The sequence below is a fragment of the Antedon mediterranea genome, chromosome 4, assembly GCF_964355755.1.
Source record: "Antedon mediterranea chromosome 4, ecAntMedi1.1, whole genome shotgun sequence".
Lineage (NCBI taxonomy): Eukaryota > Metazoa > Echinodermata > Crinoidea > Comatulida > Antedonidae > Antedon > Antedon mediterranea.
Genome location: NC_092673.1, coordinates 28,118,395 through 28,605,104, shown reverse-complemented (window position 1 = coordinate 28,605,104; position 486,710 = coordinate 28,118,395). Strand labels below are relative to the sequence as shown.

General features: G+C 33.6%; 38 protein-coding genes, 1 long non-coding RNA gene and 4 other non-coding genes across 64 annotated transcripts; 23 read left to right on the top strand and 20 right to left on the bottom strand.

Annotated features, from left to right (window-relative positions):
• The first annotated feature begins 1,954 nt into the window (after positions 1-1,954).
• Positions 1,955-8,267, top strand: LOC140047162 (uncharacterized). The gene is made up of 9 exons (XM_072092011.1): positions 1,955-2,112; positions 3,342-4,021; positions 4,259-4,330; positions 4,445-5,241; positions 5,361-6,156; positions 6,256-6,755; positions 6,864-7,126; positions 7,208-7,456; positions 7,546-8,267. The coding sequence occupies exons 2-9, from the start codon at positions 3,475-3,477 to the stop codon at positions 8,075-8,077; spliced, it is 3,756 nt and encodes a 1,251-aa protein (XP_071948112.1). The 5' UTR covers positions 1,955-2,112; positions 3,342-3,474; the 3' UTR covers positions 8,078-8,267.
• Positions 8,268-9,498: 1,231 nt separating this feature from the next.
• LOC140047161 (uncharacterized) lies at positions 9,499-15,811 on the top strand. The gene is made up of 9 exons (XM_072092010.1): positions 9,499-9,656; positions 10,886-11,565; positions 11,803-11,874; positions 11,989-12,785; positions 12,905-13,700; positions 13,800-14,299; positions 14,408-14,670; positions 14,752-15,000; positions 15,090-15,811. The coding sequence occupies exons 2-9, from the start codon at positions 11,019-11,021 to the stop codon at positions 15,619-15,621; spliced, it is 3,756 nt and encodes a 1,251-aa protein (XP_071948111.1). The 5' UTR covers positions 9,499-9,656; positions 10,886-11,018; the 3' UTR covers positions 15,622-15,811.
• LOC140047159 (F-box only protein 38-like) lies at positions 15,693-28,635 on the bottom strand. The gene is made up of 10 exons (XM_072092009.1): positions 28,505-28,635; positions 26,625-27,528; positions 25,834-26,212; positions 25,150-25,401; positions 23,453-25,030; positions 22,330-22,496; positions 20,852-21,003; positions 19,280-19,383; positions 18,654-18,761; positions 15,693-18,282 (listed from the first exon to the last, which is right to left on the bottom strand). Exons 2-10 carry the CDS (start codon positions 27,492-27,494, stop codon positions 18,125-18,127), a joined length of 3,768 nt encoding a protein of 1,255 aa, XP_071948110.1. The 5' UTR covers positions 27,495-27,528; positions 28,505-28,635; the 3' UTR covers positions 15,693-18,124.
• A 131-nt stretch (positions 28,636-28,766) lies between these two features.
• On the bottom strand, positions 28,767-32,712 carry LOC140046232 (uncharacterized). The gene is made up of 4 exons (XM_072090801.1): positions 32,577-32,712; positions 32,010-32,145; positions 31,543-31,734; positions 28,767-30,178 (listed from the first exon to the last, which is right to left on the bottom strand). The coding sequence occupies exons 2-4, from the start codon at positions 32,143-32,145 to the stop codon at positions 29,415-29,417; spliced, it is 1,092 nt and encodes a 363-aa protein (XP_071946902.1). The 5' UTR covers positions 32,577-32,712; the 3' UTR covers positions 28,767-29,414.
• A 241-nt stretch (positions 32,713-32,953) lies between these two features.
• LOC140046231 (uncharacterized) lies at positions 32,954-38,604 on the top strand. Its single transcript, XM_072090800.1, has 10 exons — positions 32,954-33,055; positions 33,368-34,860; positions 35,229-35,367; positions 35,676-35,820; positions 36,029-36,108; positions 36,196-36,378; positions 36,858-37,106; positions 37,613-37,702; positions 37,838-37,965; positions 38,075-38,604. Exons 2-10 carry the CDS (start codon positions 33,383-33,385, stop codon positions 38,232-38,234), a joined length of 2,652 nt encoding a protein of 883 aa, XP_071946901.1. The 5' UTR covers positions 32,954-33,055; positions 33,368-33,382; the 3' UTR covers positions 38,235-38,604.
• Positions 38,605-39,740: 1,136 nt separating this feature from the next.
• LOC140047158 (uncharacterized) lies at positions 39,741-189,145 on the bottom strand. Of its 6 annotated transcripts, XM_072092004.1 has the most exons (21): positions 189,061-189,145; positions 176,320-176,447; positions 175,700-175,826; positions 161,507-161,572; positions 62,669-62,775; positions 55,118-55,197; positions 54,552-54,773; positions 54,306-54,413; positions 53,365-53,481; positions 52,769-52,845; positions 49,847-49,898; positions 49,519-49,627; positions 48,960-49,119; positions 48,442-48,584; positions 48,002-48,204; positions 47,622-47,765; positions 47,114-47,204; positions 46,904-47,011; positions 44,877-46,538; positions 44,337-44,539; positions 39,741-41,714 (listed from the first exon to the last, which is right to left on the bottom strand). In XM_072092004.1, exons 1-21 carry the CDS (start codon positions 189,104-189,106, stop codon positions 41,468-41,470), a joined length of 4,200 nt encoding a protein of 1,399 aa, XP_071948105.1. In that variant the 5' UTR covers positions 189,107-189,145; the 3' UTR covers positions 39,741-41,467. The 6 variants fall into 6 exon arrangements, with proteins under 6 accessions (XP_071948105.1, XP_071948104.1, XP_071948107.1 ...); XM_072092005.1 differs by lacking the exons at positions 161,507-161,572; positions 175,700-175,826; positions 176,320-176,447; positions 189,061-189,145 and adding exons at positions 43,658-43,690; positions 98,683-99,889 and having other exon boundaries at positions 41,591-41,714; XM_072092003.1 differs by lacking the exons at positions 161,507-161,572; positions 175,700-175,826; positions 176,320-176,447; positions 189,061-189,145 and adding an exon at positions 98,683-99,879.
• Positions 189,146-189,777: 632 nt separating this feature from the next.
• Positions 189,778-195,995, top strand: LOC140047155 (uncharacterized). The gene is made up of 7 exons (XM_072092001.1): positions 189,778-189,857; positions 190,460-190,926; positions 191,571-191,761; positions 192,022-192,154; positions 192,561-192,718; positions 193,767-194,070; positions 194,563-195,995. The coding sequence occupies exons 2-7, from the start codon at positions 190,564-190,566 to the stop codon at positions 195,868-195,870; spliced, it is 2,457 nt and encodes an 818-aa protein (XP_071948102.1). The 5' UTR covers positions 189,778-189,857; positions 190,460-190,563; the 3' UTR covers positions 195,871-195,995.
• A 28-nt stretch (positions 195,996-196,023) lies between these two features.
• Positions 196,024-198,359, bottom strand: LOC140047157 (small ribosomal subunit protein uS2m-like). Its single transcript, XM_072092002.1, has 3 exons — positions 198,279-198,359; positions 197,888-198,019; positions 196,024-197,781 (listed from the first exon to the last, which is right to left on the bottom strand). The coding sequence occupies exons 1-3, from the start codon at positions 198,319-198,321 to the stop codon at positions 197,111-197,113; spliced, it is 846 nt and encodes a 281-aa protein (XP_071948103.1). The 5' UTR covers positions 198,322-198,359; the 3' UTR covers positions 196,024-197,110.
• A 1,648-nt stretch (positions 198,360-200,007) lies between these two features.
• On the bottom strand, positions 200,008-215,052 carry LOC140047154 (flotillin-1-like). 2 transcript variants are annotated; one of them, XM_072092000.1, is made up of 11 exons: positions 214,894-215,052; positions 211,059-211,225; positions 210,369-210,512; positions 208,661-208,780; positions 207,985-208,080; positions 207,472-207,624; positions 203,803-203,984; positions 203,189-203,234; positions 202,140-202,277; positions 201,677-201,841; positions 200,008-201,523 (listed from the first exon to the last, which is right to left on the bottom strand). In XM_072092000.1, exons 1-11 carry the CDS (start codon positions 214,937-214,939, stop codon positions 201,500-201,502), a joined length of 1,281 nt encoding a protein of 426 aa, XP_071948101.1. In that variant the 5' UTR covers positions 214,940-215,052; the 3' UTR covers positions 200,008-201,499. The 2 variants fall into 2 exon arrangements, with proteins under 2 accessions (XP_071948101.1, XP_071948100.1); XM_072091999.1 differs by lacking the exon at positions 214,894-215,052 and adding an exon at positions 213,216-213,325.
• A 2,383-nt stretch (positions 215,053-217,435) lies between these two features.
• Positions 217,436-219,685, bottom strand: LOC140047755 (uncharacterized). Its single transcript, XM_072092789.1, has 7 exons — positions 219,506-219,685; positions 219,272-219,401; positions 219,018-219,171; positions 218,716-218,889; positions 218,520-218,588; positions 218,204-218,388; positions 217,436-218,115 (listed from the first exon to the last, which is right to left on the bottom strand). The coding sequence occupies exons 1-7, from the start codon at positions 219,683-219,685 to the stop codon at positions 217,607-217,609; spliced, it is 1,401 nt and encodes a 466-aa protein (XP_071948890.1). The 3' UTR covers positions 217,436-217,606.
• Positions 219,686-220,460: 775 nt separating this feature from the next.
• LOC140047152 (plancitoxin-1-like) lies at positions 220,461-225,538 on the top strand. The gene is made up of 7 exons (XM_072091996.1): positions 220,461-220,715; positions 221,758-221,941; positions 222,331-222,403; positions 222,853-223,014; positions 223,595-223,789; positions 224,251-224,501; positions 224,780-225,538. The coding sequence occupies exons 1-7, from the start codon at positions 220,603-220,605 to the stop codon at positions 224,921-224,923; spliced, it is 1,122 nt and encodes a 373-aa protein (XP_071948097.1). The 5' UTR covers positions 220,461-220,602; the 3' UTR covers positions 224,924-225,538.
• LOC140047153 (14 kDa phosphohistidine phosphatase-like) lies at positions 225,477-228,388 on the bottom strand. Of its 2 annotated transcripts, none has more exons than XM_072091998.1 (4): positions 228,286-228,388; positions 227,482-227,640; positions 227,111-227,229; positions 225,477-226,527 (listed from the first exon to the last, which is right to left on the bottom strand). In XM_072091998.1, the coding sequence occupies exons 2-4, from the start codon at positions 227,630-227,632 to the stop codon at positions 226,435-226,437; spliced, it is 363 nt and encodes a 120-aa protein (XP_071948099.1). In that variant the 5' UTR covers positions 227,633-227,640; positions 228,286-228,388; the 3' UTR covers positions 225,477-226,434. The 2 variants fall into 2 exon arrangements, with proteins under 2 accessions (XP_071948099.1, XP_071948098.1); XM_072091997.1 differs by having other exon boundaries at positions 225,482-226,527; positions 228,219-228,319.
• An 11,459-nt stretch (positions 228,389-239,847) lies between these two features.
• LOC140047150 (histone-lysine N-methyltransferase SMYD3-like) lies at positions 239,848-245,420 on the bottom strand. Its single transcript, XM_072091992.1, has 11 exons — positions 245,229-245,420; positions 244,932-244,992; positions 244,429-244,536; positions 244,097-244,160; positions 243,706-243,895; positions 243,066-243,168; positions 242,516-242,687; positions 241,925-242,071; positions 241,330-241,495; positions 240,732-240,840; positions 239,848-240,343 (listed from the first exon to the last, which is right to left on the bottom strand). The coding sequence occupies exons 1-11, from the start codon at positions 245,390-245,392 to the stop codon at positions 240,218-240,220; spliced, it is 1,410 nt and encodes a 469-aa protein (XP_071948093.1). The 5' UTR covers positions 245,393-245,420; the 3' UTR covers positions 239,848-240,217.
• Positions 245,336-249,480, top strand: LOC140047151 (calumenin-B-like). Of its 2 annotated transcripts, none has more exons than XM_072091994.1 (8): positions 245,336-245,426; positions 245,913-246,092; positions 246,481-246,586; positions 246,872-247,050; positions 247,431-247,544; positions 248,176-248,269; positions 248,382-248,524; positions 248,722-249,480. In XM_072091994.1, exons 2-8 carry the CDS (start codon positions 245,919-245,921, stop codon positions 248,872-248,874), a joined length of 963 nt encoding a protein of 320 aa, XP_071948095.1. In that variant the 5' UTR covers positions 245,336-245,426; positions 245,913-245,918; the 3' UTR covers positions 248,875-249,480. The 2 variants fall into 2 exon arrangements, with proteins under 2 accessions (XP_071948095.1, XP_071948096.1); XM_072091995.1 differs by lacking the exon at positions 245,336-245,426 and adding an exon at positions 245,440-245,456.
• A 6-nt stretch (positions 249,481-249,486) lies between these two features.
• LOC140047149 (actin-related protein 5-like) lies at positions 249,487-257,793 on the bottom strand. The gene is made up of 16 exons (XM_072091991.1): positions 257,484-257,793; positions 256,800-256,907; positions 255,900-256,211; positions 255,706-255,801; positions 254,999-255,192; positions 254,303-254,419; positions 254,057-254,149; positions 253,335-253,424; positions 252,935-253,042; positions 252,535-252,765; positions 252,128-252,239; positions 251,746-251,807; positions 251,292-251,386; positions 250,571-250,763; positions 250,158-250,269; positions 249,487-250,031 (listed from the first exon to the last, which is right to left on the bottom strand). The coding sequence occupies exons 1-16, from the start codon at positions 257,683-257,685 to the stop codon at positions 249,871-249,873; spliced, it is 2,286 nt and encodes a 761-aa protein (XP_071948092.1). The 5' UTR covers positions 257,686-257,793; the 3' UTR covers positions 249,487-249,870.
• Positions 257,794-258,735: 942 nt separating this feature from the next.
• Positions 258,736-266,278, bottom strand: LOC140047148 (uridine-cytidine kinase 2-B-like). The gene is made up of 6 exons (XM_072091990.1): positions 266,177-266,278; positions 264,832-264,991; positions 263,640-263,736; positions 263,197-263,342; positions 262,710-262,856; positions 258,736-262,176 (listed from the first exon to the last, which is right to left on the bottom strand). Exons 1-6 carry the CDS (start codon positions 266,276-266,278, stop codon positions 262,016-262,018), a joined length of 813 nt encoding a protein of 270 aa, XP_071948091.1. The 3' UTR covers positions 258,736-262,015.
• A 133-nt stretch (positions 266,279-266,411) lies between these two features.
• On the top strand, positions 266,412-270,685 carry LOC140047146 (calcium load-activated calcium channel-like). Its single transcript, XM_072091987.1, has 6 exons — positions 266,412-266,606; positions 267,001-267,078; positions 267,480-267,539; positions 267,865-267,979; positions 268,463-268,607; positions 269,190-270,685. Exons 1-6 carry the CDS (start codon positions 266,546-266,548, stop codon positions 269,280-269,282), a joined length of 552 nt encoding a protein of 183 aa, XP_071948088.1. The 5' UTR covers positions 266,412-266,545; the 3' UTR covers positions 269,283-270,685.
• A 586-nt stretch (positions 270,686-271,271) lies between these two features.
• LOC140047147 (vesicle-associated membrane protein 4-like) lies at positions 271,272-275,058 on the bottom strand. Of its 2 annotated transcripts, none has more exons than XM_072091988.1 (7): positions 275,035-275,058; positions 274,415-274,584; positions 274,151-274,260; positions 273,743-273,843; positions 273,181-273,260; positions 272,726-272,777; positions 271,272-272,362 (listed from the first exon to the last, which is right to left on the bottom strand). In XM_072091988.1, exons 2-7 carry the CDS (start codon positions 274,478-274,480, stop codon positions 272,337-272,339), a joined length of 435 nt encoding a protein of 144 aa, XP_071948089.1. In that variant the 5' UTR covers positions 274,481-274,584; positions 275,035-275,058; the 3' UTR covers positions 271,272-272,336. The 2 variants fall into 2 exon arrangements, with proteins under 2 accessions (XP_071948089.1, XP_071948090.1); XM_072091989.1 differs by lacking the exon at positions 275,035-275,058 and adding an exon at positions 275,019-275,030.
• A 55-nt stretch (positions 275,059-275,113) lies between these two features.
• LOC140047140 (N-terminal kinase-like protein) lies at positions 275,114-288,659 on the top strand. 3 transcript variants are annotated; one of them, XM_072091979.1, is made up of 18 exons: positions 275,114-275,244; positions 275,581-275,721; positions 276,103-276,216; positions 276,679-276,908; positions 277,043-277,133; positions 277,430-277,585; positions 277,999-278,157; positions 278,426-278,647; positions 279,035-279,127; positions 279,979-280,041; positions 280,278-280,466; positions 280,587-280,662; positions 281,011-281,148; positions 281,631-281,782; positions 282,218-282,763; positions 284,287-284,424; positions 286,318-286,528; positions 287,516-288,659. In XM_072091979.1, the coding sequence occupies exons 1-18, from the start codon at positions 275,131-275,133 to the stop codon at positions 287,647-287,649; spliced, it is 2,967 nt and encodes a 988-aa protein (XP_071948080.1). In that variant the 5' UTR covers positions 275,114-275,130; the 3' UTR covers positions 287,650-288,659. The 3 variants fall into 3 exon arrangements, with proteins under 3 accessions (XP_071948080.1, XP_071948079.1, XP_071948081.1); XM_072091978.1 differs by having other exon boundaries at positions 282,215-282,763; XM_072091980.1 differs by lacking the exon at positions 284,287-284,424 and having other exon boundaries at positions 282,215-282,763.
• A 1,514-nt stretch (positions 288,660-290,173) lies between these two features.
• Positions 290,174-315,166, top strand: LOC140047139 (MAM and LDL-receptor class A domain-containing protein 1-like). 2 transcript variants are annotated; one of them, XM_072091976.1, is made up of 24 exons: positions 290,174-290,709; positions 294,368-294,627; positions 295,183-295,347; positions 296,178-296,265; positions 297,767-298,096; positions 298,396-298,530; positions 299,906-300,043; positions 300,288-300,385; positions 300,815-301,061; positions 301,667-301,801; positions 302,292-302,435; positions 302,964-303,055; positions 303,590-303,763; positions 304,114-304,201; positions 304,639-305,274; positions 305,784-305,906; positions 309,754-309,945; positions 310,276-310,402; positions 310,871-310,896; positions 311,587-311,742; positions 312,152-312,406; positions 313,221-313,408; positions 313,580-313,700; positions 314,201-315,166. In XM_072091976.1, exons 1-24 carry the CDS (start codon positions 290,637-290,639, stop codon positions 314,410-314,412), a joined length of 4,203 nt encoding a protein of 1,400 aa, XP_071948077.1. In that variant the 5' UTR covers positions 290,174-290,636; the 3' UTR covers positions 314,413-315,166. The 2 variants fall into 2 exon arrangements, with proteins under 2 accessions (XP_071948077.1, XP_071948078.1); XM_072091977.1 differs by having other exon boundaries at positions 290,175-290,709; positions 304,981-305,274; positions 314,201-315,158.
• Positions 315,167-315,220: 54 nt separating this feature from the next.
• Positions 315,221-318,174, bottom strand: LOC140047145 (U6 snRNA-associated Sm-like protein LSm2). Its single transcript, XM_072091986.1, has 4 exons — positions 318,088-318,174; positions 316,404-316,471; positions 316,060-316,150; positions 315,221-315,769 (listed from the first exon to the last, which is right to left on the bottom strand). The coding sequence occupies exons 1-4, from the start codon at positions 318,088-318,090 to the stop codon at positions 315,644-315,646; spliced, it is 288 nt and encodes a 95-aa protein (XP_071948087.1). The 5' UTR covers positions 318,091-318,174; the 3' UTR covers positions 315,221-315,643.
• A 37-nt stretch (positions 318,175-318,211) lies between these two features.
• Positions 318,212-322,198, top strand: LOC140047144 (proteasome subunit beta type-1-like). The gene is made up of 6 exons (XM_072091984.1): positions 318,212-318,368; positions 318,866-318,973; positions 319,667-319,748; positions 320,197-320,326; positions 320,853-320,959; positions 321,422-322,198. The coding sequence occupies exons 1-6, from the start codon at positions 318,286-318,288 to the stop codon at positions 321,605-321,607; spliced, it is 696 nt and encodes a 231-aa protein (XP_071948085.1). The 5' UTR covers positions 318,212-318,285; the 3' UTR covers positions 321,608-322,198.
• A 202-nt stretch (positions 322,199-322,400) lies between these two features.
• On the bottom strand, positions 322,401-327,795 carry LOC140047141 (death domain-associated protein 6-like). Of its 2 annotated transcripts, XM_072091981.1 has the most exons (4): positions 327,711-327,795; positions 324,965-326,504; positions 323,062-323,943; positions 322,401-322,485 (listed from the first exon to the last, which is right to left on the bottom strand). In XM_072091981.1, the coding sequence occupies exons 1-3, from the start codon at positions 327,771-327,773 to the stop codon at positions 323,717-323,719; spliced, it is 1,830 nt and encodes a 609-aa protein (XP_071948082.1). In that variant the 5' UTR covers positions 327,774-327,795; the 3' UTR covers positions 322,401-322,485; positions 323,062-323,716. The 2 variants fall into 2 exon arrangements, with proteins under 2 accessions (XP_071948082.1, XP_071948083.1); XM_072091982.1 differs by lacking the exon at positions 322,401-322,485 and having other exon boundaries at positions 323,792-323,943; positions 324,954-326,504.
• Positions 327,796-328,344: 549 nt separating this feature from the next.
• LOC140047143 (flavin-containing monooxygenase 5-like) lies at positions 328,345-332,780 on the bottom strand. Its single transcript, XM_072091983.1, has 3 exons — positions 332,646-332,780; positions 330,491-331,117; positions 328,345-330,326 (listed from the first exon to the last, which is right to left on the bottom strand). The coding sequence occupies exons 2-3, from the start codon at positions 331,112-331,114 to the stop codon at positions 329,361-329,363; spliced, it is 1,590 nt and encodes a 529-aa protein (XP_071948084.1). The 5' UTR covers positions 331,115-331,117; positions 332,646-332,780; the 3' UTR covers positions 328,345-329,360.
• Positions 332,781-333,374: 594 nt separating this feature from the next.
• On the top strand, positions 333,375-348,906 carry LOC140047138 (hamartin-like). The gene is made up of 19 exons (XM_072091975.1): positions 333,375-333,411; positions 334,087-334,269; positions 335,526-335,629; positions 335,952-336,104; positions 336,895-337,039; positions 337,457-337,605; positions 338,032-338,105; positions 338,842-339,032; positions 339,671-340,393; positions 340,551-341,484; positions 341,896-341,942; positions 342,102-342,235; positions 342,468-342,631; positions 342,971-343,067; positions 343,463-343,558; positions 344,413-344,554; positions 345,009-345,097; positions 345,567-345,635; positions 346,200-348,906. Exons 2-19 carry the CDS (start codon positions 334,155-334,157, stop codon positions 346,884-346,886), a joined length of 4,113 nt encoding a protein of 1,370 aa, XP_071948076.1. The 5' UTR covers positions 333,375-333,411; positions 334,087-334,154; the 3' UTR covers positions 346,887-348,906.
• Positions 348,907-353,604: 4,698 nt separating this feature from the next.
• LOC140047754 (uncharacterized) lies at positions 353,605-355,482 on the top strand. The gene is made up of 4 exons (XM_072092788.1): positions 353,605-353,693; positions 353,798-354,534; positions 355,071-355,133; positions 355,448-355,482. The coding sequence occupies exons 1-4, from the start codon at positions 353,605-353,607 to the stop codon at positions 355,480-355,482; spliced, it is 924 nt and encodes a 307-aa protein (XP_071948889.1).
• A 2,804-nt stretch (positions 355,483-358,286) lies between these two features.
• LOC140047137 (mediator of RNA polymerase II transcription subunit 22-like) lies at positions 358,287-360,817 on the bottom strand. 3 transcript variants are annotated; one of them, XM_072091974.1, is made up of 4 exons: positions 360,788-360,817; positions 360,231-360,372; positions 360,028-360,108; positions 358,287-359,542 (listed from the first exon to the last, which is right to left on the bottom strand). In XM_072091974.1, exons 2-4 carry the CDS (start codon positions 360,360-360,362, stop codon positions 359,324-359,326), a joined length of 432 nt encoding a protein of 143 aa, XP_071948075.1. In that variant the 5' UTR covers positions 360,363-360,372; positions 360,788-360,817; the 3' UTR covers positions 358,287-359,323. The 3 variants fall into 3 exon arrangements, with proteins under 3 accessions (XP_071948075.1, XP_071948072.1, XP_071948074.1); XM_072091971.1 differs by having other exon boundaries at positions 360,775-360,808; XM_072091973.1 differs by having other exon boundaries at positions 360,665-360,790.
• Positions 360,818-361,740: 923 nt separating this feature from the next.
• LOC140047136 (large ribosomal subunit protein eL8-like) lies at positions 361,741-364,421 on the top strand. The gene is made up of 4 exons (XM_072091970.1): positions 361,741-362,089; positions 362,753-362,973; positions 363,479-363,679; positions 364,242-364,421. The coding sequence occupies exons 1-4, from the start codon at positions 361,744-361,746 to the stop codon at positions 364,341-364,343; spliced, it is 870 nt and encodes a 289-aa protein (XP_071948071.1). The 5' UTR covers positions 361,741-361,743; the 3' UTR covers positions 364,344-364,421.
• On the top strand, positions 363,133-363,206 carry LOC140048151 (small nucleolar RNA SNORD36). The gene has a single exon (XR_011845059.1). It is a non-coding gene; the product is annotated as a small nucleolar RNA SNORD36 (small nucleolar RNA).
• LOC140048150 (small nucleolar RNA SNORD36) lies at positions 363,749-363,825 on the top strand. The gene has a single exon (XR_011845058.1). It is a non-coding gene; the product is annotated as a small nucleolar RNA SNORD36 (small nucleolar RNA).
• Positions 364,422-364,863: 442 nt separating the features above from the next.
• Positions 364,864-373,844, top strand: LOC140047132 (glomulin-like). The gene is made up of 15 exons (XM_072091965.1): positions 364,864-364,894; positions 365,581-365,694; positions 366,282-366,404; positions 366,921-367,020; positions 367,418-367,694; positions 368,019-368,127; positions 368,473-368,696; positions 368,890-368,974; positions 369,194-369,325; positions 369,490-369,648; positions 369,955-370,064; positions 370,317-370,510; positions 372,200-372,267; positions 372,638-372,744; positions 373,366-373,844. The coding sequence occupies exons 1-15, from the start codon at positions 364,871-364,873 to the stop codon at positions 373,370-373,372; spliced, it is 1,833 nt and encodes a 610-aa protein (XP_071948066.1). The 5' UTR covers positions 364,864-364,870; the 3' UTR covers positions 373,373-373,844.
• Positions 372,883-377,345, bottom strand: LOC140047133 (D-galactonate transporter-like). 3 transcript variants are annotated; one of them, XM_072091966.1, is made up of 7 exons: positions 377,166-377,345; positions 376,323-376,488; positions 375,675-376,097; positions 375,227-375,281; positions 374,787-374,978; positions 373,999-374,289; positions 372,883-373,702 (listed from the first exon to the last, which is right to left on the bottom strand). In XM_072091966.1, exons 2-7 carry the CDS (start codon positions 376,478-376,480, stop codon positions 373,316-373,318), a joined length of 1,506 nt encoding a protein of 501 aa, XP_071948067.1. In that variant the 5' UTR covers positions 376,481-376,488; positions 377,166-377,345; the 3' UTR covers positions 372,883-373,315. The 3 variants fall into 3 exon arrangements, with proteins under 3 accessions (XP_071948067.1, XP_071948068.1, XP_071948069.1); XM_072091967.1 differs by lacking the exon at positions 377,166-377,345 and adding an exon at positions 377,051-377,087; XM_072091968.1 differs by lacking the exons at positions 376,323-376,488; positions 377,166-377,345 and adding an exon at positions 376,208-376,294.
• A 318-nt stretch (positions 377,346-377,663) lies between these two features.
• On the top strand, positions 377,664-383,780 carry LOC140047135 (suppressor of SWI4 1 homolog). The gene is made up of 13 exons (XM_072091969.1): positions 377,664-377,767; positions 378,099-378,266; positions 378,544-378,645; positions 378,990-379,040; positions 379,228-379,398; positions 379,517-379,593; positions 380,578-380,685; positions 380,803-380,926; positions 381,099-381,177; positions 381,472-381,526; positions 381,754-381,893; positions 382,221-382,313; positions 383,032-383,780. Exons 1-13 carry the CDS (start codon positions 377,753-377,755, stop codon positions 383,244-383,246), a joined length of 1,398 nt encoding a protein of 465 aa, XP_071948070.1. The 5' UTR covers positions 377,664-377,752; the 3' UTR covers positions 383,247-383,780.
• Positions 383,781-383,798: 18 nt separating this feature from the next.
• Positions 383,799-388,113, bottom strand: LOC140047131 (endoplasmic reticulum chaperone BiP-like). Its single transcript, XM_072091964.1, has 7 exons — positions 388,000-388,113; positions 387,531-387,676; positions 386,779-387,261; positions 386,064-386,454; positions 385,699-385,936; positions 385,281-385,448; positions 383,799-384,780 (listed from the first exon to the last, which is right to left on the bottom strand). The coding sequence occupies exons 2-7, from the start codon at positions 387,674-387,676 to the stop codon at positions 384,206-384,208; spliced, it is 2,001 nt and encodes a 666-aa protein (XP_071948065.1). The 5' UTR covers positions 388,000-388,113; the 3' UTR covers positions 383,799-384,205.
• Positions 388,114-388,350: 237 nt separating this feature from the next.
• Positions 388,351-403,918, top strand: LOC140047130 (uncharacterized). Of its 4 annotated transcripts, XR_011844912.1 has the most exons (19): positions 388,351-388,395; positions 393,646-393,700; positions 394,112-394,160; positions 395,106-395,205; positions 398,019-398,060; positions 398,362-398,401; positions 398,616-398,656; positions 398,957-399,016; positions 399,449-399,494; positions 399,711-399,873; positions 400,188-400,255; positions 400,539-400,573; positions 400,996-401,033; positions 401,402-401,456; positions 401,741-401,789; positions 402,085-402,211; positions 402,961-403,003; positions 403,193-403,244; positions 403,489-403,918. It is a non-coding gene; the product is annotated as an uncharacterized lncRNA (long non-coding RNA). The 4 variants fall into 4 exon arrangements; XR_011844911.1 differs by lacking the exon at positions 395,106-395,205 and having other exon boundaries at positions 400,542-400,573; XR_011844909.1 differs by lacking the exon at positions 395,106-395,205.
• On the top strand, positions 393,752-393,833 carry LOC140048157 (small nucleolar RNA snR60/Z15/Z230/Z193/J17). The gene has a single exon (XR_011845063.1). It is a non-coding gene; the product is annotated as a small nucleolar RNA snR60/Z15/Z230/Z193/J17 (small nucleolar RNA).
• On the top strand, positions 394,515-394,596 carry LOC140048158 (small nucleolar RNA snR60/Z15/Z230/Z193/J17). Its single transcript, XR_011845064.1, has one exon. It is a non-coding gene; the product is annotated as a small nucleolar RNA snR60/Z15/Z230/Z193/J17 (small nucleolar RNA).
• A 6,136-nt stretch (positions 403,919-410,054) lies between the features above and the next one.
• On the bottom strand, positions 410,055-413,841 carry LOC140046221 (eukaryotic translation initiation factor 3 subunit G-like). Its single transcript, XM_072090787.1, has 10 exons — positions 413,733-413,841; positions 413,591-413,639; positions 413,303-413,388; positions 412,841-412,900; positions 412,313-412,417; positions 411,874-412,054; positions 411,553-411,657; positions 411,177-411,310; positions 410,829-410,935; positions 410,055-410,523 (listed from the first exon to the last, which is right to left on the bottom strand). The coding sequence occupies exons 1-10, from the start codon at positions 413,745-413,747 to the stop codon at positions 410,505-410,507; spliced, it is 861 nt and encodes a 286-aa protein (XP_071946888.1). The 5' UTR covers positions 413,748-413,841; the 3' UTR covers positions 410,055-410,504.
• Positions 413,842-414,278: 437 nt separating this feature from the next.
• On the top strand, positions 414,279-419,837 carry LOC140047129 (FAD-dependent oxidoreductase domain-containing protein 1-like). The gene is made up of 7 exons (XM_072091963.1): positions 414,279-414,712; positions 415,913-416,142; positions 416,893-416,987; positions 417,247-417,425; positions 417,716-418,006; positions 418,466-418,570; positions 419,016-419,837. The coding sequence occupies exons 1-7, from the start codon at positions 414,413-414,415 to the stop codon at positions 419,268-419,270; spliced, it is 1,455 nt and encodes a 484-aa protein (XP_071948064.1). The 5' UTR covers positions 414,279-414,412; the 3' UTR covers positions 419,271-419,837.
• Positions 419,838-420,099: 262 nt separating this feature from the next.
• Positions 420,100-428,836, bottom strand: LOC140047128 (vacuolar protein sorting-associated protein 52 homolog). The gene is made up of 16 exons (XM_072091961.1): positions 428,745-428,836; positions 428,258-428,386; positions 427,746-427,821; positions 426,842-426,909; positions 426,370-426,545; positions 425,787-425,937; positions 425,175-425,275; positions 424,824-424,956; positions 424,498-424,555; positions 424,037-424,170; positions 423,292-423,447; positions 423,007-423,125; positions 422,600-422,723; positions 421,938-422,141; positions 421,410-421,587; positions 420,100-421,095 (listed from the first exon to the last, which is right to left on the bottom strand). Exons 1-16 carry the CDS (start codon positions 428,763-428,765, stop codon positions 420,830-420,832), a joined length of 2,094 nt encoding a protein of 697 aa, XP_071948062.1. The 5' UTR covers positions 428,766-428,836; the 3' UTR covers positions 420,100-420,829.
• Positions 428,837-429,006: 170 nt separating this feature from the next.
• LOC140046220 (small ribosomal subunit protein uS13) lies at positions 429,007-431,318 on the top strand. Its single transcript, XM_072090786.1, has 5 exons — positions 429,007-429,096; positions 429,742-429,840; positions 430,247-430,333; positions 430,483-430,676; positions 431,064-431,318. Exons 1-5 carry the CDS (start codon positions 429,094-429,096, stop codon positions 431,137-431,139), a joined length of 459 nt encoding a protein of 152 aa, XP_071946887.1. The 5' UTR covers positions 429,007-429,093; the 3' UTR covers positions 431,140-431,318.
• Positions 431,319-431,996: 678 nt separating this feature from the next.
• Positions 431,997-437,754, top strand: LOC140047127 (E3 ubiquitin-protein ligase TRIM45-like). The gene is made up of 5 exons (XM_072091960.1): positions 431,997-433,666; positions 433,852-433,981; positions 435,044-435,161; positions 435,851-435,977; positions 436,652-437,754. The coding sequence occupies exons 1-5, from the start codon at positions 432,421-432,423 to the stop codon at positions 436,789-436,791; spliced, it is 1,761 nt and encodes a 586-aa protein (XP_071948061.1). The 5' UTR covers positions 431,997-432,420; the 3' UTR covers positions 436,792-437,754.
• A 9,202-nt stretch (positions 437,755-446,956) lies between these two features.
• On the bottom strand, positions 446,957-470,249 carry LOC140047121 (uncharacterized). Of its 2 annotated transcripts, none has more exons than XM_072091953.1 (39): positions 469,689-470,249; positions 469,117-469,548; positions 468,582-468,742; positions 468,302-468,448; positions 467,727-467,894; positions 466,995-467,538; positions 466,182-466,361; positions 465,959-466,078; positions 465,111-465,313; positions 464,737-464,824; positions 464,384-464,575; positions 464,062-464,172; positions 463,697-463,954; positions 459,721-459,909; positions 459,455-459,633; positions 458,675-458,855; positions 458,236-458,379; positions 457,879-458,001; positions 457,527-457,643; positions 456,993-457,115; positions 456,464-456,583; positions 455,733-455,867; positions 455,366-455,482; positions 454,858-454,998; positions 454,592-454,714; positions 454,276-454,398; positions 453,944-454,056; positions 453,423-453,663; positions 452,952-453,083; positions 452,487-452,615; positions 452,069-452,191; positions 451,810-451,935; positions 451,548-451,681; positions 450,950-451,190; positions 450,499-450,580; positions 450,266-450,306; positions 449,752-450,038; positions 449,169-449,267; positions 446,957-448,709 (listed from the first exon to the last, which is right to left on the bottom strand). In XM_072091953.1, the coding sequence occupies exons 1-39, from the start codon at positions 470,125-470,127 to the stop codon at positions 448,563-448,565; spliced, it is 6,753 nt and encodes a 2,250-aa protein (XP_071948054.1). In that variant the 5' UTR covers positions 470,128-470,249; the 3' UTR covers positions 446,957-448,562. The 2 variants fall into 2 exon arrangements, with proteins under 2 accessions (XP_071948054.1, XP_071948055.1); XM_072091954.1 differs by having other exon boundaries at positions 446,957-448,706.
• Between the last annotated feature and the right edge of the window lie 16,461 nt (positions 470,250-486,710).

The window sequence follows — 486,710 nt, the reverse complement described above, 5'->3', positions numbered from 1 at the left end:
AATCAAAAGCGATGTAGGCTATTATTCGAACTGTCGCCTGTCATTGGTGTACTCGCGTGCGTGGTGCCTACGTAGTGGGCGCAAGTCACTCCCAACAACTAAGGAGGAAGGGTACAATCACGATCTTCACAGAGTCAAGTGCACACCTTTAATGGAGATCTGCGTATTCATTAGATGTGTATGAAAACCATTACAATATATGACCAGAAACAACACTTTTTAGTAAAAAATTAAGTTGCTCGCCGACAGGATAGCCAGAACCATAAATTCCAAATATTTTTGATTAAAAAACTATGACAACTAGTGACTTATTGTATTATTGATATATGTTATCATAATTACATGTAAATCGGTTATTACGTGTTGATACTTAGTTGTTTTAAGAGATAATAAAATAAATCAACCTATTATGTGTTTTCTGCACGAATATCTTTCTTTTTTTCTGCGATCATCATCCTAGCGTTCCAAGATTACATCTCCGTATGAAAAGATATCATCACATTTTTGTTGTCACATAACATTTGATAGTGTAGACAGAGCTATAAACGTTTGGAGCGTATGTAAGATATTGTGTTTGATAAAATAAAACGTTTGTAATTGTAATGTTACAATAGTATACGACATATCACAAACTAGGACTACTATTAGGCACAAGGTTAACGAGTATCGGAGGAAATACTGAATTAAGCAATAAGAGATTAATACCAAACACGATGACGTTATTAAAGTACACGCTAGCAGCCATTGTCATCTCCGTAATTGGTTTATTCGGCAAAACAAATCAACCTTTCAACAATAATTTGCTAGATTGCGTCGGAAACCATCTTGTAGTTCATTAGTTTCTACCAAGTTATGTCGAAAAATAAAATGTATAAGACTAAAAAATACCGATAAAAAAAAATCAATTACGCCATATAATTGCTAGAGTCATATTATTGTTATTATTATATTATTATGACGAAAAATAAAACGGTCGTGATTTTGTAATTTTTATGAAAAAAAGTGTATTATCTATTTTCCTCAGATGTTGAGGTGGTAACTTGCAGAGCACATTATGTGATTCTGCGCATGACGATTTACGATATAGTAACCAGTTATGTAAAAAAAATAAAAGGGTTGAAATTTGGCCATTAAAAAAAATCCATGTACTATAGTGTGACATAACTAGTTACTATGGCTCTATAAGATGATGATAACACAATATATGCGCATAAAGAAATATTTTCGCATAATTATTGGGTTTTAAAAAGTGGATTTTTTGGGAATCTTTAAAAAAAAAACCCTGTACTATAGCACAGTGAAATTTTCCAAAAAATTTGCAAATTTCGACCCTTTAATTTTTTTACATAACTAGTTACTATGGCTCTATAAGATGATGATAACGCAGTATATGTGCATATATGGCAATATTATCGCATAATTATTTGGTTTTAAAAATTGGATATTTTGGCCATTTTTCCCCAAAAAAAGGGAAATTTTCGAAAAATGGCCGATTTTCGACCCTTTTATTTTTTGACATAAATGATTACTATTGCATAATAAACATACGCAGAGACGAATAATGGGTTCTGCGCATGTCAATTATGCTATAGTAACCAGTTTTTGACATAAATGGTTACTATAGCATAATAAACATGCGCAGAGTCGACTAATGGGGTCTGTGCATGTTAATTGTGCTATAGTAACCAGATTTATCGAAAAATAAAACGGTCGAAAATTTGCCATTTTTAAAAAAAAATCGCTGTACTATAGTACTACAAATAACCCAATATGTGCTGTAGAATTGGACAATGAATTGAACAACTGATTGACCAATCAGAGCAGCGGAAAGCGTTCCAAAAGTTGAACAATCAGAGCACTGAAAAGTGACGTAATCAGGGCATTAGAAAAATTGTTCCAAATTTGTCATTTTGACCAATCAGAACACTGAAAAGTGACGTAATTAATATGTGACTTCAACAAGTTTTTCACAACACAAACAATGATGAGATTTTGTCCAGAGACTTACATGCGACAACATCTTTTTACAAATCCTCTAGACTTATTATTATTAATTTCAAGGCGAATTCTGGTAGTAGCTGTATTCAACTCGAACGTGTACTTGCATTAAAGGTAAGAGCGAAATTGATTTCATGCTTGAAATCGGCATTTAAAGTGTTGATAACTTGTTTGGTCTAGGCCTAGCCATAGTCAATAGAAACTATGCCATGGCCTAGCAAATGTGTTTGTATGGGTGCCGACGCTAATTCTTGTTGGCGGTAGTCTGCTCTGTGTGTGGTAAAATGCATTTGCTATTATTACTTATCCCCCTAATTACCAGTAGGCCTACATATATTTCATAAAGTATTAACAATAACGCATGCCTTTATAGGTTAGTTAGGGTTAGATAGTGTCACTCGACACTTACTTTAATTAATGTATTTACTAGGCCTATATAGCCTAGGCCTAGCTAGTAGGCTAGATAGAAAGACCTCTAGGTAGGCCTAGATCTTTTTTGGTTGCCATGAATTGTAAGTCAAACCATGGGCCTGTAAGTGCTAGGCCCTAGTAAGATGCTACCTACTTAGGGCTCCCTGTTATTTTTTTTCTTCAAAACTTACTACAGTAGTTTAGACTAGGCCTAGGCTTAGATTAGTATTTATCGTAGAACCATCCCATAGTAAATAAATTTAGTTTAAAGTAATTAAGCTATTCTTTAAAGTTTAATTTATTTAATATTTTAACAATCCTACTACTAGTTAGACTAGCCTATGTACCCTGTAATAGATTTTAGGCCTAAACATAATTTTAAACTATAAACAACTAAATGTGTGCTGTATCAGAATAGCATCCATGGGAAACAGACTAAAGCCTTGTTCACATGTCAACCCTTTTAATTGATAGATAAACAATTTAACTTTTATTATAATGATTGTTTAATTAAGTGTAGGCTTCAACTCTTTGATCTAAAGCATTCGTTTAATTAGGCAATCAACTGTATTTGTGGATTTAGATAAGATTCTCAAATAATTTGATTGCATTAAAGGAAGTGCTCAGGGATCAAAGAGTTGATACATACACTGTTTAATAAACAAAGATTATTCAGTTTACTCTAATTTATGTTGTAATTCTTTATATAGTTTTTTTAATTGAAAAAAAAACATAATTATTCATATGTAATATTTTCTTAATTTAATTTAGATAAAATAGTTTGTTCTTAGTAGATATGTTTTAATGCTACATGTAATTCATTTTATTAATATTTTACATTTAAAGTCTTGGTCTACTATTAATTATTACTTGAGAAATTTTAACCCACAGATATTTTATTTTATTTAGATTTGATTTTCTTTTATTTACAGCCATTTACTACAACTGCACGGTGCACAGTGGCATTATACGGGTAAAATTTTCTTTTTTACATACTTTACTTACATATATTTTTGCCTTTGATCAGTTTTTTTAGTTTTGCAGGTGTTCAATAGACAGTACAGTATGTTCAGACCAACTTTTCGGCGCAGTGAAGAGGGTGCCTTAATTCTTGAAGATACATCTGCTGCTGTAGTATTTAACAGCTTGAGAAAACGACCAACTGGCAAGTGTCTAACTCCTGATGATGTACGCCAAGATGCCTTGAAGGAGGTGTGCAGGCTGGGTGGAAACACCAAAGATGAATGTGATGTGTTGGGCTGCTACAAGTTTCAGCATAGTAAATACAGTGGACAAACATTCAAGTGGATGGTCGAAAATGTACTGGAATATGCAGTATGTTTTGTTATTAAAATGGCTAATGAAATTCCAAGTACAAGTTCACTTAGTATTAACAAATTCAACTTTAAGAGGTACTTGGAGTCTTTCCCAGAAGGCAAAGAAGCCATAGCAATGAAAGAAATAAAACGCCGCAGGAAATGCCCAACTAGACAGACATCGTACATACCTGTTGGCATTAAGCTACAACAGGTTGAGGATGTCACAGATGAAACACTTTCTGGTACTGATGTCTTTGATGCTTCTTTGCAACCATCAACCTCATATGCACCAGGTAAGACTTATTCCATATTTGTGTTTTTTGTGCATTTTCTAAATTACAAATTTCAGGTTTTGCATTTTTAGTGCCTGTGTATGTTGTAGGCTTGCTGGGTTTACGTTTTTTTTTATGCATTCATTTATACTCAATCATAAAATCGTGTTGTTTAAATACATTGTTTTATAGCATACTGTAGATAGCGAATGAAGTAGTAGTTTACTGCTAAATATTCTTTAATTTTCCGTCTTACAGCTCAACCAAATACATCTTATGAACCTGTTAGTACTATGCCATCCACTACAATAACTATCAAACAGAGTGAAGGTAGTTTATTTCAGTGTAATTTTAATTATTTTGTTTGATTTTTAAAACTAGAAAATGAAAATTACATAATGTAGTTTCATAAATTATACAATTTTGTTTTGGTTTTTCTTGCAGATTGTCTCATACCAGATAAATGGAAGAAGAACTTGCCCGAGATCGATCAGCAGTGGATTTCAAAAACCTTATTCAAGAAATCGAAGAAGGGGACTGCAGAGTTGGATTCAACTAAACTCAAACAACTTTGGTATTATCCACCTCAACCGGATCCGCTCAACAAAAACATACCCATGGCCAACAGTTACTTCGGTCATCGTCTTCTTCTTTGGTTGCCCCGCAAGACTTGGCAGGTCAAGCTGGTCTGCCCTCGGCCAGAATGCAAGAGCTATCCACTAACATCAGGCGGCCTCCATGGAATCGTTCGTCCGGTCCTGGATTTAGACTGCCACTACTTTCTTGCAACAGAGCAACTGAGGTGCTCTAATTGCAAACAAAGACAAATTGGCTGGAGTGAAAACATTTTAAAGCAACTTGATTTAGCACATCGCCTTCAGTTTCCTGTTGTACTTTCGTATCACTTGGCCTGCGACAACCGGGTCCTGCAGCTTCTAAAGTACCGCGGTCTCGGTAACAGTCCATCACAGCTTCGCCAACAAGTCTTAGAACAACACACAAGGCGGTGGAATGAGAGAGTGGCTCTCTACTTAGAAAATTGCAAGAAGTTCTGTGGTTCTCGTGATGATTATGTCATTGCTGCTTCTAAATTTGATGAGGTGTCTAAAATGATTCCTGTTCCCTCTGTCCAATGGTTCCTTACCATCTACTGCAACGAAGTAATGGGAAGAATCGACGAACTCAAGGCTTCTATCACATCGACGTTCGGAAGAGTGTTGAAGATTGACTCGACCAAAAGGGTAAATAATTTATAAACAATACTATTTCTGCAATTTACTTTTAATTATTTGAATTTTTTTTTTTTTGCAGATTGTGGGGAAGCTTTCTTCCGAATAAATTTGTTTGGGTTTTTTTGCAGATTGTAAGGAAGCTAGCCGGTCGTGCATGTGGAACAGGAGCGTGGGCAACAAACGTCGGAAATGAGTACGGCCAGGTGCTCATTACAGTCCTGACTGCTGCAGAAGGATGTGGCTTAAACAACATGACAAACGGCATCATTAACCGATATGCTTTGGCAGGCGTACCTCCTCCCGAGATTCTCTACGTCGACCGTGACTGCTGCGGTCATTCAAGCATAAGGAAGATGTTCAGCGCCTGGCCTGACATGAAAATTCGTCTGGACATCTGGCACTTCATGAGGAGAATTGCTGCAGCTTGTTCAACAGAATCACATCAGTTGTATCCGATATTTCTCAAACGTCTTTCCGCTTGCATTTTTGAGTGGAGCGCTGACGATGTTGAACGTCTGAAGCTCGCCAAGCGTGAACAGCTCATTGCAAGCAAGAAGCATTCCAACCCAACAGACGACATCATATTGAAAAACATCAGCAAGAAGGAGTATGCTTTACATTGTCGCAGGACAACACGAGGGACTCGCGAGACTGCCAACCTAATCCGAGAGCTGCTGACTTCCCTCGATGGTGAAGAAGGCCGTGACACAATGGGCGTCCCACTCTTAGACTCTGAACAGACCTGGGATATCTGGAGCTCACAAGAGCGACACATCGCCTGCATCCAGGATCCAGAAGGCATCCCGCTCTACACAAAAACCAGTGAGATGCTTAAGGGTGGAGTTACCTTGCCAGTATATCGTTGCGCAAGAGGCTCCACTTCTTTGGAATCGTTTCATCTTCACCTTAACAGGTTTATTCCAGGTACAGTATTACTTTTTATTTGGTATCTACCAAATCTTCAAACCGATCTACAAATTTTTGTATTATTTCATTATTATGGATGTTTTATTTTTTTCTCAGGTGAGCGTGCTAGCGACTTACATTTCCAAGCTTACCTGATGGATGGACTTGTTCGATGGAATGCAAACCGTGCACTAGCCGCTACCCAGTCTGGAGGAACCATCTCCAGTACATATAGTGGACTGCATCAGCATGCTCTCAACATACTGGCAGAGCAAGTGATTGGCAAAAAAGTGTACAAAAGTTTTATCATTCCAAACAAGTACACTGGAGAACTCATCGGAGTGGAGTACCTGTACAACCAGTCGAACAAAGTGCTCGAAACTCAATTTCCTGTCAAAACAGATACCATTTATGATGAAGACTTTGATGAAGAAATTTACACTTTTGATGTTGATGAAGGGTATGATGACAAGACTCAACCAGACTACAAACCACCTAAGCGTTGTTTTAAACCTCGAAATGCTAAAGAACCCTCACCACCCCAGCTGGAGCCCTTGCCTTCATGTGACGATAATGATGATGATGATGGTGAAGGAAAAGCAGCCCTTTTTGACACAGTGAGTTAAATTTGTATCATTAGCTTCTACCTCACAAATTTTGTTTCTGTTTTGAAATACAATGCACGAGTCTGATTATATATTTTGTTTTCATATTTTACAATTTAGGAACTTGAGGATTCCACTGGACCGGACAACATTCCAGGCTACGCCAAAGTTGAAGCCCTGGCAGACTACCTTATGCAGTTTAAGGAAGACAGTGGAGTGATAAGTCAAAGTCATGCTGAACATGTCGCAAAGTTGTGGAACAACCTGGATGCTTATGACAAAACCATTAAGCGCAAAGCACGGCATCAAGATTACCTGACGAAAGGCAGGTTCAAGAAAAGTAAAACTACTTCCGTAATACCTGGTGTCGAAAGCACTCGACGGTAAGGCAGTTTCCAGCGTTTTTTACTTTGTTGCATGATGTGTCTTAAATCTAACTTGTTTCTTTGTTTTTTTTTTAAAAGATGCTTCTTAGGTCAGAACACCGGGCCAGCTCAGTGGCCGGACTGCAATCGATATATGGAGTGCATTATTACAAAACTATGTGAAGCGTATCCATCTACCGTATCTATCGAAGGTAAACGTTTCCAGCGCTGGCCGCTCATTACCAAAGGCTACAAGAACATTCGTCGGAAAGTGCTATCGAATGGACACCTGATGTTGTTTGCTAAGCTTCAGTTGATGGAGATAAATCGTACGACACTCATCCAGTGGTGAGTTTTTACTTGTTATTGATTGTTATTTTACGCTACAGTAAATACATTAAAGTTTTTAAATACTGTGTTTGATTTATTTTCAACAGGTACAACAGAACGTCAAAGAAGCAAGAGCGGCAAGTGTTGGAATCTGGCATCTCGGCAACAATACCCAAACTTGTCTCTGATAAAACCCTACTTGAACCTTTAACCAAGCCAGCGGTGCTAAACGTTCATACAAGCGCTCCATCTTTCACATTTGTCCTACCAAAAAACACTTCCGGCCTAGCGACTCTAGGAAACAGACCGTCGATCCCAGTTCCTGGCGAGATAGCAAAACCACCACCGTCAGTCCCTGAGGCTAGCAGTACTCGTATTCCTAGAACTACCCTCTTGTACAGAAAACGAGTGGCTAAAGACATATCGGAAGGGAAACCGATCAAAATATACAAACCAAGAACGTCTGCGATTGTGTGCTCAAAGTGTAAGCAACCAAGATTAAATAAGAACCACACTCAGTACTATGGAAATTGGTATTGTGCTGCAACATCTGATGTGACTTTTAAAGAATGGAAATCGGCTATGGTTGCCATCCGTCGCCTTCGTCAAGAGAGGAAAAAAAAGCAGCAAAAAGAATGATTCCAAATGATTGTTGTAGCCATGGATAGTTTTTATACTGTTTCGTATATCTTCAATTTTTATTTGTTCTGTGATTTTATATTCACTTTTTACAAAATATTTGTATTTTATGCAATTTGGCCATTGGGCCACCATATCTAATGGTATTCTGAATGTGCAGTAAAGTTAATAATAATAATAAAAAAAAAAAGTTTTTAATGCTGCCAAATCCAAAGAGCAATGATTAATGTTGTAAATTATTTTGTAATTTTTATAAATTACATTCAGTTTTAATTATTACATTATAATTTACATTATATCATTCATTGCACTTTGTATTTGAAGGTCCCAAGCCCTTACAAAAAAAGCAGAGGGGAAACTTTTGCAGTTGAGTGTACATTAAATGGTGAATTCTATATTCTTGTAGTGTAAATTCTCAACTATTTTATATTTATTTCAAGAGCAATTCCACTACAATTCATTTTGATGTGAATCAAATAATTCATTCCACCAATTCTAATAATATATTTTGATAATAACTCATACTATAGAGGTTATTATCCAGTAACCTTCAGTTACTCCTCTTACAGTTACACATATCCTATGATACCATGTGGCCTAGAAAAAAAGCCCCAGACAAAGTTAACGGTAATTTTGTCTACATTTTTTAAAAAGGCTGACTTATCAAACTACTTGGAATATGGTTGGCCAATCAGAAGTCAGGGTGGGTTTTTTAAATAGTTACATAGTATTTAACATATATATACAATTTTGATTGACAATTGTTCACACCCTAAAAACACAACAAAAAACGTCTCGTCATATTAAAAGAACTAACGATTAATACAACATACATATTGTAGTCGAATTTACCGTGTTTTAAAAAACAAAATTCATGTACTGTAGTACAAGGATTTTTCGAAAATTGGATGAAAAAAATGTCGACTTTCTCAACTTTTAACAAAAAATTTAAGTCTTATTATTCTATTATTTAATATTTTTATTCATTTAATACATCGATCATGTGATAAACCCCTAAAATTGACAGTTTTTAGTATGCCGGTATTCAAAACAACCTCCTAGATTCTTGGGTCCCATTGGCCAATTGTCTAGTTTCCTCATTATCTAATGACCCAGTCCAATTCAGTTTTAATGACCCCACATGGCTCTGTCCATTTCTTGTCCATTTATTTTTGCGTTCTTTACCGTTTCGAGTGAGAAGATTGAGTTGTACCCTTAGTACTACAAATAACCCAATATGTGCTGTAGAATTGGACAATGAATTGAACAACTGATTGACCAATCAGAGCAGCGGAAAGCGTTCCAAAAGTTGAACAATCAGAGCACTGAAAAGTGACGTAATCAGGGCATTAGAAAAATTGTTCCAAATTTGTCATTTTGACCAATCAGAACACTGAAAAGTGACGTAATTAATATGTGACTTCAACAAGTTTTTCACAACACAAACAATGATGAGATTTTGTCCAGAGACTTACATGCGACAACATCTTTTTACAAATCCTCTAGACTTATTATTATTAATTTCAAGGCGAATTCTGGTAGTAGCTGTATTCAACTCGAACGTGTACTTGCATTAAAGGTAAGAGCGAAATTGATTTCATGCTTGAAATCGGCATTTAAAGTGTTGATAACTTGTTTGGTCTAGGCCTAGCCATAGTCAATAGAAACTATGCCATGGCCTAGCAAATGTGTTTGTATGGGTGCCGACGCTAATTCTTGTTGGCGGTAGTCTGCTCTGTGTGTGGTAAAATGCATTTGCTATTATTACTTATCCCCCTAATTACCAGTAGGCCTACATATATTTCATAAAGTATTAACAATAACGCATGCCTTTATAGGTTAGTTAGGGTTAGATAGTGTCACTCGACACTTACTTTAATTAATGTATTTACTAGGCCTATATAGCCTAGGCCTAGCTAGTAGGCTAGATAGAAAGACCTCTAGGTAGGCCTAGATCTTTTTTGGTTGCCATGAATTGTAAGTCAAACCATGGGCCTGTAAGTGCTAGGCCCTAGTAAGATGCTACCTACTTAGGGCTCCCTGTTATTTTTTTTCTTCAAAACTTACTACAGTAGTTTAGACTAGGCCTAGGCTTAGATTAGTATTTATCGTAGAACCATCCCATAGTAAATAAATTTAGTTTAAAGTAATTAAGCTATTCTTTAAAGTTTAATTTATTTAATATTTTAACAATCCTACTACTAGTTAGACTAGCCTATGTACCCTGTAATAGATTTTAGGCCTAAACATAATTTTAAACTATAAACAACTAAATGTGTGCTGTATCAGAATAGCATCCATGGGAAACAGACTAAAGCCTTGTTCACATGTCAACCCTTTTAATTGATAGATAAACAATTTAACTTTTATTATAATGATTGTTTAATTAAGTGTAGGCTTCAACTCTTTGATCTAAAGCATTCGTTTAATTAGGCAATCAACTGTATTTGTGGATTTAGATAAGATTCTCAAATAATTTGATTGCATTAAAGGAAGTGCTCAGGGATCAAAGAGTTGATACATACACTGTTTAATAAACAAAGATTATTCAGTTTACTCTAATTTATGTTGTAATTCTTTATATAGTTTTTTTAATTGAAAAAAAAACATAATTATTCATATGTAATATTTTCTTAATTTAATTTAGATAAAATAGTTTGTTCTTAGTAGATATGTTTTAATGCTACATGTAATTCATTTTATTAATATTTTACATTTAAAGTCTTGGTCTACTATTAATTATTACTTGAGAAATTTTAACCCACAGATATTTTATTTTATTTAGATTTGATTTTCTTTTATTTACAGCCATTTACTACAACTGCACGGTGCACAGTGGCATTATACGGGTAAAATTTTCTTTTTTACATACTTTACTTACATATATTTTTGCCTTTGATCAGTTTTTTTAGTTTTGCAGGTGTTCAATAGACAGTACAGTATGTTCAGACCAACTTTTCGGCGCAGTGAAGAGGGTGCCTTAATTCTTGAAGATACATCTGCTGCTGTAGTATTTAACAGCTTGAGAAAACGACCAACTGGCAAGTGTCTAACTCCTGATGATGTACGCCAAGATGCCTTGAAGGAGGTGTGCAGGCTGGGTGGAAACACCAAAGATGAATGTGATGTGTTGGGCTGCTACAAGTTTCAGCATAGTAAATACAGTGGACAAACATTCAAGTGGATGGTCGAAAATGTACTGGAATATGCAGTATGTTTTGTTATTAAAATGGCTAATGAAATTCCAAGTACAAGTTCACTTAGTATTAACAAATTCAACTTTAAGAGGTACTTGGAGTCTTTCCCAGAAGGCAAAGAAGCCATAGCAATGAAAGAAATAAAACGCCGCAGGAAATGCCCAACTAGACAGACATCGTACATACCTGTTGGCATTAAGCTACAACAGGTTGAGGATGTCACAGATGAAACACTTTCTGGTACTGATGTCTTTGATGCTTCTTTGCAACCATCAACCTCATATGCACCAGGTAAGACTTATTCCATATTTGTGTTTTTTGTGCATTTTCTAAATTACAAATTTCAGGTTTTGCATTTTTAGTGCCTGTGTATGTTGTAGGCTTGCTGGGTTTACGTTTTTTTTTATGCATTCATTTATACTCAATCATAAAATCGTGTTGTTTAAATACATTGTTTTATAGCATACTGTAGATAGCGAATGAAGTAGTAGTTTACTGCTAAATATTCTTTAATTTTCCGTCTTACAGCTCAACCAAATACATCTTATGAACCTGTTAGTACTATGCCATCCACTACAATAACTATCAAACAGAGTGAAGGTAGTTTATTTCAGTGTAATTTTAATTATTTTGTTTGATTTTTAAAACTAGAAAATGAAAATTACATAATGTAGTTTCATAAATTATACAATTTTGTTTTGGTTTTTCTTGCAGATTGTCTCATACCAGATAAATGGAAGAAGAACTTGCCCGAGATCGATCAGCAGTGGATTTCAAAAACCTTATTCAAGAAATCGAAGAAGGGGACTGCAGAGTTGGATTCAACTAAACTCAAACAACTTTGGTATTATCCACCTCAACCGGATCCGCTCAACAAAAACATACCCATGGCCAACAGTTACTTCGGTCATCGTCTTCTTCTTTGGTTGCCCCGCAAGACTTGGCAGGTCAAGCTGGTCTGCCCTCGGCCAGAATGCAAGAGCTATCCACTAACATCAGGCGGCCTCCATGGAATCGTTCGTCCGGTCCTGGATTTAGACTGCCACTACTTTCTTGCAACAGAGCAACTGAGGTGCTCTAATTGCAAACAAAGACAAATTGGCTGGAGTGAAAACATTTTAAAGCAACTTGATTTAGCACATCGCCTTCAGTTTCCTGTTGTACTTTCGTATCACTTGGCCTGCGACAACCGGGTCCTGCAGCTTCTAAAGTACCGCGGTCTCGGTAACAGTCCATCACAGCTTCGCCAACAAGTCTTAGAACAACACACAAGGCGGTGGAATGAGAGAGTGGCTCTCTACTTAGAAAATTGCAAGAAGTTCTGTGGTTCTCGTGATGATTATGTCATTGCTGCTTCTAAATTTGATGAGGTGTCTAAAATGATTCCTGTTCCCTCTGTCCAATGGTTCCTTACCATCTACTGCAACGAAGTAATGGGAAGAATCGACGAACTCAAGGCTTCTATCACATCGACGTTCGGAAGAGTGTTGAAGATTGACTCGACCAAAAGGGTAAATAATTTATAAACAATACTATTTCTGCAATTTACTTTTAATTATTTGAATTTTTTTTTTTTTGCAGATTGTGGGGAAGCTTTCTTCCGAATAAATTTGTTTGGGTTTTTTTGCAGATTGTAAGGAAGCTAGCCGGTCGTGCATGTGGAACAGGAGCGTGGGCAACAAACGTCGGAAATGAGTACGGCCAGGTGCTCATTACAGTCCTGACTGCTGCAGAAGGATGTGGCTTAAACAACATGACAAACGGCATCATTAACCGATATGCTTTGGCAGGCGTACCTCCTCCCGAGATTCTCTACGTCGACCGTGACTGCTGCGGTCATTCAAGCATAAGGAAGATGTTCAGCGCCTGGCCTGACATGAAAATTCGTCTGGACATCTGGCACTTCATGAGGAGAATTGCTGCAGCTTGTTCAACAGAATCACATCAGTTGTATCCGATATTTCTCAAACGTCTTTCCGCTTGCATTTTTGAGTGGAGCGCTGACGATGTTGAACGTCTGAAGCTCGCCAAGCGTGAACAGCTCATTGCAAGCAAGAAGCATTCCAACCCAACAGACGACATCATATTGAAAAACATCAGCAAGAAGGAGTATGCTTTACATTGTCGCAGGACAACACGAGGGACTCGCGAGACTGCCAACCTAATCCGAGAGCTGCTGACTTCCCTCGATGGTGAAGAAGGCCGTGACACAATGGGCGTCCCACTCTTAGACTCTGAACAGACCTGGGATATCTGGAGCTCACAAGAGCGACACATCGCCTGCATCCAGGATCCAGAAGGCATCCCGCTCTACACAAAAACCAGTGAGATGCTTAAGGGTGGAGTTACCTTGCCAGTATATCGTTGCGCAAGAGGCTCCACTTCTTTGGAATCGTTTCATCTTCACCTTAACAGGTTTATTCCAGGTACAGTATTACTTTTTATTTGGTATCTACCAAATCTTCAAACCGATCTACAAATTTTTGTATTATTTCATTATTATGGATGTTTTATTTTTTTCTCAGGTGAGCGTGCTAGCGACTTACATTTCCAAGCTTACCTGATGGATGGACTTGTTCGATGGAATGCAAACCGTGCACTAGCCGCTACCCAGTCTGGAGGAACCATCTCCAGTACATATAGTGGACTGCATCAGCATGCTCTCAACATACTGGCAGAGCAAGTGATTGGCAAAAAAGTGTACAAAAGTTTTATCATTCCAAACAAGTACACTGGAGAACTCATCGGAGTGGAGTACCTGTACAACCAGTCGAACAAAGTGCTCGAAACTCAATTTCCTGTCAAAACAGATACCATTTATGATGAAGACTTTGATGAAGAAATTTACACTTTTGATGTTGATGAAGGGTATGATGACAAGACTCAACCAGACTACAAACCACCTAAGCGTTGTTTTAAACCTCGAAATGCTAAAGAACCCTCACCACCCCAGCTGGAGCCCTTGCCTTCATGTGACGATAATGATGATGATGATGGTGAAGGAAAAGCAGCCCTTTTTGACACAGTGAGTTAAATTTGTATCATTAGCTTCTACCTCACAAATTTTGTTTCTGTTTTGAAATACAATGCACGAGTCTGATTATATATTTTGTTTTCATATTTTACAATTTAGGAACTTGAGGATTCCACTGGACCGGACAACATTCCAGGCTACGCCAAAGTTGAAGCCCTGGCAGACTACCTTATGCAGTTTAAGGAAGACAGTGGAGTGATAAGTCAAAGTCATGCTGAACATGTCGCAAAGTTGTGGAACAACCTGGATGCTTATGACAAAACCATTAAGCGCAAAGCACGGCATCAAGATTACCTGACGAAAGGCAGGTTCAAGAAAAGTAAAACTACTTCCGTAATACCTGGTGTCGAAAGCACTCGACGGTAAGGCAGTTTCCAGCGTTTTTTACTTTGTTGCATGATGTGTCTTAAATCTAACTTGTTTCTTTGTTTTTTTTTTAAAAGATGCTTCTTAGGTCAGAACACCGGGCCAGCTCAGTGGCCGGACTGCAATCGATATATGGAGTGCATTATTACAAAACTATGTGAAGCGTATCCATCTACCGTATCTATCGAAGGTAAACGTTTCCAGCGCTGGCCGCTCATTACCAAAGGCTACAAGAACATTCGTCGGAAAGTGCTATCGAATGGACACCTGATGTTGTTTGCTAAGCTTCAGTTGATGGAGATAAATCGTACGACACTCATCCAGTGGTGAGTTTTTACTTGTTATTGATTGTTATTTTACGCTACAGTAAATACATTAAAGTTTTTAAATACTGTGTTTGATTTATTTTCAACAGGTACAACAGAACGTCAAAGAAGCAAGAGCGGCAAGTGTTGGAATCTGGCATCTCGGCAACAATACCCAAACTTGTCTCTGATAAAACCCTACTTGAACCTTTAACCAAGCCAGCGGTGCTAAACGTTCATACAAGCGCTCCATCTTTCACATTTGTCCTACCAAAAAACACTTCCGGCCTAGCGACTCTAGGAAACAGACCGTCGATCCCAGTTCCTGGCGAGATAGCAAAACCACCACCGTCAGTCCCTGAGGCTAGCAGTACTCGTATTCCTAGAACTACCCTCTTGTACAGAAAACGAGTGGCTAAAGACATATCGGAAGGGAAACCGATCAAAATATACAAACCAAGAACGTCTGCGATTGTGTGCTCAAAGTGTAAGCAACCAAGATTAAATAAGAACCACACTCAGTACTATGGAAATTGGTATTGTGCTGCAACATCTGATGTGACTTTTAAAGAATGGAAATCGGCTATGGTTGCCATCCGTCGCCTTCGTCAAGAGAGGAAAAAAAAGCAGCAAAAAGAATGATTCCAAATGATTGTTGTAGCCATGGATAGTTTTTATACTGTTTCGTATATCTTCAATTTTTATTTGTTCTGTGATTTTATATTCACTTTTTACAAAATATTTGTATTTTATGCAATTTGGCCATTGGGCCACCATATCTAATGGTATTCTGAATGTGCAGTAAAGTTAATAATAATAATAAAAAAAAAAAGTTTTTAATGCTGCCAAATCCAAAGAGCAATGATTAATGTTGTAAATTATTTTGTAATTTTTATAAATTACATTCAGTTTTAATTATTACATTATAATTTACATTATATCATTCATTGCACTTTGTATTTGAAGGTCCCAAGCCCTTACAAAAAAAGCAGAGGGGAAACTTTTGCAGTTGAGTGTACATTAAATGGTGAATTCTATATTCTTGTAGTGTAAATTCTCAACTATTTTATATTTATTTCAAGAGCAATTCCACTACAATTCATTTTGATGTGAATCAAATAATTCATTCCACCAATTCTAATAATATATTTTGATAATAACTCATACTATAGAGGTTATTATCCAGTAACCTTCAGTTACTCCTCTTACAGTTACACATATCCTATGATACCATGTGGCCTAGAAAAAAAGCCCCAGACAAAGTTAACGGTAATTTTGTCTACATTTTTTAAAAAGGCTGACTTATCAAACTACTTGGAATATGGTTGGCCAATCAGAAGTCAGGGTGGGTTTTTTAAATAGTTACATAGTATTTAACATATATATACAATTTTGATTGACAATTGTTCACACCCTAAAAACACAACAAAAAACGTCTCGTCATATTAAAAGAACTAACGATTAATACAACATACATATTGTAGTCGAATTTACCGTGTTTTAAAAAACAAAATTCATGTACTGTAGTACAAGGATTTTTCGAAAATTGGATGAAAAAAATGTCGACTTTCTCAACTTTTAACAAAAAATTTAAGTCTTATTATTCTATTATTTAATATTTTTATTCATTTAATACATCGATCATGTGATAAACCCCTAAAATTGACAGTTTTTAGTATGCCGGTATTCAAAACAACCTCCTAGATTCTTGGGTCCCATTGGCCAATTGTCTAGTTTCCTCATTATCTAATGACCCAGTCCAATTCAGTTTTAATGACCCCACATGGCTCTGTCCATTTCTTGTCCATTTATTTTTGCGTTCTTTACCGTTTCGAGTGAGAAGATTGAGTTGTACCCTTTGCGCAGGGAAATTTTCGAAAAATGGCCGATTTTCGACCCTTTTATTTGTTGACATAAATGGTTACTATTGCATAATAAACATGCACAGAGACGAATTATAGGTTCTGCGCATGTCAATTGTGCTATAGTAACCAGTTTTGACATAAATGGTTACTATAGCATAATAAACATGCGCAGAGTCGACTAATGGGTTCTGCGCATGTTAATTGTGCTATAGTAACCAGTTTTATCGAAAAATAAAAAGGTCGAAAATTGGCCATTTAAAAAAAAAATTCCTGTACTATAGTAGGCCTACAGGGAAATTTTCGAAAAATGGCCGATTTTAGACCCTTTTATTTTTTTTACATAAAGGGTTACTATTGCATAATAAACATGCGCAGAGGCGAATAATGGTTTCTGCGCATGTCAATTGTGCTATAGTAACCAGTTTTGACATAAATGTCGTTCTTTCATGACAGGGCAGTATAGTACAGGGACATTGTCGAAAAATGGGCAGCACAGAATCCATATATTTTTCCTTTAAATTAAATAATAAACACTGTACATACTATGGATTGGTAAAAATGTAAGCAGTTGACCAGTCCTATGATGACCTCTTTGTGACCTGATTGGTTACATGGTTGAGGAAGATGAAAGAGGACACAATTTAAGTTTGTATAATTTGTTTTTATAGTAAAATTGTATATACAGCAGATGTATTAATAATAATAACAAAAGCTATATAATATTAAGAACTGTTTCAATCATTTAACAGTATAATTATATAGAGCTAAAAATAATTATAAAAATTATAAATAAAGACGCTACTGTTAGTTATATTCTTTTAACAGCAAACTTCTTTCTTTGATATAACCTTAAATTAATCATTTGCTTTCATAAAATGACCACCCCTCCCTCTCTCTATATGATCTCTATACAAAAAAATTGTACAATTTAATTAGAATTTGCCTATTTGTTTTTATTGTTAGAAGGTGTTCAGCTGATCTCTCTCTGACCCAAAAGAAACACATGGTAGCAGGGACCTTTTTAGCACCGCTATGGCCAAACAACAAGGGTGTAACAAGCCAGATCAGCTTAAAGGCTGATCTGAACTGACCTACATAATTAATTGTGTTTCCTGAAACATATATGTGTTATAAAGAAATTATAAATATAAAGAAATTATCTGTAAAAACTTGTTTCTTTTCTTCCATATTTTTAGCACCATATGTGCAGTAAATATATCCATGATCTCTTTCTAGTATGTCATAGGTTAAAGGTCATCATACTAATGTAAGTTATGAAACTAGTTCTTTTGTATATCTGATACTTGGATGTAAATACACATAACACATTTCTTGATGTCAGCTTTGATTGACCTCATTTCAGCCATGTCATGGGTCAAAGGTTCAATACAACGTTTGGCAAAAGTTGCAACAATGTCCGACCGTTCTGAAGGGTATACTGAAAAAGACAAAGGCAACAAATGTAAGTAATTGCACCACAATGAATTTTAAGTATGCAAATAAGTTATGTAGAGTATTTTATCAATTTTTGTGTAAATAGCCGAGAATGAAATCAACCAAAGGCTGTTTTGTTCTTTCTGACTTTTTCCATGTAGTATGATGGTTACCTAGTTACTAGTCCAGATATTGTGTGTTATGCTATTACAGTACTACCTCCATGCATGCTAAGAGGAACCAATGGCCGTATTCACTAATCACACATACTTAAGTGAGATATTTCCATTCAATATTAGGTATTTCACTTAGATAGCAGCAGCCCAAGTGTGAATGGTAAATACGGCCACAGTTGTATAACAATTATTAGCTTACCTGCTGGGAATGGTTTTCCAAATTGTATCTGACAGCCATTGTCACTTGATAGAGTCTGCATCCAGGGTACATCAGTGCTTAGTTTGAATTTGACATTGCCAGCAGAACCTAAAATAAGATGTTATTATTATTATTTACAAGTGTTAAATAAAGATACAGTTTACAATTTGTTTCTTAATAAAGTTAACATGTGTGAGTGGAATTATTTATGCAATGGTGCGTGGTGCAATTTGTTTGGCACTGGACTTTTAGTCCACCTCTCTCTCTTTGCCTCTCTAACATCCATGTGTACAAATTGGTACTTGGCAAGGTCAAACACCCCTGTACTGATTACATAAGTGCTATATGTGTTGGTCAGGATAAAAATGATAATTAAGCTATATATAACAACGAAGCATTATCATTATTAATTAGTTATTAAGAACGATGTATGATTTTTTTTCATTATTATTATTATTAGTTATTAATATTAGTGGAAACTGGTGCCAGTATTTCACACTGATAGATTAAGAGCACCACTTGCAGTGACACAACAAGAAACTTGATACTAAATGAGAATTGAACCAAAGACTGTCAGATTTGAGGGCAAGTACCAGTCAACAGTACCACAATACAGAATTACTTACATTTTGTGATAAATATATTTCTTGGTTGTGACCTTCTTCTCACCTTTTTCTTGTCATTAGACTCATCATCGTCATGGCAATAAGTCAAAGTACTTACATAATAGCTATAGAAAAAAAAACACCATTTTATTTATTTATTCAAAATCCAACAGTGTGTCAATATACCAATACAGGATCGCCATAAAGTATAAAATTCGATTTACATAAATATATATAACATTAAGAAAACAAACAGATTTATATATTACTTTAAAATTTCAAATAATCATGAATTTGTCAGGATAAATTACAGATAAATGCAAAATGATTCAACAAATTCTTGTCTACATTTTCTGCTCTATAAGCTATAATAGGTATCAATCATAATGTGTTGAACGAAAGCTCTGCTTATTTATTTATTATTAGCTTTTTGCTTATTTTATTTGTATCTTCAATGAGATCCAGTCACTGATACCCACAGCATTGTCAGCGCTTATTTTATTTGTATCTCCAATGAGATCCAGTCACTGATACCCACAGCATTGTCAGCACTTATTTTATTTGTATCTCCAATGCGATCCAGTCACTGATACCCACAGCATTGTCAGCGCTTATTTTATTTGTATCTCCAATGAGATCCAGTCACTGATACCCACAGCATTGTCAGCGCTTATTTTATTTGTATCTCCAATGAGATCCAGTCACTGATACCCACAGCATTGTCAGCGCTTATTTTGTTTATATCTCCAATGAGATCCAGTCACTGATACCCACAGCATTGTCAGCGCTTATTTTGTTTATATCTCCAATGAGATCCAGTCAATGATACCCACAGCATTGTCATTTTTCAGTAATTTGCCTTTGGATTTATAAATCATAATAGATCAACATTTATTTCTCTTGTAAATTCATAATAAAGTATTAATAATTTGAGTAAATAAGCGGGGATCCAAAAGAAAAATAAACAAAGCTGCCAATAAATTATTATTAGTCAAAACCATCTAAATGCAATATACTAAGGTAAACTAATTTCAAATAGTCATATTAAGAGAAAACCTGATTAAAAAAACCTATTTCAAGTGATGATTCTTCTATCAGATATTGCACTTGACTGAATCAGTTGAGTGCAATTACAAGTATCATCTTGATTAAAGTTATATTGCCGTGAGCCTTCATTATTGCTGGTTTCATTATAGTTGTCACAACATCCACAAATAGTGAGATAGATTAATAATTAGAAATAGATTAAGTTAGTCTTAAAGATGTATTATCCTCTAAAAACATGAAAATTGAAGATTAATTATTTAAATCAGACTTTGAATAGGCCATTTTGTAGTTTTAAGTTAAGTTAAGCACTTCTGTAGAGAAAAAAACTTCCGAAAAATAATGTTTTCAGTTATAAAATGTCAAAATAAATGGTTAAAATTAACCAACAACTCATTGGCTTTAGTTTAAATTACAATTTTTTTCAAGTAAATGGTCAAACTTTTGGTCAAATTGAATAAATATTATGTGACATTAAAATGTCATATTCAACAAAAAAATAATATTTGTTTACGGGAACAATACATCTTTAATGAAAATGTCTCTTACTTATTTAGCCACACAGCGATGTCCATCCAATTAGCCATATAAACACTTCCCTCTATCGACGGTTCTGATGACTTCGATTCAATAGCGTACATAAGTTGGTAACTATGGTGATCAATCGCAAACAACCATGACTCCAAGGCAGACTTGCTCTTCTAAAATGGGCAAAAATTATTATGATATATTTTCTATACAATATTATGAGCATTTTTTATATTAATTTTTTTCAAATTTTAAACAAATAGCATCGCTAATACAGCAGAATCCCTACTGAATACGGGTTGGGCCGTAATGTTAAAAACTTTGATAATTCACAGGAAAGTGACTTCTGAAAAGAAATGTCACCTAAAATAGGGTTCCCAATGGAATGGTTCAACTGTATTAGATATTATACAGATATTGACTGCTTAGAGGTTAAATATAAGATTTGACATCCCCTCGGGAATGATATTAAGCTCTCGGGGAATATATATTTCCCTCAGCTGGCGCTTCGGGAAATATATATTCCCTCGAACTTAATATCATTCCCTCGGGGATGTCAAATCTTATATTTAACCGATATAAAAGGCAATATCTGTTATATTATATAGCCAAGAACAAGTCTGCTGGGTTGGGTGAAGCTAGGCTAGGCCTCCTATAGTATTTGTATTGTATTTAAACAAGCCTGCCTAGACACCTTACCTTGCGAAGAATAATATACAGATAATTACTAATTAATGATTCCTTGGCAATAAAATATTCACTTAGGCCTAGGTCGTTTAAATTAACAGAAGAATTTCCATCAATAAGCCTATTAAAAATAATAATATTATAATCAGGTAGGCCGAATAAACAATTCGTCTTCTTCTCGATCTTCGAGGAGCCGAATCACCGGATGTTCAGCGCGTACTAGTTACTAGGTTACTACCGTGAGTATTGACCAATCACAAACGGTGTTTCATCACATTTAGGGTGAACTTATAACAAATGAGGGCGCTATGTATGCATAGTTTAAATAGTTTAGATGATTAATTTCTTCAAGCAACTTTCGTGGCGCAGCGGTTGAAGCGTTGTCTTGCGATGGAGTGACAATTCCACCCAAGTTCAAGATCGAGTTGATGACTTTTGTTTATTTATCGACAACGCGAGTGTTGGCACACGAAAATTACACAGTCAATATCATCGTACTCGAGAATCTATATGTTTAATGACAGGGGACACGATAATTACGCGAAAATTACACAGTCAATATCATCGTTCTCGAGGATATATACGATTTACGATCCTCGCAGCGGTAGTCATGTGATGCAGTTTCAACCAATCACGTTAGCGTATTTACATAGGCTATGTAATATTATACAGATATTGACTGCTTAGGGGTGTATTATAACATTTGAGATCCCCCCAGAGAGAATTATATTTTTCTTGAGGGCCAAAAATTGTTCATAGGCTATGTGATACATCATTAATATTATAAAATAAAGTAAACTTGACGTAATTACCATATGTAATGGACGCAAATTGACAAATCTACTGCAAGTAGGTGGTAGCCATAATATAGGTTCTAGTAGAGCAGCATTTGACAGACATGGTACGTGTGAAAAGTCTATACGAATGAGATTCGGGCAGTTCTTCATTTTTACCTCTCGTAACATCTGTAGATCATAACCTGCAAAAAAGATTTCAAATAAAATTATTGCCACAATTTAATGTAAATTGGCACTCAATTGGGACATTAATGTTGAGTATGGTGTTAATAATATTTCTTTATTGGACCACTAAATATTATTGAAATAAATAAATAAATAAATTATATAACGTTTATAACTATTTGCATGATTAATAACTCAACATATTTTGTGTTTAGCCGAATTTTACAATTTACCATTTAAATAAAGAAGTACAGTTTTTCTGTTGAGGATTCCGAATCGAACATTTTTAGTTTTATTTTACTATTATTACCATACTGTAACAATTATACTCAATTTATTGTTTATAAACAAACTCCATTATCACAAGAGACAGTAACCCTGAAAACTATGCAAATTAGCATTACATGTTATAACCTTTATTCACTGAAATTGAAGCTAATAATAATTGCCCAATAAATGCAATATAAATGTTTTAAAATGCACTTTACAATTCTTTTGTAAATAATTAAACTTTCAAATATACTAAATTGAAACAAATTTATTCCAAATCGTTACCGTATTTAAAAGTAATAAATACTGTAATTATTTGACATACTACCAGTAAAACTATCAGTAAATGTACTCATTTCGGGTGATCTATAACCCATGATAATGTGTAAAAATGCACCGTTACGCTTCAGTGCTTCTATCATGTCATTGGTCAGATGTTTCATTCTACTCTGACGTAAATTGTATTATATACTCAATCTATGGGGATTGGGGGATGGGGGGAGGTTGTGTCAAGATCAGTAGTTCCTAGAGCACCGAACTTGCACCGATGGCTAGGGTTAGATTTGAACAAAATGACGAAATGTAGTAAAATCATGTAGCTATGTGTCTTCAGAATACCATTGTAAAAAATACTGTATAACTGTATATACTATATAAATATGGTACAGTAATCCATACAAAAACAATATTGACTGCTATTTACCTGATAATGTTTGAAGTTGGGGGCAATCTGTCAAATGCAGATGTGATATACCACATGAGTCAAGAGTTAAACCTTCTAAAGTTTTGGACGTTATAACCATCACTTGTACTGGATCATCCTCTGGTACAGGATCACTAGTACTGGTGGACTGGTTCTTAGTTGAGACTTTTTTGTCACTTTGAGACTTTTTCGTAGGGCTAGCATTTGTACTTTTTGAAGTCAGTGAATTTTTTACATCACATGTTGAAAAAGGTTTGTTCTGATTGGACTGTTTTGTATCAAGAAGATGTTGTCTTTTGGATTCAGTAGATGTAGTTGGTAATGAGTCTTCTTGTGTGCTATCCATACTGGTATCAATGTTTTCTTCAAGAACATTGTCAGTGTGTTCGGATGCATTACTAAAGATGGCATCACAAGTGGTGACAGCTGACTCAGACGAGAAAGACCTTTTTTTGGTATTTTTGTTATCGGCAGAAAAATTTTTCAAATCACATTGTTCGTTTGGTAATTTACGTTTACCACAGGATTCTGAACAGGTTTTATCCAGATCTTTCTCAATAGAATTGTCAGGTTTCAGAGTGGATTCTACAGTCGTCGTACGTTCTCCACTCTTCAGTTGGTCAGCATGTAATGCACTGCTCCCTGGTTGTACATCGGGGTCACCCACAAGGTCACTACTTGGTATGATAACACTGCTCTGGCCACTTTGAGTACGCACTGCACGAATCATCATCTGACCCGAATGGTCATGATAGGTACATTCTTGCACGTACGCTTTGCTTGTAAGACCAAAGTTTTCCTCAAGAGTTGGACAACGATTCTGCATCGCCGTGTTATGTTCCGACGACGATCGCTGATGGAGATCACTGCCAGTTGCTGGAGTTTTTGCGGAGTTAGTTTCATCTGTTTGGCTATGCCTTCGTTTTTTCTTTGATGGTGAATCTTTGATAGACTCGTCATTTTTATTGGCACAAGATGATTGGCCAACGGATGATGACGGTTCTGGGTTTGCTAAAAGTGAAGAAAGTGTATCTGTTGAAGAGGAGTTGCGGTACGATGATGATGTTGATGAGATGGAGTATGATGATGCTGATTGTGAGGATGCTAATGCTGATTGTGATGATGTTGATGGTGGTACGGATTGTGATGGTGATGACAAAGGTTCTGATGAGGGTAAAGATGTTGATGATGTAGGTAACGGTTTTACCGCTTGGGGTAAAGATGGCGAGCAAAATGGTGGTTTTGATAAAAATGCAGGAGGAGTTGATGGAGAGGAAGAGCCACCTGATTTCCTTTTGATGCTTTTTTTCACATCTTTTGCTTCTGGTTTTGATATTTCTTTATTTTCATCCTCCTTGCGAGATTCATAGTGTCTAGACCCTCTGGCCTCTGATTGTTCACTACTATCGTCTTTAGGAAGTTTGCCGTACCGTGGGCCGGTATCAAGCTGGTGTAATGGCGGTTGAACACTGGTTGATTGACAGCCTTTCTCATTCAGTGAGTTAGTTGAGGTTTCTGGCTGCAAGTCCCAATTTATCTTCTCATCTACTTCTACAGTTTGATTAGCATTGACGCTTACTGCGGTGTAAAAATTAAATATATTAATTAGTTTTATCCTTATAATTTATTCTTTATTGCAATCATAAAAACAACAACAAGTACAGAGGAGGGCTTAAGTATTTATAAATTGTACTTACCTTCCTGGTTATCTGCGCTATTTGGTGCTGCATCCGTTTGGCCAATTGGGGCCACAAGTGCAGATGACACACCTAGCCCTGTTCCAGCGCTCAATCCAACCCGAGAGCAACCTTTCGGTGGTGCTCTAAACATGTGCTCAATTCTGATATCGTGAATGACTGGAAGGTCATTGGTCAACCACTGGCAAAACTTGTCCAGTTGGATAGAATGGCAGTGGTCCAGATGTAAACTCTTTAGCCATTCCCACTTTTCTATTTATTTTTGTAAAGAAATAAAGAGTTAAGTAGTCAATTGTTATGATTTTTGCCTAGCGATTCTAGGGTCTTTGTTCAAATCCCCAAAGTCCACTTCCAAAGATGTGTTAAATTCTACTAGAATGAACCCTTTAGTTGGTTTTCAGAATGCATTGTATAAAGTACAAAATTAATGTTGTTCTTTTTAGACATTCAAAATTCTGGCTGAAGAGAGATAAAAATACATATAAATGTACAATTTATAATAAATAAATTAGCATTATCTGAAACCTTGGCATATTCTTTCTGACTTTTTCCCTTTCGTTTTTATTTAGCTTTATTTGTATCTCCATTGTGATCCAGTCACTATATCTACAAAGCTTTGTCTTTTTATTGTTAATTTCCCTTCGGATTTATTTAATATTAAATAATTACATTTTCAAAACTTACTCTCTTCTTCACCCCACAACAGAGGATTCTGGAGATGAGGGCAGTTATGAATTGTCAAGCTGATGACAGAGTTAAACACAAGTTCTACAATCTTCATTCCCATATCTGATATCAGTCCTGGTGACTCGGTATAGTCTGTCAAACCATGTTCTACAAACCGCTGGTTTGTCCATTCACCAGATTTAATGGATGGATGGATGTAGCCTAGTTCCAGAGTTTCAAACATGTTGAAAGTGACCTTAGCTAGCTTAAGTGCCCAGAAGAAGCTGTCTTTTGACAGAGATGGCTGCAGAGACAGCTCTTCTAACCAGTACTCAGACGCTAGTAGAAGATAGCCTATATCAGTTTCAAAGCAGTTTTTGCATGTTCCAATTCGTACCTGAAAAACAATGGTTTAACAAACAGTGTTACTGTATGATTCAATTAAGTTTAAACTTGATGAAAAGAGTACAGTAATGTTTTGTTTTCCTTTTTCTCTTCTTTTTGTATTTGTTATCATTCCCATTGTGTGTGTGGTGTTGGTGTTGAGGGCCTTATGCATGTCAGCCCCAGCTGTTTTAAGTCACCCTTATTAAACAAAGTTTAATAAAAAAAAAAAATATTATAAATTTAAATCTAAAATTACCAAGAGATCCTTAAAGCCTGAATTAATAGAGTACAGTAGTAGAGTATGTCAAAGTTAATTTAAAGTAATAATAATTTTATTGATGGACCCAGGCCGGATATGATGTATATGAATACAAATTTGATTATACAATTTACTCAATTATTATTTCAACAATATTGCAAACCTTTTCAACTCCAGAGAAACCACCTTTTTTCCACACGTCTTCGACCACATGTTGCAAAAGACCTCCCAGGAACGGAACTCTGACAAGATCTAAACGACGCAGATGCGTAGCGTTACCCAAGGCAGTCAACAACGGTACATAATGCAGCGGGTTCGTTGGACCAATACAGTTGTGCATCATGAATGAAAGAAGCCATTGGCTCTGAAAATGTTGAAAGGGTTGTGGATTTGAAAATTTTACAAATTGTAGATGTAGTTCATCCAGTCCGTTCAAGGCTGGAAGTTCAGGCATAAGGATTCCATAAAGGTGAAGGCATGTTAGCTTGCTGGTCGTTGGTAACGTCAATTGTGACGACTCACTGCATGGAAAACAACCATTCCGATTTCTGAAGTGTCCAAGAATTTCAATGTTCGATAATTCCGTCAGAATGGCTTCAAGGAGATGAATGTCAGAAATCTCGACACCAATTAAATGTTGACAGAGCTGGAGAGCATTAATAATACCAGCAATGCTGATTTTTCTCTCACTGTCTTTTTCATCTTCTTGGCGTAGAAGAAGATTTTTTGGATGAAGTCCGTAAATGTACTCGATGTCTATGCAGCGACTTAGAAGATGATGTAATGCCTCATCATCTATTGTTTCTGGCATCCATCCGTGCCACTTATCGGAGGTGAAGTCCAAAGACTTGACCAGCTGCAAGTGAAGTGCAACTGCTTTCTGGAGATGTCGTGACAACCTCTCAAGGCGCAACAGAGACTGGACTGGTAAGTAGCGCAATATTCTTACGAGCATCTCAAATGAAAGCCTACTAAGGAAGTCGGTGTCATCTTGAACTTCCTCCATTTTGTCTCCTGTTGCAAGTCCATCCATTGTCAAACTTCTACCACTTAAACAAAACCACTACCTACAAAATATAAATAATATATTATTGTGATGTTATTCATCTGGTGAGACGGTGTTTTGAATAAAAAGTTTGTTTGTAACCACTCAATACGTAGTCCTACGACATGCTTCAACAAATTGTTAGCGCTTATGCACTTCTTACAGAATAGTCCCTGCCAGATGTAGATTCTGGGCTGGGTTAGTATATGCATGGAGCAAGGAGGTATAGCCAAAGAACTTATAACACAAGAATCTCCTGTTCGTCCGAAGCGCGTAACAATTTCGAAAGGCATTGTGGGATAGAATAGAGCTATGGGTGGCGCCATTGTGAGCCATGGAGTAGGGCGCCCGCATCAAATTAGAAAGTCAAAATCATAGAGGGGATCTGCTAATACTCTAGGGGGGGGGGGTAGAGTAATTGACTGAGGAGTAGGGCGCCCGCATCAAATTAGAAAGTCAAAATCATAGAGGGGTTCTGCTAATACTCTAGGGGAGGTAGAGTAATTGACTTCCTAGTTTGGAGGGGGCGCTGCTCCATGCTGTGAAATGGCGTCGCCCAGTTTGACCTTTTAACCCTGTACTTCCGATACTGTGTTTAGAACAGGATATTCTTGTGCTATAAGTTCTTTGGTATAGCCTACCTCCATGGTACATGTTATGTAATTAGGCCTAGCTTCTAGAAAACAGTTTAGGCCTACTAATACTATTTTATTACTAACTAGGCCTATGCTTAGCCTTAATTTTACTTGAGGCTCAGGTAAAATTATGTAATAAATTGTTTAAAAACGAATTATATATAAAGTTTTAAATAAGACTTCTGGTATTATTATCAATCATAAACATTCTATATGGAAATAAACAAGGACTAAACGACTTGAGGACAAACAGTAGACAGGAAACACAAACTCAGAAAGGGTAAACAATTCTCAGGTTTCCAGGCTAGGCCTAGAACAGGATTACTCAAGCAAAAACTAAATATATTTTTTAAAAATGCATACCAGAGTAACGGAAAAGGAAATCATGTTTATCCTAATTTATTTGGAATGCTAATTTAGCTGATCATTTTGATTAAATGTCGTTTTAACATGAAAACAACATGATCCTCCGATCGCGAAAAAGATCCACAAATCATCACACAGTAACACGAAGACTATGACACGCCAAGATCGCCATTGATTGAGTTAAAAAAAGGAAACGGTCCAAAAAAAAACAGTAAACCACAAACCAAACCACAAAGTAAGCAATTACTGTATTGTAATTATAGTTTTTAATATAATCTATTTGTATACTTCAAATAGTAATCACATGACTACTTGTTGAGGTAAACATGTTAAGTTATAGCACTCGTACAACAATGGAGATGAATTAAAATAATGTACGACTCATGATAAAGTTAAGTTACAAGTGTTACATACTTTTGTGTACTAGCCCTATGAAACATAAATATATATATATGGAAAGATCAAAGAATGACACACCAACCAATGAGAAACAAAACCACTCCCAGAAGTGTAAATTATTCTTTGTTATTCTTTATCGTCCTAAGTTCCCACAAAATATTATCATGTTGATCATCAGGACTAGTGTGGTAACATTTTTTCACAGCAGTTTAATCTCTTTTTATTAGAATATTAAAGCAAAGAAAGCTTAATAATTATTAAATTTCTTTCCCAGTATGTTTAAAAAAAAACAAAGGCAGTTAAAAAGAAATATTTACAGTATTATTTAAGGGTTTCCATTCAAGTAGAAAATATCTTAGATTACGGTTGTAGCATCTGTACAAATATATTTATTTCACAAAATTAAAATGTAGTGATGTACCCTAATAACAACAGTCCAATATCAAAACCTATTTGACAATTATTGACTGATTTAAAAAAATTAATTGAAAAATTGTTTAAAAAGTCATCAGAAGCCAGGAAGTAGTTTACCCTTCTTCTGCAAGCGTTTAACCTTTTTCTTTTGTTTTTGATCTTTTCTCGATTGAATATTTTTTGTTCGTTTCTCCTGTTTATCTTTCTTTGTTTTTTCTTGTTGTTCAATTCTTTCGTTCCATTGCTTTGCGCTCTTTTGTTTTATTTTCTTTTGTTTCTTCATTGTTTGTTTAATTAGATTAGGATCGTCTTTTACTTTAGTTCCCTCGGCTTTCAGGAGCGCTTTCTTCCATGCCTGGCTCTCTGCCGTTTGTTTAGCTTTCTCTGGATCCGTCTCTTTCAGTTCTTTCATCTTTTTTGCGTCCATTTCCGCCTTCATTAACAACCTTGTGTAATCTCTATTACTTCTTGGTTGATTCTTCTTCACCCATTTCTTCTTTTTTTCACTTGAATTAGTAAATTCAAATTTACTAAACACAACCTCGCCCTCGCTATTCAAAACAGGGGGTGCTGTTGGCTTATCGGCTTCGTCTCCCTTACTCTTTTTATTCACGCTTGCTTTTTTAAGCTCCTTTTTAGATTTTTTAATTGCCTCAAGTCTTTCTTGTTTCTGATCTTGCGACAGTTTTCTTAATAGTTTTGTAGGTATACCATTGTTCGTGTTATCCAGCGTATTACGTTTATTTTTCATACGCGCAATTTTTACGTGTAATTTTTCACGCAACTCTTCAATTGATTCGGAACTATTGATTTTCTCAACACTGATTGGTTTGGTAGGAATTTTCTTCTTAAATTCATCTGAAAAATAAAGATAATACATTTAATACTCAGGATATCTTACATTGTTTTGTGAAAGAAGGTATGGACTGCTTCAAATTAATGTGAATGAAATGAAATCAATATTTTTATCTACGTAGTCATTTAATTATAAACATTAGCCAGATCAAAGGGCCAATTGATTAAATTAACTATAAAACAGGATTAGGTATATTGTCCCCCTAAACATTTTTTTTGTTAAATATGCCATTTTAATGTCATATACAGTCGACTCCGCCTAAGTCGAATCTAATGGGACCGGTATAAAAATTTGAGTTACGCGAACTTCGACTTACAGATTTGCAAAAAAAATGCTAGGCCTAGGCCAAGGTTTACTCACTGATTTGCAAAAAAAAAATGCTAGGCCTAGGCTCACTCACTAGCCGCACTATGGCTAGGCCTAGTGGACACTGCCTTGTTGCGATCGCGGCCCACGTGATGAGCCTTCTTGAATTGAGTTTGCTTTAATAGCTAGCTAGCTAGGCCTAATAAATGCTAAGCCTCTTTATCGGCAATGATAAACTGTATTTTCTTTTATGGTTTAAGCCCGAAACAATACAAAAACGTATAATAAATACATTTCGGTTCTTATTCGAAATCGGTATCCATTGTTTATTGCCATCTGTCTAGCACAAAATAGGTACCCACAAAACGCCGCTCAAGTTTTCAACTCTGAAAAACAACTCATACACTATACACTAGCGCGAGTTGTAGGACGCCGCCTATACTATATAACCTGCTTGAGAGAACCGATATGGTCCCACATTATCCCCTCTGTCGTTTGTTTATTGAATTATGTACGTTTCATCGTCTTTTTTAGCGCGTTGTTGCCGCGTAATTTGTGACTTCGACTTATACAATATAAATCACTAAAGAATGTGTGTATTCGGACCGCAAAAAGACGTCGACTTAGACAAATTTCAACTTGGAAAAATTTGACTTACAAATAAAAATTACACAATAACGTATAGGAAAGAATTGGGACTTTCCGAAAAATTTGACTTTTGCGATTTTTTGACTTACGCGAATTCAACTTAGGCGGAGTCGACTGTAGTTATTCACTTTAACCAATAACTACATTTAAAAAAAATTATTTTCCTGAAAAAAATTGTAATTTAATTTAAAGCAAAACATTGTCTGTCAGACAATGGTTTTTGGTTAAAATTAAACGTTTCTTTTATAAATAAGTGAAATAATAATTATTATTTTTTTTTGTTTTTTGCAGAAGTGATTAAAAATGGCATATTTAAATTCTGATTTTGATTCATTTTTCATGTTTTTGGGGGACAATACATCTTTGACTAATAAAATTAACTAAATAAACATAATAATATAATATCTCAAACCTGTATGATCATGAATGTCTAGATTTTCTACTTGTGTAGTGATTTCAGGGTTGTCTTTTGTCCTTTCCTGTTCAGCACGCTCAGTTTCTTCCTTTTCTGCGAGTACTTCTTGAATCTTTGTAACACTCTTGTGTTGAGCAGGATCAAGTTTCTTTTTCTTTGACTTCTGAATTTTGTGACTAGGAACCTTTCCTATAAATCAGTAATAAATAACAATTTAAAATAAAATTTAATGACAAAAAAAATTGACATTCCGGAACCATTCTCAAGAACAAATGAGTAAAATTAACAACTAACTTAAAATTATATTATACATAAGAATCTTATAAACGGTGTGAAATAATCAAACCATATTATTATTATTATTTAACTTTGTGCAGCATAGCTATCGGTACTAAGTTTGATACAAATTATATAAAATTATTATCGTAAAGCGTCCCTTTTATTAAATAAATACTCTACACTACCTGAACTTTCTTTGCCATAGAATCCATATTGTTTGTCCTCATTGCTGAAGTAAAACTTTGCTGGAATAAGATTAACCATCTGATTAAAGTATCGATTGCGATCAGTAAGACGCTTCAATAAGTCCGTCTCCTCCATCTGTAAATAAAAAAAAATTATATTAAGTCTCATATTCTTTCATTTCCTTGAAACATTTATTTAGTTTCTCAGATATTATATTTATATTTATAATAAACCATTCATCCATCTCATGGTCGAACAAACAAAATATTTGTACACATGACATGTACAACATAACTCCTAACTTGCTAGGTCATGCTTTATCTACTGCTGCATGAACAACGTATGGCATTGCCTAGTCATCACTACTGACACTGTCTCATGTCTGTCATTATACTATAGGCTATAGCTAGCTAGCCTACTTCCTAGCTAGGCTCTACAGTAGTGTGTAGTAGTAGTACGTTAGTTAGGCCTATTTCCAGGCCTCTCTCTAGTTAGCTTGCCTAGGATTTTTCAGATTAAAAAAAACAATAATTTACACGCGACTTAATAATAAAACAATAACTTACAATATCTATGCGAGTTTAACTTGCACAATTAAACTTTAAATGTATTGTCAGATACCTTTCCTCTGAAAAACAAGCACGATTAAATCATAAATGGTTGAAACCGAAATCCACATGCAGTCACGTTTTTTTGTTTCACGAACCCAGACTGACCTTTCTCAGGCTTAGTTTTGGAATAATCCATTTTCAATTTTGGATGAATCAAGTTTTGTTTAATTATTCATGTTTTTTAAAGTTAGATAAAATTACACTATATACAATATTACAAACACATTTTTATTTATTTACACACAGATTATTAATATTTTGCAACAATAAGAAAATGGTTTAAAAAAGACTTTACACATGACCTACACATCCCTCGTTTCTAATGACCTGTACCAAAATGGCAGCGCCCGTAATTTAGAAAACAGAGAGGGCAAATTTGCCCATAATTTCTTTGATTTCGTAAATTCCATATCATACATTTAATAAAATTATTCGTAAGTATATAAAGTGTTATCTAAAATAGTTTCCAATTCTAAATAGATAAAAAGTTTGCTATAGAAATAGAAACAAATGTGTAGGCCCAGGCTACACGGGGTTTCAGATGAAACAGTTTATGAATAAACGGTACACAAAGCGAGCGAGCGAGGTTCGCCGGACTGACTAATTATTGGGAATCCTAATTGTTTTCTAGGCCTAGAATTCATGGTGGCCTTAAACTGTTCAATTGAACTGTAAGCTATTTTTAGCTAATCAGTTGATGACATTTTTTAAACATATTAACAACATTTTCATCATATATTTTTCAGAATAAAATTGTTACGATGAGTTCCTCAAAACCTCGAACAAGAAGGGGCACCAGCCAAAAAGCACCAGAAAATGATGGAGGAAGTGGTATAGAGAAAAAAGAAAAATCTGGGCGAACAAGATCTGTTTTGAAATTGGTAGACTCTGTTGATGAAGATTTAAAAGGAAGATCTTCTAAATTAAAAGTCTCAGAATGTGAACAAAATAATGGACAAGATCATAGAAAATCAACAAACCAAAAAACGCCTAGTAAAAAAGAGGAAAGAAAAACCTCTCATGGGGATGTTAATTTAAGAGAGGATAAAACACCGACAAAAGAAAAGAAATCCTCTGATTGTGATGGGGGTATCCCTAACTCTGGTTCGCGGAGAAGAACTCGTTCAAGCGGAGTATTCAGTCAGACTGAACAATCGCCTGAAACTACAACAGAATCTAAAGTACATAAAAAACCTGAAAAAGAGTCGAATTTGGACTCAAAGAACAAATCTGACCCAATTTCAACAGATGTTGTTGGTACTCTTTCATCGGCCAATAAGGAGTCAGCAAATATAGGCCAAAGGTCAAGTAGATTAACGCAGATTGAGAAAACGGTTGGAACACTTCATACCTATGCAAAAGACAGTAGTAATAATAGTGTGGATAATGATCAAACAAAAATTCAAAATTCTACTCTTGATGAAGTTGCAAGAATTCCAAAAAGAGGGCGGCCACCAAAGCATGTTAAACAAATTCAGCAAAAAAGTATGTTGGATGTAGATAAGATTAAATCTGAGCCTATATCACCTCAAAGAACTAGCCCTAGGCGACCTAAAACATCAACAAAAAGTGCAAATTTGGATCAAACTGATAATGTAATTACCTCAGAGCAGAGCAACATTGATGAAATGGAAACAAATGATGTAGCAATCAATAATAAAACAGATGGTATACTTACGGCTATTTCGACGAGAACTTCACCCAGAAAACGATCAACAACAGATACAAAGTGTAATGATGTTGAACTTGAAACAAAGGTCTTAGAGCCGCTAAGCAAAAAACAGTGTAAATCAAATGTAGCAAAAGATCTGAATAAACAGTTTAATAATACGACAGAGAATGAACTCCCTCAAAATGACGACAATGTAGCACACAATTCCAAACAAAACATTCCATCCTCAGATTCTTCTATAACAAACAAATCAAAAGAACATCTATTTTCACGAAGAAGCAGACGGCTATCAGGAAGGGACCCGGATTGTGAGGAAGCCAATCAAACAACTCAGGCACCAGAAAACGTCCAATCACAAGCAGTCATAGAGAGTGATGATAAAGAGTTGAAAGTTTTTGATAGTGAACAAGAAATTAATTTACAGGCAGATACTGAGACATGTGATATAAAAGTCTTTGAAGAAGATGAGATTGGTTACGAAGGGTTACCATGGTACCAAGATGAACCAGATGAAAATGAACCATTTTATTTTGAATCTGATCATACAGCTTTAAAGGGAAACAAAGAGTATGCTTAAATTCTTACCTTTTTACACACAAAATATACAAAATAAAGACACACAAAATTCATCTTTGTTATTTATTATAATCATCACAATCTTCTACTCAAAACAGCCCTTAAGCTCTGTCTACACTATTAAACTTTATGTGCCCATATATGGCCATGGTGATGTCATAGCACTACCATATTTGGGAAAGTTGTACATTATAGGGACCATTCAGACTTAGTTATTTAAATTAGTTTTATAGGCATAGTTAGCACTAATTTTGGTGGGACCAAACTTGCCCGGGTAATTCTGAATGGACCCATAAAGCAAGTTCCAAATTAATTGCATTATTTAAAAGCATTTAAAATGTTTCCATATTTCCTTACAGTTATCGAATGTTACTTCGTACTTTAGCGACGTTGGAAGCCCAGCGACAGCAAGCAATACAGAATCTGGAGAAACTATCAGAATGTCAAAAAAGTGCATTGTGCGAACCTGTAGAATTTGTTAAGAACCTACAAAATAAGGTGAACATTTTGATATCATTGTGTTAGCTTATAAACCTCTCTTGATTAAGGTACATTCACACTTGTTCTGTTCACGGAACAGGTAGATGGCACTGTTCAATTCTTTATTATTGACTTTCCATTGTTTAACAACACAGCATCATCGTCCTTTTCGTGAATGTAACTTTAGTGGATGGAAAATTACTACTGTACATACATTACTGTCAGAATAAGATATTATTAATGGTACGTGTGCATGTTGTTGTTTGTGTGGATAAAGTGATGAGTTCAAATCTAGTTATTAATGGTATTTGTACATTTACTGATAGGTTGATATTAATCTACCAGTGGCTCAGCGAGTCGTTGCAATACCAAACATCAACTGGGAAAAATACATCAGTAAGCTTGAAGGCACGCAACTCATAAAATTTTCAACAGACGTACGCAACACAAGAGCATCCAAATCATCATCAGGTAAACTAGCAATAATAACTTTAAAGCTCTGTCTACACTATCAAACTAGTTTGTGTGATGTACCCAAATATGGTAGTGATATGCTTAAATATGGTAGTGATATGACATCATCATGTCTATATATGGGCACATCACATTTTTTATATGTTTAGTCTCTTTACTTTAATGTATTTGTTGCCTGATGCTTGTTCTTTTTCATATTCTTTAGCGGCTTCTGTTTCAATTGACACTAACAACCCATCCACCAGTAAAGATTCTATGCTCAGCTCAACTGTATCAATTAAAAAGGTAATATATCTATCATTTTTCATTTAATACCCAATTAATTCATACATTTATTGTTTCTAAACTACTACTACTACTTTAATATTTTAGGAGGAAGATCTAATAAGAGGGCGCCCTATTGATATGAGTAAAAGTGAAACATTTAATCAGCTGTGGACGGTGGAAGAGCAAAGACGTTTGGAAGAATGTCTAGTGAACTACCCACAGGAGGATGTGGAGGCTAGACGATGGGAGAAAGTTGCTAATGCTCTGGGAAACAGAACTCCTCAACAAGTAAGTCACATAAACATTCTTTCCAAGATTCAAATTGCTTGATATATGGACACCTACTATACCATGGAGATATAACACCCATGTACTGTACCATGTGATCTCTGACCTGTTGTATGTTGAACACTTCTTTTCACCTTTTATGCCTTGCAACTGTGATTTATATGCATATGCAACAGAAATTACATTTTAATATAATTTAATCCACGCCACACCAAATATATCTCCTTCAGACATCCCTTTGCACGGACAGTTGCTCTCCAATACACTGCAGTTCACCAACCATTTCCTTTGGAATTCTTTACCATTATTTATCAATGATTCCGCAGTCCTTTCTTCTCTAAACACCTTTATCTCTAAATTCAGACAATCACTCCACATCGATTAGAAGTAATACTGCTGTGTTTCTTAAAATGTTATATTTTTATCCTGAAATCTTAAATGTGTATATTCTGTAATAGGATTTTTATTGTACATAACAGGTTGCGAGCCGTGTACAAAAGTACTTCATCAAACTTAGTAAGGCGGGATTACCAGTACCTGGCAGAATGCCAAACCTTAATATGTATATGAATAAAAAGACAAACAGACGAATGCATCAATTTACTAGACCTCTGTTGCACCAGAATTCAACGTTCATGCAGGCCTACAAACCACCAGTTTACATGCCAGATGAAGAGGATGATTTTAATAGATTAAATAATAGTTTTGACAATGAACGAACACTTTTGGTAAGAATTACGTGACTAACTACAATTATTGTTGTTTACAGTACCAGTATTACCAAATCAGCTTAACGTCTGTAATGGTGCTGTACAATAAAGAAAAATCAATTTTTATTAGCTCTTTGAACATCTGTCTACACTATCAAACTTTATGTGACAAAAAATGTGATGTGCTGCCCATATATAGACATGTACCATATTTGGGCACACCACATTCCTTTGTCAAACTAGTTTGATAGTGTAGACAGAACTTGACAATTAGGATCCTCTCGATTTCTCGATCTTGATTACCTGCTAGCCTCATAGATATACTGTGATGTCTGCTACCATGTGACATGCCTTTCAACCCAGATTGCAGTCAGTGTCTTCCCAGATTTCTCTTGTTTTTAGTACTGCCTAGCCTATGAAATAGTAACAAAACTTCACTCCACAATTTTTATTTAAACAAATATTTATTCGAGTCAAATACTTATTTCAGTTCAATATAATATATTTATTGTTATTGTTTTCAGGATGATAGTATTCCAGCAGAATTACAAGACACTGAGGAATACCAGGAATTGCTGAGATTAACAAGACTTAAAAGTGAAATGCAAGAAAGGGTAGGAGAACCCCAAAAACATTGAAATTGAATAAAAACAGACTTTAAAAAATAGGTCATTGTGCAGTTTTAATAGTTATTAACTTTCAGATTTTACTCATTTAACAAAATGTAATTTTCGTAATCCCTGTTTTAGGACCAGGGTGAGCATTTGGGTTTCAAGTGTGACCAGTGTGGTATTGAACCAATCACTGGAACAAGATGGCATTGCAAAGACTGCCCTCAACATGTCTCAGTTGACCTTTGCCCTATATGTATTGACAGGTAAGATTCAACGATTAAACAATTGAAGATTCTTAAAATAAGTTAGTGATTTAAAACATTATTTCAGTTGATTATTGGTAAATTAATTTTTACTTTTTTATCTTTGCAGTAAATATTCCACAGATGTACACACTGTAACACATCGGATGGAGCCTATCCAACCAGCCAATCAAAATAGAACATTTGAAGACAAAGATTACACAAAATTTACTATGGGATTATGGGATTACAACTACCTTGATCCTAATTATAATCCAGCTAACCTATGACATTGAACTTTGACATGATATATTTATACGTAGTAAAAATAATGGAACTTGATGACCTACAGTACATAAGAGTCTACACTATCAAACTTTATGTGACAAAAACATGTGATGTGCCCATATATGGACATGATGATGTCATATTACTACCATATTTGGGCACATCACACTTTTTTGATTGTGTTGACAGAGCTTTACACAGACCTTTACAATACCAGTTTTTACACAGGCCTACAAGTTGCGTTTTAACGATTATTAATCATACTATACAGTAAAAGTAAATCAAAAATATTTAGGGTAGAAACCATGAAAATAATTTTGTTTAACATTAGTTCAATATTCCGAGGGCTTATTGTTTATTTTTTTAAATAATGGAATTTCAAAGATTAAATAAGTGATCATAAGTTTCATTTGTATGTGGAGTGTTCACTTGCATTTTACATTATTAAGCTTCTCTTGATGATAAAATAAATGAAAGAAAGAGAAGGGCTCAAATCAGAGAGAATTGTGTCTTCTTCAGTTCATTTCATCTTCGTTCAACAGTATTTGAGTTTCGATTTGTATTGCGCAAAAAAGGTAGGTTTACAGTTGACTCTAAAAACCAGACTTTCCTTGAGGCCCAAAAGGTGTAAATGTTATTCCCATTTTTAAAATATTTATAATATTTAGGAGAGTTGACTGTACAATGGGTCTACACCAGACTTCCCAACTCGCTGGAGTTTTCGAGACATTTTGAGTCATTGCGTGCTAAATTGTTTTCGATATACATGATACAGGAAAAAAAAATCAATCTCAATCAATTCTTCTGATATGATATTTTCAAGTTGGGACCGGTGGACACTGTAACATAGGCCAGCCATAATAGATTATAGGTCATTGTCTTTCAGCTAATAACGTGTTGTTTTGTATCTATCTGCTGTGATGTGACGCCCATGACACTATTATATCGCACTATTTTTAGTCGTGTGCAACGGTCGGTTGGTCGGTCGGTAAACACTAACTTGTATATGGCCTTGTCTTGATATCAGTTTCATCTAGCTAAGTCAATTTTTCACAGTATATTCCTTATGGCCAGGAATCGATGTGGTTATGTTTTCACGGTGAGAAATAAAAAATTACACGGTCTATGCACGATTTAACGAAATCACGTTTGTAATCATATCCTCACAAGCATGAATCACAATTAAATAAAATTTGGTACTCATAAATTTCAGGGCATAAATCATCATATGGCAATATAATTATGTGCGTAGCGCATGTAACACATGCGTACGCGGTTAAAATTTGTTGATGTTTTTTGCAGATGTTTGCACGCGCATTGCACGTTAAATGTTAGTATGCACTCTTTTTTGCCGATTTCTGTTTTAAAACCTTTATTTAATAATACCATCATATTTGATTCACTTTCAACTCGAAATTACGTTATACGAGCACGTCAAAAGTGACACGCTACGCACGTGTAGGCATAAAAAATAAAGTAATGTAATAAATTACGCATAACAAATAAACATTTCTGTGGAGTAAGCTTTTATTTAGCCAACAGTTTAACAACGTTTTTAAGTTCATTGCACTTTCAAAATATAGTTTCACCACCAAAACAATGGTGGCTTCTTATCTTGACAATAGTTTCTTTATAGACAAATATTCATAGCCTTTGTATGCAAATGAATAATTCATGAGGTTATTAAATATTCATAAATGTCTACTTAATTATTCATGATTCAATGAGATTCTTGTAATTACATAATTAAATATTTATAATGCCTTATTCATTAATAATTATATTTTCTTATTTATTCATGAGATATTTAATAAACTAATCATGATTAAATGTTGTAATTTTTGATAACTAATAATTATTGAAAATATATAAATGTGATTTTACATTTTCTATCATTAATATATTCTTTAATTATTCAGATACATATTTTATAATTCATAGTAATTACATTAATATTCATTAAATATAATCAATAATTAATTATTAAAATACATAATTAAAATATAGTTTTAATATTATTTTCTTTTAACAAAAATGTTTAATTAAAACATTTTGTATAGACACTTTAAAATATGGAGACATTATTATTTAATCTGGTGTAAACAATATTGTTTGTGAATGTTTTTTAACGACAGGGACAACATAGCTATTATTGGAGTTATGCTATGTTTTATAATTAATGCATTTGCATAGTATTGCGCCTGCACCGTATGGTAAAATTATATAAATTCTATAACTTTTTTTTCAACCATTGAATTAAAAAGAAATCTAATTCTATTGGATTTTGATACTAAATTCTAAAAACACATTTTATCTTAAGTACTTGAAAATATGATTATGAATAAAAAACATTAAGCACTATCCATAATAATTAAAAATTAACAGATAACATAGATATCATTATTTATTACATTAATTAAACCAAATAAGAACAAAACAATGTAAATAAAAACAAAATATACAAATTATTAATCATATACAGTAAAATAACAATAATCGTATGTATCACTATCATCAATAAATGTTTATTTTATAACTAAGTTAATAAATATGTCTATTTTTCAGTTTACAACAAAGTTTACAAATTTACAACATGAATCTCCATATATGGACTTAATTTTTTTCCAAATAATGGATGTTTTCTCCAGAAAAGGACATACTCTCTCTTACTACACAATGTACACTAAAAAATAAAAAATATAAAACAGGTAATAAATAACAATAAATATGAACTGAAATATGAATTTAAATGAGTTGTTTTTGCAATTAACAGTAAATGTATTAATATTGGGAGGAAATATTCCCGATATTTTACTACAAACATTTCCATTTTAATCGATTAAATTACCAAATTAAAGGTAATTAAATATTGGTGATTTATTGCTTACTAATATTACAATTTCTATTTTCGTTATATAAATAAAATCAATTAAACTTTTATTACATCATCATTAATGAGAATACACATTTTCATTTTCAATTTTCTTCTGACAATTCAAAACGTTGAGAAGTTAACATAACATCATTTCTTTCCAACTCATTATGTACATTCTATTTCAGATAGGACTACTAGATGTTGGTCACAATGCTTAAAGGTTATTGGTCTTCTTCTTTAATATAATATCCATTCAGTTTATCTTTCAATTCTTTTTTTTTCTTTCCATTTCTCAAGAAACTTTATCATTAAACCATGTTTTCTAGCTGACGAGACCGTCGCTCAAAACGGTGACATCTCTTAACAGTTGCTGCTCTTCATATTTCCGTTGACAGATATTTTCGAGCTGTTTTTATTCGTCTCTGCTGACACTTTACGGCTGTGGTAGCGATCTTTCAGCTGGTCTAGCGCACTCATCAAACGATGGTTGGCGGCGTCCAGAGATTCGATTCTGCGTTCTTGTGCATCAATGATCTTCTGCTTAGCGTTGACTACCGCTTTCATTTCTTCTTGTTCACCCTTCAATTTCTCTTCGACGCAAACTAACCTGTAAATAAAAATAAAGTATATTTTAAAAATTAAACAAGGAAAAATTATGTTTGCAGAAATAACTAAAAATAAATATTATATTTGAATTTGTATATTTCTTATAATATACTATTTGCATTTACTATGAATTTAAGTGAATATAAAAAATAAAGATGTAACTAAATTAGATATTCACACGACTAAAAAAAAAGGGTTGAGAATCAATGAATAACAAAAGTAATGGTTGCCAGAAAGTTATTACAATTCAACTAAATAATGAAATGATTTACTATATTTAATCTTATGTGTCAAATATTATATAAATACAACAATAATAACAATTATTAGTTTTTTAAATAACTAATACCCTAATTAGAACTATTCATAAGTTAACATTTGAATAAAAATAATTTGAATAACGTATCTTTTTAAATCATACTGAAAATGTAAAGAAAAACAATGAAATGAACACTAATACAACCCTGGATTTTTTTAAACAAAAAAGATAACTTATTCAGAAAGAGATAGTTACATACCAATAGAGTGCTGATAAAGAGAGCAGAGAAAGGAAAAAAGTAGAAATCAGAAACTAAATTAGTAATGAAAAGAAAATATGTCAAAAGAAAGTTTTGTTGTTTGAAATAATGTTCTTATATAATAAATCTTAAATAAACAACAAGGTAAACAATAGCAGTGATTATGTTATTATTACTTTCACATAGCTAGCAAAGGAGGAACTTAAAACTGCAAAATAATATAATATGCCACTGTGGCTGCATGATTTTCCATTTCAAATTTGCATCACTAACAACAAAAACATCCATTTTTTTTGCATGGGATAGAAAATAAAAGCTGTTTTTATAGAAAATTGAAGCTGCTTTTATAGATTAAAATATGAGCAGAAGCAGTAACATGTTGGTTTTAACTCCGAACAATAAGCTAAAGGTTTGGATAATGTCAGAGCCTGCCACCATCAAGCTATGTAGCCTAACCTAGTCTACTCTTTCTTGCCTTTAACCTGACACAAACTCAGGGGATGTGCTAGGCTATCAATAATATGTTAGCATTCCCTGGTTTAAAAATCTTGGATCCGCTTATCCATACAACCTAGCATATTTATGTTATACGTATGAAACGCCATATGTGCCAAAATATTTATCTTTTTAATACTAAGTTAGGTCTAGAATCTAGACTAAGTCTAGCACAATCTTTGCACCCATTAGCATTAATTTAAACCCAGAACATTGCTTGCAGTTAACCCAGAACATTGCTTGCAGTTAACCCAGAACATTGCTTGCAGTTAACCCAGAACATTGCTTGCAGTTAACCCACTAATACCCTACTATCATCCCGCATTCCACTATCTTTGCATCTTCTTATTTACACACACCATGACACCTATTTAATAAGTTATTATATGTAGATCAATGCTAATAATATGTTGTTTCTTATCTCAGAAAAATTATAAATTTTAAAAAAATAATTGAAAAGTAACAGAACAAAAAAGGAATAATGCACATGAATGGGTCTGGATATTTCAAAAGCTGCATAATATATATATAATTTATTATATGTATAATTTCTACAAATATGGTCATGAAGTATGAATCAACAATAGGCTTGCAAAACCAACAGACTAGGATGGTCTCTGAGAAAAAAATGGAAGAAATTTTCACACTGCGTATAATATGATAAATATGAAACTTTGCTAGTTTTCACAACAAATAAACACAGCACGCCAAACGGAAATGATGATTTGATTTTTTGATAGAATTGTAAAAAAATTTGGAGTGCATCCGTATCAGTACTACAACTTGACAGAATTAAAGTGCTTTTTTTGGATTAGTTACCAATTGTGCATTGGGCTAAAAGTTTGGACTTTATTAATCTACCGGTTAGAACACAGAATGTGAACAATTCCATCAAATAAGTTTTGGTGAAAATGTGATTTTGTTTATATACCATGTTTACTCGCTCTGCAACAGAATACATCCTCTATTTAATGAAATAAAAAGAAATAGGGTTTTACACTTATGCAATATTGTTATCAACCAACAACAACATCTACCAAGCAGATTAGACACATTAAGCTTCTTTTTAAAAGCTTTATATAATGCAAATAAATTACAAAACTTGTAACAGATAATACAAGCAAAAGCCTCAAGCCATAAAGACAGACACAGATAGCCTGCCAGCATTTCACAGCTACAGTACAGTTATAATGCTCTGGGGACATGAACACAATATACAGTACAAGCAGTTTGGAGTGCGATATATCTTGTGTGTGTTTAAACTTCATGTTAAGTGGCATTTGAAATATTATTTACTAATTATATTTAAGAATATGGTCATATGGTATGTTGTAAAATGTGGGATCTTCTCATGTTGGAAAATACAGTCTACTTCTGATATTCAAAACATTTTGAAGAACCTATCATATCATTGGGCAACTGTGATGCAACTTACTTTGGTATAATACCTAAATGGACAACATTTATTTATTGTTATTTCTTTTTTTCATGAAGGTTGAAAAAAAAAAAAAAGAAAAAAAAAAAGTTTGATTTCACGCAGGTGGGGGCAAACACAATTATCACCTGTCTGTGAATACACATCACATTTGTAATTGAAACAAAATAATTACCTTGATATAATGTTCTTTATTTGCTGTTCCTTCTCCGTCTGTTGTTTGTGTATCTGCACTTGGCTTTCTCTTGCTTTTCCTTCCATCTCTGCGATGGCAGCGTTAGCTTTACTTTCCTCTTCTTCCAACTTTTGTTTCGTCTCGTGGAGCTCAAGCATGACTTCGTCCAGTTTATTATTTAGTACTTGTATTTCTTGTTCATACTGGTGAAAGAAAAAAATAATTTATGATGATAAAATACTAGAAAATATGTAATGTTAACATTAGGAATAAGACATCTTTTGATAATCAATGTTTTTGACATGTTTAATTCTGCAGTTGTAAGTGGTTGTAAATTTTATTTGAGATGTTTAGTGAACTTTTGTTTCGAGATAATAATGAAGGACACAGTAATTAAATAGACTGTGACAAGTGAAATGTATAATCCGTCTACATTCCACCGAAATCACCGTCGCCTTATTAAAGCAACGCTCACTATTCTTCACTAAACACTCACTAAGGTTAAATTAGAGTTGTTAAACATGAATTATATCAACATACCTCTGTTGGTGATTTCCCCTCCGTCTGTATTTTCTTATCCGTTGTTGAATTTGTTTCAAATTCTAACTTGAATTGATTACTGAATGATGGTGAATTGACCAATACCTTGCCACTGTCATTTGACGATGACGTGATGGAAGAGATACTGGATGAAGGCGTCACAGAACGATTCTTAGCATCTTGAAGAATAAAAGCATTACTTCTAATAGAGCTAACTGGACTGACGACAGGCGTGGTGTGGGGTGAATCCGGTACGGGAGTGGTAGTCCGTGATGACGAAGCAGATGAGTTGGCTTTGACAGGCTTCTTAGCGTATTGTGTAAGGATATGTTTTCGAAATGGATAAATTGTGGTTGGACTTGCGAGTGGTTGAATGTGTGAATTTCTAGGTAATGATGAAGTACTGCTAGCTGATTGGATGGTTGGTGAAACTATTTCTGCAGATGGAAGTGATGACGATCGCTCCAATGATAGCGTTCCCATGAAAAGCTTTGGCTGAACCGGGCTAAGAGGGGCACCGCTTTGCTTCCCATGATTACTGCTGCTTTTTGGTAACGGAAGAGTGTGGGATTCCCAGATGGGTGACAATGGAGATTCGGCGGAAGAACCAGATCTAGAATGAGCCTGAGCTGTAACTGGTGATGGCGGACCGATGGATGATGCTGATTTACTCTTACCGAGTGCTCGTTGGAAATGATGTGATTGGGGAGATGGCAGTGTTTCTTCGGAGTCCACATGTTGTAAGCTGATTGACGATTCAGCATGGTTATTACCAGATGTGCTAAAATATAGATTATCGTACAATGGCTCCGAGTTGCCGCAACTGCTAATATCAGTACTGACTGATGAAGAGGAATGTGAAATGACCTTTGAACTTGAACCTGACACAGAGCTGCTGCCAAACTTACTTTGTACATTGATAGCCTTTGATAGGCCAGTACTACTGTGGCTTTCAGTCCATAATTTATTCATATCTGTGAAGGTATGCGAAAATCTTGAAGCTGCTTTTGGTAAGGTATGGCATTGAGTATGATTGTCCATTGCTGATGCTAAACTACTACTGGAGTTGACGCCATCGTCTGCTGTCGATGATAGACTTCCATTATGCTCATTTCTGCTACCATTTGACGAGCTGGTACTACTTGTCGCATAGCGTACATGTGACCTTGACGAACTGAACTGATAGGCTGGATTTGAAAACGACAAAGCAACAGGTTTTGATTGGCTGCCATCTTCTAAACTTACGTGAGATGCGTTCTCATTCATATTCGATTCAGAGACCGTCCTAGAGGGCGCAGCCCGTTTCTGCGTATAATGATTGTTCGTATTATTCTCAAACACAAAATCTGAATCGTTTGAATTTCTTGGCGATCCGTGCTGAATGGCATCCACCAATTTGTTCACCTCCGATGGCATACTTGTTTTCTTATCGCACGCAATGTTATACGGAGGCAGTGGTTCGACCGACTGGTTCGTAAGATCTGCATCTCGGAAAATATCGTCAAAGCTGTGGGGGCTGCCGTCACACACACTACTTGGCGTACTGGAATGTTGGTTTCTGTTTACTTCAATATCTTTGTCTGGATTATCCCGCATCGCGGAGATCCTTCTTAAAATTCCAAATAATACTTCATGCTCATTATGTTGTTCACTTTCTTCCACCTTTTTAAAACGAAATTTTTTTAATTAAAAATAAATAAATAAAATTGAGGCACAAAAGAGTGAAAAAACGTTTGTCACTATGGGTCTGTTTCTGCTGCATAGTGCCGAATAAACCGTTTATTTCAAAACAGATTTTTTTTTTAATCAACTGCATTTCTGCTCAATTTTAAATCGATTGATAGGGTGTTTTTAACCATCATTTTCAGGCTGCCATTTAAACGATACTGTAAATTTGTCCTTTTTCTGCTGCTAAGAAATTGGGGTTAATTTATTCACATGGTTTTCAACCGGTTATTTTTATGCAGCAGAAACAGGACCTATATTACCCCCACCCCACTTTCTTCCTATGACAAGTTCAAACTTACTTGAGATGGCAACAAGGTATCTTCTAGAATTTTATGAAGAATACCAAGTTTACGTCCAAGATCAACATAACCATCAAACTTTACAATATTTCCATTCTTGTTGTCATTCTAAAATAAGAAAATATTTCAGTTTAGATATCTAAATCAAAGTAAATTTTATCTATTGACTACTTTAATATTAACAAGTAAAATTATTATCTATTAACTTACTGATATTTCAGACAGAAAACACCTCATGTTACTCCACTCTCTTTCTAAGAATTCATTCATGAAATCCATATAATGTTCTTTAGCACCAAAACTAGGAAGGAAAGATAATTATTAGGCATTAATTATACAGATGTAAATATAACTTGCGACTCACAACTTTCTTCTGCCATAAAGGCCAATTTACACAGACAAGCGGTAACAGTAAGCTAAAAAAAAAAACCCTGTAACTTGTCCCACATAGAATCTGTATCTATCCTGAGTGGTAACTCCTCGTCATCTCTGCGTTGTGTACAGTATAAGGAATAACATAGATTCTATATTTGTATTACCAATACCACTTGCCTGTGTAAATTGGCCTTTAGCGTGTAAATTGGCCCTTAGCGTCTCTCTATGTCGGACAGCTGCCACAAAACAGCGCTTGTTTTTATTTTTGACATTAAAACATTAAATGTAGTTTGTGACCTTAAAGTGGATCTAAAAAACGTAGGGAATGGGACTTTAAACTTACCTTGTAAAATTTGCTAAGGCCTGTATGGTTTTTGTGATGAGGGTTAGTGTCCTGGCCTTCTTCACGTTAGGGTACTCCTGAATAAGGTCAAATAGACTGGGCGACATGATGGCTGGGGTCAAGAATCGTAAGAATATACAAGCACTGTCAAAAGAAAAAAAAACCAATTTCTTTAAAATACATTCTTAAAGTGACAAAAATAGACAAAAAAATAATAAATATGTATTACCCTCATATAGCCAAAATATGAACAAATAATGATTTCACTTATAAAGAGACGAAATAAAATATCCAGCAAAAAAAATTAAAAAAACAAATTTTTCTTTTCTCAGAGGGACAATATATCTTTAATTTAATTTTTAAAAATAAGACATTATTACCTAATTAAACGGTCACTCAAATCTGGTTTATTTTTCACCTCTGTGAAGTGGGTTCGAATCCTGTGAAACACTTCTTTTAAGTCACTTGGAAAGATGTTTGTAGAATTGATAATCTTGCCATAAATCATTTCACAAAACATCATCAAGTCTTTCTGGTTCTTTTCCAAATCAACACCTTGCTGCGGACATTTTGATGGATCAACCTACAAAAAATAAGACCAAAGAAAACATTTTAATGAAATCAATATGTGCAAACTATTATCAATTTATAATTAATCAATATAAGAATATTTACATACAAATAACAGAAACAATATTGATTGCACCAATGAGTGGCAAAAGACACAAATGGCTCTTTTGCTGATTTGGCATACCATTCTGATATTTAAATTAAAACCAGCATGTACATTTTATTTAAATTATTTTAAATATTAACATACCTCGCACGATTCCTCAGATTCATAAATATTAACTACAAAATCTCCTAGTGTGTCTTGTAAATACTTTCCACCAATCAGCTTCATGTATGCTTCCATCGATTTGGTTGCCATGGAGTTAGCACGCAAAACATTGTTTTCATCCTCTGTAAAATTAAAGTATGATAATTTATAAATACATAGAGTACCAATCAAATTTGAACCATTTTATAAAAGCCCCAGTGGTCTAATGGTAGGATGTCTGCATATTAAGCAGAAGGTTCCGGGTTTGAATCTTTCCTCATCTTCACCATTAATTTCCAGTGTATCATGGAAGAACATGTCAAATTAATAATTTTTAATAAAAAATGCCATTCAATAACACTCGGACAAGAGTAAAGCTCTGTCTACACTGTCAAACTAGTTTGACAAAAAAGTGTGATGCGCCCGAATATGGTAGCGGTATGCCCAAATATGGTAGTGATATTACATCAACATGTCCATATATGTTGGATAGAAAAAATAAAGAAAGGAAACCTTACTTTCTTGTTCCGATTCTTGAATAACCATCTGCGTAAGAAAATCCTTGACAATTCCAAGACTATGCAACACCGCCACCAATGATGTCGCAATCTCTTCCTTAGCTTTGGCTTGTATTGTTTGTAGACTTCCGCAAAGATCCAATGCGTTGCTTTTTAAATACTGTATACAAAAAAGATATTTCCAGTGTGAATTTACAATGAAAAGAAAGCAGCTAAGTACGTATATTTATATATAGTTTTTAGTGTCTTAAGCTCTGTCTACACTATCAAACTTTATGTGAAAAATATGATGTGCCCATGTATAGACATGATTATGTCATATCACTACCATATTTGAGCATATCACTACCATATTTGGGCACATCACACCTTTTTTTATCAAACTAGTTTAATAGTGTAGACAGAACTTAATTCTTTCAGTCCCAATCCTTGCTCTTATAATTGTATTGAGCATTACAAATTGTTTTTATTCATATTACCACTGATGATTAAATGTTCATTAAATTGAATTTCTTCATTATTATAAATGAAAATATTAAAATGATTAAACACGACGAACCTCAATAAATTCTGCGTACTGTTGAAGTGGAAGAATGTCAATACATTGATACGTTGCCTTAATACGTATAGAGGGCGTCTCGTTACTCTTAGGTGTAGTCACATCATACCTACAAAATAAAAATGTTTATAATATAAATAGATATAAAGAGATACAAAGGTACAGTATTGCATGTTATATTTAAATAACCTATTGTATTATATTTATTTTAATATATATGTGTGTAGTTCTTTAATATTTATAAATGTTTAACGATTTAACTTTATGCGTTGCGTTGGTTTGAGCAAAGGAAATTTTTTAGGTCAATAAAAAATGTTTACCATCTTACCTGTGTTCAACTGTTGTGGCTTTTAAATCTATCATTGGTATTTGAATGTAACCTGTAAGAAAAAAAAAAAAACATTACTCTATAGGTCAACAGAGGGTCATGTGTTAATATGTTAATAGTAACCGTAATTTAACAACATTCAACACTGCTCAGAGATATAAAATTCATTTTATGAGATGCTGAAATATTCGTTTTCAAATTATTTTGATATTAAACAAGTGCCGAAATAGGCTCAATATAACCCACATGGGTCACACAAATGATTTTGCACAAATTATCTGCGAAATGGGTGATAATTGAGAGCGCCCTCTTGGGATCTCCCTAATGTTTTTTCGTGTTAGCTTGAGAAACTCAAGAAGAACTTTATGAGTCAATAGTTGATTGTTATCTGTCTGATAAAAATGATTTTCGATAGATAGGTGAAAGGAAACTAGAACAAGTTGAATTTAAAATTGACCTTAATCAGGTCAAAGTCAAAATATTAAAAACAAGAAGATCTAGAAAACTATTTATACACAAATCTTTTGAAAACATCACAATTGTCACACACAATGTTTAAAAGGCTGAATCATTATTATCCACTGTAATAACTATTTAAATAGTTATCTACACATTCGGGGAATCACTTGTTGTGATTGTCATTTTGTTTTTACATTGTAAATCAATTTAAAATGTAAGATTTAAATACAATGTTATCATTGATAATACAAGTAATACAAATGAATGCTGTAAATAATAATCATCATACATATATAATCATCCAATTTTGAGAAACATATTTATGCTTTAAATTCTAAGAAAAGTTTTGATTGTAAAATAATTACTCTGTGACTGCCTCCGTCCCCTAAAGATATTAAGTGAATTTAACGGCTTATATTACAATCACGCGTTAGTGGTTCATAAATCACGCCAACGCCGCCGCCAAACGAATAACTAAAGTATCTTCTCCATCCTACAGACCTAATCACTGTTAATACCAAACAAGGTTACAGTCACTAACTCAATTAAATCTGAACCACTTTAAACATGGCCTAGGCATTGCAAATAACCATAAACAGTACATATAATAATCATTAAGCGTGATCATAATACTTGAGGTGGTTTAACACTGTGACGGTGGCGGGGAAAGCACCCGACAGGTTGGCTCAATTACTAATCTCCAATGACAGACATCATCGGGTCATTCGTAGTGCCATGGTTAAGGACAAAAATAAACACCTCTCAAAATTAATTGCTGTAATTAATTTTCAGAATTTTCCAGGATATGAATTTGGAATACTTAAAAAATTTACTGTGTACCGGTAGTTAGAAAACAGATGCAAATTATCCATACTAGCAAAGATAGTTAACCTAGTAATTATGTTAGTTTAGTTGTTAAAACATAATTTCATTTATGTCATACAGAAATATTCATTTTCAAATTATTATGATATTAAACAAGTGCAGAACTAGGTTCAATATGCTTCAATATAACCCACATGGGTCACACAAATGATTTTGCACAAATTATCTGCGAAATGGGTGATAATTGAGAGCGCCCTCTTGGGATCTAGATTTCTTTCGTGTTAGCTTGAGAAACTCAAGAAGAATGATATTTTCTTCCATAAGAACAACAATTTTTCCTCAATAAATCAATTAAGTTTTAGTTTTCTACTATGCAAGTGATTAATACACAGTGGAGCAGTTAATTCAAACAAACAAACATGGGGGACATTCAAAAGTCACAATCAGGTAAGCACACAGCCTAACAACGAGACAGAATAACTGTTGAAATGTCCCACCTGATCAGACAGAAACATGATTACGAACTGTGCCAAGAATAAAAGTGAAGTTAAATGGAAAAAAAAGTATGGATAGAAAAAGTATAGATAAAATCTGATACTACAGGTGTAAAGATGAGAAGATTAAAGTTGTTTATAAAATACAAAGATGACTTGCACAAAACGCATCTGGTTCTACATTTGAACACAATTATTGAGAAAGGGAGAAAATTGGAAACGGGGAGTACTAAACAGGAAAGAGATTTAGTTTGAAGTGTTATAAATCTTGTAGTATACAAGCATAAAGCCTAGTTCCCATAAGCGTAATGCAAGCGAGTTGACCAATCATAGGCGCCAGTTGGTATGATCCATTGTGATTAGTCAGGTTATATCCTTACTTTGTGTCCAAGTGGAAACAAAGTTTAAGTATCAATTGTGGCGGGCATGTGTCTTAAGTATAGGTAGAGGATTTAAGGCGCATTGGTTATAATAATAATAATAATAATAAAAGTATTTAATAATAATAATAAAAACTTGTATAGCGCCGGTGTCCCCCAACCATGTGGAGCTCATGGCGCTTTGTGCCATGTAGAACTAGTTGCCACAAAGTAAACACAATGACACCTTATCACAGGTACAGTAGCACTCCGAGCAAATCGAACCTTGGAGTAAAAGATATACGGCCAACAACTACTTTCCGAAGGTTTTTTTTTTTTTTAAAGAGTGAGGGGAGTTTTAAGGAAATTAAAGCAAGTAAAGTAGTTACACCTGTGTTATCTTAATAAAGCAGTATAGTTGTACTAAACAATTACATTTCAATCAATTATAAAAATAGACAAAGTCAGTTTTCATGTTACAATCTTTCTTCTTTTTAATGAAAAAGAAACAAAGGTCTTAAAAAGGTCAGTTAAAAAGTAGTGTTTTTTTATTTTTGGATTTTTTTTCTAATGCATAATAAAATATAAACCTGTTTGAAGTAAAAATCAGGATATTGATAAGTGAGTCACGTCATTGGGAATGAGAGACGAAATCAACGTTGAAATGACCCCAACGCTTAACAATATGCTTTTGATTTGATATTACGGTTCAAAATCAGGTTAAACGAACAATATTTGGCAAATACACAAGTATAAACTTAATAGTATTAAATTAGGTTTCTTACCAACATCTTTCTTCTTCTTTTTACCGTCTTGTTCACGGAACAAGTGAACCGTTAAGGCATGAGTATCAGGAAACGAGCTAAGATAAAATAATGAAAAAAGTAGTAAAACAAAGTGTTAATATAAAATAGCAAATTGAAATTTGAAAATATTATTGCAATATAGTTTCTGTAATTTTTAAATATTATTCCATTTCATATTTTAATTTCTACAAACATAGAAACATTGTGTGTAATATAATGAACTACAGTAATATAAAACAAATAGATTCATATAACTTAAGTCAGAAAACTTTAAGTCTTACCTACCAAAGTAAATAAAACATATTTGTTAAGCTCTGTCTGCACTATCAAACTGTATGTGACAAACAAATGTGATGTGCACATTCAATTATCATATCACTACCATATTTGGGCACATCACACTTTTTTTTGTAAAACTAGTTTGATAGTGTAGACAGAGCTGTAGTTTTATAGTTTTATAAAAAAATTAAAAAGAAAGATTCTAATTTAAAAAAGGGTAATTAGATCACTGACTCAGAGTTTAGGTTTTAATTAAGACAGAACAAATTAACAAAATTAATTTATTAAATACTTACTCAAGTTTGAACTGTTCACTCCAAAACACTTCTTCGCTTGATTTGTCAATTCCAATTAACGGTTTTGATGTGGTTTTAGCGCAAAGCTCATCATCCAGAAAAATCTCACAAAAATACCTGGAGGCGGCATAAAAAAATCAACATCAATATTGCTGGTAAGTTTGGAGTTCAATGAACTGCATGTTCCATGGAGTAATTAAAAATAGGCAAGACAATAAATGAAGATGTAATACATTGTCATAGAGTTTAAAATGTAATAAAAGTGGCAATTGATAGGTGACAGAAGGAACAATTGAACAGGAAATAGTCACCAATTATAAACACTGTCACCAAATGACAATGTAATTAAAAAGTGACAATAAGACCAATTTCAGAAAGGTTTTGACTGTCAGAAATTGACAAGAGAATCTTGTATGGAGGGCACAAAGTGACATAATAATTACCAATTCTCAAGGGCTTCGAAATTAACACAGAACAGACAAGGGTCGCCAGGTGTAAGGGTCTGAACAAAAAGAGGAAGTCAATAAAGGGTCAAAGAAAGCAACAAATTACAGGGAACAGGTACATACAGTGGATAATAACCTATACCTCTTTGACATCATCTAGCAATCCTCTGGAGGTTAAGCACACACCTGGACAACAACACCTGCATATTGTTTAGTGTGCGCGCCCCAGTGTGTGTAAACTTAGTTTTGTTGTATGTGTGATATGAAATGGTTTCACACTTCAAATGTATATTTGTTACATGTACAGACCCTCTTACTACATTAACTTAGTAACTACTGTACCTAGAACTTTCCTTAAGAGGCCTCCAACCTTAATCCAACAAGCTTACAAATTACGTTAAGCCCAAACCCTAATCCAACAGGCCTAACCCAACTTAATTCAGGAGATTCACTAGATTTGACATGCACTGAATATTAACATCATATGTCTTATACCTTTTCTTTGAATTTGCTGACAGTTTCTTTGCTTCCATGATCCATAATTGTAAACTACGATAGTGCCTTCTTTTATCATCTTTTTCAGGATCAACAGTCCTAAGTATACTGTAAAAATAATAAATATTGTTATTAAATTACTTATGAATAATGGGTAAATATCAAAACAATGAAAGAGCCAACGGACAGGATAAAGAGAAGTTTGAACAAAACAAAAAAGGTATTTTATGAATTTTAAAATCATACCTTTCAATCCATTTTTCTCGTTCACTTGCCGACCTACAAGAATAGAACTTTGACCCTAAACTGGATGTGATCTGAAAGCAATGATCTTGCGCTAGTATACTGCTATGTAGAGGGCGTATTTGCATGTCATTCGGCATAAGGTCAACGCCAAGCGATGTTTCTGGGTTTAGCAACGAGTCTTGACTTCGAGATGTCTTTAAATGTGGCATCATACTAGCTGACCTGTTCAGTGAAGTGTGAAAATGAATAATGAAATAAGAAGCTGAATGAGTTTGCAAAATGAGTGAGAGGGATTGAAAGAAATAATTTATCATAATTATTTAATATAAATGTAAAAGATTTGATTGTGCAATATCTGTAATGTGAATTCAGAACACAATGCAAGAAGCAATGATAGTGAATTGTAAGCCACACGATTCAGTATTTACAAGATCATATCAAAATGTACAAGTTGAGGAGAAGAAAAAGAATAGTACATTGAAGAGGACAGGCCTGTAACAAAAGCTTCCATAAAAACCACTGTATCTCTTAATTATTGTTTGCAAAGCTTTTAGTTCTTCAATTACCTTTTTAATTTTTCTCTGGATGACACTGGCTTTGCTGATGGCCTTCGTTTAACTCTTTTTGATAAGTTCTTTAATGTATTCTGAAAAAAAAAAAAACAAAAAACAAAAATTAATAAAACAATTTTAATATTTCATCTCATAATTTTAGCAGAATTTAGAACATTTGTTAAACACTGTGAAATACTGTACAGTATAAAAAAAATATATAAACATTAAAATATAAATAAATGATAAAGACGCTAGTAAAGTACCAACTGAACATTTTATTGCACTACAGGCTGTTTCATGAGTATGGACTCAATCTTCAGGTGCTTGGCTCTGAATGATAGTCACAAGTGAATACAAAAAGCTATAATGAAGTTGTAAGGCAAACTGTTTATGTGAACAATAGTATGCTAATTAGCAAGTACAACACATCTCTATTTCCTGGACAGTCTATTGTTAACCAAATAAATTAAAATATAAATTTTCAAACACAACCAAAGTATACTGTATGTTATGGCATACTACTACAGTATACCAGTGGTGCATTATGTATTGTACAGTATTGATACCTTAGGGTGGGCTTCTACACATGTTCATAATTATCATCTATTTCTCATAATATATCTTTCATTGCTGTAGATTTGGGTTACATCATGAAATTGAAAGTAACTACAAATCAGCTTTAGTCATGACACAGGGGTTATACAGCCAGGTGCACTCCCAGGGGCTTGCTGTAGTTAAACTAGGGTTCTGTACTCCATAGTATCAGTCCTGGCTGTCTGTCCAGGCCAGCTTTGAACAGACTGGATGCATTGACCTAATTTTGCAACAAATACAATATAATTCTAAGATAAATTTATGTAGAAAAAGTATATAATCTGATAAAACAGAAAAATATAAATCTGATTTAAAAAATGGATAAAAAAAAATATTTCTGCAAAAAAATTATATGTTGTTTATCAGGCAGTATTAAACTTAACAGTGTAAATTTATTATTTATTTATTATTAAAAACAGAATGCTTTTTAAAAAGAGATAATATCATACAGTATTTGCTTAGAGGAACCCGGTCCATCTGGATACAATATCAAATCCTGGTAAGATTTAATAATGAGAATAAATTATATAACTTTATAGAAAAATTATCTTTCCTGCCCAAGGCCACACACAAAGGGGCTGAAGTACTTTAAACATCACATCATCCTTCTCTCAACACAATTAAATCATCTCTTCACGTTAAATGCATCCCAGGTTGTAAAACGCTTCAGTAGGACACAGAATCAATAAATATGCTATGCTTCGTGACCGTATTTGAGATTATCCCGATTAAGCAGTGTTTACAGAGGTAGCAACGAGCCAGGGAACTTGTAAAACGAGACAGCATGGTAGTGGCTGTCCAGGGTACAATATCAACAATGCTGGATTTTATTAGAAGTGACAACAACAGGGTGTTGGAATCTTTAACAAGATGGGTCATGAAGCCATCTTTATGAGAGTCTCTGATTATTTGGTTTTTAACAGTTTATTTTTGTAATGTTTATACGGGTTATATATTGTAAACTTAAATAAACTTGCCATTACCTTTTTGTTTAACTTTAAAGAAAGTATCTATTATACTAAACTGGAATGGAAAGGAACAACTCAATTTTTATACTTATTTAAAGGAAAGGAACACCCTAATATCTTACCTAACTATTATAAAAGTAACCCTACCAACTTAATATTCAGCACAATTTATGTTTAAATCGGATTTGTAGTTTTCTAGTAAACAGGATTTTAAAGCTGTTTTCAAGACATTTGAAAATCGCCATCTTGTGCTCATGGCAGCCTGTTTGTGACGTCAGATACGGCCGACGAAAATTTTAAGATTCGCGGTTGCATTCAGCGCTTCTATTGGCTAAGCGAATCCGCTAATATGATTGGCTAATAACGCGACATGCGGTCATGCAGGACGGCGATGACACGGTATGAGCATGCGCTGGCTTGGTAAACAAACCTTCGATCGATCTTTTCTTCTGCAAGCCAATTCGTAAATCTTTCAGCTATTGTTAATCTATTGTTACTTTTATTGCCTAGCTGTTTCAAACGGGATTTTGTAGGGGAATTAACTGGCAAACCTTCCAAACGGAGGCTGTTGGTTGACGATGCAGTGTCTACTTTATTTTCGTTCGTTCAACACGAGTTCTAGGCCTAGTAAGGCATACAGTACAGATACACTGGCCGAAAGTACACCATTCTTCGACGGCTTGTTATGCTCGAGAATGTTCTTCTTCTCTTCTTTTTTCCTCATCAGCACGACGCAAAACTAACTCTCTTTCTGTATATTCTGGTTCCAAATTTTTTGAATTATAAAAACTCCAAGCCATATTCCGAAAATATTAGGTATGTTAGGCTATTTAATTGATTTTATTTATGGTTATATCCCGCACTTCCATATTGAAATACTGTACTAAGACGATGGGCGCTTGGATTTGCTTGAATGCGTCCACCTAATCTGACGTCACATAATTGCTCTTAACCTGTCAAAATGGCGCTGTTCAATTTCCGATATTTTGTCGTTTAAAAGTCTATTTTTTAACTAAATTGCTTACTATTGTACCTTGAACCATTGTAATCATGTTTTTATTACATTTATCTATAAGCACAGTGGCACATTTAGCCCAGGGTGTTCCTTTCCTTTAAAAACATTGATTTTTTTTAGCTAAGTTATTTCGTACAGCAGTATGTCAGCTTTTATTCCACATTGCAGTATCTGTACTTTTTTTGTTTGAAAGGTAAATGTTTCAACGCAAGCGGTTTTGTGATTATTTACTTGACGTTTGAAAACAAAAATTAACTTAAACTATATTATTATTATTATTATTATTATTATTGTTATTATTATTATTATTATTATTTTTTTTTTTTTGTGTTTAATCTACCAAGCAAAGTGAATTTCCATTTTTATGGACAAATAAGCTAAATGTGAAAATCTGCAATCGAATGCATAAACTGTTTTGAAGTGAATAGAACAGGTTTTTTTAAATTTACTGATATTAAAAAATAAATGGGTTAAATAAAGTTCAAGAAGCAAATGAATCATACTTGTATTATGCTCAGATTATAAACTTTCAAGAATTCATCTAATATTGATTTAAGCATGGAGGAAAAAATTTATTTTTTCCTAGTTAATTTCTCTCGTGGAAGATTCAGGAGGAAACAAACAAAGTACCAAGTATGATTTAAGCTAGAATTTAAGAAAGTTACTATCTTTTCTGACTCATCTTCGTTCATCAAAGTTAACCACATTGTACTCAAAAGCACATTAAATCCATTTTCTCCGATAACCTCTTCGCCTAGTGTGGTAAATTTCACTTCCTGCCGTTAAATATAATGTTTCCTGTAATTATATACTGTACAATACTGTAAAACATACATTAATGTTTAAATAATGACATTTTATTTATTGGTCTTACTGTGGTACAAATGCCTATCACATATTTTTTTCTTTGTCAAAATGTTTTAATGTTTTTTATTCTCTTGGTATTAAAATATTATTTACAGGTAAATGTCAATCTGCACCTTACTACGTGGCCTGCTATGCAGGTGCATATATGTCCTGTAAATTTGAACTTCCAAAAATAAAAATGTTAATTCATGTTTATTAATTGGTTTAGTGTTTAGGATTGGCAACCTGCTTAACGTCAGTAAAGTACTGTAGTAGGCATACTGTTGTCACTTCTATTGTTGAATGTTATTATTGCTTTTGTAATGTTAAAAAACATAAAAATGTAGCATTATGATTCACATTTATTTGTATATCTACTGTGATTCCATTATACACCTATGTTTGGGTCCTAGGTCACCCTGGCTGGGTCACCATACTGTAGGATTGAGTCTACTCTAAGCTGGTCCAAAGTTCCAAACTACAGATCCAAGAATTCATGTTCACTTTCCAAGCCATTGTTGGTAGTTCACTGCGTTTAAGCCAGTCCAACTCATTTGGACTGACTCACGAGTAGGTCTATTTTACTTAGATATTTGAAGAGTTTTAGATTACAGAACGAACGAATAAAGGAACCAACCAAGTAGTTCTTAATACTCTATAGGTTGAGCAGGTGTGGCTGGTGGTTAGGATGTGGTTTTGCTGCTTCCCACCACCAGGGTATTATGCATCTTATTTGGACACTGTTGTAAATAGTGGTTGTACCTCATTTTAGGCCTACAGTACAGCATAGAGTAATGTAGAAAACACTGTAGATGATCGAGACAGTAAACAAAGTCAAATTTTAACAGTAGTTTTAATTTGTAAACAAGATAGCAATTCAAAACATAGGGACAAAATATACTAGAGTGAATCTACCTCTATAATGGTTTTGTATCACTTCCTTTTGCTACTGTGCTACTGTATCCCATGGATGAAATATATATTTTCTCCATGCTATAACCAAGGAAGAGTTAAAGTAAATTAACTCTTCCCTGCTATAACCATTCCTCCATGCTATAACCTAAGGTGGTCCTTGCTATCATGGAAAAATAAATTGGCATAAGTCAATGTGAACCAGCATTAATAAATGTTGATTCACATTGTAACAAATCAATTGAAGCTAACAAGTCTGATTTGATAACAGCGTGTTAATTATAAAACCTTACACAACAGTCTAGGGTGGCTGGGATCTGCATTAACATTCTGGGTGGCAACATTACTGTACATGATAATGAAATAATCATAGCAGGAGGCCTTTAAAATACTTCAAAATAATCCCAAAACAAGTATTCTTAATTTTAAATTGCTTATTACTTATTCTTGGATTGTAATAATATTAATTTATTCATGGTTTTAATTTTCAATATGAAATTCAACGCCTTGTAGCCAGAAGCACAGGCATTGTAATTCCACACTTGCTAGATTAGTTAATTAAAAGAGGATGTAAGGTTGTGATACACAATAAACATGAATCAATCAATTATGTTGATGCTTGATTTCCCTTATCAACAGATGACCTTTGACATTCATTAATAGCAGGGAAAGAAACTTAACATTTTAAATAGTACTCTACAGTAAGCAATGTTGTTGGTACTATTTTTTTTCTTCTAAAAATTGTAACAAACTTTAGTTTACATTTTCCCAAGATGATCTTACTGCTGTAAGAAATTAGATTAAAAATTCCCAGCATGCCGATGGAGGAAAGCGCCAACAACGTGCCTTGGTGAGCTAACTAGACCCAATACCCTGCAACTACCAAGGCTACACAGTGACGGACATGTCAATAGCACATGTTGTACATGTTAGACGCTGAGGGGAAAAAGTTGTTATAGCAAATGTTTGTCTGGACTTTTTGATGGTGACAATAATAATATTATTTTATGATAATGTCGATGCTTTAATACAAGATTGAAAATAATGTGATTAAATGTTCATGTGCACATGATGATGATATGATAAAAATGAATGATACATACGGATACATAGTACACTAAAAATTATGATCACAGTTACAGATCCAATAGCTGGCCCTATGGATCATGATCATACAAAATGATAGTAACCATGAGTTGATGAAACACAATACACAGTAATACAGTACAGTATTAGTTTTCAAATAATATAACCATGGACCTACAGTACTGTATATATTAAATGAACTAATTTATAGGTCATGTTAATATCTTTTTGTATTGTACATTATGCAAGTGTACTGTAATACCAATGCGATCATTAAAACTTTTCATATCTAACTTCAGGTAAGGTCACCATCTACTCAAAGTGTAAATTACCAAGTTAAAAAAATTGCATTAATTATTCAGATCAACACCTAATACTGGATTGTTAAAAGGATGCCGTCTGATAACTTAATGACAACATATCATCTGTAGAATAAGGTGTTGAATTTTTACCCATGGGTGTCGAAATAAATCGCACACTCCGTCACGGTATAATTCAAATATGAGCTAATTACACAAGTTAACATGGCTAGGGACAAGATAGTAAACCAAATCAAATTTATTATTACATATTTATTAGTTGGAGCAAGTATCTACCTTTATTTTCATTAGAAGGATTTTAAGTGCATTTAACCACGGAGGAATTAAAACCAATTCCACTGTGATTTTACATACTGTACAGCATGGTACCTGTGCATATAGATATTGATATATGTATTGTACAGTACATGTATGGTGCTTGTATTTGTACTGTACAGTAGCTAAGAACCCATCATTTGGGACACATCCCTTTGAAGGGGGACATCCCTTTGAAGGGGGACATCCCTTTGAAGGGGGACATCCCTTTAAAGAGGACATCCCTTTGAAGAGGACACCCCTATAAGGGGACACTTTCCTGTAAACTGTATGAGAAACAAATTAATTTCTTTTATTTCAGAGCAGTACATTCATAAACAGTAACTTAACAGATACAAAAAAAAATCAACAATACACTATGGCCAACTACTATTCAGGGGAAACCCCTATTAAGGGGACACCCCTATTAAGGGGACACCCCTATTAAGGGGACACCTCTATTAAGGGACACTTTGTAGGGTTCTGAACAAGGTATACCTAATTAAACGGACTTCTACTTTATATTTTGTAATATGAGACCTAATTAAGATTAATTTTGAGCAAATAAAGTCTGTAGCAGAAAAAGAAACACAAATTTAAGAATACTGGGGGAAGTCTGAAGGTTGTTTGGTGATGATTCAGGTAAGGAAATGGGACCAATACCCCTAAATAAACATTTTGACAGATAAATCAATCAATTAAAATAACATAAACATTATAAATACCATGATATGTTACTCATTGGGTTCATTTCCTACGCTTGTAAATGTTAAGTGAGAATTACTAGTTATTTATCGCATTTTAGAGTGGTAAATGTTACCATATTTGACATAAATATTAAACAGTCCCAAAATATAGCTGTCATCAAGTACAGCGATGCCGCATAGATACAGTTTGGGTAATTAATGGCACCTACTGTACTGCGTATACCACGGTTTACAAATGAAAACAAAATAGCGAAACTAACAAGTCGTCTTATTAAATGTCAAAATGTCTGTAAGTGGTTGTAAACTTGATGCTACAGATTAATATTCCAGATTTATTGATAAACGCACTTAATGATTGATGATGACTGACGCATGCACAGTAAATAATACAGTGAATACTGTAATAATACTGTGTGGCACACATTACAGTACCTCCAGTATACAACACTGTTTATAATGTGTACTACTAGTACTACTAATTATATTGTTCAGATCATAAATCTTTGTACAGTACAGTATACTTTAAAGCTGTCTACTGTACATTATCAAAAGTGTTCTCAAATATGGTAGTAATGACATCATCATTCATGTCTATATATGGGCACATTATATTTTGTTGTCATATAAAGTAGACAGAACTTACGGTTTTATACTGTATCTTGATACTGTAAATAGATTATGATGGTGAGTAGTATTACTACTATTAACTACTGTACATGGATATAATGATTTTACATTCGCTTTTCATCATTTATCATCATCTTTAAAAATAATATTAAAAGGTGTGTGTGAAAATAATTTTGTGTCCTCCTCCTCCTCACCTGTATTCTATGTGATGATGGTTCATCTGCTAGTTGCACCGGTGAATTTGGAACACTTTTTCTTCTTGCTCTTGTTCTGGGACCTTCAACCTCATGATAGGCAATTTCTGAAAAATACAAAAATAACGAAAATTTAAATTAAATATTCAAATTGTGTTCAAATACAAACATCAGCTTTAACAATATTTCAAACAAAAATTGACAAATTACACACGTTTTTTTCCCACAAAAATGATTTAGTTTTAAAAATGAGAATATTTATAATGTACTGTACATTAGGTAATAATAAAAGTTCTCTTTTTATTTAAATGTTCATATTACTATGTACACTACGTAGATTTATAATTGTTTGCGATTTCTCTTCTTTATTCATAAAGCCAACACAATACTGCACTATGTATAGTACAAACCATTAATGTACTTTCCCAAGCCTAAAGGCCACCACCACAATTTGTATACCAAATCTATTTTGCAATAACAGTACTGTGCAATCACTTGTGTCTCTGAATTAATTATGTTGGGTTGATGAGTTTAACATTGACAGGATGTGGTTACAAGCTGAGTTCTTTCTTTCAGGTGAAGTCGGCATCCTCAATATCTTCAGGTGTATTATGTCGCCGTGACAAACCGCGGTCAATTGAAATGCTTCGTTATGCCGCCATAATCGATCAATAATAGGTTTACGGCACTTTAAATTTATCAATATCAACAGCAATTTACTGATATTATTTTAATGTTGACAGGGAATGACCTCAAAATTTAATAGTTATTAAATTTGTCAAAAAATTGGATTGGGGGAAAAAAGCAAGGGAAAAATACTTCAGTTGTATTATTGTCTTAATGACCAAAAATTGGATTGGATTGGGAGAAAAAGCAAGGGAAAAATACTTCAGTTGTATTATTGTCTTAATGACCAAAAATTGGATTGGATTGGGGGAAAAATACTTCAGTTGTATTATTGTCTTAATGACCAAAAATTGGATTGGATTGGGGGAAAAAGCAAGGGAAAATACTTCAGTTGTATTATTGTCTTAATGACCAAAAATTGGATTGGATTGGGGGAAAAAAGCAAGGGAAAATACGGGTATTGCTAAACTGCGCAAACACCAAAAAAAGCTGCGCAAACCTCCTTCAAAACAATTATTATTGATTAGAACACAACTAGAACTATATAGGGAGACAATTTATGGGAAAAAAAATTTGAAATTCCTTTAAGTTTGCCTTTTTTTGGGTTAAAAACTTCATTTTTTGGGAAAATTACTGATTTCACAGCGCAAACAACAAAAAAAGCTGCGCAAACCTCCGGTTTGTCAGACTAGGAATAAGTGGGCCGTCTATAAAGTACAAGCGGTTCTTTTTATGTACTTTATTCTGCCAGTATAAATAAGATAATTGTAATCAATAATTCAGTTCATGCTTATTATAATACCATATTGATATATTCAGGACAAAAAACTGTGTATTGTTTGATGTAACCTCCATATCAAATATTCATAACATATTATACTGGATTAAATAAACAAATTTGGGATAGCTGAGTACAGGATTAAAAATAAAATGGCCTCAAAACTGCCAAAATATGTAGTACACAACTACATCCCACAACCAAAGCAAAATTACTACTAATACTGTATGGATGTATGTACAGTATAAGTTACTGCATATAATGGCTTTCTCTATTTTAAAAGGAGTTTTCTATATAAAATATAATTATTCTGAATCAAAGGTTAACACTACAGACATCAAAATACAGTTGGGAAAAATAATGCAGACAAACTGATTACAAAGGTAATATTATAATAGAATATAATTGTGTGCATTATGTATTAAAACTTTCTTTTCCTATGTTAACAAAAATCTACTGTATATTTTTACGAATGAAAGTCTACATTGTTTTTTTGCTGAGTAATCAACAAGTTTCTTTTTTGTTGCTTTAATGTAATTTCTTTACGACATGCATTGAAGATGAGTTGAAAAGGAAATAGCACTCCAAGCACCTTGTTACCAAACATGGCTGTAAATATTTAATGTTAAAATCTAACATTCGTTAGTTGATGTAGTGACATAGTCAGTGGTCAACATCCTTGCCTTCAACCACTGGTCAAGCAGGACTTCACTAAGATTTGAACCCATGCCTTCTGTTTTATCTTACACTTACAACAAAACTCAACTACACTACTGTACAATAAATAACATGAAATGTGTTTACCTCTACTTGTCTGTGACCGCTCTAAAAATGCTTGAACCATTTTGAACAGTAAGTATATCAACGGCAAAGCACAAAATAAAATTTAGGCCTATATACAATCCTAAGGTATGGTTTAAAATAAACTCCCCACTAAACCAAAAACTTGATCATTGCGTGAGTGTGTGGATGTGTGAGTTGGTGGAATGTTTATGCTGAAGCCTTCCTGTAGTAAACCTTTACCAACGTACAACGCTTCAAGCAGTTACTCATCAAATACTGCTCTCTGATTGGCCAATTCATGTACAGTCTCCTATTGGGTACTTAATTGGATTGTAGAATGACAGTTGCTCACACAGCAAGGTAAATGCAAGATAATATACACTAACGGTTCATATGAAAAACTATCATGATCTAATTTTTTTTTCACCATTAAAAATTCCTCTTAAAATGATACCAATAAAGAGTTAGATTCCTACAAATTTGCGATAATAACACTTCATAATTTCAGTATTCAATAATAAAATTAGACGCCGATATAATATCGTTAAATCTTGGTTGAGAGTAATAAAAAGGGTCAGTCTAAATTTGTACGCCAGCCCTCGGGCTATGTCCTTGAAAAGTAGCCAATAAAATTGTCAAATCATTCTGTTAGATTTTTTAAAGGTATAGTACTGTACAGTATATATAAACAAAATGAACACAAATACTATAAAAAAGGTACAAATACTATACAGTTTCTTTTTTTAAATTCATGAGGAACTCATAACTAACAAATCCTTATAGCAAGAAAACTATTATTCATTTCCGATAGAGATCTAAATTTGAGACCACCAACAATTCCTGAAGAAAACTAAGAAACCTTATTTCCAAAATGGTTTAAAAAGTGTAAATCCATATTTGTAGTAAAAACACATTTACCATTAAATACCATGTAGAATGTCATCTACCATTATTAATTATCGAAGCATTAATTTGTATTTCATCATAATAAAAGTATTCAAATATTTTTATGACAACTATCCGTATCCTGGATAATCAATCAAAACGGAAAAACTAATAAAAGTTTAATTCTTGTTAAAATATTTCAAAGTTAATAGATATGGTACATTCTAATTTATTTCCGTAAAAGGAACAGTACAAAGTACAGTATAGTATTATTTAACAAGTATAATACAATAAATTGAATAATAAATACCTGTATATCCTGTATAAAATTAATCTACAAACAAACAAACAATACAGTGCCTGCAACTTACTCATTCTCTATCATTGTTTACTATACACCAACTGTACAGGCTATTGTGATGACAACAATGTACAGTATTCATTTATTAGTAATCATAAAGTTAGAAGTAATTTCCCAAGTAAGTTGGTTTGTAATACTCTCACAAAAAACACATAAAATAAACTGCCAATTGAGGTGTTATATTATAAGAATTTCTATGTTATAATTGCAGAATATGTTTAATTGTTGTTCATCTCAAGAATAAGAAATGAATCACAGTAACACGCCCACTGAAACAAACCATTCACTACACTATGAAAATAAACTGGCTTACTCTTATGAAATAAATAAATAGCTTGATAAACTGCTATATTGAGATAAACATAAAAAAAGTTAAATATAATTCATAAAATGGTTGTAATTTTGATAATATTGATAACAATGTTGATAACTTTTGATAACTACGTCGATATCAATGAGATCATCATGTTTTTATAAATTCTAGCTTCTGCTTTTAATTTTGTGGTTTAACAAATAATGAGCCACAACCGTGTCGTCATACATACAGGTGAATAAGGTATTAGAGCAATTAAGTGTACTCATTTTGTCTACTAATCAAGTGTACTAATCAAGTGTACTAATTTAGGAAGTACAAATCACAGGAAAGCAATTAAAAAACAAGGACATGATAATCACAATCTCTAATGTTTATATTCATTAACAGCTTTCAATTATCGAAATTAACAAATCAATTTATTTAAAATTAGATGCAAAACCTAAAATATATGAAGCTTAATTTAAATTTGCGTAAACGTAAATCGTTTTCTTAAATTTTGCGAAATTGAAAGTTTGAAAATGTGAATGACAAATTGTTATAAAACCCTGCCTTTGCAAACATTAAAAACACAACATACTATTTTAAAAGTTCTACTTTTCACAATATTTATACACATTTATAACAACTTAATTTCCATTTATTACTTGTCTCCTTCCTGGTCTAAATAAAAACAATTCCCATACTAAAGGCAAATTTCTATAGTCCCATTAAAAAAAACGATAAAATTATAATTATAAACCAAATTTACTGTAGCCTATTCATAAAAACCTAATCTCGAGAGGTTAAAAAAATTGGAACAGACTTGTTTTACTAATTAATTAAATGATATTGTTATCTTTTTTAGTGATTACCTTCTTTTAATAAAAGTCAATAAATTGTTTAATTCTCAAAAGACTACATACAACCCTAAATACAGGAACTCTGACCTGGCAATGTGCCGTAAAACACATTCAAAAGTCGTCTCAACATTTTTAAATAACTAATAACTTCTTTATTATAATCAATTAAATTATAATTTATGTTCTGATCATTACCCTATTAATGTTCCAAAGAGATTTTCTATCAAATAGCAAAAAAAACCCCTCTTTAAACGATGTATAATTGCATGATACAGTACAGTACTACAAAAGTAATTGAAAATGCTGTGTTTTGTATAAGAGAAATGCGTACAATGTCGCGTCCAAAGATTATTAAGCCACTTTTCTTCAAAATCACAAAGTTTAATGAACTCTCCACTGCACTTTGAATTCATTATGTTGTTGCATTTAATAATATCTCTATGGTTGTTGACATACAGTATTCCTACAGTAGTCACCTCAAACAACGATTATTCATTATCAAAATAATAAATTGGCTTAAGTTTGTTTTATTTTTGAAGTGATGATGAATTTTGAGACACGGTGAGTGTGATGTCAAATCAACCGCAGATGTTGGCGCAGGTCACACCCAAAAATCTAAACATTTAACTAAAAAAACATTTGCGAACAGAAAGGAAGTAACCAGCACAGGTAAAGACTCGAGTTGCTCCGCCGAGGCAACACATTATATTTCTCTAGAGAAGTCGTATCAAAATATTTGCAAGCATCATTCTCAAAAGAAAAATATTATAATAACATAGGTCATAGGTCAACAGAATTTTAATTTACATTAGAAAGACACGGTATATTTTCATGGCAGCAAAAATGGGTGTCATATACGGTATTTATATACACGGTACATTTTTTATATGTATTTTTATACCGTATATTGATGATATGCAGCAAAAACAGGGCCTATAACAAGTCGGCCTACATGTGTCTTAAACTATTCTTCATTTTAATATTTTTAAAGCTTTATTCTAATGTTTTTAGTGCACTGTAAGCAGGAATTTAATAATAATAATAATTAATTCATTCACGTTATATTATGGGATATATTAAATTTAATTAACAACAACATACAACACTATATTAAAATATCATACACATTGCTGCCGAATTATATTTACTTATTAAATGAACGAAATCTAACGGATGTCATCAAAAATAACATTATTCAAAGCGATTATATTAACGCCAACTTATATTACAAATATTATTTAACTTGGCTTTCATGGGACCTGTACTAGTCACTTTAACATGTGCGTTTAAAGTCCCCATTCTCCATTATTGGGTGTGTACCTTACGTTAACATAACTGTGCGGTATTTCTTGACATGTTTGTATGCAGCCTAGCCGTTAGTCACCTCGTTCCCAGGTTAATTTAATAATTGCAATATGGTTTCTACTTTGCATTTTTTCATAAACATGACATAATAATTAAGTGACAGTAGTACTGTAAAATCTACTTTTTTAGCCTGCATTCACACATGATATTCTTCAACACTATAAGATCTACTTTTAGCCTGCATTCACACATAATATTCTTCAACACTGTAAGATCTACTTTTAGCCTGCATTCACACATGATATTCTTCAACACTGTAAGATCTACTTTAGCCTGCATTCACACATGATATTCTTCAACACTGTAGGATCTACTTTTAGCCTGCATTCACACATGATATTCTTCAACACTGTAAGATCTACTTTTAGCCTGCATTCACACATGATATTCTTCAACAATGTAAGATCTACTTTTAGCCTGCATTCACACATGATATTCTTCAACATTTTTATGAGTGTTGTAATATCAAATTTACTTTATTATTTCAGCATTGTGTTTCATTTCTTGCATAATATTATATAAAAGACAAACACGCAAAATAACCAATTTATCCTCCATTGTTTGACAAAAAATCCTAATTTTAGCAGGTTCATTATATCTTCTCATTTCATGTTCGAGAGCACATTAATTACCCCATAATCACTCATATACCATAAGTATGTAGCGCTAATGCCTTATAAATGGCACGGTAAAATCATTAACCTCATCAATATTTAATGTACTGTCATAATGAGATTCTAAAATGCTAGCAGCCACAGAGAACTAATAGACTATCCAAGGAAACATGAAAATACACCAGTAATAATTGCAGTTAATGATTATGACCCGTACTATGTGACCACATCCAAAGGACGTTGGTGACAGAACACTAATTAGGCTAATTACTTTACATATTTTCTGAAATTTCCAGTACAGTACATGGAGGGATAATACAGTACCTACTTTTACTGTCCCTCAATACTGTCTATGGAACATGATAACAAACACATTAAAATATAATTTAATAAGGCACAGATGAAAAGACTAATTTGATAATTAGTACTGTACGTCATCCGTTTCTTTATTGAGAATTTTTTTTCCAACTAGAAAAACTGAATTTGGCCTACAAATCTTTGACATATTCTGGATATAAATTTGATAAATTCAATTGTTCAAATTCAAATGTTTTTCTTTACAGTACGTGAACATTTTCTTTTGACCATAATGACTTGATCTGAATCATTTGCTCCTATAACATTAAGACCGGTCGACGGGAAAACAGCTGCCCTCATTGCAGCGTTTAAGCCGTATAAAACCATTATGCGCTCCTAGTAACATTAAAGACAGGGCAACAGGAAAACAGCTGCTTTTATTGCAGTGTTTAAACCGTGTAAAACCTCACTTATTTCCAAGGAAAGCCAATGTTAGCATCAGAGCAGGAAAAAGCTGTCAACAAGATGGCATTGGCCTAGAACTCTACAAAAACCTGGATTTAAATCTTCCATTGTGAACTTTCACCCTTTTACGTTACAGACTAAAGCTCTGTCTACACTATCAAACTATTGTGATGTGCCTAAATATGGTAGTGATAAGTTGTCATCGTGTCCATGGGCTCATCACATTTTGTTTCCACATAAAGTGTGATATTGTAGACAGAGCTTTACTAAAATAATAGGACATCATGCTTTTTTGTAAGTAAATTGTGGCAATGACTACAGAGTAAACCAGGCTACTGTACCCATTGAACATATTTTTTTAAAAAATAAATAAATTAGCATTTTTTATAAAATAAATAAACATATAATCCAGTGTGAGTGTATACCTGTAATACAGAACTGTACTGTATGATTTTTTTTTTTTATCCAGTTCATAATACAAGAAATTACAAGCGAATTAATTATATATTAAACATGGTTCAATAAAATCTTTTAACCTCAGTATATTACAGTATCATGTCAAATAGACAAAAATAAGTATAAACTAAAAAAACAATAAATAAAATATTGTCTGTTTACAAAACGTGACGAAGCCACGCTATTACATTATGGAAATTGACTAAGTCCATCGTGTACTCCTTCGGGAATCTCTACAAGTCATCGATTATGCTAGTTTCATCTTTCATGTCTGATCCCGACACAAAATGTTGAATAAAGTTAGCAACGGCAAACGGCTAAAAACGTGACTCATATAAAACAGATATGATGTTAGTGCCAGGTAACGATACACTCAAAACTTAATTTTACAGGCAACATTAAGCCCACAACTCACCCCCTTAAACAGAGGTTGTGCTTTAAAGATTACCTACATCATTGCTAAAGAATTCCCAAATAGAATCAGGGTTTAAAACCTGTTTTCACTTTTGGGGTATATACTTAATTTGAATATAGAATATCTGTAATATGGATCTGTTACATCAAGTAATTGCATTAGGTATGGAATTGCAAGGGGAATGTAATCTAGTCATGTTCTTACACCTTGTCTTGTACAGTACTGTACCCTTCAGAATACTGTAGATTCACACTTACTACTGTACCCATGGAACAGTAGACTTCATAAACCTTGTTTCCCACTAGGAAAACAACGCAAGGATGCTGAACATGCATGATCCATCGCTTATAATTGGTCAAATTATTTGTGTTCGTATACGTCCTTGTGGTGTTCTAGTGGGAACCAAGCCTTATGCATAGACTATGTAGGTAGTATATTTTATAGTAATAATAATAAGTAGATTTATAATTATATAGCGCAAATAAACAAATAAAAAAATAAAAAATAATATGTATTAAAATAATTTATACATAATAAATAAAAGTCTCTATGCGCTCGACAATAAAGAGAAAAAGTGGAAAACAAAATGAAGAGAACAAAAAGACAAAAACACCAAGCTACAGTAGCACCCAAACCGGAGTATGGGGATACACCATCACTGATAACTGGGGAACAGTTTAATTCATCCACCTAAATAATGTATTTATAATAAACAACATAATATATTTTTCTTACTGTATGTACTGTACAGCATTTCATTTTAAAATATCTGTATGAAATATTTATTATCCCAAATTTGTTAATGTACCTACCTGGCTCATCAACACGGCCTACAAACATGAAAATGACAGCGCAAGACATTTCTCACAACATAATATATAAAATGCGTTTCTTTCAGACTCAATCTTTTCTTACAATGACAAGACTTCACACAAGCATAGGTGTGGTCCAATTATTTTAATCAATATTGTTGTTAAAATGAATAACAATATCTAAGGCAGGTGCTTTTGTTGATTTGTCATCAGCTTAATTGTATATTATTAGTTGCTGTTCAATTTCAATAACATTTTAGTGTGGACACTGAGTCACTGAATGAGTCACTACTAGAGAGGGCGCTATTGTACATTTTGATTTATGATCACCAGTTGAAATTTCAATGTACACACACACTCACAACAGTGAAACATACTACAGTATACTGTACTGTATTACAGTTGAATAAAACAACTTATATTAAAACAACATAATAATCACAGTAAAAACAGAAAATTTAAGACACATAAAAGGAGTTTATTAGGCAATATTGCAATTATTACAGGTAATATTGTTGCCATTGTAAACTATTTGCCAATAGAGAGAAATGGCGAACCGGCGTCTAAAATCCGAGTGGGTATAAAATCATAACAAACCGTTGAGGGCGGCACATTTCCTATGTTTATACACGTGAATATGGCGTCGTCTAACCAATGTTGTTGCTGTAACGCTCATAATTCTTGTTATGTATAAAAGTCATCCATCATTCACAATCATATTCCTAAAAATATCTCATATCTGTAGGTCTACATTAGACTAGGCCTATAATATTATAGTAGAATGGTGTTATCAAGTATTCATTACTGGCGATAGCCCCCTGCAGGAAGGAAGCATCACTAGCCACATAACAAAATGGCAGTTGTCAAGCTGAAACTAATGCTAGGCCTACATCTACTAGAGATGCTCTATTTAGTCTTACTACCTAGCTAGGAGAGGCCTAGCAGCACCCTAGCTAAAGTAGTAGTAGTAGTAGTACAGTATGCAATAACGAATTTCCAATATTATTATTATTATGATTATTGGTTATCCGCTCTTGGCGGATAACCTCTTGTTATTGTCAGGATCTTTTTTTTTTTTTTTTTTTTTTTCGATATTCTTCTTTCTTTCCCCGAATTTTGTTCGCAGCGTATCTCTAATTCTTGCTGACATAAAATTGCATAACTTTGTCATAAGATTGACCTATAACTGTAGATGTGCAGCCAAGCTTTTCGGTGATTTCGGAGTTGCGCAGCGCAAGTTACGCGCGATTTTATGAATTTCAATGATTGATCATAGATTAAAAACCAAAAGTCATTTTCTATTGAAACTTGGTAAAAATTTAAGTCATATTTTGCGCAAACTTTCTATGGATTAAAAATGGCATGTTTCAATAAAGTTACGCGTGCACGCGCGTTCAAAATTTCAAAATGCGCTAAATTCATTTCTAATCAACTTTCTACGCGTTTCATGTCATTTTGAGCATTTCAAAAATTCCGACGCGTAGGCAATATTTTTACGCGCGCGTGCGCACGCAGCGCAAAAACATATTTTTTTTCCTTGATTTTTGTTTTTTCAGCCTTCTCTAGTAATTTTACCAACTTTCAAACAATTTCGACTTAAAATCACGTCATACGAGCACGTAAAATTAAACAATTTGCGCGCGTTTTTGAAAAAAATTTCAAAATTGTGTCAAAATTATACCTTTTTTTGAACAGTCATAGATTTTAAACTACATGGTGAATTTTATTTTTTTTTACAAATTCTGAAAGAAGATGAGTTGTAGATATAGAATCATGCATCGATTAAGCTAACCGAACATTGTGACGTCATCGTATGGCCACTCGAATATCAAATATAGGATTTTTGTCTCTTTCGTCATAGCTCATCATATTTAATAGAGCGCATCTCCACTTATCCGTATTTCATTTCCCTCCATTTCTCTATATTGTCTAGGTCAATCAATTATCTTTCGCATGATTCACAATTTTAAAAATTTGTTATTACGTCATCATGTGCAAAATCGTCAATAACTTTGGTCAATTATTTTCACCTATTCTGAACTGTATGTAGTACGTATACAGTATATAGCGTATACCGTATACACTTTGACGTGACGCAAAATAGAGAGCGCACTAAGATTTTTTTCAATGGCATAATCGTTTTTCTGCGCGCAATATTCTAACGTATGACGTGCACGTGGCTTTTGCGCTGCGGATAACCTAACTCGTCCGTAGTGACGAGTTCAAATCTAGTTATTATTATTATTATAATAACCGATAATCCGTGCTAGGCTCGAGTACTCGAGGTACTACAGCATATACAGGCCAACTATCTAGGGCCTAGAGCTGGGTACAGTATATAACAAAAACGCGTCTTAATTCAATCCAAATTAAAATAAAATATGTTAAGATTTGCCCATATAACATTAAAATTGTTAAGGGGTTGCAAAAAAAAAAAGATACTGCTATTATGTGTGTTTTAAACGTTCTTTTCTACCTACTTTTTTAACTCAACCCATCGGAATTTCCCATACAAAAACATGTGGCGAAATGGTTTGTTTACAATCTATACCCACTCGGTGAAATTTGAGTGACGTCATCGCGGTTCGCCATTTCTCTCTATTGTTGCTTACTATTTCTGGGATATTATGATACAATTACTGAACAAATTACAATAATGGATATTTTGCACAAAATAAAATTAGCAAAAAAGCAAAATTGGTCAAGTACTTTCCTCAGATTTCAAAATGAAAGTGGGATATAATTAAATTTAAATTTATGATATTTAATAATTTATATTTAATAGTTCTCTTCTCTCAAAACTAATTTTTTTATTTTTTTCCAATACGTAGGCACTGTAAATTTCCAATATTATTTTCCTAATAGTAAATATTCTGTCACTTTTAAAGAATTGTAAACAAACGTCATAATACAACTACCGGATGCATTGTACTTATCACAAAAATCTAATCTAAATCTTAGGATTGGTTTGCCCTATGTAAATAATTGTTTTTGTCAAGGTCAAAATAGTTTATGACATCAGAGTTGTTGTTAAAGTTAAAAATTAATTTTCCACCTAAACTAAAATTATACAATAATTAATTAACAATAACTGACACTGAAACGTAATCGTGAGCGAGGAAGCATGAGTGAAATTTAACAAAAATTAAACAGACCTTTACCGCAAATAGAAATTACAACTAAAATATTCTCGTATAGTGATTACTGTATACTTTTTCATATCTACTGTACTGTACAATATTTGCAAAAGAATTGTATGTTTATGGCGTACATGTGTTACAATCACAGACTCTCTCAAAAGTGGACTCTTGAAAACCGGAAAATCTCATTTTCTCAGAGTTCATCGTCAAATTCTTACCACTGTCCTGAATACCAAACTTTCAGAATAAAGGAAACATTTTGCACCAGCACACTTTGACATGAATGTAAAGTAATATAAACTTCAACTTTGTACTATATTTGTTCCTCTCCATGTATGTATACATCCGGTTAATTTAGTTTTCAAATTCATTTCAGAGGATTGTTTACTCCAGCAGATTGTAAACAATGGTTTCCTTTACATGATGACTCATTAGTCACTTATGTAAGATACAGTACAAATAATCACCATTGTCCACTCACATGAATATAATGTCAATTATGGATAAAACACAAAAGGTTTCAGAATGTTTTTTGTGATATTACTCATGTATCTTTCCAGGAAAAGTTAAAACAAAGAAAAGTGGACACAATGGACGAAAATGGCTACTGGTGATAAATATAGACAGAACAGAATTGTTTTTTGAAAGATTTAACCGGGCCTTAGCCACCAGTATGGTTGATAACCTGACCACTTTTTCACAGAGGCCTTTGACAACCAAGTGGCTGGAACAGAGATTGTTCCCATTTCTTACGAAAACCGAACCACTTTATTTCTTGTGGCTACAACACTGTAAATAATATAAGATGAAATTCTACTGTAATCATATATAAATGAGAAAAAGTTTTTGTACTTTATTTTTCATTGTAATCCCACCTCACCCATCTGAGTCAAGTGCTTAACGAGGATATCCTTGACAACAATGCGATTATTGTTATTTATTTATAGGAAGTCAAGTCACACCTTTACAATCAAGCCGCAAAATAATATTTGGAAGTTCAATCGACATTTATTAATTTTCAAGATCATTGCCGTATTTTAACTTCTTTATAAGGGCGTGTGGCGCAGTTTGTTGGACGTTGGACTACCGATCGTCAGACCTAGGTTCGAATCCAACTCTCGCCGCATTGCTTGTATCCGTAGGCAAGATACTTTACTTACGTTGCCTCTCTCCACCCAGGTGTATAAATGGGTACCCGGTTAGATCTAGACACAACTTTGCGCTGGTTACCGGCTGCATTATGGGAGTATGTTTCCATACGTGTTTGATCCCAAAAAATACTGGGGTAATAATGCTTGTAAAGCGCCTTTGAGCATGATTACTCATGAAAAGGGCGCTATATAAATGTGGTATTATTATTATTATTATTATTTATCTATGAAAAATAATAAAAATTAAAATAGATAAAATTTAATTATGTTTATACAACAGGCTTACTCATCTTCCCCGGTATCGGCAGCAGGGCATCAGTCGCAGAAGGTAATGTAGGTAGGTAGCTGGGAGGTTTTTTTTTAAACGACATGTTACAAGTACTGTACATGCCAACATCACAAATATAGAACAATTTAAAAAGGACATTACAACACCAAATATGATATAAGTATAAAATAAATGTATGAATTATTTTGCGGTCGGTATTTAGGTTAGTGTGACAGGTGTGAATATTTGACTTTCATTTTAAAGACCCTCAACCACAAATAATTTTAATTTTTATTATAATTTCTAGATCCTGTTTCATGCCTATGACATTGCAATGACAATCAGTTTTAAAATATTTAGAAATGGTCTAATGGTAATAGTGAAGATAAGGAATTCAATTTATTTTATATTCTTAAACTGCTATGTCTCCACTGTCAAACTACTGTAGTTTGACCAAAAAAAATGTGCCCAAATATGGTAGTGATATGCCTAAATATGGTAGTGATATGCCTAAATATGGTAGTGATATGCCTACTACAGTAAGTAAACCCATACTATACATGTCTACTGTCTGCCGTTCACTTTTTATCAAATAAACTGAATAAAATACTAACCCTTCGTCGGACTAGAAGGCCGAAGACACCAGAACAAACTACTTGACTTATGCCCATGCCTGCTGATTGGCCTACGCTTACTTGACCTACGACCTGGCCGCACTCTGGGCCTATATTCCTTATAAGTCATGATGACCGTTAATTACAAATTATGAATAAAAACATTTCAAATAATCGGAGAAAATAAAATCCTGAAATTATTGATAATCAAATCACTTGTTGATGACCGTTAATATTATTCCAATGATGAACGAATATTTTCCGATTGTGACAGTAAATGACTGGTTTCTAAATACGACACAACGTCAGTAATTGTGTCATGAACCACAAGAGACTAAAACATTATCCAAAAATAATCCAAGTTTTACAGATTATCCATGCTAAACAGTGAAGCCTCTGTTATCCACGTTGTTGAAGTAGAAATGTTCTTGACAAAATAACAAAAAACTTAGGCCTATTCAATCACTGATCTGCTACTGAGAAAAGCTAAAACTAAGGACCAATCAAATTTAACCTTGAATGACCTGTAAACAAGAATAGGTGAACCATGACCTGTTTACCAGCCAATAGGAAGCTGTTATGATTCTGAATGTAACAATAGCCACTTCAGGTAGACAGACAAGTCATACACAAGAAATGCTGGTTTACAATTTAAGTAAACAACATCAAGGCTTTGATATGTGTATGTATTGATTTTAATACTATTAGACATACTGTTATTATTCATCCATTCTTTTTTATTTTGGATAGTAGTACAGGCATATACAATAAAAAGAGAAAACAATTCACCAAGAAATTAACAATTGCATCTTCCACAAATTGATGTTTACAAAATTTGTGTTTTTTAAACATTTTCTACATAATTTGTATTTGAAGAAAATTCATCTGAGTCACAATGAGTGATGAAAACAATTAATTAACATGTCACTTATGTGAACAAGGCTACTGATGCTAGTAGCCGAAATGTAGAAAAATAGAGTATAGTTAAATGAAAATATAGTATATTATGAATGTGAAAAATATAATAATGAAAATATAATAATGAAAATATAGTAGTATTATGAATGTGTTTTTTATTGTCTTTTTGGTATATAAACATGGAGAAAATTCCATATAAAATAAGTGATGATACATAATATAAAAATAATATGTAGATCTCAAATTAGAATTATGATCTACATATATGATTTATAATCTTTTTCTCCGAGAAAAAACAATAACAATGACTATAGATATTAAATGCAACAGGATATGGGATCAATTGATCAAGATTTGCGTCAAAACAGACAATTTCCTTGTCACAAACTTTGTTTTTATGCAGTAGATTAATTTGAAAGTGTGAATTGGGGCTTAAAATAAAATCAAATTACACTACATAAAGCTCACTGAAATGAATCACATTGCAATTCACCATGGCAACAGGAAACAATTGGTATCATTGGATGAAGAGGCCAAGGCATTTTATGATGACACAAATAAACAGTCTGCTGCCACCTAAAGACATACAATATGCATTTTTATCAGTGATTTTACAAATTGAACAATTGACAACAAATATATTTATTGTCAATGAAAGAATCTGATCTGACAAAGATTATTTTATCACATCTGAATTGTATTGTTTCTCTTTCAAACAAAATGACACACAAAATAAGAGACATCACTTTATGCAATACAAGCCCGTCGCCAGGTGTGTTTAGGGTTCAAATGAACCCACCCTTTTTCTGAAGTTCTCCCTTTTCAAACATCGATATCAGCAGCTGAATTGATGTTAAATAGGCCCAACTAGCCTAGCGCATAACAATTTGATGACAAATGCATAATATGTATAAATCCTAGCATGGTTTGGAAAATTAGCTTTTTTGGCAACCATAGCTAAAATAAAATGAAAAAAACCAAGTGAGCCAAATAGAAATAAACATAGAGGGCCCACTTCATTCATTTACGGTTCACCTCTTATTCAACTTTTGTTCAACAAGTTTGAAAACAAAAGTATTTAGCACCTGCCGTTATAAAAACAAGGGAAATAATCAATTCAAAGCGCTCCTGATGTGATCAATAAAATTGGAAAGATAATGCTAAACAAAGAACAGAAATAAACAATACAATTCCTTGTTGAGTAACTCATCTAGGCGAATATAACATTGACAATTTAACTTACATACCTTTAAACAGAGATAAAGAAAACGTTTAAAAATGTAGAAAACAAGATGAAAAAATAATATTAAAAATAATAATTATTATATTATCAAAGAGGTGACGTTTTAAGGGGAAAAAAGAACAAAAAAGTATAATTTAATAGTATACTAAATTGATAAGTATTTTTCAATTCTTTTTAAAAATGGTTTATACGTTTACTGATACAGACACTGGCTAGTCTTGGTCCTTATGAGCAGGCCTTGTCTTTTAAGGCGAGCGAGTGCCATCACTAACCTAACACACTCCTAAACGGCCCTTGAGGAGTGTGATTTACAACACGCTTAATTTTTTTGGTACTTCTACACACCAAAATACAAACAGCACACCTACAGCACCCCTGAATGTATTGAGGAGTGCAATTTGTAGCACACCTATAATTTGCAAAAGACAAGGCCTGTATGAGTGTTAATAAATAAAATATAATACAAATTTAATAAATGTAAATATTTGCAGCAATGAAAAGTAGATCAACAAGTGTGTAGAAACACATATATCAATGAACAACTACGTAATTTAGTCATATTTAGAACAATTAATGCTCCACTTGAAAACAAATGGATACTGTAATTAATTCATTCATTAGTCTATAAAACAAGTGTCTAAATTGTTGGCATATTGAGAGCAAAATGATACTAATGACAATGAGCCTTCTAAAATGTCCCCATGAGGGATAAATAAAGATATTGGATTGAATTATATAGGGTGTAGCCACCAGTACAGTTGGTAAGGTTTCAACCTGATAACTTTTCACAGAGGCTTTTGACAACTTAGTGGCTTGAACAGAGATTGTTCCTCTTTCTTGCGAAAACCAGACCACTTTATTTCTTGTGGCTACATCACTGATAAGGATGTAGCTAAAGAAGTCCAAGAGGTGGGTCATGTGCTGTTGGACAGCCTTACAATATCACTGGCTGCAATCGCTTTGAATTAGACTGGGTGAGATACTTCAAAGGTGGGTGTCGCCACCCACCTCAATACATCCATGCACCTAACACACAATACACATAATTATCAAACAAGAGTATGAATTTTATCAATCAACAACAAAGGTGTTTGTGCTTCACGCATCGAGAGCAACGATGCGAAGCGTTTAGATTGTAAATAACACCGTTCTTTATTGGAACAAGCCACAACAATTTGTAACTAAATTTGTATAATCAATGTAATTAGATGGATACCATACATCTTGTCTGCCTGTTTGTCTGTCTGTATATTTCAGATATTTTGTTGGCCTAGATTTCTTCCTAATTATCTGGAATATTATGAGTAACTACTCAATGTAATATTATGAGTAACTACTCAATGTAATATTATGAGTAACTACTCAATGTAATATGAGTAACTACTCAAATTAATATTAATTCAACATACTGTAACACCCGGATGTATCACATAAAAAGATTCACATCATTTTTATTGTTACAACTTATAATTATGTAAATCGTTTTGGAGTCTGGGAAAGCAGCTTACATAAAATACATTGGATGCGACATCCTTCCAAATTAAGGAACATTTACACATACAAACACACATCAAAATTTCAAACTATAGTAATTTAATTAGCAGAAATTAATTTTAGAAAGTACACCTATTACATTTACATCTTTAAAACAAATAACTTGATCCTAATGTTGGCCCCATTTCCAGTATATATAACTTTAATTCTGCCTGAATTCACAAAATAAGCAAAATCTCATCTTCTAAGTAAGAAATCCTGAAGGCTTTAAGAAGTAGAACGGGCAGTGAGTACGAATATTACAATCTTGTTAACAGCGTGTTATTACTGCCTCTCATATTAATTGGCAAGTTAAGTCACTTCCTCGGGCAATAAAATACATTTTACAATTTATACTTTCTCAGTAATGTATTGATTTAAAAAATGACATTCGCCCTTTTTTATTTAAATTCCATTTTTATGTTGACCTTTCTTAGTAAAATTCAGGGAAATATTTTTCTATATTACTAAAAAAAAACACACAATCAACAAATTGTGCAACCATGACATTTACTCATTTACAGTGGTACAGTATTTAAATAGAACATTACTACCGCCAATACTCAGTTAAGCATGTAGAATAAGAAATATGATTTACTAAAGAACTTACTGTTTGACATTTTGTAGAACTACATTTTGTAAGAATGACTTCTGAAATTTTTATAGACAAGCACTTAGCGTACTGGAATTCAACCATCATTTTGCCAGACTCATTATATTTTAGTACATAATACCTATACTTAAAGACCTTTATGATGCATGGATCCAAAGTTGGTTATTGATTTTCATAGAGATATACGATAAAAGGCTAAACTTGGTTGGTATCAATGGATGAAGTGACCTGCATTTAATCATAAAATCAATCTTCATCTTTCATTTTAATTTATCATAATCAAACTCTTTCCTAATCATAAGAAATGAATCTGGGCAAATGATGGTATCATAAGAAATGAATCTGGGCAAATGATGGTCTGGATCACAATATCATCCCAGGAGTCTTTTTAATTTAATGATGGTTGCAGTGGCTAAGTACTCGTAATAGGTTTGTAGGGTTCTGGATTCTAGTCCTAAAAACAACTAGTACATTGAATCTGGGCAAATGATGGTCAGCACTAACATCACAATATCATACCAGGAGTCTTTTTAATTTAATGATGGTTGCAGTGGCTAAGCACTTGTAATGGATTGGTAGGGTTCTTGGTTCTAGTCCTAAAAACGTTTAGTACATTGAATCTGGGCAAATGATGGTCAGCGCTAACATCTCAGTATCATCCCAGGAGTCTTTGTAATCTAATGATGGTTGCAGTGGCTAAGCACTTGTAATGGATTGGTAGGGTTCTTGGTTCTAGTCCTAAAAACGTTTAGTACATTGAATCTGGGCAAATGATGGTCAGCACTAACATCTCAGTATCATCCCAGGAGTCTTTGTAATCTAATGATGGTTGCAGTGGCTAAGCACTTGTAATGGATTGGTAGGGTTCTTGGTTCTAGTCCTAAAAACGTTTAGTACATTGAATCTGGGCAAATGATGGTCAGCACTAACATCTCAGTATCATCCCAGGAGTCTTTTTAATCTAATGATGGTTGCAGTGGCTAAGCACTCAATAGATTTGTAGGGTTCTTGGTTCTAATTTCTGGTTATCTCTAGTGCATCTTTCAATGCAAGACTCTTGAAAAAATGAATTAAAATTTCTAATTAATTATTGAGAACTACTTCGCTACTATTCATTAAATTATTTAAATCTGTAGAAATTACGTTACATGAATTGCTATCATACTGAAGTGATAGGAACAGTTTATGCTTGTAAATTGCATAATGTAAAAGTAAGAGTTATGTATTTCCGATCATTACAAATAATAATATAAAGGCATATCAACGATTCATATTGGAAAACAGATGTACAATAATTTTATTAAGTAATAAATGGTAATGTTAGTGCTGGTTTGTTGCTAGAGTAACAAACAGAACAATGATGAGTATCACATCATTAGACTACCTTGATTTTGAGGTTAATTGGTTTATTTGAAATCACATTATCAATTTCTTTAGTAAGGTCACAAATAACAAATGATCTAGATATAGGTACACAAACGTTTACGCCACAGGAAATCTAATACGAAGCCTAAATATTATCCAGCATAGCAATACCAATATGGTGCATAACAAGCTTAAAATAATACAAATTAATTATTAAACAGGGAAGTGCTTAGTAGGTTTTCTGGTGCGATTCTATTTGCATAATGCATGTGTATGTGTAGTTGAGACATGATCCAGGTGTTAAGTCATTTGCATAATGTTATGTTGTGTAGTTGAGACATGATCCAGGTGTTAAGTCATTTGCATAATGTTATGTTGTGTAGTTGAGACATGATCCAGGTGTTAAGTCATTTGCATAATGTTATGTTGTGTAGTTGAGACATGATTCACAGGTGCTATGTCATTTGCATAATGTTATGTTGTGTAGTTGAGACATGATTCACAGGTGTTGTCATTTGCATAATGTTATGTAGTTGAGACATGATTCACAGGTGCTATGTCATTTGCATAATGTATATGTCATGTAGTTGAGACATGATTCACAGGTGTTATGTCATTTGCATAATGTATATGTTGCGTAGTTGAAACATAATTCACAGGTGTTATGTCATTTGCATAATGTATATGTTGTGTAGTCGAGACATAATTCACAGGTGTTATGTCATTTGCATAATGTATATGTTATGTAGTTGAGACATTATTCACAGGTGTTATGTCATTTGCATAATGTATATGTAGTTCATGCATATATAGTGTAGTTGAGACATTATTCACAGGTGTTATGTCATTTGCATAATGCATGAATGTAGTTGAGACATACAGGTGTGATATTATAAATTGACTGTCTATCCTAAAGTTTTATTTTGGAGAATAGATTACTAAAGAATTAGAAATACAGATAAACTAAAATTGATATTTTATTAAAAAATCATTTTTACAGTATACTTTTTAGATTTCAAAGAACATTGAATGTGACATTAGATCATAGAGTGTAAGAATAAATGATCCCATGAACTTTATTTAGGCGTTCAGCCATAACCTAGGTAACCACTCACCTTTCACCTTTAAAGAAATAATCATACCTTGGGGAACACAGTGAGCAATCAGGAAAATAACCAAAAAAGCTTTGTTTCACAAAATACACCACAGTTCTACTACTAGTAAATACTACAGAAATATAGTTTAACATGGGTGGATCCAAGGTCCAGTCGGCCCAGACCACCCTAAATTTCACAAATTTAATGCAAAAGATAGGACATCAAATTAAGCTCAGCCTTTTATTTCACCATTTCTAGGCCCTGGTCCCCTTCCCCCAATTTCAAAATCCTGGATCTGCCACTGTTTAATCACCTATTTTGATACACATGGATGAACACGGTTCTGTATCTGCTACATATCCCTTCCTTTATCTGTTATGCCCCTTCTCCCCACCCTGTATCTCTTCACCCCAATATGTTTTTTCAACTTATTTTATATTTTTCAACCTCACTCTTCTACTAATACTATACTTGCATACAATACTTCAAAACTTCACCAACTTTTAGTTTATCTTTTTTCTTTAAAACATCCTTAAAACAAAGAAAGAAAATATATTCTGATACCAATAATATATTGCAATTTCATATGTTATCTATGCAAATACCACAATACATAAAACATCTGTCATCAGTATTGTTTCGCAGGTCATCTAAGATTATCTCAAATCACCTATTCATTGTAAACACAGCTTCCCATCTTTCCTAAAGTTTTCATAAAGTTTTTATGGAAATAGTTTCAAGGTGTATCACATTGGTAATCTTTTTTTAACCCAATACTTGAGTCACTTCCTCGAGGCACTGAGATCAAACCGAGAGACGATAATCTCCAACTGAGAGAGACAGCGTTCTAAACGAGGACACATTCACTTTTTTTGTTTCGGAGACCAACTAAAGATCTAAACTAACATCATTATCAATGTTTAAGTTGACCGTCGTTCTCATACAAATTGTCTCCCACTGCTTCTTCAATCTGTCCACTTTCTCTTACAAGTGGTCACTCATTTAAGGCTGCTCATACACCCTCTCATCACTTCTTTCTATCTTACTTATCCTTCCTATAATCAGCTTTTCCTTCAATCAGCTTTTCTTCTTCTCTCCGTCTTCCCATGTCCCATTTTCTTAAACTTTTTCGCAGGTTCATTTTCAACGGTTTATCTTTACGGTACCCTATCATGCTCCTCTTATCTCAATCAAAATAATGATTTTAATCATTATCATTTTCAAATCAATTTTACATGTCAATTACGGCGCTGTATGACTTATAGTCTCAACAGGAAATCTAATATTACCAGGTTGGGTTTAAGTGAAAATCTTAAGTAGTTAAAATACCGTACTTAATCATTAAATACTCCATGGTGGTCTAATTGGTTACTTAGAAAATAATTGATATATACATTATAATAGATGTTGAGATTAGGATGAGTATTGGACGAAAAATGTATTTTGATGCCAACTAATGGACTGAAACAATGCCATTGTTGTTACTGTATAATATGTTGTACAGGCGTATATACAGTATACTATAGTTTTCATCCTAGATTACATTTACCTTTCGGGTCAACCCTAATTTAGAAAAATATTTTCCATAAACTTTCTGTTAAAATAAGACACGTTAATGTAATAATAATGCATTCATAACTTATAAAAATAATAATTATTGATGGAAAAAAAAACACAGAAAGTAAAACAAAGTTCCAAAACAGTTTTGTAGCGATCTGAAAATCTCTTCACATATGTTATGATGATGCTTATGATATTGCATATTTATCTACTTCATTATCTAATAATAATGACATTAATAAAATCCATGTATCTATTCTTTATACTACAAACGACTTTCATTACTTTTACAGTTTTGTAAACTCCCATTTCAAATTAGAATTGGTTTTCACACAAATGATAGTTCGCAAGTTCAACACCTAAAAACCATGACTCCTATTTTCTACACAGTATTAACAGCTTGTGTATATATTGAAATTACATATCTGTTTGTTTCCTTATTAAGATGTTCATTAACCAAATACACGTTCTTGTTGGCGCGGCACCTTAGTCAACGCACCCCATGTGGGAATTCCTCGTCGACGGAACAACAAAACAAATTGAATTTTGTTAATAATGAATATAACAAATGAATAACAAATGAAAGAGTTTGCATTAGAGTGGTAAATGGAATATTAGATATTATATTGCCTTAATCAACAATATGTTTCTTTTCTAGTATACTTCAAAAAATGAATAAAACATATGATAACAGGATATCGAAGATGAGTTCATTAATTTCCACATGCAATTAACGCCGCGTTTAAAAAAATATATTGTGAATTTACCAGAATATTTTAACAAAAACTGAATGAAGTACGGTTCGATGATTTAAAGCAGTGTCTTTATAATCAAAAGGTCAAGGGTTCCAGTCTGATGCTAGTCTAATTATATAATGTATGGTTTACTCTTGATCAATGCTTATTCCTTTGGGCAACAACATGCACCTGAATTTAAAATATCCATAATCAAGATAAAAACCTCTAAAAACAGGTGAGATTGAGACAGTATGAAGCTGAAAAATACAACAAAAAAAACTTAAGAAATGCACATAAAAGCTACGGTATCATAACATTAATTAATACAGTGAGAGATTCTGGATTTTGAAATTAGAAAGGGAGAGGAGGTGGGAGGGGTTGGTTTGAGGGACTAAATGTGAAATTAAACACAAAACTTAAGACAACATCCTATCGTTTGCATTGTAGTTTCCAAAATGTTAGGGTTGGATCTGCCTAGATGCAATTTCAATATCAACAAAATGCTTTAGACAGTAAATTATGCTAATGGTTGACCATCCTACTGAAGGGCATGTACAATTAGTATAATTAACAGAAGTACTTTGAACAAGATACTTGTCTCAAATTTCAATCAATACTCTACCTGTATGTTCTTATTTTAATAAACATTTCTAGAATCTTGATTTGACTAAAAAGATGAATTCTCAAGGCTATTGAATCGATGACGTTTGTAAGTAAATAAATATGATCTAAAATAGGAAAACTACTTTGCCATCAGACTATCACAACATACATTTTATTATTGAATTTAATTATAACAGAAATAATCTATAAAGAATGAGTAATTATGGAAAAGCAAAATATGATTAAAAATGCTATGACAATACTGATAATAAGTAGTAATAATTAATTATAATTTATTACTGATTTTAGATGAATTACACTTTTAGAATTTAGCTAATATGGTTATGCCAAATAATGGATGGCTACATATACAGAATATTCATGTAACCAATGAAATACATGAATTCGGTAACATGAAGTGAAGGATAAATGCATGAATGAAATTGCATTGTTAAATATGGTAATATTAATAATAGATATTAATAATTATATAAATAAGATGAAAGTCATTATGGTAGAGCTCTATGGCTGCTTATAATCCAATAGCAACCCCTACTTTATACTAACCCATTTTAGTACCTCAATTTAGTACTAGTTCATCATGTGCCTAAATATGGGCATAGAATAATAATGTCAAAATCTATGCATATAACAGTAACCCAGTACAGTAGAAGTGTATCAAAAGTGTACTAATTAATAATAATAATAATAATAATAATAATAGTTCATTCTTATATAGCGCATATAAGCAAGCTTTCAATGCGCTGAACATTATTACCCCAGTCATTGCTGGATCAAACACCTATGGAAACATACTCCCATATATGCAGCTAGTAATCAGCGCAAAGTTGTGTCTTGATCTAACCGGGTTCCCAATTATACACCTGGGTGGAGAGAGGCAAACGTTCCCTGAATAGGGGGGGGGGGGGGGGGGCAAAAAGAAGGGGGTTCTACTACTGTATTAGTAAATGCATGGTTTTGTTTCTAAGATCAGATAGCCAAACAATATGCATGTTGGAAGTAATATCATACTACCTCAGTGGGTTCCCAACCTTTTAATTAATTTCATCATCATCAGTCGGCTCGCAGGCGACTACAAGCTTTCTCCAGTTGGTTCTCTGCCTTCCTGGTTTTCTTTTCCCATGTTGAATAAATTTACCATGACATTAAGGAGAATTTTAAATGAAAATGTGTTTAGATTTTTTGTTTTTGTTTTATTTACAGACTACAATATGTTTCATAAGTCTCAAATTATTTCTAGGTAACCTTGAGCTTTTAATTGTTTCATGTTTTCATTGCTTTTAGCTTGCGTTGCCTAGCATTGTCAAGGTCACACACTTACCAAACTTGTTAATGATCCTCGAATGTCTCTCCCTTTGGGGGATACGTGCGAAGACACGTGAAAATGACGACATATTTATTAAATTATCTCTGTCACTCGATGCTAAGTGTACAACAATGAGCAATCTTTTTGCAATTTTTCAATCGCTGATGAGCAGACGAGTCATTTTTGACGCGCAGTCGAGTCATCTCTGACTGACGCGCAATCGAGCTAAATATAAAAATACACTTTACAAATATAAACCTCAATGATAAAGTGACAGCTTTCAAACACTCTATAGAAAGACATTTAAAACATCGTCCATTTGTTCTTCAAGAACTAATTCAGTGAAATTTTTCACACCATCAAGCATGATGTATTTTTATACTCAAAGAAAGATTATCTTGATCACTAAAACAAGTTCATCAAAGTATTTTTATACTTCATTTGACATTTCTTAAAGTGAAGAATAACGGAACATAGAACATAGAAACATAATAAAATATTTGAACATCAATATGCTCTGATATCCAAATTTAACAACATGTAAAGTGTATAACCCTAGTAAATCTATAAGAAACATCCCCGAAAGACAAAACTAGATACTGTGGACATATCACTTGCAAAAATCTGGAATAACTTACAGTATTGCAAGATCTATTATAATGTCAACATTTTCAACATTATTTTATAAATAAATGTTCTACCACTAGAAATATGGTCGAGGTGAACTTGAACCTGTGGCGATTTTATGGCTACGGTGTGTAGCATCACTTACTTACTGCCAAACGGCCAATGGAGTGTTTTGAGTATATTGCTAAGAACAGAAATCCATTTAACAAAATATAAACCAATTCGGTTATAGAAAAATGGAATGATAATGGAAACAATAAATATAATGTATAAAACAGAAGGAAAAGGAGGAAGGTTAAAGGAGGAAACAAAAAATGGTGACAGACGTAAAATACTGTATAAAGTTTTTAAAAGTTTATTACAAAAAAAGCAAGATAATGTCGTTGATCCTATAAAACTAATATATTACTTGCGCATCTGTCGTGACATTTAAGAATTATCAGGTAAATAAATTCAGTTGATTACAATTAATGAAATTGTCATGTAATACACCATTTAAATGTCACGTCATCTGGATACGTGCAACGCATAAAAGACAGTATTAATTAACATTCAAGCAACATTCAATACAAGAAAAAAAAAAGTGATTAAAAAAAGGAAATAACATTTGATATCACTTGGTAAGAAAAAAAAATAAATAAAAACTAAATTAATAAATATTTAAGATTTCAATGACATAAACAATTTATATAAATTAATTGATTGCGATAGTTTTTGATGATGATTTTTAAACTGTCATCTGTAACTTATAGAACAAGGTACTGTAGCTCTATTTTTTTTTATTTGCTACAGTTCGAGCGCACTGGTGAAAATATTTCTTCTGTAAAACTGTATAAATAAAGTCAAATAAACAATGCTGTGTAATATTTTTATAATGCTCACGATAACATAAATATAATTTTACAACAATTCATATATTAATAATGTGATTAAATCCATTGGTAAAACGGATGTGCATTATACATTGTTTATTCATAGCCTAGTTATGGGCAAGGCAGTCTAATGCCAGCTTTATCCATATCAATGAGCATTTAAATTAATTACCTCAACGTCTCTATACTGATTTTCATAATTATACCTAATAGCAGTTTTATTATGATTTATAAATCAAAGAATTTTGCATTTTGATTGACAGATATTCTCACAGGACTGAATAGAATTGCACCTAGTGTAAAATCCTAATGGCCTTCAGATTAAACAGTCTATTTGTAATTTCTGAATACTGTTATCAATTTTGATAATGACAACATAATCTATTCAGGTGAGTCACTCTTCATTTTCCACACATAATTTCTGAATTTTTCCTGTCTGTATTTATGCTACACTGTAGATATTTATACTAGAGCTAATAACGAAAATGAATGTTGGTTGAAACGTAAACAAGTTTGTTGGGCGAGTAACGATACATTAAAATAAGCATCTTTTTCCAAAACACTCATACAAAGGGTCACACATCTTGACGACCCACAAAAGTGTCCCCTTAATGGAGGTTGGCCCTACTGGTAACACATATATCACGTGAAGATGCCATGATCACTGTTGGCAAACCAAGCTGACATCACAACCTTGAGAAAGTGCGATGATAACGCATGAAACGTTTCAACGTAACCTTTTTCCTTCACCATAAACAAAATTATTATCAAATAATATTTGTTGGAAGGAGATGAATTTTTTCAATCTTAACACATATTATTGTCCCTAATAAATTTCATGGAAAAGTGTACCTCTAATATTAATAGGGACGCCCCTGAATAGTATATCAATATTATTATTTACGACACAATAGTTTTGGTAATTTATTCGTTATTGTTATCGTTATAGAGTTTAATTGGTTGTACATCATTATCAGGAGGTACAGTAGTATACAAGATTACATTAACATTTTATCTGCTACTTTAATGCACAGTTATAATAACATGCGATAAACATTATCCCTGCAAATGAAAACAGTTGATTAGTATGCAGGTACAGCAGTCCAAATCACGGAGAAGGAATATAGCTCATACAGGTATCGCAAGATCCACTGATTAATCTAACATTAGAGGAGTAACTAAAAAATGACAACTGTGAGGAGATCATAACTGATTCTAAGTTACATCCTTTGTTAGAAATTTTTTGCCAAGAATTTAATACATACTTATTCTTGTTAATGTTCTAATAAATGCTAAAACGTAGATGCTGCTGCACGGTTGTCAATTTTTGGCATTATTAACTCATCCCATAGTATAAATATTATGTAATTGTTCTGAAAACGTGTGTTAGCTAAAAAGCGTTGGTGGCTATTGGCATTGAACAAAGGAAAGAGTCATAAAGCAAAAAGAACTTTAATAATTCCAAAAACAATACTTTATCAGAATATCTACTCAACGTTGATTATCATATTAAACTTGATGTATAATTTCCTTCTTCCCATAGTGGTTCAACAATACAAGAAATCATGAGTGTAAGTGTTGATGTATTCCAAATGGTCCAACAAGGAGATACAGCATGGTGGAGCTGTGTCTTGGTAGCTATACACGTTTGCCTTCTAAGGTTCAATCCTGACCTAGTGCCATAGTTGTAACTCACGACTTCTCATGCTAGAACAATGTCCTGCACATTAATTAAGCTTGGTTCCCACTAGGACGCCACACAAGGATGTAGATGCAACCTGTGACAAGTGATTTGACAAATGACAATCGATAGATTATTCGAAGTGTCACTTGTGATTGGTCAATCGTTTGCGCTGCAGGCTTACGTCATTGCGTTGCATCCTAGTGCGAGAACCAAGCTTTAGTGGAAAGTAAAATTACTGCACTCCCTAAGCCTCAAATAAGAAATTTTACAAAGGAATACATGTATTGAATTGTATGGTATTAACAACAATAAGTATGTATTAAATTCTTGGCAACAAATTTCTATTTCTGTATGGTATTGAACTCAATCTCAACATTATTAGTTAAATATTATTATCTAGCAATTGTTGCTAAAATCCTAAATGATCAGTGCCGGCAAGATGTTAATCCAGGGATAACTAAAACACCTGATAGAACAAGTTCTTAAGAATGTGCTTAACAGAGAAAGACATTTTAGGCCTAATAGGTAAATCCTCCAACATGATAATAGAGCTTGTAAACTAATGATTGTAAATCACTGTGCACAGATATAGTAGACACTTTGAATAGCTATAATAACTTATTTCTTTTTTTATTCTTTATACTGGGAAGCCTGTTCAGTAATAAACTACTGTTCTCCTACAGTGCCCAGTTGATGTGTAATTTTAATCACACAAACTACAGATAAACAGTGTGTGTGTACTTGTACACCGGGATAACTCTCTATACTCGTCTCGAAAGATGGACAGTACTAGGTTTTTTAAAGTGCACATGAGCTAGATGTGTACACTAGACCTACGGTTATATTCCTTATTCGAGAAGACCAAAACCATGGAGCGAATGAGCCTCGGACCCTGGGCGATGTTATGGCTACATAATTACGGTTCCACTGTCTTAACCGCTCATACAAAGATTAAAAAGAACCCCAAAAGCCAGGTCTACTAGTCATATTAAACTAAACATAATAGTTCTGTTATTTTTTGTTGTTGATCACAACCTTTACCACAACTGGATGTTCATTAGCAGGTCAAGGGGATGAATAAGCCTGCTAACAATGACATAGCACTTGTTCACACTTTGTAATATCGCAAGGGCTCATTTGTACCACATAATACCATATTTTGAGAATATGCAGTGCAAGATATAATGAACGCTATCTATAGTTGACCCGCTTCTGCGGAATTCAGTAAAGTACTATTTTAAAATTCTAAATTCTCATTTTGATCTAGGCACTTCAGTTTATGTTTGATGAGTGGTGTGACGCTCTGTCTACACTATCAAACTTTATGTGACAAAAATAGTGTGATGTGGTCATACAGTATATGGACACAATGACATCATAGATCAGTAACATATTTGGGTACATCACACTTTTTTTGATAGCGTAGAAAGAGCTTTAAACCTAATATCGATTCACTCAAAATTCATTACTCTTCTCCTCGCACATTGAACTTTTTACTTTCAATAAATTAGTTACAGTTGTAGATAACATATCTTATCACCCTTTGCAAAGTACTTTTCTCGATAAATTAACAGACATACATTCCTCACTCACAGATATCATACAGCCGTAGGTGATAGCTTTAGTTGATATCACAACGTTTACTTGGATTTTGTTACTCAAAGTTTCTAGGATCATCACATACACTAACTGTTGATTTCAATAATTCTGTATTATCGTTTATGAATTTTTCCATTTGTTATTATGAACTTATGTATTTAATCAAAGAAAATTAAAAAATCTAAACTGCTAAATGATAATCATTGAAGATGATAATGATGAACTGATTAATATCATTTATCAATATAGCCATTTACGATGTTACATTAATTATAAATATATGTTTAAAGGAAATGTTAATTCATTTTAATAACGATGGCAAAACCTTGATGATGATGATGATAAAGATAATGATTATATTAAAAAATATTGCAGATTATACGTCATTGATTATATTATGATAATCTGGATGATGAGATTGACATTAAGGACATTGTAATAATAATAATCAATCAACGACAATGATAATGAAGTCAAAGGCAAACACAATAAAAATGAAAATACTCAGTAACATTATCATGTACCATCGTTTAAAATCATGAATGTCTAATAATATTCAAATTTGCATAATATATGCAAATTTATTCAGAATGAAAAGAAAGATTTATGAAAATATTGATCTGTCACTTTGACATGAATTGAAAGCCATCTTTGCCCATTATTGCCAATCTACTGGTATTCATTACAGCAGATTATTCTAACACTAACTAGCTTACGACTGCGACGATGTCGGCTATACATTTCATCGCCTCACTTGGCCATCGGGGCTTTCATTATCAGCCTGATTACAAAAAAAAATGTTTTTATAATCTACACTATAATCACACTGGGGGAGTTTTCACATTATGAACCTAATAATAGGTATGGGGGAGTATTTTGTAACACAATAAAGTCTGATAAAAGAATTTTTAATGTGCGAATTTATGAAAAACAACAAGTCATAAGAATGTTTATGAAACACACCTACGTGCATCCTTGCCATTTGATGTACAATATATTGTTAAATGTCTATAGCAACAATTGTTTGCATTTAATGCGGTAGGCATTAGGCACAGGAAACACTGTAGAATTTTTATTTTTTATTTATTTATTCGACTTCTCACTAACTCAGTTAGTGAAGGATCTGGACCAACAGGTGGTAAACACCTCTAAAACGGCCCAGTCCCAATTTGCACAGTGGCTGTGTGTGACAATGGCTGTGTTTGTGTGGACTGTGTTCTTTAAAGTGCGCATGAGCTATGTGTACACTGGACCTACACGGTTCCACTGTCTTAACCGCTCGGCCACTCACTCACTCACTCACTCACTCACTCACTCACTCACTGCGTCGTCTTCAACTGCTATGTCCTCAAATATTGAATGGCCTACTAATAATTCGGTTAAAGTTTACTCTACAATTAGATACATGTTATGTTATAAAAAGTATGACTTGTATAATAAATGTCTATTTTAACGATTTCTTTGCAATGCGCTAGACCAAATAACGTACAAAAGGAAACATAACTGAAGAGTGTACCATCTAATACTGCTCTCTCTCTCGAATGGCCTACTAATAATTTGGTTTACTCTATAACACTATACATGTTATAAAAAGTAAAGAAATCAAGTGATTGTATGTTGAATGGGGGAAAGCTTGTCCTATTCAACCCGACTGCCTCGTCAATTGTCTATCCACATTCAACTCATAAATATTCATTATTTGTAAAATAATAGAGATATTAAATTGGTTTTTCTCATAGGAACCTGGGGTTCAAAAGTTGGTATGCCTATGGTGGATAAAATAAAGGATACCTTTGTTCCTACAGGATGTCAATGATGTAGCTATAATGATAATGAGGAAGAAGGATACAATAAAACAGAGCTATTAAGGTACAAAAACACAATATCAACACACTTTCAAAGCAATGAGTAGGATAATGATCTATATCTATACTTGTTGAAAGTTTTATGAATAAATTAAGAAATAACATTTGGAAATCATCAAATGGATAAAATCCTTGTATACATTATTTGGTGACAGATGAAGAATCAGTCCATGTGTACACTATCAAACTTATGTGACAAAAAAAATGTGATGTGCCCATATATGGATATGATGTCATATCACTACCATATTTAAGCCTATCACTGCCATATTTTTGTTGTCAACAGAGCTTTACATTGGATGTTGAGCTAAGAAATGTCATTCGTCTTACGTGGTATTAAAATTTGGGTACGAGCATCTCAACATAGTTAAGTCTTGCAGTTATCTAATTTTAAACCTCCATGGTTAAGTTCACAATCTTATATGCAACAGTTGTAGGAAGAGTTCAAGACATAAAACTACACAATGTAGCTAAGTGGGTGTCAAACATTTACAGGCGAGTGGGGAAAACAACAGCACTTTCAATTAATACCAAAAGGTGTCTTGAGTAGATGCTATGTTGAAGTTAAGTTGGATGGATGAAAGACCAAAAAACAAGCTCCAGATAGAAAAAATTGAAAATGGGTTCTTTCACTCACCTTAACCAAAATTAAATTCATGCTACAGAAACTATTTTGAAAATAATCAATTGATAGAATTAAATTAAGTTTAAAAACCAGAAAAGGTAGTTTATCATTCCCCATCCTTGACAGAAAGCATCACTAACAAAATGAATTATATTTCTGTAATTGAAATTTATTAACTTTCAACATGGCTGTCATGTAACAATGTCTTTGTAAAACAAGTCTACGTTTATGATAACATGAATCATGGTTAGCACATGACTGAGTGTTCATTAATAGTTCCTTGACGGCGTGACTCATTTTGTCAGTTTCTATCCAAAATTAAATTTTTAAAATAGTGTTGCTCAAAAAATTATAAAATTGTCTTGTAACAAACTATAACAAGTGTAAGTACGGTTTGTGTTCATAAATCATTTGGTAAAAACAGTAATTTAATTTATTTAATATTGGCTATATTTAAAAAATATATATAAATTATTTATCTATTGGAAAGTGATATTATATTGAAATTTACAATGCAAAGATAGGACATTAGGTTTAACTTCATTTAACAATATTATAGGACCTGGGCACCACTTAGTTCAAAATCTTAAGCTCTGTGAAAAAAAAAAAGTGATGTGCCTAAACATGAACATGATGATGTCATATCACTACCATATTTGGGTATATTACTACCATATTTAGGCACATCACACTACTTTAGTTTGTTGCGTAGACAGAGCTTTAGATTCGACACTGGGATTAACTTTCATTACAGATCAAGAAATACAAAAATACAAAAAAAAATATATTGAAACCAAAACATAGCCTCTTGCCACATGTAGATATGATACACACACACACACACACACACATGGCGGAAATGGTAGTAAAGAAAGTAAACAGTAGCTAGAAGTAGGCAGGTAATGCAGTAATCTCTATTCTGAACAAACGTTCAAAGTCTATCCAAAGACCAACCACCATTATGTTAACAATCTCCAGACTAAATAAATAAAACATTGCTTGAAAACTTAACAGTTCAGATCATAACAGCACTACAATGACTAATAAATAATTAACCAAAACAAATTATTACAGTTTAAGGGAAATAAAAATATAATATTATTATACTTCAACACACACTTCAGATTGTAAAGCAAACTATACTATATATACATAGTAGCAACAATTTTCCAGAAAATAATTTTAAAGAGATTCCGGTTGAAAAAAAAAACCAGATGCTAAATCTTATTCTATGCTTAAATTATAAAAATATGAACTTTTATTAAACATGAATTGTTTTCAATCATTTTAATAGATAAACGCTATTGTTTAAATAGTAAATGCCGTTGCATCCTTGACACTGATGGGCTTATAATCCTAATTCTGTCATATGGATGAAATATTATTTTTTAAACATCTTTTGTTTATAAACACAACACTTTGCGTAATTATTATTTTAAAATTACCAGAAATATCGGCTAAAAGAGGAAATAGCAGTGGAAAAAGGAAATCCTAATTTGAATTTAAGTATCCGGTTCACTTTATTTTAAATTTTAATAATATTAATCAGCAAATAGTATACTGAATGAAGTATTTGAACATTTACAGCATTGCAATACCTCATATTTTGGAAAAAAGAGAAACCTACAATATATTAAACATACTAAACACAGGTTAGAAATGCATTTAAGGGGTAGGGGATGGGGTGAATGTTTTGTTGCAATATGGACACTAGTCTTCTACGACTGATAACATTAACATTTCATTCTTTTTATTAAATTTCTGAAACACGTTTTGATACCTTTTAAATTATAATTATTGTTTTATATTAAGGATATGATACAGTTACATCATTAACATTTATAGAATAGATATTTCATCTAGTATAATCATTCAACAAACATACAATATTAATTAATTATTTTGATACTTTAACACCACTGTTTCTATAAAATATTATCATTCAAACGGCATACTGTAGAATCGTTTTATTATTCGATATTTCTAACATTTTGACATTTGCTCATGATTTACTTTCCTATCATCATGACGGAATTCATATAAACCGTCGTATTATTTGATATACTACGCGATCCTAATAGCTCAAGCATTTGTTTAATATCTCTCCGTCAATCTGTCTGCTACAAAACATAGATAACTTTATCGCATCCAGGCATCCATATCGAGGGAAAAAGGAACTAAGTTCCATATGAATATATAGTGTTGTTTAATTTAAACAGCTTTAACAGAAAAAACAGATAGTTTGAAAGGAAAATCTACAAATTAGTAGATGAATAAACATTCTGTTTAATTATAAATAAACTTCTGTTTAATATTTGTAATCCAAATTATCAACCTTTGACCTACACATTCATCAAGCATCATTGCAAAGCAGATAGAACTTTGTACTTTTTGACGATAAACGCTACATTAAATGATCAATATGAAACAGTAAAGACAACAACATAATTGGCACAACTGACGCTCGAACTGAGCATCCTCGGTTTAATATGCACACACCCTTACCACTAGACCACCATACTTAGTATGGATATAAAAGCTTTTTTCATCCTGTATTGTTTTATCATTACTATATTATGTGGAATAGGAAATCATCTTCTTATAATAGAGAACGATAGGATAGGTGACGGGGAATTGAGATTTGGTCACATTCTATTCCAATCAGAAATAGATTAAAGATGTATTGTCCCTTTGACTAATTCCCAAAAAATAAAAAATAAAAGATTTCGAAAAAAGGTGGGTCATTTTGAAGTATCATAATAGTTATTAACTATCACCAAAAATTTTTCAAAAAAAAAAAAAATTAACTGAAATACATACGTTTTTTTGTTACAAAAATAACTTTGACTTCCAGTCAAAGTTTTCAATCAAAACATATCCCATAATGAAACGCGCTTGTTTGGCTACTCTGTATGCATAATCATAAAACTTCCTCATGATCTGTGTGAAAATACCTTCTTAACCGTGACGAGTTGTAAACAATCCTAATTTAGCATATGCATACTCATGGTTTGAAATCTTTGTTTACTTTCGCTCGTGACGATTTTCCAGATGAAATGTAATCAAACTAATTTACCTGTTAATTACGTAAACTTGTTGTTTTTGGCTCGAATTTTCGACTTAAAGTGAAAAACTTTAATATTACTTTGATATGGCCACTTTAAATTTAGAATATTTTGACCTTCATTTTTTTGTGTTTCAAGGGACAATACATTGATCAATTTCACCAGCTTAATTAGGAAGATGGGCAGTACATTATCATCATTATCCTCATTATAAACCGGATACAAGTGAAGTGTCAATTAATATGCCTTTTTTAAACCATTAAGATACTAATAAAATTCTCTTTCAGATTCAACAATTTATTTGTACCTTACCTATAAACATTTTAACATGATTTACTGTCAAATAAAAATAGAATTGAGGTACATGATGCTATGCAAGTTATTCACAAGATTGTTTGAACATTCAAAACATTTTCATTCACGTTGTATGCTATGTTTATTGTACTAGCACATACAAACTCTAAACATAACATACAGTAATAATAAATATCCTACCTGGTACACTTCGTGATTGTCTAAGTTGATGGCGCGCTTTAGGGGGTTCGGACGATGCTCGTCTACGGACCCGCAAAAACACTTTATCATCCTGGTCATCATTTGAAGTATCCTTTCGTTTACGTGACCGCCTGAAGCTTGATCGTAATCTTTGGGTTACACTTTTTCTTCGCCCTCTATTCTCAAATTCCTCGCAACCAACTCTTTTCGAGTCGATATGCGATAGAGTTGATGCTTTGCGTTTTTTTTCAACATGTTCTTCGTCATCGGATGAGCCTATAAAATACGTAGGTTGACGGTTTTCTTCTTTCGGTCTTGTGATACGCCACGACCTATTCCGAGTTAAACGAGTTCCTTCATTCTCATCTCCGCTACCTTGGTTCCCTTGCTCTCGCGGTTGTGAATGGCTACGACGCGACCGTCTTAGACTTGATTTAAACATTTTACAATTCTTGTTTTACAATACAAAATTGTGCAAATATTACGTAAAGATTCCATATATATAATCCTAATAGCGTTCAGTTCTGGATAACTTTGTAACGTCCTTATCAAAAGTCTAGGCCGCCTACCTGTATCATTTGAATAATGTTTGTGCTTATCAGTAACAAATTCCAATATAGTTCACCTAGGTCTTGTGGTAGGCCTGCACACTTGCCACTTGCAATGTTGATACTTTTTGAATAGTGTTGTTGTTTTTCTGAATGAGTGAGAAATGGATCCAAGAGCTTACCTGTGCTAAACCGCCCCTGGGCTAAGCCTGTAGGTTAATAGATATCGATGACACCTAGCATTCATATAGTCCATAGCTCAAAGTCAATCCAACTAATCACACAACACAGTAGACATAAAAGCATAGACAAGCATCAGTCAGTTAACATGATGAGGTTTTGTGTTTTGAAGTACTCTTGTTCTTCAGAGCAGAAAAAATGAATGAATATATTGACAGGCTATCGCTAGAGAATAGGTGGGTTATTACACTGCCTTTGATCTGAAAGACCTCTTCCTACGACTCAACCATTATCACAATAGGGGTGATTCACACAGCACTAATTGATTCCACATAGCTGGCATAGTTTTGGTTTCTGTCTCAACAGTATCTGTATTTATTCTTTTTATTAAATTTCCGAAACATGTTTTGATATTTTAAAATTATAATTATTGTTTTATATTGAGGATATGCACATGATTGTCATATTCCTTCAAAACATGTGATACAATGCATCATGTTATTTTTTAATGAAAGCAATAGATCAAATTCATGCAATAAAGTATAATGAACGTAAATAAGAGAGCAGAGAAAATAAATAGGCTGAACTTTTAGTTTTGTGTATAGTAGTACAATCGCTTTTGTTTTGTTTGTTGTTTTTTTTACATTTAAAAACAAAATTGAAATAAAAAATATTTTTCAGAGGGACAATATATCATTAAAACTGTTACGTCAATAAGCGAGCAGCGTTTTTTGTAAGAAATACTTCTTGTTTTATTACTATAATGTAGTTTATTATTATTATTATTATTATATTTATATAGTGCTATTCCAAATTAATGTAAAATGATCAAAGCGCATATGTTGCTATATGCATATGTTGCTATATTTTGTGGAAATTGAAATAAAATATTGTTTATTCTACAGTAAGTTTTTGTGGGGTTTTTTTTTTTTTTTTTTTTAAAGCAAATCAAGTAATAGTTTACATTTCATAAATGAATTTTTAATTTATCTGTATTTCTGTTTGAATACCGGGAGTTTCATATACATATTTCTAATTTTGTTGAATTGATAATCGACCATGTTATCCTTATTTCCAATTGGTCGATATTAAAAACATTTTTCAAAAATAAAGTTGATTTACAAGCTCTTTTGAACAATTATTATTTTTAAACCAAATTTGAGAACATGCGTTTAAACCTGAAAAGTGGTAAACAAAACATAGTATGAAATTTAAGTAAACTAGTTGACTGCTTACTTAAGTGTATGGATTTGGAAACAAGCAGGTGTGTATAGACTGTAATAAGACGAAGCTAAGTAAAGTAAATAACGCACAAGATGACTCACGCCAATAAATACAACCACCCCTCCCTTCAATCAAAGTAATAATAGGATAAAACCTTAATATCACAACGGTATCAGATATCTCACAGAGCATATTGGATTTATCTTGAATTGTATGTCTCTGAATTCCATTTAAATTGAAAATACATTTTGCAAAACAATTTTGTAAAAACCATTTCATTATCCGTCATGTTGCATTCATTGAATGTCATACTAAAATATTGAAATATTGCAACGATATCAAATATCAAGATATATGTCCAACATTTTAAGGAATTCTATTTCCCTGAAATTTTAATGCTGAAAATAATTCCATTTTTAGAATAATTTGAATGTAACATAAAGTTTAAAAGAATAAGAAATGATATTTAATATGATTATGATTTATCACAGTAGTATCAAATATCATCACCAGATTTTTATTTCTAAATTATGCTTCATTTTCAAAATAAATCAAAATTTGATATCTAAAATGTTTGATATCTTGCAAACATGAAATATGTTGAAATTTAAGTTTTTTTATGTTCTCTGCTTATACTATGCGCTTTTTTTTCTAAATATTGATTTAAAATATTTTATATAATGAATAATAAACCAACGTTATTACATTTCTTAATACATTTGACACATATCCTATTCACACTTTAAATGTACATTTGCTACTATATGCATAATGTTATGAACTCAGATGAGATAAAAAGGCATTTAAACACAATATGGCCGTTATTAGTTACATTTAAAAACCATCTTTGTGTACATGATGTTTACAAAAAGTGATTAATCCCTCTACGTATAGCGCTTTCAAAATACTAATAGCAAAACAGACCAGGGTGCACGCTATCCAACACGCTGTGCTAGGCTACTTAGGTGTAGGGATATTAGTAGCACCCTGCAAACCTACCCTATTCTCAGTGCCGTATCTCCACATTTGTACAGTATTTGTACAGTATCATATGTAAATTTATAATACAGCATCTCATATGAAGTTAGGGTATAAAAGGTATAATGTGCCCAAATATGGTAGTAATATGCTCAAATATGGTAGTGATATGACATTATCATGTCCGTATATGGGTACATCACATTTTGTTGTCATGGGCATAACAGAATCTGAACACATTTAAATAACCATATCACGAATTGGCTGGAAAATCAAAGTAATGGACATATGCTAATGAATTTTTTTTATCTGCCGTTAATTCACAATTTATGCATCCAGGTAGAAATTAATTAATTTTTGTAATAATAATACATTATAAGTAGGTCAACAAGTTATTAGTATCTAATTATATATGCCACCACACCCTAAATTTATATCCATTCACCAAGTGATTATCTACAAAACACAATCTGTTATTTGCAACAAGCTCGATTTAAAATGTCTTTATTCCATACTGACTGCATTACTTCATTAATCCATTTGTTATCCACCCACAAAATATAAAACAATAATTTATTCCCCTATGTGGATAATGGTACAGTCCATTGATCAATGATCTGTCTATGGGAACTACTAGTATGGCATAAGTCAAGTGGAAATGTGTAATTACCCTTTATAATTAACACATACACATACTAATTTTTGAAATACTGTATGAATTGTATGTTTGAGGAACAAAATAATTTTCATTAATAAAATGAATTGGTATAATGATGAACAAATTTCAAAATTATGTTATGAAAAAGTTAATATATGATGATACTCACAAATGCAACATGCATGTATAGAAAAAAGCAATTTCTGCATTACTCTACATTGACTAAATAATACAAATTTAGAAATATGACACAGGTCTTAACTTTCCCAACATTGGTCTTTCTTAGGCTGACATCTGATTTTCCAGAAATTCAGATATTCTTAAATGCCATTTATAGGGAGAAAAATTTGGACTTTTAGAGTTAAAGCAAAGCCTGGTTTTCTATATATTTTGTTTATGAAATGTTTTGGTGTTGAAAATAACTAAAAAGTTAAAAAGTAAAATCAAAAGTTGAAAAATAGAAAAAAACTCTTCAAACATAGATGGCAGTAGACAGAAATGTTTAACTATCATTGCTTGAAAAAGTTCAGTGAATATTGAGGGCAGCAGACTGAATCTAAATGTTACCTTGTTCAGGATAGTTTGAAAGCAGTCATGATTTGACGGTTTTCAGAAATGACAAACCGTACACTTGGGGTTTGAGTAGTTAAGATCCGACACTCAGTCCTAGTATCCTTGACGCCTGCAGTTGACCCCGATGTCTTGTTTGATGAGGGCGACGAAGGGTGATGAATGTTAATTCTCTATTTAGTAAACTAGTAATTTAAATGTTGTCTTTAAATGTTAACTACATTTTAATTACACATTTGCCGTTTAAATCGAAATTACTGTACAAAGGAATTCTTATTTTTATTAATAATTGTTTTTACTACTTTTTTTTTAATGATTTTTTTTCCAACGGGCCCTTACAATAACATTTTTGTATGTTTCAAACTTAGTAAATATTTGCTCATTAAATGGCATTGATATGTCTAGCAAGTAGTGACCATGACATTGAACCACTTGGCAACTGGCAGAAAAAGACCAAGGATTTTTACCAAATAACATGTGACCATGGTACAGTTACTCATTTATACATTATTATTCACTTGAATAAAAGAACATACTGTGCATTGTTATATAGCCCCCTCTATAAAGCATTTTTATGTAAAGTCTATCAAAACTTTTAAACTAAAATTGATCATACCTAATTATTTAACCTACGGTCATCACATTTTACAAAATAGCAACAAACACAAATCTACTACTACTGATGCTGGCTACGTAATTTCCAACAAATTGTCCTAGTCTGAGGCCTATTCTTTCCTAACACTTTTTCTGCTTAGTCTTATACTATACTAAGACGCATCAGGAAAACAAGAGTTTGTTTAAACCCCCTGATTTACAGACTTGCACAAAATCGGAACTCCTCAAATTAGGAGGTCAATCAACTTCATTTCACTTGTAAACGCATTAATAACTCATGCTTTTAACAGCGCATTTTTCAAGCAATTTGTTTTGTTATAATCACTTTTTAGAATAAACTAAGCAGTGTCGTATTACTACCAGTTGATTAGACGACACATCTTCCACGCCCCTCGGGGGAATACCTTAGACTTGCGAGTGTCTGTGTGTATATATTTGAAGGAAAGAAGATACGAGATGCAGATGCTGTTGAAAATAACGTATACAATTTCTGCATATTATGCTATGGTAGGTATTTTTTATCACAAGTTAAAATCCAAAATACATCTGAAAGAAGTTAACTAATAATGATATATTGTATGTAACTATTGGTTTATACATTGGACATACATTACAGAAAAGAAGACTGAAAAAATTAAATACAACTTAGTATGTATTATGTTAGTGGACTCTTGCAATTCTGACTCAATAACACAAATAATACACTGATTCTATGACTTCTACTAAATGAAAAAAGATGGACATTTGTAATTGCATACAGACGACACATTTTAAGGCCCAACAATGTGTCTCTTAAAAAAGAGGTAATGACCATTAATATTAAACATATATTTTCGGTTGTTTAAATTAAACAGGCAAATGTCACCTTATGGGTGTCCTATTTACATCGGGTATCTTCATAATAAGGATGTCATCTAAATAGTGTTAATGTTCTCTTAATATGTGTGTCTTAAGGGAGGTTTTGTACTGTACTAGATTTCTGTTACATGTTCCTACTTTACATCCAATTTTAAACAAATACACATAAAGCATCGATCTCTTGTAGTTAAATCCATATTTTTCTGGATAAGGACAAAACTTGTGTAGGTGGAACATAAATAAAATAATGTTAAACATTTGTTAGACCCGTAATGGATTGTCATAACGTTTAATCATTGCTTGATGACTTTAATGCGGCATAGGAGTGTTATGGAACGTTGAGAATGAATTTACGATCACAAACCCTGCACCGTTAAGTAGAAATTGTTTCTGAATGAACTCAAGTTAATTAAACTTGGTAAATGAATTTAATGTAATATAAACGAAATTAACTTATTTATAATTTACAATAGCTAAACATAATACGTCCTTTCTAAAAATTCAAGTAATTTAATATGATTTTATTTAAAAAAAAACTTTCTCTGAAAGAGTTGAACTTACCTAATGGGATAAACAAATCCAATAAAATTATCAAATCAAATATCAACCACCAGCCAAAAAAAAAGTTTTCAGCATTATATACTTTAATATCCGACTAGCATGTATCAAAATAAATCATAGAAGAACACATGACAAAAATCAACCAATCAGATTTAACTAGTGTCGTATCTACAAGTTGCAAGGCTAAATAAAACCTTCGTTTATTGCGTACACACCCAACGCCCGCCGGTGACTAGGCATTGCCCTCTTTAACTATGTCACTCATAAAAATCACTCTTGCCAGTTATTTTAGATTCATTATACCTTTGGTGACCGCAAAGCAATTACATCCTACTTAATCCCATGGGAATGCTGTTAATCTCCTTAATCCTGATAGTAGGCGACAGCTCTGGGGTCACCGCCATATACCAGCCGTGGTCTATGCAAACCGACAAAACAAATTGGGGCTAACTGCGTATTAATATACTCATTTGCTATTTTAGCAGTTTCATATTTCTTTTCTGTTTATGTTTTCTAATGAGATGCTGTCCGATTCTAAGATATTGTCACAAAAAATGATGTTCAACATTTTTCTTAATGACTCATACAAACGAGAAACGCCTACTTTGAATTTCCTTGGAGGAAAAAAACATCCATAACTTTTTAATTCATACAAACACACAATATATTTACGAATTTGACAGGTATAGAAGAAATTTTAAACTACTAGAAAACAATTAATTGATTTGAATCTCAGTTGAGGTTGCTTTTTCTCATTCTAATTCTGTTTAAAATGTTGTTTACAAATATAAATATCACATGGGTTAGTTTTTTTATGATGGTGAAAAAACAAATGTTATCAATTACTATTTAGTTTTGGTAGTAATAATTATCCTACGACCTAGAGGACCGTAGAGGACGTAGAGGATGAGATACAATGCATCAAGTCCTTTTGTTGATATTAATTACTCTCCAATGGCACACCAAGAATTTTGAAATAGGAAGAGGAGATCATTGTTCAAATTATAAGCGGTAGGGGCGACTGAGTATGATAATAGATCTGGTATGCGGTCTACTGTAAAGAAAATAATATGTGCCTGTAATACGTATGGTTAAGGAACGATAGTCCTGTCAAGCACTTGGATGTCAGCCACTATTATCATAGGAAGTAGAAATCAAAGACGGTAAAGCCTCCTTCAGTCGGCTTGCCATGCAGGACGGTACAGCCGCCAAGTGCAATGCCTCGGGGAAAGAAGAATATAGATCATGCTAAAATAAACTAGTAAACAAAACCATCAACTTAGTTGGAGCTAAGCTAAATTCTTCAATACAGCTGTGTTACGGTATACATCATGTACTCGTTTCGCTTTTGCTCGAATGTGAAATTCAAAATCGCTAAGTGATTAGCGATCTAGTTGGCTAATTTATAAAATGTTGATTATTTCCTCGCACTAGTTGAATGGATGTTCGAAATCAGCGGCATCTAAATTTATATGGCTATTATATAATGGTAATTTAACCTTCATATATTGATGTGAGCCACTTGGCGTTATAACCCATTCAAAACTCCACATTTCTGAATACACAATCTAGATTATATAACAGCATTTGTAAATTTAGTAATTTGCATTTGAATTATTATTATACAGGAAATACGAACACAACAAATGCCAAGGCCAAGTGAAACGTCTAGTCTACTTATACAGTAAAATATTTAATATATTAAATGACCGCGAAATAATTAAAAGATTTACCACTAATTGCTCTAATTTATACAATGATGATAACTTTAAAAGACATCATTTGTAATTGTAGCTAAAGTTCAGAATAGGATTCTAAACCATTACTGGAGGATACATGACCTGAGAAGGAAATGCCTATTTCCCACAATGTAGTAAAGGATGTCAAAAATAACCTACATTTATGTCGGAACATAAAATAAAAATACTAAATATTAAAAAATAAAATAACAAATAAATATAATAACCTTTTTATTTCCAATTAACAGCAGTTTAAAAACTATAAAAACATTAATTCAATTCATTGAATTACAATCTATTTCCACAATATAACATACAGTACATGATACTACACAAACATAATGATAAACTAGTTTGTTAAAAAATAAAATAAGGTCTAAAATAATCTATTTGTTTATTAAAAAAGAAATACATGTACATTTTAATATTGATAACAACCTGAAATGATGTGCAGATAAAACTGGGTTTATTATTTTAACCTTGTACATAATTTAAAGAAAACTAGCTATTAAATTTATCAAGAAAATTATCAAAGAAAATTAGCCGACGGAAATGCATATATGCATCAATCTTCAACTCAAAACAAAGTGACTCATTATAAATGATAATGAATCTATAGCAATAAATTAGCAAATTGCGAGTCACTTTACTAATTACCTAAAATATCTTGCGGTGATTAAAACACAACATATTTAATAAAAGCTCTAGTACAAATTTGTTTCTCATAGCGGGAAACATTTAGTTTATATCAAAGATGAAAGTTTAAAAATAGAAGATGTACCTTGAGGCGTTATTGGATCGAACGAAGATTGTTTCTGTACGGCACGGTTTAAGTTAGCTCCCATTAGCTAGCAATACACACTTAAAAAAACATCAGTAAATCCTATGTTGTACCACAACCTCCATGGCTGTATCATGGCATTAGTTCTTCCATGGCTGTATGAAGTTTACGATGATGTCTTAAACTACATGCAATTGAGCAGGAACATATCTTACAAATTATCAGGTAATGGCTTTTACCTCCACTTCAACTCCCCAATGTATACCAAGCTGAGGAGGCGTGTAGGCCATGGTATAAATACTTAAATGTGCTGGGGTCTTTAAGTTCACAAGTCAAGTATAACCCCTCAACCGTAACTAAGAAATGCTCTCCCATGAAATACATAACAAATGAATAAGATACAATACACCTATAGACCTTTTACCGACATCAATTCAAACAGTAACACCACAGAACCAATAAATGTAAATGGCTCTACTAACATTAACACTTAAGTTAAATGAAATTTGGGAGCAGGCGTTCAACATACTGCATTGCCGTGTTTGCTGACGCAACAGGCCATACCATAGCACCTAACTTCTAAATATTAACTAACCAAACCCTCTCAATAATCTCTCACTATATGCCTACTATCAATTAATCGTTCCATTTTTATATCACTATTACTATGGTGCTGTCAAAGAAAATCAGAAGATTTCAGAAGTTACTTGAAATTTTCCTAATAATGATAAAGAGGGATAGGGATTCCTGAATCATAAAACACAGCCAGTGAATACAAAAATTAAATAACAGTTTTGACATAAAAAATTAAAAAACAAATACATATTTACATCAATGTATTGCAGCATAATTAACACACTTTTCATCTACATTTTGATTTAAGGAAGGCCGTTTCGCACTTTACCAATGCTAAATATAGTCATGTGTTGTATTTATACAGTATACATTGCACATGTCTAAGCAGTCGTACACCGCATGTTGTCTGTTATTATACCATCTCACCTGCGATCAAATTAATGACCTGCTTTTAAATCGTAGTCATAGCTTATGGACGTCACGGCCACAGCCAGTCACACTCAGATTAAACTATCACATATAATTATCCGAACCATCAACTGTAAATTACTCGACCAATGTAATCATAACAAAGTAAGCTTCTCAAAATATATTCAAAGTTAAGTAACAGTAAAGGTGACCACATCGTAATATTGCATAATGTCTGTATGTAGAATGTACCAGTACTGTTTATGATCGAACCCTGGACCTTGGGATTGGAAGGCAATTAGGACGTCAACCACCAAGCTACACAACTCCACTACAGGACTTTGTTGAGAACAGCAAAAATAAAAAAATTGTTAATTAAATGAGTATCGTTGATCAGCTCGACATTATGACCTTTTGTTGCAGGCCTGGAGCTTAACTTTTGCATCATAACTAGGTACTAGCATATGTTGTTTATTATTAACTCAATATTTACTTAGATTTGATGAGACAGAAGACGACTGCTGTAAACAGGTTTTTACTGAATCCAATGAATCATTCAATTATAACCCAGATACAATTTTATGCTTACTGAACTTTTAGTGCCAAAAATAAAAGAAGAGAGAAATGTCACCGGATTTTATGTATAAAAAATTGTCAAACTTACGAACAGTATCGTTAAGTATGGTAGAATAAATAAAGAGAGACGCAACATGTTTTCATAAAATTAATTAAATGCGGCTGTTTAACATTAATATGCCACATAGAATCTGACTGAATGAAACTACATACTGCTAATCATCAATAATAATCAATAACCAATAATAATCAATAATCAATAATAATATATTTCTCAAATAAAAACAAAGTACAGATAACATTTTCTAAAATAATATATAATAAATGAGAAAAGGGGTACTCCACTGGAAGCTTAAGCTTTAAAATGTGGGGTCCAGGCAACATATAAGCAAGGTAAGGTAAGAAATACCTGTGTTCAACTCCTTAAGTACAACTGCAAATACAGCAAAAGGCTGAATATGGGTCCTATACTGTATACTGTAGCTAATATTTACAAACACATATTACAGTAGAATTGTCTTCTGAATAGGGATGGGGAGGTGTTCTACTGTATAATGTATAGCATAGGGAAAACATGCCATACTGTAGTAAAAAAAGAAAGGAGGGAGGCTAAGAAGGGAACATTAAATCTATCACGGATTGATTATCTTCGGTGTTACATTTTTAGCATCAGGATTCTGTAACAGCTTAAATAACTTCACATACAAATATGTTATTCTATAACATTACTTTTTGAATATTAAAAACAAGTAGGTTACAGTATTCCTACAGTATTTATTTACATAATTTATACAAATAAAGCTGTTGACATTATGAAAAGCACTAAAGACAAATATAGTCACCTGTTCACACGGAAGACAGCTGGCGTTAAACCGACAACAAAATGCAAACTGTATCTGAAACGAGTCTACAGCACACTAACTAACGAACTTCAAAACTGTGGTCATCGAATATCAACGCACATTGGCATATAGGCTTCAATATGCATTTGGTCAATCGTTCAGAAACAGATGCATTATCAATATATTCTCTCACATGTTGATCCAAGTACTTAGCATAATAATGACTACATATGTGTTATGTATCCGCAAAAAAATATCTTCAACATCTTAATGAGACCCTTAAAGTAGTTTATTCACAAGTGAACGTTGGATAATGGTTGCGACATGCATGGTAATGGTTAACGAATTCAGTCAACTGGATACTGTCATACTGTTAATGTTATGACACTTTTTGAATCGTTGCTTGGGTAAAGGGCAAGAAAATAACTTGTCTCTAGCATACGGGACTCAATTGCACACGGATGCAGACGATGATGAAGATGAAGAAAATGGAGATGAGATGGTACCATCTTTGCTACTGGCTAATAAGGCTTGTATGACCCAAAATTAAAAGTATAGTAATAATAATAATGTGTTTTTCAAATAGGTTTAAGGGCACGAATATTGTGAGAGGTAATTAAAGCTCTGTCTACACTATCAAATGACAAAAACAATGTGATGTACCAAAATTTGGTAGTGATATAGCCAAATATGGTAGTGATATGACATCAGCATGTTCATATGGGCACATCACATTTTTTGTCACAGAAAGTTTGATAGTGTAGACAGAGCTCAATTGAACATAGATGTAACGGCTGGGTTCAGTTCTGGGAGCTACAAAACTGGTTTGAGGAAGCAGATACTGTGAATACCTAATTGAACATACAGGAGCAGAAAGTGTGAATAGATGCCAAAGCTAGGTTAAAAATTGAGAGGCACAAGATTGATCTAAAGAAACAGAAATGAACTGGTAATGATCTTTAACAAAACATGAGAAAAAAGCAAGTCTTATCTACAAACAAACACAAAGTCAGTATCATAACAAAAATGATATTGATATTGTGCCTACAGCAATAGCATGGCCTTCTGTAAAGTGTGAATTAAAATCTCACAAATAATACTCTAACCACTTCCTCACAAACCATATAGTACTAAATCTTTTAATCAGGGCATTTGATAAGAATTAAATAATCACACACCCATCATGCAAATACACTAAATTAATTTTACAACCACATCCACACAAACAAGGATATTTAATAATTACTGTAAATAATCAGGATTTCTGATAAGAATTTACATACACACCTGGGAATATAAATATTAGCACCTGTGAATATAATAACACAAAGCTATAATAACACACCTGAATGATAGTACAGTTGATATTATTAATGAATATTTATATGATTAAGAATTGTAAAGTGTAAACACTGGTTACAGATCACATAAATATTTAATAAATATTTATTATTTATTTTATTCATGCAATTGATGCATAAATAACATGGGCGAATTCTTATTTATTTAAAGGAAGGTGCAAAATGAGGTCTGGGGTTTTAGTTATTTACTAGAAATTGTGGAAGTGGAAGTTGGATAGCTGAGTGGTTAGGACACTTGACTGTCATACAGATAGACCCGGGTTCAATTCCCGCCAACTCCTAGTCCACTCAGCTGTAAAATGAGTACCTGGTTGAAAAAATACTAGGGAGAAAAAAGGCGGCATGTAAAGGAACTGGCCATACTACCACATAATGGTAGGCTTAGTACAATGAGCTCCTAACAGCTCATTCCCCTACGTTCAGAGAACACGGGACTCACCTTTACCTTTACCAGAAATTGTGCATACTTACAATTCTAGGTTTGAAGATGAATAAAAAGTTCTGTGGGGTAGAAACTGAATGCCTAAACACAAGGGTGAATACAGGGTTTTACATTGGGAGGTACTGACTGAACAGAAAATATGAATGCTCAGAGGTTTGTTCTAAAGTCCACTATAATAAATACCTTGACTATTTTATATAAATGTTCTACTCTATGTAGATGAGTCACAAGTGAGGAAGTATGAATATTTAGTCAAAACAATTGTCAGGAGATTTGGATCATAAGGGTTTCAAAATTAGTCAAAAATTAAATAAAACATCTGTTACAATCACCATGCTGTTTTATAAATTGAATTACCATCAAGGGTTTTTCAACAATGGGCAAAACTATCATAATAACCTGGCAACCTTGATTTGTACATGACATCAATTGAAATTGGGTTAAATGATGGGTGAAATTTAATTCGAAAATATATGAATTGAACCTATACTTATATGAATTGAACCTATACTGATTTTATGTGTACACAGTGTACATAGATACCTAAACTGTACTGTACACTAAAATATTATTCTATGCATTATCAATTTATGTAAATTGTAATTGCATGACAAAAGAAAACAGTGGATACAAGATTTTCCAAAAAGGGTCCATGGCAGCCGCCTATAAATTATGAAATGCTAAACTATTAACATAATGTCCCAGCCCCGATGTTGTTGGCCTCCAAACCCCCCCTCCCTCAGCCAGCTGGGTCCACCTATGCCAAACAGACTACAGTACCAGCGAGAATTACTGCCCCTTTTTGGACGCGACGGACGCGTCCGTCCAATTTGCGTCCACGACGCGTCCATTCATAAACTAAACCAATGATTTGGACGCACTTTTGTCGGGCGGGCCGTGACCTCGCTACCTGAGTCTGTTTTTGTTATTGTTCGCAACCGTATTCATATTCAAATGACATCGGAAAACTAAGCCTGACTGTTGAGCAGGGTCGGCAGCTGTATTGGTGTTTGTTTATAAAATAGTTTCACATTCACAAACAATATAATTAAAAAATAAATAAAGTTAGCCTACGACTTGTGTGTGTTGTGTTTATTTTTATCTGCCGAATAATTCGTCCAAAAAGCCAGTTTCGTGCGAAACTGTGTCTATATCCATCGCTAGCCCGCTGTGTGATCTAGCCGGCCGGTTCACTGTCTAGCACGTACACCACCGCCTGAGATCGGCCTAGCGTACTCGATCAATAATCATCGTCATGATACAGTATATTTTGTTCATATGAATCATTTTATGGAAGAATATTTTTTTAATAACGAGGCCTCTATTTCATGTTGAATTATTGATATGATCATAGAGAAATAAGTTATATTTAAATGTAATATGATGAGTTAAAACTGTGGAAGAAGGCTCAACAAAATCATGTAGCCTACAGTATGTACTGTACACTGTCAATTTATATCTCCATAGTCGTCATAGCGCGCAACAAAGAGCACGTGATATTTTTCTACTCCATTGGATCCCAGCAATATTGCAACCATGTTCTACCGCTGCTGAAAAGCGGGTTGATGACCCTGTTGTACAACACTAGGCATTCTGTGTACGCTTTGCTTATAAATATTAAGAAATATTTTTTTTACGCTATAATGATGTTCCTCTCTGATCATGTTAAGATTACAGTGTTTGTATAATTGTAAAACAAAAAAGCCAAGGGCGGGTGCTAGAATTTAATATAATGAATAAAAATAGGTTGAGGATATTATATAGTGTTACAAAACATTTTTGTCCATTACAATGAATGTGTCGATTTTTTAATTAGTATATAAAATTCATTGCTTCGCTCGGACAGCGAAAGCAAACTATTTTTCACACACTCGGGTCGCCGAACGGTGGTTTCAGCACTGCATTTCCCGCAAGTCTCGTTCGGCGGTTTCTTTTTAGGCGGCGTGCCAAAGAAGTTTTTTGACATTCGATACTCACAATTCATTGCTTCGCTCGGACAGCGAAAGCAACATATTTTCACACACTCGGGTCTAGTCGCCGAACGTTCGAGTTTGGTAAATATGCTATCACGTGGTTTTACTGCATGGCAGGCACACGTGGTTTCAGCACTGCATTTCCCGCAAGTCTCGTTCAGCGGTTTCTTTTTAGGCGGCGTGCCAAAGAAGTTTTTTGACATCCGATAATAATTTTACTCACAAAAAATCAGTCTTTCTTGCCCATATAGTAAGCTGTAGTACTAATGAACTGGTATCTATACGCACTTATTCATTAATTCGTTTTTTAGAGGGTTTTTTTTGCATGTTATTAACTACTGTAGTATAAAATACATTTCGTTTAATACAGGTTTTCACGGGTTGAGAAAACATCGTACAGAATATAACTGTAGTACTGTACAGTAACAATGCGGAGCTTTTGTTTACGTTAACACCGGCGTGGTTAGCTCCCGGTTAGCTCAAACACAAAGGACGTTGGTCTAAGGTCAAATAACGTCAGACGCGTCGATATAATGGACGCGAAGTGGACGCGTCATGGACGTATTCATGCCGCGTCTGCCGCGTCCGAATTGGGCAGTAATTCTCGCTGGTACTGTATTGATCAAAATATACTCATATTCCATATGGGACAGAAAATGTAACAAAAATATAACATTCATTAAAAATAATACAGAAATATATTATTTCATAAGAATAGAAAAATTAAAAAATGGAATACTAAGAAGTAAAAATATATTTAATGTTGACAAGTGTGGATTAACTCAATAAAAATAAGTGGGACTGCCTTTAAGTTACCTAGGATTATGATCGATCAATAGGTGACGAAGACAGCTTCACACCAACATATTTCATTAAAAATCCAATCCTTTCCCGTCTAATTAAGTAAGGGTTTTTATAGTTGATTACACATGCTACAAGAGTAAGCTGGCAAAGCAACGGACTAACTGTGTTTGTGTGTGTAGAAGTCCAGTATGGTTTAATGCTATATTTTTAGAGCTTTAATAAAGATATGATTGTACTTAGGATTCAATGTGGGGAGCACTTCGATTGTTTTTTCTCTTAATAATATTTAGGTAATCCTGCCTCATTGTTTTAAATTTTGTTTTGTTCATGTCTTTGTCAAGATATAAAATGAATATGGTAAACTAGATTGATAGTGTAGACAGAGCTTTATAATATGATTATGATATGCATAAATACATAGGTAATGAAATTAGTTTTCATGAGATCCAATATTTGGAGTTTGAAATACAAGAAGGTATACTAATTCAGGTTACATAGGCCTTGATAATGAAAGACAATATATACTGTACTAGAATTATATAAATTGTCTAACACTTGAAAAACAGCAAATACTGTCCAATTTCATTTAACAAAACCAACAATAATGTAAACCAACCAACCAAATTTCATTTCTACCTCGTCGTTAAAATGACAATAAATAATATTTTTATCGTACAAACAATACATAAAAAGTACACTTGTCAATATACAAATATACATCTACTGTATCTCTCCCTAGATGATATTACTAATATTAATAAACACACTCACCCAGGAAATGGGTGCTTATTCATCAAATAATAGTTTGTTCCAATGATTCAAAGTTCTTTCGTATACATGGCAGGGCCGTAGCCAGGATCTGTCAAGGGGGGGTTCGGACACTAAATATTTGGGTCAATCCCCCCCCCCCCTTCCCCTGGGGTTGGGGCCTGATGCGAAGCGAATTTTGTTAAATGACACCCCTAGATGGCCGGAAAAGACACTCTCGTGCAGCATGCTACCAATGAGCAAAAAGATCGTACTTTTTTCCTCCTTCTCAAACACGTCGATAATTTAAAGGACGATAACTATTTGTTGCCGTATGTTAGATGCGCGTGCTCTGTGCGGAACCGCCGATTGTTTGATCATTTACTCCGTATTTTGTTTTGCGTTCAAGTTCAATGCGAACGTACATCTAGGAGCAGCCCCGAAAAAAGCACACTGGTTGAAGGCAAATGCTATTTGCTAGCTCTATCTATAATATTTATTTACAGCAATTTGTTGAGGAATATAAATATGTAAATAGGTGATATTGATACATTTTAGTACGTATCGGCTGGTGGTCTAGAAAAAAATAATCGGATGCCATAATGTGAACTACAGTACTTGATACCATAGATATTATAGTGTAAAATATCAATATTCACTATAATCCTCTATGATACATTATACTTCATAGTCACACATGAGGGGGATAAGGGTTCGCAGTCGGTTAAGGGGGGTTCGCTGTAAAGGGGGGTTCGCCCGAACCATAAAAACCCCCCCTGGCTACGGGCCTGCATGGTGAGTCCTTGCTATAAACTAAACACTACAAAACGTCATCCTCATCATCATTACTCCAAAAACTGTATTGAGTGTGGCAGAACACAGAACTTTAGTCGAAGCATCTTTTTCAATATTTCTTCTACAGAAAAACAAAACTTCTAAAGGCCTGTGATCTTTACAAAAACTATCTATGTTGTATTTTGATAAATTTAAATCTTAATAATCATAGGGCCCCATGAGCTCTGAGGCCCCGGGGTTTAGCCAATGAGCGCTCATAGCCGCTAGTCCCCTTAGACGATATAATAATTGTCTCATTCATCCTTTGATGACACAATAACCTAAATCTCCAAAACTAATTTAGAGAATAAAACTTCACATACCAACAGGCTGGCTAATAGTGCTCAATAGTATTCAAACACTGCTAGCTGGCAAACACAACACTCAGGTCCGTCTAATGCAGAGTATTGGCTCACAATAACAAAATAGTATCAATGACTGTATTTAATGACAGAATGATGCATACGCCTACCTTATTTTTAATGAGGCAAAGAGTACTAATTAAACTTGAAGATATTTGAAAACACCGGAAAGAAAGATAATATACAAAAATGTTGAACAACAAGTATAAGCATTTGCAAAACCTTCAGCGATGTGTATGAATATAGGAATCAAAAGAAATGACAGAATACGTTAATGATGCGTACGGCTTGTTATTGTCAACGGCCAATCAAGCGTTCACATACATAGATGAGGTTATACCTTTGTAATGAACTCTTTTATAGACAGACGTACAGTACAGCTTTTATTGAAATTGTGTTGATAAGAGTTTTAAGGTAGGTTAATATAATAATATGCTGATACAATAGTTTGTAAAGGAAGACTCCAAGAATAAAACAAAAGGATTTATTGTGATATAATACAATTAACCGCAGTCTTACTGGTTCCAGAATTTGGTGTTTGTGTCAAACATATTTTTTATGCAATATCCTGTTCTTTTATAACTCAAAAAAATTCAATAAAAAGTGACAGAAATAGATATCATGCTAATGAAGGCATGACTGGTAAGGTAGAGTCATTTTTAGTATATATTCCAACAACGCGTCGGAGGCCCCTGTTTTAGGGATGCTAATTGGCCCCCTGCACTGAATGTCTTGGACGTTTTTTAGTACCTCTTTTGACATATTTTAGTGCCTTTTATCCCTCCTGACCCGGCTCAGGAGCCCCTGGGGTTAGCCATGGCCACTGTGTCATACATACAACTACTGTATTGTATGTAGTTCTACTATGCATATTCTACCAGTTTGCTTAAGACCTCCTCCTCAAATAGCCTGTGGAGATACATCTCCTCAAAACAGACTAGTTAAATGGGCCTTTCTTAATTCAATTTAATTCCATTTTTTTAGAGCTTGAATACAGTTTGAATATTTTACAGAAAATGAAACAATTTTACAGGTTCATGTATCGTGAATTCTCAAAATAAAAAACAACACAACAACCAAGCGGATATAGTGGAGCTGTTAAAACAACCAGATTTGGTTATGGTTTAATTTTAAGTTGCGGTTATCTATAAATAAACTGTCTCCGAGTTCATAATCTGTACACAGTCTTAAAGGACAAAGTAAAATCATAACCTATAATTAAAATCAAAACAGACTATAAACAAAACTAGCAGCAGACACCGCTAATCTAATATGAAAGATGACACTAAATCAGTTTCACTTCTAATGAAAAAAAAATCGTACAAGAGTTAGTTTAAGTAGAGAGTGGAAACGTTACGATTCTCGCGGGACGGCCATCTTCCTTATGACTATAATTAAACGGACTAATTTGCATTGTGCTTAATCATGCGTATCGATAACATACTTTCCAATATAAACACATCTGATCTAATGTCATTATATATTGAAGTTTGTGTCACTTATTATGACATATTAAGGAGTATAAGGTTTTTTATATTTAATGGAATAAATCACGGCTTGAGTTTTCCACAAGAATTTGTCTAGCTGTTACTATAATACTAGCTTTTGCTTCAAATTATCAGTACAGTATTTCTTGGACTAGGGTAATCTTCAATACTTGTTCATTTATATTACTTTACTTACTTTACGCCGTTCCGCTGAATAGTCTTCTGACTTTTCCGGCTCGCTCGACCTCTTATTTCTGCTGTAAAGTTTCTCCAAATGCTATGATCTTTATTTTCTGTAGGTCCGCTGCATTTTTCAATTTTTTTTTGTAGTGTGGTAGTGCGTTTAAGTCCCTCATAATTTATATATAATTGCAAAAATATACAATATCAAATGACCGAATACACAATATGTGGGCTCCAGTTGTGTAGCTCAAAATTACCAATTTTCAAACAATAAAAGGCTTTTGTGAGAAAATTCACATAGGATACAGAAAGTCACCTCTGTACCATGCTTTGCTTCCTCACTTAAGCCAGGTCATTTGTTAACATTCGATATTAGTGATAAAAATAACAAAGTTGACCTAAAACCTTGTAATATTATTGAAAATTGCAAGTTTTAATTGATATTGTACATAATTAGTGACCTCTAGCTTCCTCTTCTTGTTGAATTTCCTTCTGTATTTTGAAGATTCAATTGCGCCAACAGATTACTGTACATTGAATGTCGTACAAGATAGGTGAACATTGTAGGATCACATTTAAGGAATACAGTATATAGTTTATTGACTCTCATTGTATGTTAGTATTGTCATATAACACATGGAAAACTAATAATAAACACAAAACAAAAAATAAATGAAGGGAAAAAAATTGGATCTAAATAGCCTAAATAACCAAAATTAAACAAATTGTCTACACATTGGACATCATGAAAATAAACGGTAACTTGCAAAAAAAAAGAAATCCATTTAAAAAGAATTAAAATGACATATGACATCACAATATAGTCTTTTTTAATCCTGTGTTTAGGGTTTGATTCCCATTAAATAGTAAACGGACGTTTCTCTATGCAGGCATATCACTGCCATATTTAGGCGTATCAATGCTATATTTAGGCATATCACTGCCATATTTGGGCACATCACTACCATATTTGGATCAACCAATTCAGAAATAAATCAACAGTTTGTGTGCCAACAACTGTACACTGTTGGCACAAAATTCTATTACTTTCAATGTTGAATGACACAAACCCAATATGTCATGAACACTCAATATCAAATGATGTAGAAATGACATTAGCATTTAATGTATCACAGATTGATGACATTTTGATGAGAACATTAATTTACTCATATTAGAATATGGTCTATATTTAAACAACATGAAAAAATGTTGTTGAAAGGATGAAGATGAAAGGGAAAAAATGAATCAATTAAAGTGTATGAACGGAAAACAAAAAACAATAATATTCGTTCTTATATAGCGCCTTATTGCACAATGATTCTAAGCGCTTCACATTATTAACCTGGTCATTTTTTGGTATCAAACACATATGGAAACATATTCCCATAATGCAGCTAGTAATCAGCGCAAACCGGTACCCATTTACAGTATACATAATACAAGGCTTGGAAGAATACAGTAATAGTTGACTCCATGTTTTTGGAGCTTTTATTAAATAATTTCTACCTCTTCTATTAATAGGCAGGTTATCCAAAATAAATTTAGGTCAAGTTATGTTCTAAGAATTTAAAAAAAGACTTGAATAATGAAAGATATTTACTGGCAAATGCATGAATAAGCACATATACATTTTATCTGTTCGTGTCAGTTAGGATTTTCCCGTCGAAATCATTGACAAGAGGGCCAGGTGAATAAAAGCAAACTCTAATCTCAATTTAAAGATGAGTGCAATATTAAGAAAGAGTTGGCAAGTGTATCTAACAAGCTAATCTGAGATTTTAACCGCATTGTGGTATTTTTAAAGTAAAAAAAAAACATATTATACATCTGCTTAAACTGTCACTTAAATTTTTGTAAAATACTTTAGACTTTTAGAACATTTTTACCAAGTCATGTAACAACAAAATACAGATTTTTTCGTTGATTTATTTATTTAATCATCAAATCATTGATAACTTTCATGGAAAATGTACTGTAGATTTATTTTTTCATTTAATTATGCACATTTTGTTTGCACACAAACACATGGTAAAGTTTTGTATTTTTGTTAATGGACAAGACCACAAAGTGGTACGAGTCAGACATGCCTGGATCAAACTGATAAGACGGACAAAAATTGCCGTCAATGTAAAAATAAAAAACTTTATTTTGAGTGTTCTAAAAAGAGCCATCCTTTCAGGATCTCTGTAGTATTTAAAAAATATGCATAGTCTTAATATAATAGCTGTTATTTTTCTGCAAATTCTAAAGTATTTTTTATAAAATATGTATTTAAAATACAATATTATTTTCGTAAAAGACAAGCATGTTCATCTTATGATGCATAGAATATAGATGAAATTCTCCGTTGAGATCTAGCTACTGATATCCACATAATTGTCAGATTTTCAGTAATTTGCTTGGATGTATAGGCCTATATAAAAGGATGTGATATCAAAGTAAAGTACTTCATAGGAATGTTTATAACAAGTAAATCTTTCTCTTTTAAACAAGTGCATCCATTAAACAAAATATAAATGTCAGCCCCTAATTATTGATGTCAGATGATATTATTAATAAACTCAATCATTTTTTATGCATACCGTAAATGTCTGGAAAAAGAAGACAAAAGCAGACAGCCTGTATAATAGAATTTACAGTTTCCACAACCACATCAAACCACACATTTTCAAATATATTACATTTGAAATGGATAAGTTACAGGGTTAAAAGAAGTTATTGTTTATATGGCCACTACTCCTTGTTCATGTAAAGTTATGTCCAGGTAAATCGACTATCGTATATTATTATTAATAAGAGTTTAATTGAACTACAAAAGTACACATTCAATTTGTTTTGAAACAAGAAAAAAGAGTAAAATAATTTTCTGAAATTGGTGTAAAAAAGAACAACCACCTTATTAACCAAAGGTTAATTAGACAATGACAGTTAATGGTTAATTATTGTAGCATAAAATATGTAGTTAACTTGAATCATTGTATAACCGCACTGATACACAAGAGAGGTGAACATACTGGAGGTGACAACACCTGGCTTCCTAACAAGAGTTCTCACAAAACTGAATATGTCGACAGTAAGATTTATTAGAAAAAAAAAACGTATTAAAAAATAAGAAAATGTTGACATAAAATACCGGAATTGAATTGTATTAGGCTAGCTATTAAAATATTAAACAAGAGCAAACAAATGTAAAAATAAACATAGTTACTGTTTCTTTAGACTAGATACTGTAGATACATCTAAGAATCTCACTTAAATATCCAGAACACTGGTATTGGTAAGGCTGCATATTAACTGGGACTGGACAGTTTTAGAGGTGTTTACCACCTGTTGGTCCAGATCCTTCACTAACTGAGTTAGTGAGAAGTCGAATAAATAAAAATAAAAAATAAATAAAATAATGTTTAAACGATGAGTAGATATTTTGAATGAAATACGGCTTTACGATTTACACAGTACAATTCACACAATAAATAAATAATGTAAATTTATAGAGTTGAGGCATCCACAGCATGGCCAAGTGTTACGAAAGACGGTAACAACTGCCACCAATTGACAGACACTTTTGCCTATTTAGTAGCAGTGGGACAATATGGGCTAAAGAAAGAAAGAAAGAAAGAAAGAAGGAGATGTTCACTCCATCTACTTTTTTAACCGGAAAAATTGGTCAAATTTATTGTAGCCCATGATTAAATTCAAGCCAAATTACACCTCTTTAGCTAAATAAACTACTGTAACACACCACTTTAATGGAAACAATAGCCACAAAACAAAGTTCTACTTTGTATAAGCAGCTTTTGTTTTCAATCAGGGAGGAATTAGTTGTCCATAAAACTTTAATCCATAACAAACATGGAATGTACTGTACAAAAACTGCTCACTGCCAGTTCTAAAGGTTATCAGTGAAAACTGGAAAACAAACAGTTTTAATCTCTCTGCAACACTCCACACAGAAACACAGTATAATATGGTTAACCAAAAATAATTCACACAAATTAGTTCCAGTGCTATGGTATTCCCAACCAAACCAGAAGCTTGATAACTACAACACAGCTGTAGAGGTAGACAGACGTATTTCATTGTGGCCAATCACAATAGTTGTTTTGTTGCGTTTAAAAGTAGGTTGATTTCTATTGATAGAGTGTGGATGTGTGGGTTCAAACATAATTTAAGGGGAAAAAATACACTTTGACTGTAATATGCAGAAGTAGCAGCGTAAGTGGCGCCATATTGAAGGGAGGGGGGGGGGGGGAAATGATCATCATCATCATCATGACAGAAAGGTTAATCCAGATTAACATTATGTTTTCTTTCATCTTGAGAATTCTATAGCATGATATAAGTCGAGTACACCAGCAGTGAAAGTCAACTGATAGTAAATATCTGTCAATGACGGCCATACTGTAGGCTACAAGAACAGTAACAGCAAACCATGACAAAATTAGGAGTTTATTATGGACCGGAAAGAACTAACCTCTGTTACACTTGTCTTACTCTTCGTAATGATACATAGTGACAAGTGTAACAACATCCCTTCCCCCTACTTTTTGACGCTACAGTAGTAGGTCAGGGTGAAAACACTCACTGGGTACAAGACCTTGGGGGAGGGAGGGCAACAGATACAACATCTCTTTCTCCTACCTGTCACATGACATCATCTACCATGGCTTAGTGGCATAAATGCTATGAGTATTACTCGGGCACTTACTGGCTAAACTTGGGGGCCTCAGAGCTGCCCAAATGCAATTACCCAGCATTAGAAATCCCCATAGGAGTGCTAAACCAGGGGCCTACAGTATTCCTCCTGCATTACACCACACAGATATGACATCCCTTTCTTATACCTGTCAGATGACATCATCTCCTACCTTCAAATGGCTTAGTTCAATCATAGAGATATTATAGTTCACTATAATATCTCTATGGTTCAATCGACCTGAAGTCCACTATAATACTGATGACAGATTGCATTTTATCACACGACTGAATGACACATTTTAAAAATGTAAAATATAGGTAAACATGATTGATAGACAAACTGCACATTTCAAATTTTTTTATTGGTTTATCAGGATAAAAATTTGAATAGCTTATGTCAATTTCAAATCATGCATTTTCCATGGGGTTCAAAATCAATTTTTTTGACCTACTAAGTTTGACATTGACATGATTCTGTCAATCATAAATCACAACCAGAAAAATGTCATCAAAGAGTGCTTTATATTAATATAAACAAAAAAGTTGTTTTCATTCGTTTTGACAAGTAACTTATTTGTGCTTATAAAATTCTTTCTTCATTTTTGACCAGATAAGCTGCGACTTATCAATTGTTATCTCTAGGGAAATCAAGAGTATTATGAACACAGCAAAGAAATTCTGTAGTATTAATGTGAATCATACTTGTGGCAGACTAAAAAAAAACCCTTTAAAAATGATGTTTATATCTCTATAAGCATAAAATGAATATATAAAATATGTTATTGATTATAATATGGTTTAAATTAGAATTTTTTAATTTCTTTTTATCAACAAAACTCTCAAGAATGTATTTACCAGCTACTGTAAATTTGTATTTTTACATTGGTTTGATAAAAAGAAATTGTTGTTTTTTTCCCTAAATAATATTGAAATATTTTCACAGAGTTTCACTGAGCTCTCTCTACACTATCAACCTTTATGGACACGATGATGTCATATCACTACCAAATTTAGGCATATCACTATCCAAACTAATTTGGTAGTGTAGACAGAGTTTTACAGAAAACGTTATTGCTAATATTACTGTAGCTCAATTGTTGTCAATTCCAACACATTTAATTTATAGTACTATTCTTATACCATTACAGTATTATTCAGTAGTTATTTTTACTAAAGCAGAAACAAGCAAATACCATATTAGGAATAAAATCTGAAATCATATTAATTATACAAGCAAGGTGCTTAGGGTTAAGTAGAGGCTAATCTCTAAATGGATATCTACGCCGACACATAATCAATCTTCTCATGATCATGTTAAATTACCAACTGGTATAGAAGACCGTTCTGGTCAGTAAATGCGATGCACTAGCATGCCGAATCATGTATTTATAGTTGTAATCAATCTTCTCATGATCATGTTAAATTACCAACTGGTATAGAAGACCGTTCTGATCAGTAAATGCGATGCACTAGCATACTGAATCATGTATTTATACAGTAGTTGTAATCAATCTACTCATGATCATGTTAAATTACCAACTGGTATAGAAGACCGTTCTGGTCAGTAAATGCGATGCACTAGCATGCCGAATCATGTATTTATAGTTGTAATCAATCTTCTCATGATCATGTGAAATTACCAACTGGTATAGAAGACCGTTCTGGTCAGTAAATGCGATGCACTAGCATGCCCAATCATGTATTTATAGTTGTTTTCATAGGCCTAAAGTATATGTGTCATAGATTGGCACAAGTTCCCTAATGCCAAGGCTAATTAAACACTTTTGGTAGGTTATAATTGGCATTGATACAAGCTTCTAAATTCTATTGCAATAACATCATTTCTGCACCCTTGGTATTGTTATAATGTCATTGTGCAATCTGTTTTTATATTTCTAAGAATAACTGAATACATGATTCTTTTATTTTAATCTTTTAATTAATAACTGATGAATACTCGACACATTACAGTACTGACACATTATAACATTTCTTTCATTGTATTCTCTGAATACATTTTGAGGATTCCCTCCCTTGCCATTACATCCATTGCATTTAATTTAATACAGTATTTCTAAGCATATGAATCTTTTCATTCCGGGATATCATATAAATAATTTTCATACATATCCTTAGAAAATAAATAATATACTAGACCACAAAAAACTATTACTGTATCAATAAGCATCATACAGAAAACCATACTGGCAATAAAAAGAATTGAGAATTTAACAATGTATTTACAGTATTGTACTATACTATTATTATTACAATATTATAAACAGCTAAGATGAAATAGCTAAAATGAAATAAATATTTGAGGAAAAACTTAAATTATATGAAACTGAGATAAAACTGCTGTCATGACCTCAACAAAACCATTTTATAAACAATTACATAATACATACATTATAAAATGTACAACTTACCTCATCAAAGTGAAAATCCAATATATCATTATCAGACTGATAATTATTATTTATGGAAAATAAAATATTAATAACGCTGTTAACAGGGAATCCACTTCAAAAAAATTCCAGAGATACCAGTGCATTCATCAGATACAAGTGCTATTGCCGATAATATCATTTACAATGATAGAATGGCTCTGATGTACAGATAATCCTATAGACACACTTGAGATACAACGAACAGGGCTTGTAGATGTTCTTCTGATAAAGTCCAAAGGCACTTCTGATAAAGTCCAATAATGGTAGTTTACAAAGCAAAATAACTCATTCAAGTTTGAAGAGGTCCAATGATAATCATATAGTTCTTCAGTATAACACAAATCTACATGTACCAAACTGTTTACTGTTTGAACTGTGTATAGTAATATCACACAAAATACTACACACATATCAATACATTCTGCTCTCACTCAGTCACAATGCCCTACAGCTACTATGGGATAGTCCATTTCCAAATAAGGTGTGCTCACTATTGGAACTCACAGTGTTGTATGAAGAAATTGGACTGTTCCATTATGATTACAAAATGAAAAGACTTCAACCAAATCTAAAATTGCATAATAAATAACTGAAAATATGAAAATTATAAAAATTCATGAGAAACAAAAGAATGCAATCAATATTTTAGAAGTTTTATTTTCAGTATTTTTAGGAATATTTGTTCTGAATTATTCAACCTTGAAAGTACAAAAGTTGAGGTAGTAGAAATCCCTAGAGAGCACACATTACTAACTTCCCTTTGTCACCTGTTGTCAAAATATATATAAATAAATGTATATATCACTACCCACAAGAGATCTACACACACTCTGACAAAATATATATAAGTAAAAATACATCTTGATATTGGTAAAAACAATTTTACACCTTCGTGTCTTGATTTCATAAATAAACATAAATAAAGTTTAGGAAAAACATAAAACCACAATGTCTGCACTGGTGAAATTTAGTGGTTAAAAAATCAAAAGTGATAAACCACAGATGAAATCCCAATGGAAAAGCCTGGGAAAAATGTCTTATCAGCAGTATTATGGGATGTAGCTACTAGACTGATTCCAGTATGAAACTATTAGTTTATTACATGATGTGACAACTGAAATCTGAAACAACGGAAGCACACTTACCATAAAAAATATCATCGGGAACAAATAATTAAATTGAATTTATTTTTGTTTAGAAACTTTAACTTGAATTTCAATACCATAATTAAACAGTAACTCACTTTTGAAAAAAACCCTAAACTGTTAATTGTTTTAAAAATATGTAAAATCTAGTTTGAAATCTTTTCTGTCATCAAATTTTGGAACTGCTTTTAACTTTTTTTTAAACTCTTTTTTAAAAATAAAAATGTTCATATTCAGAATCACTAAATTTTCATCTAAATTGCATGAGCATGGTCATCAAGCTTTAATACAAAGGTTCATGTTTATAAATCATAATATGTAATTGGCCAGATGTTTTGCCCTACTCTTATAAACTAATACCTAATAATAATACCTAAAACAAAAACAAAAACACATTAAAAAATGAATATATTTTTGTTCATTTCATAGAAAACAGTCGTAGTACTTTGAATGATCCAGATTGACTAGCACGAGTTTAATTGAAATTGATTTTAGGTATAAACAAAATTGATTAGTCTCTGAAATCGCATTTACATGCGTACTTAATTTTGAATTACAATCTTCAACGCATCAACAAATTCTGTAAATTGATTAATTTGGTTTCAAATAATGTATAATAATCAGGAGAATATAATATATAATATAGCATTGATTAAATGAACACTATAAAAAAGTTGCTATTATTTATTGTTGTATTATAGTGAGTATTGTTAATCCTGTTTTAAGCAATTAAAATGATTAATAATTAACAATAGGATGCTTCCACAAGAGGGCGTGGTTGTAGTCTGTCTTATTTTCAGGTACAATATAACTCACTTTTGAGAGAAGGGCAAAAGTTGGTTTATTCAGGTAAGCTAGGCACAAAATAGACAGATTATTATTATTATTATCAAAAAAATAAGTTTTGAGCAATTTTTTTTAATAAGGCAACAGAAGAGGTTACATTAAAATTTGTAAATTTTGAATTATTGTATTTTTTATTTAAAATAAAACACCTCCTTCACAACTGCAATAAACAGACTGACAGCAGCAGATGCATCAAATGTCTCATTTTCTCGTGAACATTTTTTTTTCCATTTCACTTCTCATGAATTTTTTTCCATTTGAAAAACATCATGATGGGAAACAGGCATACTGACAAAAACGTCGGGCTCCATATAAATTGTATCACTTCCGCGTCATCATTAGCCAACTTCCGACGGCGATGATACGACACCTGTGATACACGGAACATCATGCTTTTCTGTATCATCTTTTTTTATTGAAAATAATACAACTTTATGGTTTTTACCAAGATTTGTAGAGGTCAAATATGAACCTACTTTTAAACTCAGTTTTTAGTCACAAATTACAGTAGAACAATTGTATTTTCTCATACTGTACACATGATAAATATAGTTTAAACTGGAAAAATATATATCATCATAATATATGTCGGGTCAATTATGGCAACAACAAAAATATACATTTACAGTGAAAACGTAAAAAGAATATTATAGAAAGTGAAATTATGAAAAGTACTGTGAACAGTAATAAATGTAATTGTTAATAAAACAAATTTCTGTAGTTTCTGTAGATATGTTGAACTATCACAGGTAGTTATGTAGGGAAGAGGTTAATTAGGAGGGTCGTAGGTCAGAGGTCATTTGTTGATCCTTGACCATGACAATGTTTTTGTAGTAAATAAGTCTTACTAGAGATATGATAAAAAAGTTTGCTTGATTGATTGAGTGACTGACATACAGTAGTAAGAAGATTTAGAATTAAAAACCGTTAAAATTTGAAAAATATATGAATATATCTACATTTATCGTATCATAAAAAAGTTATTATAGAACAGTAATTACATTTAAAAATCAACATATGTTCTTGACAGATTAAATTTAAAATAAAAATCTAGAGAAAAAACTTCACAAAATTCAATAAATCTGACCAAGAATTGTATATGATTAAGGAATGAAAAATGAAAAAAAAATTGAAGAAAAAGTTTTGAACAGGAAATAAGGATTTAGAACAAAAGTTCTGAATGCGACTAAAGTAGTTTATAAAATGCCAGTAGACAAATAGCGAAAACAAAAAAAGTTTAAAACTCTGCGGAATAAATAAGAGTGCATTCAATTACACTTGACAGGTGGGTATTATTAAGATATATTGTGATAATTTCATTGCATCAGCAAAATAAAAATTATTCAAATTAAAGCTGTAAAAGATAAAAGCAAATCAGAACGATTGTGGTTGAGTTTATTAGAATAAAATCCTTATTTGATGACATATTTTAAAATTTATCGTGATTATAAACTAAGTCTCATTTGAGGCTTAGGGAGTGGAGTTGAAAGAGTTGTGTGTTATGATTACCTAGCACTGGGTAAGGATTGAACCTGGACCTTGGGATTGGAAGGCAAACATGTTATCCACCAAGCTACAGTTCCACTAGCTCAGTAGTAGCTTTTGTTGAAAAACGAACCTCCCTGTAAAATTCCCATCAACAGGCTTGACACCATGCAATTTAACAAAACACATTACATTATTATATGACTAAGAGCCGAGAGGATATAACCACTAACATAGTGTGAATGCATTGAACTTAAACATTATTAGAACGGGATACATTCTAAATTAAGATAAAGGAACACATCAATCATTGCCTTTTTTTATTTTAAAAATAAAGTAAACTACTCTAGTAAGTGCAAGAACACTTTTTTCAGAACTTATCAAAGAATACAGTTTGATTTTGTGACCATTTTTGTGTAGAATAAATATTGTTCGATATTGGTCAATAAGAAAAATAAGCTTTCTTTAAAAGCACTTTTAGTCTGATTCTGTTACCGTTTTTGTGTCTCAATCACATGGATTTGCAAGAATAAATATTTTCAGTATTAGTTCATAAGAAAAAAATAAGCTTTCTTTAAAAGAATATTGCAGTGTGATTCTGTGACCATTTTTGTGTCTCAAATCACATGGATTGGCAAGAATAAATATTTTTTGATATTAGTCAATAAGAACAAAATAAGCACTCTTTAAACGTATATTACAGTCCGATTCTGTGACAATGTTTGTGTCTAAAATCGTATGGGCTTTGTGAGGATAAATATTGTTCGATATTGGTAAAAGCATATTGCAGTATGATTCTGTGAAAATGTTTGTGTCTCAAATCGCATTAATTTGCAAGAATAAATATTTTCTGATATTGGTCAATAAGCTTTCTTTAAAAGCATGTTGCAGTGTGATTCTGCGACAATTTTTGTATCTTAAATTGTATGGGCTTTGCAAGAATTGTCTGGTAATGTTCAACAAGAAAAAACAACTTTATGTTGTACTAACGATGTTGTTATGACTAGATACATTTAAAATATTACTCGTAGCGTGTTAATGTGTTCAATGCACATTATACGTTTTATCAATCATTAACACATTTAAACGAACTTCATTTCGTGAACTTTCACAATTCAAATTACCAAAATATGAAATTAATAAACATAATAACAAGAATAATATGCTACACCGCTACTGGGGATTCTTTATAAAATAACTACAATCTGGCGACATCTAAATTAGTATAAAATTAATTAAGAAAATTTTACATAGTGAAGTTATTAGTGTAGGCATGTTGCATTTATTCACAATTGATTATATTGTTGAGGGTTTGATGTGAAGACATTAACTTTAACAGCATTGGTCAGTTTGGTATACCGTGGAGATTTTTACTCCGTCTCCAGCTTCCAAAACTGTTGTTTCCTGGCAGAAATCACCGAAGGGAATTAAACGCTACTTGTAAGGAAGTCTGTTCTCGTAAAATTTATCCTGTTTGAGTGATGTAAGAATACAAGGTAGGGTGTTTGACATACATATTCACAGGTTTTGATGTTGTCCATTAAGTATGTGTGATGTCATCATAGATGCATTATGAAGGAAACAGACAAATAATATCTCTATAATTGTTAACAGAATAACATTAAGAAATGTCTATTGAATTATATTGCTGTCTTTAAAAACAATGATAAGCAATCAGGATTTAAAAACCAAACATGATACTTGATTAATTGTATGCATTTTAGACAAGTTCTATTTCCTCTGAAATATGATGTAAGAAGCATTTTTGGGTAGAAGCTGGGATCCACTTGATTTAGGATATTTCGACCTCGCTGATTACGAATATGGCGGATCCCAAGCGAAATTCGGCCATCTAAGCCCTTAATTTGCATAATTAAAAATGGCGGCCATTTTTTATAATTACCCTATATCTCGAGAACCACTAGTCACAGATAATTAATTTTGGTGTCAAAATGTTTTAAATATATGTTTTTATATTCACTTTAATGACACATTTTCTCAAAAAATTGATGCAAGTCGTATTTCTGACATTTTGACCTTTGACCTTGATTTATCGTATCTCAGTAACCAATAATCGGAGAGACACGAAATAGGGCTCAAATTGTTCAGAAACTATACATTCTTATTTATTATAATGAAATGTTTTTACAAAAAATGGCCGATTCTACAACTATTGACCTTTGAACTATTAGTCAAATATAATAATATAATAATAATATAACTTTGAAAATTGTGGTCTTATGAATTTTTTTTTCTTTTTAAATTGTTTAAAACATGTGTGTTTCTATCCAGTCTAATGGCACATTTTGTACAAGAATGGCCGATAGTATGGTTATTGACCTTTAAACTACAGCATAGGCCTACTGTATACTGAATATAATATAATATAATTGCATAACTATGAAATTATTTATACTCAATAATAATTAGTAAAATTATAAAATTCACTGCCATCAAATATGATGTGTTATGATTTATATAGATTTAAAAAAAAATTGAACACGCAAGTTACATTTGTTGAAATTTAAAATTACCTGCCATCAATATGATGGAGTATGATTATAGATTTTTTAAAATGTGAACATGTCAGCTACATTTGGAAATTACCTGCCATCAATATGATGGATTATGATTATAGATTTAAAAAAGAATTTGAACACATAAGCTACATTAGAAAATTACCTGCCATCAATATGATGGATCATGATTATAGATTTAAAAAAGGATTTGAACACGTCAGCTACATTTGGAAATTACCTGCCATCAATATGATGGATTATGATTGTATAGTACCAGCCATCAATATGATGGATTATGATTATAGAATTAAAAAAGAATTTGAACACGTCAGCCACATTTGGAAATTTGGAAATTACCTGCCATCAATATGATGGATTATAATTGTATAGGTTTGAAAGAATAGTGAACACGTAAGCTACATTGGGAATGAACATGTTAAGGGCATCAGTTTTGATCATTCATGCAAAGGTTTCCGTCATCTTTAGCGTTGTTACAGTAGCATATTAAAGCTGTACATGGTAGTTTTGACTTTTTGCACCTACATCTATATGGTTATGCATCGTGTCTTGCATCCACAATAAATCATCTCTAACGAAGCAGTAGGAATAGCTTCATTTTTCAGAAGCACTTGTTGAAGTTTACCATTAGATAGCTCCCAACCAAAATATGTTGGTGATGGCAAATGCTGGATTGGCGATACAGCTTTTTTCAATACGAGTGCTTGGAAGTGTGCTCTTTTTATATGATGCTGGTGCACTGCATCGCTTGTTGGAGGTAATTTTTTTTTTTTTAAACATGGCATGCCAAACTTAAAACTGTCGATAAAGGACACCACCAGACAAAGATGAACCAAAACACAGAGACCAATTCGTCGAATTATAGAAAGTGGTGAAATACCGCTGCCAAATTGCTGGTCAAACTTGTTGGCATTACAAGATAATAATGCAGATCTGACACGATTTCTATCAGAGGAGTTGATTCGTCAAGCTCCTATAGACAAAGAAATTGTCACAGCTGGTGGATTTATGAAAGAATCAGTTGTTAAATCATCAAAATTGTACACGAATACGTTGTCTCTGGTCAGACCATGAAGAATCGGACACGAGACTTGTCATGCTGCCAATGTCCGATACGACACAGTTGTAGTTGCTTCTAGGGATACAGACGTACTAGTGATTCTAGTGTCTCACTACCAAAGCATGGTATCCAAATGGATGATGACAGGGACATCCAAAAAAAGAAAGTATCTATAAAAGACATTTTTCAAGCCTTGCCCGAGGGTTCTGCAAAAGCACTGTTTCCATTCCACACTATTAGTGGATGCGATACTACCTCATATCCAGGGAAGAGTTAAATTATATTAATACATACATACAGTAATTTAAATCTTCACTGCTCATATCTAAGTGGTCACTCAAAGGCATCGGCATGGGAAGTATTAAAAAAAGGTATGAACTAATTAAAGACCTGGGAGAAAACCTATCAGTGACCAAGTTATTATGAAATCGGAAAGATTCATTTGCTACGTTTACGGTGTTGGTCAAGTTAAAAGTACCAATAAAGTTAGGCTTTAAAAAAAAAAGGCATTACCTCCAACAAGCGATGCAGTGCACCAACATATAAAAAGAGCACACTTCCAAGCACTCGTATGGAAAAAAGCTGTATCGCCAATCCAGCATTTGCCATCACCAACATATTTTGGTTGGGAGCTATCTAATGGTAAACTTCAACCAGTGCTTCTGAAAAATGAAGCTATTCCTACTGCTTCGTTAGAGATGATTTATTGTGGATGCAAGACACGATACATAACCTGCCAATAGATGTAGGTGCAAGAAGTCAAAACTACCATGTACAGCTTTATGCCGCTGTAACAACGCTAAAGATGACGGAAACCTTTGCATGAATGATCTTAACTGATGCCCTTAACATGTTCATTCCAAATGTAGCTTACGTACGTGTTCACATTTTCTTTTAAATCTATACAATCATAATCCATCATATTGATGGCAAGTAATTTTCAAATGTAGCTTACGTGTTCAAATTCTTTTTTAAATCTATAATCATAATCCATCATATTGATGGCAGGTACTATACAATCATAATCCATCATATTGATGGCAGGTAATTTCCAAATTTCCAAATGTAGCTTACGTGTTCAAATTCTTTTTAAAATCTATAATCATAATCCATCATATTGATGGCAGGTAATTTCCCAATTTCCAAATGTAGCTGACGTGTTCAAATTCTTTTTTAATTCTATAATCATAATCCATCATATTGATGGCAGGTACTATACAATCATAATCCATCATATTGATGGCAGGTAATTTCCAAATTTCCAAATGTAGCTGACGTGTTCAAATTCTTTTTTAAATCTATAATCATAATCCATCATATTGATAGCAGGTAATTTTCTAATGTAGGTTACGTGTTCAAATTTTTATTTAAATCTATAATCATAATCCATCATATTGATGGCAGGTAATTTCCAAATGTAGCTGACATGTTCACATTTTAGAAAATCTATAAGCACACTCCATCATATTGATGGCAGGTAATTTCAAATTTCAAATTTCAAAAAATGTAACTTGCGTATTCAAATTCCTTTTTAAATCTATATAAATCATAACACATCATATTTGATGGCAGTGAATTTTATAATGTTACTAATTATTATTGTGTATAAATAATTTCATAGTTATGCAATTATATTATATTTAGTATACAGTAGGCCTATGCTGTAGTTAAAAGGTCAATAACCATACTATCGGCCATTCTTGTACAAAATATGCCATTAGACTGGATAGAAACACACATGTTTTAAACAATTTAAAAAGAAAAAAAAATTCATAAGACCACAATTTTCAAAGTTATATTATTATTATATTATTATATTTGACTAATAGTTCAAAGGTCAATAGTTGTAGAATCGGCCATTTTTTGTAAAAACATTTCATTATAATAAATATGAATGTATAGTTTCTGAACAATTTGAGCCCTATTTCGTGTCTCTCCGATTATTGGTTACTGAGATACGATAAATCAAGGTCAAAGGTCAAAATGTCAGAAATACGACTTGCATCAATTTTTTGAGAAAATGTGTCATTAAAGTGAATATAAAACCATATATTTAAAACATTTTGACACCAAAATTAATTATCTGTGACTAGTGGTTCTCGAGATATAGGGTAATTATAAAAAATGGCCGCCATTTTTAATTATGCAAATTAAGGGCTTAGATGGCCGAATTTCGCTTGGGATCCGCCATATTCGTAATCAGCGAGGTCGAAATATCCTAAACCAAGTGGATCCCAGCTTCTACCCAAAAATGCTTCTTGATTCGTTTTCTAGGCCGTTTTTTGAGAAATGGAACCTGTCTATTTAGGCACATTTCCAAGGATTACTAATTAGTAAATTAATTACTGTCTTATCAGATGTAGGTGGTAATCTCCCTGACACAGGGGCTATTTTGTAAACCAGCACACTAGGGTAACCTCCTACTTCTCTTGAATAAAAAACTGGGTTCTTCAAAGTGGACAGAAGCAAAGGGAATTTGAAAGAAAAAGGGAGGGGTGGAAGTTTGAGAATAAATGAGGGGATTGAGGAAAAAAATGGGAGGGCTGAAAAGAGGAAGATGGGTTAAGAAAAAAGAGGAAGGGAGGAGTTTGAGAGGAAATGGGAAGGAACGAGTTTGAGAGGAAAGAGAGGAGTTTGAGAATAAAGGAGGGATTGAGAGAAATGAGGAGAGGATTTTGATAGAAAAGGAGAGGGGAAGAGTTTGAAAACAAATGGGAGGGGAGAAATTTGAGAGAAAAGGAGAGATGGGTTGAGAAGAAAATCAACCAAATGAAGGATGTAAGGAATGAAATTATTGTCTATACAGAAACAGTGATTTCATAAAACCTTTTGCAGAAAATCATTGACATTGACAAGGTTGTGATAGGTCTATTTACTTTTGATTTATATGACTTTAAGTGTTAAGTATTTAAGCATATTAAAATGTCCATCAATGACAAGAAAAAATTAGGCAGGATACGTGTCTCTAGGTAGACTCTTTGGAGACGATTCATTTCCACACAAATTCTGCGTTCAGAAAATATTCTTAAGTCGGACGACTTGCTGGCGACTCATTTTCCAATGGGTATTGTCTTAACAAAATTAGACCACAATTCAGTGAGTGTGTTCTTAAATTGGATCATAGGCGGAGATGTCTTATTAGCATAAAGCCAAAGTTTGCCTCAACCGTTAATTCAATTTAATGTATCAAAAAGAAATAATTGAAGAATTTCTAGTAAGAAATATGGAAAGCAACCATAATAAAATGAATACACTGTTATAGGGACATGGGTAGGGTATAATTTGAGGGGTTCACTAGTAAGAAATATAGACATCAACAATGATACAGTGAATATGACAGTCACAGGGGCATGGGTAGGACTACAGCAAGGGTGTAGCTAGGGTCTTTTTTTAAAACAGTGGGAAAACAATATTTCTAGGGTGGGTGCTATGTTGAAATTAGGCTGTAAATCACTTATTAATTAGGCTACAAACAAGCTTTAGGTCAGGTAAAAACATTTAGCATAGGTGACAATCACTACAAGATTAGAAAATTGTAATTTTTTTTATATATTAATGTAAGAGCAAAAAAATATCAGACAAGTTGACGAGCAATGCATGATTTGAACCCTGGAATTCATGGTAGAGCAACATGACAACAAATCAACAATTCTAATATATTTAATAGAGATCAGTAGCCTACTTCCTTTAATGAGCCAATAGAACTAATAGATCTTTAAGTACTGTGCGGATGTTCTAATGATATCAACTATTAGTGCCTGCTGTGGACTAATCCTCCCAAGTAACTGTTTTTAAGGTGTTGCATGAATATGCAATAATATGTAAAATGAATTATATAAATATAATATTTTTAACAACCATTTCCTTGTAGAAAAAATGAACTGCAATAAAAATTATTTTAATTTAAGACTGCAAGATAAATAGATAAATAAATAGTCTTGAAAGAAAGTAATGCCAATAAAGAAAAATTTTGTTTTGACAGTCCAATATATTTTTTTAATTCTCCAATGAAAAAAAATACTTTCATAATCATAAAATAAACAAAATGAAATAATTCCAGAGGGCCATATGATTGATTGTCAGATTGACAGATGAGACCAACGTTTGTGTTTCAATGATTTCTTTAAAGCATGATCTCCAAGATCAGTTGTAAAACTCAGTTGGAATATATGTATATTTTTACGTCTTTTTTAAACTCTCACTTCCCAATCTTTTTCGTAGTTATGATTACTTGCGGCACCTCTCAATCAAAGTCATTCGTGAAGAATTAAACTTTACGACAATTATACACAAGAATTTCAGTATCGCAACACAACATTTAAAGTTTCTAAAGTGCCACAACATATAAATGTCAACCAATGACAATAAATAAATGTCATGTAGCTTTTAAAACCCAAAGAAACTAAAATTTAAATATATACAATGAATGTAAAAAATGACGCATATAGACTGTTTCATTCTCGCAAAAACTTAAATCGGTCAATGACTGAATAATGAAGACGGTTAGCAATAGAATTTAAAAAACTGATGGTTTTTCCGTCCAAGAACAAAGTGCAAACATCAAACCATACCAACAAATTAACTCTAATATCACACTTTTTTAAAATAAAAAATATTCATTTAACTAGAAAGCCACTCCGAGAGGGCATACCTCCGCCTACTGTAAAATTCTCCTACATAAGATTTCTCCGGTAAAAAAAAAATATATATATATTTGTGTGTGTCTTAATGCTGTTTGTGATTTAGGCTAATTTCATTACAAGCATGTGTATGCGAGTTTGGTGTAATGGTTATGTAACAAGCCTTTCAATTAACAATAGCTTCAGTTGACTAACAATAGAACAGCAACGCGAAAATCAAACGAGTGAATTTGAAAAGAAATAGGTTTTTTAAACTACTCGCATCAAAAAACGTGCACATTAAATCAAATTATGTTTTAAAATTACAAATCACAAATTATAACTCTTGACTCTTGTTCAAAAATGAAGTTTTTTGGAGAAGTAGTTCGAGAAAATGCAATTTCAGTTTACTTGTTACTTTAAGACTGCTCGCCGGCTTTTGAAAAATTCTGTCCTATCTTTTAACACTAGCAGGTCTAAAAAAGTATACTAAAAAGTGGTCCAGAATTGGGACTGTGGTCCCAAATGGACCACATATCTATCTGTCTATTCATTTTGGTAAAGATCTTGTAATTACTTTTTGAGTAATCCTGCTAACAAACAAACAAACAAACAAACAAACACACGCTACCGATTACATATACCTCCTTGGCGGAGGTAAATAACATTTTTTGAAAGACTATATTCATTTAAATAAAATGTCGCAATAAATTTGCAAAGTTACAGAATATATTTATTCTTTTAAAATAATCAAAACAATATGTTTTTTTATGCAAACATCCTCTTTTTTTTAAAAATCCAATAAAAACTTAAACTTTTCTTCAACTTTACGAAGCAGACGTTCTCAAGTGTGTTAAATCAATTTGATTAAAAACTACAAGTTAATTTAATCCAAATTAATTTGTAAACACGCTATAACTATATGTCTATTAATCTAAATTACTAAAGAAATCAAAACAACTCCATATATAGAACCAAACTAGTGTTTGTAATCCCTGGTGTAGGTGTAAACTGGAAAAGGGAGGATCTCCCAGGCAGGATGAACACACCCACATCAACATGCGTGCTCAACGCTGGCTTATCGTCTTTCCTTCGCATACTTATGTCAGACTGGACACTACAAGGACTAATCGGTCGATGATTGTTACTCGAGAGGTTAATAATAGGCCATTTGAAAACAATCTGAAGGATCAGTCAGTCAATTGACTTCCTTAGGAAGAGTTAAAGGGCTGATGACTATGTTTTATGTAAGTTATTATAAACCCACAATTAGAATGACATTATCTTCTTTATTCTTTCCTGCAGCATTGTATACAGAGTGCAATGACATTGAAACTATTAAATAAAAATGGCATATCCAAGGGCTGCATTCACAAATAGTATTATTATACTGTACAAAGTAAAGTACTTAGGCCTACCAAATTCTCAGAATATATCATTTGTATCATATATGATGCCTGTATCATGTAAAGGTTAGGTTATGGTATATATGTGAAACACATGTGATGCTGTCTTTAATACCAAATATTCGTATGATACTGGAGAAATCTAGATACAGTACAGTAGGCCTACCGAGAATCTGGTGAAAGTACAGATACTTCATTTAGTTTGCTGCTAGTGCTATTACACTGCAATGTCATGCGCATGCAATGGCAAGCAACTCTGTAATACACCTTTTTTTTTTATACTCAGGGCCGTAGCCAGCATGAGGCAGATGAAGCGCTCACCTTGTCTCAAATTTTCAATTTTCATCACCGCAAATTGTCATATTTTATATTAATAATTACATTTAAAATATCTTTGCCTCGTCTGTTTTAAACCTCGATGGCCTTGATGCTTATAAACTGAGTTTAGGGAGTGGAATTAAATGAGTTGTGAATTACAACCCTGGCACTAGGTCAGGATTGAACACTGGACCTTGGGATTTGAAGGCAATTCAACTACTACAATTGTTATTGAAATACAACAACGGTGGTTTTGAAAAAGTTTTTAATAAAAAAAAAATGATTCAGACGAGAGAAACTAAAAGCTCTTGAAAAAAATAAAATCACAAGGAAAAAAGTGATAATTCAATTTAAAAGATAGCACAGATTGTCTTAATCATAAGTTCATGATACAACTGACCAATCACATCACTAGTTCAAGTCACACTTGACCAATCACATCACTAGTTCAAGTCACACTTGACCAATCACATCACATATAAAAGGTGATAATGTACTTTTGATAAAGTCAGATTGGATAATTGACTATAAATAGCTGGAAGTGTCAACAGATTAGTAGGAAGGGTTTAACACCTGTCGTATACAACCCTCATGTGATTGCGTTGATTAACCTCACATCGCATCCGATAGTTTACCTATTTCTATACAAATACGCACAATATGATAATAAAAGTATCGCTTTAACGGTTTTGCTCACTGTTACAATATTTGTCTTGTGTGGACACTAATAATTTCCACGAATCTTTTGGTGGTCCAACATATCTTTTTGATCGATGTGGTTGATTTTTTTTAGTTCAATATTGACGTTTCCCCTCCACATTTTATAGATAATATTAATAGGACTATATCTGTACAAATTAAAAATAATAACTTAATATAATAAAAATTTCAAATTTGTCTGTTACAGTATGTATTCATAGGATGATAAAATACGACATTATCAAATAATTACCGGTACATAATCTTTTTTGGCATGAAAAAAAGTAATAATAAAAAAAAGTAATTATGAAAATGATCTACAGTAAGAATTATGCATAAAGCTCTGTCTACACTATCACAAATGTGATGTGCCCATATATGGAAATGATGATGTTACTACCACATTTGGGCATATTACTGCCACATTTGGGCTCATCACACTTATTTTGTCATACTAGTTTGATAGTGCAGACAGAGCTTAAGTACATAACTATGAAAGCAAAATGTTTTTGTACTGACATTGGAAAAAGTTAATAGTTATTATTAGTAATGTTACTAATTAGTTACATTTACTATAATAACATAACATATTATATTATAATAACATAATAATAATTAATATCTTGTGAAATACAGAAAGTGAAATGATAATTACTAATTAATTTATTAGTAAAATATGAGTTATAATTACATGACAATAACTCTACCTTTGATCAAATACTGTACACATATGAGGCAAAAACTACTGCATTCACAATATCACTACAAAACAATTTCTTACTAGTTAAAAATATGAAAGTGGAATCATATCTTACTATTAACAGTTATAATTAAAGTGACACTGACAGAACACTTGATAAAATAATGCGAATATTTTATCATTTTTGGAATAAAAACAAATTTGCAAAAGAAGGAAGTACACATTAATTTTGTTTTTTGATAATTAAAGGTCTTGTGAAAAAGAAAACAAAAAGCATCAACAAAATATTGTTATCAAACATTTTCTAAGCTAAATTGTAGGCATGGATTAAGGAAAGGTGGCAGGGAAATAGTAGGGCCTGTGTCATGGAAAAATGCCAATTGTTGCAAGGACAAAGAATTATTTGATACATCAAGTGCTTTTCTTTTATTTTAAAGCTCTGTCCACACTATCAAACTTTGTGGCAAAAAAATGTGATGTGCCCATAAATGATGATGTCGTATCACTACTATCTTTGGGCATATCACTACCATATATGGGTACATCACACTTTTTTGTGTACGCAGAAGAGCTTTAATGACAAGTAAATGATTTTGCGCTGATTAAAAGACAATTTTCAAAGGGTTTTATGTTGCCAAGATCAGGGGATTTGAAAATCGTCAACATTTCAGGTATAAGCCCACCCTGGGATATAGGTGAACAAAAAATTAATTCAAGAAGTGGTTTTATACAAATTGTAATTTGAGTTTTCTTCTAATTTTGAAACTATGTACTTAAAATGTGAATTTGTAATGTTATTATGACTGTTTTGTTACTGTAGGCCTACTATGACACACTATTTGACTAAATGAAGACAATGGGGTAATAGATACTCCGTCTATGACCTAGACACACCTGGGAGGCTATGCAAAACATTAAATGACTGGAAAGTGACAATGAATGAACATGGGTAATCTTGCACACCCAGTATATTTTGATGAGCAGCCTACATTAAATGACAGACACAGGCATCCACAGTATCTATTGATAGGGCACTGGGGGCCTACACAATTCATGACAAGTGCCGGGCAATCTAGCATCCAGTATGCCAGGGATTGTATAAAGATGTTGGGTAAATGCCAACATAGGACTAAGACAAGAAACAAAAACAATCTCTGTACAAGCGTGAGATGGCATTGAGTTCGTTCTCCTCAAGTGATTTTAGTCATCACAGCACATACTTTACTCTTGGGATAACACTTTATTAATTACCGCCATAAGGATGGATTACAGTAGGCTAGTAAACTAAAAAGTTGAGAATGTGATTAGGTACTCTGGGCTTTCTACATCCATGATTTAATTTTAACCTTATTTTTAAATATGAGTATGCAATGGTACTTCCCTAACATAACACAAATTTGTTAACAAACATTAAATTATTCAAATTTTCCGATTGCAGGATATCACCAAAATTGATGATGTAGTTTAGAATTCATACTAGGAAAAGTTACAGTAAAATTTTACGAAGAATGTCAGTTGGATACAAAGTAAAGGTGAAGGTTTTTGAGTCAGTTAGATGAATAAATATGTCAGTTTAGAAAGAAGCACTAAACAATTCAAGTATCATGAAGAAGATTTCTGATCAAGTTCAGTTTAAGGAACCCAAATAAAATATGGCTTCTTATATAGTTTTAATGTTTGCATCTGGGCTAAATTTTGTCACTAAAACAATTGATTGATGTTTCAGCAGAAGAAGTAAAGAATACTTAGAATATGTTATCTGTTTATCAGCTAGAGCTTTGGGGATTTTGGTAGTAAAGGCTTGAAAGTTAAGAATGTCAATGGCGTTATACAATTACACTGGTGGAAGAATCCACAATAGATAGATAGTGTACGCGAAGAAAAGCAATACCATCAATTGCAGTCTAAAGCGTGGTTCCCACTAGCGACGCTACACAAGGACGTAACGCAATGCAAGTGAATTGACCAATCACAAGCGATGGCTTATTCGCTTGTGATTACTAACGGTCTATAACTTCGCTTGTCATTGGGTAAAACGCTTGCGTTGCGTTTACGTCCTTGCGTTACGTTCTAGTGGGAACCAAGCTTTAGTAGTGTGCTCATGCCAGTAAAAGAACTGGACGTAATCAACCTGAAGATTATGTAGTTAAACATAGAAGCTTCTCTGAAACTCATTGTGTTTGTCTATTTATGCCAGCTTCATATAATACTAACTAAATCTTTCATTGTTTTTTTCTTCTACAAATACCCTTTTCAGTTGTCAATGTCAAGATATGGCATAAGAGAAATGGAAGTTATCAGGAGGAATAACTTATTATGAAGAGGAACCGAAAAAGACAGTGAAGATATGGCATAAGAGAAATGGAACTTACTACAGGGAGGAGGAAAGTGAACATAAGGAGGAACATCTTTATGAGGAAGTTATGAGGAAAAGGAAGTTATCAGGAGGAATAACTTATTATGAAGAGGAATCGAAAAAGACAGTGAAGATATGGCATAAGAGAAATGGAACTTACTACAGGGAGGAGGAAAGTGAACATAAGGAGGAACATCTTTATGAGGAAAAGGAAGTTATCAGGAGGAATAACTTATTATGAAGAGGAACCGAAAAAGACAGTGAAGATATGGCATAAGAGAAATGGAACTTACTACAGGGAGGAGGAAAGAGAACATAAGGAGGAACATCTTTATGAAGAAGTTATGAGGAAAAGGAAGTTATCAGGAGGAATAACTTATTATGAAGAGGAACCGAAAAAGACAGTGAAGATATGGCGTAACAGAAATGGAACTTACTACAGGGAGGAGGAAAGTGAACATAAGGAGGAACATCTTTATGAAGAAGTTATGAGGAAAAGGAAGTTATCAGGAGGAATAACTTATTATGAAGAGGAACCGAAAAAAACAGTGAAGATATGGCATAAGAGAAATGGAACTTACTACAAGGAGGAGGAAAGTGAACATAAGAAGGAACATCTTTATAAAGAAGTTATGAGGAAAAGGAAGTTATCAGGAGGAATAACTTATTATGAAGAGGAACCGAAAAAGACAGTAAAGATATGGCATAAGAGAAATGGAACTTACTACAGGGAGGAGGAAAGTGAACATAAGGAGGAACATCTTTATGAAGAAGTTATGAGGAAAAGGAAGTTATCAGGAGGAATACCTTATTTTGAAGAGGAACGGAAAAAGACAGTGAAGATATGGCATAAGAGAAATGGAACTTACTACAGGGAGGAGGAACGAGAACATAAGGAGGAACATCTTTATGAAGAAGTTATGAGGAAAAGGAAGTTATCAGGAGGAATAACTTATTATGAAGAGGAACCGAAAAAGACAGTGAAGATATGGCATAGAAGAAGTGGAACTTACTACAGGGAGGAGGAAAAGGGAAAAAGACTTGTAATATAAGGAGGAACATCTTTATGAGGAAGTTATCAGGAGGAATAACTTATTATGAAGAGGAACCGAAAAAGACAGTAAAGATATGGCATAGAAGAAGTGGAACTTACTACAGGGAGGAGGAAAGAGGAAAAAGAACTTGTAATATAAGGAGGAACATCTTTATGAGGAAGTTATCAGGAGGAATAACAAATTATGAAGAGGAACCGAAAAAGACAGTGAAGATATGGCGTAAGACAAATGGAACTTACTACAGGGAGGAGGAAAGAGGAAAAAGAACTTGTAATATAAGGAGGAACATCTTTATGAGGAAGTTATCAGGAGGAATAACTTATTATGAAGAGGAACCGAAAAAGACAGTGAAGATATGGCGTAAGAGAAATGGAACTTACTACAGGGAGGAGGAAAGTGAACATAAGGAGGAACATCTTTATGAAGAAGTTATGAGGAAAAGGAAGTTATCAGGAGGAATAACTTATTATGAAGAGGAACCGAAAAAGACAGTGAAGATATGGCATAAGAGAAATGGAACTTACTACAGGGAGGAGGAAAGTGAACATAAGGAGGAACATCTTTATGAAGAAGTTATGAGGAAAAGGAAGTTATCAGGAGGAATAACTTATTATGAAGAGGAACCGAAAAAGACAGTGAAGATATGGCATAAGAGAAATGGAACTTACTACAGGGAGGAGGAAAGTGAACATGAGAAGGAACATCTTGAGGAAGTTGTGAGGAAAAGGAAGTTATCAGGAGGAATAACTTATTATGAAGAGGAACCGAAAAAGACAGTGAAGATATGGCATAAGAGAAATGGAACTTACTACAGGGAGGAGGAACGAGAACATAAGGAGGAACATCTTTATGAAGAAGTTATGAGGAAAAGGAAGTTATCAGGAGGAATAACTTATTATGAAGAGGAACCGAAAAAGACAGTAAAGATATGGCGTAACAGAAATGGAACTTACTACAGGGAGGAGGAAAGTGAACATAAGGAGGAACATCTCTATGAAGAAGTTATGAGGAAAAGGAAGTTATCAGGAGGAATAACTTATTATGAAGAGGAACCGATATGGCGTAAGAGAAATGGAACTTACTACAGGGAGGAGGAAAGTGAACATAAGGAGGAACATCTTTATGAGGAAGTTATGAGGAAAAGGAAGTTATGAGGAGGAATAACTTATTATGAAGAGGAACCGAAAAAGACAGTGAAGATATGGCATAAGAGAAATGGAACTTACTACAGGGAGGAGGAAAGTGAACATAAGGAGGAACATCTTTATGAGGAAGTTATGAGGAAAAGGAAGTTATCAGGAGGAATAACTTATTATGAAGAGGAACCGAAAAAGACAGTAAAGATATGGCATAAGAGAAATGGAACTTACTACAGGGAGGAGGAAAGTGAACATAAGAAGGAACATCTTTATGAGGAAGTTATGAGGAAAAGGAAGTTATCAGGAGGAATAACTTATTATGAAGAGGAACCGAAAAAGACAGTGAAGATATGGCATATAAGAGAAATGGAACTTACTACAGGGAGGAGGAAAGTGAACATAAGGAGGAACATCTTTATGAGGAAGTTATGAGGAAAAGGAAGTTATCAGGAGGAATAACTTATTATGAAGAGGAACCGAAAAAGACAGTGAAGATATGGCATAAGAGAAATGGAACTTACTACAGGGAGGAGGAAAGTGAACATAAGGAGGAACATCTTTATGAGGAAAAGGAAGTTATCAGGAGGAATAACTTATTATGAAGAGGAACCGAAAAAGACAGTGAAGATATGGCGTAACAGAAATGGAACTTACTACAGGGAGGAGGAAAGTGAACATAAGGAGGAAGAAGTTATGAGGAAAAGGAAGTTATCAGGAGGAATAACTTATTATGAAGAGGAACCGAAAAAGACAGTGAAGATATGGCATAAGAGAAATGGAACTTACTACAGGGAGGAGGAAAGAGGAAAAAGAACTTGTAATATAAGGAGGAACATCTTTATGAGGAAGTTATCAGGAGGAATAACTTATTATGAAGAGGAACCGAAAAAGACAGTAAAGATATGGCATAGAAGAAGTGGAACTTACTACAGGGAGGATGAAAGAGGAAAAAGAACTTGTAATATAAGGAGGAACATCTTTATGAGGAAGTTATGAGGAAAAGGAAGTTATCAGGAGGAATAACTTATTATGAAGAGGAACCGAAAAAGACAGTGAAGATATGGAATAAGAGAAATGGAACTTACTACAGGGAGGAGGAAAGTGAACATAAGGAGGAACATCTTTATGAATAAGTTATAAGGAAAAGGAAGTTATCAGGAGGAATAACTTATTATGAGGAACCGAAAAAGACAGTGAAGATATGGCATAGAAGAAGTGGAACTTACTACAGGGAGGAGGAAAGAGGAAAAAGAACTTGTAATATAAGGAGGAACATCTTTATGAGGAAGTTTATGAGGAAAAAGAAGTTATCAGGAGGAATAACTTATTATGAATAGGAACCGAAAAAGACAGTGAAGATATGGCATATAAGAGAAATGGAACTTACTACAGGGAGGAGGAAAGTGAACATAAGGAGGAACATCTTTATGAAGAAGTTATGAGGAAAAGGAAGTTATCAGGAGGAATAACTTATTATGAAAAGGAACCGAAAAAGACAGTGAAGATATGGCATAAGAGAAATGGAACTTTCTATAGGGAGGAGGAAAGTGAACATAAGAAGGAACATCTTTATGAGGAAGTTATGAGGAAAAGGAAGTTATCAGGAGGAATAACTTATTATGAAGAGGAACCGAAAAAGACAGTGAAGATATGGCATATAAGAGAAATGGAACTTACTACAGGGAGGAGGAAAGTGAACATAAGGAGGAACATCTTTATGAAGAAGTTATGAGGAAAAGGAAGTTATCAGGAGGAATAACTTATTATGAAAAGGAACCGAAAAAGACAGTGAAGATATGGCATAAGAGAAATGGAACTTACTACAGGGAGGAGGAAAGTGAACATAAGGAACATCTTGAGGAAGTTATGAGGAAAAGGAAGTTATCAGGAGGAATAACTTATTATGAAGAGGAACCGAAAAAGACAGTGAAGACATGGCATAAGAGAAATGGAACTTACTACAGGGAGGAGGAAAGTGAACATAAGGAGGAACATCTTTATGAGGAAAAGGAAGTTATCAAGAGGAATAACTTATTATGAAGAGGAACCGAAAAAGACAGTAAAGATATGGCGTAACAGAAATGGAACTTACTACAGGGAGGAGGAAAGTGAACATAAGGAGGAACATCTTTATGAAGAAGTTATGAGCAAAAGGAAGTTATCAGGAGGAATAACTTATTATGAAGAGGAACCGAAAAAGACAGTGAAGATATGGCGTAAGAGAAATGGAACTTACTACAGGGAGGAGGAAAGTGAACATAAGGAGGAACATCTTTATGAGGAAGTTATGAGGAAGAGGAAGTTATCAGGAGGAATAACTTATTATGAAGAGGAACCGAAAAAGACAGTGAAGATATGGCAAAAGAGAAATGGAACTTACTACAGGGAGGAGGAAAGTGAACATAAGGAGGAACATCTTTATGAGGAAGTTATGAGGAAAAGGAAGTTATCAGGAGGAATAACTTATTATGAAGAGGAACCGAAAAAGACAGTGAAGATATGGCATATAAGAGAAATGGAACTTACTACAGGGAGGAGGAAAGTGAACATAAGGAGGAACATCTTTATGAGGAAGTTATGAGGAAAAGGAAGTTATCAGGAGGAATAACTTATTATGAAGAGGAACCGAAAAAGACAGTGAAGATATGGCATAAGAGAAAGGGAACTTACTATTACAGGGAGGAGGAGGAAAGCGAACATAAGGAGGAACATCTTTATGAGGAAAAGGAAGTTATCAGGAGGAATAACTTATTATGAAGAGGAACTAAAAAAGACAGTAAAGATATGGCGTAACAGAAATGGAACTTACTACAGGGAGGAGGAAAGTGAACATAAGGAGGAACATCTTTATGAAGAAGTTATGAGGAAAAGGAAGTTATCAGGAGGAATAACTTATTATGAAGAGGAACCGAAAAAGACAGTGAAGATATGGCCTAACAGAAATGGAATTTACTACAGGGAGGAGGAAAGTGAACATAAGGAAAAACTTCTTTATGAAGAAGTTATGAGGAAAAGGAAGTTATCAGGAGGAATAACTTATTATGAAGAGGAACCGAAAAAATAGTGAAGATATGGCATAAGAGAAATGGAACTTACTACAGGGAGGAGGAAAGTGAACATAAGAAGGAACATCTTTATGAAGAAGTTATGAGGAAAAGGAAGTTATCAGGAGGAATAACTTATTATGAAGAGGAACCGAAAAAAACAGTGAAGATATGGCATAAGAGAAATGGAACTTACTACAGGGAGGAGGAAAGTGAACATAAGGAGGAACATCTTTATGAAGAAGTTATGAGGAAAAGGAAGTTATCAGGAGGAATAACTTATTATGAAGAGGAACCGAAAAAGACAGTGAAGATATGGCATAAGAGAAATGGAACTTACTACAGGGAGGAGGAACGAGAACATAAGGAGGAACATCTTTATGAAGAAGTTATGAGGAAAAGGAAGTTATCAGGAGGAATAACTTATTATGAAGAGGAACCGAAAAAGACAGTGAAGATATGGCATAGAAGAAGTGGAACTTACTACAGGGAGGAGGAAAGAGGAAAAAGAACTTGGAATATAAGGAGGAACATCTTTATGAGGAAGTTATCAGGAGGAATAACTTATTATGAAGAGGAACCGAAAAAAACAGTAAAGATATGGCATAGAAGAAGTGGAACTTACTACAGGGAGGAGGAAAGAGGAAAAAGAACTTGTAATATAAGGAGGAATATCTTTATGAGGAAGTTATCAGGAGGAATAACTTATTATGAAGAGGAACCGAAAAAGACAGTGAAGATATGGCGTAAGAGAAATGGAACTTACTACAGGGAGGAGGAAAGTGAACATAAGGAGGAACATCTTTATGAGGAAGTTATGAGGAAAAGGAAGTTATCAGGAGGAATAACTTATTATGAAGAGGAACCGAAAAAGACAGTGAATATATGGCATAAGAGAAATGGAACTTACTACAGGGAGAAGGAAAGTGAACATAAGGAGGAACATCTTTATGAAGAAGTTATGAGGAAAAGGAAGTTATCAGGAGGAATAACTTATTATGAAGAGGAACCAAAAAAGACAGTGAAGATATGGCGTAAGAGAAATGGAACTTACTACAGGGAGGAGGAAAGTGAACATAAGGAGGAACATCTTTATGAAGAAGTTATGAGGAAAAGGAAGTTATCAGGAGGAATAACTTATTATGAAGAGGAACCGAAAAAGAAAGTGAAGATATGGCATAAAAGAAGTGGAACTTACTACAGGGAGGAGGAAAGAGGAAAAAGAACTTGTAATATAAGGAGGAACATCTTTATGAGGAAGTTATGAGGAAAAGGAAGTTATCAGGAGGAAAAACTTATTATGAAGAGGAACCAAAAAAGACAGTGAAGATATGGCATAAAAGAAGTGGAACTTACTACAGGGAGGAGGAAAGAGGAAAAAGAACTTGTAATATAAGGAGGAACATCTTTATGAGGAAGTTATGAGGAAAAGGAAGTTATCAGGAGGAAAAACTTATTATGAAGAGGAACCGAAAAAGACAGTAAAGATATGGCATAACAGAAATGGAACTTACTACAGGGAGGAGGAAAGTGAACATAAGGAGGAACATCTTTATGAAGAAGTTATGAGGAAAAGGAAGTTATCAGGAGGAATAACTTATTATGAAGAGGAACTGAAAAAGACAGTGAAAATATGGCGTAAGAGAAATGGAACTTACTACAGGGAGGAGGAAAGTGAACATAAGGAGGAACATCTTTATGAGGAAGTTATGAGGAAAAGGAAGTTATCAGGAGGATTAACTTATTATGAAGAGGAACCGAAAAAGACAGTGAAGATATGGCATATAAGAGAAATGGAACTTACTACAGGGAGGAGGAAAGTGAACATAAGGAGGAACATCTTTATGAGGAAGTTATGAGGAAAAGGAAGTTATCAGGAGGAATAACTTATTATGAAGAGGAACCGAAAAAGACAGTGAAGATATGGCAGAAGAGAAATGGAACTTACTACAGCAGGGAACAGTTTCGCCAGTGTAGCATAGCAAAAAGCTATACAAAAAAACCTTATTGCTACACATTTTAAAAATTGTGTAGCAAAAAATACAATACAAAACTATGTTTCTCGACTTAAAAATCAGTTTGATTAGCAATATTGCTAAACAAATTTTTTTTATGAAATTTTTCCCTGAACAGGGAGGAGGAAAGTGAACATAAGGAGGAACATCTTTATGAGGAAAAGGAAGTTATCAGGAGGAATAACTTATTATGAAGAGGAACCGAAAAAGACAGTGGAGATATGGCGTAAGAGAAATGGAACTTACTACAGGGAGGAGGAAAGTGAACATAAGGAGGAACATCTTTATGAAGAAGTTATGAGGAAAAGGAAGTTATCAGGAGGAATAACTTATTATGAAGAGGAACCGAAAAAGACAGTGAAGATATGGCATAGAAGAAGTGGAACTTACTACAGAGAGGAGGAAAGAGGAAAAAGAACTTGTAATATAAGGAGGAACATCTTTATGAGGAAGTTATGAGGAAAAGGAAGTTATCAGGAGGAATAACTCATTATGAAGAGGAACCGAAAAAGACAGTAAAGATATGGCATAAGAGAAATGGAACTTACTACAGGGAGGAGGAAAGTGAACATAAGAAGGAACATCTTTATGAGGAAGTTATGAGGAAAAGGAAGTTATCAGGAGGAATAACTTATTATGAAGAGGAACCGAAAAAGACAGTGAAGATATGGCATATAAGAGAAATGGAACTTACTACAGGGAGGAGGAAAGTGAACATAAGGAGGAACATCTTTATGAGGAAGTTATGAGGAAAAGGAAGTTATCAGGAGGAATAACTTATTATGAAGAGGAACCGAAAAAGACAGTGAAGATATGGCATAAGAGAAATGGAACTTACTACAGGGAGGAGGAAAGTGAACATAAGGAGGAACATCTTTATGAGGAAAAGGAAGTTATCAGGAGGAATAACTTATTATGAAGAGGAACCGAAAAAGACAGTGAAGATATGGCATAAGAGAAATGGAACTTACTACAGGGAGGAGGAAAGAGAACATAAGGAGGAACATCTTTATGAAGAAGTTATGAGGAAAAGGAAGTTATCAGGAGGAATAACTTATTATGAAGAGGAACCGAAAAAGACAGTAAAGATATGGCGTAACAGAAATGGAACTTACTACAGGGAGGAGGAAAGTGAACATAAGGAGGAACATCTTTATGAAGAAGTTATGAGCAAAAGGAAGTTATCAGGAGGAATAACTTATTATGAAGAGGAACCGAAAAAGACAGTGAAGATATGGCGTAAGAGAAATGGAACTTACTACAGGGAGGAGGAAAGTGAACATAAGGAGGAACATCTTTATGAGGAAGTTATGAGGAAGAGGAAGTTATCAGGAGGAATAACTTATTATGAAGAGGAACCGAAAAAGACAGTGAAGATATGGCAAAAGAGAAATGGAACTTACTACAGGGAGGAGGAAAGTGAACATAAGGAGGAACATCTTTATGAGGAAGTTATGAGGAAAAGGAAGTTATCAGGAGGAATAACTTATTATGAAGAGGAACCGAAAAAGACAGTGAAGATATGGCATAAGATAAATGGAACTTACTACAGGGAGGAGGAAAGTGAACATAAGGAGGAACATCTTTATGAGAAAGTTATGAGGAAAAGGAAGTTATCAGGAGGAATAACTTATTATGAAGAGGAACCGAAAAAGACAGTAAAGATATGGCATAAGAGAAATGGAACTTACTACAGGGAGGAGGAAAGTGAACATAAGAAGGAACATCTTTATGAGGAAGTTATGAGGAAAAGGAAGTTATCAGGAGGAATAACTTATTATGAAGAGGAACCGAAAAAGACAGTGAAGATATGGCATATAAGAGAAATGGAACTTACTACAGGGAGGAGGAAAGTGAACATAAGGAGGAACATCTTTATGAGGAAGTTATGAGGAAAAGGAAGTTATCAGGAGGAATAACTTATTATGAAGAGGAACCGAAAAAGACAGTGAAGATATGGCATAAGAGAAAGGGAACTTACTATTACAGGGAGGAGGAGGAAAGCGAACATAAGGAGGAACATCTTTATGAGGAAAAGGAAGTTATCAGGAGGAATAACTTATTATGAAGAGGAACCAAAAAAGACAGTAAAGATATGGCGTAACAGAAATGGAACTTACTACAGGGAGGAGGAAAGTGAACATAAGGAGGAACATCTTTATGAAGAAGTTATGAGGAAAAGGAAGTTATCAGGAGGAATAACTTATTATGAAGAGGAACCGAAAAAGACAGTGAAGATATGGCCTAACAGAAATGGAATTTACTACAGGGAGGAGGAAAGTGAACATAAGGAAAAACTTCTTTATGAAGAAGTTATGAGGAAAAGGAAGTTATCAGGAGGAATAACTTATTATGAAGAGGAACCGAAAAAATAGTGAAGATATGGCATAAGAGAAATGGAACTTACTACAGGGAGGAGGAAAGTGAACATAAGAAGGAACATCTTTATGAAGAAGTTATGAGGAAAAGGAAGTTATCAGGAGGAATAACTTATTATGAAGAGGAACCGAAAAAAACAGTGAAGATATGGCATAAAAGAAATGGAACTTACTACAGGGAGGAGGAAAGTGAACATAAGGAGGAACATCTTTATGAAGAAGTTATGAGGAAAAGGAAGTTATCAGGAGGAATAACTTATTATGAAGAGGAACCGAAAAAGACAGTGAAGATATGGCATAAGAGAAATGGAACTTACTACAGGGAGGAGGAACAAGAACATAAGGAGGAACATCTTTATGAAGAAGTTATGAGGAAAAGGAAGTTATCAGGAGGAATAACTTATTATGAAGAGGAACCGAAAAAGACAGTGAAGATATGGCATAGAAGAAGTGGAACTTACTACAGGGAGGAGGAAAGAGGAAAAAGAACTTGGAATATAAGGAGGAACATCTTTATGAGGAAGTTATCAGGAGGAATAACTTATTATGAAGAGGAACCGAAAAAGACAGTGAAGATATGGCGTAAGAGAAATGGAACTTACTACAGGGAGGAGGAAAGTGAACATAAGGAGGAACATCTTTATGAGGAAGTTATGAGGAAAAGGAAGTTATCAGGAGGAATAACTTATTATGAAGAGGAACCGAAAAAGACAGTGAATATATGGCATAAGAGAAATGGAACTTACTACAGGGAGAAGGAAAGTGAACATAAGGAGGAACATCTTTATGAAGAAGTTATGAGGAAAAGGAAGTTATCAGGAGGAATAACTTATTATGAAGAGGAACCAAAAAAGACAGTGAAGATATGGCGTAAGAGAAATGGAACTTACTACAGGGAGGAGGAAAGTGAACATAAGGAGGAACATCTTTATGAAGAAGTTATGAGGAAAAGGAAGTTATCAGGAGGAATAACTTATTATGAAGAGGAACCGAAAAAGACAGTGAAGATATGGCATAAAAGAAGTGGAACTTACTACAGGGAGGAGGAAAGAGGAAAAAGAACTTGTAATATAAGGAGGAACATCTTTATGAGGAAGTTATGAGGAAAAGGAAGTTATCAGGAGGAAAAACTTATTATGAAGAGGAACCAAAAAAGACAGTGAAGATATGGCATAAAAGAAGTGGAACTTACTACAGGGAGGAGGAAAGAGGAAAAAGAACTTGTAATATAAGGAGGAACATCTTTATGAGGAAGTTATGAGGAAAAGGAAGTTATCAGGAGGAAAAACTTATTATGAAGAGGAACCGAAAAAGACAGTAAAGATATGGCATAACAGAAATGGAACTTACTACAGGGAGGAGGAAAGTGAACATAAGGAGGAACATCTTTATGAAGAAGTTATGAGGAAAAGGAAGTTATCAGGAGGAATAACTTATTATGAAGAGGAACTGAAAAAGACAGTGAAAATATGGCGTAAGAGAAATGGAACTTACTACAGGGAGGAGGAAAGTGAACATAAGGAGGAACATCTTTATGAGGAAGTTATGAGGAAAAGGAAGTTATCAGGAGGATTAACTTATTATGAAGAGGAACCGAAAAAGACAGTGAAGATATGGCATATAAGAGAAATGGAACTTACTACAGGGAGGAGGAAAGTGAACATAAGGAGGAACATCTTTATGAGGAAGTTATGAGGAAAAGGAAGTTATCAGGAGGAATAACTTATTATGAAGAGGAACCGAAAAAGACAGTGAAGATATGGCAGAAGAGAAATGGAACTTACTACAGCAGGGAACAGTTTCGCCAGTGTAGCATAGCAAAAAGCTATACAAAAAAACCTTATTGCTACACATTTTAAAAATTGTGTAGCAAAAAATACAATACAAAACTATGTTTCTCGACTTAAAAATCAGTTTGATTAGCAATATTGCTAAACAAATTTTTTTTATGAAATTTTTCCCTGAACAGGGAGGAGGAAAGTGAACATAAGGAGGAACATCTTTATGAGGAAAAGGAAGTTATCAGGAGGAATAACTTATTATGAAGAGGAACCGAAAAAGACAGTGGAGATATGGCGTAAGAGAAATGGAACTTACTACAGGGAGGAGGAAAGTGAACATAAGGAGGAACATCTTTATGAAGAAGTTATGAGGAAAAGGAAGTTATCAGGAGGAATAACTTATTATGAAGAGGAACCGAAAAAGACAGTGAAGATATGGCATAGAAGAAGTGGAACTTACTACAGAGAGGAGGAAAGAGGAAAAAGAACTTGTAATATAAGGAGGAACATCTTTATGAGGAAGTTATTAGGAAAAGGAAGTTATCAGGAGGAATAACTCATTATGAAGAGGAACCGAAAAAGACAGTAAAGATATGGCATAAGAGAAATGGAACTTACTACAGGGAGGAGGAAAGTGAACATAAGAAGGAACATCTTTATGAGGAAGTTATGAGGAAAAGGAAGTTATCAGGAGGAATAACTTATTATGAAGAGGAACCGAAAAAGACAGTGAAGATATGGCATATAAGAGAAATGGAACTTACTACAGGGAGGAGGAAAGTGAACATAAGGAGGAACATCTTTATGAGGAAGTTATGAGGAAAAGGAAGTTATCAGGAGGAATAACTTATTATGAAGAGGAACCGAAAAAGACAGTGAAGATATGGCATAAGAGAAATGGAACTTACTACAGGGAGGAGGAAAGTGAACATAAGGAGGAACATCTTTATGAGGAAAAGGAAGTTATCAGGAGGAATAACTTATTATGAAGAGGAACCGAAAAAGACAGTGAAGATATGGCATAAGAGAAATGGAACTTACTACAGGGAGGAGGAAAGAGAACATAAGGAGGAACATCTTTATGAAGAAGTTATGAGGAAAAGGAAGTTATCAGGAGGAATAACTTATTATGAAGAGGAACCGAAAAAGACAGTGAAGATATGGCGTAACAGAAATGGAACTTACTACAGGGAGGAGGAAAGTGAACATAAGGAGGAACATCTTTATGAAGAAGTTATGAGGAAAAGGAAGTTATCAGGAGGAATAACTTATTATGAAGAGGAACCGAAAAAGACAGTGAAGATATGGCATAGAAGAAGTGGAACTTACTACAGAGAGGAGGAAAGAGGAAAAAGAACTTGTAATATAAGGAGGAACATCTTTATGAGGAAGTTATGAGGAAAAGGAAGTTATCAGGAGGAATAACTCATTATGAAGAGGAACCGAAAAAGACAGTAAAGATATGGCATAAGAGAAATGGAACTTACTACAGGGAGGAGGAAAGTGAACATAAGAAGGAACATCTTTATGAGGAAGTTATGAGGAAAAGGAAGTTATCAGGAGGAATAACTTATTATGAAGAGGAACCGAAAAAGACAGTGAAGATATGGCATATAAGAGAAATGGAACTTACTACAGGGAGGAGGAAAGTGAACATAAGGAGGAACATCTTTATGAGGAAGTTATGAGGAAAAGGAAGTTATCAGGAGGAATAACTTATTATGAAGAGGAACCGAAAAAGACAGTGAAGATATGGCATAAGAGAAATGGAACTTACTACAGGGAGGAGGAAAGTGAACATAAGGAGGAACATCTTTATGAGGAAAAGGAAGTTATCAGGAGGAATAACTTATTATGAAGAGGAACCGAAAAAGACAGTGAAGATATGGCATAAGAGAAATGGAACTTACTACAGGGAGGAGGAAAGAGAACATAAGGAGGAACATCTTTATGAAGAAGTTATGAGGAAAAGGAAGTTATCAGGAGGAATAACTTATTATGAAGAGGAACCGAAAAAGACAGTGAAGATATGGCGTAACAGAAATGGAACTTACTACAGGGAGGAGGAAAGTGAACATAAGGAGGAATATCTTTATGAAGAAGTTATGAGGAAAAGGAAGTTATCAGGAGGAATAACTTGAATTTAATAAAATTATGATTTTCTACTGTCTTATTGTTTATACACTATAAAATAATAAAAGTTTTCAAATATACCAACTCTAGAGGGCAGCATGCAGCTTTCCTTACAAAACAAATTAGCATGAGTCAGATGTCTGGATTGGAGGAGATGTAGAGACAGAAGGGGCGGGGATTGCAATCAAATACGGATCATATTTCATCAAGTCAGGACATTAATTAATTCTAACTTCCTGACAAAAAGCTTTAAGTAGTTCACAATCCAAGGTTTCAATATTTTCAAACTGATTAATTTGATATCAGCATATAAAATAAAAAATGTATTGAACTTGGTGGTTGAAAGCGGAGAGGAGCTGGTGTCTATTAGAAAATGAAGAACAGATGAATTTATCTGGATGGATCAACATAGCATGATGTTATCGGTGAGAGATAATCAAAAAGAAATAATTGCCATAATTAATAACAATATATAATTATACACTAATATAGGTTTTATAAAAATGGATATGTATTTAAAGAATCAAGATGAATCGACAACAATTAACAGTTTTCCTTCCAAAAAAGGGATGCAATGTAAGAAAACCGTATGTTAACAATAAGTTTTATTACGGAAACAAGGTACAAATAGCAATAATTTGTTGAAAAAATGAACGAGACAAGATGGAAAATAGTGGAATTCGGGTGATATAAGACGGAAAGAAAATATGAAAGCACATAAGGAGGAAGATAAAATAAATATATTATGTTATTATTAAACTCGTCAAATCAAATAATGAACATGGGTCTGTATATTATGAGACACTGGCATATTATATGTTGTTTTTGCAACTTAGGCAAAGACAAAAGGAAAGTTCTTTTTAATAATTAAGTAAAGAGAAAGTTGGAATGTAGACTTAATGTCATTATAGAATGCAGAATGTGATTAAACACCTATTAACATACTTTAAATGAAAAACATTTTGTTTCATATTTCCAAAAACATGGAAAACAATTACATTTGTACAAACAACAATATAGACTGTTTCCTATCACGTGACTTCTACATTAATATTAATAAATAATACTCAACAAACTGGATGGGTGGTTGAGGAGATAGAATCCAATATAACAGAACCACTTGGATAATAATAAAAGAATAAAATAAATATTTAGTGGCACTTCTATTAAGGGGACACTTTAATATGAAACAAATAACTCCTATATGTTTCAGCATTGAGGCCAACCTCTATTCAGGGGACATCACTACAAAGGGGTCACTAAAATGTGAAAAAAGGGGTTAATTATACGTTTCAACCCCTATTTAGGAGACAAAGGGAGACTTTATTGCAGAAAAAATATAATGGGCTCAGAAACTGAGCTAAATACTTGTCAAAATAAAAAGAGCAATAGAGAGCGGGCTATTTATAATTTTGGCCTATTTTGAAGATAAAGATAACACAAGATTTTAATAAGCATTTGTGATGTCACCAATATATCAATATACGGCCAAAACTTCAGAAAGAAAATTGTGGATGCTATCATCAAAAACAAAAACATCTCAGATAAAAAAACATAAAGATATATTCCATGATTAAGAATACAAGTTTAAGACCAACTCTTTGAACAATAACATTACAAAATAAATGAATGAATACATTATAATTTCAATTATTTTTCCAATTCAAGGGTCTACTTAAGAAAGCACAAAATAACAACTAAATTTAAATAATCTTTATCAGATTACTAACTATATAATAGTTAAAAAGAGTATTCTACCTGAGTTTCGTCCCAATGTTTGTGCTTTTCTCTTAGTAATCCTCATCTTGAAAACTGTTTTCAATGTAGATCACAACATTAATTATGCGAAAACCATTAAAAATTCCAAGGTCGACTCACAATAAACAAATGCTTAATAGAAATATGTCATCATATACCAGTTAGGAGAAGAGCACTGCCGCTTAATTCAACCAAGTACAGTAGGAAATGACTGAGTACTACGTTTTCAGTGTAGGTGCACCGACGAATCACGCATACACGGTGGTTGCTAAGTCATAGTCTTTACATCAGATAAATCAGTGAAAATCCTTAATATAGAAATAGGATGTATGAACAAAATAATAGACGCTAGTCTTCTTTAACGTGATTATCAATCATAAGGCGTTGAATTTAATCTGGGGGAAATGCAGCCTTACGACAAAGAAAGCATTTTCTGAGAATCGATAATGCAGACGACACAAGTTGACAGTTGTAGCGTTGAATGCAAGCAGTTGATGGAGGAACGTGGGGTTCAGTAGATTATATAATGATGAATGTCATTTGAAAATTATCCAAAGAATGTCACTTTATCCAACAAATGTGCTTCTGTTAAATACCAATTTTTAGCTGATTTAGCTGGATCTACAGTAACACCTGTTGATTAGCATACTAGTACCACCTGTTGTTGATTTTCCTCTCATAAAACTAAAGCTTCAAATAATAATCCTAATAATTATGTAAAAATTCCTGCAGACAACAAGGATTTCTTGATTCAGTTTTGAACATTAATGTCAGTCACATTCTCATGTTCTAAGCCCACAATCCAAAACTACAAATCCTTGGTATGTTGTTGAGAAAAAAACCAAATCCTTTTAGACATATAAAAAAATGATGAATTAAAATCAGGATTAAACGTAAAGTAAAATACTTGTTCAACTAAACAGAATAAATTACTGTACACATGTTGTTTTGAGATAGATCCACAACCATGACTTTGAGTCCAATAAGTTCATTCAAAATCAAATGAAACAATCTGTAAACACTCAGAAATGAGTTTAATTAAATGCAATATCATTTCAATAACAAAGAGAACATCAATTTGTATCTTTATGGCTAGAAACAGAAATAAATATCACAGCTGTATTTTAATTCTTGATGTTTATACTAGATAAGAAACTTTGCATACAAATGTTCTTAATAAGTTGCAATAAAGAAAAATGACTTTGCAAAATAAATCAGAATCTTTAAAAACTTTTCAGTCAAGTAAACTGTAATATACTGGACGCAACTTCATTCAAGAAGTGTGCCACTGTTTCAAAAGTGTAGCTTCCAAATAAATTATTATTATTAATATAATCAGATTTGGGAAAACATTGATGAAACTTTTCCAAAACATCACCTTGTTTGTCACAACCAATAGGCCGTACTTAGCGACACTCTACAGAATCTACAAAATCTTATGTTTGGATTATTGTTTCCATATGATATTCTGTCAGGAACAATCTTCGTCACAGAGAAGCAAAACTGGCAAAAGAAAATTAATTTTATATCACTAAAAGCAAGTAAACAACTTCGATCAATAAGCTTTGTCCTGCAATCCAACTTTAGGAACAAAGTTGAAAAATATAAACGCTATCAAAGGCAAATGACTAAAAACAAAAGATGGTAACAGTGGTTGGATCTAACAATAAAAACCAAATAAACACAAATCTGTCAGTAAGTGCCACTACATGTCCTATCCAAAGTGTCCAGTCTGCAAATTTACATACAATTATAAATTCACACAATTTTCACCCAATTAAATAGTTTATGAATATATCACCATGGTGATGAAAACAATATAAGATGGAATTTCATGTTCAGTGCTCCAATTAATACAGATTGCTTCATGGCCAAATATACAGGTACGTTGTATTATCATCTTATCATTCACTGACCAATTGAAAAGCTCTTGAGACTAAAAGTCAAAGACGCCTAGCACAGGAAGAAGATCATAGACTTACACAAAGTGACTCATGACAAGTGGAAAAAAAGTCAGCCATTCTGACATGTGCTGTTGACTTATTATTATGATTCAATGATTTTTAAAAAATACATATTTTGAAGTTTTTAAATACGACATATATGGAGGTATATACATTAATTAATATTCAAAGTTTATTAATTCAATTTATGTATTAATAAATTGATTAATAAAATCAATTGTTAAAGATGTAAAAAGTATAAATTTAGTGTACTATGTCAAATTACTTTGAGATATCTTAAAAATAAAAATAGTTTGTTTATCGCTGATACAAAAAAGTACACAATTCTGACAAAAACAATAAATATATAATAATATTAATATAAATCAAAGAGCTACATGGGCAAAATCAAACAAGTTAAAACTGCCTCAATTGAGGCAGTTTTAACTGCTTAACTGATTTTTATAATAACTGTATGTATTATAAATGGTTATCAACCGGAAAAGTGCCCTCTACAACACGGCGACAGTCACAGTATAACGTATCATTATTTTACATAATCAACTGAGTGTCATTAAATAGATTTGAAAAAAATAGTATACTTCTTGTTGTTGAAGAAACACAAAGTGAAATAGCATAGTTAGCACTCTACCCACTTGTTTCATTGGGTGGCCAGATAATGATTACAACAGTAAAAATAAACAACAAATGTTAATCAATTAATTTGACAGACATTATGATTAGTTCAAAAGTGAAGTATGTATTTGAAGAATGCCATCAAATGTGAAATTAAATTTTTGAAATATGTAATACAAAAACTGAGAACACAAATGGTGGTTGACAAACATTTCTTATAGCAATAAATATGTTTGCTGAAATTAAATATAAAAAAGGGACGCCGCATTGGGAATTTCCAAGTAATCTTTGTAAAAATGAATTACTATTGTTTTTTGTAATCTCAAAGCAAACATAATTTCTATTTTATGCAAATGACAATAAATGGAAGTAATTTTCCACTGATGAATGAATGAATATTAATAAACATTGTTGTGAGATTCTTATTTTCATCAATATTATTAGATTTGCTGACATACAACCGATATTTCTTTTTGTTTCGTATTTTCTACGAAGACAAATAAAGTTTCTTGTATCTTGTATTAACCAAACATGTGGACAATCAGATTATTTATGATGACTGAATATAACACATCACTGTACAATGATATAAAAAATAATCAAGTGAAAAATATGACAAAAATATGATGAAATATCCAACAATAAAAAATATAAAATGAACATTACTATATTCTGAGCTCTGACAGGAGTTGAAGCAAAATGCCATGAGAAAACCTATCATGCATTAGAAGTGAAGATATAAAAATCTACAATCAGAAAAACAAATTTTTGTACAAACAAGTTCTACTCATATTTAAAGTCCTAACGCAGAGGCCTAAGGTCCCTCTTTTAGGGACCCTACACAGCCCTCCTGGAGGCCTCTGGCGATTTTAGCCTTCTTCAACATAACATATTTTAACTCAAAGGCCTAAGGTCCGTCGTTCAAGGGGCTACATGGCCCTCCAACGCTGGAGGCCTCTGGCACTGTTTAGCCTTCTTCAACATCTTTTAACTCAGAGGCCTAAGGTCCTTCGTTCAGGGACCCTACATGGCCCCTCCTGGAGGAGAATAGCTGTTTTTTCTATGGGCCCTGCTCAGGGGCTTCTATATAAGCTTCAGGGGTCCTTGGATTTAGCCAGTGAGCACTCACTAGCCATTACAACACTATGTTATTATTATTCATAGTTGACATCTCCCAGAGGACCTTGCGAAACTCTAAGAAGGGAGGTAAAGATTAACAATCCAAGGGTGGTTAAAAAAACATAAGGTTCCTGGAATGATATTTATCAAGCAGCAAGTGTAAAATAAATTGATAATTTAATTTAAGCACTTACCCTGAGAACCCATTTCAGATGACGAGTTAAGTTTGTTAGATGAATGCATATTTACTCCAAGATCATCTGCAATAAGACAGAAAATAATAATTGTTTTTGACATCTCACACAAGACTTTGAAGACTGTGACAAACTTAAGTTAAGATAAGTAAACTTAAAGTAAACTTAAATCAAGATAATTTTCTTATGCAATTAAAATAAAGTTAGAAACAAATTAAATGATTGTTATCGTGTTAAAATATATGATTTTTTTTAAACTCTGTTTTAAAAAATTATGTCAAATAATAATTTTTTTGACATATTCATAAAGATGTTTAATTTAATTTGTCAAATTGCAAACATTTTATGCAAAGCACAGAATTACTGAGATGTTTAAATATTATAATATTATAATGTGGAATAATACTATACAGAGTTTATATAGTATTACTAGAACCCCTCTTTAAGATTAGGTATCCCAATGTAAAAATTCAAATTAATGATGGTACTTTTTCTTTCAGTTAATCAGAAGGAACTTACTGAACATAAACTTTTGCAATTTAAATGATTGAAATCGGATTATCCATTCAAAAGTTATGGTCCATTAAAGTGCCCAAAAAACAGTGATTTTTGCTTGAAAAATGGCACTTTTTCTAATTATATTTGAACCCATTTTTGAAGGGTTATAACTTTTATACTAATAATTTTAAAGTTCTTATTTTTTCCAAACCCATAGATACAACAGAGTTGTACAAGAATTTTTTTTTTTGGGTGTCCGACATTTTTTTTTTTAGATATCGCCCTCCAAAATTCGTCCGAGGGCTTTTTACGCGTGATTTTCCCAATGTCTCAAAAATGCCCAAAAAGTTCCTGTCTTTAAATGATTCATAACTTTTGAACCAATGTGTGAATTAACTTCTTTTTTTTTGCATTGCATAAAATGTAATATGTATTTTAGTAAGGTTATTTATATTGACAGGTAGGTAATTCTGAAATACAACATAAAGTATGGTTAAAAAATGTTAAAATGTGAAAAAAAAAAATATTGCGTTAAAAAACTGTGTGGGTATTGTTTCTTTTCATTAAATATTATTTTTCGTAAGTATACATTTTTTTTTTAATTCTAGTATTTAAAGTTATATTTATAATCATATATTATTTTAATTGATTTTCGAACCGCCAAAAATAAGAATTAAGCCCGTGCTTATTATGTGTTCGATTCCATTTGGAGCGCCGGGCCGAACGTAGACTCGGCCGCGCCTACTACAAGTTAAGTTATATAGGCCCCTAAGGTCTAGGCCTAAATAAAAGCCTGACGCTAAATTCTGCCTAAGACTAAGAAATATCGGGAAGAAATTTTTTATTTAACAAAGTAATTACCTCAATGGTATAATTGTAACATGTTTAATTTTATTTCCCTTTCGATTATTCTAACCGAAAGTTGCACTTTGAATTGAAATATACGGAATAAAATTTAGGCCTAGAAACAGCGTAGACATACAACGGCAACACAGGACAAAGCGCGTTTCGGCCGCCTACATAGAATGGCTTACGGCCGCTGCATAGCAAAATCAAAGCTTCTTAAATTTCTTCGGTACATTTCTTCCTAACGTACTTGCTTTATATAGTAGATTTATAAATATTCCACTTATTAAATAATTTAATAAATCGGTAAAATTGACGTTTCGAAGCCAATATTCCATGAGAGGCGACATTTTTCGACATGCCTCGTGTGCGGCGAAGACTAGTTCAGAAAATGGAACAGTCCACTGCAGGGGTTATCCAATCATTAATTAACGCGCTAATACATGCATACCATGCACAGTGTCTGGGCGACGGTAATTTAGTAATAAGCGGAGAACTGAATCCCCCCCGTAAGGAAAATGGTAAACACTGATATTTTTGGTAGGGATTATTTTTTTCAGTGGTTGGTCTTGTTGGTCTCTTCGCACGAGGTCCACGCAAAGTCAAATAAAACGATGTGGTTTATCAAACAGAAATATAAATTAGCTTCAATTCAATACTAAATTAGCCAAATTTTGATAATGAGAAAGACTAAAAAATTCAATTTTTATCGTTAAAATTGACATTTGAGGCGGATGTACATAATAATAATAACCGATTTACATATCAAAATAAAGAGTATTTAAAGCCTGATAACATGCAACAAAAATTACTCCACCACCTATTATGGACCTCGTGCGATCGTGTTTTGAAAATGGGTAGGTGTTTTCCAAAGTTATTTTTAGCGCGCGGATTTCGGCTCGCCGGCTTTTGTACCTCATTTTTAACTCGCGTTTTCTATTAAAATATTTAATAAACATAGATTAAAAATATATGAAAATAATCCCTTAAACAAGATCTTTCCAGACATATAATTTTTATTCACATGTGTATATAAGAAATAGTATATTTTTAACTTCAAAGACACGTCACTTTTTGAAATTTCACGAACGTGTTAAAATCGCGGTAACGAAAATCCGCTTCATTGGGATACCTATTAAGATACCCCTTTAAATACACTAAGCATAGTCAAGTCAAACTTTCTATTGACTATGACATAGGGACACCACTATTAAAAGGACAATTAAACTAAGACTACAGGCCCCAATTCAAAGGAACCCAATACTCTGAGGACAACTCTACTCAGGAGGATACTGTATGTTGGGTCCTGAAGGTGTCCCCGCAATAGGTGTTCTATCTATAATCACTGAATATGTGGATATGCATTAGGTCCCAATTCAAAGGAACCCAATACTCTAAGGACAACTCTACTTAGGAGGATACTGTATGTTGGGTCCTGAAGGTGTCCCCGCAATAGGTGTTCTATCCTACTGTATATAATCACTGAATATGTGGGTATGCATTAGGTCCCAATTCAAAGGAACCCAATACTCTGAGGACAACTCTACTTAGGAGGATACTGTATGTTGGGTCCTGAAGGTGTCACCGCAATAGGTGTTCTATCTATAATCACTGAATATGTGGATATGCATTAGGTCCCAATTCAAAGGAACCCAATACTCTAAGGACAACTCTACTTAGGAGGATACTGTATGTTGGGTCCTGAAGGTGTCCCCGCAATAGGTGTTCTATCTATAATCACTGAATATGTGGATATGCATTAGGTCCCAATTCAAAGGAACCCAATACTCTAAGGACAACTCTACTTAGGAAGATACTGTATGTTGGGTCCTGAAGGTGTCCCCGCAATAGGTGTTCTATCCTACTGTATATAATCACTGAATATGTGGGTATGCATTAGGTCCCAATTCAAAGGAACCCAATACTCTGAGGACAACTCTACTCAGGAGGATACTGTGAATGTGATGTTGGGTCCTGAAGGTGTTCCCGCAATAGGGGTTCTATCTATAATCACTGAATATGTGGGTATGCATTAGGTCCCAATTCAAAGGAACCCAATACTCTGAGGACAACTCTACTTAGGAGGATACTGTGAATGTGATGTTGGGTCCTGAAGGTGTTCCCGCAATAGGGGTTCTATCCTACTGTATATAATCACTGAATATGTGGGTATGCATTAGGTCCCAATTCAAAGGAACCCAATACTCTGAGGACAACTCTACTTAGGAGGATACTGTATGTTGGGTCCTGAAGGTGTCCCTGCAATAGGGGTTCTATCCTACTGTATATAATCACTGAATATGTGGGTATGCATTAGGTCCCAATTCAAAGGAACCCAATACTCTAAGGACAACTCTACTTAGGAGGATACTGTATGTTGGGTCCTGAAGGTGTCCCCGCAATAGGTGTTCTATTCTAACCCATATACTCAATGAATATGTAAGTGGGTATGCCTTATTATTGGCAATGGTATGATATGCAAATTTCAGCAATATATGCAATTTGTTGATGTTTAATTTCCATACAATGAACAGAAAAGGGTTGTTTTACGACCAACTACTTCAGTCGTTGTAAAGTCTGTGATTTTGAATACAATTCTTAATATATCTTTTAAAATTAACAAATTATAATAGATGCACCCAAGTGAACAAGCCACAATTTGCATGTTTACATTACCTATACAATGCTTTAAAAACCACTTTGTTTACTTTACAATAAAACGTTAACATAAAGGAAGAAAAATCTATTTTAATCAGGTAGATGTTCTCATAACACATTATTTTTATAACAAAAGTCGAATTATAGAAACCAATTTGGAATATGTCATCATGCATGCTCACATTAAAATCCATTTGAGTGTTTACATGATGTGACTGTCAATTTACCATATACTTTTTATTAGAAAAAAAATATTGTAAAGGGGAAGATCCCGCAGGTTTTTTTTTATATGCTGAATGCTAATAATATAATACTAATGGTCTATCATAGCTACAACAACAAAACTTCATTTTAGCTGTTAAAAGCATGCCTCTGGAATCTGCACACACCTAACAGTGTGTTCATAAACAGTAATTGAAGTAAAATAACGGTGTATGGCATGTTATAAACTTGGACCTCGAGTAAACACCAGCAGCGAAGTCAACCGATACTATTCATCAATGACGGCCATGTGTCTTCAGAAGAAAATTGGCACAAGAACAGTATACAGTAGTTGCCTTCAAAATTATGAGATAAATAAAGCAATTCAATTCAACCAACATTTATTTCATCAAATGCCATATACATATATTACAGAGCATAAACTGAGGACCAACCTGGAAGTAAACTTGTCTCAGTTTGCCCTTTAACATGTTTACAAAAAATAATAAGAACAAGTGACAATAATGAAGCAGTAACACTATATAATAGAAAATGAAATGTTTAATATATTTAAGTATTACAAATATTTCTTTAAATTCTTTAATATTCTTAATACAGTAATTAGGTACAATTGGATTCCTAAAGATGGCATGGCCATTGAATGAACATTTCAAACACTAAAGTACTAATTATACATTATTGTTTATGTCAACATTAAATAAAAGGGTAGGAACATTAATGACAAAGATAATGGATAAGATAATCACAGCCATGATATCCTATTACAGAAGAGACACGACACTGAATGAAAATCTTTTTGTTTTTAAATAATTGCGGACTTACGTGAACTGGTATAAAATCCAAATTAGCAATTTATTCAAATATTATCCAAGAAATAAACACAATCTCGACAGCCTACATATAATAACAGATCACAACAGGCAAGGTTTGGTTGAAAGCATAATGAAATACAAATCACATCATCATATACAATTCAAAACACAAGATCAAGGTTTCTGTTAAAGCCAATTTCCGAATAGATGTTTATGCGAGATATGCGTAAATCCACAAGTATCATTAATAAACAGAGTACCAATTATACTAAGTAAAAGATAGACAAATACACATGAAAGCTATTTGGTCGGTTCACCTTTAATACCATTTCAACAAATCTGTTTTAAATACCTTGCTGAATGAAACAGAATCCTAAACACAAATCATCGCCCCATTGTGCTCATCAGCATGTAATCCCTGCAGCTTATTCCGCATTCAAAGAAGGAAAAACCACGACAAACACCGACGTTTTACAGACATCAAACAACCAGGATGGAAAAATGTATTTTAAAAAACGTTTGACCTGTGCCGCTCGGCTGGTTTTGTAATCTTTTTTCTGTCTTTTTTTTTGTTCATACAAAGTTTATCTTTTGTTTTCTACCGAGTCAATTGGTATGTGTTTCACTTTGTATATTGCATTATTTGCAAAGTTTATTATGTTAAACAGAACAAAAGATGATTGTTGTGGTAAAATAGTAATTTAAAGTTTAACTATTTATAAACTAGTTTAAACATAATTTGCCTTGTAATAATATTCATTTATAGTCAAAAACAATTTAATAACATAAAATTAGAAAACTGAAAATTTGGTTTACACAAAATTACTGAATTTAACATTCCTAATAAAATAATTGATTGCATAAGTCATGTAGTCCGCAGACTGCACATTTTCAGTAGCTGGACTAATAATTTGGAAAGATTTTCCAAGCAACATTAAACTACAGTATTTCCTACCTGGATATATACATCACACAGTAATCACACCATCAGATAAATTAAATTCTGCTAAAATGACATGTTGTAACAGTCATCATAATCCTCATTACTACTGTAGAAGACTGGATTTATATTTGCAGAACCAAAACCAATTATGCGAGAAAAAATATACCGCATTGGTACCAATACTACTACTACTATGCCATATGGTAAGAAGATTATGTCAGAGAAGGGGAAAAAAAAAACAGAATACAAAGCTGTATGTATATTTGCATTGGTTTAATAATACTGGTAGTACTATAAAACAGGCATAATAATAGCACTATTTAAATATAATATAACATAACCTTGGTGTTTAACTTTTGATAATGTTATAGGCCTAATGTATCCGAGCAAATTATTATGGGTTTTAATAGTTTAATACTCAAATTCATGCTTCCTATTAAAGTCTTGTTGAGTGCCTTTGCATGACATGTGTTATGATTTGAACCCAGGATTCTGGTGTTTAACTACAGTAATTTTATTCTTGGCCTACATTAATATCAGCAAATATAGACTTTAATAATTTAACAATCATATTTATGCACAAAATGTTAAAATGTTAAAGCACTCTCTACACTATCAAACTAGTTTGACAAAATGAGTGTGATGTGCCCAAATATGGTAGTGATATGCCCAAATATGGTAGTGATATGACATCATTATCATGTCCATATATGGGCACATCACATTGTTTTGTCAAATAAAGTTTGATAGTATAGAAAAGGCCTTAGTTATGATTGTACACCTTTAAAGTGTTCCTTAGCATATGGTATGCCCTATGATTTGAACCTACAAATCTGGATATGGAAAACAAATTACCACTTTTAGGACCAAAAATATCAAAGATAGAATTACAACTTAAATTTTTATTTTTCAAAATCTATATTTTTTCAAAATATTGCAAAAACAGATCCAATGTCTTTGGCATTAACTAACAAATCATATCATAGGTAAGATAATCATACAGTACTGTATTTATTTATTTCAACTTTATACAGTCCAATTTGAATCTGATCTGCAGGCCAGCAGATATATAGCCAATATACTGTAGGTGTTTAAATGCTATTACAAACTGTCCTTCTGAGTAAACAATAAATTAAAATGCAAATGCATGTGTTAATTAGTAAAGTACACAAAGTAATCTAAAATGTGCGGTCTAAACCAACACTTTGCTCGTCAATTCCTCGCAATAGAAACTATTTTCTATTGACATCCTAATACTAACGACAGATACCATCGTTTATAACGGTGCATGTGAGTTATCAACACCAAACGCCTACATAATAAGTACGACACACATATACCGGTGGTTGATACTTGAAACCGATGAAATAATGTTAAAATAACAGGAAGTAAGTGATTAAACATTATTTGAGTGAGGAGTGGTTATTCCCCGAAACCTTGACTCAGAAATACCGGGATGGTGTCCGGCGGGGGATAGTTTAACCCTAGCTTAAGTTGTGCATGCTTCATTTTACTCTCTATTCTTAATTCTGGCCCCAAAACCTTGACTCAGAAATACCGGGATGGTGTCCGGCGGGGGATAGTTTAACCCTAGCTTAAGTTGTGCATGCTTCATTTTACTCTCTATTCTTAATTCTGGCCCCGAAACCTTGACTCAGAAATACCGGGATGGTGTCCGGCGGGGGATAGTTTTACCTTAGTTAAGCATAGTTAAGCTTTGTTACATTTTTTTTTTCACATTATTGATTGTCTCCATCCCCAAAACCTCGACTAAGAAATACCGGAATGGTGTCCGGCGGGGGATAGTTTATTACCATTAGTTAAGGTCCTATGTAAAGCACCTAGAGAGGTCAGTGATCCATTAGGCGCTATATAAATACTGTTTATTATTATTATTATTATTGAATTGGGTAAAAAAGGGGGGTGGTGAGCTTGCACACATTGATCATAAAACATTGCATTGGATCTTGTTGCAAGAATACAAATGCAAATATGACAGTCAGAACAACAAGACTTGTTTAATTTGTTTCATACAACCAAATATAATAGGCATAGTTTCCATTTACATAGGTACGTCATATAACACAGGATAGTTGAAGATGTGAAAAGCAATCGTATACGTTCAAAACATAGTGGGTTGGTAACCTAATATGCAATTAAAATTACCATTAATGAACTTTACATGGGATTACGTGAATCATTAAAAATGTCACAATATAATGAACCTTTATTAAGAGGGTTGAACAGTGTTAAATATAATTGCCCCTCTTCTTTCATTTTTATATTGAAAGTTGAAAGTGTCCTCTTTAAATAGGTGTGTTCCATTTAGGTGTGTCCTCTTTAAATATATGTTTGTCCTATTTAAATATGTGTGTCCCCTTTAAATAAGTGTGTCCTCTTTAAATAGGTATGTCCCTTTTAATTATGTGTCCCCTTTAAATAGGCGTGTTCTCGCTCATTTCAAATATAGAAATGCTTATTTCCAGTAAACAGTTAAGCAAGTAAATACAGACAGAAACATAATGTAAATCTATTACTGTACTGTCTTTAATGAACCAAAAAAACTATTTAGTAAAAGGTATGTGACAGATGCATACTAAAACTAAATCCATAAATCTTGACAAAGTGTCAATATGTTGGATATGTAGACACTTGGATATAGACACTTGGATATAGACACTTGGATATAGACACTTCAAAGAAATCAAATACAAACACTCCCAGATCTACTTATAACTTTCTAAACGTGGTATATTACAAATTTATATTTTTAATTAATTAACTAATTTGCATTGATTGATGAGTAATTTCATTTTAATAACTTGAGCTTTTATGGAAGCTTTTCTCCCTTTTTGTCCCCAAGGTTTTTTAAGAACATTCATTGCTGAAGTGATAACTTGAAAACTTTTAATGTAATTTGACTGATAAGTATAAGTTGGATGATTAGGCATTTATTTAAACCTTGAACCAGAGAGCAATGGTAATGAAACAAAAACATTTAAATGTAATTCTTGCCAAAAAAAACACCATTAAATATTTGTAATATTTCAGGGCTGTGTTAACGAAGAAGATCAAGCAGAAAAATACATTAGGTTGGTGAACATCAGTTGAAAATATGCAGACATTTTGTTTAAATGTGTCAACTTGAGGGCGCTAAACTAACCCAAAATTCATAAAATGACATTATTTGGAAAGTCTCGCATATTTTTGGGAGGACCAATTGGTACAACAGAATTCTCTATAAACTAGCTCTAGACCTCAAGAAATATCACAGACCAAAATGAAGCACATAGAAAAGTCTCTGTTTCTGCATTACAAAAAAAATCACTGATATTTTTATTTTTTATAAGTAAAGTCACGTAAAGATGGTGTTGATATTTGTGTTTACTAAAATAATTTTGATTTTAAAATAGCAGTCCATAATTTGTCGAATAGTAAAAAAAAAACTAAACCAGCATTTCCTTATTCATATTAAGTAGGTTATAAATCCAAAGCAAACATAGTAATAACTAATAAACACTCGTACTTATACTCAAATAAAGTGAATAAGTTCTGCTTGATATCTCATAAACTAGTGAGGAAGTTTTGGAGAACTTTTAACATCACTTCACACTCAACCACAAAAGTGCTAACTTTATGATTATGAGAACTATGTCATGCTCATCAGCTATCAAAATCTAATTACATTTTCCTTTAGGAAGCGCCAATATCGTGTTATTGCTATAAAATGATGAAAACACATACGATGTAATACTTTATTATTAATACTACATTGCCTTTGTGAATATAATGTGATATGTTGATAATAATACTGAACGTTTAACAGTTTTGCAGTGAGATACTAAAATCAAAGCAGTATTATTCAATAGAAGGAATGTACCATTATCTGATAGGGGTGTTTTATAAAATTGTATATTTTCAAGTTGTAGCTCTCTTCTCGGAGAGAATAGGCTAATGTTGATTTATCCAAGTAAGCTAGGCAGGTACAACAGTATTGTAAACATGATAGAATGAGTCTAGTATAGCAGTTGTCTCTGGCTTGTTTGGAGAGTGGGAAGGGGAAAGGGAGATTGTAGATTGTGGTATAGGATGTAATATACCCCAGGGGTTCACGGTGGATGTACGGTTGCTGTAGTAATGGAAAGCTCCAAAACAGCTGAAAAATGGATAGACTAAGATACGGATGGACTATACTTAACTGCCTATTTAGGCTACAATTTCATTCATTCATAATTTTATTTCAGAATACCATGATTAAAATAACATATATATCCACCGCAACAACAAAAAAGAAGTGTAATCTAATAAATCATTGTACAGATAACAAACAAAAAAAGAGTTGAGGTTGTACAGGATGACAGACAAAATATAAATTTGTTTTATTGAAGCTAAATAAATTAAAAATAGAAAATTACTTTAAAGATAATTAACATATCCACAAAAAAAAAGAAGCTTAATCTAAGAAATCATTGTAGAGATAACAAACAAAAAAAGAAGCAAGGTTGTACAGGATGATAAAATATATAATTTGTTTTAATGAAGCTAAATAAATTAAAAATAGAAAATTACTTAAAAGAAATGAACCCAATAATAACTTACCATATTGTTAATCAAATGAAATTAATACAGAGTAGAAATATGGTGTTAAAAATATTTCCTTTTTATATACCTTATTGAATGATAATCCGACTGACCTAGCACTGCTCTGTTCGCACTCCAAATACTTTAGCCCCACTGGCTATGAATCCAATGATAATATTGACAGACCAGCCCGTTAAAATGTTATAGTGTAATGAGCCATGGAAGGTATGGAATCATTGCATTCATTTGTCACACTTATTATTGATAAGCAAAGATTAAAGCACAGATATCAATGTTTTATCTAATAATTTAAAAGATTAGAACGAGAAATGTGAAATTATTCACAACCCATCGTCAATAACATTTTAAAATTATTTTATTCATTTGGCATAAAATTAAAAGCAAACAATAAAAACATACAAAAAGTTCAGAAAAATGGTAAAATTAGGACCCTTTTATATTAGGGAGACACCTATAGAATGGCTGGCTATTGTGCCTGGTGTGGAGGGGGGGGGGGGGGAGATTTGTTGTTAATTTTAGCTGTACTATCGTAGTTGAAGTCCGTAGTATTTTACAGTAAATCAGGTAGCACAAGTGCCTAGAGTCTTAAAGTGGCTGCCGCACCGGCCTGTTTTGGGCTATATGTGCTAAAAACATATTTTCAAGCATTTATTTCTCTGCAAAATTCCCCCCTTCCTTCTTTGGTGTCCCAAAGAAGTGGGGAGGGGTTTACTGTACTAAATTCATGGGATGACAACATTTTCTTGAAATTACCATTTCATTTTTGTCACAAAACCTACAAAGGCCTGAAGTTTGTACATCTGTGATTTGTTTAAAGCACAGTGTGAAACAAGCTTATCTCAACTTTACCTGTCATTCTTATCAATGCAAAGTTATATACTTTAAATATTTTGTTTCATATTTAATATTAAATTATATAAAAAACGAAACTGTGCAAGAAAAATAATATTCTTGAATTACAGTCAAATTCCATATAGCTTAAAATTGAATTTTATTACTATTTATATTTTGACATTCGTTAAATGATAAACAAAGGTCATTTTATAATTTTAAATTTGTGTATTTTTCTTAAAGATCAGACGAAATCAGGGGAAAGCAATATGTCTATTAGGACGTCTTTTCCGAAGTAATTGTATTAAATTCATCTATCTTTTAAATTCATCCTTTTATGGGACTTGCCCTGGGAAATTTGGCACGAAAGAAAAATATCCGTTACATTTGAACAGGTTCCTCTCGGACGTTTTTAATCCAAGGATTATATTGTTTTAAATCTATTAAATGTCAGCGATTATTATTATTGTCTATGAGAATTACTACACCTAAGCTTCTACTAAGTCTACTAATTTATAGATATCATACAGTGGTTTCCTGTAATTAGAAATGTATTATTTACGAAGAAAATTAACGCTTTTTAAATTGTTTTCATTCCAAATAACAATGATTCTACAAAACAAAATATTAGAGAGTCTGTGAAAAATGTCTGTAGTGTATACACATATAAAGCTATGTCTACACTATCAAACTATTTGACCAAAAAAAGTATGATGTGCCCAAATATGGTAGTGATATGCTTAAATATGGCAGTGATATCACATCATCATGTCCATATACTGTATCACATCACATTTTTTTGTCATCACATAAAGTTTCATAGTGTAGACACATCTTACACGACAAATTCTAGAATTACAACCCCGTAGTCAGGATTTTTACATGGGGTACATTATCCACAAAAGGGGAAAATCATTCTCTAGTCTAAAAAGGGTATTTTCAGGAAAAATTGTGTTCTAACTTAAAAATAGTATATCAAAAAGTGAGGAAGGGGAAAACAGTGGTGAGTGAGGGGTCCTGTTGTGGTGGGGAGGGATACCAAGACATACTCTCAGGATCCTAAACCCCAACGCAATATCAATAGGTACTGTAGTGCATCCAAATGATAGTTAAAAAACAATAGAGATAACCTAATGCCCCATAATGTAATCATACAACTATTTCTATCTAATGATATATTATATTTCATGTATTAATGAAACACAACCCAACTAGTATCTATAAAGGTCCTTAAGGCCACATCCTACCCTACTTGGTAGTAGCACTTGTTAATGATAAGATTTCATGTGTCAAGATTCTTCTAACTCCTGTCAGTTGAAGGCAAGTATTTAGTACATTAAAGACCCCTTCCCTGCAATTTTGGACGTTTTTTGGAAAAGTATACATATATATCACTTTAAAAACATTAAACCATGTCATTTCTTGTCTTAAATGTACGTTTTATGGTAAATTATGATAAAAAGTGAGAAACAATGCACTACCTAAGTAGCTCGCGGCGATCGACCTCTCGTGGACGGTCTTAGGCCTAGCCTAGCTAGGCTTAGTTTTGTAGGCCTAGCTGGTAAACATCGGTAATGTACGAACATCGTACGCGAGCTATATACCTAGCCTGACGTTGTATAGTTGCTGCATTAATTGTCTTTCTATTTTTGCCAGACTCCGTTGATACAAATTGGGGAAAACCCGGTATTTTCGCTGAAAAGTTAGGAGTCTTCCATTTGTTTTGGCCTCACGATCGATCGAAAAGTGGGCGAATTACAGGTGAAAAACAAAAATATCAATCCGCGCGCAATGCATTTTGGGATTTATAGCGGGCCGCTATAATTATTAAAATCGACTTATTTTTCACATTTTTAACCGTTTAAAGACGAAAAAAGTTATCGCAATAGGACCATATAGTATTATTTTTACATTAAATATAGTTTGTGATCTTAAATTAGATCTAAAAAACGTAGGGAATGGGGCTTTAAATATTTAAGTTTTACTCAAATGTATCCATCCCTCTAAGAAAACTGGATGGATGACATTTCCTCACAGATTCTTTTTTTTTAAATATGGGAAGAGGGGGAAAGAGTTTTTGAATAATAAATCATGTTTGTACTCATATGAATGTTATTACCAATATTAGCATTCTCTGAATTTGTGCATTATGAGCATATATGGTTCTGTTATCAATCTTACTCATCAGAGTTGTTCTTTGGAAAAAAAAGTTTTTTAAAAGGCTTTCTAAAAAAGCTTGAATTTACACATGGTAGCAAGGATTTTTGTGTTTTTTTATACCAATTTTTTCTGCTAGATAAAATGAACATATTTTTTTCTTGGTTTAGTTTTTCCAGAGTGAGTAACCGGATATAAAATGTATAAATTATTCAAAGTAGACTCAGAAATAAATCCTTTTTACGTGTCTTTGTTTGGAACATGTCGATTCTTGGTATTTGACAAAAATAGTGTGATGTGCCCAAATAAGGTAGTGATATGCTTAAATATGGTAGTGATATGACATCATCATGTCCATATGGGCACATCATATTTTTTTTAACATAAAGTTGATATGGTAGACAGAACTTACGACTTAACAAGGCCCATAGTCAATTTCAACAAGATACATAATCATATACTAACTAGTACACTTTAGGATATTTAAAGTTGGGTGTTCTTTAAAAAAATTACAAATAGAAATGTAAAATTGTGGTGTATTCTTTAAACCACACACTAAATGTGATTATGTTCAAGAGGGCGACACATTCCCATTACGCTATTTTAATTTGCACTTTTTCTTACCTTGGAATCCTCCAGGTGGCGATATAAAGCCAGCTAGCCACGATTGTCTCGGGATTAAGCTTTTGGTGACAGTAGATAACGTAAAACGATGGCAACGACATTCTTTACTTGTAAATTGGCTCGATTCCTAAAAACCCACATCATATGACAATAATTATTAAAATATGCAACGTACATGGTATGTGAACAAAGCACATAATATTTAAATACAGTCAATTATTCCTTTCATAACATTTTATAGTGATTCTTTGTTAAAATTGTCATAAAACCAGGAAAAATAATGCTGCAAAAAAATGTCTTTTGAATAATATATATTCTTTAATATTTTGATAATGTAATGCAAATAGTATGAATTGAAAACCCAACTCTGAAATTTAGGTTGTTATGAAATATACAATAGCATAAATGAAGATGTTTGGGTACAGGTTTTTTTCAGTCATTTGATTGGACAATTTTGGGTCACATGATAAAAAAAAGTGCCATATTTTTATGCTCAAATTGTGTGGTATATTCCTATTTTTGTCAGCAGCAGACCTTTCCTCTTTAACTTCTTGAAATTATTTGTACCATCGCACTTATAAACATTCATTATTTGTATACTATTTCACAACAATTGTTACCTCTCTGTTATTGAAGAAATAAATTTTACGACATCCTTTACAGAGCAATGTTCGTTGTCGTTTCCAGGGGATACAGAAATCATTATTTGAATAACCATGTAGAATTTCTAGAAGGCCTTCAAAATAATCTGTAAATAAAAAAAAGAATTCAATTAAAGGTCGTTAAAAGTTTTAAGTTGAACATTGTTTTTATATTTATGATGTTTGTTCTATACAGAACACCACAGTCATAAGCATAATCCATTAGATTCTTTATAGAGGGCGACATATAACTTTTTCTTGTTATCACATGATGAAATTCAATACATTAAAAAAAAAATAAAACATTATAAAATATTATTCCATTCCAAAACTATTATATAGTTGGGGGTTATGCATACTTCACATTAGATAGAAAATTGGTAATCCATTAAATGTATTTTATGAGGTAAATTATTAGACAACTTATATTGCTTTGTTAAATACATGCTACTGTATGTTAGTCTACACATTACTTTATAACATGAGAAATCATACCATATAGTAATTATAAGGAACATATGCCTTGCTGGAGAATTAGCCGCTGCCTACAAAGTTACTATAGACTAACACAGGTAGTGGACTACAGTATGTATTATAAGTCATTAAATATATAGATCAACTACTGTCAGGAGCGGATCCACGGGGTGTGGAGCAGCTCAGCCCTCCATTTTTAAGCTCTGCCACCGTTCCCCCAACCCCCTATTTCAAAATACTGGATCCGCCACTGACTGTCAGAAAGTAATCTACAGTAATCATTTATATTTGCATAGCAAAAGGTGTACAACCTCAGACGAGAGCCATTCTTTTATATTGCCATGTTTTAAAATATCTTTAATAAGATGATTCATTAGACACGCATGATGAATAAAATACCAGCAAATACATCTTAAACTAACGACACAAGCATGACAAACTACAAGCTTACAATGCAAAGTCAAGAATCTATGTGCAAAATACTACTTTTAAATTTTATCAATGATTTATCTTAGAATAAGGAGATAAATATCTAAAATGATCTGTAATCCAACCAAAGATAGCATGGATCAACTGTAATGATAACCAACAACTGCTAATGAAATCAGAGGTTATTGACCTTATATGTGACCTCAGAAAAAATTTGACATTTTCAAGAGGAACTTTAAAACATATATACAGTAGCATACAGAAAATCTATCAGTAGGCTATAGTTAAATCTGCGAGAGATAAAGTTAAACCAACTTTTTAAATTACGTTTACTGTACATAGTAATAAATAATTTTTTCTTACTTATTCTCGCATACAGAAATAATTATATTATTATGCAATTATCATCTATAAAATAAAAATTTAAAATAAAATGCATAATATTCTCTACTGTACAGCATTTTACCCTAAGCATAAACTATCACTTATCCTATAATTAATGTTTTTGCACCAATTTTATTTTTCACTAGCATGATGTCTAGTATTCTAAAATAGTCATCATTTCTTATAATATTCAATCACCATCCAATATAATGCATTATCTACTTCTATAATATGTTTCCATTTTTAGTAATTTTTCAATTTTAATGTGAGGTGTTTTTTTCCAGAAATAACCTGTCTACTGCAAATGATAAAATAAAGAGAATGTAATATAAAGAGTTTCAAAAAAGCTAGCAATTTAATGTTGTAATCCTCTATTTATTTTTAGCACATCTCCCACAATGCAACATTTTAGTTTAAATAACTGTGCCCTTTGTTTTGATTTTCAAACCATAGTTCCGAACCCTAACACACAAATTACTATCAATTTCGCCGCAGTTCTTCCTTGGGTATACCACTGATATTATAATATAGAGAGGTTTTCTGAGACTAAATTTTTCTAAAAGGATTATTTATTTTTTGGCAGATCAGGAAATCTTGACAATCAGGAATTAAAATGTTGAAAATATTATCATACTTCCACTTCCTGCAATAAAAACAAAACTAAAATAACAAGAAAAAAATTGTCATATTGGAAGTTTTTGTTTGATTTAAATTAGTTTTGTTTGTTTTTATATTTATTTTGGTAGTTTCATAACTGTATCTGTATTTTTCTTAAATTTACACAAACTAACAATTTGTGCAAGTGACGCTTACCTGGACAAACTGACAAACCTTTTCTCCTTAAAGAGCTAGATATACAGTACTGTAACTCAAATTGAACACCTCTTTCCACAAATGGTATAGCCCACAAACAAGAGGTAGCATCCTACAAACACCCATCATTTGTTGTTAATCTTTATTACATTGCCTACACCAGATGATTCCACCATCTTTTCAGTAGTCAGTCTGTCTGACATTTAAATGTTTAATGTTTCCTGATGTATCTTATTTTATAGTTTACATTCACTTTTGGTCTGTCAATAGATAATATTAATAAAAACTCTGTTAATATTTAAATAATGTTAATAATTAATCTTGCTTGCTCGAGGTTTGGATGGGAGAGGTGGTTAGGGATTTGAAAGGGTTGAAGAAACAACATGATGGACCCCAAATACCAACCACAAAATACTACCAATTCTAAAGCTCTGTCTACACTATCGAATTAGTTTGAAGTATGATATGGCAGTGATACTGTATGTCCAAATATGGCAGTGATATGTCCAAATATGGCAGTGATATGACATCATCATGTCTATATACTGTATGGGCACATCACATTTTTTGTCACAAAGTTTGATAATGTAGACAGAGCTTATATAAAAATAACATAATATGGGTTATACTTTGGTACTACTCTTTCTTTATTCTGTCTAGCCCTCACCACCTTCATTTACAATTCACTGCACACCCATTCATCCATTAATTCATGTTTTTTTCAAGAGAGCTCTGCATATAATGAGAATGTTCAAGCACTGACTCACTGATTCACTATACAATTCTAATAGCTTTTAAATGGTTCTTGAATTACCCTTGCCGAAAATAGCATGCCTCAATGATAATGAGTAATTAAAAAGCGGAACTTTAAAGTTTAGTGGCATCATTTGTAGAGTGGTATCAAATTCTTGGAGGTCAAGGCCTTGTCCACATTATCAAACTTTATGTTTAAAAAAAAATGTGATGTGTCCATATATGGACATGATGATGTCATATCAATACAATATTTGGGAATATCACTACCATATTTGGGCACACACCTTTTTGTCAAACTAGTTTGATAGCATAGAGAGAGCTTAAGAGCAGATAGCCTCTTTAATGCATAAGATACTATGAATACTGTACATACAATTTACATAAGATTTCCCATTGTGACCATTTGTATACTACATACACACATACATTTTCTCTTTAATAATTCTGTTCTTTTTACATTAGTAAAACCCAACCTTAACCTTAGTTATACTGTACTCAATTTAGATTGTACTTGGTTACTTGATTTAAATGTCCAGTATGTATGCCATATAAATACCTGAAAAACCTAGTGTAGTACAGTAGTAGAGCTAATTTACTGTAAAGGGGATACCTTATACTGTAAGCTCTGTCTACTTTATGTGACAAAAAAATGTGATGTGGCCATATATGGACATGATGAGGTCATATCAAGGTATCATATCTAATCATATCACTACCATATTTGGGCACATCACACTCTTTTGTCAAACTAAGTTTGATAATGTAGACAGAGCTTTAGGGACAGACAAAGTGTCCCCTTATAGAGATGAAAGTGAAAATAATCACTTTCATATAGATTGATATATGCAGTTTTTAAACAACAAAGAAAATCAACGGCCCTTTATGTAGAGTACATTTTAAACATAGAAATAATATTTGAGACAAATAGGGGGTTACAGTAAGTTACACAGTGTTCTTACTTAGACACTGTCATGAACAGCCAGATACCACCTGAATTAATAGCTGCACGGACATGATGTGACCTAGCGCCATGAAAAATGATCATTAGAATGGCGAAAAATTGACATTAACCTTAAACTACCAAATTAGTCAACTATGCAAATAGGGCAGGGGCCCCTCAAAATGGTTGCCGTAATCATAAATAATATCTCATGTAAAATTGGATGAACATTTTTTTTAGTACGATTGTGTTGGAGTTGACAGTTGTTCTTAATAAGTCTATGGGTACAACACATGACAATCCCATGTGAAAAATAGAATGTTTATTGCTTATTTGCGTTACTTACAGTGAACACTGTATAACAGATTAACATATGTATTGCCTTTAGCAATAGGATGTTTTAAAAGGAAATTTTATATTATTCGAAAAAGAGGGAGTTCAAATTAGGGTAATGTCAATAAATGTCAGATCACATGACTCAAGAAATATAGTCGCATTTATTTTATTAGCTTTCTCTGTGTAATGGGTAATTTTTATGTTTCAAATTTGTGAGTATTGGTGATTTATCCATTATCCTAAACAGCCGTACGTAGCTGTTTATTTTGCAACGACACTACGCTGGGGAATTCGTTATGTTAAACTGTTTAATATTTTATCTATAGAATAAAGGAATCACAGAAAGCTATTCACAGATTTACATTTGCATTGTCTGCTTGATAGTTAAACATGCTTGCTTACCAATGCCACGGTACTTGGTTCAAATCCTTCTCAGATTTATAATACAAAATGATGTTAGACACTTGCTACATAGTGACCAATTGTACCAATTCTAAGGCCATGGGCTTTCCAGAAAAACTTATTGAACTCACAATAATATTTGAAATTCTTTGAACAAATATTGTATCAAATCTCAAATTAATTACAATACTCATTAGACTACACTTTCAAAATATCTGTGATCAGTACTATAAATTGTTAATCCAAACCTCATCGATAAATAATGTAAAAAGTATTTCCACTGGGAAAAATCATTTGGCATGGAAAATTTATTCACACAGGAGAGGTTTTCATGCATTGAATGGATGAAACAAGATAGATTTAATAGGCCTCCGGACCATACCTATAATAACATAACATAGCCAACATGTAATTACAAGACCGAATACATAATGTACATCAGCAACCTACATTATCTTTAAGGCTTTATATGGCATGTTAACATTAATACGGCAATCACATTTCCAGCATGTGTTTATTCTAAAAATGCACGTTTATCTGAGAGGGTCGGACAAGTTAATGCACACATAAGTACTTATTTCAATTTAAGTTTTCTGCGCATAATGAGATTTCAAATTACATGATAACTGAAACAATCCCGATACTCAAATCGTATTGTATGTATAGTGGAACACATAGATTGGTTCTAAAGGTGCCCTAAGTAATACTTAATAATCAACGTTCGCAATAACATTGGACCGCCGGCTAATGGCCAGTTAAATGCTTGGCGGACCAGTTAAAATAACAACATAACAAATAACAAGTCTGATTGGCCAGTTAAAATTTCAATAAAATCTTATAAAATGTCAATAATTTTACTCAATTCATCCCTTCACAATATTTCACACCTGGAGTAAATATACACATGGTAGATTGTCTGTACCTCATTTTTAGTTAATTGAAGGCCTTCCTATTATGTAAATGGAGTGGAGGAACAGTAAAAAAATGTAATTTTACTGATTCTCTTGTCCAGTTAAAAAAACCATAACAAAGACCACTGATAATAATTTAATTTTCACTCGAAAAAATAAAATAATTTATCATAGGATGTAGTGAAATAAATTACTGATCTTCCCATACAGTTCTTGACGTTGGATCAGCAAATCCATGGATAGAAAACACGGATATTGGACAAGGATACTATGATATCCAAGCTCCCATTTCAGTATAATTATAATCCAAATGAACTTACGATATCCTTTTTTACGTGATTCCTGGAAACAGGAACCAGACAGGATGAAACGCAATTAATTTATTTATCTGGTAAAGTTTTTTTAACAAGTAAAAAATGGTGAACTTTGTCCTGTTCTGTACAGTAGCAATGCTATAACTTCTAAACATATAATAATTATCATACAATTAATAAAGCCATGTTTTTAACCAATTGTTCAACTTTATCAATCAAGTTGCCAACTTGCTTGGTTTCCACACATGAAATGGCATGCAAAACTCAATAGAGTTGACCAATCACAAGTGACAGTTTGCATGATCCATCGTGTTGTGATTAGTCAAATTACTAGTGTTGCGCTTTACGTTGTGTCCTAGTGCGAAAAAAGTTATTATCGTTTTTACTTGCATGCATAATTTGACCAACTTCACAAAACTTTATTAACTGCGTTGAATCATCACGTTTACTAACTATTACTAGTAACACTTATAACATCACAGACAGCATACAGTAAATGTATTCCTCTTTTCAGAGAGAGAGGGGCTATTGTTGGTTTATCCAGGTAAGCTAGGCACAAATGAAATAGGTTCTCTTTTTTCACTAGCTTAAAAGCTCTGTCTACACTCTCAAACTGTATGTGAGTCGTGACAAAGAATGTGATGTGCCCATGGACATGATGATGTCATATCACTACCATATTTAGGTATATCACTACCATATTTAGGTATATCACTACCATATTTAGGTATATCACTACTACCATATTTAGGCACATGGCTCTTGCTACTCTCTCACTTTCATTGGTAGTAGGTAAAAGTATGATATTAAATAACTCATGAGATGTTCTTGCAGCTTTTTATAACAGGCAACATAAATTACACAAACCAATAGTGGTGTTAGTAGTCTATGAGTACCACTTACATGGATAAACCAACAATAGCCCATGCTCTCCAAAGAGCTTAGATGCACAGGCTATTGCCAGTTTATCCAGGAGGTAAGCTAGGCACGAAATAGACAAAGCATTTTCTTTACATTACTAATATCATTGACTTACTTTCAATCTCTGTGTTTAATTATGATTTCAATACAAATGTTATAATATTCAATTTAGTCTGCTTTAATGCTTTGTAGGCTGGTTCAGAACTAGGAACTAGATCATGTAAGATATTAAATAAGATTTTAGAAATATCATTACGAGATGTCTTAAAAGATTTACAAAACATCTCAAATTGTATGTCAGGTGTTGTTACAAATTTACAGTCTGTCATCAGTATTATACTTTCCAATTGCATTGTTATAAAAACAATACAAGTCTAACATAAATTATTATGTTGCTGTAAATACATAATTTTAGTAGGCCTATTAAAACATGATATAACATAATTACATCAATACAGGACACATCACTGAACAATAAAAATATCTGATTTAAAAAAAATGTTTGTTCACATATCGTAATAAAATCCTTCTTATTTGCAAATTCAGAATTTCACTATAAATAATCAAAGATAATATTCTGTCAGTAAAAAAAAAATTATATATGATTAATATAATATTAATATATTATAAGATTTGAGAAATAAACAATTATAAATATAAAACCAACTGAACAAGCTTGCATATTATATTTAAAACATATATTATTTAAGAGTGAGTTGAATAAATCTACCTGTATTAATTCACGTCATTAGTCACGCTATGGTACATGTGTTTGATGACCGAGCGATCAAGTCATAGCATCCCTCACGGCAACTACTTTTCATTGTTAAATACAGATAAATTTTACCATTTTTATTAGCATAGATTGAATGATGGTTATTTTATGCGATGATACAAGAAGATACAGTCACAATATGGGATTTGAACCATGGACCAAAGGAAACTATGGTCTTTAACGGTTTAGCGCACACTACCAGAACTTTAGCTGACTGCGCTATGCTTATGCTTGATACAAGAAGTCACAAGCCTATATACAACTCATTACATATTCAATAGTATTTTAATGTCCAAATTGACAACAGTAGTGTTTTGACAGCAAAAGGCTAAATACTTTTTAAATTTCAGATTTAAAATGCATTAAACTGTCAAACATGCTGGTTTATTTTTCACTTTAATTAACCTTGTACTGTGTGTGTTCCCAATCTACACACTGACCTCATTCATAAATCAACTATATCCTCAATTACTATAGAATCACACAAAACAATGTATTTTACAGAAAATATATTATTAAATAATCTTTTACTCATCCAAAAGTACAATTCTATTCAATGTTAACAATCATGAATTACAAATACCTTTATGAATGTGTTAATAATTTAAATTTTAAAGGTTTAAACACATAGATTTTAAAGTGGGACTTGCAGGATTAAAATTAAGTTCAAAATTAAGCTGTAAACAAATATTCTGACCTTCGTCAAGAATAACAGTAAACACAGTATTTTTGTCTCTAATTACAAACTTTTTAAGCACACACTGGTGAGTGGCACTTGGGGCCCGTTCGTACGGGTTGAAATTTACTAGTTATTCCCGCTGTGAAGTCGCGTGCGGTAATTAAATTTTGCCTCTAGCTAATTAACAAACGAGGTAAAAAGTCCACCAAATTTAGAGGTAAATTCAGCCTACGGGCGTATAATAAATCTCCGATCAGCCTACGGCGTGTAATTAATCTCCGATAACAAGGTTCGTGTTTGAGGCGGTGTTGTCCTTGTTGGTGCAGGGCTAGAACGTCGATCGTCAATATTTTGGTCTAAATCGTTGTTCAGGGTAGGCTCAAAATCATCGTCAAGTAACATAAAAATGGTCGTAAGGAGTAGGCATATCTTGGCAGGATTTGCAGCTTCAAAGGGCATTAAAGGTGTTCGTAAGAAAACAAGTTGTAGTTGGTAAAAATATTTAATAACAGCGAACGCCTTTTTCACAAAACGGATGTGTCGTCGGTCGTCGTATGCACCTAAAAACCATCAAACCTGTGTTGAGGTGAGGAGCAAGGACATGTGTCCTAATATTCCTGCATGCGCAAAGAACTAACAAGACATAGTTTGGTCATCAGTCTTTGCAAAGCGAAAGGTCCATATTTTATATACTGGGATCACAATTTTAAGTTGTTTGTCTAGCTTAATTTTTCAGCTACAAAAAAACCCCTTCTATGAGACAGCCCCTTTTATTTGGTCCGAATGTGTCCCTTTATTAGGGGTTCTAATCTAGTACTGTTTGATCTTGCTACTGGCAACTATCAGTTTCAGATAGCATGTGACCCTAAAGCAGAATAATGATTGAAATGAAGACGAATAACTGTACACATATTTTTAAATTTCCAGAAACTTAAATTATCTTCCCTTTAACTTCTATTAATAGTTCTAGTTACACAATCATATGAAATTTCTTAGAAAAATATAAATTGATTATTCATTTTATTATTAAGGATGATCGAGACACATTAATTTTTCCTCAACTAACTCCAACAGGCGACCAAAACTTGGGCTGCGATATGAATTCTGCTACATGGATAAACACTTTCCCACCCTCTCCATATGTTCTTGAACACTAGAGTATAATGCAGATCATTATATATATCAAATAATAGATTGAAAACAAAAAAGGAAATAGTATAAATATTATATCTAAATATAATCTTGAACAGCTGATAGAGTTTGATGAATAATATTCTAGCATACCTCACATAATTATGTCTTATCATAGTCTCATTAATAATTATCAAAGACAACTCACTCAAAAAGATGCATGGTCTTTATATCAGTCTGGCAACTCATGTAGTAAGTTTAAATATTGAATTTCACACGCACAATCTACATCTTCTTGCATATTATTATCTTTCTTCTATATTTTTTAATCTCTTTTTTTTCCGGAACTTTCTTACCAAATTCCTAAATATTTGACAATCAAGAACTACAAACATGCATTGTCAGGAAGGAAGACACATAAAATCTAGTACAGCCAAACTTAGGTTGGAATATTGCATGCTGAACACGTACACTAATCTAGCATCTTATTGTATTCAAAGTACTGGTATGCTATCACTAATAGACTGAATACTATTAACTTAATGTTTCAGATTTGTACCGGTATGGGAATTTTTTATGGAGGACCCCAATGGAAATAAATTTTTTTAAATTTTATATATTCAAATTTCTTGGGTTATCCTCAAGTCATTCAGTTAATATTGTTTTCTCTTCCATTTATTTTGTTTTTATATTGAATGGACTGAAATAAATGATCAAATGAAATAATTACAATATTTTAGAAAATTTGCTTAAATTTAGCCACTTCGTTTAATGGGAACACCAACAATTTATCAACATTACAGTGGTTGACTGGACTACAAATTATTTATTTATGGCACCTACTTACAGTTTACCAGGTCTGAACATAGATACTATGTACCCTACTATTTACATGTATTTTACATTAACATACTATTACTATGTACTATGCCACCTACCCCTATTGATTTATAAATGGTACTTAGTATTTTCACTTTGTTCTTTAATGTATGTAAGCCTACCGGATTTGAACCTTATGTTCTAATATTTGATGTAATAATGTTTAATTATTTGACAAGTAAGCTATTAAATAAGGTCATTCAAGTTCACAAAATATGTTTCTTCTTTTATTTCCAACAATTACATAACACTGTAACAGATGGAATCAGTGAAGCATGACCTACAATAAGGAAGATTTATAAAACATTTTTAATTTTTTCTTGAAATTACATTAATAATATCGATAAACTTTATAATACATGTATTTATACAATGAATTTTATGGTAAACTAAATTTAAAGCATAGTATAGACAAACCAATCCTCCTACAATTGTTGCCCCTCCTCAAATCCCCCTCCACGGTCCCTCCTCCCAAAATTCTCTCTTTACAGTCCCTCTTTACAGTCCCTCCTCCCCAAACCCTCCGTCTACGTTCCCTCCTCCCCAAACCCTCTGTCTACGTTCCCTCCTCCCCAAACCCTCTGTCTACGTTCCCTCCTCCCCAAACCCTCTCTACGTTCCCTCCTCCCTAAACCCTCTGTCTACGTTCCCTCCTCCCCAAACCCTCTCTCTACGTTCCCTCCTCCCCAAACCCTTTCTCTACGTTCCCTCCTTCCCAAACCCTCTCTAAGGTCCCTCCACTCCAAACTCTCTCTCTACGGTCCCTCCACCCCAAACCCTCTCTCTACGGTCCCTCCTCCCCAAAACCTCCTTCTTCTCCCAACCTTTCCTTCATATTTCCTGAAAGTCTGAAACATAATGTTTTTAAACATTACTGTACTATAATATTCATATCAGCAATACAATCATTTACATCCAAGAAGTTAAAATAGAATATAGGATAGTAGGCCTATGATTAATAAGTGTTAAACATTACAAAGCCATGGAAATAGAATGTAATGTAAATTTCTACTTTTCAAATTATATCTCACTCTTCATGGAGAAAGGGCTATTGTCAGTTTATCCAGGTAAGCTAGGCACGATATAGACATACAATGAAGTATCCTGGAAATAATGAAACTATTGGTTTAATATACTTTTAAATATTATATAAATTTAATTTGGTTGCAAATCTATGATTAAACAATTATTTAATTATATAGCATACTTTTTATAATTTTATGTATTATGACATTTATGATGATCAGTTCAATTTGTTTTCAATTATACTGTAGCTACTAGATTCACATTCCTGTAGTACTAAAATGTGTATGTTTCATTTATTCAGATCGTTTGATCTAGGGATTTATATGCAATTATCATAAGAACTCACGTTGCTAGATATGCATAGTAGAAGACCTAATTATTTAATTACAAATGTTGGAGAATATGAGAAATTGGATATAAATATATATTTTTTTAAAGTAGTGTGAAATGTGATGGGAAAAACTTCTTTTCTCTGGCAGATTTAAAATTTACCCACTTGAAGTTGTTATAACCCTAGCAAATAAGAAGATACATTACATAAATTTTGTATGGATATAACCCAGTACCGCTTTGATCGTGCGATCATTCGGAAAACACCCTAACCCTACACGTTACGTTATTCAAATTATGACTCATACGACTTTAACCATTCACTTTACAAAAGAGCAATTAGTGTTATTTCAAATTCACGAGAGATTGGGCATAATCAGTGGAATTTACCTAACCCCCATTGACAAAAACCATAACAGTAACAGGATTACCACGAAAAATGGTGAAATTCTAATAAGACGTAATTAGGGAACTGAAGCGGTAATGATTGCTTTACAATACTGGATAGTATCAATGTGTACCATATTACTTTCCAAACATCAACATCAGGTAGAGTTCCAGCTGCAGACTTGTCAAAAACACTTACCACTAAATGAATGCAACATGTTTTTTTTCATCTGTCAATAGTAATGTTTTTTCATAATTTCTAAGTTCAGAATATATTTATAATCTTACAGTTTAAAATGACCATGGTCTATTTTGGCATTCTTCACAGGCCTACCTTACCTACTGTACTAGTACTACCTCTTTTAATTTATTTTTATAACTATTATTTTCTAGGATCATCTTTTTTTGTAATCATCTTCAAGTATCAAATTGCTTTAATTACACTTACCAGTATGAGAAATTTTTTTTTAAGTCACAGCCAGAGGGCATTATGGGTACTATGAAGGATAACTAAACAACCTAAAATTCTTCCACAAATTTCAACTAAAAAATATCAACAAAAATCACATTTAAAACAGGAGTTATATGGTACCTAAAGATTTATCTTGATAATTCAACTTCTTATTCCTATGGATGGTTTACTATTTTATGGGTATTGGGTAAATATAAAGAGTACAGGTTTAATTTAAATATTAATTCTAGGCCCTATCCTTGTATGGTAATGGTATGGTGGTACCACCGGTTGAATCACGCGGTCCTTCCCTCTCTCCTCACCACAACAACAACAAAGTGATCATCATCAGCGCAGTTCAAACACAGTTTACATTACTTACCGAATACATGCATCCAACTTTCAAGCGTCGTATTTGTTTCCTCCATATTATCATTCACTTATTGCAATTACTTACACCTTTAAAATTATCCATTTGGTATTAATGTATCCGAAAATTATGGTAGAATACTGAAGCCTATGCGGAATTCCTGCTGTCTGCTGCTCACAACATACTTATTTCACAATTCGCGCTTGACTGGGTTTGCCATATTTTTTAAAGAATAAGTTTGTGCTCGTAGATGGCGCTATCCAGATTCTTTTTACTCTCTTTTTGTGATCTTGTTTGTAAAATTACTGATCAGAAAAATATAGTATATAAAACAAATAATGAATGTTTATGAATTGAATATGGTTAATTGACTGGTTAGAATATTTCTTAGAAAAGGTATGTTGTGTTAACTGTTATATCATAAGGCAGAGCTCCATATTATTATATTGTTTTTTACTTTATTTTTATTCGACTGTACCATTTATTTATTACAAAATAATACCTATTTTGATATTAATCAAAACTTCCATTGTTTTTCATTTAATTTTATTTGAAATTATACAAATGTTAAAAATGTAATATTTTATTGAAGTACTGATCATATTCTTTTCCCGCCATTATCCAGGTACCAAAAAAAAGTAATGAAGACGCAATCTAAAATCCTGTATGACGTAGTGTCTAGTCTATGTTATTGTTTTGATGTTACTAGGGAAACAGTCATTCAACCAACCGAGACGTGGCAACAAAGAAGGAAGCAGAGATTTTGAGATTGTTGATCGAACTTTAATTGATGAATAATATTGAAAAAAGCAAGTAAATGAATGTTTATTTATATGTAATAAGCAAATAAGAAGCATTATATTGCAGGCTGACTGAGCAGCTTAGCTAGTGTGGTTAGTACTTTAGTAGGCCTAGCTAGAGTAGAGTATACTAATTTCTATACTCTACTCTCTATAGTTTAGTTAGTAGACGACGTCCTCCTATCAATCATTATATTATAATATCAAGTTGTACTAAAGAGTAAGCATGGAGTATTCTTTACTCCATGTACTAAGTAATTAAGTCGGCTAGTAATAGTATTAGTAAGGCCTAGCCTAGTCTAAAGGTACGTAGGAGGAGAAAGAGAGAGAGAGAGTAGACTCGGGAGTAGACTTCATAATGCACGACTGGGCCTACCCTACTAGCTAGGCCTCTCTAGCCTAGCTAGCATGATGGGATAGGTTTGTCCCGTTTATGTATGCCTATTTCTGCTAGGCCTAGGTCTACATCTGAGGAAGCTATAGTAGTATAAGTAGTTTTGTCATACAATTAATTAGTCACTGCAATAATATGCATGCACTAACAAATTAAGTTTATTAAATCATCATTTATGATTTATTAATAATAATTAATATTTCATATAATATTGCAGGTTAGCTTTTATCATGAAAGATGACAAGAATAATAAATTGAGATTTAATGATTTTGAACTGGTCTGATGTGACAATGTTTTTGTAAAAACGCAAAATACAAAAAATGTTGTCACTTCCCGATAGACATCTGATTTCATCCTGGGTGTTTGAGCAGCAGAAACCACTTCGACTTAGTGCGTTATTGAAGAAGGAACGAAATGAAGGATTCCTGCGCCAAGCCGAAGCCGAGGGTTACATTGTCTCACCAAACCGGCAGTATCTAGAGAGCAGGTACTGTCCAGTGAAGGGCGATAGTCTTGCCAATGTCCAAGTGATCAAATTGGTAGGGGTACACCTACGAGATGTGGGTCAGATTCACCTTTGTGAGAGGCTTACAATTTGCAGTCTGGCAAATAATTACATCACATCAATTGATTGCCTCGCTTACTGCAAAGCTCTCGTTAAACTTGATGTGCATAGCAACCAGGTAAATAACTGTTTTTTGTGATTGTGATAACGTTAGTTAAGTTATGATGATAAAGATGAAGATAAGATTACTTTAGTTGAAATAATGGTGCTTGTTTCATACAAAGTTAAAACATTAACAAAAAAACAAGTATCAAAACAATTCTATCCTAAAAGTTATCAACATCAATATCAAGAAAAAAGTCAAATCATCGACAAAATAGAAAAATAAATTACCTACAATAATAATAGTTCATTCTTATTTAAGCAAGCTCTCAATGCACTGTACATAAAATAGACGAGAATTGAAATTAATGAAACCTTGTTTTAAAAGGGAAAGACTTCAACTGAGTCTTGAAAGGGTTTAGAGTAGTAAGCTGTCTGATTGAAATGATGAAATGATAGTTACATGTGATAATAGTAATTGTGAATGTCATCTCAGGTAATAAATGACAAATAGATGCCAAAATGACTACCAATTACTGCTTTATCTATGTTCACTTTAATATCTTTTTTCTATTTTGTATATATTCATTCATTATTATCTAAATAAATATTATCTGAATCTGAATCTTATCTGAATAAATTGATTGATAAAATGATGACATTAACAATATCGTAACTGCTAATTCTTCTGAAAATCACAATATGCATTTTTTCCTGCAGATAACAACATTGCCAAAACCAGATTTCTGGCACTCACTCTCCTCACTAAAGGTTCTATACCTACATAATAACAGCATTAGCAGACTGGACTGCGTACATAATATTGGGGCTGCTCAAAAGTTAGAGTTGCTTACGTTGTATGATACGCCAATCAGTCTTAAGAAAAGTTATCGACATCATGTTGTCAACAGGTAATGAATATTCATGATTATTTATGTTTTATAACAATTTGAATAATTGTTTATAATTTTATGTGTGCAACAAATTTCACTTCTCAACACATTCAGGTGTGCTGTAGGTGTGATGTATGATACCAAATTTAAGTGCACTGTAAATATTGTTTCTCCACAATACAAGGCTTGTTTAAAATATAAACATATGAATTATTTTTTAATTTTAAATCATTATCATTTTTTTGATAAATATTTTTGTATATATACTTGTTTTGTAGTATTTGGAGTCTTCGTGCTTTAGATTATCATGTGATATCAGATGAAGAAATAATTGAAGATGCAATTTTTGGAGGGAACTTTCAGACAATGCATGTAAACTTTAAGTACAACCCAATGCTACCACTTCCAACGGTAAGTCTCTGTCTACACTGACAAAAAATGTGATGTGCCTATATATGGACATGATGATGTCATAGCACTACATATTTGGGTACATCACACGTTTTTGTCAAACTAGTTTGATAGTGTAGTCAGAGCACCTAACTCTCATTCAAATTTCATGTAAATGATTATCTGGACTGTCAATCCACATGGCAAACTGTAATATTGTATTAATATGTATCACATGTGACCCCTTCACTATGTATGGTCTATGATACAGGTATCACATGTGACACAAAATGATACTAGACAAATTATTGATGGACGACGATATACCTCCACTGTACGAATAATACAGATAATCGACAATAAATATTACAATATACTGTATATGGGAAAGAAATCAGACCTTAAATCATTCCTGAATATCTTTTAGGAGCCAACACTTACAGATGAACTCAATAATATTAAACAAGTGTTGAGACACGTGTCCTTGATTCAGGCCAAGTATAGCCCTGTCCTCATCATTCAGAAGTTTATTCGTGGAATCATTGCAAGACGCAGTTTCAAAAAAGTGTCTGACAACCGTGTATGGTAAGAAATTGTTTCATTTTCACTTCTTCCACATAGCTTTTCTCATAAGAATTCATTTTGAATAAAAATTCATTTTAAACGAAAATTCATTTTTGAAAGTTTGAAAGTTAAAGACCCCTTCCCTGCAATTTTGGACGTTTTTTGGAAAATAATACATATATATCACTTTAAAAACATTAAACCATGTCATTCCTTGTCTTAAATGTACGTTTTATGGTAAATTATGATGAAAAGTGAGAAACAATGCACTACCTAAGTAGCTCGCGGCGATCGACCTCTCGTGGACGGTCTTAGGCCTAGCCTAGCTAGGCTTAGTTTTGTAGGCCTAGCTGGTAAACATCGGTAACGTACGAACATCGTACGCTAGCTATATACCTAGCCTGACGTTGTATAGTTGCTGCATTAATTGTCTTTCTATTTTTGCCAGACTCCGTTGATACAAATTGGGGAAAACCCGGTATTTTCGCTGAAAAGTTAGGAGTCTTCCATTTGTTTTGGCCTCACGATCGATCAAAAAGTGGGCGAATTACAGGGGGAAAACAAAAATATCAATCCGCGCGCAATGCATTTTGGGATTTATAGCGGGCCGCTATAATTATTAGAATCGACTTATTTTTCACATTTTTAACCGTTTAAAGACGAAAAAAGTTATCGCAATAGGACCATATAGTATTATTTTTACATTAAATATAGTTTGTAATCTTAAATTACATCTCAAAAACGTAGGGAAGGGGGCTTTAAGCCCATCACAAAATGAAGGCCATCTTTAAAAAATGCCTATTTAAAAAAGTCATTCTGCACACCTTCAGAAACATAAGCCTGCACAGAATGACTGTTGGATTCAATAACTTGAATGTTGTTGCTTGCCATGTTATGAAAAACACTATGTTATTGTTAAAGCTCTGTCTACACTATCAAACTAGTTTGACAAAAAAAGTGTGATGTAGTGATATGCCCACATTGTAGTGATATGATATCATCACATTTTTTTGTCACATAAAGTTTAAAGGAAATTTACATTTGCATTGTTATATTTTTCTGTCAATAGGGGCGCCGTTTGTATTCAGCGATGCTGGAGAAAATACAAAGGCCTCAAATGGGTGGCACCTCCGATAAGGATCACCTCACCAACAAAACAGAGACCCACCAGCACCAGTAAACCTCCAAGTAGAGAGATTGAGGTGACAGTGCCAACCAATCCTCCTTCAGAGGCCACTGCACCTGAAAGTCTTGGTATTGATTATGACACGTATCTGGTGAACAGAAGACCAGGTTCAATTGATTCAACATTGATTCCTTCTGGTGATGATTCATCAGTGAGCCACAGAGATGGAGAAGTCATTCAACAAGAGGTTTGCTATGTTGTTAATGTTATTGTTCAAAATATCAGTTTAACTTCTTCGCCTTTTCAATTCAAACCTCTCCTGAAACTCACCTATTTCAATAGTTATTTTTTTAATGTTGTGATGTGAGACTAAAAGAGCGCTTTGTAAATGTTTGATATTATTATTATTATTAAAATGCATACAATCATTAAATCCATCATTATCCCTCCACAACCACCCTAGGTTCATTGTGGGGTTTTTAACAATTTAGTTTTGGTTTTTTGACTCTCTTTTTGTTTTGTTGCATGAAACAAAGAAGAGAAAATAAATGTTTTAACAATTTCTGGACCCTTTGTCTACTCTATAATACTGACTGATCCTTTTATTTTGTTACATAAAAATAAGAGGAGGAGAAATAAACCTATTACTGTAAATGAATAGTCAATAGTTATTTTTAATTTACCAATTTTCTGGACCCTCTAAAATAATACTGACTGATTTTGTTTCTCTTTCTTTCAGTTGAATGTTCAGGCAACAGTATCTCCTACTCACAGAAAAAGGAAAAACATACTAATTGACCTCACAAAACTTCAAGAAAACTCACAGTTCACATTAGACAACCCGCTTGACGGGATTGTCATGGAAACAAACGTACCAGATGAGACCCAAATTGAGATATTATCAAAATTAACACTTGCCACCGATGCAACCATGATACCTCGCAAGTTGGAGAAAAACAAAGACACTAAACGAAAGGTGTTTAAAACCGTTAAACAGATGCTTGGGCCATTATCAGATACTGATCTACTACGAGATCGGCAGTTATCGCCCATATTTTCCGACAATGAAGAAGATGAAGAACCACGTATAAAATTCCGGTTATCGGGAATGAAATCAGCAATAGTAGATGTTGACAAATATCAAGAGCTTTTGGAGTCAAGAAGAGAAGCTGGCAGAGATGTACGCGAAGCTAACAAAACGTTTATAGAAAATAAATGCACAACACCGAAAAAGAAATTGCGAAGAAAACCAATGACAGCTGATCAAAGGTTGTTTGCGCGTGTACAAGGTACGATGGGGATGTCGTGTTTGCGTGCTGTTCAGCAAGCCTACAAAGATAGAACTCGTATGGAAAAAGCCAATGCACGAATGGACTATGTGATAGGTTTGAGAGAACAGCGAGAGGAAGGTAAACTTCGCGCTAAAACAATTCTTGAAGAAAAAAGGCAGCAAGCAATTCAAAAGAATGATAAAGACCAAGCAGATATGGCTAAGCAAAGAGAACAACAGCTTTTACAAGAGAAAAAAGCGTTGAAGAAAAGAAAAGCTGTCTTGACACGTTCACAAAGTTTTACGCATAAATTAAAATCTGATAGGATGTTTTTAGTTGAGTTCAATGGACAACATACATCAATTTCAAATGCATTGTTGCAACATGACAAGACAGCCAAGAGGGAAGAAGATCTACAAAATGTACAAGACTTTACTGAAGCCGAAAAAGAACGGCATCGCCATCAATCCGAGTTAGTCCTGCGATACCTTGAGCATCGTAAACTTATGCGACAAGCGCAGGTTGTGGTTGAGAAGGCAACGTTGGACACGAAGATGCTGCAAGCAGCCAATGAGAGGCTTGCAGAAGCACGGAATAAGGTTACATACCAGAATCAAAGAAAGAAGAATGTTCAGACCTTTTATCCACTGCCAAAGACGGCAACAGATCCAGTCTTACCACCAGTAAGACAAGAAGGTAAACCAGATAGATGGAATACAGTCATTGATATGTTTGACGGACATGTGGGAACCCATCCTACCACAGTACACAGTTGAAATACGTGTGTGAACTCATGCTAACACAGTACAGTTAAAATATGTGTGATCTCATCCTATATTACATTAAGTCTTCAAATATTTTATTTCATATTTATTTACAGCTGCATGTTGTTTGTATAAGCTCAATAAAAGTATAATAAAAATACAGTATTCACTTGTAGTATAGAAAAGGAATTTTAATATGAAAAATGTTGAACAACACATTTAGTTTTAATTGGTGATCATGTTGAGCATTCAATGTCTTTTTAACAATGTTTTATAATGTAGTTTTAATAGCTACATACAATTGGTGATCATGGTAAGAACATTCAAATATTAACATTAATGTCTCTTGAACATGTTTTATAATGTACATTATTATAACATTTTACCTTGGAGGTGCTACTGAAAAAATAAAAAAAGCAATACAGTAATTATTAATATTTGTCTATTTTTAATATCAACTTCGAATCACAATATTTCTCCATTCAGCTCCATAATGTAATTGTCTTAATTTGACAGATATCAGAAGGTCTACTGAATGTTTTCAGATAAAATAAAAACAAGGGTAACTCCGGATAAAGAGGGAAAACGCAGATTAAGTAAAAAATTTAAGAATATGGAGAGCTTCACAAATTTGTGTGTCATACTTTCGCAGGGATGGTGGGTGAATGTCATGCTTTCGCAGGGACAACAGAAAGGGTTCCATATTTTTGACTTCTCATTTTTATATATTTCTTTTTGCCTCTTATTTGTAGATTTACCCTTCTTTTATTTTACAGGTCTTTATTGTTAATATTCTTATTAAGATTTTTCTATTGTTATTTAAACAATATAGTTTTTTATATAAATAACAAATAATCTTGATTTCATAATATAAACCAAATCACTAATAAATTAATGAAATTGCTGCTCTTTTTTAATATTACCAATATAATTAACAATATACCAGCTGGAAGAACATTTTGTAATCACCTGTTTACTTTAATCAAATTAACAATCTTTTTATTTGAAATATAATATTGTTTCTAATTTTATTTGAATAACCATCCACAAAATAATATAAACATTTTATGAATTTTTTTACAATTCTATTTGTATTCTACTTTTTTTAATTAGTTTATCAGAGACTTTCGTTGTCAACGTTTTCTATTCGAATGACTTTCTGTTAAGCACAAATTTACAATTCGAATACAAAAAGTACTCAACAAATCTTTACGTTGACAAGGAAAGTTCTTAATCGAATACGACAAATGATTCACTCTCCAATGGTCTTTTCCATTTCTGTTCGCTTTGCTTTGCCTTTTAGAATTGCTAACTTAAATAACTTGCAATAAAGCTTAATAGCAGAGGGAGAATCGTCATTTCCTGGAACAGGATACGTGATAAGATTCGGGTTACAATTTGTGTCCACGATGCCAATCGTCGGGATGTTCATCTTCGCAGCATCCTTCACTGCAAGATGTTGATTCAAAACGTCGTTTAACATGTTTGTAAATATTAATAAATCTGGAAGACGCGTACCAGGTCCGATTTGAACTTGTGCATTTGTGAAACACCCTCCCTGCCATTTTCTTGTCTGGGCAAACTCTCCGCATTCTTTTGCTGTTTTTTCTGTAAGATTAACGTGTTGTGGTGTGCGGTTCACAAACAAAATGATTCCTTTACGGTACGCAATATGTGCTGCGAAATTAAGTGCAAGCTGTAGACGAGGAACTGTTTTCTCTAAGTCAATAATGCACTGTTCACGTCGAATGCCAAACAGGTAGGGCTTCATGTTTAGGTCTAGCAATCCCTCTTTATGTCCTAAATGGACGTTTGCATCAAATAATGTTTCAAGATTGAACAGTTTTTTAACGCCAAAGAAATCATTGAAATCCAGAGGGTTTATTACTTTTGTCTCAACACGGGGCTGCGTAACGCATTCTTCTGTGAAAAAATGTCAAACTGTGAAATTTATAAACTAAAACAAAAAGTTAATATTAAATGATTAATTAAGTAAAAGAATGATGTTCTATTCTATTCTATTCTATACCTGTTTTCAGCAGTCCTGCTTGTTTTTCTGTTTCTAGGCCTAAATTTTGTTCAGATGTTGTATCTTGACCTTGTGAAATCCATTTCTTCTGACAAATAGTCACACATTTTGCTCTTTGCAAAATTAGACCGCCTGTAATCAAAACAACATTACAATAAAAAATGGACCGAATCATCCTAGGCTTAATCGATCCTCGGGCCGAATCGTTCTTAATAGCTGTAATCCCAGATTCCTCGCGTCTAAATAGCCTAAGTTAGTTATGACTAGCTAGTGAGATTTTTGTCCCTATCTATTATTAAATTTCTTTTCGAACATGGTTCAGGCTGTTGAACAGCACTGCATTTATAAACATTAATCCTTATCCACATGATTTATAAATAAAATAATTTACCTCTATAAAAACCAAAAACTCGTCCAAATTTTAGAAGCCCCATCTAGAAAATTTTAAAAAATCGATCATGTGTTGTTTTTTTGCAGCGTGCAAAAAATCCGCTCGAGAGTTAACGCACAACACATGCAATGGAAGGACAGCGCCCTCTCTGTAAATGAAAAAACATAACAATGCCAGATCAACAACTTTTCCAGATTTACGGCTGTTCTGTTTTTAGTCGCGTGCAATCGCGACTCTACAGCTCACTATGTCGGTCGGTCGGTAAACACTAACTCAAATTTGCGCACAGAACTGCATCCATGTATATGGCCTTGTTTATTTACTTTTTACACGATTTAAAAATGGACAGAGTGCTATTTTGGAGACGAACATTACACAACATACACACTCTTGTTACATGTACATGATTTTATTAGTTTTTGAAATCTCACACAATTTAATTGATTACAGTAATAACTAATATGATCAGGGAGATGTATATCCAGGCCCGTAGCCAGGGGGGGTTTTTATGGTTCGGGCGAACCCCCCCCCCCCCCCTTTACAGCGAACCCCCATCCCCGACATGCCAAATACCTCACCCTCATCTCCAAAAATCCACCAAATACGTGCCCCACAGTACAAAAAGTTGTTTGTAAATTGAAAAATTCGTAAACTTGTTCGTGAACCTCCTTCTTCTCTGTATGAGCGTCAACTAGTGATACGTGTCTGTAAATTTCTAAAAGCTGCAAATGAATTGCCGATTTTAACCTGAAAAATAAATGTTTGGTCCCTGCATGTAACATGATATTGACGCGTCTCATAGCGAGCTGGCGCACGAACGATTCGTACAAAGGACACCGCCAGACAACTGCGTACCTATAATTGTTTAGATCACTGGCAGTCAGGCAGCATGCATAAAGTATATAGCCTTCCGACGTACATCAGTATTTATGTGTGACTAATGAAGTATAATGTATCATAGAGGATTATAGTGAATATTAATATTTTACACTATAATATCTATGGTATCAAGTACTGTAGTTCACATTATGGCATCCGATTATTTTTTTCTAGACCACCAGCCGATAGGTACTAAAAATGTATCAATATCACCTATTTACATATCTATATTCCTCAACAAATTGCTGTAAATAAATATTATAGATAGAGCTAGCAAATAGCATTTGCCTTCACCCAGTGTGCTTTTTTCGGGGCTGCTCCTAGATATTCGTTCGCATTGAACTTGAACGCAAAACAAAATACGGAGTAAATGATCAAACAATCGGCGGTTCCGCACAGAGCACGCGCATCTAACATACGGCAACAAATAGTTATCGTCATTTAAATTATCGACGTGTTTGAGGAGGAGGAAAAAAATACGATCCTTTTGCTCATTGGTTATATAGCATGCTGCACGAGAGTGTCTTTTCCGGCCATCTAGGGGTGTCATTTAACAAAATTCGCTTCGCATCAGGCTGGGGGAGGGGGAGGGGTTTGACCCAAATATTTAATGTCCGAACCCCCCCTTGACAGATCCTGGCTACGGCCCTGATCTCCCTGCTATGATGTATTTTATTCCAAAATAACATCATTCAAATAATCTTTATTATTTGCAATCTAATTAAACAGAGATTGAATTTTACATAGCATCATCATAACATTAATTAAGGGAATTCAATATTAATTATAGATTGAAAACCACTCATCAATTTATATAAGAGCCAATATCACATATCATTATACTACAGTATTACTAATGTAACTGATAAATAAAATGTAATTAAAATAATTAATAAAATTGAACATACCAATTTTATATAATGAATGTACTGTACTTATAAAATTATACAACATTTATGTTAATTTTTATATAATATGAGTGTTGTCCCATTTCCTGGTTATAGGATAGCCCTAATTTACTAAAATAATGAGATTTTATGATAATGTACATTGAGTTAAAATGATTTGGGATTACTAAAAAATAGAAATATTGGGAAGCTGTAAATTGTTACAAAAAATACACAATTTATCTTTGTACCCACAGGAATATTAATAAAGAATTGCTTGGTGGTTATTTCAACATATACTAGAACCGGTGCACTCTTCCTGGTAAAACCTCTATTAAGGGAGCACATATTTCCCCTCGGTTATTTAAACTCTCTTGAATAAAAAGGGAGGTGTTTTACATTTATATTTTTTAATTAATTAATTAATATCTAGTATATCTCTCTATGCCTGTAAATTTATATCATACTAGGGTACCTTCTACAATAAAGATGATATAGTCTAAATATCAACTATGGTTTTCACAAAAACAATAAATATTGGTTTACAATTCTTAATATTAAAACACCCGTTATCAACCGCAATAATAAATCCAATATACAAGACATTGCAATAAAGATAATCATCAAATTCACATGAAAATGTAATATAAACATATGAAATAACTAAATATTTTTTTTTCATGAATATCGCAAGTAATGTTGGGAACAACTGGTATAAATATTTAATATAATCTTACACCAATTTATAATCTTTATAATATACTGACAGCTTGGATCTGAACAGTATGTACACACACACAATGCAAGTACAAATTGACAAGCAACAGTTGAATGATAACAGAACAAAATGAATCATAATAATTGTATTAGGCTCTGTCTACACTATCAAACTTTTATGTGACAAAAAAATGTGATGTGCACATATATATGTCGTCATATTACTACCATATTTGACATCACACTTTTTTTGTCAAACTAGTTAAATAGTGTAGACAAAGTTGTATACTTTGTTTTATTGTTACCCTTTAATGCATTGACTATGCTAAACGTAAAATTACAATTTATTTTGACAGTTTTTCTCCGGTAGTTTCAGCAGTTATATTTATGTAACATAGAAGATATCATTTGGTTAGCAGCAAACATCAAAGATTTTTTTGTTCAAAACGAATTTCAAAATTGTTTATAAACCAACTTTTATCTAATATCACAGACTCATCAAAGAATAAAGGTGCACATATTACAACAAGTTACAACCGACATTTAGTAATTTTCTTCTTCGTCCACAATGTGCGGCTAGGAACTGCATAAAATACTAATATTTCCATATAAAAATTGTAATATAATACTAAATAATACAAGACTTTATTTACAAACTACATTGTATAAGATTGTTGTCTGGTATAACAGCACAAATCCATTGCAAGATGTCTACCATATACAAGATCATGATGAATGTTAGACTCTCGTTTGAGCGATACTCTGTAAATGAAAAACGTAAATATATTATTACTTTAAAATCATGTTTCAATAATTATCATAATTACTTTTGATTTGTATTTTTAATATATATTTTATTTATTTTTTTAAAAATTCATTTTCACCTAATGGCTACTTATTTGTAAAATACCGTACCTTATGGATATCAACACCAGTCATACTTTGAACAAGTTTTGGTAGACGGTCCATGATGTCCATAACCTCACCGGTCAGTTTGCTGGCACCGACGTCACCCTTACCAGAAGACACCATTGTCACCTTCTTGGCTTGAGCCAGTGGAGCGGCCACTTCAGCAGCAACCTACATAAGTTACACAAATGTTAATTACAGTATTTGTCAAGATGAACACTATTTTATATAACAGAAGGGTAAGTGTTCCTGTTAGAATTAGATACTTGGTTAGGCTTAAGGTTCTTTTACACCTGTTCCGGCACGGTTCCGGTCCGACGCCGGCAAATCCAATCGAATGTCAATGTTTCGTTTTTACGCGGCTATGCATATTTCAATTGGCGCATAACCGCTTGGAGTGTCGTGAAAACAAAACAATGGCGTTCATCTGCATTATGTGTGGAAGTTAGCAGGTATAAAATGTACTTACTCTTGGAAGAGTTTCAAGAACCATGTCAATCATAGCGGCATCTTGATAGTCTTTCCAGGCATCAGCCTTCTTGGCCATCTGTTCAGCTTCTGCTTTTGCCTTCTCTTCAATAGCATATGCCTCTGCCTCTCCACGTACCTGGACAGAAGAATGCAACAAACGAACGTCATAAGCAAATAAAGAAGGATGTAAAATGGAATGATTCAATACTAGACAAACGTGTTGAAAAAAACAATTATAAAGCTCTGTCTACACTATCAAACTAGCTTGACAAAAAAAGGTGATGTGCCCAAATATGGTAGTGATATTTTATTTTTATTAAAAATACATATACATCAATACTCAAAGAGAAAAATAGAGGTACATAGACAATGGTACAATAATGAGAATATAAAGGGCTGATATGCTCAAATATGGCAGTGATATGCTCAAATATGGTAGTGATATGCTCAAATATGGTAGTGATATGCTCAAATATGGCAGTGATATGCTCAAATATGGTAGTGATATGCTCAAATATAGTAGTGATATGCTCAAATATAGTAGTGATATGCTCAAATATGGTAGTGATATGCTCAAATATGGTAGTGATATGCTCAAATATAGTAGTGATATGCTCAAATATGGTAGTGATATGCTCAAATATGGTAGTGATATTTTATTTTATTAAAAATACATATACATCAATACTCAAAGAGAAAAATAGAGGTACATAGACAATGGTACAATAATGAGAAAATAAAGGGCTGATATGCTCAAATATGGTAGTGATATGCTCAAATATGGCAGTGATATGCTCAAATATGGTAGTGATATGCTCAAATATGGTAGTGATATGCTCAAATATGGCAGTGATATGCTCAAATATGGCAGTGATATGCTCAAATATGGTAGTGATATGCTCAAATATAGTATTGATATGACATCATCATCCATATGGGCGTATCACATTCTTTTGTCACATAACGTTTGATAGTGTACACAGAGCTTTACAATCCATTATCACTGCTTGTATTATGCTCTTTTAATTCTTAATATTAGTTACTTACTCTGACAGCTTCAGAGGAAGCTTCTGCTTCCAGAATAATTTTCTTCCTAAAATAATTATAAAATATTAAGTCAGATACTACTTGTGCGAACACTGTGTCAATATTCTATTACTGTATAGATACTTGCCTGTTTAAATTTAGCAACATTATATAGTTGGGAAACAGGGGATGGGCAGAATAAATTTCCTAGAAGTGCTAGTTTGTAGTGGGTTCCCTATCACAAGCCCTTGGGGTTTCATGGAGATCCATTTCTCTTCTTTAAATTTGTTACACCTTTTTGCTGCGTGTATTGTTTTGATGAGATGAATAAAATTGATTTGATTAGAAAGATAATTAAGTCAATAATATTTGTACACTATGCAAGAGCATTTGCCTCATCACATTGGGAACCAGGAGGGAAATCGCGGATGAACAGGAATAAATTTCTTAATCTCTGTCTACACTATCAAACTTTATGTGACAAAAAAATGTGATATGCACATATATGGATATGATGATGTCCAATCACTACCATATTTAAGCGTATCACCACCATATTTGGGCACATCACAATTTTTTTGTCAAAATAGTTTGATAGTGTAGACAGAGCTTTACACGTCATTTTAAAAACGTACTTGTTAGCAGCAGCAATGGTTTCCAGTCTGTATTTCTCAGCTTCCGCTGGTTGCTTCACTTGAGCGTTCAACTCTTTCTCGCGTCTCTGAATCTCCTGTTCTTGTACTTGAATCTGCTGAGCTCTTTCCACTACCTTGATTTGCATTTGTTCTTCCTTGATGGCCTGCTTTGTCTTGGCAGCCTGTATGGGATTAAAATCATGGATTAAGAAGATTATCAGAAGATTTGCATTTGTTCTTCCTTGATGGCCTGCTTTATCTTAGCAGCCTATATGGGATTGAAATCATGGATTAAGAAGATTATCAGAAGATTTGTATTTGTTCTTCCTTGATGGCCTGCTTTATCTTAGCAGCCTCCTATATGGGATTGAAATCATTTTTGAGCATGTCAAAAATTCCCACGGGCGCGCAATTTTTTACGCACGCGGTGCGCACGTAGCGTTAAAAACATATTTTTTTCTCTTGAATTATATTTTTCAAGCCTTTCCTAGTAATTTTGAAAACAATTTAGACCTTTTCCAATTTCAATAAACATTTCATGCGCGTTTTTTATGAAAAAGCTTAAAAAATCGTCAAAATTTTGTCTTTTTTTAAACAGTCATAGTTTCTAAAGTAAACCGTGAACCGTTTATTTTTATTACAAAATCTAGAAGTTGATGAGTTGTAGATAACGGATCATGCATCGATAAGGCTAAAAAAAACATTGTGACGTCATCGTATAGCCACACGAATGTAAAATATAGGATTTTTGTCTCTTTCGTTATTGCTCATCACATTCAATGGAGCGCATCACGCTTATCTATATTCCTTTTTTTACATTTATATGTGACCCGATCTGGCAAAACCCTACTTTTGTCGGAAATATTCATTTTGTATTTTTTTATATATTTGGATTATTTGAATCATAAGCTTTGCAATGGTGTTTATTTCATAAAAATTGAGTAAATATTTAAAAAGTTATTATATTTTAAAAACTTACAAATCATTCAATTAGTTTACGAGAAAATCGCGTTTGAAGTTTGCAATGAAATTCTTTTTGATACGCGCTGAAAACTCACTCCGTAGCAACGCGCTATTTTGGTCTAAGGCACAATGACGTCATACCAGGAAGTGTGTGCGATATAGCAGCAGCGTGGACACTATGGTCAATTTATTCTTTACTTACTTGTTTACTTTACTTGTTTCCCGTACACTTTCGTCTACGGGATCGAGGCAAAGCACTCAGTGCTTAAAAGCCCCTCTTAGCAATAAAATCATATTCTATATAGGGTGAAAACTTCAGCGGGTGGTTAGACCATGCGACGTTAAGTTTTGCTTTGAACAAGTTCACCGTAGCACATGAAACTACATCCGTAGGCAGAGCATTCCATAAGAGAATAACTCTCCTGGAGAACGTGTCCCTCCTAATATTAAGACGAGAGCTTTTAAACTTGAGTTTATATGGGTGTCCACGGGTCCATGATTTCACTGATTTCAGACGCCGTTTTAACCTATTTAGTCACTCGAATTAACTAATTTGCACTATTGAAAAGCAGCATTATAACTACCAAGCTAATGTTAACTGGTTTCGGAAGTGTTTACGATATCAACGGCAAAAAACCAAGCAGGCCTAGGCCTAGGCGCGCCTATTCAGATTTTCGCCGTCATCGCCTGTATTAAGACCTACTGATGATGGGTGTTCATCAGGCCGTGTATGGCAGCGGTGCATCGACACGGGGGCTAGCGTTAGTCTAGACAAGTTAGGCGCCTTGCAGAGTCACAGCTAATTGCAAGCTAACATTACACTGTATTGACGATTACATTTGTTTTTTTTTATAACGTGGAAGATTCGCTGTGATGTTTGGGCTTGAATCCAATGATTTAAAAAAACATTTAATATGAAAGGAATGGACAATAAATTAAATAAATAATTAAGAGCCGATTGGATATATAAAATGTATAAATAAAACTATTGACAATAATATAAAGCTAGGCCCAGTAGTAGTAGGCCTACAACCATAATAAAATTAGGCCTAGGGCCTACTAGCCCAAAAAAATATAGAAAATACAATTGAATTTATGACGTGAATTGTTTTTGACTTGTCTATTTTACTATGGAATAAACAAATACACACTACAGCTATTGCAGAACACTTTACTTTGAATATTAAAATCGTTTTTATTCCAATTTACGACATGCTGTGTGTACAATAAAAATAACCTCACAAAAATGTAAACAACTTTTTATTTCCGCGCGTAGAGCGTATAACATCTAGCGCGTTGACCAATAACGTTTGTTATTGCGATGATGCGCCATAGCAACACACGCAGTTCGCTGTTCCAGAAACTTCGAAGAACCGAATTTTCTGAAATGATGTCATAGTAAATCAAAGTTTTCATTGGTTCCTTCTTTAAACTCCGCCCTAAAACTTCCATATTTGGAATGTCAAATGGATGAGCTTTATTTTGATGTGTGACCTTTCAACATTGTGCAGCGAACTGGCGATCAAAATGTCTTAAAACTCGGCAACTTTCAACTGAATTTACGCAAAATTTTAGCGTAGATCGTGAATAAATTGTTAGGCTTGAGGAAAATACATGTTTTTAAAACTCTCTTTTTTCATAATTTTAGTTAAATTTCGGGAGTTTAAATCAGGTAGACGTATTCTTAGATAGTGAAATATTTCGAAAATGCAAAAACATGTAATCTGCCAGGGTAGTCGATTTGGACGTATTTTGACTGATTACGTGAATTTTGAATTGCCGACAAAGAGAGGGTTTTGCCAGATCGGGTCACATATATTGTGTAGGTCAATCAACTTTCTTTAGCATGAGATAAAAATATTTTAATTTTTATGACGTCATCATGCCTAAAAATTTCAATTACGTGGGTCATTAATTTCATCTTTACAGTAAATTTTATTCTGTAATAGCTCGTAAGAATAAAATGTGATAATCACGATTAAAACGTTTTCTGGAAGCTATTGGATTGTAGATACGAATTCATGTAAACATTTTGCCAATCGGATGTTGTGACGTCATCATATGGCCAGTTGAATAAAAAAAGTTGTATTTTCATATTTTGCGTAATAGTTCATCACATTTAAAAGGGTGCGCATCTATATTTTACGTATTCAAATTTCTTCTACACGTTAATATGTTGTTCCTAAGATAATTTCCTTCTGAAATTGCTATCTAAGTGTTTCATTTTGATACCGTCGCCATGTTAAAAATTGGAATAAATGTCGGGTCCCGTAATTTCACCTATTCTACACTGTATGTAATATGTATACAGATTATACTGTAGTGTTTGCATGTATATACTATATGACACAAAATTGACAGAATTCAGCACTAACAGCATATCATATTCTTCAGTTCTTGTCATAATGCCATAATCTTTATCTGTGTGCAATATTCCAACGTATGACGTGCACGTGGCGTTTGTCGTGGTGCGGATAACTAACTCGTCAAAGTGACGAGTTTCATGTCTAGTTATTAATTCCGACTGCTAAAGCCTAACTCAGGATCATACGATGGTGACCTCTCGTCGGGTCGCGACTCGTCATGGCTGTCTGAGCTGACTCATTTCCTGATGTGGTGGTTTTGGGTTGTTTATCTGACGGTAATACTGCTCATACTGTATTTTTACTGATGTCTGTTGGTTCTATAAAGCAATCAATAACTTACCTGCAATTCATAGGCCATCTCAGATTCTGCCTTCTTTGTTTGTACTTCCATGTCATAGGCTGCTTTCTTCAGTTCAAAGTCACGTTTAGCCTTGGCAATCTCTGCATCGTTCAAGTATCTGGCTGCCATTCTTTCTTCATCGGCTCTTGCTTCCTGCAATTAAAGGAAAGCAATTGAATATTTGTACTCATAACAATGAATAAAATGAACTCAGGGATGTTGTTATGCAAGACCCACTCTAAAAACTCTTTAGAAAACTTGTTAATTAAAAATTTGTATTTGGCTGCTAAAAAATTAACTCGAATGAATGAGGATAGTAAAAATAGAACATTTCATCTGAAAATATTTGTACCATTGCACTCATAACAATTCATTATTTGTATACTGTACTAATAAACTGCACTGACACATGATCCAAGAAAATTTAATGTAAACGTTTGATTTGTTCTAAAATAAATATTCAAACCTAATAACATTTAAAAAAAAAGGTTTTCTAAATTAACAAATTTTTACCTTAATTCCAGAATCTCGCTTGGCTTCAGCCTCACCAATGCGAGCGTCCTTCTTTACTTGAGCTGTTCGAGTCATACCAAGCGCTCTTAAATAACCCTAAAAGAATCAAAATTTAATATTTTTAATTATGTAAAAAAACCATTTAGTTATGATCTTTCCTGCCTACCACTCACTCACTAACATGAGTGGCTGAGCGGTTAAGACAGTCGAACCTTAATTCAAAGACATAATATGATTGTGCATGTAGTTGTATATGTGTTAGGGGAGAAGCAGTAGGGTTGTGTGGTGCAATGTGTTGGACGTTAGACTACTGATCGTGAGATCAAATCCAACTCTGCCGTGTTGAGTGTATCCTTAGGCAAGATACTTTACTTACGTTTGCCTCTCTCCACCCAGGTGAATAAATGGGTACCTGGTTAGATCAAGACACAACTTTGCGCTGATTACTAGCTGCATAATGGGAGTATGCTTCCATACGTGTTTGATGCAAAAATGACCGGGGTAATAATGTTCACAACATTAGGCGCTATATAAATCCAGGATATTATTATTATTATTAATCATGTGGTTGAAAAAACCTCCCTAAAAAGCCATTATGAGTAAGAATGACACTATACAATTATTTCATCTCCAAAAAAAGATTGTGTATTTAAGAAAACAAAAGCATTAGACTTACATGAGAGTCTCTGACATCTTTCAATGTATAGCTGACGACAGAAACTCCCATGTTTACCAAATCCGATGAGGCAACTTCAAACACATTCTTTGAGAACTTCTTGCGATCTTTGTAAATCTCCTACAAAAACACAAACAGTCATTTTTTAAATATAAAAATCACATTCAACAGTGTGAAGCTTGTCACGTACAGAATAAACCCTTCATGGATAGTCAATTAACATTAAATACATAGTTACATTCACAACATCAATCTGGTTTAATGTAAAATTACTAGTGTGCATACATCATAACCTGATGTATCACAAATCATATAAAGCATAGAGATATTATAGTGAACTATAATATCTCTATGTATAAAGTGAGTATCAGATGTGGAAATTACATAAATCAACTCCAGTGTTAATTTCAAACATACTAATAAAAGCAGCCATTCCTTTGGTAAACACAAAGCAATATATACAGATTATTTTCATGTACTGTATAATAATTAATATACAGTAATAAGGTTTTTACTATTGTCTATGAACCAATTTAAATCCTGAATTTAAATGTTGAGCCAGTAATCTCTTATAAATATCACATCCTTGTTAGTGCTTCCAAATAGGAAATAATAGAGTATTAGGTTGTAGGAACAGTGCTACTAAGTTATTGAATAATTCAACCAAGAAAACACTACTATTATTAATAAAAAATGATGTATATTTTAATAGTACTAAATAATTGAGCACAAATAGATTTAATATAATATCATAGAGTTTTTAAAACATTCATTTTATTATTATATATATTCTGTGGTACTGTACTGTCTACACAATCAAACTAGTTTGACAAAAAAGTGTGATGTTCCTAAATAGGGTGGTGATATGCCCAAATATGGTAGTGATATGATATCATCATGTTCATATATGGGCACATCACATTTTGTTTTCATAAAAGTTTGATAGTGTAGATAGAGCTTAACGATGTTAAGTGTGACTTTGAGTAAATGTGATGCAAGCTTCTGATTACATTAACATAAGCTACATGGCTTCAACTCTTTGAATAAAACATTACTGAATCAAATATCAATGTAGACAAGCTCACTGATGCGAAAAGACACAATTTTAATTAGTAGACAAATGCTTAGCTAGTTGTGTTTTCAGTTTTGGTTTTCATAATTGTTTAACACAATAAGAACATCATAAGGATTGGAGTTTTGTTCAAATGTGATAATTTAACCAAACAAATATGAATTCAACATTTATGTACTGCAGCTACAAAAAGCACGATTTAAGAAATGGATGTAAGCCGGGGTTGTGGAGGCTAAAGAAAATTAAAAGCGAGTGAGCGGCCAAGCGGTTAAGACAGTGGAAACCTAATTCTGTAGCCATAACATAGACAAGGGTTCGAGCCTCACTCACTCCATGGTTCTGGTGGTAGATAGAGTCTTCTCAAATAGGACCTATAAACCATAAGTCCAGTGTACACATCTGGCTCATGTGCACTTTCGAGACGAGTAGGAGTTACCTCGGTCTACTAGTTCATTAGTCAGCCACAGATCATTAATGGGCCCTCTGGGAGACCACTCTTTGACTGAAAATGTTACCCAGTATAAATGAACAATTTGTAAAAAATAATAAATAAAATATGTTAAAATAAATTTGATGAAAATTACAAATCATATCAATAATTGCTGATTTGAATACTAGAGATTAAACTTGAGGTACCTCAACTGTCATTGTTCCCATGATAGCTCTCTGATGTCCTTCTAATGTCTCCATAGCAACTTGCTCGATTTCATTTTCAGATTTTCCGAGAAATTGTTGGCAGGCTGCTTTCAACATTTCTTGATTTTGTCCTTGAACTTTGACCTTAAATAAATAAAATTTGACATTTGAATGTACTCTAACAAACTAGCATCTATCATTATTTCATACATCGAAGGGAATTTTATTGACAGGCCTCTCTTTATGTGACCTCTGTTTGCATTCTTCAAAATTGATTTTTTTAAAATAAAACATAGAAATTTCTTACAAATTCTAAAAATTAAATTTTAATTCAATTCAAAATATTACTTATTAAGTATTTTAATACTTAAAAGTATCTTTTACCTTGAATTCCTTCCAGTTTTTATATATACTGTATGTTTTGTAGATAGTTTTGTAAATGTGTGTGTACTACTACTATGTAAATTACTTTTCTCTTTGAATTATTTTTAGAACCACTTTGGAGAAAGTGTCATTCAGTAGAAAGAAAGAATAAATAAATAGACATTATTTGCATCATGGATTACTGTGATGAAGTTGACAAATAGATAAAATTATACAAATACATTAATTAAAATATTGCAAAAATGTCAATGTGTTAAAAGTTGAAGTTTACATGATCTTTACTTATTTAAATTACAATCAATTTACCTGAGCAACTCCAGTGACCGAGATAGGTACTCCCAGTCTGGTGTAGACATTATCTGTACTGATGGACAGCGTCATTGTGTTAAGAGACAGTCTCTGCATCTGTTGGATGACTGGCCACACAAATGCACGTCCTCCAACAATCATCTCTGGTGTTGTATGGCAACATCCTAAATTTAAATGTTACCAAATTATTTATACTAAACTTTGTTTTTTTTTTTTGTTATACTAAACTTCGTGAATCACAGGTTCAGAGGTCGCAACTTTCTACACATAGTTGTACTTGGGAACAGGCTGCCACCATCAAGTTACGTTTAAAGACACCTTCCCTACAATTTGTGACGTTTTGTAAAAATAATACATATATATTACTTTAAAAACATTAAACCAGGTCATTCCTGGTCTTAAATGTACGTTTTATGGTAAATTATGATAAAAAGTGAGAAACAATGCACTACCTAGGTAGCTCGCGGTGACTGACCTCTCGTGGACGGTCTTTAGGCCTAGCCTAGCTAGGCTTAGTTTTGTAGCCCTAACTGGTAAACATCGGTAACGTACGAACATCGTACGCTAGCTATATACCTAGCCCGACGTTGTATAGTTGCTACATTAAAGACCCCTTCCCTGCAATTTTGGACGTTTTTTGGAAAATAATACATATATATCACTTTAAAAACATTAAACCATGTCATTCCTTGTCTTAAATGTACGTTTTATGGTAAATTATGATAAAAAGTGAGAAACAATGCACTACCTATGTAGCTCGCGGCGATCGACCTCTCGTGGACGGTCTTAGGCCTAGCCTAGCTAGGCTTAGTTTTGTAGGCCTAGCTGGTAAACATCGGTAACGTACGAACATCGTACGCTAGCTATATACCTAGCCTGACGTTGTATAGTTGCTGCATTAATTGTCTTTCTATTTTTGCCAGACTCCGTTGATACAAATTGGGGAAAACCCGGTATTTTTGCTGAAAAGTTAGGAGTCTTCCATTTGTTTTGGCCTCACGATCGATCGAAAAGTGGGCGAATTACAGGTGAAAAACAAAAATATCAATCCACGCGCAATGCATTTTGGGATTTATAGCGGGCCGCTATAATTATTAGAATCGACTTATTTTTCACATTTTTAACCGTTTAAAGACGAAAAAAGTTATCGCAATAGGACCATATAGTATTATTTTTACATTAAATATAGTTTGTGATCTTAAATTAGATCTAAAAAACGTAGGGAAGGGGGCTTTAATTTTCTTTCTATTTTTGCCAGACTCCGTTGATACAAATTGGGGAAAACCCGGTACTTTCACTGAAAAGTTAGGAGTCTTCCATTTGTTTTGGCCGCACGATCGATCGAAAAGTGGGTGAATTACAGAAGAAAAACAGAAATATCAATCCGCGCGCAATGCATTTTGGGATTTATAGCGGGCCGCTATAATTATTAGGCTAGAATCGACTTATTTTTCACATTTTTAACCATTTAAAGTCGAAAAAAGTTTTCGCAATAGGACCATATAATAGTAGTATTTTTAGATTAAATATAGTTTGTGATCTTAAAATAGATCTAAAAAACGTAGGGAAGGTGTCTTTAATTGTCTTTACAGTATGTAATTAACACTGCAGTACCAATTTTTATTTACAGTTATTTGAAAAAAAATTTCCATCATTATATTATTAAGCCTAGCCTAGCTAGCTAGGCCTATAGATCTAAATTGCATCATTTTTTGTTTCAAGTTAATAATTTTAATAATGGCTAGGCTAGAGGCTAGCTACTAGGCCTAGTAGGCTAGGCCTAGCCTACTACTAGGCATACCTGATGAAATTTTATTTTAATAAGGTTCACTCACTGACAGACCATTTTTTTATTTAATTAATAAATGATATTACTTTATTTAGGCCTACAAGGTACAGATATAATCTACAGAAATTGTACCTGAATGGGGTGGGGTATGTTTTCAGGCCCTTTAGCTAGAGTATGCATAAGGCAACGGGATGGCTATGTCGCCGTACTTGCTTTTTTTGGCTGGGTGGTACATGGTGCGTGTGGCCTAGTCTAGCTAGCTAGGCCTAGGAGTTTGTATAGATTTACCAAATTTACTTAGATAAGATACCGAAATTTATGTTTAAAACAAATCTAATATGTATACACTTATATTAAACATATACCTGATACAACTATTGCCTCATTAGGCCCACAAGCCTCAAAGAAAACCATTTTATTAAGCTTATTTCACACAAACACAACACACACACCCCTCAATCAAAATGGTTCCATCCCCAGTCTCTGATGTATTAATGATGTAAGGCGTCACATTTATAAATATCAACTAGTGTTTGTTTTAATTTCCTAAAATGTTGCCATACTATGAAGATTAAATATACAATTAAATATTATTAATAATAATTACACACTTTAGGAACGCTTTAATTAACCCACATTTGCGACATTTAAATGTGTAAAACAGGGTGCATTGTGGGAGAAAGTAATAATCTACTTTAGTATAGGGTTGATAAAATAGATTGATAGTATATTCCAGGCGGATCCAAGAAATTAAACAGATAATATAATAGACCCATCAATATTTAGAAATTTATTTCTGAAATTACATAAATCCATTTATTAATTTAGAAATTTAAAACAGAAAGGCGATGGACTGTCTTCCTATGATATTAACAATTTTAAAAATCACTGAGGTAAAGAAATGAACCACCCGGGCCAACTTTATTTGCTGGCCTACTATTTGATGCAACTTTTATTTTGTACTACTGTAACAAAAATATTGTGCTTTTTCTGTGCGCATTAGAACTCAACATCGTAACGAATAAGTACGTACTAAAGTTTGGACAGAATCCAAATATCTACGCTTGATTGAGCAGGTAAGTTCATATACTAAAAGTCAATTTCCTATGACTGAACCGAGACGCCATATTTGAAATAGCCTACAACTAATTTTTATAAATCCATACATGATGGAGATTTTTCAAAATTCCTCTGAGATTTAGCAGACTATTTTTAACAAATGGCTGGCTTATATAGCGTTTTGCAATTTGAAGTTTTCTTAATTGTAGTTTTTCGTCTAAATTATGCCAAGCAGAACTGAATTTCTATTTTGAATAACTGTGGTGCGTCAGTTTAATTAAAAATAAGCTAAAATATAATCAAAATAAATGATCTAATTGGTTGATTATAATTATTAAATTAATCACTAATCGGAAGCAATACAAATATATTTCAACATTTAATTTTCATAAAATACTGAATTCCGTGTGAGTCAATGGGCAGCTAGATACATTATTTTTCTGCATGCCATAATAATATATGAAGCCGACGTTTGATTGGCTGTCATTAATGTGTTATGGCTCGAAAGTTTAATATATGATGACCCGCGTGACGTAAATGAGTGTTCAAGTAATACTCGACGTCCATGTTCAAGTTCAGAAGGGAGATAAATATTGTTATATTAAAAATAAAATGATGCAAAAGTACAGACGTAGGCCTTTCACCACCGGCTCTCTTTTTCGGAACCGTTTTTGATCCGTGATTAGCACATTATTATTATTCTATGAATTACAATTGTGGCCTCCGTTTTCAATTCGACGGAAAGGAACAGGGAGGTGCACATTTCAAGCACAAAAGTAAAACAACCCTCCCACACACACACCCCTCAATGTGTTGTCGGTCACACCTCAGTATGTGACACAGGCCTTGAATACGGTAAAAACCAGAATTAAACTATTTCACGTATTCTTGTTCAGCTGCAGCAACGACTAAATCCCAATACATGGCCACACTGGCAATTTCATAGCATTGTATTTTATATACCAAAAAACAAAAACACATTACCTGAAATTACCATGGCTTCGTTTGGTCCACACACTTCGAACCCCATTTTTCAAATAATGTTGAATTTTAGTTATAATTTGATCTCAAACCAACATTTATGTCCGAAACGTTAATGATAATATCCTCCGCACGACGCATGCATACACACCGTGTAGATCTACTCGCGGAAATTGTTATTATAATGCTCAAGGCGATTTATTACAAGCAATTATCATATACGTTTTATCATCGATGCGTTTGATTTGACGCTGAAACTGGCGCGGTCGTTTCAAAATTAACATCATTAATAACGCAACAATTGAACTATCAATTGACTTTAGCCGCCTGAAACAGGCTGCGGGCCGTTCGAAAAAGTGTTGATGTTACTAGGCCTAGCTAAATGTAATTTAGTTCTTTTCAACATGAGCTTTTGATTGGTCAAAAATCACTTGCGTTCAATTTGGCGTTGCCTAGAGGCCGCAACGCCTTAGCCCTGCGCACAAAGTTGACCAATCAAAAGCGACATAGGATGCTCTATCGCGTGGTAATTGGCCAAATTACTTACTCTTACAGTGCGATTACGTCATAGGGCGTTCATTTTTTTTTTATCGACAATTGAAGTTTAACAATTATAAAAATTACAATAACTATTATTATTGTTGAAAAGGATTTACAGTACTTAATTTGATTTAATACAATACGTATAATACCTATGCACACCGATAATAGCGCATGCAATTAATTAGGCCATCGGGTGAAGAAAAAAAAGCCACTAGAAAACACTTTTCGCTCCAACCTCTTTAGTATACAAAAAATTGTCATAGATCAATCTATTAACATGTTTTAAGTAATAATTTGAACTTTTTCACCAAAATACCGTATCACATAAGCACAATTATCTTGATAAAAGACCATCGCTAGCCCGAAAGATTAAAAACATCCCGCTGAAGTAACAGGCAAAAAGCGTGGACGAGTACCGTGGTAATTGTACGTTGTTACGTCCCGACTCGTTAGATCGCGTCAATTAAAATCTAATCGCGTCACTGTCAAGGTAAAACGCGTCAGGCTAAGTCAAGTCGCGTCATAAGTTAAATTACTGTAGTTTATTTAATTTACAATTATAAACGAGTGTGATTTGATTTGATTTGAATTTATTTGGAAAATCATCATAAAAAATACATACAAAGTGATAACACAAATTACGGACATTACAAATAATACATTTATAAAAGACTTTCCAGGATAGCCCAAAAAGCTGATCAGCTTATTTCCATTGGGATCCTTTACAATCTAAAATAAAAAATATAAACATTACAAAGTATTGCATTAAACACGTAAATATTACAAAAACAATAATATAAAAAACAAGTTAAATTAAAGATTATGATTGACTTATAAAATTATTTGGTAGAACAGAAATGTGATTTAACATTTTTCTTAAAATTAAATTTGTTTTCTATTTGTTGAATGGAATGAGGTAGGTTATTCCATGCCTTTATGCCTGTATAATAAAACGTTTTAGATATCTGACTATCAGATTTAGGAACTGAAAAACCATTGACACTACTTCTAGTCATATAATGGTGGTTAGATGAAACTCTTTGAAACTTTTCAGTCAAATAAGGTACTGATTTTCCATAAAAAATCTTATGAACATGATTAAGTTTGAGTTGGCAAATTCTATCCTCTAGACATAATTGACCGATTTGGTTCAGTTCGTCTTTACCAATATGTGCCCGATTATTTTTATTTAATATAAACCTAGCAACTTTATTTTGACTGGTTTGGAGTCTTTGTTTAAGTTTTTTAGAAACACCGGAAAACCAGGAGCAACATGCATAGTCAAAGTGACAAGTGATCAGTGCCGAACATAGAATTTTACGAGAAAAGAAATTTAGACATGCAGAATGTCTATACAAAAATTTAAGTCTTGAATTAGTCTTACTAAGAACTTTTTGAACCATAGATTCTCCAGACAGGTCTTCATCAAGCAAACAACCAAGATATGAGATCATATTCTTCTTACATATCAACTTATTTTTAAACATAACAGCAAAATCATGAACATTCTTAAGTTTTCTTTTAGTACCAAACAATATTGATTCAGTTTTATCAGGATGTAATGATAGTTTGTTGTTTATAAGCCAGTTGTTACATGATTCCAGGTTTGAACTTAAATCATTAGCTATTTGTCTAATATCATTACCAGAAGACAACAATATTGTATCATCAGCATATAACATAATATTGCAATTTACACTAATTGGGATGTCATTCATGTAGCATATGAATAAAAGAGGTCCTAAAATGCTACCTTGCGGAACTCCGCTAGATATAGTACATGGTTGAGACTGAACGCCATTTACTGATGTAATTTGTTTGCGATCTTTCAAATATGATTCAAACCATAATAAAGAATCTTTATCAATGCCCATATGAACCAGTTTTTGCAATAATATCTGATGGTTGACTGTATCAAAAGCCTTTTGTATGTCTGCCATCAAATACACGTTATATATATAATTCTAAAAGCATTTGAATTATTTCTTTATTTCTATCAATACTTTTGAAAATTAAACCATTTAATTAAGACCACAACACATTTCAACTAAATTTTAATGTTTAGATTTACAAGATACAAGATAACTTTATTGTCAATAAGTTCATCAACGAAAGATTTGAAATTGGTTTTTCTCATGGCAACTTAATATAAAAATAGAATAAAATCATTTCATCATGTTGTGCCTTGGCCACTTGTGGTTTCTTCATTAAAATCAATGTTGTCCCAAACCATAGTAACAAGTTCCCCACGCCTGAAACCATCCGGAACAGCATTAGCAGTGGACAATCGAAACATCGCAAGACTTGTTTCGTATGAAACAATAGTGTCTGGAGAGCTACAATGTCCAAATTTACTTAATATATCTAAGAGGTGCGTGGAACCAGTCATATGCCTAATAGTAAGACCAAGTGCTAAGGATTTTGGTGTTTGTCGCCTGCCTCTTGAAGCTAAGTACACAATGTCTTGACAGATTGCCTCAAGTTTATTTCGGATTTCTTCTGGAACACTTGCCATCGATGGATCAATGTGTTCCTGTACTGTGTTGGTACATATTGCCAAGATATTAAAAAGGTGGAATGGAATGATGTCACTCATAACTACATTGTTAATATCACTTGCTCGTGGAGGCCACTTATAGTCCATTGACTCTGATGTCTTGATTGCATTCTTTAAAATCAGGCCTGTAAAGACAAATAAAGTTACCATTAAATAGGCTATTATTTTAATGAATTCATATGTTGTCTAAAACAATTATACAATATGGTTTACCTGCTAAGTGAATTGTTCGTGATTCATCTTGCAAATGATATCTTTCCTCTTTATTTGTAGTGGTAGATATATCAGGATTAACAGATGCATCTGATGACAGGTCAGTACTCTCTTCTGATTCCAAAAATTGCTCAGCAAAAGAGCCTGTGGATATGTCAGCAAAATAAACCATGGTTGCCTCATTCCTAAAAAATGCCAAAAAAAATATAATTACTTTATTATAATATAGTATACATACATTCAAATTGTTAAAAAAAAAAGCATTCCAATTTTTTATGGGTTACCATCTATATATCTACAATTTGTAATTACTAACCTTCTACTTGGTAAATGGAATACAAGCTCTGGAAAATCTTTTTCGAGTTTTGCTTTTAGTAAATCTGACCTGTTATAAAACAAAATATTGCATTAGAAGCTATAACTTATTGTGAAGGTAAATTAAATTAACAATATCATTATTACGCATATGTTCCATTGTAAGGTAAGAAAATTAATCAAACTGCATACAGTACCTTACATATCCCAAATTAATATGTTCCTCTTCTTGAATATACTTGTCAAGGTACTTCTGAAGTTTACTTAATCTGATGATTTCTTGACCGGTTTTCATTCTTTCTTTAATAATTGTTTCACAAAACACATTGTAGCCTTTTTTATGTTCATCAAAAAATGACTTTGTTGAAGACCTGAACAAATAATGACAAATCTCTTGGTTGGTATATGATATATATCAAATTAATATATACAGTAATAATAATATGTATAATAATAAGGCTTACATACAATAACTTAACATAAATAAAATTAAACATACTTTGCATGAATATGTTTCTTTCGGTGCACAATTTTTATATATTCCCTGTAGCATGAGTCATGGTACCTCACTTCAATGCAAGCACAGCTCTTTCCGTGTATGTCCTTCAACATTTCTTGGTCATTTTTCATTTCAGCAGCTGCTCTTAGGAATCCTTTAAATATACAGCATAAAAAAATGGTTAATAAGTTATATATGTACATAATCTATACCACGTACAAAAAATTGTATTAATTGTTTTAAAAGGCTCTTACCTGCATCATCTGTGAGAGCCTTTCTCAATTTCTGGTTGCAGGTTTTGTAATTTTTTCTAATCTGCTTCTGTGCCTTCTTACAAATGATACATAGGCTAGTGAATGTGTTAAACTTACCAATTCTATCGTTCTTGTGTTGATGTATTTACGATAACAATGGTGATGAAATCCAAAATATGGATGCTTTGTTATTATGTCTTCATATGACGCATTAAGAATATCTAGCTCGGATACTAGTTTATTAGCAATATCTTTACAGGTACCATCTAAGTTTACCCATAACTTGGTACAAGCAACAACCTTATAAAATCGAACTTCCGTAATTGGAAATGCCGTTTTATCAGTAATGTTTTCATGGTGAAAACAACATTTTATTTGAAGATCACAAACGTGGCTTTCATCAATCGAAGCCATGCTGTTGTGTGCACAGTTCATGTCACGCGTCCATATTCACCAAATCGTTAACAATTGTTGTACTAAAATTACGATAATACTGTTTTATTATCAAGTTTTCTGTTATAATTAATATACTAAATATCACTGAGCTTCTTCAATGTAGTTTTTGTGAATAAATATTTTATTTAATGAATAAAACCTCAATGAAAAAAAAACATTTTTTGGCTAAAAGAGTTTCGTGTGGAAAAGGTCATGGGTCAACACAATGTAAAAAAATTTTCAAATACTGACGTTGAAATGTGATTTCCTTGTTATATGATACGTTTTTTAGGTGAAACTTTGTGTTATTACTTTTAAAATATTATTAACATAATTATCATGTAGAGTTTTTTTAGGCTAATGAGACTGGAACGGGATTGAACGATAGGATTTTCACCCGATGGCCTAAATTGCAGGCCAATCAGCAATCTGTTGAGTAGAAACGGGGAATCCCCAAATTGTATTCCAGCTTAATACAGTAACGCCCTCTTTAGACAAGTCTAATAATTCGGGCGATTTCATTATAGAACGGAAACAATAAAACAATCAATTAAAATAAATAGAATCACAAACAAATTTCAATTTTACATTATGTGATTCATTTCATAATTTAACTACAACGTGCAGTTCTAAAGTAGTATGTGACATTAAAAATTAATAATGTATACGTTTATTAACATTATAGATAGCACAATAAACGGTATAAAAGTGGGATGGTCTAAACTCAAAAAAGCCAAAAATAAGTCAACAAAGGATGAAGCGGTAATGAGGAAATGTTTCGATTTAAATACAATGGGCCTTATTTAGCCGGGCGATAAAAAGTAAACATTTACATCTCGTGACAATGTGTTAGGGAGATTCGTGTTTTCTGTGAATTTACGGATAAGAGGTTCAGCATGCCTGCTGCAGTGAGCTTAATAATAACTTCATTTTTATTTATTGTCTTGTTTTGCCATCCAGTTGCATCTTCAGTTGGTTGTCTCGACAGTGATGGAAAACCAATTGATTGGTAAGTACCGAAGGTGTTTTTTTTTTGTGGTCGACGTCTGTCGCGAACGACAATGTCAATTAGTTTTACATTCATTCATCTAAATGATGAATACAACTAAGTCAGGACTGTTTAAACATTCCCTGTATATAGTGTCTGCCTCAGACGTTGGCCATTGAATAAGGAGAGGGTGGTCAATACCAGGAGAGGGTGGTCAATACCAGACGAGGGAAGCCTTAGTGTAAGAGGAAGTAAGTAAAGTGTCGAATAGTAAAAACTGCGCAGGTGCAGTTCATGGAAACACTACATGGAGTACTTATATTTCCTGCTTTCATTTTCTTTATTTACCACTGTGCGTAGGTTAGCGGCTGCATCATGGACATAGATTAGGTTTTTGAAGTGATTTGAGATTTAGGGTCGGAGTGAGATGAAAAAACTGTAATTTAAAGCAAAAAATAGTATTTTTTTTATTAGCCTTCTTCATTGTTAATACATCTTTACGGGCCAGAAATTGGGCTTTGTGCTCAACTTAAATGATTACATCCTCAAAAAAAAAGTGTCAAGAAATCCTTAAAGATGTATTGTCACCCAAAAACATGAAAAATGAAGATTAATAAAATCAGACTTTAAATATGCTATTCACAATCTGTAAAAAGGCAAAAAAATAAAAAGACGTTTAATTTTAATACAAAAACCATTTAAGCATTATTTAGCTTTAAATTATATTTTTTCAGGTAAATAAATTTGTTTTGTATCCATTTTTTGGTCAAAGTGAATAACTATTACGTGACATTCAAATGGCATATTCAAACAAAAATTTGAAGGAAAAAATGTTTAGGGGGACAATATATCTTTAATTATGGGAATAAAAAATGAAAACCAGCACACTTTAACGAAGACTTAATGTTTCTAATGGTTCACTGGTTTTTATCCTTACATTTTCAGTGGTATAGATATATATACATTTTTTTTTCTTCTCTCATATATTTATATATATTCTCATAGTATGAGATGAATATATAAATGTACAATCAACTAATGTTTAATATTTTGATTCTTTCAGGTTTATTGTACTTAAACTCCACAGAAATAAAAATAACAATAATACACTCATCAAGGAGGGTGTAGCCCACCAATACATGGACGCCAATTCTCCTAGTTGGCGCTTATCCAGTGTGTCATTAAATGATAGCCGGCAAGCTATAGGCTACACACTGCAACAAATATATGACAATTCACAATCACAGGTGAAGTAGCTCAAACATTGAGATGGTGAATAGTCTTAAGCTCTGTCTACACAATCAAACTAATTTGAAAAGAAAAATTGCGATGTGCATGATATGCGATAATATGATATCATGTCCATATATGGGCACATCAAATTTTGTTGTCGCGTAAAGTTTGATAATGTAAACAGGCCCAACAATGCCATCTGAGTTGGACTCTTAGGCTCTGTCTACATTATCAATACACTACCATATGTAGCCACATCACACTCTTTTTTATTTGCATAACTTTAGGGCTGCAGGCATTATCTGCTCAAAGCAGCCTGTCGAACACGCCTAATTATTGTTTACTACAGTATGATTTAATAAATTTCATCTCCAATTTTTAATTCTTTTCATGATACATGTAGGATGTTGGTTATGTAATGTACAATGACGAGTTCCCTGATGGAACCAGTTCTCAATACTATGGACATACTAAAGGTAAGTTTAGTTTACTTAACACACATGATACTAGATCCTATGGACATGCTAAAATTAAATATAGGTGCATCATGTAATTGTTTGTGCTATGACTCACCTACAGGCATTACTAAATTCTGAATCTGCCACTGACATGCAGAAATGAGTTGCAGTCAAGCACCCTGATCTAAACATTGTTTTATTACCTCCGCCAGAATTGCGAGAGGTTATGTGGTTGGTTGCTTGCGTGTGGTGTTTTCCTGATTAATCATACGAATAATTGTACTATATTTGTTAGCAGGATTACTCAAAAGAATTTAAAAGATAGTTTCATAGTTGTATGGGAACGTGCATTAAATTGTCATGAACGCCCTTCTAGTCTTGAAATGATATTCAAAACAGGTTTTGTTCTCACAGTCCTGACCTATGCTAATTTGTCCGACCTATGCTAATTTGTGTATACATTTAAGGTACACTTGGTTTTGACTCATCCACTGCGTTTTGGCTTATACACAGTACTCCAAAGTTTCCAGAATATGCAAAGAGTTCTTATGTATGGCCTTACAATGCTCTAAAATATGGACAGTCTTTTCTTTGCATCTCTGTTAACTTTGGTCAGCTGGAACCAATCGGTGAGTAAAGTCAATCTTCTCATTTACAAACATTTTACCTTAATTTTTGGCAATTAGTAGGCCTAGTTATATTGATATAAAATACAGTAATTATATTTCAATACATTATTTCAAGTAATGATAATTATAAAGTTTTCTCATTTACATCTAATTTATGAACTTTTAATCTCTGTATAATATAATTTACTTGTTTTAACTTTTAGCATCAGGAAAAGAATTTTACTTTGTATTCTTTCAAAAGTGAAAATAAAAATATCTATATTTGTTCATCTTCAGGAATGCCTTGCGTAACCTTTATTAAGCTTTGTCTACACTATCAAACTAATTTGACAAAAAAAGTGTGATGTACCCAAATATGGTAGTGATATGTCCAAATATGGTATTGATGACATAATCATGTCCATATATGGGCACATCACATTTTTTTGTCACATACCGTAAGTTCGATACTGGAGATAAGGCTTTAGAATTGTATTATGTGCAGTGGAGCATAACGGTTTGATTAAACAACAATAGTTGGTTTTACATGATCATATTATTATTCTGTAACTAGATTTTCTTTACTTTAAATATAAAAAAGGTGGACAATTACTATTCAACCATCCACATGTTTACGATTATAACATTCCTGACAAATTTGGAGGCCAACTGACAAACTTAAGCAAAGTGGTGAGAAAGGTATACATCGAGGAACCAACTAAGCAAAGTGTTATCTTAACGTCACAAAATGGAGTAAAGTTTACAAGCTTTTCAAAAGCAAAAAGTTTTGAAGCAGGTAAAGTAATATATCTATTGCTTTTTCAGTTTTAAAGCTCCGGTACAGGCATGAATTTTAATTATAATATCTGGTTAATTGTACATAAACCAAATATTTGTAATAGAAATAAAGACGAAAAAACATGAATTTCCCTTAAAATGGTTAAATAAAAAATTTGGCAAAATTCGGCCATAAAACCAGGAAAACTTTTTTTCAGTAGTTAGGTAGTTTAATCTAATGTAATAATGTGTCTGGTGCCTCCTTAGAAGGTGAAAAAACATGGTGGATATACGGTAGATAATTTTTGCTATAGCATGGAAATAAAACTCTGAAGTTGAATAAAAATACTAAAAATGTAAAATTAAAGTTATGCTTGCTTTATATATAGACATTAAATTGGCATATTTAAAAAATTTGTTTACAAAATTATTATATTTAATGTATTATATATGTAATATTTAACTGTTGTTACGTTACAGATATTTATGAAGATTGGCTTAACCAAGAACTGAAAACAAGTTTGCTAACAGAAACCTGGCAAAATGGGGCTACATACTTAAGAATGAACTCATCTTGCGATCCTCCATATCAAGTGCACAACATCAACACTACCATCTTTCCTGGAAATTTTGTGCAATATGAGACGCTCGATCACTCAAAATGGGCGATATCTGACAACATCACAAAGGACGCCGACAAACATGTATGCATTGGTGGAATTAATAGAATGGTAATGGTATAACCTTTTTTCAGATACTGTACCCTAAATGTGTGAATGTTCAGCAAAGCACCCCCTCCCCAGAATGGTACAAGCCAACTACTTTATGGACCTTGATTTAAATTCAAGTGAATATATATGATTGTATTATATTAAAACAAACAGCTTTTAATAAGAATGTCTACAGTCCAACTAAGGACTTTGACAAATAAACTGAACTTACTGTATGTGTAGAAATGTCAAAACTGTCCAAATTGTTGAGTTAATTTTAAATGTATTTATATTCTCAGACATCCCAAGAGAAACGTGCTGGTGGCACTGTGTGTTTTAACATTCCTGCAGTTTGGCAACAATTTCATAGCCTAGTTACTGTCGTGGAGAAATGCCGACCCAAACTTTACCCCCACCCTCCCACGAAAAAAAAAATAACATAAGTATGGATTCTTACTTTCGCTGTAATTAGCAAGCTAGCAAGTGGATGCAATCTTAAAAAGTCGCCCTTAGGTTCACAAGCTTAAGAATATATGCGCTTCTAGAAAGAAAACTTAAATGCACATTCTTAAAAAGCAAGTAAAAACATTTAAATTTAAAGTCGATATCAAAACTAATTATACTAGTGCAAGGTATGAAAGTGAGCTATAAATGGCTATACTGTAGTATACTGACATTTTTAATAAGCATGAATAAAATGAAAACAACAGTGCTATTATGGTAATTAAAACTACAAATAGCTTTTGATATTTTATCCTAAAAATAAAACAAACGTTGAAAGTATTTCTTACAAAATGTGAAATATTATTCAGTATTTATATTATTAATTTTAAAATTACAACATTTTTGCATAGAATGTAGGTTACTTTTTCAGGGTAAAGGTATTTATTAATTAAGTACAGTATTACGTACAATGAAGCACATACGAGACTATATATTTGTTAAAGCATTTTATTTTTGTAACATAATAATTTGTCATTCCATAACTTTTATAGTTAACATGATTATCAAGATAATCAAAACTACTCAGTATTATTAAAGTTTTTAGTAAAATACCACTTATATGTGTTCTTTGTTGTAATACAATGTTATCTAAACACAATGTTAAGATCTGTCAACACTATCAAACTTTGTGACAAAAAAATGTGATGTGCCCATATATAGACATAATGATATCATATCACAAACACATTTGGGAATATCACTACCACATTTAGGCATTTCACTACCATATTTGGCACATCAGTTTTTTGTCGCATAAAATTTGATAGTGTAGAGTTTAAGTCACTGCAATGCACACCACTCAACAGCAAATGATCACGCAGCAGAACTTTCATTAAGCTTGGTTCCCACTAGAGATGCAACGCAAAGACGTAAGTGATTTGACCAATCACAAGCGATGGATTATTAGAACTGTCGCTTTTCATTGGTCAAATTGCTTTCGTTGTGTCTACGTCCTTTTGTTGCTTCTATAGTGGGGACATCGCTTTAGGGAACTATCAATTTGCGAAAACCTGTCATCATCTAAATCTAGAGTGAGGAAGCATGTTCTAATGAATTAACCTCTGACCTAATGCTATTATATAATTTGATATGCAACAACTGCTTTCAAAATGGTGGTAGAATTCAAGATATAGTTTCTTATTTGTGGGTAAAAGTATACAATGTTAGTTTTAATCCACATCATGCAACAGCAAGCAGAACTTAGAGAGCTATACATATTTAACAAACTACGCATTGATGTTCTGGACCTACTTTAGAAATCACCAAAAGTGTATCAATAGAGTGAGTGAATGAATTAATATCCGACCTAATAACCATTATTATAGTGTTTTACATGCAACAACCGCCAGATGTCATCAAAACAGTGGTAGAATTCAAGATACAGTTTCTCTACGCACCCTATTTCTGGCTCAGATGCATCCATCTCATCTTCAATTCTCCTTATTTTCATTCAATATCCTTCGTTGCTCCATGTTATCTCATAATCTGGATATTTTTTATTTAAAATTTCAACTGTAATTTCGTGATTAGCTTTTCCAAATCCCTAAAATATGTAGGTACAGCTTATTTAGGAGTTAGATTGATATACAGTCTAGTCTCTCGATACCGGACACCTTTGGGCTGGCCCAATACGTCTGGATTTCTGGAAAGTCTGGTTTTCGGAATTTGTTTTTAATTATAAAAAAAGATTTGGAACATTTTGGGCCTTAGAAAAGTCTGGTTTTGGGAGAGTTTCCGGGCCGGGTGTCAGAGAGTCTGGTATTTGGAGAGTTTAATGTTGTATTTGGCTATAAAAAAATATTTAGCAATAAAAACACACAATCTATCATAGATCATTAGTTTCATTGTACACTTTTTATTGGCATTACGAGTGAACAAATGGCCTTAACACCAGAAAGTATGAAAATTAGGATATTTATGGGAGCTATCAAAACAGAGAATGTATGCTGTATGATATTGAAGTCACTAAAGCTCTGTCTACACTATCAAACTAGTTTGACAAAAAAAGTGTGATGTGCCCAAATATAGACATATGACAGCATCCAAAGGTACATATATGGGCAAATCACATTTCACATTTGTCACATAAAGTTTTATAGTGTAGACAGAGCTTTAGTCAGACTTACCACTGAGTAACCATAAACATGTATACTCTGGTTGAACATTTCATGGTTGATTCTGCCACCTCCGACACACTGACACTTCTTTTGTCCGATTGCTTCTTCTACTTGTTCATATATATCAGCTGTAAAATTAAAATAAGTCTCCCAAGATTATTAATTATAATGCAGGAGATGTATTTGGTACTTTAAAACATTTTTTTTTTACTTCAATCATTCCGATGGTTACTTTTTGCTGGTATCCAAAATGTATGCCCATATTTTGGATATTAGAATTTTGGACGTAGGATCAGTTTATTTTGGGTTTAAATATTTTATTGTTGTATTGTAGTAAATTTTGTTGGTATCTGTAATTGATGTAATATCCTCTTTCTTACCATGATATTCTGCCCAAGCATGTCCTCTCACAATGTGTTTTGTACAGGTTTTTCCTTTGACTTTAATAAGTACGTACTTAAAAACGCCATTTTCATCAATTTCTACATCATTAATAGTATCTAGTTCAACTTCAGATCCACCATCAGCCATGGTACAGTCTTGGAAACAAAGGCAAAACAGATTGAGTAACATTGTAAATTCATATAAATAATATGCCAAGTGTGGGAACATTGTTTGGCGTATACTCTGCTAGGACAGATCATACTTTTTAGGCCCCTCGTTCGATTGGTCTTGTCCCTGGACTAGCAATACTAAATTTATGTGTAGGGCTAGTTACTGAGTTAGTACTACTAATAATATTACTCGACATAGTGTAATATAGTAGGCCCAACCCTTGGCCCAAGATCAAGAACACACAAGATATATTATAGCCTAAGGCTATAGGCTATGTATAGGTTTAGCATAAACCTATTTATTTTATTACGGGTTTAGCTAAGCCAACTTTAGCTAGCCGTACACTTAAGCGAGGAGGTCGGTAGTGGGACGATTCGACCTAGACTTTGCTAGGAAAGGGGGCTTAGGGCCTAGCTAGCCTAGCCTGCCTACTTACTTTTCTTTACAGCCTAGCCTAGCCTAAAAATAGTAAAATTGTCTAACTAAAAGACTAGGCCTAGGCCCAGGGTTCTAGAGGCCTAGCCAAATTGTTTTTCGAAAAAGATACAATAATGTAATTTACAGTTAATCGAAATTCATAACGACAGAACTGAAAATGAAAGAATACTGCACAATAGGCCCAGACGTACCTAGCTAGGCCTAGTCTGCTGTGTGCACATGCCACGTGCGCAGGTATAGTATGTAGTTGTTTTTTGATAACAGAGAGCTATCACTTATGCCATCCTCGTATATAATTAATTTCGTACGGAAAATACATTTAATTGATAATATCATTAGGTAGAGTATCCTTCTTACAATTAATTATCAGTAATATATATAACTTTTTAAATGTTAGGGATATATTTTAAAATAACTATAAATAGATATATAATTACACAAACTCAAGATGTTCTTTTCTGCCTGAAACCTAGGCCCTAGGCCTCCTCCTCCTCTGTGCTCTCACTTCGTTCGTTTTGCTACCTGATCCGTGCAGGCCTAGGCTAGACTGGATATTATGATTGCAAGCCAAAAAGGTAGATTTAGAAGCATATTTTATTGATTACCCATCATCAGTGTCACCCTTAACAGATAGTTAAGCTATATTTGTAGGTCATAGCTTATTTCAGACAATATTTTAGCCTCCAAAAAGGGGCAGATTAGGCCTAGCCTAGGCTAGCTAGGGCCTAGCCTATTATAGCCTATAGGCCTAGCTAGAAAGAGGCTAGGCCTAGGCTAGCTAGCTAGCTAGGGCCTAGGCCTAGTTAGGCTAGCATCTCGCTACTCTAGCTAGTAGTTTAGGCCTAGAAATAGGCCTAGTACTACTAGGCCTATAGCCTAGCTAGGCCTACTAGTACTAGGGCTAGCCTAGTCTTGCTAGGCCTAGGCCTAGAAAGAAGTAGTAGGCTACTACTACTAGCTAGGCTAGGCTACTAGGCCCACCTGGTTAGGCCCTACTAGGGAACTGGTAGGCTAGCTAGCTAGGCCTACTTACTAGCTAATAAATAAGTCTAGGCCTAGGCTGCCTAACTAGCTAGCTCTATATGTATGTATTTTAGTTAGGGCCCAGACTAGTTTATTAGGCCTTAGTTTAGGCTGATTAGGCCTGCCTAGTCCTAGTTAAATAAATAGGCATATAACCAGGCTCAGTCTAAACACTCTAGGCCTATCTATATGAGACCTGTGCTATTAATTATAGGACTAGACCTAGGGCCTTGCTAGCTAGCCAGCAGAATGGTCTAGAGAGGCATAGGCTCCCGGCCTAGCTAGGGATAGGCTGGGGGGTCATAGACAGCCTATCTATATAAAATATTAGATAGGTAGGAGTATTAAGATTCATCAGTGTGCAAGTTGATTTCATTGCTAATGCCAAGGTATTATTTAGGCCTGTTTATTTTCAGGTTGAAAGCAATGGATAAAGAGAGATTCAATTCTACAACAAAAGAGACAAAAGTCAAACTCAAACTGATAATTAACAATGTTTCCAGTTAATTAATGTTAATTATTTTAATAGATTGTAGTGACCCTAACTACCTTACTGTTTGTGTATGGCTGTAATATTATATTAAATGTCATCACAATTAGTAAGGTTGTGAGGCTTCACAATTTCAAACAACTCTTGTTCTTGTGTCTCTTCTTCATGTGGATGGATTAAAAAATACTGTGAGTATTGTACACTATTTATGAATATTTCATCAATCACAATATCAAATATGATCAGTGTAGTCAAAATTTGATAACTTAGCATGAATCTTTTAATATCAACATCGTCAATAATTAATATTAATATAAATCTACATCACAATGTTGGATATGATCTTTGTAGTCAAAATTTGATAACTGAGCACGCATCTTTTAATAACTACCTTATCAATAACTATTAATAATGTCCTATATCACAATGTAGGATATGATCAGTGTTAGTCATAATTTGATAACTGAGCACGCATCTTTTAATATCTACCTCATCAATAATTAATATTAATAATTTATATCACATTGTTCGATATGATCAGTGTAGTCATAATTTGATAACTGAGCACGCATCTTTTAATATCTACCTCATCAATAATTATTATTAATATTCTATATCACATTGTTCGATATGATCAGTGTAGTCATAATTTGATAACTGAGCATGCATCTTTTAATATCTACCTCATCAATAATTAATATTAATAATCTATATCGCATTGTTCAATATGATCAGTGTAGTCATAATATGATAACTGAGCATGCATCTTTTAATATCTACCTTATCAATGACTATTAATAATATCCTATATCACAATGTTGGATATGATTAGTGTAGTCATAATTTGATAACTGAGCACGCATCTTTCAATATCTATTTCATCAATAATTATTATTAATAATTTATATCACATTGCTGGATATGATCAGTGTAGTCATAATTTGATAACTGAGCATACATCTTTAAAAATCTACCTCATTAATAATTAATATTAATAATCTATATCACACTGTTGGATATGATCTGTTTAGTTTTTTAATATCTACCTTATCAATAACAATTAATAATATCCTATATCACAATGTTGGATATGATCAGTGTAGTCATAGTTTGATAACTGTGAGCATACATATTTTAATATCTACCTCATCAATAATTATTATTAATAATCTATATCACAATGTTGGATATGATTAGTGTAGTCATAATTTGATAACTGAGCATGCATCTTTCAATATCTATTTCATCAATAATTATTATTAATAATTTATATCACATTGTTGGATATGATCAGTGTAGTCATAATTTGATAACTGAGCAAAAATCTTTTAATATCTACCTCATCAATAATTAATATTAATAATCTATATCACATTGTTCGATATGATCAGTGTAGTCATAATTTGATAACTGAGCACGCATCTTTTAATATCTACCTCATCAATAATTAATATTAATAATCTATATCGCATTGTTCAATATGATCAGTGTAGTCATAAATTGATAACTGAGCAAAAATCTTTTAATATCTGCATCATCAATTAATATTAATAATCTATATCGCATTGTTGGATATGATCAGTGTAGTCATAATTGATAACTGAGAAAAAATCTTTTAATATTTGCATCATCAATTAATATTAATAATCTATATCAAACTGTTGGATATGATCTGTTTACTTTTTTAATATCTACCTTTTCCAAAATAATATTCTATATCACAATGTTGGATATGATCAGTGTAATCATAGTTTGAACTACCTCAACAATAATTAATATTAATTGTCTATATACCAATATCAAATATCAGTGTAGGCCTAGTCATTTGATAACTGAGCATGCATCATTTTATATCTGCTTCAAATATTAATATTGTCCTAATATAATAAGTGGTTTGAAGGATTTTTGCAGATGGCCTTTTTTGCATTGTAAAGTTTACACTTTAAAATCTGTCAATTTATCCAAAAAGGTCAAACTTTGACCTATTTCAATAAAATCATTTCAAAAAGTTGTCTTCTTTTATAATCAATATTAAGTGGTTTTTTACCCCAAAAAATTCAAACCTAGAGCTATTTTAATAAAATGATTTCATAAATTGTCTTCTTTTATAGTTCTAGTAGTGATATAATCAATATTAAGTGGTTTGGATGATGTTTGTGGGGTGTTTTTTTAAAGTTTGCACAGTTTACATGGTAAAATGTGTCAATTTATTCCTAGAGCTATTTCAATAAAATTATTTCATAATCACCCCAAAAATGTCAAACCTAGAACTATTTTAATAAAATGATTTCATAAATTGTCTTCTTTTATAGTTCTAGTAGTGGTATAATCAGTATTCAATTGTTTGAATGATGTTTGTGGGGTATTTTTTAAAGTTTGCATTAAGTTTACGCAGTTTACATGGTAAAATCTATCAATTATCCAAAATTGACATTTTCACCCTAAAAAATCAAACCTAGAGCTATTTCAATAAAATGATTTCATAAATTGTCCTCTTTTATAGTTCTAATAATGATATAATCAATATTAAGTGGTTTGAATGATGTTTGTGGGTGTTTTTTTTAAGTTTGCATTAAGTTTACGCAGTTGAAATGGTGAAATCTGTAAATTTATCCAAAATTGACATTTTTCACCCTAAAAAATCAAACTTAGAGCTATTTCTATTAAATTATTTCATAAATTGTCCTCTTTTATAGTTCTTGTAGTGCTATAATCAGTATTAAGTGGTTTGAATAATGTTTGTGGGGTGTTTTTTTTAAGTTTGCATTAAGTTTACGCAGTTTACGTGGTAAAATCTGTAAATTTATCCAAAATTGACATTTTTTACCCAAAAAATTCAAACCTAGAGCTATTTCAATAAAATTATTTCATAAATTGTCCTCTTTTATAGTTCTTGTAGTGGTATAATCAATATTAAGTGGTTTAGATGATGTTTGTGGGTGTTTTTTTTAAAGTTTGCACAGTTCACATGGTAAAATCGGTCAATTTATCCAAAATTGACGTTTTCACTCCAAAAAAGTCAAACCTAGAGCTATTTCAATAACATTATTTCATAAATTGTCTTCTTTTATAGTTCTAGTAGTGCTATAATCAGTATTCAATTGTTTGAATGATGTTTGTAGGGTATTCTTTAAAGTTTGCATTAAGTTTACGCAGTTTAAATGGTAAAATCTGTCAATTTATCCAAAAATTGATATTTTTCACCCTAAAAAATCAAACCTAGAGCTATTTCAATAAAATGATTTCATAAATTGTCTTCTTTTATAGTTCTAATAATGATATAATCAATATTAAGTGGTTTGAATGATGTTTGTGGGTGTTTTTTTAAAGTTTGCATTAAGTTTACGCAGTTGAAATGGTGAAATCTGTAAATTTATCCAAAATTGACATTTTTCACCCTAAAAAATCAAACTTAGAGCTATTTCTATTAAATTATTTCATAAATTGTCCTCTTTTATAGTTCTTGTAGTGCTATAATCAGTATTAAGTGGTTTGAATAATGTTTGTGGGGTGTTTTTTTTAAGTTTGCATTAAGTTTACGCAGTTTACGTGGTAAAATCTGTAAATTTATCCAAAATTGACATTTTTTACCCAAAAAATTCAAACCTAGAGCTATTTCAATAAAATTATTTCATAAATTGTCCTCTTTTATAGTTCTTGTAGTGGTATAATCAATATTAAGTGGTTTAGATGATGTTTGTGGGTGTTTTTTTTAAAGTTTGCACAGTTCACATGGTAAAATCTGTCAATTTATCCAAAATTGACGTTTTCACTCCAAAAAAGTCAAACCTAGAGCTATTTCAATAACATTATTTCATAAATTGTCTTCTTTTATAGTTCTAGTAGTGCTATAATCAGTATTCAATTGTTTGAATGATGTTTGTAGGCTATTTTTTAAAGTTTGCATTAAGTTTACGCAGTTTAAATGGTAAAATCTGTCAATTTATCAAAAAATTGATATTTTTCACCCTAAAAAATCAAACCTAGAGCTATTTCAATGAAATGATTTCATAAATTGTCCTCTTTTATAGTTCTTGTAGTGGTATAATCAATATTAAGTTGTTTGGATGATGTTTGTGGGTGTTTTTTTAAAGTTTGCATTACGTTTACGCAGTTTAAATGGTAAAATCTGTAAATTTATCCAAAATTGACATTTTAAAACACGAACTAGGTTGTAAAAAGTGAAGGAAGTCATTATATTTTATTATTGTTTGGTCTACCCATAGTTATAGCAGGGAAGAGTTAAATTTAACTCTTCCCTGGTTATAGGTAATAAAGGATGCCTATCATAGTCAAATGGCAATAACTGATTAGCCGAGACCAATGACATTTAAAACAACTCCTACTTAAAATTCCCTACTTATACAGTACAGCAGCTTTTTGATTGGCTGCAAGTTTAGTTTTCTGTTCGTTCATCAGAAATGGTATAAATAATTATTAATCAATAAGATTACTGGATTTCTTTAGTATTTCTGACACATTTCCAATCTTAATTGAATTATTAATGTAATGGAAATTGGTCATAGGCCTATTATAGCAACATATCATTTCTGGAAGAGTATTACGGTCTGTATAGATCGATGTTAAAACACACGTCCTCATTTATCAAATAATTCATTCACTGCACATTTATTCTGTTAAGAAGAACTGGGACCCTCAATAGAAGCCAAAGCATGTCTCATGATGGCCTCTACAATACATATCAAACATAAAAAGATATGGAATATTTTTATTTTTACAACGGCACACGTTCATCATAAACGATGCGTTCTTAAAAGTATAAATTTAAACAGCAAACGGATACAAATCAATAGGGTGATTAGGAACAAAAGAATAACACATTTTCAAAACCCATCGACTCGATCTCTTGTATACAGTAAATCTAACAAAATCACACTGATCATATCCAAAATTAAGTATTAATAATTATTATTGATTAGGTAGATAATAAAAGATGCGTTATATCAATTTATGAATACACAGATCATATCCAACAATGTGATATAGATTATTAATAATAATTTTTGATGAGGTAGATATTTAAAGATGCGTGCTCAGTTATCAAATTATGACTACACTGATCATATCCAACAATGTGATATAAGACATTAATAATAATTATTGATGAAATAGATATTTAAAGATGCGTGCTCAGTTATCAAATGACGACTACACTGATCATATCCAACAATGTGATATATGATATTAATATGAATTATTGATGCGGTAGATATTGAAAGATGCGTGCTCAGTTATCAAATTCTGACTACACTGATCATATCCAACAATGTGATATATGATATTAATATAAATTATTAATGAGGTAGATATTGACAGATACGTGATCAGTTATCAAATTCTGACTACACTGATCATATCCAACACTGTGATATAGATTATTAATATTAATTAATGATGTGGTAGATATTAAAAGATGCGTGCTCAGTTATCAAATTCTGACTACACAGATCATATCCAACAATGTGATATATGATATTAATATAAATTATTATTGAGGTAGATATTAAAAAATACGTGCTCAGTTATCAAATTCTGACTACACTGATCATATCCAACAATGTGATATATGATATTAATATAAATTATTAATGAGGTAGATATTGAAAGATGCGTGCTCAGTTATCAAATTCTGACTACACTGATCATATCCAACAATGTGTATGTAGATTATTAATTGATGCGGTAGATATTGAAAGATGCGTGCTCAGTTATCAAATTCTGACTACACTGATCATATCCAACAATGTGATATATGATATTAATATAAATTATTAATGAGGTAGATATTTAAAGATGCGTGCTCAGTTATCAAATTACGACTACACTGATCATATCCAACAATGTGATATATGATATTAATATAAATTATTATTAAGGTAGATATTAAAAGATACGTGCTCAGTTATCAAATTCTGACTACACTGATCATATCCAACAATGTGATATATGATATTAATATAAATTATTAATGAGGTAGATATTTAAAGATGCGTGCTCAGTTATCAAATTACGACTACACTGATCATATCCAACAATGTGTATGTAGATTATTAATTGATGCGGTAGATATTTAAAGATGCGTGCTCAGTTATCAAATGACGACTACACTGATCATATCCAACAATGTGATATATGATATTAATATGAATTATTGATGCGGTAGATATTGAAAGATGCGTGCTCAGTTATCAAATTCTGACTACACTGATCATATCCAACAATGTGATATATGATATTAATATAAATTATTAATGAGGTAGATATTGAAAGATACGTGATCAGTTATCAAATTCTGACTACACTGATCATATCCAACACTGTGATATAGATTATTAATATTAATTAATGATGTGGTAGATATTAAAAGATGCGTGATCAGTTATCAAATGACGACTATACTGATCATATCCAACAATGTGATATACGATATTAATATAAATTATTAATGAGGTAGATATTGAAAGATACGTGATCAGTTATCAAATGACGACTACACTGATCATATCCAACAATGTGACATATGATATTAATATAAATTATTAATGAGGTAGATATTTAAAGATACGTGATCAGTTATCAAATTCTGACTACACTGATCATATCCAACAATGTGATATATGATATTAATATAAATTATTAATGAGGTAGATATTGAAAGATACGTGATCAGTTATCAAATTCTGACTACACTGATCATATCCAACAATGTGATATAGATTATTAATATTAATTAATGCTGTGGTAGATATTAAAAGATGCGTGCTCAGTTATCAAATTCTGACTATACTGATCATATCCAACGATGTGATATACGATATTAATATAAATTATTAATGAGGTAGATATTGACAGATACGTGATCAGTTATCAAATGACGACTACACTGATCATATCCAACAATGTGATATATGATATTAATAGGAATTATTGATGCGGTAGATATTGAAAGATGCGTGCTCAGTTATCAAATTCTGACTACACAGATCATATCCAACAATGTGATATATGATATTAATATAAATTATTATTGAGGTAGATATTAAAAAATACGTGCTCAGTTATCAAATTATGACTACACTGATCATATCCAACAATGTGATATATGATATTAATATTAATTAATGAATAGGTAGATATTGAAAGATACGTGATCAGTTATCAAATGACGACTACACTGATCATATCCAACAATGTGATATATGATATTAATATAAATTATTGATGACGTAGATATTAAAAGATGCGTGCTCAGTTATCAAATTCTGACTACACTGATCATATCCAACAATGTGATATATGATATTAATATAAATTATTAATGAGGTAGATATTAAAAGATGCGTGCTCAGTTATCAAATTCTGACTACACTGATCATATCCAACAATGTGATATATGATATTAATATAAATTATTAATGAGGTAGATATTGAAAGATGCGTGCTCAGTTATCAAATTCTGACTACACTGATCATATCCAACAATGTGATACATGATATTAATATAAATTATTATTGAGGTAGATATTAAAAGATATGTGCTCAGTTATCAAATTCTGACTACACTGATCATATCCAACAATGTGATATATGATATTAATATAAATTATTAATGAGGTAGATATTTAAAGATGCGTGCTCAGTTATCAAATTACGACTACACTGATCATATCTAACAATGTGTATGTAGATTATTAATTGATGCGGTAGATATTTAAAGATGCGTGCTCAGTTATCAAATTATGACTACACTGATCATATTCAACAATGTGATATATGATATTAATATAAATTATTATTGAGGTAGATATTGAAAGATGCGTGCTCAGTTATCAAATTATGACTGCACTCATCATATTCAACAATGTGATATAGGATATTAATAATAATTCGTAATGAGGTAGATATTGAAAGATACGTCCTCAGTTATCAAATTATGACTACACTGATCATATTCAACAATGTGATATATGATATTAATATAAATTATTAATGAGGTAGATATTTAAAGATGCGTGCTCAGTTATCAAATTACGACTACACTGATCATATCCAACAATATGTATGTAGATTATTAATTGATGCGGTAGATATTTAAAGATGCGTGCTCAGTTATCAAATTATGACTACACTGATCATATCCAACAATGTGATATATGATATTAATATAAATTATTATTGAGGTAGATATTGAAAGATGCGTGCTCAGTTATCAAATTCTGACTACACTGATCATATCCAACAATGTGATATATGATATTAATATAAATTATTAATGAGGTAGATATTGACAGATACGTGATCAGTTATCAAATGACGACTACACTGATCATATCCAACAATGTGATATATGATATTAATATGAATTATTGATGCGGTAGATATTGAAAGATGCGTGCTCAGTTATCAAATTCTGACTACACTGATCATATCCAACAATGTGATATATGATATTAATATAAATTATTATTGAGGTAGATATTAAAAAATACGTGCTCAGTTATCAAATTATGACTACACTGATCATATCCAACAATGTGATATATAATATTAATATTAATTAATGATGTGGTAGATATTGAAAGATACGTGATCAGTTATCAAATGACGACTACACTGATCATATCCAACAATGTGATATATGATATTAATATAAATTATTAATGAGGTAGATATTGAAAGATGCGTGCTCAGTTATCAAATTCTGACTACACTGATCATATCCAACAATGTGTATGTAGATTATTAATTGATGCGGTAGATATTGAAAGATGCGTGCTCAGTTATCAAATTCTGACTACACTGATCATATCCAACAATGTGATATATGATATTAATATAAATTATTAATGAGGTAGATATTGAAAGATGCGTGCTCAGTTATCAAATTCTGACTACACTGATCATATCCAACAATGTGATATATGATATTAATATAAATTATTAATGAGGTAGATATTAAAAGATGCGTGCTCAGTTATCAAATTCTGACTACACTGATCATATCCAACAATGTGATATATGATATTAATATAAATTATTAATGAGGTAGATATTGAAAGATGCGTGCTCAGTTATCAAATTCTGACTACACTGATCATATCCAACAATGTGTATGTAGATTATTAATTGATGCGGTAGATATTGAAAGATGCGTGCTCAGTTATCAAATTCTGACTACACTGATCATATCCAACAATGTGATATATGATATTAATATAAATTATTAATGAGGTAGATATTTAAAGATGCGTGCTCAGTTATCAAATTACGACTACACTGATCATATCCAACAATGTGATATATGATATTAATATAAATTATTATTAAGGTAGATATTAAAAGATACGTGCTCAGTTATCAAATTCTGACTACACTGATCATATCCAACAATGTGATATATGATATTAATATAAATTATTAATGAGGTAGATATTTAAAGATGCGTGCTCAGTTATCAAATTACGACTACACTGATCATATCCAACAATGTGATATAGATTATTTATATTAATTTTGATGCGGTAGATATTTAAAGATGCGTGATCAGTTATCAAATGACGACTACACTGATCATATCCAACAATGTGATATAGATTATTAATAATAATTATTGATGATGTAGATATTAAAAGATACGTGCTCAGTTATCAAATTATGACTACACTGATCATATCCAACAATGTGATATATAATATTAATATTAAAATTGATGACGTAGATTCTAAAAGATGCGTGCTCAGTTATCAAATTATGACTACACTCATCATATTCTACAACGTGATATAGATTATTAATAATAATTATTGATGAGGTAGATGTGAGATGCGTGCTCAGTTATCAAATTGTAACTACACTGATCATAATACTGTACACATAGTCCTTATGCAATTAGACATTGATTTAGTAGTACTACATATCATTTGTTAAATTAAGAATGTTGTTTCTGTGTTATTAAAAAACTTATTAAAATTTTTTAAAGTAAAAATATCAGTATTGATACCTATAAATTTGTTTATCATAATAACATGCTTGATATTATAATAATGTGTTCTTTATTACAACTAAGAAACAATTATGTACGAGGATTATACACACTGATAGCTCTCAGTTATCAATAAACGACTACACAATATAGCTCACGTGCGATAGACTTTGTTTTGTTGTTTTTAATTGTACGTATATGGAACGCCGAAGCTGACAAAAGTACTGTACAATGGAAGAAACCAGATTTTTTGTTTTATTTCATAAAAAAACTTTTATTTGTATAATATAAACATTTTTATTACAGTTTACAATATGTACACTTGACATCTGTCTACACTATCAAACTTTAAGTGACAAAAAAAGTGTGATGTCCCCAAATATGTTAGTGAATTCCCAAATATGGTAGTGATATGATATGACATCATCATGTTCATATATTACATTTTTGTCACATAAAGTTTGATAGTAAAGACAAGGCTTTATAAATATTACAGAGAGACAGCATGTGTAAAAAGAGGTCGCTTCGAAAATATTCATCCACTACTGGGTGTCTCTTTGTAATTAATATTTAAAAGTAGTAATATGTTACTCCTTATGATGTCTTTTTACTTGGTTGCATTTTGATTTATGGCATCAAATTTAGCTTCGTACGTGTAGTCCATTTTATGTTCTTGTAACTCTTCATAAAATGTGTGCTGTTTACCATGAGTAATACCAATTATGTCAATGGCCTGTAAAAATATTATTATCATCAATATAAACATACAGTTTTTAGTATACTGTAAATATACTGTATTGACCGAGTATAATCCTACCCCATGATTTTCTCTGAATTTTATACCCACTGTCCTCCAGATTATAGATGGTCATAATAAATAATAATGCATAACAACAAATACACAAACAAACAGTTATAAATTAGTATTCCAGTAGTCATGAGTGATATGTCGCTTGTTGGAGATATTTAATACAGCTCACTATGGTGGCTGGACTGTTCCATTCTCCTTTTGACGTGTGTCCATTCTGGGAATATGGCAATTATAGTGCCTATACAAGTAAAATAGGGTTCCATGAAATAGACTAATTAAATTCATAAATTCGGTAAAAATATTTACACACCTGTTGTATGTATTTAATAGCTTCAGAATAGTTGTCCAGCCAATCATATAGTTTGGCTAACCTACACAGTTGCACACCAGCCAATGGATGGTAACATGGATAGTACTTACTGGAGAAAAAAGAAACAACATTTTTGGTAAATTAGGTACAAAGAGCATTGACCTCAAAGGTCATGAAAAAAGAATTGAGTAGAACTGTTCCCTTTGGACACCCCTATTCAGGGGACACCCCTATTATGCTAACACTTTCATGTGAAAAAACAAACAAGGAATAATGTATGTTTTAACACTGTAGCCAGACACACCTGTTAAGGGGACACTTTGTTTGGTCCTAAAGCCTGTTTTCCAACATATTCACGCAAATCAAAATTCCTGAGTTCTGATTGGTTGCACAAAGATTAAAATATCAATATGCATGTGCATTAGTCAACACTTTTCGATTGGTGCAAAAAAAAATCCCTTAAAATATCAATATGCAAGTGCACCAGTAAACTCTTTTCAATTCTCGCTAACAAATTGCCTAGTGGAAAACTTAAAGGTATCCCCTTAATAGTACAGAAATCTATATATACATTATAGATCTGAATAATAGGACTTACATGGTGGGTGGTGTAGCCTTTTCACAATATTTTAACGCTTGCCTCCAGTTCTGTTGGCAAATAGCAATATCAGCTAACTTATTCAAAACATGAATCCAGTAAAAATGCTGAGTATGCAATGTGCCTTCTAGTCGTCTTGATAACTGAATGATTAAAGATTCATCATCTGTTAAACGTGTTAAGTATCATATTATACAATAGTTTAATATAAAATAACTTACTAATAACATGTTTTAAAATTACTGTACTGCCTGTAGTAAATACAGAAAAAAAGAGGTATAAAGAAACATTATACAAATAAGACCAGTCAGACAGCGTCATATGACGAGGCCCGACGAGTTGTCTCATCGGGAGAAAAATTAAAACATGTTTATAGTTCTTCTGACGACCCAAAACCTATGCTCGTTGATATGCTCAAGATGACTCGTCTCGTCTAGATTCAATTTAGAGAGCACCGATGAGTCAAGACGTTTCGTCGGGCCTCGTCATACGATGCTGTCTGAGTTGGCCTTTAGAATAGGACAAACATCTGACCAATCAGAGAATATTGAGCACCAATTATGTTATCAATACTGTATGCCTGTTACAAGGATACTATCAGCTGCTAAGTGATTCAGGTTTACTAAGTGGCTTTCAGAATCGTCTAAAACCTTCTTGCAGTCTTCTTCAAGTTCAGTAATCTCAGAAGATCGTATTGTTGAAACCTCCGCACCACACTCAGAGCAGAGCTGAAATGAGTTTCCTAGAAATTAAATGGTAATAGAAAATTAGAAGTTAAATTTAAAATGACAACTAAATGTGTTATAAAGTTTGGTTTGCAGTACATCATGTATTTATGTATGTATCACAAACCTACTATAACTTTACTAGTGTTTATTCACCATGCAAAATACGGTAATATGCACTTTAACCTATTAGCATAAAAAGTATACAATTTTTATAGCCCAACAGACATAAACCTTACACAATTATATACATTTACAAACAACACCAATGGTATATTTTTAAATGTTAGATTATACATTTTGAGGAAAGTCAATGTCTTCTACTCCAAAACCTACCATGCAATACCTTATTAATTTATATATTTATAGACAAGGTCAATAAGGTCAATCACGATGACTACTAAATTGTCCTGTATTTGTCTAATAAAAACAGATTTAAGTTTGTAGGTTAAAACACTTACTATTTTTCCTTAGAATCTGACCGGAACATTTCTGACATACAATACTTCCCATCTGTCCATCATTAACACGTTCTTGGCAAGCTGTACAATCACATGTAAAGAAATATTGATCTTGCAGCATTTGTTGACGGATTTCAGTAGGATACATCAAATCAATGTAACTGACCAAGAGCTACAAAAAACAAAATATAGTGGAGCTGTAGCTTGTCGGTTAACATGCTTGCCTTCCAATCCCAAGGTCCAGGGTTCAATCTTGAACTAGTGCCAGGATTAAACACACAACCCTTTCAACTCCACTCCCTAATAAGCCTAAAATGAGACTTAAAATGAATTATAAAATCCATTATCCGTCCTGTGGATGCGTATGAAATATTAAACTATACATACTATTTAAAAAATTTTTAAAATAAACATACTGTAGCAAAATAATCACTTTACTGGATTTGTCACTCAAATAACATAAGTCCAGTTGCTTAGTTATATTTTATATTCTCACTCTAAAATATATTTCCAAAATATTTTGACAGCAGTATTTAAAATTGAGTTTTACCTCTTCTCCTTTTTTGATATTCTTGACAGCGCGCATATGAAGAGTTGTACTATTAAATACAGCAATACAGTTTGGACTGCAACTATGGTTAAATATTGCTGCTCTGTTATAAAACATAACAATAACAGTATTAGGATAAATCCAAACCAGTATCAGTTATAGGTACTTTAGGACAGACAAAAAAAACAAATATTCTGTATTATATAACACCTAAATAACTTCCTGTCATTTGATTGGACGAATGTGGGTCACATGGCATGCAATAGTACGCACTATTAAACGATCGTTTAATAGTACTTTTTTTCGTGTACGAAAAAAAAAATCTGTTCCCGAATCTGTTCAAGGATGTAGCCAATCGAACGAGCTGAGATGAGTCATGCGCCCTTTATTTTTTTACTATAATACACAAATTACCTCGAGTGCGCCGCATCTCTACTAACGCACGCTGACTTGTGCATTATTTGTATACTAGAAGTCAGTCATATAAACAGTGTCGTGAGTTGTATGATCATTCATAAAAAAAGCTTAAACAGGTTTATGATTAAACAAAATGTATTTACTAGAGTAGCTACAGTAAATTTTGACATGATCCTTTACACTGTAATAATGTAACTTGTTCCAAGGGACGGGTTGTACTTACTTGAGGTAGAGTCCAACACCAATCGATTGCATTTCTTTATCACAGATGTTAAATGAGTTACAAGCAACCCTACCAAACAGCTCAAGCATGTCTGGATAGCTGGGCACATTCTGAATTCCTAAGTAATTTCCCAGGCACCTCATAATATCTATCACTAACCCTCTAGCTCGTTCACTAAACTGCTTATGATCTGAGAAAAGAAGAATTTGTGGTTAATAATTATACCTCCAATATTAAATATTATATTCAATATATATAAAGTATATTTTGGGTTTGAGCATATACTAGTCTTAAATGAAAATATCAATTTGTTTACAGAGGAGCCAGTGAAATAGGCCTTGGCTAAAAAGCTATACAAATTGCTTAATTATAAAAACAACAGCATTCTTACTTGATTGAAGTTCATGTAAACCACAAGGCAAGTTAAAGCCACCATTTTGGTATCCCGAATCAGCCTAAAAAACAATAAAAACATGCTATTGTTCTCATCATTGTTGTTTTTAGATATTTTATTAGAATTTTTGTCAACCGGGATGGTGTAGGAACGGGTGCACACAATATATTACAATATTAAAAGTCTGTCAAAAAATAGATAGTATGGTATCATCAAAAAGTAGTTCATAATTTCATTTTAGCTGTCAAAAACAGGAGTGTGCGACCCTAGCGCTTCCCCCCTGGATTCAGCCCTGTTTACATTTCTTATCTTGGAGGCTTACACAGTACCTTTACGACTTGAACAAGCCGTGCCATCAGTAGAACGGTTTGTGATGGTCTATTACCTACACGCTGCAGATTCTTACATTCCTCTTTGTGCACTTTCCAAGCAGATCTCTGAAGAAGCACAGAATAAAAGACATTATACAAGTAAATTTACAAAAATATTATATAATAAAAATGAGGTTCAATTGTTAATGTTATATTTTGTGTGTTGTTATGTTCCCACTTACTTTATTAAAGTATAAATAAATAACTTTATTAAAAGTATGAATAATGGAATAGTTTCATAATATAATAATAATAATATGCTAACTAGCAGTTGTTTTTCTGCAAAAAGGTTGTGAATATGTTCGTCTAGGCCTAATTTAGTTTTTTAGGGTGGAGTGAGGAGCTTGTAAGTTTAAAAAAATTTAAAAACAGCACTCAAATAAATTGGTTTGGGTCCAAAACTTTAAATAAATAGAGTCCACAATCATCGAAGAATTGAAATGAAGATGAAATACAATTACCTGACATGATCTATCACAGTAACTTTGTAGTTTACATTTAGAGCAACGAAGGAGCTTGTCACTGAAAAAATAAATAAGAAAACATATTATTTATTAAGTTTATTTTATGCACATATAACACTGCAGGTATTCATTATTCATTAAAGAAAATTACAATTCCGCCCTCTATAGTTATAAGATTTGTAGGAGGCCTAGGTGACTTAAAAACCTTGTCTAGACGACTTCCCGACGGCGAACTGTTGGTGCAGTAATAGGTAGTAGGCCTAGTGCTAGAATTTTAAGCGGTCAAATATCTACCTATATGAACAACAATAATCACATCTACGTTGAGCACGTCTTAAGGAAAACACGTAGGGAACATCAGTAAGAATTTCATCACCAGGAATCAAATCACAGGCAGCAAAAGCACATTTTCCTCTTGTTTTGTCAATGCGCACGTCGAAACGCGAGACAGCAGCCATCTTAAATATTTCGTTGACAGCAAAAGGTTGACAGGTAGTTAATAACTTTTGCCCAATTACATAAGTAAGTAGTGGACAGATGAGAGAATCCTCTCTCTGGTGGTGGTGTGAATAATAAAAGTAAAAGTTTTTAAATGTTGCTTTTTATCATTATCACATGTATTTGTAATTGTTGATAACATTATAATTTATAGTATTACTAATTACAGTAACTAATACTTGAACAGTACAGTAGTAGTACTAATTAGGCTATATTATCAGGTAAACAAGATTTGCACAGAGAGTTTTAAATTTCCTTTTTACAAGAAGGTACAATACAATAAAGGAAGCAGACAGGAAGGCACAAATCTACAGAAGTCCTTTGTTGGTTTGCCACAATTTTGATACTACTATACTGAGGACTAAGTAAACACAGATAATTAAATTATATTAGAATAATTATATACAATATATTTTGAACAATTAATGGGAACTAAAGTTCCTCAAAGAAATTTATAAAAATGTATTTTTCTGTTTATAGTATTCAATGGGACACTCTTATGGATTTAGTTTGCTTGTAGTAGTGTCGTCAATATGCCTACTAATAGTAACAGTGGAATCAGACAGAAAACATGCTGAATCTAACAATATGGCTGATCACGAGCAGGCAAATGGTGTACATAATGTAGAGTTCGATCATCAGGCTTTTCTTGGCGGTGAAGTAAGAAGCAAAGAAATATATAGTTTAAATAAACATTTTTATTACATATGACATGCACCAAGAAAGCAATCATATCATCAATCATCAAATAAATAAGTAAATAAATAATGTAGATGCTGAATCTATGATACACATACAGTAGACTCCAAGTGACATTTTGTGTTTCTAGTACAATAGAATCCCTCACCCCTATTCAGGGACAAACTCACTAATTCTGTGGGCTGTTATATAGACGTTCTACTGCATATCCTGTGCTATGTTGTCCTTGGACAGCAAGCATAGAAGATTAAGCCCCAATTTGACTACCAAATAATTAGTAGTGGTAGGAACTGTTAATTGCCAGTTGTGATATAAATGAGATAATATATTTATTTGATTAATTTCTCAGAACGCTGCGAAAGCCTTTGAAGATCTGACAGAAAGTGAAAGCAAAAATAAACTGACAAAGATAGTAGAAAGTATTGACAAGAACAATGATAGCTTTGTTTCAACAGGTGACACTTTCAATTTGCAGTTAAAAAATAAAATGTCCAAATATGGCAGTATAATGCACAAATATGGTAGTGATATGACATCTTGTACATATATATGGCACATGTTTTTTCACATCAAGTTTGATAGTGTAGACAGATCTTTACCATATTTGGGCATATCACTACCATATTTGGGCATATCACAACCATATTTGGGCACATCACACTTTTTTTGTCAAACTAGTTTGATAGTGTAAACAGAGCTTAAGAGTATTGTCATAAGATTTAAAATTCTCCTCGTTTCAGATGAAATGGTTAGATGGCTAATGGAGTCGTTCAAAAAGATTGATAGGGATGAATCCATAGTAGTATTTGAGATGCAGGACAAGAACAAAGACAACGTGGTTTCATGGGATGAGTACCTGGAATTTGTTTTTGGCTTTGTGCCAGGAGAGGATTTTAAACCAGAATTATCGTACCAAAAGGTTTGTCCTTAATGGACATATTCATAATATAAGTTATGGACATAGGATCTGGTTTTCACATATCCATAATTTAAGTTTTGAGTAGAATAAAATAGTAATCACATATTATATGTAGGAACTAATTACCATACAATACAAAATACAATGACAAAAATATGTTATTCCTTATTTTTAATTTTGATAGAAAATGGTACAATACAAAAATGGCGCCATGCATACCCACATTTTCAACAACCTAGACATATTGTGTAATTATTTGTCGCTTGAAAACCTACAATCTGCAAAATCTGCGTCGCGGAATGCACACATGATACGTCCTAGCAAATCAAAAGGTTCCTAATGCTCTCAATACATTTACTATTACTACTATTAAATTACAGGAGATTTCCCGCAATGAGAAGCGGTTTAAGTCATCTGATATGGACGGTGATGGAGTGTTGAATACGGAGGAATATCTACCGTTTCACAACCCACGAATTGCTGATCATATGAAGGTACATCATACATACAGTCTGATTTGTATATTTATTATTTTAACAATTAGTTGTTGATATGTTGTAGGTCTGTATTAACTAATAATAGGGAGGTTTCGCAACCTTACGAATACGATAACGAAACCGGATACGTCACACATTTGTGAAACTTTTGAGCTGATCCCCATTTCATATTCGTAAAGCGTATTCGTGTTGACGAATATCACCAGTCATATTCGTAACTACAAAACGAGTATAGTTTTTGATCTATTTTGCACATTTTGCATTTGAATCAGGAATGATTCATGATTATGATATAATTATAGATTTATTGAAAGTAATTTACTAAAGTAATTTACTAAAATGCCAGGTCAATTTTGATAAATAGCAGTTTTTAAAGTCCTCACTCACTCGCTTTGATGTCACGCTAGGCCTAGGCAGCCAAGCACCAAGCAACACTTACCTTCGCTTCGCTCAAATTTACTGCAGTCATATTTTGGACGCGCCTCGATATTTCGTTGCCATGCGAAACAGATTTTTTTATGGCTTACGAAAACGAATACGTGTGCGTGACGTATCCGTTTTCGTATTCGTAAGATTGCAAAACCTCTCTATTAACTTCTTTTAACTAATATACTCTACAATTTCTTAGGATATCGTCATAGAACAAGTGTTACTAGATTTAGACAACAATATTAATAATGGAGTTGATTTAGAAGAATTTCTTGGAGATTACTATAAACAAGGTAATTAATTTCTTGATTATTTGACCAAAAAATATATTTAAAAATGAAAACAAAATCTTGTATATTTGTATTTTGTCAAGGGTTACAACATTTATCTTGTTTTTTTTTTAAGATGATGGCAATCCCCCAGGATGGGTGAAAGAAGAAACAGAATTATTTAACAGCATTTTAGATACAAATAAGGATGGTGTATTGAAGGGAGACGAGATCTATGCTTGGGTCTCACCAAAATATAAAGATAATGCTGTAGATGAGGTGAAAGAGATTAACTCTTTTAAGTCTAATACTCTAATACTGTATTCTTTTAAAAATAAAAACTCTTTAAAATAAATAATTTAAAAGTAGATATTTGGATAATAAGGATACCTGTATCACCCATAAACCCATCAATAGCAGAACTATAGTATTTATGGTTTGCACATTTTTCAAAAAATTATAATTATTTTTATTAGGCTTTGCATCTATTAAAAGAATCAGACGATGACATGGATGGAAAGTTAAGTTTGGAAGAAATTCTAAATCATTACGATGTGTTCGCTGGTAGCCGCGTCACTCATTATGGACATGGTTTAACAGGGAACAGTTTATTACATGAAGAGCTATAGAAATATTGTGAGCAGAGCAAGTCAGATGGTGTGTTAAAGCTCTGTTTACACTATTAAACTAGTTTGTCAAAAAAAGTGATGTGCCCAAACATGGTAGTGATATGACATCATCATGTCCATATTTGGGCACATCACATTTTGTTTGTCGCATAAAGTTTGATAGTGTTTACAGAGCTTTACAAAGGATGACACAATGTAATGAAGAGCTGTATACACACAATATGTATAGGAGATTTAGAGTTTTAAAGCATGATACAAGATAAACCATTGGGAAAGTCACATCCAGGCAATAATACTTAAGTTTAAGTACAATTGTTACCAGTTGTACTTAAGGTGATTTACATTTATACCACATGGCAGCAATACAGTAAGAGTTTACTTAAAGAAATTCTACCACTATGCTAAATTCACAAAATCTATGCATATCTGAACACAATTTTATGTAAAAGTACAGTATTTTATAATTTATTTTTGTATATGATCTTTAATTTCTATAATTGAATTAAATACTGTGTATTGCAGTATTGATAATGGTGCTTAATAGTAATATCAAAACGAAAAACTAGATATAGAAATAGGTATGGCAAGACATTTGGGACAATAAATGTGTGCATGTTTGTTATTTTTTAACTCTCGTCTTCTTGATCTCTCGATTTTGTTTGTTCGACATATGTATAAATTGAATCTTATGGAAAACATGACATATTATATCCTGTGTGTGATACTATTGTAGTAAATGCATTAAAATCTCCCAATACCAGACACATACCTGACCTAATATGTCTGGTTTTCCAGGAAGACTGGTATTGGAATGTGTTTCTAATTGTAAAAATAAATTTAGGAATGTTTAGACTTCAAGGAAAGTCTGTATTGGGAGAGTTTCCGGTTTTCAGAGTCTGGTATTGGGGGAGTTGAGTTCAGGGTAGAGTGAATTAATAATTTCACTCTTTCCTGGTAAGATGTATGTAGATTGACGTTCCTTACTAAATACTACAATCATTTCAAATTTGGAGAGTAGATATTTGATGCAATGTGTTCCTTAAGGTAGTCCATGCCTTTCTCTTCATACTCTGCTCTTGAGCAACTCCCAGAAATAAGTTGATCAGAGTCACTAGCCCACTTCTTGGCCCCATACCATGGATCAAGAACAGGATCGGCTAGAGAAAAAAATGGTACAAATTTCAGATACACTACTTGTCATTGGTCAAAATTGGCACCATTTGTCACCCTTGAATAGGGGTTTTCTTTTAATGTTTGATATGTTACAATAAAAATTTACTTACCAGCTTTTAGTATATTAAACGTGGATTGAAAGGGTCGCATCTCAAGCAATTCTTTTGTGATTCTTTGCTCTATTCCTGGGTATGACATATTCCCACCAGTTATAAATACATTCTATAGAAAACGTTGAAAACAATCTTTAGATTACAGTCGAAACATTTTACATAAAGAAATCAAGAAATGGCTTCCAAGAAAACAAGATTTTAGAGATGAAATTGGTAAAACTACAGTTTTAAAAATGTATAAAATGCTATTAAGCACTGTCTACACTATCAAACAAAAAAATGTGATGTGCCCATATATGGACATAATGATGGTGTATCATTACCATATTTGGGAATATCACTACCTTATTTGGGCACATCACACTTTTTTTGTCAAACTAGTTTGATAGTGTAGACAGAGCTTTACAAACCTGAACTAATCTGTTCTGAACCTCAGGGCTATATTTACTGAGTACAAACTGAAGGGTTTCTGCTAGGCCTCCTTGTTCTAAGCCAATCATTGAAGGCTGGAACAATATCTCTGGGGCTCGAATCCTTTCTGTTCCAAGGTGGAGTTGATAGTACTCTGCCAGGTTAAAATGACTAGAGGAGATGTTTGATTCCCTGTGAAATAAAAAAAAATTTAATTAAAAAGGAATAAATAACCCAGTCCAATTTTTACCAATCCTTTAAATTATTTCCAAAAAGTAACAATGCCATTTGTTTACATTTTGCTATATTAATTAAAATTCTATATCCATTTTTGAAAGCTTTTATCTCATTTGTGCTTAAAGATATATTGTCCCCCTACAAAATATTTTTTTCAAATTTTTTTTTGAACGTGCCATTTTAATGGCACATAATAGTTATTCACTTTGACCAAAAACTGAAAAAAAAAATGTATTTAGCCGAAAAAATGTAATTTAAAGTAAGAAATACTTAAATTGTCTGTCAGACAATTGTTTTTGGTTAAAATTAATTGTTTCTTTTGTCTTTTTAAAAGTGAAATAATTTGTTTTCTTTGGTTTTTCTTTACAGAAGTGAATAACTTTATTAATACTGCAACATGGCGTATTTAAAGTCTGATTTTTGAATTTTCATTTTTCATGTTTTTGGGGGACAAGACATCGTTAAGTGTACACAATTGTTTACTTTTCATAGCTAGGGTCAAAATCTTGCAATAACTGTTCAAGTTCCATTAGTTTTTCCTGCTCTTCTTCGGAGTCACTGTCATCACCATCACGACTCTGAAAAAACATTAAAATAGTTGTCAAGGAAACATCGAGAAGATCCATTGATGCGTAAACTGAAAACCGAGGGAGCATTGAGAAATAATGACAAATTTAATTCTATATTGTAAAGTATTGTTATTGATTATGAAAAAGGAAAAAATAATCAAAAACCAGTATTTTGGGGAGCATTGAAATAAGTAATTTTAGTATGGGGAGCATTACTGAATTAAAAAAATGTAAGTAAATAATTTTAGTACTGGTATTACTGAATCAAAACAATTGAAGTAAATAATTTTAGTAGAGAGCATATTACTGAAAAAAAAAATAATTTCATACGAATATGGGGAGCAATACGAAACAAAATAAATTCTTACAACTTGTTTGTATACGTCCCAATCATCATCATTCATTCCAAATGTATCTTCTTTCTTCTTAGCTGATAAAAAACAAAAAACAAACAAAGCGATTTACTTAACACAGGGAATAATTTCGCAAAATGACACAATTGCTACACACTCGCCGAAGTGATTCACATATGTTTGCGATACAAAATACAAGGCTAGAATAAAGCAGTTAAAATACTTAATTTCCCGCATGATCGCAATAAAAAATGGAACTGGGTTTCGTCTACTAGCGTTCCTGCTCCCAACTAGTCATCCATTCATAGAAGCGTTGATGAAGCAAGCCTACCTGGTGGTAACCATAGAACGGTCCTGAAAATTGTAGAAAAACAAAACAAATACTTCTGATACGTACTATCTTGAGCCAGTTGGGCTAGTCTTTTCATTCTTTCTTGCGCCTCCAAAGTCCCTCGCTTTGCTTGTTTGCTCCTTTTTTGATGTCTTGTGGTCCTTTTATCCACAATCTCCTACAAAATTGTTTTATATATTGATATGAATAATAACAAAAATTGTAAATGTAGGTAAAATATTATCAATGAGCTTGAATGTGTGTCCCAAAATAGGAATTTTATTTCAAAACTTGGATATATCACTACCATATTTGGGCACATCACACTATTTTGTCAACTAGTTTGATAGTAGACAGATTTTAAGCTTTTATTTTGTCAACTATAGTTTAATAGAGTAGACAGAGCTTTAGAGCATGTTATAAATGCTCATTTATTAAGACTCCCAGAAAATGTTAGTAGTTTTTATTCCTACCTGCTTGACAGATTTTACATTTTGTAACCATTCTTGGAACTCTTCTTCTCTGTTTTCCTCTAATAGTTTCAGTCCTTCCTCCATCCTGTTTCTAACTTCTTCTTTCACTCTCTTGGTTAGCGTCTCTTGTATCGTTTTCATCACTTGTTGGCGCTTCTTCTTCTCTTGCATCTCCATCGTCAATTTCTCATCAGAAATTCCTAGCAAGTCGTAATCCGTCCCTTCACAGGTCTAATAGAAAAACATCTTGCATTTTTTTTTCTGGCTGTTTTACTTTTATCATTTTTATTTCGATTTTTCCTTATTATTGGTTGTTTGAATGTATACCATCTTAATTGTGAGAAAATCAAACAGATTATATGAACCAATGAACCTGGTTAGTGCAGGTATGGTAACTGACCTCTGTGTCATTCATCTTATCTTTGGCTTTACGAATGGATGCCTTCAGCTTGCCAACAGCCAACAATATTTCATCCTCATTTGAAAATCCTAATTCTTCAATAAGTTTCTTAAACAAAGAAGCAGTAAAAACAGTTATTAAAATTAAAAATGTTGGTGAAAGCAGAATCAAATATCAAATTGGAGATCTAGGTATGGTTCTAAGGTTTAAGATGTAGCAACAAAACAATCAATAAATCCTTGTCTGTCTGTCTGTCCTTTCTCTTCATAAAGCTCTGTCTACACTATCAAACTATATGTGCTCATAATATGGACACGATGATGTCATATCACCACCATATTTGGGTACATCACTACCATATTTGGGCACATTACTACCATATTTGAATCAGTGTACTTACAAATCTTGAATCATCATCATCGTCTTCATCTTCATGCAATGCTGTGAGAGCTTCCAACAATTGTTTTAACTTTTCTTGGTCAGCAGTTAGCTTTGAGGAGAGACAGGATACATCATAGCATACTGTATTAACATTTACCGTATATCCTCAGGTATTATCCCACTCCGGGTGTAATCCAACCCCCTACTTTATGTCCGATTTCACAAACAAGCATATCTTCGGGTTTAATCCGACCCCCTACTTTATGTCTGATTTCACAAACAGGCATATCCCTGGGTATAGTCCAGGATGTGACTGGATGTAAGCCTCTCTCTAGCCAGTTCAGATGAGTTTTTAAAAGAAATGCTTAATTACCAATTATATTTTTTTCCTGAACCAGGCTTCTCCGGGTATAGCCCACCCACCAAAGTTGGCTCAATTTCTTGTTCTTAGGGGTGGAAGGGGTGGGGGGATTATACTAGAGGATATACGGTATTATATTAACATAGTGTACATCGAACGAATTCTAAACCGGTCAGTGATATACTAAAAATGTATTGATTTTTTTTAGATAAATTATATGAAGGAAAAAAATACAAAGATGAACTGGTGAAGCAAGCTTGGATATTGATGAAAAATAATTGAAAAAAGATGATAGTTTCATGATGGTTTTACTATTGCAAATTCCGCTGAAATTGTGTCAATTAAGATAAAAAAAATATTTATTAAACAAAAGTTCCAACCTTTTCCTGCCTTCTTTTAGCATTAAGTTCTTTGAGTCGTTCAACCTTTTGTTTTCTTTGTTCAATCTTGTCTCCGGTAGACCAACCTGGAAGCTATGCAATACAAAGTCAATACAATAAATACCATATATGACCGAGTATAAGCCCATGCTTGAGTATATAATCCCACCCCCTAATTTAGGCTAAATTCCAGCATACCAAAACTGATAAGTATATATGATTATAAGTAAAAATATTTGCTCTTACTGGGGTATATGGCAACTGCATTTTATGAACATGTTCGTTGTAATAGTTTTGTTTACTCCACAGTTCAAGATTAGAACAAAATTCTTCTGCTATGTAACAATGCTCTTTTAACATTTCCTGCAAGAAATGATAAATTACAAAAACAGAGACATTTGAGTTTATTTGGAAGATATAAATCGTAAGGGACCTGAATGTCATCTCTGCTGCCTAAAGTCTATTCTAAAGCTTTTGTATAGCACCTACCAATGGTGTGATATAAGTTAAACATCACCCATACTCTTTTGACACAAACCAAAATGCTTTATAGGAGTTTGTCTATGAAATGTGGAAAGTACTTCAAAAGTAGTGGAGCTGTAGCTTGGTGGTTAACACGTTTGCCTTCCTATCCCAAGGTCCAGGGTTCAATCCTGACCTATTGCCATGGCTGTAACTCACAACTCTTTCAACTCCACTCCCTAAGCCTCAAATGAGACTGTATGCAATGTAAGCACGATAAATTATTTAATAGTTTATCCATCCTGTAATTGGAGTTACTTGCTGTTGGATGCGTATGAAATTTAAAAAAATGTATTGCTTGCTTTTCCAATATTTATGACCTGTGTCACTGTTGAGTAATAAAAGAAAAACTTGGAACAATTTTTTATCCCGTCCCCAAACATACGCTTTGGTAATGCAAACTTCTGAGAGCATCCCTACCTCAGATCGGCTAAGGTTAATAGCGGCAAAATGTCTATGGTACTTTAATTGAAGCAGTCGATGTAGGAACGCTACAGACTGTGATCCTCCAACGTTGATACGTCGGCATTGCGTAACATCCAATTTACCATTTACAAAAGGTAGAACATGACTTGTCTGGTAACCAGACGATAAAATGATACCATCGAATTTCACTGAAAATATTTAAAATACATTGGTCAAATTGTGCAAATGGAAAGAAAGTGGTTCACTGTCCGCTGGGATGGTCAAGCATGTACGACGACACTTTTACGTGTGCAATCCAGAATACAATAATTGAATACTAACATAGAACGACTATAATCACAGTGGTGTAACGAACAGCGCAAAGTCCCCTAGTTTAGCACTCCAAAGGGACCATCCAATGCTTGCATTGGGGCTGCTCATGCTCTGGGGCCCCTTGAGCTCTGGGGCCCCTTGAGCTCTGGGGCCCCTTGAGCTCTGGGGCCCCTTGAGCTCTGGGGCCCCTTGAGCTCTGGGGCCCCTTGAGCTCTGGGGCCCCTTGAGCTCTGGGGCCCCTTGAGCTCTGGGGCCCCTTGAGCTCTGGGGCCCCTGGGTTTAGCCAGTGAATGCTCATAACTCACTGACTATAACCACAAGAAATTAAATACTATAGGTAAGCCTTACGTGCCAGATTTAATAGAAAACAGCTATTTCAATAAACGTACTTGATTCTGGTCTGTTGTTGTACAAACTGTAGAGGGCGTCAACACCTAATGACACAGACGGAACTCGGTAACATTCAAATAAAAGCTCGTTCATCACTGAAATGGAAAAAATATATTAACACATTAAGACAGCCTTTAAGCAAGAAATTTGTCCAAGCAAACACTTTTCTGAAAAATACTGAATTATTACTTACATTGCCGTGAATGATTTGGATTACAGACAGCCTCCATTAACACAATGGGATGTTCCAACGACCCTTGACCTTCTATACCAAGATGAGAAAAAACGTGATCAAATACCTGCTCCTGTAGATCATAATTTACGACAACATCACGATCAAAATGATTTTTTAGCATCCATCGAACAACTTCTATGTTTGTGATGTCATTTCCAATATAAGTTTCATTAATGACGTCTTTTTTGCTTCTTTGCTTGGCCACTAAATTTCTGAATATAAGTCTAGGGTTGTCTTCGGTAGCCCAGCCTGCCCTGCACTGATATGACCCTAAACAAAATAAGGTATCATAAGTTTATTATTAAAAAAGAATATATGAAAATACTGCACAGCATATGGTGTTACAATTTTTTTTCTCATTTTATTCAGTTCATTCAATTTTATAGACAAAAATTAAAAAAAAAAAGGATACTTTTTAACTGAGGATAACCAATGAAAATTTAATAAAAACCTTATTTCCATTGGGTCCCCAAATACAAAAAGAAAAACATTACAACTTCCTAAGTTAAATTTTAAAAACAACAATACATAATAGTAAAATTGATCAGAGAGACATGTAAACAGACATGTTGTGGTTCTTGCCAATATGAACGTGGCTAAGTGTTAAGCTGGAAAAACACTTCCTATGACTATGTGTATTTATTTCAATGTGAACAGGATTTAATCCTAAGGCTCTGTCTACACTATCAAACTATTTTGAACAAAAAGTGTTCTGTGTCCAATGAAATATGATAGTAATATACCTAAATATGGTAGTGATATGACATTATCATGTCCATATATGGGCACATCACATTTTGTTGTAACATAAAGTTTGATAGTGTGAACAGAGCTTATAAAGCTTAGTGTATATCTTACCATTATCGATGATGAGAGGAACTTTATTTGTTTTGATATCAACAGTGTAATCATGCTCAGCTTCTGAACACAAATTGATGTGTTTATCTTTGAAAGCAAAAGTCATTTCTGTAAAATATAAAGAAAAAAAAGAAATTAAAAAAAAAAATTCTGCTGCTGTTAAACCATGGAGTAAAGAATTCTTTACTCCATGGTTAAACGCCAGTATTGAGAATTTTGTTATTCTGAAATAAAGTGATCAATCGTCATTCCAGCATTGGGGCTCTCTGATTGGTCAAAAGTGTTTAGCCATATGAATGTGTGCCTCTGTGATAAAAAGTCAATCAATTGAGTGAATGAATTAACTACGTTTCTGTTACTAAAGCTTTATTGCATTTATATATTAATACAACTATAATACTAATAGCATAGGCCTATGTAAGTTGTGTTTAAGGTCTAGGCCTAGGTAGGCCTAGCTTAATACTTAGGCCTAGCCAAGTAAGTAGCCTACTAGTTAGGCCTAGCCTAGCCCTAACTTAACTAACTATTATTATTAAAGTACTCTCTCTATCGCGCTTGGTTGGCCTCTTTCTGCTGCTGGTGGTGGTGGTGGTCGGATGGGCTTAGCCTAAGCTTAAGCTAGTTAGCTTATTTTAGCTAGGTAAGCCTACTAATAAAATTTAGAATTACTTTTTTTTTTTATACCATGTCCGAGTTCTAGGCCTGGCCTAGTAGTAGTAGTAAGTAGTGAAGTAGTGGCTCTTTTGTTCACTTCGATCTTCCGCTCGACTCTCTCGTCAATTCCGCGCTTGCATGAAAAACTGGCGGCGTATTTGTAACTATGGTGCGCAAAAAGTGACTTTATGAATGATAATGACAATATAAACAACAAACTGGTCGTCAACATTTTACAATATTAAATATAATATACAAATCAATCCTAAACCAATCGATTCTTGAATGTTAATGTTTGTAATGTTAGATTAAATTGTTGTGTTTCTTATTTATTATTTACCTTTACTTCAGTATTTCAATATTATTACAGTATTCATTTTGTCAACAACGTAAAACATTTAAAACTAGAAAGCCACTCCGAGAGGGCATACCTCCACCTACTGTAAAATTCTCCTACATAAGATTTCTCCGGTAAAAAAATATATATACAGTCAACTCTCCCAATACCGGACTCTCTGAAAACCAGAAACTCTCCCAATACCAGACTTTTTTTGAGGACCAAAAGGTCCCAAATTTATATTTACCATTAAAAACACATTCCGAATACCAGACTTTCCGGAAAACCAGACTTATTTGGCCGGCCCAAAGGTGTCCGGTATTGGGAGAGTTGACTGTATATATATATTTGTGTGTGTCTTAAATGCTGTTTGTGATTTAGGCTAATTTCATTACAAGCATGCGAGTTTGGTGTAATGGTTATGTAACAAGCCTTTCAGTTAACAATAGCTTCAGTTGACTAACAATAGAACAGCAACGCGAAAATCAAACGAGTGAATTTGAAAATAGGTTTTTTAAACTACTCGCATCAAAATATGTGCACATTAAATCAAATTCTGTTTTAAAATTACAAATCACAAATTATAACTCTTGCCTCTTGTTCAAAAATTAAGTTTTTTGGACAAGTAGTTCTCGAGAAAATGCAATTTCAGTTTACTTGTTACTTTAAGACTGCTCGCCGGCTTTTGAAAAATTCTGTCCTATCTTTTAACACTAGCAGGTCTAAAAAAGTATACACAAAAGTGGTCCCGAATTGGGACTGTGGTCCCAAAATTTAATGGAATGGTTCTTGACCACATATCTATCTGTCTATTCATTTTGGTAAAGATCTTATAATTACTTTTTGAGTAATCCTGCTAACAAACAAACAAACAAACAAACACACGCTACCGATTACATATACCTCCTTGGCGGAGGTAAAAAATGGAAAATACTTTTACGACTGTCAGAATTTTATTATCTTCAAAAATAAATGCGAAGCAAGAACAAAGAACATAAATCTTCTTTGTAATAATAACCTATACTCAACTAAATTTACAATTTAACAACTAATCATCACTACGGAGCATTGTATAGTGCAATGCATTCATAATTTTAACGAACACTGATTTTCTGCATTTTTGTAATTACACTACATAGAAATTACAAAAAGCATGTATGAAAATTTGAAATATGTTTTTATATAGCACAGGAGATTTTGAACAAATTAGTTAAAAAGAGTAATCTTTATTTTGAAAAAATGATGAAAGAAATAAAAAAGAATTGGACGAAAAAACATGCATTCATTCAAATAATCACACATGCTCAATAGTGCTGCTTTTAAAGAAATGTTTTTTTTTGTTTTTTTGTAGGCATAAAAAAGAACGCTTAACTAATATATAACACTTATTTAAGTAATTTACAATTACTCCATCTTTTATAAGAGGGAGATACATATTACAAACTGTCTCATTCCCTGAAATACATCTTAAATTCTTTCTTTATAATTAAATCTTGTTCTATCGCAAAAAAATGTTTTTGATTGTAATTTTACAATATCAATGTACCATGTGTGTACACTCAACACATTTGGTAGACAGCGTGAACATATGATGTACCATGTGTGCATACGGTACTACACGCATTTGGTAAACATCGTGAAAATATAGATAGATAAAACAAATGTATTATTGGAATGATTGTACAGTAATGAATTCTGCTATATTGTATAAATATGTTTTTAAACCCTTAATATCACATTGTTTACTGGCCACATTTAGCAATGAGGTTGTAATGGTTAGCAATCAATCAATCGGTGTTTTAAAGTGTTTCGCTCTGTCTACACTATCAAACTGTTCGACAACAAAAGTGTGATGTGCCCAAATACGGTAGTGATATATGCCTAAATATGGTAGTGATATGACATCATCATGTCCGTATATGGGCACATTACATTTTTTTTTGTCACATAAAGTTTGATAGTATAGACAGAAGTTTACAGGCAGTGACATATGTCTGTGCATAATTACAGTCAACTCTACAAATACTGTACGGACTCTGTCTCTCCCAATATCAGACTTTTCTTTGAGGTTCAAAAGGTTCTAAATTCCTTTTTGCCGTTTACCGACTTTCGAGAAAACACAGCTTGAGGGTGTCTAGTATTGCAAGAGAGTTGACTGTATAAATTAAATCGAATAAATTAATAGTTGTAAATATTAAATGTATACTGGAAACATGTAACTCGGAAGACCAACAATTTGAAAACACATTTTACAAATAAAATTTTCAATCAAACAATATATATATTACCCTGGAAACTTGCAGTTAGTTCTAAAATACTGAGCCTATCTCTCTGTACGTAATGTATTACATTTAACATAAATTTGTTTATGTTGAATTTCATATGTCCTTTTTTAATTTGAGTTGCTTGTTTTTTCCCCCTTAAACTAAATATACTTTATACAACATATCAAGAAATAAGTTAACAAATTTGAGTACCATGTATTTTTCTGAAAACTAAATAATTTCTTTTTTTCAATTCTATTCTGTGCTCATGGAAGAATTAGTTTTTTAAAATAAACAGTTTAAAATTCTTTCTTGTCTAAAAACGTGAATAACTTAAACCCTTATCTTTTCTATTAAAATAATGAAACTTTATTTCTAAAATTCTATAACAATTCAAATAACTTTACTTGCCAAGACTCAACTACGACAATACCACAGATCTCCCCACCCCCCACTTCTGTATACCTCATTCTAAATGCAATATACATAAATAAGAAAAAGCAAAATTAAAAACGGACTTCAGCGAAATATACAGTACATAGTTAGCTTTGTTTTTTTAACTAATAAATTTCAACTTATTTACTGCATTATGATTTTAATTCATAAATCATCTATATCAAGTTAGCTGTATGCAAGATGATTTGGTAAATGTACTATCTTCACTTTAATTGAGGTGGCAGGGATATTATGAGATAAAATTTATCAATCTATTCAGCTTTTCAAAAGTTTTTCACTGAATAAGGTATTCATTATTAAACCAGTTTTTACAACAAAACTATAATATACACCTTCACAGTAGGGAGTTGTAGTTTTCAAGAAAGAACAACCCCCCTCCCAAACACAAAATAAAAGGTACAAATATAAAAAAAAATAAAAATTGGGAGTTTTTCAGCACACTTCTTTTTTAAAACTTTTTACTTGACCATTAAAATACTATGTATAGAAGATTGTGTATAATGAGTAGTGAACACCATCCGGACCAAACAGTGTCCCCTTAATGCACTTGTCAATTGTATGACTCACTATACGACCCCCGGTAGAGGTGCGTCATGGGTGCGTCATTTACAAATAATTATTGACGCAGGGGTGCGTCAAAAAAACCTAGATGGTACGTCACATCAATGAACAAGGTGTGTCAATGTCCGTCACTTTACCACCCACCATATCATAAACAACATGGTCACAGTGCGTCAAAATGGGTGCGTCATGGTCACCTAAAGGTAAGTCACCTTTTTGACGCACGGGTGCGTCATGGTATTCAAAAGTATGACGCACATCGGACAAATGACGCACCTCTCCCGGGGGTCGTATAGTGGGTCATACAATTGACAAGTGCATAACAGGTGTGTCCCAAAGGAGGGGGTATTACTGCCTACCACTCCCTTCTGAAACAACCAGCATCCTAGCATGCACATTTCAAGGCATACAAGCAATATGATGTCCAAGCAAAATGTGCTTCTTAGTTGCTTGTTAATGCTAGCAAAGTTCCAATAGGGAAGGGCAGTGAACAGGCCTAGAGAATTCTAATCATTAGTGGCTCCTACACAGTCCCACAAAACCGTTTCTGCTCCCTTAAAAAATGACTTAAAGCTTACTATTATATTAATAATTGTGCAATTTACACTGATTGAAATTGAACTGGACGAAAAAACATGCATTCATTCAAATAATCACACATGCTCAATAGTGCTGCTCAATTGTGCAATTTACACTGACAGAACCATTATGTCAACACCTGTATGTAAATTAACATTTATTTACATTTGTGTGCCAGATTGTTTAAAAAGTTACACAAATTTAGTCAAAATGGCAATTATTAAATAATAAATAAAAAATTCATGAAATATTAAATACAAAGAATATTGAGAAAGCTGGCGTCTGAAGTTCTTGTAGAACTTTCACTGGAGATTGTGCATGTTATAGAGTATGCTGGTAGCTAGTAGACATAACAAGGTCATTTGTCAGTGGGGTCGGTTGCTGTTTAATGATTGGTCCCTGTCAGGCCCTGCGTCGCCATTCACCATGTGACTTTTGACTGCTTCTGTTTTTGAAGTTCCATTCATTCTTTTTAGACCTCCATTAGAAATATCGCGAATATGTTGGACAATAAGGCCTATTGCGACTAAAAGATGAAATCAATAATGAAGAATCAATTTATTGTCACATAATATACATACATGATATTTGTTTTCCTGAGCTTAGAAACACAGATACAATAAAATTTAAAACAATATAAAAACTTAACTAATTATCTTGAATATATGTTTATAAAGACAATTTCACTAACTCTTCAATTAGCCGATTCTCGGTACTGTATCTAGAATTTGTACCATAGGAAAATTCTTTGAAACAGTGTCACATTATGTCATAGGCCATAAGCCTAACCTAAGGCTCTGTCTACACTATCAAACCATAAGCCTAACCTAAGGCTCTGTCTACACTATCAAAGTAATTTGACCAAAAAATGTGATGTGCCCAAATATGGTAGTGATATGACATATCGTGTCCATATATGGGCACATCACATTTTGTTGTCCCATAAAGATTGATAAGCTTAATAATATAATACATGCATGTGATACATGTTACACTGTATTACAGAATTTGTCCATGATACTGGACAACTTCATTAGGTAACTTCATAACACTCCTTACCTGTGTTTTCAACACCTCGTGGAATGATTACATCGGCATATTTTTTTGTTGGGAGGCAAAATTCTTCAAATGCTGGTTTTACAAACTGAGTGTACTGAATTAGAATCTGTTCCAAATCACGACCTCTGTCATTAATATCTCGCAATACTACATTACAAATGAAGTTGTTTCATTAATTATAATTAAAAAGCAGAAATAATTTTAAAAACACTCCAAACAGTGATTAAGATACAAACTATTTCCCTACTTCACAAAATGCATGATTGTACATTGTAGTATTAACAAAGGAGATTGATTAATTAAAACAATAACAAAGAAGAAACCACCAAAGACGAAAGAGCACACAAACTATTTCAAGTCGCAGATAGTTACATACCTCTTTCTAGAAAGTTTTTTTTTTATACTTAAAAAGACATTTTTAATCTCATTTATAAAATGCATTCCTAAAAACTTGAATTTTCAGAAAACAATTAAAGAATGTAATTACCTCTTCTTGACAGCCTTGTGTCAGGGTCTGTATCCACAAACAGTTTCATGTGAAACATACGTCTAATTTCTGGGTAATAGAAGACAAGAATTCCTTCCACTATGACCACATCACCAGGATAAATTACTGTGAAACCTTCAGGTTTTCTAAAAGAACAATCAACATTGGTGCTGGTTCTCGGTGATATTGTAAAAGTATACTTCAGGCCTACAGATGTAACATGTTCTCCTTGGTCTTGTGTTCTTTGCAGGTAAATTTGTTTCATTCTATTTTTTGGACTTTCTCTATTTTAAGCTCTGTCCACACTATAAAACTAGTTTGACAAAAAAAGTGTGATGTGCTCAAATATGGTAGTGATATGATGACATCATCGTGTCCATATATAGGCACATCACATTTTATTGTCACATCAAGTTTGATAGTGTGGACAAAGCTTAACGTACCTGGAATGCGTTTTAAAGTCATAAACTGGCACTTTAACTGTTTTACCATATGCCACATCTTCCAATATCTGTTTCATCATTTCATAATCAAATGCATCTAGAAATAGACCAACAGGATACTTTAAATTATAAATAGTAAGACTCTCATCTCAAGCACTAAAGTTATTATTAATATATTATCAGTTGTTAATATCTTGCTTAACAGTACATTTATTTAATACATTGTATAATATAAAGTGTACATTTAGCATGATGTAGGTTCTAAGGTGATTAACATGTTGCTGCAAACAATTTTTGTTTAAAGAAGTTGCCACATAATTGTAATACTGATACCACAAATTTGGATAACAATGAATAATTATAAAACGTTTTAAAGTATAGGACTACATTTCAAATAACATATTTCCTACCAGCTAGGAATAAATTAATATTGTTATATATACATTATAATAAAATATTACTTTGTACAAATTCAAAAATTTTATAAATTGTTGGATAAATAAAGGAGACACTTTGAGCTCAAACAAAGGGTCCCCTTAATAAAGTTTGGCCGTAAAACATAATATATTAGGAAGGTTTCGCAACCTTACGAATACGATAACGAAAACGGATAAGTCATACATTTGTGAAACTTTTGTGCTGATCCCCATTTCATATTTGTAAAGCGTATTCGTGTTGACGAATATCACCAGTCATATTCGTAACTACAAAACGAGTATAGTTTTTTATCTATTTTGCACATTTTGCATTTGAATCAGGAATGATTCATGATTATAATATAATTATAGATTTATTGAAAGTAATTTACTAAAGTAATTTACTAAAATGCCAAGTCAATTTTGATAACTAGCAGTTTTTAAAGTCCTCACTCGCTTTGATGTTACGCTAGGCCTAGGCAGCCAAGCACCAAGCAACACGTACCTGCGCTTCGCTCAAATTTACCGCAGTCATATTTTATTTATGGCTTACGAAAACGAATACGTGTGCGCGACGTATCTGTTTTTGTTATCGTATTCGTAAGATTGCGAAACCTCTCTATTGTCCCTCGTACAGTACATTTCACAGTTTCTACTGAATATGGCTAAGGGGTGTCCTAAAAAAGGGGGTTCTACTGTGTTATGTGTCATTGGGAAGCAAAATTGTACTTTTAACATTTTCTTATTAATTTAATGAATTGACTGTGACGTCGCACCTGGATGATCAAAATTAAACTGTCCCTTGAATGCTTTTTTCTTCTCTTCTTCATTTAAAACTTTATAAAAACTGTCCTGACCAATCACATTTACCCTGCGTTGCCGACTCTCATGTTCATTTTCACCAAGTTGTTCAACAATTTCTGCACAAACTGATGACTAAAAAAAAAACATTTTACATGAAACAGAACCAGAATGAAAAAGTTATTTTATTTGCAAGATTTTTAAAATTTGAACGTATTTATTTTACAAAATAAAAATTAATGACTACTGTATTTAACAATGGCTACATTAAAAAATAAATCAGCATGACATGAATATCAGGGTCAGAATATTGTAGAATTGTTTTTGATATGGTATTTTTATACAACTCTTTCAATTCTGTTTATGATTGTCCTCTTGTTGCTTTGTGTAAGTTGAATATAAGAACTCGTACTCGTAGCAAGAGTTTGCTTCAAGTTACTTGTGGTCGTGTTGAATGCACAAAACGAGGTATTTTTCAGCGGTTACCTAACACATTTAATAGGTTGCTTGTTACTTGTTTGGATATTGATTTATTTTATGATAGTTTAAATGTATTTAAGGGTAAAATTGTTAAATCTCTATAATGTTCTAATCTTTGTTTATGTTATTGTTGTATATTTGAATGTATTATTATAGTTTATTATGTTTAGATTCAACCTGTTAGTGACGGTTTCATCACTGTTGGTTGTCAACTGAATAAAATAAATAAAAATAAATATATATAAAAAAAATGTTATCTTCAAATTTGCTGCCACCCCAAAATTAACATTCTCCTTTCAGCTTTAAGTGCAATGCTATTAGGAACAAAATGTTTATAATAAATTCAACTCTTTTTTTCAGATGATTTACACCATGCTCAAGCAACAGCAATAACTGATTTAGTGGTCTGGCCTGCTAACACTAAAATAACAGTTAAAGTTATGATGGGTATATTATATTTCAATCAAGTAATTACATCATCATCATCATTCAATATCATCCATAAATTACCCTCAGCCTTCTCTTTTATAAATAAAAACTTATAATAGAATATTAAAAGTAGCTTAGGCGTATTTTCTTTATTTTATTATTATTTCGAACAGGAATTATTAACGCAATTCAAGTTAACTAATAAAACATGAATTTTAAAAAGCTGTTCATTTCACACCACGTGTACTTGTTTACAAGGAAAAACTTGTTTTACCCCCTCTACGTATGGAAACTGACACGAGGTCATCAAAAACTGATTACGTATGCGATTACAATTTTACTAATTTCTCAATAAATGATACATTTACAAACTTGAAAAGTTAAAACTGAATTAAATAAATGTTTGCCTACTTTTCCCGATGAAGTACCACCAGCAACTCCAATTAAAAATGGTTTTTTGCTCATACCATTCAGATCACGTCCATTGTTCCGTTGCACACGTCGCCCCGCCATTTTACATACTAAATCATGAACGCCCCAACTGCTGAAATTATACAAAACCGCAACAAAAAATGTATCTTTTAACATAGAACGCCCTCTATAGTTTTAAACAAAATTGTAAATTTCTTTCAAGCTAGGGGGTTTTCTACAACCTGATTGAAGGACGATGAGTAGCTTGTGTTGCTGTTATGAAACAAAAATTACATTAAAACACTAAATATACATAAAATTAACCTCATAATAATTTAGTAAATATATATAATACAATAAATAACAATAATGTTTGCTGATACGCTACTTATTGTCTTTATATCTGTCTGTACAGCTCTTCTTTCGGAGGGTAAGTCTACACTTTATTTTCATTTTGCTAGGCCACCTTCGCGCGTTTGCTGCGCATTCTTGTGGGTAGCGAGTAGCGGACAAAAGGCGAGTGTCGCTGTAATATATTTGATTTCTTGTAAAGGTCTCATTACGATTGGGCCTAAACCTTCCTCGAATAATTACCTTAATTATGTTTGAAATTACGATATGATTTTCATGAATAATCTTATAATTGATATTACTAATTAAGCCTACGTGTCATATTTCATTAATAATAATAAATATTACAAATTTTGTAATTTATGTTTTCAAGTCAAATTGAAAAAAAAATGGCGAAAAAATGAATTTGTAAAACGTTTAATATACAGTATTATGTTACATAATGACTTTTTTTGTTTGTTTTTATTATATAGGCATTACATACTTGTTGGTATATAGAACAGAAACATACAAAAAATTAAAAGCTGAAGTTGAAAAACAAAGTAAAAAGTGTAAGTTTATTGAAATACCATAGCACATAATTATAATTTACATTTAGAGGTTTTTCTCATGTTAAAAAAAAGTACTGTACGGTGTACCACCTTACTCATTTTTTGGTGGCGGTGTTGCAAATTGAAGAATAGTATTAGTCCAATAATAATAATATATATTTTTTAAATTTCATGCATCCAACAATGAGCTCCTGCTCAAACTCGCCAATTACAGGATGGATATTAAACTATTTCATATTTATAATGTATTATTGTGCTTATAAACTGAGTCTCATTTGAGGCTTAGGGAGTGGAATTGTAAGTTATAACCCTTGCACTAGGTCAGGATTTAACCAAGCTACAGCTTCACTACTTACATTTAAATTAATATTGAGGTACAATATATTTTTTTTACATATCAGTGGAAAAAACAAAAGAGAATTTTGGAGAATCAAGTGATAAAGGGCAGAAGAAGAAATTAGGTATGTTATTGTCTGTCTTCTTCATTGGTAAATTAATTTATAATTTATTTATTTTTTAGACATACAATAGTCTGACAGATTGTAGATGAACTCACTTTGTGTGATCCCTTTTTCTATACTGTACATGATTCTTAATCTACTGCAGGGCCGTAGCCACCAGTATGGTTAGAAGGGTTTCAACCTGACAACTTCTTCTCAGAGGCCTTTGACAACCCAATGACTTGGACAGAGATTGTTCCCTTTTCTTGTACTAACCGCACCACTTTATTTCCTCTGACTACATCACTGTACTCTGTTTTTAAATTAGTTTGTTTTCAAATTTTAGAACGTCAAGAAGAAAGGTTAAAGAGTAACAGTCGAGATCTGTCATTCGTCAAGATGAAGTCGATGTTTGCGATTGGTTTCACGTTTACCGCCCTCATGGGAATGTTCAATTCAATGTAAGTGTTACACTTTGAATTAAAAGTTGTAAAGCATTCCTAAGGGCCCGTTTATACAACACGGTTATACATTGGCATGTTGTATAAACAGAAATAGATTCCGTGTAGGTACTACTATTCTAAACGGGCCCATAACTACTTGAAAAGGCTACTTTTGGACCGGCCAGATTTGGCCGGTTGGTGAGCTGAAGTAGCCTCAGGAGACAAGTTGCCCTCTGTATGTAATAAAGATGAGAACATAGCAGCACAAATTTAGCTGTGACTGACCTTCCTGTTCACAAAACGGCAGTTAACTGTCATGTGTGAATGGCTCAGTTTAGGGGATTGACCTTCGTCTGTGAAAACATTCATATACATGGTAAGCAGATAAAGTAAGAAGGGTGTTGTATAAACACATCCTTAGTTACTGCAGTGTCTAAAAATCGACCGTCTTTAACAAATCCGTAGATTTAAAATAAAAATATTTGATTTATTTTGTTGCAGCTTTGATGGAAGAGTTGTTGCTAAGTTACCATTTACACCAATCAGCTGGATTCAGGGTCTGTCGCATCGCAATCTACTTGGTGATGATTATACTGACTGTTCATTTATCTTTCTTTATATTCTATGTACCATGTCCATTAGACAGGTAAGTAATTTAGATCCCTTTCACATTGCCTATGAAAATCCAGACTTCAAGCTCTGTCTACACTATCAAACTAGTTTGACAAAAAAAGTGTGATGTGCCCAAATATGGTGGTGATATGCCCAAATATGGTAGTAGTATAACATCATCATGTTTATATATGGGCACATCACATTTTTTTGTCATATAAAGTTTGATAATGTAGACAGAGCTTTACCCTTTCACAGAATATGATATGGTGTGCACCCCGGTTTGTGTTTAAACTCTGGAGTTGTCATAGACAATGTGAAAGGGGTATTGGCCCACATTTTGTGTATCCAATTCTTTTACATAGTACCATATGCACATTTTGTTGAATACAAAGCATCACAGTTTATCCTGTGTTTTCTGTGGTTGGAAAAATAGGAGCATGTGAATGAGGTTTATGAGTTGCAATTATCAGTTTTTTACAATTTGTTGCTTAAAACTGTGAAAAATTGTTCAAAAACGAAGTTGTGTGTATTACATGGTTTTTAGTACATTAAAACATTAATAACAATTTATATAATACCAGAATACTTAAATACACTATATTTTATCTTTTAGAACATACAGAAGTTACTTGGGTTTGCACCCTCTAGAGCAGCATCTAAGCAAGCTGGTGGATTCTTTAGCCAGCAACAAATGGGAGCTAAATAAGACACTGTTCATCAACAACTTTGTTTAAATAAAAGACCATATTAAATTGTCTAAAAAACTCTTTTACATTCATACAGTATTTTACTAAGAACATTTTAAGGGGGTAGATGGAGCTTTACACTGCATTGACCCACTCATCATATTAAAATGGACCTGAAATGGAATTTCGATTTTCAAGAAATTCACACATGTTATTTATATGTATCAAATTAACACAAGCCCATACAAATAAAAACTAAATGTATAGTATTTTGAGAAAAAACGAAATTTTAAGATACCTTGGTAAATTAGCGAAAGTTACTCACGCCATTGCAATATTCTATTTCAACGGCCGTCGGGAGCATCTATATTCACGACGTCACATATACACACGACGGCGATATCGATCGAGAGCGTGTATGCCGCCCGATAGTCCGTGAATGATCGACGGCCTGGAAAGATACGCGAAGCGTTGACACTAATACTAATTCAATATATAATGTTGTTGAAATATAGTGCCCTAAAATGTACTTTGTTTGTTCTAAAACCCGCATTTAGAAGGCCTAGGCCTACCTCCCAAACCTTTACTAATACTAGGCCTAGGCTAGGCGGTGCCCAGCGTGCGGAGTCGATCCACCCACACGTTTCATGTGCATCCAAAGCGATATCAACAACTTGCTGCTCATTGTCAAGCCAAAGTAAAATATGAATCAAATTCGTTTTCGAACTGCCTGATTCGTGAACAAATAAATTACCATCTCATATTACTAATTTAATTCTGCTAAACTATAAACTAAAGAAACTAACACATTTTAGCAGTATAAATTACAAACGAATACAAAATACACGAACGGAAAATATGGATACGCATCATTGCACACGGCGCTGTATCCCGGACAACGTTGCCAGGCTAACGTCGGTATTGCCAGAAAAAACCGTTGATTTGGAGATTTTAAATCGTCATTTACTCGATGACTAACCGTTTATACGGTAATAATTTTATCTAAAAAAATTCTAAATACGTTTCTGCAAAAGCACAAGCATTTTTTAGAAAATACTCCATAGATTTCAAGAGTTATAGCCAAAAAACTGCAAATTGTCCATTGGAGGGATAGGAATATATTCGCAAAGTGACGTCACCCGCGAATTTTTTTGATTTTCAAATGGGGCTTTCCCCAAAAGGGCGAATTTATATTTTATAACAATATACATTCTAGCAACACCTAATAGCCCCCAAAACATCATTCTAAAATGAAAAAAATCGAAAATCCATTTCAGGTCCATTTTAAGAAGAATTAACTATGGCCAGCCTAATATATTGTTTATACTATTAATAATGCAAGTACAGTACTGTATGCAATATATGTACAGTTTGTATTGTACAGCAGTAATATTGAGCAAGAATAAACATCATTCCTTCATAATCTTTTTTGTTTAATTTTATTGTTGCGATTTCAACATTAAAGAGCTTTTATTTCAGGATGGTAGACACGAATAAGGTGATCCCTTATAAGTGTATTCCGTCCATGTTACGAGCTGTTAAGATGATCCCTTATAAGTGTATTCCGTCCATGTTACGAGCTGTTAAGGTGATCCCTTATAAGTGTATTCCGTCCATGTTACGAGCTGTTAATCGTCTTGTTTGTTTATCATCCCCCAAATGAAAGCTTACTATGATGTTTACATCATGTTTTTTTGTGTTTAGTGGCATATTGTTTTTTTTTTACGTGAATATAAATCGTGGTAACTTTTTATGTGCCTATGACCTGCACTGTGTAGAGGAGGAGGAAGCAGTAACAAATTAACATGACCTCCAGGTCATAGCTCCCTAAAGCCTTGTCTACACTATCAAACTTTATGTGACAAAACGAATGTGATGTGCCCATATATGAACATGATGACATATCACTACCATATTTAGGAATATCACATATTTGGGCACATGACACCTTATTTTTCAAACTTGTTTGATAGTGTAGATAGAGCCTAATAGTTCAATGACAAGTTGAGGAAAGTTCCGCATAAATATATTTAATTTTCAAATAAAAGCATGATAAACTTATAAAATTAACAAGCAACATAATGCAAATTGCAAAACACATTGCGAAAACAATAAAAATGATTTGAAGAAAATATCTTTAAAATTATATTTTATAATTCAATAAAGATTACATACAATATATGAGAAACAACTTGGGTTTGGTATGTGTTTTAAGTAGATTTGGATTACCAAATGGGTCACTTAGTGTCATTATATAACAGGGTTCTTTCAGAGCCTTTTTAACATCAAATCCTAACCTGGAACCAATAATCAGGATGGCTGTACCAATCTCCAAGGTACATAATTTACATATTTATGTAGTGGAGCTGTAGCTTGGTGTTCCAATGTAATGGTCTGGGTTCAATCCTGGCCTAGTCTCATGACACTCAAATGAGGCTTAGTTTATAAGCACGATAAATTATAAAATAGTTTATCCACCCTGTAATTTGTGCTCGCTGTTGGATGCGTATGAAATAAATAGAGTTAGTGATCCTGTACAAACATGAACCATTTAGTCTACATTTGCAAAAGCTAAATAAATAGAAGACTCAAGTACCATATGCTTGCTTTTAACACCACTCTTTCTTGTTTAAGCTTGACTTAACCCTATATCAAATCTCTTGCACACATCCGTAAACCCTTATTTAGTCTATTAACAAGTCTAAATAAAATTTTAATTTATGGAATGCATTTTCTTAATAAAATAAAAATGATTAAAAACTAGTATAATTAGCAAACTACATTTAATCCTTACACTTACTGTAGAAGAAGTATAAATAAATATTAATAAAGACAACATTCTTTTCTAATTCCTTATTTAAATTAATTCATTGTTGAAGTTGACAATTGCTCCATATATGGAACAATAAATTCAAAACCTATTTTGATGAATTATGATCATACTAGTTTTATGGTTTACAAATACGTACATTTATTCTCTCTTAAAAATAAAGTTTGAAAAATGTTTTTAAATTTAAACATTGATGATCTGAGTATGATTTGACATTAAAGGTTCAGATTTCAAACTTGATTAATTATTTCTTCTTCAAAAACAAGGGCACTGAAATGAAAAAAAAAAAAATTAAAATCAAGAAGTTAAAAAAAACCAATTAAATACCAAATACACAAAAAGACATTCTAAAAATAACTTAATGTGGTGGTTTTAGCTTAGTGAACAGACAAGGACTGGAACCTGGAACCTTAGAAGCATACATGTCAACCACAAACTAATGTATTTATATCATCCACACGCCGTTTAATGATTTGATTGAAATGTTTGTTTATGTGATAGAGGTTTGCAAACATGTTTATCATAAGATAGGCATCTTTAGGTGCTCTATCCAATGGTGAAATATGTAATAAGTATTTGGAAAAAGTTGTGTATGAGTTGAGCAAAACATTTTTTGTTCAGTGTTACACTTACAAAATATGACTAATAGTACTATGCACACCACAAACAGTATCACAAGGCGTGTCTGAAAGAAAAATGATATTGATATATTATATCATATAGAAATTATGATACAAGTATTTAATCCTGTTTGTAAACAGTGTGTATATATGTAGATTAACTTTATTCATCATACTGTAGATATGAACATTTATGAAAATTGAAGATTTTACACTTAAAATATAAACAATTAAAAAAATGTATGTATACTAGAAAACAGTGGGTGTAGTCACCATTCACACTTAGGCCAAGGGAAACACTTAGCTTTAAAATTAAAAAAAATCTCCTATCTAAGTGAATACAATTTAAGAGAAATACTTAAATATTTATTGAGTTAAATTAAATACTTAATATTTAAGGGAAATGGCCACAGTTGAATAGTTGAAAACAAATGGAATGCAGTAAATAGATCCCAGTGTTCAACCCACCTTACATTCCTTCCACCAAAAGTGTGAGCGTAACCCTTTAGCACTGACACGGAAGGCCATTGAACTTAACGCTAAATCATCTGAAAAAGTTAAGAAAAACAGAGGATGTTGTATAAGAGAGGTTATTTAAGAAGCTCTGTCTACACTATCAAACTTTATGTGACAATAAAATGTGATGTGACCATATATGGACATGATGATGACATATCACTCGTATTTGGGCACATCAAACTTTTTTTGTCAAACTAGTTAGAGAGTGTAGACAGAGCTTTAAAGAGGTTTTTTTTTTACTTTTTAGGCATTGCAATTGTATTTACTTTACATTTAAAGCTTATTTTAATATCCTGCATAGATAAAACCATTTGGATTAAAATGACTTAAAAGTAATATTAAATTAATTAATAGATGCACTGATAATGTTTAAATAACATAGTATCTGACTCCAAATAACGAGAGGCAAGTCACGATTCGTTATTTAGAGTTTTATACTATATAATAAATTCATTATTCATTACTTTTGTTGTTAATACATACTCTACTTTCGCCATCCTACAATATTTACCTGATTTGTCTTGTAATTCTTCAAGTTGTTCCCCTCTTTCCAGAACTTTTTCTACGTTATTTCTCATCACGTCTACTACTTCATCTACTTGTTTTTGCGTCCTAAATGCAAAACAAAGAATAGACTAGTAAAAGTATGAATCAATAATGATATTCACGCACTCCAATTAAAGGCCACACAATACTCCACCTCCCCTCCCACCCACTTTGTTACAATTTCTTTCAGCACACAGCTAAGAACAATTGACTGGCCTGAGCAAAAATGGCAGTCCATCCCATCGGGCAAGTAAAAACAAGTTGCTCTACACAAAACAAAGTCTTGAAACACGTCTTTTAAAGTGGAGTAGAATTACACATGACTAAACAATCCTGATCAGTATAATCAAGCAAAATGCTTTAAAACTTGTACCTTTGAATACTAGTATCAAACTTAGATGAATTTGGTAAGGGGCTTTTCCTGAGGAAGAAATCATCGTCGTCATCATCATCATCATCGTCACGATATTCCAGTAAATTTTCCTGAAAAATTTCAATTGAGAATAATTTTATTAATGATGAATAAAACTAATAATTTACTGTAGTTGAACAATAAATATATTTATTTAAAAAGGGGCTTCGACTCCTTGCTTGGCCCCTTTAATTCCATCAAAGTCTAATAAAATTTGAAACATACTCGCTCAATCTCGCGTGATCCAAGCATATCACTCTCTTTAAGGTGCCGCTTAAATTTAGGAGGCATTATTGGGGGTGTTTCTTGGGTCAATAAATATACTGCCAAATGTCTTCACATTATAAAACTAAGACAACTTTAAATTCATCTAATCAGCTTTCTTGGAATCATTTCTGAAAGTAAAATAGATAAAATTAAAACCTATTTTATTTTATGTATTTAAAATTATTCATTTGTTATTGTATTTGTGATTTAATAAGATTCTAAATCATCAAGTTACATTACATTTGTGCATGTATTATCAGTAAGCTACTGTAAAACTTGCACTGTTTGCCCTAGGCCTACATATCTATGCTACTTCTGTATCTCCACCACTACTCTGTACCGTATATTCTATTCTAATGAAATCAATGGCCTTAGTTAGGGGCTCCGGCTAGCCTAGCCTATGCCTAGGTTTGAGGTCCTTAGATTCGGTCTGTTTCCAATCGTATGCTTCAAACAGTGGTTACATAATATATATGATATTGTTATCTTTATAAAAGAAGGTCTTTCACAAAAGCTAATGTTTCCGATACTAAAAAAAAAACCAAATCAAAACAGTTTATACACAGAGTAGTACGTACAATGTTGTTTCATATCATTAAAAGGTCAACACACTTTATTACATCATAGGTCATGACCTGACGTACGTGTCCAGTTTTTCAAATCGACGGTACGAAATGTGGTCCTTTTTTTCAAGAGATCCTACAAAGGATTTTGCTTTTGAAATTGGTGAATGTATAGATTCTCTCGAAAGTAAATCTATTTGGTCGCTGCACAGTGGTAAACGTAAGGTAAGACCAATTTGTTTTACGTAAATTTGTGTATGAAATATCTAGGCCCTTGAATTCATCAGTTGACAACCACGTTTCGTTTTGCCCGCCCGGGTTCGAATGTCATAATCGAGGGGGAGGGATGTCGTGTTTGAAATGGATTGACTCAGCCTAGGAACAAACACGAAATAAGTAGTTTGGTGCTTTATTTGTTTGATTATTACAGTACTGTTGTTGTGAAATAATAGATACATTTTATTTATTAAAGTATTTAAGAAAAATGAAAATTTGTTTGCTAATTATTATTAATAATTAACTTATAAAAATAAACCTTTTTATTTAATTTTTAAAATAAAGTCAAATGGAGAGGAAGTATCAGTATTTGTGTTTGATATGAAAGAAACAAGTGAAGCTAAGACCCAGACTGCTAAGAACGCACACAAGAGACTCAAGACACTGAGGCATCCCAACATTCTACAGTACATTGATGGTCTTGAGGTAAATAAAGTAATTAACCTAATTAAGAAGATAAACTAATTTAGTAGTATTACTCAAATGGTTTGACTTATCTTGATCCACACACTCTCAATTCAGTCACATTTATTCAGCAATATATATTTACATTGTTATTTCAGGAATCTTACAGAGAAATGTTTATTTTCTGTAGTGTTAATACCCTTTAAAAAAATGTTGGGGAAGAATAATTCAGCAGTCTATTTCGTGTCTAGCTTACCTGGATATACCAACATTAGCCTCTCTCTCCTAAGAGAGGAATACATTACGAAAAGAAGAACATATCTCACCCCGTCGGATAATGGTATAGTCCGTTACCACATAATTTTTTTTTTATAACAATATCTTTTTTAAAATGTTTTTTAGACAGAAACTATGATATATGTAGTGACTGAAGCAGTTTGCCCGCTAGAAAAGTATTTAAAAAATGCAGAGAAAGCAAATGAGTTGGTCATTTCTTGGGGTCTTCATCAAGTAACGGTAAGTGACGTCAATATTAAGCTCTGTCTACACTATCAAACTTTATTTGATAAAAAAAATGTGATGTGCCCATATATGGACACAATGATGTCATCACTACCATATTTGGTCACATCACACTTTTTTTGTCATACTAACTTGATACTGTAGATAGAGCTTAAAACTTTAAAATGAGTTTAATTTGTCAAAAGTTGTGTAATTTGAAATACATAGTACGCACCAAAATGAATTGGTTATATCTGTTTTTAAAATGTTTAAATATCTCTTAAATAGCCTTTGATATTAAAATTCCAATTTTAAATTTGTTTATTCTGAACATCACATGGCATTTGATTCAGTTGTTGCCACTGCCAATTGTGATTTTAATAAAAATGAACAGATAAAATGAAACCATATAACTTATAAGCTATAGGTTTATATATTAAATATATTAAATTAATTTAAATTTATATTTTTTTGCAGAAAGCGTTTGCATTTTTGCTGAATGATTGTAAGTTAAAACACAACAATGTACACATCGGCTCTGTGTTTGTAAGCAAAGCTGGTGAATGGAAGCTGGGTGGAGTAGCATACATATGCGCTGCGGAGGGAGAAGGAAGCACGCCCCCAAACAAGGGTATTCAAGGCCTACAAAACTATGACCCACCGGAGATGTCTGATAGTGGACGAATGAGGAAGAAAACACATATTTGGTGATTATAAGTTTATTTATTTGACTTTTTCGCTACATACAAAAATACAAAAAAGTAAAAAGACAGTGAAAAGAACATTTTTTCCCTATACAAATAACGATTCAAATGTTGTAACCATTTTTTTTTTATTGCAGGTCAGCGGATATGTGGGGGTTAGGATGTCTTCTGTGGGAGGTGTTTAATGGACCTCTTCCACGTACATCCTCACTTAAGTCATTAGGCAAGGTAATCTTGTTAACATTTTCATTTAAAAAAAAAGACTAATCAAAAATCTAATCTAAAGCTCTGTCTACACTATCAAACTAGTTTGACAAAAAAAGGTGTGATGTGCCTAAATAATTATGGTAGTGATATGATATCATTATGTCCATATATGGGCACATCACATAAAGTTTGATAGTGTAGACAAGGCCTAATCTGTGCAAAGATAGCTTTTTACAATTCTGAATATATCCTAGTAATATTTTTTAAAACTTTTTAAAATTCAAATTGCATAATCTTAACTTGTTTTTTTTTTCTAGATTCCTAAGTCACTAATTAGTAATTACTGTGAATTGGTCGGTGCTAACCCAATATCCAGACCTAACCCAGCAAGATTCTTACAATTCTGTCTAGAAACAAATGGATTTATGGACAATAGCTTTGTTAAAACCAACTTATTCTTAGAGGAGATACAGGTAACTCATTTTTCCTATTTTAATCTGCGGAGTAAGACCAGTTTAAAATCTGTTCAGGCTCATGTATATTACTTGCCAAATAAAAATTATTAATTACAATAAATAAATAAATACAAACAATATCTAATCCAACAATAGTCATAATGGTTTATTGTTCCTATAAAATATATATTTACTTTTTTCATTGATACTCAACTAAATTTATGTTTGGCCTTTATTTTTGGTTTTTAATGGAAATTTGTAATAAAATAAATTTTAAAGCCGTGTCTACACTATCAAACTTTATGTGACAAAAAAATGTGATGTGCCCATATATGGACATGATGATGTCATATCACTACCATGAATCTATTTATCTATTTGATCTTATTCTGTAATTGATGATAAGCAAAATATATTATTGATTGATACAGATAAAAGATGCAATAGAGAAGAATAAGTTTCTAGCTGGTTTAAGTTCTAGTCTTGATGATTTTCCAGAAGAGTTCTGTCGCTTCAAGATCCTTCCACTACTTCTGCAGGCATTTGAATTTGGCAATGCTGGCTCAGCGGTCCTCACACCTTTATTGAAGGTAAACAACATGCTTTATACATCTTCAAAACATTTTTTCATCTGGTTTTATATGAAATATCTGTATACAATTCTTTACATTAAACCAGTAATAGATATGTACGTGTGCGAACTAATCTTCATCTGGCACATACCACAACTTTCTACTCCCCTTAAGGGTCCCTTCGTGTCGAGTGCTGCCATTAATTGGCACCCGTTCGTTGTCCAAATTAAATTTACTTGAGAATGTTATTGTGAATATTAATCGTAAATAAACTTGATTCCCTCAGCTTGGCAAACTCTTAGAAACAGCAGAATATCAGACAAAAGTATTACCGTGTGTTGTCAAGATGTTCACATCGACCGATAGAGCAACTCGTATCAAGTTATTACAACAACTCGAAGATTTCATTGAGTATTTACAATCGGCAGTTGTGAATGATCAGGTGTTCCCTCATATTTGTCATGGGTTCACAGACACAAACCCTGCAATCAGAGAGAGCACTGTCAAGGTAGGAGAAGTACTTCTTTACAGTATTTACTTAAAGCTCTGTCCTCACTGTCAAACTTTATGTGAGAAAAAAATGTGATGTGCCCATAAATGGACATGATGTTGTCATATCACTACCATATTTGGGCATATCACTACCATATTTGGGCACATCACATTTTTGTTGTTAAACTAGTTTGATAGAGTAGACAGAGCTTAAGGGTCTGTTATGTTGCAAACACAAATAACAGGTCTTAACTCTTAAAGATAAGTTTACTTGAGTATTTTAAATTCCCACTTTTTGGAAACAACTTGTCTTGATAACTCCTGTCAATTTTGATACATTTTTGTATGCTATTTGCAAATTATTGTAAGAAAGTTCAAGTATTTTATTTTTTTTTTTTTTCAGGCAATGATACTTCTTTCAGAAAAATTGAATGATCATAATTTAAATGTTGAGGTGATGAAACATTTTGCCCGACTTCAATCTAAAGATCCTCAGGTTAGTACAGTAAAACTATCAGTTATTTAATCAGTTACATTACTTAATCAGTTAGTCAACCAATCTCAATTAATCAATAAATCAGATAATCAACCAATCTCAGTTAATCAACCAATCTCAATTAATCAATAAATCAGATAATCAACCAATCTCATTTAATCAACCAATCTCAGTTAATCAATAAATCAGATAATCAACCAATCTCAGTTAATCAACCAATCTCAGTTAATCAATAAATCAGATGATCAACCAATCTCAGTTAATCAATAAATCAGATAATCAACCAATCTCAGTTAATCAACCAATCTCAGTTAATCAATAAATCAGATGATCAACCAATCTCAGTTAATCAATAAATCAGATAATCAACCAATCTCAGTTAATCAATAAATCAGATAATCAACCAATCTTGGTTAATCAATAAATCAGTTAATCAAACAATCTCAATTAATCAATAAATCAGTTAATCAATAATCTCAGTTAATCAATAAATCAGTTGAGCAACCAATCTCAATTAATCAATAAATCAGTTAATCAAATCTCAGTTAATCAACCAATCTCGATTAATCAATAAATCAGTTTCTCAATAAATCTCAGTTAATCAATAAATCAGTTAATCAATCAATCTATCAATCTTAGTGATTCAATCAATTAATCAGTTAATTAACCAATCTCAGTTAATCAATCAATCAATCAGCCAGTCAGTTAATCAATAAATCTCATCAGTAATTAAATCAATCCGTTAATCAACCAATCTAATTAATTCAATCAATCAATCAGTTAATCAATAAATGTCAATAATTTAATTAATCAATCAGTTGAATATTAATTGTCTGTCTGTTTTCATTTAGGGTGGTATACGAACTAATACAACAGTTTGCCTTGGCAAAATAGCTGGTCATCTAAACCCAGCAGTAAGTATTCAAATCATAATATTAACATAAACACTAATACATCCTATTGGGAGTTTTTCCCAGACATTTTTATTGCCATTCTTTATGTCTTTATCTTTATTTTAAAAATGTGATGTGCCCATATATGGACATGATGATGTCATATCACTACCATATTTGGGCACATCACACTTTTTTTGTCAAACTAGTTTGATAGTGTAGACAGAGCATTTTAGAAAATGTTGATTTTTTTACAGACAAGACAGAAAATACTTCTATCAGCTTTCACTAGGGCAATGAAGGATCCGTTCCCGCCTTCGCGCATCGCTGGTGTCATGGCGTTGCACGCCACACACAATTTCTTCTCATTAAAAGACACGTCACTTAGAATTCTACCGGCAATGTGCGCTCTCACCGTTGATCCTGATAAAAATGTTAGAGATCAAGTAAGTCATTTTAAATATTTCAAAATATTTTATTTTTGTAAAATGTATGTTCATGTTTCTCCGGAAATGTAATGTGTTCAAAAACCTAATGAGCACTAAATTAATTATTTTTCTTTTTAGACATTTCGTGTAATAAAACATTTTGTCAAAAAATTAGAAGATGTTTCAGAAAATCCAGAAAAATTAGAAGAAATGGGTAAGAACTATAAAATTACTATTACTATTTAGGAATTTATTGTAGAAAAAAACATTAAATTGTACAAAACGATGGACAATTCTAAATCAGTATATAGTTATACACTGCACTTAATCTACTTTTTAAAATGTACTCGGAAATCTGGTATTTTTTATTTACTGACTTCTTTCTTTCTTTAACAAGTAGACAATTCTAAATACAAATTACATACAGTATATAGTTAATCTACTTTTTAAAAAAATGTACTCGGAAATCTGGCATTATGACTTCTTTCTTTAACAAGTAGACCAGGAATCAATTGTCTTAAATTATAGTTAGATGATTGTTGTTTGATAAACTTTGTTTCAGAGGCAGATGTAAACTGTGCATCTAACAGCCAGCAGAATGCAGCTGGATGGGCAGGATGGGCGGTCACGTCACTCACATCAAGGTTCTACAAAGGAGGCCCTCAACCTGCTCAAGCGGAACGTATACAAGACAAAGAAGGTATGTAGAAAGCCCTACTATGTATAGAATGAAAGTAGAATACATGCTACAGTTAAAGCTCTGTTCACACTATTAAACTAGTTTGACAAAAAAGTGTGATGTGCCCAAATATGATAGTGATATTATGTCATCATGTCCATACATGGACACATCACATTTTTTTGTCAAACTAGTTTTATAGGGAGACCTAGTTTATGTGACAAAAAAATTTGACATATATGAACCTAATGATGTCATATCACTACCACATTTGGGCATATCACTATCATACAAGTTTGATAGTGCAGACAGAGTTCAAGAGATATTAGACTAGCATGTGAGAGGTATGAGTTGGAGATCTTCTCCTGACACTGATCATCAATCCTCTCTCTTGTACTGAAGAGGTCAACTAAAGAAATGCTCATGATTAAAATATACACCATTGACAAACAATTATTTCAAGCTCTTCTTTATTATTATCTAAAAATCTTACTTTTAAACAGTCAAGAAAAAAGAAACGGTTGACGGTGGTAAAGAACCAGTAAAGTCAGAAAAACCCACTAAAGATGAAGATAAATACGAAACAGCAGATTCCGCATCAGATTATGAGAGAGAGGATACAGAACAATCGGAAGATGGATGGAGTAATAAGGAGGTAAAACAAATGTCAATGAACATTACTAAAGGGTAGTTCCAGATTTAAAATTGTTATTAATTATAAAATATTAACCTTTGTAATAACATTCATTCATCAGTGGAAGGTTACTTCCATTTATTGTCATTTGCATATAAAATTATGTTTGATAATTGATCTGCAATAACCCTACATATTTTTCATCAGCAGTAAATTAGAACGAACGAAATTAGTCTTTTTTAAGTGGTGGTGTACAGGATTTTTTGTGTAATATTATTAGATAATTAGGAAATTCTCCAATATTTAGGCATTTAAAAAAAAAAGTATATAAATTAAAAGTAATCTATTTTACACAGGAAAATACTATTTTTTATTAGAAGTACAGTAGTTACCAATTTAGTATTTGTAAGTCATTGAAAATTGGTAAAATTACAACAGAATCTTTGTTTTCAGAAGACGTCAAGTAATAAAAACAAACCTGATCTATCAAATCAATGGGAAGATGACAATGACAATTGGAACAATGATGATGATGATGAAGAATGGGGGTCAATTGAAACAACACAATCAACTAAACCCATTAAACTTAACAGCGGCAACAAACAACCTGATAACTTTTTTAGCGATTGGCAGGATGATGGATTATCATCATCAAAACAAAAGCAAACAAACAGTAGTAAACGAACTGAAAAATCACAAAATGTCGCCAAGAAAATAACGAGTCGACCTTCAAGTTCCGAAACCACCGGTTGGGATAATGACGATGATGGATGGGGTGATGTTTTAAATAACTCAACAAAGATGACGAAATCAAAAGATAAAAAATCTGTACAGAAGAAGAAAGTTGAAAAGGATGATTTTGGATGGGGTGAGGATAATGATTGGGGAAGTATGGAGACAAGTACTACAAAAGGAAAGTTTGATTTTGATGAAAGCGAAGGAGGAGGAGGAGGAGGATGGGGTAATGATGATGATTGGGCACCGATTGAACCAAAACCTAAGGTTAGATTACCTAGATTTTATATTTATTTATATATTGATTGATAGATTATTTAGATTTTTTGATACAGTACATTGATTGAGATATTAATTGATAGTTTTTAAATTTTTTTCGGCCTTCATGTCTGTACCCATCTAATATAAATATATACATTTACAGCGTTTGGGAGTTTGTAATGTACAGTATTATTAATTTAATATTATTGATTGATAAATTGATAGGTTAATAGTTCATATGTTATTGATTGATAGGTATTGATTGATAGATTATTGATTGATATATCATCTTTTGATGTGTTTTTTCAATATCGTGTTTTTTTAATAATTTGTTGTGTACAAACTACAAATTTTATATATTTGATAATAAATGCTGTGCAAGCAGCGCATTCATTCATTCAAATAAAATTTAATTATACTATAGCTTACTAATTGATATATGGTTTTTATATTATTTATTGATAGATTATTGATTGATATATTTTTAATTGATACATCGTTTGAATATACAATTGATAGATATTGATTGATTGATTGATTGAATATTGACTAATAATTGATGATTTTTTATTGCTTGACTAAAAATTTGTTATATTCTCTTTGGTGATCACTTTCAGTATGCTTACTGTCTACACTATCAAACTTTATATGAAAAAAAAATGTGATATACCCATATATGGACATGATGATGTCATCACTACCATGTGAGCACATCACTACCGTATTTGACCACATCACACTTTTTTTTGTCAAGCTAGTTTGATAGTGTAGACAGAGCTTTAGTTCATTAACAACAAATGCATGAAATAATTAATGCAATAACTTAGAATGAACTTTAACACTTCTTATATAAATATTAAACCTAATTGTTTGTTAACTGCCAATTTAGTTCCGGAAAAACACTTTTAAAAGAAAAAGATGCACAGGTGGTTTATACACATAAAGCCTTGTTCCCACTTAGACGCAAGCAATGAGATGACAACCACATGTGACAGTTTGGACAATCCATCTGGTCAGGATTATTGTCAAATTACTTACATCCAAGTGGGAACCAAGCTTTAATGCATTCATATATTATAGACTTCATAGAGCAAGCAAAATAACATTTTAATGTATTTGTATCTGTGCACCATCTCAGTCACCTTCCACTCACCTACCACTTTTCATAAACATACTAAACATTTACCATACATTATGCATGTTGTAGGATTTAAATTAAGACTTAACAAATAGGCGTATTCGCCTGTCTAAATACGTACTTGCAGTCGCAATGCTCGTATAGAAACAGCAAGGAGTCTGAAGAGATAGAGCTCCACAAAACAGACCAATTGTATAAGCCTTTTGATTGAAACTAATTAGATTATTAAAGCATGGTTTAAAATCTTAGCATAAACCGCAATGTAACCAAGGTCTGATACCGCATGCATTGAAATTCTGTAATAATTCGCATGGAAAGAACCCAAACTATGTGCTAAAAAAACAAACCTAATTTGAACTGTCTCCCTCTAAGAATATCTTTTTAATGTTAGACTCCCCCACCAGGCTGGACCGAGGATTTGGACTTTAAGAAAGTGGATTCAGACTTAGCACCAGCCAGTGCATATGACTGGGGTCAATCAGAGGTCAATGAGGATTTCTTGTCCATTGGAGGGGCAAATTCAGATGAAGTAAGGATATCAACATCTCTCTAAAATCAAGAAGAATGAATAATATTAATGTCAGAGTTTAAAACAAATTTAATATTATCAATGTTTTTCGTTTCTTTTTAAAAGAAATTATTATTTTTACTTCACAATGATCTTAGGCACAATTTTCAACGTTTTTATTTACGTCATATTTTACATCCATAAACTTTTTTCATTCATTCTAAAAGTTTAAAATATTTTCTCTCTTACTTTTCGGGCCATTTATATCAACAATGCATTTTTTCATATTTATCTTCTGCTTTTGAATCAAATCACTTACACTTTATGGGGTTAGAGAAAACTAATCAAATATGTGCATCTTTTATTAATTATAATTTATTTCAATCAGGTTATTGGTCATGGTTAACAAAGTGTATACAGGCTTAGTAAATTACCTGGTTAAAGGGTCTTTCACACCTGTTCCGAAACCGTGCCGGAACAGGTGTGAAAGACCCTTAAGTTGGTTACATAACAACCAAAGTTTGTTCATAATACCAACTAAGCTTTTACTAAGCTTGAAAGAACTTAACAGTGGCCACTCTCTCCAAATAAGACTTTAGAAGACCTGAGTTCAATGCATTTAAATTGTGAATTAGTCAGTGTTGTTGGAGCTTTTCTTCTCTCTGTTTTCATTATCATACATGGAATATAAAACACAATTATTAGAAAGTAATGAGGTATATTGAAATTTGAGAACAACATGCAAACAAGTCTAACACCCATTTTCCAGAAATCAGTAGACCCCTACAACAATTAGACATTTGTTGTGTTTTTGTTCATGTTGTGTGTTGCTGCCATGGGAATTGTTAAGTACCATTGAATGTCTTTACACCAACCATACCGATTGTTATTTGTTTGCCTGTCATTTCTATTTTTTTTTTATAATTATGGTACACTGTATAACCCCACAGTATGTATATGAACAATAAAAGGGGAATCCCCCTTAAATTTCCAGTGAGAGCATTACTGTTGAAAATCAATAGTGTGACAATAATAAGCTTGAATTGCAATAACAGCATGCCATTATTGTTGTCATGTCTTAAACTATACATTTCTTTTGCTCTTATACTACTACTAGATAATTTGTTGCTATTTTTAAATACATTGTATACAATTAAACAGTCCAGTAGCCATGGCTACGGATCAACATAACATAACAAACTGCATCTGCATAATTTACAATCCAATCTTGCAATCTTGTAATCTTGTGGTTGCTTTGCAGCAGCAATATCTTGAATATAAGATGAATATTAAAACCAATATTATTCCAAATAAAAAATCTCAATAATAATATAGTTCTATGCAGAATTATTATACACATCTCCCTCCAATTAAAGACCATTCTAAATATCCCTCCAATTAAAGACCGTTCTTAATCTTAATATCCCTCCAAATTAAAACCATTATAACAATTTATTTCCAAATATAATATCATAAATATATAATCATTTGCAACCAAATTATATTATAACCAGTATCCAATTCCAAATATTCCTGTTTATAGTGAGAGTTTATGAATAATTGAGCTTTTTTGCAGTATTTTATTACAGAAAACAAAAGATGTATAAAATATAATTTTCCTTGAAATCAATGAAAAAAGTGTCAAGTTTCTCGATCAAAACAGAAATACTGTAGCATAATTTATATTGACCAAACTTGCCCCAAGTCTGTATTCATTGACTTTTTTTTATTTATTTGTTTTTATTTCGATTTTTGTCTGAAAATACAAGCTCAAGTAGTATACGTATGAAATGCCATATGTGCCAAAATATTTATTTTTTTATTAAGACAAAACTCTGTCTGGAACCCAGACTAGACTTGATTATGGAATGAATAATTATGTGTAGTAATGGATGTCATTATCATTACTTTCAGAATAAATTGAGCTCTCTTGGAGTAAAGAAACAGTCAAAGCCAGCAACGCCAAAGACCAAAACCACCAAACCAGCTGCCAAGGCCTCATCATATTCAAAGCCTACCAGTAAAGTGTCCAAGGCAGTACCAGATGAGTGGGGGAGTGACAGTGGGTGGGGTGAGGAAACTGAAGCCTGGGGAGAAATTGATGCAGGAATATCAAATGAAACAGGTAAACATCAATGTTGTAATATACAGTATTTCAAATCAATATATTATTACAATGGATAGTATATAAATAATTATAAATCATTATAATAAATAATTTGCAATGCAATGAGTGGTGAGTGGCCAAGGGGTTAAGACAGTGGAACCGTAATACCTTGTCAGATTAACATTGGCAAGGGTTTAAACCTCACTCGCTCCATTGTTCTGGTAGTAGAACGAGTCTTCTCAGATAAGGATATAAACTGAGGTCCAGTGTACACATCTGGCTCATGTGCACTTTAAAGAACCTAGTACATCTTTCGAGCTGGCCCATGCTATAGTATATTGACCCAGTTATGTGGTGGGTGATAATTATTTTGAAACCTGAGCTGCAAACTAATGAGATCGAAACAGAAAGTCTGTCTGCAGCTTAAACATAATTACCGTATATTCAATTTATCAATTTGATTTCTGGGGCGTGTGCGTAGAATTCCATTCTGCCGTACCACGCCGAGAGTGTTAAAGAGACGCCATCCAATCAAATTTGGACAATACCATGAAAGCCCTAGTTGTCTAATGGTTAGGAAATCTGCATATTAAGCAGAAGGTTTCGAGTTCGAATCTTGGTTGAAGCGAGTTTTTCTCATTCTTGCAGATTTCCTCATTTTTATCGTTTAAAATTAAATAATTAAATTTCAGTATATCACCGGGCGGTTTAGAATTTATTCTGTGCCTGTGATGTTGATATTCACTTTGTAATATACACACACACATTATAATAGAATATGTTTATTAGTAGTAGTACCATTTTGTTTAACTAGTATTTTCATACAATAGCCTTTTACTATATCCTCAAATATTGACAGAGATTTTATTTTTTTCTGTACTATGTAAACACTTAATAAAACACAAACAAAACAGGAGACTATAAAGACTTTATATTGAAACTACCAATTTGCTTTCTTTCATGTTTTTTATTTCAAAATGTTGAATATTTAATTTTATATTTCAGAAACAAATAAAGCAGATGAAGCAAAACGAAAAAGGGAGGAGCGACGGCAACAACGAGAAAAGGAAATAAAGGAAAAACGCGCAGCGAAGAAAGGAATGGGTGCAATGAAACTAGGAGGAGCAAAGAAGGATTGAAATAATTGTAGAATTATCGACATTATCATTCCTGAATAGAAAGCTAATTTACTAATATGGTAGTAATGTGCCCAAATATGGTAGTGATATGCCCAAATATGGTAGTGATATGACATCATCATGTCCATATATGGGCACATCACATTTTTTGTCACATAAAGTTTGATAGTGTAGACAGGGATTTACAACTTTATCTTAAGCTTTCTTTCCTCTTGGATGCAACGCAACAATGCAGGCTAAACATAAGTGAGTTGACCAATCACAAACCGCAGTTCAAGTGATCCATCGAGCCATATTATACTTACGATAAAACCATCATAAATTAATTATTCAGTGTCACTTTATAACCTCCTTGTAGTATATCAATTAAATATGTTCATTTCCACTGAAATGAATACAAGAATACAAGAGTACAGTGTATATAATACATACATAAACAAATGAATGTAAAACCAATAGGACAATTTAATGTTTGTATCGGCAAGAGTTACGTGGGGCGGAGTCCAAGAAGGATTTCAAATTTGTTAAATGTCTAAGTGCTAACATATAATAATAGTCTGTGAAAAATAGACATCAAATTAGTAATTAGCATAATTTAATTTAACTGTCAAGAGATGGGAGGGGCTATCCCCTGGATCCTGAGAGTGAGATTGTCCTAAATTAAGGTTAGCAATAATGTGTTATGTGCTAATGGCAATATACTTTAAAAGTATAATGAATGCTTAAATTGTATCTCATAAATCATCTTCAAAATGTGGGGGAGGGGGAAACTTAGATTTCACAGCAGTTGTAGGGCATATCCAAAATAATGATGTATGGTACCAATTAATAATAATCTAAGATCTACTTCTAAATTTTAAAATAAATTTTTATGTTTTTTTAGGTGTTTTCTTTGTTGATGTAGAATGTTGATGTATTCAATTGTAGCTTGGTATATGTATATTTATTTCTTGAAAATAATATTAGATTATTAATATATTATTTTCTAACTTTTAAAAGTTATTTTTCTACTTCTAATCACAATTAAAGTAATTTTTATTATTAAATTTATTATGAGATAAATTAAATAGTATTTAATTTGTGTGTTATGTGGTTTCATGTCAAAAAATGTATTTTAAGTTCAGTTACAGGCATGAATTTTAAATATAATATCTGGTTAATTGTACATAAATCAAATATGTGTAACAGAAAAAAATGACTAAAAAACACGAATTTCCTTTAAAATGGCCAAATACAACATTTGGAAAAATTCTGCAATAAAAACCAGAAATGACTCCCTAAAAAGTGAAAAAAAGATGATGGGTATACAGTGGATAATTTTTGCTATAGCATCATAAAAATAAAATTCTGAAGTTGAATAAAAACACCAGAAACGTAAAATACAAGTTATATTACCTATATTTAGTCATCTGATAACATATTTTACCAAATCGTTTATTTTTCATAGTTTTTTTTAAAAATGCCTCTATTTACAACATGTGTGTACAAAAGAATAGAGATTTTGATGTTTATTAACTATCCCCCACTGATAAGAAAATGCTTATTTTTTAAAAGATCGTGTACCACAAATAAAATACCAAAAAATTATGAAACATAGGCGAAGCTATGGATCGATATTGATTGGAATGTATTAACAATTATAATGTTTGCTCGCACCTGACATTTAATAACTTTTAGTTTAATATTTTTTCTTTAAATTACGTTTTTTTTTCGGTAAATTTCAGTCAAAAATAACTATTAGTCATATGTGAAACTAACATTTCCTTTCAAAACATTTCTAAACAATTTTTCAGGGCGGAAACAATAGATATATGTTTTGTTGTATTCTTGCATTATGCCTATTTATGGCATTCGGTCCCATCGGACAAAATTACCATACAATGCCAGGTCAACTCACCGTTCGGAAATTCCAAAGAATCATTTTTAACTTTAAAATACTGTACTTCGAGTTGTGCTGTTTCCTTATTATTACCAGGTGTGCGTCATTCTTCCTTCTACAGTTGCTATAGTAACGTATATAAATAATGTTCAATTTCAGATAAATGTTTACGTAAGTGATACGTGTAAACGTAGCCTGCTGCTGTATTTGTATCTGAAAGCTAAACGTGAACATTTATATACAATCATCAATCCCTTTTGATTATTATATACCTATTAATTCAGAAAATCACTAGGCCTACTACGAAGCATTTTATAGTAATTAGTATGCCTATTGAAATAATTGAAGATTATTTTCAATTTGATCACTGATTTGTTTCATTTCTCTTTATTTACAACTTCATTTTTAGTTTTTTAAGCAAATTCAAGCTATTAAATACAAATCATCACTCCAAGCAAGAAGATGAGTGTTATATTAACACTCATGTGTTGTTTGGAGTGATGATTTTAAATTGTTTTTCAGATTCGTGAAGGGACTTCCCCGTGTCCGTCTAATCAATACGCATTTTATAAATGCGGTGAACCATGATAAACTTTACGAGCGAGCGTAGGCAATTTTATGTTTGTTTGGTTTAGGTATAGTAGCTCAGGGAAGAAAGAGTGATACTAGCTCTCACCTCACCAGCTTGTAATGTGAACTTCCTCCTGCTGACATCATTGCCTACCTATGCGCAGTGTGTTACCACATTTGAGAGTATTTTGACGTATCTCAAATTTCAGGATAAATACACTAACTAAAGTAGTTCACTAGACTAGGATATTTTTCATTCGTACGTAGAGACAGCAGTTCAATCAACATTGACAGCAAACAATGCTTTCGTAGCTAGTGTTTCCACGGGTGTTTCCATCAATATTTGGATTACATAGTCTGTGCATACTAATGTAGGCCTATATGACAATCACGATGTTCTATTTAAACGTTTATAAGTTTTTCGAGCGCTAAACAGACGTTCATGAGAAGCAATTCGTTTTAAATATTCAGTGGCTAATATTTCGAATTGAACGAATTACGTACACCGCCGACGAACAGAAAGAATCCGTACCGTATCATGGGTGCTTTTCGGGTTGTCTTCGGTGGCATCTGTTTTCTTTTATCATCTTATTTCACAGATATCGTCAATGGTAAGAAACATTCCGTTATTATCATTTTATGTTACGTTATTAATCCATCGGTGCTAGCTCGCGTCGTCAATTATAAATTATTTTTATCACTCTTATATTTTATCATTGAGTTTTTATCGGGATATATTAGGCCCCTGGGAATATATATATCTCTTAGTATACGTATTACATTTATCATGCTCTATCTTTATACGAATCCCCGTTATAGAGACGTGGAGCTGTGCTTGCCTCTCAATCTCAAGGTCCGGGTTCAATCCTGACCCAGTGTTGTAACTAGCTCATGACTCTTTCAACTCCACTCCCTAAGCCTCAAATGAGACTTAGTTTTAAGCACGATAATTATAAAATAGTTTATGTATCCATCCTGTAATAATTGGCGAGTTTGTACTCTCTGTTGATAAACCGACTTTAGCAGAAAATAGAATATTGTACTACTGTACAAGCAATAAATATATCTTTGTGCTCTTGTAGTAAAAAAAACACGTACGTCTGACAATAATTGCCTGTTGATTATATTTTATTTATCATTGATTATTTATGAATGAAATCATCATTCACCAAAAATCGTCAAATAAACCTAATGGTTTAAAATTTAGTATTGCGGAAAATTAAACTTTTGCGACACATTTTCTTCAAAATCGTTTCCGCGTTCCACAAAAAAGTCTTTAATTGCATGCACCGAAAGGAAAACAAATAAATCTTGTTTCACTACGGGATATGATTTTCACGCTGCTGTTCTAGCCCGCTACGTCACACGAGATGACTCCTTTATAATAGATGAAATCAAGCAGCAGTTATAGTACTACACTTTGACATTTTTGCTAAACTGGAAACTCGACTATAATTTATAGGTACCAGCTGCATTTCTGGTATTTATGAGTCCCATGACAATACTGTATTTCGCTGTCAGATAATCATTGAATTATTATCAAAACAGTCCATGAAAGTTTTTGTTTGTAATATGATACTTCACACTTGCGTGATGAATTGACCCCCAGACTTGACCTTAGCAATAAAATAAACTAAATTGAGTCTGTTTCATATCAAAGTTATTCACTTCTGTAACAAAATTCACATTATAAAAAGAGAAAAGAAACGTTTAATTATAACTCAAAAACCATTGTCTGACCATGGATTAAAGAATAGAAGGATATGCATCGACGTGAGATCAAGGGTTCCTTGACTCTCGCCGACAGAGCTAGCGAGTCACAATGTTACAGTTTAATTAACCGCATGGTAACAACGAAACGGTCGCGTGCCTAATATATTGTTTACTGCACATGTGCAACGACATTTAACCTTGTTGGCCTCTGCCTCACGCCACTGCTGAGTATAATGTTTATTGAAAACAGTTATTAAATTACATTGTACGTTATTGTGAAGACCCTAGTGTAGGCTTACTTCATCAATATACCAGATAAAATACTATATTATTGTTTGGCTTAGAATTGTAGATGCTATAATTGTAATAATTAGTACAGGTTTCTGCCGCGATTGATCTACGCTAATGTTTTTATGACATTAAAGGAGCATTTTATGACCTGTAGTAGCCCTACATCTGAGACAATAACTATTTGTTGTCTCAGCCCTCAGCCTACATGTAAAATTACAAAATCAGCAAGGATACTAGGCCTGGCCTTCTAGGCTTACTAGTAAACCATATGATTTGCCGACATTGATACTGCCTAGGTAGGCCTGGTTAATATTAAGTGCAGTAGATACAACGTGTAATCATGATCTATATACTCACCGTTGTCTTACTTCTTGTGTGAATAATAATAGGTACTTCGTTTGTTCGTGATTAAGTTTGCCATGCGTGTACTTTTCAAAACGACCGCTAGGTGTAACGTATCGCAACTATACATAGCCAGCCAATCCCGGATCAGGGATCGCTGTTTTCATTCAATTATGCCCGGTGATTGGATGTGATGTGGATGACATAACCACTAGCCAATCACCAGGCACTAAAATTTAAATATAATTACATCGATAATTAAGGAGATTTATGAAGAAACCACTGCTTAGCCATATATTAAAAACACGATTGTTCTATGTGTGGACACCGGACACGCTAACAACATACATGGTCAAATGCATAATTTAATATTCTATAGATTAACGCAATTTTTACAGAAGATGGCAGGCAAATAATGATAATTCAAATATAAAAATTGCATATTTTATTAATATTACCAACTACTTAAAATTACCAGTCGTAAGCCGTCAGCAATACATTTTTGTTGTCAATTAATCATCGACGCAGACATGTCAATAGAACATTCAGACTGCGCATACGATTTCTACATGGTTACGTTTTGGTCTAAAAAAATGTAGCAGTTGATTCGCAGCGTTCTACAGAGGGCCGCGGTTAGAGACACGGAGTTCAATGTTTGATTGGCAGCAGTGCTTTAGTATAGGCAAGCGCGTTGTAAAATCGTTTGATGTCGCCGTCGATGCATATCCTTCTAATTCTTTTATCCATGGTCTGACAGACAATTGAAGTATTTTTTGCTTTTAATTACATTTTTTCCGGTAAACTAACTAGTATTATGTGACAATAAAATGACACATTCAAAAACAAATTTGAAATAAAAAATATTTTTCAGAGGGACAATAATTTTTAAAACTGTTACGTCAATAAGAACAAAGAAGAAATAAGAACTTTTTAACTTATATTTGCTTTGCTATTCATTTTCGACAATTATCATACAATTATGCCCAATCATAATTAGGCCTTTACCGTGTCTTCTTCCGTTCTTTTGTCCGTTGATTTATGTCTTACGGCTCGTGACTGCAATGATCGTCTTCATTTTTCAACCATGGCGGAGATTTTACCTGTGCCACCACAAAATTGTTTTACGACGAAAATCATTGGTTAAAATACGTTCATATATTTATCAGAGCCTATTAATGGAGTTAATATACGAACGTAATTTTTTAACACAAATTTTCTTTTAAATAGTTTTCGTAGCAACAATTTTGACGTCATCGTAATGAACTACTAACCAATCAGAATTAACTGGAAGGGCGTGTGTGCGCAAACTATCTTTGGTGGTTGTTAATGTTGTGGTGGTTTGTGCGCGTGGTGTTAGGCTACTTGACTAGCTCGTTCCGTGTGTTATTTTCTGTGTTGAAATAAAGTGCATGAATTAATAATTTATACTTAGTCCATGGTTATGCAATTTGTATCAAATTGCGACTAAAGTCCGAAATTGTGCAAGTGGATGAATTAGCTAGGCCCTGCATGCTGGGTGGGTATAACTATGCCTACCTAGCTAGGCCTACCTTTTACTAAGCTAGACCCTAGTTTATGTTAGGCTAGTTGGTTGCTGTCTGTATGTTTACAGTGTGAGTACAACACATTTACTATACTATGTCTAGCTAAAAAGTAAGAGTATTTATGTAGTGAAGTAGGCCTATAGAACTTAGCATACAGATGAACAAATGTAGGCTAGGCCTGTAGTAGGACCACCTACAGTAGGTACAGACTGGCACTACCACATAGTATATGTGAATATTATTTTTCATGTTCTCTGAAAGAGAATCACTGACAAAAATAATATGAGACATTAGTTAGGTTGGCACAAACATGATATTATTTAAAATCCTGACCCACTATCTTTCTGAAGTTTTAACAATATAAACGCACTTTTTTCAGGCACTGCCAAACCACTGACCTGTAATTTTGAAAGTGCAGACAGTCGACTATGTCAATGGCAACAAATGTCTGCAGATGATTTTAATTGGACACCGCAGAGTGGACAGACTGCCTCATCAAACACTGGTCCTCGATATGGAGACCACACTTACGGTTCATCATCTGGCCACTATCTGTACATTGAAGCAACTAACGTCGATCCTAATGCCAACGCCCGTATAATTAGTCCTGTTATAGATCCTTTGGATTCTACATGTGCCGTAAGAAATTTGATAATTTCATTTCGTACATATAACAACATACCTCTGTGTGACACCACTACAAATTAATTCTAGCCAATCAAAAACGAAACCATATGCATGCATGATTTTTTTTCTTCCAACTCCTTTTCTGAGAGTGAGACAAATTTACTTTCTTGAATTCTACTTTCTTAAATTATCTAAAAAAATGTATTTAAAGCAAAAAATACTTAACTTGTCTATCAGACAATGGTTTTTGGTTAAAATTAACCATTTCGTTTGGCTTTTTATAAGTGAAATAATTATTTTCTGGTTTTTTTTTTACAGAAGTGAATAGCTTTATTAAAACTGCAAAATTGCCTATTTAAAGTCTGATTTTATTAATATTCATTTTTCATGTTTTTGGGGGAAAATACATCTTTAAGAGTTGTCAAAACAATATAGACTATCTGATATTCTTAACCACACAAAACTCTTAGAAAGTAGGAAGCCTTTTGCTTTTTTCCCCTCCTGACTTTTGTGTCATTTTCTAGATGCTTTAGGCCTACTAATGCTAGAAAGTATATTCTGTTATAGATGACGTACTACTACAACATGTATGGACAACACATAGGGTCTTTACACGTTTACGTAGTCGTTGCTAGTGATCAAAGTGAAAGTGAAATCTGGAGCATAGCCGGAACTAAAGGATCATCTTGGATAGGACAAACCTTAATATTTAATGTGACTTACAAATTCCAGGTAAAGCATTTAATTTGATTGCTAATATAATAATATCCTGGATTTATATACCGCCTAATGTTGTGAAACCTCTAAGCGCTGAACATTATTACTCCAGTCAATTTTTTTGGATCAAACACATATGCAAACATACTCCCATAATGCTAGTAATCAGCGCAAAGTTGTGTCTTGATCTAACCGGGTTCCCATTTAAACACCTGGGTGGAGAGAGGCAAACGTAAGTAAAGTATCTTGCCTAAGGATACAAGCAATGCGGCGATAGTTGGATTCGAACTTCGATCTCACGATCAGTAGTCGAACGTCCAACACAGTGCACCACATGCCCTTACTAATAGCAATGAAAAGCTTGCACGTTTCATGATGGGGTAATGATGATAAACCAACATGTCAATTCCAAATTATTGATCTTTGTATTAGTGCATGTCTACATATCTTCCACAATACATCATACTATATCAACTATTTAACGGGTCAACTCAGACAAAACGTCTTGATTCGTTGGTGCTAATTGAATTGTGATAGCGCCGGGTGTTGTTTTTAGGTCGTCGGAAGAACTTTAAACAGGTTTAATCCTCTCCTCCCGATGAGACGACTGGTCGGGCCTCGTCGTACGACGCTGTCTGGGTTGGCCTTTAGATGCCAAAATGTATAATATCTCTTCCCTCGTCCAATATTGCATAAAAAGACTAAGGTTCCATAAATTAGATAGTGCAAAAAGAGTTTAATAACTTGTTTAAAATGGTTGGCTGGTCTCTTTATCATCATGTTGGACGTTCAAAAGTCTTCATGAAAATAATGTTATGAATAAACCATCATAATTTTTTTTAAAGGTTATTATCGAGGCTGTGCGTGGCTCAGGCTACGCAGGCGACATAGCAATTGATGACATTTCATTTTCAAATACATGTGAAAAGTTTGGTGCGTATAATATTAATTTCATTTCATTTCATTTCATTTTATTGCATATCAAAATCGCAGCCAATGGCTGAATTACATGATACTTACAAATATAAAAACATTTAAAACAGGCATAAAACAGTATATAAAGTTCACATAGAAATCAAAGAACAAATAAAAGTGGAATCAAATATATTGCACAAGAAAAATACATAAAAATACAAATTTAGCTAAAATTTATCTACAAATTTAAACATTTTAATTAAATAAGGGAAATATGGAAATTGATTATTTATTTACAAGATTATGAAATTTGATAAAATTAGAAAATGTGAAAATTATGGAGTTATTAAGTTATTTACAGTAGTATTATATTTATTTGTACATATTCACATATTATGTTTAATTTATTTATACGTCTTCAAAAATGTCTTTAGTTTTACTGAGTTAAAATCTATCTCTCATTAAGGAGGTGTGTAAGATAAAGCTTAGGGCTATTATAGTATCGGTTTGTTTTACATAGGGGCTCAACAAATTCTTTTCTTTTCCTAAGTCTAACAGAAAGCTCAGGATTTCTAATAAACCAATCCTTGAATTTATTAGATGTAATACAATCTGTAGCAAATTTACGACATATATTTTCGCGGCGTTCATCTAGTCGTTTAATATTCAAAATGTTAAGGGAAGTGTTGTAGTCTTGGTAATCTTTACCCAAAATTATCTTACATGCACGTTTTTGCATGGACTCTATGGCATTTGTCTGCGCAACAGTAAGACTAGAGTGCCATACTGGTATTGCATACTCGAAAATTGGTCTAACATATGTGGTGTAAACTTGGGCAAGGTCTTCAAAAGGAATCCCAAACTGTTTTAAAAGGCTAAGCATGTGTAGACGTCTTCCTCCATTACTAAGGATATGGTCAACCTGGACATCAAATTTTAAATCATCCTGGATGAAAACACCGAATATTTTTGCATAGTTAACTGTTTCTAATTCACAGCCATTTATGTTGATAGGTGTCATATAGGGTGGCGACTTCATGAAACAAAATTTAAGTTGTTTGCATTTTGATGGGTTCAATTGAAATTTGTTCATGGTTGCCCATTCGACCAAATCATCAACATCATGTTGTAGTGTAGACGTTGCATTAGAGTTAACTACCTCGCCCAGTGAAAGATCATCAACGAACTTCCACTTTTCACAGATTGCTTCTTTCACAGCATCATTGATGGCGGCACGGAACACAATTTCTCCAAGCTTAGTACCTTGTGGCACACCACAGGATAAGGTTTCCCAGTCTGACAAAGATTAATATAGAGATAGATATTTTAATGACGACGTAGGTCAAGTTAGGTCATGTCAATTAATTGAAGTTAAGACATACTTTTGTTTATACTTATCATACTTTATCGTCATATCATATACTTATATTTTTCTCCAGAATAGCCTTAATGAAAATACCTAAAGTTGTGTTCTTTTAAAAATTGATTATTATCATTATAAATGTTTTAATTTGTACAGGGAATGGAAGCCTGCGGATTGTCAAACATCAACAATCTTCATACACCAACCAAGGTCGTATTGACGTCTACATTAATGGTAACTGGCGCTCCATTTGCAATCGTAATTTCGACCTTGAAACGGATGGAATTGTAGCCTGTATTCAACTGGGGTACCGAAAGGCTGATTCAAGTCCAACTGAGTACCTAGTTTTTGATGATCAAGACCCAATAATTGATAACATTCAGTGTTTCGGAAATGAGACTAGTCTGTTGGATTGTGGGAATGATGGAGTGGGAGTCATCAACACTATTTGTGATGCTACTACTGTTGTCAACTTAAAGTGTAGTGGTACGTTATATTCTCTTCTTTTTCTCTCTGTCCTCTAATATTTAAACATAAATTTAGTTATTTTGAAGACAGTACCTGTTTTCCTTTTTTGTATTGACCCCAATGGGAATTGAAAATGTTGCAGGGTTTAAAAATGGTGAACTGAAGTGCTGTACCAAATGGCAGGAGGCTTGAGGTTGCCGGGCCGACTGCCTCTAACATTATTGTTGTTCCATTTATTTCAAGCATTTGCCCATTTTTATTACACGTACAGTTAGTAAAAAAATTTTAATTTTCTGATGATTGTAATACATTTTTAGATATCATTGACCGGTGTGAGGACATCGGTAATGATGCCTTTCCCTGTGACAACATCCATTGCGTCCCCTCGGGCGAAAAATGTGATTTTGCAAATAATTGTGGTGACAATTCAGATGAAGAACGGTCAATTTGTGGTAAGTCTGTTTGGTTTTTTTCAAGGCTTTGTAATCATTTATTATTTTCATCATAATTGTCATCATTTAAAAAAATGTCATCATCATTGTTGTCAACATCATCATCATTGTTGTCAACATCATCATCATCATTGTTGTCAACATCATTATCATTGTTGTCAACATCATCATCATTGTTGTCAACATCATCATCATAGTTGTCAACATCATCATCATTGTTGTCAACATCATCATCATTGTTGTCAACATCATCATCATTGTTGTCAACATCATCATCATAGTTGTCAACATCATCATCATAGTTGTCAACATCATCATTGTTGTCAACATCATCATCATTGTTGTCAACATCATCATCATCATAGTTGTCAACATCATCATCATTGTTGTCAACATCATCATCATTGTTGTCAACATCATCATCATTGTTGTCAACATCATCATCATTGTTGTCAACATCGTCATCATTGTTGTCAACATCATCATCATTGTTGTCAACATCATCATCATTGTTGTCAACATCATCATCATTGTTGTCAACATCATCATCCTTGTTGTCAACATCATCATCATTGTTGTCAACATCATCATCATTGTTGTCAACATCATCATCATCGTTGTTGTCAACATCATAGTTGTCAACATCATCATCATCATTGTTGTCAATATCATCATCATAGTTGTCAACATCATCATCATTGTTGTCAACATCATCATCATAGTTGTCAACATCATCATCATTGTTGTCAACATCATCATCATAGTTGTTGTCAACATCATCATCATAGTTGTCAACATCATCATCATTGTTGTCAACATCATCATCATTGTTGTCAACATCATCATCATTGTTGTCAACATCATCATCATCATTGTTGTCAATATCATCATCATAGTTGTCAACATCATCATCATTGTTGTCAACAACATCATCACAGTTGTCAACATCATCATCATAGTTGTCAACATCATCATCATTGTTGTCAACATCATCATCCTTGTTGTCAACATCATCATCATAGTTGTCAACATCATCATCATAGTTGTCAACATCATCATCATAGTTGTCAACATCATCATCATTGTTGTCAACATCATCATCATTGTTGTCAACATCATCATCATTGTTGTCAACATCATCATCATTGTTGTCAACATCATCATCATTGTTGTCAACATCATCATCCTTGTTGTCAACATCATCATCATTGTTGTCAACATCATCATCATTGTTGTCAACATCATCATCCTTGTTGTCAACATCATCATCATTGTTGTCAACATCATCATAGTTGTCAACATCATCTTCAACATCATCTACTGATGCTATGAAATTTAATTTAATTGATTAAATTTTATTTTGATATTTTTCCAGAAATGTATCCTGGTAGAAACAGCTTCCAAACCGATTTTGGTGAATGGGCAAATGTAGTTACAAATGGAATTGATTGGTCAAGAACATATGGTCAATCATCCATCGTTGGACCATCTGCAGATCACAATGACCAGACAAGTATGAGTATTTTATTGTTTCTTAATATTTATTCAACCAATCGGGAATAGTCCCTCTCTAACTTTTTCTTGTTGATTTATACCCTCATGTTATAACTTCCTTGAAATTGATGGCCTAACTTAAGCCGATTTTCCACTTCCACTTTCCAAACAAAATAATCTATTCAAAGTCTGATTTAATTAATCTTCATTTTTCTTGAAAACAATACAATTTTAACATTTTATTTTACATTACTTTTTTACAGCTGGTTACTTCCTTTTACTTGATGCTTCTTCGAATGTTGGGAAGAAAGCTCAACTTTGTTACGAAAGAAAGTTTGAAGCAAACTCCATAGATTGCTCTGTAAGTTGTGTTTTACGAATTTTAATCATCATTAATTGAAGGTTAAAAGTTTAAAACATTACTATATTCTATGTTCAATTTGAAATTCTATCCAGGCTTTGATTTTTTATCATAGAAAATATTAAATTTTTTTTGTTTGCAATTATGATATTGTTCACACATTTCAAACTTAAAACAACAGGCACTACTTTGATTGCTAAGAACTAGTATTTATATAATATGAAAGAAAAGGGTTTATACATTTGTTTGTTATACACATTTTTGATACTCCACAAACAGGGTGGGTATTTTTTCTAGTACTGTTCTATAAATATTTCTTTCAATAAAAGTTTTTTTTATTGTTGATTTGTCAGGATTTTTTTTACATTATGTATCATCATCCAATATTAGTTATTTTGTGTCAATATTTTAAAAATACTTGTTTTTAAGGTCCGATTTTATTATTATCGAAACATTGCGACTGCAGGAGAAATTAGTTTAATACTACGAACAACATCACCATCGGATTTATGGACAATCTCGTCTACGTTTGCTTCTTACAGCCAATGGGGCTATGAAGACATTAGTATCAATGCCTCTGAATCTTTCCATGTGTGTTTTGAGGCTGTTATCCCTACTACAGAAAATGGTTATTTAGGATTGGACGATTTATCTCTGACTCCAGGATGTATCATTGGTAAGCTTGGTTTTAATTAATTTATTCCATAAAACTAAGGATGTGTACAAATATGTCATCAAAAAGTTATGGAAAAGGAAACTAAAAATAATCAAAGCTTTTAAACCGAGACCCTTAAAAACAATAAGGTAATAAGAAGTTATTTATATCAATAACAATAAAAACAAAAAAATAAATTACTTTAGATGACAGTGAAATATGTTTGAAATTGAGATAAGTTGACCAATTTACTAATGTAACTATTGTTACACAACTCACAGGCACAAAACCTAAACAGTAATAGGACTTTAGAAAGCATCCCACAATACAATGTAAAAAATTGACTTCTGCAGTGGAAATACCATATTTATTTGAATAAATCAGGGGGATTACCACCTATCTAATAGGGCAGATCATTACTATTTGTAATCGTTGGCTACATGTGCCTAAAGAAAAGAAAAAAATTAAATACAGAGTCGTTACCATTACAACCTGGGGGGTGTTGAGTGGGGTTTATTCAAAGCTGGGTGTTTACACAAATTACAGTAATTGATTGTGAAATGCTATAACTATCATTAATTGAATCATTAAAAGTTTAAAACAGTACTATATTCTATGTTCATTAGCTTCGGATGAATGTGAATTGACAGGGCCAATATTTACATGTGATGATGGTCTTTGTATTCATTATGATTACATATGTGATCATATTCATCATTGCTTTGATGCATCGGATGAGAATGCCACACTATGCGAAGACCGTAAGTTACATTTTGTGTTTCTCAACATCACATACACTATACAAACAATACAGTAGTATACTTTTGTAAAAGGTCACAATATCCCTGAACAATCAATGAATGAAAATGACATATTTTTATCATTGGTCGTTCGAAGCTCTGTGAAGTGAGTGAGTGGCCGAACGGTTAATTAAGACAGTGGAACCGTAATTAAGTTTTGGTCGTAGAACCAGTCTTCTCGGATATTAACTATAAATCGTACAGTAGGTCTAGTGTACGCATCTAGCTCATGTGCACTTTAAAAGACCTAGTACATCTTACGAGACAAGTAGGGGGTTACCCGGGGGTAGTCCACACACACACACAGCCACTGTCACACTAATTGTGCAATTTGGACTGTATCGTTTTAGAGGTGTTTACCACTTGTTGGTCCCATCCTTCACTAATGTACATCTTAGTGAGAAGTTAAATAAATAAATAAAAATATAAATATATATTCTTCTTTGTTAAGATGTTGGCTATTGCACATTTGAAAACGGTTTTTGTGATTGGAAACAAAGTGTAGAAGACGACTTGGAATGGATTATGAATTCTGGTGGTACACCGTCACAGGGCACAGGACCATCCGTAGACCATACACTTGAAAACCAGTTTGGTGAGATTTCATATTTTACTGTGTAGTGCATCATACACAGATCAAATGTTGTACAAGTCTTAAACTCTGTCTACACTATCAAACTTATGTGACAAAAAAAATATGATATCCACTAAAAGTGCTCAAGAGTCAAATGGCCGAGCGGTTAAGGCAGGGGCGCCGTTTACCGTACCTAAAGAGCCAATATCGGCAAGGGTTCTGGTGGAGGAACAAGTCTTCTCGGATAAGGACTATAAACCGTAGGTCCAGTGTACACAGTTATAACCTGTGTGCACTTTAAAGAACCCAGTTTATTGGAGAAGAGTAGGGAAATACCCCGGTGAACTGGTTCACAAAATAGCCCCTGTATCAAGGGGATTACCACCTATCTGATAGGAGACATAAAATAAAAAAATAAAGACAGAAATAAATAAATAAAAATAATACATTTTTTGTTGCTTTTACATACTTTTTTTGTATTTAAAGGGTTGTCAGTGTTTAGAGTCGACCTCATTAAAAATGTTCAATAATAATTATATTTTTTTAAAGGTTCATATGCCTATCTTGAGACTTCTTACACAAATGATGGAGACTATGCAGACCTTGTGAGTCCGTGGTTGTACTATAGTGACTCGTGTGATGTAAGTATTTCACCCATTTTATTTAGCATATTAAAATAATTTCATTTTAAAGGAATGAGACACGAATCATCCAGCAATATAAACAAAATCCAATTCAGATACTGTATTTTTAGAAACTTGTTTTTTAGGGATATATTCTAGTATTCTAAATTTGTTTTTGAATTTGTTATTTATTTATACTGGGTAACCTTTTCAGTAAAAGACTTGTCTCCCAGAGGTCACAGTTATGATCAGTGGCTATGATGTACTAGTACAGCGGGGTAACCCCCTACTTGTCTTGAAAAATTTACTAGCTTCTTTAAAGTGCGCATGAGCTAGATGTACACTGGACCTACGGTTTATAGTCCTTATCTGAGAAGACTTGTTCTACCACCAGAAACAATGGAGCGAGTGAGCCTCGAACCCTTGCTGATTGTTTGATTTTAAAAAAAGAAGAAAGGAAAATAGGGAGAGTTGAGTTACTGCAGTTGATCTAATTTTAATAAAAATAACAGAAAAAAGTATGCAAATTAAAAAGTTACTTTTCCTTTGCAGCTTCGCTTATATTTTCATATGGAAGGACAAGATGTAGAACATCTAGAAATTGGAACATCCACAAGAACTTCTGCATCTCCTACATTTAAAACAGAGAGATTCTCCAGAAATTTCTGGAGGTATACTTCGTTATCTGCTGCAGATAATAATGTACCTATAAATACAGACTTCCAGGTATGATTTCAAAGGTTGCGAATGGCTGCAGTTTTAAAAGCTTGGAAAAAATATGTGCAAATTGTCTTTTTATTGATTTTCTGACAACTACCCAAATATCCACCACCTCCCACCTCCCTGTTTTCAGGCGCTGATTTAAGCGGGGTCTAAACAGGCTTTAGAGTTGAGTCAACTGTACATGTACATTACTATAAAGCTCTATCTACACTATCAAACTAGTTTTGAAAAAAAAGTGTGATGGCCTCAAATATGGTAGTGATATGAGATAATCATGTCCATATATAGGCACATTTTTTTGTCACATAAGTTTGATAGTGTAGACAGAGCTTAAGACTTTGTTGTTTTTATAGTTTATTATCAGGGCGACAGCAGATGGACCTATGGGGGACATTGCAATTGATGACATCTCCCTGTCAGCAGGCTGCATTTTAGCCCCAGGTATGTTGATATACGAGTGATGTGAGTAGGCCTAGCTCTTTTGACAGCAAAATGTTCTTCCAACTGTTTATAGTACATATTTCATAATTATAAACTTGAAAAGAAAAATGTTTTTATCAATTTATTTCTATCATACACATTAATGCCGTGGTAGTGTAGTCATACCACCATATACAAAATTTTATACAAACAGCGCTCCCTCACAATGTATAAAATCAATGATGCATAAAAAACAAATTCACGACAAGCAAAGATTAATGCACTGCTTGTGATAATGTTGATGTTACCAACAAAATAGCACACACATTGGGGTACAAAACTGGCACCTTATCTTATACCTAGTCAGTGGCATAATGAAAACGGATTGAAATTTGTTCTTGTTATTTCACTACTGTATAGATCTGGGAATAATTGTAGGTTTTGGTAATTTATTTCAGATTTAACTACCAAAATACCAACAACTACCAACATACCAACAACAACCAACATACCAACAACAACCAAAATACCAATAACAACCAAAATACTAACAACAACCAAAATACCAACAACTACCAACATACCAACAACAACCAAAATACCAACAACTACCAACATACCAACAACTACCAACATACCAAAAACAACCAACATACCAACAACTACCAAAATACAAACAACTACCAAAATACAAACAACTACCAAAATACCAACAACTACCAAATTGACAACAACTACCAACATACCAACAAACCCACAACATTCTACAATGTTTACAGTTCCATTAATGTCAACTGCAGGTCGGTCAACTTCAACTGCAAGCCCGTCAACCTCAACTGCAAGTTGGTCAACTGCAAGTCGGTCAACCACAACTGTAAGTCTCCTAACCTCAACTACGAGTCAGTCAACTTTAACTGCGAGTCCCTCAATCTCAACTGCGAGTCGGTCAACTTCAACTGTGAGTCGGTCAACCTCAACTGTAAGGCCAACCAAACCTACAGAGAAGCAACGCTTTACTACAAGTGTTTCAAAAACCAAAAAAACAATAACAAAAACAATGTGCAAGTTCTACATTGAGACCGAGGAATCTTTTTGTAAGATAGCAATATTTCTTTTTGCAGCTTTGTGTGTCAATTTTACTAAACAATTTTTTCTCCAATGTTACAAATAAAATGCTGGATAACAAAACCAAGTGCACTTATTATTTATATATAGAGATTATATTAAGCTGACTGTTCACCGTCCCAGACACACTTAGTAACCAGTACATAAGCAGCCTATAACACCTTATACGCTCCTACCTAAGCCTAATTTTTATCAGTGTTTTTGGCAGTATATTAAAGGCTGCTGTACATTAGGTGAATTATTGGATTGCCTGGGCCTTAAGCTCGGTCTACACTATCAAATTAGTTTAACAAAAAAACTGTGAGTGCCCAAACATGGTAGTGATATGCTTAAATATGGTAGTTATATGACATCATCATGTCCATATATGGGCACATCACATTTTTGTTGTCACATAAAGTTTGATAGTGTAGACAGAGCTTTATGTTTTACCCATTTGACCTTACATGACCTTTGTTTGATTGAATATTTTTTTCAGCCTATGACATAAGTTGCAATAAGGATTTCAACATGATAATTACAGTTACAGTAGGTGATAAGATCTGTTCCTGGACGATTAGAAGCTTTACAGAAAGTGACAAAATCCAAATAAAACTAAACGGTATTGTACTTACTTTATCCTTTTATATTATCTAAAGATGTATTGTTCCCCAAAAACATGAAAAATGAAGATTAATAAAATCAGACTTTAAATAGACCATTTTGCAGTTATTCACTTTTGTAAAAAAAAAAACCCAAAATATAATTATTTCACTTATAAAAAGACAAAATAAACAGTTAATTTTAACCAAAAACCATTGTCCGACAATTTAAGTATTTTTTGTTTTCAGTTATTTCTTTTTTTAGGTAAATAATTGTTTTTTCGATCCAGTTTTTGGTCAAAGTGAATAACTATTAGGTGAATAAAAAATGTGAAAAATTAAAAATGTTTAGGGGGACAATATATCTTTAAGTTAAAGGGCTAATAATAACTCACTAGACATTAAATTAAGTGATACCAACAGGGTTGGGGTTCTTCAAAATGGCAGTCATATATCTGTTTGATGGTTGTACGTAAAAAAAAAAAATATTTGCTTAAATTATATTTTTGATAGTTAACTTTGTCTTTGAACAGTTCGTTCGTTGTCCTGGGTGGTCGTAGAGGTGTAGCAGGTGAGATACATTAGTACTCATCATGATACGATACACAGGCATATACCATATCAACCCAGCGGTGCCTATCTCTTTTCTGGACCTGGCACGAGTTTTTGCTGGATGCTGTTGTTGGTTCTCCTGAACCGACGCCCTTGTGGGTGGCCAATCACCCTCCATGCTCTTAAAGGAGTTGATATGGTTACCGGTTTGGTCGCCGGTATGTGACCGTGGGTGTCTGTGTGGACTAGTACACCGTGGTAACCCCCTACTCTTCCGAAAGATGTACTAGGTTCTTTAAAGTGCACATGAGCTATGTGTACACTGGACCTACAGTTTATAGTCCTGATCTGAGAAGACTTGTTCTACCACCAGAACCATGGAGCGAGTGAGCCTCGAACCCTTGCAGATGTTATGGCTACGGAATTACAGTTCAACTGTCGTAACTGCTCGGCCACTCACTCACTCTCTAATTTGAACAGTTAGGTTTTAATTATCTTTGTCCTTAATTAATTGGGATGACAGTGTTCGATTGTTGTCTAAACCTCTGCCTAAGGTTCACTTGAGAGCAAGCATGAAAATATCCAACAAGAACAGAACGAAAGTCTTTAAGCCGCCACCAGTAAACAAGTGGATTAGCGAGGGTGTTGATCGTAGCAAACACCAATGTACTGTACGCAAAGCTCACGTTTTGACTGTTCAAATCAGAATAAAACTTCACTCCAAATAAAATGCAAATCACAAAAGCAGGGGAATAAAAAATGGCAAAGACTCCAATTAGAATCAAAAATGTTTTTAGAAGTTTTTTAGAACGTTCTAATTCTTGTGAGTTTTGCTGAACTATTACATTGTGTTGATACTTTATACTTTTGTAGATGTTGTAGTACAGATAACTTACTATGCAGAAAGTTAAAAAATAGCTAGTCATAAACACTAAACACGTTCTTTGTAGTCCAGCATATAAGTAAAAAAAAAAAGGTAAAATCCACAGGAAAGTGCACACAGCAATGCACCGTTTAATAGTCACAATGATATCGTATTGTAACGGCGCATAGACTAAAGCGATATACCTATCTGCAGCAACCGCAGTCAAGGTTAATAGAGAGGTAGTTCCAGAAGAGAAAAATGTCAAAGCTGGATCAAACATTTCTAATGAAAATGGCTCAACTTGTTCTTCAAATCCTGAAATAATTTCAACAGCTAAAGAACCACTTGAAATGACATCAGTCAATGCTAGTGATATTATAAACACATTCTGTTTCCTCCAAAGTGTTTTAGTAGATAAAAAAGTGATTACAACAATTATGTTTGTAATCATTGCATATAATCCTAAACAGAATATTATTACAAGGATCTCTGTTGGCGCTCTAAACGTTGATGTTGAACTTGTTGTATTCATACTTGGTAAGCTTACTCAGTCTTACTGGTATCTTTACTTAGTATTTCCCCTTCTCTGTAAAACTCACCATACAAATGCTCTCTTGGCGTTTTACTGGTAACTTTACATGGGTATTTCACATCATGTTCTCTTAGAGTTTTATGGGTATCTCAATAACCTTACCAACAGCATTAGTGGAGTTTTATATGTACAGGGTTTTTCAACAGGAGTAGTTTGTCTGGAAATCACAAATCACATTTGTTAATAAGCTTAAACTTAAAAGAAACCAGGCAAGAGTGAATTCCCTTCAAGAAATTATCAAGTTGTTGTTCACACAAATCATTAGCACAGTACCCTGAGCTGTATTACAATTTCGAGGAGTTGACTTGTTTGAAACAATTGGTAACAGGCTATGTTGTGCTGTTGCAACTGAATTCTACCAGGACTGACTGACACAACAATTCAGAGTCAAGGAATATAGAAACCAGAATAGAAATTTCCTAAATTAATTAGTTTTATTTAAAACTGAATGCATTTATTTATGTTATAATATTTAATTATGAAAATCAATTTAAATGAGTTGATTACAAATTAGACTACAACACTATAAATACTGTATGTAACATGAGAACACTATAAATACTGTATGTAACATGAGATGTATACTTTTTCATCTAGCAATGCAATTTTCTTAGTTCTATATGAGATGGCACTGTTACTATAGCTACTAAAATGGGGTCACCCCAATCAACTTTGGTTTCAATTTTTAACCTAATTTTGTGATATAATTTGTTAACCTTTTATCAAAATGTGCTGGATTTATATGAAACACTCGATTCCTAGGTTGACTGTATATTTCTTATAATAGTAATACATACTACTTTATGAAACCATTTATTCATTATTTCTGTTACAGTAAAATCCATATTAAGGGGACACTTTCAAACCAAACAAAATGTAATAGGAGTGTCCCTTAAATAAGGGTTGGCAATAGTGTTAAAACATATATTCTCCCTTTTTCACTTCACAGTCAAGTGTCTTAATAGGCGTGTGTCTTCTGAATAAGGGTGTCCCCTCAATAGGTGTGTCTTCTGAATAAGGGTGCCCCTCAATAGGTGTGTCTCCTGAATAAGGGTGTCCCCTCAATAGGTGTGTCTTCTGAATAAGGGTGTCCCCTCAATAGGTGTGTCTCCTGAATAAGGGTGTCCCCGCAATAGGGGTGTCCCCACAATAGGTGTGTGTCTTCTGAATAAGGGTGTCCCCTCAATAGGTGTGTCTCCTGAATAAGGGTGTCCCGCAATAGGTGTGTCTCCTGAATAAGGGTGTCCCGCAATAGGTGTGTCTCCTGAATAAGGGTGTCCCCTCAATAGGTGTGTCTCCTGAATAAGGGTGTCCCCTCAATAGGTGTGTCTTCTGAATAAGGGTGTCCCCTCAATAGGTGTGTCTTCTGAATAAGGGTGTCCCCTCAATAGGTGTGTCTTCTGAATAAGGGTGTCCCCTCAATAGGTGTGTCTTTTGAATAAGGGTGTCCCCGCAATAGGGGTGTCTCCTGAATAAGGGTGTCCCGCAATAGGGGTGTCTCCTGAATAAGGGTGTCCCCGCAATAGGGGTGTTTCCTGAATAAGGGTGTCCCGCAATAGGGGTGTCTCCTGAATAAGGGTGTCCCCGCAATAGGGGTGTCTCCTGAATAAGGGTGTCCCCGCAATAGGGGTGTCTCCTGAATAGGGGTGTCCCCGCAATAGGTGTGTCTCCTAAATAGTGGTGTCCCCGCAATAGGGTTGTCTTCTAAATAGGGTAGACCTATTACTGTATATTTGCATGATGCATGTTTTGGGGTTTTTGTTGTTTATGTACTGGGATTTTGTATTCAATAAAGCTCTCAATAATTATCATCAATTATTAATTATCCCTAATTATATTATTATTTTTTCTTTGTTAGGCATGAATCTTGCAGATGATGACCAGTTAACAGTTAAAGATGAAGGCAATGACAATGCTGTTAAATGGACTAAAGACAGGAAAGAATGGTCATCAAAAACGAATGTCGTCAACGTTATTTTCATTCTTACAAGTGACCGGTTGAAAAGAAATACAGAGGTTGACATGCCTGTGTATCAGTTGGACATTGAAAGTAATTTATTTAATTTTTTTTTATGCTTTTTCCTTTTTTAACGGTCAAATGCATCATGAATTAGGTGAACATTATGATTTACTGTCATCTATATTATTGGAAAAAAAATACACACATACACTTTGCTTCTACACATTCTACAGAAATTGTAATTAAACTTCAACCGCCCCCATGGTTCATACCTTTTTTGTTTGTTTTGTGGGTCAGAGGGGGGTTAGAGGTTCCCTCCATGGTTTTTGGACCTTTTAGTTTTGTTTTGAGTGAACTGTGTCTAAAAAAATTCTAACCATCAATGTAAATAATACCATTACTATTCTTCATTTTGTATAGGTCTCATAGAAGATGATCCACACAATTTCCCTGTACCTGCAATTGCTATAATTGTAATTGTACTCATTGTTGTAGCTCTCACTGTTTTAGTGCTCATTGTAAAATTTAAGGGAAATAAAAGAAAACGGTAAGTTTTAAAAAAAAAGTGTCTGACTAGATGCCCTTCTTTGCTCCTTGACATAGCATGCACATTTTAAAGCACCTGGTCCAACGGTGCAGGTATTTTTGTAGAGGGTCAGTCCTATTGCCAATGGTGAGTTTTGAGGAGAAGGAGGGGGTAGGGGTAGGGGTAGGTGTAGGGGGTTACTATTGCTGGCCTATTTACACTATTTACTCATTTTAACGCTGCACTGTATTATATATGGAAAAAGGAAAACAACAACATTGCATATTTAAAATATTGATATTAAGTTTGCGGTACACCCCGTGTATTAGTTCTGAAAAGAACTGTTGAGTTTCTCGACGTTTCAATCAATATACTTTGATCGTCCTCGGGAGTGAGAATGCAGTTTTTTATTTTCTAGAAATAATTTTGTATGGACATTTTAATATGTTCTTATTCCTGATTTATTTGATATAATGGTATTTTTTACAGACAACCTGGATTGACTGTGCAGTACCGTAAGTCTGTTTTAATTTAATCCATAAATGGTATACCTCAATACATCTTGATTTAACTCAAGACTTAATTTTATCGAAAATCTTAAAATCAATGATTAAAAGTTGGTACTTTCTGGTACTAAAACTCTGTCATATCACTCCCATATTTGGGCATATCACTACAATGTTTGGGTACATCACATTTTTTTTTCAAACTAGTTTGATAGTGTAGACTTAAAATAGACTTGATGCCCACCCAAACTAGACAAAATATTTTGATAAAATAATGGACGAATGATCAAAGTTAAAAGGTGGAAATGTTCTATCTACACTATAAAACTTTTGTGACAAAAATGTGATGTGCCCATATATAGACATGATCATGTCATATCACTACCATATTTAAGCATATCACCACCATTTTTTGGAACATCACACTTTTTTGTTTGATAGTGTGGACAGTGATTTAATATTCATGTGGCAGATTCTCCAAATTAGTAACAGCCAAGAGCCTAATTTAACAGGCATAGATAGATGAGCTAGGGAGAATACCTCCCTGGATAAGCTACTGTATAAAACATTTTTAAACTTAAATTTTATTTAAACATCCAGATCATATGTCTCTAATCTTAAATTATCTGTGTAGGAAAACATAATTAATGTCTTTTTATAAATTCATTTTATTATTTGTGTTTTTTTTAAATTTTACAGAAAATGGCAATAATGTGCATGTACAAAATAATGATATATATAATGTACTAGGTCCAGCGGAACACCTAGTTGATGATGACTGTATTAAACACCCATATGATGTTGAATTGCCAAATGTAAACAAAGATGATGATAAGAACTCAAAGAGGATATCAGGTACAACGCTTTTCTACCAAAATAGGCTTATCAACAATTAAAAAGAAAAATAGAAACACCATGTTCAATAGAACATGAACCCAGTCAGCCATTTTGTATATAAACTAGTGTTATCTAGCTCACGTGTACTTTAAAGAACCTAGTACATCTTTCGAGACGAGTAGGGGTTACCCCGGTGTACTAGTATACACACAGCCACTGTCACACACTTATCATAACTCATCATGAGGGCCCCTTGATTGTCAGCATATGCTGTTTAGGGTTACCCTCTATCAATAAGGTTGAATAAATAAGGTTGAATAAATAAGGTTGAATAAATAAGGTTGAATAAAATAAATAAAAACGAAAGATAATCTTTCTAAATTCTATACTGCTAAATTCTAACTAATATTGCATTGTTTTTATCTAGCTAATGAATATGTAAAGATGGATGGCACAAATGTGTATGCACAAATGTTGCCCTCTATCAATCGACAACAACTGCCGACTATTTCTGGACCAAATGTGGCGAGCCTTCACAGACCAATACTACCACCCATTCACGCAGAACCAGAATACTTAGTTCCCAGCACACCACCTCCTAAGTATGAAGAGATTCAAATAAGGGGATTTGATAATTTTGCATATCATGGACATGAGGCTTTAGCAGCAAAGAACAATGGTGGTAGGTACAACGCCCCTTGAACAATCATTAAACTGACACTATCTTCGCACACCTGCAAAAAGTAACAAGTTGTAATTGTAACCAGGTTTGCATAGTGTGAAGACAATTTATCCCGAGATTTCACAGGGGTCCACAAACCGACAAGTTTTTGTTCCGGGATGTCCCAAGTTGTTAAACTGACCAATCATAGTAATCCAATACTGTAGAGCACAAACTATGCTTTCTCCTGGTTCATGTATCTGTGTGTGAAAACATGTAATAAGTCTGGAGATCAAACCATGTTAAAACTTGTAACAATATATGCAGATATGAAAAGGGTTTAAAGATGTGTGTGAAAAATAAAGATTAATAAAATTAGACTTTTAATTGGCCATTTTTGTATAATAATAAAGTTAAAATGAAAAATGAAAAGCGTGACCTAAATAGAATAGTCAAGACCACATCGCGTATAATTGGATCTGCACATCCGCCAACAGAGCAAACGGATTTTCAATGTTTTTTTAAAAAAACAAATGACAATAAATGATACTTGACTTATTCACTTCTGTAGAAAAAAAAATAACAAAAATAATCATTTTACTTATAAAAATACAAAAGAAATGGTTAATTTGAACCAAAAACTATTGTCTGACGGACAATTTAGGTATTTTTTGCTTTAAATTACATTTTTTCAGGAAAATAAGTTGTTTTTTTTTTATCTAGTTTGTGGTCAAAGTGAATAACTATTATGTTTTTTATTAAAATGGTATATTTCAACAAAATATTTTTTTTAGGGGACAATATAATGGTATTCATGATCTTTTATTCTCTTCAGATAAAAAAGTTTTTAAATTTTTGAAGAACATTGACCTCGACCGTCACGCCAAATCATTTAAAGATTCATTCGTAGTTTTTGATGACATTCCATATATAGAAGCGGAGGAATTAAAAGATATGGGATTGAACAAAACGGAGATTAAACGTTTTCTTCGAAACGCAAAAGAGGTTAAAAAACAAAAAATGGTATGTTATATATTTATTGGTATAAATGAACTGAATCGAGGGGACTTTTAGATTTTAGAAAAAAGTGTTTAAGTCAGTTCCAAACCTATGTACAGTAAATTCTAAATATCAGAACATGTTTATATTTATTGGTGGGATTGTACATATTGATATTTTGTCACAATTTTTCAGAGGGGTGCTTTTGACGATGTCACGGTGCCATCAGACTTCCTGTGTCCAATAAGCAGAAGCATAATGACCCAACCAGTAACGGCTGCTGACGGAGTTACTTATGAATTTAAAAATATTGATGGTAAGAACCAAACTAGAGGGCAAGACAAAGCCGTGACATTTTTTTCCCAAAGACTTTATCAAAAAATCTGAGAGTGCACCCAATTGGAAGCACTTTATGAATATTCACCATATAAGAGAGTTAAATGGCCGAGAGGTTACTGTACCTAAACAATATCATCATGGGTTCTAGGCCGACCCGCTGTCAGTTCCGGTGGTGGAACAAGTCTTCTCAGATAAAGACTAAACCGTAGGTCCGGTGTACACAGTTATATTATATAGTGTGCACATTAAAGAACCCAGTTCATCATTCGAGACGAGTAGGGGATTACCCCAGTGAACTGGTTCACAAAATAGCCCCTGTATCCAGCGATTTATTTACTACTGGTAATCCTTGGCCACATGTGCCTAAAAACATCAAATAAATGAGCTAGGCTATTTAGGACTATTTACTAGACAGACAGATATTTCTTGTATTGTATTGATACAAATTGGAAATTCTGTTTTGTTTTACATTGACAGCTTATCTTCAGTCCAAGATTACATCGCCGATAACGAAGGAGCCTTTGGCAAACAAGACATTGAGCCCAAACATTGAGATTGCTGACAAAATTCAGAAGTTTCAAATGAAAATTGAGAATGAACGAAGACGTAAACAACGTCAGATGAGACGAGAAGCATCGGATCTTGGGAACTCCAGACCACAGACACCTATGACTGATGTAGATTGCTAAGCTCAAAATCCATTGTGAACTATTGTATTGGTGCAGAGGAGACGCATTTGTATATTTTAAATGTATTCTGTGTTTGAAATATTTATATATATATATATCTAATTTTGCTATTAATTATTAAATTTCTTGTATCATTGTATAGAGTATATCAAGGTGCACATCAATATAAAGTGTATTGTAATTAATTGAGCCTAAGATTTTCTATTTGTAATTAATATTATGTTGACTAATAATTTTATCTAAATTAACTATTTTGTATACATAAATTTATTATATAAAATCTTGATAGTATATTTAGAGTATGGTAAGATGATGTTTCTTACTTTGTATTATTCGCAACGTTGATCGTTTTTTTAAATATTGTCATTACATTTACTCTAAATTTGTTCATTTATTGTTGTGTAAATTATATCAATTGTCAGTGTAATTTTAGTGGCAGAATGAATTTACTAGGGTTTTAAAATGATGCATGGCTTTTGTACTTATATATTTTTGTATATATTTTATTGCCGTTAATGATCAGTTAATAATTTAGACTTGTGTCCATTATGTACTTCCGGTAAACTGTGTACATATCTAAGCTTGCTGAATAGATATTATTTTTATAGTATGTTTATATATTTCACAACTTGTAGTGAGAATGTTTGTTTTGTGTAAATTCTCACTTAACTACTTAATAAAACAATTAGACTTAAATTTTAAAAATCAAGTTTAAAGTTTATTTACATAAATTAACACTCGTTTTTTAAGCTTCTTTATAAATTAAGATTTCAAATACTTTTGTAACAAATTGATTTCTGTATCACTTTGATATTTAAAAAAGAAATAAAGATAATTGTCCAAAAAAACAAAAGGAATGTTGATTTAATGCTTTATGTACATAATAGTACTTAAATTTGTTTAAAAATTGTAGATAAAATATGTATGTTTGTTGGACTTTTATATAAATTTGTTTTATAAGTTATTTTTCTTCATTCAGTATGTTTTCCTGCCCTCCCTACATAATAACATTTTGTTTTGAAAATGTGTTAAACTATTACCACGCCCATTTCAACACAAATTGTGCAGCAGCCTATGATTCAATTTGGCCATGCTTATGGAGTTTAGTTTCAGTTCTGACCTTTGACCCATCTTGGCCTTTCTTGCTTTTCCATCGTGGCGAAGCAAGTAGTGTAATTTTTAAGGCTCGCGCCTTCTTTTTATCGTTCTTTTTGATCATATTTATTTACAATCACTGCTTGCTTTGTGTGGATTCCTTTCTTGCTGCGTCTTGCAGTAACTGCGTGTCGCACTCGTCCGCAGGGAGCTGCACGTATCTCACAACAGAACCACGAATAAAACAGTTTTTCACAGAAAGCTGTCAATACAAATAAACCCAGTTAAATTAATCACTATCCCTAAATAAAGGTTTAACAAAATGTACATAACTATTGTGTGTAATTGAGGAAACTATAGCGACAGACATGAGGAGAATATTTCTTAATGATCATTACAACTGAGTCTGTATACAAATTTACAAGCAATTTGCTAGGGTAGAATTTCGAGAAATGGATAAGGAAATCACAACATTTGTAATGAGTTAGTATACAACAATATCACAATTTTAAATATACGTTATTACACCAGGTATGTAAATAAGTTGCTTACCATATGTGGGTACTTTTCTGGGTCGGTAACGCTAATATCCGTCAATTTAATATTCAGAAATTGATCCACTGAATGCAGTGTACCACAAATGCTACAAAAGGAAATTAAACCATAAAGAACTTTGCAGGGTAAAATATTATTTATTATTTATTGTCTCATATGTTCATTATCTCATAATATTCAAATTCAATATAAATATATTTATTATCTAAATAAACAAAATGATAAATGATAAATTTCAGGTTTATTACAAAACTGTACAGTACATGTACAGTACATGGTTGGATTTTATTAAAATTAAAGAGAAAATTAACAAGATTACAGATTTTTGAATTATGGATTACCTCAAATCATTTTTCAGCTCGACTACAACATCTTTGCCAATCAGTGACTTGAAGAAAGAGTAAAACAGCTGGAAGGAAGATGAAAACATATGGTATTTAAAAAAAGGCCTATTAATAATTAACATCAGAATCCATTAATTAGGTTATATGCATTGTCCCTTGAAACACAAAAAAATGAAAGTCAAAATATTCTAAATTTAAATTGGCCATATCAAAGTAATATTAATTAAAGTTATTCACTTTAAGTCGAAAATTCGTGCCAAAAACAACAATTTTACGTAATCAACAGGTAAATTAGTTTGATTACATTTTGTCTGGAAAATCGTCACGAGCGAAAGTAAACAAAGATTTCAAACCAAGAGTATGCATTATGCGCGTCAAACGTTATTGCGCACTGTTTTTGTCCGATTCCTGTTATATAACCTTTCTTTAACAATATTATCATATTGTATTCACTTTTCAACGCGAAACAGCGTTATACGAGCACGTCAAAAGTGACAGGCTACGCACGTGTAAGTTAACAAAATGGTGAAAATATGCTAAATTTTAAAATTAATATATATCGTTAGAATGCTCGGGAACAGCTATTTTTTATTTCATTTTCTTGAAGTGTATGTATCATATGTATGATTTATTATGAAATTAAGAGAACAAAAGTTGATTAAGTCATCATTAATGGCATATTAAATTTACAAAAATTAATTTCGACAATCAAACAAATTATAACATTAACTTTCTTCCTTAAGAAGTTCATAAAGTTAAAAGTATATAGTTTGACAGTGCATCATTTTTAAAAATCTTTAAAGATGTCATCATAGTAAAACATTATAATTCATTGCGGTATGTAATAATCTATCTGCACCAAAGTGGTTACTGCATAGTAAATACATGGAGGATCTTTCCATAATTTTTAGTCAGTTGTGTATGGCTCGGTGGTCTTTGCTCGTGACGTGTCTATAGCATTCAAGGTACCGAGTTCGAGTCTCACCTTGGGAAACGAAGCGAAATAAGATTTTTTTTTATTATCCGTATTGTTTGTTCAATTGTATTTCTTAGTGTATAGATTACCGTATACAGATGATTTATAATGAAATTTAGATAAAAACACAAATGTGGTTTATATGACATTATATACGCAGAAGGATCTTTGATCGGATTATGATACCGGCTATTGTATTTGCGTTAGCAAGATCCTATCATATATTATAAATAACTAAAGATTCTGAGAAAATCAATCAATCAAAATATCTTAAATCAATCAATTATCTTTATTTAAATCAATGCATATAACCTATAATTCGTCATAGTGACGAATTAAATCTAGTTAATATTTAAAATTGTTTTTATTAATATTAGCATTATTCTTTATGGAGAAAATGTAGTTTATTTCATCACGGAAAAATAAAATCAACAAAAAAGACAACGGCACTCTACTATCTGTTCGAGTCGAATCGACTCTACGATTGCTCTGGGTCCGGTCTGACCTACTAGAAGAATATCCTCCTCTACCGCCATACGTCTGGCCTAAGACTAGGCCTAGGTCTTAGGTAGCTATCTTAGGGCCTAGCCTAGCTAGGAAGCCTATCTTAAACTTCGATTTACATGGCTCGGATACAAAGTATTCTAATTTCTTGGATGAGTAGACTTGCATTATTATATATAATAACTGAAAATGAGTATTTACCATTTCAAACGATTGACTTTAATGTAATAAAATGTAAAACATGTGCGACCACCAAACCGAAAAATGTTTTCTCTTGATAAATTAAATTTTTGTTTATTGTGGTGTTATCAATAGAGGGCGTTTTTTGGAGAGTGACTTTGCTGACTTTTTCGCACACATTTTTTTCTCAGATAAATTTAGGTTAATAATTGTATAACAATGATGAATGTTTGTAATCCAATACAAGAATATGCTGCAGGGGGAAAACAGAATAGATTTTCTCCTTATGCAATGAATGGAGGGTAAGCAAATATTTTGTTTTTGTAACCTAAATAAAGGTGAGCTTAGGCCCCCCTGAGCTAAGCTAGTCAGACCTGAGATGAGGCTATATGATTCATCGCCTTGATTGTTGGCTGTGATGTGGATGTGTGATTATAGGTTTATGGTCTGTGTATACTATTTGTATATAGGCCAAGTTCCAGCTCATCTCCCTCGTCTGCTGTGGGTGGTAGAGAAAGCAGATGTCCGACATAGGCTAATTGTTTTATTATTGTTATTATCAATAATCATTTCCAACCAACCAATGAATGAATAAAAAAACAAACTCAATGATGATGAAAATGTTGAAGAAGAATGTCTGAGCTGACTGAGTGAGGGAAGCAAGGGAAAAAAAAGAAAAACTTGTTGGTTTCAAAGAACTTAATTAATGCAACATTAATTAATTGTACCATATTATTCTGATTCATTCATACTGTGCTATTTAGTATTATTTATTAATTTTGATTGATTAACTTTTCAGAACCGTACTGGCCATAGCTGGTGAGGATTTTGCAGTAGTAGCATCAGACACAAGACTAAGTGAAGGATTCTCCATTCACAGTAGAGATCAACCTAAAACATACAAACTGTACGTAGGCCTAGTTTTTAATTCGTAATGTCTTCCTCTTCTCTCTTGTTGAAATGTTTTCCATCATTCAGACATTACGCTTTCCATGATTTTTCTGTTTTGGGCAGGATGGTTTGTTATTGTGCTATGTATATATAATATTAAATATAATTATTAGAGTTAAACATTTCTTATTTAAAAAAAATTCATATTCATATTATCCTGAACGTCTCTCACTAACACCCCCCCCCCTTCCCGCCCGCCCCCTTCCCTTCTTGGAACTTTTTCCATCATTCCAACATTATGCTTTCCATGATTTGTTTCCATATTTTTCTGTTTTGGACAGTTATTGTACTAATGTCTTTTTTTATTTGGTTTATCCAGTTTTCCCTTGGTCTTCCTGGCAGGTCTTTTAACTTTCCTTTCATTTCAGTTTCCTTCATTGCTTGTTTAATTGGCGTATCATCCGGTAGTCTAATTATATGTCCATACCATTTAAATCTTCATTCGTTTAATTCTTTTACACCATTCTAGATAATTATGTTAACTACTTAATTTGATTCTTCCATTTTATTATGAATTCTTTTAAATTAATGAACAGTACTCTATTATTAGCTAAAAAATAATACAGTACTTCAAATAAAAGTTACATGAAAAAATATTAATGTAAAATTTATTTTATTTACTTGTACAGTACTTATTTTATTCTTACAGAACCGATAGCACTGTTCTTGGATGTGCTGGTTTCCATGGTGATTGCCTTACGTTAAACAAAGTATTATCATCAAGGTTAAAGGTATCAAAATGAACACCAAACATATTCACTAGAGTACTATAGTAAAAGCCCAATAAGCTCTGTTTACACTATCAAACTTTATGTGACAAAAAATGTGATGTGCCCATATAGGAACATGATGACGTCATATCACTAAAATATGTGGGCATATCATTACCATATTTTGGCACATCACACTTTTTTTGTCAAACTAGTTTGATAGTGTAGACAGAGCTTTAGGCCACTAGAAATCCTGGATCCACCACTGTGATATGAATCACCAGTTTCTAGTAAATCAAAATATGCGTGACAAAATAAACTGAAAATACATATAATATTATACTGTTTTGATAACCAATCTATCTAACCAATCTATTTAAATATCGCAAAATACAACATCTAAGTTTAATAATCCACAAAATAGATAGGCGTTCTATAGTGACATTAAATGTTATTTTCTTTAAACCAGTCGTATGAATACACACATCATGCCAAGATGAGTTGCAGTGCTGTAGCTGCTATGCTTTCCACCATTCTGTACTACCGACGTTTTTTTCCATATTATGTGTATAATATCCTGGCAGGAATTGATGATGAAGGTATACATTCTTTCATATTAATTTTAAAATAATTTTTTTTTATTTATGTTTTGTTTTCACACAAATACAGTAGTAGATTTAGAAATACTACTGTAGTTTTTTATCACTTAAAAATAAAATAAAAAATCGTAAAATTCATTATTATTAATTTGTTAATATTTTAGTAGTATTTTATTTTTAAACTGTTCTTTGTTGGTGGGTACTGGTTTTATGTATTGGAACATTTCCATTTTTGTTTCAACGTTGGTTGAATTATTAAAATCTAATACATACAGAAGGATAAGTGTTCTTCTTTACAAACTTTATTCAAACAACGCTTTTGGATCAGCGGTACACGCTTATAAAACAGTGCATTCTAACATTAACAGTTACAAAAATAACAAACATCAAACTATAAAAAAAATTAACTTAATGAAAATGGTAAATAAAACAGTATTACTGTATATACAAAATACAACCCAAAAATTAAGAACAAAATATGTTCCATGATAGCTTTGTACCAATACAAATGTTGTTTTATTTACAGGCAAAGGTTGTGTGTACAGCTTTGATCCAATTGGCTCCTATGAACGAGAAACATACAGAGCGGGTGGCTCAGCCAGTTCAATGCTCCAACCTTTATTAGATAATCAGGTAGAGTGCATGACATTACAAAAGATACTCAAAATTGTAACTTTGATCATGTTACATGAGTTGTCCAAAACAATATAGATTATCTGATAAAACGCCTTTGCCATTTTTCCCCTGACTTTATTCAATGTTGTACTCTCTAGGAATGGACTGTCGTTCAGTAGTAGTTAGTACTGTAGTAAAAGCCCAATAAGCTTTGTCTACACTATCAAACCATATGTGACAAAAAATGTGATGTGCCCATATATTATGATGTCATATCACTACCATATTTAGGCATATCACACTTTTTTGTCAATGTTGTACTCCTCTCTCAGAATGTGCACATAATATACTGTAGCTATAGCATGATACTTACCCCAAAAAATGCCCCAAGGGGTTTTCTGATTAAAATTTCAGCAAAAGATTTTTATCCATTTCTCTTCCACCATCCTCACCACGTTTTTTTTTTTCTTCAAAATTTAGATTGGTTTCAAGAATCAAGAAGGTGTTGAACATGTACCACTGAGTGAAGAAAAAGCGATTGCTCTCGTCAAGGATGTCTTCATTTCAGCAGCGGAAAGAGACATCTACACTGGAGATGGAATCGTTATTAATGTAATCACGAAAGATGGAGTGAAAGAAGAAAGGTTTCCACTCAGACGAGACTGAGTACTACTCGTTCAATTTCACTTTCTTTTGCATTGTGTTCTTTTGCGCATTATACATCATAAATTCCACATTTGAAAACATCTCGAAAAGAAAAATTGTAAATTTCATCAATAAAAATAATGTTTGGTGTTTCTATTATTTCCGATAACACAATGTGTAAACTAAGTACCTTACTATGTTTTTTGTATGCACACTATGCTTTTTAAAGCTCTATCTACACTATAAAAACTAGTTTGACAAAAAAAGTTTATTGTGCCCAAATATGGTAGTGATCTTCTTCTTCTTCTTCGTATTAGGAGCCAACTTAATATGTGAAGACTCTGCTCCTCCAACTCTGTTTTGCTAGCTCTACTGTATTTTTGTTCTATTTAGTTATTCTTTTACAGAATTTATTTATTTATAATTATTATTATTAATTATCATTATTATTGTTATTATTATTATTTTTTTTTTTATATATGATATGACATCATGTCTATATATGGGCACATCACATTTTTTAGTCACATAAAGTTTGATAGTGTAAACAGAGCTTCAGGATGCAGACCAATGTTTTGTCAATAAATTAACTATAGTGACAGATATAAAGTATTTTTGTTGTAGTTGACACAATATAGTTGCCTTAAATTAAAAGAATTCTTCAGGAATAGTCTTCAAAGGGGTGATGGTAGTTAAAACATATTGCATCTTATAAATTTCATAGTGTCTTCTTGGGGAAGAGGAAGGGTGTTCTACTCTGGTGATATTGTAGAAAATGGTGTTCACACATCTGTTATACATCGAGTGGACACTTTTCTGTGAGACAAACATGTTTTAATACTACGGCCAATTCCTATTACTACTTTTGTTGGGTCTCGAAAGTGTCCCCTTGATATAGCCTCTACTGGGTCCCAAAAGTGTCCCCTTGATATAGCCTCTACTGGGTCCCAAAAGTGTCCCCTTGATATAGCCTCTACTGGGTCCCAAAAGTGTCCCCTTGATATAGCCTCTACTTGGTCCCAAAAGTGTCATCTTGATATAGCCTCTACTGGGTCCCAAAAGTGTCATCTTGATATAGCCTCTACTGGGTCCCAAAAGTGTCCCCTTGATATAGCCTCTAATGGGTCCCAAAAGTGTCCCCTTGATATAGCCTCTAATGGGTCCCAAAAGTGTCCCCTTGATATAGCCTCTAATGGGTCCCAAAAGTGTCCCCTTGATATAGCCTCTAATGGGTCCCAAAAGTGTCCCCTTGATATAGCCTCTAATGGGTCCCAAAAGTGTCCCCTTGATATAGCCTCTAATGGGTCCCAAAAGTGTCCCCTTGATATAGCCTCTACTGGGTCCCAAAAGTGTCCCCTTGATATAGCCTCTAATGGGTCCCAAAAGTGTCCCCTTGATATAGCCTCTAATGGGTCCCAAAAGTGTCCCCTTGATATAGCCTCTAATGGGTCCCAAAAGTGTCCCCTTGATATAGCCTCTACTTAATCAGTAGTGACATGGCTTTTTTGTTGTCTTGCTTTAAATTCCAATTAATTCTATAGTCATATTAAGAATAATTGTCATTTTGTATGTTAAAAAAAACACAACAGACTTTTGTAAAAATACAATTGGAGGTCAAAATGTTTTTATTTACAAAATCATGTCATGTAATATCGTATTTAAAAGTAAACTTTATTTTCTCAACAAGAATAAATTATTGTAGCGTTGAAAATACAATAGAAAACCCATATAAAGATACATAAAGGTCTGTCTACACTCTAGTTTGACAACAAATTTGCTCAAATATGGTAGAGATATTCCAAAATATGGTAGTGATACGACATCAAGTCCATATATGGATCACATTTTTTCTGTCACATCAAGTTAACAAGTTAAAGGGGAGGAAAACTGGCATTGCAAGAAGGTTGAAAAGTGGCATCTAGGGGTCAATCCAGGGGTACATGTGGTCCCCTTTTGACAGCTAAAATTAATGAACTAGTTTTCATAGACTAATATATTTAGTTTCCCCAAAAAAACCACAAATGATTGTAATAATCTGAAAAAGATTCATCCCTGTTGCCAACATATTGCTCCGTTGTGTATCAAAAATTACCTATCTACATAATCAGAAAAAGAATAACTTTTGGCAACTTAATCTGATAGAACGATACATTCTTCCTCATCGGATGAAAGAGGTGGGGGCAGTATATTCTTTACGAATCCGACCATATGGTTTATCCGCTTAATAACTGGTGGTGAATCGTCCAGACTTTCGTCGGAGCTGGATAGGATGATAATATCGGGGAAGCTGTTTGAACTTGTTGAACTAGTAGAAGGTGGAATAATACTGTCCTGTTTTACACCGTTGAGATTATCACCTGTAAATGAATATTAATTACCTTATTATAAATAATCAAAGTGCAAACTGAATGAAGGAGCTTAACCTCTGTCTACATTATCAAGTGATATGATAGTGATATGACATCACCGTGTCCATATATAGGCACATCACATTTCACAAAGTTTGATAATGTAGACAGAGCTTTATACACGAAATATGCAATTGAATGAGCGGCTACAATAATTCAGGATTAAATGTTATTAGGAGTTAATATGAAAACAAAAATTATGTGTGCTTCTTAGAAGAGAGCAAAGATTTTAACTTTTAAAACAATTTGCTAACTTTGTTTATAAATTATTGTTTTGATAACTTTGGAGCAAGAGCAGTTAATTCTGTTCAGCCCTATCCCTATTGCTTGCTCCTGGCAAGATTGTGCTGAATGATAACATCCTGAATAAATATTATTATTGTTAGTGGGATATTATGATAAAATCACCAAAGGCAGTGGCTGTGAATGCTGTAGTACAGTAATAGAAAAGAATATTAATCACTGTTTAACGATGTTCAATTTTATGCCTTCTACAAAAATGTCTCTCCTGCCAAGAAAATGAGTAACTTAGTACTTTGACCAATGATTATGAACTTGGGTGTACTATACAACCAATATCTGTGCATTTATTCAAACTAATCAGTGTCACCTGAACCTTCTGTGACCTGATTGAATTATTGTTATTGCCCTGATTGGTTAAATATTTATTATATTGTCAATGCCAGCTACACAATAGTTTGTTTAACCTTGGATCCTACTTGGACGTAATGCAAAGACGCAAGAGCAACGCATGTAATTTGACCAATCACACGCGATGGTTTATTCGCACTGTTGCATGTCATTGGTCAGCTTGCTTGCGTCGTGCTTACATCCTTGCGTTATGTATTGCACTAGTGGGAACCAAGCTTTACATACAATATACACAGTATATCATTCTATGGCATTGAACATGAGAGTGAAAAATTGTTAGTATGTGCAAGAAATAAGCCGCCACCTGCCTTATACTTGCCTGTAGAGGTAGTACTTTGCTTGGAACCCTGTTTAGCACTTTCTATATCAATAGACTTCTCCTCCGCTACAATGGAATTACTCGAATTGGTCGTCTTGGAATTGTGTTCTACCGTACCTGGTTCATGCTTAGTCACGATTTCATTCTGGTGGTCATCTTCTAAATCAAGACTAACACATTCCATTTCAATGGACTTGGCATCATCCTTACTGCAATGAGCTATCTGGTGGCAATCTCCTACTATTTCAGGTTCATGCTCTGTTTCAGATTGGTATTCAAAAATTGTGATATCTTCTGGTAAAAATTGGTCATCTTCTGTATCAAGACTTGACGCCACTGATCTCGCAACATCAAGATCATCATCATCGTCATCATCTTCACCAGTTGAAATCTCCACATTGTCGTCATTTTCGCTATCATCACTTTGTTTAAGTTCATCAATTACATCTTGTAAGTCATTTTCCTCAATTTCGTCATTCTCTTCCTCAATTTCATTATCCTCATCCTCTTCGTCCCCATTTTCAGATTCCTCATCATTTTTGTTTTCAACTTTTTTTCGTTTCATTGGAGGGCTATCTTCGCTTGAGCCTTCTGCATTCTCTTCTTGTTTTTTCGAGAAATTATTTATAACCGTTCCTAGTTTTTCTTTCCCGAGTTTGCGATTTTCACGAAGTTTTTGATTCAGTTCTTGATCTATTTTAGAAGGATCATTAGTTACTTTGAAATCTTCTGTTAAATGCGATCCAAAGTTATAAGCAAGATCAACTTCTCTTCGATGTTGTAATCGATTACCAATTATTTTAAAAGATTTTTCAGCAATGTCATCTACTTCTCTTTCAGACAAATGCAGTTCTTTTTTGGTATTTACTTTTCTTACAACCATCAAAACATCACTAAAATTAGGAAATTCTGGTTTGTTCATTAACTTCTCTAGCTTTACATTGATTTCCTGAAACCGAGTTGCCTCAAATATTAAATACTGTTCCGTAACTCTACCCGTGCTGGTTGAAACGTCTTTAAGTTTACATAATTTTTCCCAAACACGATTAAAGCGTAACTTAAGTTTTCCTTCCATAACATAATCTGATTCGTCATTGTCCATATCATCTAGCGTCAACTCCTTTTCTCCTAATCTCTTAATCTCTTTTGATAAATCTTTTAAATGCAGTTCAAGTTTTTTAATTCTACGTTTTCTCTTCTTCTCTTTTTTTCGTTGAGATTTGGTTTTTACTTCATCTGTGGCTGACGAAGTTTCTCCCATATTTTCTATTGACGCTTCATTTCCGTTATTCAAGTCTGAATCAACTTCATTTCCATTTTTAAGTTTTGCAGCACTAAGCATACGTGAAACCTCGTGAATGTGTTGGTAGATAGAACCTCTTCTTTTTCTAATATCTGATAAATGCTCAAACATCATGCTTCGAAAGTCTTTTGAACTTGTATATTTCACATTTGCATTTTTATACTTTTTACGTAGCAAAGCTAGGATTGAAAGTTTTTGATCGACTTTAGTGATGCGATTTTCAACATCATCAATAAACTGTAAAAAAAAAAATATTCATTTTAATTTACACATCACATCATCATCAAAGCTACTAGTTAGGCCTATATACATAGATTTTCATTTTTTACGCGTTTGTGTGTTTTATGTCACGTGCAATTTCAAACTGTGTTGCGTGGACTGTGAAGAAAGAAGGCCAGTCTAGCTAGTGTAGTACACTCTCTAGCCTCAAATGCTATAGGAAGCTAGCTATTGGAACTAGGCCTAGACTACTTAGTAACTAAGGATCAGGTGCCGTTTTCGGCCACCTCGACTTGTATGGACTATACCATTATAAAAAGAAGGAAAATAGGGGTGTCCCATTTCTTAATTGAGTGTGCTAATGTATTAAACTAATGTTGCTTTTGTTCTTTTGTTTAGTGCGTTATGTTTAAGCCACAAAGGGAAAACACCTATGCCCTGCATGCTGTAGAATTAATTGCAGTTTTCAAGTTAATATAGTATATTATGGCTCTTTATTTCTATATAATTTTTTAGGTAACCTTTCCAAATATGGATATTAGGTGGATTCCCTATGGTGAATAATTGTTACAGATTTATAGATACAGAAAGACTGAACAAATTAAAGAAATTAGTTTTTATTCCAGTTACAAATAAATAATATAATTTATCCAACGATAACACAGCAGTAGACTCAGTAGTACATTTAATAAAGATGACAGTAGGCCTCTAGTTTACCTAGCTAGTACATTTTAATAAGATCTATCATAATAATATTATTAATAATAATAATATATTACTATTTTTAGTCCACATGAATCATGGAGTACTCCATGCATGAATATGATGGATGGAGGGGATGGAGCATGTATAGATAGGCCTAGCTAGGCCTACCTCCATCATGGATAGGCCCCATCATGGAGCATCTATTTTATTTAGGCCCTCTCTGGTTAGCCTAGCCTACTCTATAGAATATAGGAGGCCTACTACTAGTACTGGCATAGCAGCTGATAGTCCTACTACTACTAGTACTAAGCTAGGCCTAGAAGTACTAGGCCTACTAGCCTACTAGTACTAGGCTAGGCCTATTAGGCCTAGCCTGGCCCTAGTCTGCGAGGCCTAGGCCTAGCCTAGGCCTAGTACTTTATTTTAGGCTAGCTCGACAGCCTAGCTAAAGTTAAGTTACAGGACCTCATACATAAACTATACCTAGTAGAGTAGGCCGGGAATATTTTCAAAATTCACCTTATCGAATATTTTTGTAGACATATCGCCTTCTTGGCCTTCTACATTTTCGTTTCCCGACATCTTGTTCTCTCCTGATCCTCCTCTCTCGACGACGATCACACACACACACACACGTACGTACACAGAGAGGAGCCTGCACAGCAAGCACCAAAGATACAGCGGCCAATTGTTAAAAATCACTCCTGTATTTTCGCATTGGAAAAATTGGTTCCGGAAGTACGTCATACCACGGAGGTAGCCCTCTCACGTTTGGAATCATCCGAAGTGGTTTTATGAATATTTTACTGATTTTCATTTGACTTTTAAAATAGAGATGTATTATTATAATATAATTAAGTAGCATATGCGGTAATTTTAAAATTTATATGTACATCAGCTTATTATATTGTTTTTTTTGCAATAATTCTCATAAACCTACCCACTTCCGTACGGCGGAGCTCTTCTTTATACCGCCCACAATGCATTTCGGGAATGTAACGTGATTTTGTTTTTTATGTGTATCAAATTTTAGGCGCGCTCTCTCTACTACTTTTTCAACGGAGTGTTAAGTTCGTTAAATGTTGGGGGCGCGCATGGAATAGATCGCAAAATAAATTAAAAATGTTAATACAGTTTTCAAAATAATGCCTTTAATTAATCTGATCAATCAATCCCTTTTTATCAAGCAAAATATTATTTTCTTTCATATAGGCTAGTTAGGTCTATAAAGCAGTCACTCATCAGAAAATACACACAAAATCATAATATAAAGACATTTAACAGGAATTAGTAGGTTATGCGGGGTTTTATGGTACAGTATAAACAATTGATTTTAAAACATTGATCATATTATTAAAATTACTTTTTGGTCTTAAAATCCCATGTAGGCTAATAAAAGATTGTTCCAATTAGAATAGGCTATAAGGGGCTAATAATTGATATCAGCAAAAATTGATGTTCTCATAATTTAGTCCCATGATTTAATTAAATTCATTCTAACAATTCTTTAAACGCAGAATTTTAATAACCTCCTATATAAAAAGCTAGTATATTTTGGCACATTTAATATGTTAGTTAGTAATGTTTATTATACTAGGTGTGCCTGCCCACAAAAATAACAACCTTTGAATTAACATAGTTAATTACTTATGGCAATTAATTATATAGCACCTTTTCTATTATATGCAAATTATTATAATAATCTAGCAATGTTACACATGTCATACAAATTAGAAATATTTCATAAAAACAGCAGCGACGACTGCTAAAACTGCAACTATTTTCAATATTTTGGTGAAACTACCTGGTTTGGCCTTTGACTTTTAAAACTCTAGATTTTGTAGGATATAAAATTCTATCCATTGCTGTATTTATAGCGTCCTTTGGCCCCATCCCACTTACCAGGGCCATTTAATCGGTACTGGTAGGGATAACATGGCCCGAAAAAACACCTCAAATCGAACACGTCAGGGTTTCGTAGAAAGATTTTGAACAGATTCGGTTTAACTCTAAACTCTGAAGCAATGTCGTTCAAATAAGGAATCCAATCGACTTAATTTCTTTCTGTTTTTTCTCTCAGCACTTTGGGACAATCTTTTGATTGTAAAAGCGCTTTATAAATTGAACAACATTAACATTCTCAATTATATTTGTATATCATCATTAAAATTAGAAATATTTCATAAAAACAGCAGCGACGACTGCTAAAACTGCAACTATTTTCAATATTTTGGTGAAACTACCTGGTTTGGCCTTTGACTTTAAAACTCTAGATTTTGTAGGATATAAAATTCTATCCATTGCTGTATTTATAGCGTTCTTGGCCCCATCCCACTTACCAGGGCCATTTAATCTGTACTGGTAGGGATAACATGGCCCGAAAAAACACCTCAAAGCGAACGCAGGATTTCGTAGAAAGATTTTGAACAGATTCGGTTTAACTCCAAACTCTGAAGCAATGTCATCCATATAAGTAATCCAATCGACTTGTATAGTATGGCGTTGTGATGTCACGTATCGTGCTGCCATCAACTCTTTTTTTGCAGAGATTTCCTTCATCATAGCGGCTTGTGACGGGGCTTTTACTGCTCCCGAGATCAAGCGTGTCACCCAACGACTTTGGATCTCCGATATTGGCATAATAGCACCCCAAGGCTGTGCTAATCCAATAACTGCTAGTGTTGATGGGGTCACTCCAACAGGTAGAACATACTTATATAAAGACGCTTGGTTTTTATCCACTTTCACTATCGACTCGTCGATGAATGGGAAACTGAATGTATACCCAGTAGCCAGGATAATCACATCGATATTATCCTCAAAAGTTCCGTCATCAAATTCTACAGACTTCTTGTTAATGCGTTTAATATTACTCTTTATTTTCAAAAAGCCGGATATAATCCTGTTTGGAAGGTCGTCATTTACTGTTGGATGCTGAGAGAAGAATCGGTGTTCCGGTTGAACACCATAATTAGCATGGTTAAACCTTGCATTTAGCTGTGATTCTGCAATGCTATTGACGATTGAGATGGGTACAATATTATGAAATCTGGTAATGTTGTTTATATCACTAGGCAGACCATCATCTGAAATACGATTTATTACCCATGCACCCCTTCTGGTGCTGAGGAATACCTGAAATAAAATTTGATAAATAAATTAAAAGGCAGACTGCTAAAGTGTTGTTGTATGTGAATGCCCTTTTACATTTGTATGTTTGTAAAATAAATATTGCATGTGATTTGCTTATTGTAATTCATGTATTGTTTCTGAATATTATATTTTGTAATTTGAATCACCTGTTCTGCATGTCGACTCAACTCAACAGCCGCATCACCGCCAGAATTCCCAATGCCAACAACCACAATTCGTTTACCCTCAAACCCATGATGGTCTATGTACTCATGGGTGTGTAGAATTCTACCGGTAAACTTGTCTTGACCGGGAAACACAGCAACATGCGGGTCGCAGTGATGACCGTTGCATACCATAACACCATCAAATATTTCTGTTGAAACTGTCTTTGTTTTCAAGTTTGTAATGGTGACTTTCCACTGTCCCGTCTTCTTGAAGTCTTCACACTGAGTAACATGCTCAACTTTAGTCTGAAACTGAATATATTTAGTCAGGTTAAATTGCTTTGCATAAAGATCAAAATACTTCTGTACGTACGTGTTGTGCATGAAGTTAGGGTAGTCTTTTGGAATCGGAAAATCACTGTAACACATCATCTCTTTGTTTGTGTTAATAATTGTTGACTTAAAGACACCAGCTTGTTCATCTCGATATTCTCTAAAATTCCATAACCCGCCAATTTCATCGGTTTTCTCAAAGCATACAGGTACTAACTCTTCATCAAGGCAGCATTTGATAGCTGTGAGTCCGCTGGCTCCAGCCCCAATCACGGCTACACGCTTAGACATGATCTGTGGAATCACAATAAAATCACAAAATATATACTGACATATGCATTTTGCTTATTTTTCAACCAAAATACAGTATAAACCTACCTTGTAGTAGGAGTAGTAGATAAGGAAGGAGGAATAAAATAAACGCTGTGGCTAAAGATACGGTACCGTATCCTAACTTCCGTTTGCTAAAGGTACGGTAAAATTGCATTACGTCATAATCAGTCAATGGGGTGCTGGTACGTGTGTGACGTCATCGTATAAAGATTTTTTTTTCATATCGCGAAATAAAAACAGTGATCAACCGGCGGCTTAACATTTTCTTTATGCTTCATTTAGCGTTATATTATAAAATATCCCCGTCGTGTGACAACAACTAAATGTAGCCTAGGCCTACGTCTGTTATTATTGATAGGCCAAAACATGTTAATTTTAATTCTAGGATACAGAAATTTACCGTTTCAAAAGAGGCGCCTATTACGTACTATAACCATGCTATAACCTATAGCCTCGGTATATGAGTTTGTTTGCCAGGCTGGGGACAGCTGCATGTGTGCGCTGATTTCTGTGACTAATTAAGACCTGGGCTAGGCCTATTGTCTAAATCATAGTATTTGAGGGTCCCTTTATTGTCCGCATTTGCTTTTTGTTTATGGTCACCATCTGTAAACAAAGTTTATTAAAAAATATAGGCCTAAATAGGCCATTTGGAATCAAAATAAAACCCTCATAGTAACTATGGACGAATGAACTCGACGCAACCAAAGAATATATATTCTTTGGTTGCGCAACACAATTTCCCACATTGAATTATAATTCCTTTACTTCTAATTTGGCTATATCAACATTTCTTATTTCTACTGTAGTGTAGTGTATAATGTTGTATAATGAAATAATATTTGAGATTGAGTGCATGTTTTAAACTCTTTATGTAACGTCCACCAACCCATGATCTTGCTCTATTACTACAGCATCGACGATTCTGGATTAAACATAATGAGTCACAGAATCATCAGCGCACACATCCATCCGTCGATAGGCATTCGCGATGTGAAAAAAAAAATCCAAAGTCCTTATACGATGACGTCACACACGTACCAGCACCCCATTGGCTGATTATGACGTAATGCAATTTTACCGTACCTTTAGTAGACGGAAGTTAGGAAACGGTACCGTATCTTTAGCCACGGCGTAAAATAAAACATTTCATGTGCCTAATTCAGTATTCTATAATTTATAAATGAAACAAAGATGTCTTCTCAGTTAGATTGAATGAAGTGAAAGTTTGGTGCTAGCATAATTTAGTTTAATCTAGGCCTATCAGGCCTAGCAATAGCCTAGAACTTACTAGCCTTACTAAATTCTAATACTAGATGGAGTCTTTATTTACTCATCATTATAGATAGATAGTACTGTACTACTATACTAGTACTAGTAGTAGTGTGGCGTACTGCACTAGCCTTCTTAATCTTGCTTCCTTAGTATAGTAGTAACAACTCCCTGGTTTATGAACAAAATAACACTTTTTTATGTTGAAAATACTTACAATAGCGTTCCAGACTAACTACAACTGACAAAGAGATGAACACAATTTCATAATATACTGATAAAACTTAATAATTAATGAAGAAGCATTGTAAAGCGACCAAAGCGACTGATTAAAGTCCGCATCACACCCTGGATATTGTAAACACATCGAGAATCGAGAGAGGAATCACATGTACAGTGTGTGATGAGGTCAAAGAGCACCACCATCCAGGTACGTTACAAAGATAAGTTTGTGCACGTGGTCGTCTGCACGCACGTCCTCTTTCCCCTGACAAAATAATTGTTGTTGAATATATGTCCACATAAATAGTGATTGAGATTCACTTTTGACCACAAATTCCGGGTCAAAAACAAATTTGTAAAGCAAAAGATGTTCAAAGAAAGAAAGCCTGTGTGTGTCTGGCTTTCAGTGTCAGACCATAGAGATATAGTGAATATCTCTTATTTATGGTCAGACAAATGGTTTTTTTGTACGGATAACTTTTATTAAAACAGCAAAATGATGTTGAGTAATGTCATTTCTGTCTGGTCACCGATAGTTAGATCTTCCTGAACTCATATTAATCTTATTGGTAAAAAGATAAATAATAGATATTAGTTTATTAAATAGATAAAGTAAAAATGTAGACTGCAGTACTATACACTCTTCTTTTTTATCTTTTGTGGTAAAATAATACAGTAGTATTAAATTACCCCCTCTATAAATCACATGAGTCAAAATGGCAGCCTACACGACGTATTTGTAATTTTTTGCGTGACAATTTGTGAGACATTATTTTTTCAAAGATAAAATGTTTCTTAGGACTAAGAACTAAATAAGTTTCAATTTTGCTAGCTTTTGTATAGTTTTACTTAAAAATTAGGAATGAAAAATAATAATTTTTCAAGCTTTAGGCTGTAGATAGAAGGAGGCCTAGCCTAGGCCTAGCTATAGTTTTGACAATCTTGTGCGTACATGTTTGAGAGGCAATGACCGATTGAGTCGAGTTTGGTCGTTTCGACCTTTGATGGCATTGCGTACAGTATAGATAGGCCCAATATTTAGAGTAAATAAAGGCCTGGTTTGTGTTGTTCAGTCTATAGTTATTGCTAGTTATGTAGGCTCTATTGTTTTGGTAAATAAATTAAACTAAAAACTAACTTTTGAAATAAAACTAGTAAAAATATAATAAGTAAAGTGCAATTGTAATTATTTTTGTTACTTTTTACTTGATTTTACTTGATTTTGAGACTTATTATAAAGCCGAAGCTTGTGTGTCCCTCGACGTGTTTCTATATATTATCTTGTCTACTATAGGGGGCAAACTTTTTAATTTTAAAATTGATTTTTAGGGAGTAGGACAGAGAGAGATTTAAACTAATTAAAAGTATCACGATGCTATATTTTTATTTAAATACTGTATAATAAATCTTCATTTTTTATATACTCATAATAATAGATTACATGACCGCTGCCAGTCAGAACAGAAATTTACAACATGCTTGAAAAATTATAAACAGCTGAATAATGCAGCACCATCCTGCAAGCTATGATATTGCTGACTGTTTCCATCTGCTGGAATCGGAGAGTATTCTGGTTGTCAAGGACATCAAAGAGGAGATCCAGGGGGTCCTTAATTCTGGTAGGTATTGAATGGGTATGACACCATGGAGGTAACTGAGAGAAATACACCTGTATAGGATGGTTCTAATCATCTAAGGTTTAAGAAACAACTGCTGCATGCAAAAATATGTGTTTAGGTTATTTAACTGACTAAGCAAAATCATTGACTTAAGTTAAGATATTTTTTTTTACTAAATAAGCAAGTTTGAATAATCTGATACTAGAGCTCAACCTTCTTCTCACCAGTTGTTAATACCAAGGTTTAACATACATAATATATTATATTTAGTGTTAAATCTAGGTTGTCACAAACCTACAACCTATGCCGACTTTAGATGCCACATTGTTATACTCAATGTCGCATCTAAAGTCGGCATAGGTTGTAGGTTTGTGACAACCTAGATTTAACACTACCGTATATTTCGGTGTATAAGTCGCACTTTTGACACGCAAATTTGACCTCTAAATTAAGGGTGCGTCTTATACACCGAACATAAATGCTTCACCACACAGAGTGTACATATCGTCACCTCGTTGGCTAAGCTAGGCCTAGCTACAGTGTACTAACGTAACGGCAACCAGCTTCTGCCTAGTTTTCAAGGCATTTTAGCGTGATGTTATACTAAATATGATGAAAAGATTTGTTTATTATGGAGCTGTTTTAGGCGCTCCGATAAAATTTCATTTGTAAACGTTTACGATTGGAATAGTATTTATTTATAGTTATACGCACGATCGCCGACCGCCGTACCCCCAGCGCAAGCCCTTCTTGGCGGCCACATGTTGTACGGTATTCGACTAGTATATTCTCCAGGTGATTATAGCATGGACTAGCGTACACACTTCTTGGATACATAGATACTAATCGAATACGATTGTCCGTGAAAACGTGCGCCCTCTTGAAATGATCGAGCGAGGCTAGCCCACACACGTGCGTGTTACACACACGGTCATGCACTCGATGTTGCGGGTGCGAAACTCATGAATAACAAGTTAGAAACAACTTGTTGAGGCTGGCCGCGGCCGAGCCTAGTAGGTAAGAAAAAACCTAAATAAAGGACGCCGTTGTAGATATAACAAAATATATTATTACAATAAGATTGATTACAATATATAAAAAACATTGTTTTGATGAAATATAAGGTGCGTCTTATACATCGACGATATAAAAAATACCGATATTTTACTCTCAGTTAGGGGGTGCGTCTTATACACAGGTGCGACTTATACACCGAAATATACGGTAAATATAATATATTATGTATGTTTCTTTAGGATCAGACCCCAAATTTGTTAACTCCCTTCTTGACTACTTTGTGCGGACCAACTCACGAGAAGCACTTGATCTCATATCTGGATTTAGAGAGCCGCATGATAAGGTAAGTTAATAAAAACGTTTTCTGCTAATCAATTTTATTTTATAATAAATCACTTAAACTCATTGAAAATTAATTGTTTGACCTTTCACCTTATTGATACCTTCGGATGGGATGTAAAGCCATTGGTCTGTACTTGTGCATGTTAAAGAACTTGGTACACTATTCGAAAAGAGTAGGGGATCGTCTCCCGGTGTGCTGATCTGGTAGGTGCTGCACTGCTAGCTGCCGTGGGTCCGTGGAGGTCCTAATCCAAACTTCCTCAGTTTCCAGTTGAACTTGAGGACCAGAATAATTTAACATTTAACAACATTTATGTTCCCAGCATTTGTTGGACAGATTAAATGAATACTTAAAACAACCATCAGGAGTGTTACAATGTTTGACTGTACTAGGGAGTCTTATTCAACGCCAGCCTTCCTGGTTGTATACGATCTTTAAGGCTCCAGTTTTCCCGTCATTTATTAAACTACTTAAGGTAATGATAATATTCAAGTTAAGTTCAAATTTATTCAGCAAAAATGTGTAAATTGGTAATAATGAAGCTGTTGGCATTGTAACATTGAATGGAGTATAGTTCTAGTGGATATAGATATAGTGACTGTTGAAAATGTCATATATTGTAAATAATAATTTAAAATTTGTTTACAGAAGCCTTAGAATTGTATTTAAAATTTTATGTTTTAATTTTATTTGTTTATTTCAGCCTATGGGTTGCATAATTTTTTTGTGGTAAATTTGAATAAATAAAAAACAGACTATATATATATATATAAAAATATCTCTTCGGAGATCCCGCCTCGTGAATAAAAATACTGAAAGATGAGGGCGTATCAATTTGATCTCTGTTGCGCGTGCGTACAACTGAGGACTAGTGCTGTTCCGCCGTACCACGACGAGAATGTTAAAGAGTCGTTATCCAATCGAGTTCGAACAATACCATGAAAGCCCCAGTGGTCTAATGGTTAGGACATCTGCATATCAAGCAGGCGGTCCGAGTTCGAGTCTCGGTTGAAGCGACTTTGTCTCATTCTCACAGATTTCCTCATCTTTATCGTTTCAAATTAATTAATTAAATTTCAGTATATCACCGGGTGGTTTAGAATTAATGTTCTTTGCCTCTTGTGTTTATATATATAAAAATAAGTATAATCTAGCTGTGTAAAACCATTCATCATCTTAAAAGAAGTGTCTAGCTGGTGTCAGAAGAAGCTAGTCATTTTCTGTTGACCCTTGACCTATTGATTAACATTTTTATTCTCGTTAAGGTTGAAACCAGTGTACCAGTATTGATGTCCGGAGTACTAAGCATTACCACATTGCTTCCTATCTACCCATCACTTGTCAGCCCGTATCTTAATGACATCTTTCTCCTGTTTTCAAGATTAGCTGCCTGGAACATCAGAAAACCTGGTAAGAACATCAGGACTGGTATTTATCAATCTCTTTTATTTATAGTTAGTAAGGGTAAGGCAGCACTGATAAGGACACTCACAAAAGCACTTGAACAAAACATAGATGCATTTTTTTTTTAAATGTCAAAAATTATTCACAAAAAAAAACCATAAAATGGATTGACAAATTAAAAATTAGACATATAAAAAAGGAAAGAGATGTGACAATTTTTTTATTGTGTTTGTTAGTTTTTCATTTATCTATTTTTTTATATCTCAGAGCAAACATAATTTCTATTTATATTTTGTATGCAAATGACAATAAATGGAAGTAATTGTACTAAAACAAATTTGCTTGATTTTGGTTAAAAGATATATATTTTTATATTATGACAATATATACTGCAAGTTCAGCATTTCTTTGTTTATTCCACAGGAAATGTACCAGAGATTTACATGTTGCATTTGAATGTAGCTGTGTATGGCTTGTTCCATAGATTGTATGGCATGTATCCATGCAACTTTGTTGACTATCTGAAATATTCTTACAAAGACAAAACAAAAGAATTTAATAAAGTTATTCTGGTGAGTTTCTGGTTTAATGTTCAATTTAAAATAATAATAATTGACAAGACCTTGTTTCTAATTTTACTTTACAGTAATAATTTAAAGTAAAATGATAATCATTTAAATTTGTTACTCTCAGATGTTTAAAGCTCTGTCTACACTACTGTATCAAACTTTATGTGACAAAAAAATGTGATATTGACATGATGATGGCATACCACTACTATTTGGGTATATCACTACCATATTTGGGCACACACTTTTTTCAAAATAGTTTGATAGTTTAGACAGAGCTTTATTTATCTTTAGTCCCTTTATCCCGCTATTCTTAATATTGTACATCTATATTTCATAAGCTACAATTTTTATTAAGTAGATTTTCTTGATGTAGTATGTGCTGCACATTACGAATGATTACGTTATAATGTTTTTGTATTAATTCAGCCGCTGCTTGAGAGAATGCGAATTCACCCACGGTTAATCACTGATACATATAGTAAAGAAATCGATCCATCACGGTAAGTATAAATAATTTATTATACTTAAAGAGGTATTGTCCCTCAAAAACATGAAAAATGAAATGCTATTTTTCGAACATTGCGATTATAAACTGAAAGTGAACATACTGTACGATGTATTATCAGCAAAATATTCAAAAGTAGTACGTAGTAAAATAAAGCAAGATGAACAACTCTAAATTATGTAAAAAATCCAGCAATTATTTTCTAAGCGATTGTCTCAAAAGTGGAAATAAATAAGCATATTCAAAGTGTTAACACATTGACTGCCAAGGCATTTTCCGTAATTTCTGTCCCAGTGCCAAGTCCCGTTTACATATTAAATTACAGTTTGAAAGTGTAACATCTGGTCACAGACTATCATGATGTCATTCAAAATATTTTTAGATTATCGTTTACGTACATCATTCATAAACTGCCATGCGATAATTCCTGTTCCAATCACCACTGCCAGCGATTCTACATACAATACAAAAGTGCTACGATTTTGACGTAGTATTACGTCTTGGCAAGTAGCGACACGCAATTTTTGACGTATAAATACGCCGTGGCAGTGAACGTGTTAAAAGCATAGGTATTTTTATACCTCTATTTATGATCGCTGAAGATGATTCCGGAATTCAGATGTGCTTTGCTGTATACTGGTCCTAAGTATTACACTTATACATTTTGTATTTTGAAAAGTTTATAGCCAAGGATTTTACACTCACATTTTGTCCTTTCCTCTTGGTAACAGATGGAGGAAGATGGAGGCGCATGATGTTTTGATGGAATGTGCGAAGGTATCCCTTGATTACTCACTGGAGCATACTGGTAGTGAATCCCTGAATAGTTCATCAGTGGGAGAGAACCGCAGCATATCGTCACGCCTTAAACAGTACCTAGAGAGAAGCCAGCGACAAACATCCTCACCTATCATTTCAGCAGGTAAATCTGATTGCTATAAACAAGCTCTATATTGTTACATAATATCCCAAAATTTGGTAGGTTTGAGGGGATTTGTAATCAAAGTACAGAAATGTAGTTGAGAGTTTAATCTCTAAAGCTCTGTCTACACTATCAAACTTTATGTGACAAAAAATGTGATGTGCCCATATATGAATATATTTACGATATCATATCACTACCATATTTGAGCATATCACTACCATATTTGGGCACATCACACTTTTTTTTGTCAAACTAGTTTGATAGTGTAGACAGAGACTAAGCATAGACATTATCTCTATGGAGTAAGGTTTGGGATACTGTGTGTGTGTGTGTTTAACAAATATAGTAGTGATATGCCCAAATATGGTAGTGATATGCCCAAATATGGTAGTGATATGACATCATCATGTCCCTATATGGGCAAATCACAATCTCATAAAGTGTTGAGGCTTGAGAAGGTCACCCAGTGTAAAGAAGAAATAAATTACATGAACATTTGTGAGCAAAACCCTTTAGTAGGTTTATGATTATTATGTTGGCCTTAAAATGTGTATAAATGAAATTAAAATAATGATAATGATAAAAGAACTGAAAGAAATTCTGAAACAAAAGATTTTGTTTATTTATTCGTATAGTTCCCACAGTTGAAAACACAAAGGATCTTCCAGATTTGAACAACATTATACAATTAGGAGCTGAAGCTATTAAAGATAGAGTGTTGCAACCAGAGAATCCTGACCAATCATGGTTCAGTCCATCCCAAATGTGCCCTCTGTCGACCCCTCCACTATCAAGACCGGCATCTCCAAGCACGAGCCATGCTGACATCAGCTTGACAGGTTCCTCTTTCATTGGAGGCATGATACCATCTGCCGGTAACACTCCTACTCCACAAATCACGCCAGGTGGATCTCCACGATCTTTTGTCGCAGACGACCTCCGAAGCAGGCTAACGCACATCTCCAGCGGAAGAGGATCTGGCAAATCCAAACCACCATTACTAAAACAAATCTCAATAACATCATTAAACACTTCCGCAGTGAATCTAGATAAATCCAGTGAGGGTAGCAAATCTGTTCCTGTGACGCCATACAAAAAGACTGATCCTTTTGAATTTCCAGCTATTAATGTTAGCACGCCCTCTAGCGCTAGTAAGCTTAAAATCACAGTTCATGAACTTGCACAAAAAAATAAACAGAATGATACTTTACAGAAAGACGATTCTTTTGAAGAAATTAAACTTCCTGGACAACAGTCCAACGAGAGGGTAAAACATCTTTCAGCAGAGCCAGTGACAATCAAGAGACTGCATGGTGTTATCAAACAGCTGTCACCAGATAATGATTCTAACTTAGATGGTAAGATACATTTGTTTTTATTGTTTTTCTGCCCACGCATAACATTTACAATGAAAGAACAAAATTACACCAGTCTGATTTTTTTAATCTCTATTTTTCATGTTTTTGGAGGACAATACATCTTGAATAATAATTAAGTGATAACTTTATATTTCAGAAGATGGAATAAACAAGGAATTGTCTCTGATTGTTAGCAATGAAGGGGGAGGAGAATCATTTGATGAATGTTTATTACCAGATCACATGTCCTTTCCAATGGCTTTCTCGTTTGATAGACTAGAACGCACTGCTAGAATGCACTATAACAGTGAGAGCCAAGCGTATCGGCAAACTCCTCGTAGAGCGCGGCATGAAACGTATCCACCGTTGTGGAGAGTTTACGATTCGGAAATATCTACCATTCACGAAAAGTGGTTGCGTGGTGACGATGATAACAAAGGTGCAATTAAAAGTTTCGGTCTTTCCAAAGACTTGGATGATGATATTGAGATAGATGGAAGTGATAAAACCACTGATAATAACCAAGTTACAATCGATAAACAGACTGTTGATTGCAGTAGTGGTACAACAAATATTTCTGACATAGAAGTGACGAATACATCTGAGGATTGTAAGGAAAATAATAAACCCAGCAACAGTGATTGCACGGCTAAATCCATTGGAGTTAAACAAATTCTTGAAGGAAATCAACCGTCTGTACCACTATCACAACGTTTCACTCCCATAAAAGATCGTTCAGTCGATAGTTTAGAGTCGCCTTTGAATACTCAAAGCGCTCGTAGCTCAACCTCTGATTACCCAGATCGCGTATCTGGTTACCATAGCGGCACGACAACTGCTGATCTACGTTCACCGAATCCCTATGCGCAAATGTTTCCAAATATGGCGAGTCCAATGGTGAACCAGTGTCGTAAGCAGACTTCATCGGCCAACTCGACGCCAGCATGTGAGTCAAGAGATAGCACTGGCGGCTTCCACACGCCGAATGACATGTCGGGAAGACTGTCGTGGCAGTCTCCATTGTCACCGCCTGAATTACTTGATCGCTACATTGAACTGGGTGAGAATGTTCATTCTAAAGAGCTCAGTCGGTAAGTTTTTTAGTAAATTATTTTGATTATTTATTAAATGATAATTAGTAATAAATAATATCAAGCATGATAGTTGGGCATAGCTCAAGTTGATTAATAGATAGATCTAAAACAGCGCTTTCCCAGTAAAACATTCAGGCGTGGATTTAAGCATGGGATAAACAGGCTTTAGCCTTCTCCCCACCCCCCACCACTTTTTAAAATAAAATAATGAATATTTTTATTTTTCTGCAACCCAACAAATCGTTTTTATCATTTATGAAATTTTTAGCACCCGCTATAATGCTTGATCTGCCCCTGACATTGAGAGAATACAAACTGAGCTTAAGATTTATTTATTATTTTAGTAAATATTGATAGCCTCCCACCCCCCTCCCCCACTATTGATTGTAATTTGTTTATTCTTATCAGAATTCCTTTAGCAAGTCAAAACCATATTAGCTGGACTCATTTTGGAGGTAAGGTATTTTCTTGTTTTGTATATCAATATAAACAATTTAGAAATAAATATATTTACTTGAGGAACTCTTGTAGCTTTTGACAATAGTTTGCATAACCTCATTTACATGTGTTGAATAGTATTTAAAAAAAATTATTTCTCTGTATGTTATTGTCAGGTCATCCGCCTGCAGATGAAATTGAACTGTTAAAAGGTCAAGTGTTCTTGTTGCACACTCAACTACAATTTGAAAGAAACCAACGAGAACAGCACGAGCAAAGAAACCGAAGACTACTAAGGAAAACGCACAAAGTTCGTTCACAATTTTGTTTAACCAACATGCAGTAATAGTAACTTTTTAAACCAATAGATGTAATTAAAACTGTTTTTACTCCACTCCCTAAAGCTCTGTCTACACTATCAAACATTATGTGACAAAAAAATGTGATGTGTCCATATATGAACACATGATGATGTCATATCCGCAGGTGCAGGTGGAAAAAATTTTAGAAAATGATTAAATTAAATGAATTTTGTCTTGAAGGCTAAAGCATATGAAGAGGGTAACAACGCATTACAAATGCAATTAAAACACTATCATCGAGAGAAGCTTGAGTTGATAAATGGATGTACTCAAATAAGAAAAGAAAGAGATGAATTGAGTTCTATGTGTGAAGCAATGAGGAAGGACCTAGGCCTAGAAAGAGGGTGAGTAATATTGCCATTTGATTGATGAAATAGGTGACCTGAATTTAAGTCTAAAACAATAAAAAGTGGTGTAATGTATGTAAATGTAAATGAAATATTTTTCATATTTAATTGGGAACTTTTGTACTCAACATAAATCTTCGTTTTTGTATTTGAATGGTAAATTGTAAGCGGATTGTGCTCAACAGAAAATCATTTGAATAGAAAATCTTAACGCAAGATTTTTGGCAAGAACAATCTCAATGCTCTAAATAATAAATAATGATAATAAATAAGTATAGGGTCAAACCAGAGCAAAATAATGGCATCTCTTGCATTGTATTGTTTTTCTCCCAATAGGAAAAATACATTGGTTATTAGAGAACTGCAAGAAGCAAAAAAAGAACTGCAAAAACTACTGGTAGAACACAAGCAAGAGGTTGAAAGAATTAAAAAGGTTTCTCTGCAATATCTTAAGAACTGTTTACACTATCAAACTTTATGTGACAACAAAATATGATGTGCCCATGGACATTATGATATATCACTACTATATTTGGGCATATCACTACCACATTTGGGCACATTACACATTTTTGTCAAATTAGTTTGATAGTGTAAACAGAACTTTATATTTTATTTTACCATCATTCCTCATTGACATATTTATCATGATAGCGCTATGCGGTGCGGGTAGACGTGATTTTTAGTGGCTCCATATCCATCATGCGCTCCCAACAATCAAAGAAAAAAGAATTGAAAGAGATCAAGCAGTCATTTCATTGTGATCTATATGGTCGTTATCATTATTATTCTGTTGATGTCTTCTCATCATTATTTCCTTTTCTACAGGATTGGAAACTTGCAGAAAACCGTCTTTGTATTTTAGAAACAGAAAAACAAAACTTGTTAGATGAACTAGATGTTAAAAAACGCTTGGAAAGTGAGGTACAGTATTTAGATTGTTTTAATCTATAAACATGTGTCTTTATTTTTTTGATTTTGATTTATTCAATATCGGCTCATTACAATTACAACAGAATACATAAAAATATATAATGAAACAAAAAGCCAGGATTTTCACAAGCGAACCCAATCACTGTTTAAAGACTTTCCTTTAACATAAATAAAATATAATATAAATATAAAATAAATGACGAGAAAAAATTAATTAATAAAAATCACAGAAATTATGTAAAAAAATACAGCAGGGACCATGTAAAATCAAAAGAAATAGTGTTGATGAAGACTAGTCTCGAATTCTCGAAACCTACCAAGGAGAGCAAGCTCACTTAATTCAGAGGGAAGACCATTCCAAAGTTTACAGAATCTAGGAAAGAGTGAAGATTGAAAACAGACAGTTCGAGCAAAGGGTGGCCTGAATAGAAGATCAAATTTGTGACGAGAAATATGAGAAAAAAAAGAAGAAACATCGAGATCAATATTTAGAGAATTAACATAATTGTGATTTGTGTTATGTACGGAGTGAGTGCAGAATCTGTTTGGGCTTTAGCCTATTCTCACAACTGGTCATTTGAACACTATACAGTACCTTGTTTGTGTGCTAGTCCTGGATCAGTGACTGACTTTGAAACAGGGGAGGGGTGTGTCCAAATTGTGAAATGAAGTCCTATATTTTGCACTGTCATTTTCTAAATTTAGGAGGGCAGGTGGCATGCCTGCTGGATTCTCTGATAATAGATATAACCAAGTTTTCTGCTGTTATTTAAATTTATGATCACTAAAAAAAAGTATTTTATTTATTTTAGTTATAAGTTATTATATACAATTCAATTATGCAGGTAAATTTTCTGAATCGTCAATTGTTATTAATGGGTGAAGTGAACATGAAATACCAGGAGAGAGTGGATGATGAGAGGGAAAGTGAGCAGGGTAAGGAAGAACTACAAATGTATAAGAAAGCATCAAGAAGGGAGCTTTATAGTAAGTACTTAACATGTTATTACACACAGGTTGCCCCACAAAAGTCTGTAGAGTTCTGTGACCATATTCACCAATCACACTTAAGTGAGATATTTCTCATAAATATTAGGTATTTCACTAATAATTATTTTCCTTACATTATATTCATTTAAATAGGAGATTTTTTTAAAGGGTAATTGTTCCCTAAAGCTCTGTCTACACTATCAAACTAGTTTGACAAAAATAGTGTGATGTGCCTAAATATGGTAGTGATATACTTAAATATGGTAGTGATATGACATCATGTCCATATATGGGCACATCACATTTTTTGTCAGTTTAAAAGTGTAGACAAGGCTTCAGCCTAAGTGTGAATGGGGAATTTAGCCACTGGTTGCAATAATATGAGAGCAGCGATGGGAATTGAACTATGACCCAAATGTAAACTGTTGCAGTATTATTTTCTTTTTTTCAGATTTGTCAGACACATGTAAACAGAAGACTTTGCAATTAGAAGCTGCAAAAGCAAGGATAGCAGAGCTGGAACAGGCTAGAGAACAACAAGTGAGAAAGCTTTAATAAAATATGTTTACACTATCAAACTAGTTTGACAAAAAAAGTGTGATATGCCTAAATATTGTAGTATATGACATGATCATCACATTTTTTTGTCACATAAAGTTTGATAGTGTAGACAGAGCTTAACATTATATAGGACTTTTATCAAAGCCTTTAACAATAGATATGATTGTACTGCTACTACCAAAACTATATGATGATGAGAGCATTGTACATTACCTGTGCTAATATTATTGTTGTGGTTTGCAGTGCCCCTAGCGTAACCCCTCGGCCACTCCTTTGATAAATTGTGTCCTCCAGTTAATTTTAATTTATGTAGTATCATATTACTACTTACTTATAATTAAGTGTCCAAAGCTTCTAAGAATACAAATTCGTTCAGACTTTTGAATAACATTTTTGCATTTTCTTTATCAATACTTCATATAAATTCACAATTGTTCTTATACTTAAGGAATTATCAATTGTTGAGCAGAAACGTTACCTTGAAAGTGTTAAAAGTCTCTCAAAGGCCAAAATGAAGGTAAGAAGAAAATACTGCTGAAGTTTTTGCTGAAAATTAAGCCCTCGGTTGACATTTATCAATTTGGTTGCTTTGCCTAAGTCAATCTAGTTAAGAAGTGCTTAAACTGAGGCTTTATTTATCAAACCAGTTATTTTTATATTATAGAAAGGATTTGCGATCTAAAGCCTTGTCTACACTATCAAACTTTATGTGACAAAAAATGTGATGTGCCCATATATGGACATGATGATTTTGTATCACTACCATATTTGAACATGTCACCACCATATTTGGGCACATCACACTTTTTGTTATAGTGTAGACAAAGCTTTTGAATTTAAGATAGAGGATAGTGCCATGGGCTGGCATTTATCTCTTTTGCTAAAGTCAATATAATTGTGTAATTTATTATTTTATATATCTTTTATATTATGGAAAGGACTCATCTAAGATAAAGTATATCAACATAATTTGTTTTGATTATTATCAAAATGATAATTACTTCAAAATTGTTGTTTTTGCTAAGCTTGTTTGATAATTCTCACCTCTGGACTTAAATGCTGTTTTTGTTGCATTTTGCAGGCCATGGAATTCAGGGTCACTTCATTCAAGAAAATTATTCAAAGACAGGAATCATGGTTTTTTAAACTTCAAAAGCAGATAATTGAACTGCAAGGAGATTCATCGGAATCTAGTAAATCATTAAACAGACGACAAAGTAACATATCACGCACAAGTAATCTGACATCTGGCGCTAGCACACCAGAGATGTTTGCACAAGAACGACTACAGCATGTTCCGAACAGCGAAGAGGCCATCGACAATGCTATACAGTCGTGGACGAAACCCGACAGTCCAGGCGGCACAGACTCACGATCATCAAGAAAGTGCTCTTTGAAAGAAGATACAACTCTAAATATAGACTTTGATAGAATGAGACAATCGTTAAATGAACGCAAAATGGAGATTCCGTGCAAAGCTGAAAATCTACCCAACCAGATTCTGTCTAGTCCGCCGATTACTTTTAGCGCGACATCGCCTTTTAGACCCGTAGAACCAAGAGCCAAGGTTAATTTACAAGATATTCATCAAAAGTCGAGCAGTTTGCCACGAACGTTCAAAGAAACATCATCGAAGAGAAAAACGGATCTTGACAAAAATCCTGAAACAACAATTACCCAAGAAAATACGCAGAAATGCATGGATGATGTCACTAATGATGTCACAATTGGTACTAATTTGATTGGTTCAGATGGCAGTAATGTGTAAATGGTTATTCACTCATCGTGGTATAACAATAATGACATTTTTGTCTTCAGAACAAGATCAATGTATGATAATAATATGTCAAGAAACAGATTGACTTCAGAAGTTGTGCATTTAGTTTGTGTTCAAACAATGCATACTTTATTATTATTATTTAATTTTCGCAGACATAATTGAACAGTTTCAGTAGAGTTAAATGAACTACAGATATTGTAATTGATAATATTATTGTATAATTTATATATTCAATCTATAAAAAATACACATCACCGAGACGAATAGGGGGTTACTCCGGTGTACTAGTGCATCACAGCCACTGATCATGACTGGGCCCTCTGGGAGAACAGTGTTTTACTGAAAAGATCACCCGGTATAAATAAATAATATTTAAAAAAAAACGTATTAATTTATGAATTAACTTTTATTGTATTTATTACCAAAATAATTAATTGGAATTTGCATAGGTTTGCACCCTTGTGTTTTGTATGGCGTGTGCCCTAGATTGTGATATACATTAATTATGAAATTGAATTTGAGATTACGACCACTGCCAGTTAATTGTCAGTACTGAATAATATTTGAATAGTTATTCTATGGAGGAAATTCCTACATGTTTCATTGTATATTCAATGAATTTAACAATTGAGGTGCAAGGAATTTTTATTAAATTATTATTCAATAACTTTTTACTTTTACTGCTGTATATTTAACTTAACTCAACATGCCCTAAAGGCTGGTATTTTCCATCATTTTAGACATTAACAAGCACAGACTGGTATATAGTATAGTAATCGTATATTCTGTTGCATATTTAATTAGATTGAATACACGAATTGTGTAAGGATTAAATAACAATTATAGGATCATGTTATGGATTGTATAAAGTAATAACTTAAAACGACATGCTGCATTGCATACACTGGTTTGACCTAAAGCCCTGTCTACACTATCAAAGAAAAATTTGTTGGGCCTACAGTATATATGGACATGGTGATGTTATAGCACTACCATATTTAGGAATAGCACTACCATATTTGGGCGCACATCACACTTTTTTTGTCAAACTAGTATGATAGTGTAGACATAAAATGTATAGTCATAAATTGTATACAATTCTGTAGTAGATTGTCACGTGAGACGTAGTACGCACTGCCCTACGTTGTAGACATGTTAATTCCGATTGGTTGAATCTTCAGAAATTCAACCAATCCGAACGTTTGTCAAAATTGTTGTGGCGGACAACAACAATTAATACACGCGCACAGTTTACCAACCCCGGAGTTTACCATCTCACTCCTTGATATAAATAAATTGATTTTAATAATTCGAAGAAAATTATAGACAAGCAAAACCGACAACAAGGCTCAATGGCCTCTTGTGACTACCACAGGAAATAACATAGGCCTAACAGTACTACTGTCGAACTTTGAAGAGAAGGTATGTTAAGCTAGGCCTAGGGCCTGTATCAAAATCTGTATTGGGTGCATAGCCTGTTCTACTGTATACATGCCTCCATCGCCCTGACATATTATGTATGCCTATCTAGTCTAGGCCTAGCTGAGGGCATAAACATGCCTGGTGGATGTTGGTGTGATGAATCAAAAATGTGTGGCTCTATTACGCCAATATGGCCGCTTATGTTTCAAATTTAAATTTTTGTTGGTTTTCTAATGGACGAGAAGCAGCCATATATTAATTATTATGTTTGTTTAAATATGTTTTTTTTTAAAATTATTTTTTAAGAACGCATGGTGACAATTTATATTTAAAATTACCGCTCACCGGTTGTTCGGTTGCGTGTGTGTGAACACACAAACATCGTATTTCAATTCAAAGTTACAATGTGAAGTGAAATAGCAATTTATATTGTGTTGCATGGTAGTGTAAGTAAATAGACGAAACTACCAAGTCTGTAGACATACTGAATTCAATATTCTAGAATTGAAATATTTGCAATAAATTAATGTCTCTTAATTAGTAATCCAATATATGAAATGTTTTTAATATAGTACATAATTATGGGGACGACTTTGGGAACCAACACAATGTTTTCGACAGTTTTTAGGGATGTCTGTTGAATCAATAGTGAATATCTTGTCTTCGTTTGTTTCACGGGAAAGTGTCCCCTGAATAGGAGGATCTAATGTAGGCCTATTTAATACGCTTATTGGTTCAGTTTTTTTTTCGTTTTTTTTTTCAAAGTTCGATTGCCAAGGCACGTCATGCGAAATTGAACAAACACGGAGAAAGTGACGTCATTGATGTTACACCCTTGTACGACTACTTTATGTTATCCTCTGATACCAGCAGAACCAGATGAAATACTTTCGTTGCAGTCAAGCCATATCTGAAAAAATTATCAAATAATAACAAATAAATATTAAACAACGTATTTAATTAAATGTTATTATATAAATGTATTAACGGGTAATAGGTATACCGGAGTGTTTGATATCTCTCTGCTATTCCACGACCTTCCGTCATCTTTCAAAAGTTATCCCCTTGACGAATACTTTCAGTCGTCGGTATCGTTTGTCGCGCGGTCTGCCTCCTCCTTCGCATAAACACTGGCAGCTTCACTCCTATATGGTGACTTGTCGGGGATTTTTGTTTTGGTAGTGGAGGTAAACACCAATCTGCTGAAAGTTCTCCTTCTTCATCAACTAATCCTGGAGTTAGAAATCGTTTTCCACGGATCCAAACTTGACTCAAGTTTGGCGATTTGCTTCGTATGGGAATTAAGCTGTCGTTTAACATTTGAAAGTCCTAAAGAAAAATAACATGTGAAAATAAATCAGAAAGTGAAGACTGAAAGGAGTTTTCGATTTACGACGACTGTCATGTTAATTCTGATTCATTGTGAGTACGCGGGAAAGTTCCTCATAGTTTTGGTGGTTTCTAAGTCCAGACGACGACCGACGACACGTCAATCACGGTCGTCGATTTTCGGTCCCTTATTTTCCCCATAAAAACTGCTATCTTATTTTCCCCATAAAAACTGCTATCTTATTTTTCCTCAACTTACCTTTTCCTTGACAGCGCGTAAATACGTGACAGCGTTAACGAGTCGAGAGTACAGATCGTACGGATGCGAAGGAGTTTGTCTGCGTACAATTCCGGGTGTGTTTCCAAACAATCTGCAATTAATTCAGGAGGCGCATAAAAATGACCTCCTTTCGTTTTAAACTTATTCTATATTGTATTTTCTAAATATCTTTATGCGCCAACAGGTTGTAAGTTTCTTTATAGTATTATATTATTCAAAAGGTAATAAGAGATCAGGGGAGGATCCATGATTTTTTTTTTAAACGGAGAGGGCTAACATATAATAAATTATAATCTTCCAAAAATTTATCAAAAGTATACCGTAGTTCATAATTTCATTTTTATTTCAAAAGCCCGGTTAGAGCTCACCCTGGATCCGCCCCTGGATATAAAATACCAACCAATTGAAAGTGCAAAAAAGTGCGTGAACGACGTAGGCGTAAAAACGGTGCACGTGATTAGATTACGTCACGCAACTTACTCATTAGCGTCGTTCGAATGCAAGTCGTAGGAACATTACACGCTTCTGTAAGTCTATGGTCTTCGATCGATCCGAGAAATAACTGAAAATCACAACAAACAAAGTGAAAAGTCACAACCAAACCAACGAAGATAGATATCAACAAAGTTAAAGAAATATGTGTGCACACGCCAATAAAGACTGCTCCTGTCCATACTCAATATACTCATTGCTTTTAGATAAGTGAATTTTAACCTTACCCGAGTGCTCGATTATGAAGAATTGTGTGACGACTCGACAACTTCGGCGTCTGGGTTGGGAAGTATGGCAACTGGGGACGAGCGGGAGTTGTTCCTCCCGGAGTAAGATTCAAATTACGTCGAATCATGTTGATAACGGGGATATCCTGAGTATTAGCACCGTACGAATTCGCCTGGTTTACTGCATGATGTCGAAGAACATCCACTGCTATGGATCCCATAGATAATTGTTTCTTAAGTAAATCGTTAGAGAGTGGTGTCTCGTCTAAGTTAGTTGGCATTTCGCGATAGTGAGACAACTTGGTATTGCAGTGTCTAGACTTACGTCCTGTTGATTCCAATTTAATTGACTTGTTGCATGATGGATCATCTGTATAATAAAGTGTTTTGTATCGTTTATGATCACCCGATTCAGTCATACTTCTGAGCGGCCCAGAACATGTATTATACCGTCTGTATTGTTCAATATATTTTCTAAGATTGCTATAATGGTGAAAATTGTAATCTATCTGTGGCGTCGACCCGTAACCAAGGAAATTGTGCCTGGCTTCTAGCGGTTTCAGTGCCGCGCGATTCGTTACGTGCGTTTTACGGTAACTTATTCGTTCATTCAAAATCCATCCACACAACTCGAAACAATTGAAGTGCGTTTTTACTGAGTCAGATCCGAGGGTGTCTAGCGACGCTAGTTCTTCGTCTACTGCCATCAATTCTTGTGACAAATCTCGCTCACAACGTTTTGATAATCTGCATAGTTTTGCAACCATTTTGAAAACTTGGCTGTAACTATGATTTCAGTATAAAATAGAGCCTACAGTAAATTCAGGAGGTTGCAGATAGCAGCTTCAAGATAGTTTCAACCAAGATAATGAATAATTCCAATTCCATTTCTAGACTCATTTTAGCCCACAAGATCGATTGCAAGCCTTATAATTTCCTCAGAGCTACGAAATCGTCATTAGCCTATGCGATGAAGTAAATTTCCAGCCACCTGTAAAAACAGCAGGTTACGTAAGCCTAATCTAAAGAATAAATGATCAGGAAAATTAACCTGCTTCAAGTATCGACCACCCGAGTCTGATTGTAATCCTGGCCTTGGTTACCAAGCAGCCTCAATCACCGTTTACGGGTCCCAATCGATCACCCTAACAATGCTTATTAATTGCCTTATTTGCTTCGGTAACCAATCTTATAAGAATACAATCAATGGTGAAATAAAGATAAATACTGTATATCATCATTATACCTTAATCACTCCATGTCTTCATTGTGAATGTGAATTAAACTTCGTGTTAATTATTCCCATTCAAACAGGCAGCGCTAACTCACAGGACTACTACCACCACCACCACCTACATCACCAGGACAGAGCGTTCGTCATATTATTCTGCTTTTGAATTATTACCAGTAGGTCTACCTAAAGTGTCATGAAGAAATATAATTAACTCCATGGTTTGTTAGTAAAAGATGAAAACGGTATTTTCAGACTATGTGGGAGGTAAATTCTAACCAATACTGGTCTTTGATGGGTACAAGGGAATAACCGACTTATAGCCTCATTACCGCCCCCCACAAGGCCGAAACGTATTGCTCAGTACACGTGACATGGCTTGAACACAGAACGCATCATAGTTCACCGCCAGAGAGTTATTATTATCCTGGATCTCCCTCTATATCGAAACAATACATTATAAATAGAAACTCAACAGTTCTTTTGAGAATTGAATACGAGGTGTACCGCAAACTTTATATCAACATTATATTTTTATAGTAATCGATGCGAGTGGATTCCAATTGATACAAGTCCGTCAACAAGTGTCACGTGTATTGATTTTTGAACATAATAAAACATATTTCACAACAATGAGCTATATCAATTATTTTTTAGTGCGACTAAACAATATCTGATTGTAAAAAAATGTTATGCTAATTACTTCCTCATTTACATACAACCTGTCCTATTGATATATAAGTACTCTAGGCGTTATTTTCTGTTCTGATTATGAGAATAGTTTTTCGAAACATGTCACATTTTAAGGCAGTTTGCCTATTCATTAAACTCACTATAGTTATTTTAATTCGAAATTCGGTGCAATCATTCAACATTTTAAGTGTGATTTCAACTTTTATTAAGGTTTTTTTAAACATATTTAATATCATTTAAACTGAATTCGCATTGTATAGGCCTCGCTTTTAGTTGCTGTACTATAATCCATGTACATCCAGTATTAAGGTTAAAACCAGCATTGCGTAACAAGACATATTATTGGCTTAGAAACATACTCGATATCTGATAATCTAAATGTAGCAAGGCAAATACGACGTATACTCACTCTATTCGTCTACTCGAGGGTAGTTTATCTAGTTCGACTTACTCGGAGGCCTACTAACCGTCTTTTTCTAAACTCAAGGATTCACAATATTGTATATTTACAGCATTTACAGGTATTTTTTTAAAACAAACCCCAATGCGACGCATATAAGGGTTTTATTATAAAAGGCATAGGCCTAACATTTCATTTCCTTTGTTACGGGAACAAAATATAGGCATGGATTGGTTTTAAATTAAGGCACAAAATAATTGGTATAGAATTATAAAAAAATAAAACTTTCTTATCCGTCATAAGTTATAATATGGTCTAGGCTTAGCATGTATAATTAGTAAACGAGAACAATTTTCAACCGAGACCGAGACCGAGACCGAGACCGAGATAACAGTACACTAGCCTCGGTAGGAATGAGTTTCTAGGTATACTAGCTGCTTTAATGCCAATACGACTGAAAATAAAGCATTAGAAAAGACCTACATGAAAAATATATTTGATTGATACTGTATCATAAATGAAAGTGTTATAATGTAATGTCATCAAATGTATTTACACTTTTTACGAAACAGATTATGTCAAAGTTATTTAGTTTGCGAAAGCTGGTTTCGTGTCATCTTCCTAGGAGATATATGACCTTTTTGAGGCACACCAGTAATGGACATCATAATGATGGTTGTATGACCTCTAAAGAATCCAAGAATCCTGCGACAATCCAATCGTGAGTTTTACAAATTGCGCCATGAAAGTTTTGCAAATTGTTCTAAAAAATATATATAAATAAACCCATAAAAAAACCACTGTATTGTACCCTTTTAATTATAGAAACAAACCAAATTTGGTTGGCGATAACACCAGTGGTGCAACGTTGAACCGTCAGAGGTATATTAACAATCTGGAAACGTTCGATCTAACAGCTTTGGACGATGTACACAAAGATGATGTATACACACAGAACATTGAGAAGTATATTGGAACCGTGAAGATTCCAATTGGAGTTGTCAACGTCGACGTAAATGGTATGTACGCCAGGGGATCTTACTCTGTCCCCATGGCTACAACTGAAGCTGCGTTAGTAGCCTCCTACTCAAGAGGCTGCAAAATGGTCAGTGCTTGTGGAGGCGTCAATACCGTTGTCATTGAGAAACCTGTTCTATTGTCTCCAGAATTCTATTTCGGAAACATATCTGATGCAAACAACTTTTTCCAGTGGTTTAATTGTCCCGAGATATTTGATATGGTTAAGAAGGCTGCAGAAACTACTAACAGACATGGCAAGTTAAAACACACATCAGCTACTTTACACGGTAATAAAGTGCTCACTAAGTTTGTGTACGAAAGTGAAAACGTTTCTGCTGAACCAGGCTATAGAAGCACAACTGCTGCCAATGTGGCTATTAGAGAGCTACTTCAAGAAGCACCTGTTCAACCACAGAAATGGTGGCTTAACGCAGTTGGGTTTAGTCATAACAGTGGGCCTTTTACGAATTCAAGGAGTTTTTACGTCACTGGTGAAGTTATCTGTCCTAAAGATGATGTTGAACAGATTTTAAGAACAACAGGTAGTCTTCGATATACATATTATGCATTTTGTTTCAAAGTAGGCATATATCAAATAAAATTATTATTTTTTTACTATCTCCAAGTATACTCTCACTTGCATTGAAAAAGGTTAGTGTTAAAAAGCTCTGAAATTTATTTGTGATTGTTTTAGTTTATTTTTATTTGGCTGATACCCACCCCATACCCACATTTTATTTGTATCTCTCCATTGAGATCCAGCCACTGATACCCACAGCATTGTCATTTTTTCAGTGCTTATTTTATTTGTATCTCCATATTGAGATCCAGCCACTGATACCCACAGCATTGTCATTTTTTCAGTACTTATTTTATTTGTATCTCCATTGACACCCAGTCACAGAATTATATTTTTTTAGATTAAAATGGACAAATGAAATAATGTGTTTAATATGTCCATGGATTATCTTCGACAAACACTTCCGTTTGCAACAATTTGATTTGTGTCCTTTCAGTTTTTCAACTATACCTGTATTCAACTAACATTTCTGATTAATACTTATATTCTATTTACAAGTTGAAAATTTGACTATTTTGAGTGAATCAGTGATGGTTAGTCAGTACATGCAAGGAGTGAAAGGCAAGTTTCAATCATTCTTTAAAAAAGTAGTATTATTTTTACGTTACGTGACATTCCCTTGAATACATCCCACGTTAAATTATTCATTACCGTTGGAATACTATTACATTGCGCATTGCATACATTTTTCCCCCTCAAAAGTTCAATATGTACTGCCTAATGTTTGTACTTTATCGTTAATGTCTTGTGACTAAAGCAAATTGTGTTGACACCATAGAGTTATACACATTATATTATACAATCGAAAGTGACCTTATCTCGTGTCTGAACAAGGTCTAAATAGTGTTTATTTTGTATGTATATTCCTTATATAGATAAACACTTGAATGTAACTTGTGCAAATAATTGATCATGATAAATGTGAAAAGATAGGTTATGCACAGTGTATTCTATGGTTATTGACGATGATGCGTTGTCAGTAACACCACAGATAGCCTACTAAAATGATACTAACTAACGCGCGCATTTAAATCCAGATGATAATGTAAACCTTTTTTACGCGCGCATCGATGTTGTGTCTTCTGGTGTTACTGGTAAAGTAAGGCCAACTCAGACTGCGTCGTACGACGAAAAAGTATTCAGCGCCACTCTTGAAGAAAATCTCCCTTTTGGCTTTTTTTAAAAAACAATATCTAACTACTAATAATCAATATAATTATTAAACATTTTTTTTAATAATGTAGGAATAACATGCCATGCTTCTAATGCGTTGGCCGCCATTTATATCGCATGCGGACAAGACGTTGCTTGCGTGGCCGAATCGCATGTTGGTAGTACAGAGATGAGTAAAACACCAGAAGGTGATATTCGGGTACGCTCAACTATTCCATCAATGATGGTTGCAACTATTGGAGGCGGCACAGGTCTGCCTTCTCAAAATGTATGTACCGTTTAATTAATTTTGTTGGCACAATTAATTTATAAATGATTGTTTGCTTGTTTTCCTTGTTAGTTTAGTGACCTAAACTTGTGTTCTGTTTAAAGGAAGTTTAAAACTTAATTTTTATATGCATTCATTTGTTTTCTGCGAAAGATAATTTGTATGCATAGTCACATGTCGAGAAAAAAAATTCTCTCTCGCATCATACGTTGTAGTTGTACAAGTTTTGTACGGTGACATTTTAACAGAATTTTTTCCTTGTATTTTAGACGTGTCTAAGTATGTTACAACTTCCCGAAAAGAACAGCAGAGATGCTTTTGCTGAAGTGATAATGGGTGTTCTCATAGGCGGGGAACTGTCTGTCAGCGCAGCAATGACCGCACATCATTTTTCGGCTGCACACCAAAAGTTCACCAGAGGTTCCAAACACTAGAGGGCTCCTGTTGCTTCCACAATTTACGTTCACACACTACAGGCGTTTGAATGCAAGAAACCTATTACAGTATTTCAATGTTCTGTATATTCTAATGCCATTATCATCATTAGACATATAAATACCGTATTCATCTCCATGCACACGACTTTAATGATAATAAATGTAATATTATAATAATATAATAGAGGGCTAATATTATAATAATATAATATCATTTTTACTTTGTAATTTTTGTTTATTCAGTATACCGCAATATAGTAGAATTATTAGGTATTAATAAAAAAAAATATATTATATATAATATAAAATAAATTAAAAAATAATTGCGTTATCAAGGCTGTGGCTGGGATCGGACAATGGGGTTTGGACACAAAGTACTTAAAGGGGGCTTCACTGTGAAAAGGGATTCGTCCAAACCATAAAATCCCTCCTTGAAGCATGTTATTCGTTTTAAATATATATTTTACAATCATCTGTATGCACTGCAAACATTATATTTTATATTACACTGTACTGTACTAAAAACAATGACGTCATCAGTCATTTTATGCGTACGTAAAAAAACAATGACGTCATCAGTCATTTTATGCGTACGTAAAAAAACAATGACGTCATCAGTCATTTTATGCGTACGTAAAAAAACAATGACGTCATCAGTCATTTTATGCGTACGTAAAAAAACAATGACGTCATCAGTCATTTTATGCGTACGTAAAAATTCAGGGAACGTAAAACAAAGGTTCTACTATATTGTAGTTGTGTTGCAACTGTTTTTTTTCTGTTAATAAAAGAAAAAAAAACATAAAATAGCATCATTACAGTATTGGTTTCATTTATTTACCATTTACCCCACAGTACCAACAGAATACAAACTGCAGATAAGAAGGGCACACATAAATCTCAAAATGAAGCTCTTTTCCATATCACCTTGCTAACTTAATATTATAAATCGTTCGCAACATTATACCAATTGAGAAGGCATACTAAAATTACTTGGGTCAATATCTGGCTGTACTAATTTATTTTGTGTAGACAGATAGTAGTCATTGGCGACAAGAAACATAGTTCACTTCTTTAGATCGTCTATGCTGGTTGTACCCATTAATGCTCCTGTGCAGTATTCACTTGGTCATATCATAAGTGTACAAGTTGTTTGCTGGCTGTACCCATTAATGCTCCTGTGCAGTATTCACTTGGTCATATCATAAGTGTACAAGTTGTTTGCTGGCTGTACCCATTAATGCTCCTGTGCAGTATTCACTTGGTCATATCATAAGTGTACAAGTTGTTTGCTGGCTGTACACATTAATGCTCCTGTGCAGTATTCACTTGGTCATATCATAAGTGTACAAGTTGTTTGCTGGCTGTACACATTAATGCTCCTGTGCAGTATTCACTTGGTCATATCATAAGTGTACAAGTTGTTTGCTGGCTGTACACATTAATGCTCCTGTGCAGTATTCACTTGGTCATATCATAAGTGTACAAGTTGTTTGCTGGCTGTACACATTAATGCTCCTGTGCAGTATTCACTTGGTCATATCATAAGTGTACAAGTTGTTTGCTGGCTGTACACATTAATGCTCCTGTGCAGTATTCACTTGGTCATATCATAAGTGTACAAGTTGTTTGCTGGCTGTACCCATTAATGCTCCTGTGCAGTATTCACTTGGTCATATCATAAGTGTACAAGTTGTTTGCTGGCTGTACCCATTAATGCTCCTGTGCAGTATTCACTTGGTCATATCATAAGTGTACAAGTTGTTTGCTGGCTGTACCCATTAATGCTCCTGTGCAGTATTCACTTGGTCATATCATAAGTGTACAAGTTGTTTGCTGGCTGTACCCATTAATGCTCCTGTGCAGTATTCACTTGGTCATATCATAAGTGTACAAGTTGTTTGCTGGCTGTACCCATTAATGCTCCTGTGCAGTATTCATTTGTAACATGAAGAGTAATACTCTTCTTCAATGTTGTATAGGGGTCATATTAGAGAGGTCATATCATAAGTGTACAAGTTGTTTGCTGGCTGTACCCATTAATACTCCTGTGCAGTATTCACTTGGTCATATCATAAGTGTACAAGTTGTTTGCTGGCTGTACCCATTAATGCTCCTGTGCAGTATTCACTTGGTCATATCATAAGTGTACAAGTTGTTTGCTGGCTGTACCCATTAATGCTCCTGTGCAGTATTCACTTGGTCATATCATAAGTGTACAAGTTGTTTGCTGGCTGTACCCATTAATGCTCCTGTGCAGTATTCATTTGTAACATGAAGAGTAATACTCTTCTTCAATGTTGTATAGGGGTCATATTAGAGAGGTCATATCATAAGTGTACAAGTTGTTTGCTGGCTGTACCCATTAATGCTCCTGTGCAGTATTCATTTGTAACATGAAGAGTAATACTCTTCTTCAATGTTGTATAGGGGTCATATTAGAGAGGTCATATCATAAGTGTACAAGTTGTTTGCTGGCTGTACCCATTAATGCTCCTGTGCAGTATTCACTTGTAACATGAAGAGTAATACTCTTCCTCAATGTTGTATAGGGGTCATATTAGAGAGGTCATATCATAAGTGTACAAGTTGTTTGCTGGCTGTACCCATTAATGCTCCTGTGCAGTATTCACTTGTAACATGAAGAGTAATACTCTTCTTCAATGTTGTATAGGGGTCATATTAGAGAGGTCATATCATAAGTGTACAAGTTGTTTGCTGGCTGTACCCATTAATGCTCCTGTGCAGTATTCACTTGTAACATGAAGAGTAATACTCTTCTTCAATGTTGTATAGGGGTCATATTAGAGAGGTCATATCATAAGTGTACAAGTTGTTTGCTGGCTGTACCCATTAATGCTCCTGTGCAGTATTCACTTGTATCGTGAAGAGTAGTACTCTTCCTCAATGTCATATAGGTCCTTTGTGAGGTCATCTCGAAGCTGTATGAGTTTTACATCAATATCTGTCTGTACTCCCTTTAAATAACGTGACCTTTTGGTAATGGCTTCATTAACTGATGGAAAGTCATTTAGAATAAGAAACTGTTTGATGTCGGCTACGAGTGTCATCAGGGATTCACCAGCTCGAACCTGAATACAATATTAATTTATAAGAATTATGTACGAAATTTTACATTACACTTTACAAATGTCATTTTTTGTACAATGTCCACCAAAAGGTCACTTCCACCAGATTTGTACCCATGTTGCTAAATAAAACATACATGATTAGGATTACTAAGTAATAGAAACCATCATACTACTTGATCTAGGGGTAGTGATGGGGTACACGCTCCCCCCTCCCTTTTGACAGCTAAACTACTTGGGAGTCAGTGCAAAATCTGTTTTTGTGTCTATTCTCACTTCTGGTTATTTTATTAGTGACCAAATAAATATTATTATAATTATTATTACTTTTTTATATATAGATATTTTTGACAAGACTATTATTATTAATAACCTGTCAGCAAATCTTCCTTTGAATACAAACATTCTGAACTACAACAATCAGAAGCACGGAGCGACCAGCTGCCGGCGCTCAGCCAATCAAGTCGTCGGTAATGTTTTGTACTTACTATATTTGCAGCTCTCACTTGCATCTCATTATGGTCTTGTTCTCCTTGTGTTTGCTGTGATACTTGACCTACTTCTTCAACCTGTAAGAAAAAGTACCAAGGTTAACAACCAAATTTAGAGTATTGTAAAAGCCATTATGCAGGTTTGAAAAGTGTATAAAAATATCATTAATATTAAATAATATAAATTGTAGTTGACATACTTTTGCGAGTTTGATTATTTCTGTGAAATTTTCAAGCATTGATCTAACGTCATCTTTGAGTCTCTTGTTGTATGATCTTAACAGATGGTCTTTACTTTGAGGTATGGAGGAACGTTGTCCAGCCTGTGCCATTATTATAATACTGTATAAAAAAAAGTATAAAACGATTATTATTTCAATTTCAATGTGGTTCAGTGACAGTATTCATTAACAATATTTAGGTCTACGGTAAATAGAAAAACAATGGAGTGCATTTCGACGAATGTGGGGCACCATTCTATAACCGGCGGCCGAAATGACCGGTATGGCGGCCGAATGATCAGACACCCGGCATAGCTAGGCTATAAAATAATAATTAGAAAATAGAGGGCCTTAAAATACTAAGTAATAATACAAAAATAGTGATTTAGCTAGGCCTGAGTTACGATATATACCTGATCGAACTCTAGCATACAGAGAATATGCATAGTTTCAACCTTTAGATTCCAAATTAGTTTAAACATTATTTATGCTTATAATGAAAGCTAGGCCTAGGCCAACTTACGTGCCAAACGCACCTCTTTCTCGCTGTCCCGACCTGCTGTCCCTTGTGTTTTTTTTTGTCTCAGTTTTTCCATCGCGCCCCCTATATTTTAAAGAAATCAAAGAAAAGCAGTTCATGAGATGCAATATTAAATTTATTTTTGAAGAATTATTACAAATATTTTTATTTTAAATGGTATATTTGTTAACGAAATATAAATTAGTGTGTATGATATTTCCATTCCATTGTAGAATAATACTTTATATTTTAGACATTTTAAATTGCGTCGCCTATAGAGCACTTTTCATTGATGAAACAATCCCTCAGCCTCTCAACCTTCGGCCAAAATGGTGAGTGTTCGTAAATGAATAATGTCTGGAAAAATCTGTTTATATCTAGAAAATCACCGTCAATAATTGAATTATTAGTAATCTCATGAAATTATATGACATTTAGAATTAAACTTAAGTAAATTTGATATATTAAAATATTAGAACAGCTATGTTATATGAGATTATATGAATACGTGTCTGATCTAATCTAGGCCAACAATACATACATCACCATACAGGAAAGGATAAGCTTTAGTCGCGTAGTCAGATCACAGGGTTGGTGTCACTATGAGGGTAGATAGTACTGTAAATCATATGTTGTCCGTCTAGATCGAATGAGTTTTTCCATTTGTGTTTTCTCTGTAATTTGGTTTTGACAATTTCGTTTTAGGCCCTAATAAATTAAAACAATGAAATATTTGTACAAATTGCAATAATAATAATTAATTTGATATGGTTCCATTAATTAATATAAATTCAGTAACTTTATTAGGCTAGGCCTGGGCTAGTCATCTCTCTATTTAGCTAGAGACCTACTGTAGACTAGGCCTAGGTAGGCTGAATAAACTTTAGCAGTTACATAAAAGCTAGGCCTAGGTTTGATATAACTAATAAGCTTTAACCAATTTGATGCACTCTGCTTATAAATAATAATTGCATGTATGAAGATATGCATTCTCTCATAAATAAAACATACTGTGAGATTTCTAAATTATTTGTTCTTAATTCAAAGCCAAAAGCCAAGAAAACAAAGGGAAAGAAGGTAGCTCCGGCACCTTACGCAGCAAAGACCGCTGCACCCAAAAAGGTCGTCAACCCACTCTTTGAGAAGCGACCCAAGAACTTTGGTATTGGCCAAGACATCCAGCCAAAACGTGATCTGACACGTTTTGTAAGATGGCCCAAGTATGTACGCTTACAAAGACAGAAAGCTGTACTTTATCAACGACTTAAGGTTCCACCAAGTGTCAACCAGTTTTCACAGGCTCTTGACAGGCAAACAGGTAATAAATGAAAAAGGAAAAAGAGATCAATAATGACATATATTGTATGGAAAATGTAACTTTCTATAAACCAATTATCCGGTACTCATTTACTACGTTTCAACTATTTTCACTCTTCAGTGGCCTTGGTCATGCAAATAACTTGAGTATTTGATAATTGGTTTATTGAAAGTTAATTTTTTATACAATATTATTTTGAAACCAGATTAAATTTTTCGAGAATGATTCATGGAGCAATAACAGTGTCGAGAACAAGCCCTTATATTCTACTTTAAGCCCAAGATTTACTGGAACAACAAGTGCTGTTACGAAGTTTATAAGCTCACCCCATGTAGATTAAATGTTACCCCAGTGTGAACATACTGTATATCATAGTGATACTCCAATGATGCACTTGAATATTTGCTAAATGAATGGCATTGTTGCAAATGAAATAAGCTTTTACAAACTGAGGCGTATCACTTTCATATCTGTACATTAATAAGCCAAAGGCCTATAATGAGTTCAATTGGTTGGTGGATAAATCTTTAATACAGTTACTAACAGGTTGAGTGTATATCACGTCCTAGCATTACTAATACTACCCACATGTCTGTATTCAGAAGTCTGTATTCAGAAAATTAATTATTACTTACCATGTTAAATTTGGTCAATGTGTTACAGCTACTCAATTGTTCCGTCTTCTGAACAAGTACCGCCCAGAAAACAAGGAGGAGAAGAAAGCTCGTCTTCGAGAACGTGCTGAGAAAACCGCAAAGGGCGAAGAAAGTGCTCCAACTAAGCGTCCCCCCGTTGTACGCCAGGGAGTAAACACAGTCACTTGTTTGATTGAGTCTAAGAAGGCTCAATTAGTTGTCATAGCTCATGATGTAGAACCTATTGAGGTGAGGTTATACGATTTTATTTTGTTTTTCGTCCTGTCTACACTACCAAACTAGTTTGACAAAAAAGCTTGATGTGCCCAAATATGGTAGTGTTATGCCCAAATATCCATGTATGGGCACATCACATTTTTTTGTCACATAAAGTTTGATAGTGTTAGCTTGCAATGATGTTTGAATTTCTTCACCTGAATTTATATGTGGATAAAAAACCGAGCTTTTTAATACTGAGCAAGCACATATACACTCAATATACCATTCTTTTTTTTCAATTCTAATTTTATGTACACACAGTACAGTAGAACCCTTTTTTGGGACCCCTATTAAGGGGACACTTTCCCATAAAATGGAGGAGGATATTTATGGAACACTTTTGTTTGTGCATATTTTTTGGTCCTGAAGTTGTCCGCTCTACTCAACTGTATTAAAACTTATTAAAATAAAGTTAGTGGTTAAAAGAAATTGAAACTGCAGTGTTAAGTTCATTGTTTCTGATAAATGATTATAGATCGTCATGTGGCTTCCAGCACTTTGCCGCAAAATGGGCGTGCCATACTGCATTGTGAAAGGCAAAGCTAGACTCGGGCAAGTGGTTCACAGGAAGACATGTACCTGCTTGGCTTTCACCCAGGTAAACAGTGAGGACAAGGGCTCACTCAACAAACTTATTGATGCTGTCAGAACCAACTACAATGACAGATCTGAGGAGGTAGGCCATTGTTTCACTATTTTTAATCCTAAAATGAAAATAGAAATATAATTTTACTGTACAGAGTGCTTGCAATGATGCTTGAATTTCTTCACCTGAATTATACATGTGGTTACAAACTATTGAGCTTTTTAACCCTGAGCAAGCCAAACACATCCTTAAGTTTACACTTTCCAAACAGATATGGGCACATCACATTTTTTTTTGTCACATTATGTTTTATTATAATTTAATACTGAGCTTAATTCACATGCCATTACATTTAATAAATATATAAAGCTCTGTCTACACTATAAAACTTTATGTGTCAAAAAATGTGATGTGCACATTTATATGGACATGATGATGTCATATCACTACCATATTTTGGCACATCTTACTTTTTTTGTCAAACTAGTTTTATAGTATAAACAGAGCTTAACAATTGTGATATTGCAAAATAGAATAAAAAGACTGGTTTTGTCTGTATCTACCATAAAAACTGAAACCTCTATCATGTCTAGATTACATCACTATTACTTGTGCTATATTTTTTCATAATTTGATCAATTTTCTTTTGCAGATCCGTCGCCATTGGGGAGGTGGTCAAGTTGGCAAGAAGAGCCAAGCCAAGATTGACAAATTTGAGCGTCTTAAAGCTAAAGAACTCGCCAGTAAAGTTTAAACAAAAAAAACAGGACTAAATATCATGAAAAACTGTCTTTACTCTGTAAAATTAAAATGAAATAAAAAAAGAAAGTTACTTTGTCAGTCTGTTTTGTTTTTAGTTTTAAGTGGTGGTGTTATCATTTACTTATACAACTGTACGATGGTATTGTAGTCTGTATATTAAAACTTGTTTTGTGTTGATCATTCAAAAACTCATAAAGTAGTTTTACCAGGGAGTTAAAACAATAACTCCCTGGTTTTACCTCGTTTTGATTTAACTTTCAAATAGTCAAATAATAATCCAATATTACTGTGATGGAACTCAATAATAACATTTAATCGGTATAGATATAAATTATATATATTTATAGACTTCTCCGTCTCATTAATAATTTACTTTGATTTGAACAACTACATTAAAATTACTTTTAAATTAATGCATGTGATTTTTAAAATACTCATCACACCACGTGGTGGTGTACAATGATACTATAGAGGGCGGTTTTTCATAACAAACTAAGTTACAACAACATGGCCGATGAGATGAAAGAAGTGTTACTTTCTTTAGTAGGTTTTAAAAACATTTATAGCACGTCACAAGCGAAATGGTTTTTACTGTTTAATTATGCATATTCACTAGTTTCAGCAGGCGTCATTCTCTCTTTCTATGTGGGCTAGGCCTAGCTTAATTTAATAATTTTCTAAGCCTAGCTACTAGGCCTCTAACTAGTAGATAACTGATAAGCTGGCATATATAGGCCTAACACTGCTGTTGCTACCAGCTACCCATCCGCCCGGCTACTCGATAAGTGTGAACTATAACTTAAAGTGTCTGTCTGGTTTATGGGCAGAGACTACCCAAGTAAAATACGGTATTTGGGCCTAATTTTTATAGATGATTAATCTAAACAATGAATGGTTGGCTGTTAACCAGTTAAAAATAACATTGTTTTAATACATTTTATGTACAATCAACACCCTCTCTCTAGATAATTAATAATAATAATTCATATTAATAAGTTGTGTTGTGTATAGAACTTAAAACTATTTTAAAATATATTTATTACATTCTTGAATCGCAATGAATTGTTAAAAATGTGAACCTGGTGTGTTTCTGTAATGTATCATTGGAATAATCACCATACATATCTAAAATAAATAACCCACAGTCCAACAATGAAGTTGTAAGGGAGCCAAGCTCAGGGAGTGTTAACTTCCCTCTAACCTGGTATTGTATTCCTTTGTTTACTTAGGAGGAGAGAGGAAAAGTAGATGAAGATGTTTGTATGCGATTCACTGTAGCTGCTAAAGTCTGCCTAAAACAACAACAGTCCGACATTCTCATCGATGCAGTTACCAATCATGAGGTAGGGATACAATCTGTATACAGGTATTTACAAAAGCATAATTTTCCGACACTTAACTAATTGATTTCTGCCATTATGAAGTTACATCATAAACATCCCCCATCCCTCTCCCCCCTTTATTTACACCTGCAATTTGCTCCAGTAAAGAGAAGATGATATATAAAAACTTTACTTGACATACCATACATAGTTGAAACTAAAGCTTGATTCCCACAAGGACAATGCAAGGATGACAAGCAACGATTCAAATAATACCTGTACATTGCTAGTGATTGGTCAAAGATATTGCGTTGCGATTATATCCTTGCTTTACCTCCTAGTGGGAACCAAGCTGTAGTCTATTAACTGCATACTTGAGGAATATAACCTAAAGCTCTGTCTACACTATCAAACCACCAAGTATGGTGGTGATATGCCTAAATATAGTAGTGATGTGACATCATCCTGTCCATATATGGGCACATCACATTTTATTGTCACAAAAGTTTTATAGTGTAGACAGAGCTTAAGCTATAGTTTGTGTGCATACTTTCACACTATAAAAAATATCTTTCATAATCTACATAAGTGTTTTCGTCTATTTTTAGGTTCTTCTACTGCATACAGGCTGGGAGTTGCTACCAATCATATGTCCTTATTTGGTGAACACTGAAGAAAGGGATGATGTAAGCTATGAAAACTGTGTGACATTGTTAGAACTCATTGCAAAGGTAATATATATGTTTTTAATTCACTGTAATGTTCAATGAACATTGAGTGGTTTCTAGAACAAAATAGTAAAATGGGATTTTTTAAACAGAATCCAATACAAAACTTTTGAATATAATCACAATACTAACGAACTGCACGAAATACTTTAAAATTGAAGCGTGCTACAAATTGCCTGTAAATTGAGCTCTGTCTACACTATCAAACTTGATGTGACAAAAAAATGTGATGTGCCCATATATGGACATGATGTCATATCACTACCATATTTGAGCATATCACTACCATATTTGAGCATATCACTACCATATTTGGGCTCATAATTCTTTTTGTGTCAAACTAGTTTGATAGTGTGGTTAGAGCTTTAGTGTGTAGAAGTTTATCAAATTGTAGTGTGCTGTAATCGTACAAGAGGGCATTTTGGGAGTGCGTTTTGTGAGTGGTCTGCCACAGGTACGAATTAATATGCAGTTGAGGCTGAGATAAAACTATTACGTTTTTGTTTAAATAATTTGTAGGTTGGCAAACCAAAGGAAATAGTGCTTGGTCTATTGGAACAAATTGATCGTTTTCTTGACTACTCAGTGTTTCTAGATTTCATAAATCCTATTCAGACAGGTAAGCTGAGCATATTGGAACTGGCGTATAGAATAGCAACAGAACATGACTGGCTGGCTGCATAATTAAAATGAAAATGCCTGGTAACATTAAAATCTAAATGTCTGGTAACATTAAAATCTAAACATAAAGCTATTGGAGAAATTCATTTCATGTTATATATAGTAGATAGTCCATTTTAAATATTACAGTTGTTAGGTGGCCAAGTTCAATCTGCAATGAGATGCCTCTCCCTCTCCCTCTCCCCCTTCTGGCTTTCCACAGTCTATGGTCAAGTAATTACATTTTGTGTAAATTAAATTCTGCACAGGAAAATGTTGGTGGTCACAGAATTTAAATTGAATACTGTAATTTTACTGTTATTTATTTTCTTTATATTGTGTTTTTGTATGTTTAGCACTTTGTCGTATGGAGACTGGATTTGCAAAGAGTCTTGACATAGTCCTGTCAACTATTTATGCCCATGTTAAAACTATACAGCTACCTGGCTATGAAACACTCGCTGAGGAGGAACTGTTACTGATGACACAAGATCCAAATTATAGACGTTTTGAGGAAATTGTGGTGATCTTGATGGACTTTGTCTCTCCATTTGTTTTTAAGGTTGTGCAAGCTAAAAAAGATAACAATTTAAACAAAAACATGCTCACTATCAGGAGAGATATAGAATTATAGTAAGTCTGTTATATTGTATTCACTAGGTATTTGATAAAGTAGGAAACTCAGTGGTGGAAATATCCTAGAAACTGTATAGGGATTCCTGTAGATTTATCAGAAATCCTAGATCCTAGTGCAATCCATAAAATCTTTTTTTTGTACAAAGGTTCACATAAAATGTGTACAATTGCAATCATTTTCTGTATGATAGTGTTTTAACTATGTGACTACCACAACGCATAAATCCACTTTATTTAGTACACTCAACCAATTTATTTTTGTTTAACAATGCCTTAATAAAGTGACGGATCAAAACCATCAGTTTAAATGGTCTTTTTTAGCCTGTTGAAATTACTCGACTATCCTTTGGTGTTCTTGAGTCTTGTGGATAAAGATGATAATAAAGACAAACTACCAACAACATTTTCTACCTGTGCCCAGCAAATAATGGTTAGTGTTTTCCATTCATGTTTGTTTGTGTTGTTCTTACCTATTAAATGTCCTCTCTTTGTAATTTATCAAATTTTTAAAATTTTTTATTTCATACGCATCCAATAATTACTGGATGCATAAACTATTATACAATTTATCGTGCTTAACAACTAAGTCTCATATGAGGCTTAGGAAATGGAGTTGAAAGAGTTGCGAGTTACAACCCTTGCACTAGGTCAGAATTCCCTGGACCTTGGGATTGGAAGGCAAATACATTAACCACCAAGCTACAGCTCTACTAAAGATTTTGATGTAATTTTATTATTTTATGTTAAATATTTAATTCAATCATTATTATTTCAGAAATATTTTGAAGAGATGAATACTAGTTTTACCAATTTAATATTCTATGCATCAAATAACAATGTAAAGTCTAAGCCTAGCAAACAGGAAGGACCAGTAGAAGAAGATGCGTCTTCAGCGGGGGATGATGTTGATAGCTGTCTGCCTGAACATGGCCTAGCTTGTTTTGCGTATCTTGCTCTTTCTGTACAATTGTGTGCAGATCAATTTCCTAGTATCTATAGGTAATTATTCAATTGTAAACAAGAGTAGAACCTTCCTTTGTGACACCTATCCAGGAGGAGAATAAGGATTTAATATTAATTTATTGTACTGTAATCTCATGTTTTTTATAATTTATTAATGGTGGCCTCCGCTTATTGTGACCACCATCCACATTTATAAATATTTAAAGTTTTTTATTTCTTTTCAAATCAGTGGTCAACATGTTTTTCAAGCTGCTTCTTCGTACATCATTAACCTTTTACAACGCCCTCAAGCTTATGCAGTTTCCAAAGGACTTGTAAGTAAAATATTTAAATTATTCTAAGAAATTCAACAACCACAGATCATCATCATCTTCCTATAACATTCAGAATCTTGTTTGAATATACTTGCACATGGGTTGTTTTTATTCAGCAGAGCTTTCTAATTTTTTTCTAAAAATTGTGTGTGCCACACAAAATGAAAAACTGCATTATTTCTTGTTAATGAATTTCAGATTTTTTTAAAATTTATGTAGGACCTTCTAAATTCAACTGTGCATGATGTTGATGATTTATCACTCCCAAGTAAGTGGCTGGATAGCAAAGACTACATGCAAATTGCGAATCTACTTATAACCATTATGATTCGTTGTCCTGTAGATCAACTAGTAAGTATATTATTGACTGATTGAAAAAAATTTAAAATAGGTAGACTGTTTTTTTTGTTTTTTTTTCTTTCGTTTATTAGTAATACAGGTATAACCTTTTAACGTTAAATAGTCAGGTACAGTAACTGAATTTTTCAAGTTAGTCACAACATTCTTTCCTACAGAGAAAAGGTGCTGTTTCATTACTGAAACCATTTATTAAGAAATGGGAGTTCAAAGGTCGCTACCAGTTGCTAAGGAAACAACTAAGGGAATCAAATCATTTTGGTGTTGCTGGTTATCTCATTGGAATTCTTAAAGATTTTGTTCATGAAACATTACAGGTAAAAAAATTAATAAGTAAATTATGTTTATTATTATTTTTCCAGCTGTAGCTTGATAGTTAACATGCTTGCCTTCCAATATCAAGGTCCGAGGTTCAATCCTGACCTAGTGCTAGGGTGTGTAACTCACAACTCTTTCAACTCCACTCCCTAAGCCTCAAATGAGACTTAGTTTATAAGCATGATAAATTATAAAATAGTTTATCCATCCTGTAATTGGTGAGTTACTCTCTGTTGGATGCGTATGAAATTCAATTATTTATTTGTGAATTTAAAGGTCTTTTTCAATGGATGCTTTATTTACAGGATACTTCAAGTAATTCCTGGTTCATAGGTCAACATCTTGTTGACCTCTGTCAGTATGTATTTGACCTTCCAGATGGGGCAGAATCAGACATTTTAGAACAATCCGATAAGTAAGTCTAATGTAAAATTCTAACAATATATTTTTTGAGAAAATAAAAAAAAAATAGTATCAGTAGTCATGGCCGCATTCACCATTCACACTTAGGCGAAGAAATCTAAAAATTCTCCTAAGTGAATAGATCTTAAATGTCTCACAGCAAATACGGCAACTATATATTTATGTCTTAAAAAAGCATAAACACCAAGAAAGTAAAATATGTCAATAAAAATTAACTATTGATTTAATTTCTTTACATCTGAAGAATAATAGCAGCATTAAATTTCCTACGTTACCTGACATTACGAGATAAACTAGAAGTGAATGCAACTGGTGTGTGGACACACCTTAATGACCTAGATGAACATTATTTACAACCGCTTCACAAAGGTTTAGATCTATCAATAGCACATTATGAACTGAAGTTAGAAGAGATACAAACAAAGGGAGCAAAGAAAGGTAAACAAAGCTCTGGAATTTCACATTTTACCCCAAGAAATAATTAATAAATATTTTTTTTTTAATTTATTGTTCTATTACATATATGGCATAGCAATACATTTTTAATTTATTGTTTTTTATTTCAACTACATCCAACATCGAAAAGTCAGCAATTATAGGATGCCTATATTACAAACAACATAAGCGTGCTATTATACAGATATTGACTGCTTAGAGGTTAAATATAAGATTTGACATCCCCGAGGGAATGATATTAAGTTCGAGGAAATATATATTCCCCGAGAACTTAATATCATTCCCGAGGGGATGTCAAATCTTATATTTAACCGATATAAAAGGCAATATCTGTTATATTATATAGCCAAGAACAAGTCTGCTGGGTTGGGCCTCTATTTGTATTGTATTTAAACAAGCCTGCCTAGACACCTTACCTTGCGAAGAATAATATACAGATAATTACTAATTAATGATTCCTTGGCAATAAAATATTCACTTAGGCCTAGGTCGTTTAAATTAACAGAAGAATTTCCATCAATAAGCCTATTAATAATAATATTATAATCAGGTAGGCCGAATAAAAATTTGTCTTCTTAACTTCTCTTCGAGGAGCCGAATCACCGGATGTTCAGCGCGTACTAGTTACTAGGTTACTACACCGTGAGTATTGACCAATCACAAACGGTGTTTCATCACATTTAGGGTGGACTAATAACAAATGAGGGCGCTATGTATGCATAGCTTAAATAGTTTAGAAGATTAATTTCTTCAAGCAAGTTCAGTGGCGCAGCGGTTGAAGCGTTGTCTTGCGATGGAGTGACAATTCCACCCGAGTTCAAGATCGAGTTGATGACTTTTGTTTATTTATCGGCAACGCGAGTGTTGGCACACGAAAATTACACAGTCAATATCATTGAACTCGAGAATCTATATGTTTAATGACAGGGGACACGATAATTACGCAAAAATTACACAGTCAATATCATCGTTCTCAAGGATATATACGATTTACGATCCTCGCAGCGGTAGTCATGTGATGCAGTTTCAACCAATCACGTTCGCGTATTTACATAGGCTATGTAATATACTAAAATAATTGACTTCCAATGCCCTTCAAATGTGAGCCAGTGAGTGGCCGATGGTTAAGACAGTGGAACCGTAATTACGTAGCCATAACATCGGCAAGGGTTTGAGGCTCACTCGCTCCTTGGTTATGGTGGTAGAACTAGTCTTCTCGGATAAGGACTATAAACCGTAGGTCCAGTGTACACATCTAGCTTGTGTGCATTTTAAAGAACCTAGTACATCTAATGTAGTAGTAGTAGTGGGTTACCCCGGTGTACTAGTACACACAGCCACTGTCACTCACAGCCACTGATCATGACTGGACCCTCTGGGAGACCAGCCTTTGACTGAAGAGGTATAAATATTTAATATTTCTGAAAGTCTGGTCGGAATCAATTTTGTGTAGTAGAACAAATCTCCCCCAAAACAGATTCTTGAAAACTTTAAGTTCTCTCAATATGTGCTGTCTTTTAGTTTGAGTTTCACTTGCTTTTTTATATATATATTCAGCGGATCTTCTGTTATTTAGAAATCTGAGAACGTTACCAAATTTGGGAACTACCATTGAATTGAATTTAAGACTGAATTTTAGTCTTTATTATGACTATTTTTTTTTCAATCCAGATGATAGACTGAATGTTTCTGTTGGAGGTCAGGATCTTCCTGCCATGCCAGTTGCACAGCAAAAAGAGGTAAAAAAAAAACAAATAAATCATTAGATGCAAAATTACACAAGCAGTTTGCAGGTTTTGAACACGCACCCACACACCATCCCTGCGCCCCACAAACAAACCGCCTGTTATATGCATATGCATTTTCTGTCATTTCAACGATTTATTTCCATATTTTTCTGTTTTGGGCAGGATGATTTATTTTGCTAAAGTCTACATTTTTTTGTCTTTTAAATATTTTTTTTTGTCCATTAATTAATGTGTTGCATTTAAACGCAAGACCAGAACTAACCGTAATATATAAACTGTAATTTAACTCGGATAAAGAAAAATACATCAATTCAAGTTTTGCGCATCATAATTCATGCTTTGTACAATATTCTTTCGACAGGTTTTAAAATCAGCACAGTTCACCTTTGACCTTATAGCAAGTTTATTAGGCCGAGTTGGAGAAGTGATTTCCACGGAGAAGAGAATGCAAAAAGATCCTAAATTATGGTGAATAAAGTTTAATATCAAATTGAACTATGTTGAATGGCATTTGGTGTTCTATTTCAATTTTGAATTGATTCAAGAGAAATAATAATAATAAGATCACAAAAAAACGAATGAGTGTGCACAAATATTTATTGCATTTATTCTGAATATTTTATAAATATAATTATTATAATTAAATTATATAGGGTGCACTTTTGCATATACAGTTACTAAGTAACAATTAGATAGTTTTTATGCTATATATACATACTTTAGTAACAAAAAACCTCAAGTAAATATCCTTTAAATCAGCCTACATTGTGGCTGTTAAGTATAATATTGCCATAAAACAAATTGCTCATCAATGTATAAGTTATAATTGTAACATAAACATAATTATAAATTGTTTAATTTAAATAAACTTTATGGATATGTTTACACTATACTTTATGTGGCAACAAAATGTGATGTGCCCATATATGGACATGATGATGTCATATCACTACCATATTTGGGCACATCACCTTTTTTCAAACTAGTTTGATAGTGTAGACAGAGATTTACATTACAGATTTGGCAAGTATTTGAAGATTTATGTATTTAAAAAAATTGATTTATTTAATATATTGTTTTCTGATACAGTTCTTGATGACTTTCGTATCAACAAACAAGCAACGATGCTAAACAGGACACCAGCTGTCACTAAGCAACCAACAATGAGTATCATCATGGTAACGCGCCAACCATACGCATCTGTCATTGGTGTCACCAGCACATTCAAGTTGCCACCAATCATGGTGTAACTGAAGTAATAGACAGCTAGACATGAGGTAATGGTGTGTTTGGGTGAAATGTCAATTATTACTGATAGCCCCACTCCCAACCAAAGCTCAGACAGCGTTGCAAAGGCTAGCAACCAATAGAAAGCACCAGGTGGAGGAGTAAGTAATGCACCAACAAACAAAGGACTTGCTACAAACTGAAGATTAAAAAAATATATTCATTGAGAATTAATTAAAGAACAATTTTGGACACGCAGTTTGTGGTGTCTCTCTGATTAGGTATGTGTAATATTGTTTTATTCAGCATTCATAAAATACTATGGTAAAAAAATCAAACAATTTCTGATTGTTGTAAGTTCATTTTATTTGTCCAAAAGGAGATTCATGTTGAAATACAATTTCTAAAAATTAGTTGAAGGTTAGTAATACAGAAAAAGACAAAAATACTTAAAATAGCGACAAAATTACTCTGGTGAACAATGAATTAACTTACCGTACTTAAAATAACGACCAGTAAGCGGCCAGCAGATCCCCAACGTCTGGACAGGTAGTCTGCTAATAACCCGCCTATAGCTGTTCCTATACATCCAGTGACCACTGGAGACCAAGTCATGAATATCTCGGTTGGGTAATTCGGGTAATAATGGTGAAAGTAGTTGTTTATGTTATATGCAAATACGAATCCGCTACCGTTTCTTACACTCATTGCTAAAACGAGCATGATATGCTCTGGCGACTTGAACACTCGTAGCGTCTCCATGATGTTTACTTTTTTGTTGGTGATCTGTAATATGAAGTTAAAAAGTAATGTGATTTTAATGGTTGCATACAGTACAGTATATTCACATGAAATGTCTCCGATTGAAGTTATTCAAATCTAAACTTTTATATATTTTAATACAGTAATGATCAGATCTGTTAAACAAAAACAGAAATTGTCATTTTATGAATTTTAGGCCCTGCCTCCCCCTATTTCAAAATCCTGGATCCACCACTGTCCAGTAACACCGCAGAAGCTATAATTAAATGAAAGAAAAAAACTCCAAACGGTGGCAAATTTAGAGTTAAGTTAAACCAAAGTTAAGTTTGTTTGACAGTTTAAGATTAGTCTTGTGTTGATTGAGTATACAGCCCCAGGCCCCAGGCATGGCCCCAACAACCGGCCCCAGGCATGGCCCCAACAACCGGCCCCAGGCATGGCCCCAACAACCGGCCCCAGGCATGGCCCCAACAACCGGCCCCAGGCATGGCCCCAACAACCACCCCCTCCCCATTACCTACTGGTTTGTCATGTGGCTTTAACTCCTTAACTGTAATGAATATTATGACACTTATCACCAGTCCTGGTATGCCACTAAGCCAGTAAGTCCATCTCCAACCTAACGCTTCATCCAACACCGATAACAAGAAGGCTGAACCAAACCCGACGAAAACACCAATCTGCAACGTTGCTATTACGATACTGCGATGTTTCTAGAAAATACAGGCATAACGACAAGAATTAAAAATGTTTCCATTTTGAAATCTTCAGTTTTATTAGATTTTTGATTTGCGATAACCAACCTAGATCAGGTCAAACGATGTGTGTTGTCGCCTGGACCTAGAAATCATCAAACCTGTGTTGGGACAAATCGAAGGCTTCCTATTGTTAGTGCCCACCATGTAAAACATTGTAGTACTAAATTGACTACCGATCTAAGAGAATAAAGATTTTTTCTTACCTTTGAAAAATAACATGAGGCAAGAGAAGAAGAAAAAGTCAAATATGGAGCCTCACTGAAAGAGAAATTAATTTTTAAAATATTTATTCAGCAAAAGAAAATGCTTGTTTCATTTTCATTCAAAACTAAAAAAGTCAACTAATAGATTTAATAATGCAAAATGCATGCAAAAACAAATAAGATAATTGAACAACATTATACTATAAAATTATACTACAATACTTTTATTAGAAATCGTATTAGAATTATTAGATTTAAAAAAATCCTCTAAAAATCTGTAATTTTTAAAATATCTTTGTGCTCAACAGAAACGTGTTTTTAATCGAATTGAATGTTAATTAACGAAAACTTGTGCGCTGAGTATTAACTTAACGTTGAACAATAATATACAATAGCGTGGAATGAAAATATAGTACACAGATGAGTGCTCCGCCTATACTGTACTTACAACAGTGCCAGCATCATTCGGACAATAGCCACTTGCCAATACTGAGTAGCCCATCCTGTGACTAGCGTAGCGATGCTCCAACCAAACACACAAATTGACAGAATAGTCTTACGATTGAAACTCTTTGCTTCAGATACCAAGCTAACTGGAATGCCGGTAAAGCTTAAAACTACCATAAACAGCGGTCCGACTAGGAGTTCATATGTAATTCCTGTACCAGAATACCACCATTTACAAAACTCTGTTAGATTTTTGTCGTCGCATCTTGCTCCATCATTCCAGGAGCAGAATTGAACACTACTTTCATTTATTTTATTTTCTTTTAGAAAATGTTCTAAAGCTGAAATATTTGAGACATTGCACTCTTTGTCCCCAAACTCAAGATCTTGTGCCATGCTCTGATTGGTTGAAATCAACACAAACCTGAAAAAAACAAAAAATAAAAATGATTTAATATAATAAATAAAAGAACCAAAATTGAATTAGACTTGTACAGTTGAGTGTAACCAAGGCAATCTAACAACAGTACATACTATGTACATATTCTTTGCAGCGCGCAGTGTCTGTTATTGGTCGTGGCACTGATCGTGTCACAGCCACAGATCAACCCTTTTATCTCCGGAGCTCAGCTGTTAGATTGTGACTAACCTGCATAGCTGATTCAGTATATTTCCAACCATCAATATAATTACAACGTAGACCGCATAAGGACTAACAACTTGCACAATATCCTTCGCAGGAACTTTCTTCTCTCTTCCCGAGTTTAGTAATGGTTCGATCTCACTTATGTTATTCTCTGTTGCCATGGTTTAATCTGTTGGAAAAATATCATTAGTTGGTCAGTGTACATGGAGTAATACTGCTGAAGAAATAATTGCGTAAAAAAAGTTGATTTTTCTTTTTGTAAATATTAATTTTAAAAAAAATGTTTGCATGTGTATCACGAAGGCTAATTTGCAACTTTATTGTCACATTTACAACTGAGGTGCACATTACAATTTGTTGACATTACAATTTGAATTAATTAATTTATTCTTTCTTTTGACTGGATTGCATTTTCAGTAACTTAGTACTGCTTTTTGGCCCAGTTACAAGAAATAAAAGTAAAGAAAAGTTATACCATATATACAGAGAAATAAAAGCATACATATTAATTTAAAGATATAAAAAAACGTTAATGTGTTGACACAAAAAATCATGGTAGTGAATTACAATTCATAGCTATAAATAAATGTTACTTCTTACATACAATGCATTCTATTAGAAATTATGAGTTGAATTTTAAAATTTTGGGCAAAGAATTATTACATGGAGGAGTTATACATCTATGGTTATTAACTACTAAGGATAAAAACAGAGATTTAAGATCCTCTGACCGGATAGGACTTTAGTAGTGCCGTATGATAATCCTCAGGATACCAGTCATTATACAGTAATCAGTATATCTAGCATGTACTTTAAGTTACTACTATTTTACTGTATGAAATTTACCAGGGTGTTTACCACCACTGGTTCAATTCTTCTTGAGGATCTGGTGGTTTAATATGCCATAACATTAATTTCGTCTACACAACAAGAACAAAAGGCCAGGCAGTGTAACTATGCCATAAAATTAATTTCGTCTACACAACAAGTACAAAAGGCCAGGCAGCAGCAGCTCTCAGCAGTCGGCTCCAGGTGACGAGCTGGAAAGACATGATTAAGTTTGTCTATGAAACGCCGATAGTGCTTTCTGTCAACAAAGTATATATCAGCAACTTTAGTGGTTGTACTCCCTATATATGATTGCATATTATTATTTTCACACTAAAGAAATTAAAAAATAAAGGTATTGTCTATTTTCTTTGTATACTATTACGGCCACTTTTTTTAAAATTTGTTTTTGCCGCAAATAAATTTTAGGCCCTAATGTTCTTCCATATTTTCTGCGAGTAGGATAAGCAGGTGTTACGTCATCAATAACATAACCTTTGCACCCAAAAAGTGAAAACTTAAAACACGCGACACGTGCTGCGCAGCCTTGTTGTTACTATTTATAATATTTACTTGTGATATTCTAGTTTGTAGGGTAAATAAGTATGGGGAAAAAGCAGGTAAACTTTATTAAAGTGTTAGTGAACGGAAATTTTTAATCTAAATAAGAATCTAGAGCTACGCTGGTGGCAGGCTAGTCTAGGCTAGCTAGAGAACTATATATATTGATTGTTCTCTTGTTGTCTCCAAGCCAAGCAAGCGGGCATACCTACCCAGAGGCCTAGGCCTAGTAGGTAATAAATCAGAGTCGTTTCGCCCATTTAACATTTCAAGTCTAGCCAAGTTGGGAGAGGGTTTAGATTTAATTTATTAGGTAGGCCTATAATGCTATATATTGAGTATTTTTGGATTAGATTTCCCTTTGATTGTTTCTAACCTCTTCTAATCCAGGGACGAAATAAGAAGAAATCCCGATTAATGAAAGCAACAAATCAAACAAACTTTGTAAGAGGTCCTCACACATTTGTTTTTCAACGTGGTACAGTTGGTAAAAATGTACAACAACTTGTACTGGACACTCGTCGAATCATGGAACCGTTTACATCTACTGGGTTGAGGGTTAGTGTGTAGCACAGTGCTTAATATGATTTTACTTTTTGATTATCTGACATGATTTTATGGACTACATTTCGTTGTGTGGGACACTTCATATACAACAATCAATTTTACAGTGGCCAGCTTTTTATAATTATTTAAGTTTATTTGATATTAAAAAGATATAAGATTAAGTACTTTTAATTTTTATTGCAACTTTGAAATAAATTTAAATGAAAAATAACATTGTAACAACTGTAAGTGTAATTGAATGAGGAAGAAAATATATGATTTATTTTAGGCACGGAAGAAAAATGTTCTAAAAGATTTTATCAGTGTTGCTGGACCACTGGGCGTTTCCCACCTGCTTACGTTTTCAAAAACACAAACTTCAGTAAACATGGTATGTATTCTATGACAGTATTTGTAAGTGAAATAACGTATACCCCCTCCCTAAAAACATCCTTTAGACCTTAAAGAGTTAACATCACAAACTGTAGCCACCAGTATGGTTAGTAAGGTTTACTTGTTCACAGGCTTTTGACAACCCAGTCGCTTGGACAGAGATTGTTTCCTGTTCTTGCAACCACATCACCACTTTATTTCTTGTTTCTACATCACTGCAAAAGACTAATTTTATACCCTTAACAATCTGCCTCTTCTAAAAGGTCAATAAAAATGATTTTACCATTTACAAATTAAATATTAAATCCATTAAAAGAATTAAACTAATTTGTCTTTTTACAGAGAGTCATTCGTCTTCCAAAAGGTCCAACTATTACATTCAGAGTACAACAGGTATTTGTCAGTTTTGGGTTTATTACTGTATAGTTTGAAATAAAGGCTGGGGTTGGATTATACTGAAGTCACTGGATTATTCTGAAGTCACTGGATTGTTCTCATCATATACAGTATTACTTTACTTTAATATTAATTCATAAAAAAACAAACAACAGTACACTCTATTCTGTTTATGTTTTCACAGTACTGCCTAATTCGTGATGTCGTCTCGCAACTAAAGCGGCCTAACATGTACGCCTCACAGTTTCAAAATCCCCCACTACTTGTTCTCAACAACTTCAATAAGGACGCCATGCACATGAAGCTCATGGCAACCATGTTTCAGAACATGTTCCCTTCAATTAATGTACACACGGTATGTATAACATTCTTGGAAATATTAATATAAAATGATATTCATCTTGTGCAATTATATTTTGTATAAATTTACAATTTTTAGAATGAGATTGATAGAATATTTGTTTTTAAAACAGGTGAAACTGAACAGAATTCGTAGATGTGTGCTTTTGAACTATGACCCAGAAACAAATATGATTGACTTGCGTCATTAGTAAGTACTGTTTTATACTTTATAATTTATTTATTTAATTTATTTATTATGTTTAATAAATAAATAGAACAAATATTATTTAAAACTAATTAACACATAATAAATACATAAGTAAATATGTCAGACAATTTGTATCTCCATTGAGATCCAGCCACTGACACCCACAGCATTGTCATTTTCTAGTGCTTATTTTATTTGTATCTCCATTGAGATTTAGCCACTGATACCCACAGCATTGTCATTTTTTCAGTGCTTATTTTATTTGTATCTCCATTGAGATTTAGCCACTGATACCCACAGCATTGTCATTTTTTCAGTGCTTATTTTATTTGTATCTCCATTGAGATCCAGCCACTGATACCCACAGCATTGTCATTTTGTCAGTGCTTATTTTATTTGTATCTCCATTGAGATTTAGCCACTGATACCCACAGCATTGTCATTGTTTCAGTGCTTATTTTATTTGTATCTCCATTGGGATCCAGGCACTGATACCCACAGCATTGTCATTTTCTAGTGCTTATTTTATTTGTATCTCCATTGAGATTTAGCCACTGATACCCACAGCATTGTCATTTTCTCAGTGCTTATTTTATTTGTATCTCCATTGAGATTTAGCCACTGATACCCACAGCATTGTCATTGTTTCAATGCTTATTTTATTTTGTATCTCCATTGAGATTTAAACACTGATACCCACAGCATTGTCATTTTTCATTGCTTATTTTATTTGTATCTCCATTGAGATTTAAACACTGATACCCACAACATTGTCATTTTTTCAGTGCTTATTTTATTTGTATCTCCATTGGGATCCAGGCACTGATACCCACAGCATTGTCATTGTTTCAGTGCTTATTTTATTTTGTATCTCCATTGAGATCCAACCACTGATACCCACAGCATTTTCATTTTTTCAGTCTTTGGATTTTTATACGATTTTGGATAATCTGCTAATATATTTTATATTTTTTTTATCAACAGTTCTATTAAAGTGGTTCCCGCCGGTATGAGTCGCAGTGTTAAGAAACTTTTAAAAACAAAAGTACCAAACTTGAGTAGGTATACTGACGTCAGTGAATACTTCACCAAGTAAGCTAGTTTCATTTATACTCAAGTCAATTATAAACAATAAAGAATTCATATTCCCTCGCCAGCATAAATAAGATAATTGTTAATAAGCATTTCTGATGTTTATCTGATTTACAGTGCTGGTGCTTTATCTGAAAGTGAGCCTGAACAAGATGGCCCCCACAATGAAATCAATCTCCCACAATCCATTGGTAGCCGTGGCAACATGGCAGCTGAGAAGAGTGCCATTAGACTTGTTGAGGTAAGTTGTCTGTCAAATTTTGATTTGTGACCAAGGTCAGGTCAAGTGATGTGTCTTGAACCTGGAAACCATCAAAACTGTCGAGGCGAGGAAACGCATGCCAATATCTACGCATGTGCACAATTAATTTAAAATAAAATAATTCTTCAATCCAATAATGTTTTGTTTTTAGATTGGTCCTCGTATTCAGTTCCAGCTTGTTAAGATTGAGGAAGGGGTTTGCAGTGGGGATATAATTTATCATCAATATGGTGAGTTAAAGGCTCTTTCATCTCGAGTCAATTTTCAACTCTTAATTTAGTACCCACTACAGGTGTGTTTTTGATTGAGTGTGCATTATTCACCAGCCTTGGGTACACACCCCTAACCATGGGATGGATCAAAATAATAAACAGCTTGTGATAATGTAATAAACCAAAAAGACAAACTGTGTTTTTATATAGCATGTTGACTGTTTACGCTATGGCTGTGCTGTACTAAAATGATTGTGTGCCTTTTATACAGTGGTCTAATGTTTTCTTTTATCTTTCATTTTTAAATTTCAGTCAAGAAATCAGAAGATGAAATTGCTGCGGCAAAGTTAGCACGAGAAAAGAAGACGTAAGTAAAGCTCTGTCTACACTATCAAACTAGTTTGACGAACAAGTGTGATGTGCCCAAATATGGTAGTGATATACCCAGACATGGTAGTGATATGATATCATCGGGTCCATATATGGGCAAATCACATTTTTGTCACATAAAGTTTAATGTATGCAATGTAGTCATGCTGTACAAACTTACAGTTGATGATAATTCTAGTTAAATAATAATTTGTTTAAATGTAGTTCAGCTAAAGAAAGAAGAAGAAACAAACAGAAGATGAATGTACTGAAAAAGAAAGAGTTAAAAGAAAAACATAAAGAGAAGTCACTTGAGGGAATGCAGATGAAAAATCAACAAGAGGAAAACATGGACAATGATGAATGTAAGTATAAGCTAAGACTGACCTAGGAAATTATGTTTACGAAGATTGACCTGGGAAATTTGTTTACAAAGACGAATCTCGGAAACTTTGTTTAAATTATCTCTACTGTATATCCACAAATGGCATATCCAGTATCACGGGTACATTCTTTAATACAGTAGCACATATGTATCACATGTGATGCCTGTATTATTAAGGTTTGGCTTATGGCCTATGATACAGCTCACATGTGACGTTTATGTGATACTGTATTAGAGAATTTGCCTGATACTGTACAGTACTGAGAATTGGCTTGACTTTATAGTACATTTATTTTACCTTTGACAGCTGAAGAAGTTTCAAAAGCAGTAAATGTTGATGACGAGGATGAAGATGATGCGGAGTATTACAGACAAGAGGTTGGAGAAGAGCCAGAGCAAGGTGAGAAGAACCGCCACAAACTAATAATAATTTGTTTGTCTTAAACATGTATGAAAACATACTCCTATATGAGCAAAGTTGTGTCTTGACCTTAACAGGTACCCATTTGTACACCTCTGATTCAAACCCACAATCTCACAAGTCCAACTAGATATTCATTCATTCATCAGTGGAAAATTACTTCCATTTATTGTCCGTTGCATATAAAATATAAGAATATTAAGAAATTATGTTTGCTCTGAGATATAAAAAAACATGAAAGAAATGAAAAACTAACAAAAATAATTACAAAGTGTCACATCACTCTTGTACGGTATACTGACGAGTATTCAGTGCCCGAATGACAGCTGGATAAAAGTTGTTATGATACCTTCTCTGCATAAAAATTACAAAACACGTCAGATGCAGTACTGAATTTGACCCTGAAACCCTGTCAATATTTTCTTTTCACTGTATATATACAATGAATTGTGAAATTAATGTGTTCGTTACATACTATTATTATTTAAATTAAACTTTATTCAATTAATCTGCTGTTTTCAAAAACTCAACAAGTTATAGAACCATTACCGTGCAGTAACTGAAACTGAATGGAATGCCATATGAAAATTTAAAAATAACAAAATGTCATGAATACACTCGGTCACATGCCCTTTTCTGTGCATTAAAACCATGCCATATTTAGTCAATATTTATTTAAAATTCATTTATTTTCTAGGATTGTTCCAAAAACGAACACAGTTGAAGAGAAAGAAACAGCATGAAAGTGAAGGGAATTTAAAACGATTCAAGGGACGCAAGAAAAAGAATGTTCCTGGAAGTCATCGAGATAAACGCACAATTGGAATAGCACGCCCTCCTACTCACAAAGCTAGTTTCAAAGTTAAAAAAAGTCGTTCTGCAAGCAAGTCATCTAGAAAAGGGCGTAGATAATAGAATTGTTTATGCATCTCATAAAGAAGCTATTAATAATAAATGTTCATTTGATTAAAGATGTATTGTCCTCTGAACACTAAAATTAGATTGATGAAATCATACTTTGAATGTGCCTCTTGGTAGTTTTATACCCTTTTCACATCTACAACTTGTAACCCGGTTTGCATAGTGTGAATAAAAATCACAATGACGAAACCATTTTTTCTTCCAAGATGTTCCGTGCATTGCCATGTTATTAAACGGACCTATTACTATCATAGTAAGCAAAGAACTGCTCTTTCCTTTTGAGATTTCTTATGGTTCGCGTCTGAAAACATGTATAGGGAGATCAAACCTGGTTACAAGTGGTAACAATTTATGCAGATGTGGAAAGTACAGTAACATTTACCCCGAAGCATGCTGTCTTCCAGACAATTTGAGCTTCCACACTTTGTTATAGTGCATATTATTATGCATTAAAATGGCCTATTTTAACTATATTATTTAGGGAAAAATAATTTAAACCATTTTATAAATAAAACTACAAAAAAAATACAAGTAAACAAATGATTCTTGTAAAATGTACACGCATTTTATTCTTTAATTTAAATTTGTACAAAACTGTAATTGCAGTTTGAGCAACCAGAGAAAGATCTAACAACATCATAACCAAATGGAATTGAAAAAGAAAAAATTAATAGAGAAATCAAAAACCATTTTTTTGGAGGCATTGGTGCCAAACAACATACATGGTACAGAGACCGTTTGGGATGCTAAAAAGGTCAATTCTTTTTGTGGGCCAGTAGATGTTACTTGGGCAATCATTAACGACAAGTCTTGAAATGGGGCAGCATTGAATTTAACTGGAATGGTACGCAACAGAAATACTGCATAGAACACATCAATTTGCCCCATCAAGTATTAACAACCCATATTTAATATAATAATTTAATTTCTTCCCTAATTAATAAAATTTCTCAAAGTTCGTCATGCTCCTCATCATCATCTCCTCCTTCACCCTCCTCTGGTGGAGCGCCCCCAGCACCTTCATATAATTTACTAATAATTGGTGTTGCTATATCTTCTAATTCTTTTTTATGGGTTTCAAAATCTTCTTTTTCTGCATCTTGATTGGCATCTAACCATTCAATTTGCTCATCAATTGCTTTTTCTAATGTTTCTTTTTGCTCTTCCGTTAATTTACCTCCTAATTTTTCTTCATCATTAATTTGATTTTTAAGTGAATATGTATAACTTTCTAATTCATTTCTAGCATCTACTTTTTCTTTTAATAGTTTATCTTCATCCGCATATTTTTCAGCATCGTTTATCATTCTTTCTATATCCTCTGGCGACAATCTGTTTTGATCGTTGTTGATTGTGATTTGTTCCTTGCTTCCGGTTCCCTTGTCTTCTGCCGATACTTTGAGAATACCGTTCACGTCGATTTCAAAGCTAACCTCGATCTGTGGAACACCACGTGGAGCTGGTGGGATTCCATTCAAGTCAAATTTACCAAGAAGATGGTTATCCTTTGTCATTGGTCGTTCACCTAAAAGAAAGTTTCAATATTTATTCGGCATTGAATTGAAATATTTTATTTATACTGCGACCTCTTCAGTCAAAAAGTGGTCTCCCAGAGGGCCAATGTTATGATTAGTAGCTGTGGTGTACTCCTTAGCAAGCACAATCATGCCAGGAGCAAACAGTTAATAGGCATAGGCCTAAACAGAATTAACTGATCTTGTTGGCTTGTAGGTTGTGCTCATTAGGGTGGATAGGTGCTTGGTTAAAGCAAGCAAGTAATCACAAGTGATAGTTTGGACGATTTATTGCATCCTGATTGGTCAATACTAAACAAGCACCATAATCTGCTTGTAGGCATCATGTTATACATAAAATAAAAATAACAGTGGGTGCCATGTGTTCAAATTTCTTTCAAGAGTACTTTTGTTATTAAATATTAACTTTACGACACATGCTTTAAATTTAACTGGTATTGTCCCTCTCGAATTGTCAAAATAAATTAAATATTAATAAAATGACAAGTACCTTCAAAAACTTGAATGGTGACAGTAGGTTGGTTATCTGCTGCGGTTGAGAAGATTTGTGATTTTTTAGTTGGAATGACTGTGTTTCTGGGAATAAGTTTGGTCATGACGCCACCAACGGTCTCGATACCCATAGTCAGAGGATTGACATCGAGAAGTACAAGATCAGCTAAAATAAAAGAAAGTAATTTTAATAAATAGCAATATGATTCAAAATTATTATTGGTCCACTTTAAAATGGAAATTTTCATTTGCTTGACATAATTAAGACAATAAAACAAAGAAAAATACATCAAATTGCAAAAGGCAATGTTAAAATACTATTTATAGGCCTATGTTCAAATAGTGTTTGAAAAAACCTATATGTTTTTAGCTAAGGCTTTTAGCCAAACATTACGATTACTTAATTATTATCTTACCAGTATCATCTTCACCACTCAAGACACCAGCCTGTACAGCAGCACCATATGCAACTGCTTCATCTGGGTTGATTCCTCTTGATGGTTCCTTGCCGTTAAAGTGCTCTTTCACCAGTTGTTGTACTTTTGGGATACGTGTGGATCCACCAACAAGAACAATCTCGTGAATTTCCTTCTTTGCTAGTCCAGAATCATCTACTACTTGGTTGACAGGCTTCATTGTGGATTTGAAAAGATCCTAAGGTAAGAAAAATTGGTAAATTACGTTTCATTGTGAAGTATAAATGAAGTGAAATGTACAAATTGAATTCAACAATCAATTACTCAAATCTTTGACATAATTGTAAAAAGATAAAATGAATTACCATGTTCAATTCTTCAAATCGGGCACGGGTAAGAACCTCAGAAAAGTCTTCGCCATCGTAGAAAGATTCAATCTCAACTCTGGCTTGATGTTGGGAACTGAGCGCCCTCTTTGCTTTCTCAACTTCACGTCTAAGTTTCTGCACGGCACGGTTGTCTTTGCGGATGTCCTTTCCTTTTTTCTTCTTGTACAGTTTGATGAAATGATCCATTACACGTTGATCGAAATCTTCACCTCCGAGATGAGTGTCTCCGTTTGTTGATACGACCTCAAAGACACCATTGTCGATGGTTAGAATTGATACGTCGAAGGTTCCACCACCAAGATCAAATACCAGGATGTTCTTTTCGCCTTCCTTCTTGTCAAGACCGTAAGCAATAGCAGCGGCAGTTCTAAAAAGAAACGCACATATAATTAATAACTTATATTATTATTTAAAAACAATGTACAAATATTGACCTTTTGACCCGAATTGGTTATTGCTACAGGGTGTGGGTTTAAATCATAGTACCAGTATTTTTGTTTGGTTTGTATCATTCAATTATTATTCTCAATGTTAATGTGTGGAAAATTGAGTGGATTGTTGTTTGAATGCATTTTACTATAAATAGTGGACTGATGGTAGCTCTTGTTTTGCGTTTCATTTTGCTTCACTACACTGGAGAGAATGTTCCATGTGGACAGTAAGGGGTGGTATTTGGGCGTGATGCACTTACGGTTCGTTGATGATCCTCATCACATTCAGACCAGCAATCACGCCAGCATCTTTTGTAGCCTGTCTTTGGGCATCATTGAAGTAAGCAGGTACAGTAACCACAGCATTAGTGACCGTCTTGCCAAGATAAGCTTCTGCAGTTTCCTTCATTTTACCCAACACCATGGCGCTAATCTCCTCAGCTGCGAAAGTTTTCCTCACGCCGTTACCGATATCTACTTCAATATGTGGCTTTGCGTTCTTCTCTTTCACTTTGAAAGGGAAGTATTGAAGATCTTTCTGAACGGTTCTGTCGCTCCAGGCACGGCCAATCAGACGTTTGACATCAAAGATTGTGTTTTCAGGGTTTGTCGTCAACTGATTCTTGGCGGCATCTCCAATTAGACGTTCACCCTCGGCGGTGAAGGCTACGTATGATGGAGTGATTCGGTTACCTTGATCATTGGCAATTATCTCAACACGCCCATTCTTGAATACACCAACTCTGTTAAAACATACAAAATACTTGATTAACAATCTTTGTCCCTAGACTGATCTTCGTTTCAACTATTTTGTTATTACACAATTGTATATGTATTATTGCGTAATAAAACTCAATATGCTTGGTCCGTCGCAATATATTGTCCATTGATTTTTAAAGAGCAAGATGTGTAATATTAATAGTATTAGTAATAACTAATATATGATGCTGTCTTGGTTTGGTCAGTAATATGTCTAATGATTAAAAACTTTAATATTATATCAACCACTTACACAGAATACGTTGTTCCTAAATCAATTCCAATGACTGTTCCCAGTTTCTTTTCATCTTTATCCTCGGCTTCCTCATCATCAGCTCGTACCCATGTACAATTCAGTATAAATGCCAACAGGCAAAAGTACAACAGTTTTTTCATCATCTAAATTAATTTATTAAAATAAAACCAACACAATATATTAAACAATCTTCAAAAACCTATTTCTAACAACAAAAACAGTATTCTATTCTAGCTAAGTTAGTACAGTAGTTTGACAATACAGACTATATGTATTATTAGGCCCAGAGTATATCGCCGGTACACACCCGCCGGTGTGTGTGATCCACACCACACACATGGTAGTTTGAGTAGTTTAGAAGATGCAGAAACATGAAAAAAGCCTAGGCCTAGCCATCCTAGTTCAGTTATCGCTCGTCATAAATACTTTTTTATTGAATTTAATTACAATAACTAACAACACATACCTTATTTATTGCTGAATAAATTATTAATATTGGCTAGGCTCTGCTCATCAACCAGTCTCATCAGCGGATTGAAATACTTTGACATCCGTTTGGGGATGCTTATGTTTTTACACGATATAAGGCCTAGCGTGTCTTTTTCTGATTGGCTCAACTGGCTATTTGTGGCTACCTCTGATTGGTCAAATCTTTATTACACGTAATGTTACCATTTCTGTACGTGTCCTTTTTCCTTTTTACCCGGTTTCTGTAGTCTTGTTTGTCCAGAAACAATTGCGCCCTCTATTATAGCCTGGACATGGTAGACTAATGATCAAAGACCGCATGGTAAGTATTTCCTCTCCAATTGATTTCCTTTTCTCAACAACTCTCATTTGAGTAACACGTGTACTAGAGAAGGTGAGAAGACTGATGTAATAATTAACTATTTTGGGTTGTTATTGATTAATATAGTTTGCAAATAAATGTATTATTATAAAGCATGCAATATTATTTCATTATATAATGTTTTTAAGGTAAAAATAGAGTCGAAATTGTAGCCTAGTTTTCGCGAGGTGGTGAGTGAGTGAACTAAAAAAAGCAGGCGCGGCTGAGCAACAATCCGTTGAAGTTAGGTCACGTGTGATAGTCTACCATCTTATAGTGTTACAGCCTAGGTAATAGGAAGGGTGAATGACCGTCCATCGGCCTACCCTAGCCGAAATATCGACGATGATTTCTATAGAGAGTGAGCAAGCAGTTTATTTTGATAACTTTACGATATTGACAAATTTATATTCCTTTTTTTTTGGGGCGCTCATAATTTTGATGTTAACTCTGCCTTTTTTAGAAGACATGTTAATTTTATCATGGATTAAAGAATAGAAGGATATGCATCGACGTGAGATCAAGGGTTCCTTGACTCTCGCCGACAGACTGCGGACCGCCCACAATGTTACAGTTTAATTAACCGCATGGTAACAACGAAACGGTCGCGTGCCTAATATATTGTTTACTGCACATGTGCAACGACATTTAACCTTGTTGGCTACGCTTCTTTCGCGCGTTCTTTGGTTGCATGATGTTTGTAGATGGTCAACTATTGACTATGTTGGTTTCTGCCGCGATTGATCTACGCTAATGATTTTTTTATGATGATTAAAGTAGCATTTTATGACCTGTAGTAGCCCTACATCTGAGACAATAACTATTAGTTGTCTCATTTGTTGTAAAATTACAAGAATGCTAGCCTAGCTAGGCCTTGTACTAACTAGGCTAAACTGGGCTAGTAAACCCTATGATTTGCCGACATTGATACTGCCTAGGTAGGCCTAGGCTAATCTTAAATACTCACCGTTGTCTTACTTCTTGTGTGAATAATAATAGGTAGGCCTACTTCGTTTGTTCGTGATCAAGTTTGCCCTGCGTGTACTTTTCAAAACGACCGCTAGGTAACGAATCGCAACTATACATAGCCAGCCAATCCCGGATCAGGGATCGCTGTTTTCATTCAATTAGGCCCGGTGATGTGGATGACATAACCACTAGCCAATCACCAGGCACTACAGTTTAAATATAATCACATCGATAATTAAGGAGATTTATGAAGAAACCACTGCTTAGCCATATATTAAAAAACACGATTGGTGTATGTCTGAACACCGGCCACGCTAACAACATACATGGTCAAATGCATAATTTAATATTCTATAGATTAACGCAATTTTTAATGACAGAAGATGGCAGGCAAATAATGATAATTCAAATATAAAAATTGCATATTTTATTAATATTACCAACTACTTAAAATTACCAGTCGTAAGAAAGTGAACTTTTCGTAGTCCGATTGTGATGAAACTAAAACAGAATTATTCAGCAATATATGTTTGTTATCAATTAATCATCGACGCAGACATGTCAATAGAACATTCAGACTGCGCATACGATTTCTACATGGTTACGTTTTGGTCTCAAAAAATGTAACAGTTGATTCGCAGCGTTTTACAGAGGGCCGCGGTTAGAGACACGGAGTTCAATGAACGTGTTTGTTTGATTGGCAGCAGTGCTTTAGTATAGGCAAGCGCGTTGTAAAATCGTTTGATGTCACCGTCGATGCATATCCTTCTATTCTTTAATCCATGATTTTATCAAATATTTTTTGATGTGTTAATAAAGAATTGAATTATATTTATAGACATGTGTATCAATTTTATCATTCTATTTATAGGTGCGGCAGGGCCAGTATAATTTTTGTGTGAATGCATTTTTCCGCTGCATTTTTTTATGAGACTCAATTAGTAACATTGGTTTTGATTTTTTTGCTGGGTACCTATCTATACTTTATACATTATTCAGAGGTCCCAACTTGGAAAAGTCCATTCGCAGGAGATTTTGTCGTGAACCACATTCAATTCGTCGAGGCGTCGAAAAAAAGTCAACGCGCGGGAAATCGAAAATCAACCACGCGTGTCATTTACGTCTCTTAATTAACTAAATATGTTACATATACAGTATATACAATATTTACACATAAGTTGGCTTAAATTTTACATAGGTTTATCCATCCGTATTTTTACATTCTTATTTTTTTTATGGACACACCCTCAGTACAAAGAATTTTAAAAGTATATACTGTATTTTAAATAAAATCCAGTATATAAAATAATTTAACTTAATTACATAGGCCTAATGTACAATATTTACACAATAGTATTGCCCAATAGAATTTACTCATTTTTTTTAGGCACGGGCCTAGCCTTGGGCTTCTACTTCTCTAGGCCCTAGCTAGCTACCATTTTAAAACCCCAAAACAATCGAAATAACTATTCCGAATCCGTCTTATGCTACATTACGCGAGTTAACATTATTTCAGATGAAAAACATTGAGTTTTATATTGTTTTATTCATACGTAACTACAGTGGCATTAAAGATGTAACATTAAAATGTAGGCCGTTTATGAGCTACTTCGCCGATTTCTTATTGCTGGGAAATTCCCCACCAGCGACATCGATCGAGGAGTAGGCCTAGGCTAGATGCCTAGCGTGCATGCCGGAACGGGTGGATTTATATAAATAACAAGTTTGAACAAAAGAGCTTACGACAATCTTAGGTAAATTTTTATTAAATGTAGGCCTACTTGCTTGGCGAATCCATGCCTTTTAAATCATTTAACATGTTCGTATTATCGGATCGTACAGTAAAACCAAATAAAACACCGCCTCAACAACCTCGTGCGATGTGCGATCTGTTGTTCTTTGCAGCGGATCAACATTGGTAGAGTCCATTAATTATGAGGGTGTTAAAAAATGTAATAACTATTAAAAACGTGTCTCAACCACTGTGTAATCAAAGCGTTTATTTAGTTAAAACTTGGATCCTCCCAAAATTGATAATCGCGTATTCCGGTTACCACGTGCTTGATTCACGGTTGGTTGCACGCTTCTTTTTTTTCAACGTCCGGCGTGTAGTACCGTGCATGTTTATATTATTGTTACGGTTTAACAAAGGCAGTGCATACAAATAAAAACACAATATAGACCACGGAGACTGCATGAATAGACATTGTTTCAACATCCTGCCTCACTTTTGTCTGGTTATTGACTTGTTGACCTGGGCGTAACCGTAAATCAATTTGTCCAAAAATATGGGGAAATTTGAAAATGCAGTAGAAAACGTCGAGATAGCGGTAGCGCGGTAGATGGGTACTAAAAGCGGTAGCGGTAGACTTGGGACCCCTGCATTATTACTAGGAAGAGGCCTAATATGTAGTACAGTAGAACCTTCATTTTACGTACGGTACGGGACCGAAAGGCGTACGTAAAACAAGGGATTCGTAAAATCAAGGTTGACCTTAAATTGACCCCAAATGCGTAGAGATCGTAGCTAGCCGTATTTGCCTACTTCTGTACAGTATGCAGGCTGAGGTGGTCACTAGCTAGGCCTAGGCTATTCAGGCTATAAAGTGTAAAATATAATTGTTTTCTATCAATAAAAACAGTCGCTGCTTTAGGGGGAATGCACGTGCGTAGCTTGTCACACACACAGCAGAATTCCTCACACAGCCATGATTGTGGCTTTGTGTGCTTTGTTGTTAAATTGCGCCCTCAATGTAAGAAAATGATGACGTCATCGGTCATTTTAAGCGTACGTAAAATCGAGGGTACGTAAAACACAGGTTCTACTGTAATGTAATTTATGAATTCATAGTAAAAAAAAATAACTGGCTAGAATTTAATACTAGGGTTACCGAGAGTTGACTCCATTGTTATTGCCACGATTCAACTCCGCGTACGTTACCATGCGCGCTATGTCATTGACGCGATTATTGTCCATTGGTAAACACATTTTTATGTAGTAGTATTCTGAAAATAATTGAACTGTAAACATAATTCTTTTGAGTATTTATTTATATCATTCCATAAGATCAACTATTTTTTATCTTCTACATTCAACCAAACATGTAAAAAATGTGGTTAAAATATCATACTGTCTACCGCGTACGACCATACGCGGTAGATTAGGTCCAGTGACCTAACCCTATTCAACCTTGTTTTTGTAGTTGAGCCTCTCATGACCTGGGATTCCTACGCCAAGATAATATAGTTCTACATGCCATGTGCTTTTATATTTATTACAAGTGTTAAAAAACGTTTTTTTCTCGATATGAAGCCTTTATTATTCAAAATCACACATACCATAAAGGTCTATTTTTGAAATAAAATTGTGAAAATTACGCGAGGCTCAACTACAAAACCACCATTTTGTGATATGTCATCGTAAGCCAATCAAAGCTGAGATTTCCCGCGATCGGCAGAGCTCACGGTTGAATGATTTTGGATTCTGGCTATTTGATTGGTGGACGCGAATCACCCACAGCGGAATGTTTTCTCTCGCGTGTACTGCAAAGTCACATGGTCGGTCTGTACTGATCGTTACTACACAAATTTAGAGCAATGAATTTGTACGAATTCCGTTAAATAAACAACTTTATATATTTTGTAAACATTTAATAATATATTTTATTGATATTTCCAATGTTGATATATAAAATAAATTGCTATAAAACGTAATTATATGTAATTATTTTAGTGAAAAACGGTGTGGTTCATACAATTGTCGACTGAGGGCGCAATTTGTTTACAACGTTCGTGGCCAAAAACGATCATTTTCGGCGATGTTTTAGACCCTATATTTCGAAAACTACAAGTCAGATTTTCGTAATTCTTTCTTTATTGGAATATTGAAACAAAATACTAACATATAATGTTTAAATTGGTTGAAAAATAACAACTTTAAATTTTGCATCGTTATCCCTATTAATACATACATTTCACTCCGGCTGTACTTCACCCCCTACCCCTGTATCAAATTAACCTTTCCCTTATAGTGTAGAAAGTCTGTAGTATACATAAATACAGTGATTTACTTGAATAGGTTTTGGTATTTAATTGCCCAATATCGATTGTGTATGTAATAATTATCACATGTGTCTTCCATGTTTGTTTATAGCGAGTGTATGGTTTTGTGATGATTTTTTTTAAACCCGATATTAAATGAAGGAAATATTATTAGCTCTATCTGAAAACCATATTATTATCTGTAGAATCTACACTACAATAATCATTCCCAAACAAATATTGGTATTTTCTAAATTTAATATATTTCTTTAGAATTGAGCGACTTTTAATCTGTGAACTGAATTTGTTATTGAAATTGAAAAATAAGGTAAATTTCAATTTTTGTAATATAAAGAATTTTAATTAAAAAAATTGATTTAGTGTTGCTATGATGCTCGCATAGTTCAGCTGATTATCATGACGATCTTGCCATAGGATTTCGCCCCTATCTGAGCAACACTTAAATTGTTTATTGCAATCCCAAGGCTATACTTCATTTAATACATAAATATAGCATATGAAGCTCTGTCTACACTATCGAAGTAGTTTGACAAAACGTGTGATGTGCCCAAATATGGTAGTGATAGGACATCATGTTCATAGTATACGGGCACATCACATTTTTTTGTCGCATAAAGTTTGATAGTGTAGATAGAGCTTATGGCTCAATAAATGCAGGTTCGTTTCTACTGTTGTCAATATTTTGCTGTATAATTGTGGCTTATTTGATTGTTTTCAGGTTTGGTGTTGTCAAATAAAAACAAAAAATGTTGCAAGTTCAGATTACAGTAAGTAGTTATTATTGATTGTATTGCAACATACTGTAAAGATATTTAGCTTCATTTGCTGAAAATAGTATTTTTCTACGTTAAATTTATAGTTTTTTCTTGAGAAAATTCCTTAAAAACATTGTGAGCAAACTGTGAATTGAATGTTTAAATGTTATCATTCTTTAAAAAAGCTGTGATATAATAAATGGGGTCATTACTTTACAAAGAATTTTACAATTAAAACTAACTTGTCTCGATCAGACATGACATTTAAGCCCTTGTTTCACCTGATGGTACATCTCTGATTATACCATATACACAATTTTTATTAAATTTAAAGCATGACATAACTTGTGTAATTATTTTGTAATACGTGTTGCTATGATGCTCGCATAGTTCAGCTGAATACCATGACGATCTTGCCATAGGATTTCGCCCCTATCTGAGCAACACAAATGCCAAACAATATTACAGGGTAGGTTTGCAGTGAAACATTTGATTTTCGCGCCGCGGCTCTAGCCAGCTATGTCCCAGGAGGACACATTCATTAATAAGCTGTTTCATAGCGGTAGCTTTAGTATCTAAGGCTGACAGTTTTGTGAATTTGGAAACTCGACTATAATTTATAGGTAGCTGCTGGACCCAAAAAACGTCTGGGAGAAGAGAGTCTATATGAAAGCCTTTGCTGATAATACAGTATTATTGAGATGTAGACGGAAATCTGTAAAATCTTGATCAATAAATAATAACTTCGTTTTTGCTGTCAACCAGGCTGGTATTATAATAAGTCACTGTCAAATAATCATTCTATAATGGTCAAAACTTTATTTTGGCTCTGTCAACATAAAGGAAGGTATTTACAATGACTTTCTTTGACTGTCAATCTAGGCCAATGTTATAATAATACGCCGTCAGATATTAAATCATTGAAACAGTCCTCGTAAATTTTTTGTTGGTTATCAGATGCCGTGGGGGGTCCAATCAATTATTCAGAAGGTGAACAATCAGTCTAGCAGCAGCAGATTATTAGGAACGCCTGCTCCATTAATTAATCCAGAAAAAGGTTTGTACATTATCTATTTGTTTATTAGCCTTCTCCTAACACAATTGTATTTTCTTTAAAAAAAAGGTTTTATAAGTGGTTTCAACATTTATGATAGTAATGTCACAGATCTGTGTCTGGACTCAAGTTCATAGACCTACTAGTTATATTATTCATATTAACTGATACTTAATCTTCATTTACCGTAAAGTTCAGTTTTAATGAAATATATAATATAAATTGGCTTCGTAACAATTAATTAGTTTTGAAAAGGTTAGTTTTTTGGTGATAGGTAAAAATGACATGTAACTTCGTAATCAATTTATTTTTTTTGTATAAAGGCCCAATTACACTATGACGATAACGACGGACGATAAATATATAGCATGCATTTTTTTTACATAAACCAAAAGAAATTAGAAAGGTTTTCGTTCTAGACCTATAGGATAATCATTTATGCTGTCTTTGATAAAAATAATGTTTTTCAAATTCCAATCAAATGACGTCATGATAAATAAAAACAATATAATCGCTGTATTGTCACGATATTATTGGTCTTACTAATCATGACGTCATTTGATTGGACGTGTGAAAATATAATTTTCATCAAAGGAATTGTTTATATTTCTTTTGGTTTATGTATTAAAAATGCACATTTGTCTATTTATCGTTGATCGTTATCGTCCTAGTGTATGGGCCTTATGCTGTAAATGTTCAATTAATTGATCATTCCGATTTTATTAGTTGGACTCTTGCACAGTTGCTGTCTAATCGTTGTTGTGTAATATCATTTCGAACCATATTAAAATCATAAAGAGATTCATATTCCTTAACATGTGGCTGTGCATGGAAGTCTGGTCTACACAAACTCGGCCCCGGGCCTGAAAGTGTTGGTGAATTCATAATTATACTTAATATTATATTTATATATATATATATATATATATATCATTATATTATTATACAATTGAAAGCAAAACCCGTTGAATCTCAAATCATTAGGACTAGAAATTTGGCTTATCAATCAAATAAATACTTTCGTTCAAAATGAAACTCCAACCTCTCTAATCAAAAGATTGAACTCGAAAACGGACCGTTTTTTTTTTAATTGGGTATGTTGAAACATTTCAATATTCATTTAAAAAAGTACATTATTATGGTATTGATCAGTGGCTATAGAGGCGTAAAAACCCTCGGTCAATATCATGTAAAATGCACTGTGGAAGGGTCATTATTAAGACTGCAAAATTGGGCTTATCAACAAATAAATACTTTCGTTCAAAATGTAAAATCAAGGCTGAAAAATTGGGCTTATCAGCAACAAAATATTTTATTATTAGACGCGATAACATCTCAAGGATAATCAGTATAATTATTAATATAGCCACTGTTACTAGTTTTATTCTACATGCTAAAGTAAATAAAAATCCACTAGAAAACAAACAAGTCTGAATGTTATGCTTATTAGCCATGTTATGTTTGTTACTGTAGGCCTATGATTGTTTGCAATGTCCACATATTATTTCCGTGGGCATATCCATAGTGTATCACTCACAAAAAAGACGTGTGAGGTTCTTTCTTTAGATTTTGAAGAATGATTTGTGTTACAGGTTGACACAAGAGTCAAATGCTCAAGATATCGGCTAACGCCATGGGACCCTTGGCTTATCAATGAATAATAAATACAGTACTACTTTCGTTCAATTGAAATCGGAATCTGACCGTTTCATTAAATTGGGTTTGATTAGGCCTAAACATATAATAATTTATTAAAAAGGTACAATAAAAACAAATGCATCAGAGGCGTAAAGAACCCACGGTCAATATCATGTAAAATGTATATGGTATAAGCACTGTGGAAGGGGTCATTATTATTAAACTGGAAAATTCGGCTTATCAACAAATAAATACTTTCGTTTAAAATGTAAAATAAAACTGCACAATTGGGCTTATCAACAAATAAAATCCTTTTTTTTTTCAAAATGTAAAATTAAGACTGGAAAATTGGGCTTATAAACAAATAAATACTTTTTTTAAAAATGTAAAATTAAGACTGGAAAATTGGGCTTATAAACAAATAAATACTTCCGTTCAAAATGTAAGAAAACATTTTTTAAATATAATCCTTAAGCTCTGTCTATACTATCAAACTAAATATGATGTCATATCACTACGATAATCGGGCATATCACTACCATATTTGGGCACATCACACTTTTTTTGTTAAACTAGTTGGGACAGTGTAGACACAGAACTATGTGATCGAAACATAAGTCGGAATTGGACTGACGCGATTGATTTAATTGGGTATTTTTATTAATGTAATGATTCATTAAAAACTATAATACCGATACGCGTTTGGTATTGATCAATGGTGCAAAAAACCCTGAGAAATAATGTTATAACGCGATTTGGTGATAGCTTAGCAATAATACAACCCATATACTATTATTATAAATACCTATTACAAATCCATTCATATAACTTTTCATCGCGAACCGAAAATGTATAAATGTTATTCTACAGACAGTAATTATATATTCAAAAGCCATATTATTATTATTATCAATACCTAAATGCGATAGTAATAACCACATACATTATTCCCAATACAAATTTGTGCGTTTAATTCTACAGTAGAAAGAAACGACTGTGCTGACAGGCCAATGACATAAATCACAAGTAAAGTCCCAATTGTTCACTTGCGTTTTGATTGGCCGACCTATTATATTAGATTAATGAAGACTGTTCTTACAACAACTGTCCAGTCAAAAAGTTACGCGGCGTTTTTTGTAAGAAATATTTCTTGTTAATTATTTTATTTCATTTTTTAGGCACTAAATATGATACTTGGCAAGATATTATTGAGAAGAAAAGTAAGTTATATTTTGTTTATCATTTCATTTATTTTGCCAAAACACATTAATACAAAACAAGACAAAATAGCTAGATTGCGCCAAGGAGTGGCAAAAGATTCCAATAGCTTCTATCACCGATTAGGCGTGCCACTCAAGTTTAATTTTTTGCAAGTGATGATTGAAGACTAAATTGTCTGATGGACAGTGACTGACCCACGACTTCAACTAGGGCGATCTGATGCAAAAAAATTGAAAGTTGATAGTTGCTTTACATTTTAAATTTGTCATTGTGTTTATAATTATTTTTTTTATTTTGTAGGACTTGAGATGTTGTAGCATGATATGGCCATTGAAATGAGGTAAATGTTCTAGTTTTGTATGCAAGCTTTTACTTTTTTGACAATTTTTAATTTTTACAAAGATTTGTCGAGGAAGAAAACATTGCTACTTTTGACTGTCGTATGATAGTACCCTACCACCAAGATCTCGGAGGCAAATCAATAAATAAAATGTATTTAGTAAAAATGTCATTTAAAAATAAAAATTAAGCTTTTGAAATCTAAATTTTTGTAGGTTTACTAAATTGCAGAATGGATGTTCTATGAAGGAAGTATGTAAGTAAAATGGATATTTTTGTGTTTTTTCTGGTATATATGTTGTGTCCCGATTCTAGAGTCACTGTCGTTGATACATACGTACATGAAACGACCGGTGCTTAAAGTCTCGGACAATAAACCTCAGTCTTTCCATATTCGCTGATGGCAGATATCCGCTGCTTTTCAGGCACCCGGTTCGACACAATTTGTACTAAATATATCTGGATTGAATGTTTTGAACGTACATAATCTTCATTTAAAAGATTTATTGTCGGTTTCTCATAAACTTTTTGTTAAAATGCACCGTTTCATTATTAGATGATGCCTACATTAAATGTGTTGGAACATGCACAGCAACAATTCATGCACTTAAAATAAGTAAGTTAAATACATTGACATACACTTAAAACTTTACCGATTCTAGAGTCACTGTCGTTGATACGAACGTACATGAAACGACCGGTGCTTAAAGTCTCGGACATTAAACCCTAGTCTTTCCATATTCGCTGATAGCAGATTTCCGCTGCTTTTCAGGCACCCGGTTCGACACAATTTTATTTCCTTCATTTTGTAATTAATCTAACAAAAAGATGTATTTGATTAGTTACTCACAAATTTCTTGCAGTTAGCTATTCCCATGAAATAAATAGCATGTAGTTGGGATGAACTAGATTTGTTGATTATATGCACAGCCTATTTCTCCCCTTCTAATGAATATATATGCCTATAAACTATGTTCTGTATTTTTGTAAGCATTTTGTTCCTGTTGAATGACATAGTTGAATTGTTTCGGTTTTATATAAATTTCAGGAAGTCTCACTAAGGAGTAAGACGGACATTGCAATCGCACCAAGTGGTAAGAATAATTTATTTTAATTATTATTTTAATTTATTTTTAAAGATTATATTGTTGCAAATGATGACATCAGAAAGTCATGAGTAACATGATTAAACTAACTTTGGATCGATAGGACTGATGCAACTGAAAATTATATATGTTTGATTATATGTATCTGTGTAAGTATTGCTGACTATTTTTTGATTCAATTTGTTTTTGGAAATTTTTTCATAGTGAAATGAAAATTGCTGTCTGTCATTGCGTGAAGTTTGAGGAAAAATTATGAACCTAAACGCAACTTGCTGGTTGTATCTGATGGCGGAATTTTGCATACATTTTTGGTGGCACTGCTTCGTGGCAACAAGTCTGCTTTCTCAAGATTGTCTTTTGATAATGGGTAAGGATGCAATAAATTAATATTATAATTTGCAAGTGATGATTGAAGACTAAATTGTCTGATGGACAGTGACTGACCCACGACTTCAACTAGGGCGATCTGATGCAAATTCATTTTATCAATAGCATATCATGGAAAAATTTTGTTTATCAATATTGCTAATCAAACTGATTTTTGAGTTGAGAAACATAATTTTGTATTGTATTTTTTTCTACACAATTTTAGAAATGTGTAGCAATAAGTTTGTTTTGTATATCTTTTTGCTATGCTACACTGGCGAAATTATTTCCTGAATATGAAAATTATTATTCTAGAAACATCGAGATGGTGTCCGACGGGGGATAGTTTCACCAAGTGCAAATTTGGATACTGCCACAATTTGGTAAGTAAATAATCTCGTTTCAATAGGACCCTTTTCCTTCCAAAATATGTTGATTGTTGAAAGAGATGCTGTTTCACACTGCTTCTACAGCAGGATAGTTACAGAAATTTCTTTAAAGATCATTAGATTTTGCCATAAATGATGACACTAGATAGGGACAAACGATTTACAATGATTATAACAACCAATAGTAGTAGACCTGATGTGGCAAATCTGTATTCAGCTGATCCATAGAAAAACGTTCTTTTCATATTTTATTAATCTGTATTATTTCTTATTTTAGCAGAAACGGCTGGTGTCCAATATATACCATATAAGGTAAAGCACATTCTAGAATAACGAATCAAACTATGTTATCACAATGTCCTAGTTAAGCACTGATTACCTTTATCATACAAAGGCCAATTTACACAGATAAGCGTTAACCGTAATACTAAAATAGAATCTGTTATTCCTTATAATCATTTACACACAACGCAGACTGGATAGGCGGTTTATGCTCGGGTTAGATGCACATTCTCTGTGGGGCAAGGTACGCTGCTCGTCTGTGTAACTTGGCCTTAAAGGTGTGTTGTGATCATTTTTACAAAGATATGCCGAGGAAGAAAACATTGCTACTTTTGACTGTTGTGTGATAGTACCCTACCACCAAGATCTCGGAGGCAAATCAAACCATTAAAAAAAATAGATTTTTTAACAATTTAAACAAAGAAAATGAAGGATTTTTCATTTCTCTACAGAACAATGGGAAATTGGTACGACTGAGCTATCCATAAAGGTACGTTTTAAATATTGATTTAAGATTTCCACGCCTAAGATAAAGTATTCCTAGTGGTGAAACAATAGGCCTTTAAACAATGAAATGTTCATTCTACAATTGCCTATAGAATATACCTGTTATGATGACTCAAGAATCGCTGCTAGGGATTTTATATGTGACCATCTTTACTTAGTCTGAGCAGGTACTTGCTGTTGTGCCCATGTATGGACATGATAATGTCATATCACCAGCTCCCATATTTGGGCATATCATTACCCTATTTGGGCACATCGCACTTTTTTTTCAAACTGGTTTGATAGTCTAGACAGAGCTTTAGGCCAATACAATATTAATAACCTGTATAATTAACAAAATTATTTTTTCAGATTGACTAGATACTGAATATATCTACATGTTGGTTTAGAAACTAATTGTTACCATGTAAGTAAACTAACTTTAATCAGTTATGTTAATTGCATCGATGATGATTTTGTATCAGAGTGATCCACTAAATGATATCTTATGATTTCTCTTCTGAATCTGAGATGAAAAGTTGTTTTTCTTTTGTTCCTGTCTATGTAAATCTATGCTTACAAAATGTAAGTTGGTAGAAGTAATCTGCATTTAGCTAGCTTGTTCGGTTTCCTTTTGTATTGATAATATTTCCAGTAGTACCAAATTTACATAATTAATTGATATTGACAAAACATCCACATGTTTTACAGATTTGTGATGTTATTGGTTGGCACGGTGTAACCACCATCTTTGAGCCAGGTTAGTATACATGCTTATCTCCATTAAGGTAATAGGTCAATGTAGTTTCTTGTAAACTCACCAATGATGAACAATCTGAGTGATCCAGATGAAAGGAATGATTACATGTATCTTGCAACCTGAGGTGAATCACTATGTGATGTGCCCATATATGGACACGATGATGTCATATCACTACCATATTTGGGCATATCACTACCATATTTGGGCATGTCAAAACTGGTTTGATAGTGTAGACACGTGTATCTGAAACATTTCAACACAATCTGTACCAAGCATTCTTTTTTTGTTTCAGATGAACAAGCATTTATTGGTACGATAGAAAAGCTCTCGATTGCACCGGAACGACACTGAGAACAGTCCCGCTCCGATCTGACCAGCAATAGACAGCTTTTCTGTCAGCTGACGTACAAACTTGTCCGGTATTAACTGCCTCATTCTTTCATTTCATACTCTGCCATTCACTCTGCCTTTTTCTTGTTTACATCTGGCCAGCTGATTCCAGAATGCATGAGTCATAGTTACTTTATTATATTGCTGAAAGAGCAGTCCATCTTTTACAACATCAATCTTGTATGGGATCACATGAACAGCCTTCAGCATAGTCATTTTCTATAATCATTAATCCATCGTTCGAAATCAATGTATCATTTCGACCACCGTGATTTCAATTTTGATGCAATTCAGTCCTGTTTTATTCCAACAAGCACTCTTTGGCAATGCCCTATGCCTCCCAGCCCCGGGGCCATGTTGAACCCTTCATCCAAAGCTAAATCAGCTTACAATCAGCTTATAATTTATTTCCACAGTTAGTAACCTTTGCACCAACATTTTGAAAGAAGTTCTGTAGCAGCACTTCTTTTTAAAAAGGGGCTTACTTTAGCAATAAAAAAAAACCAGGGTTATTATCCTTGTTGCCAATGTTTATAACTTTTTTAACCTGGAGTTGCCATTTAATTTATGTGTTGATAATGATTTGTGTCTTCAAATGATGACTATGTGAGGAATCTCACTGAATTATAAATGAAGATTTTAAGTAGTGGACTGATGCAGACACAAGTCAAATAGATTTCTTTATTAGGATTGAGAATAACTTATCCTTTTAGCTCATTGTATGGTTTGTGATGTAAATAAAAACAATTCAGTAATATTGTATTTGGATTTTTTTCAGATAGGTGTACGATACTGTTGGCTGTTCACCTGCATTGTTTAAGGTAATAACTTGCATTGATGCGTTTGCCCTTTGACCAATGATGCAAAACTAATTCTGCCATCAAGAGTAATTCGATGATAGCAACATTCCGTTCACTGAGGTCAATCAACTCTTAAAGCAGACCAGATTTGATTGATAACGTAGATCGATAAAATATATTATTAAATAATCTTATCCATTTTCTTTCCAGAGCTTAAAAACCATGTTTATTTCCAGGACTTAAAAAAAAAGAAATTGTGGTGGCAAGTATTTTCTATATCTTTTATTCTATTTTAACAGTGGTTTAATTAATTAGTAAATTTAGTGTAGATCAAATTGTTATATCCGAAATGCTTGTTCTGTTGCAGAAAGACATTTGATGAGAACATTTAACTCTCTCGCTGAAATTTGTTGAAGAGAACGCTTAGTTCTGATGTCTTAGAATACTACTACTATATATAAAACCATAAAATAACGAGAAGTTAATATTTTTATTTTATTTTACAGACTCGTAGAAAGCTGCTGTTTGTGTTGTGGGGATGGCTACTCCAGATATATTATCCGCAGTGTTGTATATTCAAATAAATATGAAAACAAGAACCTTCCTTGTATAAATATGAAAACACATATGATAGCTTGTAATGTAGTAGAATAATACTGCAAGCCTAATGCATAAATAAACCTGCACCAATGTGACATATAGAGGCCTACATAATGTTGGCGCCACCCACCCCACGTTCAAGATACAAGCACCAGCATTCCATTTGCATTGTTTATTCCCTTTTTCCATGCTATTCCTGACGCATTGAAATAAAACAGCCGACAAGCACTCTTAGGCAATGCCTTTTTGTCACTCCCAGCCCCGGGGCCATGTTGAAGCCTTCACGTGGCGCCACTGTTGAATTTGTCAATTTTGAAATAAAAAATGTAAAAAAGAGACTGTATTTTGATTGTAGTTTGTAATATTTTTGTGTTGCTCTTGTTTAGAAGTGTCACTTTTATCTGGTCAACCACAAGGAGTTCAAGCGAGAATTGCAGTACTGTATTGCTAGATCTATATAATTCTTCCATTCCTAGTGATTTGAGAATTTTTCACGAGTTGAAAAATTGAGTCAGCCTTGTTCGATCGACAACAAATACAAAACACACGGGAAGTTTGTTTTCAAACGTGATCAGTCGACGTTACGTGGCAAACATTCTCAAAATGTTTGCAGAAACCCTTTTCCATGAGATAGGACTAACTGACCAATGTATGTATAAAAGCTGTACAGCATGTGTATGTAGCACACTGTAGACAAATTACACGCTCTGTGTAAATGGTTTCCGCTTGTCTGTAAATTAGCCTTTACACTGTGTTACATAACAATTTGTAAAGCTCTGTCTACGCTATCCAACATTATAGGGGGAAACATTTGGGCACATCACTTTTTTGTCAAGACTGAGCTTTAGTGTGTACAAAAACATAATGCTTAATATAGAATTTAATAACTACTGTATTATTAGTAGTCTGGGCTCCAGACGGAGTTTTGTCTTAATATTAGTAAAAATATAAATATTTTTGCACATAATGGCGTTTCATACGTGTATTACTTGAGTTTGGATACTCCGTCTGGGGAAACACGCACAAGTCACGTGGTTTGACACCAAGAATTCTTGGTGCATACGATTATCCAGTTAAGAGCCATTGTCTGTAAAAATAAAAGATTTGGTGGCAGATGTAAAAAAATGGATTTCTCTCAAATTTTTACCATGAATAGACATTTCACTAAAAAGCATATCTACATCATTCATTTGAATTTTTAGCCTCCGTTGCCATGACAACGGTCAATTATCCAAATTTTGATGTTTTTGCCATTTTTCACAGATTTTCTATAGTGAAAAAGTACAAACTTGTATACTTATTTTAACCAAAAATACTTACAGTATACAGTTTTTGTTTGTAGCAGTGTAAACAACATGTATTGAGTTCCATTTAATGTAAAAAAAAAAAAAATACAAAATGGAGTTTGGTTGATACCATTATTTTAAAAAGGGGTGTTTTTAAATCAATGAGGTTTTTTAATTTGATAGTCAATAGGTTTGTCAACAATAATCACGGAAAAAACACTGGGGTAAATTTCGTACATAGGTTTTGTGTTGCCAGGAAAATACGAAAAATACAAAAAATATAATAAAATATCAACAAACAAAACACATGAAACACAATTTAAATATGGCTAATCCAATAATAAAATGTATATGTGGCTTGTCATAATGCTACTAGAGTCATACGAATAGTTTAGATAAAATAGGAGAATGTGTTGCCAGGTTTATTTCAATTAATTGCCAGAAAAACAGTATTTTGCATTGAAATATTTAGTTGATGGAAAATAATGTTAAACTTGGAAATAATTGCGTCAATGGTTTTTATAAATTTTTAAATCTATTTTGTGTAAAGAGATACAGAAAGACCTCCCAAAAAATCTGACCTTGAAATAGGTCATTTAAGGTCAAAAGGGGTCAGAATGCAAAACAGGACAGGTCCCCACTTTACTACAACTATTAATGTTTGATCAACATTTACAAGATAGTTCATAACAATTCTCAACAATTTTCATATTTTACCTAATGTGTTACCTTAGCAACCATTTCTATGTGTAACTAAGGAAAGTAATTTTTAAAAAAATGTAAAAAATGGCGTTTTTATAAATACAAAGAATTGATTGCATTTGTAATTTTTCTCAATTTTACTTCTACTGCATTCCATTAATGACAAACTTGACCTTGTAAATTCATTCATTTTAGGTCAACATTTTACCATAGCAACTGTTTCTATGCGAAAAGGGGTTTTTCATAAATACAAAACATTTTTTCTACATAGTTTTACATTTCTACTTTTTGCCAAATTTACTTTAAATACTGAATCCTAATAATCTCAGAAAGAAATATGAATAAATGTAAAAAAAAATAAAATATGGAGTTTTCATGAAAAAAAAAATTACATATTGAGGTCAAATGACATCAACATTTTACCTATAGTGTATTGATTGTAGCAACTGTTTCTATACTAACTAATTACAATATTTTTAATATGGGGTTTCATGACTACAAATATTTGATTACATAGCTTTACTACCTTTTCCCAAATTTACTTATCTACTGAATCCCAGAAAATGTCTGACCTTGTGAAAGGGTTATTTGTTGGGTCAAGTTATGTCAAAATGTATTATTTATGTTATCTTAGAACCTGTTTCTATGCATAACTAAGGATAATTGCTGCTCTAACCCGCTACGTCACACGAGATGACTCATTCATTAGATGAAATCAAGCAGCAGTATAGTACTACACTTTGACATTTTTGTTAAAATGGAAACTCGACTATAATTTATAGGTACCACCTGTTGAATCCAAAAAACGGCTGAGAAAAGAGTCTAATGACAAATCATAAAGCATTTCTGGTATTTATGAGTCCCATGATATTACTATAATTCACTGTCAGATAATCATTGAATTATTATCAAAACAGTCCATTGAAGTTTTTGTTTGTAATAGGATACCTGAAGTATCTAGGCTTGATGAAGTGACCCCAGACTTGACCTTAGCAATAACAATAAGCAAGCAGCGTTTTTTGTAAGAAATATTCTTGTTTAAATACAGTTCAAGAACCTCCCGTAAGTGGCCACCCTCGGGACCTGGAAAAGTGGCCGCTTATAATTGTAGGCCTATTATTATTTATAATCAGGTGGTTTAGTATTTTTTAGCATTTTCAGACAAATTTTAAAAACTTTTATCATATGAAAAATGGTCGGTCAAAATCAGTGTAGTTTTCTCATCTCTTCACAGTAATGTTTTTAAAACCTCTTCAAAATAAAGCTAATATATAAAGAAATATAATAAACATGCACCTCTAATTCATAGGTCCATGCAATAAGTATCACATTTTTTTCGATTGGCCGCTTACTAAAAATCTCATTTTTTGTATAAAAAGGTGCCCGCAGCTGCTTACGGTAAGCACCAAATGCACTAATTAGATAGGAAGAACAAACAGGCTTTTCAAAGTGCGTCCGTTAAGGGAGGTGGCCGCTGTAAATAAAATATGGCGTTTTCATGAATAAAAATAATCACAGAAGAAAGTGCTTACGAATATGACCTTGTGAAACGGTAATTTAAAAATGCAAATAAGGCATTGCCTGCTAATAATCTACAAATTAAAATTAAATTTGTATAAGATAAATATGCAAAATCTAAAGAATATCTCAATTTTAGTTACCATAGTAACTGTTGCTATGCATAACTAAGGGAAATTAAATAATTATCAGATAATTATTAATTAATAATTAATACTGAATCCAAACACACCGTTAAAAAAATATAGAATTTAAAACCAATATTTAATAATAAAGTGTGATATTTTACATGCTGACCTTAAATGAAATGAAATTTCAAATCAGGGCTTCTATATTTGTTATGTAGCATTAACATACCTGAGTATATCATTGACTTTTGATTGGTTCTATTTTGGGGAGGGAAAAGTGGTGGATCCAGGACTTTTAAATAGTTAGGAGGTTGAAGGCGAGGGTCTAAAAACTTAACTTTATGTTCTATCTTTTGCATTGCAATTGTTAACTTGGGGTGGGTGGGGCTTGGAGAAAGGGGGAGGGGGTGGGATGGAGGAGTTTGAATCTGTCTATTCATTGGGGCGATAGTAGCGGCAGTGTGGGTGGTGCTTGAATGCATGCATTTGACACTCTATAGTGGATGATCGACCAAAGTGTTGCAGTTTATCTTTTTGTGGTTATAGTCGGGGTGGGGGGGGGGGGGGGGGGGGGAGGGATGGTAGTCGAAAATGGTGGTTGATGGGCATGTGGGATCTGCTTAGGTTAGCAAATAAAACAAGTAAACAAATGAAAGAGGAGCTTCAAAATAAGAGAGGAGTAATCTGTTGCAAAGATTAAAATTCACAACGATCTGATAATTTATTCAAATTTCCAGAGGATATAACCTATAAAATGACATTAAAACTGGGAATTACAGAATCTATAATAATTTCTCACAACACAACTAGAACTATATAAAACATTAAGAATTTTTCTGACCAATGAGTTTCAAATCAAATAATCAAAGAAAATAAAATGTTTTTACTAATATACCATGTTTTTTTTAATATAAAAATGCCTATGTTTCTCGCAACACTGCTTGCAGATTTTAAATTTATCCCAGTATTTTATTTTAGAAATCAATTATTAAACATTGGAACTACCTATTTGTAATAAATCAGCTAAAAAAATACACCACTTTGGGCGTTATGGTGAAGTAAAGTTTAGTTGCATTGAACAATTAAAAAAAAGTGAAAAACACCCCTTTTTAAATAAATGGTATCTCCCAAAGTATGAAATAAAAAAAAATAAAAAAATTTGAAACAGGTGCACAATGCATTGTTATTATGCATACACTAATTATTTTTTATAATTAAATGAACAAAACAAAAATATCGTTCATCAAAGTAGTACCAATATCCATTTTAAAAAACCTTAAAAAAGGACAAAATTTGTCAAAAACACAAATTTGGCCGTTGCCATGGAAATATACGTGTGAAATAAAAAATACTTCATATTTGATTTCTCTCAACACATATATAGCCATGTGCAAAATTTGAAAGAAATCCATTTTTTTGAGTCTGCCACTCTTTTTGATATTTCTTTGATTCTTACAGACAATGGCTCTTAACTGGTTTCAGCCGCATGCCATTGGCTACTCACTCGTACGCTGTTTTAATATTCATATTTCAGAATTTCAAAGACTCGACAACTAAGATGATGCGCATGCGCTATGTTACGTTTAGACAATGTGTACTTTGGGTACATTGATGAAAGTTTCTGAAGGCTAGAAATGATTTTATATGCCTAGTAGTAGTCTGGTAAACATTTAATGGTATTTTCCCCAAGAACATGAAAACTCGTCTTGATATGATAGGCTATAGCTTCTCCGCAAATCAAACATTGAATGGATCATTTATTATGCGGAGATAATTTGATGTAATTCCCACCCAGACCCTGTCCTGTGTGGTGGTGTAGCCCTGTTGTGTGCCGGTGGTGGTATGAGGCCTACCTTATTGGCGTTTTATTTGGCAGGTCATACGTACGAGTTGAGTAGGCCTACGAAGGAGGCCTAGGCCAGGACTAAACAATTAATAAACAAAACAACTTGGCAACACGATTTTATATTTCAACAGTTGTTCAGTCTCGATCGTACATTCAGCACTGTACTAGTACTCGATCTTTTTCATTTTGAAACAAAATGATCACTGGTTGATTCGAAATCCATATTTATGTTATGCGCGATTTGAACGATTTGCGCAATTTGAAATTGCGCAAAAAAAATCCTTGCGCAATTTGAATTGAAACATGTGTTTCAAATTGCGCAAGCAACGTATTAAATTGCGCAAGTAATCTGCAAATTGCGCAAGGTTTTTCGACAGATTGTGAAATCATGCACACCCATATTTTTATAGTAATTTCTAAGAATGATTCAAAATTAAAGATAAATATCGCATTTCCTTATTTTAGTAGTGCAAATATTGTTATAAGTTAGCATACCGTTGAAGAACCGATGAAGGAAAACGAAGCGGTGGTGTTCCACCAGGCGGGCGGCCGGCTATACTACTCTAGCCTAGCTAGGGTCTGAACTACTGATACTGACTAGGTTACATGGCCTAGCTTAAACTAATATTAAAAACTTAAAAAGTGAGTATTAAACATTATCTTCATTGAAATGGTCTTATTTATATAATAAATTGTGCAGCGCAATTTAAAATTGCGCAAAGATTTTCTTGCGCAATTTGAAATTGCGCAAGGATTTTTTTGCGCAATTTCAAATTGCGCAAATCGTTCAAATCGCGCATAACATTTACATACCGCCCGCCCCATATAGCCAAATACGGTATGATAACCTACGTCATTCTTATCGGATGTTTGCGGTCTACAAATCGATTTCTATACGTGTTTCACAAGTCTGTATTTTCAGACAAAAATCGCGGTCGAAATAAAAACAAATAAAAAAAAGACAATAAATACAGACTTGGGGCAAGTCTATATTATTAGTTACAGTATACAGAATTTAATGTGATATATTACTACTGGTTGTAATGCAATACACTGTATACAGAATTGTACTATACTATTCTGCAAGTACGATTCATTATAAGAAACAAAACTACAATCAGCATTGCTGCTGTATACAGAATTGAATAGCTGTACATATTAAGCTCCATCTACACTATCAAACAATTATGATATGCTTAAATATGGTAGTGATACGACATCATCAGTAGACAGAGCTATAAATTACAATGTGGGAGTATGAAAAGAGAAATGAAATTACAGTAGTTGCTGTATACAGAATTTAATAACTATGTGTACACATTAGATTACAATCTGGGAGTATGAAAAGAGAAAGCAAATAACGCTATTATTTGCTGTATACAGAATTTAAAGTGTACATTATTAGGTTGGTGATGATGGTCACTGGTGAAGAATGTCCACAATTAAGTACTCCCAGACGGCCTGTAAAAAAACAAAACATTTGTATTAGTTTTTGGTTTGTTGAGACAAATTGCCAAGGATAACCATACGTGAATTCATTCACTATCCTTAAAGGTGGCAATACTGTTCGCATACATTATACACAAGATGCTCTTCATAAACAAAGTCTTATTACTAGTCTTTGGGAGTGGAGTTGTAAATTGTCATTAGAAAAAATCATGACAGGACTTGGACCCAGGACCCTTGGTTTGGTAGCCGAGCATCATAACCACCAACCCTCAACTCCACTAAACTAAAAATACTGTATTACAAAGATTTCTACTTACTTTGCCCATTCAACTTTCAGAATTAAATGATCGTAACCATAACCAGAGACTCCAGCAATAGCTCGAGCGGCGTCCTCTCGGTGATGAAAATTAATAAAAGCAAATCCCTGAAATATTAACAATGTATCCATAAACGATATCTGTATTATTACTGTATGTGGGTTTTACTATTTTCAGTGTTTTAATATTTGATATCAACAGTGTATAAAGCTCTGTCTACACCATCAAACTAGTTTGAAAAAAAAAAATAAGCCCAAATATGGTAGTGATATGACATCAACATGTCCATATATGGTCACATCACATTCGTTTGATAGTGTAGACAGAGCTTTAGATTTTTTTATTTACCTTTGACATGCCTGTATTTTTGTCCATTGCGAGGTATATCCTCTGAATTGCTCCAAAAGGTCGGAATAATTCTTGAAGGTCAGGCTCCCTGGTGTCTTCTGATAAATTGGTAACTCTAATAGTTGCTCCATCATCTAACAAAATAACCGTATTCATTTAACCCTTTTTATTTGGTCAAAACTGTAACTTGCCTAACACAAGCCTAAAATGCTCTACACACCAAGATACAAACTTACACCCTGGATAAAGCTACAACTCTGGATGGACCTAAACCCCTGGATATACCTACACCTGGACCCCCTGGATGTAGCAATTTTCAAAGGACAACATGCATTCTGTTTTAATTAATACATTAGATTAGAAACATTTATCTTACCTCTTTTGTTATCACGATCACCCCCTCTGGCTGCTTCTGCTCCCTTCCTCTTGCCAGGTGGAATGTACTTGCCAGTGGAGGCTCCAGTAGACCCAGGCTCGGCAGCTTCAAATAAATAAGATTATAAACATTAGTTAAACATTAACTTGAAAGAAACGTTAAATACATTTTGTTAACACATCTTTTAATATGTAACCACCAACATAGTATCATTTAATAATAAAGTTATGCACTACTAGCAACATAGGCAGATCCAAACCAAATTGCAATACAAAAAGATGGTTTAGGTCCTAGGCTACCCCACCCCGATGACCAACCTACTTCCGTTCTCCTCAGGTGGCTTGTCAGCTGCTGCTAGCTCCTTCTGCAGTGGTTCCAATGTATCCTTATATGGACATTTTGTTGTCCAATGGTCTCCTTTACAGACACGGCACATTACCATCTTTTGCGCAGCGGCGATACGCTTGATTGGGTCATCATTCTCATTGGTTGCATTCAACTCCTGAAAACAAGAATAAATTTTATAAATAAACACAAAATATTTGTCAATCCATCCCATTCAATTGGCATTCATTTACTGTATTTTTTCTTCAATTTAAGCTGCTTTCACATCGACCACAAATTCGGTTATGCGTTATCATGCGTAGTTATTCATGCTCACTGCTGATTGGACAGTGATGTGAAAGCAGCTTTATCTTGATGATATCTGTCTTTCTAAATAAATGTTGTTGATTGGATTTTCAAAAATTATCTGGCTTACATCTTTGGCCGTGATGAACTGCATAAAGATATCGTCAGAGATTGTAGTTGTAACTGGGTTAGGTCCTGAACCATCTTGGCTAGCTGAACCAAACTTAGGCCAAGCCTGCAAGAAATCATATCATATTCATATAATACTACTCATTTTGTATTTAGACTTTATGTGTATATTTTTATTGTATTATTATTTATTCTTTATACTGAGTGGATTTTTCAGTCACAGACTGTTCTCCCAGCGCCCACTTATGAAGAGTGGCTGTGTGTGTTCTAGTACACCGGGGTAACCCCCTACTCGAAAGATGTAGTAGGTTCTTTAAAGTGCACATGAGCTAGATGTGAACACTTGACCTATGGTTTATAGTCATTATCCGAGAAGATTATCCGGTAGAACCATGGAGCGAGTGAGCCTTGAACCCTAGCCGATATTATGGCTACATAATTATGGTTTCACGGTCTCCACTCTTTAGCCACTCACTCGTTACTTCATTTGTCTTGCGTATTGTCAATTGAAGATAGATTAAATAGTTACCTTTCTTGTTGCAACCGTTTTAGAAGCTTTTCTTTGTTCTATATTGAAGGTTCGTATAACCTAAAATAAAATAAATACAAGAGAATAGAATTAGACAAAAGTTCTTTACTCAAAACCTATGCAATGTCTGGAACAAATTACCGTCAACCGTCATAGAATCTGACTCAATCAACCAGTTCAAGTCAAGGCTTGAAAAACACTTGTCTACTTCTTTCTGCAAGTTTTCCCCCTATAGTAGACAAGATAATATATAGGAACACGTCGAGGGACACACAAGCTTCGGCTTTATAAGTCTCAACATCAAGTAAATCAAGTAAAAAAAGTTGTTTGGATAAAACCTGTGTTCCTTAAAGAGAATGCAAGAGATAATGCAAGATACAAGAGAAGAAATAATCTTTTAAAATCATTTCTTTTAGGTTGTGTTTGAGGTATTGAACAATTAAAAAAATAAAATAAATTTACCTTTTGTAGTTTTCCATTTTCTTCCCGTCTGTATTCAATCAATTTCTTTGTGTTTCCTTTAATTATTTCTTCATTTTGAGGAACGTCTAATAAACAGATTTTTTTTTATAAATATGATTAATTAGTCCACATCATAGCCTATAGGCCTAGGTTATTAAATATCAAATAAAAAGGTAAATAAAGTAACGTCATTAGAATTAGGTTCAAACAAAGCGAAGTATAAGCACAAGCCAACCAACAAAACACAGTTGGCCAACGGCAGAAGGCCAGTCTGCTCGGTCTACTTACGTCGTTCCTCTTCGACTTGATCGGCCCAACTTTTGCTGTTCATTTTTATCTAAGCAAGTAAAAATATTTCGGTCATTACACAAATCCTTTATTAAGCATATAAGGTGTACATATTAGTAAATGGATTTTGTAATTTACTTACGTTTAAGCCTACCATATGAACAATATAATCGCTAAAGAAAAAACCATGCGGCTCGCTCACACTACTATATCTTCCGAACCCGATCCTTCTTTTCTTCCTCCCTAATCATTCTCCCTAATGTCGTAGCGCGTTACAATTGCGTCAGTAACCTTAAGTGTGAACGCAATTTATCCGTCCAACTTCGGTTTTTAATTTCATTTTTTTTACTGCTGCCCTCTATAATACAGTAAAATAATTCGATTCGTACTACTTTTGCGTTGATTGATTGCGCAACCACCACATGTGCGCGGCTTACATGAATCTGTAAAAATGTGGAAACTAATAATAATAGTAATGGATCCAATAATAATATTTGCAAGTAGGCAAAATTCATAATTATATTTTCTTTTAGTCAACTTTCATTTTGTGTGTCGGGTTCGCCTTCGCAAAAAGGGTACCCGTATTAAAAATCGTACTTATGGTACGAACTAGGCCTAGGCTAGGTCTGTCCGTCCTTCAAGAAGAAGAGGTTGCCACATGGTCGATGCAACTCCCTGGTCGAGATGATTATCATATCATACGAGGGAAGTTTGTTTACTGTTTTTTTTGTTTACTATGTTTTTATATAAAAACAAATCCAGTATGGACCAGTCGTGATAATTGAACAACTGTGCACTGTTGTTGGTTGTTAATTTATTTCAATGGCCACTATTCGGCTATTTCCAAGACTATTTGGTAATGCTGCAGTAGAACAAACGATAAGCATAAGTTTGCGTAAACATGTATCCGGTTCTTTTATCGGTTCTAGGCACCGTAATTGTCTAGGCCTAGGCCTAACAAGGACGAGGAGTCTGAACACTGACTCGCCGCATAACAATCGACCTCCCCCTGATGTGGACGTTGTGGTTATCGGTGGTGCGGTGATGGGTTCTAGCATAGCATACTTTTTAAAGAAACACAATTATAACATGTCTGTTCTGGTTGTTGAGAAAGATTCACAGGTTTGTGTATTTTTATTTAAATATTTAAATTTATTGCAGGAACTTTTTTTTTGTAACGATTAAATCTATTGTTTTCAAGTTTTTTTTTAATATGCCATTTATTAATGTCACATAATAATAGTTTGATAAAAAAATTGGATCGAAAAAGAAGTGAATAATGCAAAATGGCCTATTCAAAGTCTGATTTCTTTAACCTTCATTTTTCATGTTTTTTTAGGGTTAATACATCTTTAATATTTTATTTACCATCTGTTCAATATTCTAATCAAGTCTATAGACTATATTATAGAGAGGTATGAAACCATTCTTTAAAATCTTATGAAAATCTGGCAAAAACTTTTTGAGTAATCCTTCTAAAGCTCAGCTGTCTACACTATTAAACTTTATGTGTCAACAAAATGTGATGTGCCCAAATATGGTAGTGATATGCCCAAATATTGTAATGATGTGTTATCATGTCCTATAACATGTGGGCACATCGCATTTTTGTTGTCACATAACGTTTGATAGTGTAGACAGAATTTAACTAACAAATAAAGAAACTCGCACAAAACTGATCTACCTTTTAACTTCTCGGAGGTAACAAAAGATTGTATTTAATTTCTCTACCTACCACTCTCCTTGTCTTGCACAATAAACAGTCTGCATTGATTAACCACAAGGGGCCTTGATTTCTAAATATTGACTTCTTTTATACAATAGCTTCTTTCCGCTTCACAAGTACAGTAGTTTTTGTCAATTTAATTTGTATTGAGATAAAGGTCAGACTTACTTTAATAAAACTTGTCCAAGAGTAACTCATAACCTTTTTTTGCATCAAATCAAGTTAAAAGATCTTTAATAATCCAGAAAACTTTTCTACAAAATGTTTATAAATGCTATAATTCACTAAATCTCTGCGTATCTGTCCGGCTTTATTCAGAGACTAGTCTTCAAACTTGGACGATCTTGCATTTGTTAGGTCGTTAAAGGTCAAGGTAAAATCTCAAAACTCTTGAATTTCTTTAATCACACTCTGGGGAAGGTATACTTGCTAGTACAGTAGTATGAATGTCTACAATATCAAAATAGTTTGACAAAATGATGTGCCCAAATATGGTAGTGATATAACCAAATACGGTAGTGATATGACATCATCATGTCCATATATGGGCACATCACATTTTGATAGTGTAGACAGAGTTTACTCATTTGTTTTAGTACACTAGGTGTGCAAGCACACTGGCAGCTGGTGGCATACGTCAACAGTTTTCAAATGCAGAGAACATACAGATGTCAATGTATAGTGCTGAGTTCTTACATAATATTAAAGAGAATTTGTGTGTGGCGGATGAAGACCCACCAGACGTTCAGTTCAATGAGCATGGCTACTTGTTTCTTGCCACGGAACGAGGGGCACATATCCTGCAGGAAAATCACAAAATACAAAGGTCAGCAAGTAAAGTATTCAAATTACAAAGGCAGACTATCAACTGTCATGATTATTTGTGTCATCTCTCGCTCTTTCTCTAAAATACAATTTCTCAAGATTTTTAGTAATATATACGGTAATATAAAATATACAAATAAAATACCCTTATAATGTATAATTAATAATTTGAGAGTAGAAAACACCTACTAATATTGGTCCATAACGTTTTTGATAAATTTATTCATTATTATGTGAAATAATGCATTTTCAACCTTTCTCGACATAGTATCATAGCACCCTAGAGTTTTACATGGTTTCATAAAACCTTGTGATATTTCGTTTTTCTCTCTCCAAATTTTGAGGTCTGAAAAGGATACTTTCTCCCTGTACTACGTTTCTCATGAAAGGGTGTCAAAGTTCATGCCTCTTTCTACACCATCCCCTAAGCCTCAAATGAGACTTTATTAGTTTATATGACCGGTAAATTTTAGTTTATTCATCCTATATTTAGCAAGTTTCTTACTTTTGTGTACAAAATAATAAAAAAATGAAATTAAATTAGTATTAGTATTATGGACTAAAGCTCTGTCTAGTATGAAATAAAATATATGGGCACATCACATTTTTTTGTCGCATAAAGCTTGATAGTGTAGACAGAGCTTTTGATGAGATTTTCTGTCTGATACATGAAGTATACTTCTTGAACTTTTGCTAGTACAGTATTATATTATTATAAATTGATTGTGTGAAATTTATTTGTATATTTCAGGGAATTAGGAGCAAAAGTTGAGTTGTTATCACCAACAATGCTTAAGGAAAGGCACCCATGGATGAACACAGATGATATAGCGCTTGCCTCATATGGTATGTCACTAACAGCTACTGATCATAAATGGGAGAGAGAGGTCACCCAGTATAAAAAATAAGGAAAACTAAAAAGTATTAACCTGTCTGCACTATTGAACTAATTTTACAAAAAAAGTGTGATATGGTCAAATATGGTAGTGATATGACATCATCATGTCCATATAGGCCCATCACATTTTTTTGTCATAAAGTTTGATAGTGTAGACAGAGCTTAGGAAAGTAAAATGTAAAGTGAATTTGATAATTTTTGTTCTAGGTTATGAGAATGAAGGTTGGTTTGATCCGTGGTCATTGCTGTCCGCCTTTCGTAAAAAAGCTATTTCCCTTGGAGCTAAATACGTAGACGGTGAGGTCAGCGGGTTTCAGTATAGTGAGGTGAAGCCAAATGAAAGTATGGCATATGGAGGATGCGGTCGTAGGATCACTGGCGTCAAGGTGAGTGTAATTAATACATATTACTATTTTTTGTGAACAACTTCTTCCCATCTCACCCGATTCCTAGTGCTGTATCTCCACATACTATTTCCGAAGAATCAAAGGAATATTTGGTAATACAGAATCTCATTTATATCACATGTACTGCCTGTATCATGTTAGGTTAAGGGTTTGGCTAATACTAGATACATGTGATGTTGTATTACCAAATATTTCTATGATACTTCGGAAATAGATACCGTACCAAGAATGGGCTGTCCATTTTATTTTGAACTGTGACTTTTTTGTAGGTTCGAATGTTAAACAGTCCAGAAACAAATGTTGTAAATTGTTCATATGTTGTCATGGCCGCTGGTCCTACCTCAAAAGAAGTTGGAATGTTGGCGGACATCGGATGCGGCCCTGCAGATGGTTTATTGGATTTAATGATCCCAGTGGAACCACGAAAACGCTATGTCTATGTGTGCCATGCTCCAGAGGGCCCTACTTTAGATTGTCCATTTGTTATAATGCCGGATGGATCTTATTTCCGACGGGAAGGATTCGGAGGAATGTATATAGCGGGAAAAAGTCCTCCAGAGGTAATGTTCTGTCATAATCTAACGATAAATACCGTATTATTCAAATAAACACCACCACCGAATAAACGCCCCCTCCCTCTTCCCCATAGAACATCATTTTGATTAAACGCCACAGAGCCTTTATTTATTTACACCCAAAAAAATAAACACCTCCCTCCCAATGAATGCCTACCTCGAGAAAACGCCCCCCCCCCCCCATAAGAACCCTCCTGAACAGTAAATTCCCCCGGGCATATATTCGAATAAGTATGGTAAATGTATAAACTGTAATGAATGAATTGCATATATAACATAGGTGATATTCAGTAATGTGAATAATCGCCATGGATCATTTTTGTGTTGCACCCACGTCGTGGGAACCAAGTCTCAGGATGGTCCAAAACTTCTGGTTTTCCTGAAAGGCCTTTACAAAATTAACACATGCACAATGCTTAATAGTCTTTTTTATATTAACAACAGGACCAGGAGCCTAGCTGTGAAGACTTGTCAGTTGATTATGAATGGTTTAACGACCAGATTTGGCCAAATCTGGCCAATCGGGTTAAAGCATTTGAATGTCTTAAAGTAAGTATACTTTTCATTTGTATTTGATGAATGTTAAATATATTTGACAGTCTAAATTCATGCTTAATGATGTATTGTCCCCCTGAAAGAAATAATTTTGTTGTTTAATATGCAATCAAATCATCCACTTTGACCAAAAATTGGATTGAAAAAAAAGTCTATTTCCCCGAAAAAAATGTAATTTAAAGCAAAAAATAGTAAAATTTGCTGCCAGCCAATGGGATCTTGGTTGAATTTAACCATATAATAAGTGCAAGCATTATTTTTTTTTCTACAAAATCCCCTATGCAAAGTCTTATTTAAAATTAATCTTCAAATGTTCATGTTTTTGGGGGACAATACATCTTTAAGTTTACAACTAGTACTATACTATAGTATGAATGCTTTGTAGGGTTTCACAGAAAATAAAGTTAATTAAACATGGAATCTTCATTCTTTTTCACAGATTAAAAATGCTTGGGCGGGATATTATGATTACAACACTTTTGACCAAAATGGTATTATTGGTTATCACCCAGCTTACCCGAATTTGGTGGTAGCAACAGGGTTTAGCGGTCATGGCATCCAACAGTCTCCGGCCGTTGGTCAAGCGGTTACAGAACTTATAATAAATGGCTGCACGGTTTCCATAGATTTAACTAAAATGGGCTTTGACAGACTATGGGATGGTACACCGTTAATAGAAAAAAATGTAATATGACAAAATAATATCAATAATAGCACAAAATATTTTTGCAGTTGAGTAATTACAGACAAAAGATTATTGTTTGGGTTTAGCAGTATTATAGATTTAGGTGTTAATTTTGACACCATTATTTGTATGCAGTTGAAAAAACAATGTGTATACAGTTATTTAAATATATATAAGGCAAAGAAAATTGACAAATGATGGTGGTGGGGGGGGGGGGGATCTTGATGAACATACAGTATTAAATATATATTATACCTTTACTTTAACATTTTTATATGACTTCGTATTCCTAAAACAGTAATTTGTGTTCAGTTTCCATCTCCAGGTTTTGGAAAAGTTAATAATGTATTTATGTGTTCGAAGTGCCCTCCTCTGTTGTCCTAGTCAAAAATGATCACTTGTTCATAAAATGCTAACAAAGTGTTATGTTGCCCAAACAGACGATAATAAAAAGTGGGTGTTATAGAAAACTCATTTATGCATTACTTTAATTCCAATTGAAATATTGATGAATTACAAACAAATAATCCCTAGATTTGATTGAATTTTTTATCGTTTCAGGCTTGAGTAACAAAACTAAAAATTGTTAGGCCTGCAACTGGTATCTGCATACTGTATATTTTAAATGATAAATGTTACGCTGCAACTTTATTGGGGCAGGAGGGAATGTAGAGCCATATTAACAGATTTTGTTCTCATTGCTTGGCAGTGGATTCCCTGGTGTGTACAAGGCGATGTGAAAGGGATAGCAAGTAAAAATGTATTTAGGCCTAGTAAAAATGTATAAACAATGTCATAAAAACTAATAAAAAATAATAACATAACATTCACTATTCTGGGATTTTATTTACTGTATGCAATAGAATTGAAATACCTGTATATAACAATAAATACATAATTATACATAATATTAGCACATTTATACCATAATTTTACAATACAATGGTAATGTTTACCAAAGAAATGTAGACATATACAACTTAGTATGGTGGTGGCGATTGGTTGTATAAACTGAATGGACATGGTGAAGTTTACTCGCAGGTAATTTGAATAATGTCAGTTTATGGGTATGTACAGTACATTCATTCAATTTCTGGTCTTGCACAACCAATCAGAACTGTTCATTTAATTTGGTAAGATATAATTTCGTTTAAATTTAAGAGTTTGCATGCATTTTGAATGGATGGAGTCATTAGTGTCTTGAAGGGTGAGGCTTGTGTATAGACTTTCAAAATCCCAGGTAATAAAGCATTGTGTATCAGTGTATTTCGTGAAACCACCGCACAACGATAAAAAACGGCTTAACTATCTAGTGACATAGTATAAAGTAGCCATCAGGAATTCAACCCACAAAGCCCAACAATTTCACTTTACAAAATTCGAGTTTTTACCTTCTACCCGTTGGAATGTGAATTAGTGATAAAGCTCTGTCTACACTATCACACGTGTGACAAAAAAGTGTGATGTGCCCATATATGGTAGTGATATGCTTAAAAAAATGGTAGTGTTGTCATTATTTTTGTCACATACAGTTTGATAGTGTAGACAGAGCTTAAGGGGCGTGTTCATTAAAAGTTAGGCTTATATTTCTTCACTTCGACCATGATGTGATGAATATTTATGAGTTGACTTCGTACGGCCATCGTTTTAAATGGCGGCTTTGATAGCACTTCCTTGAATCGATGATAGTACTGAATTAGTTGAGTGAGGGCGCCCTGCAAAATACTGGTGCCATTTTTGAAGTTAGTGAAAGACTTCATTACTTCCTGATTCACGTTTTCAATCGCTTGCTTCCACTCGGCCACGAAATCTCTTACTAACTTCTGAATTCTCTCTAAAAAATAAAGATGTTTGTTTATTAATTATCTAAACCGCTTACTAGCCAGTTACACTTTAGTAAAGTCAAGCTACCACACTTGTGAGGGTATGGGTACTGGGTTAGGTCAAGACACAACGTTAGGTCAAGACACAACGTTGTGCTGATTACTAGCTGCATTATGGGAGTAGGTTTCCATACGTGTTTGATAAAAAAAATGACCATGGTAATAATGTGCAGCGCATTAAGAGCTTTCTTATATACACTATATAAGAATGAACTACTGTAATATTATTTTTAGGCTGACATTACTGTATTCACATAAAACTTACGTTCCTGGTATTTCATTTGATCGGCTTGACCCTTCTCAACGGCACTCTCGGCTTCTTTGACAAAAGTCATCATGCCTCCAAAGTACGGACTTAAAACTTCTTCAATGAATTCCTGTGTTCGCTCCTGCAGAAGCTTTCGGAAACTTTCACCTTCTCTAGAGTCTTCGGATGTACGCTCCTATAAAGTTAATTCATTAATTTAAAAAAATTTCATACGTATTCAAAGGCACATTTTATAATACAGTACATAATTTATCGTGTTTACCAAGTCTCACTTGAAACTTAGGAGTAGAGTTAACTTATTGTCTATTTAAAAATAGGATTTGTGTACAAGTAATGTAGGAGTATTGTAGTGGGGCTGTAGCTTGGTGGCCTTAAATCACAACGTCCAGGGTTCAATCCTGACCTAGTGCCAGGGTTCAATCCTGATCTAGTGCCAGGGTTGTCAACTTAACCAGTCAACTTAAAAGGTAAATTTAATAATGATGTTGTTAGTATCATTATCATTTTCAATAAAAACCTACTCACCGTTATAACAGAAAGCATCATATCATAATTATTAATCAGGAAGATGAGTTGTTCCTTGCGTTGAGGGAACTCGGCTGCAAGACGTAGAATGAAGTTTTCAACTTCCATTTGTAACCGTGCCAGACACTGGTTCACACGCTCATCTGGGAATGTTTCATTTAGACTTACAAGGGCGCCAGAGAATTCTGCGTAACGTCGTGTGATCTGTTCCAAAAAATGTCACCAAAACAACAGTAAAAGTGCCATTGCATTTTCAAATGCTTTTGAAATTGGAAAATGTAAGGACTGTCTGACAGGGTTTGATTTAGTATTAATCTAGGCTAAATATGGAAACAAGAATTTGGTCAATTCCATTGTTATTGCAATCTGAGTATAATCCCACCTCATAATTTTGAGGTACCCAGACCAGCCAGAACTTGATCATATACTGGATAATACGATTTAAACAAATATAATACAGTGTTTAACTGGGACACCATAATACAGTAAAGCTCTGACTACACTATCAAACTAGTTTGACAAAAAAATGTGTGATGGTAATGATGTGGGAGTGATATGACATCATCATGATCATATATGGGAAAATCACATTTTTTTGTAACATCAAGTTTGATAGTGTAGACAGAGTTTAATGATTAATTAACTTTCACTTGTAGGCTTACATAATGAGGTCGATAATCCACTGATCCTAGTTTTTGGGGGTCTGTATCTCGGATATTGGCAATATTCAACTCAAGTATGTACTGAAACCGTGGCCATAACATCTCAAGCATCGTCTCCCAATATCTGAAAATAAAGGAATTTCATGTTACAATTGAATGGAGCTGTAGTTTGGTGGTTAACATGCTTGCCTTCCAATCCAAAAGGTTTAAAACGCTGGAACTCTTTCAACGTCACTCCCTAAGCCTCAAATGAGACTTAGTTTATAAGCATGATAAATTATAAAATAATGTATCCATCTTGTAATTGGCAAGTTACTTCGATTTGGATGTGTATGAAAAAAATAAAAATAAAGATGACATCTGAAAGGAAGACAGCATCTGCAAGGACAGCAAAGTGAGTGACTTACTTATCTAGGGCAGGGACCGCTCTCTTGTGCATCATTAGTTGAAATCGGAATATAATGTGAATACAAAGATAAACAGCGATGGAGTCAAAGCAGTCGCTACTGTACACGTCCATGTGTTTCTGTAAATAAAACATAATATAACAATGTTTTTGTTGTACCTGGACTGAGAAATAGCCTGATATGGATTATCATTTACTCAGGAATTTTAGTTACTGACTTAGTACACCAGAGTTGTGAAATATCGAGCCCTGTTACTTTTCTTGGTACATTATTTGTGATACTTACAAGGAACATGGAGAGAGTCTTTCCCATAATGCTGTTGAACAAGTCTTGTGCACTGTTGCCAGACACCATAAAGAAGTCACAAATGAATAAATACTCTCTACAGCAATTATCAACAAGAGCATAATGCTGGCTGCGAAACAAACTCTCAAATGTATGCTGTGAGAAGGTAAAATTTGAGTGCATATTACAATTATATCATTGTTATGTGAAAAGGGTGTTAAGCTCTGTCTACACTATCAAACTAGTTTGACCAAAAAAAAGGGGAATGTGCCCAAATATGGTAGTGATATGGTCAAATATGGTAGTGATATGACATCATCATGTCTATATATGGGCACATCACATTTTTTTGTCACATAAAGTTTGATAGTGTGGACAAGGCTTTACAGCTACTGTAGATACTAAGGATGTGTTTACACGGACTATATATGTATTTTTCATTTTATAGCATATCAGTTACTATGTACATTACCCTAATAATAATAAAATCACACGTTTTTGTTGAATAGCCCATTAATGTCACATGATAGTCATTCACATGATATTCACAAAAACTAGATAAAAAAATTAGTTTTGAGACTGAAAGTTTTTGGTTAAATTTAATCATTTATTTTGTATTTTTTTAAATTGTTAACTACAAAATAATCTGTTAAAAATTTGATTTTATTCATCTTCATTTATCTTTATTTTTCATTTTTTGGTGACAATACATATTTAAAAACATTTGTAATTTGAGAGAGCAAACCTTTGTTTCAGCCTTCTGAGCGGCATGCGGCACAATGATTGGCGCTTCCAATTCTGTTGTTAAAACGCTGTTTCTGTTTCCGATTGTAAAGACAGTTGAACGATTCTTGAAAGATACTTTTGATGAAAAAAAGCCTACAAAAGATTGAAATGATGCGTTATACCAACATGTATGCACAGGGGCAGATCGACTCCTTTTCATACCCTCTGCCCCTCCCCCTGATCCATCAAATGTAAAAAGTCATAGCTTGGCAGTTGCCATGTTGTTTATTTCTTGTAGAAGTAGCATTATTATTTCTATAGTTGAATCTAAAGCTCAGTCTACACTATCAGACTTTATGTGATAACAAAATGTGATGTGCCCATGTACATCTATCACTACCATATTTGGGTATACTGTATCACACAATAAACAGGGCAAACTAGTTTGATAGTGTGGACAGAGCTTTAAGGTCACTTTACCTTTTTTAGCGTTGTCCTCTATTCCCATTAGGTCATCTTTATCAGCAACCTCATCGTACTATGGAATACAAATTAAACAAAGTTATGTTCACACTAGATTCAGGTCTGACCGCCGGATTAAAACCATGAAAAATGGGTGTACTGTAGCGTTTATTGGCCAGAACCACATTCTGTACCAATGCATGCATCAAAAAACGTAACACAGCACAGATTTTTCTCCAACCACTGGAGTCAATGTGAACACACTGTGTCCACAAGCAATGTCTTTTTATACACTCATGCTTTAAAAGATTATCATTGTAAAAATGTGATATACATGTACACACCTGTAACTTCATTAGCCTGTTAGTGTATCCCTTGAAATAAGAAAACTTCATCTTACTCATGGTGTCAACGTACTCGTCGCGGACTTCCTTCGCAATATGCCGTTCATTTCCCAACAAAAACTCATAGAAAAACCTAAACAAAAGAATTGAAATAAAAGCCAATTATTATAATACAGTAGTACTCCTAGGATTGGACCATGGAGCTAGCTCCATGATTGGACACTATGGGGGTGTGTCCTCTAAATAAAGGGGTGTTCACCAACTGGTTGTACTGTATTTATTTTACCACCATTAAATAATAACCATGAGTGGGAGCAGATAGATTGCTGAAAATATAACTTCAAAGCTAACCTCGACTTCAGCAATGCATTCTGGGGAACTTGATAGTTAGTCATTGGTTTTTTGAAATGATTGATCTTCTGTAGTAGATATTCTCGAATCTTTGCAATTGCCTAAAAGTTATGAAAATATCTTTTGTTACACTGTGTTTGTTTATTTACTGAATTTATCATTTCAACTATTGTTATAACTAAGCCATCATTGTAATTGTTTGTAACTACTATGGAGTAGCTTTGCGTCAGGGTGTTGAGAAATTCGTCAGATTTTTTGTTCTACTCTGACGACGCACTTTATACATATATAAGTACATTTAGAATACATTCTCGGCTGGGACTCGAACCTATGACCTCCAGATCACTAGCCTGGCGTTCATACCTCTAGACCACCGAGCTTTCGCTGATGGCTAGGGGTTAGATTTGAGTCTACACTATCTGAACTAGTTTGACAAAAAAAGTGTGATGTGCCCAAATATGGTAGTGATATGCCCAAATATGGTAGTGATATGACATCATCATGTCCATGGGCACATCACACTTTTTGTCACATAAAGTTTGATAGTGTAGACAGAGCTTTAGTCAAAAACAGTTTCTAAAGTTGAAGTTTAAGACATGGCAAATAAATCACCTTAATTTTTAGTTTTTCAAGTACGTCTTGCACGTCGCGACATGCGAGTGCGTCCTTAAAAGATTGCTCCTTTACAAAGTTTATCTTGTGATTCAGTTCATGAAGTTGTTCAAGAAACTTCCTTTCTGTAACTGGTGTTTCCAAGATATGACTACATGAACAAAAAAAAACACCAAATTTAAATGTATATCAATCAATTCAAGTGGGTGGTTGGCATGCACGGATCCCTGGGGGTTAACCACCTATTGTATGCATTATAACCCACTGTGGTATTTTTTGTGTGTTTTTATTATATTTAGGCAAATTGCTAAAGATAACCATAAGTGAATTCATTCACTATCCTTCTTAAAGGTGGCAATCCTGTTCACAAGACAAACATATAAAAAAGATGCTCTACAAAAACAAAGTCTTTGGGAGTGGAGTTATAAATTGTCATCAGAAATCCTAACACAAACAGGTCTTGAAACCAGGACTTGGTAGCCAAGCATCATAACCAATAATTCAAGTTCTAAAGGAGAGGTATTCCTGATGAAATTGTGAAAACCCAACCTACAAATGGCAAGCACAGAATAGATGACCGTACCGTATCATAGATTCTGTTACCGCCATCTCATCCACAAACTGACTTAGCTCTCCACGTACAGCTTGTCGGTTTTGTAGCTTTATGTTCATTGCAATTGACTGTTCTTGTAGATTTTGTATTTCAAGACTAATGCTACCAAGTGCTGACTGAAACCCACTTAACATATCCTCCATACGCTGTCAAGAAATTCAAACAATTAAATTAAACAATAGCAAAAAAAGTTGAATGTACTGTACTCATAATGGGGGATCGTCTCCCGGTGTGCTGGTAGGTACTGCACTGCTGGCTGCCGTGCACAAAAATCAAGGGCCTAAAGTTTAGCTTATTTAAACACACTGTTTTACTATAAATGTAGGCCTAATTTTCTCAGTTTGAGGACCAGAATAACCTCATTTGTACTGGTATGGTAATGGTTTAAGTTTCAAGAATCAAGGGTAGGATGAGAAGCAGCATTATAGCTGGCTTTACCTACCTCTAGAATAGTGTCACACGCTGTTATCTGGTTATGTAGGCTTGCTATATTTTTACTTTCTTTGATATCTGTTAAATAGTTATGTTGAGGAAAAAAATAAAAATAAAATCAAATGTACTTCTAATTATTCATTATTATATATTTTTAATGCATTATGGATGTTATTTTTATTGTTATGTCTCATCATATTATATTTTTCTGGAGGGTCCCTAATGATCAGCTTCGGCTCGATGGACCACCCTCGTAAAATATTGTTAAAGCCCCATTCCCTACGTTTTTTAGATCTAATTTAAGATCACAAACTATATTTAATGTAAAAATAATACTATATGGTCCTATTGCGATAACTTTTTTCGTCTTTAAACGGTTAAAAATGTGAAAAATAAGTCGATTCTAATAATTATAGCGGCCCGCTATAAATCCCAAAATGCATTGCGCGCGGATTGATATTTTTGTTTTTCACCTGTAATTCGCCCACTTTTCGATCGATCGTGAGGCCAAAACAAATGGAAGACTCCTAACTTTTCAGCGAAAATACCGGGTTTTCCCCAATTTGTATCAACGGAGTCTGGCAAAAATAGAAAGACAATTAATGCAGCAACTATACAACATCAGGCTAGGTATATAGCTAGCGTACGATGTTCGTACGTTACCGATGTTTACCAGCTAGGCCTACAAAACTAAGCCTAGCTAGGCTAGGCCTAAGACCGTCCACAAGAGGTCGATCGCCGCGAGCTACTTAGGTAGTGCATTGTTTTTCACTTTTTATCATAATTTACCATAAAACGTACATTTAAGACAAGGAATGACATGGTTTAATGTTTTTAAAGTGATATATATGTATTATTTTCCAAAAAACGTCCAAAATTGCAGGGAAGGGGTCTTTAAAATAATTGAAGGATACAGTCTTGAATGGATTCATTTTCCACTTGTTGTAATTCTGCTTCTATCTGTTTAGAATATTGTCGCAAGTCAACACCCTAAAAAATTATTTTATTTACAAAAAGAAATGTGAAATAGGATTTTATTTATAAAAAGCCATGGATGTAAATCAACTAGTAGTTAAAACACTATTATGACTATATATGTTAATTTAAAAATAATTTCATCTGGTCTATAGTAACCAATCATAATTGATTGTTCAATTTATATAACTAATTGATAATTTCATCTGGTCTATAGTAATCAATCATAATTTATTTTTCAATTGATATAACTAATTGATAATTTAATATGGTCTATTGTTCGATTTATATAACTAATTGATCACATGATCATGAGCATACGAGATAGAGCTTCATCTCTCTTTAGAAGCCCCAGATGTTTTTGTGAAACAAATAAATGAAATGATGTGTTGTACTGTGGACAGATGTCCACAATAGCTCTCATTTTTAAATGAATGATTTTATTTTTTACCTCTTGTAGGGCCTGTTTAACAAGGTCATCGCCAAGGTTTTCCTGGATATGTAGGTCAACTTCTTCTAAAGCAAACTCCTCGGATGTCAAATCAAGAACTCCAAGATCAAGATCAGAAAAATCATTTACCTATCAAAGAGAATTTTTAAAATAATTAAAATAATAATATTTTTTATATTAAACTTAATATATATGCAATAATAAATTCTAAACATTTTCACACACATGCATTTAAGCCGAGAACTGAAGTAGGACTTAGTCAAGGCCTAGTAGGTTAGTACTAGTGATGGGCGACCCATTCTTTCTCTTATACCACGCCTACAAACATTCGTCCATCGTCCCGTCCAAATCGAGAATTTTACAAAAATCTAGGGCCTAGGCCTAGGCCTACCTAGAGCTTATTTTAAACACACTGTTTTACTATATTGTAGTGTTCTTAAAATGTAATTTTGAGAAATGGCAATTGAAAAGGATATTAATAATTTACCTCGTCCGCTGCCTCAGTCATTTTATTAATTTTAACACTCTAAAAAGCAAAAAAGAAAGTAAGGGCCTAGCCTAGGCCTAGTCTAATTTAACTTGTATTGTATTAATGTTGGCCCTTGTTGAAGTAATAAAAGTGTAACGCGTTTCAAACGAGCATTGACGCATTGTGAAATGTGGAAGAATTTTATGTGTAGTCCCGACCACGTATAAGTTAGCACTTTTGATTTGTTCTGTCGTACTAGAATATTTTGTGCTAGCCAATGGATGAAGCTCTTTCAAATTAGTTCGGAAAATGTGATGGAGCCTTCTGGGAAACGTTCTTTTCCGGTGGTGGTGAATCCAAATCGACCATGGTAATAATACTTACGAGAATTTCAATCTATCTAAATCACACTTATTCAACTATATTATAAAACCCTACTGTGCTTATATTTTTGTTTAAAAATTGTTTTATATTTCTGGTGTTTTATTTGTTTTCCTCTTTTTTTTACGTGATTATTTTATACCAATTAATCTATCCACCGTCCAGCTAGTAGTAGGCCAGGCCTGGCTGGTGGGGGCCTGGCTTTGTGTTTCGAGCTCTCCTTACAATCCCTCTTTCGAAAGAATGCGCTGATATTTTTTACTATGGATATTTGTTTAATGTAATAATGTGTCTAAATCAATATATATCTAGCCTAGGCCGCCTAGCTAGATACCACCCTACTACTACTAACTAGCTATGCCTGGCAATGGCATTGGCAAGCTAAGCTAGGGATTTAGGAACCTTAGGGTCGTTTCGGCCCACTGGCAAAGTAAGCCCTGCGGGCTGGCTGTGACAGTTCGGGCGGTTGGTAGGCCTAGGCTAGTAGTAGTATAGTTTGTGTAGTTACACTGACCATCCCTAAATAAATGAACAATTAATAATTATACTATTAGTAGTAGTTGCTTCGTTGCATTTTTAAATTCTGTTAATTTATAATATAAAATAACCTTTTTTAAATTTTTTTTTTCTGCAGAGTCTTGTAATTCCAGAGAAGTTTCAGCACATTTTGCGTGTTTTAAACACAAACATCGATGGCAAACGTAAAATCATGTTTGCCATGACTGCCATCAAGGTAGAGAGAATTTCAGATTAACCTAATAATAATAATGCACTTGTCAATTGTATGGCCCACTATACAACCCCCGGGAGAGGTGAGTCATGGGTGCGTCATTTACAAATAATTATTGAGGCATGGGTGCGTCAAACAACTTAGATGGTACGTTACATCAATGAACAATGGTGTGTCAATGTCCATCACTTTTACCATATCATAAACAACATGGTCATAGTGCGTCAAAACGGGTGTGTCATGGAATTCATAAGGTATAACGCACATCGGACAAATGACGCACCTCTCCTGGGGGTGTATAATATGCAAAAAAAAAAGTTTAATTCAATCTAAAATAAAATAATTACATCAAATTGCTATTTATTAAAACTAAATATAATCTGAAACAAAAATTCTGCTTGTTTTACAGGGTATTGGTCGGCGTTATGCCAACCTTTGTTGCAAGAAGGCAGATGTTGATCTTAGCAAGAGAGCTGGAGAATTAACAGATGAAGAAGTAAGTAATCACATTCGTATTAACTACTTTTTTTAAAGGCCCATTTACATTAGGACGATAACGATCAACGATGTTTTCATTTTATTTGAAAGAAGAAATAAATGTTACTTGAAATGAAATGTATAATCATTAATTTGTTTTCATGACAGGTAGACAAATTGGTGACGATCATGATGAACCCACGTCAATACAAAATACCTGACTGGTTTCTGAACAGACAAAGAGATGTAAAAGATGGTAAATTTAGTCAGGTACTCGCCAACGCCCTTGATAACAAGCTCCGTGAGGATCTTGAAAGACTAAAGAAGATCAGAGCTCATAGAGGTCTGCGACATTACTGGGGGTAAGTTTGTTAGTGAATGTCATATCACTACCATATTTGGGCATATCACTACCATATTTGGGCATATAACTACCATATTTTAGCATGTCACACTTTTTTTGTCAAACTAGTTTGATAGTGTAAATAGAGCTTTAGAAATAACTGACATTATTAAATTGAAAAACAAAACAAAAAGCATTTGCAAACAAAAATAAAAACATCAACGGTAGATTTTGTCTGGCCATCACCTTTTATTTCTTTTATCAGCTAAGTGCTATATTGTTTAATATGTTTAAATATAAGCTGTTGGGGAATTAAATAAAACAAAACTGTATTATGTACAATAATGTATTCTATTTTACTTCTCAGACGCATTCTTTTTTAATCCACCACATTTTTTGTTTACAGATTGAGAGTAAGAGGTCAACATACCAAGACTACTGGCAGACGAGGTAGAACCGTTGGTGTATCCAAGAAGAAATAAACAAACAAAATAAACTATAAATAAGGACCACCACTTGGTACAGACACACTGATGTGATCACGATGTGAGGCAATTAAAAATGAAGCCTTACTAAATATAACATACATACAAAACTATCTTTAAATTTAATACAAGTGTGAACTGCACAATCTGACAAATAAAGCAGAAATGTAAACATATATTGTTTGTTCCGTATGTTTGTAAAAGTAGTTATTAAAGTATTAGACATTAAAACTCTAAAGCTTGGTTCCCACTAGGATGCAACGCAAGCAAGTAGACCAATCACGAGCGACAATTTGAATGATCCATCACTTGTGATTGGCCAAATCAATTTGCGTTACAATATTGTGTTGCATCTTAGTGGTAAACAAATTCAAAGAAAACCAAACACCATATCAAATGTGATGCTACATGGTTATACAAATGTACCAATTGGATCTGTTAGTTTGAAGAAACACGACAGCGTTCAAGTACCCTCACCTCCCCCACCCAAGTTTTCCATCATCACAATACAGTTGTATAATACATTTATAAGATCAAGAATCGTCATATTTCTCAAAAAATCGTCACAGTTATGTGATCACTTTTTACATATATAGTACTGTATCCAACATATTTTAGAAACAAAATTGGGAGATATTTCTCAGTTTTATGTGGAATCAATAAACGTTAAGGAAGTATGGGTTAGCTTAGTGAAAAATAAATTCAACAGAAATATTTTGGAACCAGCAGATATATTGTTTCAATGAACAATACATACTGCTTTGTTAATTGTGTGAAGATGGTAATAAATTGAAGTGCGCCCTCTCTAGGCTCATTGTGTTTGCTCAAGCGGAAAAGACGGAAGAAAAGTTTTCAGTAACTTCGCTGTCAAAAACGGAGGCCTAGCCTAGAAAAGATAGATTAATTTTTACTGTAGAGTTTGGGTTTTATTTCACCAAACAACCTACGACGAATATTCCGAAGTCTGTTTAGACGTGATGAAATATAAACCTGAAGGATTGCGACACATCCATCATCAGGTTTTGGAGATATTAAAAGTCTAGCTAAGAAGCTGGCTAGGCTAGCTAGGCCTATAGGCCTCTATTTATTATTATCTAGCCTTAAAAACTTTTGTTCTTGAACTACCTACCGCGGGACGAGGTCGGCCACTCAGGTTGGCTGTCATGTAAGCAACGACAGCAGAATATAGGCCTAGACTAGCTAGTAATGGTATAAATATAGAATATTTTCATTTACATTTAATTGTTTGTTAATATATTTAATTTAATTTTGTTGGAAATGTCTGAACAAATGATTGTTGAAGGTGAAATTGAGAACCAGTGTTCTGGAAATTGTAATGGATCTTCGGCTGCTGCTGACAATGTTTCCAGTAGGACTGAGTTAATTGACTTAGATTGCAAATCATGTCACAAGCGGTATAATGACCCACGATTACTTCCTTGTCTTCATACATTCTGCGCAGAGTGTATACGTTCGTTTGAGCCGTACATCATCAGCAGTGACGATAGAAATCCAAATTTGTCAATCTCAATGAACAGTCTGTCAAGTATATCCAACACTGTCGTCACGTTGATGTGTCCAACGTGCGAATCCGAGGTCGATCTACCGAGGCGTGGTGTTTACGAACTACCGGTAAATTTCATGATACGAAAAGAAATCTTACAAAAAGCTCTGAATCCAAATGAAAATAACGTTCATTGTGATCTGTGTGAGGAATCGGACGCCATTTCCAGGTGTATGGAATGTACTGTCAATTTATGCAATTTCTGTTCGCAAGCTCATAATCGCCAACGAAAAACTGCGTCTCATAAAGTCATAAGCTTGGAAGAGGTTCGCAAAGAAGGTGTTGATGGACTGTATAGCCCCCTCAAGTGTCAGTCACATCTACGAGAAGAGCAACGTTTATTTTGCGAGACTTGCGATAAAACAATCTGCCGTGATTGCTGCATCGTGGAACATCGTGATCATGTGATAGAATTTAATGATGACATTGTAGATGAAAGTAGGACGTTACTTTTGAAACTTATTTCTAAAAGCGAGCCACATATTTTGACTTTGCAGGGTACGCTTAAGAAGATTAACGAACTTGACGCAGAGATTGAAAATAAGAAGGAATCCGTGAAGCAGGAGATCGATTTGTATATGCAATCTTATATGTCCGCATTACAAAAGCACAAGGAACAGCTGTTTGTAAAAGTTGACAAAGTTTGTGAAGAGAAAAAACAAGCTTTGAAAGCGCAACAATTCTACATGAAACAGACACTTGAGGACGTGCAACACAGCTGCGCCGTTGCGAAGAGAGCTCTCACTGACGGAAATAATGATGAGTTTTTATCGCTTAAACCGTTATTGACGCAGCGAATGGGAAACTTCAGTCGACTCCAGATTCATTCTTCCCCGAGAGCTGATGCTTTTTTAAAGTTTTTGCCAGATGTTTCTGCGGGGGAAATAGATTCTTTAGAAGTTTTTGGAGATATTAAGTCAAAGATAATTGACCCTCAGAAGTGTAGCGCAAGTGGAGATGGTAGGTGCATCTTTTTTCGAGTACAGTCAACTTTCCTAAAACCGTAGGCTTTCCCAAATTGTTTTTTTAAGATTGTTAGAAGATTTCTGGTTTTGGGAGAGTTCTTTTAAAAGTTGGTAGTTTAGCATAATGAACTCTATAAGATCTATAGATATTAATTTGTCTTATTATTTGTTAATCTTCAGGGTTGTACGTTGCTAGAGAAGCAGAAGAGGCTGAGTTTTGTGTTGTTGTCCGAGACAATGAGGGCAAGGAATGCCCCCAAGGGGCAGAAGACATAAATATTGAAATCATTCAGAGAGGAAGACGAAATGGGTAAGATTATTGGTAAAACTATGTAGAATTTTGTGTTGGGGAGAAAGGTGAAACATTGAGTAATGCTATCTACAAAAAAATGTTTATGATGGTTACAAATTGGACATAGGCATGTTATTTATAGTATCCAATTGTAAAAATTGAATGTTGAATTTCATTTCATTAATTTTATTCAACCAAAGAGAAAAGAAAAATATCATATAAAAAATAGAATAGGAACTACAGATATTTTATGACACTTTAAAAGATAAGGTAACAACTTTCTCTTCTAATATATTTACAGTAATTCAACAAGATTAAAATATGTAGAGCTTACTTTTAACATTAAGCAAGTGAAAATTCTTTTTCAGTTGAGAAAAACTGTACAAAATAGTTCCGAAGTTTCAAAGAAATTCCGAAACAGCTACCCTTAGAATTTGAATAAAAGGTTTAAATTGTAAATGTACTGTAGGTTTCGCTTGAGTAGCTTCTATGAATAGCCCCATGTCATAAAGCTGATCCTAATCTTGTAAGCTAATAGCCTTTTGTTAATTTTGCCTCTTGTTGAAAATTTAAATTGACTCAGCAGCCTGAGAAATAATTGACTTTATTTTGCAAATAGATTGCCTGATACTATTTTCTAGGTATTGATTTCATGTGTACCATATTGATACACCCCTGGGCTTCAAACCTTGTTACAAAACCACATCCAAAAATGACAAAATTAAGAAAAGTTGTGTAACATAGTCCAGTCAAAGGCCTGAATACCAAAAAACTTGTCAAGAAATGTTGTTTTCATAACCATATGTTTGGTAAACAACTGTGGTGCCTTTCCATTCTTTTCTTGGATATAAGGACTATAAAACATAGGTCCAGTGTACACTAGTACATCTTACGAGACAAGTAGGGGGTTACCCCGGTGTAATATTATTCACACAGCCACTGTCACACACAGACACTTATCATGAGGGCCCCTTGATTGTCAGCATACACTGTTTAGGGTCACCCTCTATAAATAAGGTGAAATAAATAAAATAAAATAAATACACTTAGTTAACTATAATATTCATTATTTGTTTTTAGAGAGCATGTTATTGTTGATATTGAGGATGAGGAAGACGGATCACATAAAGTATATTATACGCCTGACATACCAGGACAGTACTTCATTAGCGTCTTTATTCATACGCAACATATTCAGGTAAATTTACTTTTTTTTTCTTTTTTTGACCAATGAAAATAACTATTTTACTGCTTTGTTATTACTGAATAAAAAATGTGAAGTTTGCTACTATAGGAGCCATATATAGCAATCTTTTTTCAATTCAATTCAATTTTATTTTCATAAGATCATTATGTAATAACATGAGAGATTTTTTTTAAAAGTTGAATGCACTTATGCTGGAGAAACTTAAACAAGCCCAGAAGGGCTTAAGGCTAGTTCCACCAGAAAAAAAAAAGAATTCAAAAAGTATATATAACTGATATTTCAAGTGAGGTCAACAAATAATTAGATAATTTAGAAAACTACCTTTTGAACGAAGAAGAAAATAAAAACTATTTGTTTTAGGTGATTAGAGAGGGATGGAAATCAGAATGGGTAGGGAGGGATGTTGCTATATTTATTTATATTTCCTACATATTTTCATTTAGAAAGATTGTAGTAGAGACATTTAGAAAGATTGTAGTAGAGACATTTAGAAAGATTGTAGTAGAGACATTTAGAAAGATTGTAGTGGAGTATCAACCGACGAGGACCATCAAAGCAATAATGGTGATCTTTTAGCGCCTTGAGCACTTTTAGTAGATATGTGCGCTATATAAATTAGTATTATTATTATTACGATATATATCACTGATTTTAAATGATAAATATTTGATCTATTGTAGGGAAGCCCTTTTGTGGTAAACGTTCGAAGTGCATGGAAAGAGCATTCTGGGAAATTTCACTGTTGTACTTTCTGCTCAAGTGAAGGTCGTAAGGATGTGACTTGTGCCTGTGGCGCGACCATGCCAGGTAGGTCATTAAAAGTGGTTTGCCAATTTTTAATAGAGAGTCTGCTACAAATTATTCTAATGTTAGCAGAGTGTACTTCTGTTGGATCAAACAAACAATTTAGTTTTGATTATTTCTTAATGGCCTTAATCCATGCCCTTTACCAAACTTAACTTACCCAACAAAAAAAAAGCTTTGTGAATCATGCTCGGCATTTTGACTGTGACAAAACTCTAATTAGACAACCAAAATATTTCTTTTCCTATTAATTATATATTATGTATATTTGTAATTATTGATTTTAAACTACACTATCAAACTAGTTTGACCAAAAAAGTGTCATGTGCACAAATATGGTAGTGATATGACATCATTATCATGTCCATATATGGGCAAATCACATTTTTCTTGTCACATAAAGTTTGATAGTGTAGACAGAGCTTTACATACCTTAGTCACAATAGTAGTAGTATATCTTGATTTCTATTTAAAATATAATATTTTTAAGTTATTTTTTTCTTAAGCTTTTTGTTACAATTAAAATCAATATACTAATTAGTCAATCATCAGTCAGTCAAGATCATAAATCAATACATTTCTATTTAGAATTTTTGTTGATTAACTTAATTTAAATATTTGTTTAATACATGGTATTTTGTATTTTTAATTTAAATAATTTGTTTTGACCTTTTCAGGTGGGTTCAAAGGTTGTGGGCATGGACATGAAGGTCATCCGGGTAAACCGCACTGGTCATGTTGCGGAAAATCAGATGAGAATTCCGAGTGTGCACGAGTTTTCAATGAACCATCAAAAATGAAAACCATTGCTGTATAGAACATATCAAACTTGACATAAAGTAGTACATAAGGATTGAAATAATCTGTATTAAATGTATTTGCTATTTTTTATTCGACAACAAGCGGTCCAGGGGTTGCGACAGCAACAGAGCGCCATAACACATTTGTGTTCGCAACCCCTATGTGATGACTTAGAATAGAATTGCATGTTGTCCACATCGAAGGGCTTTTCTTGTATAATTTCCAATTTAAGGTAAGCAGTAAAATGTAGTAAATTAAGATACACTTAATTTTCAATGCTAGAATTTAAAGAAGCTTTAACCAATTTCTTATGAAGTAAATAAAACAATTAATTTTAGATATATAACTTGCTGCATCTTTAATGCAGCTAGACTCGTTTCTAGATGACTTGTAATAGTCAATTAGATTCTATTTAGTGACTGCTGCTGCTGAATCGGCTGCTATGGTGGTGTTAAGTTTTAAAGCATATGTTTCAGTTATATAACTTGCTGCATCTTTAATACAGCTCGACTCGTTTCTAGATGACTTGCAATAGTCAGTTAGATTCTATTTAGTGACAGCTGCTGCTGAATCGGCTGCAATGGTGGTGTTGAGTTTTAAAACATATGTTTCAGATATAAAACTTGCTGCATCTTTAATACAGCTAGACTCCTTTCTAGATGACTTGCAATAGTCAGTTAGATTCTATTTAGAGACAGCTGCTGCTGAATCAGTTAGATTCTATTTAGAGACAGCTGCTGCTGAATCGGCTGGAATGGTGGTGTTGGGTTTTAAAACATATGTTTATAATATAAGGATAAACAAACAGTTCTTTTAATTATTAAACCCAATTATTGCCTTACAAATAAAAAAACTATTTACTTTATAAGAAATGTATAAATATTATACATAATTCCTTGCACTTTGGACCAATTAACACACTCTTTCAAACCTTTTAATAATATTACATTTTGGAATAATTTTTAATTAAATTAAATATATTTTATTCAGGTATTTTAAGTTATGCATTTATGATGGGATAATGTCACTATTATCTAGACTTATTAACAAGTTATGTAGAAAACCATTTTTTGAAAACATCCCTATACTATAGTAGGCCAACAGGGATTTTTTTCATAACCCAATATTACTATAGCATAATTAACATGCACAGAACGTAATATTCGACTCTGCGCATGTTTATTATGCTATAGTAACTATTTATATCAAAAAATAAAAGGGTCGAAAATGGCCATTTTTCGAAAATTTCCCTGTACTATAGTACAGAGATTTTTTCAAAAAATGGCAAAATTTCGACCTTTTTATTTTCCGAAAAAACTAGTTACTATAGCATAATTGACATGCGCAGAACCCAATATTCGACTCTGCGCATGTTTATTTTCATATAGTAACCATTTATGTCAAAAAATAGATAAAACTGGTTACTATAGCATAATTGACATGCGCAGTAGATAATATTCGACTCTGCACATGTTTATTATGCTATAGTAACTATTTATATCAAAAAATAAAAGGGTCGAAAAATGGCTATTTTTCAAAAATTTCCCTGTACAGTACTATAGTACAGAGATTTTTTCAAAAAATAGCAAAATTTCGACCTTTTTATTTTCCGATAAAACTAGTTACTATAGCATAATTGACATGCGCAGACCCCAATATTCGACTCAGCGCATATTTATTTGGATATAGTAACCCCTTATGTCAAAAAATAGATAAAACTGGTTACTATAGCATAATAGACATGCGCAGAACCTAATATTAGACTCTGCGCATGTTTATTATGCTATAGTAACTATTTATATCAAAAAATAAAAGGGTCAAAAAATGGCTATTTTTCGAAAATTTCCCTGTACTATAGTACAGAGATTTTTTCAAAAAATAGCAAAATTTCGACCTTTTTATTTTCCGATAAAACTAGTTACTATAGCATAATTGACATGCGCAGACTCCAATATTCGACTCTGCGCATATTTATTTTGATATAGTAACCGCTTATGTCAAAAAATAGATAAAACTGGTTACCAACCCATAATTGACATGCGCAGACCCCAATATTCGACTCTGCGCATATTTATTTGGATATAGTAACCCCTTATGTCATAAAATAGATAAAACTGGTTACTATAGCATAATAGACATGCGCAGAACCTAATATTAGACTCTGCGCATGTTTATTATGCTATAGTAACTATTTATATCAAAAAATAAAAGGGTCGAAAATGGCCATTTTTCGAAAATTTCCCTGTACTATAGTACAGAGATTTTTTCAGAAAATAGCAAAATTTCGACCTTTTTAATTTCCGATAAAGCTAGTTACTATAGCATAATTGACATGCGCAGAACTCAATATTCGACTCTGCGCATGTTTATTTTGATATAGTAACCATTTATGTCAAAAAATAGATAAAACTGGTTACTATAGCATAATTGACATGCGCAGTAGATAATATTCGACTCTGCACATGTTTATTATGCTATAGTAACTATTTATATCAAAAAATAAAAGGATCGAAAAATGGCTATTTTTCGAAAATTTCCCTGTACTATAGTACGGGAATTTTTTCAAAAAATAGCAAAATTTCGACCTTTTTATTTTCCAATAAAACTAGTTACTATAGCATAATTGACATGCGCAGAACCCAATATTCGACTCTGCGCATGTTTATTTTGATATAGTAACTATTTATGTCAAAAAATAGATAAAACTGGTTACTATAGCATAATTAACATGCGCAGTAGATAATATTCGACTCTGCACATGTTTATTATGCTATAGTAACTATTTATATCAAAAAATAAAAGTACAGAGATTTTTTCAAAAAATAGCAATATTTCGACCTTTTTATTTTCCGATAAAACTAGTTACTATAGCATAATTGACATGCGCAGAACCCAATATTCGACTCTGCGCATGTTTATTATGCTATAGTAACTATTTATATCAAAAAATAAAAGGGTCGAAAATGGCCATTTTTCGAAAATTTCCCTGTCCTATAGTACGGGGATTTTTTCATAAAAATGGCAAAATTTCGACCTTTTTATTTTCCGATAAAACTAGTTACTATAGCATAATTGACATGCGCAGACTCCAATATTCGACTCTGCGCATATTTATTTTGATATAGTAACCCCTTATGTAAAAAAATAGATAAAACTGGTTACTATAGCATAATAGACATGCGCAGACCCCAATATTCGACTCTGCGCATATTTATTTTGATATAGTAACCCCTTATGTCAAAAAAATAGATAAAACTGGTTACTATAGCATAATAGACATGCGCAGAACCTAATATTAGACTCTGCGCATGTTTATTATGCTATAGTAACTATTTATATCAAAAAATAATAGGGTCGAAAATGGCCATTTTTCGAAAATTTCCCTGTACTATAGTACAGAGATTTTTTCAAAAAATGGCAAAATTTCGACCTTTTTATTTTCCAAAAAAACTAGTTACTATAGCATAATTGACATGCGCAGAACCCAATATTCGACTCTGCGCATGTTTATTTTGATATAGTAACCATTTATGTCAAAAAATAGATAAAACTGGTTACTATAGCATAATTGACATGCGCAGTAGATAATATTCGACTCTGCACATGTTTATTATGCTATAGTAACTATTTATATCAAAAAATAAAAGGGTCGAAAAATGGCTATTTTTCAAAAATTTCCCTGTACAGTACTATAGTACAGAGATTTTTTCAAAAAATAGCAAAATTTCGACCTTTTTATTTTCCGATAAAACTAGTTACTATAGCATAATTGACATGCGCAGACCCCAATATTCGACTCAGCGCATATTTATTTGGATATAGTAACCCCTTATGTCAAAAAATAGATAAAACTGGTTACTATAGCATAATAGACATGCGCAGAACCTAATATTAGACTCTGCGCATGTTTTATTATGCTATAGTAACTATTTATATCAAAAAATAAAAGGGTCAAAAAATGGCTATTTTTCGAAAATTCCCCTGTACTATAGTACAGAGATTTTTTCAAAAAATAGCAAAATTTCGACCTTTTTATTTTCCGATAAAACTAGTTACTATAGCATAATTGACATGCGCAGACTCCAATATTCGACTCTGCGCATATTTATTTTGATATAGTAACCGCTTATGTCAAAAAATAGATAAAACTGGTTACTATAGCATAATAGACATGCGCAGACCCTAATATAAGACTCTGCGCATGTTTATTATGCTATAGTAACTATTTATATCAAAAAATAAAAGGGTCGAAAATGGCCATTTTTCGAAAATTTCCCTGTACTATAGTACGGGGATTTTTTCAAAAAATGGCAAAATGTTGACCTTTTTATTTTCCAATAAAACTAGTTACTATAGCATAATTGACATGCGCAGAACCCAATATTCGACTCTGCGCATGTTTATTTTGATATAGTAACCATTTATGTCAAAAAATAGATAAAACTGGTTACTATAGCATAATTAACATGCGCAGTAGATAATATTCGACTCTGCACATGTTTATTATGCTATAATAACTATTTATATCAAAAAATAAAAGGATCGAAAAATGGCTATTTTTCGAAAATTTCCCTTTACTATAGTACAGAGATTTTTTTCAAAAAATAGCAAAATTTCGACCTTTTTATTTTCCGATAAAACTAGTTACTATAGCATAATTGACATGCGCAGAACCCAATATTCGACTCTGCGCAGGTTTATTATGCTATAGTAACTAATTATATAAAAAAATAAAAGGGTCGAAAATGGCCATTTTTCGAAAATTTCCCTGTACTATAGTACGGGGATTTTTTCATAAAAATGGCAAAATTTCGACCTTTTTATTTTCCGATAAAACTAGTTACTATAGCATAATTGACATGCGCAGACCCCAATATTCGACTCTGCGCATATTTATTTGGATATAGTAACCCCTTATGTAAAAAAATAGATAAAACTGTTTACTATAGCATAATAGACATGCGCAGAACCTAATATTAGACTCTGTGCATGGTTATTATGCTATAGTAACTATTTATATCAAAAAATAAAAGGGTCAAAAAATGGCTATTTTTCGAAAATTTCCCTGTACTATAGTACAGAGATTTTTTCAAAAAATAGCAAAATTTCGACCTTTTTATTTTCTGATAAAACTAGTTACTATAGCATAATTGACAAGCGCATAACCCAATATTCGACTCTGCGCATATTTATTTTGATATAGTAACCATTTATGTCAAAAAATAGATAAAACTGGTTACTATAGCATAATTGACATGCACAGTATACAAATAATGAATGTTTATGAGTGCAATGGTACAAATAATGGCACGAGGTGAATGATGAAAGGTTATATCAACGAGGCAAAGCCGAGTTGATATAACCTTTCATCATTCACCAAGTGCCATTATTTGTACCATTACACGAATACAAAACATTCATTATTTGTTTTATATAACATCTAAATAAATTCTAGTTATTTGAATCAAATAAAAGGTAGCCCTAGCCAAAGCTTACTACATTTCATTCACACACATTTGATTAAAAACAGTAACATTTGGTTTTTAATAATGTTATATTAAATGTTATATTTATATGGATTTCGTAAACACACCTACTTCTGTGTTAATTATGTCAACAAACGACCAAACAATCCTAGGCCTAGCAAGGCTAAAACGCCTAGGCTAGGCCTAGCCTAATACTAGCATGGCCTACTAGGCTAGACCTAGTAGCCTAGTACTAGCTTGGCTGAAAGGCAAAACTTCGACAGACAATTGGAACTTATCTAAGCTAATTATGGTTTTTCCAACAATTCCACGTCTTGTAGGGATGTCCCCATTAATTAATCAAAATCCTAAAAACGATCTAAAGCTAATTTCAATGCCTTTTTGAATGAAATTAGTACATAATGTCCAAATCGTACACAAATATCTGCTGCTGTTGCATATCTCGCGGTGGTTTGGACGACAGGTGGCGCTGTTGTATTTCACAGTACATATCATAGGATAATTTGTGTACTAGATTTTTTTTCATCCGCGAGACGTTTTTTTTTTCGTACACAAAAATGTTTCAAAAAGTACTATTTAACGATCGTTGAATAGTGCGTACTATTGCACGCCATGTGACCCACATTCGTCCAATCAAATGACAGGAATTTATTTAGGTGTTATATAATAGATAATATTCGACTCTGCACATGTTTATTATGCTATAGTAACTATTTATATCAAAAAAGAAAAGGGTCGAAAAATGGCTATTTTTCAAAAATTTTCCTGTACTATAGTACAGAGATTTTTTCAAAAAATAGCAAAATTTCGACCTTTTTATTTTCCGATAAAACTAGTTACTATAGCATAATTGACATGCGCAGACCCCAATATTCGACTCAGTGCATATTTATTTGGATATAGTAACCCCTTATGTCAAAAAATAGATAAAACTGGTTACTATAGCATAATAGACATGCGCAGAACCTAATATTAGACTCTGCGCATGTTTATTATGCTATAGTAACTATTTATATCAAAAAATAAAAGGGTCAAAAAATTGCTATTTTTCGAAAATTTACCTGTACTATAGTACAGAGATTTTTTCAAAAAATAGCAAAATTTCGACCTTTTTATTTTCCGATAAAACTAGTTACTATAGCATAATTGACATGCGCAGACTCCAATATTCGACTCTGCGCATATTTATTTTGATATAGTAACCCCTTATGTAAAAAAATAGATAAAACTGGTTACTATAGCATAATAGACATGCGCAGACCCCAATATTCAACTCTGCGCATATTTATTTGGATATAGTAACCCCTTATGTCAAAAAATAGATAAAACTGGTTACTATAGCATAATAGACATGCGCAGAACCTAATATTAGACTCTGCGCATGTTTATTATGCTATAGTAACTATTTATATCAAAAAATAAAAGGGTCGAAAATGGCCATTTTTCGAAAATTTCCCTGTACTATAGTACAGAGATTTTTTCAAAAAATGGCAAAATTTCGACCTTTTTATTTTCCGAAAAAACTAGTTACTATAGCATAATTGACATGCGCAGAACCCAATATTCGACTCTGCGCATGTTTATTTTCATATAGTAACCATTTATGTCAAAAAATAGATAAAACTGGTTACTATAGCATAATTGACATGCGCAGTAGATAATATTCGACTCTGCACATGTTTATTATGCTATAGTAACTATTTATATCAAAAAATAAAAGGGTCGAAAAATGGCTATTTTTCAAAAATTTCCCTGTACAGTACTATAGTACAGAGATTTTTTCAAAAAATAGCAAAATTTCGACCTTTTTATTTTCCGATAAAACTAGTTACTATAGCATAATTGACATGCGCAGACCCCAATATTCGACTCAGCGCATATTTATTTGGATATAGTAACCCCTTATGTCAAAAAATAGATAAAACTGGTTACTATAGCATAATAGACATGCGCAGAACCTAATATTAGACTCTGCGCATGTTTATTATGCTATAGTAACTATTTATATCAAAAAATAAAAGGGTCAAAAAATGGCTATTTTTCGAAAATTTCCCTGTACTATAGTACAGAGATTTTTTCAAAAAATAGCAAAATTTCGACCTTTTTATTTTCCGATAAAACTAGTTACTATAGCATAATTGACATGCGCAGACTCCAATATTCGACTCTGCGCATATTTATTTTGATATAGTAACCGCTTATGTCAAAAAATAGATAAAACTGGTTACTATAGCACAATAGACATGCGCAGACCCTAATATAAGACTCTGCGCATGTTTATTATGCTATAGTAACTATTTATATCAAAAAATAAAAGGGTCGAAAATGGCCATTTTTCAAAAATTTCCCTGTACTATAGTACGGGGATTTTTTCAAAAAATGGCAAAATGTTGACCTTTTTATTTTCCAATAAAACTAGTTACTATAGCATAATTGACATGCGCAGAACCCAATATTCGACTCTGCGCATGTTTATTTTGATATAGTAACCATTTATGTCAAAAAATAGATAAAACTGGTTACTATAGCATAATTAACATGCGCAGTAGATAATATTCGACTCTGCACATGTTTATTATGCTATAATAACTATTTATATCAAAAAATAAAAGGATCGAAAAATGGCTATTTTTCGAAAATTTCCCTATACTATAGTACAGAGATTTTTTTCAAAAAATAGCAAAATTTCGACCTTTTTATTTTCCGATAAAACTAGTTACTATAGCATAATTGACATGCGCATAACCCAATATTCGACTCTGCGCATGTTTATTATGCTATAGTAACTATATATATAAAAAAATAAAAGGGTCGAAAATGGCCATTTTTCGAAAATTTCCCTGTACTATAGTACGGGGATTTTTTCATAAAAATGGCAAAATTTCGACCTTTTTATTTTCCGATAAAACTAGTTACTATAGCATAATTGACATGCGCAGACCCCAATATTCGACTCTGCGCATATTTATTTGGATATAGTAACCCCTTATGTCAAAAAATAGATAAAACTGTTTACTATAGCATAATAGACATGCGCAGAACCTAATATTAGACTCTGCGCATGTTTATTATGCTATAGTAACTATTTATATCAAAAAATAAAAGAGTCGAAAAATTGCCATTTTTCGAAAATTTCCCTGAACTATAGTACAGAGATTTTTTCAAAAAATAGCAAAATTTCGACCTTTTTATTTTCCGATAAAACTAGTCACTATAGCATAATTGACATGCGCAGACCCCAATATTCGACTCTGCGCATATTTATTTTGATATAGTAACCCCTTATGTCAAAAAATAGATAAAAATGGTTACTATAGCATAATTAACATGCGTAGTAGATAATATTCGACTCTGCGCATGTTTATTATGCTATAGTAACTATTTATATCAAAAAATAAAAGGGTCGAAAAATGGCTATTTTTCGAAAATTTCCCTATACTATAGTACAGAGATTTTTTCAAAAAATAGCAAAATTTCGACCTTTTTATTTTCCGATAAAACTAGTTACTATAGCATAATTGATATGCGCAGACCCCAATATTCGACTCTGCGCATATTTATTTGGATATAGTAACCCCTTATGTCAAAAAATAGATAAAACTGGTTACTATAGCATAATAGACATGCGCAGACCTAATATAAGACTCTGCGCATGTTTATTATGCTATAGTAACTATTTATATCAAAAAATAAAAGGGTCGAAAATGGCCATTTTTCGAAAATTTCCCTTTACTATAGTACGGGGATTTTTTCAAAAAATGGCAAAATGTTGACCTTTTTATTTTCCAATAAAACTAGTTACTATAGCATAATTGATATGCGCAGACCCCAATATTCGACTCTGCGCATATTTATTTGGATATAGTAACCCCTTATGTCAAAAAATAGATAAAATTGGTTACTATAGCATAATAGACATGCGCAGAACCTAATAGTAACTATTTATATCAAAAAATAAAAGGGTCGAAAAATTGCCATTTTTCGAAAATTTCCCTGTACTATAGTACAGAGATTTTTTCAAAAAATAGCAAAATTTCGACCTTTTTATTTTCCGATAAAACTAGTTACTATAGCATAATTGACATGCGCAGACCCCAATATTCGACTCTGCGCATATTTATTTGGATATAGTAACCCCTTATGTCAAAAAATAGATAAAACTGGTTACTATAGCATAATAGACATGAGTAGAACCTAATATTAGACTCTGCGCATGTTTATTATGCTATAGTAACTATTTATATCAAAAAATAAAAGGGTCGAAAATGGCCATTTTTCGAAAATTTCCCTGTACTATAGTACGGGGATTTTTTCAAAAAATGGCAAAATTTTGACCTTTTTATTTTCCAATAAAACTAGTTACTATAGCATAATTGACATGCGCAGAACCCAATATTCGACTCTGCGCATGTTTATTTTGATATAGTAACTATTTATATCAAAAAATAAAAGGGTAAGAAAATGGCCATTTTTCGAAAATTACCCTGTACTAGTTTTTATTTGTTGACATAACTGGGGACTATACGTCTATCAGATGATTATAACGTAATATATGCACATATATAGCAATAATATTGCATATAACAGTATTTTAAAAAGTGCGTATTTTGGCCATATTTAGAAAAATTTTCGGTGCCGGTATTTACAGGGAAATTGGCCAAATTTCGACCCTTTTATTTTTTGACATAAGTATTTACAATGGCTCTATATGATGATGATAACACAATATATGCGCATATATGTCCATATTATCGCATAATTATTGAATTAAAAAAAAGTGGATATTTTAGCTATTTTTCAAAAAAAAACCTGTACAGTATTTTAAAAGTAGAAATTTTGGCAATTTGTCGAAAAAATGCCAAATTTCTCCATTTCTGTGTTAACAAATCGATATTTGTCCGTTTTTCGACAAAATGCCAATATATATCATATTGCGAGATGCACAGTATCACATTAATGTGTTTTGGGTATGTTGCCTCAATAGATATTTAAAAAAAAAGATTTTTTTCAAAACATTCCCAAATTCGACCTTTTTATTTTTCAAAATAACTTGTTCGTATGATGATGATACTGCATTGCAGATATATAGCAGTATTATTTGCATAATATTTTGGCCATTTTTTGAAGAATAAAATTTGCTAATGGGCAGAGATTTGTTTAAATTTTCATACTCTTTATTTAAAATGTATTCCTAAAAGCCTGAATTAAAAATAAAATGTCAAAGTTTAAATTTACAAAGTTGATCGCTTTAAAAAGACATGTTTTTTTCAAATTGTAATATATTCTATAGAATAATAAATTGCTTTGATGTTTAAAAACAAAATACAAGTTTCAAGTTCAACACTGTATAAAAAATACCTATTTGTTTATAAATAAGTTTTAACATTTATATAAAAATACATTATTTTAATATATACATGAAAGTAAAATAAAAAAAGTTTATTGTCGAATATAATACCAATTTGGACGGATCCTAAAATACCATAAAATTTGGACTAAAATGTATTATTATTATCAATTATAAAACTTGTTCAAAATTAAATATGAATTTGTTGTTTCTATGCGGATAGCTGCAAAATATAATTTGCGTTGTTGTTGTTGTCCCTACTATACTGATTACAGTGTGTTCAGCTAAACAACACTAAATGTTTTATATGAAAAATAAAAAAATAACAAAATGTACATTTGATTCCAGGCCACTTACATCAAAAATCGTAAATAAATAAAAACACAACGGTAATTAGAATATAAGCAATTAGAAAAAGCACTGAACCAATTAATATGAATAAATAAAAAATAAACATACAATGAAATTTTTTTCTCACACCTAGCATTTGATATAGTGTAGCCTAGTGCTATTTTTGCAAACACACAAAGATAAGAAACTCTTACAAACTTTTAGTAAAGTAGTAATTTTGGCATAACGATGTGCCAACTAGACATCAATAAGAACAAAGAAACATGCTCTCTGCTCGCATATAGTTCTATTTTGACCAGAAAGGAATGGACAACTATTTGACCAGAAAGGAACGGGCAACTATTTGACCAGAAATGGATGAACAACTATTTGACCAGAAAGGAATGTGAAACTATTTGACCAGAAAGAAACGGGTAACAATCTGACTAGTAACAAATGGGCAACTATTTGACCAGAAAGGAACGGGCAACTTATTGACCAGAAAGGAACGGGCAACTATTTGTCACTGCCTGTAGTACTGTAATTTTTAATACTGTACTTGTAAACATTGTTGTGAACATTAAATAAATGATGAAATGAAAATAAAGCGAAAAACACTAACTATTAGTTAAGATAATTATAATGGTCATCGGAATCCGAGTCGTCGTATCTGTGGTTAGTTCTGAAGCCTCGGTTTGCAAATCCAACAAATGCACTTTGACGGGGGTTGTGTAAGTAGCTAAATGGTACATGCTGATCTTGTAAGGTCTGCTGAGAGAAAGATAAACAAAAGGAAACGACAACAGAATGTTGCTTTAGTAATTCTGGATGAAATTCAAGAACATTCTTTTAAATACTACACATCGGATTTTTGTTGTTATCACCGTAAACATTTACAGTCAATAATTCACATTTTAAATACAATATAATCCAATTATTATTATTAGTAGTAGTATTTTGTAGTTAGTTAGTAGTTTTATAGTAGTTATTTTGTTCTGGTGAAACCAGGCTTAAAGCTATCTTGAGCTTTTTGGTCTTTTCTAGGCTTTTATTTATCCCTTTGAATTAATCTATAATAACTTATCAAGTGTGATGCACTGTGAAATAAAAACGAATGAATGAATTAAGTGGACATGTTCAGTTTTCCTGTACTACAATATAACAATCTATTACAGATATCCTGGTTAGAATGTAATACATTAATAATTACCTCATAATCACTAAACATACCTGTTGTTCAGCACTCTCCATACCAGTTGCTACGTAAGGTCTGATGAAGTCGCTCGTGTTGCTGGACAACGCGTCGTCTTGCAAATCAAATACATGATTCTACATTACATTAAAGAAATACAACGATATACTAGTTTCAGAATACTGATATATTCACAATTTATCATAAATATTACTATATACCGGGCTCTCTGAAAACTGTAAACTTTTCCAAAAACATATTTTCCAGAAAAGTTCATTATTGAGAGAGTTGACTTAATAGTTAATACTTTAACTGTTAATGGTCGTAAAATCAACGGTATTGTGGGACCAATCTATTATTCTTCGTCGATTGATTCTAGGCTTCCTGGCCTCCAATAATAATTCTAGTATCTGTGTTACACACAGACAAAGGGAATCTAACAACAGGATGCTAAGCCCCGGAGATCAAAGGGTTTATCTGTTGCTACGACACGATCAGTCCCACGCCCATGTACATAGTACAGTATTGTTGGTATTTTTCGCAGCCAGACATAAGATCAAAGGGGAAGGCGAGCTCAGTGTCCTGTTGTTAGATTGCCTTGCACAGACGCATGAGACTTACTTGACGATGAGACATAGCGTCGATAGCACGTGCAACATGTGCCATTTGACTGGAGTCACTAGCTCTTGGATACGTAGAAATAGATGAATCAGACATGCTTTGGTTTCTGGCTGGATTCCAGACGGCTGGGTATTGGAAATTTGGCCATGATTTCCTAGCAGGTAGAGTATCACGCCTTTGTCGTTTAATGATGAAGAATAAACAGCAGAAACAAGCTAATAGTACAATTATGAACACAAGCCCCAACACAACCAACAAGATCCAGAGAAGAGAATCACTGCTATTTGCTGAAAAAAGAAACCAAATTCAAATTGTTTAACAAAATAAATTTAAAGATTTCTGTTATGGAAAATATTTTTTTATACGGCCACTGTCATCCAGTTATGTTCTCTCATTCCCCTGTTCAATATGAACACGCACATTGCAATAATCCTGGTCTTAATTTATTAATACATTTTATAGTGACACGGACTTAAACAATTCAATTATTACTATATAAATTACTGTAGTTTACCTTTAAGATCACAGTTGTCACCACTGTAACCATCTACGCAACTGTATTTGAAAAAAAGTTCGAGAAAAGGATAATAGTAAAATCTTCTCTTTTAAGATGCGATTGTTTTAAACATATTACATTTGAATAGTAATGTTAAAAATGCAACAAACAGAAATGAGAATAGGTGAAAGGTCAACCAGGTAAATCGCACTAACAAATAGACAATGTGCAACTAATGGTGAATAACTAACCTGCATGATTGATCAAATAAATTGTTAATTTGACACGTTCCTCCATTTTTACAGTAGTCATCTTCACAGACAATCGGGAACTCTAGAATAAATAGCAAACATTATTCATAGGTTATCCTTTATTATAACATACCTGCTTGTATTCTCGTCAATACATTGGTTAATTGCGCATTCATTGTTCATTATTTTGCACTAATGTACGATGCACAAACGCCGAGTCAAATAGAGCCTTTAAATCTTTCAACTCACGAAATACTATCACCATTCAACTCATAAACATTCATTATTTTGTATATTACATTATTCAGACACATATCTATGATATTCAGTGTAGCTGTTTTGATTTGCATTATAACATTTGTCGGAGCGTGTAACGGAAAATATAGTCTCGAAAGAAAAATAATATTCACCAATAGAAAAAAAATATTAATAATGTTGAACGTTGACAAACCTTGGATAGTAACCTGGGTTGGATCAATACGCACACTTCTCATGTTATCAATGCTATGCAACCGATCCTCAAAATCTGTTTCATTAAGTAGTAACTCTACAAGATTGTTCGCTGTCTCTGTTGAATTGGCATAAAACTGAATCTCATACACCGATATTATACTGCCCTCACTGAATCCTATGATACTGCACGTGTAGAAAGTAGCGGTTGTTTGTAAAGATTCTGCATAAATATCATCGACCTATTATAAAATGTCAATTGTAAACAAACCATGAATAAAATTGTTGAAATCACCTTTTAGAATAATGCACGACTTTCAATAGGTCTACAAAAACATGACGCTCCGTTTGACGCAGCTTTGGTTATGTAAAAAGGTAATTCAGAAACGCATACGCACATACACATGGCTTTTGTACTCGAGCAGCAAACGAATCCTCCATATTACAAAGCTTTACTCCAGAAGAAAACTTTGAGGTGCTGGCGAATGGAGAGCATAGCACCGTTCGACACACTATTTATTCTGGACAGAATGAAGTAGTGCCAGATGGCGCCCCGTAATATAGAGACTTTCGATATTAAATAACGTTTGAAAACTTACAATGATACATATATGCGTTGCGTATGTCTGATATTTGTCACTAGTGTTGTCAAGTAGGTCGTTGTCCCATTCTGCAAGTTCTGCTGATCTATTGACCTCAATGACACGTATCTGACCTCTGAACCGTCTTGATGCTAATCAACAAAATACAAATTTCAATCGTTTGGATTTAATGATTAATTTAATTGTTCCTAAGTCGAAAGCTTCAAAATGTTAGTACATTAGGAACAAGTTAGCAAATGCTAACTAACACTCAACTTACTTAAGCATTCCCCATTAGAACGAATAAAGGTGGGTTCACATTCACAAAGATAGCTTCCAGGTGTGTTTGTACAAACTTCATTTTCATTGCTGCATATTGTAGATGAATACAAGCACTCATTCACATCTAAAACGAATACATTATTACAATAAATAAAAAGGTAATACTTGAATAAACTTATACAATAGCTTTATTCAACAATTTTTTTAAAACAAAGTAAAAATAGTAGTCCTAGAATATCTCATGGCAATGCCATTACCTTGGCAGACTTGTTCGATGCGAGTGTAGCCTGAATCACAATCACATGCATAGTTTCCAGGCAGATTGATGCAAACTTCGTTACCAGTAGTACACAAGGAATTATTGTTACACTCATTTATATCTAAATGAAAAAAGTACATAAAATATTCAATCTATCTCCTACTAAAACCTGATGTACCGTATGGCGCTACTAATTTCAAATCTCCTTTTAAAAAGAAATTCAACCAAAGATTCTCTTGATGATTTGAGCGAGTAATTGGTTACATTGGTTTGTGTGTGTGTACTAGTACACACCCACAAACATAGCCACATGGTCTCGTGCAATTTGGACTGGTTTGTTTTAAGGGTGTTTGGTCCCATCCTTCACTAATGAAGATCTTAGTGAGAAGTTGAATACAAAAATGATGTTTTCTCACCTTCACAAACCTGATTACTATTATAACTGTAGCCAGATTCACATTGGCATGCATATCCTCCCCCTGTGTTAGAACACAGTTCTTTTACACCAGTGCAATCATGGGTTCCTGTTTCACATTCATCAATATCTGTAAGAAAAATCATTTTCTATCAATACATTTGACTGAATACGAAATAATCATACTTTTTTTTTTTTTGTCTTGTGTGGGGTCTTCCCACTTTTATTATAATTCTCAGATTTATATGTATATATATTATATATAAAATAAAGGTACATTGTAGCAATTAATTATTTGTATGAATATTTCTATTTCTGTTGTATATTACTAAGATTGTTACAAGTTAACAAGTAGTTAAAAAGTAGGCATATTTACATATAACAATTATTACAATAATCATACTTATGTTAGTGGCTGGGAAATGGCGTGAAAATGAATTCATAATTCTCAAAATTATATACTTACCAACACAGGAATCATGGACAAGCTGATATCCATCAACGCATGTATTACACGTGTAAGTACTGTTTTCAATGTACACGCAGTTGACAAAGAATCTCTCAGAACAGTTGTCTGTCTCCGTCTCACAGGGATCCACTATTATAAAACAAATTCAGTATTTAGTGGAGAACTTTATTTGTTGAAACCAGGCAATCTACCAACAGGATGCTCGAGCTCTGGAGATCAAAGGGTTTATCTGCGGCTACAACGCAATCAGTTTAACAAACACCGCGCGTCACGGAGAATATGTACATGGTCCAAAAATAGTGGTATTTGTCGCAGCCAGACATTAGATCAATAATTTGTCCCCTTAAAGTACCCTACTACAAAGTAATGTTACGAGTTAATATCTTGGCGAGCTCAGTATCCTGTTCTTAGATTTCCTTGTTTGAAATAAGGTTTATTTTATTATTAGTTGCAAAACTGAAACCTTACCTGGAAGTTGTGAGGCTGTATCTGCTACATCAACTCTGTTATATGGCTCTACAAAGTCTTTATTTCTACCCGTCAAGTTATCCAAGAAAACTTTCAACAGCTTCTCCTCACTAATATCCGAACCTTCACGGAACTTTACAGCAAACGATGTCTCAATTCCTCCTGTCGTGTTGGAAAAACTTGTAGCAACCACCTCCAAAAAACTATTAGACAACTCGGATTTGTTGAAGTGTGCATTCATCTATAAAACAAAACATTTTGTATAGTTAAAAAAACATCCTTCAAAATGAAAGCAAATGGAATCTCATACCAGAGAAGTCACTCTTCACTGCTTATACTAACTGCCACAATCAATGTAAAGGACATTTTATTAAGCTCTGTCTACACTATTGATGTGTCCAAATATGGTAATGATATACAGAAATACGGTAGTAATATTACATCATCATGTCCATATATGGGCACATCACATTTTGTTGTCACATAAAGTTTGATAGTGTAGACATTGTATAAAAGCGTACCTGGTTTTGGATTTCATCAGAGTCTTGTTCAAAGTCAAAGAGATGAAAGAAAGTATCAACTTTCCAACCAAGTAAATCGGTAAACACAACTCTCAACATAACAGTCTCAACCGCTAAAAGAAAAATAAAAAAAAAATTAAAAAAAATGATCGGTTATCAAGGACTAAATACTGTTCTGGGTTGTCATGACTTCATTAGTGTCTCCACACCTCCTTTACAGCTCCTATAATATTTCATTTTCACTATAAATGATACCCCATTGGAAAATAAAATATGTAAATATTTGTATGAAATGTGGTGTTTGTTAGTGTGTTTCACAGTATTTTCTATACCTATACATGTTCCTTGTTCTTGGAATGAATCGTAATCACAGGGACATGTATACGATCCTTGTTGGTTCACACATTGCCGGTTTTCATTCTCTGCACAAGGATCTTGCTCACATTCATTTATATCTAGAAAAATCAACAAAATTGCCGTATTGATCGTTTTAAATATGCTTCAGTATATATATTCATCTTGCACAGAATTCATGTTGTACCCTAAAGATAGCAAACACTGTCTCTACTATCCTGACCCACTCTCTCTCTTTCTTAATAATCCTGATTATGGGCATGTGAGACTAAACAAGTCAGAGCAGAAAGTTACCTTGGCATGTGACTCCATCACCTGTATAACCATGGTTACAAGTACAAACAAAAGAACCAATAGTGTTATTGCAACTGGCAGTAGTGGCACAGTTGTCCAAGTTATACAGACATTCATCATAATCTAGTAGAAAACATACGTGTGTGGTTTTATAAATTAAATGTAGCAATCAATTAAATATAAAGTTGATCTTGTATTACATGTAGGCCTATTTTTTGCATAGGTGTTCTGTAAAAAATGTATTTACAACGTTAGTTAATAAATACCTTGGCATGTTCCAGTCCGTCCGTTTCCATCGTCAATGCTAACATATCCAGTATTACAGGTACAAACAAATGAACCATATGTGTTTACACAAGATGCGTTTTCATCGCAGTTGTTGGAATCACCTTCACACTCGTTTACATCTAAAATAGAAACAGTTTTAAAGGTGAATTCTATCTAGCGAGTATAAACATCTTATTGGGCATCTTATAACCAAGTTGCATTACTGTAAAATCAGGACTATACAATAAACTAAACAATATGTCTACACAAAGACTTGGAAAATGGATTTGAATATGTCGCGAGAGAATTTGACGCAAGGACCAAGGGATTGGTAGCCGAGCATCCAAACCACTCCACTCTACACTCAGGGGAAAATGGCAAAAGGCTTCCTATTTTTTAGTCGTTGCATGTGGTTAATTTATCAGATAGTCTATTGATTTGACAACTCTCTACCAAGACCTGTCTATAACACATCTTGACAATGCTATAGATGTTTATTACTCTTACCTATACATAACTGTTCACTTGATCTAAATCCACTAAGACATGTACAGGTGTAGGAACCACGTGTGTTTGTACATTCTGAATTAGCTTGGCAGCTGTTCACAAGACATTCATCAATATCTTTAAAAAAAACAAAAGTTAGGCATTGTCATCCTAAACCGTATTTGTAAAAAAAAATATGGACATGATGGACATGGTACAAGATGAATACAGGCATTGTCAATTAATGAGAAATTATGTAAATTAGTTCATAATACAATTCAAATATTTCAATTGTGTGCTTTTCATTGGATTATTTGAATATTATTCCAATATGAAAACTAAACTTTTGTTATAAACTTTTGTTGCATTTCATAAAGTATTCTCTTACCAGTACATGTACGAAGATCATTATCTAACGTGAACCCGTCAGTACAGGAACAATTATAACCTCCTATAGTGTTGTGGCAGATACCATTATCCATATCACAGAAATTAAGGCTGATATTACTGCATTCATTGACATCTGTAAAAAAAAACCATTTTAAATAATTCTTAGCTTAGTAAAGTGCTGATTCAGAATTTTGAAATAGGTTCCTGAAAATGATATGAACTTAACCTAATTTTATGGTTATCCGCACTTGGCGGATACCATTGTGATTGTCAGATCATTGACAGATGCTGTAGTCCCAGAAAGCCCATCAGCCTTCATTAGAAAAGTTGACATTCATTTTGATTGGCTTTAACTGTATTTGTGTCTTTTATGTGGAAACTGACTTTGGGGTTGGGTCAACCGGCTCAGCTACAGTGATAAAGTTCACTTAGGTTGACCCTGGTCTCCTCAATTTAAGTTTTTTGTTATGTATATACTGAAATAGACCGAATAAATAATGAAATTAAAAATATTATTCTTCATTCCTTCCGCCATTTTTGTTCTAAAGGTTTCTCTAAAAGTTTTACACTCTGGGAATTTGTTCAAAACCTTGTTTTAAGACATCAGAGCCGCGCAGCGCCAGTTACGTGTGATTGGTCACAAACAAATAAACAAGAAATGACAGCAGAGATGCTACAAATTATTCTGGGAATATGTCAATTCTACAGGAAAGATCTCTCTATATTTACCTATGCATGTAGTGTTATCTTCAATTTCCATTGCAAAACCACTGAAGCAAACACAGTGTGGTTGTTCATCGAAGAAACAGTCAGCATTTGTACAGGAATCTGCCACACAACTTGAAACAGCTGATAAGATAATGAATTTGCAAATTCAATTAAAACATTTATGGATATTTCGTTCATTTAATTTCCCAACATTTATAGTTAAAGGTATTGACAATTTTGTCGTTCTTTCTTTTTCTTTACACAGTATCTCTTGCAATAGTATGAAATCCTTTCTATTTTTAATTTTAAACAGCACGTGTGAGGTCCTCATATAAGCATACACAACAAACAAATATGAAAAAAACAAACAACTATACAAAAATATACATTTCGGTGTCAAATACTTTCTTAGAACAGACTTAAAATAATTCCTGTTTATTACCGTTTATGCATTACGTCATTCATACATATTAATCAAGCATAACGGGTGTAAATAGCGCCATCATAATTAATTAGTACTTTATTATTTTTTTTAAACAAATAAACTTACCATTACAAGTTGTTTGATCAGCTTCAATTTCAAAGCCGTCATAACAGCTACAATTGTATGACCCTATATCGTTTTCACAGGTTTGTTGGCAGTTAGATGTTTGTAGCCCACATTCATCAATATCTAGAAAAGTTTTAAAGAAAATTTGTAAATAAACTAGAAAGTTTTCGTACGGTCCTAAACCGAAAGTTTGCTAATGATTACCATTATACTGCTATAAACTAAAGTTCTTTTTATCCAAAGTAGCCAATTTAATCAATGAGACAACAATGAACATATATGATTATGATTACATAGAGTTTGGTGACGATGAAGGTGATGCTGATAATATTGGTGAAGATAAGATAATGACGTCACTAGACTTGCCCCAAGTCTGTATTTATTTGATTTTATTTCGATTTTTGTCTGAAATTCCAACCTCAAGTACTATATGTATGAAACACCAAATGTGCCAAAATATTTATATTTTTACTAATATTAAGACAAAACTCCGTCTGGAACCCAGACTATGACGTCAACTACTTTACTATGCACCTTTGCAGATGGATTCATCCATCCTAAATCCTTCTTGACACGTGCATACAAATGAACCGATTGTGTTCATACAATCAGTGTACTCACTGCACAGTGACTGAGAACATTCATCAACATCTGAAAAATACAAAAATAAACAGCATGAAGGTAATTAAAATGGCTTCTGTTCATTGTTTTGGATTTGAAAATACAACCTTACAAAGTAAGGAAAGAAATAGAAATTTTTTTCCACAGTTGTCACCATAATTTGCACAAAATCAATGATCAATGCAAAGAAACTTAATGGCTTAATGATCTGCTAAACTGTATTTTACAGTCTATATAAAGTTATTGAATAGGCATCTATAATTACCGATGCATTGTGAGCCATCTCCGCTGTAGCCATTATCACAAGTACAGACAAAGGAACCCATGGTGTTGTTACATTGTGCGTTGACGTCACAGTTATCAATATCCAGATCACATTCATCAACGTCTGCAGTGGAAAAAAAGATATAGTTGTGCATACTACTATAAAATAATTTTGTACCTTAATTATTTTAACTTGAGGATGATGTAAACTTTACTTATTTGCTATGACTTATTTTGTATTTAGAGATAGTTCATTGTAACAGATTCTTCTTATGGTACAGTAAGGTTAATTCGAAAAGGACTTGTGTACCGATACAACATACTGTTGAGTGTTTCTATTGGTGTACATCACACATACCAAGGCAAAATTTGCCATTAGGGTGAAGACTGAAACCAGAACGGCAAGCACACGTGTAACTACCAAGCGTGTTGGTACACAACTCCTCATGATCACAGAACGGTTGATTGTCATTGTCCATCTTAGAGGCACATTCATCATAATCTGAATAAAAACAATGTAATGCTTCAATGATTTTAGATTAATCATCATCTCAAGATTGATTATAAAATTTGAAATTTCTATACAATTTCACAGCTTATTGTTCTTAAAATGTCCTTGCTCCAACTTTTTTTTCCAAAATACATTCTTAAGCCATTCAGTAATCCAAGTCTTTTACTTGCTGGTGAGTAAGTTACTGTTTCTTTTACTTTTGTGCAGAAGTCAGTCACATCAGAAAATAGTAATACATTTTAATGATTCAACTTAGTGTTAATTGTGTCCTGATTAGCGAACTCACCATAGCATTTAAATCCATCTCCAATAAGTCCCGAGGGACAATTCCCGCATGTGTTGCCGACTTCTGGTGTTAAGTTATCTTTACATGTGACCCCAGGGTGACATGGGTCATCACTACAAGCATCAAAGTCCTCAGAACAGTCCGCACCAGACCATGCTGATGTACAGATGCAGTCGACAAGCTGCAAGAAGGCAGAAATAAAATGTACACTACGCCTGGTCTAAAATAATAGTGGATTGGTTTTTCTTTTTACTTATGCAAACATCCACGAATAACCATAAGCGAATTCATTTACTAAGCGAATTCAATCATGTTACTGTTGGTGTGGGTGGGTGTGTGTGTGTGTGTCTGTTGATCTATATGTTTGTGTATGTGTAGTTATATGTTTACATTTATATATATATATAAGTATATAATCTTCTTAAATGGCTTCCTAACATACAAGTTTCAAATGGATTTTTGTTTCCATTGATCGATACTTTCTTGGGTTTTTTTGCCTCTTTCATTTTGTATATAACTGAATCATCTTTTTTTTTATACATTATGATTTACTGTATTATATCTCTAAAAAAAAAAATATTTATATATAAAATATCAGAAATTATAATGTTTTTTACTCAAATATGAATGAAAGAAATAAATGTTTATTTGAATTTGAATTTGAATAACAGGACAGTCAAAAGATGCCCTACATGAGAAAAAGTCTGAAAAAAAGTCAGGATTTGAAACTTTTGTTTCACTATTGTATTTAGTTATTATGTAAGCCTATTTTAAACTCACACCAAACATATTGTTAACAATATCGTATCCATCTAACAGTGCATCATACTTGCATTCCCCATTCACACATGCACAAAGACGAACTTCTAGGAAAACACTAGAAGATAACACACCATCAGATACAACTATCTCCAACATAATAACTTCTGTATTCATTGGTGTCCAAGTAAAGATTCCATCTGAAACACAAACAGTTAATTATTGTCATTACACATTTATATTACTAAATATCTAAGTATTTTCTTAACAATGTAATCTAATAATACCTGAATCAATGGAAGCACCAGCTACTGAACTTCTTAAAGAGTACAACAAAGAAGACTGTGCACTAGCAGGATTTGCGACAATAGCAAGAACAACTTGTTCTCCGACTTTTGCAAATATCTGCATCGTTCCATTCAGTACTGGTGTTTTACTCATGTCTATTATGCTAGTTATATTTGGTGGGAACAGGCCTAAAAGAAAGTATGCGAGTTGGTAAGTAGATTGATTAATTTACTTAGTAAATAATGATATCCGTCACTTAAGCTCTGTCTACACTATCAAACTAGTTTGAAAAAAAAATGTTATGTGCTCAAATATGGTAGTGATATGACGTTATCGTGTCCATATTTTTTGCACATCACACTTTTTGTCACATAAAGTTTGATAATGTAGCTTTAGAAGAATTTTATAGACTAGATGGTACGCTCGCTTCGCTCGCGTACCATCTAGGTCGTGCCCACAGATGGTTCTCGGATACATAATAATTTCAGCGTTAAAAAAATGGCGATTTCAAATGTACGTACCGCAGGACAATAATACATGTCGTTTACAGGAACGAATAAATAGGCTAGACACTGATTTATGTACTGAACTAAAATTAGCACCCTGGGAATTACTTCCGAAAGAGAAACTTGTCACAAAATGAGACCAATTGTTTAAGTCAAATTTAAACAAACTTAATTTGTGTTTTGTATGTAACATTAGGGTTGAGGGATTGGAAAGAGGATGGGTGCAAAGAGGAACAATTTTTAAATATATTCTTTATCCATGTAGTAACGAAATATTAATTGTTTTCATGTTTTACAAATAATATACCACTAAACACAGTAAAACATTGCGATGTAATACTTTGTTGAAACTATCACCGTCCTAGTCGATTGAAATAGTACAGTACATGTAACGATACATCACTACGACGTGTATATGTTTATATAATGTAAAACAATTTGTGAAAACCACGTACCTCTATTCGTGGCAAATCATAAATTCGATTTAATCGTCAATAAATATTAAATTATCTAACTCAACTTAATTAGTAGGCCTAATGGTTTAATTTTCAATTGTTTCTTAGAGCCAATTCATATTTAAGTTGGTTCCTACCCTACCCACCAAAGTTGTTCTGCGTTTAGGGCATGTGATGCACCGTAGGCCTATCCTCTACTGGCTTTACAACGCTACTCATGCCAGTGAGGGAAGGGTGATGATGTGGGTGGTTTAACTGCAATAATAAAGATTTATACATAATATACGGCGAGTGAAAACGCTAGCTCTTTATCCGTTTAAAAAAAAAATTATATCCAACCTCTGCAGAACAGATTGAAAAAATAAATGGATCGAATTTCTGTTATGAGTATACAGTACTTGCCTTTACGACGCCTGAGGGAATAGACACTTGTGGAACAGAGATTGGAATGTTCCATTCATCGCAAATCAATACATTTGTATAAACGTATATTAGGCCCTAAATCTATCAAAATAGTATTTTTTTAAAGAAAATCGGCCTGTCTTCAACATTATGATGCTGTACTCGAGCTGTTCAAACGGTTTTCAGACAGTAAAAACAATTATCGTAGGAGGAGATAGGAAAATGCGAAGCATCCTCGTATTATCGTCTGCGGGTATTTTTCAAGACGGACATCCATTAGACAGTGTATACAACGATCGAAAAACACCCCTATTTGGGGCAAATCGTTGAACCTAAATTCGTTTTAATCGTCAATAACTAATTATCGAACTCAATTTAATTAGTAAACAGGGTTACATCAGGCGGTTAAAATCAGTACCGAAAGTACGAACCCACTTTATATACAGGCCCGTATGCAGCATTTATAATGGGGGGGTGCGAGCAACAATGGCTGGGGGCCAGGGGAAGGCCCTGAAAAAATTTGCGTTATTTGACGTTCTAAAGACTGATGTAAGACTCTCTTTTGTGGCTTGGGCTAGTTGAACGATGGACACCAGAACTTAACGCTTTCATGATGAGGCCAACTCAGCAGGGGTGGCGCCAGGATCTTCCCGACGCGGGGGCTACATTCCCCGACGAGGGGGCTATGCGAGCGAAGCGAGCATCACTAGGCTGAGGGCCAGGGGCCGCCAAGAGCCCCCGGAAGCAACGCGTTCTAGCGTCATTTGAGGTCTTTTTAATCAGATTTAGGGTAGCCATTTTTTCCATTTTTTATAATGCATAAATAAAATACTGCGTGCAAAAAAACGATGCGCGATGACTGTTTCAATCCATATTTTTCAATTTAAAAAATAAAAGTTCAAAGAAAATTTAGAAAAATAGAGTTGGAGGTCCCGGAAATTGGACTTATTATACTTCAAAACATGAAAAAAAATATATAAGTCCCTATCATGGGTTGTGACTGAGCTAAGAAATGTTTGAAAAATAGAGATGTTAGGTCCCGGAAAATGTACTTCTTGTTCTTCGAAATATGACCAGCTTTATTGTTGGGGCTGAGCTAAGAAAATGTTTAAAACTAGAGCTGCAGGTCTTCAAAAAATTGCATTTTATACTTTGGAAACATCAGGCCTAGAGGCTTAAAAAACGCAAGCGTAGACCTTTTTCAGTCGGGGAAAAAAGTTTATTCCTCCCAGGTGTATGCATGCGTACCATCTGGACTTCCGAGTGGTGAGAAATTCATGACATACAGGATATTGAAAATGTAATAACTATAGCTATAATGTTGGCTAAGCGAAAATGGCATGTTTTTTTGTTTAGTAATGGATGAAAAATTTATTTTAGGTGCCCCACGGTACAGAAGGTTACTTGTAAATTAAAAAATTGGTGAACAAACGAACAATTAACATAATTCGTTTTTGCTGTAGTGTAGCGTACGTCGACGCAGTACACGACGTAACCGTCGGTAAACTTCGCCTGGAAAATAACACATTACACATTTTGGTCCCTGGATGAAACTTGATATCACGCGTCTCGACCCAACGTTGAACGATTCGTACAAAGGGATACCGCCAGACAAGTGCGTACCTAGCTATTGTTTAGTAGTAAGTTAGATCGCTGGCAATAATGAATGCATATAAAGTGCATAATATCACTCTGACGTACTCTCACGGTCAATGAAACGTCGCGGTTTTCTAGGCACTGAAGCTAGCTACGAAGTGAACGCGAACGCTTTTTACTGTATATTATTATATTCCCCGACAAAAAGTACACGTGTTCCCTTCGGTAACCGTCGGTAAACTTCGCCTGGAAAATAACTACATTACACATTTTGGTCCCTGGATGAAACTTGATATCACGCGTCTCGACCCAACGTTGAACGATTCGTACAAAGAGATACCGCCAGACAAGTGCGTACCTAGCTAATGTTTATTAGTAAGTTAGATCGCTGGCAATAATGAATGCATAAAAGTGCATATTAGCCCTCTGACGTACTCTCACGGTCAATGGAACGTCGTGGTTTTCTAGGCGCTGAAGCTATATGAAGTGAACGCGAACGTTTTTTACTGTATATTATATTCCCCGACAAAAAGTACCCGTGTTCCCCGACGTTAAGTTGTCTGTATTTCTCCAGCAAACACTTTACCGCGTACCGCGTACATGAAGCGCTAAGCTATTGCTTGTCGTCACATGATCGACTGCGCATGTTTTACATCGAGTTTGTAGTCAGTTCAGATTCCGTAATTTAATTACCGGTATTTTTTCATTTTATATTAGCATATTTTTGTTTGTATACCATTGATAATGTAAATTTTGTATATATATAATGATATTGTCTTTAGTTAAACAAGACAAGAAAAAATACCAACCGAGGAAATAGTGGACCTTTTGGGACTTGGGGGGGGGGGGGGGGGTGCGTCTGCACCCAACGCACCCCCCCCCCCTGGATACGGGCCTGATATACCATCGAGTAAACATTCTAGAAATAACGCGCGATTTACCGAATTTTGCCCTTACGTAAATTTATATATAGATAAGGTGTTTGCATCTAGTAAAATGATATCAACTCAGTTTACCTAAATTATATTCATCGTCACGGAATATATCATTAACTTGTTTTGTGTTCACACCGACAGCTAAGTTTTCAGTCACTAACGCATCATAAAGACACTCTTTACTGTTGCCACATGCTTCTTGAACATCAAGTAAAAAGTCCTTCTGAACCTCGTTGAGAAGCTCATCAGTAAAGGCTGGTACAAAAGATAGGTTGTTGATGCTTTCGTAATTGTAATCAGCAGTGTAGACAAAGAGAGACTCATCGGCAGATATCCTCCCTGAATAAAAAACACAACAAATAATAATACAATATTTGATTTACATATTTGTAGGGCTAAGTTGTTAAGAAAAGTTAGAAGGAATATTCCATTTATATGCTACTTACAACTGTTACCAACATCAAAAAGTTCACGTTCTGTAAGATTCCTCTTAGTTGGATCAATACAAGTTTCATTTTGGAAACAAACATCGTCACTGGTATCATCATTCCATATTCCTGATATAAAATTAAATAATCTGAATTCACAAATAAATAACATTTTTGTCCAAGAACGGATTGTTTGTATGCTTTGCCAGTTAGGAAACAGAAGCCTAAAGCATTCAGTCAAACATCAACACTTGTTTAATTACGTTTGGCTTCCATTCGGAAAGGTCAGACATTATGAACAAATCTTATTGTTTTCTTTGTTTTATTCAAAGTAATTTACCAAACAGTCCTTTAGTGCGGCCAATGTAAATTTGAGGATATTGAAGTACAACATCCAGAATCTGCTCAGAGACTGCAACTCCAAAGTTGATTCCAGAATCCCAAGAAACAAAGACCCGATCACTACCACTGGTAAAGTTGTCCATACTTAGGAATATTGAAAGTGTTGGGTCATTTGTACTGCTGTATTGACCTACAATTAGAAATCAAGATACATATAAAAATTGTTTACATGGCAAATGATCTGTTTCCCAAAACTAGACTTTCTCCAAACTCTCCAATGGTCCCAGAATTGTTTTATGTTAGGAGGAGATAGAACATTCTTGTTGAAATCAAAACAAACAATCAACTCACCTTCCTTTAAGTCATCTACTCTAATTTCTTCTGTACCATTTATCAAGATATCAAATCCTGTTCCATTCTTCCACATTGTAAACTGAACCTTTTAAATGCCAAACAAAAAGATATTCTTTTGAATAGGATTGCTTATAAGATTATTGTCAAAATAAAACAGTACTTAGTTTGGTCAAATAGTAGTCATTCGTTTATAGATGTACAATTTTTTAGTGTCCTCTTCATTTAGAAAACCGATTCCAAACTATTAACCAAATCCTAGGTGACTACTACTGTAGATTACAATATGTTTAATATCAGTTATTATCTTTCTGGCAAAACCACTGCTTAATTTACAAATTAATGTTTTGGTCAAACATAGTAACATCACCTACCACTGTTTCTGTGTCTGTAGAATGCTTAGCAGCAAAGGCTGAGAATATTGTTGCCTTGAGAGGACCGTTCAGTGGGTCAGACATTCGGCCTAACAAACTGAATTGACCATTGTCTAAGGCCGAACACACATATTCTCCTTTACCATTAAATGTGTAGGTATATCCATCCATAGTTGATAGATGAGGATCACCCCAAAAGAAACCTTAATACATTGGAGATAAATGTGTACATTCTTTATAAATTAAGCTTCACACTGCATTGTAAGAATACAGTCATGATTTGAACAAAGGACTTTGTAATGAGAAGGAAAGCATATCACTAGTTAGCTCAAAGCTGCAGTTCCGTGATTTCTTGTTCACCAGTGCCAGAATGAGGTAGTACATATGTTATTATTTTATTATTATTATTATTATTATTATTTATTCAGGCAAAAAATGCATTTCACAAAATATAATACAAATCAACAAATTAAACAAACACAGCTGCTGCTAGGAAAGCACAAAAGCAGCCTAAGCCACTGTCACAAATTAGGTGTGTACCTCCAACCAGTGACTAATTATTACAAATAATATATATAATATAGATGATGATAAATTTAATATCCTTAAAAGAATAACTTAATTATTTTATTAAAGTATTAAAACAAAATTATTTGTATTACAAAGGATGGTATTTAGTGATGTCACGGACGCAGCTTCCATACAAATACTTTTACTAATAATATTACTACGTCAGATACTTAAAACACCTTAATGCCATTTATTATATTCAACTAAAGTTTAGCAGCTTAAGGAGGTTTATGAGAATAATTTAATTTCTAAAGATACATAATACTGCCTATACTCACTAGTTTGTGGTGGCCTATAGGTGTCACATGATGCAGGAGGCCGCTTTTCATAGTATAAATCACAACGGTTACGGTCATTGGATGCGGTGCAGCATTCATATCGTGCGAAAAGATCACCGACTGATTGGATAGATTAAATACATTTCAATGGTTAACCATAATCCACCTCCCTAATTGCTTGTCTATAAAAAAACTGAAAATGGTAAGTAAACATCCTACTTACTTATATTGTCATAATAGTTGTTAAGTATTCCCCATAACCCAAATTGGAAGAGTGAGCGTTGAGCAAAACTGCTTGCTAAGACATCATAATACCCTTTGATAAGTTGGTTGTCTAAGTAACAACAGTTTACTCCAGCGTTGTCAAAATTTGAAGCCGACTGGAAACAAGTCATTACCGTTTCTGAAAATATATTTGATGATCAATTATTTTAAAGAATTGATAACGTCTTTTTAAAAGATAGAAAGTCACCAAAAAATGACACCTTTTAGACAAAATAAAAAATGTGATGTGACTGATGAATGAATAAACAAGCTAGTCTTGTCTGCAACCATGTTATAACCAAAGGTGAGGTACTACATTTAAACTAGCTAGTCTGGTCTGCAACCATGTTATAACCAAAGGTGAGGTACTACATTTAAACAAGCTAGTCTGGTCTGCAACCATGTTATAACCAAAGGTGAGGTACTACATTTAAACAAGCTAGTCTGGTCTGCAACCATGTTATAACCAAAGGTGAGGTACTGCATTTAAACAAGCTAGTCTGGTCTGCAACCATGTTATAACCAAAGGTGAGGTACTACATTTAAACAAGCTAGTCTGGTCTGCAACCATGTTATAACCAAAGGTGAGGTACTGCATTTAAACTAGCTAGTCTGGTCTGCAACCATGTTATAACCAAAGGTGAGGTACTACATTTACATAAATTATTGATAGGAAATATTTAGGAGAGAGATTCAATTCAGGTCATAGATTCAGGTAAATATCATTTTCTTTGAAAATATGTGGACACGAAAGCATGATTTTAACACTAACCTGACGATTGAAGAACAGTATCAAGGTAGCTTGGATCATAGTTTTTCGATAACAGAAAAAAATCAACATCTGAGCTTCGTCCCTGGCCATAACTAAGCAACGAAATGACGGGAGCCCATGTAAAACGGCCGTCCACTATAGCCTGTTTGTAGGTACAAGGACAAGTATTATGTTCTTCGCGATTCCAGGTGGTCGCAGGTGGCTCACTGTTATACCAGTCAATACATCTCTGCAGTGGGTTAACTGTGGTGACGGTGTTCAATTCAAGTCTGTATATCCATCGCCCATACTCGTTGGTATTACCAATAAACTGATCGGGTCGGTACAGTTCGTCAACACTGAGTGATGCTGGTTTGGTTAATGAGGTTGAGTCGGTACCATTTGGATGAACCAACACAGCGTACCCATTGGCTGCGTTGAAGCCAATAAGAGCATCTGCTGGACTCTCTGTGTTCCCATTCCAAATCATCGCACGGTTTTCAAAGTTAAAAAGAATAAAACTATATATACCGTCTGTAGCGAGAGTTCCTTGAAATGTGTTGGTCTGAAATATTAAGACATTTGAGAAACAACAGTAAACAGTTTCTGATTTTACCAATCTTGATTTGGTTCGTACAGAAAATTGAAAATATGTTTTATGTTGAAAGCAGTTCTGATTAAACATTATGTTTTAAGGTGTCAATTTTTCTACACTAGCTCTTATTTTGTCTTTGAATAATTTCAAATACCAACCTGTTGTACACTGACGTCATAAGGCCTCTGATGTAGATTTGTCCACGTGGCTTGTAATACCCAAGTTGGTCGAAATTCAACTTCTGTAATACTTTGAGGTGAGTTGTTTATATAGTTAGCTATGGTGTCAATCATATCAGAATCATCTGGATTAGTTCTTACAAATTCCTGGAAGAGTAATAATAGACAATACATTTGAAAATGGAAACAGTCTTCATTTGGTTTTCATTCCATTGAGAAATAGCGCCACTCTTGTGCTTTCAATAACAGCATGATTTTATAAATTAGGATATAACTCATACCCCTAAGTTTTGTCTACACTATCAAAACTTTACGAAAGATGCACTGAGGTGTTTCAATGCACACAAGTCTGAAGTGTACAACGGACCTCAAGTTTGAAGTTATTATTCGAGTTGAGTTGTTATCTACCACTAGAACTATGGTAAAGGAGAACTTTGGTCTTATTGGTATTGGTCCTATATACTGATATGTTGGCTTTAGTTTGCATCTCAAGGGCAAACTTTCTCGAAACATTAATATATTGTGGGAATTATGATATTAACATGTTTAATTACCTGAAAAAACACGTCTCCATCATCACCCAAGTCACCATCGGCCCAAAATGGAGCTGCAAACTTGAGATTGTTGTCCAGCCTAGGATGAGCACTGGTATAGGTTATATCTCCAACTTTCTTGAAAAAGAACACGCCGTTCTCTGTGAACTAAAACAAAATAAAACAGTTCCTAAAGGTCTAATCCAAATATTTAAATCCATCCAAATCAACACCCATCTCACTTTAGTTTATTTACTGTATTATGTCCTGTCTATGGAAAACCTGCTTGATGATAACTTACATATATCTGTGGATAGAATTCTGATCCTAAAGGAAACCCATTGGGTGGTTGGAATGTATGAGAAACATAGTCAAGATGTTCAGAGTCAGTGTTCATGAATGAATGATCTTTACGTAGACTTGAGTCTCCTACTTCTTCTCCATATGGTAAAAGATAAGTTTCTGATAATAAAAAATCATAATAATAAAAAACAAAATGTGATTTCATGTCATTATTTCATAAATGTAATCATATTTAATCGTGTCAATCATTATCATCATGCAATAACTCTTCCTAATTCTGATAATAGCAAAATTATTATGAAATACCCGATAATTATTAATACCACATTAATTTACAATTAAACGAATGTGCTTATTAGGCAATATGCTTAAAAACAATCTTCGACGAATTGCAATCTCCATTATTTTGTAGATAGCATAATATTTCATTTGCAATATTTAAGGTAAAATCCTTCTTCGTTGTGACACCGCCTTGCCTTGTATTGTAATGTAATATATGTATTCATAGGGAAATAATAAGAGCTATTACCTACTTAGACAATCGACTGCTGTACAAGAGACGGCAGCACCACTTGGTTCACTATCCAATGTAAACTCCATTGATGAACTATTGGCTTTTTCCAAAGCTACACAGACATATGGCACCGAGGAGCAGACAATATCTGAAAGGTCAAGTGTCACGTCCACATTTTCTAATACAAATGTATCCACAGTTGACATCAAGCCAACATCTGTCCAATCAGCATCTGTAGTTCCTGGTAACCTGGTTGTGAATAATGTCTCACCATTTTCATTCTCTGCATCGTTGATGAACACAGTCAAAGCCCACAGATCAAAACCATTTAAAGTAAGACCGGTACTGTTAGTGGTGACAACAACTGACAAAGTTAATTCTACTGTGCTGTCTTTTTCTTTAATCGGATTACCGTCAGTTATTGATAGCGTCGTCTCAGTTATAGTAATAACTAAAAGAAAAACATCAACATATATTAAACAGTTTGAAATGTGGTAGAACAATGATTGTACTTATTTTAAGTATAACATTTTCTATATAACTTACATGTATATTTATTTTATGGAGATTTGATATGTATTATGTACTCACTTAAATCAGACATTGAAGCTACAGTTGATAATTCTAATAGTACATCTTCTGTTGTTGATTCTGCTGTTGTTATGGGCGCGGTTGTAGACTGTTCAGTAGTTACAGTTTCTGTTGTTGATTCGGCTGTTGTTATGGGCGCAGTTGTAGACTGTTTAGTAGTTACAGTTACTGTTGTTGATTCGGCTGTTGTTATGGGCGCAGTTGTAGACTGTTTAGTAGTTACAGTTTCTGTTGTTGATTCTACTGTTGTTATGTACGTTGTTGTTGATACTTCGGTAGTTACAGCCTCTTTTGTTAATGTTGATGTTGTTATGGGCGCTGTTGTAGACTGTTCAGTAGTTACAGCCTCTGTTGTTGTTATGGGTACAGTTGTTGATCCTTCAGTAGTTACAGTTTCTGTTGTTGGTTCTGCTGTTTTTATAGGCGCGGTTGTAGACATTTCAGTAGTTACAGCCCCTGTTGTTGACTCTGCTGTTGTTATGGGTACAGTTGTAGACTGTTCAGTAGTTACAGCATCTGTTGTTGATTCGGCTGTTTTTATGGGCGCAATTGTAGATTGTTCAGTAGTTACAGTTTCTGTTGTTGATTCTGTTGTTATGGGTTCAGTTGCTGATACTTCAGTAGTTACAGCCTCTGTTGTTAATTCTGCTGTTGTTATAGGCGCGGTTGTAGAACGTTGAGTAGTTACAGCCTCTTTTGTTGATTTTGCTGTTGTTATGGGCGTGGTTGTAGACTGTTCAGTAGTTACAGTTTTTGTTGTTAATTTTGCTATTGTTGTGAGATCAGTTGTAGATTGTTCAGTAGTTGCAGTTTGTGTTGTTGATTCTGCTGTTGTTATGGGTACAGTTGTTGCTACTTCGTTAGGTACAACCTCGGTTGTGGATTCTGCTGTTGTTATGGGCGTGGTTATAGACTGTTTAGTAGTTACAGTTTCTGTTGTTGATTCGGCAGTTGTTATGGGTACAGTTGTTGATACTTCGGTAGTTACAGCCTCTGTTGTTGATTCTGCTGTTGTTATGGGCGCGGTTGTAGAATGCTGAGTAGTTACAGCCTCTGTTGTTGATTCTGCTGTTGTTATGGGCGTGGTTGTAGACTGTTCAGTAGTTACAGCCTCTGTTGTTGATTCTGCTGTTGCTATGGGCGTGGTTGTAGACTGTTCAGTAGTTACAGCTTCTGTTGTTAATTCTGCTGTTATAGGCGCGGTTGTAGAATGTTCAGTAGTTAAAGTTTCTGTTGTTGATTCGGCTGTTGTTATGGGTACAGTTGTAGACTGTTCAGTAGTTACAGTTTCTGTTGTTGATTCGGCTGTTGTTATGGGTACAGTTGTTGCTACTTTGGTAGTTACAGTTTCTGTTGTTGTTTCTGCTGTTGTTATGGGCGCAGTTGTAGACTGTTCAGTACTTACAGTTTCTGTTGTTGATTCGGCTATTGTTATGGGCGTGGTTGTATACTGTTCAGTAGTTACAGTTTCTATTGTTGATTCGGCTGTTGTTATGGTTACAGTTGTAGAATTTTCAGTAGTTACAGTTTCTGTTGTTGATTCTGCTGTTGTTATGGGCGTGGTTGTAGACTGTTCAGTAGTTACAGTTTCTGTTGTTGATTCGGTTGTCATAATAGGCACGGTTGTATACTGTTCCGTAGTTACAGTGCCTGTTGTTGATTCGGCTGTTGTTATGGGCGCGGTTGTAGACTGTTCAGTAGTTACAGTTTCTGTTGTTGATTCTGCTGTTATTATGGGTACAGTTGTTGATACTTCGGTAGTTACAGACTCTGTTGTTGATTCTTCTGTTGTTATAGGCGCGGTTGTAGACTGTTCAGTAGTTACAGTTTCTTTTGTTGAATCTGCTGTTTTTATAGGCGTGGTTGTATACTGTTCAGTAGTTACAGACTCTGTTGTTGATTCTTCTGTTGTTATGGGCGCAGTTGTAGACTTTTCAGTAGTTACAGTTTCTGTTGTTGAATCTGCTGTTGTTATGGGCGCAGTTGTTGATACTTCGGTAGTTACAGTGTCTGTTGTTGATTCGGCTGTTATTATGGGCGCAGTTGTAGACTGTTCAGTAGTTACAGTTTCTGTTGTTGAATCTGCTGTTGTTATGGGCGCAGTTGTAGACTGTTCAGTAGTTACAGTTTCTGTTGTTGAATCTGCTGTTGTTATAGGCGTGGTTGTAGACTGTTCAGTAGTTACAGTGTCTGTTGTTGAATCTGCTGTTGTTATAGGCGTGGTTGTAGACTGTTCAGTAGTTACAGTTTCTGTTGTTGATTCGGCTGTTGTTATGAGCGCAGTTGTAGACTGTTCAGTAGTTACAGTTTCTGTTGTTGAATCTGCTGTTGTTATGGGCGCAGTTGTAGACTGTTCAGTAGTTACAGTTTCTGTTGTTGATTCGGCTGTTGTTATGGGCGCAGTTGTAGACTGTTCAGTAGTTACAATTTCTGTTGTTGAATCTGCTGTTGTTATAGGCGCGGTTGTAGACTGTTCAGTAGTTACAGTTTCTGTTGTTGAATCTGCTGTTGTTATGGGCGCAATTGTAGACTGTTCAGTAGTTACAGTTTCTGTTGTTGATTCAGATGTTGTTATAGGCGTGGTTGTAGACTGTTCAGTAGTTACAGTGTCTGTTGTTGAATCTGCTTTTGTTATAGGCGTGGTTGTAGACTGTTCAGTAGTTACAGTTTCTATTGTTGAATCTGCTGTTGTTATGGGCGCAGTTGTAGACTGTTCAGTAGTTACAGTTTCTGTTGTTGATTCTGCTGTTGTGATAGGCGTGGTTGTAGACTGTTCAGTAGTTACAGTTTCTGTTGTTGATTCTGCTGTTATTATGGGTACAGTTGTTGATACTTCGGTAGTTACAGACTTTGTTGTTGATTCGGATGATGTTATGGGCGCGGTTGTAGACTGTTCAGTAGTTACAGTTTCTGTTGTTGAATCTGCTGTTGTTATAGGCGCGGTTGTAGACTGTTCAGTAGTTACAGTTTCTGTTGTTGAATCTGCTGTTGTTATAGGCGCGGTTGTAGACTGTTTAGTAGTTACAGTTTCTGTTGATGATTCTGCTGTTGTTATGGGTAAAGTTGTTGATACTTTGGTAGTTACAGCCTCTGTTGTTGATTCGGTTGTTATAATAGGCGCGGTTGTATACTGTTCAGTAGTTACAGTTTCTGTTGTTGAATCTGCTGTTGTTATGGGCGCAGTTGTAGACTGTTCAGTAGTTACAGTTTCTGTTGTTGAATCGGCTGTTGTTATAGGCGTGGTTGTAGACTGTTCAGTAGTTACAGTGTCTGTTGTTGAATCTGCTGTTGTTATAGGCGTGGTTGTAGACTGTTCAGTAGTTACAGTTTCTGTTGTTGAATCTACTGTTGTTATGGGCGCAGTTGTAGACTGGTCAGTAGTTACAGTTTCTGTTGTTGATTCGGCTGTTGTTATGGGCGCAGTTGTAGACTGTTCAGTAGTTACAGTTTCTGTTGTTGATTCGGCTGTTGTTATTGGCGCAGTTGTAGACTGTTCAGTAGTTACAGTTTCTGTTGTTGAATCTGCTGTTGTTATAGGCGCGGTTGTAGATTGTTCAGTAGTTACAGTTTCTGTTGTTGAATCTGCTGTTGTTATGGGCGCAGTTGTAGACTGTTCAGTAGTTACAGTTTCTGTTGTTGATTCAGCTGTTGTTATAGGCGTGGTTGTAGACTGTTCAGTAGTTACAGTGTCTGTTGTTGAATCTGCTTTTGTTATAGGCGCGGTTGTAGACTGTTCAGTAGTTACAGTTTCTGTTGTTGAATCTGCTGTTGTTATGGGCGCAGTTGTAGACTGTTCAGTAGTTACAGTTTCTGTTGTTGATTCAGCTGTTGTTATAGGCGTGGTTGTAGACTGTTCAGTAGTTACAGTGTCTGTTGTTGAATCTGCTTTTGTTATAGGCGCGGTTGTAGACTGTTCAGTAGTTACAGTTTCTGTTGTTGAATCTGCTGTTGTTATGGGCGCTGTTGTAGACTGTTCAGTAGTTACAGTTTCTGTTGTTGATTCTGCTGTTATTATGGGTACAGTTGTTGATACTTCGGTAGTTACAGACTTTGTTGTTGATTCGGATGATGTTATGGGCGCAGTTGTAGACTGTTCAGTAGTTACAGTTTCTGTTGTTGAATCTGCTGTTGTTATGGGCGCAGTTGTAGACTGTTCAGTAGTTACAGTTTCTGTTGTTGATTCGGCTGCTGTTATGGGCGCAGTTGTAGACTGTTCAGTAGTTACAGTTTCTGTTGTTGAATCTGCTGTTGTTATAGGCGCAGTTGTCAACTGTTCAGTAGTTACAGTTTTTGTTGTTGATTCGGCTGTTGTTATGGGTGCAGTTGTAGACTGTTCATCAGTAGTAACAGTTTCTGTTGTTGAATCTGCTGTTATTATGGTTGCAGTTGTTGATACTTCGGTAGTTAAAGCCTCTGTTGTTGATTCGGTTGTTATAATAGGCGAGGTTGTATACTGTTCAGTAGTTACAGTTTCTGTTGTTGATTCTGCTGTTGTTATAGGCGCAGTTGTAGACTGTTCAGTAGTTACAGTTTCTGTTGTTGAATCTGCTGTTGTTATGGGCGCAGTTGTAGACTGTTCAGTAGTTACAGTTTCTGTTGTTGAATCGGCTGTTGTTATAGGCGTGGTTGTAGACTGTTCAGTAGTTACAGTTTCTGTTGTTGAATCTGCTGTTGTTATGGGCGCAGTTGTAGACTGTTCAGTAGTTACAGTTTCTGTTGTTGAATCGGCTGTTGTTATAGGCGTGGTTGTAGACTGTTCAGTAGTTACAGTGTCTGTTGTTGAATCTGCTGTTGTTATAGGCGTGGTTGTAGATTGTTCAGTAGTTACAGTTTCTGTTGTTGATTCTGCTGTTGTTATAGGCGCAGTTGTAGACTGTTCAGTAGCTACAGTTTCTGTTGTTGATTCGGCTGTTGTTATGGGCTCAGTTGTAGACTGTTCAGTAGTTACAGTTTCTGTTGTTGATTCTGCTGTTGTTATAGGCGTGGTTGTAGACTGTTCAGTAGTTACAGTTTCTGTTGTTGATTCTGCTGCTGTTATAGGCGCGGTTGTAGACTGTTCAGTAGTTACAGTTTCTGTTGTTGAATCTGCTGTTGTTATGGGCGCAGTTGTAGACTGTTCAGTAGTTACAGTTTCTGTTGTTGATTCTGCTGTTGTGATAGGCGTGGTTGTAGACTGTTCAGTAGTTACAGTGTCTGTTGTTGAATCTGCTGTTGTTTTAGGCGCAGTTGTAGACTGTTCAGTAGTTACAGTTTCTGTTGTTGATTCGGCTGTTGTTATGGGCTCAGTTGTAGACTGTTCAGTAGTTACAGTTTCTGTTGTTGATTCTGCTGTTGTTATAGGCGTGGTTGTAGACTGTTCAGTAGTTACAGTTTCTGTTGTTGATTCGGCTGTTGTTTTGGTTACAGTTGTTGCTACTTCGGTAGTTACAGCCTCTGTTGTTGATTCGGCTGTTGTTATGGGTACAGTTGTTGATACTTCGGTAGTTAGAGCCTCTGTTGTTGATTCGGTTTTTGTTATGGGCGCGGTTGTATACTGTTCAGTAGTTACAGTGCCTGTTGTTGATTCGGCTGTTGTTATGGGTACAGTTGTTGATACTTCGGTAGTTACAGCGTCTGTTGTTGATTCGGTTGTTGTTATGGGCGCGGTTGTATACTGTTCAGTAGTTACAGTGCCTGTTGTTGATTCGGCTGTTGTTATGGGTACAGTTGTTGATACTTCGGTAGTTACAGCGTCTGTTGTTAATTCTGCTGTAGTTATAGGCGCGGTTGTAGAATGTTGAGTAGTTACAGCCTCTGCAGTTGATTCTGCTATTGTTATGGGCGTGGTTGTAGACTGTTCAGTAGTTACAGTTTCTGTTGTTGAATCTGCTGTTGTTATAGGCGTGGTTGTAGACTGTTCAGTAGTTACAGTTTCTGTTGTTGAATCTGCTGTTGTTATGGGCGCAGTTGTAGACTGTTCAGTAGTTACAGTTTCTGTTGTTGATTCGGCTGTTGTTATGGGCGCAGTTGTAGACTGTTCAGTAGTTACAGTTTCTGTTGTTGAATCTGCTGTTGTTATGGGCGCAGTTGTAGACTGTTCAGTAGTTACAGTTTCTGTTGTTGATTCGGCTGTTGTTATGGGCGCAGTTGTAGACTGTTCAGTAGTTACAGTTTCTGTTGTTGAATCTGCTGTTGTTATAGGCGCAGTTGTCAACTGTTCAGTAGTTACAGTTTTTGTTGTTGATTCGGCTGTTGTTATGGGTGCAGTTGTAGACTGTTCATAAGTAGTAACAGTTTCTGTTGTTGAATCTGGTGTTGTTATAGGCGCAGTTGTATACAGTTCAGTAGTAACAGTTTCTGTTGTTGATTCTGCTGTTGTTATGGGCGCAGTTGTAGACTGTTCAGTAGTTACAGTTTCTGTTGTTGAATCTGCTGTTGTTATGGGCGCAGTTGTAGACTGTTCAGTAGTTACAGTTTCTGTTGTTGATTCAGCTGTTATTATGGGTACAGTTGTTGATACTTCGGTAGTTACAGCCTCTGTTGTTGATTCGGTTGTTATAATAGGCGCGGTTGTATACTGTTCAGTAGTTACAGTTTCTGTTGTTGATTTTGCTGTTATTATGGTTGCAGTTGTTGATACTTCGGTAGTTAAAGCCTCTGTTGTTGATTCGGTTGTTATAATAGGCGAGGTTGTATACTGTTCAGTAGTTACAGTTTCTGTTGTTGATTCTGCTGTTGTTATAGGCGTGGTTGTAGACTGTTCAGTAGTTACAGTTTCTGTTGTTGAATCTGCTGTTGTTATGGGCGCAGTTGTAGACTGTTCAGTAGTTACAGTTTCTGTTGTTGAATCTGCTGTTTTTATAGGCGTGGTTGTAGACTGTTCAGTAGTTACAGCTTCTGTTGTTGAATCTGCTGTTGTTATGGGCGCAGTTGTAGACTGGTCAGTAGTTACAGTTTCTGTTGTTGATTCGGCTGTTGTTATGGGCGCAGTTGTAGACTGTTCAGTAGTTACAGTTTCTGTTGTTGATTCTGCTGTTGTTATAGGCGCAGTTGTATACTGTTCAGTAGTTACAGTTTCTGTTGTTGATTCGGCTGTTGTTATGGGCGCGGTTGTAGACTGTTCAGTAGTTACAGTTTCTGTTGTCGATTCGGCTGTTGTTATGGGCGCAGTTGTAGACTGTTCAGTAGTTACAGTTTCTGTTGTTGAATCTGCTGTTGTTATGGGCGCAGTTGTAGACTGTTCAGTAGTTACAGTTTCTGTTGTTGATTCGGCTGTTGTTATGGGCGCAGTTGTAGACTGTTCAGTAGTTACAGTTTCTGTTGTTGATTCGGCTGTTGTTATGGGCGCAGTTGTAGACTGTTCAGTAGTTACAATTTCTGTTGTTGAATCTGCTGTTGTTATAGGCGCGGTTGTAGACTGTTCAGTAGTTACAGTTTCTGTTGTTGAATCTGCTGTTGTTATGGGCGCAGTTGTAGACTGTTCAGTAGTTACAGTTTCTGTTGTTGATTCAGATGTTGTTATAGGCGTGGTTGTAGACTGTTCAGTAGTTACAGTGTCTGTTGTTGAATCTGCTTTTGTTATAGGCGTGGTTGTAGACTGTTCAGTAGTTACAGTTTCTATTGTTGAATCTGCTGTTGTTATGGGCGCAGTTGTAGACTGTTCAGTAGTTACAGTTTCTGTTGTTGATTCTGCTGTTGTGATAGGCGTGGTTGTAGACTGTTCAGTAGTTACAGTTTCTGTTGTTGATTCTGCTGTTATTATGGGTACAGTTGTTGATACTTCGGTAGTTACAGACTTTGTTGTTGATTCGGATGATGTTATGGGCGCGGTTGTAGACTGTTCAGTAGTTACAGTTTCTGTTGTTGAATCTGCTGTTGTTATAGGCGCGGTTGTAGACTGTTCAGTAGTTACAGTTTCTGTTGTTGAATCTGCTGTTGTTATAGGCGCGGTTGTAGACTGTTTAGTAGTTACAGTTTCTGTTGATGATTCTGCTGTTGTTATGGGTAAAGTTGTTGATACTTTGGTAGTTACAGCCTCTGTTGTTGATTCGGTTGTTATAATAGGCGCGGTTGTATACTGTTCAGTAGTTACAGTTTCTGTTGTTGAATCTGCTGTTGTTATGGGCGCAGTTGTAGACTGTTCAGTAGTTACAGTTTCTGTTGTTGAATCGGCTGTTGTTATAGGCGTGGTTGTAGACTGTTCAGTAGTTACAGTGTCTGTTGTTGAATCTGCTGTTGTTATAGGCGTGGTTGTAGACTGTTCAGTAGTTACAGTTTCTGTTGTTGAATCTACTGTTGTTATGGGCGCAGTTGTAGACTGGTCAGTAGTTACAGTTTCTGTTGTTGATTCGGCTGTTGTTATGGGCGCAGTTGTAGACTGTTCAGTAGTTACAGTTTCTGTTGTTGATTCGGCTGTTGTTATTGGCGCAGTTGTAGACTGTTCAGTAGTTACAGTTTCTGTTGTTGAATCTGCTGTTGTTATAGGCGCGGTTGTAGACTGTTCAGTAGTTACAGTTTCTGTTGTTGAATCTGCTGTTGTTATGGGCGCAGTTGTAGACTGTTCAGTAGTTACAGTTTCTGTTGTTGATTCAGCTGTTGTTATAGGCGTGGTTGTAGACTGTTCAGTAGTTACAGTGTCTGTTGTTGAATCTGCTTTTGTTATAGGCACGGTTGTAGACAGTTCAGTAGTTACAGTTTCTGTTGTTGAATCTGCTGTTGTTATGGGCGCAGTTGTAGACTGTTCAGTAGTTACAGTTTCTGTTGTTGATTCAGCTGTTGTTATAGGCGTGGTTGTAGACTGTTCAGTAGTTACAGTGTCTGTTGTTGAATCTGCTTTTGTTATAGGCGTGGTTGTAGACTGTTCAGTAGTTACAGTTTCTGTTGTTGAATCTGCTGTTGTTATGGGCGCTGTTGTAGACTGTTCAGTAGTTACAGTTTCTGTTGTTGATTCTGCTGTTATTATGGGTACAGTTGTTGATACTTTGGTAGTTACAGACTTTGTTGTTGATTCGGATGATGTTATGGGCGCAGTTGTAGACTGTTCAGTAGTTACAGTTTCTGTTGTTGAATCTGCTGTTGTTATGGGCGCAGTTGTAGACTGTTCAGTAGTTACAGTTTCTGTTGTTGATTCGGCTGTTGTTATGGGCGCAGTTGTAGACTGTTCAGTAGTTACAGTTTCTGTTGTTGAATCTGCTGTTGTTATAGGCGCAGTTGCCAACTGTTCAGTAGTTACAGTTTTTGTTGTTGATTCGGCTGTTGTTATGGGTGCAGTTGTAGACTGTTCATCAGTAGTAACAGTTTCTGTTGTTGAATCTGCTGTTATTATGGTTGCAGTTGTTGATACTTCGGTAGTTAAAGCCTCTGTTGTTGATTCGGTTGTTATAATAGGCGAGGTTGTATACTGTTCAGTAGTTACAGTTTCTGTTGTTGATTCTGCTGTTGTTATAGGCGTGGTTGTAGACTGTTCAGTAGTTACAGTTTCTGTTGTTGAATCTGCTGTTGTTATGGGCGCAGTTGTAGACTGTTCAGTAGTTACAGTTTCTGTTGTTGAATCGGCTGTTGTTATAGGCGTGGTTGTAGACTGTTCAGTAGTTACAGTTTCTGTTGTTGAATCTGCTGTTGTTATGGGCGCAGTTGTAGACTGTTCAGTAGTTACAGTTTCTGTTGTTGAATCGGCTGTTGTTATAGGCGTGGTTGTAGATTGTTCAGTAGTTACAGAGTCTGTTGTTGAATCTGCTGTTGTTATAGGCGTGGTTGTAGATTGTTCAGTAGTTACAGTTTCTGTTGTTGATTCTGCTGTTGTTATAGGCGCAGTTGTAGACTGTTCAGTAGCTACAGTTTCTGTTGTTGATTCGGCTGTTGTTATGGGCTCAGTTGTAGACTGTTCAGTAGTTACAGTTTCTGTTGTTGATTCTGCTGTTGTTATAGGCGTGGTTGTAGACTGTTCAGTAGTTACAGTTTCTGTTGTTGATTCTGCTGCTGTTATAGGCGCGGTTGTAGACTGTTCAGTAGTTACAGTTTCTGTTGTTGAATCTGCTGTTGTTATGGGTGCAGTTGTAGACTGTTCAGTAGTTACAGTTTCTGTTGTTGATTCTGCTGTTGTGATAGGCGTGGTTGTAGACTGTTCAGTAGTTACAGTGTCTGTTGTTGAATCTGCTGTTTTTATAGGCGTGGTTGTAGACTGTTCAGTAGTTACAGCTTCTGTTGTTGAATCTGCTGTTGTTATGGGCGCAGTTGTAGACTGGTCAGTAGTTACAGTTTCTGTTGTTGATTCGGCTGTTGTTATGGGCGCAGTTGTAGACTGTTCAGTAGTTACAGTTTCTGTTGTTGATTCTGCTGTTGTTATAGGCGCAGTTGTATACTGTTCAGTAGTTACAGTTTCTGTTGTTGATTCGGCTGTTGTTATGGGCGCGGTTGTAGACTGTTCAGTAGTTACAGTTTCTGTTGTCGATTCGGCTGTTGTTATGGGCGCAGTTGTAGACTGTTCAGTAGTTACAGTTTCTGTTGTTGATTCTGCTGTTGTTATGGGCGCAGTTGTAGACTGTTCAGTAGTTACAGTTTCTGTTGTTGATTCGGCTGTTGTTATGGGCGCAGTTGTAGACTGTTCAGTAGTTACAGTTTCTGTTGTTGAATCTGCTGTTGTTATAGGCGCAGTTGTCAACTGTTCAGTAGTTACAGTTTTTGTTGTTGATTCGGCTGTTGTTATGGGTGCAGTTGTAGACTGTTCATAAGTAGTAACAGTTTCTGTTGTTGAATCTGGTGTTGTTATAGGCGCAGTTGTATACTGTTCAGTAGTAACAGTTCCTGTTGTTGATTCTGCTGTTGTTATGGGCGCAGTTGTAGACTGTTCAGTAGTTACAGTTTCTGTTGTTGAATCTGCTGTTGTTATGGGCGCAGTTGTAGACTGTTCAGTAGTTATAGTTTCTGTTGTTGATTCAGCTGTTATTATGGGTACAGTTGTTGATACTTCGGTAGTTACAGCCTCGGTAGTTACAGCCTCTGTTGTTGATTCGGTTGTTATAATAGGCGCGGTTGTATACTGTTCAGTAGTTACAGTTTCTGTTGTTGATTTTGCTGTTATTATGGTTGCAGTTGTTGATACTTCGGTAGTTAAAGCCTCTGTTGTTGATTCGGTTGTTATAATAGGCGAGGTTGTATACTGTTCAGTAGTTACAGTTTCTGTTGTTGATTCTGCTGTTGTTATAGGCGTGGTTGTAGACTGTTCAGTAGTTACAGTTTCTGTTGTTGAATCTGCTGTTGTTATGGGCGCAGTTGTAGACTGTTCAGTAGTTACAGTTTCTGTTGTTGAATCTGCTGTTTTTATAGGCGTGGTTGTAGACTGTTCAGTAGTTACAGCTTCTGTTGTTGAATCTGCTGTTGTTATGGGCGCAGTTGTAGACTGGTCAGTAGTTACAGTTTCTGTTGTTGATTCGGCTGTTGTTATGGGCGCAGTTGTAGACTGTTCAGTAGTTACAGTTTCTGTTGTTGATTCTGCTGTTGTTATAGGCGCAGTTGTATACTGTTCAGTAGTTACAGTTTCTGTTGTTGATTCGGCTGTTGTTATGGGCGCGGTTGTAGACTGTTCAGTAGTTACAGTTTCTGTTGTCGATTCGGCTGTTGTTATGGGCGCAGTTGTAGACTGTTCAGTAGTTACAGTTTCTGTTGTTGATTCTGCTGTTGTTATGGGCGCAGTTGTAGACTGTTCAGTAGTTACAGTTTCTGTTGTTGATTCGGCTGTTGTTATGGGCTCAGTTGTAGACTGTTCAGTAGTTACAGTTTCTGTTGTTGATTCTGCTGTTGTTATAGGCGTGGTTGTAGACTGTTCAGTAGTTACAGTTTCTGTTGTTGATTCTGCTGTTGTTATGGGCGCAGTTGTAGACTGTTCAGTAGTTACAGTTTCTGTTGTTGATTCTGCTGTTGTTATGGGCGCAGTTGTCAACTGTTCAGTAGTTACAGTTTTTGTTGTTGATTCGGCTGTTGTTATGGGTGCAGTTGTAGACTGTTCATCAGTAGTAACAGTTTCTGTTGTTGATTCGGCTGTTGTTTTGGTTACAGTTGTTGCTACTTCGGTAGTTACAGCCTCTGTTGTTGATTCGGCTGTTGTTATGGGTACAGTTGTTGATACTTCGGTAGTTAGAGCCTCTGTTGTTGATTCGATTGTTGTTATGGGCGCGGTTGTATACTGTTCAGTAGTTACAGTGCCTGTTGTTGATTCGGCTGTTGTTATGGGTACAGTTGTTGATACTTCGGTAGTTACAGCGTCTGTTGTTGATTCGGTTGTTGTTATGGGCGCGGTTGTATACTGTTCAGTAGTTACAGTGCCTGTTGTTGATTCGGCTGTTGTTATGGGTACAGTTGTTGATACTTCGGTAGTTACAGCGTCTGTTGTTAATTCTGCTGTTGTTATAGGCTCAGTTGTAGAATGTTGAGTAGTTACAGCCTCTGCAGTTGATTCTGCTGTTGTTATGGGCGTGGTTGTAAACTGTTCAGTAGTTACAGTTTCTGTTGTTGAATCTGGTGTTGTTATAGGCGTGGTTGTAGACTGTTCAGTAGTTACAGTTTCTGTTGTTGAATCTGCTGTTGTTATGGGCGCAGTTGTAGACTGTTCAGTAGTTACAGTTTCTGTTGTTGAATCTGCTGTTGTTATGGGCGCAGTTGTAGACTGTTCAGTAGTTACAGTTTCTGTTGTTGATTCGGCTGTTGTTATGGGCGCAGTTGTAGACTGTTCAGTAGTTACAGTTTCTGTTGTTGAATCTGCTGTTGTTATGGGCGCAGTTGTAGACTGTTCAGTAGTTACAGTTTCTTTTGTTGAATCGGCTGTTGTTTTAGGCGTGGTTGTAGACTGTTCAGTAGTTAAAGTGTCTGTTGTTGAATCTGCTGTTGTTATAGGCGTGGTTGTAGACTGTTCAGTAGTTACAGTTTCTGTTGTTGAATCTGCTGTTGTTATGGGCGCAGTTGTAGACTGGTCAGTAGTTACAGTTTCTGTTGTTGATTCGGCTGTTGTTATGGACGCAGTTGTAGACTGTTCAGTAGTTACAGTTTCTGTTGTTGATTCTGCTGTTGTTATGGGTGCAGTTGTAGACTGTTCATCAGTAGTAACAGTTTCTGTTGTTGATTCGGCTGTTGTTTTGGTTACAGTTGTTGCTACTTCGGTAGTTACAGCCTCTGTTGTTGATTCGGCTGTTGTTATGGGTACAGTTGTTGATACTTCGGTAGTTAGAGCCTCTGTTGTTGATTCGATTGTTGTTATGGGCGCGGTTGTATACTGTTCAGTAGTTACAGTGCCTGTTGTTGATTCGGCTGTTGTTATGGGTACAGTTGTTGATACTTCGGTAGTTACAGCGTCTGTTGTTGATTCGGTTGTTGTTATGGGCGCGGTTGTATACTGTTCAGTAGTTACAGTGCCTGTTGTTGATTCGGCTGTTGTTATGGGTACAGTTGTTGATACTTCGGTAGTTACAGCGTCTGTTGTTAATTCTGCTGTTGTTATAGGCTCAGTTGTAGAATGTTGAGTAGTTACAGCCTCTGCAGTTGATTCTGCTGTTGTTATGGGCGTGGTTGTAAACTGTTCAGTAGTTACAGTTTCTGTTGTTGAATCTGGTGTTGTTATAGGCGTGGTTGTAGACTGTTCAGTAGTTACAGTTTCTGTTGTTGAATCTGCTGTTGTTATGGGCGCAGTTGTAGACTGTTCAGTAGTTACAGTTTCTGTTGTTGAATCTGCTGTTGTTATGGGCGCAGTTGTAGACTGTTCAGTAGTTACAGTTTCTGTTGTTGATTCGGCTGTTGTTATGGGCGCAGTTGTAGACTGTTCAGTAGTTACAGTTTCTGTTGTTGAATCTGCTGTTGTTATGGGCGCAGTTGTAGACTGTTCAGTAGTTACAGTTTCTTTTGTTGAATCGGCTGTTGTTTTAGGCGTGGTTGTAGACTGTTCAGTAGTTAAAGTGTCTGTTGTTGAATCTGCTGTTGTTATAGGCGTGGTTGTAGACTGTTCAGTAGTTACAGTTTCTGTTGTTGAATCTGCTGTTGTTATGGGCGCAGTTGTAGACTGGTCAGTAGTTACAGTTTCTGTTGTTGATTCGGCTGTTGTTATGGACGCAGTTGTAGACTGTTCAGTAGTTACAGTTTCTGTTGTTGATTCTGCTGTTGTTATAGGCGCAGTTGTATACTGTTCAGTAGTTACAGTTTCTGTTGTTGATTCGGCTGTTGTTATGGGCGCGGTTGTAGACTGTTCAGTAGTTACAGTTTCTGTTGTCGATTCGGCTGTTGTTATGGGCGCAGTTGTAGACTGTTCAGTAGTTACAGTTTCTGTTGTTGATTCTGCTGTTGTTATGGGCGCAGTTGTAGACTGTTCAGTAGTTACAGTTTCTGTTGTTGATTCGGCTGTTGTTATGGGCTCAGTTGTAGACTGTTCAGTAGTTACAGTTTCTGTTGTTGATTCTGCTGTTGTTATGGGCGCAGTTGTAGACTGTTCAGTAGTTACAGTTTCTGTTGTTGATTCGGTTGTTGTTATGGGCGCAGTTGTAGACTTTTCAGTAGTTACAGTTTCTGTTGTTGATTCGGCTGTTGTTTTGGTTACAGTTGTTGCTACTTCGGTAGTTACAGCGGCTGTTGTTGATTTGGTTGTTGTTATGGGCGCGGTTGTATACTGTTCAGTAGTTACAGTGCCTGTTGTTGATTCGGCTGTTGTTATGGGTACAGTTGTTGATACTTCGGTAGTTACAGCGTCTGTTGTTAATTCTGCTGTTGTTATAGGCACGGTTGTAGAATGTTGAGTAGTTACAGCCTCTGCAGTTGATTCTGCTGTTGTTATGGGCGTGGTTGTAGACTGTTCAGTAGTTACAGTTTCTGTTGTTGAATCTGCTGTTGTTATAGGCGTGGTTGTAGACTGTTCAGTAGTTAAAGTTTCTGTTGTTGAATCTGCTGTTGTTATGGGCGCAGTTGTAGACTGTTCAGTAGTTACAGTTTCTGTTGTTGATTCGGCTGCTGTTATGGGCGCAGTTGTAGACTGTTCAGTAGTTACAGTTTCTGTTGTTGAATCTGCTGTTGTTATAGGCGCAGTTGTCAACTGTTCAGTAGTTACAGTTTTTGTTGTTGATTCGGCTGTTGTTATGGGTGCAGTTGTAGACTGTTCATCAGTAGTTACAGTTTCTGTTGTTGAATCTGCTGTTGTTATAGGCGCAGTTGTATACTGTTCAGTAGTTACAGTTTCTGTTGTTGATTCTGCTGTTGTTATGGGCGCAGTTGTAGACTGTTCAGTAGTTACAGTTTCTGTTGTTGAATCTGCTGTTGTTATGGGCGCGGTTGTAGACTGTTCAGTAGTTACAGTTTCTGTTGTTGAATCTGCTGTTGTTATGGGCGCAGTTGTAGACTGTTCAGTAGTTACAGTTTCTGTTGTTGATTCAGCTGTTATTATGGGTACAGTTGTTGATACTTCGGTAGTTACAGCCTCTGTTGTTGATTCTTCTGTTGTTATAGGCGCGGTTGTAGACTGTTCAGTAGTTACAGTTTCTGTTGATGATTCTGCTGTTATTATGGGTACAGTTGTTGATACTTTGGTAGTTACAGCCTCTGTTGTTGATTCTTCTGTTGTTATGGGCGCGGTTGTATACTGTTCAGTAGTTACAGTGCCTGTTGTTGATTCGGCTGTTGTTATGGGTACAGTTGTTGATACTTTGGTAGTTACAGCCTCTGTTGTTGATTCGGTTGTTATAATAGGCGCGGTTGTATACTGTTCAGTAGTTACAGTTTCTGTTGTTGATTTTGCTGTTGTTATGGGCTCAGTTGTAGACTGTTCAGTAGTTACAGTTTCTGTTGTTGATTCTGCTGTTGTTATAGGCGTGGTTGTAGACTGTTCAGTAGTTACAGTTTCTGTTGTTGATTCTGCTGTTGTTATGGGCGCAGTTGTAGACTGTTCAGTAGTTACAGTTTCTGTTGTTGATTCTGCTGTTGTTATGGGCGCAGTTGTCAACTGTTCAGTAGTTACAGTTTTTGTTGTTGATTCGGCTGTTGTTATGGGTGCAGTTGTAGACTGTTCATCAGTAGTAACAGTTTCTGTTGTTGATTCGGCTGTTGTTTTGGTTACAGTTGTTGCTACTTCGGTAGTTACAGCCTCTGTTGTTGATTCGGCTGTTGTTATGGGTACAGTTGTTGATACTTCGGTAGTTAGAGCCTCTGTTGTTGATTCGATTGTTGTTATGGGCGCGGTTGTATACTGTTCAGTAGTTACAGTGCCTGTTGTTGATTCGGCTGTTGTTATGGGTACAGTTGTTGATACTTCGGTAGTTACAGCGTCTGTTGTTGATTCGGTTGTTGTTATGGGCGCGGTTGTATACTGTTCAGTAGTTACAGTGCCTGTTGTTGATTCGGCTGTTGTTATGGGTACAGTTGTTGATACTTCGGTAGTTACAGCGTCTGTTGTTAATTCTGCTGTTGTTATAGGCGCGGTTGTAGAATGTTGAGTAGTTACAGCCTCTGCAGTTGATTCTGCTGTTGTTATGGGCGTGGTTGTAAACTGTTCAGTAGTTACAGTTTCTGTTGTTGAATCTGGTGTTGTTATAGGCGTGGTTGTAGACTGTTCAGTAGTTACAGTTTCTGTTGTTGAATCTGCTGTTGTTATGGGCACAGTTGTAGACTGTTCAGTAGTTACAGTTTCTGTTGTTGAATCTGCTGTTGTTATGGGCGCAGTTGTAGACTGTTCAGTAGTTACAGTTTCTGTTGTTGATTCGGCTGTTGTTATGGGCGCAGTTGTAGACTGTTCAGTAGTTACAGTTTCTGTTGTTGAATCTGCTGTTGTTATGGGCGCAGTTGTAGACTGTTCAGTAGTTACAGTTTCTTTTGTTGAATCGGCTGTTGTTTTAGGCGTGGTTGTAGACTGTTCAGTAGTTAAAGTGTCTGTTGTTGAATCTGCTGTTGTTATAGGCGTGGTTGTAGACTGTTCAGTAGTTACAGTTTCTGTTGTTGAATCTGCTGTTGTTATGGGCGCAGTTGTAGACTGGTCAGTAGTTACAGTTTCTGTTGTTGATTCGGCTGTTGTTATGGACGCAG

Coding starts and splice junctions, on each gene's coding strand:
- LOC140047162 (XM_072092011.1), top strand. CDS start 3,475: ATGTTCAGACCAACTTTTCGGCGCAGTGAAGAGGGTGCCTTAATTCTT. Junction 4,022..4,258: donor ATCAACCTCATATGCACCAG/GTAAGACTTATT, acceptor TCCGTCTTACAG/CTCAACCAAATACATCTTAT. Junction 5,242..5,360: donor AGATTGACTCGACCAAAAGG/GTAAATAATTTA, acceptor GTTTTTTTGCAG/ATTGTAAGGAAGCTAGCCGG.
- LOC140047151 (XM_072091994.1), top strand. CDS start 245,919: ATGGGACACTCTTATGGATTTAGTTTGCTTGTAGTAGTGTCGTCAATA. Junction 246,587..246,871: donor TGATAGCTTTGTTTCAACAG/GTGACACTTTCA, acceptor TCCTCGTTTCAG/ATGAAATGGTTAGATGGCTA. Junction 248,525..248,721: donor AAGATAATGCTGTAGATGAG/GTGAAAGAGATT, acceptor TATTTTTATTAG/GCTTTGCATCTATTAAAAGA.
- LOC140047147 (XM_072091988.1), bottom strand. CDS start 274,480: ATGCCTCCTAAATTTAAGCGGCACCTTAAAGAGAGTGATATGCTTGGA. Junction 274,261..274,414: donor GATCACGCGAGATTGAGCGA/GTATGTTTCAAA, acceptor GAAATTTTTCAG/GAAAATTTACTGGAATATCG. Junction 273,261..273,742: donor AGAATTACAAGACAAATCAG/GTAAATATTGTA, acceptor TAACTTTTTCAG/ATGATTTAGCGTTAAGTTCA.
- LOC140047146 (XM_072091987.1), top strand. CDS start 266,546: ATGTTTGCTGATACGCTACTTATTGTCTTTATATCTGTCTGTACAGCT. Junction 267,079..267,479: donor TGAAAAACAAAGTAAAAAGT/GTAAGTTTATTG, acceptor TTTACATATCAG/TGGAAAAAACAAAAGAGAAT. Junction 267,540..267,864: donor AGGGCAGAAGAAGAAATTAG/GTATGTTATTGT, acceptor TTCAAATTTTAG/AACGTCAAGAAGAAAGGTTA.
- LOC140047135 (XM_072091969.1), top strand. Junction 379,594..380,577: donor ATGATTGACTTGCGTCATTA/GTAAGTACTGTT, acceptor TTTTATCAACAG/TTCTATTAAAGTGGTTCCCG. Junction 382,314..383,031: donor TGGAGAAGAGCCAGAGCAAG/GTGAGAAGAACC, acceptor TTTATTTTCTAG/GATTGTTCCAAAAACGAACA.
- LOC140047159 (XM_072092009.1), bottom strand. CDS start 27,494: ATGGATGGACTTGCAACAGGAGACAAAATGGAGGAAGTTCAAGATGAC. Junction 25,031..25,149: donor TAGCGCAGATAACCAGGAAG/GTAAGTACAATT, acceptor TTTACACCGCAG/TAAGCGTCAATGCTAATCAA. Junction 21,004..22,329: donor ATTTGCGTCCATTACATATG/GTAATTACGTCA, acceptor TGCCCATTTTAG/AAGAGCAAGTCTGCCTTGGA.
- LOC140047131 (XM_072091964.1), bottom strand. CDS start 387,676: ATGATGAAAAAACTGTTGTACTTTTGCCTGTTGGCATTTATACTGAAT. Junction 387,262..387,530: donor TTAGGAACAACGTATTCTGT/GTAAGTGGTTGA, acceptor ATGTTTTAACAG/AGTTGGTGTATTCAAGAATG. Junction 384,781..385,280: donor CACCATTCAAGTTTTTGAAG/GTACTTGTCATT, acceptor ACTTTCTTTTAG/GTGAACGACCAATGACAAAG.
- LOC140047128 (XM_072091961.1), bottom strand. CDS start 428,765: ATGACTGAGGCAGCGGACGAG. Junction 423,448..424,036: donor CTCAGAAGGCTGAAACAAAG/GTTTGCTCTCTC, acceptor ACCTTCTCACAG/CATACATTTGAGAGTTTGTT. Junction 422,724..423,006: donor GCGGTCCCTGCCCTAGATAA/GTAAGTCACTCA, acceptor CTTTATTTTCAG/ATATTGGGAGACGATGCTTG.
- LOC140047138 (XM_072091975.1), top strand. CDS start 334,155: ATGCAGCACCATCCTGCAAGCTATGATATTGCTGACTGTTTCCATCTG. Junction 336,105..336,894: donor CATTTATTAAACTACTTAAG/GTAATGATAATA, acceptor ATTCTCGTTAAG/GTTGAAACCAGTGTACCAGT. Junction 341,943..342,101: donor TAGCTGGACTCATTTTGGAG/GTAAGGTATTTT, acceptor TGTTATTGTCAG/GTCATCCGCCTGCAGATGAA.
- LOC140046232 (XM_072090801.1), bottom strand. CDS start 32,145: ATGGAGGAGACGGACTTATTGAAGCGTCTTACTGATCGCAATCGATAC. Junction 31,735..32,009: donor CTATGGCAAAGAAAGTTCAG/GTAGTGTAGAGT, acceptor ACTGATTTATAG/GAAAGGTTCCTAGTCACAAA. Junction 30,179..31,542: donor AGACATTCATGATCATACAG/GTTTGAGATATT, acceptor TTTATTTTTCAG/ATGAATTTAAGAAGAAAATT.
- LOC140047155 (XM_072092001.1), top strand. CDS start 190,564: ATGTTGTCACTTCCCGATAGACATCTGATTTCATCCTGGGTGTTTGAG. Junction 191,762..192,021: donor CGACATCATGTTGTCAACAG/GTAATGAATATT, acceptor CTTGTTTTGTAG/TATTTGGAGTCTTCGTGCTT. Junction 192,155..192,560: donor CAATGCTACCACTTCCAACG/GTAAGTCTCTGT, acceptor AATATCTTTTAG/GAGCCAACACTTACAGATGA.
- LOC140047141 (XM_072091981.1), bottom strand. CDS start 327,773: ATGTCGGGAAACGAAAATGTAGAAGGCCAAGAAGGCGATATGTCTACA. Junction 326,505..327,710: donor CTACAAAAATATTCGATAAG/GTGAATTTTGAA, acceptor TTTTTTTTACAG/TTTATTGATGATGTTGAAAA. Junction 323,944..324,964: donor GCAAAGTACTACCTCTACAG/GCAAGTATAAGG, acceptor ATTCATTTACAG/GTGATAATCTCAACGGTGTA.
- LOC140047157 (XM_072092002.1), bottom strand. CDS start 198,321: ATGGGGCTTCTAAAATTTGGACGAGTTTTTGGTTTTTATAGAG. Junction 198,020..198,278: donor AGTTTTTGGTTTTTATAGAG/GTAAATTATTTT, acceptor TTTTGATTACAG/GCGGTCTAATTTTGCAAAGA. Junction 197,782..197,887: donor AGCAGGACTGCTGAAAACAG/GTATAGAATAGA, acceptor ATTTTTTCACAG/AAGAATGCGTTACGCAGCCC.
- LOC140046231 (XM_072090800.1), top strand. CDS start 33,383: ATGAGTTCCTCAAAACCTCGAACAAGAAGGGGCACCAGCCAAAAAGCA. Junction 36,109..36,195: donor CAACTGTATCAATTAAAAAG/GTAATATATCTA, acceptor TTAATATTTTAG/GAGGAAGATCTAATAAGAGG. Junction 37,107..37,612: donor ACAATGAACGAACACTTTTG/GTAAGAATTACG, acceptor TATTGTTTTCAG/GATGATAGTATTCCAGCAGA.
- LOC140047150 (XM_072091992.1), bottom strand. CDS start 245,392: ATGGCTGCTGTCTCGCGTTTCGACGTGCGCATTGACAAAACAAGAGGA. Junction 244,993..245,228: donor GATTATTGTTGTTCATATAG/GTAGATATTTGA, acceptor TTATTTTTTCAG/TGACAAGCTCCTTCGTTGCT. Junction 243,169..243,705: donor GGTGTTGGACTCTACCTCAA/GTAAGTACAACC, acceptor GTTTTATAACAG/AGCAGCAATATTTAACCATA.
- LOC140047137 (XM_072091974.1), bottom strand. CDS start 360,362: ATGGCACAGGCTGGACAACGTTCCTCCATACCTCAAAGTAAAGACCAT. Junction 360,109..360,230: donor AAATAATCAAACTCGCAAAA/GTATGTCAACTA, acceptor TTTTTCTTACAG/GTTGAAGAAGTAGGTCAAGT. Junction 359,543..360,027: donor AAGTGAGAGCTGCAAATATA/GTAAGTACAAAA, acceptor TATTGTATTCAG/GTTCGAGCTGGTGAATCCCT.
- LOC140047140 (XM_072091978.1), top strand. CDS start 275,131: ATGTGGTCCTTTTTTTCAAGAGATCCTACAAAGGATTTTGCTTTTGAA. Junction 279,128..279,978: donor TTCAATCTAAAGATCCTCAG/GTTAGTACAGTA, acceptor GTTTTCATTTAG/GGTGGTATACGAACTAATAC. Junction 280,467..280,586: donor ATAAAAATGTTAGAGATCAA/GTAAGTCATTTT, acceptor TTTTCTTTTTAG/ACATTTCGTGTAATAAAACA.
- LOC140047149 (XM_072091991.1), bottom strand. CDS start 257,685: ATGTTGACGACCAGTTTGTTGTTTATATTGTCATTATCATTCATAAAG. Junction 254,420..254,998: donor TTAACCTTAGCCGATCTGAG/GTAGGGATGCTC, acceptor CATTTCTTGCAG/GAAATGTTAAAAGAGCATTG. Junction 250,270..250,570: donor TTCAGAACAGATTAGTTCAG/GTTTGTAAAGCT, acceptor CGTTTTCTATAG/AATGTATTTATAACTGGTGG.
- LOC140047129 (XM_072091963.1), top strand. CDS start 414,413: ATGGCCACTATTCGGCTATTTCCAAGACTATTTGGTAATGCTGCAGTA. Junction 416,988..417,246: donor TATAGCGCTTGCCTCATATG/GTATGTCACTAA, acceptor TTTTTGTTCTAG/GTTATGAGAATGAAGGTTGG. Junction 418,007..418,465: donor CGGGAAAAAGTCCTCCAGAG/GTAATGTTCTGT, acceptor TATTAACAACAG/GACCAGGAGCCTAGCTGTGA.
- LOC140047144 (XM_072091984.1), top strand. CDS start 318,286: ATGATGAATGTTTGTAATCCAATACAAGAATATGCTGCAGGGGGAAAA. Junction 318,369..318,865: donor CCTTATGCAATGAATGGAGG/GTAAGCAAATAT, acceptor TTAACTTTTCAG/AACCGTACTGGCCATAGCTG. Junction 319,749..320,196: donor TATTATCATCAAGGTTAAAG/GTATCAAAATGA, acceptor TCTTTAAACCAG/TCGTATGAATACACACATCA.
- LOC140047154 (XM_072091999.1), bottom strand. CDS start 213,264: ATGGTTTTCTTTGAGGCTTGTGGGCCTAATGAGGCAATAGTTGTATCA. Junction 207,625..207,984: donor AGCGAGATTCTGGAATTAAG/GTAAAAATTTGT, acceptor CTTTAATTGCAG/GAAGCAAGAGCCGATGAAGA. Junction 202,278..203,188: donor CTTCCTCTGAAGCTGTCAGA/GTAAGTAACTAA, acceptor TCTTCTGTCCAG/GTACGTGGAGAGGCAGAGGC.
- LOC140047136 (XM_072091970.1), top strand. CDS start 361,744: ATGTATGAAGATATGCATTCTCTCATAAATAAAACATACTGTGAGATT. Junction 362,090..362,752: donor GGCTCTTGACAGGCAAACAG/GTAATAAATGAA, acceptor AATGTGTTACAG/CTACTCAATTGTTCCGTCTT. Junction 362,974..363,478: donor ATGATGTAGAACCTATTGAG/GTGAGGTTATAC, acceptor AAATGATTATAG/ATCGTCATGTGGCTTCCAGC.
- LOC140047153 (XM_072091998.1), bottom strand. CDS start 227,632: ATGGCTGATGGTGGATCTGAAGTTGAACTAGATACTATTAATGATGTA. Junction 227,230..227,481: donor TGCTTGGGCAGAATATCATG/GTAAGAAAGAGG, acceptor TTAATTTTACAG/CTGATATATATGAACAAGTA. Junction 226,528..227,110: donor ATGTTTATGGTTACTCAGTG/GTAAGTCTGACT, acceptor TACATATTTTAG/GGATTTGGAAAAGCTAATCA.
- LOC140047133 (XM_072091966.1), bottom strand. CDS start 376,480: ATGGCAACAGAGAATAACATAAGTGAGATCGAACCATTACTAAACTCG. Junction 376,098..376,322: donor ATACTGAATCAGCTATGCAG/GTTAGTCACAAT, acceptor TGTTTTTTTCAG/GTTTGTGTTGATTTCAACCA. Junction 375,282..375,674: donor CGAATGATGCTGGCACTGTT/GTAAGTACAGTA, acceptor TTTCTCTTTCAG/TGAGGCTCCATATTTGACTT.
- LOC140047158 (XM_072092003.1), bottom strand. CDS start 99,124: ATGTTTAAATCAAGTCTAAGACGGTCGCGTCGTAGCCATTCACAACCG. Junction 48,585..48,959: donor TCAAGAATCGGAACAAGAAA/GTAAGGTTTCCT, acceptor TTAATTTTACAG/AGGATGAAAACAATGTTTTG. Junction 44,540..44,876: donor AGGGGAAATCACCAACAGAG/GTATGTTGATAT, acceptor TTCTTTCACCAG/TATGAACAAGAAATACAAGT.
- LOC140047161 (XM_072092010.1), top strand. CDS start 11,019: ATGTTCAGACCAACTTTTCGGCGCAGTGAAGAGGGTGCCTTAATTCTT. Junction 12,786..12,904: donor AGATTGACTCGACCAAAAGG/GTAAATAATTTA, acceptor GTTTTTTTGCAG/ATTGTAAGGAAGCTAGCCGG. Junction 14,671..14,751: donor GGTGTCGAAAGCACTCGACG/GTAAGGCAGTTT, acceptor TTTTTTTAAAAG/ATGCTTCTTAGGTCAGAACA.
- LOC140046220 (XM_072090786.1), top strand. Junction 430,334..430,482: donor GAGAATTAACAGATGAAGAA/GTAAGTAATCAC, acceptor TTTTCATGACAG/GTAGACAAATTGGTGACGAT. Junction 430,677..431,063: donor GGTCTGCGACATTACTGGGG/GTAAGTTTGTTA, acceptor TTTTGTTTACAG/ATTGAGAGTAAGAGGTCAAC.
- LOC140047755 (XM_072092789.1), bottom strand. CDS start 219,685: ATGGCTTCGATTGATGAAAGCCACGTTTGTGATCTTCAAATAAAATGT. Junction 218,890..219,017: donor AAGAAACATATTCATGCAAA/GTATGTTTAATT, acceptor TTATTTGTTCAG/GTCTTCAACAAAGTCATTTT. Junction 218,389..218,519: donor TTCCATTTACCAAGTAGAAG/GTTAGTAATTAC, acceptor GGCATTTTTTAG/GAATGAGGCAACCATGGTTT.
- LOC140047132 (XM_072091965.1), top strand. CDS start 364,871: ATGAAAGAAGTGTTACTTTCTTTA. Junction 367,021..367,417: donor CATAAATCCTATTCAGACAG/GTAAGCTGAGCA, acceptor TTGTATGTTTAG/CACTTTGTCGTATGGAGACT. Junction 368,697..368,889: donor CAATTTCCTAGTATCTATAG/GTAATTATTCAA, acceptor TTTTCAAATCAG/TGGTCAACATGTTTTTCAAG.
- LOC140047754 (XM_072092788.1), top strand. CDS start 353,605: ATGACCTTTTTGAGGCACACCAGTAATGGACATCATAATGATGGTTGT. Junction 353,694..353,797: donor AATCCTGCGACAATCCAATC/GTGAGTTTTACA, acceptor TTTTAATTATAG/AAACAAACCAAATTTGGTTG. Junction 354,535..355,070: donor ACAGATTTTAAGAACAACAG/GTAGTCTTCGAT, acceptor TCTATTTACAAG/TTGAAAATTTGACTATTTTG.
- LOC140047139 (XM_072091976.1), top strand. CDS start 290,637: ATGGGTGCTTTTCGGGTTGTCTTCGGTGGCATCTGTTTTCTTTTATCA. Junction 300,044..300,287: donor AGATCACAATGACCAGACAA/GTATGAGTATTT, acceptor ACTTTTTTACAG/CTGGTTACTTCCTTTTACTT. Junction 302,436..302,963: donor TACACTTGAAAACCAGTTTG/GTGAGATTTCAT, acceptor ATTTTTTTAAAG/GTTCATATGCCTATCTTGAG.
- LOC140047148 (XM_072091990.1), bottom strand. CDS start 266,278: ATGGCGGGGCGACGTGTGCAACGGAACAATGGACGTGATCTGAATGGT. Junction 263,737..264,831: donor GTTTAATTTTGATCATCCAG/GTGCGACGTCAC, acceptor GTCTATTTCTAG/ATGCATTTGATTATGAAATG. Junction 262,857..263,196: donor CACAAGGCTGTCAAGAAGAG/GTAATTACATTC, acceptor TTTGTAATGTAG/TATTGCGAGATATTAATGAC.
- LOC140047152 (XM_072091996.1), top strand. CDS start 220,603: ATGCCTGCTGCAGTGAGCTTAATAATAACTTCATTTTTATTTATTGTC. Junction 221,942..222,330: donor ATGACAATTCACAATCACAG/GTGAAGTAGCTC, acceptor TGATACATGTAG/GATGTTGGTTATGTAATGTA. Junction 224,502..224,779: donor TTGGTGGAATTAATAGAATG/GTAATGGTATAA, acceptor TTATATTCTCAG/ACATCCCAAGAGAAACGTGC.
- LOC140047145 (XM_072091986.1), bottom strand. Junction 316,151..316,403: donor GAGCTGAAAAATGATTTGAG/GTAATCCATAAT, acceptor TTCCTTTTGTAG/CATTTGTGGTACACTGCATT. Junction 315,770..316,059: donor CAGAAAAGTACCCACATATG/GTAAGCAACTTA, acceptor TTGTATTGACAG/CTTTCTGTGAAAAACTGTTT.
- LOC140047143 (XM_072091983.1), bottom strand. CDS start 331,114: ATGTCTAAGCGTGTAGCCGTGATTGGGGCTGGAGCCAGCGGACTCACA. Junction 330,327..330,490: donor TGAGTCGACATGCAGAACAG/GTGATTCAAATT, acceptor ATTTTATTTCAG/GTATTCCTCAGCACCAGAAG.
- LOC140047127 (XM_072091960.1), top strand. CDS start 432,421: ATGTCTGAACAAATGATTGTTGAAGGTGAAATTGAGAACCAGTGTTCT. Junction 433,982..435,043: donor CAGAGAGGAAGACGAAATGG/GTAAGATTATTG, acceptor ATTTGTTTTTAG/AGAGCATGTTATTGTTGATA. Junction 435,978..436,651: donor CTGTGGCGCGACCATGCCAG/GTAGGTCATTAA, acceptor TGACCTTTTCAG/GTGGGTTCAAAGGTTGTGGG.
- LOC140046221 (XM_072090787.1), bottom strand. Junction 412,901..413,302: donor AAAATGGAAAACTACAAAAG/GTAAATTTATTT, acceptor ATTTTATTTTAG/GTTATACGAACCTTCAATAT. Junction 411,311..411,552: donor TGATCGTGATAACAAAAGAG/GTAAGATAAATG, acceptor TTATTTTGTTAG/ATGATGGAGCAACTATTAGA.
- LOC140047121 (XM_072091953.1), bottom strand. CDS start 470,127: ATGTCTACAACCGCGCCTATAAAAACAGCAGAACCAACAACAGAAACT. Junction 457,644..457,878: donor AGATGGCTCACAATGCATCG/GTAATTATAGAT, acceptor TGTATTTTTCAG/ATGTTGATGAATGTTCTCAG. Junction 457,116..457,526: donor GGATGAATCCATCTGCAAAG/GTGCATAGTAAA, acceptor AAACTTTTCTAG/ATATTGATGAATGTGGGCTA.